This window comes from Pristiophorus japonicus, chromosome 13 (genome assembly GCF_044704955.1).
Source record: "Pristiophorus japonicus isolate sPriJap1 chromosome 13, sPriJap1.hap1, whole genome shotgun sequence".
Classification (NCBI taxonomy): Eukaryota; Metazoa; Chordata; class Chondrichthyes; family Pristiophoridae; genus Pristiophorus; species Pristiophorus japonicus.
The window spans coordinates 117,265,169-117,765,850 of record NC_091989.1 but is presented as its reverse complement, the minus strand read 5'-3'; the positions used below and the strand labels follow the sequence as shown (position 1 = coordinate 117,765,850).

Sequence of the window (500,682 nt, the reverse complement as noted above, 5' to 3'; positions counted from 1 at the left end):
TCTCCATTTAAGTTATAATTTGCTTTTTTAATATTTCTGCCAAAGTGGATAATCTCATATTTTCCCACATTATACTCCAAATATGCCAAATTTTGCCCACTCACTTAGCCTGTCGATATCCCTTTGCAGATTTTTTATGTCCTCATCACATTACTTTTCCTCCCATCTTTGTATCGTCAGCAAACTTGGCTACGTTACACTCAGTCCCTTCTTCCAAGTCACCAATACCTTATATAGCTGCAGCAAGACTTCCCTGCTTTTATACTCCATCCTCTTTGCAATAAAGGCCAAGATAACATTGGCCTTCCTGATCACTTGCTGTACCTGCATACTAAACCTTTTGTGTTTCATGCACAAGTACCCCCAGGTACCGCGGCACTTTGCAATCTTTCTCCATTTAAATAATAACTTGCTCTTTGATTTTTTATGCCAAAGTGCATGACCTCACACTTTCCAACATTATACTCCATCTGCCAAATTCTTGCCCACTCACTTAGCCTGTCAGTGTCCTTTTGCAGATTTTGTGTGTCCTCCTCACACATTACTTTTCCTCCCATTTTTGTATCATCAGCAAACTTGGCTACGTTACACTCAGTCCCCTCTTCCAAGTTGTTAATATAGATTGTAAATAGTTGGGGTCCCAGCATCGATCCCTGCGGCACCCCACTAGTTACTGGTTGCCAACCAGAGAATGAACCATTTATCCTGAGTCTCTGTTCTCTGTTAGTTAGCCAATCCTCTATCCATGCTAATATATTACCTCCAACCTCGTGAACTTTTATCTTGTGCAGTAAGCTTTTATGTGGCATCTTGTCAAATGTCTTCTGGAAGTCCAAATACACCACACATCCACTGATTCCATTTTATCCATCCTGTTTGTTACATCCTCAAAGAACTCCAGCAAATTTGTCAAACATGACTTCCCCTTCATAAAGGGGTTGTACAGGGTATTGGTGAGGCCACACCTGGAATACTGCGTGCAGTTTTGGTTTCCATATTTACCAAAGGATATATTTGCTTTGGAGGCAGTTCAGAGAGGGTTCACTAGGTTGATTCCGGAGATGAGGGGATTGACTTATGAGGAAAGGTTGAGTAGTTTGGGCCTCTATTCATTGGAATTCAGAAGAATGAGAGGTGATCTTATAGAAACGTATAAGATTATGAGGAGGCTTGACAAGATGGATGCAGAGAGATGTTTCCGCTGATAGGGGAGACTAGAACTAGAGGGCATAATCTTAGAATAAGGGGCTGCCCATTTAAAACTGAGATGAGGAGAAATTTCTTCTCTCAGAGGGTTGCGGATCTGTGGAATTCGCTGCCTCAGAGAGCTGTGGAAGCTGGGACATTGAATAAATTTAAGACAGAAATAATCAGTTTCTTAAACGATAAGGGAATAAGGGGTTACATAGAAAATAGGTGCAGGAGTAGGCCATTCAGCCCTTCAAGCCTGCATCACCATTCAATGAGATCTTGGCTGATCATTCACCTCAGTTCCCCTTTCCTGCTTTCTCTCCATACCCCTTGATCCCTTTAGCCATAAGGGTCATATCTAACTCCCCTTTGAATATATCCAATGAACTGGCATCAATAACTCTTTGCGGTAGGGAATTCCACAGGTGAACAACTCTCTGAGTGAAGACATTTCTCCTCATCTCAGTCCTAAATGGCTTACCCCTTCTCCTTCAACTACGTCCCCTGGTTCTGGACTTCCCCAACATCGGGAACATTCTTCCTGCATCAAACCTGTCCAGTCCCGTCAGAATTTTATTTTTCTGTGAGATCCCCCTTTATCCTTCTAAACTCCAGTGAATACAGGCCCAGTCGATCCGGTCTCTCCTCATATGTCTGTCCTGCCATCCCGGGAATCAGTCTGGTGAACCTTCCCTGCACTCCCTCAATAGCAAGAATGTCCTTCCTCAGATTAGGAGACCAAAACTGAACACAATATTCCAGGTGAGGCCTCACTAAGGCCCTGTACAACTGCAGTAAGACCTCCCTGCTCCTATACTCAAATCCCCTAGCTATGAAGGCCAACATACCATTTGCCTTCTTCACCGCCTGCTGAACCTGCATGCCAACTTTCAATGACTGATGTACCATGACACCCAGGTCTCGCTGCACCTCCCCCTTTCCTAATCTGCCGCCATTCAGATAATAGTCCGCCTTCGTGTTTTTGCCACCAATGTGGATAACCTCACATTTATCCACATTATACTGCATCTGCCACGTGTTTGCCCACTCACCTAACCTGTCCAAGTCACCCTGCAGCCTTTTAGTGTCCTCCTCACAGCTCACACTGCCACCCAGCTTAGTGTCATCTGCAAATATTACGTTGGGAGATATTACGTTCAATTCCCTCATCCAAATCATTAATGTATATTGTAAATAGCTGGGGTCCCAGCACTGAGCCCTGCGGTACCCCACTAGCTACTGCCTGCCAGTCTGAAAAGGACCCGTTTATCCCGACTCTCTGCTTCCTGTCTGACAACGAGTTCTCTATCCACGTCAGTACATTACCCCCAATACCATGTGCTTTAATTTTGCACACCAATCTCTTGTGTGGGACTTTGTCAAAAGCCTTTTGAAAGTCCAAAAACACCACATCCACTGGTTCTCCCTTGTCCACTCGACCAGTTACATCCTCAAAAATTTCTCGCAGATTTGTCAAGCAGGATTTCCTTTTCATAAATCCATGCTGACTTGGGCCGATCCCGTCACTGCTTTCCAAATGTGCTGCTATATCATCTTTAATAATTGATTCCAACATTTTCCCCACTACTGATGTCAAGCTAACAAGTCTATAATTACCCGTTTTCTCTCTCCCTCCTTTCTTAAAAAGTGGTGTTACATTAGCTACTCTCCAGTCCATAGGAACCGAGTCGATAGACTGTCGGAAAATGATCACCAATGCATTCACTATTTCTAGGGCTACTTCGTTAAGTACTCTGGGATGCAGACTATCAGACCCCGGGGATTTATTGGCCTTCAATCCCATCAATTTCCCCCAAACCATTTCCCGCCTAATAAGGATTTCCTTCAGTTCCTCCTTCTCGCTAGACCCTCAGTCCCCTAGTATTTCCAGAAAGTTATTTGTGTCTTACTTTGTGAAGACAGAACCAAAGTACTTGTTTAACTGGTCCACCATTTCTTTGTTCCCCATTATAAATTCACCTGAATCTGACTGCAAGGGACCTACGTTTGTTTTCACTAATCTTTTTCTCTTCACATATCTATAGAAGTTTTTGCAGTCAGTTTTTATGTTCCCAGCAAGCTTCCTCTCATACTCTATTTTCCCCCTCCTAATTAAACCCTTTGTCATCCTCTGCTGTATTACAAAATTCTCCCAGTCCTCAGGTTTGCTGGTTTTTCTGGCCAATTTATATGCCTCTTCCTTGGATTTAACACTATCCTTAATTTCCCTTGTTAGCCACAGTTGAGCCACCTTCCCCGTTTTATATTTACTCCAGACAGGGATGTGCAATTGTTGAAGTTCATCCATGTGATCTTTAAATGTTTGCCATTGCCTATCCATCGTCAACCCTTTATGTATCACTCGCCAGTCTATTCTAGCCAATTCACGTCTCATACCATCGAAGTTACCTTTCCTTATGTTCAGGACCCTAGTCTCTGAATTAACTGTGAAACTCTCCATCTTAATAAAGAATTCTACCATATTATGCTCAGTCTTCCCCAAGGGGCCTCGCACAACAAGATTGCTAATTAGTCCTTTCTCATTACACATCACCCAGTCTAGGATGGTCAGCCCTCTAGTTGGTTCCTCGATGTATTGGTCTAGAAAACCATCCCTAATACACTCCAGGAAATCCTCCTCCACCACATTGCTACCAGTTTGGTTAGCCCAATTTATATGTAGATTAAAGTCGCCCATGATAACTGCTGTACCTTTATTGCACGCATCCCTAATTTCTTGTTTGATGCTGTCCCCAACCTCACTACTACTGTTCGGTGGTCTGTACACAACTCCCACTAGCGTTTTCTGCCCTTTGGTATTCCGTAGCTCCACCCATGAGATGTGAATTGGCTAGAATAGACTAGCGAGTGATACTTAAAGGGTTGACGATGGATAGGCAATGGCAAATATTTAAAGATCACATGGATGAACTTCAGCAATTGTACATCCCTGTCTGGAGTAAAAATAAAATGGGGAAGGTGGCTCAACCGCGGCTAACAAGGGAAATTAAGGATAGTGTCCTTCCTTATTATTGCATTAATTTCCTCTTTAACCAGCAACGCCACCCTACCTCCTTTTCCTTTCTGTCTATCCTTCCTAAATGTTGAATACCCCTGGATGTTGAGTTCCCAGCCTTGGTCACCCTGGAGCCATGTCTCTGTGATGCCAATTAAATCATATTCGTTAATTGCTATCTGCGCTGTTAATTCATCCACCTTATTCCGAATACTTCTCACATTGAGGCACAGAGTCTTCAGGCGTGTCTTTTTAACACACTTTGCCCCTTTAGAATTTTGCTGTAATTTGGCCCTTTTTGCCTTGGGTTTCTCTGCCCTCCACTTTTACTTTTCTTCTTTCTATCTCTTGCTTCTGCCCCCATTCTACTTCCCTCTGTCTCTCTGCATAAGTTCCCATCCTCATGCCATGTTAGTTTAACTCCTCCCCAACAGCACTAGCAAACACTCCCCATTGGCTCCGGTCCTGGCCAGGTACAGACCGTCTGGTTTGTACTGGTCCCACCTCCCCCAGAACCGGTTTCAATGTCCCAGGAATTTGAATCCCTCCCTTCTGCACCACACCTCAAGCCAAGCATTCATCTGAGCTATCCTGCGATCTCTACTCTGACTAGCACGTGGTTATGGAGAGTGGCAGCGAAGTGGACCTGAGTCCATGACTGAATCAGCCATGATCGTATTAAATGGCGGAGCAGGCTCGAGTGACCATATGGCCTTTTCCTGCTCCTATTTCTTATGTTCTTATAAATCCATGCTGACTCTGCCTGACCGAATTTTGATTTTCCAAATGTCCTGCTACTGCTTCTTTAATAATGGACTCCAACATTTTCCCAACCACAGATGTTAGGCTAACTGGTCTATAGTTTCCTGCTTTTTGTCTGCCTCCTTTTTTAATTGGGGGGGGGTTACATTTGTAGTTTTCCAATCTGCTGGGACCTCTCCAGAATCCAGGGAATTTTGGTAAATTACAATCAATGCATCCACAATCTCTGCCGCTACTTCTCTTAAGACCCAAGGATGCAAGCCATCAAGTCCAGGGGATTTATCTGCCTGTAGTCCCATTATCTTACTAAATCACCTCCTTAGTGATTTTATTAAGTTCCTCCCCCCTATAGCCCCGAGACGATTCACTGTCGGAATATCTGTTTTTATATTTTGTGCTAGTTTACTTTCATAATCTATCTTCTCTCTCAATCATTTTTTTAAAAATCTTTCTCTGTTGGCTTTTAAAAAATTCCCAATTCTCTGGATCTCCCACTAGTCTTGGCCACATTGTATGCCTTTGTTTTCAATTTGATACCCTCCCTTATTTCCTTAGTTAGCCACGGATGGTTATCCCTACTCTTACAGTCTTTCCTTCTCATTGGGATATATTTTTGTTGCGAGTTATTAAATATCTCCTGAAATATCTGCCACTGCCCATCAACCATCCCGTTCTTTAGTCTATTTTCCCAGTCCACTTTAGCCAACTCTGCCCTCATACCTTTGCAGTGTCCTTTATTTAAGCTTAGGACCCTGGTTTGAGAACCAACTTTTTCACCCTCCAACTAAATTTGAAATTCAACCATATTATGGTCACTCATTCCTAGAAGATCTTTTACTACGAAATTATTTATTTATCCTGCCTCATTACAGTACTAGATCTAAGATAGCCTGCTCCCTGGTTGGTTCTGCAATGTACTGTTCAAGGAAACTACCTCTATTAACTCCTCTTCAAGGCTACCCTGATTAATTTGCTTTTTCCAATCAATATGAAGGTTAAAATCACCCATGATTATTGCCGTTCCTTTATTACAAGCCTTTATTATTTCTTGATTTATACTCCGTCCAACAGTGTAGCTACGCCCACCAGCGACTTTTTCCCTTTATTATTCCTTATCTCCACCCAACATCTTGATCCTCTGAGCCAGTATCGTTTCTCACTAACGCACTGATCCCATCCTATATTAACAGTGCTACCCCACCTCCTTTTCCTTTCGGTGTGTCCTTCTGAATTGTCAAATACCCCATGAATATTTAGTTCCCACTCCTGGTCACCTTGCAACCACGTCCCTGTAATGGCTATCAAATCATACTCATTTGTATCTATTTATGTCGTTTTGTTACGAATGCTACGTGCATTTAGACAAAGAGCTTTTAAATGTGTTTTTTTTTTAACCCATTTTTCCTGCTTGTTTCCTGTCCTTCAAACTCACTTTGTACATTTTTGCTTTCTAATTCCAGCTTCCCTCCCTACTGAGTCTATTCTCAGGTTCCCATCCCCCTGCCAAGCTAGTTTAAACTCTCCCCAACAGCAGTAGCAACCCCCCCCGCCCCGGCCGTGAGGATATTCGTCCCGGCTCTGTTGAGGTGCAACCCGTCCGGCTTGCACAGGTCCCACCTCCCCCAGAAGCGGTCCCAATGCCTCAGGAATCTAAAGCCCTCCCTCCTGCACCATCTCTCCAGCCAAGTATTCATCTGCTCTATCCTATTTCTGCACTCACTAGCTCGTTGGCACCACTCCACACCAACACCATGTAGCAACTCTACAATGCCCAAGCCATTCCTTTCACACTCATCAGCATTGTGGGGGGGGTACCCTTATGTCTCACCATTCACTGCAATTCACTGAGCCACTTCTAAAGGTGCACACAAATCTGTTCAAAAAGGCAATGTGTTGAAAATAAAGATTTCAATCTTTGACAACACATTAACAAGTGCCTACCCTTGTGTGTTGTTATTTGGTATCTTGCACTAGGATGAAGCCGTCGCACACTTGGAGCGACTCGCGCTGGAAGCTGCACTGGCATACTCCAGCTCTTATACTCCTGACCTGCGGTGGTGTTCTCTCGTAGGTCAGGGTGGTCCATGACATCAGGACACAGGTTAAGGTTGGAGTGTGGGCAGGAAAATCGGCCGGGCCCTGATAAAGCAGAGGAGCGAGAAGGTCGTGGCGGACTTGCGACGAGTGATCGGGGCGGAGGAGCGATGAGGGATTGTGGCTGAGATTTGATGGGTAATCGTGACGGAGGTTCGGCGAATGTTTGCTGCTGATGTGCGGCGAGTGTTTTTGTGGTGGAGGAGCAGTGAGATTGTGGCGGAGGTGCGGCAAATGAGGGTACGGGGCCCAGGAGAGCAGAGGGCCCAGGGGCAGCATGGGCCTGCCCACACTGCGTTATGTGCGCGCATTAGGTCCGCGCAGCAGAGCAGATCTCCAGTTGTCCTGGTTAACCCTTGCCACTGGATAAAGGCCTAGCTCTGTCAAGCCTGTGTGGTGGCTGATGTGCAATGGTCACCACACGTTAAAAAAATCCACCACCTCAACTGGAGTTCAGGACTGGAACATCGGGTCCTTCATTGAAACATCTGTGAACTCATGTGGAAGCAAGTCATCCTCGTTCACGGATGAGTGGTAGCTAGTGAGATGGGGAAGTGATAATGTAGATAGAGAGGGATGTTTGGAGGTGCAAGCTAAGTTGGTGAGTAAGGATCTGCAGGATTAGGGTAGGGAAGAATGATGGGGATGTAATGAGTGGCATAGCAGGATGAGGTTGATTGTGGCTTTGCATTAATGTTTCATGATCTACTGAGATCATTGAAATGTTTGCGCCACGGCAGTCTGGTTCTCCTGACGACATCCCTACTTGTGCCCTCCTGTGCAATGTGCAACCAGGCTACGTTGGTCTCCTGGGGAGGTCCCTTCTGCTCATTAGAAGGGAAGAGAACCTCCCCGTGTGCTGTGACTTCCTCCATAAGCATATGGAGGGAGTTCTGAGAGAACCTGCAGTGCAGTGCTCATCAGTTTTTGCAGCACCTCAATACTGTAGAACACTGACAGCACAACTGTCAAAATACACTTGTGCATAGTCCCTTTAAGGAAACCGGTTGATGATGCATCATCAAGTGACGTTATCAAACCCACTTCTTTTAATTGGACAGGAACCTCGCTGGGCGGCCTTAAGAAGCCCAATCAACGGAAAGTCGTGTGGGAGACAGCAGCGGGATCCGGAACTGCCACCGATGTTGCCCACCAGTGTAGGCGAAATCGTGGCCATAATGTTATCCCATCATATACAACTAAGCCAAAAGTTATTAGTACGAATAAATGATCCTACAATTACCATATGAACAAAAAATACAACTCAAACATGAGTAACAATTTTCTTTTCATTTCAAAATCTGGCTAGTCAGTTAGGTATGACTTGTGGTCAGAAATCAGGATGTTGTGCTTCATTTTGTCATCATTTTCTATGTATTTTATGTACTTTGCCAAAATATTAAAACATAGTAATACATCCTTAATTATATATTTTAATTTTATAGAAATTTTAACATTTTCAAATATATATAGAGAGAGGAAAATGTTTCTATTTCACCACAGTGAATTTGCAGGTCGATGAGCATTGCTCTGCAACCTGTTATATCACATTTACAGAATAATGTAACTGAATGATTCTCATTTAAAATGCAACTTATAAACCCCATTTCTTGTATTTTAAGACAGAACAAATAACACCTGAAAAATTTGTGTCAAAGTTGCTAAATCTAAAGGCCTTCAAGAACCAAAAACAGTCACATGACAAGCTGTTTAAATGGTTAACGGTAAGTAATAGACATTTGACCATTAAAATAAAAGGAAATTCAACTGGGTGTAGAATCCTAATCTTGGTTTTCATCATGAGTTTATCATTAACATGAAACAATTGCTGTGCAAGTCTTGTCTGTTGTAAACAATTTTTCACAGATGAAAAAAAAATCAAGATATTTAGTGAGTTCCTAACCTTGGTTGATTTGCTAGACACAATTTGCCAATAATTCAGAACCTCACAAGGGTCAAATTAGGAATGAAATTCATGAAACTTGTGAAGATGGGTCAGACTGTTCAGTCCTACTGGTCGGGATAGAGTGCCTGAGTGCAGTAGTGGTGCTGATAGGGGATAAAGGCAGCTGGAAAACTGTATCTATGATTTAGAGTGCATTATTCATTTCATTAAGTTATTTGAACAATATATAGTGATATGTTAATATATTGAAGAAAGAAAAAGTGCTGGAAATACACAACAGAACAACAGCATCTGAAAACAGACTTCTCTGACAAAGGGCGTCCACCAAACATAACCTGTCTTTAGCAAAATGCTGCCAATGCTGGGAATCTGAAATAAAAACAGAACATGCTGGAAATAGTCGCCGAGTATTTGCAGCATTTTCTATTTTTATTAACCTGTCTTTTCTGTTTTCTGACGATGATAGGCCTGCTGTATACTTAGTGTTTTGTGTTTTTATTTCAGATTTCTAGCACTTTGTTGTCTTTTTATTGAAATATTTGTGTTGGCGCCATCTGAATTTCCCAGTTCCTGGAAAACTTAACTCTATTTAAGCATAATTTTTCTGTAAAGCTCTTTGAAATTTGTATGTGGAGCATGCCATATCCATTACGTATAAAACAGAACTGTGGAAAAATATTTGGAGTATAAGAGAACTAAAATGAAACACTACTTCAGTCCAGATTTTAAATTGAAACTAAACAGCTTTCCAGTTCCAGTTCAGAATTTTCATGACAAACATTTTTTTTCTGTGAATATCATCAGTGTTTACAGATTTAAAAAGCATCTTCACACTGGTAAATATATTCTTCTTCTAAATGGTTTGTTAAAAACAAGCTGTATTTGAGTAAGTTTTCCATTGGATAAATTAAGGGAACTCAGTGAATGTAGTGCATACGGATTTTCAGAATAAGTTTGATGTCTTTTCTGGTGGCTTGTTAGAAAAATTCAGGCGCATCGTATAAGAGGACATATAGCAACATGGATAGAAAGTTGGATGACAGATAGGATTGGAAATGGTGAACTCCGAGGGTTAGTGCTAGGTCCATCTTTGTTCTCGGTATATAGAACTGATTTGGACTTGGGCACAGTATCAAATTTTCCTGATGACATAAAAGTAGGAGTTTTGACAAACAAGGAGGCAGACTGTAAAATACTTTGAGGACATACAGGTTAGTGGATTGGGCAGAAAAAAGTTTTTAAAATGAACGATTTTGAATAGGAAATATACTATTTTCTCCAGCTGGGAAGTTAGTGACAAAGGGTCATCAATTTAAAATTGATTTATAGTGGTGGCTGGTGTGCAATGGCCACCACACGTTAAAAAAAATCCACGCACAGGCATCTTCCACCCTTGAAGATGTAGTTCGGGTTCTGTGAAACACCTGTGAACGCATCCTTTTTTTGGCGTGGAAGCACGTCATCCTCGTTTCGAGGGACTGCCTATGATGAATTTAAACTAATCGTTAAGAGGGCAAGGAGAGAGATCAGGAGAAATGTCTTTACTCAGAGCATTGGAGCATGGAATGTGCTTTACTCAGCGAGTAGCTGAGGTAGAGACTATTGCATCTTTTAAGGGAAAAGTGGAAAAATAATCGAAGCAGAGGAACATACAGGATGGGGTGAGTATATAGTTTACTCTGGCAATCCAATTCTGTAAACTTCTATAGTTTTACAAGATTTCTGCTGTGACCTCTGGAAAAATTACATATTGTAACTGTGGATTAAGTCTAGGAACATCTTAGTGTTTATTTACTGTAAATTGCTGCTACAAATATTTAATATTTCTGAACAGTCAATAGATATTATGGTGTAAATCTATTTACTGGCCATGTGTGTCCTTCATTTAATCATTTTAGGTATTTACAATGGAATGAAAACTAATGTTTATAAGGATTAACTCAATCTTCTGTATTTTGTTTCATTATCAAACACTGGGGCATGTACAGTGAAAAAGGGTACAAAGTAATTAGTCTACCAGGTTTCAATTCTTAAAATTTAAATGTTATATTAACATTGCATGTGTTTGTGTTTTTCCAGTTGACACTGCCATTTGCTCGGAAGTATAGCTACTGCATGGAGCTATTGTTGAAGAAAGGATATTTTAAATCTGTCTCATTTCCTGTGTTCGGAAACTAATTTCAAAAAAGGTCAACAGAAATATGAACCCAATTTTTAATTGATTTCACAGTAATAATTGTATGCAATGATTCACCGTTAGTTTGAAACTGCGTGACAATTTTTAGCATAATTTGAATAGTAATCTATTTAATGCCAGATTTGCTTGTTTAAAAAACTGGGTTTCAGAGCTGGAGAAGATCTGAAAAATATTTAATGGTCAGTGTAATGATAATCAGTCCAGTCCATCCACACCTTCGGTTTTCATCATCACTGTGGGATCACATGTACTGGAAGGAGAGCACAAAGAAAAATCAATTTCTAGAACAGGTTACAAAATACAGACCCTAACTAGTTTTTCACAAGATTGGTTTGTACATCGTATCTTGTATAAATCAAATGTAATTTCAGTTTTGGCCACATGAAATTACTTTTTATTTTTGCAGGATTGGTAAAATCTCATTCTTAGTGTATTTATTTATTTTTGCAGGAAAACATATTTTTCTTTCAGCTAAGTTCCAAATATATTGATGTTTGGATCAGAGAACAGAATATATTATGGAAAAAAATAATATTGTGACTTAAAAACAGAAAATGCTGGAAATACTCAGCAGGTCAGGTAGCATCTGTGGAGAGAGAAACAGAGGTAACGTTTCAGGTCGATCACCTCTCGTCAGACGAACTTCACCAGTTCTGACGAAAGGTTATCGACCTGAAACATTAACTCTGCTTCTCTCTCCACAGATGTTGCCTGACCTGCTGAGGCAGCATTTTCTGTTTTTATTTCAGAATTCCAGCATCCGCAGTATTTTGCTTTAAAAATATATAGTGGGGCCGAAATTGCCCTGTTCTGCACCTCCCGGGGCACAAAACTGTTTTTGCCCGGGGGGTGTGGGAGGGGCGCTACCAGCTCCCGCGAAATTGCGCGGGCTGTTAGCGGAGGTGCAAACACGGTAGCGCTGCGCCCCGCTAATAGCTCCCCAGGCTACCGCACCTCTGGCAGTGGCATAATCACCATGCACGGCGACCCTTTTGCACCCTGCGGTGGAAATAGTTGAGTGCCCTGTGAGGCCACGCAGTTTGCAAACTGGGCTGACATCTGCTCCCAGGGCGGAAGTTAAAGGGGAGGTGCACTGCGCCACGATTTTTGTTCTTCGTCTGACTCACCGGTCAGCCTGTGCTCCATTGATGCCTTGTGGATCGGGCCACGATCGTGCAGCCCAGCACTCCATTTGGGTACCAGGCTGTGGCAGCATGTAGCCCTGGTGGCCCAGTGGAGGCCATCAAAGGGCCTGCAGAGCTTGAAGTGGCCCTCCCCTTTAACGGAAGTGGAGGGGCGTTGAAACGCGTCAGCCCTATGTGGAGAAACTGCGTAGTACTGTCGATCCCGCCTGCGAAGTGCCCTGGACACCACCCCAACAGGAAGTGGAACATGCGGCATTGCGCTCCACTTCCTGTGAGGGGCGACAACCCGAATTTCGCGGACCAGGGTGGGACTTCAGCGCCAGGCACAGGAAATCCCGCTCCAACATGATTACCTCCCTCAAATGGGGCATAACCCAATTTCACCCCGTCACTGTTATTTTTCAGATATGTAGCTCTGAGATACCAATATCTGTTGGAGATTATGACAATATTGGGAGTGAATGTTATCCACGAAATGTTGATATTAAGCTTACTGTTCATTATATGTAATTTATCTTATACTTGTCACTTTTAATGAAAATCATTCAGCATGTTTGCTTTTGTGTAACAGCTTTATTATATAGTCCTATCAACTTTATATCATCTTAATTTTAATGGATGTTTTAACATGCTAAATATTTGCTGACAACTTTGCAGACATCAGCAACTCACCCATGCTGCAAATGGGCTGGAATTTGGGACAGGGATTCCGGCCTTGGGTGAAGGTCCTGCTCGGCCACACCTTTTTCCTACTGATTAGGGTTCCAGGAATTTCAAAGCCTTGGGGTCCAAAATTTGATTTTTTTTTTGTGTGGTGCAAAAATGCTGTAATTCCAGAGTACAAAGAAGGAATTTAGGCATGTCAGGAGGATGGCCAGATCTGGAGCTAGGGTCACTCTTACATTTGTGAAGATGACCACATCAATAAATTATTATGCCGTTGGCTCATTCCAAGGTGTGACTGGCAACTTCTGCTATATTATTCAGGTTGCAGTCTAAACCATCACAAGAAAAGTTAATGCCTTGGTTGACAAGATTGCTAATTTGATCAAGTTTCATACTGGATGGAGGCAAATTAAATTGCATGCTGTCGGTTTTTACAGAGTAGCAGGATTCCCTGGGTTTTAGGTGCTAGATGATCTTCAACTGGTTGATGGGTAGGGTCCCCTTCTGCCACATTTTCCACTTGTTCAGTATAATCACTTTATGCATGGCAAGATTGTTCTATTACAATTATCTTGGATACCTTGGCCAGCCTGTATTGTATGCCTCTTCTGAGCCCACCTGTACTCATAAAGAGCAGCAGACAGGGAGTAATGGCCAGTGGTTCTATTTAGACTGAGCTTCATCATGGTTCCCCTCAGTTACCACCTAAACATGGCAGATGGAGTTCAACTTTAACTCAGGTACCTAGTGAAATAAGCAGTGAAATTCCTGGGTCAACATGCAGCTACCAGCAGGCTCTCCTTTGAGGAACAGAAGCCAACATGGCTAAATGGAACAACTATCCCATACCCATTTTTTTTTTAAAATAGGAGCTGAGCTCCAGCAGGGCTGTTCAGGTGCTGAAGACATATTATGAGAGCATGAGGCTCTGATGAGCTCAGTACATGCCTGGTATGCAGAATCTCAGTGGCATAGATGCTTCCACACTATATCATCTCACACTATTTTCAAGGGCTGCATAGCAAGCCTCAGCACCTGAAAATATGGGCTGTGAATCAGCGCATATATCAGTTCTAAAAGTTAATTAAATTATAATTTCACAGTTCAACCTTTATAAGTCTAAGGAAACAACCAATTTTGCAATGTTTTTGCTTTGTTCATTTGTACTTGCTATACTTTTTCCTTTGATAAAATTGTTGGAACTTACATAATGAAATATTGCTCATTCAAGACTTGTGAATAAAGTTCAAACAATTAGAAACAAAGCCGTTCATCTTTATTAAATACTGAAAATGCCCAAGTGTAGGAGTATATTAAGGTCAACAAAATGAATGACAGCACATGTACATGCTTATCTCAGTAAATTAAATCAAATCAAATTAATGAAAGTAATTACCAATGGCACTTTAGTGATTTCCCTGTTTTGCTGGTAATTAGTTTGGAAAAAAAAGTTATATTTATACGTCTTTTCCTCCCAGAAAACCCAGCACAACTTGTGCTAAGTACATTATTTACAGATTTTACAGAAACAGTTATTTAGTGAGATAAATGCACTACGTAAACTGTTGAACAGGAGCTGCAAAACTCCTCTGTCGTCAGTACCTTATTAGTCTCACTATTTCATTTTATTATTAATGCTGGTCAATAGGCTACTCTAAATCTTTTAGCCAGTGTGACAAAAGATGTTTTAATTTGTAAAAGTAACTCTTATTCAACAAATATAATTGTTTAATTTTCTGTCTAAGGGTTATCTACATGCACCTTATGCAAGACACTAGAAAGGCTAACAATCAATATCTAAGTAAATTGTTCATCTTAAGAAATTTGATCAAACAGACCAACAAAACACAAAGTTTGCACAGAAATGTTAACTAGTATTTACAATTATTTGTCTAATTGTACAGTATAGATACTGCATGATGTTATCTACTTATTAGCCAAAATGAAGAATGTAATGTAATTTGCCAAAAAAGTGAACTGCTGCAAAAATAAAATTGAAGTTCCAATGGTCACCTAGTCTCTGGGCCACACAGTCTTCCAAGTTACCTGAATGCAGTCAGTGCACAAAAAATTATAATAGTTTCTAAAGAGTACCAAATCATGTTCCATTTTGGGGTGGTGGATATGGTACGAGGAAAGCTGATTGTTCGGCTCTTCACCAGTTGTTTAAGGGGTTACATTTGCTTTCCAGTAATAGATGGAATAGGACAGATGTTTTTCAAACCTAACAGAAAAGTAAATGTGTTAAAACGATGCATCAGATACATAATTAAAAATTACCAAAAAAAACAAGATTTATTAAAAGATACATTTTGGTGAATTTTGTGTTCAAACTAGGTGAAAAATTGTAACTTTGTTTCCAATTGCCAGAAAATATCTGATTAGTTCTTTAGAGAAGGAGTATAACTCCATCTACTCTGCTCAAGCCAATCTCAGAAAAGCTCCACCACTGTGCCACTGTGACATTCCCATTTCCAATACAAGCTATCCTGTAGCCTCTAAGCAAAAGTACCAATTTAGCAATCGATCATGGACTGGTTTGTACTGTGTGAAGTCACTCATTAAGAACTAAGCTGAGACTGAAAATCATTGTAATTAAGATCCTTATTAGTTTTTACAGAATGGAAATTTCCACGTCTTCAATGCTAGGTTGGATTCAATCCTAAGCTCATTTATTTGATCTATAACAACAACTTGTACTTATATATCGCTTTTAACATCGGAAAACATCCAAAGGCGTTTCACAGGAGATTTACAAAACAAAATTTGACACTGAACCACATGAGATATTAGGGCAGGTGAAAAGAGGTAAGTTTTAAGGAGCGTCTTAAAGGAGGAAAGCGAGGTGGAAGGGTTTAGGGAGGGAATTCCAGAGCTTAGGACATTGGCCAGTAATAGTGGAGCGATTCAAATCAGGGATGCTCAAGAGACCAGAATTAGAGAAGCGCAAATATCTTGGTGGGTTGTATGACTGGAGGAGATTACAGAGATAGGGATGGGCGAGGCCATGGAGGGATTTGAAAACAAGGATGAGAATTTTAAAATTGAAGTGTTGCTTAACCGGAAGCCAATGAAGATCAGCGAACACAGGGGTGATGGGTGAATAGGTCTTGGTGCGAGTTAGGACACGGGCTGCCGAGTTTTGGATGACCTGAAGTTTACGGAGGGTAGAACGTGGGAGGCCGGCCAGGAGTGCATTGGAATAGTCAAACCTAGAGGTAACAAAAGCATGAATTAAGGTTTCAGCAGCAGATGAGCTGATGCAGGAGCAAAATCGGTGATGTTAGCGATGGCATGGATTTGTGGTCGGATGCTCATCTTGGGATCAAATATGACAACAAGGTTGCAAACAGTCTGGTTCAGCCTCAGATAGTTGTCAGGGAGAAGGATGGAGTCGGTGGCCAAGGAACAAAGTGTGTGGCGGGGATTGAAGACAACGATTTGGTCTTCCTAATATTTAGTTGGCGAAAATTTCTGCTCATCCAATACTGGTTGTCGGATAAGCAGTCTGACAATATACAGACAGTGGAGGAGTCGAGAAAGGTGGTGGTGAGGTAGAACTGTGTTTTTGGATGATGTCATGGAGAGGCAGCTTGTAGATGAAATCTAGAAGGGGGCCAACAATAGATTTTTGGAGGACACCAGAAGTAACAGTGTGGGAGCAGGAAGAGAAGCCATTGCAGGTGATCCTCTGGCTACAATTAGATAAGAGTGGAACCAGGTGATTGCAGTCCCATCACCCAGCTGGATGGCGGTGGAGAAGGATTATGTGCTCAACTATGTCAAAGGCTGTAGACAGGTCAAGAAGGGATAGTTATCCTATGTGACTATGTCAAAGGTAGTCATTTGTGACTTTGATAAGAGCCGTTTCGGTACTGTGGCAGGGGCGGAAACATGATTGGAGAGACTCAAACATGGAGTTCCAAAAAAGATGTGCACGGATTTGGGAGGTGACATGTTCAAGGACTTTTGAGAGGAAAGGGAGATTGGAGATGGGGGCGGTGTTTTTTTTTTTTGAGAGGGGTGATTTGAAGGGTTGGCGGGGGGGAGAAACAGTACCTGAGGAGAGAGAACCCGTAACAATATCAGCTACCATGGGAGCCAGGAAGGGAAGTTGGGTGTTCCGCAGTTTGGTGGGAATGGGGTCGAGGGGGCAAGTGGGTCTTATGGACAAGATGAGCTCGGAGAGGGGATGAGGGGAGATTGGAGAAAAACTAGATAAAGATGCAAGTTTAGGGCTAGGGCAGGGGGAACCTTAGAGAAAGTTTGGCCCGCAGGGTTAGGGGAAGTGAGGGAATTGGCAGAGGCAGCTGATAGGATGATCGCAATCTTAGTGACAAAGAAGTCCACGGGCTCCTCCCACTTGTTGTTGGGTCCTCGCACGTGTACACCATAATTTTAGATGCTGTAAACAAATCCAGCTGTTAAAATTCTGCTTGATACAAAGCAAGGCAGCACAGATTAAAAACAAAGACAAAAAAAACAAGATCTTAGAAGCAAGTTTGCATCTTAATTTAATCTTAACCCCTTCCTGGTCCCCACTGAATTTGAAAATGTTGCTGGGCTCAGATACTAAAGTAAGAGAATTTCTACCATCTTGATATTGTATACTGAAGATTTTCACACCAAGATGAATATACAAGCTTGCACTGCTTGAAGCAGCTCATACATGCATTAATATATTGTGGTGACAGCAATGTTTCCTTTAAGCTGTGTGACTCTGCAGTTCCTGCGCAGCCAGCACACTGGCTTTTAAATAGGAAAAATCGCGCATGCGTGGTATTTTTAAGGTGCCACGCACACAAGAAAAAAATTGAAGGGAACATTGGCTGGCAGACTCCTATTTTGAAAGCTATGAGCAACATTATCAAGTTCTTAAAGAATCTGTGCTCATGTCAGGCAGACACAGCATCAAGCTTTCTAGTTGGAGATGCAATGTGACATTTTAGCATTAAAATACAATAACAAATATTTGCAAATTTAGCATGGAGAGCAATCTCTTTTCTACCTATGTGTTTATTGAACATACACAAGGATTCTTTATATCAAGCTACAACTGCTAATAAATTTCCCAATATGTTGCACTATTTCAGAGTCAACATACAAAATAACAGACAGGCATCATAAAGGCTAAGATACGAGAAGTCTCAATTGTACTCAATTTCTATTTCATTAAATAAATCTTTTGCTCTTTGATTTAGGGGAAAATGTTATATTAGTTTAGAACTAACGACTACCACTAGCTGGAAAATTGTGTCTGTGTTGCCATTAAGATAATAAAAAGGATTTACTCTCTTCCTTGTTTCCCTTTAAGTTTTTCTTTAATTTTAATTTAACCTTCTCCATCTTTCACTTCAATTCCGCTTACCATTACTAGCAGCTTAACTGCATACAAATCTATTGCTCACTTCTCACCTATAATTTCCCCATGTCAACATAACCCACTTAAATAGATTTAGACGCAGAAATGACTAATGTGTACATAGATTATGGCCATCAGATTGATTGCATTCCATTTATTTGAACATGAAAAAGCTCAAAATTCATAAGACAGTAGAGAACCTTCGAATAAGCATTTCCTGACTGTCCTGAGAAAGTGACTCCCTTTTGTCTTGGGGAATGGTGACGTATGGCTGCCAATAATCAGCCATCTGATAATTAGGGCATTTTATTATATTTCACATCAGAGAAAAGCCTTTATATTTTAAATTTCTGTGCATTGACGTTTCTTTATTGGGGGAGTGGGAGCAGTCTGTCTTTGATTGGGGTGCTTGACTGCAAACAATCATCTCAACTGCTTTAATAATTTATTCAATTACTTCAGGCCAATGGGAGACAATCACTGGCCTGAGAGGGCTCATTATCTGCCCTAATGGCTCAGCTATCTGAAAGTTATGTTCCATAAGTAGCCTAATAGGATAAGTTGGTACTCGATAATCAGGAAGCCAATACGGTAATGTTTTAATTGCAACTTGTCTACCTGTTTATGATAGAAACAGAAAATGCTGCAAACATTCAGCAGGTCAGGCAGCATCAGTGGAGAGTGCCTGCTCGCTCTATTAGTTAAGACACTGTTGCCATTCTATTGAATAATTTTATATCTGCAGACATTTCCCGTGTCCAAGATTCTGAACAATAAGCAGCTTTGATTCTGGAAGGTACATTTTGAATTTTCTTTACTCCTGGTTGAACTTCAAAGGGTACTCGGAGTAGCATGTGCCAGTTCTTCAGAGGCCATCTAGAGGAAGGCTAGAAACTTTATAGGGGAAGAAAGAAATAACCTCATGGATACCTGCTGTTAAGGGAAGCCATCACAGGGCCAGCATTTATTAAATGAATTAGCAAAGAATATTTTCTAAATCTGAGGAGGATTAGTTATGTTCTGTTAAACCACTACAATTTGCTGTACCATTTATTTGCTGGTTTTTTATCTGTTACTTATAATTTCTGTTCTGCAGTTTATATTATTTAAGCAACTTTGGATAAAGGAGAAGCTATTAGAGGGTTAAAAGAAAATTTACTGAACAAAAATAGCAAGAATGCAACACCTCACTTACTTAGACAAGGCAGGATAGAGAACACAACAACTCTTACACCATTGTGGATGGACTTATGGTAATTTGATCTGGTTTCTGCTGAGGAAAAGTAGAACGGCAGGTTAGAGAAAGCAGTTAATGACTGGGAATGGCCCTCCGTTTCACACCATCAGGTTTAAGACAGCACTGCAAGTGGCACAGGAAGCATTAACAGAGCAGCAGCACACAAGATGACATGGACACAAGGCCTTCTGCACAAGCAAGTTGAACCTTTTTTTTCTTTGCATCTAAAGACAATACAATATATCTTAGCCCCAATTTTCTCTCCCCACAATAATTTGACATTTCCAGTCTCTAATCACATAAATTTCACACCCAATATTATCAAATTACAGTAGCTGCTATGTGACTGTGGCTACAACTTCGCTGGGTGTTCTAGATTGAAGGTCTGTGCTTCAAATGCATTGCTTGGCTGAGCACTAGAAAGAAACAAATACATTAAAATCGCATACTTTACTAAAATGTAAACAAACATTATATTCTGTTAATTAGTAAGGAAATCTAACCCAGGCATCTAGAGGGCCATTAGTTTCACATCAATACTAGGCTAAATTAACGGAGTAGTACCCATACAGCAATAATATAAAAAGAAACAGCATAGATTTTGATAGATTTGCCTCAACTTCCTTGTTCACTTTATAATAAAAAGATAATGGGAGTGTCTGATTAGTTTCTTTGTAGCTTCAGAAAGCATTTGATGAAGTTCTACATGAAGGATGTAAAAGACAGGAATTCTGTGTAGAATTGGAGATTGGATAACAAGTTGTTTTTAAAAACAATTGGAAACCGAGTACGTATTACTAATGGGTGCAATGCCAAAATTGGCAAGAGTGGGTATTAGGTGAAGCATAACAGGGATCAGGGCTTGTGCCTCTGTTTCTAAACTACATAAATGGCCTGGATGTCATAAGCTTCGAAAAATTTTCAGACTATCATGAAAATAGAAGTTAATAATTTGCAGAAGTATCCATTATGCAATTGGGAAGGCAAATAGATAATAAAATCTAGCACTGACAATTATAAAGCGTTACACATTGGAAAGAAAATAATATGGCGCTAAGTATGCAATGAACAGAACAGAATTCGCCAGGAAGAATCAGAAAGGAACCTGGGAGTAGTGGTGGGGCAATTACAAAAGCTAAATTATGTAATATGCTGCCAGAAGAATTAAGTACATATATGCACTGGTTATGCACATCGAGAATATGGTGTTCAATTCTGGTTATCACACTGCAAAAATGGTGTGTGTACACATTGGGAGAATGCAGGGAAAAGCAAGAAGAATTATCTCAAGTGTAATGGGGGTGGTCTGTGAAGAAATATATTAAGATTTGAGTTGTATAATCTAGAAAGAAGATTTGGGGGACCTCACGAAGGTGTATATATTATTTTTTATTTATTCTTGGGATATGGGCGTGCTAGCAAGGCCAGCATTTATTGCTGATCCCAAGTTGCCCTCGAGAAGGTGGTGGTGGTGGAGCCACTTTCTCGAACCGCTGCAGTCCGTATGATGAAGATACTCCCACAATACTGTTAACTGGGGAGTGCCAGGATTCTGATCCAGCGACAATGAAGGAATGACGATTTATATCCAAGTCAGGACGATGTATGACTTGGAAGGGAACTTGGGAAGTGAAGTAACTTGGATGTAATATAAAATATGATGTGTTATTGGTAAGGTAAACCCAGAATATCACTCAATCAATCAGGGTAGCAGATCCAGAGAACTTAAATTAAAATTAATTTAAAATATGTATTAGAAAGAATTTCTCTACTATAAGGGTGATAAATATTTGGAATAATTTGTCAGATAAGTCAGCAGACAGCAAGTTAAAATGCAGTTTGTTAGGCTGGGAGAGTTAGGGTACAAGAGTGATCAACTTCAATGGTCAGGTAGCCTTTTCACAGACTTGCCTATTCTTATGAAAGATGCCGACCTAACTTATTGAACTCTAATCGTGACTAGTTAACTCTGTGTGTGGAGCACAGCAATGAGTTCAACTGAGAACTCAAACTCAACATGCATGTTAAGCATGTAAGAATATCTGCTTTTACCAGTTTTCCAACCACAACATAGGACCAAACCATTATACAAGATTTTTGATAAATTAGTTAATAGTCTGTCTATTAAAAAGAAGCATGGCAGGGCACTTGAGTCCCGTGGAATGCACATCTTGTGCCATGTGAACTCCAGGACGCTTCGAGTGTCCTGGACGACCATGTGTACAGCAAATGTCCTCAGCTGGAGGAGCTCAAGCTCCAGGTTTCGGAGCTTGAGCAGCAACTAGTATCTGCAGTGCATCAGTGAGACAGAGTCACGTGGATAGCACGCTTCAGGAGGTGGTCACCTGCATATTAAGAGTGTGCGGGCAGAGGGGGAATGGGTCAGGCAGACAAGGAGGTCCAGGCAGGTAGTGCAGGAGTCCCCCGAGTGCATCTCACTCTCTAATCACTATTCACTGAATACGAGTGAGGGTGATGGTTCCTCTGGGGTGTACAGCAAGAGCCATGTCCATTGCACCAAGGGTGATTCCGTTGTATGGGGGCGAAGGAGGAAGATCGGGAAAGTAATAGTGATAGGGGATTCGAGAGTTAGGGGAACAGACAGGCTTTTCTATGGTTGCACCCGTGATTCAGAGATGGTATGTTGCCTTGCTGGTACCAGGGACAAGGATGTCATTAAGCGCCTGCAGAACATTGAGGGGGGAGGATGAACACCAGAGGTAGTGGTCCATTTCAGTATCAATGATATAGTAGAGCAGATGAATAGAGAGCTGGTGCAAGAGGGAGGGCTTTAGATTCCTGGCACATTAGGACCGGTTCTGATGGAGGTGGGACCTGTACAGGCCGGACGGGTTGCACCTCAACAGAGCCGGGACCATTAGCTCGCGGGTGGGTGGGGGCGGTGGTTTGCTCGTGCTGATGGGGAGGGTTTGAACTAATTTGGCAGGGGGATGGACACTGGGATATACCATTGGAAAGGAGAACAAAGTTCACAAAGCATTGGAATAGACAGGTAGCACTAAAGTAAGAAATAGTACGGTATTAGGTGGGGTCAGACTAAGAGAGAATACAGAAGATCTAAGATAGAAACATAGAAAATAGATGCAGGAGTAGGCCATTCAGCACTTTGAGCCTGCACCGCCATTCAATAAGATCATGGCTGATCATTCCTTCAGTACCCCTTTCCTGCTTTCTCTCCGTACCCCTTGATCCCCTTAACCGTAAGGGCCATATCTAACTCCCTCTTGAATATATCCAATGAACTGGCATCAACAACTCTCTGCGGCAGGGAATGCCACAGGTTAACAACTTTCTGAGTGAAGAAGTTTCTCCTATCTCAGTCCTAAATGGCCTACCTCTTATCCTAAGACTATGTCCCCTGTTTCTGGACTTCCCCATCATCGGGAACATTCTTCCCGCATCTAACCTGTCCAGTCCCGTCAGAATCTTATATGTTTCTATGAGATCCCCTCTCATCCTTCTAAACTCCAGTGAATAAAGGCCCAGTTGAACCAGTCTCTCCTCATATGACAGCCCAGCCATCCCTGGAATCAGTCTGGTGAACCTTCGCTGCACTCCCTCAATAGCAAGAACGTCCTTCCTCAAACTAGGAGACCAAAACTGAACACAATATTCCAGGTGAGGCTTCACTAAGGCTCTGTACAACTGCAGTAAGACCTCCCTGCTCCTATACTCAAATCCCCTCGCTATGAAGGCCAACATACCATTTGCCTTCTTTACCGCCTGCTGTACCTGCATGCCCACTTTCAGTGACTGATGAACCATGACACCCAGGTCTCGTTGCACCTCCCCTTTTCCTAATCTGCCGCCATTCAGATAATCTGCCTTCGTGTTTTTGCCACAAAATGGATAACCTCACATTTATCCACATTATACTGCATCTGCCATGCATTTGCTCACTCACCTAACCTGTCCAAGTTGCCCTGCAGCCTCTTAGCGTCCTCCTCACAGCTCACACCACCGCCCAGTTTAGTGTCATCCGCAAACTTGGAGATATTACACTCAATTCCTTTACAATATACATTAACGATTTGGATAAAGAGCTGGGGTCCCAGCACTGAGCCCTGCAGCACCCCACTAGTCACTGCCAGCCATTCTGAAAAGTCCAAATACACCACATCCACTGGTTCTCCCTTGTCCACTCTACTAGTTACATCCTCAAAAAATTCCAGAAGATTCGTCGAGCATGATTTCCCTTTCATAAATCCATGCTGACTTGGACCGATCCTGTCACTGCTTTCCAAATGCGCTGCTATTTCATCCTTAATGATTGATTCCAACATTTTCCCCGCTACTGATGTCAGGCTAACCGGTCTATAATTACCCGTTTTCTCTCTCCCTCCTTTTTTAAAAAGTGGTGTTACATTAGCTATCCTCCAGTCCATAGGAACTGATCCAGAGTTGATAGACTGTTGAAAAATGATCACCAATGCATTCACTATTTCTAGGGACACTTCCTTAAGTACTCTGGGATGCAGACTGTCAGGCCCCGGGGATTTGTTGCCGTTTAATTTCATCAACTTCCCTAAAACAATTTCCCGCCTAATAAGGATATCTTTCAGTTCCTCCTTCTCACTAGACCCACTGTCCCCTAGTACATTCGGAAGGTTATTTGTATCTTCCTTTGTGAAGACAGAACCGATGTATTGGTTCAATTGGTCTGCCATTTCTTTGTTCCCCATTATACATTCATCTGAATCCAACTGCAAGGGACCTACGTTTGTCTTTACTAATCTTTTTCTCTTCAAATATTTATAGAAGCTTTTGCAGTCAGTTTTTATGTTCCCTGCAAGCTTCCTCTCGTACTCTATTTTCCCTCTCTTAATTAAACCCTTAGTCCTCCTCTGTTGAATTCTAAATTTCTCCCAGTCCTCAGGTTTGTTGCTTTTTATATGCCTCTTCCTTGGCTTTAACACTATCCTTAATTTCCCTCGTTAGCCATGGTTGAGTCACCTTCCCAGTTTTATTTTTACTCCAGACAGGGATGTACAATTGCTGAAGTTCATCCATGTGATCTAAATGTTTGCCATTGCTTATCCACCGTCAACCTTTTAAGTATCCTCTGCCAGTCTATTCTAGCCAATTCATGCCTCATACCGTCGAAGTTACCTGTCCTTAAGTTCAGGACCCAAGTTTCCAAATTAACTTTGTCACTCTCCATCTTAATAAGGAATGCTACCATATTATGGTCACTTTTCCCCAAGGGGTCTCGCACAACAAGATTGCTAATTAGTCCCTTCTCATTACACATCACCCAGTCTAGAATGGCCAGCTCCCTGGTTGGTTCCTCGACATATTGGTCTCGAAAACCATCCCTAATACACTCCAGGAAATCCTCCTCCACCGCATTGCTACCAGTTAGGTTAGTCCAATCAATATGTAGATTAAAGTTGTCCACGATTACTGCTGTACCTTTATTGCACGCATCCCTAATTTCTTATTTGATGCTGTCCCCAACCTCACTACTACTATTTGGTGGTCTATACACAACTCCCACTAGCGTTTTCTGCCCTTTGGAATTCCGCAGCTCCACCCTTACCGATTCCACATCATCCAGACTAATGTCCTTCCTTACAATTGCATTGATTTCATCTTTAACCAGCAACACCACCCCGTCCCCTTTTCCTTTCTGTCGATCCTTCCTAAATGTTGAATACCCCTGGATGTTGAGTTCCCAGCCTTGGTCACCCTGGAGCCATGTCTCCATGATGCCAATCATATCGTATCCGTTAACTGCTATCTGTGCAGTTAATTCATCCACCTTATTCTGAATACTCCTTGCATTGAGGCACAGAGCCTTCAGGTTTGTCTTTTTAAACACACTTTGCCTCTTTTGAATCTTGCTGTAATGTGGCCCTTTTTGCTTTTGCCTTGGGTTTCTCTGCCCTCCACTTTTACTATTCTCCTTTCTATCTTTTGCTTCTGCTCCCTTCTATTTCCCTCTGTTTCCCTGCATAGGTTCCCATCCCCCTGCCATATTAGTTTAACTCCTCCCCAACAGCACTAACAAACACTCCCCCTAGGACATTGGTTCCGATCCTGCCCAGGTGCAGACCGTCCGGTTTGTACTGGTCCCACCTCCCCCAGAACCAGTTCCAATGTCCCAGGAATTTGAATCCCTCCCTTCTGCACCACTCCTCAAGCCACGTATTCATCTGAGCTATCCTGCGATTCCTACTCTGACTAGCACGTGGCACTGGTCGCAATCCTGAGATTACTACTTTTGAGGTCCTACTTTTTAATTTAACTCCTAGCTCCCTAAATTCATCTCGTAGGACCTCATCCCATTTTTTACCCATGTCATTGGTACTTATATGCACCACGACAACTAGCTGTTCACCCTCCCTTTTCAGAATGTCCTGCACCCACTCAGAGACATCCTTGACCCTTGCACCAGGGAGGCAACATACCATCCTGGAGTCTCGGTTGCGGCCGCAGAAACGCCTATCTATTCCCCTTACAATTGAATCCCCTATCACTATCGCTCTCCCACTCTTTTTCCTGCCCTTCTGTGCAGCAGAGCCAGCCACGGTGCCATGAACTTGGCTGCTGCTGCTCTCCCCTGATGAGTCATCCCCCTCAACAGTACCCAAAGCGGTGTATCTGTTTTGCAGGGGGATGACTGCAGGGGACCCCTGCACTACCTTCCTTGCACTGCTGTTCCTGTTGGTCTTCCATTCCCTATCTGGCTGTGGACCCATTACCTGCGGTAAGACCAACTCGCTAAACGTGCTATTCATGTCATTCTCAGCATTGTGCATGCTCCAGAGTGAATCCACCCGCAGCTCCAGTTCCACAACGCGGTCCGTCAGGAGCTGCGGCGGACACACTTCCCGCACACGTAGTCGTCAGGACACCGGTGGCGTCCCTGACTTCCGACATAGTACAGGAGGAGCATAACACGTGTCCGAGCTCTCCTGCCCTTACTTAACCCTTAGATACACTTAAATTGGCAACAACAATGCTAAATGTTGCTTACTGATATAAAAAAGAAAAAGAAAAACTACTTACCAATCACCAGCCAATCACTTACCATCTTGGCTGCGACGTCATCTTTCGATTTCTCTCTACTTCTTTTTTGCCTCTCTGCTGCAGTTGTGCAAGCCACGCCTCTCCGACCCCGGACTCACGCTGCCCAACTGCCCGAACTCCTCCTCCGACGAGCCTTTATAGGCCTCTCCGACCCCGGACTCACGCTGCCCAACCTCCTCCGCCGACGAGCCTTTATAGGCCTCTCCGACCCCGGACTCACGCTGCCCAACTGTCCGAACTCCTCCTCCGACGAGCCTTTATAGGCCTCTCCGACCCCGGACTCATGCTGCCCAACCTCCTCCGCCGACGAGCCTTTATAGGCCTCTCCGACCCCGGACTCACGCTGCCCAACTGTCCGAACTCCTCCTCCGACGAGCCTTTATAGGCCTCTCCGACCCCGGACTCACGCTGCCCAACTGCCCGAACTCCTCCTCCGATGAGCCTTTATAGGCCTCTCCGATGCCGGACTCGCGCTTCCCAACCTCCTCCGCCGACGAGCCTTTATAGGCCTCTCCGACTCGGGACTCGCGCTGCCCGAACTCCTCCTCCGATGAGCCTTTATAGGCCTCTCCGACCGCGGAGTCGCGCTGCCCAACTGTCCGAACTCCTCCTCCGATGAGCCTTTATAGGCCTCTCCGACCCGGGACTCGCGCTGCCCAAGTGCCCGAACTCCTCCTCCGACGAGCCTTTATAGGCCTCTCCGACCCTGGACTCGCGCTGCCCAACCCAAGATAGGTTTACAGTGCATGTATGTAAATGTATGAAGCATGGACAATACGGTTAGTGAGCTGTAGGTGGAAATAGCCACATGGGAATATGATGTTGTGATGATAACAGAGACCTGGCTCAAAAAAAGGGTAGGATTTCGGGATATAAAGGTGTTCAGGAAAGATAGGGAAGGAAAGAAAGGAGGTGGGGTGGCAGAATTGGTTAAAGAGAATGTTACAGTGCTGGAGCGAGAGAATGTCCTGGAGGCGTCAAGGACAGAATCTATTTGGCTAGAGTTAAGAAATAGAGGTGCCATTACACTACCAAGTATATTCGATAGGCCACCAACTAGTGGGAAGGATATAGAAGAGCAAATTTGCAAGGAAATTAGAGAGAGGTGCAAGAACTATAGAGTAGTCATAATAGGGGACTTCAACTATCCTAATATAGACTGGGATAGTAATAGTGTAAAGGGCAGAGGGGGGGGGGGGGGGGGAAGAATTTCTGAACTGTATTCAGGAGAACTTTCTTGATCAGTACGTTTCCAGCCCAACGAGGAAGGTGGCATTGCTGGATCTGGTTCTTGGGAATGAGATGGGTCAAGTAGAGCAAGTGTCAGTAGGGGAACATTTAAAGAACAGTGATCATAAGCTTTAGATTAGCTCTGGAAAAGGACAGGGACCAATCTAGAGTAAAAATGCTTAATTGGAAGGCCAATTTCAGTAGCTTGAGAACAGGTTTGGCCAGAGTAAATTGGAATCAAAGATTGGCAGGCAAAACTGTAGTTAAAGAGATGGTTCAGGTACAATCGACGTACATTCCCACGAGGGGAAAGGGAGGGCAACTAAAGTCAGAGCTCCCTGGATGACGAAAGGGATAGAGAGGAAGGTGAAGCAGAAAAAGGATGTATATGACAGATATCAGGTTGAGAATACAAGTGAGAATCAGGCTGAATATAGAAAGTTCAGAGGGGAATTGTAAAAGAAAATGAGTGGCAAAGAATGAGAATAGATTGGCAACTAACATAAAAGTGAATCCAAAAGACTTCTGTAGGCATATAGATAGTAAAAGGGTGGCATGAGTTGGAGTGAGGCCAATTAGGGACCAAAAAGGATATGCATGGAGGCAGAGGGCATGGCTGAGGTACTAAATGAGTACTTTGCATCTGTCTTTACCACGGAAGAGGATGCTGCCAAAGTCATAGAGAAAGAGGAGGTAGTTGAGATACTGGATGGGATAAAAATTGATAAAGAGGAGGTACTAGAAAGGCTGGCTGGGAAGTAAAGGTGGAAATTGTAAAGGTGGAAATTGCAGAGGTACTGGCCATAATCTTCCAATCCTCCTTGGATATGGGGGTGGAGCCAGAGGACTGGAGAATTGCAAATGTTACACCCTTAAAGGGTGCAAGGATAAACCCAGCGACTACAGGCTAGTCAGTTTAACCTCAGTAGCGAGGAAGCTTTTAGAAATAATAATCAGGGACAAAATTAAGTCATTTGGACAAGTGTGGATTAATTCAGGAGATCCAACATGGATTTGTTAAAGGCAAATAGTGTTTAAGTAACTTGATTTGAGTTTTTTGATGAAGTAACAGAGAGGGTTGATGAAGGCAATGTGGTTGATGTGGTTATACAGGGTCTTCCAAAAGGTGATTGATAAAGTGTCACAAAATAGGCTTTGCCAGCAAAGTTGAAGCCCATGGAATAAAAAGGGACAATGGCAGCATGGTTACAAAATTGGCTTAGTGACAGGAAACAGAGTAGTGGTAAATGGTTGTTTTTTGGACAAGGAGGAAGGTATACAGTGGTGTTCCCCAGGGGTCGGTACCAGGACCACTGCATTTATTGATATATATTAATGACTTGGATACGCGTGTACAGGGCACCATTCCAAAATTTGCAGATGGCACAAAACTTGGAAGTATAGTGAACAGTGAGGAGGATAGTGATAGACTTCAAGAGGACATAGACAGGCTGGTGGAATGGGCAGACACGTGGCAGATGAAATTTAATGCAGAAAAGTGTGAAGTGATACATTTTTGTAGGAAGAACGAGGAGAGATAATATAAACTAAAGGGTATAATTCTAAAGGAAGTGCATGAACAGAGACACCTGGGGGTACAGGTATATTTACACAAACTGTTGAAGGTGGCAGGGCAGCTTAGGAAAGCGGTTACAAAAGCACATGGGATTCTAGGCTTGATAAATAGAGGCATAAGTGTACAAAAGCAAGGAAGTTATGATGAATCTTTAAAGAACACTGGTTTGGCCTCAACTGGAGTATTGTGTCCAATTCTTGGCACTGCACTTTAGGAAGGATATGAAGGCCTTAGAGAGGGTGCAGAAAATATTTACAAGAATGGTTCCAGGGATAAGGGACTTCAGTTACATGGATAGAATAGAGAGCTGGTGTTGCTCTCCTTAGAGGAGAGAAGGTTGAGAGGAGATTTCAAAATCATGAGGCGTCTAGACAGAGTAGATAGAGAGAAACATTTCCCATTGGCAGAAGGGTTGAGAACCAGAGGACACAGGTTTAAGGTGATTGGCACTAGAACCAAAGGTGACATGAGGAAAAACTTTCTTACGCAGCGAGTGGTTAAGAACTGGAATGCACTGCCTGAAAAGGTGCTGATGGCAGACTCAATCATGGCTTTCAAAAGGGAATTGGATAAAATACCTGAAGGAAAAAAAATTGCAGGGCTACGGGGAAATGGCGGGGGAGTGGGACTAGCTGAATGGCTCCTGCAGAGAGCTGGCATTGACTTGATGGGCCGAATGGCTACCTACCATTCTATGATCCTATTTAATCACTCCTGTCCTCCACCCTGTCAGACCTTTATTTTTGTTCTTTCCTCCCCTCAATCCCCCCTTTCGCCTGGCTCTATACTTGCTTATAAACTGTTAAATCATTAACTTCTTCCCAGTTGACCTGAAATGTTAACTCTGTTTCTTTCTCCACAGATGCTGACTGACCTGCTGAGTATTTCCAGCATTTTCTGTTTTTATTTCATCCATTGTAGGCTGTGTTTAGACAATTTGTAGGAGGTATCTAAAACTTGAAAAACTGAAGCATTTGGCATAACTATAAGATAGCATCAGCTGTATGAACCGAGGATAATTGTACACACAATACATACCACTGAAATATACTGGCTGTTAGAGAATCGAGGCTTGTCTTCCAGTGGAGAGGTGGCACTAGAGCTGTGCTTGGATCCCGGGAAAGAATACGAGGCAGATATATCGGATGGAGATCCTGTCTCTTCGGATAAGTTTTCAGGAAGGAGACTGGAGACACAGCCACTGTCAGACCCACTAGATCCACTACCAGACATGCAGTGGAAAGAAGACTCCGAGCTTTCGGTTGCTTAAAAAGAACAGGAATTAATCAAATCAAAGTTTGTAATTGCCCAAGAAGGACACTTTTCTGAAACATCTGCAGGATAAAGCTTTAGTTGGGAATGTCAACAATAACCTATTTTACTCTCCCTTTAAATAAGTTACCAGATATCTCATTGTAAAACCATGAAGAATTACTGGCTCTGTGTGGCCCCTTGAATCCATTCATTATTGACATGATTGAATGCACTTGCAAAGTTATTTATAGGCAAACAGTGTTCATGTGCAGCTATGGTTATGAGAAAATTACATTTTGTTTATTTCAGTTATATTCATATTGCAGTAAAATGAACACATTTATAATGAAGAACTTGTTTATATCATTTTTGTCTGTAAAATGTAACATTTAATCTGCTGGTATATATAAATGCACGCAGAATACCGAGAATAAATAAACCTAATTTTTAATTAATAAAATATATTACATAAATTCAGTAACAACCAGCACTTACATAGTGCCTTTAACGTAGGAAATTGTCCCCAGTGCTTCACAAAGGCATAAAGAAAAACTGATGCGAAGCCAAAGAAGGAAAGATTAGGTGAGATGACCAAAAGCTTCACTGAAGTGGTGGATTTTAAGGGGGGCCTTAGAGGAGGAGAGACAGGACCTTGGGGAGGGAATTTCAGCAGTGGGGCTAAAGGCAAATTGGCTGGAGTCAGAGGAATGGCTAGTTTTGGGGCAGATGGTTATACATTATAGAGATAGGGGAAGGCTTAAACACAAGGATAAGCATCTTAAATCTGAGCTGTTAGGGGATTGGGAACCAATGTGGGTAAGTAAGGATGGTGATGGGCGAGTGGGACTTGGTGCAGATAGGATACAGGCAGCTGAGTTTTGGAAGAGCTATTTAAAAAAAAAGTTTAGAGAGGGTGCAGAATGGAAGGTTGGCCTGGAGAGCTTTTGGGTAATTGAGTCTGGAGGTGAGACAGGTAGGAACAGTTTCTGATAGTCTGAGGTTGTGAATGTAATGCGCATGAAATAGGAGTTCTTTGTAACAAAGATGATAAGGGTAGGAAACTCATCTCGGGGTTGAATGAGGTGCCATTGTTGCAAACTGTTTGCTTCAACTTCAGACACTGGCCATGGGGTGGGGAATGGGAACTGAAGTGGCACGGGTGCTGAGTTTCTGCTCGAGGCTGAAAGTGATGGCGATGGCTTTGGTTATCCAAATATAAGAGTGGAACCACTCAAGGGCACTCCACTAAGTTGAATGATGGAAGAGAAGGATGATGTAATCAACCACATTGAAGGCTGCAGGGAGATCATGGAGCACGAGGAAAGATAATGCATCATGGTCACAGTAGCAGAGAATGTTGTTTATGGCTTTAGTTAGGGTCATTTCAGTGCTGAGAATGAGGAGTCGCTCTATGCAGAGGCTGAGAGGAAAGAAGGAAGAATATCTTGGGGAGAAATGTAATGTAATCTTACCCTATTTTTTTTATATATATAATATATATATATATATATATATATGGATTGCTTAATATTTTGTAGTTTTTCCTCCCTTGCTCTTTCTCTGATTCTATGGGGAAGAAATCGGCTAACCCCTAAAAACGGGGGTGAGGATCGCGGGATGCGATTAACTCGCGTCCGTTCATTGCATTGCAGATAGCATGTTAAATTGATGCTGCCTGCTCTTTTAATGATTGGTGCGTGCAGCCAGCGCTCCCTGCGCTGTTCATTGGCTGCACGCATCAGCAGGGGCACAGTGAGTGGCTAGCTAATTAAAGGCAGCATGCTCCTCTTAAAGGGGAGGTGTATTGTGGCTGCAAGAAGTGGCGGGAGTTTTTTCAGAAGTCAATCAGTGCTGTGATACTTTGAGCAATGGCTAAACATGCGAGAGTGTGAGCATCAAGGTTTTCAAACAATCCATCGGAGGTCCTGGTGGAATAGATGGAAAGATGTCCTGTGTCCGCAGGGAGGCAGGAGGCCTTCCATGACATATGCTCAGGAGGCATTGGGAACACCTAATGGCGGAAATCAAAGCTAGGAGTGTTGCTCCAAGAACATGGATGCAGTGGAGGAAGAAGTTTAACGATTTGACACGAGTTGTCAAGGGGAGTTCATTTTCAAATGGCATATCCTACCAACTGCACCACTAGCCTCATCCACTGCTCAATGCTCTACTTCCTCATCACCAACCTACCAACAGTCTATGTTGATCAGTTCTTAACCGGTCAATTCATATGCTTTACCTCACCGTCACACACTTAGCACTATTGCAAGCTTCGAACCCAAAACTCACAGCTCATGCACACTGGCAGCTATTCAACCATGACAGCCACTTCACCCAAACAATCTGCAGGACACTCATTGACCCACTTCTCTCTTTTTTGCAGGACAAAGTGGTGCATACCAGCATGCAGCAGCAACAAACAAGAGGAGGACAAGCACGCCTGCACCTTTTAACCCCCATGGAGAAGGTAATGTCGGCCATCATGGGAAGGGCATCACTGAGGCCATGGCCACTGGTGGAGCTGGATTGATCAATGATGTGGGTATCTGCATACCTAATCCTTTTTTCTCTCATCCCACTTTTCCCTCATCTCACAATTTCTTCTGACTCACAAGCTGCAAGTGGTGTAAGCACTCATGTCTTACTTTCTCCTCTACCCCCACCACAACCCAACCATTGTCCCTTTTTCACATACCCAAGAAATGGAACCTTCCCAATCAGTGGAGGAAGTGGAAGAAGACAGTGAAGATGAAGAGACACTGTCATTCGATCTTACACTCACAGGCACTAGCATAGAGACTGACACTGTGCGTATTTTACAGGCTAGGATAGAGTAGGGATCTGCACATGGCGAGACACTGGGCACAAGAGCCAGGGGAGCCAGGGCGGGAGGAAAGGATAGTGCGGATACCAGCTCGCTGGAGGGCATGGTTGCACACTAGTTCTGCTGTCGAGAATTTGATGGCCCAGGCTACAGAAGAAGGCTGATGGGTGTACATTACCAAACGCTCAGTGCACTGGAAAGCCTGCCAGAAAACTTGCACTCAGTGTCAAGGACCATGGAGGAGCCCAGCACAAATGTGGCACAGAGCTTTGCACAGACCTTGGAGCCCATCCTTTCCAACATGGAACAAAAGATTACATCCATCAGCACACATGTGGAACCCACATGATGTGGCGTCTGATGGCCGATGTCTCAGCTTCCATCAAAGGGCTGAGTGCTGTAGTGGAAGCTCAGACTACTGCCATCATGGCTCTGGATACCATTGTTCATAGCGGCTTCCAGGGTCCCTCAATCTATTCTCCATCAAATCATTAGGATTGCTGAGGCACCAACCCGAGGGAATAGATGTGGCTCCATGGAGCACAAACCTGCTACCTGTTCTCAGGATGACAGCATTCCTGCTCCCAGCCCTGCCACTCCATCAGTGCCCTTGCTGTTGCCATCAGCCAGCCAGCCCAGTCCGCTAACTCCCAGACTGCTGCAGCCCGGGTTGAGATGGTGTTCGAGATCACGCTCCAAAGACATTCAGTCTCCTCAATTGGAGGTTATTAGCCTTCCACCACCCATGCTGCAGCCATTGGGGAAGTACCTCATAGGAGCACTAGGATAGGGAAAGGCACATGGAAGACAAGCACTAAGGGAATGCACAAGGGTGACTAGTTTATGTTTGTATACATTATGCCTTTATTGAATTTATAAAATTGGATTAGAATTAGCATTTTCTGATGGTTTTTAATTTTGTGTTGTTGGAAAGAGGACGATGTGATGGTCAGTGCTAGAAGAAAGGTAACAAGCGTGGGACTCTTGGTGAATGGGGAAATATGGTTGAGGTACTGATATGCTCATTAATTATTTGATCACATAGAGCCCAGGCAGAAAGGGGCTGTCAACATTGTAGCATTCCTTCTTCGTGTTCTTCTACTTCCTCATGCTCCGCCTGGCTGCAGTCCGGCACCGACTCCACGAGGCTGGCGTTGACTTCGCCTGTGGTAGCCTCAAGGGGTACTGCCCAATTTCCGCCGTGGGCCGAAAAGGGGTCGCTGAGCTTGGTGAGGACGTTATTGGTGGAGGTGCAGCAGCCCGGGGCGCTACCAGTGGGGGCGTGGCACTATTGGATTTGAGCCTCCGCTAACTCACGGGCAATTTCGCAGGAGCCAGTAGCACCCCTCACCGGCAAAAACACCTTCGTACCCAGCCAGCACTAGCGGGAGGTGCACAGCAGGCCAATTTCGGCCCCCTGTTTAAACAGATAGCTCTTTCATAGTGCTGGCATAGATGTGACAAGCCAAGTTTTACATTTTTTTAAATTTGTTCCTGGGATGTGGTGTCGCTGGCAGGGCCAGCATTTACTGCCCATCCCTAATTGCCCTCGAGATGCCTTTTTGAACCGCTACAGTTCGTGTGGTGAAGGTACTCCCATAGTGCTATTAGGGAGGGAGTTCCAGGATTTTTACCCAGTGACAATGAAGGAACGGCGATTATATTTCCAAGTCAGGATGGTGTGTGACTTGGAGGAGAGCTTTCAGGTGGAGATGTTCCCATGCGCCTGCTGCCCTTGTCCTTCTAGGTGGTAAGAGGTCACGGATTTGGGAGGTGTCGTTGAAGAAGATGGTACACAGTGCAGCCACGGTGCGCCAGTGGTGGAGGGAGTGAGTGTTTAAGATGGTGGATGGGATGCAAATCAAGTGGGCTGCTTTGTCCTGGATGGTATCGAGCTTTTTGAGTGTTGTTAGAGCTGCACTCATCCAGGCAAGTGGAGAGTATTCCATCACACACCTGACTTGTGGAAAGGTTTTGGGGAGACAGGAGGTCCGATACTCGCCGCAGAATATCCAGCCTCTGACCTGTTCTTGTAGCCACAGTGTTTATGTGGCTGGTCCAGTTAAGTTTCTGGTCAATGGTGACCCCCGCAGGATGTTGATGTTGGGGATTCGGCGATAGTAATGCCATTGAATGTCAAGGGGCGGTGGTTATAGACGCTCTCTTGTCGGAGATAGTCATTGCCTGGCACATGTGTGCCGCGAAAGTTACTTGCCCAAGCCTGAATGTCGTCCAGATCTTGCTGCATGTGGGCACTGACTGCTTCATTATCTGAGGAGTTGCGAATGGAACTGAACAGTGTGCAATCATCAATGAACATTCGCATTTCTGACCTTATGATGGAGGTAATGTCAATGATGAAGCAGCTGAAGATGGTTGGGCCTAGGACACTGCCCTGAAGACCTCCTGCTGCGATGTAGAACCACAGTCATCTTCCTTTGTGCCTGTGCTAGGTATGACTCCAGCAAGTGGAGAGTTTTTCCCCCCCCGATTCCCATTGACTTCAATTTTACTAGAGCTCCTTGATGCCACACTTGGGTCAAATGCTGCCTTGATGTCACCTCATCTCTGGAATTCAGCTCCTTTGCCCATGTTTGGACCAAGGATGTAATGAGGTCTGGAGCCGAGTGGTCCTGGTGGAACCCAAACTGAGCTTCGATGAGCAGGTTATTGGTGAGTAAGTGCCGCTTGATAGCACTGTCGATGACACCTTCCATCACTTTGCTGATGATTGAGAGTAGACTGATGGGGCGGTAATTGGCTGGATTGGATTTCTCCTGCTTTTTGTGGACAGGACATACCTGGGCAGTTTTCCACTTTGTTGGATAGATGACAGTGTTGTAGCTGTATTGGAACAACTTGGCTGGAGACACGGCTAGTTCTGGAGCATAAGTCTTCAGTGCAACAGCTGGGATATTGTCGCGGCCCATAGCCTTTGCTGTATCCAGTGCGATCAGCCGATTCGTGGTATCATATGGAGTGAATTAAATTGACTTCTGTGGTGGAGGGGACCTCAGGAGGAAGCCGAGATGAATCATCCATTCGGCAGTTCTGAAGCACCCTCCCCTACTGTACCATAAAATTTGATGATGCTCTCCTGAAGTCACTGATTCATACTGTGGAATGATCTCATGGGTGGTAGAAGCTCCCCAGTAGAAATAATACATTCATCATATTACTTTCATCAGTTGGATTACCTTTTTATCTAGTAAAATGTGGTGCAGTTCTACAGTATGTAATGTGCAATAAAGCAGTCAAGTTGCACAGGCACTGACTCGAGCATTCAGTCCAACTTCACTTGTATGGCATTTGTTACTCAATGTCAGAACTGAGAATCTCGGTACAAGGGCCCCTATTTTGCCCAACGATTTTTGTGGCGCTGAAGGTTAGTCAACAGTTTCCCCAATGTTGGGGCACTGGTGCCGACTACCAGCATCAGAGTGTTTGGCACCATACATTCTGGCACTGGTGTACGTTAAAAAGCAGTTTACGCGTCCTTTCTGGCCATAAGGCCAACTTTCCCCAATAACGATTTTTTTTGAATCCGTGCACAGACACAAGCAACACCGTAGGAAAAAACCTTACCTACACCTAAAGAAATTGGCGCTGGCCTCCTCCTATCCCCAGCCGAAAGGCTTCCCAGCTATTTTTAATCATTTATTGCAGCACCTTATCAAATTCCTCGCTACCTTCAGTAGTTAGTCATGCCATTGTCACACAATTATCGCACAAAAACCATGTATATAGATTTATTTTTTATACTTTGTAGTTTCAATGATTTGTAATGAATTAATTCATTTGCTCACCTCCCGATAGGAGAAACCAGTCAGTGTCAGATAATGCGTAAAGTGGGTTTTCTTCCTCATAGCTGCAAGTGACTCAGGCCGAACGTTCTTTTTTTTCCCTGCCCATGCATGCGCAATGAGTTGGTCTTTATTTTCTTTTTAACGTATGCGCAGTCCATTTTAGGTGCACGCTGTTAGCACTGCCCTCCCCCCCCCCCTCCACCCCTCACCCACCCACCCAAGATGAACTCGGGTAGTGCCGGCGCGATGGTCAGGTCTCCTTTACTGGAAACTAGCGATTATTTTATTTTGCCGCTGACGGTGTTCAAAGAAACGTGCGTACAGATAGGTGGACACCATACTTTTTGATTGGGGAAACATGAGGCCAAAGAGAGGTGATTCCCACTGAAAAGTAGGATTTTTTTTTATACACAAGATAGCACTTTGCTCTGAACATTTATGGTTCTTGTTTCCTAATTGTAGTTTGAACATTACTAAAGAAGTATGAATTCTGTGCATTTAGTACAACAGACATGAGCTATCACTAGCAAGCCGCCGAAATAAAACAACAATATCTTATCAAAGTAAAATTTAAAATAAAACAAAAGTGTCACATTTCAGCCCTGTGTTACTGAAATGTGACACCGGACATTTCAGCATTAATATTCTAGGACATGTAGTGATGGGACAGTTTTGTGCCCATAATTCTCCACATGCTGGCTTCTGTATGTTAAACAGAAGCCAAAACCTTCCCCAAGACGCAAAGTATCCCTCGGTCAATCACACTTCATAGTGGGCAATTTGAGTGTGCCATGGAGGATGCTCATTCATACACTCGAGGCTGATGTCTCTCTCATGCATAAATACAAGATAACAGCAGGAGGAAAAAAGGCAATTCAGTTTAACCTAAAAATCACACTCTCAAAACAATTAAGTACTCTACTTCAATCACACCAATTATACACTGGCTGTACTTTAAATTTGAAAATATGTGGTAATTTACATGAAGCAATTTTTCAATGTGAAGACAGTGTGTTAGATCTTTCAGATTATTAGAGATGTAACACTTACTCATGGAGGGCTGGCTGCTTGTTTCATGTTCCAGTTCATCCTCCTCAATGCAAGTGTTGGCATCAAATGGTCGTTCATTGGCCAATACAGTGCTCACCCCGGAGAGCAACGTCTGGTTCGTGTACATATGGAGGTTGAGTGGGCCCAACAGTGAGGATGACGATGGGCCACCAGCTGAAGGATTGCTGTTACTTGAAATGTTCTGTGTCCTTCGAAATGGATTTGTGTGGTCAAATAAGGACACTGCAATTGAAGCCCTGGTTCGTGCTCCTGTAAGAAATGCAAGTTTCTCAAATGTATTCTATTGAAGAAAAGGACAATTACCAGTAAAAATAACACAAGTGTTTAAATAATAACATAGGTTTTAAAAATAAGACACTTCATTTGAAACCTATTGAAGTCTGAGTTTCATTTGAACAATGAACAAACTGGATAAACTTGTGAAAAATCTGTACAGCAGAGCTGTCAATATCCAAGTGTGCGTGCAGATTAAAAAAATGAAACAAGTACATTTTTAACATATATAATAAAGATTTTGATTGCATTTCTTTGTCAGAAGATTTCACTGTTAGATTTTCCACTCCAAACATATTTCTCATTTAGTGAGACACTGCATTCAGATTAAGTTGATTTTATTTTTCATAAAGGCCCGAAAAGGTTTAATCTATTATTATTTGCAAGTTGTTTTCTTGTATATCAAGATTATGCAGCTGTTACTAAACCTATTTAGAGGACTTACCTCTGCCTTTCATAATATAATCAATGGCCCGATCATTGATTGCAGCCTCACTTGGTTTGATGTCCAAGAACGGTTTGTTACCGATTCCCATAGACACCATTTCCTGCATTCGTACCTCTGAAACAGATGTTCATTATGTAATGTTAAATATGAAGTAAACTAGTTCAACACATTCACCAAGGTCAACAGTATCTCTAATATAAAACAACTGACTCCAACACCTTTTTCCCCAGCCTTAGGCTGAATCAGACCAAATGTAATATATCCAGGTTTGCTGATGATACAAAGCTAGGTGGGAATGTAAGTTGTGAGGAGGATGCAAGGAGGCTTCAAGGGGATATAGACAGACTAAGTAAATGGGCAAGAACATGGCAAATGGAATATAATGTGGAGAAATGTGAAGTTATCCACTTCGGTAGGATAAATAGAAAAGCAGAGTATTTTTTTTTAAATAGTGAGAGATTGGGAAATGTTGGTGTTCAGAGGGACCTGGGTGTCCTTGTACACGCATCAATGAAAGTTAACATGCAGGTACAGCAAGCAATTATTACAAGAAGATTTGAGTATAAGAGTAAAGACATCTTACTGCAATTATATCATCACAGGCAGTCCCTCGAAATCGAGGAAGACTCGCCTCCACTCTAAAAGTGAGTTCTCAGGTGACTGTACAGTCCAATACGGGAATTACAGTCTCTGTCATAGGTGGAACAGACAGTCGTTAAAGGAAAGAGTGGGTGGGGGAGTCTGGTCTGTCTGCGTTTGGTTTCTGCATGCTCTCGGTGATGAGACTCGAGGTGTCAGCGCCCTCCCGGATGCTCTTCCTCCACTTAGGGCGGTCTTGGGCCAAGGATTCTCAGGTGCCGGTGGAGATGTTGCACTTAATCAATGAGGCTTTGAGGGTGTCCTTGAAATGTTTTTTCTGCCCACCTGGGGCTCACTTGCCATGAAGGAGCTCCAAGTAGAGCGCTTGCTTTGAGAGTCTCGTGTCGGGCATGTGGACGATATGGCCTGCCCAACGGAGCTGGTCGAGTGTGGTCAGTTCTTCGATGCTGGCCTGATAGAGAACATTAACGTTGGTGTGTCTATCCTCCCGGTGGATTTGCAGGATCTTGTGGAGGCAGTGCTGGTGGTATTTCTCCAGCGCTTTGAGGTGTGTACTGTAAATGGTCCATGTCTCTGCGTCATATAGGAGGGCGGGTATCACTACTGCTCTGTAGACAATTATATAGGGCCCTGGTGAGACCGCACCTGGAGTATTGTATACAGTTTTGGTCTCCTTACCTAAGGAAGGATATACTTGCCATAAAGAGAGTGCAGCGAAGGTTAAGCAGACTGATTCCGGGATGGGGCGAATTGTCCTATGAGGAGAGATTGAGTAGACTAGGCCTGTGTTCTCTAGAGTTTAGGAGAATAAGAGGTGATCTCATTGAAACATACAAAATTCTTACACGGCTTGACAGGGTAGATGCAGGGAGGATGGTTCCTCTGGCTGCGGGGTCTAGAACCAGGTTCACATTCTCAGAATAAAGGGCCAGTCATTTAGGACTGAGATGAAGAGAAACTTCTTCATTGAGAGGGTGGTGAATCTTTGGAATTCTCTACCCCAGAGGGCTGTGATGGCTCAGTCATTGAGTATATTCAAGACAGAGATCAATAGATTTTTGGATATTAAGGGAATCAAGGGATATGGAGAAAGTGCAGGAAAGTGGAGTTGAAGTAGAAGATCAGCCATGATCACATTGAATGGTGGAGCAGGCTCAAGGGGGCAAATAGAAACATAGAAACATAGAAAATAGGTGCAGGAGTAGGCCATTCGGCCCTTCGAGCCTGTTCCACCATTCAATAAGATCATGGCTGATCATTTCCTCAGTACCCCTTTCCTGCTTTCTCTCCATACCCCTTGATCCCTTTAGCCGTAAGGGCCATATCTAACTTCCTCTTGAATATTTCCAATTTGGCATCAACGACTCTCTGCGGCAGGGAATTCCACAGGTTAACAACTCTCTATGTGAAGAAGTTTCTCCTCATCTCAGTCTTAATGGCCTACCCCTTATCTTAAGACTGTGTCCCCTGGTTCTGGACTTCCCTAACATCGGGAACATTCTTCCCACATCTAACCTGTCCCGTCCCGTCAGAATCTTATACGTTTCTATGAGATCCCCTCTCATCCTTCTAAACTCCAGTGTATAAAGGCCCAGTTGATCCAGTCTCTCCTCCTATGTCAGTCCAGCCATCCCTGGAATCAGTCTGGTGAACTGGTGATCATTTTCCAACAGTCTATCGACTCTGGATCGGTTCCTATGGACTGGAGGGTAGCTAATGTAACACCACTTTTTAAAAAAGGAGGGAGAGAGAAAACGGGTAATTATAGACTGGTTAGCCTGACATCAGTAGTGGGGAAAATGTTGGAATCAATTATTAAGGATGAAATAGCAGCGCATTTGGAAAGCAGTGACAGGATCGGTCCAAGTCAGCATGGACTTATGAAAGGGAAATCATGCTTGACAAATCTTCTGGAATTTTTAACTAGTAGAGTGGACAAGGGAGAACCAGTGGATGTGATGTATTTGGACTTTCAAAAGGCCTTTGACAAGGTCCCACATAAGAGATTGGTGTGCAAAGTCAAAGCACATGGTATTGGGTGTAATGTACTGGCGTGGATAGAGAATTGGTTGGCAGACAGGAAGCAGAGAGTCGGGATAAATTGGTCCTTTTCGGAATGGGAGGCAGTGACTAGTGGAGTGCCTCAGGGCTCAGTGCTGGGACCCCAGCTCTTTACAATATACGTTAATGATTTGGATGCAGGAATTGAGTGTAATATCTCCAAGTTTGCAGATGACACTAAACTGGGTGGCGATGTGAGCTGTGAGGAGGATGCTAAGAGGCTGCAGAGTGACTTGGACAGGTTAGGTGAGTGGGCAAATGCATGGCAGATGCAGTATAATGTAGATAAATGTGAGGTTATCCACTTTGGTGGCAAAAACAGGAATTGTTTGAATGGTGATTAGGAAAAGGGGAGATGCAAATCGACCTGGGTGTCATGGTACATCAGTCATTGAAAGTTGGCATGCAGCTACAGCAGGCGGTGAAGAAGGCAAATGGCATGTTGGCCTTCATAGCGAGAGGATTTGAGTATCGGAGCAGGGAGGTTTTACTGCAGTCGTACAGGGCCTTGGTGAAGCCACACCTTGAATATTGTGTACAGTTTTGGTCTCCTAATCTGAGGAAGGACTTTCTTGCTATTGAGGGAGTGCAGCGAAGGTTCACCAGACTGATTCCCGGGATGGCAGGACTGACATATGAAGAAAGACTGGATCGACTAGGCTTATATTCACTGGAATTTAGAAGAATGAGAGGGGATCTCATAGAAACATATAAAATTCTGATGGGATTGGACAGGTTAGATGCAGGAAGAATGTTCCCGATGTTGGGGAAGTCCGGAACCAGGGGTCACAGTCTAAGGATAAGGGGTAAGCCATTTAGGACTGAGATGAGAAGAAACTTCTTCACTCAGTGAATTGTGAACCTGTGGAATTCTCTACCACAGAAAGTTGTTGAGGCCAGTTTGTTAGATATATTCAAAAGAGAGTTAGATGTGGCCCTTACGGCTAAAGGGATCATGGGGTATGGAGAGAAAGCAGGAAAGGGGTACGAAAGTTGCAAAAATGATCAGCCATGATCATATTGAATGGTGGTGAAGGCTCGAAGAGCCGAATGGCCTATTCCTGCACCTATTTTCTATGTTTCTATAACATCAGAGATTGGAGCCTGGACAGCAGTCATCGAGATGGTGATCGTGGTGAATACTTAGCTTTTATTTTCCATATCCGATGTTAAGGGTTAGTTTACCTTCAGGGCAATCCAATGTTAGAATGAGGATCTGAAGCAGGCGTTAGGCTCCTTATTTACATATTTAAAGGGTCCAATGTTTGCTTCAGGCATGGATAAAGAACACCTCATTTGTCTTTACCCAATATGGTGGGTGGCTCACTTCCAGTTGGTACTTCCAGATAATTTTGTAGCGCCTGAAAAATGTGTTTTGTGGCCCAATTTAATTCCCACTATCTCCAGTTTCCTCTTTGCTGATCTCCACCTTCAACAAACTCCAACTTGACGCACACTCATATCCCAGCCCTCTTCAAGTCTCGCTAATCCATGACTTCCACATTTACTGATCTACATTGACTCCATGTCCCCCCCCCCAGTGCATTTAATTTAAAACCTTCATCCTCAGATCCCTCCATGTTCTCACCCCACCCTCTCTAACCTCTGCCAGCCAGTGTCCCTTCCTCTGAAAGCTATTCAGTATATCCCCTCACTTCACCTCATCAATATTAGCAGAATCTTCAGCTGCCGTAGCCCTATTCTCTGGAACTCTCTCCCTAAACCTCACAACCTCTCTACATTTAAAAACCTTCTTACAAACCAGTCTCTCCTAAATTTCCCACTATGGCTTGGCACCTGTTCTCTTTATTTACTTATTCCTTTTCCCTCTATAAAGTGCCTTGTTACAGGTGCTATATAAATGCAAGCTGAAGTTGTTGTTGTTGTTGCTATTCAAGCAAAACAAAAACATATTGGCATAGCTCTTAGCTGAAATAATAACCTAGAGAAATAAGTCTTTCCAAATGTATTACCTTTATTTCTGGTAGCTTGCTGCCATAAGATGTTTGCTATATCTTTTGTCCAGGCCTGTTTCACTTCTTGCGAACTTGCCTGGAGAACATATGTATCATTGGATTTCCGCCGACGAAACCAGATTTCAAAACGTATACCACTTTCACCACTAGTTTCTGTCAAACCTATATCTGCTGTCTACAAACAGGAAAAGCGTATTAAACAAATTTACTGGATATATCGATACATTCAATTTACATAAAACATTAAATATGGTATGTCAAATTAGACATCTTTTCTTAGTAATCAATTTCATTCTTTGATATGTCATTATGCTACAGGTCAAATTTTTATCAATAGTTTGAGTTGGAGTTCACACTATAGACATCCTGTTGCCTATAATCCACATTCACCACTTACCCTAAAAAAACACATAGGAAAAATTCCCAATTTCCATTAAAAATTGATAGGAAACAGGACCTGACTGCAATTTTACTGTTGTACGATGATCACCCAGTTTACTACCTCCACATTCTGGACAGCAAAAAACCTTTATCGGAACTAATAACGAACATATCAAATACAAACTAAATTTATACGGTGATTATGCAACATTTTCAGTATCTTACCTTGAAGGAATGCTTGTAGATATAGATATCAAATCCACCATCAATCCGCTTGGGTTTGCTAAAAAGAATTAGGTCTTCAAATAGAAAGACATGTCGCTGGTATTTCTTGCGCCCAGACCAGATAATGAACTCGTCTTGGCGAACCAATTGTCCCTGCTCCTTCAAGTTCACCTGTTTTGATACAATTTAAACAATCACTTTCAGTCTTATGCCATCTAGTTTCCTGTAACCAGATTATTTTAAAATATATGTATTTAATGTCTAAATGTATGTACTTTTTGTGTAAATAAATTGCCTTTTAATTTGCTGTTCTTGATAATTCTGAGTTTCCCATGACCATTTTTCCATTGTTTGTCAAGTATCACAATGTTCAACATATTTAATGTGAAATCATTCTGGAAAAGAATAAAGTTCCATCCACATTTATAAAGGCATTTACAGTGAAACCAGTATAAACGGACACTTGCAGAAAACAAACACCTGCAAAAAACACTTATTGAGACCCCCAAATAACTGACATAGCAAAATATACAAGAGGCACTCTGAAACCACATTCTCAAATTACAAACTATGGATAGCCTTCAATGCACCAAACTATTTTTCAACTTAAAACATGGGACACAGCCTGTTGCAAATCTGCTGTATCTGGAACTTTCACTGAATCGGGATCACTGGCGCTTTCCCTGCAGCTTGTTTCCTTTATGCCCCCAAATTCTCCTGAGGTCAGTGTATGCAGGTCAGCGTGAGGCGGCAGCAGATTTTGTGACAGAAACGGCTTTTGTGGAACCTGGAGCTCTTTACCCAGCATCCATAGTGGCAGAGAATATGGTTGACCAGTTCAACTGGAGATACGGATCAGAAATGACAGTCACTTGTCGACTCATAAAAGACGTGCTAGCATAATAAGAATGGCCCTTAACTTCCCTCTTTTTGCACAAGCATTCCAACCATAGTCCAATACTTGTGGGCCATTGAGGTGCCCCCACTGGATGAGAAATAAATGGGGTGCATGATTAAATTGTCTTTGTATACCTGTAATTGTAATTATTTTTTCAACAACAGGTTTAGAATAGAAAACATTTTCAAAATGTGATAAATCATGTTCAAATTATTAGCTTGCGCGTCACCATGGTAATAAAACCCAGCAATATAGGCCATCTGAGCCTGTACAATACAAGATGGCCGGTTATACGTTAATTGCCAACGTACCTCCGCTTAGTCATTGAGAGGGGCACATGTAAGGGTGTTGTGGGATACTGGTTGTTTGTTTACGATGTACATGGTAGCTTGGTGAAAGACTACCATTATGTAAAGGGCTAATTTGCCCACACTTGGAGGTTGTGGATGACTACAGAAGTACTCTCGCCTCTGAGTCAGTAGGTCATGGGTTCAAGCCCCACTACAGCAATGTGAGCACATAATTTAGTCTGACACTTCAGTGTAGTACTGCGGGAGTGCTGCACCATTGTAGATGTGGTCTTTTCAATGAGACATTAAACCCAATCTAATCTGTCCTGTCAGTTTGATGCAAAAGATCCCGTGGCACTATTCAAAGAACAGGGAAGTTCTGTCGGTATCCTGGCCAATATTTATCCCTAAGCTAAGATCAAGAAAAATTACCCAGATTATTTGGTCATTATCTCATCACTGTTTGTAAATTGGCTGCTGCATTTTCCTACACTGCAACTGCAATTCAAAAGTATTGGCTGTGAAGTGCTAAGGAACATTTGGACATTGCGAAAGGTGCTATATAAATGCAAGTCCCTTCTTCCAACATACACCACGATATTCAGGAATCCTCCTTTGTAAAGTTCATTAAACACAGAGTCAGTGAAGGGATGAAGATCCACTTATGATGCAAAAGCAGAATAAAACCTTCATCAAATGGAAACAGAACGCTTCATTTAACTTAAATATTTAGACAAATTTATGTGATCAGCAAAGTGGGGAAGCGAGTGCTGGAGAATGGAAACAGTTTCCACTTTTGTACCCAATTTCAGCATTGAGTATTTTGAGGTCAGGAACAATACAGCCAGATGCAGAGTAAAGCTCCCTCTATTTATTACCAACAATATATCTTAACTCCAAACTTTGAAGAGTGCCTCCTTCTATACTTGTGGGAATTTTTTTTTAAAACTACCCACACTAAGCATCCTTAGGACCTCTCAGAGCAAATTTGCCAATTGCATTTAGGACAGTTCTGTGCTGTGGTGTGGTCCCGCTCCTACTAGATTGAAACTATCAACACTTACTTCACTTAAGAGCTCCTTTGAAGGAGCAGCAATTCAGCCCATCATCTGGAGTGGATTAGAACCCAGACCTCAGAAGGTGAAATAGCAATGTACAAATTTACTGCACCACCCAGTCTCCAAAAATGCATAATTATAGGCAATGGTTTCAAGGCAGTAATCATGGTGCTGGGTTCAAGCCATTGGTACATCTCAATTGTACTGCTGCCTTGCATTATAGGGGAGGATTATGAATTCCTTACTGCCTGAAAGAACCTGCGACATCCTGTGTTATTTTGCATCATGCCCTATGTTCTATGAGATTCTGCGTATTACCTAACAGCAATGGTGAAGCTGTAGTGGCAGGAGATATACACACATACAGGTATATATATGATGAGCTGCATAGGCAATATATTTCAGCTTCCAAAGTATTACCACTATTATCTTTCTTGATGGATTATTCCAAACATTTATCATTTTTTAAAGTGACGATGAAGATATTTTTCCTTATAACTGTTTTAAATATGCTCATCACTAATTATTTCTATTTATGCCTTATAGTCCTACTTTCATGATGTACTGAGGAGTTTTAATCTGAGTTTATCTTATTTATTATATTTAATATTTTCTATACTTCAATGAGGCCCCGTTTTAACCAGCTTCTTTCTGAAGTGCAAAGCTGAAGCTTTTTCAATCTTTCCTTTACACTTGGAAGCAAGTCTTACTGCTCGTCTCTGTACCCTTTCTAATGAAAAGATGTTTTTTATGTGGTCTGATCAATGCATTGCAAAGTCAGCATAACTTCTAGATTTACATTTTATTAAGAGTTCAATTAGCTTTTTAACTGGTTTGTGCATTGAACATCGAAAATGCTTTACCTCTAAGACACCTTTCAAAGTTTCCTGTACTAATTTAGTTCCATTAATTTTATACTTGGCTCCACATTTTTTGGTCCATGTGTAATATTTAACATTAATCGATGTTAAATTTAATTTGTCTCATGTCCGTTCAACTACCTTAACTGATCCGAGTCCTTTTACAAATTTCATTTGCTGCTTTCTTGGTTTCGATTGCTCTCTCTAATTTTGTGTAATCAGCAAATCTGATCATTTTACAGCTTCCCTATCCTTACATTAGAAACAATAGGCGTTTAGCACTGACCATTCTGGGACTTCACTTATCACTCCCTCCATCCCCCCCAGCCCCACCCCCCACATCTGACTGTATACCCCTCACGACTTCGGGGTTTCCTACTTTTTGATCATTTGCATATCTAGAAACATGGAATTATTAGCATCGATGTGACCATTTTGCTTGTGCTGAATTTAGGCTGCTACAGGATCTAATTTCACACAGTCCCATTTCCGTTTGCTCCCCAAACTAACTTTTTTTCCCTGTCTCTCCATACCTTTTTATATTTTTCGTAAATGCTATAATCGATTTAACATCAATCAGCATCTTGTGGCAAACCAATCCACTCCTTGCCTGAAAAAGTTTATTTTAGTCTTGTTAATCTTGTTTAATGTCTTAAATGGTTTAAAACCTGTCCACCCACTTACTCTTGCTTTTCACTCTGGATTGTTATGACTTTTAGCTTAATTAGTCTTTCATCTGGAACTTTATTCAAAGCTTTCTTAAGTCTAAATAGCCACTATTTTACTCCATCTGTAACATTCTCAAAGAAGTCAAGTGTTAAGCTTACATCACAATCCCTAATAGCATCCATAGCCAGCAAGTCATTGCCGTGTTGAAGCTGGAATTTAACCATTTCTTCTGCCGCTCTGAGGTAGTTTAGCTCCTGCTCCTGAGCCTCACTGCACTCCTTGATCAAGTCCTTCAGTAACAGTGCATATTTGCTCATCCTCTGGATGGGTTTTAGCAGGTAGGAAGCCAGGTTCATCTTATCACCCAGTTGTAGTTGCTTAAACTAAAATAACACAAAAACAGGAGTAAACAACTGTACTAAGAAGATGTCAAATAAATCAATAATATTTGTAAGTATAAAATGAAAAGTTTACTGTACTAAAAGCATCAATATCAGCTCAAAGAATAAGAAAATAGCAAACAAAGCCCTATGAATAACTATAACCCCATCAACTGACAGACCCTCCTCCCCCACCCATAAGCTGTAAAATTGGCCAACATCATTATTTTGTAATGGTTTTCCAAATAGGGTTTTTACTGAACTAATGTTTGTGTAACCTGTGAAGTGCTTACCTTGAAAAAAGTGTTGCCATGGCTGGCTAGCAGAGCATCAGATTTGGGCTTGTTCTTGCTGTACAATGCATACATGCCAAACTGGTCTTGCTGTAAATATTTCAAAATGTTACATTTTATTTGTATATTTGTGCTTCTATCACCTTTCGTTACTATCTATGAACTATTACATAAAACCAAATTAAAATATTTATAGTAAACTAATTCTGATGCTATCATTGCCACATATCATTAAATCATCTCAAGCAGTCCCGCGGGGTCGAAGATGACTTGCTTCCGCATTAAAAATGAGTACTCAGGTGACTGATGAACTCATTTTAAATGGTGGAAGAAGCCTATGCATGAATTCTTTTAGCGTGGGGTGGCCGTTGCACACCAGCCACCACACGGGCTTGACGGAGCAAGGTCTTGGTCCAGTGGCAAGGGGATCCAAGACGACTGGAGACCAGGCTCCGTTAAATGCAAAAGAGTTAAATCACTGAGTTCACTGTCGTGTTTCAAATTGGAAATACAGAAAAATCAAGACATTTGAAATTATTTTGCAAATTCTACTTGTTAAATGTTCAGTTACCTTTAAAAATTGTAATTCATTTAAGATATTTTGTTATTTTGCTTTTGGGTTTTTGATTAACTTTTTAATGCTGGTAGCATTGTTGGTGGAGTTATGTTGGAGGACATACTGTGTGCAATAATGCAATAATAAGCACGTTGAATGGGCAGAGTTGATAAATGATTGTTGAAGCACGTTGATCTACTGACTGTATCTACTGATGTTAATCTTGCTCTCAAATTTGCTCTTTTTAACTATTATTTTCCCCAATTTCATTTATGCCCTCCCATGCTGCACACCACTCCAAGTGATAGAGTGGGCAGGTAACCTTTTCCTCGCTTTTGGTAATGCCACTTTTTGGTTAACTGCTAGGAGGTGCACAAGAGCAATTCTCCATTCAATTTTCCCTCTGCCTCACTGCTGAGTATCTAGCCTTAGCTTTACATTTTCCCTGGGAACCCAGCTGAGGTTACATCAGCAGAAGCACGAGTGAATGTAGTGCTAGTATTCCAAGGAACTGCACACTTGGTAAACAAACACTGCCACTGTGTTGTAAATGGCTTGAATTTTAAAATGAGGTTTTCAGAGATTCATACTAACGTTTGAATTGAAAAACCCCTAGAGAACTCTATGGGCTAGAAATTTGGTTCTCAGCGATAACTGAATTTTTTTGCCAAATTTACTGTTATCGCAAGGCTTTCGCTAGGAGGCCGTAAATTCAAGTTTAATTTGCACAACGGTAAAAATCGGCGCTGCACAAGGATTTGCGGCGCAATCCGCAAATTTCGACAACTTTAGTCCGAGGCCGATACCGTTGTGAGTTGGGCGAGGGAGGGCAGAAAAACACCTAAAAATAAATTGGAAAAAAAAAAGTCACAAAACATTTACAAGACACTTATCTAGCGAATTGCTGCAAAAGAATTAAAAAATAAAAACATTAACTTAGCTTTTTTGCAAGTCTTCATACTTACCGCTGCTCCAAGGGCTGCAACGCAGCTTTTTCCCTGGCGGTCTTTTTCGCGCAAAATATGGGTGCGCACAGAGCCAAATTTTTGGCGAAAGCGATATTTCGAGTCTTGCACAGTGGCAGTCCTCTCCAGCTGTATTTGAAATCCACCGCCGCAAAACGTCTCCGAATTTTCTGCTGACCGACTTTTCGCCAAAAAAGGTGAAACAGCACCAAAAACCCGGTCGCAAAATCGCCACATTTCCAGCCCCATGTATTTAATAAGTAAGTTGCAAAAAAATAGTCTGAATGCTGTACATATATTTGTTGGTGTCTAAAAATGACTTGTGGCAGCGAAGAAAAGATTTAAATTAATTAATTTCCATCTTGCAGGCATCACGTTATTGTGACTATTGTTGCTGGTTGATATTGCCATGCAATAAGTAGTTTGGCCACCAGAGTGTTATGGCAGCTGTTCAGACATTTAAAATAATTCTTTCCCCTCTCCCCATAACTGAGATTCTATCCCTTTGTAAGCAGCGGAAGCCAAGGTCCTCAGGTGACCAGGGATTCCAGCGTAGAGGCAAGACCAGTTCCTAATGGCCTCGTCTCCAATACTGATTGCAGCGGCAACTACTGGGCAGAACTGGCTGGTTGCACAAAGATCACGTTGAAAGCAGTGATTTCTCCTCCAAAAAAATAGGACAAATTTAACAATCCGACACTCCCACTGGGGACCTATGCTCAAAGGCAGTACAGGCCAGAGATAATACTCTAACACTAATCAATTCTCTGACCCATGCTCTTTTTAAACACAGCTCCTCACTAGAAGTATGGAGTCAGTCATTTATCCTTGTATGTACTGTTTATGATTATGTTACCTAGGTGCCAAAATTAAGCGAGTTTAGCAATACCCAACAAATACGCAAGCAGTTAAATGAAAACTATTTATTTAATTCCTTTAATTTTTTGATTACTGCATATTTATTCAGTTACTACAATACACTATTTATATCAAAGTTGGATTTCAAAAACACCAAACTGATTCAATGCTAAAATCAAATCATCTTAATTGTCAATTAAAGGCCAACATAAATTGAAGCACATTGTATATGTAACAAGCAAATTGAAAGCAAACAGCGAGAATAGTAATCCAGTGTTTTGGATCACTGCGCAGGCTTTCAAATAATTAATTAGTCAGAGGACATTCCAAAGCTGTGCAAATTCTTTTGAACTGGTGCTCCTCCAGTTGCTTTATTGTAACTTGCCCCAGTGAAGCACTAGATCAGTTTGATCAATTCAATGTGACGCAACATGACCAGTTTGAAATTTTGGCATACTAATATTCACAATAAAGACATAGCGGCAATAGAGATTTAGAGGAATTTCAGTAGGCACTGCAGTTTAGCCTAAGTGTATCGGAAATTCCATTTTTGTCACTATAATGTAAAACTTAAAGATAACCTCGACAGCTAAATTACTGATCATAACCAGATGCTTTCCTACCCCGCAGTCCTCTATAACTGACACACTAATGCAAAGAGCCTGAGCTACAAAGGGAAAAAGGACCAGATAATTAATTTGTGTTAACTTGTGAACATGCACATAATTCCTTGTGTAAATGGTGATTCTACAGTGCTGGACAGAAGTCAGAATGAGAAGTTAACAAAGGACAGGCAGGGATTGGGCCTGGGAAAATATAATGAGTTTCTTCCGTCCCCTGCAGACAGTCACAGACAGACACAGCATCGTGTGCCAAGTACCCTAGAGTGTAATAAGAATACATACTAGATTTGTGTTCCAATGCCTGAGATTCATTTTCTCAATGGGTGCATTTTGTATGAAATACATTGCAGACAATAAACCTTTCAAGGTGCAGTATCAGTGATTACTGTACTACTCTGGCAAATGGTACAAATATTTAAGCAGGAAAAAACAGAAATTACAGATCTAATGCACACTCAATGAGTCAAGCGGGTAAGCTGTTTTAATATGACAGGATACACCATGCATTCAAATAATGCTTTATATTACCTTTGATCTGTGCCCTGGCTCAGAGAACGAAAATCCTCTCTTTCTGCATTTGTCTCTCATTCTTTACTACTTTTTGTCTGTTTGTGTTCCATGCTTTTCTCCCCCTCTGTATTAGTTATCAGATTTTTTTTGTGGTATCTATCAGTTTATGAATCTTTTTCTTACTTTCCAGTTGTTCAAGTAAATCTTCCCTTCATTGGTTGTACTTTCTTGTACCTCTCTCAATCTGTTGATATGGTCTCAACACATGTTTCTTAACCAATGTACTTTAAATTTCTATCACCTGATTTTGAATCCCCTGGATTCGCAGGAAGATGGCAAGGAGTATAGACTGGTTTGGAATCCGTCATTGTGGGTGGGGGTCCTGAGGAACTAAGAAGAGGTACCGGGGTCTATCTATAGTGGGGATGGCATTCCTGGGGTCTGTAAGTACTTGGGGTGGTGGGGGGGGAAGAAGCCAGATAGTCGTAGCGAAGGTCTAGGGTCTAAAGTATTGGAAACAGAAATATCTGGAGTTAGATAGGGTGGGGACTAGTTTTCCGAGGGTGCTAGCAATAGAGGGCGGGGGGGAGAAAGAGTGGTGGTGGTGTTGGAATATGGCAGCACTGTATAGAGCGGGGAAACCAGAGGTCTGGAAGCAGTGCTGTGACAAAATTAAACATTTTCCTTATGGTGTATCATGTTATGGTTACTTTCTTGTCATGTTACAGATGACACTTTGTTCAGGGCCACGCCGTGGATCGTGATGATTGGAGGGCAGTGCTGTGCAGTGGTGACAGGCTGGTGGAGGACCTTGTCTTATGGATGTTAAGCGTAAGGCCCATGCTTTCATATGCCTCAGTGAATACATTGACTATATCCTGGAGTTCAGCCTCCGAATGTGCACAGACGCAGGCATCGTCCACATATTGCAGCTCAACGACAGAGGTTGGGGTGATCTTGGACCTGGCCTGGAGGCAGCGTAGGTTAAACAGCTTCCCACTGGTTCTGTAGTTTAGTTTCACTCCAGCGGGGAGCTTGTTGATTGTGAGGTGGAGCATGGCGGCGAGGAAGATTGAGAAGAGGGTTGGAGCGATAACGCAGCCATGTTTGACCCCGGTCCGGACGTGGATTGAGTCTGTAATGGATCCGTTGGTAAGAATCACGGCCTGCATATCTCCCATATCTTGGGAGCCTCTTATCAACAAAGGCAGACACTGATGCGGAGATTCAGCATCGCCTCCAGTGCGCCAGCGCAGCCTTCGGCCGTCTGAGGAAAAGAGTGTTTGAAGACCAGGCCCTCAAATCTACCACCAAACTCATGGTCTAAAGGGCTGTAGTAATACCCGCCCTCCTGTATGGATCTGAGGCATGAACGATGTATAGAAGGCACCTCAAGTCGCTGGAGATATATCACCAACGATGTCTCTGCAAGATCCTGCAAATCCCCTGGGAGGACAGGCGCACCAACATCAGTGTCCTCGACCAGGCTAACATCCCCAGTCTTGAAGCACTGACCACACTCCATCAGCTTCGCTGGGCAGGCCACATAGTACGCATGCCAGATACGAGACTCCCTAAGCATATGCTTTATGCGGAGCTCCTTTCATGGTAAATGAGCCAAAGGAGGACAGCGGAAACGTTATAAGGACACCCTCAAAGCCTCGCTGGTAAAGTGCGACATCACCACTGACACCTGGGAGACCCTGGCCACAGACAGCCCGAGGTGGAGAAAATCCAGCCGGGACTTCGAGTCTCAATGCAAAGAGCATGATGAGGCCAAGCGCAGGCAGCGTAAGGAGCGTGCGGCAAACCAGCCCCACGGACCCCTTCCCTCGACGAATGTCTGTCCCACTTGTAACACGGTCTGTGGCTCTCGTATCGGACTGTTCAGCCATCAAAGAAGCAAGTCCTCCTCGATTCCGAGGGACTGCCTATGATGATGATGACAGATGACATTAAAAACCAAATTAAGTCATAGAAAATGGCCCAGCTTGTTTTGTTATACCATAGCTCCAGAATGCAGTTGGTCTGCATCAGGAATCTAAAGCCATTCAATTCAAATATAAGCTTCTTGGCACATGTGTTTGACTGGCAGCTTCTTTTGAGTTTGAGAGATGTATATTTAAATTTCCATTGTCCGAGTCAAACACTGAAAAGTAGTTTCATTGAGCAGCTTGTTCAAAGCCATCAGGAACAGGTGGGTAATCCAGAGAGATTCTAGACAGTCAGGCATCAAATCACCATATAAAGGTTACTGGTTAGGTACATAGGCCCCAAGTTTCCACACGCGGCGAAAAAGGCGCCCCTCAGAGCTGGGCGCCTGTTTTTGGCGCCGAAAACGGCGCCTGAAAAAAAACGCGGTATTCTCGAGCTCCTTGCAGCTCGATGTCTGCTTGGCGCGGCGCACAGGGGGCGGAGCCTACCACTCGCGCCGATTTTGTAAGTAGGAGGGGGCGGGTACAATTTAAATGAGTTTTTTTGGTGCCGGCAACCCTGCGCGTGCGCGTTGGAGCGTTCGCGCACGCGCAATCTGAAGTAAACATTGGCACTCGGCCATTTTTAAAAGTGCTGCAGAAAAAGTGAAAATTTGTTTATTGAACCCTTGCAAAGTTTTGTATTTTAATTTTCTTGATATTTCTGTGTGTGAGGGAGTGCTTTTAGCAGCACTGCTGAATAAATCACCTGCTGAATTAATGTTGGCTCTTTAACCAGTGTTACTGCAGCAACTGCATTTTAATTCAGCCTTTACAACTCGTTACCGTTTCAATCTCCACCGCTCATTCTGTAATTAAAGATAGACTGTGATAAACGGGACACATGCACTTGTTTGAGACTATTCAAATTCTTTGTAGCTGTTCAATTTTTAAAATTTTTTAATAAAACCACATTGCCCTTCCATGATCAGCACTGAGGCTGCTTGCTGCTTCTTGCCGCTGCCGTCGGGACCGATGCCACACCGCTGCCTGAAAGGCCTGCCTGAAGCACTTTCACACAGGTAGGAACATGGTTTATTTAATCTTTTCTTTGCTTATAAATTTTTATTCAGGTTGGGTTTATTTGTATAATATTTGTATAAGTATAACTAAGGATTGATTGTAGAATTTAATGACTTCCCTCCCCCCCCCCTCGTTCCCGACACCTAATTTGTAACCTGCGCCTGATTTTTTTATGTGTAGACAAGGTTTTTTCAAGCCTACAAAAATCTTCACTTGCTCCATTCTAAGTTAGTTTGGAGTACGTTTTCACTGTGGAAACTTTCAAATCAGGCGTCAGTGGCCGGACACGCCCCCTTTTGAAAAAAAAATTCTGTTCAAAAGTGAAACTGTTCTACCTGACGAGAACTGCAGAAAACTTAAATGTGGAGAATTCCGATTTCTAAGATACTCCGTTCTCCACCAGTTGCTCCTAAAAATCAGGAGCAAATCATGTGGAAACTTGGGGCCCTAGTGTCTAGTTTACAACACGGTTTAACGTAGCAGATGTGACATTTATTTTTCTATCTTTCAAGGCGGTATAGTTAAGCCAGCAACTACTGTAACATTTATAGTGTCAGTGCTTATGTTTTAATAATTTAAGGAACTGTTCATTCCACTGCCTCCTGAAGTTGAGGAAGATCATGTGTCTGCATGTGATAAAATCAGTAAGCCGAATGATAGTAATGAGGGTTTTCTGTTCAATGAGCTTGTTACAAATTATTTAGATATTTGGCAGCTAAATGCATACTCTAGGCTCTAGGGAGAGGGAGCTTGCCGAAGGAAGCAGTCTGAGATGCTGAACCTAAGAAGATTATCCAAAGTATAGAAACCTAAACTATAATGGGGAAGGGGACCTTCTGTGTATGTGAGCATATCTGCAGTATTTTTGAGTTTATATGCATGGCAGTTTGAGTTGCATGAGAGGCCGGATCTGCATGTGCATTAGGCAAGTGGGGCTATTTAGTGCTACCCACAGCTGCCAGATGCAACTTGGGAGGTGGGATGTTCACGTGGGAAGACTGAGTCAATCAGAACTAAGTATAAGGAATGGCGTTAATAAAATTAAGCATAACAGACAAGTGTGAGACAGGCTTGATGACGGGAAAGCAAAATTTGGCAGGCAGAATCAGCATGGATTTATGAAGGGGAAGTCATGTTTGACAAATTTGCTGGAATTCTTTGAGGGTGTAACAAACAGGGTGGATAAAGGAGAACCAGTGGATGTGGTGTATTTGGACTTCCAAAAGGCATTTGACAAGGTGCCACATAAAAGGTTACTGCACAAGATAAAAGTTCATGGGGTTAGGGGTAATATATTAGCATGGATGTAGGATTGGCTAACTAACAGAAAACAGAGAGTCGGGATAAATGGTCCATTCTCTGGTTGGCAATCAGTAACTATTGGGGTGCCGCAGGGATCAGTGCTGGGACCCCAACTATTTACAATCTATATTATCGACTTGGAAGAAGGGATTGAGTGTAACGTAGCCAAGTTTGCTGACGATACAAAAATGGGAGGAAAAGCAATGTGTGAGGAGGACACAAAAAATCTGCAAAAGGACATAGACAGGCTCAGTGAGTGGGCAAAAATTTGGCAGATGGAGCATAATGTTGGAAAGTGTGAGGTCATACACTTTGGCAGAAAAAAAATCAAAGAGCAAGTTATTATTTAAATGGAGAAAGATTGCAAAGTGCTGCAGTACAATGGGACCTGGGGGTACCTGTGCATGAAACACAAAAGGATAGTATGCAGGTGCAGCAAGTGATCAGGAAAGCCAATGGAATCTTGGCCTTTATTGCAAAGGGGATGGAGCATAAAAGCAGGGAAGTCTTCTTGCTACAGCTATACAGGGTATTGGTGAGGCCACACCTGGAATACTGCGTACAGTTTTGGTTTCCATATTTACGAAAGGATATACTTGCTATGGAGACAGTTCAGAGAAGGTTCACTAGGTTGATTCCGAAGACGAGGGGATTGACTTATGAGGAAAGGTTGAGTAGGTTGGGCCTCTACTCATTGGAATTCAGAAGAATGAGAGGTGATCTTATCTAAACGTATAAGATTATGAGGGGGCTTGAGAAGGTAGATGCAGAGAGGATGTTTCCACTGATGGGGGAGACTAGAACTAGAGGGCACAATCTTAAAATAAGGGGCCGTCCATTTAAAACTGAGATGAGGAGAAATTTCTTCTCTGAGGGTTGTGAATCTGTGGAATTCGCTGCCTCAGAGAGCTGTGGAAGCTGGGACATTGAATAAATTTAAGACAGAAATAGAGAGTTTCTTAAATGATAAGGGGATAAGGGGTTATGGGTAGCAGGCAGGAAAGTGGAGCTGAGTCCATGATCTGATCAGCCATGATCTTATTAAATGGCGGAGCAGGCTCGAGGAGCCGTATGGCCTACTCCCGCTCCTATTTCTTATGTTCTTATGTAAATTCTTAATAGGCAAGAGTCACAGGACATAGTTAATACGATCATTTAACCCTGTTCCCAATATAAACTTGGATTTAGGTTTGATCTGCTAGTTTTTGCAACAGAAAGTTTCCAATACAGAAAGGCTCTTCAGATCATTGTCCCAAGTCTCATTTAGAAATCAGAAATTCGCCTCTGTACCATAAACTCTAGGGCAATGAACAAATGGAACTTATAACAGCTGCAATATCAACACTGTTGTACATATTTGTCAAATGGTAGGCACATGCACCAATTTGGTTCCTTATCTTGCCCAGTGTATCTCAGACCTCAAACAACACCATACATCACCGTTTTGTATAGACCAAGGTAAATCAGTTTACTTATAATTATATATTATAATTTGAATATTTGCTTACATGTCTGAGGAAGCAGTGGCTGGCACGTAGTGGGTGATTAACACAACTTTCCAGTTCTTTCAGGAAATACTGGCTGTGGAAGTTATAAAGCTTCTCTAGGTTTCCAAAAATAACGCTGCGTTTTCCTCGCAGATTCTGAGGAAGGTCAAAACGTTCCATCTCTGGGTAGTAATTATCAATGATGTACCAGAGAGATTTCACATACTCACGTTCTGTTGTGACCATCTCATCAATAATGTGCCTCAGTTTACTGTAACAAAAAAAAACATATTTTGGGAATTAGCACATATAGCAGCAAATATATTAATTAACTCTTGGGAAATCATACTTCTTACAAATTGTAATATACAGAAAATAGACTACTAACCAAATATCCACACTTTTGTTCGGGATAGTGAGAGGACAGGGACAGCTCTGCCTGCTTCTTTTGCTTTTAGCAAAATTCTGATTTTCTGATTTGGATTCAGAGACCATTAAGTTTGGTTGGCACCTTACATAATCCTAAATAGGGTTTTGCCAACATATAGGCCCCAAGTTTCCACATGATTTGCACCTGATTTTTAGGAGCAACTGGTGGAGAACGGACTATCTTAGAAATCGCAATTCTCCACATTTTTTTTTCTGCAGTTCTAGTCAGTTAGAACAGTTTCACTTTGGAACAGAATTTTTTCTTCAAAAGGGGGCGTGTCCGGCCACTGACGCCTGATTTCAAAGTTTCCACAGTGAAAACGTACTCCAAACTAACTTAGAATGGAGCAAGTGAAGATTTTTGTAGAACTGAAAAAACCTTGTCTACACATTAAAAAATCAGGCGCAGGTTACAAATTAGGCGTCCAGAACGAGGTGGGGGGGGAGGGGGGGGGGAAGTCATTAAATTCTACAATAAATCCTTATTTATACTTATACAAATATTATACAAATAAATCCAACCTGAATAAAAATTTATAAGCAAAGAAAAGATTAAATAAACCATTTTCCTACCTGTGTGAAAATGCTTCAGCCAGGGAGAATGCTGCAGGAAGCCTCACAAGTTGAGGCAGCCGTTCCCGCGGTGGGGGGAGGAGGCAGCTGTTCGTTCTGGTGGGGGGGGGGGGGGGGGAGAGAGGAGAGGAGGAGGCAGCCGTTCGTTCTCGCGGGGGGGGGGAAGGAGACAGTGAGAAGGCTGCAAGAAGCCTCAGTGCTGATGTGCTGATGGCAATATGCTTTTATTAAAAAATTTTCAAAAATTAAATAGCTACAAAGAACTACAAAAATGGCCGAGTGCCAATGTTTCCTTCACACTGCGCGTGCGCGAATGCTCCAACGCGCAGGCGCAGGGTTGCCGGCAGGAAAAAAACTAATTTAAATGGTACCCACCCCCTCCTACTTACAAAATCGGCGCGAGTGGTAGGCTCTGCCCCCTGGGCGCCGCGCCAAGCAGACATGGAGCTGCAGGGCGCTCCAGAATCGCGCATTTTTTTTCCAGCGCCGTTTTCGGCGCGAAAAACGGGCGCCCAGCTCGGAGGGGCGCCCGTTTTGTAGCGTGTGGAAACTTGGGGCCATAGGCCTGGAAATCTCAGCCTCCCCAAGTCCGTACGGAGTTTCTACGGACCCGGGAAGGCATCGGAAAAGCCGGTTTTCAGCACACAACGTGTATGTGCTGAAAACTGGCTTTTCTGATCTGTCAAGTTTCTGGCTTGACAGATCTCATGCATATCGGGAGTGAGGACATTTGCAAGAGCAAGACTGTGGGATTTACACATATCTTGCTCAGCAAATGTCCACAAAACTCTTGCACCTGATAAAAGTGGGCGCATGGCCTACTTTTATAGGAGTAAGAGTTTTAAAACACACAAAAACATTGTAAAATAAAATTTTTAAAACACGTTATTGTTAAAAACCTCCCCACTACGGTAAGTTTATTTTAAACCATAATTAAATAGACCTTTTTAAAAATCGGAAAAATATATTTTTTTTAAATACGTAAATAACGTTAATTTAAATTAATAAAAATATGTTGTGCATTTTTTTCTATCTTTTATTATTGGTTATTAGTGTTTGGGGTGGGGGTGGGGTTCTCATTCATAATAATGGGAACTCCAACTTATGGAGTTCCCATTATTGTGAATGAGAATATACTACACCTGATTAGCTGCCCAGAGCCATGTGACTCCAGCTCCAGGTCTGCGCAAGTCCTGACGTGCATGCACTGCGATGCGCAGTCAGGAGAGGCCTCAGGATTGGGATCTCGCGTGGCTGCAGCAACTTCAGGTAGGTGGGCATCTTTTTTCTAAAATCCATTCGAATGACTGCGGGAAGGAGAAACCGGGATTTCTGGGCCAGACTTTCTGGTCCACAGATGTTAGTTTGTACAGAGTGGAAATTGCTAATCACAATGTAAACTCTACTCAACTCAAAGTTACTTAATTGAAATTGTGCAAAGAACACTTCCCAATGAAAATTTGCTGTTTAATCTGTATATATTAATTGAAATTATTGGTTAGTTTGAATTCCTATTACAAATGGCTCACGACCAGTGAAATCTGCCACTTAATTCAAATTCAACTTTGTTTAAGCAGACCAGGGCAACAAATCTTCCTGGGTTATCGAATCTCATCTCACCGGAAAGGCAAATGAATTGACTGAAAAATTTGGAACTGACCCTGTTTCAGCATCAAAAGTCAGATGATGCAAAACCGCACAATCACATCCACATCTGGAGGGGCAAGCGACATTCCCAGCGAGAAAGAGCCGACCGGACGCTTGATAAAATTCCTGACATTTCCTCTCATTAAATCCCCAAAGACATTTTATGAAACTGGCCTTTTTTTAATAAGTTGAATGCAAGCAGAATCATAGAATCTTATAGCACAGGTGGCAGCCCATTGTGCCTGTGCCGGACACTAGCTTTCATTAGCAAAAAAGTGACTCGATGAGGAGAAAAAAAAAGTTAAGTAGCGAATTACATTTAGCTAGTTTACATAGTTTAAGCTAGTGCGACTGAGGAAAAGAGAAAGCTGCTGCTGATTGGAAATTCTCCCTCAAAAAATGAATTTGTAACATACAGAATTAACAAAAAATGGTGGTCTTTTTGAGGGGTGGCTGTGTCACTTCGACTGAAGCGTGGTCCTATAAGGCAGAAAAATCATCTTCATAGTTGACAATGGTGGGGGCTCATGTAAATCTGACAAAGCAAATACAACATCCGTAATTCAGCCAATTCCGTAATAAGCGAGACCTGGCGGGCAGGGGAAGGCTAGCTCAAAGAACAAGGTAGTGGTTACACCTTCTTCTGGAAAGGCAAACCAGAAGAACGCCGCCTCCATGGAGTCAGCTTTGTCATCAAGAATGAGCTGGAGGGCCGTCTCAGAGACTCCCCCTACGGGATAAGCGAACGTCCCATGACTCTTCGGCTCACCCTAGCCCAGAACCAGTGCACTACAGTCATCAGCGTGTATGCCCCAACACTGGACGCTACAGATGAGACAAAGAGGAATTCTACTCCAGCCTCAAACAATCCCTGTCCCGAGTCCCAATAGACAACAAGCTGATCCTCCTTGGCGATTTCAATGCCAGAGTTGGTAAGGACACAGACCTCCAGGGAGGTGTGATCGGCAGAGAGTGGGTAGGGAAAACCAACTCCAGTGGTACTCTACTCCTGACAAAATGCCTAGAACATGGCCTTGTCATTATCAACACCTTGATCCTTCAGAGAGACAAATACAAGGCATCATGGCTTTCTGTCTGACTCCTTTTTTAAATACGGGCATTACATTTGCGGTTTTCCTATCTGCTGGGACCTCCCCAGAATCCAGGGAATTTTGGTAGATTACAACCAATGCATCCATTTTCTCTGCAGCCACTTCTTATAAGACCCTAGGATGTAAGCCATCGGGTCCAGGGGACTTGTCCGTCTTTAGTCCCATTGCTTTACAGAGTATTACTTCTTTAGTGAACGTGATTGAATTAAGTTCCTCCCTCCCTATAGCCCCTTGATTATCCATTATTGGGATGTTTTTATGAAAGGGAAATCATGTTTGACAAATTTGCTGGAGTTCTTTGAGGATGGAACGAGCAGGGTGGATAAGGGGGAACCAGTGGATGTGGTGTATTTGGATTTCCAGAAAGCATTCCATAAGGTGTCACATAAAAGGTTACATCACAAGATAAAAGTTCACGGGGTTCGGGGTAATATATTAGAATGGAAAGAGGATTGGCTAACTAACAGAAAACAGAGAGTCTGGATAAATGGGTCATTTTCCGCTTGGCAAACAGTAACTAGTGGGGTGCCGCAGGGATCGGTGCTGGGGCCTCAACTATTTACAATCTATATTAGTGATTTAGATGAAGGGACCGAGTGTAATGTAACCAAGATTGCTGATGATACAAAGATGGGTGGGAAAGCAAATTGTGAGGACACAAATAATCTGCAAAGAGATATAGACAGGCTAAGTGAGTGGGCAAAAATTTGGCAGATAGAGTATAATGTGGGAAAATGTGAGGTTATCCATTTTGGCAGAAAAAATAGAAAAGCAACTTATAACTTAAATGGAGAAAAATTGCAAAGTGCTGCAGTACAGAGGTACGTGGGGGTCCTTGTGCATGAAACACAAAAAGTTAGTATGCAGGTACAGCAAGTAATCAGGAAGGCAAATGGAATGTTGGCCTTTGTTGCAAGGGGGATAGAATATAAAAGCAGAGATGTCCTGCTACAACTGTGCAAGGTATTGGTGAGGCCACACCTAGAGCACTGCATACAGTTTTGGTCTCCGTATTTAAGGAAGGATATACTTGCATTGAAGGCTGTTCAGAGAAGGTTCACTAGGTTGATTCCGGAGATGAGGGAGTTGACTTATGGAGATAGGATGAATAGGTTGGGCCTATACTCATTGGAGTTCAGAAGAATGAGAGGTGATCTTATCGAAACATATAAGATAATGAGGGGGCTCGACAAGGTGATGCAGAGAGGATATTTCCACTCATAGGGGAAACTAAAACTAGGGGACATAGTCTCATTTAAAATTGAGATGAGGAGGAATGTCTTCTCTCAGAGGGTTGTAAATCTATGGAATTCTCTGTCCCAGAGAGTTGTGGATGCTGAGTCATTGAATATATTTAAGTCGGAGATAGACAGATGTTTGAGCAATAAGGGAATAAATGGTTATGGGGAGCGGGCAGGGAACTGGAGCTGAGTCCATGATCAGGTCAGCCATGACACTAAATGGCAGAGCAGGCTCAAGGGGCCAAATGGCCGACTCCTGCTCCTATTTCTTATGTTCTTAACATCCTCGCTCCAAGCACTGGCATCTGCTCGACTACGTCATTGTCCGAGCGAGGGACCGCAAGGACGTGCGCATCACCCGCGCCATGACCGGAGCCGACGACTGCTGGACGGACCACTGCCGAATTCACTCCGTCATTATCAATATAGCCCCAAAACAGCAACAGAAACAATGCCACTGGAAAGTCAACGCTGGGGCACTCATAGACCCTGATAAGAAAGCCCTATTCAGCTAGCGCCTCACTGCCAACCCTCAATGACTCAGAGGCACAGAGTGCCCACAGCGCCTGGTCTGTCCTATAAGAGTGTGCAGGAAGATAGGGTTTGGGTGACCCCTGGACAAAAGAGGAGGACTAGGCAGGTAGTGCAGCAGTCCCGAGTCCATCTCACTCTCCAACCTGTACTCTGTTCTGAGTGCCGGTGGGGGCAATGGTGGCTCTGGGGAGTGCAGCCAGAGCGAAGTCCACGGCACCACGTGGGGGGTGTGGGTGGAGAGGAAAAAGAATGGAAGAGCTATAGTGGTAGGGGATTCGCTAGTCAGGGCAGCAGACTGGTATTTCTGCGGCCGCAGCCGTGACTCTAGTTAATTCATAGACTCGGGCCCTGAACTTAAAGGTAACTTCGATGGTACGAGACGTGGATTGGCTAAGATACACTGGCGAATGATACTTAAAAGGTTGACGGTGGATATGTAATGGCAGACATTTAAAGATCACATGGATGAACTTCAACAATTGTACATCACTGTTTGGCGTAAAAATAAAACGAGGAAGGTGGCTCAACCGTGGCTAACAATGGAAATTAGGGATAGTGTTAAAGCCAAGGAAGAGGCATATAAATTAGCCAGAAAAAGCAGCAAACCTGAGGACTGGGAGAAATTTAGAATTCAGCAGAGGAGGACTAAGGGTTTAATTAGTTGGGGAAAAATAGAGTAAGAGAGTAAGCTTGCAGGGAACATAAAAGCTGACTGCATAAGCTTCTATATGTGAAGAGAAAAAGATTAATGAAGACAAATGTAGGTCCCTTGCAGTCAGAATCAGATGAATTTATAATGGGGAACAAAGAAATGGCAGATCAATTGAACAAATACTTTGGTTCTGTCTTCACTAAGGAAGACACAAATAACCTTCCGGGAATACTAGGGGACCGTCAGGAAATTGTGATCGGGAAATTGATGGGATTGAAGGCCGATAACTCTCCTGGGCCTAATAGTCTGCATCCCAGAGTACTTAAGGAAGTGGGCTTAGAAATAGTGGATGCATTGGTGGTCATTTTCCAACATTCTATAGACTCTGGATGAGTTCCTATGGAGTGGAGGGTAGCTAATGTAGACCCACTTTTTAAAAGAGGGAGAGAGAAAACAGGGAATTATAGACCGATTAGCCCGACATCGGTAGTGGGGAAAATGTTGGAATCAATTATTAAAGATGTAATAGCAACGCATTTGGAAAGCAGTGACAGGATTGGTCCAAGTCAGCATGGACTTGGCAGGACTGACATGTGAAGAAAGGGAAATCATGCTCGACAAATTTTCTAGAATTTTTTGAGGATGTAACTAGTAGAGTGGACATGGGAGAACCAGTGGATGTCATGTATTTGGATTTTCAAAAGGCTTTTGACAAGGTCCCACTCAAGAGATTATTGTGAAAAATTAAAGCACATGGTATTGGGGGTAATGTATTGACGTGGATAGAGAACTGGTTGGCAGACAGGAAGCAAATAATAGGAATAAACGGATCCTTTTCAGAATGGCAGGCAGTGACTAGTGGGATACCGCAAGGTTCAGTGTTGGGACCCCAGCTATTTACAATATACATCAATGATTTAGATGAAGGAATTGAGTGTAATATCTCCAAGTTTGCAGATGACACTAAACTGGGTGGCAGTGTGAGCTGTGAGGAGGTGCTAAGAATCTGCAGGGTGACTTGGACAGGTTAGGTGAGTGGGAAAATGCATGGCAGATGCAGTATAATGTAGATAAATGTGAGGTAATCCGCTTTGGTGGCAAAAACAGGAAGTAGAATATCATCTGAATGGTGACAGATTAGGAAAAGGGGAGGTGCAACGAGACTTGCGTGTCATGGTACATCAGTCATTGAAAGTTGGCATGCGGGTACAGCAGGCGGTGAAGAAGACAAATGGCATGTTGGCCTTCATAGCGAGAGGATTTGAGTGTAGGAGCAGGGAGATCTTACTGCAGTTGAAGCCACATCTTGAATATTGTGTATAGTTTTGGTTTCCTAATCTGAGGAAGGACATTCTTGTTATTGAGGGAGTGCAGCGAAGGTTCACCAGACTGATTCCCGGGATGGCAGGACTGACACATGAAGAAAGACTGGATCGACTAGACGTATATTCACTGGAATTAAGAAGAATGAGAGGGGATCTCATAGAAACATTTAAAATTCTGACGGGTTTGGACAGGTTAGATGCAGGAAGAATGTCCGCGATGTTGGGGAAGTCCAGAACCAGGGGTCCCCTAAGGATCAGGGGTAAGCCATTTAGGATCGAGATGAGGAGAAACTTCTTCACTCAGAGAATTGTGAACATGTGGAATTCTCTACCACAGAAAGTTGTTGAGGCCAGTTCGTTAGATATATTTAAAAGGGAGTTAGATGTGGCCTTTACGGCTAAAGGGATCACGGAGTATGGAGAGAAAGCAGGAATGGGGTACTGAAGTTGCATGATCAGCTGTGATCATATTGAATGGTGGTGCAGGCTCGAAGGGCCGAATGGCCTACTCCTGCATCTATTTTCTATGTTTCTATGTTTCCAGGATGATATGTTGCCTGCCTGGTGCCAGGGTCAAGGATGTCACTGAGCGGCTGCAGGGCATTCTGGGGTGAAGAGGGTGAACAGCCAGAGGTCGGTAGGAAGAGGGATGAGGTCCTGCAGGCAGAGTTTAGGGAGCTAGGAGAGAGATTAAAAGCAGGACCTCAAAGGTAGTAATCTCCGGATTACTCCCAGTGCCACGAGCTAGTGAGTACAGAAATAGGAGGATAGAGCAGATGAATACGTGGTTGGAGTGATGGTGCAGGTGGGAGGGCTTTAGTTTCCAGAGGCATTGGGACCACTTCTGGGGGAGGTGGGACCTCTACATGCTGGACGGATTGCACCTCAACAGAGCCGGAAGCAATATCCTCGCGGGGGGGGGGGGGGGGGGGGGGGGGGGGTTGCTAGTGCTATTGGGGAGGGTTTAAACTAGCTCGGCAGGGGATGGGAACCTGAAAATAGATTTAGTCGGGAGAGGAGTAAAGCTGGAATTCGAAAGCAAAAATAAAGAAACTGAGTTTGAAGGAGCGAGGAAAGAAGCAGGAAAAAAGACTTAAAGGCACTTTGTCTGAATGCACGTAGCATTTGTAACAAAATAGATGAGTTGAGGCACAAATTGAGACAAATGGGTATGATCTGATAGCCATTACAGAGACGTGGTTGCAAGGTTACCAGGACTGGGAATTAAATATTATGGGGTACTTGACAATCCGGAAACTCAGAAAGGAAAAGGAGGTGGGGTAGCTCTATTGATAAAGGATGGAATCATTGCAATAGTAAGAAACTATACTGGCTCAAATGATAAGGATGTTGAAACAGTTTGTGTGGAGATAAAGAATAATAAGGGGAAAAAGTCACTGGTGGATGTCGTCTATAGGCCGCCTAACAGTAGCAACTCTGTTGGTTGGAGCATAAACCAGGAAATAGTGGGGGCTTGTAAAAAGGGAACAGCAATAATCATGGGTGATTTTAACTCCATATCGATTCGACAAATCAAATTGGTCAGGGTAGCCTTGAGGGGGAGTTCATAGAGTGGGTAAGGGACGGGTTCCTTGAGCAGTATGTAACGGAATCAACCAGGGGACAGGCTATCTTAGATCTGGACCTGTGTAATGAGACAGGATTAATAAACAATCTCCTAGTAAAGGATCCCCTTGGAATGAGTGATCATAGCATGACCTGAATTTCAAATTCATATGAAGGGTGAGAAAGTTGGATCTCTAACCAGCGTACTAAGCTTAAATTAAGGAGACTATGAAGGTATGAGGGTAGAGTTGGCTAAAGTGGACCTAGGAAAATAGATTACAGTGTAGGACGATTGATGAACAGTGGTGTACATTTAAGGAGATATTTCAAAACTCTCAAGAAAAATATATTCCAGTGAGGAGGAAAGGGTGTAACTTAAGAAATAAAGGACGGTATCCAATTAAAAACAAGGGCATACAAAGTGGTCAAAACTAGTGGGAGGATAGAAAACTGGGAAGCTTTTAAAAGCCAGCAAAGAATGACTAAAAGAATGATTATGAAAGGGAAGATAGACTATGAAAGTAAACTAGCATAAAATATAAAAACAGATAGCAAAAGTTTCTACAGGTATATAAAAAGGAAAAGAGTGGGTAAAATAAATGTTGGTCCCTTAGAGGACGAGACTGGGGAATTAGTAATGGGGAACATGGAGATGGCAGAAACTCTGAACAAATATTTTATATCTGTCTTTACAGTAGAGGACACTAACAATATCCCAACAGTGGATAGTCAAGGGGCTAAAACACAATCACAATCACTAAGAAGATTGTACTCAGTAAGATAATGGGACTAAAGACAGATAAATCCCCTGGACCTGATGGCTTGCAGCCTAGGGTCTAAGAGAAGTAGTGGCAGGGATTGTAGATGCATTGGTTGTAATTTACCAAAATTCCCTGGATTCTGGGGAGGTCTCAGCAGATTGGAAAACTGCAAATGTAACGCCCCTATTTGAAAAAGGAGGCAGACAAAAAGCAGGAAACTATAGACCAGTTAGCCTAACATCGGTGGTTGGGAAAATGTTGAGTCCGTTATTAAAGAAACAGTAGCAGGACATTTGGAAAAGCAAAATTCGGTCAGAGTTAACATGGATTTATGAAGGGAAAGTCATGTTTGACAAATTTGCTGGAGTTCTTTGGGATGTAACAGAGTGTGTTATGTATTTAACCCCTTGTAACCTGTATTACATTACCACCAGAGGGCCTACTGTTGGAGTCCCAAGAGATCCCAGCATCCCTTGAGAGCATGGTATATAAGCAGGTCACCCACGAGGTACCTGCACTCTGGAGTCTTATTAAAGGAGCTAAGGTCACACATGCTCATTGTACACATTACTCAGTTTCATCCTTTATTACGATTGGCGACGAGGTAAGGAACAACCGCGTGAAAATGCAAAGAACAGTTGGTATCCTGGAGAAGTTCTCAGAAGGGGGCGATTGGGAGGCCTTCGTGGAGAGACTTGATCAATACTTCTAGTGGCCGAGCTGGAAGGGGACGAGAACGCTACCAAATGAAGGGCGATCCTCCTCTATCTGTGGGGGAACAACGTATGACCTCTGAAGAATCTCCTAGCTCCGGCAAAACCAACAGAGAAATCCTATGAAGAATTGTATATGCTGGTCCGTGAGCACCTAAATCCTAAAGAAAGTGTTTTGATGGTGAGATATTGGTTCTACACGTGTCAACGATCGGAGGGCCAGGAAGTGGCAAGCTATGTCACCGAACTAAGGCACCTCGCAGGACATTGCAAATTTGAAGGATTCCTAGAACAAATGCTGAGAGACTTTTTTGTACTGGGCATTGGCCATGAGACAATCCTTCGCAAACTGTTGACTGTAGAAATGCCGAATCTAAGTAAAGCCATAACAATAGCCCAGGCATTTATGGCCACCAGCAACACCAAACAGATTTCGCAGAGTAAAGAAGTTCCGGCCAGTACTGTGCATAAACTAACATCGGTTTCAAGCAGGAATATACATGGCAGAATGTACACGCCGGCTGCTGCTGCCCAACCTCAGATGACCCAGAGTCTGCCATCAATCGTTAATGCGAGGTAGTTAACACCTTGTTGACATTGTGGAGGTGATCATCGGCCCCATCAATGCCGCTTCAAGCACTATTCATGCAACGGTTGCAGAACAATGGGACACCTCCTGTGAATGTGAAGGCGAGCTGCAAACCACCACATTGCAGAGAAAGATCGATCCACTGTGGATCAGGCTGAATTGGAGACTCGTACCGAGGAGGCAGAAGTGTACAGGGTGCACACATTCACTACGAAATGTCCACCAATAATGTTGAAAGTTGAACTGCATAGTATTCCAGTATCTATGGAACTGGAGCAAGTCAGTCCATAATGAGTAAAAAGGCCGTCGACAGGCTGTGGGGCAAAAAGGCACACAAGCCCAAGCTCAGCCCCATTCACACCAAACTAAGGACACACACCAAGGAACCGATTCCTGTAATTGGCAGTGCAGAAGTCAAAGTCTCCAATGACGGAGCAGTACACAAACTCCAGCTGTGGATTGTGCCAGGGGATGGCCCGAATTTGTTTGGCAGAAGCTGGCTGGGAAAAATCCGCTGGAACTGGGACGACATCCGAGCGCTTTCGTCCGTCGACGACGCCTCATGTGCCCAGGTTCTGAGTAAGTTCCCACCGTTGTTCGAGCCAGGCATTGGAAACGTCTCAGGGACGAAAGTGCCGATCCATTTGGTTCCCGGTACGTGACCCATCCATCACAAGGTATGGGCGGTACCGTACATGATCCGTGAGAAAGTGGAAATTGAGCTGGACAGATTGCAGCGAGAAGGCATCATCGCGCCGGAGGAATTCAACGAATGGGCTAGTCCGATTGTCCCGGTACTTAGAGGTCGGCACAGTTAGAATTTGTGGGGACTATAAAGGAACGATTAACAGTTTTTCGCGACAGGACCAGTACCTGCTACCCAAGTCAGACAACCTATTTGCGACCCTGGCTGGAGGGAAGCCGTTCACCAAGCTGCACCTGACCTCGGCTTACATGACGCAGGAGCTGGAGGGGTCTTCGAAAGGCCTCACCTGCATCAACATGCACAAAGGTCTGTTCATCGATAACCGGTGCCCGTTCGGGATTCGGTCGGCCGCGGCAATCTTCCAACGGAACATGGAGAGCCTGCTAAAGTCGGTTCCTCGCACCGTGGTTTTCCAGGACGACATACTGGTTGCAGGTCAGGACATCATTGAGCACTTGAAGAATCTGAAAGAGATTCTTAGTCAGTTGGATTGCGTGGGGCTCAGGTTGAAATGCTCGAAGTGTGTTTTCCTGGCTCAGGAGGTCAAGTTCTTGGGAAGAAGAATCGTGGCAGACGGCATCAGACCCACCGACGCCAAACGGAGGCCATCAAGAACGCACCGAGACCACAGAACGAGCTGTGGTAATTTCCCACCTGGGTTAAGCACACTGCAAGAACCCCTACATGCGCAAGGGAGACGACTGGATATGGGGGAATTCACAAGGGCTGCCTTTAAGAAAGCCAGAAATCTGTTGTGTTCAAACAAACTGCTTGTCCTGTACAACCCTTGTAAAAGATTAGTGCTAGCTTGCGATGCATCATCATACGGGGTTGGGTATGTGTTACAACAGGCTAACGAATCGGGGATCTTGCAACTGGTCGCGTATACGTCCAGGAGTTTGTCCAAGACCGAAAGGGCCTGCAGCATGATTGAAAAAGAGGCTCTGGTGTGCGTTTACGGGGTTAAAAAAAAAATGCACCAGTAGTTATTTGGCCTCAAGTTTGAGCTTGAAACTGACAACAAGCCGCTCATATCGCTGTTCTCGGAGAGCAAAAGGATTAACACAATGCCTCTGCCCGCATCCAAAGATGGGCGCTCATGCGGTCGGCAAACAACAATGCAATCTGCCACAGACCGGGCACAGAGAACTGCGCAGATGCTCTCAGTCGGCTGCCATTGCCCACCATCAGGGTGGAAATGGCACAGCCAGCGGACTTGTTCATGGTCATGGAGGCATTCGAGAACGAAAAGTCCCCCGTTACGGCCCGCCAGATTAAGATCTGGACCAGCCAGGATCCTTTACTGTCCTTGGTAAAAAAAACTGTGTCCTCCATGGGAGCTGGTCCAACGGAGATGCAGGAGGCGATTAAGCCGTTCCACAGACGCAAAGACGAAATGTCCCTGCAGGCGGACTGTCTGTTGTGGGGCAATCGCATGGTCTTGCCCAAGAAAGGCAGAAATATAAGTGAACTGCACAGCACCCACCCAGGCATTGTAATGATAAAAGCCATAGCCAGATCCCATGTGTGGTGGCCTGGCATCGACTCAGATTTAGTGTCATGCGTGCGCCAGTGCAACACTTGCTCTCAGCTGAGCAATGCACCTAGAGAGGCACCGCTAAGTTTGTGGTCGTGGCCCTCCAAACCGTGGTCGAGTATCCACGTGGACTATGCGGGCCCATTTCTAGGGAAAATGTTTTTGGTTGTTGTGGACGCTTACTCAAAATGGATTGAATGTGCGATAATGTCTGTAAGCATGTCCACGGCCACTATTGAAAGCCTACGAGCCATGTTTGCCACGCACGGCTTGCCTGATGTCCTAGTCAGCGACAATGGGCCATGCTTCACCAGTGCTGATTTCAAGGAATTCAAGACCTGCAATGGGATCAAGCACGTCACATCTGCCCCGTTCAAGTCCGCATCCAACAACTAGGCAGAACGGGGCAGTTCAGACCATCAATCAAAGCTTGAAATGTGTGTCGGAAGGCTCCCTGCAGACACGGCTGTCCCGAGTGCTGCTCAGCTACCGCACCAGAGGCCACTCACTCACCGGGGTTCTCCCAGCCGAGCTGCTCATGAAAAGGACGCTTAAAACAAGGCTCTCTCTTGTCCACCCTGATCTCCATGATCACATGGAGAGCAAGGGGCATCAACAAAGTGTGTACCATGACCGCGCAAATTTGTCACACGATACTGAGATCAATGATCCTGTGTTTGTGCTCAATTATGGACATGGTCCCAAATGGCTCGCTGGCATGGTCACAGCCAAAGAGGGGAGCAGGGTGTTTCAGGTCAAATTGGCCAATGGACAAACGTACGGAAAACATTTGGACCAAATCAAATTGCGGTTCACCAACAGCTACGAACAACCCGAAGAAGACACCACCAACTTTGACCCTCCAACACACACACAAGTGGCAACTGACATCATGGTTGACCACGAAGCTGAACTCACCATCTCCAGCAGCCCGGCAAGGCCAACTGCCCAACAGCCCAGTGAAGAACTAACCAACTCACCCACACCCGCATTTGTACCGAGACAATCGACAAGGGAGCGAAAAGCCCCAGATCATCTCACCTTGTAAATAAATGTACTGTTGACTTCACAGGGAAGTGATGTTATGTATTTAACCCCTTGTAACCTGTATTACACTACCAGCAGAGAGGCGACCTGTTGGGAGTCCCAAGGGATCCCAGCATCCCTTGGGAGCACGGTCTCTAAGCAGGCCACCCACGACGTACCTGCACTCTGGAGTCTTATTAAAGGAGCTAATGTCACACTTGCTTATTGTACACAGTACTCAATTTCATCCTTTATTACGAATGTACCAGTGTGGATAAAGGGGAACCAGTAGATGTGGTGTATTTGGAATTCCAGAAGGCATTTGACAAGGTGCCACATAAAAGATTACTGCACAAGATAAAAGTTCACGGGGTTGGGGGTAATATATTAGCATGGATAGAGGATTGGCTAACTAACAGAAAACCGAGAGTCAGGATAAATGGTTCATTCTCTGGTTGGCAATGAGTAACTAGTGGGGTGCTGCAGGGATCAGTGTTGGGACCCCAACTATTTACAATCTATATTAGCGTCTTGGAAGAAGGGACTGAGTGTAACGTAGCCAAGTTTGCTGACAATACAAAGATGGGAGGAAAAGCAATGTGTGAGGAGGACACAAAAAATCTGCAAAAGGTCATAGACAGGCCAAGTGAGTGGGCAAAATTTTGGCAGATGGTGTATATGTTGGAAAGTGTGAGGTCATGCACTTTGGCAGAAAAAAAATCAAAGAGCAAGTTATTATTTAAATGAAGAAAGATTGCAAAGAACTGCAGTTCAGTGGGACCTGGGGGTACTTGTGCATGAAACATAAAAGGATCGAATGCAGGTACAGCAAGTGATCAGGAAGGCCAATTGCAAAGGGGATAGAGTATAAAAGCAGGGAAGTCTTGCTACAGCTATACAGGGTATTGGTGAGGCCACACCTAGAATACAGCATGCAGTTTTGTTTTCCATATTTACAACAGGATATACTTGCTTTGGAGGCAGTTCAGAGAAGGTTCACTAGGTTAATTCCGGAGAGGAGGGGGTTGACTTATGAGGAAAGGTTGAAAAGGTTGGGCCTCTACTCATTGGAATTCAGAAGAATGAGAGGTGATCTTATCGAAACGTATAAGATTATGAGGGGTCTTGACAAGGTGGATGCAGAGAGGATGTTTCCACTGTTGGAGGAGACTAGAACGAGAGAGCACGATCTTAGAATAAGGGGCCGCCCATTTAAAACAGAGATGAGGAGAAATTTCCTCATGTAGAGGGTTGTAAATCTGTGCAAGTCACTGCCTCAGAGAGCTGCGGAAGCTTGGACATTGAATAAATTTAGGACAGAAATAGACAGTTTCTTAAATGATAAGGGGATAAGGGGAGCGGGCAGGAAAGTGGAGCTGCCATAATCAGAACAGCCAAAAACTGCATAAAATACTGTACATTACAATAACCCTAAAAGATAACAGATCTCATCTCATACATTTATTAATGTCATTTTGATTTGTTTTTCATCACTCAATTCCAACATTTAAAAAAAATAGAAAATATGGTGAGAGAGAACAAAGCTGGCATCCTTTCAAAACACCTGCATCAGTCGTAGAAGAGAGATCGACTTGGAGCAAAAATCAGTTAGATTTTTATTTTAGCCATTAGACATGGAAACCAAGTGATTCAATCTCTCAGAAACCCTGGGGGCAAAATTGTCCCGCACCCATTTTGGGTCCATAATTTGAATTACAAGAAAATTTAGCACCCGGTGAGACAGGCCGCTAAATCGTGAAGAATTGGGGTCTTAAGAGCAAATAAAGGTGTGGAGTGGTAACGGGGCACAACTCTCAGTGCCGCACAGATGGTGTCAGCATGGCACTGACGTGCCGCGTCACCTGTGAACTCTGCAGCCACTTTAGCGGCGCCCACTGGGCCACCAGGGAGGGTGTTGGCCGGACAAGCACCCAAGAGGAGATATCGGGCTGCATGTTGGCAACCTGGCCGCACTAGTGGCCGCCATTGTCGGGCCGACTAAAAAGTCGGCCAACATAGAAAAGATGGCGGTGGTAGTGCTACCAGTTCTCCTTTATGGGCGGCTGGGGGTCCCCAGCCACCACAGATTCTCGCCCCGCGAAGCTGTCAGTGGCATCACCCAACCTGAACCTCGCGTCCCGCAGGGCAATTTCCCCCGGGGCAAAGGGCTCTGTGTGCACGCTGATTATGTCATCTCCATGCTTGTGGGATGCGGCACAAAGCCCTTTTCGTGTGCCGAATCCCAGGGGCAACTCCGGAGAGGTGGAGGCGCTCTGGCCGCTGCGTCCAGGTGAAAACCCTTCAACGCCTTTGGGGACCTTTCTCACAGGGGCAATTTCGGCCCCCCGTCTCTGGAGATTGTTAAGGCTGCTAATTACCATTAATTACCAATTACCATCCCTGGATGGGGGAGGGGGGTTCCGGAAAATGCCTCCTGCTGTCCTCACATGAATGGGTCACTCTACATAATGAGTGTGTTTGTCTTGTAGGAATGTCTATATGATTCAAGTTCAAGTGGTATGCCAGAGGAACTATTTCCTGAACCAGTATGTCTAATACACAAGCTCCAGTCCTTGGTTTCTCTGTGAATTTATCCCAATGAGAGCTAAATATAGCTTAATAGTAACATTTTAATATAAATTATATTAGGATCTTTCGATATAGAAGGATTTAAAAGTCTAGCAACTTGACATTCCAGAATAAGTGAAGCGAGTCAATGCTAACCAAGATCAAACACAAGCTTGCTGTGGCATAGTTGGCACAAGCCACCCAGAGTGAGCTCTTTTTGTGAACCTCAGCATCATTGAATTGGAAGTGCAAATTGCCTCAATGGAAGCAGAGGACGCTGAATGCTACCACAAGACAAACATTTTGGACTTCAGATCGATGTCTAACCTACTGAGGGTTCCAAAGATGCATAAACCTTCTGCCTATACTCCTAACTCTCCAGACCACTGCTTTAGCCTTAGCAGTGACACAGAGAATCTTTCTTTATCAGTGGCTCTGGGTTAAAAAAAAAATGTACCTCTGTACTTTATGATTCCCTCTCATCATTAATTAGTTCCAGTGTCCACAGGGAAAGAAGATTCAAGAGCAGATGGAAAAAAAAATCATGTCTGGACAGAAAACATAGAAAATAGGTGCAGGAGTAGGCCATTCGGCCCTTCGAGCCTGCAGCACCATTTAATAAGATCATGGCTAATCATTCCTTCAGTATCCCTTTCCTGCTTTCTCTCCATACCCCTTGATCCCTTTAGCCATAAGGGCCATATCTAACTCCCTCTTCAATATATCCAATGAACTGGCATCAACAACTCTCTGCGGCAGGGAATTCCACCGGTTAACAACTCTCTGAGTGAAGAAGTTTCTCCTCATCTCAGTCCTAAACAGCCTGCCCCTTATCCTAAGACTGTGTCCCCTGGTTCTGGACTTCCCCAACATCGGGAACATTCTTCCCGCATCTAGCCTGTCCAGTCCAGTCATAATCTTATATGTTTCTATGAGATCCCCTCTCATCCTTCTAAACTCCAGTGTATAAAGGCCCAGTTGATCCAGTCTCTCCTCATATGTCAGTCCAGCCATCCCTGGAATCAGTCTGGTGGACCTCCGCTGCACTCCCTCAATAGCAAGAACGTTCTTCCACTACTGATGTCAGGCTAACCGGTCTATAATTCCCTGTTTTCTCTCTCCCTCCTTTTTTTTTAAAAAGTGGTGTTACATTAGCTACCCTCCAGTCCATAAGAACTGATCCAGAGTCGATAGACTGTTGGAAAATTATCACCATTGCATCCACTATTTCTAGGACCACTTCCTTAAGTACTCTGGGATGCAGACTATCAGACCCTGGGGATTTATCAGCCTTCAATCCCATCAATTTCCCTAACACAATTTCCTGACTAATAAGGATTTCCTTCAGTTCCTCCTTCTCGCTAGACCCTCGGTCCCCTAGTATTTCCGGAAGGTTATATGTGTCTTCCTTCGTGAAGACAGAACCAAAGTATTTGTTCAATTGGTCTGCCATTTCTTTGTTCCCCATTATAAATTCACTTGATTCTGACTGCACGGGACCTACATTCCTTCACTAATCTTTTTCTCTTCACATATCTATAGAAGTTTTTGCAGTCAGTTTTTATGTTCCCAGCAAGCTTCCTCTCATACTCTATTTCCCCCTCCTAATTACATAAAAAATAGGTGCAGGAATATGCCATTTGGCCCTTCGAGCCTGCACCACCATTCAATAAGATCATGGCTGATCATTCACCTCAGTACCCCTTTCCATACCCCTTGATCCTTTTAGCCGTAAGGGCCATATTTAATTCCCTCTTGAATATATCCAATGAACTGGCATCAATAGCTTTATGCGGTAGAGATTTCCACAGGTTAACAACTCTCTGAGTGAAGAAGTTTTTCCTCATCTCAGTCCCAAATGGCTCATCATTTGTCGTCCTCTGCTGAATTCTAAATTTCTCCCAGTCCTCAGGTTTACTGCTTTTTCTGGCCAATTTATATGCCTCTTCCTTGGATTTAACACTATCCCTAATTTCCCTTGTTAGCCACGGTTGCGCCACCTTCCCAGTTTTATTTTTACTCCAGACAGGGATGTACCATTGTTGAACACTAAATATATTTGATGCTAATATCTACAGCAGTGAATACACTTGCACTTTTATATCGTGCTGAAAGACTAAGGACTGTTACTTTGTACTGATGAAAAAATATGGGTGACGGCAAAGAAAAGATTAAAAAAAATAAACCAATTTTCACTACATAGTACCAAAACGTGAAAACAATAATATGGGGGAAAATTATTTAAATTGCAATCAACATGGAATTGAAAACCAAGCAAATCCTTTGCCAACAGGAAAAGCAATTTAAACATCACCTCAGAGAAGGATACATCTTGTATGCATGGGAAGGAAAAGCTACATGGATGATATCCCAGTCATCATGCCAATGACCTCTCAATATGTTCAAGGACCAATTCCTCGTGATTAAACAAGCCTTCATCCGACTCAGAGTGCATGCTAGACTGCCAGAAGGGGAGAGTTTGAATTTTTACAAAGGCCGGAAGATGAGTTGCCCTTTGGGTGGTTTAAGCCATTAAATATTTTGAATTCAGCATCAGGCATTTGCCCATTTCTAACAGACATCAGAGTTCCTCTGAGTGCCAAAGGTGAGCCAGATGTCAGTGGGGAAAACATATGGTTGGAGTCTTACCCAGGACAAGACCTAGCTGTTTCTTGGATACATGTATGCAAAAACAAAAATGACTAAGTACTCAGGAGTAAATGCTCATCTTTGGTGCTCCCGATGCAGAACCTTGCACACCAGGACCACGTATGGAGATTTTGTGTGTAGCCTGATTTGCAACCCCTGACACTCTGACAATGCAAATGGCCCTTAGCACCCTGCTTATCCTTGTCACCAATTCCATCCCTTGCCTCAGCCACTGTCTCAGGCTTAACCAGACTGTCTACAACCGTGGCATCCTAGTCGACCTCGAGCTGAACTTCCAATACCACAAAGACGACCTATTCCGACCTCCGTAACAGCACCCGCCTTGCACCTACCTCCGCTCATGCGCTACTAAAACCCTAATCAATGCCGTTATCAACTCGAGGATTGAGTATTCCAATGGTCATCTGGCAGGCATCTCATCCTCCAGCTTTTGTAAACATCAGCTCATGCAAAACTCTGCTGTTCATACCCTATGCTGCAACAAGTCCTGCTTACCCATCATCTCTGTCCTCGCTGACCTACATTAGCTCCCGGTTCCCCAACACCATCAATTTAAAATTCTCATCCTAATGTTTATATCCATTCAAAGCATTGTCCCTTGCTCTTTTTGTAACCTCCTCCAGCCCTACAATTCTTCTCCCTCGAACTCTATTTCTCTGACGAAGGCCTCTTGTACATCATCATAGACAACTGTGCCTAGGTCGAATGCTCCGGAGTTACATAGCAATAGGAGTATGCCATTCAGGCCCTCGAGCTTGTTCAGTTATTGAATGAGATCATGGCTGATCTGTATTCTAACTCCATCCACCCGCCTTGGCTCCATATCCTTTAATACCCTTGGCTAGCAAAAATCTATTGATCTCAAATTTAAAATTATTCATTGAGCTAGTGGGAGAGAGTTCTACACTTCTACCACACTTTGCATAAAGAAGTGTTTCCTAACTTTTCTCCTGAATGACCTGGCTCTGCTTTTAAAGTTATGAAAATGTTTCTCTATCTACCCCATTAATTCCTTTCAAAATCTGAACAGTTGCAATCAAATCACTCCTTAATTTTCTATATTCCAGGGAATACAAACCTAGTTTATGCAATTTCTCCTCATAATTTAATCCTTGGAGCCCTAGTAACATTCTGGTGAATCTGCGCTATACTGCTTCCATGGCCAATATATTCTTTCCAAGGTGTGGTGTCCAGAATTGTACATAATAGTCCAGATGTGGTCCAACCAGAGCTTTGTATAGCTGTAGTAAAACTTTCTCCCCTTTATATTCTTGGCCTCTGGATATAAAGGCTAACATTCCATTAGTGTTTCTGATTAATTTTTGTATCTGACTACTACATTTTAGTGATCTGTGTACATCAACCCCTAAATCTCTGTCTCCACAGTTCTGAGCTTTTCACTATTTGAAAAATACTTGGATCTATTGTTCTCAGATCCAAAATGGATTACCTCACACTTGCATGCATTGAAATCCAGCTTTGCCCACTCACTTAATTTATCAATGTCTCTTTGTAATTTCACTAAAAACAGATTATCTGGTTATTATCACATTGCTGTGTATGGGAGCTTGCTGTGTGCAAATTGGCTGCTGCGTTTCCTACATTACAACAGTGACTACACTTCATTCGCTGTACAGTGCTTTGGAATGTCCTGGGGTCATGAAAGGCGCTATATAGATGCAAGACTTTCTTTTTCCCATCTACACTATGCCACCAATCTTTGTGTCATCGGTAAACTTAGATATTTGGCTTGAAATTGTGTTATCCAAGTCATTAATAAATATAATGAATAGTTGAGGCCCAAGCAAAGACCCGTGTGGGACACACAAGTCACTTCCTTCCAATTTGAGGAGATACCCATTACCCCTAGTCTCTGATTTCTACTGCCTAATGAATTTCCTAACCTGGCCAATAATTTGCCTTCAATTCCATGAGATTTAATGTTAGCTCTTATGTGGAACTTTATCGAATGCCTTCTGAAAGTCCACATAAACTGCATACATAGACATTCCCCTGTCTACTACTTCAGTTATTTTCTAAACAAATTCTATTAGGTTCATTACACATGACCTATCCATGTTGGTTCTCTGATCAACTGAAAATTTGTGGTGTTCAGTCACTCTAGCTCTAGCAATTTCCCGACAACAGATGCTAGGCTAACTAATCTACAATTCCCTAGTTTCCCTCTCCCGCCATTCTTAAAAAACGGAGTGACCTGCGCAATTTTCCAATCTAAATGGGCGGTTCCTGAATCTAGAGAACTTTGGAAGATTATATAGTTAGGGCATCTGCAATCTGCTCACCGACTTCCTTTAAAACCCTGGGATGGAAACCATCTGGCCCTGGGGATTTGTCACTCTTTAGTGCCATTATTTTCTTCATTGCTGTTATTTTACTTACTGTTCGTGACCTTGATGTCAGTTTTGACCCTGAAATGAGCTTTTAACCCATATCCACACCATAACTAAGACCGCCTATTTCCACCTCCGTAACACTGCCCGTCTCCACCCTTGCCTCAGCTCATCCGCTGCTGAATTCCTCATCCATGCCTTTGTTAGCTCTAGACTTGACTATTCCAACATACTCCTGGCTGGCCTCTAACATTCTACCTTACGTAAACTAGAGGTGATCCAAAACTCGGTTGCCTGTGTCCCAACTCGTACTAAGTCCCGTTCATCCATCACTCCTGTGCTTTCTGACCTACATTGGTTTCCGGTTAAACGCCTTGATTTCGAAATTCTCATCCTTCTTTTCAAATCACTCCATGGCCTCGCCCCTCCCTAGCTGTAATCCCCCCCACCCCTGGCGAGATGTCTGCGCTCTTCTAATTCTGCCCTCTTGAGCATCCATTATAATTGCTCAATCATTGGTGACCATGTCTTCTGTTGCCTAGGCCCCAAGCTCTGGAACTCCCTGCCTAAACCTCTCCGCTTCTCTATCCTCCTTTAAGACGCTCCTTAAAACCTACCTCTTTGACCAAGCTTTGTCAACCGGCCTTAATTTCTCCTTATGTGGCTTGGTGTCAAATTTTTTATCTCATAATACTCCTATGAAGCGCCTTGGGACGTTTCACTACATTAAAGGCGCTACACAAATACAAGTTGTTGTTGCTAATTTTCTTGAGTCACTGTCCCCGATTCAATATTAGTTTCTTTGGGATTTCCAGCATTCTATCCTCGTCTACTGTAAATACTGACACAAAGTAATTATTCATCATGTCTGCCATTTCCTCTGTCATTGACAACATCACCACTTTCAGTTTTTAAGGGGCCAACATTGCTCCTGACCACCCTCTTTTTTCCTAATGTAACTGTAAAAACGTATTGATTTTGATATCCCTTGCAAGTTTTTTTTCATGCTCCCTTTTTGTAGCTATTATCTGTTTTGTGATCCTTTGCTGTTCTTTGTATCTTTCCCATTTGCCAGGATCTGTGCTATTTTTTGCATTTTTGTTTGCTTTTTCCTTTAGTTTTATGCTGTGCTTTACCTCTTTAGTTGTCCATGGCTGTTTTTTGTTAAGTAGAACTCTTGCCCCGCAGGGGTATAAACTGGTTCTGTATCATGTTAAATTCTTTTAAAAACTGATCTTTTGTTGTTTTACCCAGTAACAGATTTACCCAGTTTACTGTGGACAGTCTCTGCCTCATTCAGTTGAAGTCAGCCTTACCTAAATTTAGAATCTAAGTAGCTGTTTCACGTTTCTCCCTTTTAAATGCTACAGTGACGTTCCCTCGGGTTCAGTACAAGAACCACTGCTGTGTTTGGTATACATTAATGACTTAGACTTGGGGGTACAGGACACAATTTCGAAATTTGCAGATGACATAAAACTTGGAAGTGTAGTAAAAAGTGAGGAATACAGTAATAGATGTCAAGAGGACATAGACATGATAGATGAAATTCAACACAGAAAAGTGTGAGGCGATGCATTTTGGTAGGAAGAATGAGGCGAGCTAAATGGTACAATTTTAAAGGGGGTGCAAGAACAGATATTTAAAGGTGCAGGACAGGTTAACAAAGCAGATGATAAAGCATATAGGTTCCTGGACTTTATAAATTGAGGCATAGTGCACAAAAGCCAGGAAGTTATGCTAAACCCATATAAAACACTGGTTCTGACCCAGCTGTAGTATTGTGTCCAATTCTGGGCACCACACTTTAGGAAGGATATGAAGGCTTTGCAGAAGGTACAGAAGAGATTTACTCGAATGGTTCCAGAGAAGAGGGATTAAAGTTACAGTGATAGACTGGAGAAGCTGGGGTTGTTCTCCTGAGAGCAGAGAAGGCTAAGAGGAGATTTGATAGAGGTGTTTAAAATTATGAAGGGTCTCGATAGAGTAAATAAAGATAAACTGTTTCCAATGACTGAAGGGTCGATAACCAGAGGGCGTAGATTTAAAGTGATTGTCAAATGAACCAGAGAGGTGACATGATGGAAAGCTTTTTTATGCAACTAGTTGGAAGGATTTGGAATGCACTGCCTGAAAGTGGTGGGAAAAGATTCAATAGTAGCTTTCAAAAGGGAATTGGATAAATACTTGAAGGAGAAAAAAACGCAGGGATTTGGGAAAAGAGCCGAGGAGTGAGTCTAACTGAATTGCTCTTCGAAAGAACTGGTATAAACTTGATGGGCCGAATGGCCTCCTTTTATACTATACTATTATATGATTCTATGATTGTGGACAATAGTCCGGGAAGAGACTCAAGACACTTCTTCTGACAGTCGTGCTCCCAAATTCCCATATGTAATTACTGTGCATGAAGCTGCGTGGCATAATGCTAAAGAGAAAACGTTACTCCCTCAGAATTGATCTTAATACCATTTATGATTTGGTGAAGGAAATATGGATCAAGTGGCACCCATTAGGAACTATCATGCAGGTTGTGGACTACTCAACAGCAGCCAATAATGGGCAGTAAACACACCACCATCTCCTAAATGATGGGCTCCAGTGTTTTCTTATACACTGTTTAACACAAATTTCATTTCTTAAAGCACCTAATAAAGCAGGATGCATCGGATGGCTTCAAGCATAGCTGTATGAAATGCTTTGTTACGATTTTGGCACAATGACACAAACTTCCCAGTTATTCAGTTAAAACACCTGACTTTAGTAACTTGTGTAGCTTACTTTTAATTACATTTACATTAAGTTTAAACTACAACGGACAGATTTTCCATCAACAAAAATGCATATCCCTCAAAAGGTTATAGCTAACATACTATTTTGGTATTTAATGACCATGACATAAGTAAAGCAGCTGAAAACTTTCAGAGCCAAGTTCAATAAAGTACAATATCTATGTACCTTAAAGTGTTTCCTTATTAGTTAATGCAAGACCATTTTTGTCTGACTTTAGCAAAGTGACACGGTTTTAATATAGTAAACTTCTGAGTATCGGCACTGATTGCTACTCTGGTTTTGAATTTCCATTGACCCTTAAGCACAATAGAGCATTTAGTCACACTTTAGCTTGGGAAGAAGGTGACATCACATTTCTGCCATTTACTGGCGCCAGCCTCATAATGGGTAGTGAATGAGAAGCAAAAGGTTTCCTGCTGAGAACAATTCAATTAGGTTTTATTTTTCCAAATTATATGTCTTGACCCATGCTGGAATCTCTCCCACAAGCTCTGTGTTCAACCTCTTCATTATTCACTACCCTGATTTGTTTTTACAATTAATCTGATGGGTAAACATTGACTGGGCCTCCAAATAACCACTTACCTCTGGGAAGCAAGCCAATTAATTTTTAAATTTTTATATCACAGGAAAATATATTAAATTAAAACAAAGATTAAAATTAAAACATTCGTTTTAAATCAGCATGGTGTACTGTGCCAGTTCCCTTTTTATAACATGCATGGTGTCATTTACACATTTTCCCACAGAAATGTGGATCCTTTGTTTTGTATTGTTTCATCCTGAATGTTAACTAAAAGGAATGTATGAGCTATAAAAAGCACAAATTGGGCTGCCTGATGGTTTAGTGATTTCATTGCATGGGGTGATACTGCAGCATGTGTTCAGCTACCAATCTCAGCCAGGGCCTATTGAGAGTTCTACAATTGGCCTCAGCGTCCCCAAGGAAGGGGGAGGAGATAAATGGCAGTGTTCCCACTGCTGATCACAACCCAACAAACTCTGTTTGGAACTATACACATGGAAATCTGGCAAAATACTGGCTCAGGCCTGGCCCTCCATCCTTGAATAAATTATTGACACTCACATTATGAATGGTCTCTTGTACAAGGTATCAGAGAGTTTATAATACCAATGGAACCAGTAGCAGTCAGGGTTTCAGGCCAGGAGAACACACTTATCGCGGCCACCCCGCACTCCCACCCCCCCAATCCCAGTCTGAAAATATTGATGCTAAATTGTAATGCCTCTTTGCTGTCTAGGTTGAGATAGCTGGATGAGAACGAGGTGACGATCCTGTAAGAAAATTGATTTTTAAAAAAGGTTGGGTACAACTAATAAAAAAGGTACTGATTGAGAATCTTGCTGCAGCAAGATTAAGAGCCTACCGGATATTAAGCTGCCACTGTGAAACAAAAGCCAATATTCAGAACAAGTACACACTTTCCATAACTTTTTTTTCTCCCAGAAATCATAAACTGAACATTTTACATATCCCCATCTCATTAGTTTCTTATAACGGGATGTCATTTACAAAAGTACTTTTTTTTAAAATACAAGTGACAAATTTGAGAAACATCTGCCACTAGTTGCATAGTAAAGAATAATTCATTTAAGTTAACATTTTCCCAACTGAGCGTGCATGTGTTTATATATTAAAAACCTTTGGATCTTGGATCCCATAGACCAGATGGGAAAAATATATTGGCTTTTGGCACCATGACAGTTTCAGTTTGGTGCCAATTTATGATAAACTATACTGTTATAGTAAGTGTTGCTGACTCTGTTGCTGTTCCAGTTTACATACAATATAACAAGGTTAAAAGATGCAGGGTTGGAAATTCCTTTATGCCCTATTTTGGGCTTGAACTCTATAGTAGCCCCAGGCCCGCCTGAAATTGGGCTTTATTATTATTGGACAGCTTGCCCATTTTATAAAGATGAATGTCAGGCCGCTTACCTCACCGGCAGTGACCTGAAGCAAAGTCACAGGAAAATGGAAGCGGAGCAATCGTGAGCCAGCAGCACTCCTGCTCTTCCTGGCCTTACATCAATCATACATTTTTTTTGTCATTTTGGTCACAACCATTTGTTAGGCCCCATCCACGCCCGGAAAACCCAAATGAAATATGGGGTGTAATGCCTGCTTTAGGAGACCGCCCCAGGCAACTTAAAATTGGCCTGATTCAATACTGGGTTGGATATCTTCCAGATGTCCTTGAGACGCAGCACATTGGTCCCCAAAATTGGCCCTCCTTGCGCCCGTAAAACAGTTGCAATGTGGTCCAATTTCTACCGTGCAATTTGAGGGATAAACATGTTTAGTTGCTGTTTACTCCATTCTAATGTTTTGTTGTATGTCCCATTTACAAACACAGCACTCAGCTAAATGGTTCACAAACTATATTACTCCTGCATGAAATTAATACCCACCTGCCCTTAGCCTTGGCCTCTGGTAAAGGGGTATAACTTCTGAGGTCTTCTGCCTGGTTTCCAGTCCAACTAAACAATGCTTGCTGCCTGGAGGTACAAGGTCTATCATTAAGTTCAGTGCTGCTCACTTCTAGCCCTTTAATGAACACCCCTGTGTTTCCACGCCTTGCAGGTTCACTAAAGGTTCTTTGACATGAATTGTACCTGAAGGTATCATTGGATGAAAAGTCAAAGCTCTGTGCTTTCCGTAATAGCTTTTTCAGATTCTGGGAATCTGGCGTTGAGAGACATCTGGACTGTAGATGAGAAGAATCAACATTACTATCACAGTTGGATTCTTCATCAGAGATACTGTGCAATAGTCTATGAGCATCTGGTGTTGACGTATGAACAGAAGCACAAGCTCTCCCTGCTCCCATTTTATCAAAGCCTTGGAAACGGGGAGTAGAGTTTTTACTGAGAATGACTTCAGGTACAAAAACATCCTCATTATTTACAGTCCCATAACAACTGCCTGAAGACCGTGGTGAGAGTTTGTCTTTCTGCCACACACCACAATGTGTTGATCTGTTACTCAGAGAATAAATACTACTGGTTGAGCTTGCAATACCCCTTTCACACTGTAATCTTTGCTCCATACCATCTGAATGCCTCCTGTGTCCCATGTTAACACTCTCATTCCTCATACCATCAAAATCAGAAAGCCTATGGTCTGAAGGTAATGACTTTCTTGTCCGCAATGCAGCTTCTAGCTTCTTTTCAAAGATGAGCTTTGTCTCTTGGCATTTGGACCAAGCAAACTTCCACTGTTTCATTCCCTTCTCATTTTTTAATTCACATGCCAATTCCTTCATTTCTTGAAACTTTGCATCTGGAATTTTAGGATGCTGACGATGATGATTTTCCAGATATTTCACAACAGGCCCACAGCGCTCTGGCGAACTGCAGTCATCCATGCTGATGCACGCAAGGTGCCGCATACCTTCTAGGGCCCACTCATAAGCCTGTAATAAAGACAAACCAGCTTAGCAACCAAATTGGTAAAAATAAATTCCAACATTTTTCAAGATTAAGGTTTGGGTCACCGAAAAAGAGAAAGTACAAAAGAGCTGTTGCACAAAATATATTTGGGGAAAAGGACTTCTAAAACGAGCAAAAAAAATACTGACTTTTAGCACCGTTAGTGATAGACTCAAAGTAAACCCAGCGGTTATTGGAGTAAATAACCATGATAAAAGGTTATCCTATTCTGTTTATATATCACAGGCTTGAGACAGAGATGATGAATTTTCTATTCACAAACTGCTGAATAATTTCTTTTTTAATACAGTACTCACTATATACTGTAATGATCCAGATATTTTGTAGTTGTAGATAAATACACTTAAATTTATTATACTAATAATCCACAACAAACAGTCTGTTTTCGCAGCTCACAGTGACGATGCTTACTTTTCCTCTGGCAAACAATTCTCAAGATCTTGGTTCCCTGAGACTCAAACATGACCTCCTCCAAGGGCAGATGTGAACCAACTGTGACATACCAGCTGTTTTACACTAGCTATGCTGAGTTGCCGAAATAACTCAATTGCCTACAAGCTAAATGTCATTCATCATGCCAAGATTACACAGTGTAATAGTACCAAACATAAGTGCTTCACTCAGGCTCCATTTGTCAAACGTAACACTGATGTAAGTAATATAAAAACCTATTTACACACAATAATTAATAGGTATCCAACAAACCAGCATAGTTCAAGGAACAAAGAATATAATTCCTGTTATGCTTAATGCATATCACTAGCTAATCTGAGGTCTAAATTTTCCAAATGTATTAACCTATTTAAGAAACTCTTATTTTCTGTTTTATAAAAAGGAATAAAAATCTTCATCAGCCCAACGTATTCAATATATTTTTATTAGTGAGACTAAAATGGTATGCTCTTAACAGAATTTAAGGCAATTTCATCTGTGTCTGAAATGATGATTGCCTTCTCTCATTGCTGGCTATAAGGTTCCCATGTGGAATGAGTTTGGGAAGCCTCAATCCAGTTCCCAAAAAACATGCGCTAACAGCTCATTTTGAAGAAATTCATAGTAAATTGCTAATCATATCGTAAAAGCTGCTGGTGTGGAAGGTTGACAAAATTATGCTGATACAGTAAAAGTGCTTTTTGGATTGTCAAATTACTGGACAGAATTGAAAGATTTATTTTGCACCTGACCCAGGAATGTTTAATGCTGACAATAGATGGCAAAAGAAAGAAGCTGTTCCATCACCATGATCAGTGCAAAAATTCAACAAAATCAAAATAAGAATTTGAGCCAAAACATGTGAAGAATAAGGCTGATTAATGTCTAATTCTTCTTTGAATATTAAGAATTGCCTTGCGCACAAATTATTAGTGAAAAAGCTACTAATTCAGTTTTTCTTCAGGGTTAGAATCCCTCTTAAAATGTATTTATGTTTTGCTGCCTTCCTCTTTCTATTGATCTTCCTGCACTATCCAAGGCTAAGCTAGCCTATTCCCGCACCAATACCATTATGTTTTCTTCATTTTTCTTCTCAGTGTTAAAACTTGGCCTCTACTAGGCAATTCCCCATGGCAATCACTGAGAATGGGAGCTCAGCATGCAATAAACCCAGCCATGGAATAAGTGGAACGCATAGAGAAAGTTTTAGCTGATCAAGTGGTACAAAATTGATCAGTTATTTTAATTGAGTCGCCTGGTGTACCAATAAATTGCCCCAGGTCAATCTTACTCAGATTTAAAGACATGATTCCATTAGTTCAGCTGAGTCATCTTTAGAAGATAGACAGGCACTTCCCCACAGGCAGGAAAAACTGAAGTGAATTCTGCTCCTTTGGATTTTGCAGCAGCTGTACTAAGATTGGCACTAGAATCGGCCTGGGAACTGGCAGATCTCAATTGAGGGATGGTGCAAGATAAGAGAAATAAAAACACATTTTTTTTAAGGGGAGGAGCAGGGAGAACAGGACTTTCAATTATTCAAACATGAACTAGGAAAGATCATTGGTAAAAGCCATGATCAGCAACATGGTATTTTTTAGATAAAAGTACATAGCATCTACACAGCACAGAAACAGGCCTTCGGCCCAACTCGTCTGTCGTGGTGTTTGGCCTCCACACAAGCTTAATGATTATCTTTTCCCACCCTGCCCCCATATCCCTCTATTCCCTTTCCCCTTGTGTATGCATCCAGTCTCCTCTTAAATGTATCAATGCTATCTACTTCAACCACTCCATGTGGTACGATTTCCACATTCTCATCACTCTGTGTAAAGAAATTCCTCCTAAATGTTTTATTTTAACTGTTACTAGCTATCTTATATTTATGCCCCCTTGTTCTGGACTCACTACAAGTGGAAACGTCTTGCACTCTATCAAAGCCCTTTGTCATGAGTTTTTGCACAACAGTAACTGCAAGCAAGACTTAAAACCTTTCCAATAAGGATTTACGTGATGGTGAATTTTGTCGATCTGTACAAATTCCCTTAAATGTCTCATATTTATGAAGCTATGATTATGTGTCTGAGGTCAGAACACGGAAATGTTTTGTTACATTGAGCTGTTCTATGTGTCTTTTCTGTAACGGCTACCAATTCATATTAGGCAAAAAGTGACAAATGTTAATAGGCTCATGTTCCACCATTCTGTGATACAGCACTGTTATGACGTTAGCAGTACAGAATATTGCTTGTTAGCTTGTGCTGATGATTGCACCCCATGTTGTTGCACTTATTAACAACAAGCCTATTTCACACTGCTCATGATTGTATCAATAGTGATATCCTGCGGAAAGAACAATGAAAAGTAGTGTTTTTAAAAGTCACTGACATACCGTAGATTGTTCGACTGTATACAGAAAACCTACAATCTTCTATTTTGTGAAGGTGGGCGTGCTGTGATGATACAAGATGACATGATCCCCTTGCAGCATATGCAAGTCATGGGCTGAGTTTTAAATGTCTCTGCTGAGCATTTACTAACAGACCATTTAGGAGACTTGGTGGCACACTGTTTCATTGCTAGGAGCACTATATGAATCCAATTCAGACTAATGGGAGGAAAGTCTCTCTGCTCTAAAATGTGAGACGGTTCGATGAAATTTAATTTGGTCAGTCTCAATCTAAATCTTAATGGATACGTGGCCACAGCACAAACTGCCCATTATTTGGTACTAAGGTAATGATCTTACTCAGAGGCAAATGTCACTGGAAGAAGAAAATGTCACTGTATTGGAGCAGTAAGGCACGCTTTTCTTAATTTGTGGTCAATTTATATTGCAGGGGCATATTAAGGAAGCTGCAACGAACAGCTTAACCATGGTATACAAAACATGGAAATTCGTGAGTACAGTATGTTGAATGCTCTGGTACTGATGCTCTTCACCTCGAAAATATTAACCAAAAAACTAGCAAAAAGCAGTACAACCACTATCGTACTTGATACAGTGGTTGAGATGGCGCTGCCATTATATATCCTCTGTAACTTAATTATAGTGGTCACTTATTACAAGGGAGCCCGTCAGATTGTTCAGCTTTCTGCGGCACAGCTAAAATGACCACAAGACAAGCAAGTTCCAAAAGTTCTAAGTAACATATACACTTCAGCATGAATGAACAAAAAAAGCGTATGAAGTAATATTTGAATACTCAAGACACACTTGTCCACATTTTTGACAGCCATTACCTCAAGAAAATAATCATTAATGGAAATTTTGACCCGGCTTTCATTTCTTCTACCCCTATCTCCTATGGACTGGAGGGTAGCTAATGTAACACCACTTTTTAAAAAAGGGGGAAGAGAGAAAACGGGTAATTATAGACTGATTAGCCTGACATCAGTAGTGAGGAAAATGTTGGAATCAATCATTAAGGATAAAATAGCAGCGCATTTGGAAAGCAGTGACAGGATTGGACCGTCAGCATGGATTTATGAAAGGGAAATCATGCTTGACAAATCTTCTGGAATTTTTTGAGGATGTAACTAGCAGAGTGGACAAGGGAGAACCAGTGGGTGTGGTGTATTTGGACTTTCAAAAGGCTTTTGACAAGGTCTCGCACAAGAGATTGTGGTGTGCAAAATCAAAGCGCATGGCATTGGGGGTAATGTACTGACGTGGATAGAGAACTGGTTGGCAGACAGGAAGCAGAGAGTCTGGATAAACGGGTCCTTTTCAGAATGGCAGACAGTGACTAGTGGAGTGCCGCAGGGCTCAGTGCTGGGACCTCAGCTCTTTACAATATACATTAACGATTCAGATGAAGGAATTGAGTGTAATATCTCCAAGTTTGTGGATGACACTAAACTAGGTGGCGGTGTGAGCTGTGAGGGGGAAGCTAAGAGGCTGCAGGGTGACTTGGACAGGTTAGATGAGTGGGCAAATGCATGGCAGATGCAGAATAATATGAATAAATGTGAGGTTATCCATTTTGGGGGCAAAAACACGAAGACAGAATATTATCTGGATGGCGGCAGATTAGGAAAAGGGGAGGTGCAACGAGACCTGGGTGTCATGGTTCATCAGTGACTGAAAGTGGGCATGCAGGTACTGCAGGCGGTGAAGAAGGCAAATGGTATGTTGGCCTTCATAGCTAGGGGATTTGAGTATAGGAGCAGGGAGGTCTTACTGCAGTTGTACAGGGCCTTTAGTGAGGCCTCACCTGGAATATTGTGTTCAGTTTTGGTCTCCTAATCTGAGGAAGGACGTTCTTGCTATTGAGGGAGTGCAGCGAAGGTTCACCAGACAGATTCCAGGAATGGCTGGACTGTCATATGAGGAGAGACTGGATCAACTAGGCCTTTATTCACTGGAGTTTAGAAGGATGAGAGGGGATTTCATTGAAACGTATAAGATTCTGACAGGACTGGACAGGTTAGATGTGGGAAGAATGTTCCCGATGTTGGGAAAGTCCAGAACCAGGGGGACATGGTCTTAGGATAAGGAGTAGGCCATTTAGGACTGAGATGAGGAGAAACTTCTTCGCTCAGAGAGTTGTTAACCTATGGAATTCCCTGCCGCAGAGAGTTGTTGATGCCAGTTCATTGGGTATATTCAAGAGGGAGTTAGATATGGCCCTTACGGCCAAGGGGATCAAGGGGTATGGAGAGAAAGCAGGAAAGGAGTACTGAGGGAATGATCAGCCATGATCTTATTGAATGGCGGTGCTGGCTCGAAGGGCCGAATGGCCTACTCCTGCACCTATTTTCTATGTTTCTATCTCAGTTCATCTGCCACTGAAATCCTCATCATATCTTTGCTAACTTCAGAATCAATTACTCCAAAACACTCTTGGCCAGCCTCCTAATCTCCAACCCACGTAAGCTTCAGCTCATCAAAATTGCTTCTGCCCGAATCCTATCGTGCACCGTGTCCTGCTCGCGCATCATCTGTCCTGGCTGACCTACATTGATTTCCAGTTCCCTATCGATCATCTCAAATGTAAAATTCTCATTCTGTTTAAATCCATCCAGGCCCCTCCCAATCTCTAATTGTCCCAACCCCAAAGATTTCCCCCTATCCCCTACACCTCCGAATTCTCTGATCCTCTGATTCCAGTCTTTTATGTAACCCTCCCACTCCCTTTTCTCCAACTTTGGCAGCAATGCCTTCAGTTGCCTCGGCCTCAGGCTGTGAAATTACTTCTCAAAATCTTCTGCACCTCCAAGTCTCTTTTCTTCAACAATCTCCTTAAAAGATACCTCTTTGACCAAGCTTTTTGTCCCCCATCCAGAACTTATTTTCTTTGGGCCCAAGTTTCGAGCCGCGCCTAGAACGGCGCAGTCCCGACCTGGACGACTGTTTTTTGCGCCACAAAGTGCGCCTAAAAAAAACTTCCAGATTCTCCAGCTCCCTGCAGGTCGGCGCAGCGCAGCACGAGCTTTAGGGGGCGGAGCCAGGTCCCTGCGCTGAAAACAGTGCCGGGACCTCTGCACATGCGCGCTACAGTGGGCGCGCATGTGCAGTAGCTCCAGGCGCCCAAAACTGTGTGGGAGGGGCCGAAGCACGCAGCCCCTAGCCCTGACCGAATGGCCTCACTGTGGCTACGTGAATAAGGCTCCTCCCACGCCCAGCTCCTGCTTCCTCTCGACCCGACTCGACTCCCACTTCCCGCCCCCGGACCGGACCAGACACGACGCGACTCCCGTTTCCCCCCCCACCACCGGATCCGACCCGACTCCCGCTCCCCCCCCCCCCCCGCACTGGACCCGACCCGACTCCCACTTCCTCCCCACCCCCGGACCGGGCCCGACACAGACCCGACTCCCGCTTCCCCCACCCCCGGACTGGACCCGACCTGACTTCCCTCTCCCTGACCTGACCTCCCTCTCCCTCCCTACCCCCGACCTGAACCGAACCGACCTCCCTCCCACCACCTCCCCGACCCGACCCGCGCTCCCGACCCGCGATCCCGACCCGACCCAACACCACCTACCTGTAAATCTGGTGCTGGGGACGGGCCCTGCCCGAAGTCTCGGGCCCGACCCGTTCAGCCTCCCTCCCCATTCTCCTTTCCCCCCCCCAATCTCCTTTCCCCCCCTCTCCTTTCCTCCCCCCTCCCCCTGCTCCTCCGCCCCTTCCTCCTCTTTCCCCCTCCCCCTTCTCCCCCTCCCCCTCTCCTCCTCCCCCCTCCCTACATCTGCTCCCCCCCTCTCTCCCTCTACCCCCTCCTCTCGCTGTCAGAAACACAGACACTGACAGACAGAGAATGAGAGACACACACAGACAGACAGACAAACAGAGAGATAGAGACACTGACAGAGACACATCCCAGCACGCTGTTGGAGGGCTCCCGGTGCTGCAGTCGGTAAGTAGAAAATGTTTTATTTATTGATTTTGGAAAAAAAAAATATAATTTTTTTTGATTGATTTATTGGTTGATTTATTGATGTTTTTATCATTTATTATTGATGATGGCTCTTTATTTGTAAAACTGAAGTGGTTAATGTTTGTAAACTTCCCTTTAAACCCCCCCCCCCCACCATTCCCTACGCCTGATTTTCTAAAGTGTAGACAAGGTTTTTTCGAGCGTACAAAAATCTTCACTTACTCCATTCTAAGTTAGTTTGGAGTAAGTTTTCACTGACGAAACTTTGAAAACAGGCGTAAGTGGCCGGACACGCCCCCTTTTGAAAAAAAAATTCTGTTCCAAAGTGAAACTGTTCTAACTGACTAGAACTGGAGCAAACTAAATGGCGAGAATTCTGATTTCTAAGATACTCCGTTCTACACCAGTTGCTCCAAAAAATCAGGAGCAAATCATGGCGAAACTTGGGGCCTTTGTATGGTCATCAGTTTTTCCTTACACACTTTGGGGCATTTTTCTACATTAAAGGCACGATATTAATTTGAAGATGTGTGGAAAATATATAAATCTGGGATGCTGGGTGGATGACTTAATACCTGAAACTATGTTACGATATCTAATTAATTTGTAAAATTACATTTTCAAGTGCATAGCTGCAAAATACTGCAGATGCTGGAAATCTTAAATGTAAACATAAATGGCTGGAAATACTTAGGTCAGGCAGCATCTATGGAGAGAGAAACAGAGTTAACGATTCAGATCGATGACCAGGTCAAAGCAAAGGTCATCGACTTGAAACTTTAACTCTGTTTCTCTCTCCATAGATGCTAACTGACCTGCTGAGTAAATAACATAAGAAATAGGAGCAGGAAAAGGCCATTTTGCCCCTCGAGCCTGCTCTGCCATTCAATAAGATCATGGCTGATCTGGTCATGGACTCAGCTCCACTTCCCTGCCCGTTCCCCATAACCCTTTATTCCCTTATCTCTCAAAACTCTGTTTATCTCCACCTTAAATATATTGGGCAGAGAATTACATAGATTTACAACCCTCAGAGAAGAAATTCCTCCTTATATCAGTTTTAAATGGGCGGCCCCCCTTATTCTGACACTATGTCCATTAATTTTAGTTTCCCCTATGAGTGGAAATATCCTCTCTGCATCTACCTTGTCAAGCCCCCTCATTATCTTATGTGTTTCAATAAGATCACCTCTCATTCTTCTGAACTCCAATGTGTATAGGCCCAACCTACTCAACCTATCTTCATAAGTCAACCCCCTCATCTCCGGAATCAACCTAGTGAACCTTCTCTGAACAGCCTCCAATGCAAGTATATCCTTCCTTAAATACAGTATTTCCAGCATTTTCTGTTTTTAATGCTATACGCAAGCTGATTTTGATTCCAGAAACATTTAAATATGTCCATTTGGCTGTTTATTACAATTGTCCATCACAAGGAATATACAGAAATAAAATTTATCCTGAAACACAAATTAACACATTGAGTATTTCTGTCTTCCTTAACCTCCAAAGCATAAAGTAAACCTCCATTTGATTTTTCATGAATAAAAGGTAATAGAGTTGACCTTTATAATAAAAATGAACGTGTGATACAGAAGCTCGAAGCTTTTCAAGCTGTGACAGATGTAGACTTTCCCCCCTTAGGCATGTGTTGCAGCTTTCTTTCACAAGTTGTAAAGAAATTGATCACACCCTAATAATCATGTTAGGAATGCAAAGAGAAATCCATGAATTCAGCAGCTGTCAAGAGCCAAATCCAATCCGCTGTATTTAATGTATATTGTTTTCAAAGCTGAAGTGCCAAGTATGTCACCAAACACTTTCTCCAAAATTTTTAGTCAAAACCAAACGTTTGATCCCTTTCCTTTTTCATTTAATTATAATTTACCCGAGGTTATTCAGGCAATCCAAATTCAGAAAAATATATTTTTTTAAATGAACAAACTGAAAATGATCATAGCAGAATGATAAAACATTTATGCAGAATGAATATTGATGCATCATTCTGTCAAGACAATTGTCCTCTTCAACTTGTACAATCGATGGTTCTAATTAACCCTCTAAATTTTGCCCGTGTTGGCCAATTGTAGCAAAATGATATATTGCACGTAACCTACCATTTGAAGTTTGCTACTCAATCCTGTGGCATTTAACGACTTCACAAAATGACATTTACTGTATTAGAAATTATTTTAATAATCTGCATGAACCCATAAAATTGAGCTTAGCACACATGCAGTACTCTTGCCTTTCATTAAGATCATGGGCCTCGAAACTTGAGTACATAATTAAGACTAACGCTTCAGTGCAGTATGAGGGAGTGCTGCATTGTCAGATGTGCCACCCTTCCGATGAGACATTAGACTGAAGTCCCACCTGCCTGTTCAGGTAATTGTAAAAGATTCTATAGCACTATTCGAAGAAGAGCAGGGGAGTTTCCATACAATGTCCGGGTCAACATTTATCCCTCAACCAACAGCACCAAAAAGATCAACTGGTCATTTATCATATTTATATTTGTGGGGCCTTATTCTGTGAAAACCATCTGCCACATTTTCCTACAGTGACTACACTTCAAAAGTATTTAATTGGCTGTAAAGTGCTTTGAGACAAGAGCTTAGAAATCAGAGTCTTTCTTTTTAAAAAAAAAGATATTCTGAAAACGTGGAAAGTGCCATATAAATGCAAGAATGTATTTCTTCTTTACCAGTTCAATACTTTTCCTCCGTTTCAAAACATTTCCAAATTTTTATGGTATTTTGACATCCTGGATAGAAGGCTCAAGGTTATATTAACATACCATGAAAATATCTGAAAGATGTTCAACACTTCCAATTTCATGGAAAATGCGCTGAACATTTTTTCACTGTTTAAAATATTATTGTATAATTCACTTTACAATGCAATTTTTATTTTTTTATTTTGTGTAAGCTATCTATAAATTGTACTGACAGTTTATTAAAAGACCCTGCACAAGGATAAAATAAAGATTTTTTATTAATAAAATATGTAACTATTTATTCAGTTGGACATAAATCAAAGTTAATGAACCTGATGTGAAGTAACAGCTAACAAATTGTAATTCATATGTGATGAATGTAATCGCAAAAAAAAAGACCTGAAATGGTGATGCTTTAAAACAAGTTCTAATTAAAGGATGTAAGCTTGAATTTCAGTTCCTCGGAAATTAAATCAATCCTGAAACTGAATAATCTAGAATAAATAACTGCAGTATGCAAATTAAAGGCAGCTGGCAGTGCAGCACATTAGACTGTACAACACAGGTTTTCCCCTGAAATTCCCACAAAATGAGTTCCCGATGGTTGCCTGTTCACCTGCTAGAAGTAAGAAATGAAGGCAAGACAAACCCCTTCCCCATCACTTTTTAAAATAGGAACATAAGCAGAGGTCTGCAACGCGTTGGTTGATATGCCTGGCAGATGGCCTGGCAAGGGGAGGGAACCCAAGGTGGGAGAAAATTATTAGGAAAAAAATCTAGGGCATAATACTTCAAAATACAATTATTTAATAGTTTGTGAATCACTCAGACTTTTGGTTTACGAGCAGCACTCTAGGAGTTACAGTAATAAGCAGTGAAAGGAAAAATATGACATTATATAAACAAAAGAAAAAGTGGATTTGTCTACAAATATATTTACCATTACTTATGGAGATAATTTGTTATCCATACAAGTATTGGGAGGATTTAAAATAATGATGAATTCGTCTACACCAAAGGCTGAAATGACAGACGGAGAAAGACCTGTACTGAATGACTTTAAAAGGCTGGTGACCCAGCAATGCTCTGGACTCATGGTTCAGCCAGACAGCATGATTAGTGACATTTTAATTCTCAGAAAGGAACTGGGCATGACAAAGAAAATAAAGGGTGACTTTTTTCCCCCTCCCGAATTCCATTTTAGCCCTAGCCACACTTATTATCATAATAAAATGGGTCTCTGACATCATCAAATTCTTTTGGAACAAAGATCCTAGCTCCCAGGCTATATACATATGTAACATGCTAAATCTGCCCAGCCTCAAACTGAAATTGTGTCATATCTATGGGGAACTTATAAGCTTAATATTTCACTCTGGACGTGGCAAACATCTTATTGGTTTTATTCACATTGAGCATTTAATGGGTATCGATGGTTTTGTGAAAATTTCACTTTGTTCTTTGTGGATAAAAATGGTGAAAAATGCAGTATACTGGAGCTTAGTTCACAGGACAATCATAGATTGCCATACACAATAGCTCCCAATGTCAAGAAGAACTGTCAGCAATTGCAGACCACAAAAAGGGAAGCTTATAACACCTTACAAAACTTACAATAATTAGAATTGAGAATATGCATGCATAAAATAAAAAAAACTAAGTTATTAGTGTAAAGCATTTTGAATTAGAAACCTATAGTTATTAAGTTATCTAAGTTATTCACCTAATACTGTTGTAATTTTTAGCATTGCATTGTTTTCCTAAATCAGTTTTAAATTCTTGGTCTCTCTCATTTTTCAAATGACCAACTGCTGAGATGCTCAACTAGCATAAGCAGGGGCCCCGCAGACAAGCATTCATCCACAGGACAATACACTGCAGTCTGAATCTGAGGTCTGTTTGAGGTTTTTAGCACTAAGAAGTAGCAGACAAACACAATATCTACTGCCTATTCTTATCAATGCTGCAATTGGTCAGAAAGAAAACTTCCCGTTCATTGTCAAATGTAATTTATAAAGGAAACAGAGTTTTATGTTACATCTTTGAACTTAAAAGTCTCATTATAAAACCCTTTTACTTAAAAAAAAATAAAGCCACTGTGGAAGCATATTTGAAATATACAGACTATGTACATTACTAATCTAGTGCTGGTATTTTACTTGTAGGCTATTTATAAAACACAAAAAAATGAGTAAGCCTTTAAAAAAAAGATATATACCAAAGTTGACATTCTACAGTCAAAGGACTACTTTGGAATATGCACTGTAAAATGGTGATCAATGGTTTTTCAAAATACCAACAGTAAACATAACAATAATCCTATAAATTGTTCAATCATGTTTTCATTAAAAACAACCCAATCTGCTGCATGAAACAATTACCTCCTGTCAGTAGTTGGCTATATCATAATGCCGACAAGTTTCAGGAAAACACAAATGTGCTCCTACCTGCACAGGACTACAAACTGGTTCCAGATCTGGTTTCTGTGAGACTGCTTCTGCTGTGTTGTGTGCTATCATCCTAAACTCAGACACACTGAGCTGGTGGCGTCCTGCAAATGTGTTAACTTAACTCCCTATGAACCCTGCAGTATTCACAGGCAAATGCTAGGCTAAATACCAGATGGGCTTCCCTCAGTAACTAAATGAAAGGGAACAGGGGAGGGGGAGGAAGGGCTTTCTATCCCACACTACAAAATTACTGAACTGTGTAGCATGAAATAAAAACGCGGCACTGGAATTTCAACTGGATGCAGCTCAGTGGAGTCACTGAATTTCCACATTTAACTTATTTAATAAAAATAATCAGTGATATTCAGTTTAAAGCCTGAAAGATCAGTGTGCTGCAACATATGACTTGTACTAGCCGACAATGTTGGTATAGGTAGATATATTAATCATTTGAGGATTTTGGTAGTAATCTGGTTTGCCAAGATTCGAACATCAAGCAACTAACATAATAGTTCATTTGGAGTTTTGTTCATACTTCGCAAAATCTGAGAGCAGTATATAAATTCATAGAAAGCCCCAATACTGTTAGAACAATAACATTTCTTACTGCATATATTTCAATAAAAACCCTTCTCTAAACATCCTTAATTACCTAGAACGTATGATTTAAGCTGGATTCCTTTGTTATTAAGTATGACCTATCACTATCAGTGGTGAATGTGTATATATAAAAGGGATACAGATTTAGAAGACCCACAGATGTAATTGATCCGTGCATTTCAGTCATCAAGTGCCACCTGCTATTCCCGGGTCTTGCAATTAAGAAACCGTATTGATTAGTTAATCAATAGTCAAAGGTCCAACTTTATTGTCAGATACTTGTTCAGGGTGACACAAATTTAACAGAGGCATGTTGGGATAGCATGACCCTTGGCCTGGTATGCAAATGCACAGCCCTGGTGCAAACATTCTTAACATACAAAGTTAGTAGAGCTGACTTTCCTCTCCTGGCTGTGTCCAAACAATGTGGAAGCAGTGCATCTGAAGGGAGCGGTCTCAACACCAGAATTTCCTGTTGGACTTTGTGAAAATAGTGCAGACTAGGCACACTACGGGTGACACTTTAGGAAAAGAACAGGAATTCTGCAAGCTTTATCGTAATTTCAATCCATGGACTGAATGAATTCTAACATTAAATTATCTTCCAGTTTGTTTTTTCCAAGTTTTCCTGTTCCAGTTTAGTCGTCTGCTGCTGCCAGTATTTCCTTACCAACATTAAACAGTACCTTTTTGTCTCATGCAACAGGAAAAAGGGTTTAAACATTTTTTTCTGTGCGTGCATGGATATGTAGAACAGTGAATTTTAAGTCAGTTGTAGATGAATTTTGGAGTCTTGAAATCCATCTGAGCCAGCCAAAAGTTGCAATTTGCATATATATAGTCTACATGTTTATTTAGGCCTGCCGCAGTCAGTGTGTGCTCGCTATGGCATGGCTGGGATGGCAGCAGCAACCCAAGCAGGAGTCTGGGTGTGTCTGCAGTCAGCCTTAAGAGGGCAACGCCATGCTATCAAGCAGTAGGAGGATAAACAGACAAGACAAGATGTGGATGAAGAATGATGGCACGGGAATAGGAGTAGGATGCTCCTGGAGTAGTTGTACAATAGGGGGAGGGAAACAATTAGTAGCTTAGGAGAGGGCCAGACAAGTTTCTTCAGCGGCTGTAAAGGACACTTGTGTTTGTTTCCCCTTGTCTGTTTCTAAGTAAGCAAGATGACAAAAAGGCAGGTTTGCATAGTACTGAACACTGCCTCCATCACTAACTAACAGAATAACAGAATTCTGCAATTAGTCCTGAAGCAGCAAAATAATTTATTATTCAAGACGACAAAAATAAAGACCTATCCTGACAATACAACCTTCCCCTTAAGATGGGGTAGATTTTCAGGTCACCGGCCAGGTGGAAATGAGGTTGTGACACCCTTAAAATGGTGGATGTCCCATTCCCACTGACTGTGTGATCAATGCCCGACGGCTGGGCCGGAACACCCGCCTAAGTTAGATGGTTGGCCCTTTTAATATACAAATTGTTGTCCTCCGTTGTACATAGCGTTGTGTCCTTATACTCTACTGTAAATCAACACGAGGCACATACTGGAGACAAGGTCACTCTGTGACCTATACCTTTATTCACAGGACCAAGAAGTGATGACCCTGCGTGGGACCTCCCTTTATATACCTGGATGACCAGGTGAGGAGTGTCTTCCACAAGTTCACCCCCTGTGGTCAAGGTGTGCATTTCTTAGGTGTATACGGTGTACAGTGTTGTTACATGAAGGTTACATACATGACACATAGGACCCGGATTGCCATTTTAGGATTTAACTGAGTGAATTGTGCTCCATGCGACGCCAGGAAAAGCTAGAGTGAAAAACAAGCAGGTCTGTTGCTGCACCATGTCCTTACTGGACCAAGCTTTTTCCTGGCTTGGAAGCTAGATTATTGCTCAATATTGCATCAGCCCTGAGCTGACAAGTTGCCCTAGAGTGCTTGTTTTCTGAATGTCAAGGGGAGGTGGTTAGACTCTCTCTTGTTGGAGATGGTCATTGCCTGGCAGTTATGTGGTGTGAATGTTACTTGTCACTTATCAGCCAAAGCCTGGATATTGTTTAAGTCTTGCTGCATTGTTGGCATGGACTGCTTCATTATTTGAGGAATTCTGAATGGAACTGAACACTGTGCAATCACCAGTGAACATCCCCATTTCTGACCTTACAATGGAGGGAAGGCCATTGATGAAGCAGCTGAAAATGATTGGGCCTAGGACATAGCCTTGAGGATCTCTTGCAGCAATGTCTTGCTCATCCTTCAAAGGAAATCTACGGTCCTCCCTTATAATTGATCAGATGTGAGCTAGCTTCAGGCGAGTCTCTTATGAAGAATCACGTCATGAACCTCTTTGACTAATGGTTATTTACCGAGAACCAATTACACATAGATCACCATATATGTGGACCTCATGATTCCATGAACCTTCAGTAGCCCGATGGTAGACAATACAATTAACAGCCATGGTTGTGAATTCTGACCACGGTCAAAGCCAGATAATACAGCAGGGTAGTTTTTCATCTTTATCGCTTGGGCATTAAGCATCGCCAGGGAAGAAAATCTGGCAGCGAGGTTCGCACGCCAGTAACAGAAATGAATGGAAGGAAAATTCAGTGGCTTCTGTTAGGGGAACATGATCCTACCCACCAGAATATAGAATTACTTTTTGCTAAAATAGGGGGAAAACTATCAGCTTTGTGTTTATAAACCATTTTAGTCAGACAGGTCACCAATGTATTAACACACAGGGCATAACAAAAGCAATTAGGTGCTTTTACTGCTAAAATTGACTAAGATCAATATAATGCAGAACTGAGCAACTTAAAAAAAAAAGTTGCTTCATCACGCTGCTGAGCTTATCTTTTTCAATAGCTTGTCAACAATGATATTTCATTCTCTGGTCTCATTTTGCAATGTGTAACATGCACTACGGACTTGCTTTCAACTCACATATGGCCTTTCAGTTCTCATTCTTGCTCACCTCCCAACCTTTTTCCCTTCCCCTCCTGTACACATTGACTCCTTGATGGGGTATGGTTCCACAGGTGCTGGGTGCCTTCCAGTTCCTCACCAATGTGGTGATTATTCACATGTGAGCTTCGACATTGACTGGTGGCACATTCTTGACCAGAATAGGTGGATATTGTCTCCAGTATGTGCCTTGTGTGGATTTACAGTAGAGTATAAGGAGTCAGAGGAAATGTATTGGCATGGATAGAGAATTGGTTGGCTAACAGAAAGCAGAGAGTCGGGATAAATGGGTCCTTTTCGGGTTGGAAATCGGTGGTTAGTGGTGTGCCACAGGGATCGGTGCTGGGACCACAACTGTTTATAATATACATAGATGACCTGGAAGAGGGGACAGAGTGTAGTGTAACAAAATTTGCAGATGACACAAAGATTAGTGGGAAAGCGGGTTGTGTAGAGGACACAGAGAGGCTGCAAAGAGATTTAGATAGGTTAAGCGAATGGGCTAAGGTTTGGCAGATGGAATACAATGTCGGAAAATGTGAAGTCATCCACCTTGGAAAAAAACACAGTAAAAGGGAATATTATTTGAATGGGGAGAAATTACAACATGCTGCGGTGCAGAGGGACCTGAGGGACCTGGGGATCCTTGTTGCATGAAACTCTTTTAGAGTCTACCTGCAAAACATAAACAATAAACTTTGCCACCCGACCTGGGTGACACACCAGACATTTACAAGGCCCTTTTTTCCTTTTTTTGGTTTTTTTTTGTGTTTTTTTTTTTTTTTTTTTTTTTTTTGGGCACTAAAATCACAATTTCTCCGGTGCCCCCTATAAAAGGGAAGGGGACACTAAAAGCACCGGCAATTAAAACAAATTAAACTTTAAAACGTAAAATCAAATTAAAATTTGGTTGCCGGGCGTGATGATGCACTCCAGTCCCTCCGGTGCCCACCTCTCGCGGAAGGCCGCGAGCGTACCGGTGGACACCGCGTGCTCCATCTCCAAGGACACCCTGGACCGGATGTAAGAGCGGAAGAGAGGCAGGCAGTCAGGTTGAACGACCCCCTCGACCGCCCGCTGCCTGGACCGGCTGATGGCACCCTTGGCCGTGCCCAGGAGCAGTCCTACGAGGAGGCCTTCGGACCTACCCGCTCCCCTCCGCACAGGGTGCCCAAAGATCAGGAGAGTGGGACTGAAGTGCAGCCAGAATTTCAGGAGCAGCCCCTTCAAATAGTGGAACAGGGGCTGCAACCTCGTGCATTCAATAAAAACATGGAACACGGACTCCTCCAGACCGCAGAAATTGCAGGCGGCCTGGGAGTCCGTGAACCGGCTTAAAAATTTGTTGCACGGCACTGCTCCGTGCACCACCCTCCAGGCCAAGTCCCCGATGAATAGTGGGAGGACCCCTGCGTAGAGTGCCCTCCATCGGGGACCCCCGCCTCCTCCGGACGGCAAGATGGTACGCCATGGCGTGTCCGGACGGCCGGCGAGGATGGCAAAGTTGAGGGTGTGCAGGAGCAGCCCGTACAGGAAACCCCTCCGCGCGGAACTGAAAGGCACGGAGGGGATTTCCCGGAGGCGGCTCAAGTTGTGAGGCGCCGGCCCCCGAGGGAGGTTCCGGGGTTTGGCGCCGATGAGGAATTCCGTCCGGACGGGGGTCAGTTCGTCCTTGTTGCATGAATCCAAAAAAGTTAGTTTGCAGGTGCAGCAGGTAATCAGGAAGGCGAATGGAATGTTGGCCTTCATTGCAAGAGGGATGTACAAAAGCAGGGAGGTCCTGCTGCAACTGTACAGGGCATTGGTGAGGCCGCACCTGGAGTACTGCATGCACTTTTGGTCACCTTACTTAAGGAAGGATATACTAGCTTTGGAGGGGGTACAGAGACGATTCACTAGGCTGATTCCGGAGATGAGGGGGTTACCTTATGATGATAGATTGAGTAGACTGGGTCTTTACTCGTTGGAGTTCAGAAGGATGAGGGCCGATCTTATAGAAACATTTAAAATAATGAAAGGGATAGACAAGATAGAGGCAGAGAGGTTGTTTCCACTGGTGGGGGAGACTAGAACTAGGGGGCACAACCTCAAAATACGGGGGAGCCAATTTAAAACCGAGTTGAGAAGGAATTTCTTCTCCCAAAGGGTTGTGAATCTGTGGAATTCTCTGTCCAGGGAAGCAGTTGAGGCTAGCTCATTGAATGTATTCAAATCACAGATAGATAAGATTTTTAACCAATAAGGGAATTAAGGGTTATGGGGAGTGGGCGGGTAAGTGGAGCTGAGTCCACGGCCAGATCAGCCATGATCTTGTTGAGTGGCAGAGCAGGCTCGAGGGGCTAGATGGCCTACTCCTGTTCCTAATTCTTATGTTCTTATATGAGCTTTACATATTCCTCACTGATATTCATACAGAGGTTGATCACAGGATGTTCCGGAGGATTCAAGTAACTACTCTGCATCCGTTTTTACTCCTGTAGGCTGTGCTCAGTTCCTGTTAATGCAATGTATAGTAAACATTAAAGTAGATGCCGATTTAATATTGGAGAGAATAAGGGGTTTCAAATTAGATCGAGCTGCCATTCCAGACAATATTTATCAGAGATTGCTTAAAGAAATGGGACCTGTGCTAGTGAGCCCCCTTGCTCATATAAAGATCCTTTTGCTCTTCCACCCCATTTGGATTCTTATTTTCCAAGTAATATGTGGCCTCCTTATTTTACTTACCAAACTATACCTCCCATTTATCTGTGTTGAAATTCATTTGCCAATTATATGCCCATTCTGTAAGTTTATTAATGTCTTCTTGTAATTAGTTGCAGTCCTCCTCAGTATTGACTATCCCCCCCTCTCCCTCCATTTGATAGCATCCACAAATTTATAAATTGTGTTTTCGATTCCAAAGTGTAAATCGTTAATATAAATTGTGAACATCGATCCCAGCACTGATCCTTGTGGGACACCACTTTCCACCTTCTGCCATTGTGAATAGCCAACCTTCACCCGTACTCTCTACTTTCTGTCTTGAAGCCAGCTAGCTATCCATTCTGCTATTTGTACCCTGACTCTGCATTCTCTGATCTTATTCATTCGTCTATGATATGATACCTTATGTCAGCTGTAAGAAAGTTACTGGAAAGGATCATTAGAGATACCGTGCAAGACCACCTTGGCAGGTAAGTGAGTTGTTAGGGACATGAAACATGCTCTGGAAAAGGTTATCTTTTACCAACTTGGTTAACTTTTTCAAGGTGGTTACTAGATGAAAGTAGTCCTGTATAAATTATAAAGTTGGACTTTCCAATTTTTGTGACAAGGTGCCTCACAATAGGTTACTACATAAGATTCTGTGGGATTGGAGGGCATATCCTGGGTTGGATAGGGAATTAACGACTTAGACAGAAGATTGTCATTAATGGTAGCAACTCCGCATGGAGACCAGTTACAAATGCAATCCTATAGGGATTGGTGTGGGTCGTTACTCTTCACAATTTATATCCATGATTTGGGTGACAGTGTTGGGTATTGTGCGCATGTTCGTGGATGACATGAAGATTTGTGCTGGTGTCAGAACCCTTGTGGGAAAAAAAAGATTACAATCTGATCGAGATGTGATAGGGAATGTGACCGCATCTGGTATTTAATGTAGATAAATTTAGTGTAATGCTTGTGTGTAGGGCTAATGTCAAGCATGTGTATACCAGACTGGCTCTGAACTAAAGTCTGTTGAGGGGGAAAGAGACCAGGATGTTATAGTTCATAAGTCCCTAAATGTAGAGGACTAGTGGCGAGAAGCTATCACAAACACAATTAGAGTATTAGGATGTAAAGCTGGGACAAATAGAGCATTAGAATGAATAGTTAAAACAAAGAGCAACAAACTTGTTTAATCACATCTCTTTAGTGCATGCTGCAAAGGAGATGAGTAGAAACAAAATGAAAGTGCGACCAATGTAATTTTATTGAGTTAAAGTTGGTGCTCATGCTGCAACCGCAATGATTATATGCAAAGTAGTTTTTTTCTGATCACTGAGGTGCAGTGGAGATAACTGATACAATTTTTCACTTTGGGCACCCAATTGAAGCATCTGCTCTGCCAACTCAACTTCAGCACAGCCACTTGAAGAACAAACCTCACTTTACTCCCCAACATTGTGTCTTTACCCAACCCTCACTCCATTTCACACTCCAGCTAGCTTTGTGATCTCTTTGAGCAACATTGGCAATTTAGTGCTGAAATGTGGGCAGTTTTATTTTGAGTTCCTTCCCACTAGAAACTGGTTTGAGACTGACCAAACTCATTCTACTTGGGACTATTACAGCTAACAAAGAGTTGCTTCCCTGAATGCCTCAACTGCATTCAATATCAAGTCTCAAAGAAAAGCACGGTCTTCTAAAGCATAATATTCAGCTCTCCAATGGTTTAATAAATATACAGTCAACTCAATTTTAGACCACTGGGAAGAATTGGCCACACTCATGCATTGCAATGGGCAAAACGGTTTCTATTCCAACATCTCTGTAATTCAATCGTGTTTAAGATAAATGTAAATTAATATTTATCTAGCAGGGTAAACCACTCATGAATTTGCATTCTATTGCTAGACTCACAGACACAGGCACTTGTGACTATTACAACATTGCTTCACAACTGGCAAATCCTTTTCCCTTTAAATAAAGTAATGCCAAATCATTCTGAATTATCCCGATAGTAACTCTCAACAATTAATAATTTAAGCTCTCATAAAAATCTAAAATATTTAACCCAACATTCTTGTTTGAAACAGGTTTATGTAAAGACAAAAACACAGAAGTAATTTACCATTGTGTTACTCAAATTGGTTGCTAGGCACATTTTAGAGACATAACTTAGCAACCAGTCACATGCTGAATTGCATTATCCTGCGCCCACTTACTGATAAGTTAGCAACAGGCTTTTTTTCTAGGTACAATGTTATGTTCTCAAGTATAGGCAAATGTTAAATAATTTTCTAAATTACACTACAATTGTAATACATAAAAAATTATTTGTTGAAATATATACTAAGAGAAATGCTTTGATTTGCAATTTTGCAACACGTTCCAAGTATTAAGGTAGGAAGAAGCTTGTTACTTAGACTGCAAAGATGTTTACAAATCACAGTTTTTTCAATTTGGCAGAGTAAACAATGAGTTTACAATAAATTATTGCTCAGAGTGAGGAAGCCATAGTCGGAACTGACTCCTCCTCCTCCTCCTCCTCCTCCCCCCCCCCCGCCCCCCCCCTCCCAACACACACACAGCAAAGCTCTGTTTAGCTTTCCTATTTGAGATAAAACCGGACAACTGCATTTTATTATACAAGATGCGTTTTAAAAACTATTATTATTGGCAATATTCTGTCAATTAAGTCTTTTGATAGAAGGTCCATTTCAAAAAACTTAAATATTTAAGAGACACCTTTAGAAAATCTTGCTTTATACCATACATACAAGAGAGTAATCTAGAACGTAATAAAGTATACAATGAAATTGAGTGCTTCAGTGCTAAACTATTGCCTCAAGTTGCACAAATGATCGATAGTGTGCTAGAAAGCCATGGTTTTGGTCATTATTGTACACTCAAGGTAACATCTGTAAAATGAGTTGTAATTAATAACTACAACTCAAAATCTGCAAACAATAACGTAAATTGCTTTCAATATTACGCCCCGAAACTAAATAGCTTTTAAATAGTAGAAGAGCTCTCCATCTACCTACTTCAGTAGAGCTATAGCATTACTTTGTAAAATCAGAAAATAGTAATGTTTAATTTTATTGCCTGCTGTCACAATTTATGAGAAATTAAAACAAAAGACATTCACCAAGGATCCATTGGATAGAATTAGTTCAAAGGGCGAGTGTGACTGAAATATGGCAAGTCCAATTATTGGATAAATGCTTCATCCAAATCCTTGATGCATTTTAATTCGGCATTTATATCAGGCAGAAATAATATCTGAATAAAAATGCAACTGATTGAAAATTTAACATGGATGCAAGTGATAATTATTTGTATTTTGCTTTTGTATTATTATTTGTAATTGCCTCATAACAGGCTTCATTTAGTATAGGTGTTGTTGCTACAATATGGACAGTATGAACTGATTACACTTTTCCCCTTCCCTTATCACACTCAGTGATGGTTGCTATGGGGATGTTTGTTAGACTATGCAGTATTCGCATAGCATGTAAATGATGGGAAACAGCTACTTTCAGTTCAAACATTCAACAGGTTAAGAGGTGCCTCTATGAGGAATAAATGCAAATTATTTATGATGGGAAACCTCACATGAGTTGCTCTCACCCAATTACATTTAGCATATACCAAGGGTATAGTTACTTTTAAAAATGAATTTTATGCAATTTTTTGTGCAAGATTATGTGGGGTAGTTTTGTTTTTAAGTTTTTCAGAGTTCGTAATAGTCAAAACACCTTTACCTTTCACACACATTGCTTTTATCTAAAATGTTGACAAGTTTAATGCTGAAAAGCAAACAAACCAAAAAGCTATATTCTCCAATTTAAAAATGATCTTATTTCATTGGAATTGTAAATTGGGCGATTTCTACAATGAGTATCTGCAATGCCAGTTTTATGTCAAGGTGTCAATTTGAAAATCTACCCCATGATTACTGCAATAATATTTTAATAACTCGAGTGGTAAACAATCAGAATGAAATAATAATGCAGAATGATAAGCTAAGGAAAACTTCCTAAGTGCCAGCTTGCTTCAGTATAGAACTCTCACCTGTGAGTCAGAAGGTCATAGGTTCAAGCCACACTCCCGGATTTCAGGATTAATCTAGGCTGACACTTCAATGTCGTATTGAAGGTGTTCTACATTTTTGGAGGTGTTGTCTCTTGGATAAGATGTTAAACTGAGGCCTGTCCACCTGTTCCAAGTGGATGCAATAGATCCTATGCTACTATTCGAAGAAGGGCAGATATCCTGGCCAACATTTATTTCGCATCCAGCACCACTTAAAAAGCTCAACTGATAATTTATTTTTACTGTTTGTGTGCAAAGTGGCTGCCACATTTGCCCACATAACAGTGACTACACTTCAAAAGTAATGAATTGGCTGTAAAGCTCTTTGGGGTGTCATGAGGATGTGAAAGGTGTTAAAGTGTTTCTTCTATCATGTTAAGCTTATAATATTGGCCTAAGTGCATACAGACACAGTACGATGGAGTAATAGGACACAGTGAGTTCCAATCTCATCCCAGGTTTCCAGGGGAGGTGATAAGCAGCTGCAAGGCATTTTTGTAGGGAAAAGATAGAAAATGCTCAGGCAAGACACTCTAGGTCATTCTTGTGCATCTTCTTGTGGCAGGTTACAAAGTAATTTAGGCAGCAGCCCTCTTAACAATGCACAACAAACAAAGAACAAACAGGACAAATGAATAATAAAATGGGAAAAGTTGGAAGATAACATTTCAGTATTAATACATTATTGCCATATGCAGATTTTTGGGGTTGATGAAGGATCACAGACTTGTAAAATGTACCTTATATACTTCAAAACATAAAATGCACCATTCCCTTTTTAGCTCATACTTCATTTTAGCTTTAAAACATTTTGATGCAGCTACTTAAAGCTCGATTTCTGTTATTCACCCCCAGTGAAACAAATTGTTCTGCATTTGTCCTGCCTGGAATAATGTATTAGTGTTGCTCTGCTACTCTCTTGTGCTTTTTGTCTGTTGAAGAATGCATTTTTAATGTGTTACAAGCTGACAAAGTACTTGATATTACCGAAAAGCCAAAGTTTTTGTCAGTTTCACTGATTACTGGCTATTGGGGGGCGGGGGTCACAGTGCAGCAAGTGTCGGAGCAGTGAATGACTTGAACACAACATTCAGGACTTCTGTGCGAGGATGCACGTGCGCTAAATCCTGAAGTTGCAATCAGTTTCAAAAGGGTAATAGCGAATGTTGTTCGTTCACTGTTATTACCCACCACAAATTACAGACCATTAATGTTTATTTAATTTACCCCCACTAAGTTCTCTGATAGCCTACATAAATACCCAGATGTAAAGGATTTTGGAAACAAAAAACATTATCCCACTGAAGTTTTACAACCACATGAATTTTGAAATATTTGACTTAAATATCAAATAATTGAACAAAATAAAAACTAAGTATTAATTCTAATAAAATGTTGGTTAAGCAAATACTGCAATATAAATGACTAATTTAGTTTTCGTAGTGGGAAATAGAACAGTTTTAAATGTTCTTTTTAATAGTTTATCAAATAATTTGCCTATGACACAGTAAGCACTGATCAGCCCAATTCATCTCAAACGTGTCCCTCTCTGTATTCACTTTAAAAAACAGAAATGATATAGCACCTTTTCACTCACCTTGTCAAAAAATTCATATAGCTTTATAGTCTTATCAATCTTCAGTCTGCATTCATCCAGGTTCTTTAAAAATTGACCAAACTGTTTTTTGTGCGCTTGCAGCTTCCCTTCAAAAACACGCAATTCTGGCGACTTGAAGTCATGCCACTGTTCCAGCTTCTTCAAAAGCTCCCTGCCTTTCCTACAATACTCCTACAATGAAAGAGGATACCTTATCAAAAATGAAGCACAATCGAATAATCAAAAAAATGCAATATTGTTTTTGAGAGGCATTAACCTTGTCTTTGATATAGTAAAAAAGCGTATTTAATTACCTAGCAGCTGTCACTTCTATGCATCTTAGCTTACAATTGGTATACTACATGGAATAATATAGCAACACTTTTTTTTTACACCAGCTAAACCAGTGGTAGGCAAAATACACTATCTGGCCATTCAGTTCATTCCATCCGGCCCGCTGGACGGGACAGAAATAGAACGCGAGCTGGAGCTCGAGCTGCACATTAGTCGGATTCAAGTCATGGCTGTTCATCTCGATGACTCTTTTACTGAAGAGACTGCCGCTGCATCTTTCCTCTCCTGGTACTCAGGGGGTTCTCATCACGTCTTGGACATTGGAGTACATCTCAAAGCATAAGGACTCCAAGTCATGGCACCGATTGTAGTTCAGGCCTTGCGAAGCCTCGGGCTCCCGTACTCAGCACACTAAAAAGAGAACACCGCTCACGTCGGAAGCCCTGCAAACTTGAGCCGCTCTGCCAAACCGCCATGTAGACTTTCAGTACAACATATAAATCGATCGATCATTTCATTCATTTAGTAAGGGAAGATTTTACTATTTTCTGCATTTGATAGTATCTGACTATTATCTAAATTAATGTTTATAAATTATTGTGAGGGTAGAAGTGGAAGCGTTGATCAACACTATGAGTTGGGTGGTTTCAAATTTACCAATTTAACACTTTTCTCTCACCAATGACTGTTAGTGGGGTTATTCATTATTGCACAATTATTCACTCATTTTAATACTACCCATTTAATTAGGATAGTGGAGGCATAACTAAATGGTTATTGGACATTGGACTATTTTTGATTTAAGCCCTTTTTCCCCATACCATGATCAATTTAAGTTTATTGTCATGACTGGAAGAGGGTTGTAGTTGGAGATTTATGGCATTGGCCAGTCCCAGTAATAAATAGCACTCGGGGAAGAAATGCGTATTATAATGGTGCATTACTTGTGCCCATTCCCAAGTGAAAGTCCGCAAATGCTACAGACTTCTTGGCTTTTGTCAGGAGTGATAGATGTTAACAATGAACAGGCCCAATTTGATGGCTGATCTGGGGTGCAATTTGCAGTATAAATCATTTTCTGAGTAACTTAATTACTTCTGGCGAGGTTTCAAAAGCATCAAAGTAGCCAGATGATTTTTTTCCTTGATTGTGCCTTATACCTTGTTTATAATTGCCAGTGGAAGCAGAATCGATTTCTCATTTTCCACTACACAAGAACATAAGAAAAAGGAGCAGGAGTAGGCCAGTCAGCCACTCAAGCCTGTTTCTCCTGTTCAGTAAGATCATGGCTGATCTGATCTTGGTCTCAACTCCATTTCCCTGCCGGTTTCCCCATAACCCTTGACTCCCTTATTGTTCAAAAATCTGTCTATCTCCACCTTAAATATATTCAATGACTCAGCCTCCACAGCTCTCTGGGGTAGGGAATTCCACCCTCAGAAGAAATTCCTCCTCATCTCCGTCTTAAATGGGCGACCCCTTATTCCTAAACTATGTCCCCAAGTTCTAGATTCCCCTATGAGGGGAAACATCCTCTCTGCATCTACCCTGTCAAGTCCCCTCATAATTTTACACATTTCAATAAGATCACCTCTCATTCTTCTAAACTCCAATGAGTATAGGCCCAACCTGCTCAACCTTTCTTCATAAGACAACCCCTTCATCTCAGGAATCAACCTAGTGAACCTGCTCTGAACTGCCTCCAATGCAAGCATTTGGAACAAATAGACCATGCACTTTTCAATGTGACTCATAAACCTGCACCAGCAGAGGAGGACAAAGGGTTTGATTAAGAGGGGGAAAATAGAGTACGAGAAGAAGCTTGCCGGGAACATAAAAACTGACTGCAAAAGCTTCTATAGATATGTGAAGAGAAAAAGATTAGTGAAGACAAAACTTAGGTCCCCTGCAGTCGGATTCAGGTGAACTTATAATGGGGAACAAAGAAATGGCAGACCAATTGAACAAATACTTTGGTTCTGTCTTCACGAAGGAAGACACAAATAACCTTCTGGAAGTACTAGGGGACCAAGGGTCTAGTGAGAAGGAGGAACTGAAGGATGTCCTTATTAGGCGGGAAATTGTGTTCGGGAAATTGATGGGATTGAAGGCTGATAAATCCCCAAGGCCTGATAGTCTGCATCCCAGAGTACTTAAGGAAGTGGCCCTAGAAATAGTGGATGCATTGGTGATCATTTTCCAACAGTCTATCGACTCTGGATTCAGTCGATAGAATCAGTTCCTATGGACTGGAGGGTAGCTAATGTTACACCACTTTTTAAAAAGGGAGGGAGAGAAAGTGGGTAATTATAGACTGGTTAGCCTGACATCAGTGGTGGGGAAAATGTTGGAATCAATTATTAAGGATGAAATAGCAGCGCATTTGGAAAGCAGTGACAGGATCGGTCCAAGTCAACATAGATTTATGAAGGGGAAATCATGCTTGACAAATCTTCTGGAATTTTTTGAGGATGGAATTAGTAGAGTGGACAAGGGAGAACCAGTGGATGTGGTGTATACAGACTTTCAAAAGGCTTTTGACAAGGTCCCACACAAGAGATTGGTGTGCAAAATCAAAGCACATGGTATTGGGGGTAATATACTGACGTGGATAGAGAACTGGTTGGGAGAGTCGGGATAAACGGGTCCTTTTCAGAATGGCAGGCAGTGACTAGCGGAGTGCCGCAGGGCTCAGTGCTGGGACCCCAGCTCTTTACAATATACATCAATGATTTGGAAGAAGGAATTGAGTGTAATATCTCCAAGTTTGCAGATGACACTAAACTGGGTGTCAGTATGAGCTGTGAGGGGGACGCCAAGAGGCTGCAGGGTGACTTAGACAGGTTAGGTGAGTGGGCAAATGCATGGCAGATGCAGTATAATGTGGATAAATGTGAGGTTATCCACTTTGGGGGCAAAAACACGAAGACAGATTATTTGAATGGTGGCAGATTAGGAAAAGGGGAGGTGCAACGAGACCTGGGTGTCATGGTTCATCAGTCATTGAAAGTTGGCATACAGGTACAGCAGGCAGTAAAGAACGCCAATGGTATGTTGGCCTTCATAGCTAGGGGATTTGAGTGTAGGAGCATGGAGGTCTTACTGCAGTTGTACAGGGCCTTGGTGAGGCCTCACCTGGAAGAGTGTGTTCAGTTTTGGTCTCCTAATCTGAGGAAGGACGTTCTTGCTATTGAGGGAGTGCAGCAAAGGTTCACCAGACTGATTCCCGGGATGGCTGGACTGACATATGAGGAGAGACTGGATCAACTGGGCCTTTAGACATTGGAGTTTAGAAGAACGAGAGGTGATCTCATAGAAACAAACAAGATTCTGACGGGACGGGACAGGTTAGATGCGGGTAGATTGTTCCCGATGTTGGGGAAGTCCTGAACAGGGGACACAGTCTTAGGATAAGGAGTAGGCCATTTAGGACTGAGATGAGGAGAAACATCTTCACTCAGAGTTGTAAACCTGTGGAATTCCCTGCCGCAGAGAGTTGTTGATGCCAGTTCACTGGATATATTCAAGAGGGAGTTTGGTATGGCCCTTACGGCTAAGAGGATCAAGGGGTATAGTGAGAAAGCAGGAAAGGGGTACTGAGGGAATGATCAGCCATGATCTTATTGAATGGTGGTGCAGGCTCGAAGGGCCGAAAGGCCTACTCCTGCACCTATTTTCTATGTTTCTTTCATGTTCGTTAGCATGTTGATAAGTGTTATTTTTATTGTGTGGAAACGACATGACAGGTTCTTTATATAATAAATGCCATAACAATTTTTAATGGCAGCTGTTAGCACAATTCATTTTATGCGTGCGACAATACCAAATGGTCTCCTTCTGTGCTGTACTATTCTATGATTCTATTCTATGTTCGCTCTAAAAGAAAATTTGTGCGCAATCCCTTTAAATTTGCTGCGCGGTATTTCTTCCAATGGCAGGACCAGGTGAGCAGCCTACGCGGGACCTCATAATGGGTGCGTGACCTGGAACATTGGTGTGCGGCCCTCAATAGCTCATCAAAACTTGTTACCAGTCCAAATAATTGCCCACTCCTGAGCTAAACAGTTTCCTGGGTAAAGGCCAATGTTAAATGCGGTGATAAAAATATTTATGGGAGGTATATTTTACTTCATTATAATTTTGAACCATAACTTGATAATGTAATTACAGTTCTATGCAAACTGCCACTAAAGCACAAGTGAAGAAATTAATTGGAAGGAATAAATCAATAGGAGCTGAATGTTTTCATTTTGAAAAATAAATTACGTTTTTACGAGAATGCATCTTTTAAGGATTTTCTAACAGTAGGATGCATTCTTTCTCAGAAATTGTATGATGAAAAAAAACTGGCACTCCCATACACTGCCTAGCTGTTTGGAGACCCAATTCCAAAATGGTGTCGAGGCAATGTTAGGAAGAAGTGAAAAGAATTTTTAAAAATTGTGAAGTATATTTTTAAACAATTGAGTTATGACATAAACATCAAATAATTAAAGTTTTCATCACTGCAGTTATGGCATACATTTTCTTTTAAAATTAGGAAATTATAGAATAACTTTTTAAATTAGTACTTTTTTAATATTCCAATTGATCTTGATAACTCAACTGATTAAAAACTTGATGCAACAGCAAAAAGTATAAAGAAAATATATTGTAGAGGGAGTAAGTTCAAATTTACACCCCTTTTCAGGTCTCCCACACAAAAGCTTTGAACACTACCTGGTGGGCAAAATCCTCATTTAAAATTACTTCCCTGTGTTCTTGTGAAACCCTGACATTTAGGGTCAGGAAGTCACTGCAGTTCACAATAATAGTCGGGCAGGTCTGAATTACAAAATGACTGATGCTTTTAAATCAGGGTCCAGGATTAGAAAGAATGCTGACCTCTAGTTATTCAATATAACTTGTCAGCTGTGTGATTCTAGATCAATTCTCTGACCCAAATGTGTCACTCCTCCCCACTTTCCAGTAATGCTGCAATGTCTGACTCTTGAGAGTTTTTCAGCAGTGTTGCTTTGTAGCAGAGGTGAATCTGATGCAAACTCATAGAATTAAAGCATTGTCTTGCACTCAACTCCTATAGATTTGTAAGCAACCTCCTTATCATATGTATTTAAAAAATTTGATCAGACAGTTCTTTTAAAAAGCAAGCTGAATATATTAAACACCAATTATAATTATCAGGAGCATGAATTAACAGAGAAATGTGTCATTTACACTGCCTTGCCAAGAGACTTAAGTGCAAATTACTGCTCAAGCTGCTTAAAGTTGATGAACAGCAATATCTTGAAGCACCAAAGGAGACCCAGCAATAGCAATTAAGAGATATTCACAAATTGGATATGTTGTGTCCTCAGCATGGGTGAGGGAAAGGGGTGGAAAGAAAAACAGGGGAAATAGACAATGAGACTGTGCGAATAACGTCAATGTAGGATTGGTCTTAAATTGGTCAATAGCTGATTCAACCGTCACCCTCAATCTGATACAAACCTTGTGGGACTTAGTTCTGCTCATTAGAATGGGTGCAAAAGGAAATAAATGCACTAAGCAAGCTCAGTCCTAATATGGTCTATATTTTTAAACACCTCCTCAGTGAAGAACCTACTATACTGTCATTTGCACTGGTAATTATATTACATTTTAACTTTAGTAAGATATTCATGCTTTCTCAAATACATTTTAAAATTAACTCCTTCCATTTTTCATTGGTATTTTTCTTCCTTTTAGATCTCCTTATGCTAAGAACTAATCTTCAGCTAAAGTGCAACCAAGTGACTATCAAGCAAATGCCGCTGTTCTTGAACTAGCTACTTCGTTCAAGATGGCAGCCCAAGATGACTTCCCTGCCAATTTTCATTTCCTCCCTTCTTCCTGGAAAGCAAGAGCAAGAACTCATAGTGCGGAGAACTAAGGTATCAACATGATCAATTTAATACATCAGCATGTGAAAACAATCAAGATTAAATCTGTAGCCTGTAACATTTCAAAATATTTATCCGTGTGTATCTTTAACAAATAAATCTAAATATACAGCTGCATTGTGTGTATGGCTGGCAGAGATCAAATATCTGGTCTACTAAGCAGAGGCCTGCCTACATTTTTCTCACAATCTCAACAGAGCAGCCTTCACTGTACCAATGGGATAATGCCAATGTTCACAATGTGCAAGATTCATAAGTATTAAGTGAAACTATGACACGTGATAGTCAGAGTAGGAATCGCAGGATAGCGCAGATGAATACGTGGCTTGAGCAGTGGTGCAGAAGGGAGGGATTCAAATTCCTGGGGCATTGGAACCGGTTCTGGGGGAGGTGGGACCAGTACAAACCGGACGGTCTGCACCTGGGCAGGACCGGAACCAATGTCCTAGGGGGAGTGTTTGCTAGTGCTGTTGGGGAGGAGTTAAACTAATATGGCAGGGGGATGGGAACCAATGCAGGGAGACAGAGGGAAACAAAAAGGAGGCAAAAGCAAAAGACAGAAAGGAGATGAGGAAAAGTGGAGGGCAGAGAAACCCAAGGCAAAGAACAAAAAGGGCCATTGTACAGCAAAATTCTAAAAGGACAAAGGATGTTAAAAAAACAAGCCTGAAGGCTTTGTGTCTTAATGCAAGGAATATCCGCAATAAGGTGGATGAATTAACTGTGCAAATAGATGTTAACAAATATGATGTGATTGGGATTACGGAGACGTGGCTCGAGGATGATCAGGGCTGGGAACTCAACATCCAGGGGTATTCAACATTCAGGAAAGATAGAATAAAAGGAAAAGGAGGTGGGGTAGCATTGCTGGTTAAGGAGGAAATTAAGGCAATAGTTCGGAAGGACATTAGCTTGGATGATGTGGAATCTATATGGGTAGAGCTGCAGAACACCAAAGGGCAAAAAACGTTAGTGGGAGTTGTGTACAGACCTCCAAACAGTAGTAGTGATGTTGGGGAGGGCATCAAACAGGAAATTAGGGGTGCGTGCAATAAAGGTGCAGCAGTTATAATGGGTGACTTTAATATGCACATAGATTGGGTTAACCAAACTGGAAGCAATACGGTGGAGGAGGATATCCTGGAGTGCATAAGGGATGGTTTTTTAGACCAATATGTCGAGGAACCAACTAGGGGGGAGGCCATCTTAGACTGGGTGTTGTGTAATGAGAGAGGATTAATTAGCAATCTCGTTGTGCGAGGCCCCTTGGGGAAGAGTGACCATAATATGGTGGAATTCTGCATTAGGATGGAGAATGAAACAGTTAATTCAGGGACCATCGTCCAGAACTTAAAGAAGGGTAACTTTGAAGGTATGAGGCGTGAATTGGCTAGGATTGGCGAATGATACTGAAGGGGTTGACTGTGGATGGGCAATGGCAGACATTTAGAGACCGCATGGATGAACTACAACAATTGTACATTTCTGTCTGTCGTAAAAATAAAAAAGGGAAGGTGGCTCAACCGTGGCTATCAAGGGAAATCAGGGATAGTATTAACGCCAAGGAAGTGGCATACAAATTGGCCAGAAAGAGCAGCGAACCAGGGGACTGGGAGAAATTTAGAACTCAGCAGAGGAGGACAAAGGGTTTGATTAGGGCAGGGAAAATGGAGTACGAGAAGAAGCTTGCAGGGAACATTAAGACGGATTGCAAAAGTTTCTATAGATATGTAAAGAGAAAAAGGTTAGTAAAGACAAACGTAGGTCCCCTGCAGTCAGAATCAGGGGAAGTCATAACGGGGAACAAAGAAATGGCGGACCAATTGAACAAGTACTTTGGTTCGGTATTCACTGAGGAGGACACAAACAACCTTCCGGATATAAAAGGGGTCGGAGGGTCTAGTAAGGAGGAGGAACTGAGGGAAATCCTTAGTAGTCGGGAAATTGTGTTGGGGAAATTGATGGGATTGAAGGCTGATAAATCCCCAGGGCCTGATGGACTGCATCCCAGAGTACTTAAGGAGGTGGCCTTGGAAATAGTGGATGCATTAACAGTCATTTTCCAACATTCCATTGACTCTGGATCAGTTCCTATGGAGTGGAGGGTAGCCAATGTAACCCCACTTTTTAAAAAAGGAGGGAGAGAGATAACAGAGAATTATAGACCGGTCAGCCTGACATCGGTAGTGGGTAAAATGATGGAATCAATTATTAAGGATGTCATAGCAGTGCATTTGGAAAGAGGTGACATGATAGGTCCAAGTCAGCATGGATTTGTGAAAGGGAAATCATGCTTGACAAATCTTCTGGAGTTTTTTGAGGATGTTTCCAGTAGAGTGGACAAGGGAGAACCAGTTGATGTGGTATATTTGGACTTTCAGAAGGCTTTCGACAAGGTCCCACACAAAAGATTAATGTGCAAAGTTAAAGCACATGGGATTGGGGGTAGTGTGCTGACATGGATTGAGAACTGGTTGTCAGACAGGAAGCAAAGAGTAGGAGTAAATGGGGACTTTTCAGAATGGCAGGCAGTGACTAGTGGGGTACCACAAGGTTCTGTGCTGGGGCCCCAGCTGTTTACACTGTACATTAATGATTTAGACGAGGGGATTAAATGTAGTATCTCCAAATTTGCGGATGACACTAAGTTGGGTGGCAGTGTGAGCTGCGAGGAGGATGCTATGAGGCTGCAGAGCGACTTGGATAGGTTAGGTGAGTGGGCAAATGCATGGCAGATGAAGTATAATGTGGATAAATGTGAGGTTATCCACTTTGGTGGTAAAAACAGAGAGACAGACTATTATCTGAATGGTGACAGATTAGGAAAAGGCGAGGTGCAAAGAGACCTGGGTGTCATGGTACATCAGTCATTGAAGGTTGGCATGCAGGTACAGCAGGCAGTTAAGAAAGCAAATGGCATGTTGGCCTTCATAGCGAGGGGATTTGAGTACAGGGGCAGGGAGGTGTTGCTACAGTTGTACAGGGCCTTGGTGAGGCCACACCTGGAGTATTGTGTACAGTTTTGGTCTCCTAACCTGAGGAAGGACATTCTTGCTATTGAGGGAGTGCAGCGAAGGTTCACCAGACTGATTCCCGGGATGGCGGGACTGACTTATCAAGAAAGACTGGATCAACTGGGCTTGTATTCACTGGAGTTCAGAAGAATGAGAAGGGACCTTATAGAAACGTTTAAAATTCTGACGGGGTTAGACAGGTTAGATGGAGGAAGAATGTTCCCAATGTTGGGGAAGTCCAGAACCAGGGGACACAGTCTAAGGATAAGGGGTAAGCCATTTAGGACCGAGATGAGGAGGAATTTCTTCACCCAGAGAGTGGTGAACCTGTGGAATTCTCTACCACAGAAAGTTGTTCAGGCCAATTCACTAAATATATTCAAAAAGGAGTTAGATGAAGTGCTTACTACTAGGGTGATCAAGGGGTATGGTGAGAAAGCAGGAATGGGGTACTGAAGTTGCATGTTCAGCCATGAACTCATTGAATGGCGGTGCAGGCTAGAAGGGCCGAATGGCCTACTCCTGCACCTATTTTCTATGTTTCTAAATCTAAGGTAAATCTGAACTGAGCTCCCAGAAACAACAGCACAGATGTTTAACACCATTCCAAGTAATTGCTTAAATGCTTCAACAAATAGCTATGCAGGACTTGGAAAAAAAAATTAGAGTAAAAGTGTTAATTTGTCATTTAGCTGTAAACAACATAGGCAGATACTTTAAATCATAGAATGGTTACAGCAAAGGAGGCCATTCAGCCTGCCAAGCCCGTACTTCAGCTAGTCCTATTCCCTCGCACTTTCCCTGTAGCCCTGCAATTGTTTTTCCTTCAGGAAATTATCCAATTCCCAACTGAAAACCATGATTGAATCTGCCTCCACCACCCTTTCAGGCAGTGCATTCCAGATCCTAATCACTCGCTGCGTAAAAAAGTTGTTCCTCCGGTCACCTTTGGTTCTTCTACCAATCACCTTAAATCTATGTCCGTGTCCTCTGGTTCTTGACCCTTCCGCCAATGAGAACAGTTTCTCTCTATCTATTCTGTCTAGACCCCTCATGATTTTGAATAGCTCTATCAAATCTCCTCTCAACCGTCACTGCTCTAAGGAGAACAACCCCAGCTTCTCCAGTCTATCCACATAACTGAAGTCCTGCATCCCGAGAACCATTCTTGTAAATCTTTTCTGCACTCTCCCAAAGGCTTTCACATCCTTCCAAAGGTGTGGTACCCAGAATTGGACAATATTCCAGTACTCTAGTTGAGGCCAGATCAGTGTTTTATAAAGATTCATCATAACTTCCTTGCTTTTGTACTCTATGCCTCTATTTATGAAGCCCAGAATACCATATGTTTTTTTAACCACAATCTCAACCTGCTCTGCCATCTTCAACGATTTGTGCACATATACCCCCAGGTCTCTCTGTTCATGCACCCCCTTTAGAATTGTACCCTTCAGTTTATATTGCCTCTCCTCGTTCTTCCTACCAAAATGTAGCATTTCGCACTTTTGTGGGTTAAATTTCATCTGCCCCGTGTCCGCCATTCCACCAGCCTGTCTATGTCCTCTTGACGTCTATCATGATCCTCCTCACTGTTCACTATATGTCCAAGTTTTGTGTCATCTGCAAATTTTGAATTGTGCCCTGTACACCCAAATCTAAATCATTAATACAAGTTGAACCTCCTTTATCCAGCACCCTCGGGACATGGGCTGTGCCGGATAAGAGATTTTGCCAGATGATGGGAAGCCACGTGTTCTACCGTCTTTTACAACTGCCAGCCCCCAGCCCCGATACAGATATCCCCGACCCCGCGATCCACTGCCCCCGCCCCCACCATGATCTCCAAGACTCATTGAAAGTAATGAAGAGGTATTTTCTTTTTGTTTGGCAGAGCGTTGAGGGCAGAAGGGAGGGGAGGGGAGGAGCAGCCAGCCCGAGGACACGGCCCGCCAGCCCGACCCCAGAGGGAGCGCCAATGGCAGCAGGGAGCAAAGGGGAGGAGCGGCCAGCCCGAGGACACGGCCCGCTGACCCGACCAAGTGCTGACAGCAGCAAGGAATAAAATAACTTATCAAGCTTTTATTTATAATTTTATTCAAAATATAATTACTAGTAGGACAGGTTGAACCTCACTCCCTCCACCCCACTGACTTGAATACCCACCCTCAAGGCCATTTGGGCAATCAGTGCCTTCAGAATCGGACCGAGGAAGGAGTCTCAGTCTTCAGGAGAGGGGTGGTGCTGGATAAGAGTGTCCCGGATAAGAGAGGTTCAACCTGTATATATCAAGAAAAGTAGTAGTCCTAGTACCGATACCGGGAGAACACCACTATGCACTTTCCTCCAGTCAGAAAAACAACCATTCACCACTGCTCTGTTTCCTGTCACTTAGCCAATTTCCTATCCATGCTGCCACTGTCCCTTTTATTCCATGGGCTTCAACTTTTCTGGCAAGCCTATCAAATGCTTTTTGGAAATCCTTATACACGTCAACCGCTTTGCCCTCAACCCTTTCTGTTATCTCATCAAAAAACTCAATCAAGTGAGTTAAACATGATTTTCCTTAAACAAATCCATGCTTGCTTTCCTTAATTAATCCACACGTCCAAGTGACTGTTAATTTTGTCCCGATTATTATTTCTAAAAGCTTCCCCACTACCGAGGTTAAACTGACTGGCCTGTATAGTTGCTGGGTTTATCCGTACACCCTTTTTTGAACAAGGATGTAACATTTGCAATACTCCAGTCCTCTGGTATCACTTCCATATCTAAGAAGGATTGGAAGATTATGGCCAGTAATCCGCAATTTCCACCTTTACTTCCCTCAGCATGCTAGAATGTATCCCATCTGGTCCTGGTGACTTATTGGGGCTGAAAGCACTTCGATTTTTTAAGTGTTTTTACCGCCATCTCGGAAAAGGTTGACTCTTGATCGATATTCAGGTCTTTGTCTTTTTTTTGAGCAGACCGGAAGTCGGTCATAATGGCAACGGAAGTGTGGCGTTAAGTGCTGGTGAGGAGCAGAAGTTGAGGTGGGACCGAGGCACGGCGGCCTCCATGTTGTCACTCAGCGGTGGCGACATCAGTGCGCATGTGCGTCATCACGTCTCTCCCCTCATTTAAAGGGGAGAGAAGCAGTGATTTTTTGGGTTCGGTCACTGGGCCACCAGGAAGGGTTTTGGCCGGGCCAGCGGCCTGGCACCCAAGAAGCTACCCGTTAGCGGCCTGGCCGAACCTGGGGCCATAATTGTCCGGCTGATCGGGAAGTCAGCTGACAAAAAAAACATGGCGGCATCAGCAGTGCGCCCTCCCTTGAAGGGCTGCCGCGCTGCCTTGGCTCGCACACACATATAACAAGGTGCACCGACAGAAAAAGCCGTCAGGGGCACCGCGAGGCAGACCAAAGATTTTTTGAGGAAAACTTTGCGCGGAGTGGAATGGAGATACGGGAGATCAGCGGTGCGTGCTTTGATGACGCGCTTGGGGCAGTAGACAGCAGTGGGGCGGAAGTGGGGACCGGCCAAAAAATCCCCAAGGTGAATTTCGATCGTGGCAACCAATCAACTGCAAAACGGCGGTAACAGGCCTTATCCGAACCCTGAATTTCAGCCCCATCTACTTTAAGTACAGACAGCCTTTCTAGTACCTCTAATTTATCAATTTTTATCTCATCCAGCATCTCAACTACCTCCTCTTTCACTATGACTTTGGCAGCATCTTCTTCCTTGGTAAAGACAGATGAAAAGTACTCATTTGGTACCTCAGTCATGTCTTCTGCCTGCACGCATAGATCTCCTTTTTGGTGCTTTATTGGCCCCACCATTCCTACTATTCGTTTACTATTTATATGCCTTTAGAAGACTTTTGGATTCCCTTTTATGTTAGCTGCCAATCTATTCTCGTGCTCTCTCTTTGCTCATTTCTTTTTTCACTTCCCCTCTGAACTTTCTGTATTCAGTCTGGTTCTCACTTGTATTCTTAACTTGACCTCTGTCATATGCCCCCTTTTTCTGCTTCATCTTACTCTCTATCTCTTTCGTCATCCAGGAAACTGTGAGTTTGGTTGCCCTACCTTTCCCCCTCATGGGAACGTAGCTCGACTTTACGCGAACCATCTCCTGTTTAAAGGCAGCCCATTGTTTGATTACAGGTTTGCCTGCCAATCTTTGATTCCAATTTACCTGGGTCAGATCCATTCTTAACCCACTGAAATTGGCCTTCCACAACTTCAGTATTTTTACTCTAGATTACTCCATCCTTTTCCATAGCTAATCTAAACCTTAAGGTTGTGATTTTGCCTAGCGAGGTAGGCCCAGTGTGGCCGGGGTAGGTGGCAGGTTGCGACCCCGCTCCGGGCTCCATCCCGCTTTATAAAAAGAATTTTACGTTGATGGGGCTTGTTAAGCCCACCCAGCGAGGTTCCCAATTAATTAAAAGGACGCGGATCTGAGATGTCATTTGATGACGCGTCATCAGCCAGTTTCCTTAAAGGGACCATGGCCATATTTGATTTTGACAGTTGTGCTGTCAGTGTTCTGCAGCATTGAGGTGCTGCAAACACTGACAAGCACTGCACAAAGGTGCACGGCTGCATCCAGGCTCTCGCATGACAAGTCACAGGACGCAGGGAGGTTCTCTTCCCTTCCAATGGGCAGAAGAGCCTGGTTGCACATTGCACAGGAGCGCACAAGCAGGGATGTTGTCAGGAGGACTTGGCTGCAGTGGCGCAAACCTTTCAATGATCTCAGTAGATCATGAAACGGTGCTGCAAAGCCACACTCAACATCATCCTGCTGTGCCACTCATCACATCCCCATCACTCTGCCTTCCCTACCCTACTACTACACATCCTTACTCACACCAACTTACTTTGCAGCTCCATCCATCCCTCTTTCTGTATCTACATTATCACACCCCCATCTCACTAGCCACCCCTCACACTCATCTTCGTCCAATCATAGCAACTAACAACACACAAGGATAGGCACTTGGGTCTTTTAGCCAATGTTCATGTAAAATTTCTGTTGATGTGTTGCCAAACATTGAAATCTTTATTTTCAACACTTTGCCTTCTTGAACAGATTTCTGTGCACCTTTGGAAGTGGCTTAGTGAGTTGCAGTGAATTGGGAGATATAACGGTACTTCCAGCAATGCTGATGAGTGTGAAAGAAATGGCTTGGGCATTGCAGGAATGCTTTATGGTGCTGGTGTGGGGTGGTGCCAACTTGGCACATCATGTGGCAGCCAGGGTATACAGCGTTACGTGAAGTAAATCTGGCCATGGGGAGGCCATCCCTGGCGTCCCGGGCAGCAATTAGTCAGGTGCTGATGCCCTGTGTAACATCATGTGATTGCGGTGAAGGTCGGTGTTGTTGTAGAAACATAGAAACATAGAAAATAGGTGCAGGAGTAGGCCATTCGGCCCTTCTAGCCTGCACTGCCATTCAATGAGTTCATGGCTGAACATGCAACTTCAGTACCCCATTCCTATAGAAATGTTGGTGATGCTGGTGTTTGGGCTGATCGTGGTGGGATTCTGAGGACCAAGGTGACATATTTTCAAGAGCACTGATACTGCTGGAATAGATGGCAGCTGAAGTTGAGATGACAGAAGTGATCTGTCAATGGTGAGAGAGCTTGCTCCAAGGAGGTGACAGTGGATAGAAACTTTACTCCAAACACTTCCAACCTGCATAAAGCTGAAAAGAGTAAACTAAATCCTGAAGGCTTCAGCTTCTAAGATTGGAAAGTGAACAGCTGTGAAATGGTAGCTTTTATATCACTTTTGCAGTTTTCAACTATTCAGAGGAATGGAGAGTCATTGAAAACCTACCCTACTTACCTGACGTGATCCCCGAGCACCATGAACATTGTGAAAAAGCTGGAAAAATGGTAAGTGCATGATAAAATGCTATTTAAGTACCTTTTAACAAGCGGCTCCTCTGCCACTTGGTGTCGGGTCTATAAAGACCCGGCACTTGGGAAACTGACATGGAGAGCTGTTGACCCGCTGTCAATTTTTTATTATTTTGACAACGGACCCGCCTCCGAACCAGCTCTCTGAGCGGTGGCAAAATTCTGGCCTATGATACTATGATCACTGATCCCTAAATGTTCCCCGACTGACACTTGCTCCATTTGATCCACCTCATTCCCCAGAACCAGATCCAGCAATGCCTCCTACCTCATTGGGCTGGAAATGTACTGATCAAGAAAGTTCTCCTGAACACATCAGAAATTCTTCCCTCTCTCTACCCTTTACACTATTACTATTATAGTGTTCTCGCTCAGGCCAACATCCCCAGCATTGAAGCACTGACCACACTCGATCAGCTCCGTTGGGTGGGCCATATCGTCTGCATGCCCGACACGAGACTCTCTAAGCAAGCGCTCTGTTCAGAACTCCTACACGGCAAGCGAGCCCCAAGTGGGCAGAGGAAACGTTTCAAGGGCATCCTCAAAGCCTCCTTGAAGTGCAACATCCCCACCGGCACTTGGGAATCCTTGGCCATCCAAATTGGAGGAAGAGCAGCTGGGAGGGCACTGAGCACCTCGAGTCTCGTCGCCGAGAGCATGCATAAATAAAGCGCAGACAGCGGAAGGAGTGTGCGGCAAACCGGGCTCCCCACCCACCCTTTCCTTCAACCACTGTCTGCCCCACCTGTTAGAGAATGTAATTCCCACATTGGACTGCACAGCCATCTGAGAACTCACTTTTAGAGTGGAAGCAAGTCTTCCTCGATTTTGAAGGACTGCCTATAATGATGATGAATACTATCCCAGTCTATATTAGATTTGTTGAAGTCCCCCATTATTCCCTGCAAATTTACTCCTCTATAACTTTGCTACTAGTTGGTGGCCTATAGAATACACCTAGCAGTGTAATGGCACCTCTATTGTTTCTTAACTCTAACCAAATAGATTCTGTCCTTGACCTCTCCAGGACATTCTCTCTCTCCAGCACTGTAACATTCTCCTTAATCAATACTGCCAGCCCAGATCCTTTCTTTCCTTCCCTATCTCTCCTGAACACCTTATATCCAGGAATATTTAGGACCCAATCTTTTTTGAGCCAGATCTCCGTTGTCGCCACGATATCATATTCCCATGTGGCGACTTGCACCTGCAGCTCACCAACATTATTTACCATGTTTCGTGTGTTTACACACATGCACTGTATCTTAGACCTCCTTGTATTCACTCTTATTCTGACCCCACCTAATACCGTACTATTTCTTACTCTAGTGCTATCTGTCTCTCCCAATCCTTTGTGCACCTTGTTTTTCCTTTCGAATGCTACATCCTGGTGCCCATCCCCCTGCCAAATTAGTTTAAACCCTCCCCAACAGCACTAGCAAACACCCCCGTGAGGACATTGGTCCCAGTTATGTTGAGGTGCAACCTGTCTGGTCTGTACAGGTCCCAACTCTCCCAGAACCAGTCCCAATGTCCCAGGATCTAAAGCCTTCCTTCCATCTCTCCAGCCACACATTCGTCTGCTCTATCCTCCTATTTCTATATTCACTAGCTCATAGCACCGGGAGTAATCTGGAGATTACTCCCTTTGAGGTCCTGCTTTTTAATCTCTTTCCCAGCTCCCTAAAATCTGCCCGCAGGCCCTCATCCATCTTTGAAAAGCTGAATGTAAAACTGGCTCTCTAAGCTACATTAATGTACTGTTTTACTTGCATCTATTATGTATTAAATTTGTTACAGAGGGTGCCTATTTCATTGAAATGTGCTCGCTGACCTACATTGGCTCCCGGTTAAGCAACACCTGATTTCAAAATTCTCATCCTGGTTTTCAAATCCCTCCAAGGCCTCGCCCCTCCCTATCTCTGTAATCTTATCTAGTCCCACAACCCCCACCCCCCGAGATCTCTGTGCTCCTCTCCCTCTTGAGCATCCCTGATTATAATCGCTGAACCATTGGTGACCGTGCCTTCTGTTGGCCTAGGCCCTAAAGCTCTGGAATTCTCTGCCTAAACCTCTCCACCTCTCTTTTCTCCTTTAAGACGCTCTTTAAAACCTACCTCTTTGATCAAGCTTTTGGTCATCTGCCCTAATTTCTCCTTATGTGGCTCAGTGTCAAATTTTTTGTCTTATATTACTCCTGTGAAGCGTCTTGGGATCTTTTACTACGTTAAAGGCGCTATATAAATACAAGTTGTTGAAAACTCATAAGTACCTGCAGTACCTACTGTTCCTGTAGGTGGCACTAAGATAGGTCATTTCCATGTTAATATTTATGTTTCTCATACATACAGTAGCTGCTATTTTAGACAGTATATCTATGATTGTGAAGTCTGGCCACTGGGTTCTCACACAAATTGCTCAAAATATTCTCTGAATAGGTTTTACCTGTCACTATTTGCCTGAGTAACTGGAATTTCAATGCCCAAAATAAGGGTTTAAACAAAACAGGAAAATTCAAAAAAATACTTATTTCCAAATAACATGATTACATTTACCCACTGAATTGTCTTCCGTTAATATTAATGCTTTCAAAGCCCAGCCTCTCCTAAAAGCGTGGGAGATGATTTTAACCCTGGCTTGGAGCCAGTTAAAAAGACTCAAATTACTTACCCACCCTGGAACAGATAGAATCCTGTCAACTACAATTTTAACCTGTTCTCCTGAGCAGGTGACATGGACGCCTGCCCAAAATTGGCGGGATCCTTCTTTACACATGCCGTAATCTGTACGAGACCCAAATTGTAACTGAGCCATGAGCAGGGAAGCTGCGGCAGCTTTGCCAACGCATCAAGGCAGAAGAGACGTGGATCAGCCTCAGATGAGGTGCATCAATGGATAGCTTATGCCCCATATTCCCCTCTCCCGCTTCCAAACACGACACTGCTATGTCACGCCCTGGTAACCGATTCTACTACCTACCTTGTGTCAGCAGCTGGCCTCTGGGCCAAACAATTTTCCATTACTTCCCACCCGTCTCGGGTGGCATTTAAATGAGGTACGACCCTTAAAATTGGCTGGGCCTCATTCTGCTGCAGGCAGGCAGGAAATAATTCACCAGCGCAATCCCCCGTACAGAAACTCGCTGGCAGTTCAGATCTAGACCATGGGCTTAGATTGGATATTTTTGCCCACAGATGTGACTCTGACTGCTGAATTTGGATTGTGCAGTCTGAGCATGTGCCATGTACCTAATTGCCCGATGTTTGCGTAGCTTACATGCCGGACACCTTCATTTCCTTGAACCTATCTGGTCCAAATGGTCTGTCCACACAGACACAGTCTAGCCATTTTATCATTTTAACCACAATTAAATCGACCCAAAGCATATACTTGTCTAGAGTTAAAAAGTCCTAGTTCCCTAAGCCTATTGTGACAACTAAAGGATTTTAAACTAGGGATCATTCTCATGGCCTGCCTTTGAACCTTTTTCTAGATATCCATATCACCCACCATGTGAGGAGACCAAAACCGAATACAGTAGAAGTCTTGTACAAGGGCACTATGGGGTTGATTTTAACGTACCAAAATCAGCAATAATGGTGCAGTAACAGCCTCGAAATGGGGCTGGTAGTCTTCCCGCCCTGTTAATGCCAACAATCGGCCCGCTACCACTTTAGGAGGGGCCTACATCGTGTGGCCAAAGCACCTGCCTGCTTGCGGGATTAGGCCCTTTAAATATGCATATCAGAAAAGCACTCATATTCTCTATTCAATTCAATCCCATGGAAGATGGACTTGTACTTAATAAATCTACCTTAGCCTTGCTCACAATTAGTTTGAGGAAATGTTGTTAGCTACATTGGGTGTGACAGACTGAGAGGTTACAGTGCCACCTGTGGAGCAAAGAGCAACAGGTGTTATTGATTCCAATGTACTCATAAGAACATAAAAAATAGGAGCTGGAGTAGGCCATTTGGCCCTTCAAGCCTACTCCACCATTCAACAAGATCATGGCTGATCTTCTACCTCAACTCTACCTTCCCCCACTATCCCCATATCCCTTAATTCCCGAAAATCTATCGACCTCTGTCTTGAATACACTCAGGACATGACGGTATTACAAGCTTCAGAATTTTTATATATTGGTAGATGAAACACAAATATTCTAAACCCAGTTCAATATTATCTAAAAATTAACGTTGGCAATTTTTCCGATGAGTGCGGTAACTTTGCTGGAAGATTGATACAAATCCTATTTATGCACATAAACAGCTGACTGGGAGAACACCCCCACGCCCTCCCTCAACACAGTAAATTAAGCCCAAGAGTTTTTAAATAATTGATCTTCATAAGTCAGGCTGGAACATTTACCACCGGCTCAATTCTTGTTCTCCTGTTCTGCTAGTATCTCCTTAACCCGTAGACCACAAATACAAAATACTCAAAAGATCTGTCCACTATCAAAACCCAATTAAACAAGTTTATCAATCCTAAGCGTAATCTTAATCAACACTAAATGTAGTAAATAGATAAAAAGATCCAATGTTTACCTTATCCTAAGAAATAAGTCAAATATGATTTCAAGGTTCATTACAAAATAAACTTAATTGGTCAGCCAAAATAATTTATACGTACATAAGCAACATTGTAAAAGCTCTTGAACTCTCTGTGTGTGCTTTGCAATGAATCCAGTGAATCCTCCAATTCATTACTCCTCTTCAGTTGCTTCTCTCCAACCTGCTCAATCCAGCTACTCACCTGACAAAAGAAGGACCATATTATACAATACCGGAGAGGAAGCTATACATACAGAGGCCATACCTAAATACGCAAACAAACTCATGGACATTCAATAAGCATGATAAATCTTGAAATATGGCAATAATTAGAGTATTCAAATCTAGTCCTTCAATTTTACAGCAGATAAAAACACAAGCTGAAAACAAGTCCAATGTGTTACAAGGAATTTGTTGAGCCAAATTTAATATAAGTTTTTTTTTCAGCCAAAGAGGACATAACCTGCCACCCGCACCAATTTTGGCCATTTAGGCAAGTTTGGCCAGCTGAGAGTTACTCCAGTTCTGCTTAGGCCAGCATATGTGGCCTCTGCAGAAAAACCTTCTGCAGAGTTAAAGAAATCGGCGCAGGTAAGGAAATCGGTGCAAGTAAGTACAGCAGATGCCTGGACAGCAGCAGCAGGAAAGGTAAAAGAGAGAGGGAGAGAGAGTTGTGGGGAGGAACCCTTTCGGGTATAGTTAGGTGCGAGGACTGGGAGGGAGGAGGCCATTCGGCCTAGGATAGAGGCGGGGGAGTGGATCAGCAAGCCCTTCAGCCAGGGCGAGGAGCAGGACCGGAAAGGCACTCGGAGCTTGGGGGGGGTGGGTGGGGAGAAGAGGGTAGGGGAACTGGACCGGCACAGGCAAGGGGCTCGGGGCGGGCTAGGTGAGCAGACTGGCAAGCCCTTCGACCAGGGGCGGGACCGGCTTTAATAATTAGAGGTAAGTTGATGCAATGAGTTTTAATGTGTTTTTAAGTTGATGCAATATGTTTTAATGTGTTGGGAGCTGGCTGTATGTTTCACTTTGCAGCCTCAGGTCGCATTGTGTCCCTGGTTACCATGGCAACCCGATCTTTTTGGCGCAGATCAAGGCTCCACCCCCAAAACTAAAGGACAGTTTAGGTCACGCCAAAATAAAAAAATCCAACGGGGAAACTTAGAACATTTTTTTTTGGTGTACTTGGGCCCCCAAAAATGGGCGTAACTCTTCAAGTATGCCAAAAAAAAGTTTTGGGGAAAATTGAGCCCATTGGCAGGATGTGACAAGTGATGTTTCCCAGGGATCTGTTTTAGGGCCTCAAATTTTTACCATATTTATTAATGAAGGAACAGAGAGTTTCACATCTAAGTTTGCAGATGACAGTAAGTTAGGAGGAATAGTAAGTAGTGTAGGTGGGAGCAGGAAGTTGCAAAGGAACATAGACAGTGTAAGTGAGCAGGCAAAACTATAGCAAATGCAGTTAAATGTGATCAAGCATGAGGTCATCTACTTTGGATCCAAGAAAAATAAGTAAGAGTATTTTCTAAATGGTGAGAAACTAGGAACTGTAGAGGAGTGAAGCAATTTGGAAGTCCAAGTACATCAATCATTTGAAGCTAATGGACAGGTACAAAAAGCAATCAAAGTTATGCTTCAGATCTATAGAGCTTTGATCAGACCCCATCTCGAGTACTGCATTCAGTTTTGGGCACCGCACCTCAGGAAGGATATATTGACCTTTGAGCAGTGCAGATTCACTGGAATTATACCAGAGTTTAGAGGATTAAATTATGAGGCCAGGTTGTATAAACGTGGCTTGTTTTGCATTGAATATAGAAGATGGAGGGGTGATCTGATCAAGGTGTGTAAAATGCTAAAAGTATTTCATAGGGTAAAAATGGAGATCAAGAACTATTTACAATCTATATGGGGGGAAACCAGTGGATGTGGTGTATTTGGATTTCCAGAAGGCATTCGATAAGGTGCCACATAAAAGGTTACTGCACAAGATAAAAGCTCACGGGGTTGGGGGTAATATATTAGCATGGATAGAGGATTGGGTAACTAACAGAAAACAGAGAGTCGGGATAAACGGGGTGTTTTCCGGTTGGCAAACAGTAAGCCACAGGGATCGGTGCTGGGTCCTCAACTAGGGGGAGTGTTTGCTAGTGCTGTTGGGGAGGAGTTAAACTAATATGGCATGGGGATGGGAACCAATGCAGGGAGACAGAGGGAAATAAAAAGGAGACAAAAGCAAAAGACAGAAAGGAGAGGAGTAAAAGTGGAGGGCAGAGAAACCCAATCCAAAAAACAAAAAGGGCCACTGAATATAAAGGGGCTGCAGGAAGGGTCAGGGCAGTTGTGAGAGACGATATTGGCTCTAATGAACAAAATGTTGAATCATTGTGGGTGGAGATTAGAGATAGTAAGGGGAAAAAGTCACTGGTGGGCGTAGTTTATAGGCCCCCAAATAATAACTTCACGGTGGGGCGGGCAATAATCAAGGGAATAATGGAGGCATGTGAAAAAGGAACGGCAGTAATCATGGGGGATTTTAACCTACATATCGATTGGTGAACTCAAATAGCACGGGGTAGCCTGGAGGAGGAATTCATAGAATGCATAAGGGATTGTTTCTTAGAACAGTATGTAATAGAACCTACAAGGGAGCAAGCTATCTTAGATCTGGTCCTGTGTAATGAGACAGGAATAATAAACGATCTCCAAGTAAAAGATCCTCTCGGAATGAGTGATCACAATATGGTTGAATTTGTTATACAGATTGAGGGTGAGAAAGTAGTGTCTCAAACGAGCGTACCATGCTTAAACAAAGGGGACTACAGTGGGATGAGAGCAGAATTGGCCAAAGTAGACTGGAAACACAGACTAAACGGTGGCACAATTGAGGAACAGTGGAGGACTTTTAAGGAGCTCTTTCATAGTGCGCAACAAAAATATATTCCATTGAAAAAGAAGGGTGGTAAGAGAAGGGATAACCAGCCGCGGATAACCAAGGAAATAAAGGAGAGTATCAAATCAAAGACCAATGCGTATAAGGTGGCCAAGGTTAGTGGGAAACTAGAGGATTGGGAAAATTTTAAACAACAGCAAAGAATGACTAAAAAAGCAATAAAGAAAGGAAAGATAGATTACGAAGGTAAACTTGCGCAAAACATAAAAACAGAGAGTAAAAGCTTTTACAGATATATAAAACGGAAAAGAGTGACTAAAGTAAATGTAGGTCCCTTAGAAGATGAGAAGGGGGATTTAATAATGGGAAATGTGGAAATGGCTGAGACCTTAAACAATTATTTTGCTTCGGTCTTCACAGTGGAAGACACAAAAACCATGCCAAAAATTGCTGGTCACAGAAATGTGGGAAGGGAGGACCTTGAGACAATCATTATCACTAGGGGGGTAGTGCTGGACAGGCTAATGGATCTCAAGGTAGACAAGTCCCCTTGAAATGCATCCCAGGGTCTTAAAAGAGATGGCGGAAGTTATATCAGATGCATTCGTTATAATCTACCAAAATTCTCTGCACTCTGGGGAGGTACCAGCGGATTGGAAAGCAGCTAATGTAACGCCTCTGTTTAAAAAAGGGGGCAGACAAAAGGCACGTAACTATAGGCTGGTTAGTTTAACATCTGTAGTGGGGAAAATGCTTGAAACTATCATTAAGGAAGAAATAGCGGGACATCTAGATAGGAACAGTGCAATCAAGCAGACGCAACATGGATTCATGAAGGGGAAATCATGTTTAACTAATTTACTGGAATTCTTTGAGGCTATCACGAGCATGGTGGATAGAGGTGTACCGATGGATGTGGTGTATTTAGATTTCCAAAAGGCATTCGATAAGGTGCCACACAAAAGGTTACTGCAGAAGATAGAGGTACGCGGAGTCAGAGGAAATGTATTAGCATGGATAGAGAATTGGCTGGCGAACAGAAAGCAGAGAGTCGGGATAAATGGGTTCTTTTCAGGTTGGAAATCGGTGGTTAGTGGTGTGCCACAGGGATCGGTGCTGGGACCACAACTGTTTACAATATACATAGATGACTTGGAAGAGGGGACAGAGTGTAGTGTAACAAAATTTGCAGGTGACACTAAGATTAGTGGGAAAGGGGGTTGTGTAGAGGACACAGAGAGGCTGCAAAGAGATTTGGATAGGTTAAGCGAATGGGCTAAGGTTTGGCAGATGGAATACAATGTCGGAAAGTGTGAGGTCATCCACCTTGGGAAAAAAAACAGTAATAGGGAATATTATTTGAATGGGGAGAAATTACAACATGCTGAGGTGCAGAGGGACCTGGGGGTCCTTGTGCATGAATGCCAAAAAGTTAGTTTGCAGGTGCAGCAGGTAATCAGGAAGGCGAATGGAATGTTGGACTTCATTGAGAGAGGGATGGAGTACAAAAGCAGGGAGGTCCTGCTGCAACTGTATAGGGTATTGGTAAGGCCGCACCTGGAGTACTGCGTGCAGTTTTGGTCACCTTACTTAAGGAAGGATATACTGGCTTTGGAGGGGGTACAGAGACGATTCACTAGGCTGATTCCGGAGATGAGGGGGTTACCTTATGATGATAGATTGAGTAGACTGGGTCTTTACTCGTTGGAGTTCAGAAGGATGAGGGGTGATCTTATAGAAACATTTAAAATCATGAAAGGAATAGACAAGATAGAGGCAGAGAGGTTGTTTCCACTGGTGGGGGAGACTAGAACTAGGGGGCACAGCCTCAAAATACGGGGGAGCCAATTTAAAACAGAGTTGAGAAGGAATTTCTTCTCCCAGAGGGTTGTGAATCTGTGGAATTCTCTGCCGAAGGAAGCAGTTGAGGCTAGCTCATTGAATGTATTCCAGTCACAGATAGATAGATTTTTAACCAATAAGGTAATTAAGGGTTACGGGGAGAGAGCGGGTAAGTGGAGCTGAGTCCACGGCCAGATCAGCCATGATCTTGTTGAATGGCGGAGCGGGCTCGAGGGGCTAGATGGCCTGTTCCTAATTCTTATGTAACTATTTACAATCTATATTATGACTTGGATGAAGGAACCAAGTGTAATGTGAACAAGTTTGCTGTTAATACAAAGATTGGTGGGAGAGCAAATTGTGAGGAGGACACAAAACACCTGCAAAGAGATATACACAGGCTAAGTGAGTGGGCAAAAATTTGTCAGATGGAGTATAATGTGGGAAAATGTAAGGTATTCCATGTTATATATGCAGACCATAGATATACTCTGTGTAGTCACTGTATAGTTGCATAAGATGGAGACATGTTACCTGATGTACTGTCAATAAGGTTTGCACTGTGTATATACTATCCTGGCACCACTAGAGGGTGCAACTGGTGGAGACCGGGGTTTCCTGCCCTTGTGGCAGAGGATTTCCACCAGAGGGCACTGCATGGGTGTGCAGGGCCCAGTATAAAAGGCTTCTCACCATGCTTGTGCCTCACTCTGGAGTTACGAATAAAGGATCAAGGTCACTACAGTTTGAGTACAACACATTGCCTCGTGCAGTCATTTATAAGCGCATTACAGACATAACAATCCACTTTGGCAGAAATAATAGAAAAGCAAATTATAATTTAAATGGAGAAAAATTGCCAAGTGCTGCAGTACGGAGAGACCTGGGGGTCCTTGTGCATGAAACACAAAAAGTGAGTATGCAGGTACAGCAAGTAATCAGGAAGGCAAATGGAATGTTTGCCTTTATTGCAAGGGGGAGAGAGTATAAAAGCAGAGAAGTCCTATTACAACTGTACAGGGTATTGGTGAGGCCACACCTGGAGTACTGCGTACAGTTTTGGTCTCCGTATTTAAGGAAACTTACAAGATAATGAGGGGGCTCGACAAGATGGATGCAGAGAGGATATTTCCACTCATATGAGAAACTAAAAATAGGGGATATAGTCTCAGAATAAGGGGCTGCCAATTTAAAACTGAGATGAGGAGAAATTTCTTCTCTGAGGGTTGTAAGTCTATGGAATTCTCTGCTCCAGAGAGCTGTGGAGGCTGGGTCATTGAATATATTTAAGGCGGAGATAGACACATTTTTGAGCAATAAGGGAGTAAAGGGTTATGGGGAGCGGGCATTGAAGTGGAGCTGAGTCCATGATTAGATCAGCCATGATCTTATTGAATGGCGGAGCAGGCTCGAGGAGCCAAATGGCCTACTCCTGTTCCTATTTCTTATGTTCTTATGTAGAACAAGGGAACATGATCTTAAAATTAGAGCTCAGGAGCAAAATCAGTATGCACTTATTCACACAAAGTGTAGTAGCAATCTGGAACTCTCTCCACCAAAAGGCTATGATTGCTAGTACAATTGAAGCTTTCAAGATCAAGATAGATAGATATTTGTTAGGAAGAGGTATCAAGAGATATGGAACAAAGGCAGGTAAATGAAGTTGAGGTATAGAACAGTCTGATTGAATGGCAAAGCAGGCTCAAGGGGCTAAATGGCCTACTCCTTTTCATGTTACTGTGCTCATCATACCAAAACCTTGATATATCAAAGGTTTTGCCTGGTCACTTCAATTGCAATATATCAAGACGCCATTATGAATCTACAGTGAATTCATGTAAATCATTGTTCTTACAATTGGTTCTCAAATCTCTTACCTCCTTAAACTCTCCTTCATGTGTTTTGAACTCCATCAGAAACTCTAGTTCCTGAATGCATTTATTAGATAACATTACCAGCTGATGAATTCCCTCATCCACTTTGTTATATAATTCTGTGACAGTTTCCATTGTATCTCTGCAAGAAAATAATATCAGCATTAAATAGTTGATTTCCCATGGAGAAAAAAAAGTTTATCTTTTATTTCTTTCTCTGTCGTTCTAGTTACATTGCACTATTTTTCTCTATGAATATGTTATTTGTTTTCCTGTGCGTGTCGGACACTTTTGCTTATTCTTTAATTTCACCGCTCCCCACAAGTCTTGCCTTCCCTTTGTACAGCACATTTCCTAATGCCTCTCGATGGCTTACACATGTTGCTTTACTGATGTGCTCAATTTCTATGTCTTAGCTTTAGTAAATCTCAGGATATGTCGCAGGATTGCAGCAGTTCAATGATGGGTACCAAGATCAAGAAAGAAAGACTTGTATTTATATAGCGCCTTTCACGATCAACAGATGTCTCAAAGCGCTTTGCAGCCAATGAAGTACTTTTGAAATGTAGTCACTGTTGTAATGTAGGAAAAACGGCAGCCAATTTGCGCTCAGCAAGCTCCCACAAACAACAATGTGATAATGGCCAGATAATCTGTTTTAGTGATGTTGGTTGAGGGATAAATATTTGCCAGGACATCAGGGATAACTCCCTGTTCTTCTTCAAAATAGTGCCTTGGGATGGATCTTTTACGTCCACCTGAGAGGGCAGACGGGACTTCGGTTTAACGTCTCATCCGAAAGACGGCACCTCCGACAGCGCAGCACTCCCTCAGTACTGCACTGGAGTATCAGCCTAGATTTTTGTGCTCAAGTCTCTGGACTGTGACTTGAACCCACAACATTCTGATTCAGAGGCGAGGGTGAGTCATGGCCGACACGTGGGGAAAGGTTATCCAAGAGCTGATGCAACACATGCTCGGGCTAATAGAAACATAGAAAATAGGTGCAGGAGTAGGCCATTCGGCCCTTCGAGCCTGCACCGCCATTCAATAAGATCATGGCTGATCATTCCCTCTCAACAACTCTCTGCGGCAGGGAATTCCATCGGTTAACAACTCTGAGTGAAGAAATTTCTCCTCATCTCAGTCCTAAATGGCCTACCCCTTATCCTAAGATTATGTCCCCTGCTTCTGGACTTCCCAACATCGGGAACATTCTTCCCGCATCTAACCTGTCCAGTCCCGTCAGAATCTTATACGTTTCTTTGAGATCACCTCTCATCCTTCTAAACTCCAGTGAATAAAGGCCCAGTTGATCCAGTCTCTCCTCATATGACAGTCCTGCCATCCCTGGAACCAGTCTGGTGAACCTTCACTCCCTCAATAGTAAGAACGTCCTTCCTCAGATTTGGAGACCAAAACCGAACACAATATTCCAAGTGAGGCCTGAATGATGGATCTGAACCCTGGAATTACCATGTAGGATAGAGATAGCAGGAGACTGGGAGAGAGTGGATAATCTGTGGTTGGGGAATTAAGTGGGTGGTGTGGGACCTGGCAGCAGTAGAGTAGGATGAACCTGGGGACCAGAAGTACTTTGGAGATGAGGGTTGCATCTGGCAACATTTTGGGGGAAGGTTGAGATATTGTGGCAAAATCCAGTCCCAGGAAGGAAAATAGCATTCAAAGATATCAATGTGCCACATACAGAGGCTTCAAAACAGGCATTGGGGACATTGACCTATTGCATGCAGAGCGCGCGGAGAAGAATTATAGGTAAGACTCAGATCAACGCTTAACGCTTCAGCAATAGAGCCCAAATAAAGCTTGAAACCACAGAATGATAAGACCTGCATAGAACAACATTTGAATGGTTTTATAATGTGGGATAATTAAGTTTATGGGCAAGTTTAAAATTCCTCCCCACCCCAAAAGTTACTTAAATCTAATAAATTTACTTTTTTGGGATTTGTTAGGGGTAAGGAACTAACATTCCCACTCAAAAGAATTAACCTCCCTGAGGGATTTAATTTGTTGCTTTTATGACAGTTGACTGTTATTCGTTAACTTCTCTTTTATCTATGGGAAGATTTTGTGATTTATTTTTGGACAAAGATTTTCATAAAGCAACTTAACCAATAGTGATTTTGTTCATATGCATAAAAAATAGAATAATCACAAATATAATCTTCTCCCTGAATATAATCAAATGCTTCTATTATAGGAAGATCCTAGTGGTAATCAAATTGTTATACTCCAAGAGGAGAATAATTCCACCAATAGCATTTGAGTGAAATAACAGCACTGGTTTCCCAGCATTCACCTTGTTATATTTGGCACTTGCATATGCAACAGTGCTCAAGTAACAGACGGAACCTGTTTTTTTCAAGATCACACACACACCATCCTGTTGCTGGTGCCAGTCTATGAGCCCCAAAGGGGCTACAGCTGCATTGGTAAAGAGGTTGGCCAGACTTCACTCATGTTGTGTCAGCATCAGCTGCTAAAGCAGAGCTGACAGAAGACGAAGGCACATTCACACCCTCATTTCTGGAGGGCTTGATGGGAAGGAAAGCAGGGATATCGATTCCAGCAGAATCAAAACACCCTGTTTATACTCCCAATTTGATGCCAGAACTGTGAAATTTAGTGCCAAACTGCTAGTTTCAGCAGCATAAGGGACAGACTGCACCAAAAAGTAAAACAATAGGACAGAGATGTGAAATGAGAAAGATTACTTAATTTCAACACTAAAGCTCAGAAAATTGGTAACCTGTCAGAAATAAACAAAGCAAAGCATATTCTTAAGTGGGCTGAAAAGTTAATAAAATTCAGAAGTACTGGTTTTGATTTAGAAATACTGCAGAACCAGAAACATAAACCAAATAATTTGGTAACTTGAAGCAACAACAAACTGTGCCACAGATATCTAAGATTTCAATTTGTGCCAGTTCTTCACACTAAGCATTGAAGGTCTCAAGTTATATATCTGAGGGATGCACTAAATGGAATAAAGGCATTTTCTCATAGGGAAGGAGGAAAGTTACAGGGCCAGATATTGAACTGCTTAAACGAGATCTCTTAGCAGAAGTATGGGAATAGTAATCTAGCCATCCTTTCAGCTAGAGCTGGAATGTAGTGCATGGAAAGCCAGAAGAGGAGATTAAAATAAAATAAAAAGCAATAAAGCACCAAGAACTATGAAACAAGCCTTGTTAATTTGTTCCGACTCAACCCAATCTATGTCATTAAAGTAAAGCCTCATTTGTTTTACAGCCTTAGAATTATTCAAATTAATTTAGTTACTCAAACATTTCGATCATTAAAGTTTTGCTAAATCAAATATTGAGATCACAGGGTGTGCCTCAGGACATATAAACAAATAAACATAAACAAATTATTTAATATATTCGAAGAGGAAAGAAATCACTTATGCAGAATACACACTGATAGAGGGCAGCAGAGACTTTTTACTGAGTGATGCTCTCATGTATTTTAACTTTGGAAGAAACTCAAAAGCAGTGTTCTTAGTCATTGTTGATCATTTCAATGGAACCAGTGACTTGATAACCAATTGCAGTAAAATGCATTGAAGTATATTGTTTAGTGAGGTATTAATACACTCACTGCCAGAATATTGTAAAAGACAAAATCTGAAAACATTTCCAATACTGGTGTAAACTGAAAAGTAAGATTGAATCATTCTTACTTTTCAGGCCCAATCATTCTGGATTTCTACTTTTTAATCTACTAAGTAACATCTACATAGCCTGACATTGTTAACTTCTTGAAATACGTAGATTTAAAGTTGTCGAGCTACACAATGTACTATCCTTCACACTCAGCTTTACATAACCACTGACTCATGAGCTGTAGGCTCCAGTGTGCAAGTCACATGTGAATCTCTGTTTTCAGCTGCAGGACAAGTGCTTATTTGTGGCATCTTGCCTAGAAAGCCTCTCACCAAGGTTCAACATGTAGACATTAACATTGATGAACAGTCATAAGTCGAGAAATGAGAAACAACTACCACACTGCAGTGAAACTTGGTAATAAGGAATAATAAGTGTACATTTGCTATTACAGGTGTTTTGGAAATAATGAACTTATTTTTACACTTTTTCTTTTGTGCCTACTGACCAGCAGTTCATTTCTTAAAACCTGACCTGAACAGCTGTCAGTATCATTTACTTCTTCACAGATACTACTCCAGACATCTGGGCTCTGGTCATATTTCTGCTGTGGAACCTCTTTTCAGCCCATATAGATTCAGAACAGCCAACAGCTGCCATTGCAGGCCATGCTGCAGCTTACAATAGCTCCTCAGTTTATCTCAGTGTTTGCTGTCTAAGACCCTTTACAGGCACTACTTGTGAACATATCTTATAATAGCACCAATCAGACACTATTGTAAGCTGATGGCCGTTCTGGAAAATAAAAATACTGCATTTTACACTGGAACGCAAGGCTCATTTATAGCTCTTATCCAACAATGTCGCCTTTACAACCTCAATCCAAATCAAGGTGGTAATATGCAAGCTAGGAGGGAAAAAAAACTGCTTTCCCTGCTGATTAAATACAACTATTCATTGCAGGGATTGAGCAAGAACTCCATAAAGGAAGAAGCTTTAATTACATTAATAACAGCTTTAATTCTGAATAACTAAATGTACCAGTTGGTATCAAAAATAATCTATATCAAAAGTAGGAAATTACTAATCAGCAGGGGAGGCAAAGTTTGGCTTAAATCCAAAACAGTAGTAATCGAGTGGGAAGAACTTGACTTGTTTATTTTTTCCATTCTTTTTGCAACTCTCCACCACCCACTAAACCAGACTGGTTCAGTGAGTCATGGGTGGCTCATCACTGGTTCCAACTTACACAGCTGGAATTATGTGCCCATCATCGGTTTCCCTTTAAACAGATGCCTCGCTCAGCAGCATACTGGAACAAAAAGAAAGCTTTATTGCATGTAGTAGTAGTTGTTAAATTGGAGTGTTTGCTAAATTCACTGTCAAATAAGTACCTTAAAGTGGATCTTCATAGTTAAGTAAAAGAATGATATATACGTACCCTGCAACACAGTATGAAGTTACCCTCCTCCCCCACCGCCCCCCCCATTATTGTTTACTTTAGAATTCAGTTGACAAGCCTGCATGCAGGGACCCTACATTCGAGAATGGCATACAACAACTCACATTTATATAGCACCTTTAAAACGTCCCATGGCGATTCCTAGCAGCGTTATCATGTAAAATTTGACAGTAGGGCGATTCCCTTGTAGCATGTTAGTTACAAAGCAATGGAAACAGTTACGTTTTGTTTCTCAAACTTTTTTCTCTGCTGGGTAATTGCTATGCTTAATTATTTTTGGTAAGAACCACCTTAAAATAAGTAAGTGCCATGTCAGATAGAGATGGATAATAAAAACATGCTTAACAGTTACTATTGCATGTGTTTTGTGAATAATTGCATATCATAATTATAGCGCTTGTACTGCAGATGTTCAAAACCTGAAAAATTCTTAAATGCTAAAAGGGTTAAATTATGACAGTTGTATAGATTAGGCTTGTATTCCTTTGAATATAGAAGATTAAAAGATGGTCTAATTGAGATGTTTAAGATGATTAAAGGATTTGATAAGGTTGATAGAAACTATTTCCTCTGGTGAGATAGTCCAAGACAAGGAGGCATAACCTTAAAATTAGAGGTAGTCAGTTCAGGGGATGTCAGGAAGCATTTCTTCACACAAAGGAAATTTGGAACTCTTCCTAAAAAAGCTGTTGAGGCTCGGTCAATTGAAAATTTCAAAACTGAGATTGATAGATTTTTGTTAGGCAAGGTTATTGAGGATTACGGAACCAAGGCAGAAAAATGGAGTTAAGATACAGATTAGCCATAATCTAACTGAATGGCAGAACAGGCTTGAGAGGCTGAATAAGAACATAAGAAACAGGAACAGGGGGGCCAAGTTTCGGCCTGAGTTGCTCCTGTTTTTTTGGAGCAACTGGTTTAGAATGGAGTATCTTAGAAATTGCAATTCTCGGCATTTAGTCTGCTCCAGTTCTAGTCAGTTAGAACAGTTTCAGTTAGGAACAGATTTTTTTTTTTAAAAAGGGGGGTGTGTCCGGCCACTTATGCCTGTTTTGAAAGTTTAGGCAGTGAAAACATACTCCAAACTAACTTAGAATGGAGTAAGTGTAGATTTTTGTACGCTCAGAAAAACCTTGTCTATACTTAGAAAATCAGGTGTAGGTTACAAATCAGGCGTAGGGAATGAGGGGGGGGGTTTAAAGGGAAGTTTACAAACATTAAACACTTCAGTTTTACAAATAAAGAGCCATCATCAATAATAAATGATAAATAAATCAATAAATCAACCAATAAATCAATCAAAAAAAAAAATCATAAAAAATTAAAAAAATTAAAAAATCAATAAATAAAACGACTGCAGCACCGGGAGTCCTCCAACAGCGTGCTGGGACGGCCCCCCCCAGTGTGTCTCTATCACTCTGTCTGTCTGCGTGTGTGTCTCTCACTCTCTGTCTGTCAGTGTCTGTGTTTCTGACAGCGAGGGGAGGGGGAGAAGGGGGGTGGGGAGAAAGGGGATGGGGCGAAGGGGGTGGGGGAGGGGGGTGGGGGTTAGGGGTGGGGGAGGGGGGAGGAGGAGAAGGAGAGATGGGGTGGGGGAGAGGGGGGAAGGTGGGGGAGAGGGGGGAAGGGAGGGGAGAGGGGGGAAAGGGAAGGAGGGAGGGAAGGAGAGGAAGGGAAGGAGAGGGGAGGGAGGGAGGGAGGGAGAGGGGAGGGAGGGAAGGAGAGGGAAGGAAGGGAAGGAGAGGAGAGGGAGGGAAGGAGAGGGGAGGGAGGGAAGGGGAGGGAGGGAAGGAGAGGGGAGGGAGGGAGGGAAGGAGTGGGGAGGGAGGGAGGGAGGGAGAGGGAGGGAAGGAGAGGGGAGGGAGGAAGGAGAGGGGAGGGAGGGAAGGAAGGGAAGGAGAGGGGGAAGGGAAGTGAGGGAAGGAGAGGGGAGGGAGTGAGGGAAGGAGAGGGGAGGGAGTGAGGGAAGGAGAGGGGAGGGAGTGAGGGAAGGAGAGGGGAGGGAGGGAGGGAAGGAGTGGGAATGGAGGGAGAGGGGAGGGAGGGAAGGAAGGGAAGGAGAGGGGAGGGAGGAAGGAGAGGGGAGGGAGTGAGGGAAGGAGCGGGGAGGGAGTGAGGGAAGGAGAGGGGAGAGAGTGAGGGAGGGAAAGAGAGGGGAGGGAGTGAGGGAGGGAAGGAGAGGGGAGGGAGTGAGGGAGGGAAGGAGAGGGAGTGAGGGAGGGAAGGAGAGGGGAGGGAGGGAGGGAGGGAAGGAGAGGGGAGGGAGTGAGGGAGGGAAGGAGAGGGAGTGAGGGAAGGAGAGGGGAGGGAGGGAGGGAGGGAAGAAAGGAAGGAGAGGGGAGGGAGAGAGGGAAGGAAGGAGAGGTGAGGGAGAGAGGGAAGGGAGGAGAGGGGTGGGAGGGAGGAGAGGGGAGGGGAGGAGAAGGGAGGGAGGGAGGAGAGGGGAGGGAGGAGAGGGGAGGGAGGGAGGAGAGGGGAGGGAGAGAGGAGGAGAGGAGAGGGGAGGGAGAGAGGAAGAGAGGGGAGGAAGAGAGAGGGGAGGGAGAGAGAGGGGAGGGAGAGAGAGGTGAGGGAGAGGGAGAGTGGAAGGAGGGAGGGGAGAGGAGAGTGAACGGCCGGGCCCAAGACTTCGGGCTGGATTTACATGTAGGTGGCGTCGGGTCTTGGGTTCCGGGGGGGGGGGGGGGAAAGAGAGTCGCGGAGGTCGGGTCGCCGGGGGGGCGGAGATCGGGTCGCCAGGGGCGGGAGCGGAGATCGGGTTGCCGGGGGGGTGGGGGGGGGGAGGGGAGAGCGGAGGTCGGTTCGGGTCCGGGGAGCGGGAGTCAAGTCGGGTCGGGTCCCGGTTCGAAGGAAGCAGGATCTGGGTGTGAGAGGCAGCCTTATGCACGCAGCCCCAGTGAGGCCATTCGGCCAGGGCTAGGGGCTGCGTGCTTCGCGCCCCTCCCACAATTTTGGGCACCTGGAGCTACTGTAGCGCGCATGTGCAGAAGTCCCGGCACTGTTTTCAGCGCAGGGACCTGGCTCCACCCCCCACAGCTCATGCTGCGCTACGCTGCGCCCAGCTTCAGAGGGCCTACAGGGAGCCGGAGAATAGGTGAGTTTTTTTTAGGCGCACTTTGTGGCGCGAAAAACGGGCGTCCAGGTCCGGGCTGCGCCGTTTCAGGCGCGGCCCGAAACTTGGGCCCAGGAGTAGGCCATACGGCCCCTTAAGCCTGCTCTGCCATTCAATAAGATCATGGCTGATCTGATCATGGACTCAGCTCCACTTCCCCGCCTGCTTCCATAACCTCTTATAGTTTAAGAAACTGTCTATTTCTGTCTTAAATTTATTCAATGTCCCAGCTTCCACAGCTCTCTGAGGCAGCGAATTCCACAGATTTACAACCCTCTGGGAGGAGAAATTTCTCCTCATCTCTGGTTTAAATGGGCGGCCCCCATCAGTGGAAACATCCTTTCTGCATCCACCTCGTCAAGCCCCCTCATAATCTTATACGTTTCGATAAGATCATCTCTCATTCTTCTGAATTCCAATAAGTAGAGGTGCAACCTATTCAACCTTTCCTCATAAGTCAACCACCTCATCCCCGGAATCAACCTAGTGAACCTTCTCTGAACTGCCTCCAAAGCAAGTGTATCCTTTCATAAATATGGAAACCAAAACTACACGTAGTATTCCAGGTGTGGCCTCACCAATACCCTGTACAGCTGTAGCAAGACTTCCCTGCTTTTATACTCCATCCCCTTTGCAATAAAGGCCAAGATTCCATTGGCCTTTCTGATCACTTGCTGTATCTGCATACTATCCTTTTGCGTTTCATGAACATGGCTTACTCCTGTTCCTATGTACCTGCAGGCTTTTTAGCTGTGAGCAAACAATAGAAAAAATTAGAAGCTGAAGTACCAACATTTCATTTTTTGCTGTTCATTTATTTTTCAGAGACAAGTTTAAATTTCCTAAAGCAGAGCTATTTTAAGTTATTACTTCTTAGGTTCCCTTTAATTTCAAACCCCATCAACTTAAAAGACATGGAAGGATTAAACAATGATTTTTTAAAAAGTAACATCTAATTCTAAAAGTTATCTTTCTTAGATTCTCGTCATATTATTCACCACATGCCAGCTTTTAAGGTGGGCAGTTGTTCCCAGATTTCTACCAGCTAACAGGACGAATACGAGTTTGATGTTCGTAAAATTGCTGTCCGTTAACTTTGAAGAATAAACCGATCTCAGCTCTGCACCATCCCAGTTAACCAAATTGAGATTAGGAACTCCCTCAAGTGTCATAAATCTTTGAAGATAGCTGGGCAAGTTGATAAGGCAAGTAAGAAAGCGTAAGGGTTACATAGGGGTATTGAATACAAAAACAAGTCAGTCATGCTAAACCTTTACAAATCTCTGGTCAGGCCTCAGTTGGGGTATTCTGTACAATTCTCGGCACCATTGTTTAGCAAAGATGTCAAGGTCCTTGAGAGGGTACAAGAGGAGGTTCAAGATGGATGATACTAAGGATGAGGGACTTCAGTTATGTGGAGTGATTGGACGAAGCTGGGATTGTTCTCTTTAGAGCAGAGAAGGTTAAGGGGAGACCTAATAGAAGTATTCAAAATTATGAGGAGTTTTGACAAAGCAAGTAGGGAGAAACTGTTTCCTCTGGCAAGTGAGTCAGTAACCTATAGTTATGTGGAGTGATTGGACGAAGCTGGGATTGTTCTCTTTAGAGCAGAGAAGGTTAAGGGGAGACCTAATAGAAGTATTCAAAATTATGAGGAGTTTTGACAAAGCAAGTAGGGAGAAACTGTTTCCTCTGGCAAGTGAGTCAGTAACCATAGGTCATAGATTTAAAATAATTGGCAAAAGTACTAGGAGAAATTAGGAGAAATGTTTTCACAAAGGAATACACTAACTGAAAGGGAGGTGGAATCAGATTCCATAGGAACTTTTAAAAGCCAATTGGACATGTACTTGAAGAGCACTAATTTGCAGGGTTATAGGGAAAGAGCTGGGGTGTGAGACTAAATTGGACAGCTCTTACAAAGAGCCGGCACAGGCATGACGGGCCAAATGGCTTCCTTCTGAGCTGTAAGATTCTATGCTTATGAAAATAGTAAGAACCAGAATTCCTACTTCTCTGGTGCAAGATGTTTATTTAGCAAATGTAATCATTTAGCTATTTTTAAAATAACTAGTCCCTCTACGATTAATTTACAAAGTGCTTTCAATTTATCTCAACAGTCAATCTACATCTTTGAATTCTAACTAACAACATTTTTGGCAGACTACTTTGGGATATAATACTGAAATGAAAAACAAATGAAATAAACAGACTGTTATTGGCAGATTCTCAATTTATGAAAAAAATCTGTTATTTTTGTGGTTAGTGCAACACAAGTTATTGAGAAAGTGGCAGATCCACAGTCTGATGACAAAATGTCACTGTATTGTGGTCAGCAGTCCTAAAATGTACTAAACCAGAAAATACTGCAATGTTAATAAACAAAGAAAATATGGCCTCGTATAAAATGTCCTAACTAAAAAGTGAAACTTTAACCATACTAATGAACTGACTGAATATTTCAATTTTGATGAGGGTTAAACTTTATTTTTACTTTAAGTGCAAAAAGAATCAAGTATACATCATATTACATAGTACATAGAATTATATAGTAACAGCACAGAAACAGGCCATTCGGCCCAACAGATCTGTGCCAGTATTTATGTTGCATACGAGCCTTCTCCCACTTTACTTCACCTCATGTCAACATATCCTTCTATTCCTTTCTCCCTCAAGTACTTACCTAGCTTCCCCTTAAATGCATCTATGCTAGTTTTATGATTAGTATCACATACTTAATGCATAGTTTGTGTATTTGTGATCCACATAAGTATAACCGCAAAACTGGTTCGGTTAAAATACCAATAACAGCATCTATTTTAATCCTTGGTGACTAATAGTTTCACTGCCCAGAGACGTGATATTTCACCAAGCTAAAGCATAAATCAGAATTCACCAGTATGAAATATTATAATGGTAGTACTTGTCATAAAAATAAAAGCAAACAAAAGAGAAAGAGACAAGATCTAAATTAGGCATTCAAGGTAGTACATTTTGAAAATATAAAATATGAAGCAAATATTTTTGTGCTTTTAAAAATGTTTCAAAGACCAACTCCCTCATGTCTTAATTCTGATTTAAGAATATTTTTAATAATTAAAAATGAATTACCCATAGAATAAATCACAGATTGCATCATTGACAATGGGGTAGATTTTTAACGCAGCCTAGGCGCAAAACTGGTGTTGCAGATTGTCTGCCCATTATAGAAACCGCCCAATTTTCATTTCCATTGAACGAAGTAATAAAAATGATCAGCACTCCTGCTGCATTCTCTCGATTAAAATTTACTTCAGCATCAAGATTTTCCCCTCTCCCTAAGCCACAAATGTTAAAAATACTTTGATAAAAACACTTTTTAAAAAGAGATTTTGGAATAAAACACAATGAAGGCAAGTTGAAATTCAAACCACCTGGGCCGCATTCATTAAGTTAAAGGGGAAGTTTGCTTTTCTAACAGAAGACTGCCAGGCTTTCATTTAGAAATCTACAGTTAACATTGATAGAGATCGTGCTCGCAGACCATCCCACTGGGCCAACTGAGAGAAAGTGTAAAGGGTATAAGAAAAGGACAGATTCTTTTCAGTTACTTATTTAATGGAGAAGAAAAGTACAGAGGGAGTACATTTTTGATCAAACTGATACCATATGTTATATAGAAAAATATATGCATAAAACAATTCTTTGACTTTATTTTAAAACATTCCTATTTATTGCCTGAATTGTCTCTTCACGATTCGGCCATCCAGTGACATCATAGCATGGCTCCACTGAAACTAATAGGAGTCACAGCTTTGGACTGGCCTGTGAGCTGATCTAGGAGCCACCAATCACAGAAAAGCATAAAAGGGTAACAGCTATTTTTAAAATTATTTCTCCAACAAAAAAAATCAAGCTATTATTTTGAACAAAAAAAAGTAGTCTCATTCCCCATCTCAGCATCTGGGAAGTGATACTGATTGAAATCATCATAGGCGGTCCCTTGAACGAGGATGACTTGCTTCCACATGAGTTCATAGATGTTTCAATGAAGAATCCGATGTGCCAGTCTTGAACTCCAATTGAGGGGGTGGAAGATGCCTGTGCGTGGATTTTTTTAACGTGAGGTGACTGCTGCACATCAACCACCACACAGGCTTGACAGAGCTAGGCCTTTATCCAGTGGCAAGGGTTAATCAGGATGACTGAAGACCTGCTCTGCTGCACGGACCGAGTGCGCATACATGTTGCAGTTTGGGCTGGCCCGTGCTGCCCTGGGCCCCGTAGCCTCATTCGCCGCACCTCTGCCACGATTTCTCTCTACTTCTCTGCCACAAAAACACTCGCCGCACCTCCGCACCGATCACCCACCAAATCTCAGCCACGATCCCTCATCGCTCCTCTGCCCCGATCACTCATCGCAAGTCTGCCACGACCTTCCCGCTCCTCTGCAGTACCAGGGCCCAGCCGATGTTCCTGCCCATTCTCCAAACGACGACCTGGGTCCTGATGACGTCACCCAATCGCCCACCTTGAAGCCGTTGCACATTTGTGTCAGCTCGCGCTGGAATCTTCAGTGGCATGCTCCAGCTCTTTTTGAAGCCCCAACCTGCAGAAATGTTCATCGAGGTGGCCCACGATGGTGAAGGGCCCGCCGCTCCAGCTCTTTTTGAAGCCCCGACCTGCAGCGATGTTCTCACACAGTTCGACCTGTGTGATTGAAATAAACTGCTTATGAAACCAAGTACAGGTTGAACCTCTCTTATCTGGCACCCTCGGGACCTGGCCTGTGTCGGATAAGGGATTTTGCAGGACAAGGGGAGGTCACATTAAACTGGATGGGACAGGAACTGAGCAAAGGGATATCGGGGCTGGCTAGCTTAGGGCTTGAAGTGCGGCAGAGAGATTGTAGTGGGGGGGGGGGGGCGGTGGATCGCAGGGTCAGGCCAGCGATTGCGACAGTTAGCAGCGAGGAAGGACTTCAATTTGTTCATGTCGGAGCGGCCGGGAATGCTGCCGGACGAGGAGTGGTGCCCGATAAGGGAGACCAGGATAAGGGAGGTTCAACCTGTATGCCATATGATCCACTATTTATTAACCCAGTATCTCATTAACTTAACAGAATAATTATATTTTAAATCAGTGAATAAAGTGCAAGTTTATACTGCACCCATTTATTTTTATTCCTATTGTCTGCCCAAAAGAGGAACGAAGGAAATAAAGTATCAAGTAAAATAGAATGACCGACAAAACTAGTTCTGGAAGCACATGATTATGGACTAAGCAGGAAAACAAAGAAAAAATTGACCAAGATTAATTATGGTTCTCATTAATTCCTTAAACTATACACCACAATTTTATCCACTATTTGGATTACTGAATAATGCTTCCGAGAAGTGCCTTGGGACGTTTTACTACATTAAAGGCACTATATAAATGCAAGTTGTTGTTGCTGAAAATAAAGTCAATCAAATGAAACATTGAAAAAGAAATAAAGGGACTGTTCATAAACCAATTATTTCTTCAGGTACTTAGTAGGCTGAAAGCAAGCCAAGAAAAATGTTAACTAAAAACACTCATCTCCACTGTTTCAAACGCTTCCTGGATTTGTTCTGCACCACGCTTTTAATGTCTACTTTGATGATTCATTATCATTGGTATGTTTCAAATCCTCCAGACAATGACAAAAGAGGAAATTGTTCTACAAAGTGTTCTCAGGAATTTTAATTATTTGTGACTTCCACAGATGTTTTGATCGGTCTCAAATAAACATGTTTATATCACAATGAAGACTGCCAAAAGCAGCTTTTTATCACTTTGACAAAGAAATAAGGGCCGTTAAACTTAATTACTGAATTTAGTTAAACTGAAACAGCTTCATGTCTTGTACAATAAAACACTTAAAAAATCAGTTGAAAATAAGTCGATCTGTAAACAAATGATGAAAACTGGAATACTTATCAAAACTTACTATGTACTATGCGAATAACAAATCTATATAGTTTCATTATGCAGCTGATCAAATGTTAGAATTACAGAAGTTTCAACTGTAGATCTAGCTGTGATTATCATGTATCCTCTATATCCTCTGAACACACTTTTTTTAGTACTGTATTTATTTCATTTTCACATTCACATTTTTTGAATAAAATTGAGCTGGATTCAAAAGTTGATGTTGCCTTTAGCCTAATTTTGATACTACAGAATTAATGGTCTTTATTGTCAACACACAATATTCATATTTCATGTTACTGATCAACTGGTATTTCACACTGCTAGTACCATTTTGTCTACAGACTATGATGGGCAAGTATAAGGGAAGAGGAGGAGACTGACCTGATATTTAAAGCAATCTCGCTAACATAACATATTTACTTCCTCTAACCCCTTCTGAAAATGAAGGAGCAGCACATCACTATACCTCCTCCAAGGTGGTCATAACAAAGGAATGAGGAAAAGTCATTTAGCTGGTCAAATCAGTTCCCTCCACATATTATGTACAATTCACTCACCATGTAAACCAACCATCACCATTAGCCATCAAAGATAAAACTCTGAAATAGCTCCGCGGTCCAAAGAGAATCTCCCAAAATTCCAGAATATCAGTCATCCTGACAATCCTTATTTACAACCACGATCAGGTGTATTCCACAAGTATTCATCCATGAGAGCACAAGTCATCTCGTCCCAGAAATAGGTAAGCGATACAATCCACAAAGGACATCCATCCTTCCTAAGAGATTTTTGACTAGTGTAGCAAGGCATGCCCTATTTGATTCTCTTATAAAGCGACCACATGCCTGAATAACACAGTGACCTGAATTTTATGAGGGCTCTCTTGGTCTCCTGCTATAACACCAGCATTTTCAGCCACTTGCACCATTTCTCTGAGGTTGCTGCCAGTCTCTCACTGAAGTTATGAGCACCATGGAATTTCAGGGCCACAATCCAACTTCAGTTAATTTTGATTAAGCATATGACAAAATCAAAACATAGATTACCTTCTCCAAATAACTTAAAAATATACATTTTATATCAAATATTAAGTGCATTTGATCATTGCAATAATACATAATGTAGAAATGCAAACTCGAGAAGCCATTTGTATTGAATAACGATCCATAATTTGGCATAGGCATAACAACTTCACGCAAAGAAATGTTAAGACAACAACACCTTGCATTTATATAGAGTCTTTAACATTGTAAAAACCCCCAGGACACTTCACAGAAGCGATTATCTGACAAAAATTTGACACCGAGTTACGTAAGGAGATAATAGGACAGATGACCAAAAGCTTAGACAAAGGTTTTAAGGAGCGTTTAGGGAGGGCATTCCAGAGCTTAGAGTCTAAGCAACTGAAGGCACGGCTGTCAGTGGAGGAGCGATTAAAATCAGGATGCACAAGAGGCCAAAATTGGACGCTTGTAGGGCTGCAGGAGGATAGAGGTAGGGAGGGGTGAGGCCATGGAAGGATTTGAAAACAAGGATGAGAATTTTTAAATTGAAACGTTGCCGAACCGGGAGCCAATGTAGGTCAGCAAACACAGGAGTGATGGGTGAACAAGATTTGATGCAACATGGGATATGGGCAGCAGTTTTGGATGACCTCAAGTTTATGTCGGGTGGACGATGGGACGCCGGTCAGGAGAGCATTGGAATAGTCATGTCTAGAGGTTACAACGGCATAGATGAGGGTTATAGCAGATGAGCTGAGGCAAGGTCAGAATCAGACAAAGTTACAGACGTGGAAGTAGGCAGGCTTGCTGATGGAGTGGATATGCAAGTTGTTGTTATTAATATGTGGTCGGAAGCTCATCTCGGTATCAAATACGACACTAAGGTTGCAAACGCTTTGGTTCAGCCACAGACAATTGGCAGGGAGGAAGATGGAGTCGGTGGCTAAGGAATGGAATTTGTGGCAAGGACCAAAGACAATGGCAGGAATTTCCCGACCCGTTGTCAAAAAAAACAACTTTCCCATCCGACCCGCCACCAACCTCGCCTGCAATCACCCTGGAAAATTCAGCCCAATGGCTTCAGTCTTCCCAGTATTTAGTTGGAAGAAATTTTTGCTCATCCACTGCTGGATGTCGAACAAGCAGTCTGATAATTTAGAAACAGTGGAGAGGTTGAGAGAGTTGGTGGTGAAGTATACTGGGTGGTATCAGCGTACATGTGGAAACTGACACTGTGTTTTCGGATGATGTCGCTGAGGGCCAGCATTTAAATGAGAAATAGGAGGCAGGCAAAGAAAGGATAGATCCGTGGGGGACTCCAGAGGTAATGGTGCGGGAGCGGGAAAAGGAGCCATTGTAGTTGATTCTCTGGCTATGACTGGATAGACAAGAATGGAACCAGGTGAGTGCAGTCCCACCCAACTGGACAATGAAGGCGAGACATTGGAGGAGGATGGTGTGGTCAACCATCTCAAGGGCTGCAGACAGGTCGAGAAGGATGAGGAGAAATAGTGTACCATGGTCACAGTCACATAGAATGTCATTTGTACTTTGATAAAGGGCAATTTCAGAACTGTAGCAGTGGCAGAAACCCGATTGGAGTGATTCAAACAAGGAGTTCCGGAAAGACGGCACAGATTTGGGAAGAGACAACATGTTCAAGGAATTAGGATAGGAAAGGAAGGTTGGAGATGGGGCGGTAGTTTGCAAGGATGGAGGAGTCAAGGGTGGGTTTTTATAGGAGGTGGTTGATAATGACAAGCTGTCAGGGGAAGGGGGAACTGTAGAACTTTACTCGAGGAGAGGGGATCATTAACAATATCAGCTAACATGGACAAAATGTGCTTGGTGAGGAAATGAGAGGAGATAGGAGAGAAACGAGAAGATGGGAGGTTAAGGCTAGGGCAAGGGGGAATCTTAGAGGAAGTTTGGTTCAGTGGGCTTGGGGAAGAGAGGGAAGGGGCAGAGGCAGCTGAACATATGGTATCAATCTTAGAGACAAAGAAGTCCATGAGCTTCTCGCACTTGTTGTTGGAAGTCATAGTGGAGGAGGCAGGGGAGAGGGGTTAAGAAGACGGTTTTGTAGTGCATTCCAGGATAATCCTGGAATAGTGAGCAATTTTGGCAGAGGAGTGCAGGACCCGGTAATGCTTTATGTGGTCCAGCCAGATGAGGTGATGAATGGTTAAACCCGTTGTCTGCTACAGATCAGGATGAGAGAGAGAGTAATGGTTTTAATGGGGAACAGGACATCAGAGGTGGAGGTTCAGGTGTAATTGAGCAGATTGGTAGCTGCAGAAATGTCATGGTGAATGGAGGGCCAAAGGCTGGACAGTGGGGAAAGTGCAGTTGTGACTTGGGGGAAGTTTTTTTTCCAGGAGCGGACACAGAGGATAGTGGGGATGGGAGGGAGAAGGAGTATGTGGGTGGAGAGGGATAAAAGAAAGGTGAGCAGAGATGGCCTTACCGGTGATTGATACAATGGAAGTAATGAGGCCATGTGAGATGGTGACATCAAGGGGATAGCCATGGATATGGGTGGGGGAGTTAATATAGAGCACGAGATTTAGGGAGGATAGGATAGGAGGGCAGTGAACTCAGAGGAGGGAGAGCACGATGAGTTGAGATGCAAGGTGAAATCACAGAAGATGAGAAGTTGCTCGGTGCTCAGTGCAGAGGCTGCAGGAGGAAAGCAGTGAAGATGTTTCGCTGAGAAACTTGGCTTAGTACTTGGTGGGCAGTAGAGAATAAGGATTTTAAATGAGAGGCAAGAGGGGTGGAACAAGGTGAGATACTCAAAGGAGGAGATGGTGCCAGAGGAGTAGGGGGCAGACCAAGATGGGATTAGGTGATAAGGGCTAAAACACCACTGCGGAGGATTGGATGGGTCAAATGGTGGAAAGTATAGCTTGGCGGAGAAATGTCATTTAGGAAAAAGGTGTTTTCACCCCTCAGCGGGTTTCCGTCAAGGCCATGACGTCACTGCAATCATCCACAATAAGTTAATGGATGGCAAGGCCCTTGTTCACAAATGAACGGTCATTCTGGAAGAAGATGTGGAGAGGGGCGGTGATAGCCAATCCGCTGGTGGAGTCAGAGACAGCACTGGGAGGAGTGAGTGGGACAGGAAGAAGATTGGCAAGATTAGTCCCCAGCTTGTGCACTGGGTGGAAAGATCGGTGAAAGAGTAGGACGGGGCAGTTGGGGTTGCTTCTCATCAGGAGGTAACAACGAGTGCCTCAATGGGCCCCTCAGAGGATGCCAAGAGAAGCAAAGGGAAGTGGTAGGCTTATCTAAGAGGGAGTCAAGCCTAGACCGGCAGCTGGAGAGTAGGAAAGTTGGAGTGCTGAAGGATTGGGGTAGGAATTTGGGTGGGCAGAGGACCTGAGAAGGGATGTTGAAAGGAGGCATGATGACAGGAGGGATAAAAAGAAAAGAAAAAAGGAGTGAGAAAAGGGGAAATAGAAGTGATGGACTTGGGTCCGGAGTGGCAGCCAAAACGCACATGCAAATGGGCAGAGGGAAACTCAAGTTACATAGGCATGGAATATAAGGATAGAAATATCCTCGTAACAATTGAAGACAGGTATGGAGCGCGAGTGTAAAGGTAAATGCAGTCTTTCTCAGTCTTAGGGAGAACTTAAAACTCCCACTAAATGTTTTTTTCCATTATCCCACAGGAGAATAAAATATAGATCATATCCTGTCCCTATAAGAAATTCACAGCCTACACGGATAAGTAATAGTTTCCCTCACTCCACTTGTTCTGGACCACACTCTTAATTCTTTTTGTCCTATTGGTGGCAGCAGTTCTCTGACAGTTCTCATGCAGGAAAACTTTGGGCTAGAAATTCATATATTTATCACCACTCCTTAGCGCCATGAAATGGCGATAAAATGGTGGTCACCGCTCTTTTATCAGCTGGTGGCAGGTCTCGCCGCAGCCACCATATTTCTTTTCCCCTTTGTGGTGACTTCAATCGGCTTGCAACGCTGTCTTAACATCACCGTGAACTTTGACCCTAGCGCTGGGTCCTAAGCATGCCAGGTTAATTTGGCGTGCAAGCAGGCTGACAGTGGCAAAGTCTGCAGCTCTGAAAGGGACATGCACATCAGGTTAGTTTGAATTTAAGGGTTTGGACTTTTTTTTTTATTTTATTGAACTGGTGGCTTGCTGCAATAGATGTGAAATGTTTTTTTTAAAAAGTGTGTAGGGAGTGCTGCTTGACGCTTGCAAGGGCTCGGATGGTACATGAAAGCTTTTGCGAAGACAGAACATGCTGCGAATACTCAGCAGGTCACGCAACATCTGTGGAGAGAAAAAGAGAGTTAACCTCTCAGGTTGACATGCTGCCTGACCAATTAAGTATTTCCAGAATTTTATGCTGTCATTTCACATTTACAGCACCCGCTTGCAGAGGGAAGAAGAAGATGCAGAAGAGGAGAAAGCGGAAGAGGAGGAATTAGACAGAAGGATGCATCCCAGAAACCCCTTTGATGGAATCATCCACCTGCAATCCCACTGGCTGGGCAGACTGCCTCTTCTTGTTGACCCACGGCTGGGCAGGCTGTATTTCTTGGGTGTGTGAAAGGAGGAAGGCACAAGGATGGAGTTGTGCTGACGGGAGGGCGGGAAAGCAAGAGGTGCACGACAGGAGGAGGATAATGAATGAGAATACCTGCATCTTGTATCCTTTCAACCCCGCCGCTAGCCAAGAGCTTAACCATGCCTCTGCCAAGAATGGCCTGCAACATCTCCTCAAAGGGGTTGAGGTCAGGCTAGGAATGGGAGATGTGCCTCGTCATTGGCGCAGATTGTTGGCAGGTGAGTGATTGAGGGTTGTGCATTGAACAGTGTGTGAGGCTAGTGGTGAAATTGGTAGAAAGCTTTTGAAGATGTCTTCACTGATCTTGACCAGTGGTCTGAGGTCGTGGAGCTTCTTTGAGCACCGGAACCAGGTGGAGTGGGTGACACTGCTGGCAGTGGCGGCCTTAGTGATGTACTCACAGATCTTTCTTACCGGAGGGTCTCCTGGCTCCTGTGGGTAGAGGGCCGCTCTTGCAGTGTTGACCCCCCTGTACAAAGCTGCAGCATTTGAGACTCTCGGGGCCCCTTCCCTGGCTTGCTGAGCCTTTTGTGTTAGTGCTGAGGCAGTTTACCCATTTGTTGATGTTAAGAAGATAATTCAGCTCTAACAGTTGCATATTCACATTTGGAACTTCTTTTAAATATTGAATATTTCTTAAAAGGCAGAAAGGGCAGAAAAATTTATTGATTCACTGCATTTTATTTTGTACTGATTCAGTGTGTATGGCCCTTTCATTACCCACAATTTCTTGTGAATTCCACAGCTTCGCTCAGAGCTGTGGGAAGCTGCATTGCCGGACTTGGACAGGAACTTCCTCCTGGATCCCTCCCGCAACACCACCAAGACGGCATTGTGTGGAAGTTGAGCCCTGCGCCACCTATCTCCATGCCCCCTCGACCAATTTCACTCAGTTAGCATTGGGGCCATTTGCAGTGGCCATTAACTGCAGTTGCCGATAACACGCAACTTTGATGGTGAACACGAAATTTTCACTCTTTGTGTATGCCACTCATCAGTTTATTGACCTCTTTAAATGCGGTTAATTTGTTTCTACACTATTGACCATATAAACAGTTTTGTTTGAGTATCTCAAGCTTTTCTTTGTTGCTTTATTTTTTTTTTAAATTGCAATTTCATGTTTCCCAATGTGAGGAATACAAAAACTGTAATTTTCCCCCTTCTTCACCCTAAGTGAAATGGATAATTGTCCGAAAGTAGCACATTTCCTGGAGGAAAGTGGGGACTGATTCATCCGATCAGTCCTCCTAATCTGCAGGTTATTTTTTATTTATAGCCAAATCTAGGCAGTAAGATGCTTTGTGGTTCACAGGCATTTAGATGTATAACAAAAAGGAAATGAGACAGAACAGTAAGTGATACATTTTAATATAGTAATTTTGGCGTGGAAGCAAATCATCCTCGTTTCGAGGGACTGCCTATGATGATGGATACCATGACTGATGTGACATTATCTTGCTATCAATCCTCAGTTTTCTCCTCTTTGTTTTCTTAATGTAGTCAGAGCTCTAAAGAAGAGTCTTACGTACATTATTTTATTTTACACTATTTTAATGAAAGGAGGGTGCTTATGCGACATGAGGCAAAGGGTTCCTCTGCATGATCTTCACTGTATATTGTTTATACTTGAATATTAGAAGATACATTTTTGTTTACTTTGGAGATAAAAGTGAGGGGGCAGTGGGATGTCATCTTATACACTAGTCACATCCTACCTTAGGTTTCCTACTGATGAGATGGTGGACTCAGCATCATAATATTGCTGCATTTCCATTCACTGTTGCAATGGTTTACTTAGTTGTATTTAAATAGCAATTTTCACTCCCCCTTTCAGTTCAGACTTCCATTGTGGATTCAAAATTGGAGATAGCTCAGCAAAATCTTTGGGGGGAGGAGATTTATAATGCACAGTCAGAGCCAGGACTGAAATTCTGAAATTGGGAGGGAGAGTTTATGTAAATGCAATAGCAATAGAGGAGTGGCACTTCGGCTTGACAGGCATATGCTGGTTGAAGTGAGAGGGAAGACAGAAACATTTTATTTATGGATTGCAGCTGACACAAAACTGAACATGTCAGTGGATAGTTTGTGACGTGACCCTTATTTGATAGGAATTGTTTTCAGTTTGGGTGGAATTTTCTAAGTCAGTCATCTTATATTTGAGTATATAGGGTAATACTGAAGAGGCAGCATTTATTTACCTGACTATTTTCAGGCAGAGATACATCGCTGGTAAGTTTTAAATGGGGGGGAGGGGGAGGGGGAGGGAAGAGGAAAGAAATTAAGGAGAGATTATCCATTTCTGTGCTCAGTACATAACTGCTTTTGCTGGAATGAGATACCTGAAAATTAAGCACCCCAAGCCTGTAATTTTCCATGGAGCTCCCTCACCAGAAGGTGAACAGCAGAAAATTGTATACGTGAGCCCTTGATTTTCTATCCAGGATGGGAATGTGCACTCCCAGCAAGCATGCCAAAAATGCCAAAGCAAAAGCATCGCTTATTATACAAAAAGGGTTCAAAATAAAATTAGTTCTTGACTATTTTTTGGTTTCAAAGTCGAGGTGTTGGTGCCAAGGAATGGAACATTTTTTTTCCTACATTACAACAGTGACCAGTAATTCAAAAATAATTATTTGGCTGTGAAGCACTTTGCAATATTCTGAGGTCATGAAAGTTGCTATATAATTGCAAGTTCTTTCTTTCTTTCCATTGTCAGATACCCAGTGTCAGCAAGCTTTCCAGATGAGATTAATGGTTTGATCCAGAGTATAGCTCCCTCTACACTGCTGCAACCATGTAGCTCTGCTAACTTCCAGCACCAGTGTCATATTTTTCCTATTTATGTGTGGCCTAACTGAGGCTAAATTTAGGCAGTTTTTTTGTTGTGGCCTCTGCCCTTGTAGTAACTAGATTGAGGATGCCCAAACTAAATGAATGCAGTACCCTTACAGGCAGGAGACAGAGGAGACTTCCATCTCACTAGTCTTGGTAGGATTGGCACCTAGAGGTGAATGGCCAGTTTCTCTTAAAATTAGTCTTCTACATACCTCCCTATGTTATTGGCAAGTGATTCAATTAACAACTTGGCTCAAATCTACACAATTTTCTCCACAACATTGCTGTAGAATCTATCTATTGATGCACAACTCCAACTGTATGAGAAGACTTCAATATAACGTAAGTCCTACATATAATTTATATATAATACATAATGCAAAAGTTATGAACATTACTAGATAAAGTGCCACCAGATTTGTGATCTAAAATAAATGACTGAATTCCTAACAAAATGGACTTTAAACATTTTTTATTCGTTCACGGGATGTGGGTGTCACTGGCAAGGCTGGCATTTATTGCCCATCCCTAATTGCCCTTGAGAAGGTGGTGAGCCGCCTTCTTGAACTGCTGCAGTGCTGACTTTTGGTTTGGTACCACTGAATGTCTTGCTAGGCCATTTCAGGCAGTTAAGAGTTAACCACATTGCTGTGGGTCTGGAGTCACATATAGGCCAGATCGGGTAAATATGGCAGATTTCCTTCCCTAAAGGACATTAGTGAACCAATTGGGTTTTTCCAACAATCCAGTAGTTTCATGGTCACCATTACTGATACTAGTTTTTTAATTGCATTATATATATTAAATTAAAATCCAGCTGCCGTGGTGGGATTTGAATTTACATTTCTGGATTATTAGTCCAGGCCCCTGGATCACTAGTCCAGTAACATAACCACTATGCTACCATACCTTGTGGACTGAGAAATTCTCTCATAAAAGACATCATTGAAGTTACCTGTACACTCCTGTTCCAGTGACATATGACTCCTCTTTTCTCAGTCTGGCCAGGATAGCTCCTCCTTCAAGCTGTAGTCTAACCAATCTAACATCTTCCAGAACATTCTTCATTAGTTGTCTATACTGCTGTAAAAGAACACTGGCTTCCTGGCAACAAGGTTAAATGATATGTATTATTTTTACAAGTATACTACAGGTTACACAATATTACCATTTAATATAAAGGACACTGATCAATGTTTATGTCATCATCATATCAACTACCACACATAGCCAGGTCTCTCATCTTTGGGAGAATTGACATAGTCATTGGCATTTAAGTTTACAGCAACTATTACCCGTAGCAGTAAAACCAACACTTTAAAATTAATTTAGTTTGGGCAAAAAGCGTTCTAGGCTTTATTATAAAGTACATCCAGTTAGAAATAAACAGATGCAGTTATACTACTACTTTTGCCTGTAGTAGTATACCATACTACATCATTTATAATAGGCTAGGAGCATTTGAGGACAGAATTTCAGGCATCTGTAGCCTGAAGCACTGATAGATTCCTATGGTACTCCAGAAGTCTTCCCAAGAAGGAGCAGGGAAGGAGGTGTTTGCAGGGAATGATGGAGCAAAGGGGCGAGATCAGCCTATGAAATGTTTCTTTTAAAATTGTGCCTTCAGCAACCGTTCCAAAGATCTTTAAAATTATATCAGTCCAGAACTATTTCAACACATTTTTCAAGAATATATTGTAAATGAACACCTCAAAATTAAGTAGCTCTTTTCAGCAGGAGGCAAAAAGGAGTCCCAACACTGTGCCAGTGAAGTGCTGAGACATGGATTTACTTCCACAGCTTTGGACCTCTGGGACATGACTGAATTCTCAGCTGGAAAGGATGAATGAGAAGAAAAACCCAAGCAAAGGGGTGATTACTATTTACTGGACCTCACTGTGTTCAAATTGGCTGCTGCTTTTGGTAACATAATCAGTGACTAAGTATAGCTAAGTATAGTCATTATAATCATAATTATTTGGCTGTAGAGAGCTTTTGGGCATCCTGAGGATGGGAAAGGCACTATATGAATGCAAATTCTTCCTTTGTACATCGAATTTCACAAGTTTGTATCAGAATTTAATTATCTGCAAGTTCAACCATTATAGCCTTTGAGGTATGAAGATTTATGTACTTTTTTTTATTAGTTCATGGGATGTAGGCATCACTGGCAAGGCCAGCATTTATTGCCCATCCCTAATTGCCCTCGAGAAGGTGAGCCGCCTTCTTGAACTGCTACAGTCCATGTGGTGAAGGTACTCCCATAGTACTGTTAGGTAAGGAGTTCCAGGATTTTGACCCAGCTACGATGAAGGAACAGCGACCGATTTCCAAATCAGGATAGTGTGTGACGTGAAGGGGAACTTCCAGTTGATGGTGTTCCAATGTGCCTGCTAACCTTGTCCTTCTAGTCAGTAGAGGTCACGGGCTTGGGAGGCGCTGTTGAAGAAGTCCTGGCGAGTTGCTGCAGTGCATCTTGTAGATGGTACACACTGCAGCCACGGTGTGCCGGTTGGAGGGAGTGAATGTTTAAGGTGATGGATGGGGTGCCAATCAAGCGGGTTTGCTTTGTCCTGGATGGTATTGAGCTTCTTGAGTGTTGTTGGAGCTGCACTCATCCAGGCAAATGGATTTTACATTTTATATCTGCATTTTATTTATGAAAATAGAATAACATTTTTAAATTGAGAGCAAAAACTTTTGATACGATAAAATTATTTCATGCTCCAAAATCTGTGGAAAAATTCATTTATCTGGGCACTATTAGGCTCCAGAGGCAATCAATCAGGCTCCTGACACTGAAGTAGCTATTCGTGCTTAGTTCAACCTCAAAGCTTGCAGTACTGTCTGGCCAAGCAAGACAATCATGAAATGGCAACAGCCTGAGGGCTAAGACTTTGTATTATCTATTTAAAATTACCAGAGGAAACACGTGACAGATAAGTAACATATAATGCATTCACTGAAATGGAAATGATTATAATTACAGTAATCAGAAATACAAGGTTTTTGTCATGTAGTGTTTGACACTACTTCCAAAAGAGGTGAAATTGTCTCATCTTTGACTGACATTTCCAAGATCTTTTCCATCTAGGCAGCAGGAGACATGCAGGCAAATTTCAAAAGCTATCCAAATAGAAACAATTTGTTTCTTCTACTTTTAATCTTAGCTATAATCAAATTGAGTAAGAAAGTGGTCCTTATTTATTACTGGCCTCTTTTACTTGCATTGTCACATCAATCAATATCTCATTACCAAACTAATTTCCTTCACTCTGCCTTCAAAGCGTATTTATCCTGATGGTACGAGTAAATTATCTCATACAGTTATACAAACATCCATGGTTAATTTGACATGGCTCTCTCATTAACCTAATTACAACAAAATAATTAGTGGCTTTGACACACAAATAACCTAAAGGGTCTGCTTTCTACTTTACCATCCATCAACTGAAAGAAATTCAGTGACATTGAACAGGTCAGATAAACAATCAACTATATAGCTTCAAGAAGATATCTTTCTATACGACATAATTCAAAATGTAAAAACATCTTGGGATGGTTATCCCTTTGACCACGTTTTGACAGGGAGAACTGTAGAGTGGACTTTGGACCTATCTGAGTTATGCACAGATGTCCCACACTAACTCCTTGTTTCCTGTCACTTTAGATGTTCAGAATGAGCTCTTGGTGGGGAATCTGCCAGTATCAAGGAACTCACTGACTTAGAGATGGGACATTGGTGCTGAAATACATGTTTGGGGCAAGAATATTTGGGGAGATGTTTACAATTATAATGGAGCATCATGAAGGCCCCCAATTTTACAAATGAAAAAGATGCGTCACTTCAACAAGTGGAGGAACGGAGAGTTGCCCTGTTTTGTACGGCATCGCATCTGCTATGCAGGAGAGCAGTCAACAGAGCCAGATAGGCAATGCATAGATTTATTCTGTACCCTCCCTACTCCCCGAGAGACTGGCAGCAAATCCAGAAAAAAAATTCAGATCTGAAGAAAAATAGCCAAGATTAAGATGACCCACTAGTATTTATATTGAATAGATAGGCACAGTATATATGTTACAAAGTGTTTGCTCACACCTGGTTACACATTGACTGCTGTCCCATGCAAAACACTCAGACTGCCTTAACCATCATCATCATAGGCGGTCCCTCAAAATCGAGGAACACTTGCTTCCACTCTAAAAGCGAGTTCTCAGGTGACTGTACAGTCCAATACGGGAATTACAGTCTCTGTCACAGGTGGGACAGACAGTAGTAGAAGGAAAGGGTGGGTGGGGAGTCTGGTTTTCCGCTCCTTCCGCTGTCTGCGTTTGGTTTCTGCATGCTCTCGGCGACGAGACTCAAGGTGCTCAGCGTCCTCCACGATGCTTAGGGTAGTCTTGGGGCATGGATTCCCAGGTGCCAGTGGGGATGTTGCACTTTATCAAAGAGACTTACAACCTTTGAATGGTTACCATGCATGTTCTTACTGTGGCAGGACACAAATTTTGGCTGCAATTTATTCCTTTACTATTTTATTTATTTTTCTCTCCTCTTCTTCAGTAGTGTTGTGGGATGTTTTCTACATTAAAGATGCTTTATAGAAACATAGAAAATAGGTGCAGGAGTAGGCCATTCGGCCCTTCTAGCCTGCACCGCCATTCAATGAGTTCATGGCTGAACATGCAATTTCAGTACCCCATTCATGCTTTCTCGCCATACCCCTTGATCCCCCGAGTAGTAAGGACTTCATCGAACTCCTTTTTGAATATATTTAGTGAATTGGACTCAACAACTTTCTGTGGTAGAGAATTCCACAGGTTTACCACGCTCTGGGTGAAGAAGTTTCTCCTCATCTCGGTCCTAAATGGCTTACCCCTTATCCTTAGACTGTGACCCCTGGTTCTGGACTTCCCCAACATTGGGAACATTCTTCCTGCATCTAACCTGTCTAACCCCGTCAGAATTTTAAACGTTTCTATGAGGTCCCCTCTCATTCTTCTGAACTCCAGTGAATACAAGCTCAGTTGATCCAGTCTTTCTTGATAAGTCAGTCCCGCCATCCCGGGAATCAGTCTGGTGAACCTTCGCTGCACTCCCTCAATAGCAAGAATGTCCTTCCTCAAGTTAGGAGACCAAAACTGTACACAATACTCCAGGTGTGGCCTCACCAAGGCCCTGTACAACTGTAGTAACACCTCCTTGCCCCTGTACTCAAATCCCCTCGCTGTGAAGGCCAACATGCCATTTGCTTTCTTAACCGACTGCTGTACCTGCATGCCAACCTTCAATGACTGATGTCCCATGACACCCGGTCTCGTTGCACCTCCCCTTTTCCAAATCTGTCACCATTCAGATAATAGTCTGTCTCTCTGTTTTTACCACCAAAGTGGATAACCTCACATTTATCCACATAATACTTCATCTGCCATGCATTTGCCCACTCACCTTGCCTATCCAAGTCACTCTGCAGCCTCATAGCATCCTCCTCGCAGCTCACACTGCCACCCAACTTAGTGTCATCTGCAAATTTGGAGATACTATATTTAATCCCCTCGTCTAAATCATTAATGTACAGTGTAAACAGCTGGGGCCCCAGCACAGAACCTTGTGGTACCCCACTAGTCACTGCCTGCCATTCTGAAAAGTACCCATTTACTCCTACTCTTTGCTTCCTGTCTAACAACCAGTTCTCAATCCATGTCAGCCCCCAATCCCATGTGCTTTAACTTTGCACATTAATCTCTTGTGTGGGACCTTGTCGAAAGCCTTCTGAAAGTCCAAATATACCACATCAACTGGTTCTCCTTTGTCCACTCTACTGGAAACATCCTCAAAAAATTCCAGAAGATTTGTCAAGCATGATTTCCCTTTCACAAATCCATGCTGACTTGGACCTATCATGTCACCTCTTTCCAAATGCGCTGCTATGACATCCTTAATAATTGATTCCATCATTTTACCCACTACGGAGGTCAGGCTGACCGGTCTATAATTCCCTGTTTTCTCTCTCCCTCCTTTTTTAAAAAGTGGGGTTACACTGGCTACCCTCCACTCGATAGGAACTGATCCAGAGTCAATGGAATGTTGGAAAATGACTGTCAATGCATCCGCTATTTCCAAGGCCACCTCCTTAAGTACTCTGGGATGCAGTCCATCAGGCCCTGGGGATTTATCGGCCTTCAATCCCATCAATTGGCCCAACACAATTTCCCGACTAATAAGGATTTCCCTCAGTTCCTCCTCCTTACTAGACTCTCTGACCCTTTTTATATCCGGAAGGTTGTTTGTGTCCTCCTTAGTGAATACTGAAGCAAAGTACTTGTTCAATCGGTCTGCCATTTCTTTGTTCCCCGTTATGACTTCCCCTGATTCTGACGTTTGTCTTTACTAATCTTTTTCTCTTTACATATCTATAGAAACTTTTGCAATCCGTCTTAATGTTCCCTGCAAGCTTCCTCTCGTACTCCATTTTCCCTGCCTTAATCAAACCCTTTGCTGAGTTCTAAATTTCTCCCAGTTCGCTGCTATTTCTGGCCAATTTGTATGCCACTTCCTTGGCTTTAATACTATCCCTGATTTCCCTTGATAGCCACGGTTGAGCCACCTTCCCTTTTTATTTTTACGCCAGACAGGAATGTACAATTGTTGTAGTTCATCCATGCAGTCTCTAAATGTCTGCCATTGCCCATCCACAGTCAACCCCTTAAGTATCATTTGCCAATCTATCCTAGCCAATTCACGCCTCATACCTTCAAAGTTACCCTCCTTTAAGTTCTGGACCATGGTCTCTGAATTAACTGTTTCATTCTCCATCCTAATGCAGAATTCCACCATATTATGGTCACTCTTCCCCAAGGGGCCTCGCACAACGAGGTTGCTAATTAATCCTCTCTCATTACATAACACCCAGTCTAAGATGGCCTCCCCCCTAGTTGGTTCCTCGACATATTGGTCTAGAAAACCATCCCTTATGCACTCCAGGAAATCCTCCTCCACCATATTGCTTCCAGTTTGGTTAGCCCAATCTATGTGCATATTAAATTCACCCATTATAACTGCTGCACCTTTATTGCATGCACCCCTAATTTCCTGTTTGATGCCCTCCCCAACATCACTACTACTGTTTGGAGGTCTGTACACAACTCCCACTAACGTTTTTTGCCCTTTGGTGTTCTGCAGCTCTATCCATTTAGATTCCACATCATTCAAGCTAATGTCCTTCCTAACTATTGTATTAATCTCCTCTTTAACCAGCAATGCTACCCCACCTCCTTCTCCTTTTATTCTATCCTTCCTGAATGTTGAATTCATTCAGGACGTAGGTCCCCTGCAGTCAGAATCAGGGGAAGTCATAACGGGGAACAAAGAAATGGCGGACCAATTGAACAAGTACTTTGGTTCGGTATTCACTAAGGAGGATACAAACAACCTTCCGGATATAAAAGGGGTCAGAGGGTCTAGTAAGGAAGGGGAACTGAGGGAAATCTTTATTAGTCGGGAAATTGTGTTGGGGAAATTGATGGGATTGAAGGCCGATAAATCCCCAGGGCCTGATGGACTGCATCCTAGAGTACTTAAGGAGGTGGCCTTGGAAATAGCGGATGCATTGACAGTCATTTTCCAACATTCCATTGACTCTGGATCAGTTCCTATGGAGTGGAGGGTAGCCAATGTAACCCCACTTTTTAAAAAAGGAGGGAGAGAGAAAACAGGGAATTATAGACCGGTCAGCCTGACCTCAGTAGTGGGTAAAATGATGGAATCAATTATTAAGGATGTCATAGCAGTGCATCTGGAAAATGGTGACATGATAGGTCCAAGTCAGCATGGATTTGTGAAAGGGAAATCATGCTTGACAAATCTTCTGGAATTTTTTGAGGATGTTTCCAGTAAAGTGGACAAAGGAGAACCAGTTGATGTGGTATATTTGGACTTTCAGAAGGCTTTCGACAAGGTCCCACACAAGAGATTAATGTGCAAAGTTAAAGCACATGGGATTGGGGGTAGTGTGCTGACGTGGATTGAGAACTGGTTGTCAGACAGGAAGCAAAGAGTAGGAGTAAACGGGTACTTTTCAGAATGGCAGGCAGTGACTAGTGGAGTGCCGCAAGGTTCTGTGCTGGGGCCCCAGCTGTTTACATTGTACATTAATGATTTAGACGAGGGGATTAAATGCAGTATCTCCAAATTTGCGGATGATACTAAGTTGGGTGGCAGTGTGAGCTGCGAGGAGGATGCTATTAGGCTGCAGAGTGACTTGGATAGGTTAGGTGAGTGGGCAAATGCATGGCAGATGAAGTATAATGTGGATAAATGTGAGGTTATCCACTTTGGTGGTAAAAACAGAGAGACAGACTATTATCTGAATGGTGACAGATTAGGAAAAGGGAAGGTGCAACGAGACCTGGGTGTCATGGTACATCAGTCATTGAAGGTTGGCATGCAGGTACAGCAGGCGGTTAAGAAAGCAAATGGCATGTTGGCCTTCATAGCGAGGGGATTTGAATACAGGGGCAGGGAGGTGTTGCTACAGTTGTACAGGGCCTTGGTGAGGCCACACCTGGAGTATTGTGTACAGTTTTGGTCTCCTAACTTGAGGAAGGACATTCTTGCTATTGAGGGAGTGCAGCGAAGGTTCACCAGACTGATTCCCGGGATGGCGGGACTGACCTATCAAGAAAGATTGGATCAACTGGGCTTGTATTCACTGGAGTTCAGAAGAATGAGAGGGGACCTCATAGAAACGTTTAAAATTCTGACGGGTTTAGACAGGTTAGATGCAGAAAGAATGTTCCCAATGTTGGGGAAGTCCAGAACCAGGGGTCACAGTCTGAGGATAAGGGGTAAGCCATTTAGGACCGAGATGAGGAGAAACTTCTTCACCCAGAGAGTGGTGAACCTGTGGAATTCTCTACCACAGAAAGTAGTTGAGGCCAATTCACTAAATATATTCAAAAGGGAGTTAGATGAAGTCCTTATTACTCGGGGGATCAAGGGTTATGGCGAGAAAGCAGGAAGGGGGTACTGAAGTTTCATGTTCAGCCATGAACTCATTGAATGGCGGTGCAGGCTAGAAGGGCTGAATGGCCTGCTCCTGCACCTATTTTCTATGTTTCTATGTTTCTAATACCTCTGGATGTTCAGTTCCCAGCCCTGATCATCCTGGAGCCACGTCTCTGTAATCCCAATCACATCATATTTGTTAACATCTATTTGCACAGTTAATTCATCCACCTTATTACGGATACTCCTTGCATTAAGACACAAAGCCTTCAGGCTTGTTTTTTTAACACCCTTTGTCCTTTTAGAATTTTGCTGTACAGTGGCCCTTTTTGTTCTTTGCCTTGGGTTTCTCTGCCCTCCACTTTTCCTCATCTCCTTTCTGTCTTTTGCTTTTGCCTCCTTTTTGTTTCCCTGTCTCCCTGCATTGGTTCCCATCCCCCTGCCATATTAGTTTAACTCCTCCCCAACAGCACTAGCAAACACTCCCCCTAGGACATTGGTTCCGGTCCTGCCCAGGTGCAGACCGTCCGGTTTGTACTGGTCCCACCTCCCCCAGAACCGGTTCCAATGCCCCAGGAATTTGAATCCCTCCCTGCTGCACCACTGCTCAAGCCACGTATTCATCTGCGCTATCCTGCGATTCCTACTCTGACTAGTTCGTGGCACTGGTAGCAATCCCGAGATTACTACTTTTGAGGTCCTACTTTTTAATTTAGCTCCTAGCTCCTTAAATTCGTTTCATAGGACCTCATCCCTTTTTTTTCCTATGTCGTTGGTACCAATGTGCACCACGACAACTGGCTGTTCTCCCTCCCTTTTTAGAATGTCCTGCACCCGCTCCGAGACATCCTTGACCCTTGCACCAGGGAGGCAACATACCATTCTGCGGACGCAGAAACGCCTCTCTATTCCCCTCACAATTGAATCCCCTATCACTATCGCTCTCCCACTCTTTTTCCTGCCCTCCTGTGCAGCAGAGCCAGCCACAGTGCCATGAACTTGGCTGCTGCTGCCCTCCCCTAATGAGTCATCCCCCTCAACAGTACTCAAAGCAGTGTATCTGTTTTGCAGGGGGATGACCACAGGGGACCCCTGCACTACCTTCCTTGCACTACTCTTCCTGCTGGTCTTCCATTCCCTAGCTGGCTGTGGACCCTTCTCCCGCAGTAAGACCAGCTCGCTACACATGCTACTCACGTCATTCTCAGCATCGTGGATGCTCCAGAGTGAATCCACCCTCAGCTCCAATTCCGCAACGCGGTCCATCCGGAGCTGGAGGCGGATACACTTCCCGTAGATGTAGTCGTCAGGGACACCGGAAGTGTTCCTGAGTTCCCACATGGTACAGGAGGAGCATATCACGTGACCGAGCTCTCCTGCCATGACTTAACCCTTAGATTAACTTAAATTGGCAACAACAATGTTGAAAGTTACTCACTGTTGTCGGAGAAAAAAGAAAAGAAAAACTACTCACCAATCACCAGCCAATCACTTACCCCCTTGGCTGTGACGTCACCTTTCTATTTCTTTCTACTTCTTTTTTGCCTTCTCCCTGTAGCTGTACAAGCCACGCCTTTTATAGGCCTCTCTCCGAAGTCCCGACTGCCTCTCCACGCACCTCCTCAATGCTGGGCCCCGGACACCCTGCTGTGCCTTTTATAGGCCTCTCTCCGAAGTCCCGACTGCCTCTCCTCGCACCTCTCGCCGACTCTGGGCCCCGGACTCCCTGCTGTGCCTTTTATAGGCCTCTCTCCGAAGTCTCGACTGCCTCTCCTCGCACCTCTCGCCGACTCTGGGCCCCGGACTCCCTGCTGTGCCTTTTTTAGGCCTCTCTCCGAAGTCCCGACTGCCTCTCCTCGCACCTCTCGCCGACTCTGGGCCCCGGACACCCTGCTGTGCCTTTTATAGACCTCTCTCCGAAGTCCCGACTGCCTCTCCTTGCACCTCTCGCCGACTCTGGGCCCCGGACTCCCTGCTGTGCCTTTTATAGGCCTCTCTCCGAAGTCCCGACTGCCTCTCCTTGCACCTCTCGCCGACTCTGGGCCCCGGACTCCCTGCTGTGCCTTTTTTAGGCCTCTCTCCGAAGTCCCGACTGCCTCTCCACGCACCTCTCGCCGACTCTGGGCCCCGGACACCCTGCTGTGCCTTTTATAGGCCTCTCTCCGAAGTCCCGACTGCCTCTCCTTGCACCTCTCGCCGTCTCTGGGCCCCGGACTCCCTGCTGTGCCTTTTATAGGCCTCTCTCCGAAGTCCCGACTGCCTCTCCACGCACCTCTCGCCGACTCATAACTTTGTTATCTATGAAATTCAACTTTCACACCATTTACAAAAGCACTGTGTGCCAGTGTTAAATGCCCCATGAGAAACTTTGCAATGCATAATTCAACTGGAAAACTGGCAAAATCTGTGCCATTCCACTTTTTAGTCCCTGCATGCCTAAAACCTGCCACAAGGAACTACCCTCTGATGTAAAATACCTCTGATGAAAATCAAATGTAGGGTTCTTTGAATTTACTTCAGATTTAATGCATTTGAACATTATAATTTTAATTAAATAATCTATTATTTAAAGAATTGAGGCATTTAACTGAAAATTAAATATGACTAGAGCTAATTGTGCAGAAACCAGAGGGTAGATTTTATTCTGTCAGAGGTCAGTGGGCCTTGGAGGATTTTCCATCTACAAAAAAGAGTGATCTCAGTGTCCAAATTGCTTTCTGTAGGTGAATACTGTAACATGTTTCCCAGCATAACATTTAAAAATTACCTCAGCCGTTTCTGGTAGTTTACTTGATTTCAGGCTCTCTATGTTGCTCTGAAGGAAACTCTTTGCTGCTTTGCATCCCTGTGTAAGCTGTTCCAGTTTCTGTAGGAGTAATTAAATCAGCTGAATAGAATTCAAAATCAACATTATTTCAATCTGACTATATTATGGCAAAAGTAGAGACTAAATATGTTCCAGATAACACACACGAGGGGAAAAAAGAATAAATGGTCGAACAGGTTATCCTCAGTCTATTATATATTTACTAATACATATTACTTTGCTGTTGCTTTTACATTCTTCATGGAGAAAACAATGGTTTTCAAACTAGAAAAGCATTTTTTAAGTGGAATATGCTCGTCAGATGAATAACTTTATAATAAATGAACAATAGTCTATTAATTAAAGAGAGAGAGTGGCTCCTGGGGAGAAGGGGATGGGGGCAAAAGTGAAGCATTTTAAACAATGACAGCAATGTTTTCCTTTGGATAGTTGACAATGTCTTGGAAGTCACAGTAGGGCATCCCCAGGTCTGTGTCAGTATTTGTAAGAGGTTCTTCATACTGTAATGTTTGTAAGCCACTGCTGTAAAACACTTAATCTGATAGCTTTACTCCGAGCAGGTGAGGTGAGTAAATGCATAGTGTGCCACTGTGCCAGAGAGACCAGGGGGTTTCTAGATTCAATTCCTGTTCTGTGCTGAGTAAGCTATTTTCAACCAAGTGTCAATAGGGTAGTACAATTCTTTCAATGTTCTCGAGCTTGGGTGGGGAAGGAAATCAGCCAAGTTTTCCACTCTTGTTTGCTCCCCAGTGATTCCTATTGGAAAGCTGTGCCCTGGAAAATCATGTGCCTTGGAGCAAACATCTTAGACACTATGCAATGATTTTCAATCCTGGTTGCCAAAAATAGGATCCTGAAATTGATGATGTCTGGCCCTTTATGCCGCTGCAGGCATTTAAACCCTGCAGCAGCACACCTTTTCCCATCCTCAAACAGACAAGCTCTCAAACACATGCAATGACAATGACAAGAGACCACTCAGAGTATAAATGAGGCTGACCCTGGAAAATTGTGTGGAAGCAGCACGTTAGGTACATTGGTGCCACAATTCCACTAGCGAGCATACCAAAAAGGAAAATCCAGGCGCAAATGTAATGTACTGCTATAATGTCAGTTGGTTACCACATGTCATATAATATGCTGCTGTCATGTCATTATGGAAGGATATTGGACAATGTGCAAGGTAATTCTTAAACAAAATCCAATAATATACCTTAGAGATTTAGAGATTGATTGAAACCAGGGATGTTGCTAAATGGAGGCAATCTGATAAATGCAAATTATATTCTAGTAGCTTGACTTGTATTATGCATATCTCTACAAAACACTCTTCGAAATCATCCCACCCCCACCCCACCACCGCACTTCAGGAAAGCAAGTGGAACCAGTGCTGAATCATGGCTTTACCATGGTTATTCTCATAACCTACAGACCAGATCGTTCATTCCACAACCTATGATATTCATTTTGTTTTACAAAAAGCACTAAAATGTTGATTTATTCAAATTTGTATAGATAGAAAAATGAAACTTCCCTAATACTGAAAAGAAATAGATACATGTTTTTAAGTGCAGAGAATTATAATAAATTATGACAGTTAAAACTTAAACTTAAGAGACTGACAGATTAGGTGTCGAATTGCACAAAGCAGTACATCATAAACAACAACAAATGGCAGACAAATAGCTTCCATTTAGGTCCTGGTTGCTTCTAACTTTAGTTGTTATCATATCAAGGCCTCTTTTCCATTTGGTGGTCACATCCAGCTGTTAAGGGTCAAAGTTGCAGTATATACAATTCAAGAGTCACTCACCATACGAAAGCACATCCAGTTACTGTGACAGTAGGGGAAATTTCCATCAAATTCTGGTGGCAGCTGATTGCTTTCTACATATTTGTGCAGTGACTTCAATGAGGTAAGAAGTTCAAACTGTACACAAAATAAAAAAATAAAAATCAATTGAGATTTCATATAACTGGAAGCTGTTAATAAGTTTAAATTAAGCAGCAGATATAAAAGCAGTTTGAAAAAAATTAATGGTTCAAATTACTAGAAATCCTAACCTGAAAATTATGTTAAATTTGAAAGTCACCTACTTAATTCAACTCATCATATCTATAACATTAAAAATCGTGTGTCTGTGTGAATGTACGCCATGTGTCATAGTGTTAAAGAATCTTTTCAATCAATTAAGAATCCATTTCCTACATTACAACAGTGACTACACTCCAAAAGTTCTTAATTGGTTGTAAAGCACTTTGAGACGTCCGGTGGGCGTGAAAGGCGCTATATAAATGCAAGACTTTCTTTTTTCTTTTATTGATCCCACAAGTAATCAGATCCTAAATATTCAACCTACTGATTTAATTGATCAGATTCCAAAATCAGCAACCAACCAAGTCTCAAAGCCACATTTCTGATTGGCAATTTTTGTGACTGCATCAATAACACTGCCCTGAAAAACACTTCTATGGAATACATCCATCATGATTCTTAATCATCCATTCCAGTATTCAAAATAAACTAATCACATAATTAACAGAATGGAAAATTCAGTATTTTCCAAAAAATACAATCTTAGCTATAAATGTCCGACTTCACTTTCCAGTTGCTCTAACATAGAATCATAGAAATTTACGGGACAGAATGAGGCCATTGGGCCCATCATGTCTGTCAGTCAAGAAAGAGCTATCCAACCTAATCCCACTTTCAGCTCTTGGTCCGTAGCCTTGCAGGTTACAGCACTTCAAAATTGCATATGCAGGTACTTTTTAAATACGATGAGGGTTTCTGCCTTTACCACCCTTTCAGGCAGAGAGTTCCAGACCTGCACAATACTCTGAGTGAAACAATTCCTTTTTAATCCTTCTACCAATTACTTTAATTCCATGCCCCCTGGTTATTGACCTCTCTGCACACGGAAATAGGTCCTTCCTATTCACTATATCTTGGCCCCTCAATTAAATCTCCCCTCAGCCTCCTCTGTTCCAAAGAAAACAACCCCAGCCTATCCAATCCTTCCTCCTAGCTAAAATTCTCCAGTCCTGGCAGCATCCTTGTAAATCTTCTCTGTACCCTCTCGAGTGCAATCACATCTTTCCTGTAATATGGTGACCAGAACTGTATGCAGTACTCTAGCTGTGGCCTAGTGTTTTATCCTGTTCTAACCTCCCTGCTCTTATATTCTATGCCTCAGCCTTCTTAACCACCTTATCTACCTGTCCTGCTACCTTTAGGAATCTGTAGGCATGCACTGCCAAGGTTCCTCTGCGTCTACACTTCTCAGTAGCCTACCATTTATTGTGCATTCCTTTGCATTGTTAGCCCTCCCCAAATGCATTAACTCACACCTCTCCAGATAGAATTCCATTTGCCATTTTTCTGCCCACCTGACAAGTCTATTGATATCTTCCTGCCGTCTACAACTTTCTTCCTCACTATCAACCACACGGCCAATTTTTGTATCATCTGCAAACTTCTTAATCTTGCCCCCAACATTGAAGTCTAAATCATTGCTATATACCACAAAAAAAGCAATGGACCTAGTAGTGAGCCCTGCAGAATCCCACTGGAAACAGCCTTCAAGTTGCAAAAACACCCATCGACCATTACCCTTTGCTTCCTGCCACACGAGTCAATTTTGGATCCAACTTGCCACTTTCTCTTGAATCCTATGGTCTTTTACTTTTCAGACTAGTATGCCATGTGGGACTTTGTCAAATGCCTTGCTAAAATCCATGTAGACTATATCAAATGCACTACCCTCATCGACAAACTTCCTTTTCTGGCTCCCGTGTTAGCCGATATTGTTAACTGTTCAGGTACTGACACCCTCTCCTTCAAATCTGCCATCATCACCCTTCTCTTCCAAAAAAAACAATCCTTGACCCGTCCGTCCTTGCAAACTACCGCCCCATCTCCAACCTCCCTTTCCTCTTCAAAATCCTTGAATGTGTTGTCGGCTCCCAAGTCCATGCCCATCTTTCCCAGAACTCCCATGTTTCAATCCCTCCAATCACGTTTCCGCCCCTTCTATGTAATTGTGACCATGGTAAACTATCCTTCTCGACTAGTCTGCAGTCTTGGACACAGTTGACTACAACATCCTCCTCCAAAGCCTCTCCACCGTCATTCAGTTGGGTGGGACTGCGCATGCCTGGTTCCATTCTTATGTATCTAATCATATATAATCACCTGCAATGGATTCTCTTCCCGCCCCCAAATCTTTACCTCTGGAATTCCCCAATGATCGATCCTTGGCCGATGTTGTGTATCTGTAAAGCATGCACTCCCATGTTCTCCCACCAGGGAGCGCATCCTCTGAAGTTCCAAGGGATCCCAGCATCCCTTGGGAGCACTGAATATAAGCTGGCCCCTCAGGCCTGTTCCTCACTCTGGAGTTTCTTAATAAAGACTGAGGTCACTGTTACTTTAACCTCCCTGTGTGCAGTCTCATCTGTGTTAGGAACACAACAACTGGCGACGAGTATACGAATCCAATGCAAACATGCAACAAACTGTGGGCATCCTGGAGAAGTTCTCGGAGGGTGAGGATTGGGAAGCCTATGTCAAACGGCTAGACCAGTACGTTGTAGCCAATGAGCTGGACGGAGAAGGAAGCGCTGCAAAAAAGAGAGTGGTCCTCCTCACGGTCTGCGGGGCACCGAGCTACAGCCTCATGAAGAATCATCTGGCTCTGTTGAAACCCAAAGATAAGTCATATGAGGAGTTGTGTACACTGGTTCGGGAGCAGCTTAACCCGAGGGAGAGCGTGCTGATGGCGAGGTATCGGTTCTACATGTGCCAGCGATCTGAAGGTCAGAAAGTGGCGAGCTACGTCGCCGAGTTAAGGCGACTTGCAGGACAATGTGAGTTTGATGGCTACCTGGAGCAAATGCTCAGAGACTTTTTTTATACAGGGCATTGGCCATAAGACCATCCTTCGAAAACTTTTAACTGTAGAGACACCGACCCTGAGCAAGGCCATTTATGTCCACCAGTGATAACACCAAACAAATCTCTCAGCACACAAGTGCTAGCAATGTTCATAAATTAACTGGAACTGTGTTTACGAGCAGAAATGTACAGGGCAGAAACTAAGAGTATGCAACTGCCAGCAGGCCTCAGGTGACCCAGATGACTCAGAATCCGCAACAAAGGATGAATGCAAGGCAATTCACACCTTGTTGGCGTTGTGGAGGCTTCCATTCAGCCTATTCATGCCGCTTCAAAGGGCATGTTTGCAAGAGCTGTGGAACAATGGGGCACCTCCAACGAGCTTGCAGATGAGCTGCAAGCTTTGCAAGACCTGCTAACCACCACGTGGCAGAGGAAGATGGCGGATCAAAGCAATTTCGAGCCTCAGAGAGGGGAGGTAGATGCTGAAGTACACGGGGTGCACACATTTGAGACGAAATGTCCACCTATAATGCTAAATGTAAAATTGAATGGCTTACCCGTAGCCATGGAACTGGACACTGGCGCTAGCCAATCCACCATGAGTAAAAAGATGTTTGAGAGACTGGTGCAACAAGGCACGCAGACCAATCCTGAGCCCCACCCACACAAAACTGAGAACGTACACCAAAGAGCTTATCACTGTCCTGGGCAGTGCCATGGTCAAGGTCACCTACGAGGGCACGGTGCACGAACTGCCACTCTGGATTGTCCCGGGCGATGGCCGCACACTGCTTGGAAGGAGCTGGCTGGGCAAAATCCGCTGGAACTGCGATGACTTCCGAGCGCTATCACATGTCGATGAGGCCTCATGTACCCAGCTTCTTAACAAATTTCCTTCCCTTTTTGAGCCAGGCATTGGAAACTTTTCCAGGGCGAAGGTGCGGATCCACTTGGTCCCAGAGGCACGACCCATTCACCACAAGGCGCGAGCGGTACTTCACATGATGAGGAAGAGTGTGGAAATCGAGCTGGACAGGCTGCAACGTGAGGGCATCATCTCCCCAGTGGAATTCAGCAAGTGGGCCAGCCCAATTGTTCCAGTACTCAAAAGTGATGGCACGGTCAGAATTTGCGGCGATTATAAAGTAACTTTTAATCGTTTCTCGCTACAGGACCAATTCCCGCTACCTAAGGCAGACGACCTATTTGCGACGCTGGCAGGAGGCAAGACGTTCACCAAGCTCGACCTGACTTCGGCCTACATGACGCAGGAGCTGAAGGAGTCTTTGAAGGGCCTCACCTGCATCAACACGCACAAGGGACTGTTCATCTGCAACAGATGCCTGTTTGGAATTCGGTCGGCTGCAGCAATCTTCCAGAGAAACATGGAGACCCTACTCAAGTCGGTACCACACACGGTGGTTTTTCAGAACAACATATTGGTCACGGGTCGAGACACCGTCGAGCACCTACAAAACATGGAGGAGGTCCTCCAGCGACTGGATCGCGTAGGGCTGTTGCTGAAGAGGTCAAAATGCATCTTCATGGCAACAAAAGTGGAGTTTTTAAGGAGAAAGATTGCGGCGGACGGCATTCGGCCCACAGACGCCAAGACAGAGGCCATCAGGAACACGCCCAGGCCACAGAACGTCACGGAGCTGCGGTCGTTCCTGGGACTCCTCAACTATTTTGGTAACTTCCAACCGGGGTTATGCACCCTCTTAGAGCCCCTACATGTGTTATTGCGTAAAGGTGAGAACTGGGTATGGGGAAAAAAACAAGTAATTGCTTTTGAGAAAACCAGAAACATTTTATGCTCCAACAAGCTGCTTGTATTGTATAACCCGTGTAAAAGACTTGTGCTAGCATGTGATGCGTTGTCGTACGGAGTCGGGTGTGTATTACAACAAGCTAACGTTGCCGGGAAGTTGCAACCTGTCGCCTATGTCTCCAGGAGCTTGTCCAAGGCCGAGAGGGCCGACAGCATGATTGAGAAAGAGGCATTAGCGTGTGTGTTCGGGGTAAAGAAAATGCATCAGTACCTGTTTGGCCTCAAATTTGAGCTGGAAACCGATCACAAGCCCCTCATATCCCTGCTCGCTGAAAACAAGGGGATAAATACTAATGCCTCAGCCCGCATACAAAGGTGGGCACTCGTGCTATCAGTGTATAACTATACCATCTGCCACAGGCCAGGCACCGGGAACTATGTGGATGCTCTCAGTCGGCTACCATTACCCACCACTGTGGTGGAAATGGCGCAGCCTGCAAACTTGTTGATGATGGCGCAGCCCGCAGACTTGTTGATGGTCATGGAAGCTTTTGAAAATGATACATCACCTGTCACGGCCCGCCAGATTAGGACTTGGACCAGCCAAGATCCTCTGCTGTCCCTAATAAAAAACTGTGTACTGAATGGAAGCTGGTCCAGCATCCCCGTTGAAATGCAAGAGCTAATCAAGCCGTTCCAGTGGCGAAAGGACGAGCTGTCCATTCAGGCAGACTGACTGTTGTGAGGTAACCGCGTAGTGCTACCCAAAAAGGGCAGGGAGACATTCATCTCGGATCTCCACAGCACATACCCGGATATAGTAATGATGAAAGCGATAGCCAGATCCCACGTGTGGTGGCCCGGTATCGACTCTGACTTAAGTCCTGTGTACGGCAATGCAGCGTGTGTGCTCAGTTGAGCAACTCGCCCAGAGAGGCACCACTAAGTTTGTGGTCCTGGCCCTCCAGACCATGGTCGAGGATCCATGTCAACTATGCGGGCCCGTTTCTCGGTAAAATGTTCCTGGTGGTGGTGGATGCTTTTTCAAAATGGATTGAATGTGAAATAATGTCGGGAAGCACCGCCACCGCTACCATTGAAAGCCTGAGGGCCATGTTTGCCACCCACAGCCTGCCTGACATACTGGTCAGTGACAACGGGCCATGTTTCACCAGTGCCGAATTTAAAGAATTCATGACCCGCAATGGGATCAAACATATCACCTCGGCCCCGTTTAAACCAGCCTCCAATGGGCAGGCAGAGCGGGCAGTACAAACAATTAAACAGAGCCTCAAACGAGTCACAGAAGGCTCACTCCAAATCCGCCTGTCCCGAATACTGCTCAGCTACCGCACGAGACCCCACTCGCTCACAGGGGTGCCCCCAGTTGAGCTACTCATGAAAAGGACACTTAAAACCAGACTCTCGCTGGTTCACCCCAACCTGCACGATCAGGTAGAGAGCAGGTGGCAGCAACAAAATGTAAACAATGGTCGCGCCACTGTGTCACAGGAATTTAATCTGAATGACCCTGTGTATGTGCTAAACTATGGACATGGTCCCAAGTTGATCGCGGGCACAGTGATAACTAAAGAAGGGAGTAGGGCGTTTGTAGTCAAACTAGACAATGGACAAATTTGCAGAAAGCACCTGGACCAAACGAGGCTGCGGTTCACAGACTGCCCTGAACAACCCACAGCAGACACCACCTTTTTCGAGCCCACAACACACACCCAAAGGATCAACGACACCACCCCGGACCAGGAAATCGAACCCATCACGCCCAACAGCCCAGCAAAGGTCGGCTCACCCAGCAGCCCTGCAGGGCCAACAACACGCCAACCCAGCGAGGGCACAGCCAACACACCAGAACAGACATTTGTACCGAGGCGGTCCACCAGGGAAAGAAAGGCTCCCGACCGCCTCACCTTGTAAATAGTTTTCACTTTGACTTTGGGGGGTGAGGGGGCGGAGTGATGTGTATCTGTAAAGCATGCACTCCCATGTTCCGCCACCAGGGAGCTCATTCCCTGAAGTCCCAAGGGATCCCAGCATTCCTTGGGAGCACTGTATATAAGCCAGCCCCGAAGGCCTGTTCCTCACTCTGGATTGTCTTAATAAAGACTGAGGTCACTGTTACTTTAACCTCCCTGTGTGCAATCTCATCTGTGTTAGGAACACAACAGCCTCCTCCTATTTCTTATCTAGATATCACTTGGCGACAACAACCAAAAACAGAGCAGCAGTTTCCACATGTACATTGACAACACACAGCTCTACTTTCGATCACTTCTTTCGACCCTTCCACTGTCTCTAAACTGTCAGACTGCTTGTCCCACATCCAGGAGTGGATGAGCAGAAATTTCCTCCCACTAAATACTGGGAAGACTGAAGCCATTGGGCTGAATTTTCCCTGGTGATAGCAGGCGAGGTTGGTGGCGGGTCGGATGGGAAAATTGTTTTTTGATAACCTGTCGGGAATCCGCTGTCAACTCGCTCCCACGTACCTTTCTCACTGTCAATGTAGAGTCAACCAGACCTACAGCGGCGGGCGACTCTATTGAAATCATTAAGAGGTGCTTTACATGCACTTAAGAGCCTTTTCCCCCCTAGTTTTTAAATTTCCCTATATGGCCACAGGTTTCATGCAGCTTGGGAATCACACCTGTCAACTAAGGCGTGAGTTCTGTGGCTATTGCATCAGCTGATGACTAGACAGCATAGAAAGCAAACCAAAATAAAAACATGTTGATTACATTGGTGAACAGATTAATAAAGATTCTGTTCTATTTGATGACTGGTAAATGTTAATTTTTCCTTGGCCACTCTCAGCTGTTGTCTTCCAACTAAAGAGTAATTGCAGTGAATTAATCTGCACTATAAAAAAAAGACATACCATTTAAATACATTTGTGTTGTTTCTGGTCAGTTTTTTCTCACAGTATACTGTGATTGTCCAATTACACATTAAATCAAGTCATCAACCGTAACAATTCATTCTCATCACTCATTCCACCGGTTCAATTTGCTTTCAGTCCCTGAATATGATAAATTTAATTTTTAAGTCTGAGACTTTAGGGTGAATTTCTGTGGCGGTTCTCTCACTGTCCATTGTTAACTTCAACAGAAGAGCTGCAGGGATCCCAGAAACACATTGTTAGCACCAGCTATACAATTTGTCAGAGTTTCCGCAGCTCTTCTGCTGAACTTGCAAAAGATTATAAATCCAACCTTTTAAAATTACATTTAAAATCTGCTTAATTTTATGTCTTACCTATACATACACATCTTTTATTTGTACCAGTTACTGATACAAAATTCTATAGATTTGTAACAAAAGCACCAATAACCTCAATTAATGTTTTCTTTAAAATTATGTTTGATTGTATTTGTAAATGGAGTCATATTACTTGATAATTTTATTTAAATATTTCTTTGTGACTCATATATAAGTTTTATTATATTATTGTACAATTAAGATTCAACACCCACTATGTTAGATTAAACTTAAAATGTAATATGGCCAGGGCACCTTGAAGGATCCCAGCTTAAAACGAGTCATAAATGACATCACCAGACCCGCTCCATCTAATTGGGCTGGGTAACGCGCTGGGCGGGTTTAATAGCCCTCATTAAGGTAAATTCACTTTGTACAGTGGGATGGAGCCAGCAGCGGGGCGGGTCCCACCACGGACTCCGGCCGCACCGGACCTGCCAAGGTAAGGAAAATTCCAGCCATTATCTTCGGTCCCCGCCATCGACTCCATTCCTGAGCCACCAATTCCATCGCTCTCCCAACTTCTGTCTGATACTGAACCAGATTGTTCGCAACCTTGATGTCATATTTGACCCTGAAATGAGCTTCCAACCACATATCCACACTATAACTAAGATTGCCTAATTCCACCTTGGTAACATTGCCCCTGCCTTAGCTCATCTGTTGCTGAAGCCCTCATCCATGCCAAAACCCTCATCCGTGCCTTCGTAACCTCTAGACTTGACTATTCCAATGCACTCCTGGCTGGCCTTTCACGTTCTACGCTATGTATACTTGAGGTCATCCAAAATTCTGTTGCCCGTGTCCTAACTCGCAACAAGTCCTGTTCACCCATTACCCCTGTGCTCGCTGACCTATACTGGCTTCCGGTTAAGCAGTGCCTCGATTTTAAAATTCTCATCCTTGTTTTCAAATCCCTCCATGGCCTCGCCCGTCCCTATCTCAGTCATTTCCTCCAGCCCCTCGACCCTCAAGAGATACCTGCATTCCTCTAATTCTGATCTCTTCAGCATCCCTGATTTTAACTGCTCAACCATTGGTGGCCGTACCTTCAGCTGCCAATGCCCTAAGCTCTTGAATTCCCTCCCTAAATCTCTGCTCCTCTCAAGTCTCCTTTAAGACGTTCCTTAAAAACTACCTCTTTGACCAAGCTTTTGGTCATCTACCCTGCTAGCTCCTTAAGTGGCTCGGTGTCAAATTTTGTTTATAACGCTCCTGTGAAGCGCTTTGTGATGTTTTACTATGTTAAAGGCGCTATATAAATACAATTTGTTGTTGTTGTTGACCCTTCTTGTTACCTCAACAAATTCAACCAAGTTAGCCAGACACGACCGTCCCTTAACAAATCCATGCCGACTCTTTGATTAATCAGTGGCTTTCTAAATGACTTTATCATCTCCTTTTCCAACCAAAATCACCAGCACAGATAATGTTTCCGTACGAGCAGACATTATTCCACCTGCCCATTCCCCTTTATTCTTGGAACACCACAACTCAGATCCGACATCCTGCCCCAGCCACTGCATACTGTCCTACTCACTCCCTCCTGCTGCTCAGCACTGGGTTCTGCCTCCAGCTATCACCTGATCTTCACCAGTTCTGGTCCCAGGAAGATAGTAAGAGTAGAAACCAGTGGGAGAGAGGCAAATAAATAAACAGTGATTTAACATAGAGAAAAGGAGGGAGTCACACAGACATAAAAGGGACCACTAGCCAGCTCTCCCCGGAGACCCATACACTTCTTGGCAAGTTCTTGCATACCATGCACCTCCAAAACAGAAACATCCACAACAGCAGCCAACCCCCAAATGTTTGCCATCCAGAAAGCATAAAGCTCTCTTAACTCAGCCTTGTTGGCTTGAAACCTGTCCACAAATGTTCAGCAATTCTCACACCCACCCTAATGGGTAAACAGAATACTCAAGAGACAAATTCAAGACTTCCATGAAACAAATCAACATCAAATCGGTAACATATATGGAACATTCCAAGCTCCATATCCCAACTACCGACAAGAAATATCCTGGAAGTTCTACTTGTATGTTACCAAAGAGACAACCATTTTAAGATACTTGTTTTCTCCTTTCCCGTTTCTGGATTATCTTTACCACACATGATTTGCTGGTCAACAGAATCAGTTGCTAATCTGCTTAAAATATCTTGATCAATGTTGCTCTGTAGCCTGGTTGATTCTCTTCAATTTTCTCTTCTTCCATCTTTGTGGGGAGTTACCTGGCCTTAGCTCAGTACTCCCCATGACTGATAATTAGCTGCATGGGAAATCAGAGCATGACTTGCATCCATGAAGCAGGTGCTCTTACACACCAAGCTACCACTCTGCCCTATGACCAGCACTTCAATAGTTCTTAACAAAGTCTCCTGTATTAAGCAGACCAAGCCAAAGCAGGGGAATTTTTTTTTATCTGCATTTAGCTAATTAAATAGAAAGTACCATCCAACAGGGATAATCTAATCGAAGAGTTAAGATGACATCATCTGCTGTAAATACAAAAGCATTTTATTACTATCACAGGAATCTCAGAAAAAAGACCGATATGATTTCCAAATATGGGTATTACTCAATATTTAACTGTAATAAGTTGCAGATAATGTAAACGGTGGTCAATGGGGTTTAATATTGTAAGGAGATATTAGAAAACAAAAAGCAACTGCAGTAATGAGTGGTGCAGTGCATTTATCATCATTATTGTTCTTCTAAGTCTAAGACATCAATTTTTTATCTCATCAGTCTGGATTTATCCGTGTTGACTGTACATGAGATAAGTATGGGCAGTCTCATCAGTTCCTGGTGGGCATGAATCCACAACATAGCACTGGATACAGCAATGGCTATGGGCCCCCACAACATCCCAGTTGTTGTGCTGAAGACTTATACACCACAACTAGCCACACCTCTAACCAAGCTGTTCCCGTACAGCTACAACATTGGCATCTATCAGACAATGTGGAAAACTGGTATGTCCTGTCCACAAAAAGCAGGACAAATCCAATACGGCCAATTACCACCCCATCAGTCTACTTTCAATCATTAGCAAAGTGATGGAAGGTGTCGTTGACAGTGCTAACAAGCAGCACTTACTCAACAATAACCTGCTCACCGGTGCTCAGTTTGGGTTCCGTCCGGACCACTTGGCTCCAACAACTCGCCACGGCTTCTTTGGCAGCACCTCCCAAACCGCGACCTCTACCACCGAAAAGGACAGGGGCAGCAGACGCATGGGATCACCTGCAAGTTCCCCTCCAAGTTACACACCATCCTGATTTGTAAGTTTATCATCATTTCTTCATCGTTGCTGGGTCAAAATCCTGGAACTCCCTCTATATCAGCACTGTGGGAGTACCTTCATCACATGGACTGCAGCGGTTCAAGGTGGCGGCTCATCACCACCTTCTCAAGGGCAATTAAGGATGGGCAATAAATGCTGGCCTTGCCAGCGAGCGCAAATCCCATGAACAAATAAAAACAAAACTGCCCACATCATCATACACACCTACAATCTGATTGATAGAGTTCAGGAGTGGAAGGCAATGAGTGGTTGCAGGACTGGCGGAAGTTAGAGAGATAGGGAGGGGAAAGGACTTGAAGGGATTTAAATATGAGGATGAGAATTTTAAATTTCAGGTGTTGGGGGGAGCAGAAGCTAGTGTAGGTCAGCGAGGTCAGGGTGACAGGCAAGCAGCAATTGGTGTGGCATAGGATATGGGCAGCAACATTTTGGATAAACTACAGTTTACGAAGTAGGATGGAAAGCTAGCCAGGAGAGCACTGGAAGTCGGGCATGGAAGTGACTGGATGAAGGTTTCAGTGGTAGATGGGCTTAGGCAGGTTACGGAGGTCAAAATAGGGTTTTTGTGATGGAGCGGGTAAGGGGTTGGAAGCTCAGTTTGGAGTTGAATAGGATGCCAAGATTGCTCTGGGATTGAATAGAATGCTGAGGTTGCAAACTATCGGTCTTGGGCAACATAAGAACATAAGAAACAGGAGCAGGAGTAGGCCTTTTGGCCCCTCGAGCCTGCACCGCCAATCAATAAGATCATGGTTGATCTGACAGAGGAGAGGTGTTGGAGAAAGATGGTGTGGTTGACCATGTCAAAGGCTGCAGAGGTCAAGAAAGAAAATAAGAGATAATCCACCATGGTTAAAGTCACAGAGAATGTTGTTGATGACTTTGATTGGGGCCATTTTGCTGCTGAGGGGCAGAAACCGGATCAGAGAGATTTAAACAGAGTTGCAGAAAAGATGGGTGTGATTTTGCTCAAAGTTTTTGGACTGAGACAAGGGCCTATAATTATTTCCACTTTTGGGGCTGAAGAACTGCAGTTTTCCCAGTCTTTTCTCATAACTTAACCCTTTGATACCATAACCCTTGTTGCTCTTCTCTTCACCGTTTTCATAGTTTGAATGTTTCCCTCGTCTTGGTGATCAAAATTGAACATAGTATGCAAGAGAGTTCCAAAGAACAGTCATCAACCTGAAACATTAATTTATTGGCCCTGAAATTGCAGCATCTCCAAGTGTGTATGATGTGCCCAAAGTCCCGCAAGTTCCGGGTTTAGGCGCGTAAAGCACATGCGCCTGAACCCGGCACTTGCAATCTGTCAAAATTGACAGATCACACGCATCCCCGGGAGAAGGGCCTTTGCGGGCAGAGATTTGGGCTATTTGCCCAACTCTTGCCCAACGAATGTCCTTCAAACTCTTATGCCTGGTAAAAGCAGGAGTAAGGCCTGCTTTTTGACCAGCGTAAGAGTTTTTATTGATTAAATTTATTTTTTCTCTTTATATTAAAAACCTGGTCAATGAAATTGTTTATTTTTAGCACTATTAAAACATTTTTCTCTAAAAATTTAATTTAATGCAATTTCTATTAATTTTAAAAAGTGATGTTTTTTTTTATTTATGTTTGTGTTTTATTTGATTTTAGTAGTATTCTCATTGATAGTAATGGGAGCTCGGATTTCTATGAATGAGAATACTACATTGTGATTGGTGGTCCACGCCCACGTGATCACAGGATGCAAATACGTTCCTGGAATACATGGGTGTCTGCGCTGGGCTGCGCATCGAGGCCTCGGAGCACAAGTGTTCGTTCCTCCGAGACCACCAGATACTTTCATTTTTAAAAATTTGGTCGGAAGCATCCACCCGTGGGAAGCCTCCGACCACAATTTTTGGACCTATGTTTCTCTCTCCACAGATGCTGCCTGACCTGAGTGTTTTCAGCATTTTCTGTTTCATCAGAGTATGCAAGGTCTGGTCTGACTTGAGCGTTGTACAGCTTAATATGACATCTTCTTGTACTCACCTGGCCTAGCAAGAAAATTAAGCATTCTGTTTACTTTTCTCACAATTGCTCCAGTAATTTGACATTATGTGCTGACTCTACCATTTTGTGACTTTTTGCTAGTCTGCACCATCCATTGTGGACTTAGGAGATCCATTTTTCCTACCAATGTGTAGTACCATACACTTTATCTACTGAATTTATCTACCACTGATTTACCCAATTGCAGATTTTGCTTAGCTTCTTGGCTGTTTCATTGGTAAATCTGCCTCCCCACCCCAACTTACTATCAGCTGCAAACTTAAAACAGTTTGCATTGAGTTTCTGTATCTAAGCCATTATATTAAGAATAATAAGGGATATAGCGCCAGATATTGGGCAGTGCTAATATCAAAGCCTCAAATTAAATGTGATATGGAAGTACTTTATATAAAAACAAAGTGCAAAAAGTGCTGCAGTGTCATTTATGGTACTAGTCGTAGCATCTACTCATTGATTACCAGCTTCATCTAACAGGATTTATAATTCTACTTTGTCTATGTGTTGCCCAAATACATGTATCTTCCATTACTCTAATGCTGGAATTCAAACTATTGTTGAGTGAATCTAGTGCACATTCATCGTGACAACCTTACTATCAAGTTATACATTGTGGACACATTTTACTTTGAGGTATAAAACAAATTAGGTGATAAAGGTTGTACTTATGGATAGACATTTTCTAAAATAGAACACAAACCTGCATGGAAGATGGTTTCTCAAATCTGAATGTAAGGTCCCTTTCAACAAGCAGCAAAACAGTGTGGATAGAGTTAGGAATGGTGTCCTGTAAAGAAATATGAAATGTAGTCAATGCAATACTGTACCTCTTAGCTAATATTTACTCTACAGCTTATCACAATACTTGGGAGTATTTTATTAGAAAGCATTTTACATAAACAATCATTGCCTATCTTTTTGGAATATTAAACAGATACTCATTAGCACAAAAGATCTATTTAAATCTAAGAAAGCTTGTTTCGATAACATATTGTAAAGTTACATTAAACATAGCACAATATTCACACATAAAGCCTATACCATCCATAAACCAATCACATTTAGTTTAATACAAAGAGCCATTGCCGTTATGCAATTTTTGACTATTCAACATGCTATCAATTTCAGTTGGATCACAATAAATAAGTGAAATTAAACTCTTCTAAGTATTTACGATGTAAGGAGATTCAAAATGAACCTCTGAACAGAGTGCTCGGGTACAACATACATTGAAGTTGATAGTGACTTTTAGTTGCACTTGTAATACGAGGGTAAATGGTGCTCATATCTCAACTGGTTATTTCTTTAATTAAAAAATGTTTTTTGCTCCCAATATTTTCCTTATTTTCTGCCCTCTTGTTATTGCTGACTCATGCTGGATAAGGTTCCATCTTTCGTCATGTAGCTTTTCTTGATGTGCAAGCTAGACATTGAGGGCCGTCTGAGGGTCATCAAAGCGGAGTTTTCACCCAACAACCACCTTAGGAATTAGGTAAATATTTAACTTTCTGATGGTTGAGTGGGTAAGTATAATGAGTGAAGTGGTACTAAGCCATACGAACCAGAAAGTACTCAGCAGTTGCCATTAAAAAGTGATCAAGAGTGGGAGCACAGACTGACATTTTTCTCTCACTAGCCCAGGGACAGTGTGATCAATTGTAGTGCCCCCAGCACAGCACACAGCTGAGATTAATTAACGCAGTACAAAGCATGGACTGAACCGGAGAACTTCCTGGTCTATGAGACTCAGTACCACATCATTGAGTATACTTACCCACTGACCTATCAGGGAGCTAAAATACTTATTGCTTACAATACAAATATCTAAAATGTAGTTTCACCTCAGGAAAGTCTATACTAAATAAATATTAAATGTGTTTATTATTCTAGATATCTTCACCTTCTGAAAGATCTATGTTCATCACTCACTGAATAATAGAAATCAGAACACAGAAGGAGGCGATAGAGGTCAGGCTCTGATCTTGTGCTACCTCTTGAACTGGAACTATTCATTCTAATGCCATTACCCTGCTCTTTGCCTATTTCCTTTATATTCTTCCTTTTTAAATAAAAACTTATCCAATCCCTTTTAAATGAATGTACAGTCTCTGTCTCAATGTTCTAATAACCTTGTGTGAAAAAAAATCTTCAAACCTCCTTCTTTGTTCTTGTGATAATTCTTAGGCTATGCCCCTGCTACCGATTTGCTAACCAGTGGAAAACAATCATTCACTATTTATCCTCAAAATCTTTCACGATTTTGAAAACCAGTTAGATTCTTCCTTTGAGTTTCTTTGTTCCAACGAAAAAAGCCCCAATTTTTCAAGCAGTTGTTCATTACTATAGCCTTTCACTCCTATTTTATTTGAGTGAATCTTCATTGTAAGAAAAGACATGAGCTTGGATGATGTGGAATCGATATGGGTGGAGCTACGGAATACCAAGGGACAGAAAGTGGGAGTTGTGTACAGACCTCCAAACAGTAGTAGTGATGTTGGGGAGGGCATCAAACAGGAAATTAGGGGTGCATGCAATAAAGGTGCAGCAGTTATCATGGGTGACTTTAATATGCATATAGATTGGGCTAACCAAACTGGAAATAATACGGTGGAGGAGGATTTCCTGGTGTGCATAAGGGATGATTTTCCAGACCAATATGTCGAGGAACCAACTAGGGGGGAGGCCACCTTAGACTGGGTGTTGTGTAATGAGAGAGGATTAATTAGCAATTTCGTTGTGCGAGGCCCCTTGGGGAAGAGTGACCATAATATGGTGAAATTCTACATTAGGATGGAGAATGAAACAGTTAATTGAGACAACATGGTCCAGAACTTAAAGAAGGGTAACTTTGAAGGTATGAAGCGTGAATTGGCTAGGATAGATTGGCGAATGGTACTTAAAGGGTTGACAGTGGATGGGCAATGGCAGACATTTAGAGATCGCATGGATGAACTACAACAATTGTACATCCCTGTCTGGCGTAAAAATAAAAAAGGGAAGGTGGCTCAAACGTGGCTATCAAGGGAAATCAGGGATAGTATTAAAGCCAAGGAAGTGGCATACAAATTGGCCAGAAATAGCAGCGAACCCAGGGACTGGGAGAAATTTAGAACTCAGCAGAGGAGGACAAAGGATTTGATTAGGGCAGGGAAAATAAAGTATGAGAGGAAGCTTGCAGGGAACATTAAGGCAGACTGCAAAAGTTTCTATAAATATGTAAAGAGAAAAAGGTTAGTAAAGACAAACATAGGTCCCCTGCAGTCAGAATCAGGGGAAGTCATAACTAGGAACAAAGAAATGGCAGACCAATTGAACAAGTACTTTGGTTCGGTATTCACTAAGGAGTACACAACAACCTTCCGGATATAAAAGGGGTCAGAGGGACGAGTAAGAAGGAGGAACTGAGGGAAATCCTTATTAGTCAGGAAATTGTGTTGGGGAAATTGATGGGATTGAAGGCCAATAAATCCCCAGGGCCTGATGGTCTGCATCCCAGAGTACTTAAGAAGGTGGCCTTGGACATAGCGGATGCATTGACAGTCATTTTCCAACATTCCATAGACTGGATCAGTTCCTATGGAGTTGAGGGTAGCCAATGTAACCCTACTTTTTAAAAAAGGAGGGAAAGAGAAAACAGGGAATTATAGACCGGTCAGCCTGACATCAGTAGTGAGTAAAATGATGGAATCAATTATTAAGGATGTCATAGGAGCGCATTTGGAAAGAGGTGACATGATAAGTCCAAGTCAGCATGGATTTGTGAAAGGGAAATCATGCTGGACAAATCTTCTGGAATTTTTTGAGGATGTTTCCAGTAGAGTGGACAAGGGGGAACCAGTTGATGTGGTGTATTTGGACTTTCAGAAGGCTTTCAACAAGGTCCCACACAAGAGATTAATGTGCAAAGTTAAAGCACATGGGATTGGGAGTAGTGTGCTGTGGCAGACAGGAAGCAAAGAGTAGGAGTAAATGGGTACTTTTCAGAATGGCAGGCAGTGACGCAAGGTTCTGTGCTGGGGCCCCAGCTGTTTATATTGTACATTAATGATTTGGACGAGGGGATTAAATATAGTATCTCCAAATTTGCAGATGACACTAAGTTGGGTGGCAGTGTGAGCTGCGAGGAGGATGCTATGAGGCTGCAGAGTGACTTGGATAGGTTAGGTGAGTGGGCAACTGTATGGCAGATGAAGTATAATGTGGATAAATGTGAGGTTATCCACTTTGGTGGTAAAAACAGAGAGACAGACTATTATCTGAATGGTGACAGATTAGGAAAAGGGGAGGTGCAACGAGACCGGGTGTCATGGGACATCAGTCATTGAAGGTTGGCATGCAGGTACAGCAGGCGGTTAAGAAAGCAAATGGCATGTTGGCCTTCACAGCGAGGGGATTTGAGTACAGGGGCAGGGAGGTGTTACTACAGTTGTACAGGGCCTTGGTGGGGCCACACCTGGAGTATTGTGTACAGTTTTGGTCTCCTAACTTGAGGAAGGACATTCTTGCTATTGAGGGAGTGCAGCGAAGGTTCACCAGACTGATTCCCGGGATGGCGGGACTGACTTATCAAGAAAGACTGGATCAACTGGGCTTGTATTCACTGGAGTTCAGAAGAATGAGAGGGGATCTCATAGAAACGTTTAAAATTCTGACGGGTTTAGACAGGTTAGATGCAGGAAGAATGTTCCCAATGTTGGGGAAGTCCAGAACCAGGGGACACAGTCTAAGGATAAGGGGTAAGCCATTTAGGACCGAGATGAGGAAAAACTTCTTCACCCAGAGAGTGGTGAACCTGTGGAATTCTCTACCACAGAATTTTGTTGAGGCCAATTCACTAAATATATTCAAAAAGGAGTTATATTAGTCCTTACTATTAGGGGGATCAAGGGGTATGGCGAGAAAGCAGGAATGGGGTACTGAAGTTGCATGTTCAGCCATGAGCTCATTGAATGGCGGTGCAGGTTCGAAGGGCCGAATGGCCTACTCCTGCACCTATTTTCTATGTTTCTATGTTTCTGTGCACTCTTTCACTGATACTCTCGCTAATATCGTTCCTATAATTAGAATGATACCGGGGCAAAACGGGCTAAATTATGAGGACAGGTTGCATAGACCGCACATGTATTCCCTTCAGTATAGAAGATTAAGGGATAATCTAATTGAGGTGCTTAAAATGATTAAAGAATTTGATAGGGCAGATGGAGAGAAACTATTTCCTCTGGGAGAAAAATCCAGAACAAGGGGATACAACCTTAAAATTACAGCTGGGCCATTCAGGAAGCACTTCATTACACAAAGAGTAGTGGAATTCTGACATCCATTCCGCCCCCTCCTCCCACCACCAAAGCTGCTGAGGCTAGGTCAATTGAAAATTTTAAATCTGAGATTGATGGATTTCTGTTAAACAAGGGTATTAAGGCTTATGGAACCAAAACGAGTAAATGGAGTTAAGATGCAGATCAGCCATGTTCTAATTGAATGGTGGAACATGCTCAAGGGATAAATGGCCTATATTCCTTTATATTCTATGGGCTCAAGTTTCAGCCCGAGATGCTCCAATTTTTTTGGAGCAACTAGTTTAGAATGGAGCATCTTACAAATTGCAATTCTTGGCATTTAGTTTGCTCCAGTTCTAGTGAGTTAGAATAGTTTCATTTTAGAACAGATTTTTTTTCCAAAAGGGGGCGTGTCCAGCCATTTACGCCTGTTTTGCAAGGTTAGGCAGTGAAAACGTACTCCCAACTAACTTAGAATGGAGTAAGTGTAGATTTTTGTACGCTCAGAAAAACCTTGTAAATCAGGCGTAGGGAACAAAAGATAAGGGGGGTGGGGAGATGGGAGGGAAGTTTACAAACATTAAACACTTCACTTTTACAAATGAAGAACCATCATCAATAATAAATGATATATAAATCAATAAATCAATCAAAAATATTTAAAAAAAATAAAAAAAATAAAAAAATCAATAAATAAAAAAATATTTATATTCACTTACTGCAGCACCGGGAGCCCTCCAACAGCATGCTGGGATGCCCCCCCCCCCCACCCCTCCACCAGTATCTCTCTGTCCATCAGTGTCTCTGTGTTTCTGACAGCAAGGGGTGGGGGGAGGCGAGAGGGAGGGATGGAGAGGAGGGGGGAGGAGGGGGGAGGGATGGAGAGGAGGGGGGAGGGATGGAGAGGAGGGGGGAGGGATGGAGAGGAGGGGGGAGGGATGGTGAGGAGGGGGGAGGGATGGAGAGGAGGGGAGAGGGATGGAGAGGAGGGGGGAGGGATGGAGAGGAGGGGGGAGGGATGGAGAGGAGGGGGGAGGGATGGAGAGGAGGGGGAAGGGATGGAGAGGAGGGGGGAGGGATGGAGAAGAGGGGGTAGGGATGGAGAAGAGGGGGGAAGGATGGAGAAGAGGGGGAGGGATGGAGAAGAGGGTGGAGGGATGGAGAAGAGGGTGGAGGGATGGAGAAGAGGGGGGAGGGAGGAAAGAGGAGGAGAGGAGGGAGGGAGGGAGGAGGAGAGAGGAGGGGGAGAGAGAGAAAGGAGGGAGAGAGGAGTGAGGGAGGGAGGGAGGGAGGGTAGAGAGGGGAGAGAGGGAGGGTAGAGAGGGGAGAGAGGGAGGGGAGAGAGAGGAGTGAGGGAGGGAGGGAAGAGAGAGGAGGGAGGGAGAGAGAGAAGAGAGAGGAGGGAGGGAGAGAGAGAGAGAGGGGGAGAGAGGAGCGAGGGAGAGGAGGGGGGAGGGAGGAGAGACTGAACGTGCCGGGTCAGACCGCCTCCGCCGACGACACTTTGGGCGGGCCCCCGCCGATGACAGGGGAGGGGGGGGGAAAGAGAGGGGGGGGGGAAAGAGAGGGGGGGGGAAAGAGAGTGGGGGGGGGAAGAGAGGGGGGGAAGAGAAAGGGGGGGAGAAGAGATTGGGGGGGAGAAGAGATTGGGGGGGGGAGAAGAGATTGGGGGGGAGGAGAGATTGGGGGGGGGAGGAGAGATTGGGGGGGGGAGGAGAGATTGGGGGGGGAGGAGAGATTGGGGGGGGAGGAGAGAAGTCGGGGGTAGGAGAGAAGGGGGGGGGAGAGAGAAGGGGGGGAGAGAGAAGGGGGGAGGGAGAGAGAAAAGGGGGGGGAAGAGAGAAGGTGGGGAGGGAGAGAGAAGGGTGGGGGGAGGGAGAGCGAGGGGGGGGGGGGGAGAAGGAGGCTGAACGGGCCGGGCCGCCACCGACACTTCGGGCGGGGCCCGCCCCCAGAAAGATGCCGGGCGGGCCCCGCCGACGACGGGGAGGGAGGGAAAGGGGGGGGAAGAGGGGTGTGGAGAGAAGATGGGAGTGGAGAGCTGAATGGGAGGGAGGGAGGGAACTGAACGGAGGGAGGTCCAGTCCGATCTTCGCCCTGTGAGCCCATTCGGCCAGGGCTAGGGTCAGGCCCCTCCCACGGGGGCCTGGAGCTACTGCACATGCGCGCTATGTGCAGAGGTCCCGGCACTGTTTCAGCGCTGGGACCTGGCTCCGCCCCCGACCCCTTGTGCTGCGCCATGCCGAGCACGAAGATGTCCCGAGGAGACTGGAGAATCACAAGGTAAGTTTTCGGCGCCCTTTTTCTTCCAGAATGTCGGCGCACCTTATCGAGATGCGCCATTTTTCGAGAGGTCGGAAACTTGGGCCCTATGTTTCTATGTTCCTATAATGGGGAACCCAGAACTCCACACAACCATAATGCTGTATTTTACTGAATAAATGCTAATAAAACAAATGTTAATATATCCTACGATCAGTGTTGTTATTACAGCCAAATTAGGCCTCTATAGCAACTTTCTTTTACTGTACTGAAAATAAAAGTGGTAGAACATGTAGTGGTAACAAAGTCAGGTAAACTAAAAACAGCAGGGGTATAAGTTTACTGTTCTTGTACATTTTCAATATTTAATCTTAATTTCAACCTCACTGCAGAACTCCATTCTTTTCATTGTTTAAAGTCTGTTTAGAATGAATTGGTCATGTGCCAATGATGCAAGATTCCCGTTTGCAATCAAGAGACACTTGGTTGTAATCAAGAACCTCCCTGAATCAAAATATTTTCTGCTTTTGTAAAGTCATATTGAACTATTTAAATGGTAGTTCTGGTGTTACCTATACAGACTAAATTCAGTTTTACAGCATTTCCATTAGCTATATAAAGGAACATACTATGTCTCTGTTCTGCCAATAGAAGCAAATAAATTGAATCACTGATGTTAATGCTGTTAATTCTTTTAGTTAATGCTGAAAGCTAGTCCAAAAATGAGTGACATTTTACATAATTCTGTATTAATTCTCTTGGAATTCTTAAAAGTACATCAAGAAAAGTATGTTATCTAAAAGACCATCAACAATTGAATCACTGATGTGACTTGAGATAGCCAAACTGTCAAACAGATGAAATATAATCCCATTTGAGAAAGAATTCCTAAATCACTTCACAGAAATGCAGCTAATGCCTAAATTATACAAATGTTTGAAGATCACCTCTCCAGTCTGATCAAATCTGATCTCAGCCTCAAGGTATACAGCTGTGGGGGAAAAGTCACTTAACAGTACTTGCACTGAGGGTTTCTCTTCAATCCTGCCTCAAAGACATATAACCAAGGTCAATAAATTATAAAAGGTGACATTTCTAGATAAAATCTGAAGGTGTGACAACCACTGGAATGACTCGAGTGTCTTTTGACATAACTAAAATTGCCAATCTTCCTCATCATTTAAGGTAAGATGGGTAAACAAAAGAAGCAGGCGATAACACTGACCAGATAAACCTAATGATGTCTGTGGCTATAATAGTATGAAAGAGTTGATCCCCAACACATCTTTGTAACTAAATCTCAAGGCGAACAGATAGTATGTAATCTGATTGTATACAGAGCTTAATTATTTTTCATTGTTGATCACATAATGGTAAAAGGAAAGCTTAATGATATTTTTACTGTGAGAACATTTTTAGGATTAATGAAATGCTTATTCAGAACCAAGTTCCTATGGGCTCAATTTTCCCCAAAGCTTTTTTTGGCATATTTGAAGAGTTACGCCCATTTTTTTTAAGAGCCCAAGAACGGCAAAAAAAAGTTCTAAGTTTCCCCATTGGATTTCTTCATTTTGGCGTGACCTAATTTGTCCTTTAGTTTTGGGAGTGGAGCCTTGATCTGCGCCAAAAAGATCAGGTTGCCACGGTAACCAGGGACAAAATGCCAGCTGAGGCTGCAAAGTGAAATATACAGCCAGCTCCCAACACATTAAAACATATTACATCAACTTAAAAACATATTAAAATATATTGCAGCAATCTACCTCCAATTATTAAAGTTGGTCCCGCTCCCCACCCCTAGCCGAAGGGCTTGCCGGTCTGCTTGCCTAGCCCGCCCCGAGCCCTGCTTACCGGTGCCAGTTCAGCTTCCCCCCCCTCCGAGTCCTTTGCTGTTCCCGCACTCTTCCCCCGCCACCCCCCAGCGCCTTGCCAGTCCTGCGCCCCGCAGCCCCCCCTCAACCCCGAGTGCCTTGCAGGTCCCAGTTCCCCACCCCTAGCCCTGGCCAAAGGGCTTGACGGTCCGCTCCCCCACCCGACCCTAGCCCCGAGTGCCTTGCCGGTCCACCGCCCCGCTCCTAGCCCAGGCCGAATGGCCTCCTCCCTCCTGGTCCCAGCACCTAACTACACCCGAAAGGCTTCCCCTCACCCCACCCCCCCCCCAACCTCTCTCTCCCCCTCTAACTTATCTTTCCTGCTGCTGCTGTCCAGGCATCTGCTGCACTTAGCTACGCCGATTTCCTTACCTGCGCCAATTTCTTTAACTCTGCACAAGGTTTTTCTGCAGAGGCCACATAAACTGGCCTAAGCAGAACTGGAGTAACTCTCAGCTGACCAAACTTGCCTAAATGGCAAGAATTGGCACGGGTGGCAGGTTATGCCCCCTTTGGCTGAGAAAAAAAAAATTACCTAAAAAAATCGTAACTGAGTTACACTGGTGCAAATTGATTAGGGAAACTGTAGTTTTTAAACTGAGGCCAAAAAAAGCAGCCTGCTCCAAAAAAAAAGAGCGAAAATCACTCGGGAAAATTGAGCCCTATACTTTGATGACAAGCTACACAATAGTATTTTTCTTTAAGTTACAGAACAGAATATAACTTCTCAGACCAAAAGTGTGGAATCTCCACTCTATTCTAGGATCATCACACCTCCAGCATACCTAAACTATCAAGTTACTGAAAATATGACACTGTTCACGTTCTTGGGGGCTAGACACATATTGGAAGCTCCCAATTATGTCTAAAACACACTAGTTAATATCTTCTGAACCCATTTAAAAAGTAACATATCTGCTCAATTTCTAACAGAGTAAACAATAATTGTAATTTTGTCACTTCATCTAACCTTCAGAACATTTGAATTGTAACAATATTTTAAGCACAAAGAAAATACCTATCAGGCAATGTTGCTACAGCAGTTTCTATCAGGAACACATTACCTGAAATGCAATTATTACACCGCTTAAGTACATTTTCTACTATTAACTAATTAGCATACACAAATATGATGCTAGATGTATGATACCATGCATGATAACTTGACAATAACTACGTGACCCTCCACAACTACTGCATTAAATCGCTAGGATTCAACCACATTATAGCAGGAAATGCTGGAAATCTCAGCGGGTCAGGCAGCATCTTCAAGATAGGTGGCCCTGCCATCCATCTTAGAGGTATGAAAAATCAGGCCAAAGACTGGATGCTGCTACTTCCACCCCACTACTAACCTCTTGTAACCTCCTGGTATTACCATTTCAATTTGGCCCAACCTCCCCTTTCTCTCTCTAATCTCTCCTGTCGTCCACCCTATCACAGACCTTCCCTTTTGTTCTTTCTTCCCTTCCCCCTTTCAGTGCTGGTTAAGAATCTGTTCTTTCTGAACACTCTCCAGTTCTGACAATGGATCATCGACCCGAAACGTTAACTCTGCTTCCTCTCCACAGATGCTGCCTGACCTGCTGAGATTTCCAGCATTTTCTGTTTTTATTTCAGATTCCAGCATCTGCAGTATTTTGCTTTTGTAGTAACACCAAGTTTCCATTTGCTCCTGATTTTTAGGAGCAACTGGTGTAGAACGGAGTATCTTAGAAATCGGAATTCTCGTCATTTAGTTTGCTCCAGTTCTAGTCAGTTAGAACAGTTTCACTTTGGAACAGAATTTTTTTTTCAAAAGGGGGCGTGTCCGGCCACTTACACCTGTTTTCAAAGTTTCATCAGTGAAAACTTACTCCAAACTAACTTAGAATGGAGTAAGTGAAGATTTTTGTACGCTCGAAAAAACCTTGTCTACACTTTAGAAAATCAGGCGTAGGTTACAAATCAGGCGTAGGGAATGGTGGGGGGGGGGGGTTTAAAGGGAAGTTTACAAACATTAAACACTTCAGTTTTACAAATAAAGAGCCATCATCAATAATAAATGATAAATACATCAATAAATCAACCAATAAATCAATCAAAAAAAATTAATAGGAAATTTTTTTTTTTTTAAATCAATAAATAAAACATTTTCTACTTACCAACTGCAGCACCGGGAGCCCTCCAACAGCGTGCTGGGATGCCCCCCCCAGTGTGTCTCTATCTCTCTCTGAGTGTCTCTCATTCTCTGTCTGTCAGTGTCTGTTTTATTTCTGACAGCGAGGGGAGGGGGAGGAGGGGGGTAGAGGGAGAGAGCGGGGGGAGCAGAGGGAGGGAAGGGGGAGAAGGGGGAGGGATGGGGAGAAGGGGGAGGGATGGGGGAGAAGGGGGAGGGATGGGGGAGAAGGGGGAGGGGGGGAGAAGGAGAAGGTAGAGGGGGGGGAGAAGGGGGAGGGGGGAGAAGGGGATAAAGGAGAATGGAGGGGGAAAGGAGATGGAGGGGGGAAAGGAGATGGAGGGGGGAAAGGAGATGGAGGGGGGAAAGGAGATGGAGGGGGAAGGAGATGGGGGGGAAAGGAGATGGGGGGAAGGGGATGGGGAGGAAAGGAGATGGGGGGGAAGGGAGATGGGGGGGAAAGGAGATGGGGGGAAAGGGAGATGGGGGGAAAGGGAGATGGGGGGAAAGGGAGATGGGGGGAAAAGGGAGATGCGGGGGGAAAGGGAGATGCGGGGGGAAAGGGAGATGCGGGGGGAAAGGGAGATGCGGGGGGGAAAGGGAGATGGGGGGGAAAGGGAGATGGGGGGGAAAGGGAGATGGGGGGGGAAAGGGAGATGGGGGGGGAAAGGGAGATGGGGGGGAAAGGGAGATGGGGGGGAAAGGGAGATGGGGGGGAAAGGGAGATGGGGGGAAAGGGAGATATGGGGGGAAAGGAGATGGGGGGGAAAGGAGATGGGGGGGAAAGGAGATGGGGGGGAAAGGAGATGGGGGGGAAAGGAGATGGGGGGGAAAGGAGATGGGGGGGGAAAGGAGATGGGGGGGAAGGAGATAGGGGGGGGAAGGAGATGGGGGGGAAGGAGATGGGGGGGAAGGAGATGGGGGGGGAAAGGAGATGGGGGGGGGAAGGAGATTGGGGGGGGAAGGAGATGGGGGGGGGAAGGAGATGGGGGGGGGGAGAAGAATGGGGGGGGGGGAAAGGAGAATGGGGAGGGAGGCTGAACAGGCCGGGCCCGAGACGTCGGGCAGGGCCCGTCCCCAGCACCAGATTTACAGGTAGGTGGCGTTGGGTCGGGTCGGGGGGGTGGTGGGAGGGAGGTTGGTTCGGTTCGGGTCGGGGGGAGGGAGGGAGAGGGAGGTCAGGTCGGGGGGAGGGAGGTCAGGTCAGATCCAGTCCGGGGGGGAGGGGGGAAGCGGGAGTCGGGTCGGATCGCGTCCAGGGGCTGGTGGCGGTGGGGGGGAGCGGGAGTCGGTCCAGTCCGGGGGCAGGTGGGGGGGGAGCGGGAGTCGGGTCGGGTCCGGTCTGGAGGCGGGGGCGGGAAGTGGGAGTCGAGTCGGGTCGGGAGGAAGCAGGAGCTGGCCATGGGAGGAGCCTTATTCACGCAGCCCCAGTGAGGTCATTCGGCCAGGGCTAGGGGCTGCGTGCTTCGGGCCCCTCCCACACAGTTTCGGGCGCCTGGAGCTACTGTACTTGCGCGCCGCCCACTAACCTCATCCAGTCCTACAACTTTTCCCTCTTTTCCCCCCCCTCCCCCTCCCGCCCACTCCGTTCTGCTAAGTCTACCACATTGTGCAACCCTCCCTGCTTTCAGCCGACCAGTGCTTTGCTTTCAGCCATCTAGGCCCCACGTTCTGGCATTCCCTCCCTAAGCAAGAGATCCACTATGTCCTGTATTAGCACACATTTCCGGTAGCATTTTGTTTTGTCACGATTTCTGCCATGCTTCTTTGTCACAATTATTTATCATCATCATAGGCAGTCCCTTGAAATCAAGGAAGACTTGCTTCCACTCTAAAAGTAAGTTCTCAGGTGACTATGTACAGTCCAATACGGGAATTACAATCTCTGTCACAGGTGGGACAGACTGTGGTTGAAGGAAAGGGTGGGTGGGGAGCCTGCTTTTCCGTACAGTCCTTCCACTGTCTGCGTTTGTTTTCTGCATGCTCTTGGTGACGAGACTTGAGGTGCTCAGTGCCTTCCTGGATGCTCTTCCTTCACTTAGGACGGTCTTGGGCCAGGTGCCGGTGGGGATGTTGCACTTTTATCAAGGAGGCTTTGAGGATGTCCTTGAAACATTTCCTCTGCCCACCTGGGGCTCGCTTGCCGTGTAGGAGTTACGAGTCGAGTGCTTGCTTTGGGAGTCTCATGTCGGCCATGCGGACGATGTGGCCCACCCAACGGAGCTAGTCGAGTGTGGTCAGTGCTTCGATGCTGGGGATGTTGGCCTGATCGAGAACACTGATGTTGGTGGGTCTATCCTCCCAGTGGACAAAGATCCTTCACCAACCTGAGCCCACCTCACAGCATTGCCCCCCGGTCATCAAAATCCACGGCGTGACCTTGGATAACGTGGACCATTTTTAATACCTCGGGAGCTTACCATCAGCAAGGGCAGACATCGATGATGAGGTCCAACACCACCTCCAGTGTGCCAGCGCAACCTTCAGCCGCCTGAGGAAGAGAGTGTTTGAGGACCTCAAATCTGGCACCAAGCTTATGGTCGACAGGACATTGGTGATCCCTCCTATATGGCTCAGGGATGTGGACTATATACAGTAGACAACTCAAAGCTGGAGAAGTACCACCTGCGCTGCCTCCGCAAGATCCTGCAAATCCACTAGGAGGATAGACAATTATTTATATCAAACCACTGCTAACAACTTCAATATTGCTATTTACTTTAATGGTGCCGATTCAGTTCTTGAGCTGTGACACCAATCTTTGTATCTACTCAATGGCTGGAGTGTCATTGCGTGATGTGTTGTCCCAGCAGTGTCACGGGTAAAAATACCCAACTCCAGAAGGAGCTCTATCCAGTCACGTTTTCTCAGCCTTACCTCACTCCTTCCCCATTTTCTTTATTCTCTGGTATTGCTGTCAAGGTCTTCATTACCCTGCTGTTTTTTTGAGGCCCCAGTTTCTGCAAGGTGTATTCCTTGGATCACTTTTTTTAGACCCTTTTTTTTTTCTTTTTCTATTTTTCAAGGCCCATTTCACTTTCTATTTCTTCTCACCCCCCCCCCCCCCCCACCTCCCAAATCCTTGCAAACGTATCCTCCCTCAAAAATTCACATTGCTTCACCCATCATAACCAATAATTTTAGTCCAGGATGAAGATGAAAAAGTGCTTTAACTTTGTTCTTGCTGTCAATTATGTCATTTAAACTCTTTGATGAGATTATATTTAATCACATAGCCCATCGTACTTATGTCTTTTTCGCTCTAAGGTTAAATAATCCTGTCCCCTGCTGAGTGGTCTCTTATTGTAGTCTGGAAAAGTTATGATGGCATTCTGACAGAATAGCTTTACTTAGCATAGAATTATATAAAATAGAGCATTGCCAGAAAAAAATCCCTCAAAGAAAGGAAAATAGAGTTTCAAAATCTATTTAGATTTATTCCTGTAACAAGACAGATGGTTTGAATAAAAAGAATCTGCGCCAGTGTTTTGGGTGAACCCCAGCTGCAGTTGATTAACATAATCCTTGTTGCATGGTACTTGGAAAATTGGCAATAGATGTGACTGAAAAATAAATTATAAGGAAGTTCAAAAGCCTCGTCATCAGTGATGTACCACTTTCTGGTCATTTAAAAATACTTTGAGCTTATCATCACTATTTTAAACTTTAACCTTTCAAATAAGTCGGAATTCAATTTGGTTATCAAAACAAATGTTATGACCAGCATTTAAAAGAATCAAAATTTAAGTGCTCTGAGTAATGTTTATTCTGATTTTTGTTTTTTGAAAATAGGTTTGTAATAGATTTGGTTAAATATAGGTATTCTGGAATGATAGATTTGGCTTAACATAGGTATCTTGAAATTTTGCTCTATTACCTTGTGATGGGATAATTAAAAAAAAATGGAGGAATGATAATGAGTTCAAGAGACAATTAGATGCGTCTCAGAAAAGACAAAGGTAGGTAAGTGGGGTTCCGATTTATGAAAGGCTGGGTTTGTTGCAGCTCATTGTCAAAAGCCTGACCTGCACACATTTCATCAGTCACTTTAGGCCTATAATTTGCAGTCAGCGGCAATGCAAGAGTGATTGCCGCTAACCTCGAAGAAAGCTGCCCACCGAGGTTTTTCGTCGTTTAATTGATTGCGGTGCTGTCAATTGGGGATTCCGAGTGTGTTGCAGCAGTGACGTCATCAAGCAGCCAATCACATTGAAGAATTCTCAGACAGCAAACGAGGAAATAAAAAGCAGCTTTATCCTCAGTTTTTAAAAATGTTAGGGAGCAAAATAAAGATTCAGACATATACATGGAGTTAAGATAGAAGCTGAAATATCATAAACAAACTTTTAAAAATGTTTTTAATTTTTAAAAATCTAAATTATAATTTTTATTATAATGGAGAAATTTGACATTCCACAAATATAAAAATTAGTTTTTTTGCGGCCAAAACGTTTGTTCAGCAATCAATACGCCGTCATTACCCACCACAAAATCAGGGCCTTAATCTTTTCTTTCCAGAAACACATCGAATTGCCTTTTAAGCTAATTTATACTGTCTGCTTCAACAGCCTATCCAGGTAACTCATTTGCCATCTATCATCTTTTGTGAAAAGACATTACATCCAACTTCTCTTTTTACATAGAAAATAGAAACATAGAAACATCCTAACTTCCTCAATTTTAACTTGTGTTTAATATTTGCCAAAAAATAAAGTGATGGAAGGAGTCATCAATAGTGCCATCAATAACCTGCTCACCAATGCTCAATTCAAGTTCCGCCATAACCGAACAACTTTTGTTTATATAGCACCCCCCCCCCCCCCCCATAGTAAAACATCCCAAGGCGCTTCACAGCAGTGATACAAGACAAAACAGATAAATTTGACACCGAGCCACAGAAGAAGAAATTATGGCAGATGACCAAAAGCTTGGTTAAAGAGGTAGGTTTTAAGGAGCGTCTTAAAGGAGGAAAGAGAGGTAGAGGCGGAGAGGTTTAGGGAGGGAGTTCCAGAGCCTAGGGCCCAAGCAGCTGAAGGCACGGCCACCGATGGTTGAGCAGTTATGATCATGGATGCTCAAGAGGATACTCAGTTCCAAACTTCATTGCAGCCTTTATCCAGACATGGAACCAAAAGCTGAATGTCAGAGATGAGAGTACCTTCATTCAACATCAAGGCAGTATTCAACGGAATATAGCACCAAAAAGTCCTAGCTAAATTCAAGTCAATGGAGATCAAAGGGAAAACCCTCCAGTGGTTGACACAAAGAAAGATGATTGCAATTGTCAGAAGCCAGGCATCAGAGCCCCAGAATATCACTGCAGGAGTTCCTCAGGGAAGCACCCTCGGCTTAACTAACTTCAGCTGCTTCATCAATAAACTTTCCTCCATAAGATCAGGAGTGGGGCTGTTTGCTGACGATTCCAAAGTAGATCTGCTTACAACAACTCTATAATGAAGGAGCCAATGCCAGCCTACAGCAGGGGCATGGATAATACCCATGCATGGGCGGACAAGTGGCAGATTACATTTGCGCCAGGTCATGGCCATCTCAAACAGAAAGCCCAGGCATCTCCCCATGACTTTTAATGGCACTAGCATTACCGAGTCTCCCACTATAAACATCTTGGGAGTCACTACTGATCAGAGGCTAAACTGGAATTGCCAAAATAGCAGGGAAGACACTGCGTACTCTTTGAAAAGTGGTTCACCTCCTAATCCCTCAAAGCCTCTCTACCATCTGCAAGGCAGAAGTCAGGAGTGTAATGTAGTACTCACCACTCGCTTGGATGGGTGCAGCCACAGCACTCAAGAAGCTCTAGGACAGAGCTATCTGCTTGATCAATGCCCCTGCCACTGTGGCTGCAATAAGTACGATCTATATGACCGATTGCAGCAACTCACCAAGCTTACTTTAACACGTACACCTTGTCCCTGTGCTCATGACAAGGATAAGAACAGCAACTCACACACCCTCCTGATTTAGATATATAATCATCATTCCTTAATAGACACTGAGTCAACATCCTGGAATACACTACCCAACACCATTATGGGCGTACCATCATCATCATGTTTTGGTTCAAGAAGGTCTGTCACCATTTTCTCAGGATGGGCCTAAGGATGGCAATAGAGCGAGATGGGTTGGTGGGTGGCAAGTTCCCCCTAAGCTGCACGGCTGCGCACCCGCGCAGTTACTTTGAGTCTGCTGCGCACCAAGCGTTGCATGTCGCGCAGTCCCGCTGGAACAGGCTCTAAGCCTCCAGCGTGCAGGCGCTCTTTTCAATTGTGTCCCACAGGCTCGTTCTTTAGGTCCACAGGCCTGGGCTGCAGGAAGGGAGGGGGAGTTAGGAATGGAGAGAGGGGAGATAAGATTAGGGAGGGACGCGAAGGAGGAGGAGGGAGGTGGAAAGAGGGAGAGAAGAGAGGGAAGGAGAAGGGAGCGGGAAGAGAGGGGGAGAAGGAGGGGAGGAAGGGGGGGGAGGAAGGGGGGGGAGAAGAGGAGGGGAGGGAGGGGGGAGAGGGAGGAGGAGAGAGAGGGGGGGAGAGGGGGAGGGGGGAGAGGGAGAGGGGGAGGGAGAGGGAGAGTGGGGAGGGAGGCAGAGGGAAGAGAGGAAGGAGGGAGGGAGAGAGGGAGAAAAGAGAGGGAGGGGCAGAGAGATGAGAAGGGGGAGTAGAGAGAGTGTGAGGGGCAGAGAGAGGGAGGAGGAGAGAGAGAGGGAGGAGAAGTGATAGGAATCCTACCAGTTATTCCTATGAAAGTTTTTTGTAAAACATTTTTAGATGCAATAATAGTTTTTGCAAGCGCCCCTGTGACCTTTTACTGATTAAATAAAGCCACTAATCAGGTTTAAAAAGCAAAAAAGAGCAACTAATGTCATATTTGAGAGTTTGCCTGATTGTCTCATGACTTAAGATGGTGGGGTGGCAAATGGCATTACTGCAGATATGCTTTCCTGTGGTTGTAGTTGTTGTAAAAGTGGATGTTGTTGTGAAAGAGGTGGTTGTTGTTGTTGTCAAAGTAGTTGTTGTAAAATTTGCCCACTGACAAAAAGGTCGCGCTCAAAGGAGTTCGTGGCCCGCTCAGTACAAAAAAAAATTAGAGGGAACATTGGAGGGTGGGGAAGCCGGAGGTCAAGGGTGGGCTTTTCAAGGAGGCTGAATTGACAGCAGTATAGAAATTGTGACTCAGTAAATTAAGCAGTTGAAAAGTAATTGAGCTGGTGTTTCTAATTGAAGGCAGGCATGTGGTGGGCCTAATGGAAGAGTGAAGTCCCCAACAGGAGAGATTGAAATGAAAAAAAAACTACCATTTATTGAGTGCTTTTCACATCCTAAAGATGTCACAAAGCATTTCACAAACAATAGATTTTTTTTGAAGTTGAGTTTTTTGGAAGTAAATGTGGTAGCCAATTTGCACACAGCGCCATCCCACAAACAGCAAATGAAATATATGACCAATTAATCTGTTGAAATGTTGGACACCAGGAAAACTTCCTGTTTTTCTTTGAATAGTGATGAGATTTTTAAGATCAATTTGCACAGACGGGTCTTCCATTTAACTTCTCATTTGAAAGATAGCAACTCTGAAAATGCCACAGTACTGTACAGAATGTCAGCCTAGATTACATGCTTGTGCCCTGCCGGAGTGCTTGAACCCCTAACCTTTTTTTAAAGGGATGTGGGAGTCGCTAGCAAGACCAGCATTTATTGCCCATCTCTAATTTCCCTGGAGAAGATGGTTCTTGAACCGCTGCAGTCCATGTGGTGAAGGTACTCACACAGTGCTGTTAGGGACAGAATTCCAGGATTTTGACCCAACGACGATAAAGGAACAGCGATATACTTCCAAGTCAGGATGGCGTGTGACTTGGAGGGGAACGTAGAGGTAGTGGTGTTCCCATTCGCCTGCTGCCTTTGCCCTTCTAGGTGGTAGAGGTCGCGGGTTTGGGAGGTGCTACTGAAGAAGCCTTGGCGAGTTGCTGCAGAGCATCTTGTCGATGGTACACACTGCAGCCACGGTACATCACTGGTGGAGGGAGAGAATGTTTAAGGTGGTGGATGGGGTGCAAATCAAGCGGGCTGCTTTGTCCTGGATGGTGTTGAGCTTCTTGAGTGTTGTTGGAGCTGCACTCATTCAGGCAAGTGGAGAGTATTCCATTACACTCCTGACTTGTGCCTTGTAGATGGTGTAAAGGCTTTGGGGAGACACTCGCCGCAGAATATCCAGCCTCTGACCTGCTCTTGTTGCCACAGTATTTTTGTGGCTGGTCCAGTTAAGTTTCTGGTCAATAGTGACCCCCAGGATGTTGATTGTGGGGGGTTCGGCTATGGTAATGCCACTGAATGTCAAGAGTCCTGGTAGACTCTCGCTTGTTGGAGATAGTCACTGCCTGGCACTTGTATGGCTCGAATGTTACTTGCTACTTATCAGCCCAAGCCTGAATGTTGTCCAGGTCTTGTTGCCTGCGGGCATGGACTGCTCCATTATCTGAGCAGTTGCGAATGGCACTGTACACTGTGCAGTCATCAGCGAACACTTCTGACCTTATAATGGAGGGAAGGTCATTGATGATGTATCTGAAGATGGTTGGGCCTAGGACACTGCCCTCAGGATCTCCTGCAGCGATGACCATCATCCATCATAACCATCTTCCTTTGTGTTAGGTATGACTCCAGACAGTGGAGAGTTTTTCCCCCGATTCCCACTGACTTCAGTTTTATTAGGGCTCCTTGATGCTACACTTGGTCAAATGGCGCCTTGATATCAAGGGCAGTCACTCTCACTTCACCTCTGGAATTCAGTTGTTTTGTCCATGTTTGGACCAAGGCTTTAAAAAAGGAGGCAGACAGAAAGCAAGAAAGTATAAACCAGTTAGCCTAACATCTGTTGTTGGGAAAATGCTGGAGTATAGTATTAAGGAAGCAGTAGCAGGACATTTGGAAAAGCATGATCAATCAAGCAGAGTCAACATGGTTTTATGAAAGGGAAATCATGTTTGACAAATTTGCTGGAGTTCTTTGAGGATGTAACAAGCTGTATAGATAAGGGGGAACCAGTGGATGTGGTGTATTTGAATGTGCAGAAGGCATTCGATAAGGTGCCACATAAAAGGTTACTGCACAAGATAAAAGTTCACAGTGTTGGGGGTAATATATTAGCATGGATAGAGGTTTGGCTCACTAACAGAAAACAGAGAGTCGGGATAAATGGGTCATTTTCCGGTTGGCAAATAGTAACTAATGGGGTGCCGCAGATATCAGTGCTGGGGCCTCAACTATTTACAATCTATATTAATGATTTGAAGGAAGGGACCGAGTGTAATGTAACCAAGTTTGCTGATGATACAAAGATGTGTTGGAGAGCAAATTATGATGAGGACACAAGAAATCTGCAAAGGGATATAGACAGATTAAATGAGTGGGCAAAAATTTGGCAGATGGGAGTATAATGTGGGAAATGTGAGGTTATCCACTTTGGCAGAAAAAAAATAGAAAAGCAAATTAGCATGCATGTGCTGCAGCTTCCCCAGATTGGCATCTCATTTTTAGGTACGCCTGGTGCTGCTCCTGGCTTGCTCTTCTACACTCCTCATTGAACCAGGGTTGGTCCCCTGGCTTGATGGTAATGGTAGCGAGGGAAATGTCGGGCCATGAAGTTACAGATTGCAGTGGAATACAATTCTGTGCTGTTGATGGTCCACAGCGCCTCATCTAAAACTCGAAGGTTTATTTGAATGTGGGTGACACTGGTAAGGCTACATTTACTGTTCATTGCTAGTTGCCCATACCAACTGTTTTTATAATTCATAGGTTTGCTAGATCACTTCAGAAGGCACTAAGAGTCAACCATGTAGTGTGGACTAGACCCACATGTAGACTAGGCCTAGCCATGTTTTCTTACAGTATTCGTCTCAGGAGAAATATTGTGTGAAAGTCCTTTGCTGAGCAGAGAAACAAATCCAATTTATTTCATACCCATTGTTGCAATTTGAGAGAAGATATTTTAAAGTCCACTGTATATGGATCATATTCCTGTAAAGACAATTGCTTCACAACTTCATATTCCACGGTATATCTTTACTTAAAGTTTTAATGCTTGTGACTGTTGACTAAAAGAGAATATTAGTGTATAAACAAGTACAAGGAGTGGTATGTCCTTATCCTACAATTCTTCATTTATAATTAATCTCCTTCAAAAGTATCCCAATTAACTCCCCAAAAATAGAAACAGCCCTGTAGTGCAAAATGATATATTTTAAAGAGCTAGCAGTTTGTGAATTTCAAAGCTACTTTAAAATGTATTACCTGAAGGATATTGAAAGCTTTAAATAATGCTGGTACAGGAGAGCAACGTCGGGCATCCACCAAAATAGTTAGTCCTGCACTCCGGATATCTTGTCTATAAAGAGCAATAAAAATAATTGTAGTAAATCATATAAATATTATATCACATTCATGGATGATAATGATCATTTTACCACATGGCTAATGGTAATGTAGTAACCATCTGTACACTTTTCCACTGTCTTAGACGAACATTTTGATTTACAGTTACTATATCATAGATCAATTGATTTCTACAACAGAATATGTACAATAGTACACAATGCAAATTGGTTAAAAAAAACAGGTTTGCTTGTTTTTGAATTTTCTAATCAACTGCAATGTTAACAAAAATACATTAATTTACACTTAAGTTCTCAGAAAACCTTGAATACAAAAACTCATTAATTTAAAGTCAGAATACTAATCTATTAATTTAGTAATGGTTTTATTTCAAAATAGCAACATTTAATGGGATAGCATTTAATTGCACTACATTTGATAAAACGTGATAATATTTCTGAGACCCAATCAAAACAGAACTTTCAGGCTCTGTTAGTAAGCAAATGCCAAATTTGTGAAATGGTAATGCTGAAATCGAAGTACTTAGCCTTTTCCCACATTGTCATTGGTTTGTAGTTCATACAGACTATAAAACTACTGGTACGCATTCAATTACTGCTACAGTGAAATGCAAAGAAACTGTTGGAATACCTGGGAATACTATAAAAGTAGATAAGGAGCCGCACAAGTTCAGGGACATTGCAGTGTGGATTTAGCCAGATTGTGTTCCTTGTTGTTATTATCACCACTGCACGACCAGATTTATCTCTGGTTCCTGAAGCAAAATAGAATTTCTATAATTACTTAAAAACACTGATACAAAGGGTACAAAGACAGGTCAACCATCCCAATTTATTTGCTGCGTGTCAAAAAACCTGTATTCGAGTAAAATGCAGAGGTGTTACAATAATGGTTAAAAGAGCCTAGATAATAGAGTTTCTATAGCTCAAAATCTGTTGGGATATCTTGGTCTCTCCATTACATTCTCGGACTCTCGATGGAGGGAGAGGGGAGGGGGGGGGGGGGGAAGAAAGAGGGGCGGGCAAAGGAAAAGAGGCAGTTGGGGTGGAAGGGGCCGAGCAGGCAGGGTGGAAGGGGCTGTGCGAAGGAGCCGGGTTGGGGGCGGGGGGGGGAGGCAGTAAGAGGCAAGGTCGAGGAGATGGGCAGGAATATAGGTTGGGGAGTTTACATGGAGTGAGAGATTAAGGGAGGATAGGAGGCTAGTGAAATCAGAAGAGAGAAAGCATGATGAATTGAGATGGAGGTTGAAATCACCGAGGATGAGAAGTCGCTCGGTGCAGAGGCATATCTCGGGAATAACATTTTTATCAATTTATTTTGGGTAGACGGTAGAGAAGGAGAATTTTAAATGAGAGGTGAGAGGGGTGGAATAAGATGAGATGCTCAAAGGAGGAGAAAGTGCCAGAGGAGTAAGGGTACATAGTAAGGTGTGATTTGGTGTTGAGAGCCATACCATAACCATGGCGGTCTGGATGGGGCAAGGGATGGCAGGTATAAGCCAGGCTTCCAGTTTCGTTTAAGAGTAAGGTGTAACCACCCCTCAGCCAAGATTCCGTCAGGGCCATGATATCGATGCAATCATCCACGATAGGTTCATGGATGGAAAGGGCCTTGTTCGCAAGTGAATGGACATTCTTGATGGAGATGTGGAAAGGGTCAGTGATGGATGATCCACTGCCAGTGTCCACAGGGTCAGCACTGAGAGGGGTGCGTTGGACGGGGAGGCGATTGGCAAGATTAGTCCCCAGCAGGCGCGCTGGGCTGGAAGATCAGTGAGAGAGTATGATGGGGCAGTTGGAGTTGCTACTCGTAAGGAGGCAGCAACAAGTGCCTCGATGAGCCCTTCAGAGGATGCCAAGAGATGCACAGAGGGAAGCTGTAGGCTTATCCAAGAGGGAGTCAAGCCTGGGATGACAGCAGGAGAGTAGGAAGGTGGAAGAGTAATGAAGGATTGGGGTAGGGATTTGGGAGGACAGAGTATCCGAGAGAGAAGAGATGAAAGGAGGCATGACGACAGGAGAGAGCGATCAGGGAGGGATAGAGAAAAGAGGAAAAGCGGGGAGAAAAAAGTGGAAATAGAAGTGAATGGCTTGCGTCCAGAGCGGCAGCCAAAGTGCGCACATGAATGGACACAGGGAAAAGCTCAGGTTATATAAGCCTGGTTATGTAGTAATTAATGGGATACATATTTCCTGGTAGTAGCAGGGAATAGGTTATAGAAGGGAGACCAGAGTCAAAATCAGAGGTTCTATGGAGGAACAAAGCCGAAGTAGGCAAGATGGAGCCGGCACGGAGCATCGATGAACCACTGTTCAAATTCAGAGACTGGTGCAGCAGGCGATTGATGTCCAGAAGCTATTTGTAGGGTAGAGAATTGGAGGATGGAAGCAAAACAGAATTGACAATATTACTTACCCTGATTCAGTTTTGATTATTTTTCAAAAATAAATCAATATAAGAATGTAACTTCTTAAAATAAACTTCCCAATGTAAAGCTCAGAAAATAAAAAAAAAATTGGGAGTATAAACGACAAATAGAAAATGTAACTTCATACAGAACTTCGAGCAAACTGCAATAATCAAATATAGCAAAGTCTGAAACTTTCTCTCACATGATAATTTATCCATACACCCACATGTACTAGCAGCTCTGTTTGAAGACACTACACCCATTCAAAGGACTGCTGTGCTGAAGATGTATGGAATTTAAAAACATTAATGTTAATAAGTACCTACCAGTCAAACATGCTACCCCAGAATTGAGAACATCGAAGTTGATTTCTTGAGACAGTGTTGGTAGGTTATGTTTAAGCGGTAAGGGAGATGACGCCTCAGGCTGTTTGACTGTCATCGATTCTTGCCTGTTCATAATGCACTGTGTAATCAGTGAGGTTTTCAGAGGTTCATCCGGTAGGTTGAAAGTATCTTCATCAAAACTTCCTTTTTCTGTATCCAATTTATCATTTGTTTTAGAATCAAATCCTAGTGGACAAGATAAATTCAAAGTGAATAATTCCTATATTCAGAAAAAACATGCCCATCAAAAATACACAAATCCCTTCAAAGGTCCTCCATTCTATCCAGGAAATGGTTTCTAAAGCAGAAGTGTCAAACTCAATGTACATCCTGATCCAGCATCCTGCCACATTCAACACTAAGGTTTTTGGACACATTGGGGTAGAAATGAGTGTGTGTTGCCCTTTTTTGGGGTGTAAAACGGGCATAATATATACCAATTCCTTGGTTCAAGGTGTACATAATCAGCGCGATGGCATATTAAGCCACATTTGTCCAAAAACATATTGGTCAATCATTTAAAATTGCCTACCAATGCAACGAAAAAGTACCTTCAATAATAAAAATGTCACTGATTCTACTAGGAAAAATACAAAATAAATCTGAGTAAGATCACTACTTTCAACCTGCATTACCAAAAATTAAAACGACTGGCACTAACGAAAGCAAAACAGGTCCAGCAAATCCATTCCAGTTTGGATAATTTATAAATGAAAACAAAAATCAGTTGAACTTAAAGTAATTGTTTTATTTCTGTACTTGTACTCTACAGTCTATTAATCATTGCATCTCTATACTGCAAACAGGAACCAAAAACTATTAAAGAACAAAAAGAACAAACTGCACAGGTTATATTCCATTAAAACAAACCGTGGAGGTCATGACACTTCAATCCTAAATTAAGATTGAGTTCTAAAGTGACGTCTGTTAAGAGTTTTAACTTCCTCCCACATAATGTTTTTGAAAGTCTATTTATGCTTAATTAATGCCCTTCCCTTCTATGCTATTAATCACAGCCCTCATAGCACTTATGTTTGCCTACCTAAAGTTACATGCTGAAGTAAGGTTGGGTGCTTGCACTGTTTCCAATGTCAGATTGAAAATAATTGAGCTATGATCACGACTGCTCAGCTGTTCAACTAATATTCATTAAATAATAATAAAAAGTCCTGAAGACAGACATTTCATCAGATTCCTTGTGCAGAATCTGGAAGCAATAATGCACTGCACCGAGCTCAGAATTCCCCATTCGGGAATTCCTTATTTATGCTGGATTGGCTCAAGTCCTTCAGTAGTACAATCCTTTTTTCACTCACCCTTCGTCATGATAATCAAGAATTAAGTGGTTCCTTTTATTTTTACCTAGCAGTCTACAGCATAACCCAAATGTTGTCTTGCCCCACAACAATTTCACAGTCAACCATTTAACATTCAATACGTCTAAAGGGGCTTGCTGACTGTGCAGTGAGATACTCTCTGGGATACTTGATTCTCAGCTGTTCTGATTGTTTTGCCTTAATTATGCATGGTCTGAACCCCATTTGTTACTCTTGCTGCACCCCATCCCCTCCTCCCCACCCCACTATCTAGCTTAAATGGTGCCCAATAGCTATGTTGATGTTCTTCACAAAGGGAAATCATGTTTGACAAATTTGCTGGAGTTCTTTGAGGATGTAACGAGCAGGGTGGATAAGGGGGAACCAGAGGATGTAGTGTATTTGCATTTCCAGAAGGCATTCGATAAGGTGCCACAAATGGGGTTACTGCACAAGATAAAAGCTTACGGGGTTGGGGGTAATATATTAGCATGGATGGGCTAACTAACAGAAAACAAACAGAGAGACGGGATAAATGGGTCATTTTCCGTTTGGCAAACACTGACTAGTGGAGTGATGTGTAATGAGAAAGGACTAATTAGCAATCTTGTTGTGCGAGGCCCCTTGTAGAAGAGTGACCATAATATAGTTGAATTCTTTATTAAGATGGAGAGTGACACAGTTGATTCAGAGACTAGGGCCCTGAACTTAAGGAAAGGTAACTTCGAAGGTATAAGATGTGTATTGGCTAGAATAGAATGGCGAATGATACTTAAAGGGTTGACGGTGGATAGACAATGGCAAACATTTAAAGATCACATGGATGAACTTCAACAATTGTACATCCCTGTCTGGAATAAAAATAAATCGGGGAAGGTGGCTCAACTGTGGCTAACAAGGGAAATTAGGGATAGTGTTAAATCCAAGGAAGAGGCATATAAATTGAACAGAAAAAGCAGCAAACCTGAGGATTGGGAGAAATTTAGAATTCAGCAGAGGAGGACAAAGGGTTTAATTCGAAAGGGGGAAAAAGAGTATGAGAGAAAGCTTGCTGGGAACATAAAAACTGACTGCAAAAACTTCTATAGATATGTAAAGAGAAAAAGATTAGTGAAGACAAACATAGGTCCCTTGCAGTCAGAATCAGGTGAATTTATAATGGCAAACAAAGAAATGCAGACCGATTGAACAAATACTTTGGTTCTGTCTTCACGAAGGAAGACACAAATAACCTTCCGGAAATACTAGGGCACCAAGGGTCTAGCGAGAAGGAGGAACTGAAGGAAATCCTTATTAGTCAGGAAATTGTGTTAGGGAAATTGATGGGATTGAAGGCCAATAAATCCCCAGGGCCTGATGGTCTGCATCCCAGAGTACCTAAGGAAGTGGCCCGAGAAAAATGGATGCATTGGTGATCATTTTCCAACAGTCTATCGACTCTGGATCAGTTCCTATGGACTGGAGGGTAGCTAATGTTACACCACTTTTTAAAAAAAGGAGCGGGAGAGAAAATAGGGAATTATAGACTGGTTAGCCTAACGTCGGTAGTGGGGAAAATGTTGGAATCAATTATTAAAGATGAAATAGCAGCGCATTTGGAAAGCAGTGACAGGATCAGCCCAAGTCAGCATGGATTTATAAAAGGGAAATCATGCTTGACAAATCTTCTAGAATTTTTTGAGGATGTAACTAGTAGAGTGGACAAGGGAGAACCAGTGGATGTGGTGTATTTGGACTTTCAAAAGGCTTTTGACAAGCTGCCACACAAGAGATTAGTGTGCAAAATTAAAGTACATGGCATTGGGGGTAATGTATTGACGTGGATAGAGAACTGGTTGGCAGACAGGAAGCAGAGAGTCGGAATAAACGCGTCCTTTTCAGAATGGCAGGCAGTGACTAGTGGGGTGCCGCAGGGTTCAGTGCTATTTACACCAGCTATTACCCCAGCTATTTACAATATACAGCAATGATTTAGATGAAGGAATTGAGTGTAATATCTCCAAGTTTGCAGATGACACTAAGCTGGATGGCGGTGTGAGCCGTGAGGAGGATGCTAAGAGGCTGCAGGGTGACTTGGACAGATTAGGTGAATGAGCAAATGCATGACAGATGCAATATAATGTGGGTAAATGTGAGGTTATCCACTTTGGTGGCAAAAACAGGAAGGCAAAATATTATCTCAACGGCGACAGATTAGGAAAAGGGGAGGTGCAATAAGACCTGGGTGTCATGGTACATCAGTCATTGAAAGTTGTCATGTAGGTACAGCAGGCGGTGAAGAAGGCAAATGGCATGTTGGCCTTCATAGCTAGGGGATTTGAGTATAGGAGCAGGGAGGTCTTGCTACAGTTGTACAGGGCCTCGGTGAGGCCTCACCTGGAATATTGTGTTCAGTTTTGATCTTCTAATCTGAGCAAGGACGTTCTTGCTATTGAGGGAGTGCAGCGAAGGTTCGCTAGACTGATTCCTGGAATGGCAGGACTGACATATGAGGAGAGACTGGATCGATTGGGCCTGTATTCACTGGAGTTTAGATGACTGAGAGGAGATCTCATAGAAACATAAAATTATGACGGGATTGGACAGGTTAGAGGTAGGAAGAATGTTCCCGATACTGGGGAAGTCCAGACCAGGGGTCACAGTCTAAGGTTAAGAGGTAAGCCATTTAGGATCGCGATGAGGAGAAACTTCTTCACTCAAGAGTGTTGTTAACCTGTGGAATTCTCTACCGCAGAAAGTTGTTGAGGCCAGTTTCTTAGATATATTCAAGAGGGAGTTAGAGATGGCCCTTATAGCTAAAGGGATCAAGGGGTATGGCGAGAAAGCAGGAAAGGGGTACTGAGGTGAATGATCAGCCATGATCTTATTGAATGGTGATGCAGGCTCGAAGGGCCGAATGGCCTACACTCCTGCACCTATTTTCTATGTTTCTATCATGGAACTTCTTCCTACACCGATGACAGGTCCTTAGGGGTGATGCTCGAAGCACTGATCCTTTCAGCCACATCCGTCCTGACCTTGGAGACACTCCTTGCGGCTTGTGGGGAAAAGCTGCTCCCTCCTTCCCATCAATTCCTCAATTAAAACCTGCAGAGAGGCATCAGATTGTTGTGGAGCAGTCTTTCTACTCCAACTTGGCTTCCAGAAAGTGTTCATCAACTATTTCCAGCAGTTTATGAGTAGTTTGAACACAGCAAATGAAAATGTTTTTTTACTTTTTCTTATGGGTTTTGCTACAATCTGCACCATGTAAAGCTTTATTTTGTTGGGTAGTCCTGCATTTTGTATCTATTCCAGGCTAATATGCTTGGTTGCTGCTGACTTTTACATTGCACTATACAAATAGGTGAGGATTCCAAACATGGTGCACATTTAAGGTGAGGAAGAGAAGTTTGTGAGAGGCCAACAAATACAGGTACAATGACCACTCAGGTGTTTTTGCTACATGTGTCACTATCCCGGGACCTGCATCAGGACACCTTGGATGAAATTTGTAGACACCTCTGCTTCACAAGACAGGCTGTCATGGAGAAGTGCCATCTGTTGCATGATGATCTGCACATACCTCGAAATCAAAGATGGATCTTTCCACAGAACTGAAGGTTGAAATAACAGGAAACTTTCATGCTTTCATAGATAACTCCAAGCCACTGCAGGCAGTCTGCACTGGATTCATGCATCATGCACGTTTATGGCAACAACTTCTCTTTCCTGTGGAAAGGAGGCATCAACTGGACAGTTTTCACTGGGCAGTAGTCTTCCCTCAAGTGCAAGGTGTTGCACATAATACCCATATCGACATTAGGGGGCCGAAACTGCCCTTTTCTAGAAGTCCTCTGGCCGACTGAAAGCGGCGGCCATGGGTCGGTCGGAATGGCCGCCGAGTCTCCATGGAGGGGCTGCCATTTTGAAAATTGCCCTTCCTCAGGTTTGGAGCAGTGTCTGGGACCGCTCCGCCTGTTTTCCCGCCGCGGCGTGCACGCACCAACCCCTTACCGACTGGCGGGGACCCCTTCACAAAATTGCCCCTCAGGAAATTGTCCCTTTTCCGGAACTGCCCAGCGGGAGCGGTACCACCCCCGACAGCTTTTCCACGCTGTCCTTAAAGGAGAGGTGCTGCTGCCGGCAACGGCATCCAATTTTTTTTTGTCAGCCAACTGCCGGGACCGTTGGCCCGGCCGAAACCCTCCCTGGTGGCCCAGTATTTGCCACTAAAGTGGCTGCAGAGCTTGCAGCGGCCCTCCCCTTTAATTGAAGGGGAGAGACGTTATGACGTGCCCGCGCGATGACAGCTTTGGCTACTCTTCCCTGTCCCCACTTCCGTCCCACCTCCCTGCCCTCAATTCTGCCCCCATGATGAGACCATTTTCGCCTGCTCCAAAAAAAGCCCCGATGTTCTGAATTTTGTCAGTTAGGCCGTCCCATGCATTGGGGTGGCCAGAACACAGCGAAAATGGTAGGTGCGCCTCGTTTCGGGCGGTGGGCAATTTCGGCCCCTAGAACTTTTCACCCAATAACCTTTATGAATAAATGAGGTTTGCACTTAATTAGTATGCAGGTGGTATCTGAGCTCAGAAATGTTAGGTATGTCAGTAGCTGTTATCTAGGAAGTAGCCATAATGCCTTCATTGTGCCATTTTCCACGGTGCCCAAATTATTTGAAGAATAAACGTTGGGTGGCTGGATCTTAGAACAGTGATATCCTCAAGGCTGCTGACTCCAGGATTTCCTCAACTCTTCAACTGTTTTTCAGCTGCCATCTCCATTAGTCAGCTTTGGCACAATGAAAGAATATATGCACAAGGGGAATAGTTGTGTACAGTATTTCAAATGGCTCCTCTTCGAGGGTTCAGCAGTTCCAAATTTAGGCTTGTGAGATGTTTGATTAATGCAACAAGAACAAATATAAAAGTGAGGAACACATTAATTTTTTTGCCATACTCTAGATACCAGCACACCACTTCCTTATTGACTCGATTGGTGACCTCCCGCTAGGCAGCTGTCATCTGGGTTTTACAGGAAGGTGGCCTCGAGTCCTAAATAGGCTGACTCTCCTTTGAACTCCCAAGTATTCTTACAAAAAGGTTAAAGAGGCATTGGAGAGGGTGCAAGAAAGATTTACAAGAATGATACCAGAAATGCGCAATTATACCCATCAGAAAAGGATGAACCAGCTGGGTCTCTTTTCTCTTGAAAAGAGAAGGCTGAGGGATGACCTAATAGAGGTCTTTAAAATTATGAAAGCTTTTGATAGAGTAGACACAAAGAGTGTTTCCACTTGCGGGGAAGAACAAAATATCAATATAAGATAGCTGTCAAAAAAGAAAATAGGGAATTCAGAAGGAAATTCTTTACCCAGAGAGTGGTGAGAATGTAGAACTTGCTACCACAGGGAGCGGTTGAAGCGAATAGTATAGATGCATTTAAGGGGAGGCTAAATAAGAATATGAGGGAGATGGGAACAGAGGGTTATGTTGGTAGATTTAGATGAGGAAAGAAAAGCGGAGGCTCAAGTGGAGCATGGGTTGGTTGGGCCGAATGGCCTGCTTCTGAGCTGTATATCCTATGTTAAGTAAACGAAAAGAGCTGCTCTGGAATGCAAACTCCTCATCCTCATAGTGGGCATCACAAGAGGAGAGGAGCTGATTCCCATGATGCCCTCTGTGAAGCAAGGAAGTCAGCAACATCTTGTAATTCCCCAAATAACATGGGGAGTAATGCAGGTGGTCCCTTCAAATATGCGTAGTCTCCTCTGTCCCGCATCACCTCCCTTCCAAGAACAGACTATCGCTCCTTGATATTTTAATTAGATATACACACTTTTAAAGTTACATGCATGCGTGTCGAAAGGGGATGTTGGTTTACACTTGTGCCCATTTTATGCAGACAGTAGTCAATATATTTTGTGAGTTAGATGTGGGATGTTTCTGTGCTGTGAGAGTAACAATATGTTAATCAATACAATTTTATATAGAAATAACTTAGTTTATTACAGGAAAATCTTATCACTACATGTTTTGGTACAATTAAAATATAAGGATAGGAGTCTATAGGCAACATGAAATGCTCACTTTCTCATTTGTTTCTATTTGCAATTTTTTGCTAATTGACGAAGGAAAAACTGAAGGTCAGAAAGTCTCCCTGCCTCAATACTTTGGACTAGAATTATCTTCAAAATTCTTGTTTTCATTTTCAAAACACTCCAGAGGCTAGACTTTCCACTATGATCGTTTTGAGCAATATTTCCAGGCTGAGTACTTTTTTTTTCAGGATCGCTGGAATATCGGCCATTTTAAAAACCGCTAGTTTCGCCTTTTTCATTTGGGTGATAGCCTTAGTGATGTGAAATAGGCGATAGCGATGTATTCAGTCATCCACAGCAACGACCGTTCTGCACATGCGTGGTTTTTTTTCAGGCAAAGAACTTTTCCCACAAGTCGGGAGGTCAGGGTCATCTGCGCATGCACAGAAGACAAAGGGAGGGGGAGAGAGAGAAGAAGCTTTTCGACAAAGTATATTTTGAAGGAGTGCTAAACAATCTACATGATGGAGATGTCCCACAAGGATTCGGGAGAATGTCTGGAGGAGGTTGCAGGGAGAAGGAGAGCGAAAGCCATCTCAGAAGAAACTAATGAGGCCCAAGTGAACGAGGTCAGGACTCGGTGGGGCCAATTAACCCGAGGTGGGTGTTGTGTATCTGTAAAGCATGCACTCCTATGTTCCGCCACCAGGGAGCGCATCCCCTGAAGTCCCAAGGGATCCCAGCATCCCTTGGGAGCACTGTATATAAGCCGGCTGCTAAGGCCTGTTTCTCACTCTGGAGTGTCTTAATAAAGACTGAGGTCACTGTTACTTTAACCTCCCTGTGTGCAGTCTCATCTGTGTTTGGAACAAGATAACTGGCAACGAGTATATGAATCCAACGCAAAGATGCAGCAAACTGTGGGCATCTTGGCGAAGTTCTCGGAGGATGAGGACTGGGAAGCCTATGTCGAACGGCTAGACCAGTACTTTGTAGCCAACGAGCTGGACGGAGAAGGAAGCACTGCAAAAAGGAGAGCGGTCCTCCTCATGGTCTGTGGGGCACCGACCTACAGCCTAATGAAAAATCTTCTGGCTCCGGTGAAACCCACAGATAAGTCGTATGAGGAGCTGTATACAATGGTTCGGGAGCATTTTAGCCCGAGGGAGAGCGTGCTGATGGCGAGGTATCGATTCTACACATGCCAGCGATCTGAAGGTCAGGAAGTGGCAAGCTACGTCGCCGAGTTAAGGTGACTTGCAGTTCAATGTGAGTTTGATGGCTACCTGGAGCAAATGCTCAGAGACTTTTTTGTACTGGGCATTGGCCACAAGACTATCCTACGAAAACTTTTGACTGTAGAGACACCGTTCCTCAGTAAGGCCATTGCAATAGCACAGGCGTTTATGTCCACCAGTGATAACACCAAACAAATCTCTCAGCACACAAGTGCTAGCAATGTTCATAAATTAACTGGAACTGTGCTTGCGAGCAGAAATGTACAGGCCAGAAACCATGAGTCTGCAATTGCCAGCAGGCCTCAGGTGACCCAGATGACTGAGTCCGCAACAAAGGATGAATGCAAGGCAATTCACACCTTGTTGGCGTTGTGGAGGCTTCCATTCAGCCTATTCATGCCGCTTCAAAGGGTATGTTTGCAAGAGTTGTGGAACAATGGGGCACCTCCAACAAACTTGCAGACGAGCTGCAAGCTGTGTAAAACCTGCTAACCACCACGTGGCAGAGGAAGATCGGTCTATGGTGGATCAAAGCAATTTCGAGCCTGAGAGAGAGAGAAGGCAGATGCTGAAGTACACGGGGTGCACACATTTTCGATGAAATGTCCACCTAGAATGCTAAATGTAAAATTGAATGGCTTACCCGTAGACATGGAACTGGACACTGGCGCTAGCCAATCCATCACGAGTAAAAAGATGTTTGAGAGACTGGTGCAACAACGCACTCAGACCAGCATTGAGCCCCATCCACACGAAACTGAGAACGTACACCAAAGAGCTTATCAGTGTCCAGGGCAGCGCCATGGTCAAGGTCACCTACGAGGGCACGGTGCACGAACTGCCACTCTGGATTGTCCCGGGCGATGGCCCCACACTGCTTGGAAGGAGCTGGCTGGGCAAAATCCGCTGGAACTGCGATGACATCCGAGCGCTATCACATGTCGATGAGACCTCATGTACCCAGGTTCTTAACAAGTTTACATCCCTTTTTGAGCCAGGCATTGGAAACTTTTTCGGGGCGAAGGTGCGGATCCATTTGGTCCCAGAGGCACGACCCATTCACCACAAGGCGTGAGCGGTACCTCACATGATGAGGGAGAGAGTGGAAATCGAGCTGGACAGGCTGCAACGTGAGGGCATCATCTCCCCAGTGGAATTCAGCGAGTGGGCCAGCCCGATTGTTCCAGTACTCAAAAGTGATGGCACGGTCAGGATTTGTGGCGATTATAAAGTAACTATTAATCGTTTCTCGCTACAGGACCAATACCCGCTACCTAAGCCAGATGACCTATTTGCGACGCTGGCAGGAGGCAAGACGTTCACCAAGCTCGACCTGATTTCGGCCTACATGATTAGAAGCAGGAGTCGTCTTCGAAGGGTCTCACCTGCATCAGCATGCACAAGGGACTGTTCATCTACAACAGATGCCTGTTTGGAATTCGGTCGGCTGCAGTGATCTTCCAGAGAAACATGGAGAGCCTACTCAAGTAGGGACCACGCACGTTGGTTTTTCAGGACATCATATTGGTCAGGGGTCGGGACACCGTTGAGCACCTACAAAACATGGAGGAGGTCCTCCAGCGACTGGATTGCGTAGGGCTGCAGCTGAAGAGGTCGAAAAGAGTCATGGCAACAGAAGTGAAGTTTTTGGGGAGAAAGATCGCGGCGGACGGCATTCGGCCCACAGATGCCAAGACAGAGGCTATCAGGAACGCGCCCAGGCCACAGAACTTCACGGAGCTGCGGTCTTTCCTGGGACTCCTCAACTATTTTGGTAACTTCATACCGGGGTTAAGCACCCTCTTAGAGCCCCTACATGTGTTATTGCGTAAAGGCGAGAACTGGATATGGGGAAAAAAAACAAGTAATTGCTTTTGAGAAAGCCAGAAACATTTTATGCTCCAACAAGCTGCTTGTATTGTATAACCCGTGTAAAAGACTTGTGCTAGCATGTGATGCGTCGTCGTATGGAGTCGGGTGTGTATTACAACAAGCTAACGTTGCGGGGAAGTTGCAACCTATCGCCTATGCCTCCAGGAGCTTGTCTAAAGCCGAGAGAGCCTACAGCATGATTGAGAAAGAATCATTAGCGTGTGTGTTCGGGGTAAAGAAAATGCATCACTACCTGTTTGGCTTCAAATTTGAGCTGGAAACCAATCACAAGCCCCTCATATCCCTGTTCGCTGAAAACAAGGGGATAAATATTAATGCCTCAGCCCGCATATAAAGGTGGGCACTCGCGCTATCAGCATATAACTATACCATCCGCCACAGGCCAGGCACCGAGAACTGTGCGGATGCTCTCAGTCGGCCACCATTGCCCACCACGGGGGTGGAAATGGCGCAGCCTGCAGACTTGTTGATGGTCATGGAAGCGTTTGAAAACGATAAATCACCTGTCACGGCCCGCCAGATTAGGACTTGGACCAGCCAAGATCCTCTGCTGTCCCTAGTAAAGAAAAACTGTACTGCATGGGAGCTGGGCCAGGATCACCGTTGAAATGCAAGAGCCAATCAAGCCGTTCCAGCGGCGAAAGGACGAGCTGTCCATTCAGGCAGACTGCCTGTTGTGGGGTAACCGCGAAGTGCCACCCAAAAAGGGCAGGGAGACATTCATCTCGGATCTCCACAGCACACACCCGGGTATAGTAATGATGAAATCGATAGCCAGATCCCACATGTGTTGGCCTGGTATCGACTCTGACTTAAGAGTCCTGTGTACGGCAATGCAACATGTGTGCTCAGTTGAGCAACATGCCCAGAGAGGCACCACTAAGTTTGTGGTCCTGGCCCTCCAGACAATGGTCAAGGATTCATGTCGACTATGCGGGCCCGTTTCTCGGTAAAATGTTCCTGGTGGTGGTGGATGCTTTTTCAAAATGGATTGAATGTGAAATAATGTCGGGAAGCACCGCCACCATTGAAAGCCTGAGGACCATGTTTGCCACCCACGACCTGCCTGACATACTGGTCAGTGACAACGGGCCATGTTTCACTAGTGCAGAGTTTAAAGAATTCATGACCCGCAATGGGATCAAACATGTCACCTCGGTCCCGTTTAAACCAGCCTCCAATGGGCAGGCAGAGCGGGCAGTACAAACAATCAAACAGAGCCTTAAACGAGTCACAGAAGGCCCACTCCAAACCCGCCTGTCCCGAGTACTGCTGAGCTACTGCACGAGACCCCACTCGCTCACAGGGGTGCCCCCGGCTGAGCTACTCATAAAAAGGACACTTAAAACCAGACTCTCGCTGGTTCACCCCAACCTGCATGATCAGGTAGAGAGCAGGCGGCAGCAACAAAATGTAAACGATGGTCACGCCACTGTGTCACGGGAAATTGATCTGAATGACCCTGTGTATGTGCTAAACTATCGACATGGTCCCAAGTGGATCGCGGGCACGGTGATAGCTAAAGAAGGGAGTAGGGTGTTTGTAGTCAAACTAGACAATGGACAAATTTTCAGAAAGCACCTGGACCAAACAAGGCTGCGGTTCACAGACTGCCCTGAACAACCCACAGCAGACACCACCTTTTTCGAGCCCACAACACACACCCAAAGGATCAACGACACCACCCCGGAAATCGAACCCATCACGCCCAACAGCCCAGCAAGACCAGGCTCACCCAGCAGCCCTGCAGGGCCAACAACACGCCAGCCCAGCGAGGGCACAGCCAACACACCAGAACAGACGTTTGTACCGAGGCGGTCCACCGGGGAAAGAAAGGCTTCCGACCGCCTCACCTTGTAAATAGTTTCCACTTTGACTTTGAGGGGGCGGGGGGACGGGAGTGATGTTGTGTATCTGTAAAGCATGCACTTCCATGTTCTGCCACCAGGGAGCGCATCCCCTGAAGTCCCAAGGGATCCCAGCATCCCTTGGGAGCACTGTATATAAGCCGGCCCCTAAGGCCTGTTCTTCACTCTGGAGTGTCTTAATAAAAATTGAGGTCACTTTTACTTTAACCTCCCTGTGTGCAGTCCCATCTGTGTTAGGAACACAATAGTGGGCATGGGAAACCTCCACCCCGGATTTACCAAAAAATATGGGCGGATATCGCTGCTCTTGTCTCATCTGTGGCCCATGATAGTTGTGAGGCAGACCAATGCCTTAAGTGCTGGAACAGTTTTGTTGCATTCGCAAGAGTAAGTATTAAATTATTAAATTTATAATTGTAATGATGCACTGACTCATTAATTAGAATGTAAATCTGCCGGATTGTAATTAAGCTGGGTAATCTTGGGTAGCTTCCCTGTTAAGATTTGGACTGGGGTCAGAATCTGCTTGTGTGCTGTGAGCAACTCTTTAACTTGGGCACTGTCTCCTTTTTGGTTCGGTTGGTGAATGGGGCACAACTGAGCTCTGAGGGGTCGGTCAGCTTTGCCCAGACTGAGAGTCTCTCCGGCTGCTGTCAAGTCACACAGTGACCCAGCCTGGACTGGCTTAGTCTGCCCTGGGACACTTTTGGATATTAGCTCTGGCCACACAGAGGTCTCTGAGCACAGCCCAGGGACACGGGTGCCCCCTTCCATTATGGTCCTGTCATTGCCGAGCTCACTAGCGGTCCTGATTTCCCCCCCTCCCCGTCCCTCGTGGATCTCCATGAATTCAAATAAACTGCCTCCCTCCCCTCAGGTGCCAAATGGCACGGCCCGTGGATGGGGCCTTTCCTGGAGATTCTACGCAAAATTTTTGGTGTCAAGCATTAGTTCCTAAACACGATCTTATTAAATATTTTCTCTGAACGTAGATGTTATAACCATGCATCCATTGGATACAGACTGTATTAGCATATAACGTTAACGATAACGATGAACAGCATGTGGGGTGACTAATTGTGGATTACAATATCTGTTGTGTTTCCGTAATAGTACCTCGTCAATTAGCTTATGCCATGCTCTTGTCACGTTTGCAGAGGAAGATATCTAAGAATCAGGCGGAGCGGAGGCAGACCAGAAAAGGGCCTGCTGACCTGCACCCTCTCACTGATCTCGAGGAGCGTGCCGCAGCCTTAGTGGGCAGACATAATCGTTCTGCCACCCGTGGTGCTGCAGATGCCACGGTGAGTAATGTGTAAAGCAGTGGTAAACCAGTGGTAATTTCAAGTAATTTAATTATTTTGATTATAATATATGAATGATCAAATGTTATGCTTCTGTACTCTCATGTTAATCATAAGTAATGTCTCTCGTTCATATTTATTGTCGTAGTGTTGCTCCTCGTAAATATGCCTGCGCAGCACAAGCATTCTCATGTCTCCCCTTCTCTTCGACTAACCTCAATTATGTTTTCCAGCTCTCCAGGCGCAACGGGAGGCCCCTGGAGCAACACCACTACCGCTGCAGGTCGTGCTCGCTACGGGTGAAGAACAACAAACCGAGGAGGAGGATGATGATGAGCCCAAAATCTCATCTGTGGTACCTGCGGCCACGTCATCCTCAACGGATGAAGTAGCGGGGCCAAGCGGCTTGCAGCAGGCCACTCCAAGTCGCCCAGTGCCCATGTCGAACCCGCAGAGGTCGAGTCGGCGAGGTAGACACATGCTGCGATGGGCAGATGTCAATGAGGACATGGTGTCGAGGGCGAGTATCAACATAGGTCGCGAGCTCCTCCAGATGCTTGGTGGATTGACCGGCAACATTGTCACACTGTCTGCCAGAATATCGGCGGGCATGGGGCAGATGGTTGCGGCAATGGGGCGAACGACCGACTTTGTTGATGCCTTGCAGCACGCGATAGTTTCGGGATATGGCAATGCACCTCAAGGTGCCGTACCACCAACCGGCATGACAGATGTGAGACAGGAGGAAGAACTTTCTTCTGACTCGGAAGACATTTCTTTGCAAACGTCTTCTCCTCAATCCAGAGGTCATCCCCCCTCCCCACCATCCCTCACGGTGCTCTGTTGCAATGGTCCTGTTACTGGGAGATTACGTGGGAAACTGAGGGTTACGACCAAGAGGTTCAAGTTAGAGGAGGGAAGCGTGGCCGCAGGTGGTGGGGGCGGGGTCACTGTATATTATTATTTTTTTAAATATTGATTGTTGACGATGGTGGGAGGGTGTTCTCGTTATAATGTTGTGTAAAAAATGTTGTTCACTGTTGGGGGTTGGGGGGTGCGGGTGTTATATATGTTTGTTAAAAAATTTTTAAACCCAGTTGTTAAATTATTAAAAATTTTTATTTAAGTTTACAAGTGTTGTGAAGTGTCTTCTAATAACGTACGGTAAAACATCAACACAAGGGTCGCAAACAAGGGCCATGGCCAGGTCAGGCAAGGATGAAACGTAACGCAACTATAACTGTCACCAACGTAACTTCATGCAAAACGTTCATTTATGAGCTGCTGACAACAGTTTTGCAGCTGTGTAACTACCATGGGGCTTTTCCAGTGGTGTGGGGGGCTTGGGGTCATGGGGTCATGGGTTCATCACCAAGCTGATTGTTTTCGCCTTCCTCCTCGTCCTCCTCTTCCGTCTCCCCTGAGATGGACTGGCGGTCCCATCTGGCAATTGTCGTCCTCTCCTGAGAGCTAGGTTATGTAACATGCAGCACACCACAATGAACTCAGCGACCTGCTCAAGGTGGTATTGTAGGTTGCCTCCCGAGTGGTCCAGGGGTCCAGGCATCTGAAGCACTGCTTCAAAACTCGTCTTTTCAACGATATTGCATGTGGCTATATGGCTTTCGTTGTACCGCTTCTCGGCTTCTGTCTGGGGCTTACGTAGGGAATCATGAACCAGCTGGCATATATATCCTTTATCCCCCAGCATCCAACCGTAACCTTGTGGCTGATTCTTACAGGTCAGAGACAATGCTCTCACGCAAGATGTGCGCATCATGGATGCTCCCTGGAAAATTTGCATTTACAGCCGTGATTATTTGCTTGTGGTCGACAACGAGCTGCACATTCAGGGAATGGAATTCCTTTCAGTTCTGAAACACTTCCACATCCTGTAAAGGTGCTCGCAGGGCGATGTGCGTATAGTCTATTGCTCCCTGCAAGTTGGGAAAGTTTGCTATTCTGGAGAACCGAAAAGCCCTCTCACTCTGTGCCTCCCTGGTCATCGGGAAGTTTATAAAGTCCATCCTGCATGCGTAAAGGGCTTCAGTCAGCTGTCGAATGCAGCAATGTGTGGCGTGGTGAGATATCGCAAATGTCGCCAGCTGAGGCCTGAAAGGAGCCCGATGCGTAGAAGGAAAGTGCCTCAGTAACCTTAACCTGATGGTGCTGTTAGGCTGCAGATCTCCCTTAATGAGCTGGCATATCTCACTGATGACCTCCTTTTGGAATCGCATCCTTCTAATGCACATGTTATCGGACAAGTCCAGGTATGATCGCTTATCCCTGTAAATGCGTTGGGTGCATCATCTCCTCCTCCTCAGCAGTCTGCCACCTCTTTGATTGGGCACATAATGCTCTTCAATTAAACTTCGCCCATCTCTATTTTGCAGCATGTGAGTAGCCATCACTATAAATGCCCTAATCTGTCTTCTTAAATTGTCCTCAACAAATAGTGATTAGATGATTGGCAAGATTCAAAAATGCCCTTAATATCACTCACAAATTACTTCTCCTCCCAACCACTTCAAGCCACCTTTTATCAAAGATCCTCCATGGCATCCATAGTGCCGAGTTAAGGTCAGGTGAGTGCAGCTTTTCTTGAGCGTTTTTTTGGGTGAGTGATCATTTGGGTGAATTATGGGCGAAATGCCGAAGTTAGTGCTCGGCGATAATATGGGCGATAATCGGGCGCTAGTTTCCATTATAATCAGTATTCTGGGCCTCGCACAAGGATGACATCATATTTTTTTTTAAATAGGCCGAGCGATGCAGCTCATTCCTATATGCCGAAAGTTGCGCCGGCGATAAATGGGCTATAATCGGGCGCTAGTTTCCATTTTTTTATCAAATATGGGCGATAGCCTGAATCTCAGCACTTATATGGGCACTAAGCCGAACGCCTAGCCCCAGATATCCTACTTTAAAAGGCAACCCATATATAAGAAATCTCTTGACCTTTTCATCCAAAGGGAAAAATCCACAACTCTCATACTAGACAAAAAAAGTAAAGATAAAAATTCTCACCTTCATGGCATAAATACATTTTCTCTCTACAAACCACAAATATGTTTTTTCTCATTTCAAACAATGCATCCCTATCTGCTGTAGCTTTGCTCCTACAGCACTGTGCTATTTAAATGGCACAATTCACTCCCTGGCTTTCCCTGCTGATTGTTAATCTCCAAAAATATGCATTTGCCCCAGATATATATATAAAAAGATTCTTTTGTGTATTTATTGTGAGCTAATAATTCTGCGGCAATGACCATTCCGAAATCAGTGAAAATGTATATTCAAATTAATTTCTAAAATGCAAGCATAATGTCTGAAAAGTTAAAGTTCTCACAAATTCTAAATAGTTCTGCCAAAAATGTTAAGTATTAGTCTCATTTCCATAGTGTAGGTTGATAACATGCATTCATGCTGGAGATGAAATTCACAGCATGTATATATTCATATCGATTGTACCAGTTTGTGAACTGTTTTCTAGTAATAAATTTAGCTAAATACTGAAATAAAACCAGTTTGCAATTTATTATACCAAAATAAAATAGACCAGTAAAATGCCAATTAATAAAAAAATAAGGCTAGGGCATGCTACATTTAAGCAGAATCAAACACTGTTGTAGAGAGTAGAAATATATATAGACTTAGGCATTAGGCACCTGCTGGATATTTAAAACTCACATAAGCTTAAATGGACACACACATAAAATGGCTGCCCAGGCATGATGGGAAACCAGGTAGTCAAGCTGTGAACTGTTGAACGTTCACTGACCGAGCAATAACCCTGTGAGGCCCACTGTAGGAATGCCTGGGAAGACAGAGATAAGAAGGAAACCATCTCCTGTGAACAAGGCCATGAAACCAATTATTTCAGGAAGAAAGATAAGAGGGAAACCATTTGCTGTAAACAAGGCTATATACCAATTATTTCTCCAAGAAGAAAGAACTAGTGAGAGAACCTATATCAATCAGCCCAAGCTGACAAAAGACGAACACATGGTTCCTGAGACATAAGGGGAATTCTATTGGGTTAAAATAACCTATATGTAATCTATAATCGTTGTGATTGGCTTGTGTCCAGCCGTGATGAGCTGTGTAGCTGCAGTAAACTGTTTTGTAACTGTTGTGAAACATATAAAGGTACATGTAACTCTTTGTTCTGTGAAGAGAAACCTGGATACGGTCCTGAGTTTTTCCTTCCCGCTGAGCGTAATAAAAGCTGCTTCAGCATTGGAACCGACCCTGAGTGTTGAGTGATTCTTCTAAGAAAACACTAACGCTAACAATGGCGTAGTCGACGGGATTTCCCGGAGTCGCTGGACGCCCTTGGAAAAAAACCCGGGTGAGTATAAAAAACAATTTTTAAGTATAAAGGGTGCGGAAGGTGGAAGCTGGTTGATCGACATGAGGAGACGGTCTAATATCTCAAACGCCTAGCCTGAGCCTGAATTAAGAGGACTTTTGTCCCACGTGACGGCCAGGAACCAAGTAGGCGTAGGGAACACACTTAGACCGTGGGATCGTGATACCGAGAGACATCTTCCGGACCCAGTAGTGAAATTTGAAATACCCCGGGGTAGAACCAAGCGGTGTACAGCGGCTAACGGAATCCAAACCTGTGAACAGGGTCGGACCAACAGGCTGAGCGGTGGTAGGTAGTCGTTAAGGATATGTAGAGCACTGCGGGAATTGCTTAAACGCGTTTTTAAGAATTGTATAAGTTTGTGTAACAGCAGAACTTGTGACCTGACAGTAGCCAAGAGACAGTTTACTACAAGTCGCGCTAGAAAGAAAGCGGACCGCTGAGAGTAGATTCCTAACGATACCAGTCCTACCCAGGAATGGCCATGAAAACAAGTAAACTCGAGTGGGGACCAGAAGGGTCGCTTACCCGCCACCTGGCGGAAAAACAAAAGAAGCTAATTGAAAAAATTCCCTGAAAGGTCATGGATCCAAAAATAGAGCCGGCCAAAACAAGAAGAGAGACTGTTGTAAATGTCTGATCGTTGAGTGAGAAGTGTCTGTGTGATTTTTGACTGCAGAATGAATTTTTGTTTTATGTTTTCATGTTCCGAAAGCCTGGTTGGAAGAGGAATGCAAGTGTCTGTTTATTTTAGAAACAGAGTGAAAGTCTTTTTTTTTAAACCCTTTGTAATGTTGTCCTGTATGTGGGAAGTTTTAAGACATTTAAGTTAGAAACGCAGGTGTGGATTTATTCGGATGATAAGTTACGGAGCTAGGAAAATAAACAAATAAAGAATAGGTTTGTTGAGCAAAATATTTATTTGACATGCTCACTTACTTGCCGAAAGAAAACATGCAATGATTGATTGGGTTGAAAGACATAAATTTAGTCTCGGAATGAGATAAAGAATGCTTTAAAAAAAAAGAGCTTCTAAAAAAAAAAGTTTTAAATAAAGATTGAAATTACAACGTTTGAATTGGGATTTTGAGATATTCAGAGAAGGCACAGGAAATACTGAGGTGGATTTAAAAAAAAAAAGAGAAAGATTAAATTAAATCTGATCAGGTCAAACTCCTGGGCAAGTGGCGAGCTATCTGCGAAGGTGTAAAAGGAACTTTTGGAAAATGTTAAAAAAAAAAACAGCAAGCTTCAGTAACGACTTTGAAACTGGAGCATTTTGAGATAACGAAAAAGCACTCAAACTCTCAAAGATGGACTTCATTCCAGTTATGGAGAAAAAGAAAAAGATAAAGACGCCACTTTGAAAGTAAACAAATTAACAACTTTATGGAGTTACGAACCCTCCGTGTAAAATACAAAACCTAATTTGAAGAAAGAAAAAAAAAAAGATGTAACGGACTAAATGGAAAAAGACATAACTTACTAAATACTAGTTGATGTTTGCTGTGAAAAAGATATTGGTTTAATTAGAAAAAAAAAAAAAAATTGGAATAAGTAAAAAACACTCTACATGGATTCGAATTTTCAATTATGAAAAAGTTTCAATGCAGTTTGAAAAGATTTCCAAAATGTCCCGAACAGTCTAAACAAGCAGGAGGGTTTTGAAGATAACGAGGAGAAAGAGAGAAATAAAAAAAAACAGAATTGAATTTCAGTAAACAAAATTGCTATTGTATGTGTGGTCTTGTTTTAAAACAATTTAAAAAAAAAATTCTTTGGCAAGTACTTGAATTAGAAGTTAAGAAAACATTGGAGTTTACTCTAATGATTTATGCTGTTTAACGGATTCCTAATTTCGAAGCCAGTTTTGAAGGCACAAAGACTTTTTTTTTCAGATGATTACGTGAAGTCACGTAATGACATCAGGTCTTCTTACAAACCTGGAAAGGAGTTAACCCTTTCCATTGACAGCCGTTTTATACTGAACATTATTAATTTGGATTTCTTAATAGGGAAAAAAAAAAGACTCACCTAACAGAGGAAACAAAAATAAAAACAGAACTAGCTTATGTAATAATACTTGCCTGATACAATAAAGAAATAGATATTCAATAAAACAAATTGAAGAGTTAAAAGCTAAGATAAACAGGCTAGAAGAGATAACGGGACTAGACGGATAGTGCAGTGCGCAGCCATAGCACCATCACCTCTGGCAATAGAGCCAATGTACCCCACGGTGGGTAGGTGTAGTCCACAAATCCAACCTAACGGTAAAGCAGACAGCGATGTTTGGAGGAATAGCTTTGGCCTTGGTCATAATAGGAGTTTGGGTAATATTTAAGTGGGTAAAGACACAGGCGCACGCCCTACAGATTCAGCTCGAAATGGTTCGATTATAACCTTGTGCTTCTGATTTTGCAGGGTGACAGGGACACTCGTAGAGCAAAAAAACTTAACCCCTGGTGACGACCAGGCCGTCTGTTTAAAATTACAGATAATACTTACCGGAATGGGAATACGAACGGCGCTACTCGTAATATGGATAGCCCTGCGACAGGCACGTACCCTGGGCAACACCGACGGACAGCAGAGCACGCTGGAAATAAACAACTATATGAACTATGGAGTCTTGTTTAATTTAACGGACGGAATGTGCATCCCAGCAGCCAAGGACTGGAGCAAGGACAGGACTTATTTTAATAAGAATCCTAATAAGAATAAGAGTATGTGTACAGTGCTCCACGGGTATAAGGAGCAGATGCATTAAACGGAGGGATGTCAAAGGGCCTGATGAATGTACTTTCGGCATAATTTGCGCGCCTCCGGGACAATCCCAGCAATCAGTCATCCGCAAGAAGGGAATGGGGCTGTGTGGGTATTACGAGGAGGCGGGGGCGGCTGCAATATAATTGTATGTATGTTTCTCACCCCCTCCGACACCGCGCCCCATAAGAATCACTACATTGCCCGAAGAACTGCCTTGTCCCATAACTACTAAGGGACCAGAAAATGGGATTGCAATGTACAACGAAGGGGAATTATTGTATGATAATGTTAAACATGAAATTGTGCCTGTTCTGATCAATATTTCAGGCATCCAGATGCCGGAATATTGTACCGAACAGTCAAGGAAGATGTACAATGTATTAAGTAAAGTCGTAATGCAGCAGGCTGCCGATGCCATGGGTGCCAGTAAGTTCCGGGGACAGGGGTTAGCACCCAGGGTGAAGAGGGAAATAGTAAATGATGTTGCTACCGTTTTCAATACAGGAACCTCCGTAGTGAACTCGATAGACATACAAGGGCTAAATGAGAGGGTAGAACAGCTTAAAAGGGGTGATGAAGGGGTTATTGGAGAGGGTGGAGCAAAACCAGGAAGACCAGGCCAACCTAGGAAAGGAGGGTACCGAAATCCAGTTGGATGGCATCTCAGTCCTGGAAGCTCACGCTAAAACCATCAATCACCTCATTGATAGAGAACAAGAAGATACAATAAAGCAAAGACAGGGGCAACTCTGTCATGCTTATGGTCTGTGGATGGTGGGACAGATCCGCCACAACCTCGACCAGATCCAACGCGGGGAAGTACCCGATTGGATAGACAGTTCACATTTGGCTCAGTTGGCGAACCAAAGGGGGACACTGGATAATTGTACTCTGAAGGGACTGACCCGAGTATACCCCGCAATTCCAGATTGCCAGATGGGTAGGACTACCGGGATAGGGATAGTCCTGTTGATCCCCATAGCAACGCCGGACTCAGGGCCGTTCCCCTTATACCAACTAGAGAATATCGGAGTAATACGGGAAAATGTCTCCATACGCTACTACCTAACCACCACCTCTGCCGTTCGTCGAAACAACATACTTACTGGGATTTCCCTAGCAGATTGCAAGCAAAGGGGGGAAATCACAGTATGCCCTCACCCGGTGGGCCGAGGGGAACTAGACGAGTGCAGGTTTAACCGAACCAACGGGTGTGTACTAGAAATAGTGCCCGCACACATGCACTTCGCGAGGGCAGGCTACGGAGGGAGGGGAAGATACTGCGTCTCTACTACTGAGCGTTCATACCAGTATAATGACCTGCAGTGCCCTATACCGCAGCCAAACTTTTGCTTTACACCACTACGACCTGTCGCGATCGGGCAATCGCATATCACCCAGGTTAGGCGCCGGAAGTCCAAAGTTATTGAAGTAACTGATCAGCTCCATGATCATTTGCAGGATTATGACGAGCCAGAGCAGGTCCCTATCCCACATCTAACCGAAGTATTACGGGAGTTGAGGCTCAGAGTGGGTCAATCTGTAAAACTCTATCACCAGCTACAAACTAAAATCAAAGAAGATACCGAGGTAGACTTACAAAGTCAGAGTTGGTGGAGAAAGGTCTGGGACTGGGGAATAAATGTGAACATCCACCCATGGATTCGAATTCAATAACATGGGGCGTGATGGCCTGCCAGGTATGCAGGCGCCACAAACGGCGGAAACGGACCAATCACCGTTCCCTGGATATTAAACAAGCCTGTTTGATAAGGGGACGGGAGGAGCTAGCCTTTGTTAATTTGATCTAAGCAACCGGGACTCCTGAAACCGCGTGACTGGCCAGCACGTTGAGGCAAGGAGTACCGGGCAGTGCACAAATATCAGATAAAGGCAGTACGGTCGGTTAAAAGGGGACTAGGACTAGTCCCTTTACCGAAAGGGGGGAATTGTTGTAGAGAGTAGAAATATATATAGACTTAGGCATTAGGCACCTGCTGGATATTTAAAACTCACATAAGCTTAAATGGACACACACATAAAATGGCTGCCCAGGCATGATGGGAAACCAGGTAGTCAAGCTGTGAACTGTTGAACGTTCACTGACCGAGCAATAACCCTGTGAGGCCCACTGTAGGAATGCCTGGGAAGACAGAGATAAGAAGGAAACCATCTCCTGTGAACAAGGCCATGAAACCAATTATTTCAGGAAGAAAGATAAGAGGGAAACCATTTGCTGTAAACAAGGCTATATACCAATTATTTCTCCAAGAAGAAAGAACTAGTGAGAGAACCTATATCAATCAGCCCAAGCTGACAAAAGACGAACACATGGTTCCTGAGACATAAGGGGAATTCTATTGGGTTAAAATAACCTATATGTAATCTATAATCGTTGTGATTGGCTTGTGTCCAGCCGTGATGAGCTGTGTAGCTGCAGTAAACTGTTTTGTAACTGTTGTGAAACATATAAAGGTACATGTAACTCTTTGTTCTGTGAAGAGAAACCTGGATACGGTCCTGAGTTTTTCCTTCCCGCTGAACGTAATAAAAGCTGCTTCAGCATTGGAACCGACCCTGAGTGTTGAGTGATTCTTCTAAGAAAACACTAACGCTAACAAACACCCAAAAAGAAAAATTACAACAAAAATATTTTCCATCAGAAAGGTACAATACTTAATTAAGTACCCAATGTTAACAGAAACTTAATAATAAATATGGACGCTGTAGTGTTTCAAGGACATTTCAGTTACTGTGTAGGACACCAAATGTTCAACAAAATAACCTATGGGATTTGCCTTGTTTAGAAAAGCAGATAAATGTATATTATGGAATCCTCTACCTAGCCAAAAGCAACTATTGATAGTTACAATCTTATACTCAAAATATAGTACAGTATCACATCACAAAGTACCTGGAAATATCTGGAGCTGGACCCGTCTTTTCTCAAGTGCAAGGAAACAGCAGAATAGAAAGGTAGGCATTTTCTCATTTCTAAGGCTGCCTGCAGCCTAATGAATCTCTTCAGACCTACATTGTCCTTAATGCAGCTTAAATTGTTCTTCATCCAGCTCAAGTCTTGCAAGTTCCAACAAAAAAATCATCCATGTTTTAAACTCTTAATTACAATCCTTTGCAAAGGCTGAACTGCTACACCCATGTCAACTTCCTTCCTTATTAAGATTTAGAGAAAACTACTAAAAGTACATCTTGCCCATGTCCATTGAACAAGAAGATAGGTTTCTTAAATAGTTTGGCAGTGGATGCCTGCAGTTGCCCTGACTCTGAAACTAGAGTGCAGTGAGTGGGTGGTTAACTTTCTCCTTACAAGCTCAATGAGTAATGTTTAATACATAAACCTCTGCAGTGCATAATAATTCTGGCAGGAGCATTCCTGGCACTGAGTTGACTGCATACTTGTCTCTTGCTACCACAATCTCCCTGGACTAAGATCAAATAGCATCATCGAATCATAGAATGATACAGCACAGGATGAGGCCATTCGGTCCATCATGCCTGCTCTTAAAAACAGCTATCCAATTAGAACCACTGCCCTGCTCTTTCCCCATAGTCCTGCAAATGTTTCCATTTGAAGCATTTATTCAATTCCCTTTTGAAAGTTATTATTGAATCCACTGCCACCACACTTTCCACATGCTGCATAAAACAGTTTTTCCTCATGTCGCCTCTGTTTTTTTTGCCAATTACCTTAAATCTCGGTCCTCTGGTTACCGACCCTTCTGCCACTGACAACAGTTTCTCCTTATTTTCTCTGTCAAAACCCTTCATGATTTTGAACACACTCTTCAAATCTCCCTTTAACCGTCACTGTTCCAGAGAACAAACCCAGTTTCTCTAGTCTCTTCACATAACTGAAATTTTTCATCCTTGGTACCATTCTAGTAAATCTCCTCTGCACCCTCTCTAAAGGCCTTGACAGCCTTCCTAAAGTGTGGTGCCCAGAATTGGCCACAATACTCCAGCTGGAGCCTAACCAATGAACTATAAAGGTTTAACATAATTTCCTTGCATTCTCTGCCTCTATTTATAAAACCAAGGATCCCATATGCCTTTTTAAGCAGTCTTCCCAACTTGTCCTGCCACCAAAGACTTGTGTATGTACACCCCCAGGTCTCTTAGTTCCTGCACCCTCTTTAAAATTGTACCATTTACTTTATATTGCCTCTCTCCATTCTTCCTTCCTAAATGCATCTCTTCGCATTTCTGTGCATTAAAAATTTTAACTGCCACGTGTTAGCCCATTTTACCAGTCTGTCTATGTCCTCCTGAAATCTGCTGCTATCTTCCTTGCTATTTACTACATTTCCAAGTTTCGTGTCATCTGCAGACTTTGAAGATATACCCTATATATCCAAGTCCAGGTAATTAATATATATCACAAAAAGAGCAGTGATCCCAACACCGACCCCTGGGGGACACTACTGCACACGTCCCTCCATATGTAAAATAACCATTCACCACTACTCTCTGCTTTCTATCCCTTAGCCAATTTCTTATTCACGCAGCTACTGCCCTTTAATCCTGTGGTCAATCTTGCTAATAAGTCTATTATGTGGTACTTTATCAAACAAAATCACTCCTGAAAGTCCACATACACATCAACTACATTACCCTTATCGATCCTCCCCGTTACTTCAAAGAAATCAATCAAATTAGTCAAACACAATTTGTCTTTAACAAATCTATGCTGGCTTTCAATTACTAATCCATGGTTCCAAGTGCCAATTAATTTTTTCCCCGAATTAATGTCTTTAAAAGTTTCCCCACCACCGGCTGATTGGCCTGTAATTGCTGGGTTTAAATCCCTGCCGTTTTTTTAAACGGGAGTGTAACATTTGCAATCCTCCGATCCTCTGGTACCACTCTCATATCCAACGAGGATTGGATGATTGTGGCCAGAGCCGCCGCAATTTCTCTTTACTTTCCTCAGCAACTTAGGATGCATCCCATGTGGACTGGTGACTTTTCTACTTTGAGCGCTGCCAATCTTTTTAAGTATCTCCTCTTTATCTATTTTTATCCTATCCAATTTCTCTTCCATCTCCTCCTTTATTGTGGCATTGACAGAATCCTCTTCTTCAGTGAAGGCATAATACAGCTCCTGCAGTCCATCTGAATTTTACCAGAACCCAGGAGCCATCCTGGACCAGCTCCTGCCACCTGATGCACATCAATGCTTAGTTCAAATAATTACATTGTAAAGCCAATGTAATCTAAGTAAAAAGGGGTAATTTTAACTCTTTCTACCTGGCAGTTCTCATCCAGCCACTCAGGTCCTGCCAACTGCTAGACCGCCTGTTCACAGCCGGCAGGGTTCTTTTTAAATATGCAGATTATGCCTGATTATGTAATCAGGCCCTGACTGCAATTTTAATTCAGGCCTGAGTGGGGGTAGCCACTGTGGTTTTCCTACCAGGCTGAAGGAAGTTGCGACCTGCCGGTAAGATGAAGAAGCCCAAACAGGTAAGTTTTAAAAAAAACTTTCCTTTGTGGGGCCAGGAGGAGCAGGAATACTCCCACAAGGAAAGTTCAGGCCTCCCCTGCCCCGGAACCCTCTTCCCCACTTACTCGATTTCCAACAGGTGCCTATGGTAGGGAAGCAGTTGCAGGGAAGTGGACCAAAGGCATGTTGGAGCATCAGAAATTAAAATATCCAATGGCCTTATTTCCGTAGTTTCCAACCAAAGTTAAAATTGGAGCTAAAGTCTTAGGATTTAGTACCTGTATAATGAACTCCTTTAGTATTAGAGCCATTTACATTTATTTTGTAATCATGATCAATTATGCTGGGAAAAGTAAAAAAAGGTATTGTATATACCTTACATTAACAAAAACCATGTAGTTCAATTTCAGAGATATCCTACCTTCTAGATTTTTGACAGTAAGACAGCCTTCTTGCTTCTGTTCTTCAGCATTTACAACAATTAAATCTTCTGTAGCTTGCTTTCCTGATTGATTTTTGTGTTCCTTTGAATCGTGCCTGTGTGCATTATTGGCAAAGGGCAGGTTTTCATTTCTGTCTATACTTGCAGAAGTAGCTTCAAGCTGTTCACTTCCCACTATACTTGAGTAGGCAATGCTAGATTCTATCATTACTATATTTGACCAGTACTCTTCAACAGTAGAATATTCCGTGTGTTCGCTTTCCCTTTTCATATGAAATTCAGCAGTGTCTTGCACTGCAGTCTCATTTGTCAAGTCTTGCAAGAATGGATTTCCACTGTGCTGTAGTGGATCTAATTTTTCAAGAAGTGTTAGCTTACAGCTTTCTGTCAAGTTCAAATCCTTGGTTTCAATGTGTTTTTGTCTGCTGCATTCATTCTGCAATTGATTTGCATTTGCAGGTTCCACATGTGTAGATGTCTGATGTAATGCATCGACTTGAAGCTGCTGACTAGTTTTTTCTTTACTAACTGAACATTCATGCAATTGCATATTTTCCTCTGTCCAAGATACAAGATTTCTCTCCAAATGTGTCCGACATTCAAATCCATGTTTTTCTGTACTCTCAGTATGCACTGTTAAATTAGGTTGTAAATGATCAGCATGTGTTGTAGATTTTGTTTCTTCATTTATTAACTCTGCAGTACCTGTGGTATCAGCCAGTTGGTGAATAGCAGGTTGTACATCATCTTTTATCAACTGATCAGCTTTAATCCCTATCTGCTTTCCATTGTCCTTCAATGGAGCATTTGAATTTTCAACAAGTGCAAAATTCTTACATAAATTAAAGTCAATAGTGTCTTCAGAGTTTAAAGACTGCATTAGAGAGCTTTTGGACTCATCCAACTGCACATTGCCAAATGTTTGAACAAAACACTCTGCTGTTGGTTGAGTTACATTTTTAATAAACTGTACAGTTTGAGTAAGACTCTGACCATTAAATTGTGCATGTTCAATACACTCTGACTGTTGGTTCATTGTCTTTTTCTGCTCTAAGCTTTTAGCCAAAGGCTGTATGTACGTAGGAGATGCCTTGACAGCAATATTTACAAATTCCACAGTGTTAGTTAAATTACAGTCAGTCAATTGATGATTGAAAAATTCTTTCATCGATGTGCTGTTTTGCTTTGCAACTTTTGTATGTTTGCCATGGGTATTTTCTATTGCATCTGTTTCAGACGTATTTTGATTATTTTTGTGCAATTCATTTTGAATTTCTTCACATTCTTTCACATCAATTTTATTTCTACTGTGTGGTGTAGGTAATGAATCACCTGAAGAACTTTGAAATTGTCTATCTTGTAAATCTTGAGCAGAAATCTGTGTGTGGCTGCAAACCACTGGTTCCAAACATCTACTGTTTAAATTATGTTCTGTGGCATTTGTGGTCTGGTTAATTAACATATGCATGTCTCCACAACAAGACTTAAACTCTTGTTCCATTCCTTCTTGGTGAAGGTCAGTTTCCGCTGATGAAGACTTTACTTTTGTAAACACACAAGGCACTTTATTTTCACTACTATTGCAAGTCTTATTATGAAGTGGTATTCTGTTTTCCATAGTATCTGCGAGTGACTGATGTTCAAGAATTTCCTCACTGCTGCTAACAGTTAAATTAAATGGGCTATGTATTGTTTCTAAATTGGACCTGCAAGTTACATTTGAAGATGCCTCCATGTAATTTGGAGAAATTAATTCCTTGGAACAAGTGCTACTACTCAAGGCTTCCAAAGGGGTCACTTCTGATGACCTGTTAGTTCTCGATGCATGTTGCAATTTTGAGTTTGAACTACTTGTTTGTGAAAGGGAGTCACCTTCACTTACTGAAATTTGACTAAGTTCCACATACTCCCCCTCGAGTTCTTGAAGAGAAATTGCCGGGGAATTAATAGAAACATCTAAACAATCTGCAACACTACTTAGGGAATGCTGTAAAGCCCTTGTAAGATTTATTTTCTGTATCTTCAGTCCTTTTCCTTTTACAGAGAGATTTTGAGTTGTTACAGAATGGTTTTCTGGTGCTGCGCTGTTGTCATTCAACGGTAAGTTGTCAGGATTGTCACAAACAACTTCCTGATCCACAATCCAGTTTCCTGATGACATACTTTCAATCACTTTTGGTTTATCAACAAATTCTGGATTCACCACCTCTTCCCAAGGCACTCGAAAGATACTGCTGTCAGTAGACAAGAGACAATTTTGCAAAGCTGTTCCCATCCGTCCCTTGTTAATATTGTCCAACCATTCCATAGTGAAGATAGAAGTATAAGAGACCTCTGGAACTAGTACTTCCTCTATGTTGTACCCATTTGTTGCAAGGCATTTTAGTACAATACGTGGAGTCTTTTTCAGGTGTGGGACCACTTGAAGATAAAAATCACCAGGTTGTAAAGTTCGCCAGTCAAATGCGGAGAGTTGTATTACAATTTTTTCACAGATGCATAAAGGCCAGCCTTCATAGCGGAACAGTAATCCACAGTATTGAAACTGTTAAACATAGGATGAAAAAGATTCCTGTCAAATAGTTGTTCTCGGACATAAAACAATTTTACAGATCACTCTAAAAAATTTTACCTAAAAGTATATTCATGGTAGACAACTTATGTAAACTAACTTAAACCCATCAAAATACATTGCTTGGGCCTTTGAAGTATACACACAATTTTGGAACCAGGCAAATATAACAGCAATCTCATACTCACTACTCTAGAGCTTAGGTAATAAAAACAGATGGGAATCGATCAGAGGGGTGGGAGGGTGGGAGTAGCGGGTGGGGGCACGAGAGTAGGGGGGGGGGGGGGCAGAGAGCACGCGAGAGTAGCTGGGGGGGGGCGGCGAGAGTAGTTGGGGGGGCCAAAGTAGCAGGGGCCGTGAGTAGTGGGGGGGAGGAAACGAGCCTTGGGGGGGGGGGGGGAGGGGGGAGGAGGAGGAAACGAGAGTGGGGGGGGTGGGAGAAAACGAGCGTTGGGGGGGGTAGGAAACGAGCGTGGGGGGGGAGGAAACGAGCATGGGGGGGGGGGGGGAAGGAGGAAACGAGCATGGGGGGGGAGGAAACGAGCGTGGGGGGGGGAAGGAAATGAGCGTGGGGGGGGAGGAGGAGGAAACGAGAGTGGGGGGGGTGGGAGGAAACGAGCGTGGGGGGGGGGGAGGAGGAAACGAGTGTTGGGGGGGGGAGGAAATGAGCGTGGGGGGGGGGGGAGGAAACGAACATTGGGGGGGGGAGGAAACGAGCGTGGGGGGGGAGGAAACGAGCGTGGGGGGGGAGGAAATGAGCGTGGGGGAGGAAACGAGCGTGGGGGGGAGGAAACAAGCGTGGGGGGGGGGAGGAAACGAGCGTGGGGGGGTAGGAAACGAGCGTGGGGGGGGTAGGAAACGAGCGTGGGGGGGGTAGGAAACGAGCGTGGGGGGGGGAGGAAACGAGCGTGGGGGGGTAGGAAACGAGTTTTGGGGGGGGTAGGAAACGAGCGTGGGGGGGGGAGGAAACGAGCGTGGGGGGGGGGGGGGAGTAGGAAACGAGCGTGGGGGGGGGGGGGGGGAGTAGGAAACGAGCGTGGGGGGGGGGGGAGGAAACGAGCGTGGGAGGGGAGGAAAATTAAGACTGCTTCAAATGAGCTGCAGTTATTTTTAAAACTTATTTGCAGACAGACAAGAGGAATGTAAGCATTTTCTTTTGTTTTTAATGCAATTTGTCACTGAAGTTCAAAACTTTGATACATCCACCCCCACCTTCTACCTCCTTCCACATCATGGTTCATGGGACACAGAACAAAGTAAACACATTACTATCATATTCATATTGCCAAGCACAGCATAAACCATGTACTGCCTCAGGCCTAATGCCACAAATGCCATTTGAGACTGCTGTAATCCAAGTAGAAACATTCATAAAATTTGACCTGGAAATTCTTCTTGTGAAATTTATGTTAAACTTCATTCCATTTTTTCATTCCACACTTGGCTAAAGGGAATTCTATTTAATATTGGTGGAATGCTCAGCTATATTCATTACCTCAAGTAAAACACAACCAAACGGATAGAGACCTCTGCAATTTCCTACAATGTGCAATTTGTATTGAATTAAGGTTGTTATTGCTGGGACAAGAAAAACTTCAAATCCAAATAAATGCAGTCTCAAAAAACAAACCATAGCAGGTGAGGAATTACGATCCTTGAGAACTGAACACATGTCTAGTGCCAACACAACCCTGAAAAAAAAATCTCAATTCAAACCTCAGAAGAATAACTCCATTGAGTTCTGTATGATATTTCCATTTTCATCACAATGAATTCATATGCATTTTTTTTTTTTAAAAAGGCAAACCAAAAGCAGTTGTAAATCGTAGGGCCAATTCAGAGATGGAGCTAAAAATGGCACTCTCCGCGGAAGCCCAACCCTGGCAAATTCCACAGGGTCAGGTCATTTGCATAATTAGAATATGCATCACGCATATTTTATTTTTACACTGAGCAGTGAATCCAAAGTTCAGCAGTTCTTAAAGCGCTGCTGCATAAAAAGTAAGGGAGACCCTTGTTCATTGGATGCTGACTGCTGTTTAAAGAGAATGGCTGACGAAGCTCCAAGAACTGCCCCCTTTCACCGAAGAAAGTCTGGAGGACTGATCAATGAGATGGTTCTGAGGAAAATGGCACCATTTTTGGTCTGAAGGGAATAATCACAATAAAGCAAATTTGCAGCAGGCAAATAGAATAAATGTAACCTCCCACATCCAGATGCGCAAAATGTTCTCAGGACTGAGGAAGAATGCCAAAGTAAGCTTTAATAAAAGGAATGCCTGTACTATGCTTACATCAAGCACTGAGCATATAGCGTGGTGCCACATCAGCAGCATCTCTAGCCTGCAAAGCACTAACCCAAACCTCATATCTTACATCCTCTTACTACCATGTCAGTGGAGCTGCAGCTCATCAGATAATAATGCAGTCCATGTCTGCATGCAGCAAGATCTGGAAAACATTTAGGTTTGGGCTGGTAAGTTCGCGCCACACTAGTGTGCCAGCGATGATTATCTCCAGCAAGAGAGAGTCTAACCACCTCCCCTTGACATTCAATGGCATTACCATCACCGAATCCCCCACCATCATCATCTTGGGGGTCATCATTGACCAGAAACTTAACTGGACCAGTCACAAAAATGTGTGTACAAGAGCAGATCAGCAGCTGAGTATTCTGAGGCGAGTGACTCACTTTCCGACTCGCCAAAGCCTTTCGACCATCTAATAAGGCACAAATCACTCCCTCCACCACCAGCACACTGTGGCTGCAGTGTTTATCATCTACAAGATTCATTGTAACAACATGCCAAGGCTTTTTCAATGACACCTTCCAAACTTGTGACCTCTACTACCTAAAACAAGAGTGGGCAATTATTTGGACTGGAGGGCCACTTAACAAGCTTTGGTGAGCTGTTGAGGGCCACCCACCAATGTTCCACCAATCGTGCGGTCCCATGCAGGCTGGTCCCCAGATCCTGCCGCTGGAAGAGGTACAGCGCATGCACGGCTGCATAGACGCCGGCTGCACAGCAAATTTAAGCGGACCGTGTGCAAAAAAAATCAGAGGGAACATTTCATAAACATAAACATTGCATAAACATAAATTCAGATAGCAGTCAGATGCTATCTTACATACACAACATGTATTCGATTCTGCTTAGAAATGAATCAAAGATAAAAGTTGAAAATGTTGTGGTATCTTCTGGTCTCTGTAATCAGTGCTGTGAAACAGAACTGTACCCTCTTTAGGGCCTGTGTCGGCATCAATTTCCTTCAGTCATCCTTATGTCCCTCTATAAAGATTACTAATGCCATCCCAATTGGTGCCAGATGAGAACTCCCCTGCCATCATACTCTGGATACCGGGAGAATAAAGATACCGCCGGTCACTTTCTTCAGTAAAACATTTGTGGAGATGAACAGCCCTGATTCCACTCTAAAATGTGTAGGGCATATTCAAGTACGCAGTGCATTCTGGGTACGGACGTCCGCCATTAGGGCCTAGAATTATGAAACGGATCCTTTTAAGATCGGGCGAGGGAGAATAGCTTTTGCGAATTATTAAATTGAATGAAGTATTAGTGTTTTTTCTTTGGCTGCAGTTCACGTTTGTCCCTGACCCATAGATAGACGAATGTGCAGCTCGAGCTCATGCTCGCGTTGTTTTTCTGTCCTGCCCAGTGGGCCGGATAGAATGACTTGGCGGGCCAGATATGGCCTGTGGGCCGTATTTTGCCCACCATTGACCTTGAAGAACAAGGGCAGCAGGCGCCTGGGAACACCATCACCTCCAAGTCACACACCATCTTGTTTTGGAAATATATCACCGTAACTTCATCGTCACTGGATCAAAATCCTGGAACTCCCTCCCTAACAGCACTGTGGGAGTACCTTCACCGCACAGACTGCAGGGGTTCAAGGTAGCGGCTCATGACCACCTTCTCAAGGGCAATTAGGGATGGGAAATAAATGTTGGTCATGCCAGCGATGCCCACGTCCCGTGAATGAAAGAAGAAAAAGCTCCAACTTGGTGATAGTCAAAAGCCAAGGCTTCCTTCTATTCACAGAACTGTTGCACATTTTCTCACCACACTCTTGGGCTCCTCAAACTATATGCATGCTCTTTACTCCTTCTTTCACCCTAGGTGAAATGTAGTCTGGTCAAAGGGCTATATCTCATCTTGCACTCTAATGCCGTAATCAGCTGTTTTGTTTGTTTCGTAGAAGGCTACAATGCACTAAATTCAGTTTAACTCATTAAAAACAGCAAGGAAAAATTCTAAATATCAAAAAACAGGAAACGTAGATTTAAGCTTTGGAGTTCTGCAGCGACAACATTGAGGCTTCCCAGCAAATGAGGAACTGTGAACAAAGAACAAGGGGAATTCAATGTGAGGGTCAGCTCACGCACTTAGCCTGAAAAACATTTTTAAAAACGTGTTCTGCAGAAGCGGGAGCTCAATGCTGAATCCGCTGTGGCTTACCAATCCGATTACTTAGTGCTCAGGTGCCATGGGGCCATGGGGCCATTCCCCAAGAATACCAGATCTAAGTGTTGTCTGCAAGTCATTGTGCAGAAGATGGTACATCTCTGTGGCACAGATTAAAGCAGAGACATCTAATGTGTGCAGGTCTAGGTGTTTTTAATAAGTGTGATGGCTATATGGCATTTTTAATTCATGTATTATGAAGGTTTAAATCCCTTTTCAAATAAATAGGTTTCGACAAACTGAGATGGAACACTAAACTTTCGATCTTATTGCATTCTATGCAAAATCTGTAATTTAATTATAATAAAAATGTTAAAATTTAAACAGATCTAGTTAAAATCACTTTAAATGACCATTGTTCCAAAGATATCTGTTTATAGATGGTAGCTTGTATGGATTCTTTAAAAACAAAGAAAAATCACATCCACAGAAACAGCATTGTAAATCAAACTAGAATAATGCTCTGTACTATCGTAGGTCCTGAAAATTTCTATGCATTTTGAGACTGGAATACAAAGAAAATAAATGCCTGTAATCATTTAATACATTTCAGAGTAGTGCAAAGACTTCCAGTATGCCGAGGCACTTGTTCATAAGTTGCAATTAACGATGCAGCATAACATGCAATTTTCTAAATTACTGTTATTAGAAGAACAGAGTTCTCAGCAGGTTTAACATTTTATTTTTTTGCTCCCTCCATTACATATAGTGTAACTACCTGTTCAAGGTAATTAAAAAAAAGAAAAGCTATTACATGGTCAAGTTTTATTTAAAGAGCTCTATTTTATCAACTCACTCTTGTATTCTAGAGGTTTCCTCAAATTAGTCTCCATTACAGTGTGATACAAGTCTAATTCAGCAATATTTGATAAATCTTAAACAACCACTTTCATCACATAAAAAGGTAAATGAGAAAATGTATTTCTACTTTAATTTGAATTAAATTTTTTTTAAATTGTCCATTACATTATTTTAACAATTTAAGTATTTAACCAAGATTATTAGGAAAAGCGATTTAAAATGAAGCTTGCATTCTAAACAACAATGACATACAATTTACATTTGACACAAGAATCAAGCCTACTGTACCGAGCAATCAGCAAAGGTTTTATTTAACATTAAAACCTTACGAGCTTCCTCATTAAAAGATGCAAAATGGATTTATGTTTATTAAACCAAATTCATGGAAAGGCTGATGGGATGATGGCTTTAAACTAACTTTCATCTTCCTTTGGCACACAATTTGACCATTGTAAGTTAATCCCTGCATTAATCAAATACTCACTGATATACAGAGGTCCTTTATGTGTGCTTCTGCAATAACCAAACAGAGCACGCCCATTTCGGTATTTTCATTTCATTAAGCCTGATCGCCTAGTAGTTAAACAGCTGGCTTTCCAACCACATGTTTGGGGGTTCCAGAAGTACTCAAATATCAAATCTGTTTTTAAGTTGAGATGAGCGATTTAATATTACAATTGGTTATTCTTCCTCCTTCAAGCGCCCCCCACCCCTCCATCCATGAATAGCATTGCATAGCTCCATTTTTGAAGAAAATACAGACATTGCTGTATCAGTCGTTTCAGCTACTCACAGTCTATGGTCAAAGAGTAATCACGTCTTGGACGAGTGATGTTTATATTAAAAATCCTAATTACTTCTAAGCTAATTTTATTCAGCCTATTGCATTTTTTCTAACTTGCTCGATGACAACTGAACCAGTCACATTTTTCTGAACAAGTTTTTTTTTGTGCTCCAAAATTGCATGGCCAAGAATAGAGGAACTTACTGCATCTTCTCCTAGGAGTTGCTTTGAGTGTAGTCATCGATGATGACTAGAGTTTACATGTTAAAAGATGACATTCAAGAGTAACTAACATTGCAATATCACATTAATAGTTTTATATCAGTGCACTTCCACATTTTATCAAAGTCACAGTCCTATCAACTGAACCAATTTGGATTACCCCCTCCCACTAATACTTACACAAGCATCCTGCTGAATGCATTGCAGAATGTGTTTAGCAGGGACAAGGAAATCAATGAGGTAGCACAATCCGTCACCGCGGTACGTTTTCTCCACTACATCAAAAACCTGGCAGAGAACAGTGGATGCTGTAGCCTCAAAAGGGGGATAGAGTGCTGAGAGAGTACTCTGAATACAAGTATCCAAGGATTCAGAATCCTGCCAAAAGAAAAGCACAATTAATTTAAGTAACTACAAAAACGTGCAGTATGTTCCATTGTAACTTGTCGGTTCTATTTAGGTACCTAACAAGTAAAAAGGGAAACTGCAACCAATTACTATCAATCCTTTGTATATTCAATCCAGTTAACAACTTTCAACAAAAAAATGTGACTACTAACTGAATTTGCACAACTCAGACTACAGATATGACTAACAGTCATTTAGTGCATCGTACAAAGACTATTACAATAAAAAGTGACTGAACAAACCAAGCAAATAAAATGTACATAAAATATATAGTCAATAAATCTTGTATTTTAAAGTATGTCCATGTGAATTCCCAGTAACAATTATTTTTCTCATACAAATTTAGCTGCTTTCTTCATAAGTCCACAATTCTCATAACAATGCATGCACTTAAGTTATAACAACTACAATGCCAGAGGATGCTCCAACTTCTAAGACTAAAGCCTCAGTACTACATGGCTATTAGTATTATAAAAGTACCAACCTCCCCACCCCTCCATCAAAAAAAAATTTTTTTGTGTGGAATACCCAAAATGCAAAAAAGTTAGATTAAATTCTGAGGAAATAAACAAAGACAGAATTCCACACTTCACTGCCGTGCAGACCAATATACATCTGACGCTCTGGGAACCCTGGACATCACATAAAGTTAATATTCTGGCTGCTGTTTGTTGCACAGGTTCACCAAATGTAATGAAGGAAACAGCCAGAATAAATTGTTTACTAGGGTGCAAGTAAGAGAAGTTGTATAGACTGAACTGCAATGCTTTCTGTGTATAAAGAGATTCCCATAAGGTTTTCTACTTTAGACTGGCAGGTACAGCTGTCCAAACACTTGCATCAAACCCAGTCAGGAAATGACAGGACAGCTTGGTCAGAGATTAAAAAGCTTCTGCTCACTTACTAAGCTTCATGGAAGAAGTTTTACTGTTGATGACAATTGCTCTGACTAAATTATAATCCTCTTACTGCACGTCAAGAATGTCACGCTTTATCAGCAAAAGGAACCTCATTGTCTTCTGGAGAGCTTACCACCAAAGTCAGGTTGCACAGCACAAATTCAGTGGGAAAATAGTGCAACATACTACACAAGTGAGGACTCTCTTACATGATTACCAATTGTGTATTCTGTTAGTGCGACAGGCTGATTTAAAAATTTTTACCACAGATGTTAGATTTTCAACATGATTTTCCTTTCCACATCTTATGAAAAAGAATTCTTCTGAAATGGTCAATGTTCCCTGTAACACGCTCCAGTATTTTGAATGGCTCGCGCAGCCCTTTAAAGGGTCCGCACATGGCCAAATAAAATTACAGGGAACATTGGTCAAGGCGTTCCTTTCACCATTAGTGACAGACCGTTAATTTTGTTTTTAAACGTTTGTGATTAATGTTGAACATTTTTTTCTATCTTTGGTAGTTTTGTTTTTGTTTTTTTAAAAACTTGAAGGTCATCCTACACTAATCAAATCTCTCCTATCTTGCACCCGATCACAGACCTTTCCTTTTGTTCTTTCCTCCTGTTCCCCTTTCAGTGCTCCTTAAGAATCTGTTCATTTTGAACCTTTGCCAGTTCTGATGAAGGGTTATCGACCTGAAATGCTAACTCTGTTTCTCTCTCCACAGCTGCTGCCTGACCCACTGAGATTTCCAGCATTTTCTGATTTATCCCCCGTAAGCTCTTCGACAGATTCTGATGAATTTCTGGGCAGGACGCACAAACTTTTTCACTGTGCTAAAAGTACTGCTCTACCAGGATTAACGCCGCAACAGAGGCGCGACTGAATTTCCACCCCTTGGTTTATGTCCTTTTGTAACTTCCTGCTCCCATCTCCACAACTTACTGTGCCTCCGAAAGAGTATCATCCGCAAACTTGGAGAAACAACTCTCTGTTCCTTCATCCATATAGTGTAAAGCTAATGCCCCAGTATAGATCCTTGAGGACCACCTGTCACATCTCGCGAATCAGAGAATGTTCCCTTTACCCCTACTTGCTGTCTCTTACCTCCCAACCAATTACTGACACATGGTTACCTCTAATTGTGTGCACTTCCATTTTTGGTTGTAATCTCTTATCAAATACCTTCTGGAGTCCATACAGACAATATTAATAAACACTTCCCCATCCACCATGCAGGTGATCTCAAAATATTCAGCGAAATTAGTCAGCCATGACCTACCCTTCGCAAATCCATGCTGACTCTTTGACCAGCTGATACTTGTCCCAAAGGCTCAGTCACTCTGTTGCTGATGATAGATTCCAGTAACTTCGACATAACTAATGTTGATATTACGCACCCTATATCGAAGTTCAGATAATTTATATGTATTGTCAGTTAAAGTTGTTTGATTATTTACCCACCCTGGAGCCACCAGCAGCTGACCGTTCCCAATTTTAACCTCCTCTACTGAGAAAGCGACAAGGACAATATTATTCGGGTCCTATTTTTTTTTAAACATATGCATGGCTGGTTCTGACATTTAAATGCAGCTTGGCTGATAAAATTGGCAGATGAACAAAACATTAACTCGCCAGTGTGCTTTTCTCTCGGAAGCTTGCCGACAGTTAAAATCCAAGCCATTGAGAAGAGCAATGGTCCAAAAACATGTTTACTGGGACCACTATTTACATCTCTCCAATCTGAAAAACATACACTGGAGTTTAGAAGGATGAGAGGGGAGCTCATAAAAACATATAAGATTCTGACGGGACTGGACAGGTTAGATGCGGGAAGAATGTTCCCGATGTTGGGGAAGTCCAGAACCAGGGGACACAGTCTTAGGATAAGGGGTAGGCCATTTAAGACTGAGATTAGAAGAAACTTCTTCACTCAGAGAGTTGTTAACCTGTGGAATTCCCTGCCGCAGAGATGCCAGTTCATTGGATATATTCAAGAGGGAGTTAGATGTTGCCCTTACGGCTAAAGGGATCAAGGGGTATGGTGAGAAAGCGGGAAATGATCAGCCATGATCATATTGAATGGTGGAACAGGCTCGAAGGGCCGAATGGCCTACTCCTGCACCTATTTTCTATGTTTCAATTAACAACTAATCTCTTTTTCATCCTTTAACCAACATCCTACCCATGCTGTCATGTACTATTTAACACCATGCACCTTTCTTTTATCAACAAATCTCCTATCCAGCATTTTATCAAATGTCTTAATATATATATCCATCTACATTATTAATAAATATGCTTATTTCTTCAAAGAAATTTGTCTGGCTTGACTTTTACAAATCCATGCAGACTGTCCAAATTAATCTTTCCACCCGAGTACTAAATGTATCCCGTATTAGGGCCTCTCGAAGTCTTCCAATGTTAAGCTGCATAGTCTATAGTTATCTGTTCTTTTCCCTTGTTGAAGAGATGTTGCTTTGGCAAGCCACCAGCACTCTGGCACAATTTCCCTATCTAAGGACTTTTGGTAGATTGAAGATGGAAGATCAGGGCCTGGTGCCCTTTCCATGGAGTTCAACAATTTTTTATTTTTTAGAACCTGATCCAGCACTGCCCATTTCCTTGTTGGACTAAAAATAACCTGATCCATGAAGCAGCCCTGGATATATTTTAAAACCTCTCTCTTTTCCTGCTAGTTACATTATTCTTACCACAAGGTTGGAGAATTGAAGTCATCCATTGTTATGGCACTGTTGTTTCTGCATTTCTCTCTAACCAGTATACATAACTTTTCCTCTATTGCCTTCCCACTATCCTCCCAACAGAGTTGAGCACCCTTCCTATTCCTTAACTCTAACCAAATAGATTTACCTTTTAGACCAGCGCCTATGTCATGTGAGGAAAGCAAACGGAGGGAATTTATTAACTGCAGGAGCACTATATCCAAGCATTAGCAATACTAGACCTTGTGGGAAAAAAAAGAGTGCCCATACCACCAGTGTCAACCTTGCCTGCTCCAATGAGCATGGTCAGTCTTAAGTCAACCAGTATCAAGGAGGAGTAGTCAATTGGTGCTCCACTACTACTGCCGCTAACATCATTTTTTTTTACTGGAAGGTTTTCATTTTATGTATAACTTGAACAAGTACCTCCAACAATAACAATACATACTTTATAGCATAAAACATAGTAATTAACATTTATAAAGCACTTCATCAGTGAGTTCATTCCAAAACACTTCACCACCAATGGATTATTTGCAAAGTGAAATTTCTATTATATAGGCAATTTTTAACACACAGCAAATTAATGAATGACCAGTTAATCTGTTTTGGGTGTTGTTAGTTGAAGGAGGAATATTGGCCGGCACACAAGACAGGTCCCTACTCTTCTCTGAATAGTGTCATAGAATTTTTAATATCCACTTGTAAAGGAGATAGGACATTGATTTAGCAACTCATCCAAAAGGCAACATCTCTGACAATACAGTACACCCTCAGTACAACACTTAAGTGTCAGCCTAGAACAGGTGCTCAATTCCATAGATGGGCTTGAACCTACAACACTGTGATTCAGTGGGAATTCCACTATCAACTTTATTATTTTCGGGATATGGGCAACACTGGCAAGGTTAGATTTATTGCCCATCCCTAGTTACCCTGAGAGGTGGTGGTGGGCCTCCGCCTTCAACTACTGCAGTCCCACAATGGTGTTAGGTAGAAAATTTGACGATATTGATTCAGAGATAATGAATAACCAAGTCAAGCTGAAAGAAATGTGATCAACTGATGTCAGTGACACTCAAGAGTTCCCTCCTAAAGAGAGATCCAACTGACAAAGCACTTTTTCAAAAATTTTACTCCCCTCTCTATGAAGGGCTCAGTAACTTAATACAATCACTATCACTAATGAAGTAGTACTCGATAAAATAATGGGGCTAAAGGCTGATAAGTCCCCTGGACCTGATGGCTTACATCCAAGGGTCTTAAAAGAAGTGGCTGCAGAGATAGTGGATGCATTCGTTGTAATCTATCAAAATTCCCTGGATTCTGGGGCGGTCCCAGCGGATTGAAAAACCGCAAATATAACGCCCCAATTTAAAAAAGGAGGTAGACAAAAAGCAGGAAACTATAGACTAGTTAGCCTAACATCTGTCGTTGGGAAAATGCTGGAGTCCATTATTAAGGAAGCAGTAGCAGGACATTTGGGAAAGCACAATTCAATCAAGCAGAGTCAGCATGGTTTTATGAAAGGGAAATCATGTTTGACAAATTTGCTAGAGTTCTTTGAAGATGTAATGAGCAGGGTGGATAAGGGGAACCAGTGGATGTGATGTATTTGGATTTCCAGAAGGCATTCAATAAGGTGCCACATAAAAGGTTACTGCGTAAGATAAAAGTTCACGGGGTTGGGGGTAATATTTTAGCATGGATAGAGGATTAGCTAACAGAAAACAGAGAGTCGGGATAAATGGGTCATTTTCCAGTTGGCAAACAATAACTAGTGGGGTGCCACAGGGATCAGTGCTGTGTCCTCAACTATTTACAATCTATATTAATGACTTAGATTAAAGGGACAGAATGTAATGTAGCCAAGTTTGCTGATGATACAAAGATGGGTGGGAAAGAAAATTGTGAGGAGTACACAAAAAATCTGCAAAGGGATATAAACATGCTAAGTGAGTGGGTAAAAATTTGGTAGATGGAGTATAATGTGGGAAAATGTGAGGTTATCCACTTTGACAGAAAAAATAGGAAAGCAAATTATAATTTAAATGGAGAAAAATTGCAAAGTGCTGCAGTACAGAGGGACTTGGGAGTTCTTGTGCATGAAACACAAGTAGTATGCGCGTACAGCAAGTAATCAGGAAGGCAAATGGAATGTTGGCTTTTATTGCAAGCGGGATGGCGTATAAAAGCAGAGAAGTCCTGCTACAACTGTACAGGGTATTGGTGAGGCCACACCTAGACTACTGCGTACAGTTTTGGTCTCCGTATTTAAGGAAGGATATACTTGCATTAGAGGCTGTTCAGAGAAGGTTCACTAGGTTGATTTCAGAGATGAGGGGGTTGACTTATGAAGATAGGTTGAGAATTGGCTGCCACACTTCCTACATTGCAACAGTGACTACCACCTTATAAGCTGGAGTTTAATATTTTGATATTTGAAATAACTGTCTCGATATTTGATGTCTCCAAGTTAAGAGGAGACTAAGTGATGTCCTGATTCTGACTGCTCCATTTTTGATCGGGGCGGAGGATCAGTGAGAGATCAGGGCCCAGGAGCATCGTGATCAGAGCCCAGGTGAGGCGAGGGCCCAGGGGCAGCACAGGCCAGTCCACACTGTGATCTATGGATAGTAGGAGCATGTGTGTGCACTAGGTCTGTGCAGTAGAGCTTGGTCTCCAGTGTCTTGGTTAACCCTTGCCACTGGATCAAGACCTAGCTCTGTCAAGCCCATTTGGCAGCTGGTGTGCAAGGACCACCCCACGTTAAAAGAATCCATGCACAGGCATCTTCCACCCTTCAGTATGTAGTTCGGGACCTAGAATTGTAGGTCCCTCACTGAAACACCTCTGAACTCATCCCTTTTTGGCGTGGAAGCAGGTCATCCTCGATACGAGGGTCTGCCTAATACTATACTAATACTCATTGGAGTTCAAAAGAATGAGTGGTGATCTCATTGAAACATACAAGATAATAAAGGGGCTCGACAAGGTGGATGCAGAGGGGATATTCCCACTCAGGGGAAACTAAAACGAGGGGATTTCATCACAGAATCAGGGGCCCCCTATTTAAAACGGAGATGAGGAGGAATTTCTTCTCTCAGAGAGTTGTAAACCTATGGAATTCTCTGCCCCAGAGAGCTGTGGATGATGGGTCAGTGAATATATTTAAGGCGGAGATAGACAGATTTTTGAGCAATAAAGGAATAAATGGTTATGGGGAGCGGGCAGGGAAGTGGAGCTGAGTCCATGATCAGACCAGCCATGATTTTATTAAATGGCAGAGGAGGCTCGAGGGGCCAGGTGTCCTACTCCTGCTCCTATTTCTTATGTTCTTAGTAGAAAACATTATCAATGCTTTTAATTGCATCAGTTCAAGAAACTAATGGTTTAAGTTCTGTTCAGGTTCTCCCTCTGGTAGTGTGAATGTTTGAAAATGTATAGAGACATTGAAGTTGAGAACGTGGGACGCTCCTGAAAAAGAAAAACTGTTGTGGAAAAATTATGGATGTACTTATGACAATGTTTCTAAACTCTGGACCACTCCCGCGGAACAGACTTGCATGTCTGACGATTTGGCTCTATGGGTTATTGAATGTATGCATTTTGCTACTCATTGTGGAGCAAGGACCACGAGTGACAAACTTTTGGCTACTTGGTGGCACCCTAGACTCCAGGCGCTCGCCCAGAACATCAGTAGTCGTTGCCTGGTTTGCCAGCAACATAATCCAGGGAAGGGAGTCCCCTGTGATTGGGGCAAAACGTCCCGACCCGAAGGTCCCTTTGAGACATTTCAGTTGGACTACATTGAGTTGCAAAAAGTTCAGTGTTACAAATATGTGTTTGTAATAGTAGATGTGTTTAGCAGATGGATTGAAGCCTACCCTACCCTGGACAATAAGGCTCAAACTGTTGTTAAGGTGTTAATGAGGGAAATTGTTCCTAGATATGGTATCTCAGCTCAACTGATGACCACCTATGTTCTTTCTCTGACTCAGGCTCTGCGACGAGCTCACAACCAGGTTCGAGAGGCTCACCTCGACCTCCCAGTTTTACCCGAATCGTCCCTCGTGGTACCAGAGAAGAATGTCCTGATTAAGAAATGGATTCGGAAGGGATTAGAGCCACGATGGGAGGGGCCTTTTCAGGTGTTACTCACTACCCCCACTGCAGCCAAGGTTGAGGGGGAAAGTGCCTGGGTTCACCTGCACCACTGCAAGCTCACCACCCTCTAACGAACCTATTTTACTGGTTATTCTAATTCCTGTTTCTGTTCCAGATTTCCTCTTCTCCATAGCTGAACAAGACCATTGGCATCCTAATTGGAACATGGGTCCCGAGGAGACCAGTTTGAACTTCTACCCGTAGTGATAGACAACCAGCTACACCGACGGTGACCTGAGAAGAGAGACGAGAAAACCGAACTCTTTTAATCAGCAAAATATCCTAAGTGTTTTCATGGAATGATAAAAGGGGGGAATGTGAATGTTTGAAAATGTATAGAGACATTGAAGTTGAGAACGTGGGAATTATATATGGACAGTGTAAGCTAACAAGAATTCATGGAGGAATAGCCATGACATCTCAGACTCAAGACTGCAAAATGTTACAATACTAACACATATTGAAACAAAACCTACAGCTTGCAGAAAAACCTCAAGATCTTAGTAACTCATAATGGGCTTTTGTGTAAAATCATACCATTCTTAGATCGGCTTATGAGTGGACAATGGTAAAGAGGGATCAAAGAGGATAGGCTGAAATAGGATGTCACTCTAATTGTATCTTGTTATCTTTTACCGAAAATGTATAACCGTCGTCCCTTTACAATGTAACGTCACTTTGTCCGTAGGAAGTGAGTGCGATCTATCAGAGTTGCATTCCTTCTGTCTGATAAGGTCCCCGATCGGGATTTGCTTTTTAAATAAAAGCTTGCTTTGTTTAAAGCACAATCGGTATTCGACTCAGTGATTTCACTGAACCAGATTGAGGGAAAATAATCCAGAAATCAACAGTAGCAGCTGGCTCCAGAAATATTTTCTTGATTCAATTTTCTGCAACTGACCAGCACTGAAGGGAAGAAAGCATCTTCACCAAAAGGTATTGCTTCCTCTTTCCCAGTGTTTTCAATGAAGCCTCAGCCCACCACCCAGCCCTCCTGGAATAGCAGTTCCAAAAGTTCCTACTGCCACTGAAATGATCATTGCCTGCAGGCTCCCTCTGCAAAATAGCATGACTTTCCAGTCATTACCTTTTCCTTGATCAACACTCACTATGAAAGAAGCCTCTTTTCTTTCCATACTAGAAACAGAAAGAAGGTCTCAGAATGGGAAGGTCAATGTTGCTCATGAGTTTTTCAATCTCACGGAGCATGGTGGCGTTGCAGCGAATGGCAGGCGGGCCAATGTAGGACAGCACCTGAAGCCACTTAGTTGGAGTGGTCTTAAGTGTCCCTGACACCATCCTCACGGCGATGTTTAGCTGCACGTCCATGATCTTTTTGTGGCGGCTGCAGGACCATGAGGCAGAGTAGTTTTCTGCAGCAGAATAGACTAGGGCCACTGTTGCTATGCTATGATGTTCCAGTGAGTTTTTGGACCAGGTTCACCTGGGAAAGTTGATGACAGCCTACACATGGTCTCTCTGTGTATGCTAGTTCATCGAGAATTCACCAGGTAATGTGATCAAGACGACGACCAAGCGCGACCTCCCAATCTGAAAAGCATGAAAGGATCAAACTCAACGACAGTGGAACAAGGACAGGTATCTCACAGAAATACATTGTACTAGAGTACCAATAGGTAAATTATAATTTCCTTAATTTAATCCATACTCCAGAAACCATAATTCAGCAAGTGATGATCAACTTTGTGCTTGAGCCTTTACATACTAAGAGTTCCAGGTGCTGATGCAATCAGGGACAGTATGCCACAAGGAGATGAATTCATATGTGAAGCTTTGTTGCTGGTATTATGTGCAGATTTTGAGACGAATGCAGACTGCTGAGGTCCAACTGTAGCAGCTGTCTGGTTCACTCTCTAGCTGCTCCAGTTATTATCTTGCAGAGGCCTGACACAGTCCAGACACATCTCTTCAATGTTGCAGAGTGTATGATATGCGATCTTAATATCTTGATCCGTGGACTGTTCAAACAATTGCTTTATGATAAATTGTCAGGACATGTCACTAATTTTATAGCTAGTGCCTCAAACATTCTATCTAATCAGCTCTGCTTTCAGCCACTACCACAACCCATATAAAACCATGCTTGGAAAAAGTAAATATAGATGCCACATGACCCGCACAGAGTTGAAAGCATGGCTGTAACTTTGCAGTAACTGCATGTATATATGCGCAGTTGTTTTAAAATTGCACGTACAACTCTTGAGCAAGTGTGCGTGCACAATTTTTGCCAAATTTAGCACAATTAGAATTACTACAATTATAGTTCCATAATATAAGCAAGAGACAAGTTAATCAACTTATGCCAACAATTCTGCATCAGTACTTCATAACTGGAATCGTGGATAGGAGGCTACAGAGTGGCTGCTATGAAAACAGAAAAATGGAGCAGTAGAATGTAATCTTCTGAGGTTGTGGCTGAGGCACATCATTGAGACTGAGTGGAAGAAGCTTTACTCACCTGTACCTGACTCAATAGTGCCCGACGCCATCACTGGATCCCTGAAATGAAGTGTTTAATTCCATTGTACAAACATTCTTCCGTTATAGTTCCATTATATAAGCAAGAGACAAGTTAATCAACTTATGCCAACAATTCTGCATCAGTACTTCATAACTGGAATCGTGGATAGGAGGCCACAGAGTGGCTGCTATGAAAACAGAAAAATGGAGCAGTAGAATGTAATCTTCTGAGGTTGTGGCTGAGGCACATCATTGGGACTGAGTGGAAGAAGCTTCACCAGGATAAAAATTCACCAAAAAAACTCACCAAAAAATATGTAGCAGTGAGCGCTGAGCCTGTAATTACTTCCGCTTAAAGTAAAAACATCTTTGGAGTTTGTTCACTTCAAACATAATAAATAACCAACATGTATTTGTGATATTCATTCATTTGAACATCACTTGATACTTTTGCTATAAGATCAAAGGGGAGAAATTCCCCAGCGCCCCGATTGGGGACAGTAACCGACTCGGAACGGGACATCCTGCGCCCAGTGTGGAAATCCAACCCCGGCTGCGAAATTGCAGTTACCACCCCTCACAGGAAGTGGTGCGAAATCTCGTGCGCTCCGTTTCCTGTAGGGGCGGGTTCCAGGGTGCTACTGGGGCGAGTTGGTCAGTGCTACGTGGCTGCTCTGCGTAGCACTGACACGTTTTAACGTCCCTCCCCTTCGGTTCAAGGGGAGGGCCGCTGCACACTCTGTCGGGCTTCTGATGGTCTCCATTGGACCACCAGGGTGGTGTGGTGTGGTGTCGAGGCCACAGCCCGGCACCCAAAACGGAGAGCCCGGCTCCACAATGGCGGCCTGGACCACGAGAGGAAGGCAGAAGTCTGGCCAAGCAGTGAGTCAGCCAAACCGCCAAGATGGCGGCGCGCTCCCAACCTCTCCTTTAACTTCCGCCCCGCGAGCGGAGGTCCGCCCGGTTTGTGACCCACAAGGCTGGCGCTGACACCGCTCGTTGCAGCCTCGCAAGGCACTGGGCAATGTCTGCCACGGGGCGGAAAGGGGTCGGTGGATGGCACTAAGGGGTTGGCGCGCACCATGATGACGTCACCTCCGGTTGCGCAGCAGCTACCGTGGCAGCATGCTCGCTAACTCCCGTGGGAGCCGATAACCCCTCCCCATCCCCGGACAAAAACTGTTTTACAGCCTGTTAACGCCCCCTCTTTCCCACACCTCCCGGAGGTGCTTACGGACATCGCAAAATATTTCAACCCCAAAATATTTTTTTAATGGGTCTTGATAAAGGATTTCCCCTTTTAATAAAGCCTCTGCGGCACACTATCTTTAGGGTTCTTTTTTAAAAACATTGGTCATGGGGGAAAAGATCAAGTGGATGTAAAATTAAAACATTTATCTTGTGCTATGCATAACAAGCATTGACACAATAATTTGCAGAATTTAAGGAGAATACATCAAAAGTGAACTTCTGCATTAGTGCACATACCTGTCACAGATGGATAGTAAATTTACTGCTATCTGTTCAGAACCACCTTGTTTAAATTTTTCACCATTAGTTTCATTATCATAGCTTCTTAAGACTGAAGCACTGATCCTTGCAGTAATTTCCTTGAATCAGCAGCAAACATGATTGCTAACACAGGAAATGCAGGCTTAAGCTTGTTATATCAATAATATCATCCATAAAAGAAAGTTATGTTTCAAACTAATCCAAGAGCCTACAGTGACTTTGAAAATAAACTTGATTTATTTCATATTTATGTTAGCTGTTGCCCAAACAGGTTTATATGACAGATTGCATTTACATGCTTTCTTAATGTTTCTGTTAGCTACCACACCCATGTCAACATATGCTTTTAGATATTATTGAAGAAGAGTGGGTAATTATTTTGACATATATATAGAAAACCTGCTCCAGTATCTGCCAGAACTACACAAGCTTGATCCAGGCGTGGACACAAGAGCTGACGGCCAGACGAGTAGCAACATTCAACCAAGCATGGCACCATTGTCTACATGGTACTAAGAAAGTGACTCCTAGCACCTTCTGCAAATCCCTTATTAAGATCAATGCCCATCCTTTGTTGTGCTGCTACTTTTCTCTCTACAACCAGAAATAAACTTTCTGGATAGAGTTCAAATTCAGTGCAACCGATTTATTAATCTATTTTGGCTTGTGTGAGTGGCAGCAATGTCCTTTCCTGTGTTGTTTCTCCTTATTGACAATACATTACATACAACTTCCAACTTCTAATGAAACAAAAAAAACTCTCATTTATTTGGCACCTTTTACATTTTCAGGATATCCCAAAGTACTTTGCAGTTAATAATATGGGCCCGGATTTTGTGATCAGTGCCGTTTACCCCGCTGACAATTGCCCACAAGTTTTCGCGGGCTTTAGAGTGGAAACTTCTTCTAATCCAGCATTTGTTTCAGCATGGCTCAATCTATAGGGGAATTTGTAGCGTCTGTGAGCAAGGAACAGTGAGTCTCTTCAACCAATCCAATTGAAGAATCTTCACTGAAGACACACAGTATAAAGCAGGAAAAATAAATAAGATTTAAATGATGTACAGAAAGCAAAATAAAGATTTGGAAATACAGATAGGGTTATGAGATATAAAGGAGACAGAAAAATTAAAGAAATTAATTTCTATTTTTAAAAATATCTCCAACTCGAATTTTCTTCTGAATGGGACTCCACAGTTATAAAATTAAATTTTCAGGGCCAGAGAGGATGTTCAGCAGTAATAATCACTTATCGCGCCATTAAAAACTCACTCCTGAATGCTCCAGCCCTAACTTTTTCAGCCATTTTTAGTGTGGAAATAGTGGGCAAGTACCCCAATTTCACGCCATTGCATTAATTTAAATGTCAAGTTTACTAGCAAGGATGCAACAACGCACCCTGTGCAGGAGTAAGGTATATTATCTGAATGGTGGCAGATTAGGAAAAGGGGAGGTGCAACGAGACCTGGGTGTCATAGTACATCAGTCATTGAAAGTTGGCATGCAGGTACAGCAGGCGGTGAAGGCAGCAAGTGGTATGTTGGCCTTCATAGCTAGGGGATTTGAGTACAAGAGCAAGGAGATCTTACTGCAGTTGTACAGAACCTTGGTGAGGTCTCACCTGGAATATTGTGTTCAGTGTTGGTCTCCTAATCTGAGGAAGGACGTTCTTGCTATTGAGGGAGTGCAGCGAAGGTTCACCAGACTGATTCCCGGGATGGCAGGACTGATATATGAGGAGAGACTGGATCGACTGGGCCTGTATTCACTGGAGTTTAGAAGGATGAGAGGGGATCTCATAGAAACATATAAAATTCTGACCGGCCTGGACAGATTAGATGCAGGAAGAATGTTCCCGATGTTGAGGAAGTCCAGAACCAGAGATAACAGTCTAAGGAGAAGGGGTAAAGCCATTTAGGACTGAGATGAGGAGAAACTTCTTCACTCAGAGAATTGTTAACCTGTGGAATTCCCTACCGCAGAGAGTTGTTGATCGTAGTTCGTTGGATATATTCAAGAGGGAGTTAGATATGGCCCTTACGGCTAAAGGGATCAAGGGGTATGGAGAGAAAGTAGGAAAGGGGTACTGAGGTGAATGATCAGCCATGATCTTATTGAATGGTGGTGCAGGCTCGAAGGGCCGAATGGCCTACTCCTGCACCTATTTTCTATGTTTCTATCTCTGACAACAACTTCTGGATTTGTGCATTTAACTGCGCATGTGCAAATGCCAGAAGTTGCTGTTCGATTTAACCCGCTATAACATCGTAGTATCTCATCCTTTGGCTTAGCATCTATTGTTGCCTGATTACGCCTCTGTGAAGTACCTTGTGACATTTTTCTACATAAAAGGCGCTGTATCAATGCAAATTGTTGTGTTTTTGTAGGCAAATGTTGCAGCTAATTTGCACAAACGTAGAAATTAAACCTTGAATCGAATATTTGCCTGCATGTTTTTTTGCAATCTTCTTTTACAAAGCCATGGCTGTCCTGTGCCAAATGCCCAAACCTGAGCAAAAACACACATTCTATCAGGACTGTTAAGAGTCCACTTTCCCATACTATAAATGCAGCTCAGATCTTCTGCTTTATATATATTTGCATTGCCTCCTGAACAACATGAAGGCACTGTGCGGTAGTGTTGACTAATGAGGACAATGAGAGATGGAAAGTAAAGTTAAATGACAAGATGACATGACCTTTGCAAAATGCCATCAATAATTGCTTTTTGCAAAACTAACAGTGATATCACCTACTTTGTAGCCATGGAGAGAGGAACTCTCCCCAAAGGGGCTGTACTGAAGTCAGATAATGCACTTATCACTAACATCAATCACATCTGCATGCAAGAAAATGACAATTGTACACAATCACCCTGCAAAATGATTGCTAGCATTAGACACATAATGCAGAGCAAGCTCCTCCTTCATATTCTAAAATGGAAATTTATATATTCCCAACCAGTACAGAAGATGGTATTAAAACCCCAAATAAACTGCACTTTTAGTATAGCCGACCACCACATCATTGGTGTTAATACCAACACTAAATAGCCACAGAATAAAACCTTTACTTTTTGTAGGAGCAGATTGTGTAGGCTTATTTGCATCACGAGAGCACATAACATACAACGCGGTTTCAGGATAAAATGAAAACCTTTCAAATTACATATATGGGAACAAGCCAGAGCTATGTTGATGACAGTCTTTCCAACATTATTGCACTTTTCATATAATTCACACTGTGACATGCGGTTTAATAAAATGCTTTTCTAAACTAAAATTTTTATGGCAATATTGAAGTTAGAAATACATGGTTATACTAAAAAAAAAAGTCCTCAATTAGATGAATCACCGTCCAAGTCTACACCAGAAGACATACGTATTCAGAAAAATATGCAGATAAACCATAATCAGCAGCTAACATCGCAGCTACTGGAAAATGTGTGTCGACTGGTCTTCCACAGGAAATAAGCATGGAACATATAGGCTCTTTTTTCAGTTCATATAAACAGTGGGTCCACTTGTCATCTTTTATCAGCATTTTAAATTATTAGTTTTCTAGTGTAAATTATTTTCACTATTATTTTTATTCTCTACTATTGATGGTGTCACTACTTTATTTTAATTTGGCCATTCTTCCCTTTCACTTTTAAAAACAGTGCTAACTTTATTGAAACAGTTTTACATTTTAGTGGAACAGTTTTGTTACCACTTAAATGTTTTCTCTGTAAAGCCACACAGGCCTGCTATTAAAGTTTCGGCCGGAGTTGCTCCTATTTTTTTTCGAGCAACTGGTTTAGAATGGAGTATCTTAGAAATTGCAATTCTCGGCATTTAGTTTGCTCCAGTTCTAGTCAGTTAGAACAGTTTCATTTTGGAACAGATTTTTTTTTCCAAAAGGGGGCGTGTCCGGCCACTTACGCCTGTTTTGAAAGTTTAGGCAGCGAAAACTTACTCCAAACTAACTTAGAATGGAGTAAGTGTAGATTTTTGTATACTCAGAAAAACCTTGCCTACACTTAGAAAATCGGGCGTAGGTTTCAAATCAGGCGTAAGGAATGGGAAGGGGGGGGGGGGGGAGTTTACAAACATGAAACACATCACTTTTACAAATAAAGAGCCATCATCAATAATAAATGATAAATAAATCAATAAATCAATCAAAAAAATTAATTAAAAACATTTAAAAATCAATAAATAAAAAATTAAGTTTCTACTCACCGACTGCAGCACCGGGAGCCCTCCAACAGTGTGCTGGGATGGGGCCCCCCCCAGTGTGTCTCTCTCTGTCTCTGTCAGTGTCTTTCTCTCTCTCTCTCTCTCTCTGTCTGTCAGTGTCTATGTGTTTCTGACAGCGAGGGGAGGGAGAGGAAGGGAGGAGAGGAGAGAGGAGAGGGAGTGAGGGGGAGAGGGAGTGAGGGGGAGAGGAAGGGAGGGAGGGAGTGAGGGGGAGAGGAAGGGAGGGAGGGAGTGAGGGGGAGAGGAAGGGAGGGAGGGAGGGGGAGAGGAAGGGAGGGAGGGAGGGGGAGAGGAAGGGAGGGAGGGAGGGGGAGAGGAAGGGAGGGAGGGGGAGAGGGGAGGGGGTGGAGAGGAGAGGGGAGAGAGGAGAGGGGAAAGGGGGTGGGGGGGAAGAGGAGAGGGAGGGAGGGGGAGGCTGAACAGGCCCGGCCGACGTGAAGAAGCCGGGCCGAAGACTTCGGGCAGGGCCCACCCCCAGCAAGATGCCGGGCGGGCGGGCCCCGCCGAAGGAAGAGCAAGTGGACTGGACCTGAAGGGGTGAGGGGGAGCTGGAACAGAGCAAGAGCTGGGGGTGGGGGGTGCAGATGGCAGCGGAGCGGGAGCTTGGGGGGGGGGGGGGGGGCGGGGGGGCGGCGTGAGAGAGCCAGAGGGAGCGTGAGCTGAACAGGGGGGGGGGGGGGAAGGGAGCCGGAGCCACAGCCGGAGCAGGAGCTGGAGGAGGGAGGTATAGTCCGATCTTCGCCGCCCCAGTGAGCTCATTTGGCCAGGGCTAGGGGCGGCGTGCTTCGGGCCCCTCTCACACAGCCTCGGGCGCCTGAAGCTACTGCACATGCGCGCACACTGTAGCGCGCCTGTGCAGAGGTCCCAGCACTGTTTCCAGCGCAGGGACCTGGCTCCGCCACCCCCCCCCGCCCCACAGCTTGCGCTACGCTGCGCCGAGGGCCTGGATCCACCTTAGGGAGTGGAGAATACCGAGGTAAGTTTTCGGCGCGGTTTTGAGCTCGGAAATCAGGCGTGGCTCGTGGGGCTGCGTCGTTCTCGGCGCGGTCCGAAACTTGACCCCTTCATTTCTACAAATAGCACCTGTAGAAAACTTTTCTCCCCAGTATGAGAAAAAATGATAGTCGCAAATATATGCAACTTTATACCATATTTGCTGCAATGTGGAGCTTTCTTCCCTCTAAATTTACTCCAGTGAAATCACCAGCAGGAAGAAACTGCTGCATCAAGTAATTTTTGTAGGCATTACGAATTCAAGCTAATCTAAGAGCCAAATCAGAGTCATACATTCCCAGCAACTTCGACAACAACCAATCTTCTGTGCTGCATGAACCAATTCGACTATTCAGACTATATGAAATGATATTATCTGATCAAAGATTGGAAGAATGCTTTGTGTTCAACTGAAACTTGCAGCTACAGAAATTGAGCATTGACATCATGGTAACCTGTACATCCATGCAACAAATGAGTTAGTAATCTCAAGTTCTCCTACTGAATTTGGAGCAGGCTTCATACTTCAAAAACTCATGAAATGATGGGAAATTGCAAAGATCGGTTAAACTAGGAATGACCTGCTCAGGGTAGGCTGCAGCGAAGATGGCATCACTGAATCAACCAAAAGAAACCTTGCAACTTTATAAGCAAACTTTATTTAGCTTAAACTGTTGGAAGAAACATTTGAGCAACGATAACAAAGGAACTGAAATAATATTAAGGAACTCTTCGCTTGTTGGAAGAACGCACAGAAAAGCAATTGCCGGCTAGCCTGAAAGACTTGCATTTAAATAGTGCCTTTCATGACCACCGGATGTCTCAAAGCGCTTTACAGCCAATGAAGTACTTTTTGGAGTGTAATCACTGTTGTAATATGGGAAACGCGGCAGACAACTTGCACACAGCTGTTACGTCCATAATAAAGTAATGTGATTGAGTACTGTTGGCGTGAGTAAATGTGACTTTAGACTCTTTATTCTAACTCCAGAGTGTTGGTACAGCATGGGAGGCCTGCTTATATACAGTGCTCCCAAGGGATGCTGAGATCCCTTGGGACTCCAACAGATACGCCCTCTGGTGGCGGTAGAATGCTGGTTACATAGGGTTGCATACATAATAACAGCAAACTCCCAGAAAAAGCAAATAATGACCAGATAATCTGTTTTTGTTATGTTGATTGAGGGATAAATATTGGCCAAGACACCGGGGATAACTCCCCTACATTTCTTCGAAATAGTTCCATGGGATCTTTTACATCCACTTGAGAGGGCAGATGTCGGTTTAATGTCTCATCCGAAAGACGGTACCTCCGACAGTGCAGCACTCCCTCAGTACTGCACTGGAGTGTCAGCCTAGATTTATATGCTTAAATCCCTGGAGTGGGACTTGAACCCACAACCTTCTGACTCAGGGTCGAGAGTCCTACCCTAATAAAAAGTAAATAACTATTCAGCCCAGAGTCTTGAACACTGTAGATGGAGTGCAGGGAGGGACGGTGGGACATCACCTGATGCTAATTATTTTTTAAAGGGATCACGTCCTTTGTCAATTTCTCCTTGTTGAATGACTGTCAATAAGTGGAGGAATAATTTGTTTAGCAGCTATAAACCTAGCAAAAATCAATATTTCTGATAAATTATAGTGCATATCTTGCAATGTATGCAGTACAAGACTTTCTATGTATAACAGTATATACTTGCTACAGTGAAGACAGATCAGGCTTAATTTATTGTACACAATGCCAACCACCTGTCCTTTCATCTCTTTTACTCCCCAACGATTGCTGGCTTTCATAGTCTAATATTATAACACTGAAATTAACCACCTGTGTTAAGTCATTAAAAATTAAATCATTCACATGAAAATACTTCGCTGCATGACACAATTTTACGGCAAGGTTATTAATGACATTTTTAAAAAGTAAAAATATTAATTAAAAAACTCAAAGAAGAAATATAATGGTGTGAGTTCACCGTTCCCTTGAGTCCTGAGTGTTTACACCTGCATCCTGATTTTAAAAAAAGGTAGCTTGCCGAGTAAAGTTCCAGTTGCATCAGGCTTTCTATGTACTGTGAAAAACTGCCAGTCAGTGTACGACAACATTTAGGCCTGGAGTTTCCTCCTCGGGCACAACCCAAAAGCGAGACCCAAAAATGTGCCCAATGTTGCTCTCATTTAGCTGATGTCAAGTTACAGCTAAATATCCTCCCAATCTCAGTAGAGTGTGCCCAAACTTAAAATGGACATAAATGGGCATAAATCATTGTAAACACTCAGGGCTCAAGGGAACGGTGAACTCACACCATTATATTTCTTTGAGTCTTAAAATTGAAGTCTCAATTAATTTACCCATTATTCATGCACATCAGGCACAGCATGTTTAAGGACTTATAATCAAGAAAGCTTTTCAATTTTTAATGTGAGTAATACTTAGGCCATAAAAATGCATTAAATAGAAACATAAAATACTGAGTAGGTCTGAATGAAGATATTTTACAAAATGATGAGAAAAATGATTGCAACGGTATAATTTCATCAATGGATGGATCATTTTCTTTTTTATTCATTCTCGTGGTGTGAGCATCGCTAACAAGGCTGGCATTTATAGCCCAACCCAAATTTCTCTGAAAGGGTGGGTGGGCCTTCTTTTTGAAGTGGCAGAGGGCAGTTAAGAGTCAACCACATTGGTGTGAGAATGCAGTCACGTATAGGCCAAACCGGGTAAGGATGGCAGGTTTCCTTCCCTAAATTAACCCTTATTGGTTAAAAATCTACCTATCTGTGATTTGAATACATCCGACAATCATGGCCACTTTTATTGATAGCGGCTTTTTATTATGAAGTGTGCCGATCATTAACATTTGGGTTATTAAGAAATATTCAAAGCATGCATCAGGATTAATAACAAAGTGGTATGCTCAAAAAAGAATTAAATACAAATGAAAGAAAGGGTTGTAAAGATGAGACACTTTATGTTGGAATTTCAGGTTTGGATTAGTTGTAGATTTAGGTCAGATCCATGTTTATTTTGAGTTAATGATTTCAGAAAATGCAAAGAACAGCTTCTGACAATAAATATTATAATTTTTAAAATTACAATGCTATACATCTGGCATTATCTAACAGTTTGTGATTCTGTAATTCATAAAATCTCCAGTAAGAACATACAAAATAGGAGTAGGCCATAAGGCCCCTCGAGTTTGTTCCGCCATTCAATAAGAACCTGGCTGATCTTCGACATCAACTCCATTTTCCTGCCCGATTTACATATCGCTTGATTCCCTGAGAGTTCAAAAGTCAATCGATCTCAGCCTTAAATATACTCAACGACTGATTATCCACAGCCCTTTGGGGTAGAGAATTCCAAAGATTAGCAACCGTCTAGGTGAAGAAATTTCTCCTCATCGCAGTCCTAAATAATTGATCCCTTATTCTGTAGCTATGCCCTCTAGCTCTAGACTCTCCAGTCCGGGGAAAGAGCCTCTTAGCAACTACACTGTCAAGTCTTCTCAGAATCTTTTGTTGGTGAGAGGGGAGCGACCTGTCAAAAGCCCAGCGGGAGATCGAGAGCCAGCGGCAGTTGGTGAGAGGGGAGCGACCGGTCAAAAGCCCAGAGGGAGATCGAGAGCCAGCGGCAGTTGGTGAGAGGGGAGCGACCTGTCAAAAGCCCAGCGGGAGATCGAGAGCCAGTGGCAGTTGGTGAGAGGGGAGCGACCTGTCAAAAGCCCAGCGGGAGATCGAGAGCCAGCGGCAGTTGGTGAGAGGGGAGCGACCTGTCAAAAGCCCAGAGGGAGATCGAGAGCCAGCGGCAGTTGGTGAGAGGGGAGCGACCTGTCAAAAGCCCAGCGGGAGATCGAGAGCCAGCGGCAGTTGGTGAGAGGGGAGCGACCTGTCAAAAGCCCAGCGGGAGATCGAGAGCCAGCGGCAGTTGGTGAGAGGGGAGCGACCTGTCAAAAGCCCAGCGGGAGATCGAGAGCCAGCGGCAGTTGGTGAGAGGGGAGCGACCGGTCAAAAGCCCAGAGGGAGATCGAGAGCCAGCGGCAGTTGGTGAGAGGGGAGCGACCTGTCAAAAGCCCAGCGGGAGATCGAGAGCCAGTGGCAGTTGGTGAGAGGGGAGCGACCTGTCAAAAGCCCAGCGGGAGATCGAGAGCCAGCGGCAGTTGGTGAGAGGGGAGCGACCTGTCAAAAGCCCAGCGGGAGATCGAGAGCCAGCGGCAGTTGGTGAGAGGGGAGCGACCTGTCAAAAGCCCAGCGGGAGATCGAGAGCCAGCGGCAGTTGGTGAGAGGGGAGCGACCTGTCAAAAGCCCAGCGGGAGATCGAGAGCCAGCGGCAGTTGGTGAGAGGGGAGCGACCTGTCAAAAGCATACTGGTGCAGCTACAGCGGGAGAGAAAGCAAAATAGAAGTAGAAAGTAATCAAAAAGTGACGTCACAGCCAATGTGGTAAGTGATTGGCTGGTGATTGGTGAGTAGCTTTTCTTTTATTTTTTATATCAGTAAGTGAACTATAACATTGTTATTACCAATTTAAGGGTATCTAAGGTTAAGACATGGCAGGAGAGCTCGGTCATGTGATATGCTCCTCCTGTACCATGTGGGAACTCGGGGACACTTCCGGTGTCCCTGACGACTACGTATGTGGGAAGTGTATCCGCCTCGAGCTCTTGACGGTCCGCGTTGCGGAATTGGAGCTGAAGGTGGATTCACTCTGGAGCATCCACGATGCTGAGAATGACGTGAGTATCACGTGTAGTGAGTTGGTCTTACCGCAGGAGAAGGGTCCACAGCCAGATAGGGAATGGAAGACCAACAGGAAGAGCAGTGCAAGAAAGATAGTGCAGGAGTCCCCTGTGGTCATCCCCCTGCAAAACAGATACACTGCTTTGAGTACTGTTGGGGAGGATGACTCATCAGGGGAGGGCAGCAGCAGCCAAGTTCATGGCACCGTAGGTGGCTCTGCTGCAAAGGAGGGCAGGAAAAAGAGTGGGAGCGCGATAGTGATAGGGGATTCGATGGTGAGGGGAATAGATAGGCGTTTCTGCGGACGCAACCGAGACTCCAGGATGGTATGTTGCCTCCCTGGTGCAAGGGTCAAGGATGTCTCGGAGCGGGTGCAGGACATTCTGAAATGGGAGGGAGAACAGCCAGTTGTCGTGGTGCACATTGGTACCAACGACATAGGTAAAAAAAGGGATGAGGTCCTACGAAAAGAATTTAAGGAGCTAGGAGCTAAATTAAAAAGTAGGACCTCAAAAGTAGTAATCTCGGGATTGCTACCAGTGCCACGTGCTAGTCAGAGTAGGAATCGCAGGATAGCGCAGATGAATACATGGCTTGAGCAGTGGTGCAGCAGGGAGGGATTCAAATTCTTGGGGCATTGGAACCGGTTCTGGGGGAGGTGGGACCAGTACAAACCGGACGGTCTGCACCTGGGCAGGTCCGGAACCAATGTCCTAGGGGGAGTGTTTGCTAGTGCTGTTGGGGAGGAGTTAAACTAATATTGCAGGGGGATGGGAACCTATACAGGGAGACAGAGGGAGACAAAAAGGAGGCAAAAGCAAAAGACAGAAAGGAGATGAGGAAAAGTGGAGGGCAGAGAAACCCAAGGCAAAGAACAAAAAAGGCCACTGTACAGCAAAATTCTAAAAGGACAAAGGGTGTTAAAAAAACAAGCCTGAAGGCTTTGTGTCTTAATGCAAGGAGTATCCGCAATAAGGTGGATGAATTAATTGTGCAAATAGATGTTAACAAATATGATGTGATTGGGATTACGGAGACGTGGCTCCAGGATGATCAGGGCTGGGAACTCAACATCCAGGGGTATTCAACATTCAGGAAGGATAGAATAAAAGGAAAAGGAGGTGGGGTAGCATTGCTGGTTAAAGAGGAGATTAATGCAATAGTTAGGAAAGACATTAGCTTGGATGATGTGGAATCTATATGGGTAGAGCTGCAGAACACTAAAGGGCAAAAATCGTTAGTGGGAGTTGTGTACAGACCTCCAAACAGTAGTAGTGATGTTGGGGAGGGCATCAAACAGGAAATTAGGAGTGCATGCAATAAAGGTGCAGCAGTTATAATGGGTGACTTTAATATGCACATAGATTGGGCTAGCCAAACTGGAAGCAATACGGTGGAGGAGGATTTCCTGGAATGCATAAGGGATGGTTTTCTAGACCAATATGTCGAGGAACCAACTAGGGGGGAGGCCATCTTAGACTGGGTGTTGTGTAATGAGAGAGGATTAATTAGCAATCTCATTGTGCGAGGCCCCTTGGGGAAGAGTGATCATAATATGGTGGAATTCTGCATTAGGATGGAGAATGAAACAGTTAATTCAGAGACCATGGTCCAGAACTTAAAGAAGGGTAACTTTGAAGGTATGAGGCATGAATTGGCTAAGATAGATTGGCTAATGATACTTAAGGGGTTGACTGTGGATGGGCAATGGCAGACATTTAGAGAACGCATGGATGAATTACAACAATTGTACATTCCTGTCTGGCGTAAAAATAAAAAAGGGAAGGTGGCTCAACCGTGGCTATCTAGGGAAATCAGGGATAGTATTAAAGCCAAGGAAGTGGCATACAAATTGGCCAGAAATAGCAGCGAACCTGGGGACTGGGAGAAATTTAGAACTCAGCAGAGGAGGACAAAGGGTTTGATTAGGGTTGGGAAAATGGAGTACGAGAAGAAGCTTGCAGGGAACATTAAGACGGATTGCAAAAGTTTCTATAGGTATGTAAAGAGAAAGAGGTTAGTAAAGACAAACGTAGGTCCCCTGCAGTCAGAATCAGGGGAAGTCATAACGGGGAACAAAGAAATGGCAGACCAATTGAACAAGTACTTTGGTTCAGTATTCACTAAGGAGGACACAAACAACCTTCCGGATATAAAAGTGGTCAGAGGGTCTATTAAGGAGGAGGAACTGAGGGAAATCTTTATTAGTCGGGAAATTGTGTTGGGGAAATTGATGGGATTGAAGGCCGATAAATCCCCAGGGCCTGATGGACTGCATCCCAGAGTACTTAAGGAGGTGGCCTTGGAAATAGCGGATGCATTGACAGTCATTTTCCAACATTCCATTGACTCTGGATCAGTTCCTATCGAGTGGAGGGTAGCCAATGTAACCCCACTTTTTAAAAAAGGAGGGAGAGAGAAAGCAGGGAATTATAGACCGGTCAGCCTGACCTCAGTAGTGGGTAAAATGATGGAATCAATTATTAAGGATGTCATAGCAGCGCATTTGGAAAATGGTGACATGATAGGTCCAAGTCAGCATGGATTTGTAAAAGGGAGATCATGCTTGACAAATCTTCTGGAATTTTTTGAGGATGTTTCCAATAAAGTGGACAAAGGAGTACCAGTTGATGTGGTATATTTGGACTTTCAGAAGGCTTTCGACAAGGTCCCACACAGGAGATTAATGTGCAAAGTTAAAGCACATGGGATTGGGGATAGTGTGCTGACGTGGATTGAGAACTGGTTGTCAGACAGGAAGCAAAGAGTAGGAGTAAATGGGTACTTTTCGGAATGCCAGGCAGTGACTAGTGGGGTACCGCAGGGTTCTGTGCTGGGGCCCCAGCTGTTTACATTATACATTAATGATTTAGACGAAGGGATTAAATGTAGTATCTCCAAATTTGCGGATGACACTAAGTTGGGTGGCAGTGTGAGCTGCGAGGAGGATGCTATGAGGCTACAGAGTGACTTGGATATGTTAGGTGAGTGGGCAAATGCATGGCAGATGAAGTATAATGTGGATAAATGTGAGGTTATCCACTTTGGTGGTAAAAACAGAGAGACAGACTATTATCTAAATGGTGACAGATTAGGAAAAGGGAAGGTGCAACGAGACCTGGGTGTCATGGTACATCAGTAATTGAAGGTTGGCATGCAGGTACAGCAGGCGGTTAAGAAAGCAAATGGCATGTTGGCCTTCATAGCGAGGGGATTTGAGTACAGGGGCAGGGAGGTGTTGCTACAGTTGTACAGGGCCTTGGTGAGGCCACACCTGGAGTATTGTGTACAGTTTTGGTCTCCTAACTTGAGGAAGGACATACTTGCTGTTGAGGGAGTGCAGCGAAGATTCACCAGACTGATTCCCGGGATGGTGGGACTGACCTATCAAGAAAGACTGAATCAACTGGACTTGTATTCACTGGAGTTCAGAAGAGTGAGAGGGGACCTCATAGAAACGTTTAAGATTCTGACGGGTTTGGACAGGTTGGATGCAGGAAGAATGTTCCCAATGTTGGGGAAATCCAGAACCAGGGGTCACAGTCTAAGGATAAGGGGTAAGCCATTTAGGACCGAGATAAGGAGAAACTTCTTCACCCAGAGAGTGGTGAACCTGTGGAATTCTCTACCACAGGAAGTAGTTGAGGCCAATTCACTAAATATATTCAAAAGGGAGTTAGATGAAGTCCTTACTACTCGGGGGATCAAGGGGTATGGCGTGAAAGCAGGAAGTGGGTACTGAAGTTTCATGTTCAGCCATGAACTCGTTGAATGGCGGTGCAGGCTAGAAGGGCTGAATGGCCTGCTCCTGCACCTATTTTCTATGTTTCTATGTTTCAATGAGGTCACCTCCCATTGTTCTAAACTCCAGAGAGTATAGGCCCAACCTACTCAATCTCTTCTCTAGCACAACCCTCTCATCCCACGATCAATCTAGTGAGTCTTCATTGCACCGCTTCTAAGGCAACTATATCCTTCCTTAGGTAGAGACCAAGGGGCGGAAATTAAGGTCAGCAAGAAAGCTGGTGCATCTCCCAACTTTTAGAGCCATCACTGTTGAAATTTTGTCGGCAGGTCATAAGAACATAAGAATTAGGAACAGGAGTAGGCCATCTAGCCCCTCGAGCCTGCTCCACCATTCAAAAAAATCATGGCTGATCTGGCTGTTCCACTTACCCGCCCGCTCCCCGTAACCCTTAATTCCCGTATTGGTTAAAAATCTATCTGTGATTTGAATACATGCAATGAGCTAGCCTCAACTGCTTCCTTGGGCAGAGAATTCCACAGATTCACAACCCTCTGGGAGAAGAAATTCCTTCTCAACTCGGTTTTAAATTGGCTCCCCCGTATTTTGAGGTTGTGCCCCCTAGTTCTAGTCTCCCCAACCAGTGGAAACAACCTCTCTGCCTCTATTTTGTCTATACCTTTCATTATTTTAAATGTTTCTATCAGATCAACCCTCATCCTTCTGAACTCCAACGAGTAAAGACCCAGTCTACTCATTCTATCATCATAAGGTAACCCCCTCATCTCCTGAATCAGCCTAGTGAATCGTCTCTGTAACCCTCCAAAGCTAGTATATCCTTCCTTAAGTAAGGTGACCAAAACTGCACGCAGTACTCCAGGTGCGGCCTCACCAATATCCTGTACAGTTGCAGCAGGACCTCCCTGCTTTTGTATTCCATCCCTCTCACAATGAAGGCCAACATTCCATTCGCCTTCCTGATTACCTGCTGCACCTGCAAATTAACTTTTTGGGATCCATGCACAAGGACCCCCAGGTCCCTCTGCACCACAGCATGTTGTAATTTCTCCCCATTCAAATAATATTCCCTTTTACTGTTTTTTTTCCCCAAGGTGGATGACCCCACATTTTCCGACATTGTATTCCATCTGCCAAACCTTAGCCCATTCGCTTAACCTATCCAAATCTCTTTGCAGCCTCTCTGTGTCCTCTACACAACCCGCTTTCCAACTCATCTTTGTGTCATCTGCAAATTTTGTTACACTACACTCTGTCCCCTCTTCCAGGTCATCTATGTATATTGTAAACAGTTGTGATCCCAGCACCGATCCCTGTGGCACACCACTAACCACCAATTTCCAACCCGAAAAGGACCCATTTATCCCGACTCTCTGCTTTCTGTTAGCCAGTCAATTCTCTATCCATGCTAATACATTTCCTCTGACTCCGCGTACCTTTATCTTCTGCAGTAATCTTTTGTGTGGCACCTCATCGAATGCCTTTTAGAAATCTAAATACAGCACATCCATCGGTACACCTCTATCCACCATGCTGGTTATATCCTCAAAGAATTCCAGTAAATTAGTTAAACATGATTTCCCCTTCATGAATCCTTGTTGCGTCTGCTTGATTGCACTATTCTTATCTCGATGTCCCGCTGTTTTTTTCCTTAATGATAGCTTCAAGCATTTTCCCCACTACAGATGTTAAACTAACCGGCCTATAGTTGCCTGCCTTTTGTCTGCCCCCTTTTTTAAACAGAGGGGTTACATTAGCTGCTTTCCAATCCGCTGGTACCTCCCCAGAGTCCAGAGAATTTTGGTAGATTATATCGAATGCATCTGCTATAACTTCCGCCATCTCTTTTAATACCCTGGGATGCATTCCAACAGGATCAGGGGACTTATCTACCTTGAGTCCCATTAGCCTGTCCAGCACTATCCCTCCCAGTGATAGTGATTATCTCAAGGTCCTCCCTTCCCACATTCCTGTGACCAGCAATTTTTGGCATGGTTTTTGTGTCTTCCACTGTGAAGACCGAAGCAAAATAATTGTTTAAGGTCTCAGCCATTTCCACATTTCCCATTATTAAATGCCCCTTCTCATCTTCTAAGGGACCAACATTTACTTTAGTCACTCTTTTCCGTTTTATATATCAGTAAAAGCTTTTACTATCTGATTTTATGTTTTGCGCAAGTTTACTTTCATAATCTAGCTTTCCTTTCTTTATTGCTTTCTTAGTCATTCTTTGCTGTTGTTTAAAATTTTCCCAATCTTCTAGTTTCCCACTAACCTTGGCCACCTTGTACGCATTGGTTTTTAATATGATACTCTCCTTTACTTCCTTGGTTATCCACGGCTGGTTATCCCTTCTCTTACCACCCTTCTTTTTCACTGGAATATATTTTTGTTGAGCACTATGAAAGAGCTCCTTAAAAGTCCTCCACTGTTCCTCAATTGTGCCACCGTTTAGTCTGTGTTTCCAGTCTACTTTAGCCAACTCTGCCCTCATCCCACTGCAGTCCCCTTTATTTAAGCATAGTACGTTCGTTTGAGACACTACTTCCTCACCCTCAATCTGTATTACAAATTCAACCATACTGTGATCACTCATTCCAAGACGATTTTTTACGAGGTGATCGTTTATTATTCCTGTCTCATTACACAGGACCAGATCCCAATTGAAATTCATCAAAAAAAATGGTGTCCTGCGCGAACGAGCAGCTGCAAACTCCACTTTGCAGCGGTGTGGGCGTGTTGATTGAAGCGGCATTGCCATGGAGAATTCAGTGGATCTAACGAGCCAGCTGATCCCTTGCCTTCTTAAAGGCCAGGGTTTGCAGCTAGGCACCGAGGAGGAAAGGAGTTGACTTGCCGGATGGCTGATGCTAGAGAACCAAGGAGGGCAAGCCGCTTACCGATGTCGAGCTGGAGACCCTTATGCAGGGTGTCGAGGGCAGGAGGTAACTGCTTTATCCAGACGTGGGGAGACCAAGTCGGGACATTTTAAGCAATGTATGGAGGGAGATTACAGGGGAGGTTTCAGGAACCTCCATTCATGACAGGACTCCCATGCAGTGCAGAAAACGCTTCAACGATATCATCCATTTTATGAAAGTGAGTACCTGTTCCACCAACTGCTGACCTTGCATTTGCAAGCCTCTCCTTCAACATTCTCTTATTTCCCATCCTCACTGTTTAGTCACTGAAGAAGCATTTCATTGTTGACAACTTGATACATGTGTGTGTTCTCGCAATGTCAGGGACAAACACGTGCACTCATTTCTGATGCGTCATCACAGTGGTGCTCACTAACCATTCTTTATTTTACAGGCCAAACTGGCTCACAATAGAGCCAAGCAAAGGAGGATAGTTTAACATCTGAAGTGTAATGGGGAAAATGCTTGAAGCTATTAAGGAAGAAATAGCGGGTCATCTGGATAGGAATAGTGCAATCAAGCAGATGCAACATGGATTCATGAAGGGGAAATCATGTTTAACTAATTTACTGGAATTCTTTGAGGATATAACCAGCATGGTGGATAGAGGTGTACCGATGGATGTGCTGTATTTAGATTTCCAAAAGGCATTCGATAAGGTGCCACACAAAAGGTTACTGCAGAAGATAAAGGTATGCGGAGTCAGAGGAAATGTATTAGCATGGATAGAGAATTGGCTGGCTAACAGAAAGCAGGGAGTCGGGATAAATGGGTCATGTTCTGGTTGGAAATCGGTGGTTAGTGGTGTGCCACAGGGATCGGTACTGGGACCACAACTGTTTACAATATACATAGATGACCTGGAAGAGGGGACAGAGTGTAGTGTAACAAAATTTGCAGATTACACAATTAGTGGGAAAGCGGGTTGTATAGAGGACACAGAGAGGCTGCAAAGAGATTTAGATAGGTTAAGCGAATGGGCTAAGGTTTGGCAGATGGAATACAATGTTGGAAAATGTGGGGTCATCCACCTTGGAAAAAAAAACGGTAAAAGGGACTATTATTTGAATGGGGAGAAATTACAACATACTGCGGTGCAGAGGGACCTGGGGGTCCTTGTGCATGAATTCCAAAAAGTTAGTTTGCAGGTGCAGCAGGTAATCAGGAAGGCGAATGGAATGTTGGCCTTCATTGCGAGAGGGATGGAATACAAAAACAGGGAGGTCCTGATGCAATTGCACAGGGTATTGGTGAGGCCGCACCTGGAGTACTGCATGCAGTTTTGGTCACCTTACTTAAGGAAGGATATACTGGCTCTGGAGGGGGTACAGAGACGATTCACTAGGCTGATTCCGGAGATGAGGGGTTACCTTATGATGATAGAATGAGTAGACTGGGTCTTTACTCGTTGGAGTTCAGAAGTACGAGGGGTGATTTTATAGAAACATTTAAAATAATGAAAGGGATAGACAAGATAGAGGCAGAGAGGTTGTTTCCACTGGTTGGGGAGACTAGAATTAGGGGCACAGCCTCAAAATACGGGGGAGCCAATTTAAAACCGAGTTGAGAAGGAATTTCTTCTCCCAGAGGGTTGTGAATCTGTGGAATTCTCTGCCCAAGGAAGCAGTTGAGGCTAGCCCATTGAATGTATTCAAATCACAGATAGATAGATTTTTAACCAATAAGGGAATTAAGGGTTACGGGGAGTGGGCGGGTAAGTGGAACTGAGTCCACAGCCAGATCAGCCATGATCTTGCTGAATGGCGGAGCAGGCTCGAGGGGCTAGTTGGCCTACTCCTGTTCCTAATTCTTATGTTCTTATGGTGGTGGTGAGGTAGACATGCAGGTCCTCACACTTCTTGGAGGAGATGGCTGAGGCGCTCATTGGCGGACATGGTGCCTTACCTGTGGGCCAGGGTAGTGCTGAGGCCGATGTGGGTAAGTGAAGGCCCACCTTTAATGCGCTCTCTCCTTGAATGCACCAACGCCTATTGCTTCTTTTCTTCTGAAAGTCTGCTAGTTGTAGTCTATGCTCATCCCACATTTCCCCCTCACGGCAGCCCTTCTCCATTTATGTTTGCAGATGAGATGCCCCCTGTGGGTTGCAGTACTGACAACGCCGATGTGGGCAGCATGGGTAAGTGAGGCCGCCCTTTAATGCACTCTCGACCTAAATGTGCCAGCGCCTACTGTGCCTTTCCTTCTGGAAGTCTGCTATTTGCAGGCTCCAAGCGTCAATCCCCCACCTCCCCCTCACGGCAGCCCTTCTCCCATTTATGCTTGCAGATGACAGATCGAGTTGCAGCACAACCAGCACAGTCGGGTGTTATGTATGTTTGTTAATGTATGTACTAGAACACTGAATGTACCTTCACCCTGTATATACCATACCTGTACCACCAGAGAGTGCTACTGCTGGAGACCTAAGGGTCACCTGTACACTGCAGGTAGCCAAGTATAAAAGGGAGCTCAACTCTTGTTGTCCTCACTCTAGGAGCTGCAATAAAGGACAAAGGTCACTGCAGTTCAAGTACTATACCCCTTCCTCGTGGAGTTGTTATTAGAGTACTTCCATATAGTACAACTGGCGACGAGGTTACGGATTTCCACGCACAATATGTCTAACCTAAGCAACTTCCAACAATTCGCTGATGGGGAAGATTGGGATGCCTTTGTGGAAAGGCTAGAACACTTTTTCATCGCGAACGACCTGGCTGGGTACTCATCGACCTCGCTGGCGGACAAGTGCAGAGCCATCCTGCTCAGCAGTTGTGGGCCCAATGTCCACGGCCTCGTCAGGGATTAGCCAGCCCCAGCGAAGACAACAACCAAGACTTATGCGGAACTCGTAACTTTAATACAAGAACAACCTAAAGAGATCACCCTCACAGCCAGACACCGGTTCTACACCCACCGGAGGCCTGAAGGCCAAGAAATTACGAAATATACTGCAGATCTGAAGATTGGCTGCACCCTGTGATTTTGGCGACCACCTCACCGAAGCACTAAGAGACATCTCCGTTATTGGAATCGGCCAGGAGGGTCTCCTCCATAAACTGCTCTCTGCGGACATTACAGTCACCCTGCAGAAGGCAATCAAAGTGAGCCAGACATTCATGATTTAGGTCTGCGACTCCAAAAGGATGATGACTCACACCCAGGATTCTAACCAGACGAGTACAGTGAACCAAATGCCGATTTTCAGAGGCAAGACTGCTGCCCCGAGTCCCGCAACCGAGTCTCCACATGGGGCCAACCGGTTAGTCCCGTGCTGGCGCTGTGGAGGAAAGCACAGGGCCCACCAGTACCGATACAAAGACTATACCTGCAAAGATTGCAACACTAAAGGTCACCTTCAGCGAATGTGTAGTAGTTTCACTCACTGAGTCGCTGAAGAGTTAGCCGATCACCTGGGCTCCAGCGCTGATGAAGACGAAGCAGCTCAGCCCCTGGAAGAGGTGTATGGAATGAAAACCTGCTCCACCGAGAGTTTCCCGTGGAAAATGGAAGTAGAAATCAACGGTGTTCCAGTCTCGATGGAGATCAACACAGGGGCAAGCCAATCACTGATGAATCAGAGGCCTTTGAGAATCCCACCAAACAATCTAAAATGTCCCCAATTCAGGCGAAGCTGCTCACTTATACAAAAGACACCATCCCAGTCGTTGGCAGCGTGGATGTCCAGGTGTCCCATGGTGGCGCGATGCACAAGCTTCCTTTGTGGATTGTTGCCGGTGATGGTCCAACATTGCTGGGAAGAAGCTAGATGAAGCAAATCCAAATCTGTTGGAGCGACGAAGGCTTCCAGGCCCCAGCGATCGACATCCTATGCGGCCCCAAATCTGGATCAATCGCAGCACCTGGAAATCCTACCATCCAGCTCGACTGCGTAGCGACAACACAGACTGCACAACTCAATGGCGAGATGATCCAACCTGAACGACCAGACCTCACCTTCCGGGCTCCAGTGGCAGGACTGTGAGGGAAGAAGATCAGCACAGAAGGTAGATTCTCAGCATCCATGGCAGAACCTGGGGAGAAAAGGATCACCGCAGCCTACCTCGGAGAGAAAGAAGTTGGCACCCGCACTACGAGGCGAAGCACCTGGATTCAAGATGGCTGCGACCAGACCACGAGGGGCAGTGTTAAGGGAACAACATGTGTTGCCAAACGGCGAACCGGATTGGGGTAAAGATTGCAAGGCCCTCTTAAAGGAGACCAGCAACCCAAAACATTTAAAGGGACAGTTCCACTCTTAGCACAGCGATGCCGGAGAAATTAAGGATGGAAGTGTAATTAATGAATGCAGGTATATAAATGTACTATTGAATGGTGATGCTAGCAATGCTAATGGGAGAACTTTAACGAACAAAGGCAGGTATCCAAATGTAACTTTGTAGAGAAATACTGATAGCACACAAGAAAGCGTTGTAAGTGACAAATTTGAAAGTGTCAAGAGATATAACAATGTCGAGCCGGCTAGTTGCGGTCGGAGCCAATGTATCATGTATGCTAATGATAGAATGAGAAATGATACCGGGTCCTACATATATACTGACAATGCCAAAGGAAACCCCCTGTGGGAAACACCCAGGCCCAGCGGGCTACCTGATCATGTAGCCTGTGCCTCCGGGACCAATGTGATGCCCCAGGAAGGGTTCACACACACCCAGTGGGAGCATACCCTCTGCAGGGACAGCAGTCAATGGACCGCACAGCCACCACCACTGGCGACCTGCCCCAGATCGGCCCTCCCCCCATTGGCCACCAGGGCCAGCACCAGAAGCAAGAGGCCAGTACCTTGAGCTTTCCCGGCGGGAGCTGGGGTGACCAGACTTCCACCACCTTGAAGGGCAGCAGGGTGACCCTGCAGCCCGCAATGGAGGACAAGGAGGCCACACCACCCTGTGGCTCTGCCCACCACTGAACACCCTCAACCACACAATCAACAATGTACGTACCTTACCCATAACAACATGTATTTGCTCCACCACTGTGGAATCCTCCAACAGTGGCAGACCCACATGGTCCATGTATGTGGGGGGGGGGGGGGAATGGATGTGTGCAGCCACGAACACATGGATCACACCCGGCACCCACACAACCCTCACCACAACCCCCCACCATACATCACCTCCCTATGTCATGGCAATAAGGACTTGGGAAAGACTTAGGGAGGAGTGTTGTTATGCATGTATGTATGTATGTTAATGTATATACTGTAACACTAGACCACTGAATGTACCTTCACCCTGTATACACCATACCTGTACCACCAGAGGGTGCTACTGCTGGAGACCTGTACACTGCAGGTAACCAAGTATAAAAGTGAGCTCAACTCTTGGTACCCTCACTCTAGGTGCTGCAATAAAGGACTATGGTCACTACAGTTCAAGTACTATACCCTTACCTCATGGAGTCGTTATTAGAGTGCTTGCATATACCACAACTTGCATATAGCACACTCAGCACAGTCGGGAGTCACGAGAGACCTCGCAGCCAGCTGGAGGCCTGCATAAGACCCTTCTCCACATCACCACAGAAATCTCAAGTCACAGCAGTAAGAACATTGAGGGGTGAAGCCCTGCTGAGAGCATGCAGAGCACTCCATCGTTTGGGGATGTGAGTCAGGAGGAAGAGGACACTGCTGGCACCAACACATCAGTGCTTTCACTCACATGCACCAGCTCAGATACTGGGAGTGCGCAGTCTGATATAGATGAGGGAGTACAGTGGTCTGCACTGGGTGTTGCACCAGGGCCTAGCGGGCTGCAGCATGGTGACTGGGCTAGGCAACCTCATGTGCCATCTCTCTGGAGGGCAAGCCCGCACCAGAGTTCTGCCCAGGAGGATTCCGATGATGCCATCGATGTAGCAGCTTACGAAAGAAGGGTAGAGGCCATGCATTCGCAAATGTTGGGGGCACTGACAAGGGTGCCAGAGAGGCTATTGGAATTGTGGAGGATTCTGCCTCCCACATAGTAGATAGCTCTGCGCACACCATGGAGCCCATCATTGCCTGTGTGCAGGCGATGGTGGACTCCCAGAGTGACCATGCGGATCCAGCTGTGATGTCACAACCTGCAGGTGATGTGGCAGCTGCCATTTCAGCACAGGCGCGAGGGAACGAGTGCATTGATGCAGGATTGGAGAGTGTGACTGCAGCCCTGGAAGCTCAGAATGCTTTTATGCATTCTGGGCAACAGGCCACAGAGCATCAAACTGCTGCCATGTATGCCGGCTTTGAGACTCTGGTTGCTCTCATTCAGTCTCAACTCGATGCCACCTGACACCTCAGTATTGCATTCTCGTCTGGGTCCAACACGGGCCACGGGTGACCTTCCGGTGTCGCGCCACAGCACCGACCTGACCTCCCTCAGCTTGGTGGTGGTGGTGGTAATGTGCCGCCCCCAGTGAGTGACTCAAGCTCCTCAGACCAGAATCCTGATGATGTGCTCTCTCAGGATCACAGCATTCCTGAACCCAGACCTGGCATTCCGCCAGTGCCTCCACGCATGGCCTCGCTCGAGCCAAGCCGGACTGAACCCTCCCAGGAGGGTCCTGCCCAGACTGCACCCAGATCTTCCAGGCCAAAGGTGGTCGAGGGCGTCCGACAAGGACATCTGTAGCTCCGACATAACAACCACAGCAGCCTTCCCAGACCCATGATGCAGCCACATGGGAGACACTTAGGCATAATATTAGGATAGGCACGCGTAAGAAGCGTTATAAGTAAATGCACAAGGGTAAAAAAAATGATGTTTTTCTGTTACTGCTTGTGGTTCTATTGTGTTTTGCACTGACTTGCATCATGTGATAAATTTTTATTTTTTGCACATATATCTGGACAGGTGGTTCATTTGAGAGTGGGCAATTCTGTGTGAGGGCACTCATTGGGATGGCCATGGAAATTAGGAGCTGAAGGGTCATGTGTGGATGAGATTATGTGAATCGAGCAATAATCAGACGTATCTACACCTCCCTTGCAGGGTTGCGATGGCGATGATGCCTCCTGGCTGGGTGGCGACGGGGATCCTCCTCCTCCTGCGCCTCCTCATCAGGTGGTACTGCTGGCTTGACCTCCAGTGGCTGGCCCCTCATGAGGGCCAGGTTGTGCAGCATACCACTAAGAATTTGGAGACTGTGTTCAGTTTTGGTCTCCTAACCGGAGGAAGGATGTTCTTGCTATTGAGGGAGTGCAGCGAAGGTTCACCAGACTGATTCCCGGGATGGCAGGGCTAACATATGAGGAGAGACTGGATCGACTGGGCCTGTATTCACTGGAGTTTAGAAGGATGAAAGGGGATCTCATAGAAACATATAAAATTCTGACGGACTGGACTGGACAGGTTAGATGCAGGAAGAATGTTCCCGATGTTGGGGAAGTCTAGAACCAGGGGACACAGTCTAAGAATAAGGAGTAAGCCATTTAGGACTGAAATGAGGAGAAACTTCTTCACTTAAGAGAGTTGCTAACCTGTGAAATTCCCTACCGCAGAGAATTATTGATACCAGTTCATTGGATATATTCAAGAGGGAGTTAGATATGGCCCTTACGGCTAAAGGGATCAAGGAGTATGGAGAGAAAGCAGGAAAGGGGTACTGAGGTGAATGATCAGCCATGATCTTATTGAATGGTGGTGCAGGCTCGAAGGGCCAAATGGCCTACTCCTGCACCTATTTTTCTATGTTTCTATGTTTCTAGGAAAGAACTGCAAGGCGCCACCAGACCGGTCCAGGCAACAGAACCTCTGCTTGAGGATCCCAATGCAGTGCTCGATGATTCATTTGGTGCCAGAATGAGCATCGTTATAGGCATGCTGTCCCGGGTTCCAAAATGGAGTCAGCAGGAAAGTGGACAGGGGATATTTATTTTTACGACAGACAGGGATGTACAATTGTTGTAGTTCATCCATGCAGTCTCTAAATGTCTGCCATTGCCCATCCACTGTCAACCCCTTAAGTATAATTCGCCAATCTATCCTAGCCAATTCACGCCTCATACCTTCAAAGTTACCCTTCTTTAAGTTCTGGACCATGATCTCTGGATTAACTGTTTCATTCTCCATCCTAATGTAGAATTCCACCATATTATAGTCACTCTTCCCCAAGGGGCCTCGCACAATGAGATTGCTAATTAATCCTCTCTCATTACACAACACCCAGTCTAAGGTGGCCTCCCCCCGAGTTGGTTCCTCGACATATTGGTCTAGAAAACCATCCCTTATGCACTCCAGGAAATCCTCCTCCACCCTATTGCTTCCAGTTTGGTAAGCCCAATCTATATACATATTAAAGTCACCCATAATAACTGCTGCACCTTTGTTGCATACACCCCTAATTTCCTGTTTGCTGCCCTCACCAACATCATTACTACTGTTTGGAGGTCTGTACACAACTCCCACTAACGTTTTTTGCCCTTTGGTGTTCTGCAGCTCTACCCATATAAATTCCACATCATCCAAGCTAATGTCCTTCCTAACTATTGCATTAATCTCCTCTTTAACCAGCAATGCTACCCCACCTCCTTTTCCTTTTATTCTATCCTTCCTGAATGTTGAATACCCATGGATGTCGAGTTCCCAGCCCTGATCATCCTGGAGCCACGTCTCCGTAATCCCAATCACATCATATCCGTTAACATCTATTTGCAGTTAATTCATCCACCTTATTACGGATACTCCTTGCATCAAGACACAAAGCCTTCAGGCTTGTTTTTTTAACACCCTTTGTCCTTTTAGAATTATGATGTAGTGTGGCCCTTTTTGTTTCTTGCCTTTGTTTACTCGGCCTTCCACTATTGCTTTTTATCTTTCTACCATCTGTTTCTGACTCCATATTACTTCGTCCTATCTCGCTGCATTGGTTCCCACCCCCCTGCCATATTAGTTTAAACACTCCCGAACTGCATTAGCAAATATTACCCCTAGAACATCAGCTCCAGTCCTGCCCAAGTGCAGACCGTCCCTTTTGTACAGGTCCCACTTCCCCCAGAACTGGTTCCAATGTCCCAGGAATTTGAATCCCTCCCTCTTGCACCACTGCTTAAGCCACGTATTTATTCTAACTATCCTGCTCCCTCTACTCTGATTAGTACGTGGCACTGGTAGCAATCCAGAGATTGCTACCTTTGAGGTCCTACTTTTTAAATTAACTCCTAGCTCCCTAAATTCAGCTTGTAGGACCTCTTCCCGCTTCTTACCTATATCGTTGGTACCTACATGTACCACGACAACTGGCTGTTCACCCTTCCTCTCCAGAATGCTCTGCAGCCGCTCCGAGACATCCTTGACCCTTGCACCAGGGAGGCAACATACCATCCTGGAGTCTCGGTTGCGGCCGCAGAAACTCCTATCTATTCCCCTTACAATAGAGTCCCCTATCACTACAGCTCTCCCACTCTTTTTCCCACCCTCCTGTGCAGCAGAGCCAGCCACGGTGAACTTGGCTGCTGCTGCCCTCCCCTGATGAGTCATCCTCCTCAACAGTACCCAAAGCGGTGTATCTGTTTTGCAGGGGGATGACCGCAGGGGACCCCTGCACTACCTTCCTTGCACTGCTCTTCCTGCTGGTCTTCCATTCCCTAGCTGGCGGTAAGACCAACTCGCTACATGGGCTCAACCGTGGCTATCAAGGGAAATCAGGGATAGTATTAAAGCCAAGGAAGTGGCATACAAATTGGCCAGAAATAGCAGTGAACCTGGGGACTGGGAGAAATTTAGAACTCAGCAGAGGAGAACAAAGGGTTTGATTAGGGCAGGGAAAATAGAGTACGAGAGGAAGCTTGCAGGGAACATTAAGACGGACTGCAAAAGTTTCTATAGATATGTAAAGAGAAAAAGGCTAGTAAAGACAAACGTAGGTCCCCTGCAGTCAGAATCAGGGGAAGTCATAACAGGGAACAAAGAAATGGCATACCAACTGAACAAGTACTTTGGTTCGGTATTCACTAAGGAGTACACAACAACCTTCTGGATATAAAAGGGATCAGAGGGTCCAGTAAGAAGGAGGAACTGAGGGAAATCCTTATTAGTCGGGAAATTGTGTTGGGGAAATTGATGGGATTGAAGGCCGATAAATCCCCAGGGCCTGATGGACTGCATCCCAGAGTACTTAAGGAGGTGGCCTTGGAAATAGCGGATGCATTGACAGTCATTTTCCAACATTCCATAGACTCTGGATCAGTTCCTATGGAGTGGAGGGTAGCCAATGTAACCCCACTTTTTAAAAAAGGAGGGAGAGAGAAAACAGGGACATCAGTAGTGGGTAAAATGATGGAATCAATTATTAACAGCATTAGATATCATAGCAGCGCATTTGGAAAGAGGTGACATGATAGGTCCAAGTCAGCATGGATTTGTGAAAGGGAAATCATGCTTGACAAATCTTCTGGAATTTTTTGAGGATGTTTCCAGTAGAGTGGACAAGGAAGAACCAGTTGATGTGGTATATTTGGACTTTCAGAAGGCTTTCGACAAGGTCCCACACAAGAGATTAATGTGCAAAGTTAAAGCACATGGGATTGGGGGTAGTGTGCTGACATGGATTGAGAACTGGTTGTCAGACAGGAAGCAAAGAGTAGGAGTAAATGGGTACTTTTCAGAATGGCAGGCAGTGACTAGTGGGGTACCGCAAGGTTCTGTGCTGGGACCCCAGCTGTTTACATTGTACATTAATGATTTGGACGAGGGGATTAAATGTAGTATCTCCAAATTTGCGGATGACACTAAGTTGGGTGGCAGTGTGAGCTGCGAGGAGGATGCTATGAGGCTGCAGAGTGACTTGGATAGGTTAGGTGAGTGGGCAAATGCATGGCAGATGAAGTATAATGTGGATAAATGTGAGGTTATCCACTTTGGTGGTAAAAACAGAGAGACAGACTATTATCTGAATGGTGACAGATTAGGAAAAGGGGAGGTGCAATGAGACCTGGGTGTCATGGTACATCAGTCATTGAAGGTTGGCATGCAGGTACAGCAGGCGGTTAAGAAAGCAAATGGCATGTTGGCCTTCATAGCGAGGGGATTTGAGTACAGGGGCAGGGAGGTGTTGCTACAGTTGTACAGGGCCTTGGTGAGGACACACCTGGAGTATTGTGTACAGTTTTGGTCTCCTAACTTGAGGAAGGACATTCTTACTATTGAGGGAGTGCAGCGAAGGTTCACCAGACTGATTCCCGGGATGGCGGGACTGACCTATCAAGAAAGACTGGATCAACTGGGCTTGTATTCACTGGAGTTCAGAAGAATGAGAGGGGATCTCATAGAAACGTTTAAAATTCTGACGGGTTTGGACAGGTTAGATGCAGGAAGAATGTTCCCAATGTTGGGGAAGTCCAGAACCAGGGGTCACAGTCTAAGGATAAGGGGTAAGCCATTTAGGACCGAGATGAGGAGAAACTTCTTCACCCAGAGAGTGGTGAACCTGTGGAATTCTCTACCACAGAAAGTTGTTGAGGCCAATTCACTAAATATATTCAAAAAGGAGTTATATGTAGTCCTTACTACTAGGGGGATCAAGGGGTATGGCGAGAAAGCAGGAATGGGGTACTGAAGTTGCATGTTCAGCCATGAACTCATTGAATGGCGGTGCAGGCTCGAAGGGCCGAATGGCCTACTCCTGCACCTATTTTCTATGTTTCGATATTTCTCGTTACCAAGCAGTCATCCACAATCCTGATTTGGCCCGGTGAAGAAGGTGGGCACACTGGTCTGGCGCAGAATGAAGGAATCATGGCTGCTGCCTGGATACATATAAACATAGAAAATAGGTGCAGGAGTAGGCCTTTCAGCCCTTCGAGCCTGAACCACCATTCAATATGATCACGGCTGATCATGCAACTTCAATACCCCATTCCTGCTTTCTCTCCATACCTCTTGATCTCAGGATGGTGTTGTGGTACCTTCAGGCCAACATGTGTGCAGTCGATGTCACCCGTCACCCTGGGGAATCCTGCAATGTGAGTAAATCCAGCCTGTCGCAACTCCTGCTTCTCCCTGGTCATCGGGAATGAGATATAATCCACTCTTCTCCTCTTCAGATCATCGGTGACCTTCTGGATGGAGCACTGCGCAGAGAATAGTGAAATGTTGGAAATGTCTGCAGTCGCAAACTGGAAAGACCCCGTAGCATAAAAGTTCAGAGCTATAGTGACCTTGGTCTCAATGGTCAGAGTGGTCCTGAGACTGTGTGAAGCTCCAGACCTTGGCGCAGGCATTGCAGAGCTCCCTCAGTATGTCCTTTCTAAATCTTAGCCTTCACAAGCATTGCTCATCACTGAGCTCCAGGAAGGAGAACAGACGTCTGTAGACTCTTTGAGGGTAGGGCCTCCTTCTCCTCGGTCTGTGCCGGCCACCTCCCATGGCAGCTGGATGATCACTTTCTCCCCGTTCGTCCTCATGTTCGGGAGCCTCTGCAGGCTGCTGCTGGCAAGGCTCCTGGCCCAGTATGTGCAGGGCTGGGGGCGGGGCTAGGGGCGCAGTCAACATACATGACCCTTCTCCTGACATCATCTCTTTCCTGGCTACCACTTTCTACGTGGAGGTCTGCGCACATCTGCAGGCCCTTCTGGATGTTGGGCAGCCATGACTGCTGCCTCCTTTGCCCGCTGCCTCTTTACACGTTGCTGACGGCGCCACCTTCTCCTGTGTGCTGCTCTGCGCCTGACGAGGTGTACAAGGCGTTCCCTGCCAACACTGAGCTCATTCTGAAGGCTGGACCCTGACAAGCAGGCCTCTGTGGAGCACTGAATGGGGCCTGCAGGCCTCCACTAATCAGTGAGAGCTAAAAGTCCTCAAAATTCTCCCAAAAGTGATGAATGCCATTCAGCAGTGAACCAAATGCACAAAAGCAACAGCAAAATTTTTCACCAGAAATACCCCAGATCGTGGGAATCGTCCATTCTCCTCCTCCAGCGGTATAGAGTGGCACAGCAAAGTGTACCAACCCAAAAAGCTGGCAGAGGCATGTCCAACAAAAAGCTCACCTGTTAGAAACATAGAAAATAGGTGCAGGAGTAGGCCATTCAACCCTTCGAGCCTGCACCACCATTCAATATGATCATGGCTGATCATGCAACTTCAGTACCCCATTCCTGCTTTCACTCCATACCCCTTGATCCCTTTAGCCGTAAGGGCCACATCTAATTCCCTTTTGAATATATCCGACGAACTGGCTGTTATATATGTAAACTTGTATTTACTCTGTATAGCCACCAGAGGGCTCATCCCCTGGAGTCCCAAGGGATCCCATAATCCCTTGGGAGCACAGGTATTTAAGGAGGCTTCACAGGTTGGAGAGGCTCTCTGGAGACCTGCAATTAAAGACTACGGTCACAGTTTACTTTGAGCTCAGAGTGTTCAGTCAGACTCTTTCACCATACACAACACTGGCCTCAACAACTTTCTGTGGTAGAGAATTCCACAGGTTCACAATTCTCTGAGTGAAGAAGTTTCTCCTCATCTCGGTCCAAAATGGCTTACCCCTTATCCTTAGACTGTGACCCCTGGTTCTGGACTTCCCCAACATCGGGAACATTCGTCCTGCATCTAATCTGTCCAATCCTGTCAGAATTTTATATGTTTCTATGAGATCCCCTCTCATTCTTCTAAATTCCTATGAATATAAGCTTAGTCGATCCAGTCTTTCTTCATATGTCAGTCCTGCCATCCCAGGAATCAGTCTGGTGAACAATCAATAGCAAGAACGTCCTTCCTCAGATTAGGAGACCAAAACTGAACACAATATTCAAGGTGTGGCCTCACCAAGACCTCCCTATACTCAAATCCTCTCGCTATGAAGGCCAATATGCTATTTGCCTTCTTCACTGCCTGCTGTACCTGTATGCCAACTTTCAATGACTGATGTACCATGACACCCAGGTCTCTTTGCACCTCCCCTTTTCCTAATCAGTCACCAATCAGATAATATTCTGCCTTCCTGTTTTTGCCACCAAAGTGGATAGCTTCACATTTATCCATTATACTGCATCTGCCATGCATTTGCCCACTCACCTAACCTGTCCAAGTCACCCTGCAGCCTCTTTTAATCCTCCTCACAGCTGTGTGTGGCGTAGCCACATAGCAGCGGTGCGCACCCTGATGACATCACTACGGCTGCAAGCCCCATATCGTGGTGGAATGCAGCGTTGGTCCACACCACCGAAAAACATCCCACGCTGAATATGGTTTGCAGGGGCCAATCGACCGAAACGCTGTGGCCAATAGACTTTGCCGAATGGCTGCCGAAAAGCCGCGTTAATGATCCTTCCCGGAACCCTGAATTTCGGCCCCAAAACTGTACACAGCACTCCAGGTGTGGTCTCACCAAAGCCCTGTAGACTAGCAGCAAGACTTCTTTAATCTATTACTCCAATCCCCTTGCAATCAAGGCCAACATGCCATTTGGCTTTCTAATTGCTTGCTGTAGCTGCATGTTAACTTTGTGTTTCCCAAATCCCTCTGAACACCAACATTTAATAATTTTTCACCATTTAACATTTTTTTCTGTTTTTCTATTCTTCCTACCAAAGTGAATAACCTCACATTTCCCCACATTATACTCCATCTGCCACCTTACTGCCCACTCATTTAACCTGCCTCTAAATCCCTTTGCAGACTCTTTTTGTCTTCCCACCTTTATTTACTTTCCACTGTATGCATTTGCTTCATGGGTTCTTTGCTTAAGAATTCATAGCTACACATTTGCTGTAAAGAACTAGCTGGTTTATTAACAAAGGTCAACAATCAAACTGAACACTACCAGTTCATCCACCAGGCTCGCAACTGCACACATCATCTCAATTAACTGGGGCTTTATTGAGTCTTGTGAACATCACGTGACTGGCTAAGCCACTCACAGTGCAACAGCTCCACAATCTATTTTTGTTGTGTCTGTAAAACAAATGTAAATCAAATGCCTCCTTATTAAAGGGGCACTAAAACCAACAATTTAAAAAAATTAAACTTTAAACGGTCAAATTAAAATTTGGTTGCCAGGGGTGATGATGCACTCCAGTCCCTCCGGTGCCCACTTCTCGCGGAAGGCCACGAGCATACCATGGACACCGCGTGCTCCATCTCCAGGGAAACCCTGGCTCGGATGTAACCGCGCAAGACAGGCAGGCAGTCGGGCTGAATGACCCCCTCGACCGTCCATTGCCTGGACCGGTTGATGGTCACCTTGGCCATGCTCAGGAACAGTCCTACGAGGAGGCCTTCCGACCTGCCCGCTCCCTTCCACACAGGGTGCCCAAAGATCAGGAGTGTGGGACTGAAGTGCAACCAGAACTCGAGGAGCAGCCCCTTCAAATAATGGAAGAGGGGCTGCAACCTCACACAGACAACATACAAATGGAACATGGACTCCTCTAGTCGCAGAAATTACAAGCGGCCTGGGAGTCCGTGAACCAACTTAAAAACTTATTGCATGGGACTGCTCCGTGCAACACTCTCCAGGCCAAGTCCACAATAAATAAAGGGAGGACTCCCACATTGAGAGTATTCCATTGGGGACCCCTGTCTCTGCAACATTCCTGCGAGCATGCTCACAGATGCATACATTACACCCACCTAGCTATGTATCGTCAGCAAACTTGGATACATGACACTCTGTCCCTTCATCTACGTCATTAATGTAGATTGTAAACAGCTGAGGCCCAAGCACTGATCCTTTTGGCACCCCACCAGTAAGAGACTCCAACCTGAAAATGACCCATTTATTCCGACTGTTTTGTCCTTTAACCAATCCTCTATCAATGCTAATATATTACCTACAACCCGATGAGCCCTTATCTCGTGTAACAAATTTTCGTGTGGCACCTTATCAAATGCCTTTTAAAAATCCAAATATAGTACATTCACTGGTTCCCCTTTACCTACACTGCTTGTTACATCCTCAAAAAACTCTAATACATTTGTCAAACACAATTCCCATTTCATAAAACTATGCTGACTCTGCCTAACCATATTATGATTTTCTAAGGGCCCGGTTGTCACTGCCCTAATAATTGGTTCCAGCATTTTTCCACGACGACTGATGTCAGGCTAATTGGCCTGTTTTCTCTCCCCCTTCTTTCTTGAATAGCGGTGTTACATTTGCTACCTTCTGGGACTGTTCTAATCTAATATACTTACACTGCTGACCACTTGAAAATGAATACCTTCTAAGACACGTCTAACTGCCTAAAAGTTGACAACTTTTCCCAATAACAATATTTTCTTACTAAATAACAATTAATTAAAAATACACACCTTCATGTGCATACATTAGTTAAATTTTTAATGCACAGTAGAATTATAACTGAATGATCATATGCACTAGACTGTGTACACTGCACAAGGATATGGAAGTCTAGCTTTCAAAATGTTACCATAATCAGCACAATCTACACATTCACAGATTTCTACTTGTCTGCTTTACCTATAATCCAAGTCATAAAAATTCTATTTTATTTCTTCCATACTGTTATACACAGAAATTATAACATGGAAACAAGCTGGCCCATCAGTCTATGTAGGCGTTTTCCCTCCACACAAGCCAATACCCCTAAACACATTTACCCACCTTGTTCCTATATCCCTTCAACCCCGTTAAATTCATCTGGAATGTTCTTATAGTTTCTGCCTCAACAACTAAACCTGAAAGCCTCTTCAGTAAAGAAATTTATCCTGCCTGGAGCAGTCTCCTAAGTTTGAACAGCCCTCAAATAATTCGGACTGGTCACGTAGCCCGCAGGCATCAGATACACTTTTTCATTCAATCTTACAAATCTCTTGCATTTAATATTTTATCTATAGCCCCTTGTTCTTGACCTCTCAACAACTAGAAACAGTCTGCTTCTACCTACCCTGTCCCATCCTTTCGTAATTTTAAACACATCTATTACATAGTCCCATAATCTGCATCGTTCGAACAAAAACATAATTTTTAAGACTTTTTGCATTTGTATTTCCTCGTACCAGGCAGCATCCTGGTGAATCTGCATTGTGCCCTCTCTAAGGGCCCAAGTTTCCACATGATTTGCGCCTGATTTTTAGGAGCAACTGGTGGAGAACGGACTATCTTAGAAATCGCAATTCTCCACATTTTTTTTTCTGCAGTTCTAGTCAGGTAGAACAGTTCTACTTTGGAACAGAATTTTTTCTTCAAAAGGGGGCGTGTCCGGCCACTGACGCCTGATTTCAAAGTTTCCACAGTGAAAACGTGCTCCAAACTAAGTTAGAATGGAGCAAGTGAAGATTTTTGTAGAACTGAAAAAACCTGTTCTAAACATTAAAAAATCAGGCGCAGGTTACAAATTAGGCGTCCAGAATGAGGTGGGGGGGGGTGGAAGGGAAGTCATTAAATTCTACAATAAATCCTTATTTATACTTCTACAAATATTATACAAATAAATCCAACCTGAATAAACATTTATAAGCAAAGAAAAGATTAAATAAACCATCTTCCTACCTGTGTGAAAGTGCTTCAGGCACAGAGAATGCTGCAGTCAGCCTGAGGCGCCCGTTCTTTCCCGCGGGGGGGGGTACCCGTTCTTTCACACGGGGGGGGGAAGAGAGGGGAAGATGAGAGAGGAGGCGCCCGTTCTTTCCCGCGGGGGGGGCACCCGTTCTTCCCGCGGGGGGGGAAGGAGGAGGAGGCGCCCGTTCTTTCACGCGGGGGGGGGGGGGGGGGGGGGGGAAGAGAGGAGGCGCCCGTTCTTTCCCGCGGGGGGGGGGGGGAGGAGGGGAGGGGGGGGGGCGCCCGTTCTTCCCGCGGGGGGTGGGAGAGACAGTGAGAAGGCTGCAAGTGCTGATGGCAATGTGCTTTTATTAAAAAAAAGTTCAAAAATTAAACACCTACAAAGAACTACAAAAATGGCCGAGTGCCAATGTTTCCTTCACACTGCGAGTGCACGAACGCTCCAACGCGCACACGCAGCGTTGCCGGCAGGAAAAAAACTAATTTAAATAGTACCCGCCCCCTCCCACTTACAAAATCGGCGCGAGTGTAGGCTCCGCCCCCCTGGGCGCCGCGCCAGGCAGACAAGGAGCTGCAGAACGCTCCAGAATCGCAATTGTTTTTTTAGGCGCCATTTTAGGCGCGAAAAACGGGCGCCCAGCTCGGAGGTGTGCCCGTTTTTTATTGTGTGGAAACTTGGGCCCTAAATCCTTTCTATAGTGTGGTGCCCAATACTGAACATGCAACTAACTGAAGGTTTTATATATACTCATCATTACCTCCTGGCTTGTACTAATAAGAACACAAGAACATAATTGGATATGATATCATTGGCATCACGGAGACATGGCTCCAGGGTGACCAGGGCTGGGAACTAGCATCCAAGGGTATTCAACATTCAGGAAGGATAGACAGAAAGTAAAAGGTGGGATTGCGTTGCTGGTTAAAGAGGAAATTAACGCAATAGTATGGAAGGTCATGAGCTTGGATGATGTGGAATCTGTATGGGGGGAGCTGCGGAATTCCAAAAGGCGGAAAACGTTAGTGGAAGTTGTGTACAGACCACCAAACAATAGTAGTGAGGTTGAGGACAGCATCAAACAAGAAATTAGGGATGCATGCAATAAAGATACAGCAGTTATCATGGGCGACTTTAATCTACATATAGATTGGACTAACCAAACTGGTCGCAATATGGTGGAGGAGGATTTCCTGGAGTGTATTAGGGATGGTTTTCTAGACCAGTATGTCGAGGAACCAACTAGAGGGCTGGCCATCCTAGACTGGGTGATGTATAATGAGAAAGGACTAATTAGCAATCTTGTTGTGTGAGGCCCCTTGGGGAAGAGTGACCATAATATGGCAGAATTCTTTATTAAGATGGAGAGTGACACAGTTAATTCAAAGACTAGGGAACTTAAGGAAAGGTAACTTCGAAGGTATGAGACGTGAATTGGTAGAATAGACTGGCTAATGATACTTAAAGGGTTGACAGTGGATAGGCAATGGCAAACATTTAAAGATCACATGGATGAATTTCAACAATTGTACATCCCTGTCTGGAGTAAAAATAAAACGGGGAAGGTGGCTCAACCGTGGCTAACGAGGGAAATTAAGGATAGTGTTAAATCCAAGGAAGAGGCATATAAATTGGCTAGAAAAAGCAGCAAAGCTGAGGACTGGGAGAAATTTAGAAATCAGCAGAGGAGGTCAAAGTTTAATTAGGAGAGGGAAAATAGAGCATGAAAGGAAGCTTGACGGGAACATAAAAACTGACTGCAAAAGCTTCTATAGATATGTGAAGAGAAAAAGATTAGTGCAGTCAGATTCAGGTGAATGTATAATGGGGAACAAAGAAATGGCAGACCTGTTGAACAAATACATTGGTTCTGTCTTCACGAAGGAAGACACAAATAACCTTCCGGAAGTACTAGGGGACCAAGGGTCTAGTGAGAAGGAGGAACTGAAGGATATCCTTATTAGGCGGGAAATTGTGTTAGGGAAATTGATGGGATTGAAGGCCGATAAATCCCCGGGGCCTGATGGTCTGCATCGCAGAGTACTTAAGGAAGTGGCCATAGAAGTAGTGGATGCATTGGTGATCATTTTCCAACAGTCTATCGACTCTGGATCAGTTCCTATGGACTGGAGGGTAGCTAATGTAACACTTTTTAAAAAAGGAGAGAAAACGGGTAATTATAGACGGGTGAGCCTGACATCGGTAGTGGGGAAAATGTTGGAATCAATTATTAAAGATGAAATAGCAGCGCATTTGGAAAGCAGTGACAGGATCGGTCCAAGTCAGCATGGATTTATGAAAGGGAAATCATGTTTGACAAGTCTTCTGGAATTTTTTGAGGATGTAACTAGCAGAGTGGACAAGGGAGAACCAGTGGATGTGGTGTATTTGGACTTTCAAAAGGCTTTTGACAAGGTCCCACACAAGAGATTGGTGTGCAAAATCAAAGCACATGGTATTGGGGGTAATGTACTGACGTGGATAGAGAACTGGTTGGCAGACAGGAAGCAGAGAGTCGGGATAAACGAGTCCTTTTCAGAATGGCAGACAGTGACTAGTGGGGTGCCGCAGGGCTCAGTGCTGGGACCCCAGCTATTTACAATATACATTAATGATTTAGATGAAGGAATTGAGTGTAATATCTCCAAGTTTACAGATGACACTAAACTGGGTGGCGGTGTGAGCTGTGAGGAGGACGCTAAGAGGCTGCAGGGTGACTTGGACAGGTTAGGCGAGTGGGCAAATGCATGGCAGATGCAGTATAATGGGAATAAATGTGAGGTTATCCACTTTGGGGGCAAAAACACGAAGGCAGAATATTATCTGAATGGTGGCAGATTAGGAAAAGGGGAAGTGCAACGAGACCTGGGTGTCATGGTTCATCAGTTATTGAAAGTTGGCATGCAGGTACAGCAGGCGGTAAAGAAGGCAAATGGTATGTTGGCCTTCATAGTTAGGGGATTTGAGTATATGAGCGAGAAGATCTTACTGCAGTTGTACAGGGCCTTGGTGAGACCTCACCGGGAATATTGTGTTCAGTTTTGGTCTCCTAATCTGAGGAAGGATGTTCTTGCTATTGAGGGAGTGCAGCGAAGGTTCACCAAACTGATTCCTGGGATGGCTGGACTGACATATGAGGAGAGACTGGATCGACTGGGCCTGTATTCACTGGAGTTTAGAAGGATGAGGGCGGGGGGGATCTCATAGAAACATATAAGATTCTGACGGGGCTGGACAGGTTGGATGCGGGAAAAATGTTCCCCATGTTGGGGAAGTCCAGAACCAGGGGACACAGTCTAAGGATAAGGAGTAGGTCATTTAGCACTGAGATGAGGAGAAATTTCTTCACTCAGTATTGTTAACCTATGGAATTCCCTGCTGCAGAGACTTGTTGATGCCAGTTCATTGGATATATTCAAGAGGGAGTTAGATATGGCCCTTACGGCTAAAGGGATCAAGGGGTATGAAGAGAAAGCAGGAAAGGGGTGAATGATCAGCCATGATCTTATTGAATGGTGGTGCAGGCTCGAAGGGTCGAATGGCCTACTCCTGCACCTATTTTCTATGTTTCTAGGAGTAGGCCATAAGGCCCCTCGAGCCTGCTCCACCAGTCAATATCATGGTTGATCTGATCATGGACTCAGCTCCATCTCCCTGCCCGCTCCCCATAACCCCATATCGTTTAAGAAACTGTCTATTTCTGTCTTAAATTTATTCAATGTCCCAACTTCCACAGCTCTCTGAGGCAGCAAATTCCACAGATTTATAACCCTCAGAAGAAATTTCTTCTCATCTCATTTAAATGGGCGGCCCTTTATACTAAGATCATGCCCTCTAGTTCTAATCTCCCCCATCAGTGGAAAAATCGTCTCTGCATCCACCTTGTCAAGCCCCCTCATAATCCTATACGTTTTGATAAGATCACCTCTCATTCTTCTGAATTCCAATAAGTAGAGGCCCAACCTACTCAACCTTTCCTCATGTCAACCCCCTCATCCCCGGAATCAACCTAGTGAACCTTCTCTTAACTGCCTCCAAAGTATATCCTTTCCTAAATAAGGAAACCAAAACTGCATGCAGTATTCCATGTGTGTATCACTTGAATTAACTCTTCATCATGAAATATAACTATTGTGATGCCCACTATATAGGTTCAGGTCAGAAAGCCCCTTCAGCCCATTTGGTCTCATCCTCCCATCTCCCCATTACCATATTCACCTGCTTCTTAAATGAGCTGAGTGTCCTAGCCTCAACCACTGTTACTAGCACCACATTCCATCTGCTGCCACCCTTGCTCTCTTCTGAGTTCACTACCCTCCTGTCCTCCCTTCATCTCTTTCTCCATGTGAATTCCTTAACCCATATTCATGACCAGCCCCTTGACCTTGCCATCTCTCGTGGCCTCGCTATTCCAACTGTGTCAATTGCAGATAAAGGCCATCTCTGATCATTTCCTTGTATCGCTCTCCACCCACATCCCCCTTCCCCAATCCAAACCTACTTCCTTCTGCATCTGCCCCTGGAAAAAAACTCTCTCCAGACTCTCTTACAACTGCACTTATCAATTCCAAACTGTCCAACCTTTGGCCTTCCTTTCATCATGACATTTCTGCAGCCACTGATCTGCTCATCCACACTCTCATCACCACCTTTGATGCCCTAGTCCCTATTAAACATTACTCTCCCTCACCCTGGCCGTTCCCCCTGGTACAGCCCTCATCTTCGCTCCCTCAAGTCCAAGGGGCGCAGACTTGAACGGATGTGGCGGACAACTGGTTTAACCACTCACCGCCAGATCTGGCTCGAACACCATGCATTATCGGGTCCTACTCTTGTTTGCAAAAACTGCTCACTATTTCAGGATCATTCTGGAATGCAAAGATAACACCCGGCTACTATTCTCTACTGCTAACTGTCTTCTTAAACCCCTCTCCCCTGACTCTACCACACTCACCTCCAACAAGTGTGAGGAGCTCATGGACTTCTTTGTCTCAAAGATTGAAACCAACCCAACAGCTGCCTCTGCGAGATCCCTTCCTTCCCCTAGCCCGCTGGGCCAAATTTCCTCTGAGGCTCCAACATGCCCTAGCCCTAAACTCACATCTTTCTCTAGTTTCTCTTTGATCTCCCCTCTTGACCTCTCCAAGCTCATCTTGTCCATGAGACCCACTTCCTGCTCCCTTGACCCTATTCCCACTAAACTGCTGACCACCCAACTTCCTTTTTTGGCTCCCATGTTAGCTGACATTGTTAATGGTTCTCTCTCCTCAGATACTGTTGCCCTCTCTTTCAAATCTGTGGTTATCACTCCTCTCCTCAAAAAGAAAACAACCCTTGACCCCACTGTGCTTGCTTGCAACCGCCCCATCTCCAACCTTCCTTTCCTCTCCAAAGTCCTTGAACGTGTCGTCACCTCCCAAATCCATGACCATCTTTCCCGAAACTCAATGTTCGAATCTCTTCAATCTAGTTTTCGCCCCTGCCACAGTACCGAAACGGCTCTCATCAAAGTCACAAATGACATCCTTTGTGACTGTAACAAAGGTAAACTATCCCCCCCTCGTCCTCCTGGACCTGTCTGCGGCCTTTGACACAGTTGACCACTCCATCCTCCTCCAATGCCTCTCCACTGTATTCCAGCTGGGTGGGACTGCACTTGCCTGGTTCCATTCTTATCTATCTAATCGTAGCCAGAAAATCTCCTGCAATGGCTTCTCTTCCCACTCCCGCATCATTACTTCTGGTGTCCCCCAAGGATCTGTACTTGGTCCCCTCTTATTTCTCATCGAAATGCTTCCCCTTGGTGCTATCATCAGAAAACAGTGTCAGTTTGCACATGTACGCTGCCGACACCCAGCTCTACCTCTCCACCACTTATCTCGACCCCTCCAGGGTCTCTAAATTGTCTGACATCAAGTACTGGATGAGCAGAAATTTTCTCCAATTAAATACTGGGAGGACCGAAGCCATTGTCTTTGGTCCCCGCCACAAACTGCGTTCCCTAGCCACTGATTCCATCCCTCTCCATTTATCTGAGGCTAAACCAAACTGTTCGCAACCGAGGCGTCATATTTAACCCTGAATGAGCTTCCGGCCACATATCCGCGGCATAATTAAAACCACCTATTTCCACCTCCGTAACATTGCCCGCCTCCGCCCATGCCTCAGCTCTTCTTCTGCTGAAACCCTCATCCATGTCTTTGTTACCTCACTCCAACGCACTCCTGGCTGGCCTCCCACATTCTACACTATGTAAACTGGAGGTCATCCAAAACTCGGCAGCCCATGTCCTAACTCACATCAAGTAACGATCACCCATCACCCCTGTGCTTGCTGACCTATATTGGCTCCCGGTTAAACAAAGCCTCGATTTCAAAATTCTCATTCTTGTTTACAAATCCCTCCATGGCCTTGCTCCTCCCTATCTCTAATCTATTTCAGCCTCACAACCCACGAGATGTCTGCGCTCCTCAAATTCTGCCCTCTTGAACATCCCTGATATTAACTGCTCAACCATCAGTGGCCGTGCCTTCAGCTGTTTGGGCCCTAAGCTCTGGAACTCCCACCCCAAACCTCTCCGCCTCTCTACCTCTCTTTCCTCCTTTAAGCTGCTCCTTAAAACCTACCTCTTTAACCAAGCTTTTGGTCATCTGCTGTAATTTCTTCTTATGTGGCTCATGTCAAATTTATCTGTTTTATCTTAGAACACTTATGAAGCGCCTTGGGATGTTTTACTACGTTAAAGGCACTATATAAATAAAAGTAGTTGTAGTTGTGTAAAGAAATCATTCTTAATATCTATCCTAAATTTACCCTTCACAACCTTGAATCTTTGTCGTCTTGTTCAGCTGGCCTTGCATGTCTGAAATCTTGTTTTGGGTTTATTTGCTCTAGAACCATTAATACTTAGAAACAGAGGTTTACAACAGAGAAGGCCATTCAACCTATCATGTCTGCTGGCTCGTAGCTTCAGCAATCCGACTGTCATGTATTCTCCCCATCAACCTGCATCTTCCTCCACTTCAAATGTTCATCTATTTTTCTCTTAAAAATGGATTAAACACTGATTCCCGTGTCCAACACTTGCAAACATTTTCAAATTGAAACAAAAATTAACAGTAACACTAATCCTTTGTTTCCTGACTGTCAACCAACTTTCTATACATGCTGCTACATTTGCTCATAACAAATGTCTGAATTTTTGTAATTGGCTTTTCGCAGGAAATCTCATTGAATGCGTTCTGAAAATCCAGATGCACAACTACTGAGAATTCATTCCCTTTATCTATAGCAACCAATTTACCTCTCTGAATGCCCAGTGGGCACCCAACGGACAGAGAACACCTCACGTGCACCACTATAATTCACATGATTTCTTTGCATGGTCCAAACGCACTTCCAACACAGGCCTGCCCACTGACTGGTCTTGCATCTGAACATCAGGCAGGACACAGAAGTGCTGGCTACTGCCATCTGCATTTTCTAGCTGCAGCTGGTCAGCAGTCGCTGGAAGGGCAAAGGCATTTAGATCATTCTGGGAAAGAAGGTGTAACTAAATTTAAAAACTAGCTGCCTCACCTTTGGCCTGCCCCCAAGTTTGCCACAGACTCTAAAGTCCGCAGTGGGTGCAGAGCAGGCTTTTGCACCATGATGGGGTACCCAACAGTCTCAGCCTAGGAAAATGAAGCAGAAGGTCATGAATATCCCTTCCTGCCTCATTCCAACGGGAATACTGGGCCACTGCGCAACTACAGGTGTAGGTACATTCCTATCACTGGGATAGCACCAGGAAATCCCTGGGCAGCACAAAGGTGAGCAGAGACATGACTCCACAAAGCCTCTTCACTATTTACAAGGTTTAAGTCAGGAACATGATGGAATATGTACCACTGGATAAGTGCACCAACAATAATCAAGCTCAACACTATCCAGGATAGAGCTGTTTACTTGATTTGTGCCTCTGCCAATCAACTCAATATCCATGAACTCCCTCACCCCATGATTAGCGCATTGTGGCCGCAGTATGTATGATCTATGGGATGCCCTGCAACAACTCACCAAGATTATTTTGAAGAACCTCCTTCCTCCTCCTATAACTGAGAAGGGCAAGAGCAGCAACACTGTGGGAACACCATCAATCTTATGTTCCTTCCAGGTCACACACTATACTGACTCGGACATATATTGCCCTTCCTTCATTGTTGCTGCATCAATATCCTGAAATAACCTACCCAACACCATCGTGAGATTAACATCACCATAACAATTGCGGCAGTTCAAGGAAGCTAGCTTACCACCACCTTCTCGGGGCAACAAGGCATAGGCAATAAATACAGCACTGCCAACAGCCCAAGGAAAAATAACAAAAAAAGATACACAAATTATCCAGGATTCCCATACACATCATAGGCTTTAGATTACACATTCTTCTGTCCTTTTACACTCCACTTGTTTCTCAGAGCTCAAGACTTCTGTAAAATTCCCACCTCATCAAGGCCAAGGAGTCTTAGTTTCTCAAATTGTACCTCATTGGTCTTCTCTACACTACTTCTACTGCCAGATGATCCCTTTATAATCACAATATGACTTTTAAGGGTCTGAACTCAACTGACATGGAAAAAACCACCATGATGAGTTTTATTATTAAGTTTCTAGGATGTAAAACACATCATCAGTATGACGCTTTATGTTACATAAGAACATAAGAAATAGGAGGAGTAGGCCATTTGGCCCATCGAGCCTGCTCCTTTATAGTTTCCTTTTCTAATCCTAACTTAATCGATCATGTCAGCGCTGGTGCAGCATTTTAGCCGCATGGCACAATTTACAAGAACATACATGTTCAAGTTTACCACTGGTCGCTGTATTAAAACACAAATTTCTACTCAAGTCCATACAAAAGGCCATTCAAATATACTGCCAATGTTGTGAATTGCAGAAAATTAAGTAACAGGAAACACACGGAATAAATGATTTATTTGTATAACTGAGAGACGAGTAAGGAAGCAACTCCATATCCCACAGTTAAATAATTGTGACCTCATTAGTGTGGAAACATGAAAAATATTTCCATTTCTCATACCACAGGTGTAGCAGAGATAATTCGGAGTCATTTCTGAATTTACATCCCATAATCCATGAGCATTCCTCAGAAACATTAATTTCAGCAGAATGAGTATATCTAAGTCTGAAGTCACCTTGTTGATTACTTGCCTTGCATACTGATGATCAGTATATTTCTTCAGGAATTCCTGCAGTGAGTCATTTTCTAACTGCAGCTAACTTGTTGATACAATTACATAGATAACAGTGGCAAAAAAATCAGCTTCCAATGTGAAATGTTATAAATCAGGAGACTATAAAGCTAAGCACAGCCGCAATAAATAACAAATACAGCCCAAACAGAATTGAAATCAGTCTTAAAAATCTGGAAATAAAAAGCTGATACCAGTAAAAGTGACCATGAAGCTATAGATTGTTGTAAAAACCCAACTAGTTCACTAATGTTCTTGAGAAAAAGAAAAAAACCATCCTTACCTGGTTTGACATAAATGTAACTCCAGTCCCACATCAACATAGTTAACTTTTAACTGCCATCTGATGTGGCCGAGTGAGCCACTCAGTTCTATCAAACCACTACAAAGAAGAAAAGTAGAACCAGACAGACCGCTCAACTGCAACCAAGGCAATGAATCATGACAGGAACACTCTGCAGAGTCCTCCTCATTAACATCTGCGGACTGGTCCCAAAGTTGGGGGAGCTGCCTCACAGACATCGTCATACTCACGGAATCATACTGCAGGTTGGACCTCTGTGGTCCGGCACCCTTGAGACCTGACCAGTGCCGAAACAGAACATTTTCCAAACCACGGGAGGTCACGCCTAGCCTAGGCTTAAACGGTACCGACCTGTCAACAGCACCTGGGCTCCTGTGTGTGCGCGTGTGCATGCTGGCAGCCTGTGGGTGTCTCCCTCAGCACCTGCGCACACACTCACTCGCTGACAGCCACTCGGAGCCAATCGCCACACACACACCGCAGCAGCAACCGAGCCCGCTTTCTGAAACACCATTTAAAGTTATTAACGTACTGGTTTGGTGCTTTTTAAAAAAATATAAACCCTCCTCTCCCTCTAGCCCAACTAATGCCGAACCACGGATGCTTCCGGACCAGAGGTCCAAACTGTATCAACAAACTTCCCAGACTCCTCCAACACTATCCTAGGGTATCTCCGATTCCACCAGCACGACAGACACACCAGAGGTGGGGGCATAGTGGTATACAGTCAGGGAGGAGTAGCCCTGGGAGATTTCACCATTGACTTGGAACCCCATGATGTCTCATGGAGTCAGGCTAAACATGGCCAGAGTAACCTCCTGATTACTGCCTATCGCCCTCCCTCAGTTGATGTTGAACACCATTTGGAAAAGCAGAAGGGCACTGATGTACTCTGGCTGGGATCTTCCATGCACATGACCAATAGTGGCTTGATAGTACCATCACTGACTGAGCTCACCCAGCCCAAAGGACTCACCTACCAGGCTGGGCTTACAGCAGATGGAGAGAGAACCAACACAAAGGAATAATGTATTTGACCTTGTTCTCACCACAAGTCCTTGTAGAGATCAAGTCCTGAGGCTCCGATTGAGTTCTGCCAGGATCATTCAGATCCAGACATCATTGCAGCCTTGCTCCAAACATGAACACAAGATCTGAACTCAAGGTGAGGCAAGAGTGTCTGCACTTGATATTAAGACAGCATTCTACCAAACGAGGCACCAAGGAGCTCTAGTAAAAATTAAGTCAATGGGAATTGGGGGGGGGGGGGGGGGAACTCTCCAGCATATGGATGAGGCACGATTCACGAAAGTGATTCCCTGCAACTTTGGAAAAGCTTCTATTATTTAAAATGCAAACAGTACCAATACTCTAATATAAATTCTGTTTAAGTTTTCAATAAGAGGTCAGAAAATCTTGGGGAGACACTTTCCTTTTATAAAGCCTTCTTCAGGTCAGGGGTATTTGAAGGCCTACAGCATTCATTCCCCTACCCACACCTGCCTCAACACTGATGTCTTCCCCCTTCTGCTTCTTGTTGCATATGCGTACAAACCTTCTTACATCCACTGCTCCCCAGTCCCTCCAAGCGCCCATTACTTTTTCCTTTGCTGCTCCCTCTTGTTGCCTCTACTACTCCCACCTCCTGCTCTGAGGTCCCATGGCTTTTCTTTCTCACTCCCTCCTGCACCCACCTGCATTCCCAAGTGTCCATGGCTTTGCACCCACCTCATGACAAAAGATCCTAATGCTACATTCCTGACCATGACCTGGGAACAAGCTTTAAGTTTCTTAAAGTTCTTACGAAGATAGCAAATCTGCAGTAAAGCAGGAAATTTTCCCAGTGTCCTGATCAACATTCCTCCCTCAAAACCATCACCAGAAACAATTAACTGGCCATTTATTAATTTGCTCCTTGTGGGACCATGCTGTGTAAATTGGCTGCCATTTTGGCCTACGTAACAACACTTTGGGGTGTCCCGTTAAAGCACTACACAAGAGCAAGTTTTTCTTTCATTTATAAAAGCTGAAAGAGGCAGCATTTATACCAATATGCACAATTTCAATTATATTACATAAAGTTCTACTATTTTGAGCCAAGTATCTGTATATTCAATATATTCATGATCTTCTTCAAGGCAACAAGTATAAATTGGAAGTAAATATGCTGCTTTTAAACAAAGCATGCATAATTTAAACAAAATGAAAACAGCTGCAGATGCTGGAAATCTGAAATAAAAATAGAAAATTCTACTAACACTCAGCTAAGTCGGCATCTGTGGAGAGCACAAACAAGTTAACATTTCAAGTGCAGTTCCTTTAAAAGGTCAGCACCGAATGCATTAACTTGTCTGTTCTCTCCAGATGCTGATTGACTTGCTGACTATTTGCAGCATTCAATTCTGATTCAACAAACTAAAGTGTATTGCAAACCAGAAGCATCATTCAAAACGAATTTAACATATATACTGACAAACTAGTGAATTTCATTTTGCTGATGCTCATTTGATTGGTTATAAATTCCTTACAAACTATGTTGTGTGCAAAGTAAAGCAAAAACAGATACAACCAGTTATATCATCAGATCAAAGTGAAAACTCCCCAAAAAATGTTTAGCTTTTAACTCCCTCCCCCCCACCCCCGCCCCCTCCCCACCACCCCTCAAAAAATGTGGGGGCACTGGAGCAGGTTGCACGTATAAACAGTAAAAATTTTAATTACTGTATTGTCCTGACTGTGTAGTCTACCGTATGACTTTCTCTAATAATTCCCTCGGAGATATTTAAAGTACAGATCATTGAGCGTCTGAAATCCGAAGTTCCAAAATTCAGAATGTTCTGAAATCTGGACATAGCGCTGATCCGTGGAAGGGTCGTCCAGAATCCGGAAAATGTTCCTAAATCCAGACAATTTTTTTAAAAACCGATTACCGCTGCGAGTTGGGCCTCAGGAAAGGGGAAATACCCCATCAAAACATTCCAAGAAACAAAAATTAAAATTCACAAAACCCTTACCGACTAAATCGCTGAAAAAAAAAACTTTTAACTTTTTTGCTGGTCTTCAACGCAGGTTTTTCCCAGCCGCCAATGCTGCCAAACTCGGACCCGCAGCGCCACCGCCCCCCCCACCCCCGCTGACCCGGACCCTCCTCCAACCCTCCGCTGCCCCATCCACCCCGGACCTCCCATCGACCTGGATCCTCCGTCGCCGCCGCCTCGGACCCTCCGCCGCCCAGTACCCTCCGCCGACCCTCCACTGCCGCCGCAGCATCCTTACCTCGGCCCAGGCGTTTCCGGATTCGGAACATCGGAAAAACATTCTGAAATCTGGAACGGCCTCGGTCCCGAGGTTTCCGAACACTCTGCCTGAACTACCAAGGATATTTTAGATACATCACTTACAAAATGAAGAAACCTCCTCAAATTCCCACAAAAAACTACCGCTACAAACCACCAGGCTGTTGAAGCCACTGGTGCTTTTATTTTATTCATTCATGGGATGTGGGTATCGCTGGCAAGGCCAGCATTTATTGCCCATTCCTAATTGTCCTTGAGAAGATGGTGGTGAGTCGCCTTCTTGAACCACTGCAGTCCGTCTGGTGAAGGTACTCCCACAGTGCTGTTACAGAGGGAGATCCAGGATTATGACCCAGCGACGATGAAGGAATGGCACTATACATCCAATTCAGGATGGTGTGCAACTTGGAGGGGAACTTGCAGGTGATGGAGTTCCCATGTGCCTGCTGCCAATGTCTTTCTAGGTATTAGAGGTCGCAGGCTTGAGAGGTGCTGCCGAAGAAGCCTCGGCCAGTTGCTGCAATATATACCATCTACAAGATGCACTGCCAGGAAGTAGAATCAGTATGGGTGGAAATAAGGAATAACAATGGGCAGAAAACATGGGTGGGAGTAGTATATAGGCCCCCTAATAGTAGCTATACCGTTGGATAGAATATTAATCAAGAAATAGTAGGAGCTTGTAACAAAGGTATTGCAATAACCGTGGGGGACTTCAATCTCCATAAAGACTGGACAAATCCAATTGGCAAAGGTAATCTGGAGGACGAGTACATGGAATGTATTCGGGACACTTTCCTGGAACAATAAGTCATGCAACCAACCAGGGAACAGGCTATTTTAGATCTTGTATTGTGTAATGAGACAGGGTTACTTAGCAATCTTAATAATAAAGGATCCTCTGGCACAGAATGATCATAATATGATAGAATTTCACATTAAGTTTGAAAGTGCGTAAATCTGAAACTAGAGTCTTAAACTTCAATAAAGCCAATTACATAGGTATGAGGGGTGAGTTGACTAAGGTAGATTGGAAAAATAGATTAAAAAGTATGGTGGATTTTATTAAGTGGCAGAGCAGGCTCGAGGGGCCATATGGCCTACTCCTGCTCTTATTCATTACATTCTTAAGGTGGTAGATGTGGTGCCAATTAAGTGGGAAGCTTTGTCCTCGATGGTGTCAAACTTTTTGAGTGTTGTTGGAGCTGCACTCATCCAGGAAAATGGAAAGTATTCGAACACACTCCTGACTGGTGCTTTGTAGATGGTGAAAACGCTTTGGGGAGTCAGGAGGTGAGACACTCACTGCAGAATAACTAGCCTCCGACCTGCTCTTATGGCAATATTATTTATGTGGTTGGTCCAGGTAAGTTTTTGGTCAATGGTGACCCCCTCCCAGGATGTTGATGGTGGCGAATTTGGTGATGGTAACGCTGCTGAATGTCAAGGAGCGGCAGTTAGACTCTCGTTTGTTGGCGATAGTCATTGTCTGGCATTTGTGTTGCACAAATGTTACTCGTCACTTATCAACCCAAGCCTAAATATTGTCCAAGCTTTGCTGCATGCGGGTATGGACTGCTTCATTTTTTGAAGAAACATAAAAACAGAGAAAAATAGGTGCAAGAGTAGGCCATTCGGCCCTTCGAGCCTGCACCACCATTCAATATGATCATGGATGATCATGCAACTTCAGTACCCCATTCCTGCTTTCTCTCCATACCCCTTGATCCCTTTAGCCGTAAGGGCCACATCTAACTTGAATATATCGAACGAACTGGCCTCAACAACTTTCTGTGGTACAGAATTCCACAGGTTCACAATTCTCTGAGTGAAGAAATTTCTCCTCATCTCGGTCCTAAATGGCTTACCCCTTATCCTTAGACTGTGACCCCTGGTTCTGGACTTCCCCAACATTGGGAACATTCTTCCTGCATCTAACATAGAACATAGAAAATAGGTGCAGGAGTAGGCCATTCGGCCCTTCTAGCCTGCATCGCCATTCAATGAGTTCATGGCTGAACGTGCAACTTCAGTACCCCATTCCTGCTTTCTCGCCATACTCCTTGATCCCCCTAGTAGTAAGGACTACATCTAACTCCTTTTTGAATATATTTAGTGAATTGGCCTCAACAACTTTCTGTGGTAGAGAATTCCACTGGTTCACCACTCTCTGGGTGAAGAAGTTTCTCCTCATCTCGGTCCTAAATGGCTTACCCCTTATCCTTAGACTGTGACCCCTGGTTCTGGACTTCCCCAACATTGGGAACATTCTTCCTGCAGCTAACCTGTCTAAACCCATCAGAATTCTATGAGGTCCCCTCTCATTCTTCTGAACTCCAGTGAATACAAGCCCAGTTGATCCAGTCTTTCTTGATAGGTCAGTCCTGCCATCCCGGGAATCAGTCTGGTGAACCTTCGCTGCACTCCCTCAATAGCAAGAATGTCCTTCCTCAGGTTAGGATACCAAAACTGTACACAATACTCCAGGTGTGGCCTCACCAAGGCCCTGTACAACTGTAGCAACACCTCCCTGCCCCTGTACTCAAATCCCCTCGCTATGAAGGCCAACATGCCATTTGCTTTCTTAACCGACTGCTGTACCTGCATGCCAACTTTTAATGACTGATGTACCATGACACCAAGGTCTCGTTGCACCTCCCCTTTTCCTAATCTGTCACCATTCAGATAATAGTCTGTGTCTCTGTTTTTACCACCAAAGTGGATAACCTCACATTTATCCACATTATACTTCATCTGCCATGCATTTGCCCACTCACCTAACCTATCCAAGTCCCTCTGCAGCCTCATAGCATCTTCCTCGCAGCTCACGCTGCCACTCAACTTAGTGTCATCCGCAAATTTGGAGATACTACATTTAATCCCCTCATCTAAATCATTAATGTACAGTGTAAACAGCTGGGGCCCCAGCACAGAACCTTGCAGTACCCCACTAGTCACTGCCTGCCATTCTGAAAAGTACCCATTTACTCCTACTCTTTGCTTCCTGTCTGACAACCAGTTCTCAATCCATGTCAGCACAGTACCCCCAATCCCATGTGCTTTAACTTTGCACATTAATCTCTTGTGTGGGACCTTGTTGAAAGCCTTCTGAAAGTCCAAATATACCACATCAACTGGTTCTCCCTTGTCCACTCTACTGGAAACATCCTCAAAAAATTCCAGAAGATTTGTCAAGCATGATTTCCCTTTCACAAATCCATGCTGACTTGGACCTATCATGTCACCTCTTTCCAAATGCGCTGCTATGACATCCTTAATAATTGATTCCATTATTTTGCCCACTACCGATGTCAGGCTGACCGGTCTATTATTCCCTGCTTTCTCGCTCCCTCCTTTTTTAAAAAGTGGGGTTACATTGGCTACCCTCCACTCCATAGGAACTGATCCAGAGTCAATGGAATGTTGGAAAATGATTGTCAATGCATCCGCTATTTCCAAGGCCACCTCCTTAAGTACTCTGGGATGCAGTCAATCAGGCCCTGGGGATTTATCAGCCTTCAATCCCATGAATTTCCCCAACACAATTTCCCGACTAATAAGGATTTCCCTCAGTTCCTCCTCCTTACTAGACCCTCTGACCCCTTTTATATCCGGAAGGTTGTTTGTGTCCACCTTAGTGAATACCGAACCAAAGTATTTGTTCAATTGGTCCGCCATTTCTTTGTTCCCTGTTATGACTTCCCCTGATTCTGACTGCAGGGGACCTACGTTTGTCTTTGCTAACCTTTTTCTCTTTACATATCTATAGAAACTTTTGCAATCCGTCTTAATGTTCCCTGCACGCTTCTTCTCGTACTCCATTTTCCCTGCCCTAATCAAACCCTTTGTCCTCCTCTGCTGAGTTCTAAATTTCTCCCAGTCCCCGGGTTCGCTGCTATTTCTGGCCAATTTGTATGCCACTTCCTTGGCTTTAATACTATCCCTGATTTCCCTTGATAGCCACAGTTGAGCCACCTTCCCTTTTTTATTTTTACGACAGACAGGAATGTACAATTGTTGTAGTTCATCCATGCGGTCTCTAAATGTCTGCCATTGCCCATCCACAGTCAACCCCTTAAGTATTATTCGCCAATCAATCCTAGCCAATTCACGCCTCATACCTTCAAAGTTAGCCTTCTTTAAGTTCTGGACCATGGTCTCTGAATTAACTGTTTCATTCTCCATCCTAATGCAGAATTCCACCATATTATGGTCACTCTTCCCCAAGGGGCCTCGCACAACGAGATTGCTAATTAATCCTCTCTCATTACACAACACCCAGTCTAAGATGGCCTCCCCCCTAGTTGGTTCCTCGACATATTGGTCTAGAAAACCATCCCTTTTGCACTCCAGGAAATCCTCCTCCACCGTATTGCTTCCAGTTTGGTGAGCCCAATCTATGTGCATATTAAAGTTACCCATTATAACTGCTGCATCTTTATTGCATGCACCCCTAATTTCCTGTTTGATGCCCTCCCCAACATCACTACTACTGTTTGGAGGTCTGTACACAACTCCCACTAACGTTTGTTGCCCTTTGGTGTTCTGCAGCTCTACCCATATAGATTCCACATCATCCAAGCTAATGTCCTTCCTAACTATTGCATTAATCTCCTCCTTCACCAGAAATGCTACTGCACCTCCTTTTCCTTTTATTCTATCCTTCCTGAATGTTGAATACCCCTGGATGTTGAGTTCCCAGCCCTGCTCATCCTGGAGTCACGTCTCCGTAATCCCAATCACATCATATTTGTTAACATCTATTTGCACAGTTAATTCATCCACCTTATTACAGATACTCCTTGATTAAGAGTGGACAAGGCAGCGTCCAATCTTGTCAGAATTTTATATCTTTCTATGAGATCTCCTCTCATTCTTCGAAATTCCAGTGAATATAAGCTTAGTCAATCCAGTCCTTGTTCAAATCTCAGTCGTGCCATCCTGGGTATCAGTCTGGTGAACCTTCGCTGGACTCCCTCAATAGCAAGAGTGTCCTTCCTCAGGTTAGGAGACCAAAATTGCACATAATACTCAATGTGTGGTCTCACCAAGGCCCTGTACAGCTGCAGTAAGACCTCACTGCTCCGATGCTCAAATCGCCTCGCTATGAAGGCCAGCATGCCATTAGCTTTCTTTACTGACTGCTGCACCTGCATGCCTACCTTCAATGGCTGATGTACCATAACACCCAGGACTCGTTGCACCTCCCCTTTTAATAATCTGTCACCATTCAGATAATAATCTGCCTTCCTGTTTTTGCCACCAAAGTGGATAACCTCACACTTATCCACATTATACTGCATCTGTCACGCATTTGCCCATTCACCTAACATGTCCAAGACCCCTGCAGCCTCCAAGCATCCTCCTCGCAGCTCGCACTGCCACCCAGCTTGGTGTCATCTGCAAACTTGGAGATATTACATTCAATTCCTTCAGCTAAATCATTAATGTATATTGTAAATAGCTGGGGTCCCAGCACTGAACCCTGCGGTACCCCACTAGTCACTGCCTGCCATTCTGAAAAGGACCCGTTTATTCCCACACTTTGCTTCCTGTCTGCCAACCAGTTCTCTATCCACTTCAATACATTACCCCCAATACCATGTGCCTTAATTTTGTGCACTAATCTCGTGTGGGATCTTGTCAAAAGCCTTTTGAAAGTCCAAATACACCACATCCACTGGTTCTCCCTAGTCCACTCTACTAGTTGCATCCTCAAAAAATTCTGGAAGATTTGTCAAGCATGATTTCCCTTTCATAAATCCATGCTGACTTGGACCGATCCTGTCACTGCTTTCCAGACGCGCTGCTATTACATCTTTAATAATTGATTCCAGCATTTTCCCCACCACCGGTTAGGCTAACCGGTCTATTCCCTATTTTCTCTCTCCCTCCTTTTTAAAAAAAAGTGGGGTTACATTAGCTACCCTCCAATCCATAGGAACTGAACCAGAGTCCATGGAATGTTGGAAAATGACCACCAATGCATCTACTATTTCTAGGGCACTTCCTGAAGTACTCTGGGATGCAGACTATCAGGCCCTGGGGATTTATCGGCCTTCAGTCCCATCAATTTCCCCAACACCATTTTCTGATTAATAAGGATTTCCCTCGGTTACCCCTTCTCGTTAGACCCTTGGTCCCCTAGTATTTTCGGGAGGTTATTCGTGTCTTCCTTAGTGAAGACAGAACCAAAGAATTTGTTCAATTGGTCTGCCATTTCTTTGTTCCCCATTATGAATTCACCTGATTCGGACTGCAAGGGACCTACAATAGTCTTCACTAATCTTTTTCTCTTCACATATCTATAGAAGCTTTTGCAGTCAGTTTTTATGATCCCTGCAAGCTTACTCTCATACTCTATTTTCTCCCTCCGAATTAAACCCGTAGTCCTCCTCTGCTGAATTCTAAATTTCTCCCAGTCCTCAGGTTTGCTGCTTTTTCTGGCCAACTTATATGCCTCTTCCTTGGATTTAACACTTTCCCTAATTTCCCTTGTTAGTCACGGTTGAGCCACCTTCCCTTTTTTATTCTTAGCCACACAGGGATGTACAATTGTTGTAGTTCATCCATGTGATATTTAAATGTCTGCCATTGCCTATCCACCATCAACCCTTTAAGTATCATTCGCCAGTCTATCTTAGCCAATTCACGTCTCAAACCATTGAAGTTTCCTTTCTTTAAGTTCAGGATCCTAGTCTCTGAATTAACTGTGTCGCTCTCCAGCTTAAATGAAGAATTCTACCATATTATGGTCACTCTTCAAGACCAGATTGCTAATTAATCCTCTCTCGTTACACAAGACCCAGTCTAGGATGGCCTGCTCTCTAGTTGGTTCCTCGACATATTGGTCTCGAAAACCATCCCTTATACACTCCAGGAAATCCTCCTCCACAGCATTGCTACCAGTTTGGTTAGCCCAATCAATATGTAGATTAAAGTCACCTATGATAACTGCTGTACTCTTATTGCACACATCCCTAATTTCCTGTTTGATGCCATCCCCAGCCTCCCTACTACTGTTTGATGGTCTGTACACAGCTCCCGCTAACGGTTTCTACCCTTTGGTGTTTCGCAGCTCTTCCCATATAGATTCCACATTATCCACGCTAATGTACTTCCTTACTATTGCATTAATCTCCTCTTTAACAGTAACTCTACCCCATCTCCTTTTCTTTCCTGAATATTGAATACCCCTGGATGTTGAGTTCCCAGCCTTGGTTACCTTGGAGCCATGTCTCCGTAATCCCAATTACATGATATCCGTTAACAGCTATCTGCAGTCAATTCACCCACTTTATTACGAATGCTCCTCACATTGAGACTCAGAGCCTTCAGGCTTGTTTTTTTAAACACACTTTGTCCTTTTAGAATTATGTTGTAATGTGGCCCTTTTTGATTTTTGCCCTTGATTTCTCTGCCCTCCACTCTTGCTTTTCTCCTATCTACCTTTTGCTTCTGCCCCCTTTTTACTTCCCTCTGCCTCCCTGCATAGATTCCCATCCGCCTGCCATTTTAGTTTAAACCCTCGCCAACAGCACTAACAAACACTCCGCCGAGAACATCGGTTCCTGTCCTGCCCAGGTGCAGACCGTTCGGTTTGTACTGGTCCCACCTCTCCAAGAACCGGTTCCAATGTCTCAGGAATTTTAATCCCTCCCGCTTGCACCATTCCTCAAGCCACGTATTCATCTGAGTTATGCTGCAATTCCTACTCTGACTAGCACGTGGCACTGGTAGCAATCCTGAGATTACTACCTTTGAGGTCCTACTTTTTAATTTAACTCCTAGCTCCCTAAATTCAGCTTGTAGGAGACCTCATCCCATTTTTTACCTATAGCGTTGGTATCTATATGTACCATGACAGTTGACTGTTCACCCTCCCCCTCCACAATGCGCTGCAGCCGCTCAGAGACATCCTCGATCCTTGCACCAGGGAGGCAACATACCATCCTGGAGTATCGTTTGCGGCTGCAGAATTGTCTATACATAAGAACATAAGAATTAGGAACAAGAGTAGGCCATCTCACCCCTCCAGTCTGTTCCGCCATTCAACAAGATCATGGCTGATCTGGCCGTGGACTCAGCTCCACTTACCCGCACACTCCCCATAACCCTTAATTCCCTTATTGGTTAAAAATCTATCTATCTGTGATTTGAATACATTCAATGAGCTCGCCTCAACTGCTTCCTTGGGCAGAGAATTCCACAGATTCACAACCCTCTGGGAGAAGAAATTCCTTTTCAGCTCGGTTTTAAATTGGCTCCCCCGTATTTTGAGGCTGTGCCCCCGAGTTCTAGTCTCCCCGACCAGTGGAAACAACCTCTCTGCCTCTAACTTGTCTATCCCTTTCATTATTTTAAATGTTTCTAGAAGATCACCCCTCATCCTTCTGAACTCCAACGAGTAAAGACCCAGTCTACTCAATCTATCATCATAAGGTAACCCCCTCATCTCCGGAATCAGCCTAGTGAATCATATCTGTACCCCCTCCAAAGCTAGTATATCCTTCCTTAAGTAAGGTGACCAAAACTGCACACAGTACTCCAGGTGCGGCCTCACCAATACCCTGTACAGTTGCAGCAGGATCTCACTGCTTTTGTACTCCATCCCTCTCGCAATGAAGGCCAACATTCCATCCGCCTTCCTGATTACCTGCTGCACCTGCAAACTAACTTTTTGGGATTCATGCACAAGGACCCCCAGGTCTCTCTGCACCGCAGCATGTTGTAATTTCTCCCCATTCAAATAATATTCCCTTTTACTGTGTTTTTTTCCCCCAAGATGGATGACCTCACATTTTCCGACATTGTATTCCATCTGCCAAACCTTAGCCCATTCGCTTAACCTATCTAAATCTCTTTGCAGCCTCTGTGTCCTCTACACAACTCGCTTTCCCACTAATCTTTGAGTCATCTGCAAATTTTGTTACACTATACTCTGTCCCCTCTTCCAGGTCATCTATGTATATTGTTATCAGTTGTGGTCCCAGCACCGATCCTTGTGGCACTCCACTAACCACCGATTAAACAATCCGAAAAGGATCCATTTATCCCGACTCTCTGATTTCTGTTAGCCAGCCAATTCACTATCCATGCTAATACATTTCCTCTGACTCCACGTACCTTTATCTTCTGCAGTAACCTTTTGTGTGGCACCTTATCGAATGCCTTTTGGAAATCTAAATACACCACATCCATCGGTACACCTCTATCCACCATGCTCGTTTCTCCAATCTTTTGGTAAGCGGAGTGATTAAGACCTTAGTCTGATGCGGCCAGATGTGAAATGTTAAACTGCTTTGCTTTACAGGCACAGCCTCAAAATACGGGGGGAGCCAATTTAAAACCAAGTTGAGAAGGAATTTCTTCTCCCAAAGGGTTGTGAATCTGTGGAATTCTCTGCCCAAGGAAGCAGTTGAGGCTAGCTTATTGAATGTATTCAAATCACAGATAGATAGATTTTTAACCAATAAGGGAATTAAGGGTTATGGGGAGCGGCGGGTAAGTGGAGCTGAGTCCACGGCCAGATCAGCCATGATCTTTTTGAATGGCGGAGCAGGCTCGAGGGGCTAGATGGCCTACTCCTGTTCCTAATTCTTATGTTCTTATGTTATATCCTCAAAGAATTCCAGTAAATTAGTTAAACATGATTTCCCCTTTATGAATCCATGTTGCGTCTGCTTGATTGCACTATTCCTATCTAGATGTCCCGCTATTTCTACCTTAATGATAGCTTCAAGCATTTTCCCCACAGATGTTAAACTAACCAGCCTATTCTTACCTGCCTTTTGTCTGCCCCCTTTTTTAAACAGAGGCATTACATTAGTTGTTTTCCAATCCACTGGTACCTCCCCAGAGTCCAGAGAATTTTGATAGATTATAACGAATGCATCTGCTATCACTTCCGTCATCTCTTTTACTACCCTGGGATGCATTTCATCAGGACCAGGGGACTTGTCTACCTTGAGTCCCATTAGCCTGTCCAGCACTACCCCCCTAGTGATAGTGATTATCTCAAGGTCCTCCCTTCCCACATTCCCGTGACCAGCAATTTTTGGCATGGTTTTTGTGTCTTTCACTGTGAAGAACAAAGCAAAATAATTGTTTAAGGTCTCAGCCATTTCCACATTTCCCATTATTAAATCCCCTTTCTCATCTTCTAAGGGACCAACATTTACTTTAGTCACTCTTTTCTGTTTTATATATCTGTAAAAGCTTTTACTATCTGCTTTTATATTTTGCGCAAGTTTACTTTCATAATCTATCTTTCCTTTATTGCTTTCTTAGTCATTTTTTGCTGTCATTTAAAATGTTCCCAATCTTCTAGTTTCCCACTAACCTTGGCCATCTTATACGCATTGGTTTTTAATTTGATACTCTCCTTTATTTCCTTGGTTATCCATGGCTGGTTATCCCTTCGCTTACCGCCCTTCTTTTTCACTGGAATATATTTTTGTTGAGCACTATGAAGAGCTCCTTAAAAGTCCTCCACTGTTCCTCAATTGTGCCACCGTTTAGTCTGTGTTCCCATTCTACTTTAGCCAACTCTGCCCTCATCCCACTATAGTCCCCTTTGTTTAAGCATAGTACGCTCGATTGAGACACTACTTCCTCACCCTCAATCTGCATTACAAATTCAACCATACCGTGATCACTCATTCCGTGAGGATCCTTTACTCGGAGATCATTTATTATTCCTGTCTCATTTCACAGGACCAGATCTAAGATAGCTTGCTCCCTTGTAGGTTCTGTAACATACTGTTCTAAGAAACAATCCCGCATGCATTCTATGAATTCCTCCTCAAGGCTACCCCTGTGCGATTTGATTTGACCAATCGATATGTAGGTTAAAATCCCCTGTTACTATAGATCGTATGTTAGGCTCTGCTGCTGTAAGTGCAGAATCTCCATAATTCTGCCACAATAAATTGTACACAAGTGAGTGAGTGTAGTCTGTGCATGATGCAAGCTGACTTCATACAGCCCAAAAGATTTTTTATCTGTTCACCTCAAAAATATGTGAACACTTGTAACTTTAAAAGACAATGTTTATAAGTTTTTTAAAAAGATTATCAAATACTTATTAATTTCTAATGCCTGCACACAAGTTGTACAATGATTTAAGTTAACACACTCTGGTGGTTTATATACCAGTGGTTTATGCTGCTGTCAGGACAAAATTGTCTTTTTATTGTAAACTGATAATTGCTGGTGTGTCCTATTATTTTTAACTTTTGTGCTGATTTTGGATAATTTCATTGTGCAAGATCTTTAAATCAGCACTGGAAAGACCATGAAAAATTGGAGCAAAACCCAATTAAAATCTTTCAGTAAGTTGCATATTATTTATTTCATAAATGCATGCCACTTGAGTTAGGTGGTCATCACTACTTTGTTTGTTTTGGATAAGTTACCAAACCCTGGTGAGAGTCCTCTGCTGAAATATAAAGTGGTCTTTTGAGCAATTTAGGATGTGATTATTTAGCAATTTTCTTTTTTCCAGTACTGGTCCTTTTGAAGTTTTTTGTGTTTTACTGTGTAAAGTTAAAGGAGCTATGTTTCTTGCACTTCTGTAGAAAACTGTTGTGTGTCAGCCAGCAGCCAGTCCTCCCAGAAACTCATTTCTGTGTCACTAATAAATCCAATAAGGAATTCAGGAGACCCATCTTTACTCAGCGTGGTGAGAATGTGGAATTTGTTACCACATTGAATGATTGGGATGAATAGCATAGAAGCATTTAAGGGGATGCTACATTAGTACATGAGAGAGAAAGGAATACAAGGAAACATTGATAGGGTGAGATGAATTAAGGTGGTAAGCTCGTGTGGAGCATAAACAGCAGCATAGATCTGTTGGACCTAATGGCCCGTTTCTGTGCTGTAAAATTCTATGTAACCAAAGTCCCCAAATAACATCTGTGTGGCCTTCAAGTTCATTGTGATATTTTGTAGTATACAAATTCTTGACAAGTAATTGCAATTGATGTTGATCTTTGATCTCCCTGAAATAGTTAGTGTGCATGTGCTGATGTGGTCGGAAACATCATGCATATACAGTGATAACTCAAAACCCCTGCAACATACAAGATTATATAACGTCTTTTAATATGCCTGTCATGCCTTTTTGGAAATTGTGTCATGATATTTGGCTGTCAAAACATTATCTTTATTTGATCATTGAGAATTTCAGAAAATGTGAAATTGGTGAAAAAATGTTACCAAAAAATTTAATTGCTAGGAAAAATGGTGCTCCCTCATGGAACTATAGATATCCCAAAAATAACTTTAAACAGTTACTGTATTCTGACCAAACTGTATAGATAAATCTATTGTATTTGAATTTAATATTGGTCCAAACTATTAACAGTGCAGCCTTCCTGAAGTACTCCAATGAATGAGATTAATGTATTTTAAGGGTGCTACTAAAATTTGTTCTAAAATAGACTTTTATCTTAGAGATGAAGAGCTGATTTTAATATATATTATATAAATGCAGCTAAAAGTAGCACCACATAAAAAAACTAAGTTGAAATTACTAAGTATTTAGAGCATTAAAAAATTTTTTTATCTTGTCATTCTTCTTTCGCTCCACCCACCCACCCCCCCCTCGTCTCTCCAATTATTTTCAAGATTGTGTCAAGCTGAGTCTTAATTTAATTTTTTTTTAAATAATAATAAAAGTAGGTATAGAACAAATGGTAACAATAAACAGTATTCCAAGTTTGAATTCATCTAAAATATAAGTATTTGAAAATCTGATGTGTACTTAACAGTATTTCAGGCACTTTTGTGTACTTATCTTTGAGATACTCAAATTGTTCCCATATTAATTTTAAAATTTAAATTCCAGTCACACCTGACATTCACTCGACTGCCTTATTGGTTATTTCACCAGTTTGCAGTTGAACCACAAGATGACTAGAGATGACATAATATATCAAATGTCGAATTTTTAAGTTTCCCTAATTGATAGCTGACAATATTATGAAGGAATCGCATAGCTTTTATGGCAAGAAAGCAGGAATGGGGTACTGAAGTTGCATGTTCAGCCATGAACTCATTGAATGGCGGTGAAGGCTCGAAGGGCCGAATGGCCTACTCCTGCACCTATTTTCTACCTTTCTATGTTTCATCGATTACTGCTGTTCATTTTTCACATGCCTCCATTATTCCCTTGATTATTGTCCGCCCCACTGTGAAATTATTATTTGGGGGCCTATAAACTACGCCCACCAGTGACTTTTTCCCCTTACTATCTCTAATCTCCATCCACAATGATTCAACATTTTGTTCATTAGAGCCAATATCATCTCTCACAATTGCCCTGATATCATCCTTTATTAACAGAGCTACACCACCTCCTTTTCCTTCCCCTTGTCTATCTTTCCGAATTGTCAGATACCCCTGTATGTTTAATTCCCAGTCTTGGCCACCCTGCAACCACATTTCTGTAATGGCCACCAAATCATACCCATTTGCAATGATTTGTGCCGTCAACTCATTTACTTTATTTGGAATGCTGCGTGCGTTTAGGTAGAGTGTTTTAATATTAGTTTTTAAACCATGATTTTTAGTTTTGACCCCTCCTGCAGCCCCTTTATATTCATACATATTGTCCCTTCCTATCACCTTGTGGTTGACACTTACCCCAGTGCTACTCTGCTCTGTTGCCTCCTGCCTTTTGCATTCTTTCTTGGGGTCCTGTTCATCTGAGCTCTCACCCACTCTTAACTAGCTCAGAGCCCTCTCCTGGGTTCCGAATACTCCTCGCATTGAGGCACCGAGCTTTCAGGCTTGCCTTTTTATTACACTTTGACCCTTTAGAATTTTGCTGTGTTAGAATTTGTTTTTAACCTTGGGTTTCTCTGCCCTCCATTTTTACTCATCTCCTTTCTGTCTTTTGCTTCTGTCTCCATTTTGTTTCCCTCTGTCTCCCTGCATTGGTTCCCATCCCCCTGCCATCTTAGTTTAACTCTTCCCCAACAGCACTGGCAAACACTCCCCCGAGGACATTAGTTCCAGTCCTGCCTAGGTGCAGACCGTCCGGTTTGTACTGGTCCCACCTCCCCCAAAACCGGTTCCAATGTCCCAGGAATTTGAATCCCTCCCTGCTGCACCACTGCTCAAGCCACGTTTTCATCTGAGCTATCCTGCGATTCCTACTCTGACTAGCTCGTGGCACTGGTAGCAATCCCGAGATTACTACTTTTGAGGTCCCACTTTTTAATTTAGCTCCTAGCTCCTTAAATTCGTCTCGTAGGACCTCATCCCTTTTTTTTACCTATATCATTGGTACCAATGTGCACCACGACAACTGGCTGTTCACGCTCCCTTTTCAGAATGTCCTGCACCCGCTCCGAGACATCCTTGACCCTTGCACCAGGGAGGCAACATACCATCCTGGAGTCTCGGTTGTGGCCGCAGAAATGACTATCTATTCCCCTTACAATTGAATCCCCTATCATTCTCGCTCTCCCACTCTTTTTCCTGCCCTCTTGCGTAGCAGAGCCAGCCACGGTGCCATGAACTTGGCTGCTGCTGCCCTCCCCTGATGAATCATCCCCCTCGACAGTTCTCAAAGCGGTGTATGTGTTTTGCAGTGGGTGACCGCAGGGGAACCCTGCATTACCTTCCTTGCACTGCTCTTCCTGCTGGTCTTCCATTCCCTATCTGGCTGTGGACCCTTTACCTGCGGTAAGACCAACTCGCTACACGTGCTACTCGCATCATGCTCAGCATCGTGGATGCTCCAGAGTGAATCAACCCTCAGCTCGAATTTCGCAACGCGGTCCGTCAGGAGCTGGAGGCGGATACACTTCCCGCACACGTAGTCGTCAGGGACCCCGGAAGTGTCCCGAGTTCCCACATGGTACAGGAGGAGCATATCACATGTCCGAGCTCTCCTGCCATGACTTAACCCTTAGATACACTTAATTTGGCGACAACAATGTTAACAGGTTACTTACCGATATAAAAAAGAAAAAGAAAAGCTACTCACCAATCATCAGCCAATCACTTACCCCTTTGGCTGTGACGTCATCTTTTGATTTCTTTCTACTTCTTTTTTGCTTTTTCTCCCGGCTGGAGCTGCACAAGCTGGGCCTTTTGTAGGCCTCACCAACGCCACGCACTCCCACCTCTCACTGCCGTTGGGCTTTTTGTAGGCCTCACCAACGCCACACGCTCCCGCCTCTGACTGCCGCCGCCTCTCACTGCCGCTGGGCCTTTTGTAGGCCTCACCAACGCCACACACTGCCGCCTCTGACTGCCGCCGCCTCTCGCTGCCGCTGGGCCTTTTGTAGGCCTCACCAACACCATGAACTCCTGCCTCTGACTGCCGCCGCCTCTCGCTGCCGCTGGGCCTTTTGTAGGCTTCACCAACGCCACGCACTCCCGCCTCTGACTGCTATCTATTCCCCTTACAATAGAATCCCCTATCACTTTCGCTCTCCCAATCTTTTTCCTGCCCTCCTGTGCAGCAGAGCCACCCCTGGTGCCATGGACTTGGCTGCTGCTGCCTTCCCCTGATGAGTCATCTCCCCCAACAGTACCCAAGGTGGTGTATCTGTTTTGGAGGGAGATGTCCGCAGGGGACCCCTGCACTACCTTCTTTCCACTGCACTGCCTGATGGTCACCCATTCCCTATCTGGCTGTGTAACCTTTACCTGCGGTGTGACCAACTCACTAAACGTATTATTCACGACATCCTCAGCATCGCGGATACTCCAGAGTGAATCCATCCGCAGCTCCAGTGCCATAATGTGGTCTGTCAGGAACTGCAGCTGGACACACTTCCTGCACATGTAGTTGTCAGGGACACTGGAAGCATCCCTGACTTCTCACATAGCACAGGAGGAGCATGGCACAGTTCTGGACTCTCCTGCCATGACTTAACCCTTAAATTAACCTAAGTGGCAACAACGACAAAGGTTTCTTACTGATAAGAAAAGAAAAAGAAAAAGATTAAATACTCACCAATCCACCAGCTAATCACTTACCCGCTTGGCTGTGACATCACACTTCGATTTCTGTTTGCTTCTTTGTTGGCCTTCTGCCCCTGCACCAGCTGGCCCCTCGGACTGCCGCCACTCCGACTCGCTGCCGCCGTCCTTTGTAGTCCCGAGCCACTCCTCTCGTGATGATGGCCCCTTGGACTGAAGAGTTGCGAATGGCACTGAACACTGTGCAATCATCAGCAAACATCCCCACTTCTGACCTTATGATGGAGGTAAGGTCATTGATGAAGCAGCTGAAGATGGTTGTGTCGAGGATATTGCCCTGAGGAACTCCCGCAACGATGTCCCGAGACTGTGATGACTCACCACCAACCACTTCCTTTGTGCTCGGTATGACTCCAACCAGTGGAAAGTATGCCCCAATTCCCATTGACTTCAGCTTTACTAGGGCTCCTTGATGCCACATTCGGTCAAATGCTGCCTTGATGTCAAGGGCAGACACTCTCACTTCACCTTTGGAATTCAGATCTTTTATCCATGTTTGGACCAAGGCTGTTGTGGTGTATGTAGCACTCAAATCACTGACTCCACACGGTCTGGTGTTGTAGTAACTGCTGTGACCTTAGTCCTTTATTGTGCAACTCCAGAGTACCTCTCAGGTGTGGTGGGCAGCCGATTATACTCTGTCTTGCAGGTACTTTCAGGCCTCCCACCACAGCGCCCTCTGTGGCGCACCATTGTACTTATACATTTAATCTACCTGGACAATACATAACAGCTGTAATGAGGTCTGGAGCCGAGTGGTCTTGACAGAACCCAAACTGAGCATCAGTGAGCAGATTATTGGTGAGTAAGTGCCGCTTGATAGCTTTGTTGATGATTGAGAATAGACTGATGGGGAGGTAACTGGCTGGATTGGATTTGTCCTGCTTTTCGTGGACAGAACATACCTGGGCAGTTTTCCACATTGTCAGATGCCAGTGTTCTAGCTGTACGGGAACAGTTTGGCTAGCGGCACGGCTAGTTCTGGAGCGCAAGTCATCAGCACGACAGCCGGGATGTTGCCCATAGCCTTTGCACTATCAGCTGCTTCTTGATATCACATGGAGGGAATCGAATTGGCTGAAGACTAGCTTCTGTGATGGTGGGAACCTCAGGAGGCCAATATGGATCAGCCTTGTCTTTTGCACTCATGTGCTTGGCTCTTCCATCTTTGAGGATAGGGATATTCATGGAGCCACCTCCTCCTGCTAGTTGTTTAATGGTCCACCACCATTCATGACTGGATGTGGCAGGGCTGCAGAACTTTGATCTGATCCGTTGATTGTGGGGTAGCTTCACCCCGTTTATATCATGCTGCTTCCACTGTTTAGCATGCATGTAGTCCTGTGTTGCAGCTTCTCCAGGTCGGCACTTCATTTTTAGGTACGGCTGGTGCTGCTCCTGGCACGGTCTTCTACACTCCTTACTTAACCAGGGTTGGTCCCCTAGCTTGATGGTAATGGTAGACTGAAGGAAATGCTGGGCCATGAGGTTACAGATTGTGGTGGAATACAATTCTACTGCTGCTGATGGACCACAGCGCATAATGGATCTTCAGATTTGAGCTGCTAGATCTGTTCTGAATCTGTCCCATTTAGCACAGTGGTAGTGCCACACAATATGATAGAAACATAGAAACATAGAAACATAGAAAATAGGTGCAGGAGCAGGCCATTCAGCCCTTCTAGCCTGCACCGCCATTCAATGAGTTCATGGCTGAACATGAAACTTCAGTACCCACTTCCTGCTTTCACGCCATACCCCTTGATCCCCCGAGTAGTAAGGACTTCATCTAACTCCCTTTTGAATATATTTAGTGAATTGGCCTCAACTGCTTTCTGTGGTAGAGAATTCCACAGGTTCACCACTCTCTGGGTGAAGAAGTTTCTCCTTATCTCGGTCCTAAATTGCTTACCCCTTATCCTTAGACTGTGACCCCTGGTTCTGGACTTCCCCAACATTGGGAACATTCTTCCTGCATCCAACCTGTCCAAACCCGTCAGAATTTTAAACGTTTCTATGAGGTCCCCTCTCACTCTTCTGAACTCCAGTGAATACAAGCCCAGTTGATCCAGTCTTTCTTGATAGGTCAGTCCCACCATCCCGGGAATCAGTCTGGTGAATCTTCGCTGCACTCCCTCAATAGCAAGAATGTCCTTCCTCAAGTTAGGAGACCAAAACTGTACACAATACTCCAGGTGTGGCCTCACCAAGGCCCTGTACAACTGTAGCAACACCTCCCTGCCCCTGTACTCAAATCCCCTCGCTATGAAGGCCAACATGCCATTTGCTTTCTTAACCGCCTGCTGTACCTGCATGCCAACCTTCAATGACTGATGTACCATGACACCCAGGTCTCGTTGCACCTTCCCTTTTCCTAATCTGTCACCATTCAGATAATAGTCTGTCTCTCTGTTTTTACCACCAAAGTGGATAACCTCACATTTATCCACATTATACTTCATCTGCCACGCATTTGCCCACTCACCTAACCTATCCAAGTCACTCTGTAGCCTCATAGCATCCTCCTCGCAGCTCACACTGCCACCCAACTTAGTGTCATCCACAAATTTGGAGATACTACATTTAATCCCCTCGTCTAAATCATTAATGTACAATGTAAACAGCTGGGGCCCCAGCACAGAACCCTGCGGTACCCCACTAGTCACTGCCTGCCATTCCGAAAAGTACCCATTTACTCCTACTCTTTGCTTCCTGTCTGACAACCAGTTCTCAATCCACGTCAGCACACTACCCCCAATCCCATGTGCTTTAACTTTGCACATTAATCTCCTGTGTGGGACCTTGTCGAAAGCCTTCTGAAAGTCCAAATATACCACATCAACTGGTACTCCTTTGTCCACTTTATTGGAAACATCCTCAAAAAATTCCAGAAGATTTGTCAAGCATGATCTCCCTTTCACAAATCCATGCTGACTTGGACCTATCATGTCACCTCTTTCCAAATGCACTGCTATGACATCCTTAATAATTGATTCCATCATTTTACCCACTACTGAGGTCAGGCTGACCGGTCTATAATTCCCTGCTTTCTCTCTCCCTCCTTTTTTAAAAAGTGGGGTTACATTGGCTACCCTCCACTCCATAGGAACTGATCCAGAGTCAATGGAATGTTGGAAAATGACTGTCAATGCATCCGCTATTTCCAAGGCCACCTCCTTAAGTACTCTGGGATGCAGTCCATCAGGCTCTGGGGATTTATCGGCCTTCAATCCCATCAATTTCCCCAACACAATTTCCCGACTAATAAAGATTTCCCTCAGTTCCTCCTCCTTAATAGACCCTCTGACCACTTTTATATCCGGAAGGTTGTTTGTGTCCTCCTTAGTGAATACTGAACCAAAGTACTTGTTCAATTGGTCTGCCATTTCTTTGTTCCCCGTTATGACTTCCCCTGATTCTGACTGCAGGGGACCTACGTTTGTCTTTACTAACCTTTTTCTCTTTACATACCTATAGAAACTTTTGCAATCCGCCTTAATGTTCCCTACAAGCTTCTTCTCGTACTCCATTTTCCCTGCCCTAATCAAACCCTTTGTACTCCTCTGCTGAGTTCTAAATTTCTCCCAGTCCCCAGGTTCGCTGCTATTTCTGGCCAATTTGTATGCCATTTCCTTGGCTTTAATACTATCGCTGATTTCCCTAGATAGCCACGGTTGAGCCACCTTCCCTTTTTTATTTTTACGCCAGACAGGAATGTACAATTGTTGTAGTTCATCCATGCGGTCTCTAAATGTCTGCCATTGCCCATCCACAGTCAACCCCTTAAGTATCATTAGCCAATCTATCTTAGCCAATTCATGCCTCATACCTTCAAAGTTACCCTTCTTTAAGTTCTGGACCATGGTCTCTGAATTAACTGTTTCATTCTCCATCCTAATGCAGAATTCCACCATATTATGGTCACTCTTCCCCAAGGGGCCTCGCACAATGAGATTGCTAATTAATCCTCTCTCATTACACAACACCCAGTCTAAGATGGCCTCCCCCCTAGTTGGTTCCTCGACATATTGGTCTAGAAAACCATCCCTTATGCATTCCAGGAAATCCTCCTCCACCGTATTGCTTCCAGTTTGGCTAGCCCAATCTATGTGCATATTAAAGTCACCCATTATAACTGCTGCACCTTTATTGCATGCACTCCTAATTTCCTGTTTGATGCCCTCCCCAACATCACTACTACTGTTTGGAGGTCTGTACACAACTCCCACTAACGATTTTTGCCCTTTAGTGTTCTGCAGCTCTACCCATATAGATTCCACATCATCCAAGCTAATGTCTTTCCTAACTATTGCATTAATCTCCTCTTTAACCAGCAATGCTACCCCACCTCCTTTTCCTTTTATTCTATCCTTCCTGAATGTTGAATACCCCTGGATGTTGAGTTCCCAGCCCTGATCATCCTGGAGCCACGTCTCCGTAATCCCAATCACATCATATTTGTTAACATCTATTTGCACAGTTAATTCATCCACCTTATTGCGGATACTCCTTGCATTAAGACACAAAGCCTTCAGGCTTGCTTTTTTAACACCCTTTGTCCTTCTAGAATTTTGCTGTACAGTGGCCCTTTTTGTTCTTTGCCTTGGGTTTCTCTGCCCTCCACTTTTCCTCATCTCCTTTCTGTCTTTTGCTTTTGCCTCATTTTTGTCTCCCTCTGTCTCCCTGTATAGGTTCCCATCCCCCTGCAATATTAGTTTAACTCCTCCCCAACAGCACTAGCAAACACTCCCCCTAGGACATTGGTTCCGGACCTGCCCAGGTGCAGACCGTCCGGTTTGTACTGGTCCCACCTCCCCCAGAACCGGTTCCAATGCCCCAAGAATTTGAATCCCTCCCTGCTGCACCACTGCTCAAGCCATGTATTCATCTGCGCTATCCTGCGATTCCTACTCTGACTAGCACGTGGCACTGGTAGCAATCCCGAGATTACTACTTTTGAGGTCCTACTTTTTAATTTAGCTCCTAGCTCCTTAAATTCTTTTCGTAGGACCTCATCCCTTTTTTTACCTATGTCGTTGGTACCAATGTGCACCACGACAACTGGCTGTTCTCCCTCCCATTTCAGAATGTCCTGCACCTGCTCCGAGACATCCTTGACCCTTGCACCAGGGAGGCAACATACCATCCTGGAGTCTCGGTTGCGTCCGCAGAAACGCCTATCTATTCCCCTCACCATCGAATCCCCTATCACTATCGCGCTCCCACTCTTTTTCCTGCCCTCCTTTGCAGCAGAGCCACCTACGGTGCCATGAACTTGGCTGCTGCTGCCCTCCCCTGATGAGTCATCCTCCCCAACAGTACTCAAAGCAGTGTATCTGTTTTGCAGAGGGATGACCACAGGGGACCCCTGCACTATCTTTCTTGCACTGCTCTTCCTGCTGGTCTTCCATTCCCTATCTGGCTGTGGACCCTTCTCCTGCGGTAAGACCAACTCACTACACGTGATACTCACGTCATTCTCAGCATCGTGGATGCTCCAGAGTGAATCCACCCTCAGCTCCAATTCCGCAACGCGGATCGTCAAGAGCTCGAGGCGGATACACTTCCCACACACGTAGTCGTCAGGGACACCGGAAGTGTCCCCGAGTTCCCACATGGTACAGGAGGAGCATATCACATGGCCGAGCTCTCCTGCCATGTCTTAACCTTAGATACCCTTAAATTGGTAATAACAATAAAAAGAAAAGAAAAGCTACTCACCAATCACCAGCCAATCACTTACCACATTGGCTGTGACGTCACTTTTTGATTACTTTCTACTTCTATTTTGCTTTCTCTCCCGCTGTAGCTGCACCGGTATGTCTTTTATAGGTCACTCCCCTCTCACCAACTGCCGCTGGCTCTCGATCTCCCGCTGGGCTTTTGACAGGTCGCTCCCCTCTCACCAACTGCCGCTGGCTCTCGATCTCCCGCTGGGCTTTTGACAGGTCGCTCCCCTCTCACCAACTGCCGCTGGCTCTCGATCTCCCGCTGGGCTTTTGACAGGTCGCTCCCCTCTCACCAACTGCCGCTGGCTCTCGATCTCCCGCTGGGCTTTTGACAGGTCGCTCCCCTCTCACCAACTGCCGCTGGCTCTCGATCTCCCGCTGGGCTTTTGACAGGTCGCTCCCCTCTCACCAACTGCCGCTGGCTCTCGATCTCCCGCTGGGCTTTTGACAGGTCGCTCCCCTCTCACCAAGGTATCCTCAGTGTGAAGACGAGACTATGTGGTGGTCACTGCTATCAATGCTGTCATGGACAGATGCATCTACAACAGGTAGATTGGTGAGGATGAGGTTAAATAGGCAGGTAGATTGGGAGGACGAGGCCAAGTAGGTTTTTCCCTCGTGTGGTTTCTCTCACCACCTGCCGCAGGCACAGTCTGGCAGCTATGTCCTTCAGGACTGGTCCTGCACGTTCAGTAGTGGTGCTACCGAGCCACTCTTGGTGTTATAGACATTGAAGTACCCCTCCCAGAGTACATTCTGTGCCCTTGCTCCTCTCAGTGCTTCATCCAAGTGGTGTTCAACATGTAGGGTATACTGATTCATCAGCTGAGAGAGAGCGGCAGGTGGTAAACAGCAGGAGGGTTTTTTGCTTACGCTTGACCTAAATCCATGAGACTTCATGTGGTCTGGAGTCAATGTTGAGAACTCCCAGAGTCACTCCCTTCTGACTGTACACTACTGTGCCGCCACCCCTGGTGGGTCAGTCCTGCCAGTGGGACAGGAGATACCAAGGGATGGTGATGGAGGAGTCTAGGACATTGACTGAAAGATATGATTCCATGAGTATGACTATGTCAGGCTGTTGCTTAACAAATTTGTGGTACAACTCTCCCAATTTTGGCAATTCATGAGGAGGTCTCTATTGCAGGGTCGACTGGGTAGGGTGTGCCGTTGTCGTGTCTGTCGCCGATGCCAGGTAGTCCATCTGGTTTTATTCTTATTGTTTTTTTCTGTGGCGGTGCTGAATGATTAAAAAGGTCGGGTGCCCACTGTCAACTGGTGGGTTGTATTTAGTAGATTCTGCAGCAAATGACTGAAGGCTGCTGTTCAGTCAGTTGCTTTGTGCTCTCTGATGAGCTTGCAGCACAGGAGTTCTACTCCACCAGGCACCACTGCACATTCCAATTCAGCGTAAAGCATGGTACCGAACTCAGGTGCCATGATCACATCACAGCACACTTCCTCTTGCACTTACTCATTTACTGTCACAATGCAACTTTAATGGTGCAGAGATTTCACTTGCTTCGATTGATGGTGGAAAATACTTTTGTAAAGAAACACACGATATGAAGTAGAATTATCCCCATAGGAGGGCATGTAGCAAAGAGAACTGAAAAACCATGTATGCACAAGTACAGCTGGGGGACAAACATCGCTGAGGGGTAGCCTGGCGTGAGTGTGTGCAGATCTGACAAAAATATCTGGACGAGAGATTCAAATAAACAATTCAAGCTCATGTAAAAGGATAAGGCGGCAAGAATGGGACTTCTGAGATAAAGGGAGCCTGAGAAGGTTGTATAATCTAAACATTATCATTTAAAAAAAAACTAAAACCTAAGCCTTCTTTGAATTAAATTGATCCAGTGCTAGAAGTTGTCTGGAACGCAGATGAATCGTAAGGGGAATACAGATGAAATGCAAAGAGGTGCAGGGAAACTAAGGCATAAACCTGGAAAAGGCTAAAGACCACTGATTGACCAGGAATCTTCAGGTGCTTCTGGAATATCAATTTTTGTGAAACTCACAAAAATCATGAAATTTTAAACCATCATTAGCAAAGTCCATTAAAAAAAGTAGAGCTTTACTAGAAATTATTGTTTGGACATTACTTACACACTGGACCAACATTCCTTGTTCCTCTATCCACTGTCAGTACTCTCATGTCAGCAATGAGAACTACCAGTGGGAAGCTTGAAGTACTTGTTGTGTATGCAATAACTGTTAGACTTGAGTACTGTTTAACTCCAAGAGGTATGATCTTGACTCTGCTTTATTAAGGCCCAAAGAAGTGACTAATATGCAAAATGGCTGGCCTTTTATACTTGGGCTGTACGCACGGCCTCCAACAGTGACGCCATCTAGTGGCTAGTGATTCCAAAAGTACATACATGACAGAGGGGGGGGGGGGCTACTGAGATATTAACAGTCTTTTACAAATTGAGACGGTCCGGTGTTTTACGCTCCTGGGTTGACCGTCTCAGTTCAACTCCAGCCTTGGGTGAGTGTTCAAAGTCTGTTGTGACTGGTAGCTGGGTGGCTAACCTGGTAGCAGTGGCAATGGCCATGTCAGGGATTGAAAGTCCATTTTTATTGAACGTGTCAGTCATTGAAAGTCCCGATTCATTGATGACCACTGAGTCCTCTGATGACTGGGGGTAGATTGGTTGGTCATCGAGTGTCTCTTCCTTCAACTGTTCCGATTCGTCTGTGTGCCGCAGCTTTGTCTGATCCATATGTTTCCTGCATGTTTGCCCATTTCTGAGCTTGACAATAAATACTCTGGTGCCCTCCTTGGCCATGACAGTACCAGCGATCCAATTGGGACCATGACCATAATTCAGAACATATACAGGATCATTTACAGAAATATCACGTGACACAGCTGCGCGATCATGATACCCTTGCTGACTTTGTCTTCTATAGTCAACATGATTATTCAAGTCAGGGTGTACAAGAGATAGCTTGGTCTTAAGACCTCTCTTCATCATTAGTTCAGCAGGCGAGACCCCGGTAAGCGTGTGCGGTCTTGTCCTGTAACTAAGCAGTATGCATGACAGACGGGTCTGCAGTGACCCTTGGGTTACTCACTTCATACTCTGCTTTATGATTTGGAAAGCACGTTCTGCTTGCCCATTGGATGCAGGTTTGAACGGTGCTGACCTTATATGTTTGATACCATTGAGTTTCATGAACTCTTGAAACTCCTGACTCGTGAAGCACGATCCGTTGTCGCTAACAACGATGTCAGGCAGACCATGTGATGCGAACATGACACTGAAATTCTCAATGGTAGCTGTGGATGTGCTGGATGACATGATTATACACTCTATCCACTTCGAATATGCATCCATCACAACTAAAAACATATTCCCCAGGAAGGGACCTGCAAAGTCTATGTGGATCCTGGACCATGGTTTGGATGGCCACGACCACAGACACAATGGCGATTCCACTGGTGCTTTGCTGAGTTGCATGCAAGTGTTGCACTGATGCACGCATGTTCCAGCTCAGAGTCAATCTCTGGCCATCATACAGGAGACCTAGTGATGGCTTTCATCAATACAATGCCGAGATGTGTGCTATGTAGTTCACGTACAAATTTCTCTCTCCCTTTCTTGGGCATAACAACACGATTGCCCAACAGTATACAATCCGACTGAATGGACAGTTCGTCTTTGCGACGAATGTAAGGTTTGGTCTCCTTGCACATTTGCTTGGGTATGGCAGACCAATCACCTTTGAGGATGCAACTCTTTACCACCGCTAAAATCGGGTCCTGGCTGGTCCAGGTCTTAACTTGTTGAGCCGTGACAGGGGTTCCTTCACTCTCAAAAGCATCCATAACTAATAGGTTGTGGCGTTTCCACCTTCGGTGTGGGTCATGGCAGACGGCTCAAAGCATCGGCACAATTCTCAGTGCCAGGTCTATGGCGAATGACAAATCATAAGCGGATAATGTCAGCGCCCACCTCTGGATGTGGGATGAAGCATTGGTATTAATACCTTTGTTTTCAGAGAACAGTGAAATGAGCAGCTTGTGATCTGTCTCCAGTTCAAACCGAAGACCAAACAGGTGTTGATGCATCTTTTTAATCCCATACACACAGGCTAGTGTTTCTTTCTCTACCATGCTGTAGGCTCTTTCCGCTTTAGACAAACTTTTTGAAGCATACGCAACTGGTTGAAGTTTACCCAACTCATTAGCTTGTTGGAGTACGCAACCAATTCCATATGACGAAGCATCAGAGGCCAATACTAAACATTTACATGGGTCGTAATGTACCAGCAGCTTGTTAGAGCAAAGCAGATTAGTGGCTCTCTCAAAATCTCTGTCTTGGCACGCACCCCATACCCAGTTGTCGCCTTTTCTTAGCAGCAGTGGTTCTAATAAGGTGCTCAATTTAGGTAGGAAGTTACCAAAGCAGTTGAGTAGACCCAGGAACGAACGCAGCTCAGTCACATTCTGCGGCTTGGGTGCATTCTTGATGGCCTTGGTTTTCACGTCCGTGGGCCTGATGCACTTTGGTTCCCGAAAAGTTGCCGATGCCTGGTTCGAACAGCAAGGGGAACTTGCTCAGTACTTGGGCACATGTATCTTTTTCCGACGACAACGCTTTGATGTCGTTCCTCCCCAGGAATTCGACCTCTGGTGCCATGAAGTCGAGCATTTCAGTCAGAGTCCCACTTTGTCCAGACGATGTAGAACCTCTTCCAGGTTGTTCAGATGTTCCTCAGAGTCACGACCTGTGATCGGGATGTCATCTTGGAACACGACGGTTCTGGGAACGGACTTCAGTAGACTCTCCATGTTCCTTTGAAATATTGCTCAGCCGAACGAATTCCAAAAGGGCACCTATGATAAATAAACAGTCCTTTATGCGTGTTAATGCACGCAAGTCTCTTCGACGTCTCGACCAGCTCCTGTGTCATGTAGGCCGACGTCAAGTCCAGTTTGGTGAACGACTTCCTCCCGGCTAGCGTTGCAAACAAGTCATCAGCCTTCGGTAACGGGTACTGATCCTGTTTCAAAACCCTGTTGATCGTAGTCTTGTAGTCGCCACAGATTCTGACTGTGCCATCACTTTTCAGCACAGGAACAATGGGGCTGGCCCATTAAATTTAACCGGTGATATGATCCCTTCATGCTGGAGTTGTCCAGTTCGATTTCAACCTTCTCCCTCATCATATACGAAACTGCCCGAGCTTTATGATGGACGGGTCTTGCATCCGAGTCCACGTGGATCTGCACTTTGGTTCCCGAAAAGTTGCCGATACCTGGTTCGAACAGCAAGGAGAACTTGCTCAGTACTTGGGCACATGTATCTTTTTCCGACGACAACGCTTTGATGTCGTTCCCATCGCATTTGATTTTTTTTCAAGCCAGTTCCTGTCGAACGGCTTTTGGTCATTGCCTGGGACAATCCATAGCAGTAACTTGTGAACCGCACTGTCATACGACACTTTAATTGTGGCACTGCCAATCACCATTGAGTTCTTTGGTGTACGTGCACAACTTGGCATTGACTGGACTCAGCCTGGGCCTCACAGCCTTAGTATCCCACAGCTTGTCGAATGCCCTGACTCATTATCAATTGACTCGCCCCCGTGTCCAGTTCCATCGATACCGGCACCCCATTAAATTTCACATTGATCATTATCGGTTTGCTCTTAGTCAGGAACGAGTACAGTCCATACACTTCCTCCTCTGTCCGGATCTGCGCTAGTCTGACCATCATCCTCCATCTGCGGACACTTGCGCTGGAGATGCCCCACTCTCAGACAGCCTTTGCAACTATATTGCTCAAATCGGCACTGCTTGTGCCGGTGATTTCCCCCACAATGCCAACACTAAGAAATCAGATGCATTCCCGCTGGCGGACTTTGGACTGCCACAGGTTTCACTTACGCAGTCGAGTAGGCCCTGCCATGTGCCGCTCTGCCGAACGCCGAATCAATCATAGTTACAGTACTTGCCGAGTTTTGATTTTTCACTGATATCTGCTTTAGGCTTCTATCCGTCGTCATGCATGACTGAGTGATCGTGATGGCCCTGTTCAAGTCCAATGTCTCCACTGCCAGTAGTTTACGCAGGATCACCTCGTGGTTGATGCCGATTACAAAGAAGTCCCGCAGCATGTCTGCCAACACAGCCCTAAACTTACACGGTCCCACTAGACGTCTCAGGTCGGCAACGAATTCCGCCGCATTCTGGCCCTCTGAGCGAACGTGCCTGTAAAATCTGTATCTCGAGATGATGATGCCTTCGTCTGGCTTAAGGTGGTCCTGTACCAGTGTACACAATTCTTCATACGTCTTCTCTGTTAAGACTCACAGACAGGAATAGATTTTATCAGACCATAGATTTTTGGACAGCAAACAGTGAGGAACACCGCCCGGCGGCAATCTGCGTTGCCGACCTCCTCCATTTTGTTGGCCACGGAGAACTGGCTCAAACGGCTCAAAATCTTCTCAATCTTGTCCTTCCACAAATCGCTCCAACAATCCAATTGTGCTCACTTTTGCATGCAAAGGTTCTTGTTGCCACGTCGCCAAATGTCGTGTATGCAGTAACTGTTAGACTGAGTACTGTTTAACTCCAAGAGGTACAACCTTGGCTCTGCTTTATTAAGGCCCAAAGTGACAAATACAAAATGGCTGGCCTTTTGTACTTGGTCCAACAGTGATGCCATCTAGTGGCTAGTGATCCCAAAAATACATATATGATACCGCTTAACTGCTAAGAGTGGAAAATATTAGCCACAAAGGTCATGATGGTTTCTGTCAGCAGCAAGCCCTATTATACATTATCCAGATATGTTCCTGCAACATGCGAGTAGGAAGCAGTACTTGTATTCTGTGTATATATTTATTAAAACTCATTTCCACCACCACCATCAAAAACACCTAGGTGGTGAATTTCCACAGGGGTTCTCCTGCTCATTCACCGTAACTTTGGCAAAAGAGCAACGGAAACCCCAAAAATGCAGCATTACAGCATTGATGAGTGGGAGAACCCCCACAGATTCAATTCCTTAATAATTGGCAGCAGAAAACTCTCCCCACAAATATTTATAGGTGACGTAAAGTTCTTATTCCTCCCGAAAACATTGCATTATAGGTAGTGTAATACTATTCTCTTCCCCCCACCCCCCTCAAAAAAATTGCATTGTAAGTGGTATAAAAAAATTTCCTTCCTTCCATTCCACCCCCACCCCCCCCACATATTGAAAGGTGGCACCATTTTGTTCCTTCATTCAAACATTTAATTATAGGTGAAATAAAACTCTTCCCTCAAAAATATTTAATTATAGGTAGTATACAACTACTTCCCCCCCCCACCCCAAACATTTAATTATAGATGGGATAAAATCCTTCGATCATTTTTCCACTACTCTAACATTTTCAAAATAACTGAGCTGCAAAATATGATACTTCAAGACAGTAATTCTTTATGGAAGCTGGACAACAAATCAAATGCAATATAACGCAGACACAATTAAAATGTTAACTCCCTATGCTATTTTTACTCTGATCTTCATTCCACCTGGATAGTTTCCAGAACAAATAAAAGACATTGTTGAAGTTGGAGAGGTTCTCTGTTCAGTCCATCTTCTGCCAGCCTGACAGCAACAACGTGTGTGCTCGTTCATGAACAAATAGGAATTTAATTGGATATTCTGACGAGGTCAAACTCCTTTCACTCAGTCCGAATAACAGAACAAACCTGTTTGGAATTAAGTGGAAAAAATAGCAATGTAGGCTACTATCAGACTGTAAACATGTGTGGAAGCATGAAAAACCACAGGACGTGAGAAAGTGTTTTAGTAGCTCATCACCGCTTAATCTAATTCTCAAACTGCATCTCCATTCCGAGCATAAATAAAGGCAGTGAATATAATTATCAACAAATGTCAGAAACAGGTCATCATGCACATAGATTCAAAGTGTCACAAACTTGCCAAGAAGTTACTGCCTGAGCTTACTCTCCCACAGTTCTTAACTAAATGGAATCCCTACCCTAGTAATGAAGGACAACAAATGCCAAAAATCTGAATTTTAACAGTTCTGACGCAACGGAATAAAAAGAATAAATTACAATTCCTTCTGTTCAGTGTGATGTTCTTTACAGCTGCCGCTTCCAGCTATTCAACAGTGTCAACGAAGTAAAGTTAAGCTATAATTCAACTGTGTATATTTGTCAGAATTAATTTACGCAGTATATAAATTAGTCATTTGGTGCATTTCTAAAAACATTAATGCAAAAATAATGGGGAACAATGCATCAAGCTTTTCATTAAAAGTTCACAGCAACTTTCCTGCTATATAGCATGCACAACAAAACAACACAATAAAGGTTTTTTCCTTTTACAACAGGCCACAATCTTACTGATCAGAAAGTGTCTGTCAAGTCTGACACAAACTCCTGTCCAGTAGGATTAGGGTGTCACACAAACACAGAGTGAACACAACATTTATAATCCTTTCACAAGGAATCAAAATATAGAGGATACAAAAGGGCTGAAATCTGTACCATTTTCTTCATGACATTCTAGCTTTTCCAGTTGTAGTTTCCAATTTGACATTTCCCTTTTTCCTCCTTGGTACCGGGGATAGTTCCTTATGAATACTGATCACTGCTAAAGTTGATGGATACAGTGTAGCACACCAGCACCCAGAGCATGCAGCTGTGATCCAGCCTTTTGCCCGCCCCCTCTCAAGGTTGCCAACAATTCTAACTCATGACACATATGGTCGGCTGGGGACCCATGCAAGGAGACTCCGACAACCAACAGTCATTGCAGAATAAACAAAAGTACTGTTTTCAGAAAGGACAAAGACTTTAATTAGCTAGTGAGTTGTTTTAAAAAATTTTTGTTTTATTAGTTGTCTAAACCCTCTAAAAAATATAAAGCAAACAAAAAGTACTGTGAAGATAACAATGTGATTATAGTATAAAAATGCAATATGCAAAAGTGCACTGTAATAGTACATAGCAATAAGAGCGTGAGTTCTGTAGTTCCTTAATTGTTTTTCCTCATTGTTTTATGCAATTAAAAATCAAATTAAGACCAATGAAATAAACACAAGTCAGCTATTTATTCTCTCACTAACCACTGTACCGGCAGCTAGGGCTGCAGTCCCTTCAATCACCCCATATCCCTAATTATGCATACAGATGAGCTGATTTCCTGTGGCTACTGCTGTCACACAAAAAAAAACATCTTTTTCCAAAGGAGAGACACGCATCATCAAATGTTAAGAGTCTAATCCAATTTTTCTCCTCTACACACATGTAGGGATATATAAAACAAGGTCATTTTTTTGACTTTCAATAATTCCTCCTCCAAACAAACATAGGTCAGGAAAGATGTGGCGTCACTTTTGTGGGTGTAATATTCTTTTTTAAAAAATGATAACAAAGCAACACTTGTTTCGCTATTTTGAATGGTGAACATTTTCCCTAAAGTGATGACTGACTTTAGTGTTCATCAGTTGTAAATCTTAAAAAACACATACAAGGGCACGTATTCTTGAGGAGTTTGCAACTACTGTTTTCTCCCATATCCGCTGGTTATGCAAATCTAATGGAAATGCTAAGTTTATGCTGCAAAGATCGAGCAAACACAAAATATTAATGAAAATACATTGAATTTGTTCTGCATGTTATTGTTTTCCTTACTGATTATAGTTGGCATCAAGTACCATAGATTCTAATTGTTTCAGTACAATTATTTATTTTTTCTTTTCAAGTACTTACAGCTTGAGGAAAAAATACTGTTTCAAAGGAACTATAACATTTAAAATGGATTTTAAGCCATTATTGAAAGCTCTCATTATAGTGGGAGTTTTTAAGCACATCCCAAATCTGTCAATAAATTCATTTTCCGTCCAATTATCATGGAAAAGCATGAAGTCAGATTTTAAAAAACACAAAATATCCACAAACATTGTAGATTTCCAGATGACGAGCAATTGTAACAGTTTTGTACGATTAAAAAGAAACACTAAATGATAAATAATGGGCCACACACAGCAAGAATGGCTCTTTATTATTTGTTTCTACAGTTGTTGTAATTAACTTAACAGTTGTATTACTCTAGCATAAGCAGGGATTTCCTTCTTCACTGATTGCATGGAATCAATCTGGATAGAACTCTTAATACTTTTCTGTCACTGACCAAATATAAACATCGTAGTCATTAGCCTGCTCAAGTCTGAAGAAGTAAACACTAATTCTGTCGAGGATCAACACTTCAACCTCACATTTGCTTAAGTCATGGCAAAGATAGGCAGATAAAACTAGCAGTCACTTGCTGCGCTAGTTCTTTGGTGTACCTATTTAACTCTTTGTTTAGAGGTGCATGTAAATAAGATTTTATACAAAGATATCACAAAACAATCGGTGATGTTTATATTATAGTTGTACAGCACTAATTTCTTTTACCTCCTAGGCAGAAAAATAAATTGCTACATTTGCGCTATTTGTCTCTAGATTCGGAGGATGACTTTGGCCTTCAAATGGTAAAGCATGCCATTTACTTTCATGACAAGTTAATCCCTCTGAATGATCTGAATAATTATTAATGAGCTCAATTGTTTAGTTCTAGTAACTTGGGCGGTCCACTTAAATTACAGAATTACAGAATGAAGTGCATATAAATTCTCTCACAAATATCCATGCCCAAAGGAAAAGGAACCAAATCCTGATGCATACAAGAATAGATTATGTAAAGCAGCAGGATACCTCTTTAAAACAGCGAAGGCATTTAGAATTAAAATAATTCCTTCTGCCATAGAGCAAGGATGGGTGCAGGTTTGAGAAGGAAATAACACAATTGATGATTCTTTACCCACTGAATCACATATCAACATGAAATTACCTGTTGAAAAAGCAAACACAAAAATTCGAATTTTAACCCAACCTGTCCAACAATTTGTTAAAATGGCGGTTAGGAAGATTCATGTTGCATTCCTAACGAGGTCCCACCCATCGCCATTTTAACCAGGGACATTTCAAGCACAGGAGGGTCACCCACCCTAGGCAGGCAGAGGCCTACTTAAAATGCTAATGTCAAGGCCTGATTATGTCATCGGTGGTACAATTTAATTTTAATTCTGGGAAACAGGAGGCCGGCATAGCACCAAACTCACCATAGAACCTGGTTAACTAATTTTTCTTTTAAACTTCTGGTGATAATCCTTGTGAGCCAGGAGGAGAAGGAGTGCTCCCCCAGCCTTCCCAACACAGAGAGTTCCCTTCATACCCCCATCCCAGCAGTAACCGTTGTTGCTGTGTATGGACCCTTCCCTTGGGTCCCCAGCGTCCTCATCTCAGACATCATTCTGCTGGTTTCGGGCAGGAGATAGTTTGGTTTAATTCAAATGAGGGCCTGGAGCTAAAATGACCTGGGCCTCACATTCAACTCACCACAGAGGGATCCCTCCCTCCCGGCCCGAACATTCCACGAGTTAAAATCAACTATTAATATTTTGCAGTCGTCCACGTCACACACAAAGGCAGAGAGGAAAGCTGCGGTGTCTCACGGCAAGAAGTAGAGGAAATAATCAGAAAAAAGAATCATCTGCAAGATCTTTGGCATCTCCTGGTGGCCACATACTAGGGCCATCATCAGCAACAGCACGGGAAAAGACCATGTGCCTAACTTTTCATGATGCAAGGCAGAGAAAGAAAAGAATGAGTTAAAAAGAAGTAAAAGTTAAAAGTACCCCAAATATCCCCAATAAAATGTTTTTAAAATATTGCTCTCTTCCTGTCGCCCACTCAGTTATATCATCTAGCATTAGGAGTCAGTACCTAGGAACATACATCCACTCGAGCCTTTTCTACCCTTCAATTAGATCATGGGTGATCTGTACCTAAACTCCATAGCCCTTGACACCCTTACCTAACAAAAACCTAACGATTTCAGTCTTGAAAATTTCAACCCAGGTGTTTACACAGCTCATAATAAAAGTTTACAGCCTAAGGTAGTTGCAATGGAAGAAATAAACTCAAACATCGAAATTCAAGAACGAAATCTGGTTCAGTTATTGATGACTGTATAAACCTAACAGTGATTCAATCATTGCATTATTAAGATAGCTGGATTAAGTGACAAACAAATATTTTTGTCAATATTGAATTTATCTCATATTTTGTGCTGCTAGAAACAGCATGTAAGGGGGTCAACATTCAAGTTGACAAAGCATTTTTCAACAGAAAAGCCATCAACTCAGACCAGACTATTTGACTGCAAGGACTCCACATGATGCAAGTTTCTACAATCCAATGGGTTGTCTGAGTATTAATTTGGGTTTTTTGAGATGTTAACTTTGAATAGACCAAAGTGATTACATGTATAGGTAATTACAGACATTTTCACAGTTCTCAAAGGTTGGTTATCTCTTCAATATTGATGAACGTCTGTTTGATTTAGCATAATTATGAGATAAGCAATTTTACTTTAGCTGCAGAAGTGGTCTCATGCCACCTTGCACAGATCAAGGAATCAGGTCCTGATTGGTGTACAGTAGTAGGTTTCACTGACAGCTGTATCGGAGACCTTTGAGAATGGGACGAGGTCAATGATTGGCTCTCGTTGCTTTGACAGACAACTTAGTGACCAAAGGTCTCCAATTATAGATTACATAGGACCATATGTAGTTCAACAGACAATCTACAAACAATATTTGAGCTTTGCAGCTGCAGCCCAAGGGCAAGAAATTAGTCAATATTTTAAAGTCTACGTTCAGAGATAGTGAGTGGCATATTTATTATTTAATGTATCAAAGAGAGTAGGGAAATATATAGTGACTGTTACATTGCTTACTGTTCATTCATCTATTTTATGTAAATAAAACCATTTGTTGGTTCAGAGCCTGAGTCTTGGTCTCCTACGAGTGCATATTCAGTTACTTTCAAAGAGAGGAGAACTTTGTGGTGGCACATGAAACATTCCTGTACCGGTGTACTAAGTAAGGGCTCTATGTTACTGAGTCTCACCAACTTTAACCTAAATACTGAGCATAAAAAGATGAAACTGGAGTACATGGGATGCTTATCGGAGTGGTTGTTGATGCTGAACCCGAGAAAATATTTAATGTAAAAATCCCTAAACCTGACCGTTACTGATATGGCCTCATGATCTACAATATGCCATCAAAGGGAGGTGGCAAATGGAGGACAGGCACTTGTTCGCAGGTGGGAGGGACGAAAATGACAAGTTACAAAAAGTCACTCTTGCGCATCTCACTATCTGATTAACATAAGCCTGGAAGAAGGATATTTGCTTCAAATCCAAATTAGCAAATGAAGCATAGACTATGGAGATCTAAAAGGAAAATTTTAAAAAGTTAACAAATGGGTTTCAAAAATCATTGTTAAACTTGATATTTTGATCAGTTGAAAACAGTTTATTAAATTCTACCCTGACCAAAATCAGTTACTTTCTAAAATTGTTTAATTTCTGCTTTTAGTTAACTATACATTTGCAGGTCAAATAACAATAATGGTGATGAAACCGGTGGGCTATTATAGTTTACAACTCCTTCCTGAACCGATACCACAGAGAAAAAATAAGATTACCTGAAAGGTTATCGCACTGCTGTTTGGGGGCACATAATGGCTGTTACATTTGTCCACTAAAGTAATTCACCGTGTAAAGTACTGAGACACTAATATAATAAAAGTGCTCTTATGAATGCGAGTATTATTATATTATCTTCAATCTGGCAATAATATAAAGCATCATGTATATTAATGCTTAAAATTGCAAATTCAAGTTAAGAAAGGTACCACATGGTCGGTTCATGACAAAGGTTAGAGCTTGTGGAGCCTTGAATAGCAAATGGGCTAAAAAATAAACCAGAAAGTAGGGGCAACGGTAGTTATTCAGATAGGGGAAGGTAGAAAGCGGTGTTCCACAAAGATCAGTGGTCCCAGCATGATCCTTCGTCATGGAAGGCTGCATAGATCAGCGACAGCCTGCCTGATGAAGTAAAAGCTCTTGATGCATTGATATCCAGGAAAGTGACTCTGCCTGTAAACTCTGTGGGCTGGATAAGGCCTTCTATAAGCAGCCCTCCTAACCTGTCTACTAACAAGCTGAGTTGTTGCTCACCCTGGTTGTTGAGGCTGCTGTTCTTTCGCCAACTAGCTTAATCAGTGTGATTAAGATTTTTTTTAAAAGACAGAATCATACAATCTCAAAATTTCCCGTGGACATCCACGAAGCACAATAGCACATAGCTTCACAGACAGCTGTCAAAACCTTCATTTTGCGACAATCACTCATGCCCCTACCAGTGCTGGATGAGCAGAAATTTCCTCCAACTAAATACTGGGAAGACCAAAGTCAGTGTCTTCGGTCCCCGCCACAAACTCTGTTCCTTAGTCAGCTCATCCTGAGGCTGAACCAGACCGTTTGCAACCTTGGTGCTGTGTTGACCCCAAGATGAGCTTCCGACCACATATCCACTCCCTCACCAAGACCACCGAAAAACCTGCTGAAACCCTCATCCATGCCTTTCCAGACTATTTCCATGCTCTCCTGGCAAGCCTCCCATCTTCCACCCTACATAGATTTGAGCTCATCCAAAACTCTGCTACTCCTCCCTATCTCTGTAACCTCTTCCAGCCCTACAATCCTCCGAGTTATCTACTCTCCTACAATTCTGGCCTCTTGCAAATTCCCGATTTTAATCACTCCATCATCAGTGCCTTCAACTGCCTAGGCCCCAAGTTCTGAAATTCCCTCCCTAAACCTTGCTGTCTCTCTCTCTCCTCTTTAAGACGCTCCTTAAAATCTATCTTTTTGACCAAGGTTTTGGTCATCTGTCAGCCATGACTCAGTGGGTGGTACTCTCACCTCTGAGTCAGAAGTTAGCAGGTTCAAGTCCCACTCCAGGGACTTGAATACAAAAATATAGGCTGACACCTCAGTGCAGTGCTGAGGAAGTGCTGCACTGTCAGAGGTGCTGCCTTTCAAATGAGACGTTAAACTGAGGCCCCATCTGCTCTCTCAGGTGGACATAAAAGATCTCAAGACACTATTTTTAAGAAGAGCAGGGGAATTATCCCCAGTGTCCTGGCCAATATTTATTTCTCAATCAACAAAAGCAAAAACAGATTATCTGGTTATCACATTGTTGTTTTGGGCGCTTGCTGTGTGCAAATTGGTTGCCACGTTTCCCACATTACAACTTCATAAAGTACTTCATTGGATGTAAAGCACTTTGAGATGGCCAGTGGTCGTGAAAGACGCTATATAAATGCAAGTCTGTCTTTCTTTTCTTTCTAATCTCAAATGTGGCTCAGTGTCACATTTTGTTTGATAACACTTTTGTGAAGTGCCTTGGGACGTGTTACTACATTAATGACACTATACAAATGCAAGTTGTGTTTTTGTTGTACTATTCCACCCGGTCACAGCAATGCAAGAGGATGGCTGCTTGGGGACAAGGGCTTTCCCCTGCACATGTGCCTGATGACACCCCTCCGCAACATCACAATGCTGAACACCTCAAGCACAATCAAGACATGGAGCCAGCAGGAACATCATTGAGCATACTATTGTGCTGAGGTTCAGGTATCTGGATAGGTCTAGGAACTCCCTACAATATGTCCCTCACAAAGTCTGTTGCATCACTATAGCATGCTGCATGTTGCACACCGTGATAATAGTGAGAGGGCTGCAGTTGGAGGAAACTAAACAATGGCAAGCGTCATCATGTGAAGAAGAAGAAATGGACGAAGCCAAGGGAGAAGCAGATGAAGGAGCACAACCACTATGTACTGCAGCCAGAGAGACCAAGAATCAACGTATAAAACAGCACTTCCAGTGACCTGCTCATTCCCTCCCACTAAAAAGTTACACAAAGCCCCTCTGCAGTCTTTGATACCCACTTCACCACTCCCTTAATTCTACATTAAAGAACACTGAAACCATTCAGCCAACTTTTATATGAATGACAATGCAGACTCAGAAGCTGCTATGAAAAGACCCTGCAGACTAAAGTTCCAAATGTGAGAAAGGTGATGAATTTAATGTCAATCGCAGTAATTGCCTTGAATTTATTTGTCACCCATGTCAACCCATAGTGCCTTTCTTAAAAGCAGGTTTACTATTGTGAAAGAGAGCAGGCCCATGGTTTCTACATCCACACAAATTATTCCCTCTGGAATCAGTTTTTTTTTTACAAGAGCAAATTGTTAATAGTATCTATAATAAGTGTGCCAATGCACCAAGTATGCATGCAAGGGTTCCATCAGTCACCTTCCCACGTGGAGCCAGTATAATTTACCCAACTTTCCTCCAACTAAATATTGGTAAGACCAAAGCCATTGTATGCGGTCTCTGCCACAAACAGTGCAGGGGGTCGGTTGGCCTGCCGATCGCAGGGGAGTAGGGGGCGGGGGGGCGGTCAGCTGATTGCGGGGTGTGTAAAGAGGTTAGCTTCTGGCCCACATACAGTGCTGTAAATGCGGCCCTTCTAGTCTCCTTTCACCTACCAGGTTTCCCAAGCTCCGTAAAACCCAGCCTCCATGGGTTAAAAACAAAAATGTAGTAAAATAGTGACACGCAGCCTCCTGAACACTTTTACTGACCAATGCGGCTCCTGAGAGCGAAAGTGAGCAAGTTGGAGCCGGGTTTGAGATTTTAAACATTTTTACTTCCCATCCTTGGGGGGTTAAAATTCCCCCAACATGTCTGCCAAACTGCATTTGAGAATGAAGGAAAATTGAGCTTTATAGACTGGAAATGCATCTGTGTAGATTGGAGGGAGAATAAAGTTGGCTCGGGTGAGATAGCTTCCATAGTCATATAGTTTGGCAACGCTCACTATCCAGGATTTCAGGTCAAGATGCAGTATCACATGATATGCAGAATATAAAGGGCAACAGGATAAATTGTAATAAGTTGTCAAAAATGACAGAAGCTTTTCCCAACATGGAAAAAGGGCAGGATAAGAGTTACAGCTAAGAAAAATAATGATAAACTAAAAGAAAAAAAACAGACTCCAAACGCAAGCCTTGTTTACTTCATCTAACAGAATAAATTGTAAGTATTTGCACAAATAAGTCGAATTAATATATAATAGAAGATAAAAAGGAGTATTTTTGACTGGCTACAAAAGTGTTATTGAAATTCTTACATTTTCTAAAAACCCTGCTGCATTGGCAATTTTTAAATGACTAGCAGAGTATAAGAAATGTTCTATTTTGATCTATATAATATTACAATAAACGTATTTTGTCAGACATTTTGAATACCATAATAGGCTTGAAACACATGAAACCTTAAAGAGTGGAACAGATTTCTTTTAACTGTGCATGGAGAATTTATAATATTCCTTTGATCCTACTTTTAAACAAAAGGTGCGTGGATGGAGGTGTGACAGCCATGGAAAGCCATCCCTTTCCCATAATTTAAGCTTTATTTATTTCATGGTTATTATTTGGTCAATTCCCAGGATAGAGATAAAGCACAATTGAGGAGCATTAAAATTAAATGCAAACAATTACATTATTGAATAATTATGCATTATATTTTGCAAGGCAAAGAAAAAGCAACTTCAGAAATCATTAGAGAGAAAAAGCAACCATGCCCATGACGTAAAATTATTTAACTCAAATAGAAGTTAGGCCCACAGTATGGTGCTGGTGACCAACAGCTCATCACTACACAACATACAATTGATTTTGAGATAGCAGACATCTGTCTCCATCCTAGATTGCCTGGCTGCTATTACTCAGATCACTTGTTACATCCCTTGTTCATGAATTGAATGAAACTCTTTGTTTTCACTTGCCACAGAAATCAGACACCAGCTCCAAGACTGAACTTTTAAATCATGTGAATGCTGTGATGGCCCATGTTATGAGGCCACAAAGTTATGTAGTATGACTAGATACTCCAAGGCAGTTCATAGATACAAAATTATTCTTTGCAGTAATTCTTGCTTCTTCTTGTTAATGAAGAATATAGATTCCAATTTGTGCATACTATAAAGTAAATAAAAACAGCACTTTATTAAAGAGAGTAACATGGCGCAAATGATTCAAACATGAAGCAGCATTGCCAGGGTGGCCTTCTGAATTTTTTTTAGACAAACTATAAGGTCAAGAGAAAAACATTTATGGCAAGTGAAATAAAAATGGATTGTAACCAAACTAAAATTAAATAAAGTTGTATTATATAACCTTAGCAAATACAGATACTAACAAGAAATCAGTGTGTGCATTATTGTTTAAAATGCTAAAGCATTGTGCACAATTGAAAATATAAATTTTGTAATATTAATTTTAAAGCACACAACATTGTGAAAGTTAGATTACAATAACATGATTTAAAACAAAAGAACTAAAACATTCCCCATGATCTTTGGGGTAATCCCTCCATAGTTATACTGAATATAGAATGACACAACAGCCATAATTCTAGTTGTTATTAAATCAGCATTGTCCCAAGATCAAATTCAGCTGACTCTAGCAGCCACATAACTAATTAGGACCAGTGAAGTTCACATCGGAGAAATGACATGCTGCAACAACTAGATCCCACAATACTGCAAACACTTTTCCATGTACTTGCATTCCTGAACACATGATTGAACTTACATTGTATTGCCTGAAAGTTAAGCTAACCTTTGGCACACGTAGCTGATCTCTCTCTACTAGGGCCTATAATGAGATAAATAAAAGGACAGCAAGCTGCACACGGTTTGCTAATGAGTCACCCTTACCTGTGGAGAATACTACCTTTTATCGACCGACCAAAAACTTTAGGGAATACTGCGATCATAAGTTATTTGTACCTCCAAACTGTTATGTATTTAACCCTTGGTAACCTGTATCACACCACCACCAGAGGGCCTACCTGTTGGAGTCCCAAGGGGTCCCAGCATCCCTTGGGAGCACTGTATATAAGCAGATCACCCACACAGTACCTGCATTCTGGAGTCTTATTAAAGGAGCGAAGCTCACACTCATTGCTCACAGTACTCAGTTTCATCCTTTGTTATGCGCATATCAATTGGCGACGAGATAACAAACAACCGCGCAAAAACGCAAAGAACAGTTGGTATACTGGAGAAGTTGTCAGAAGTGAACGATCGGGAGGCCTTTGTGGAGAGACTCGACCAATACTTCGTGGCCAACGAGCTGGAAGGGGACGAGAATGCTGCCAAACGAAGAGCGATCCTCCTTACCGTCTGTGGGCAACAACCTATGGTTTCATGAAGAATCTTCTAGCTCTGGTAAAACCAACTAAATCCCATGAAGAATTGTGTACGCTGGTCCGGGAGCACCCAAATCCTAAAGAAAGCGTTTTGATGGTGAGGTATTGGTTCTACACGTGTCAACGGTCGGAGGGCCAGGAAGTGGCGAGCTACGTCGCCGAACTAAGTCGCCTCGCAGGACATTGCGAATTTGATGGATTCCGAGAACAAATGCTCAGAGACTTTTTTGTGCTTGGCATTGGCCATGAGGTAATCCTTCTCCAACTATTGACTGTTGAAACTCCGAATCTGAGCAAAGCCGTAACGATAGCCCAGGCATTTATGTCCACCAGCGACAACACCATACAAATTTCGTAGCATGAAGAGGTTTCGGCCAGTACTGTGCAGAAAGTAACGTCGTTTTCGAGCAGGAATATACAGGGCAGAACATACACGCCGGCTGCTGCACGACCTCAAATGACCCAGCGTCCGCCATCAATTGTTAATGCGAGACAGTTAACATCCTGTTGGCGTTGTGGAGGTGATCATCGGGCCCATCAAGGCCACTTCAAGCACTATGCGTGCAACGGCTGCTGAACAATGGGACACCTCCAGCGAGTGTGCAGGCAAGTTGCAAACCCTGCAAACCACCATGTTACAGAGGAAGATCGATCCACCGTAGATCAGGCTGAATTGGAGACTTGAACCGAGGAGGCAGAAGTGTACGGGGTATGCACCTTCACCACGAAATGTCCACCAATAATGTTGAAAGTTCAACTGAACGGAATTCCAGTATCCATGGGTGCGAATCAGTCCATAATGAGCAAAAAGGCCTTCGACAGGCTGTGGTGCAACAAAGCGCACTGGCCCAAGCTCAGCCCCATTCACACCAAGCTAAGAACATACACCAAGGAACTGATCCTTGTAATTGGCAGTGCAGAAGCCAAAGTCTCCTATGATGGAGCAGTGCACGAACTTCCACTGTGGATTGTGTCAGGGGATGGCCCCACACTGTTTGGCAGAAGCTGGCTGGGAAAAATCCACTGGAATTGGGACGACATCAGAGCGCTTTCATCCATTGATGACGCCCCATGTGCCCAGGTTCTGAGCAGATTTCCATCGTTGTTCGAGCCAGGCTTTGGAAGCTTCTCTTTCTGTGGTGAAAGTGCAGATCCATTTGGTTCCCGGTACGCGACCCATCCACCACAAGGCACAGGTGGTACCGTATATGATGAGTGAGAAAGTGGAAATTGAGCTGGACAGGCTGCAGCGAGAAGACATCGTCGCGCCGGTGGAATTCAACGAGTGGTCCAGTCCGATTAAGTACCGGGACTTAAAGGTGACGGCACGGTCAGAATTTGTGGGGACTATAAAGTAACGATTAACCATTTTTCGCTACAGGACCAGTACCCGCTACCCAAGTCAGACGACCTATTTGCGACCCTGGCTGGAGGGAAGACGTCCACCAAGTTGGACCTGACCTCGGCCTACATGATGCAGGAGCTGGAGGAATCTTCGAAAGGCCTCACACCTGCATCAACACGCACAGAGGTCTGTTCATCTATATAACAGATGCCCGTTCGGGATTCGGTCGGCCGCGGCAATCTTCCAACGGAACATGGAGAGTCTGCTAAAGTCAGTCACTCGCACCGTGGTTTTCCAGGAGAATATACTGGTTATAGGTCGGGACACCATTGAACACTTGAAGAATCTGGAAGAGGTTCTTAGTCGGTTGGATTGCATGGGACTCAGGTTGAAACGCTCAAAGTGTGTTGTCCTGGTGCCGGAGATAGAGTTCTTGGGAAGAATCGCAGCAGACGGCATTAGACCCACCGACGCCAAGACAAAGGCTATCAAGAATGCGCCGAGACCATAGAATGTGATGGAGCTGCGGTCGTTCCTGGGACTCAACTATTTCGGTAATTTCCTACCTGGGTTAAGCACCTTGCTAGAACCCCTACATGTGCTACTGCGCAAGGGAGACGACTGGATATGGGGGAAATCGCAAGAGGCTGCCTTTGAGAAAGCCAGAAATCTGTTGTGTTCGAACAAACTGCTTGTCCTGTATAACCCGTGTAAACAATTAGTGCTAGCTTGCGATGAGTTGTCATATGGGGCTGGGTGTGTGTTACAACAGGCTAACGAATTGGGGATTTTGCAACCGGTCGCTTATGCGTCCAAAATCTGTCCAAGGCCGAAAGGGCCTACAGCATGATTGAAAAAGAGGCTCTGGCGTGCGTTTACGGGGTGAAAAAAATGCACCAGTACTTATTTGGCCTCAAGTTTGAGCTTGAAACTAACCACAAGCCGCTCATATCACTGATCTCTGACAGCAAAGAGATTAACACCAATGCCTCTGCCGCATGCAAAGATGGGCACTCACACTGTTGGCATACGACTATGTAATCCGCCACAGACCGAGCTGATGCTCTCAGTCGGCTACCATTGCCCACCACCGGGGTGGAAATGGCACAGCCTGCGGACTTGCTCATGGTAATGGAGGCATTCGAAAATGAAAAATCACCCGTTACGGCTCGTCAGATCAGGACCTGAACCAGCCAGGATCCTTTACTGTCCTTGGTAAAAAAAAACTGTGTCCAGCGGCCCAGCGGAGATGCAGGACGCAATTAAGCCATTCCACAGGCGCAAAACGAAATGTCCTTGCAAGCGGACTGTCTGTTGTGGGGTAATCGCGTTGTCTTGCCCAAGAAGGGCAGAGAAACGTTCATTTGTGACCTACACAACACCTACCCAGGCACTGTAATGATGAAAGCCACAGCCAGATCCCATGTGTGCTGGCCCAGCAGCGACTCAGATTTAGAGTCATGCGTGCGCCAGTGCAACACTTGCTCTCAGCTGAGCAATGCACCCAGAGAGGCACCGCTAAGTTTGTGGTCGTGGACCTCCAAAAAATGGTCGAGGATCCACTTGGACTATGCAGGCCCATTCCTAGGCAAAATGTTCTTGGTTGTCGTGGCTGCTTAATCAAAATGGATTGAATGTTTAATAATGTCTGTAAGCACATCCACTGTCACCATTGAAAGCCTACAAGCCATGTTTGCTACGCTCGGCCTGCCTGATGTCCTAGTCAGCGACAACAGCCCGTGTTTCATCAGTGCTGAATTCAAGTAATTCATGACCCGCAATGGGATCAAGCACGTCACATCTGCCCCGTTCAAGCCCGCATCCAATGGCCAGGCAGAACGGGCAGTTCAGACCATCAAGCAAAGCTTGAAACGCGTGTCGGAAAGCTCCCTGCAGACCCGGTTGTCCTGAGTGCTGTTCAGCTACCGCACCAGGCCACTCGCTCACCGGGGTTCCCCAGCCAAGCTGCTCATGAAAAGGGCGCTCAAAACAAGGCTCTCTTTTGTCCACCCTGATCTCCATGATCACGTGGAGGGCAGGCAGCTTCAACAAAGTATGTACCATGACCGCACAAATTTGTCACCTGACATTGAGGTCAATGATCCTGTGTTTGTCCTCAATTATGGACACAGTCCCAAATGGCTCGCTGGCATGGTCATAGCCAAAGAAAGGAGTAGGGTGTTTCAGGTCAAATTGGCCAATGGACTAACATGCAGAAAACATTTGGACCAAATCAAATTGTGGTTCACCAACAGCTACGAACAACCTGAAGAAGACACCACCAACTTTGACCCTCCAACACACACACACACACACACGTGGCAACCGACATCATTGTTGACCACGAAGCCGAACTCACCACCCCCAGCAGTCCGGCAAGGCCGGCTGCCCAGCAAAGAACTAACCAACTCACCCACACCCGCATTTGTACTGAAATGATTGACAAGGGAGCGAAAAGCCCCAGATCGTCTCACCCTGTAAATAAGTGTACTATTAACTTTACGAGGGAGTGATGTTATGTATTTAACTCTTGGTAACCTGTATCACACCACCACCAGAGGGCCTACCAGTTGGAGTCCCAAGGGATCCCAGCATCCCTTGGGAGCACAGTATATAAGCAGACCACTCACGTGGTACCGGCACTGGAGTCTTCTTAAAAGTAGCTAGGGTCACACTTACTCATTGCTCACAGTACTCAGTTTCATCCTTTATTATGAGCATATCACAAACCACTCAAGTTATTCTGAATAAATTATACGATTATAAACACCTTTTACATCAAAATGGTTTGCTGTTGTTCAACCCCGAGGACACGGCCATTAAAACTCACCCATGTGAATATAAGGACAGGAATATTGCTTTTGGCAAATTCATGTTTGCTTATCAACACACCAAAGTATTAAATCAGAAGATGACTTTGGAATAATTTTTACATAGTAAAGATGACTAGATTGAACTTTTAACAAAAGGTGAGTATGAACCAAGAATAGTTACACGTGGTTTAAAAGACTCCTGCATTGACAACTTGTTACTATAATAGCTGAGACAGTAATACCTAAAGTAATAGAACATGTGTTAATAACACAATGCAACGTTCAGCTGAGCCACAAGAGTCAGAGGTGGTATCAAGTCCGTGATTCACAATGTGAACTATTTGGGGCACCTCTGTTCTGCCCACATGATTTGTTTTCCCTTTCTTTTCTTGCAATACATTTTAAGCCATTGATGTGCTTTAGCCAGCCTTAGGCATTTGAACAACTTCCAAAACTTATTTCTATCAATCACATCAATAACAGACAGTTGTGCATAAAACACTATTTATAATTTTCGCAAATTATTTTACAAGTACTCATAAACTTTGTACCAGATTTAAGTTCCTGTTACAAGTCTGCAGTACAGAAAATTTCCTGTTTACTGGCAGTTAGAGTAGAGGAGATGCGCATCAAATGCTGAATATTGATTGACTGTTTGGTGGAAAATGTGTCAGTGCTGAGAATGATGGTGGGAAATTAAATTCCTCACAATTAGTTAAACATTAGTAACCTGAAAGATAACCTGTTATGTATGCATGCCAATGATGTACTGAAACACTAGACCTGAATGTACCTTCACCCTGTATATACCTTACCTGTACACCAGAGGATGCTGCTGCTGGAGACCCAAGGGTTAACCTGTACACTGCAGGTAACCCAGTATAAAAGGGAGCTCACCTCTTGGTGTCCTCACTCCAGGAGCTGCAATAAAGGACTACAGTCTGTACAGTTCAAGTGCCATACCCCTGCCTCGTAGAGTCATTAACAGAGTGCCTACATACACAATATAACCGAGAGAGAGAGAGAAAATGTGGGGTGAGAGAGTGAGAGAGAAAGAAAACGTGGGGTGAGAGAGAATGAGACATAAACCGTGGAGAGAGAGAATGGGGAGAGAGAGAGAGGAGGTGGGGAGGGGAGAGAGAGAGAGAGGGAGCGTGGGGAGGGGAGAGGGAGGGAGGGTGGGGAGGGGAGAGAGAGAGAGAGAGAGAGAGGGGAGAGAGAGAGAGAGAGAGGGTGGGGAGAGGAGAGAGAGAGAGAGAGAGAGAGAGAGAGAGAGAGGGTGGGGAGGGGAGAGAGAGAGAGAGAATGGGGAGAGAGAGAAAGAGAGAGAGAGGGTGGGGAGAGAGAGAGAGAGAGAGAGAGGGTGGGGAGAGAGAGAAAGAGGTTGGGTGGAGAGAGAGAGAGAGAGAGAGAGGGTGGGGAGGGGGAGAGAGAGAGAGAGAGAGAGGAGAGAGGGAGAAAGAGAGAGAGAGAGAGAGAGGGGGGGTGGGGAGAGAGAGAGAGAGAGAGAGAAAGAGAAAAGGTGGGGCGAGAGAGAGAGAGAGAGAAAGAGAAAAGGTGGGGCGAGAGAGAGAGAGAGAGAGAGAGAGAGAGAGAGAGAGAGAGAAGACGGGGCGAGAGAGGAGAGGAGAGAGAGAGAGAGAGAGAAAGACGGGGCAAGAGAGAGAAAGATGGGGCGAGAGAGAGAGAGAGAGAGAAGATGGGGCGAGAGAGAGAGAAGATGGAGAGAGAGAGAGAATGCGAGAGAGAGAGAGAGAGAGAGAGCGAAGATGGGGCGAGAGAGAGAGAGAGAGAGAGAGAGAGAGAGAGAAGATGGGGCGAGAGAGAGAGAGAGAGAGAGAGAGAAGATGGGGCGAGAGAGAAAGAGAGAGTGTGTTATGCTCATAATAAATGGTCGGACTGTGTGTAATGAGCAAGTATGACCTTAGCTCCTTTATTAAGGTTCGAGAGTGCAGATACCTCTTGAGTGGCATGCTTATATGCTGGGATCCCTTGGGACTCCAACAGGCCCTCAGGTGATCAGGTGTGATGTAGGTTACCAAGGGTTAAATACATAACATCACTCCCCCGTGAAGTCAACAGTACACTTATTTACAAGGTGAGACGATCTGGGGCTTTACACTCCCTTGTCGATCGTCTCGGTACAAATGCGGATGTGGGTGGATTTGTCAGTTCTTCATTGGGCTGTTGGGCAGCCGGCCTTGCCGGGCTGCTGGGGCTGATGAGTTCGGTTTCATGATGTTAGTTGCCACTTGTGTGTGTGTTGGAAGGTCAAAGTTGGTGGTGTCCTCTTCAGATTGTTCGTAGCTGTTGGACCAAATCAAATTGCGATTCACCAAGTGTTTTCGGTGCGTTTGTCCATTGGTCAGTTTGACCTGAATTACCCTACACTCCCCTCTTTGGCTGTGACCGTGCCAGCGAGCCATTTGGGACCATGTCCATAATTGAGCACAAACACAGGATCATTGATCTCAATATCGCGTGACAAATTTGCGCAATCATGGTACACACTTTGTTGATGCCGCTTGTCCTGCACGTGATCATGTAGATCAGGGTGGACCAGAGAGAGCCTTGTTTTGAGTGCCCTTTTCATGAGCAGCTCAGCTGAGGGAATCCCAGTGAGTGAGTGGGGTCTGGTGTGGTAGCTCGGGTCTGCAGGGAGCCTTCCGACATGCGTTTCAAGCTTTGCTTGATGTTCTCAACTGCCCGTTCTGCCTGGCCGTTGGATGCGGGCTTGAACAGGGCAGATGTGACATGTTTGATCCCGTTGCGGGTCATGAATTCTTTGAATTCAGCACTGGTGAAGCACGGCCCCTTGTTGCTGACTAGGACATCGGGCAAGCCGTGCGTGGCAAAAACAGCTCGTAGACTTTCAATGTTGGCAGTGGACGTGCTTACAGACATTATTGCACATTCAATCCTCTTTGAGTAAGCATCCACGACAACCAAAAACATTTTGCCTAGGAATGGGCCCGCATAGTCTACATGGATCCTCGACCACGGTTTGGATGGCCAGTACCACAAATTCAGCGGTGCCTCTCTGGGTGCATTGCTCAACTGAGAGCAAGTGTTGCACTGGCGCACGCATGACTCTAAATCCGAGTCTCTGCCGGGCCACCACACGTGGGATCTGGCTATGGCTTTCATCATTAGGATGCCTGGGTAGGTGTTGGGCAAGACTACGCGATTGCTCCACAAAAGACAGTCCGCTTGCAGGGACAGCTCATCTTTGCGTCTGTGGAACGGTGTAATCGCTTCCTGCATCTCCACTGGGACACTGGACCAGCTCCCATGGAGGACACAGTTTTTTTTAAACCAAGGACAGTAAAGAGTTCTGGCTGGTCCAGGTCCTGATCTGGCGGGCCGTAATGGGGTATTTCTCGTTCTCAAATGCCACTATGACCATGAGCAAGTCCGCTGGCTGTATCATTTCCACCCCGATGGTGGGCAATGGTAGCCGATTGAGAGCATCTGCGCAGTTCTCTGTGCCCGGTCTGTGGCAGATTACATAGTTGTATTCCGACAGCATGAGCGCCCATCTCTGGATGCGAGCAGTGGCATTGGTATTAATCCCTTTGCTCTCCGAGAATAGCGATATGAGCGGCTTGTGGTCAATTTCAAGCTCGAACTTGAGGCCAAATAAGTTCTGGTGCATTTTTTTTACCCCGTAAACACACGCCAGAGCCTCTTTTTCAACCATGCTGTAGGCCCTTTTGGCCTTGGACAAACTCCTGTATGCATACGCAACTGATTGCAAATTTCCCGATTCATTAGCCTGTTGTAACACACACTCGACTCCATTGGACAACGCATCGCAAGTTAACACCAACTGTTTATATGGGTTATACAGGACAAGCTGTTTGTTAGAATACAATAAGTTTCTGGCTTTCTTAAAGGCAGCCTCTTGTGAATTCCCCCATACCCAGTCGTCTCCCTTGCGCATTAGTGCATGTAGGGGTTCTAAATAGGGTGTTTAACCCAGGTAGGAAATTACCGAAGTAGTTAAGGAGTCCCAGGAACGACCGCAGCTCCGTCACGTTCTGTGGTCGCGGCACGTTCTTGATGGTCACTGTCTTGGCATCGGTGGGTCTGATGCCGTCTGCTGCGATTCTCCTTCCTAAGAATTCTACGTCCTGTGCCAGGAAAACACACTTCGAGCATTTCAACCTGCGCCCCATGCGATCCAACCGACTAAAGACCTCCTCCAGATTCTTCAAGTGCTCCATGGCGTCCCGAACTGTAACCAATATGTCGTCCTGGAAGACCACTGTGCAAGGAACCGACTTTAGCAGGCTCTCCATGTTCCGCTGGAAGATCGCTGCAGCCGACCGAATCCCGAACGGGCACTGATTGTAGATAAACAGACCTTTGTGCCTGTTGATGCAGGTGAGGCCTTTCAAAGACTCCTCCAGCCCCTGCGTCATGTAGGCCGAGGTCAGGTCCAGCTTGGTGAACGTCTTCCCTCCAGCCAGGGTCACGAATAGGTCGTCTGCCTTGGGTAGCGGGTACTGGTCCTGCAGCAAAAAACGGTTAATTGTTACATTATAGTCCCCGCAAATTCTAACCGTACCATCCTCCAAGTACTGGAACAATCGGACTGTCCCAGTCGTTAAATTCCACCGGCGCGATGATGCCTTCACGTTGCAGCCTATCCAGCTCAATTTCTACTTTTTCACGCATCATGTACGGTACCGCCTGAGCCTTGTGGTGGATGGGTTGAGAACCGGGAACCAAATGGATCTGCACTTTCGTCCCCGAAAAGCTTCCAGTGCCTGGCTCGAATAACAAAGGGAACTTGTTTAGAACCTGGGTACATGTGCTGTCATCAACGGACGAAAGCGCTCGGATGTCGTCCCAATTCCAGCGGATTTTCCCCAGCCAGCTACTGCCAAACAACGTGGGACCATCCCCTGGCACAATCCACAGCGGGAGTTTGTGTACTGCTCCATCATAGGAGACTTTGACTTCAGCACTGTCAATTACAGGGATTAGTTCCTTGGTGTACGTCCTTAGTTTGGTGTGAATGGAGCTAAGCTTGGGCCTGTGCACCTTCTTTCCCCACAGCCTGTCGAAGGCCATTTTACTCATTATGGACTGGCTTGCCCGTATCCAGCTCCATAGACACTGGAATATCGTTCAGTTCAACTTTCAACATTATTGGTGGGCATTTCGTCGTGAACGTGTGTACCCCGTACACCTCTGCCTCCTCCGTACGAGTTTCCAATTCCATCTGATCCACTGTGGATCGATCTTCCTCTGCAACGTGGTGGTTTGCAGGGTTTGCAGCTCACCTGCACATTCGTTGGAGGTGTCCCATTGTTCTGCAGCCATTGCACGCATAGTACTTAAAACGGCATTGATGGGGCCAATGATCACCTCCGCAGTGCCAACAGGGTGTTAACTGCCTTGCATTAACAAATGATGGCGGACTCTGGGTCAATTGAGGTCGGGCCACAGCAGCCGGCATGTACATTCTGCCCTGTACATATCTGCTCAGTACTGGCCGAAACTTCTTTGTTCTGCGAAATCTGCTTGTTGTCGCTGGTGGACATAAATGCCTGGGCTATCGTTATGGCTTTACACAGATTCGGAGTTTCTACCGTTAACAATTTGCGAAGGATTGTCTCATGTCAGATGCCCAGTACAAAAAAGTCTCTGGGCATTTGTTCTAGGAATCCCTCAATCTCACAATGTCCTGCAAGGCGCCTTAGTTCGGCGACGTAGCTCGCCACTTCCTGGCCCTCCGATCGTTGACACATGTAGAACCAATATCTTGCCATCAAAACGCTTTCCTTAAGATTTAGGTGCTCCCCATTTTTACACAGAGGGGAGGGCAGACGGGGCTTCGGTTTAACATCTCATCCGAAAGAATGCACTCCGACAGAATAGCACTCCCTCAGTACTGCACAGGATTATCAGCCTAGATGTTCCACTCAAGTCTCTGGAGTGAGGTTTAAACCCACAACCTTTCACTCAGAAGCAAGAGAATCACTCATTTTAGTTTAAATTTCTAAATTAGTTTAATTCATATCACTCTTAAAAAATAAACACAGCACCATAGACTTGAATGAGCTTACAAATTACAACACTCTTGCAAATTATACATTAGACTTGAGAGTTCCCAGATGATTAATCGCTGATAACATTTGATGGTAATTTTCTGCAATTTAAAGCAACACTTTTAAAGCAACCTGATTAATGCACTACTTTCTTATGTACAGTCTGTACATGTATCACCTCCAGCAGCTAATATTTAAATAATCAAATAATCATTGTGCTGCTTTGTAGTTTGAAAATGTTAACAGAGCCATTTCCTACTGAAGATAAAATGTATCTGTCACTAAGCTTTAAAAGTATTTTATACAACATAATACAGCACTAACTTATATACAGTAGCCACCTGCAGGGTTTAAACTTTCAAGCTTGTTCCTCATTTTCAAAGTTTCTGTGAACTCCCACTGTCGAAGCGTGTCCTCCCCACTATCTCAGCATAACCATAACATATCTGTTTTTTTCCACCTTGGCTTCATTTGATTCCAGCTAAGCAATGCAGTGGGAAAAAAAGTCCTTTGAAACAGATGCAGCAGAAATCCTTAAATTGCTTGTACTGCCAGTCCTGCTGCACGCAACATTACCTTGCCATTTTCATCTGGCTGTTGCAGCAACAAAAGTAGTATAAATAGTAGCATACTATGAGTTTTTGTACTTCATTGCAGGTAGAGACCCAATCACTGAGACACATAACTGAATTGACTTTTTTGAAGCGAGAAAATTAGACATTAGTAATTACTATGGAATTCTAACATGGTTTATAGAACAGCTTAGTTCAGCTACATGACCATCATTCCAAACCTTTGAAAACAATAGAATACCAGAACATTAAATAAGCAGGACAGCAATAACTAACTTGTTCTGCACATAGATCAGTTAGGACACATACTGTATTCTACTTATAAAAAAAACCTTCATTAGCTTAATATAGCATGTTTATCCATTGATCTGCACAGAGAGGTCTTAACGGAGTACAGTTAAACAGAGTGGTTGATTCGGGAATTTGGAAAGAGTGGGAATTCGGGGAAGATTAATTAAAAAATTACAAATAGGCCAAGTGATATTTCGGAGGCGCGGACCAGCGTGGGAGGCTTAAAAGACAAGGCTCAACAGGGACGTCAGAGTTTAAAAGTGATGTCGGCACAAAAGTAGCGGCGGATTGGTGAGTGTTTTTTTCCCCCCTTTGTTAAGTTAGTACTTAGTTTTTAAATAAAGGTTAGTTAAATCAGCTGATTGCTGAGTAGTTGTTGATTGTGTTTTGCTAAGAGTTTATTTTTGCTTGACAGTTCCAAATCTAACTAGAGGGATGGCAGGGCAGCTCAGTCCTGTGAATTGCACATTCTGTGGCATGTGGGAAGTCCTGGACGCTTCGCGCAGCCTGGACGACCACTTGTACAGAAGATGTCTCCAGCTGCTCTGCTTTTTGGAGCTTGAGCAGCGGCTGGAGTCACTGCGGTGCATCCGTGAGACTGAGAGCTACGTGGATAGCACATTTCTAGGAGGTGGTCACCCCGCAGCTTGAGAGTGTACAGGCAGAGAGGGAATGGGTGACCGCCAGACAGAAGAGGAGGGCTAGGCAGGTAGTGCAGGAGTCCCCTAAGTCCATCTCACTCTCCAACCAGTATTCTCTTCTGAGTACCGGTGGGGGAGATGGTGCCTCTGGGGAGTACAGCCAGAGTCAAGACCATGGCATCTTGGGTGGTTCAGCTGCACAGGGAGGAGGAGGGAGTGTGTGGAGAAGAAGAAGAAGAATGAAAAAGCTATAGTGGTAGGGGATTCAATAGTCAGGGAAGCAGATAGGCATTTCTGCAGCCACAGATGTGACTCCAGGATGGTTTGTTGCCTCCCTGGTGCCAGGATCAAGGATGTCGCCAAGCGGCTGCAGGCCATTCTGGGGGGAGAGGGTGAACAGCCAGATGTCGCGGTCCGTATCAGGACCAATGACATAGGTAGAAAGAGGGATGAGATCCTGCAGGCAGAGTTTAGAGAGCTAGGAGAGAGATTAAAGAACAGGACCTCAAAAGGTAGTAATCTCTGGATTACTCCCGGTGCCACAAGCTAGTGAGTACACAAATAGGAGGATAGAGATGAATGTGTGGCTGGAGAGATGGTGCAGGAGGGAGGGCTTTAGATTCCTGAGACATTGGGATCGCTTCTGGGGGAGGTGGGACCTGTGCAAGCCGGACGGGTTACACCTCAACAGAGCCGGGACCAATATCCTCGCGGGGGGGTTTGCTAGTGCTGTTGGGGAGGGTTTAAACTAGCAAGGCAGGGGGATGGGAACCTGAATAGATTCAGTAGGGAGGGGAGTAAAGCTGGAATTAGAAAGCAAAAATGTAGAAAGTGAGTTTAAAGGACAGAGGAATCAAGCTGGAAAAACAGGTGACAAAACACATTTAAAAGCTCTTTGTCTACATGCATGTAGCATTCGTAACAAAATAGATGAGTTGATGGCACAAATAGATACAAATGGATATGATCTGATAGCCATTACAGAGACGGTGACCAGGACTGGGAACTAAATATTCAGGGGTATTTGACAATTTGGAAGGATAGACAGAAAGGAAACGGAGATGGGGTAGCACTGTTAATAAAGGATGGGATCAGTGTGTTAGTGAGAAACGATATTGGCTCAGAGGATCAAAATGTTGAATCAGTTTGGGTGGAGATAAGCAATAATAAAGGAAAAAGTCGCTGGTGGGCGCAGTCTATCGGCCCCCTAACAGTAGCAACACTGTTGGACGGAGTATAAATCAAGAAATAATGGAGGCTTGTAATAAAGGAACGGCAATAATCATGGGTGATTTTAACCTTCATGATGATTGGACAAAGCAAATTGGCCAGGGGAGCCTTGAGGAGGAGTTCATAGAGTATATACGGGATAGTTTTCTTGAACAGTACGTTGCAGAACCAACCAGGGAACAGGCTATCTTAGATCTTGTACTGTGTAATGAGGCAGGATAAATAAATAATCTCGTAGTAATGAGTAGCCATAACATGGTTGAATTTCAAATTCAGTTGGAGGCTGAGAAAGTTGGTTGTCAAACCAGGGTCCTAAGTTTAAATAAAGGAGTCTGCAAAGGTATAAGGGCAGAGTTGGCTAAAGTGGACTGGGAAAATAGACTAAAGAATGGGACGGTTGATGAGCAGTGGCAGACATTTAAGGAGATATTTTATAACTCGCAACAAAAATATATCCCAGTGAGAAGAAATAATATCCATGGCTAACTAAGGAAATAAGGGAGGGTATCAAATTGAAAACAAAGGCATACAATGTGGCCAAGACTAGTGGGATGCCAGAGGATTGGAAATTTTTAAAAACCAGCAGAGAATGACTAAAAAAATGATTAAGAGAGGGAAGCTAGATTACGAAAGTCAACTAGCACGAAATATAAAAACAGATAGTAAAGAGTTTCTACAGGTACATAAAAAGGAAAAGAGTGGCTAAAGTAAATGCTGGTCCCCTGGAGGATGAGACTGGGGAATTAATAATGGAGAACAGGGAAATGGCAGAGACGTTGAACAAATATTTTGTATCAGTCTTCACGGTAGAAGACACTAAAAACATCCCAATAGTGGATAATCAAGGGGCTATAGGGAGGGAGAAACTAAATACAATCACGAATGAAGTAGTACCAGGTAAAATAATGGGACTAAAGGTGGACAAGTCTCCTGGATTTGATGGCTTACATCCTAGGGTTTTAAGAGCAGTGGCTGCAGAGATAGTGGATGCATTCGTTGTAATCTACCAAAGTTCACTGGATTCTGGGGCGGTCCCGGCGGATTGGAAAACCACAAATGTAACGCCCCTATTTAAAAAAGGAGGCAGACAAAAAGCAGGAAACTATAGACCAGTTAGCTTAACATCGATCGTTGGGAAAATGCTGGAGTCCATTATTAAGGAAGCAGTAGCGGGACATTTGGAAAAGCATGATTCAATCAAACAGAGTCAACATGGTTTTATGAAAGGGAAATCATGTTTGACAAATTTGCTGGAGTTCTTTGAGGATGTAACGATCAGGGTGGATAAGGGGGAACCAATGGTTGTTGTGTATTTGGATTTCCAGAAGGATTTTGATAAGATGCCACATTAGAGGTTACTGCGCAAGATAAAATCTCAAGGGGTTGGGGGTAATATATTATCATGGATTGAGGATTGGTTAACTGACAGAAAACAGAGTCGGTCATTTTCCAGTTGGCAAACAGTGACTAGAGGGGTGCTGCAGGGTCCTCAACTATTTACAATCTATAATAATGACTTGGATGAAGGGACCGAGTGTAATGTAACCAAGTTTGCTGATGATACAAAGACGGGTGGGAAAGAAAATTGTGAGGAGGACAAAAGACAGGCTAAATGAGTGGGCAAAAATTTGGCAGATGGCGTATAATGTGGGAAAATGTAAGGTTACCCATTTTGGCAGAAAAGCAAATTATAATTTAAAAGGAAAAAAATTGCAAAGTGCTGCAGCACAGAGAGACCTGGGGGTTCTTGTGCATGAAACACAAATAGTGAGTATGCATGTACAGCAAGTAATCAGGAAAGCAAAAGGAATGTTGGTCTTTATTGCAAGGGGGATAGAGTATAGAAGCAGAGAAGTTCTGCTACAACTGTACAGGATATTGGTGAGGCCACACCTGGAGTACTGCGTAAAGTTTTGGTCTCTGTATTTAAGGAAGGATATCCTTGCATTGGAAGCTATTCTGAGAAGGTTCACTACGTTGATTCCGGAAATGAGGGGGTTGACTTATGAGGATAGGTGAGTAGGTTGGGCCGATACACATTGGAGATCAGAAGAATGAGAGGTGATCTTATTGAAACATATAAGATAATGAGGGGGCTCGACAAGGTGTATGCAGAGAGGATATTTCCACTCATAGGGGAAACAAAAACTAGGGGACATAGCCTTAGAATGAGAGGCTGCCCATTTAAAACTGAGATGAGGAGAAATTTCTTCTCTGAGGGTTGTAAATCTATGAAATTCTCTGCCCCAGGGAGCTGTGGAGGCTGGGTCATTGAATATATTTAAGGCGGAGATAAACAGATTTTTGAGCAATAAGGGAGTAAAGGGTTGTGGGGAGCGGGCAGGGAAGTGCAGTTGAGTCCATGATCAGATCAGCCATGATCTTATTGAATGGCGGAGCAGACTCGAGGGGCCATATGGCCTACTCCTGATCCTATTTCTTATAGCATTTGGACATGTTTAATTACTCTCTTAACAAATCAACAGAATGAGTTGCGTGATTGTCCTATATTTTTAGAATTTTAACGTCTTCATACGACAGCACAGTATATCATTTCTGTAATTAATTTTTCAATGATTGAAGCAGAATGTGAAGGTCATCTATTAACCATGAACTATAATTTTCTACTAAATTACAGTACTTCGTTTCTAAATACTCAACATTTTTGTGGATCTCCTCAGCAATATACCATTAAAAAAAATCATTTATGCACCCCTTACAATTGCAAGTATGATTCACAGAATGCCAAGCCTATAGAATGTTGTTTTGCACCACACTTTGTATTTTCCCATTATAGTAGAAAGCTGCATCGGGTTAGTGATATTTTGGTAAATATCTTATGAATTTTAGGAGTCTGAAGGTCAGTCTTCTGTGTTTAGCAAGCTTAGCATTATGACCATAAGCTTAACGGGGCCAGTCATATCAACAATGCGGCAACAAAATTAAGACAGGGGCTGGATCTTCCATGACCGGTGGCTCACCTATCTACAAGGTCAAGTCTGGAGTTTGATGGGAAACTCGCCACTCGCCTGGAACACTCGCTGCAACAATACTCAATATCCTCTGGACAAAGCAGGCTAGCTAATCAGCAACCATGCCATTAAATTCAATATCAACCTCCTCTTCCACTTTCACCACCAGTGCAATGTGGCTGCAGATCATATTATCTACAGGATGCATGGCATCCATTTACCAAGCTTACTTCCATAGCATCTCCCAGCCTTGCGACATCTACCAGTGAGAAGGACAAGAGCAACAGCAGTGTCATAGAAACAACATCACCTTCAAGTTCCCTTCCAAGTCTCACACCATTAAGACTTGGACATATACTGTCATTGCTTTACTGTCACTGGGTCAAAATTCTGAAATTTCTTAACTATTGCAGAAATACCACTGGCATAAGGACTGCAGTAGTTCAAGGAGAAGACCTCCCACCATCTTCTCATGGCAACTAGGAACAGGCAGTAAACCCAATCTTGCCAGCAATACCCACAACCCAAAAACAAATTGAAAAAAAAAGCTGGTCCATGAATATATACCAGATTTGACAAGAATGGCAACACCCTTGTGCAACATTCCAGGGGCTGCATTACTACAGACTTGAGATAAGTTTTAAACTGAAGTATTTTCTTCCTATCCTAAGTTTTATAACTGAATGCCAAAAGATGAACAAAACTCCTAGATGACTCTCGTTTCCTATTTTTCATCCCTCCAGAGAATTATGTAATGGGGTGTCCAAAACTGCACAGTACTCTTGTGGTCTAATCAATGTTTTGTACAATAAAATGCTGGAAATATTCAGCAGGTCAGGTAGCATCTGTCAGGAGAGAAACATAGTTAACGTTTCAGGTAGATGACCTTTCATCAGAACTGGAAAAAGTTAGAGGTGTAACAGATTTTAAGCACATGCAGGGGCAAGGAAAGGGGGGAATTGAGGAAAGAACAAAAGGGAAGATCTGTGATAGGGTGGAAGGCAGGAGTGATTAAATGACAAAAGGCATGATGGTATAAAGCAAAAGGAGATAGTAATAGGACACGTAAAGAAATAAAAGATGAGTCTAGAAAAGGTGTAAATGGGAATGGCAGAATCATCAATAGTTGCCATGGTGAAAAAATAGGGGCAGAGGTTATGATCTGAAATTAACATAAGAATTAGGAACAGGAGTAGGCCATCTACCCCTCCAGCCTGCTGCGCCATTCAACAAGATCATGGCTGATCTGGCCGTGGACTCAGCTCCACTTACCCGCCCGCTCCCCATAACCCTTAATTCTCTTATTGGTTAAAAATCTATCCATCTGTGATTTGAATACATTCAATGAGCTAGCCTCAACTGCTTCCTTGGGCAGAGAATTCCACAGATTCACAACCCTCTGGGAGAAGAAATTCCTTCTCAACTCTGTTTTAAATGGGCTCCCCCGTATTTTGAGGCTGTTCCCCCTAGTTCTAGTCTCCCCAACCAGTGGAAACAACCTCTCTGCCTCTATCTTGTCTATCCCTTTCATTATTTTAAATGTTTCTATAAGATCACCCCTCATCCTTCGGAACTCCAACGAGTAAAGACCCAGTCTACTCAATCTATCATCATAAGGTAACCCCCTCATCTCCGGAATCAGCCTAGTGAATCGTCTCTGTACCCCCTCCAAAGCTAGTATATCCTTCCTTAAGTAAGGTGACCAAAACTGCAAGCAATACTCCAGGTGCGGCCTCACCAATATCCTGTACAGTTGCAGCAGGACCTCCCTGCTTTTGTACTCCATCCCTCTCGCATTGAAGGCCAACATTCCATTCGCCTTCCTGACTACCTGCTGCACCTGCAAACTAACTTTTTGGGATTCATGCACAAGGACCCCCAGGTCCCTCTGCACCGCAGCATGTTGTAATTTCTCCCCATTCAAATAATATTCCCTTTTACTGTTTTTTTTTCCCCCAAGATGGATGACCTCACATTTTCCGACATTGTATTCCATCTGCCAAACCTTAGCCCATTCGCTTAACCTATCCAAATCTCTTTGCAGCCTCTCTGTGTCCTCGACACAACCCGCTTTCTCACTAATCTTTGTGTCATCTGCAAATTTTGTTACACTACACTCTGTCCCCTCTTCCAGGTCATCTATGTATATTGTAAACAGTTGTGGTCCCAGCACCGATCCCTGTGGCACACCACTAACCACCGATTTCCAACCCGAAAAGGACCCATTTATCCCGACTCTCTGCTTTCTGTTAGCCAGCCAATTCTCTATCCATGCTAATACATTTCCTCTGACTCCGCGTACCTTTATCTTCTGCAGTAACCTTTTGTGTGGCACCTTATCGAATGCCTTTTGGAAATCTAAATACACCACATCCATCGGTACACCTCTATCCACCATGCTCGTTATATCCTCAAAGAATTCCAGTAAATTAGTTAAACATGATTTCCCCTTCATGAATCCATGTTGCGTCTGCTTGATTGCACTATTCCTATCTAGATGTCCCGCTATTTCTTCCTTAATGATAGCTTCAAGCATTTTCCCCACTACAGATTTTAAACTAACCGGCCTATAGTTACCTGCCTTTTGTCTGCCCCTTTTTTTTTTTAAAACAGAGGCGTTACATTGTTGAACTTGATGTTGAATCTAGAAGGCTGTAAAGTACCTAATTGAAAGACGAGGTGCTGTTCCTCGGGCTTACGTTGAGCTTCGTTGAAACAGTGTAAGAGGTCGAGGACCGAGGGTTCAGAGTGGGAGTGAAGTGGAGAATTAAAGTGACAGGCGACTGGAGCTCAGGATCACATTTGCATAAGAATATAAGAATTAGGAGCAGCAGTTGATTTAGGGTGGGTGGAAGTGTTGTCCAGACAGCTGTGGGAGTCAGTGGGCTTATAGTGGTCGTTTGTCAATATTCCCAGAAATGGAGACAGAGAAGTCGAAGAAGGGAAGGGGAGAGTCAGAGATGGACCATGTGATGGTGAGGGAAGGGTGGAAATTGGAAGCAAAGTAAATGAAATTTTCAAGTTCAGGGCGAGAGCAGGAAACAGCACCAACAGTCATCAATGTGCCGTAAAAAGAGCATGTTTTGTACAGACTTATTAAATCTTGTACTCGAAGCCTATTTATAAAACCAAAATGCAGTTGGCCTTTTTTTTTTATGGTTTATCTAACTGGACTCGCACTTCAAGGGAATTACTTATTTGAACTCCTAGAACTTGCTGTTCACCCACTACCTTCAGCACCTTTCCCCTGAATATATACTTCAAAATTCATTACCTCACACCTATCCACATTAAACTACATCTGCCTTCTGTGTGACTATTCCACTAACCTGTCTGTGTCTTCATGTTTTTATTTATTCGTTCATGGAACATGGGTGGCGCTGGCAAGGCCAGAATCTATTGCCCCTCCCTAATTGCCCTGGAGTAGATGGTGGTGAGCCGCCTTCGTGAACCGCTGCAGTCCATGTGGAGAAAGTACTCCCACAGTGCTGTTAAGGAGAGAGTTCCAGGATTTTGACCCAGCGACGATGAAGGAATGGCAATATAATGCCAAGTCAGGATGTTGTGTGACTTGGAGGGGAACGTGGAGCTGGTGGTTTTCCCATGAGCATGCTGCCCTTGTCCCTGTGAGTGGTAGAGATCTCAGGTTTGGGAGGTGCTGCCGAAGAATCCTTGGCAAGTTGGAAATGGTACACACTGCAGCCACGGTATCCCGGTGATGGTGGGAGTGAATGTTTAAGGTGGTGGATGGGGTGCCGATCCAGCGAGCTGCTTTGTCCTGGATGGTGTTGAGCTTCTTGAATGTTATTGGAGCTGCACTCATCCAGGCAAGTGGAAAGTATTCCATCACACTCCTGACTTGTGCCTTGTAGAGGCAGGAGGTGAGACAGTCGCCGCAGAATACCCAGCCCCTGACCTGCTCTTGTTGCCACAGTATTAATTTGGCTCGTCCAGTTAAGTTTCTGGTCATGGTGACTCCCAGAATGTGGATGGTGAGGGATTCGGTGATGGTAATGCTATTGAATGTCTTGGGGTGGTGGTTAGACTCTCGCTTGTTGAAGATAGTCATTGCCTGGCACTTAAGTGGCAAGTAACATTCGCGCCACACATCAGTCCAAGCCTGAATGTCTTTCAGGTCTTTCTGCATGCGGGCATGTACTGCTCCATTATCTGAGGAGTTGCGAATGGCACTGTGCAATCAGAGAACATCCACACTTCTGACCTTATAATGGGGGGGGGGGGAAGGTCATTGAAAAGCAACTGAAGATGGTTGTGCGTAGGACACTGCCCTGAGGAACTCCTGCAGCAATGTCCTGGGACTGTGATGATTGACCTCCAATCACCACAACCATCTTCCTTTGTGATAGGTATGACCCCAGTCAGTGAAGAGTTTTCCCTGATTCTCATTCGCTTCCAATTTTACTCGGGCTCTTTGATGTCACACTCGGTCAAATACTGCCTTGATGTCAAGGGCAGTCACTCTCACTTCACCTCTGGCGTTCAGCTCTTTTGTCCATGTTTGGACCAAGGCTGTAATGAGGTCTGGAGCAGAGTGATCCTGGTGGGACCCAAACTGGTGAGCAGGTTATTGGTGGGTAAGTGCCGCTTGATAGCACTGTCGACAACACCTTCCATCACTTTTCTGATGATTGAGAGTAGGCTGATGGGGTAGTAATTGGTCGGATTGGATGTGCCCTGCTTTGTGTGGATAGGACAATGCTGGACAGTTTAGTACATTGTCGTATAAAAGCCAGTATTGGAGCTATACTGGAACAGCTTGGCTAGAAGCGCGGCTAGTTCTGGAGCACAAGTCTTCAGTGCGACAGCCAGGATGTTGTCTGGGCCCATAGCCTTTTCTGTATCCAGTGTGTTCAACTGCTTCTTGATTTCATGTGGAGTGAATCAAATTGGCTGAAGACTGGCTCCTGTGACTGTGGGGACCTGAGGAGGAGGCCGTTATGGTTCATCCACTTGGCACTTCTGGCTGAAGATGGTTGCAAACGCTTTAGCCTTGTCTTTTGCACTCACGTGCTGGGCTCTGCCATCATTGAGGATGGAGCTATTCATAGGGCCTCCTCCTCCAGTTAGTTGTTTAACGGTCCACCACTCTTCACAACTGGATGTGGCAGGACTGCAGAGCTTTGATCTGATCTGTTGATTGTGGGATGGCTTTGTCATGTCTAGGGCTTGCTGCTTCCTCTTTTTTGCATGTAGTCCTGTGTTGCAGCTTTCCCAGGATGGCACCTCATTTATAGGTTTGCCTGGTGCCGCTCCTGGCACGCTCTTCGACACTCCTCATTGAACCAGAGTTGGTTCCCTGGCTTAATAGTAATGGTAGAGAGTGAGGGATATGCCAGACCATGAAGTTACAGGTTGTGGTAAAATACAATTCTGCTGCTGCAGGTGACCCAGAGTACCTAATGGATGCCCAGTTTTGAGCTGCAAGTTATGTTCTGAATAGAGTCACAGTGCGGATTCCGTCCGCTACGGGGTACAATGGACATGATCTTCACGGTGCAACAACAGCAAGAGAAATGTAGGGAATAGCACCAACCCTTATATATGGCCTTCTTTGACCTCACAAAGGTATTTAACATTGATAACCGTGAGGGACTATGGAACGTCCTCCTCTGTTTTGGCTGCACCCAAAAGTTTGTCAGCATCCTCCGCCTGCTCCACGACGACATGCAAGCCGTGATCCTGCCCAACGTCCGGACCAGGGTCAAGCAAGGCTGAATCATTGCGCCAACCCTCTTCTCGATCTTCCTCGCTGCAATGCTCCATCTCATGCTCAACAAGCACCCCACTGGAGTGGAACTAAACTATAGAACCAGTGGGAACCTGTTCAACTCCAGGCTAGATCCAAGACTGTCCCATCCTCTGTCGTCGAACTACAGTATGCGGACGACACTAGCATCTGTGCACAGAGGTTGAACTCCAAGCCATCGTCAACATCTTCACCGAGGCTTGCGAAAGCATGGACCTTGCACTTAAAAAAAGGTCCTCCACCAACCTGAGCCTGCCACTCAGCACTGCTCCCCGATCATCAAAATCCAGGGCGCGGCCTTGGACAACGTGGACGACTTTCCATACCTCGGGAGCCTACTATCAGCAAGGGAAGACATCGAAGACAAGGTTCAATACAGCCTCCAGTGCGCCAGCGCAGCCTTTGGTCGCGTGAGGAAGAGAGTGTTCGAGGATCAGGCCCTCAAATCTGGCACCAAGCTTATGGTCTACAGGGCTGCAGTGATACCCGCCCTCCTGTATGGCTCAGAGACGTGGACCATATACAGCAGACACCTCAAATCGCTGGAGAAATACCACCAACGATGTCTCCGCAAGATCCTGCAAATCCCCTGGGAGGATAGACACACCAATGTCGGTGTTCTCGATCAGGCCAACATCCTCAGCATTGAAGCACTGACGACGTTCAACCAGCTCCGCTGGAAGGGCCACAATGTCCACATGCCCGACACAAGACTCACAAAGCAAGAGCTCTACTCGGAACTTCTACATGGCAAGTGAGCCCCAGGTGGGCAGAGGAAATGTTTCAAGGACACTCTCAAAGCCTCCTTGATAAAGTGCAACATCCCCACCGACACCTGGGAATCCCTGATCAAAGATCACCCTAAGTGGAGGAAGAGCATCCGGGAGAGCGCTGAGCACCTCGATTCTCGTTGCAGAGAGCATGCAGAAAACAAGCGCAGGCAGCGGAAGGAGCGTGTGGCAAACCAGACTCCCCACCCACCCTTTTCTTCAACGATTGTCTGTCCCACCTGTGACAGAGACTGTAATTCCCATATTGGATTGTAGTCACCTGAGAACTCACTTTTGAAGTGGAAGCACGTCTTCCTCGATTTCGGGGGACTGTCTATGATGATGATGATGATGACGACATTCTGAATCTATCCCATTTAGCACTTTGATAGGGCCACACAACACAATGGAGCGTGTCCTCAGTGTGAAGACGGGACTTCCTCGCCGCAATGACTGTGTGGTGGTCAGAGCTACTAGTGCCGTCACGGACAGATGCATCTGCAACAGGTAGATTGGCGAGGACGAGGTAAAGTAGGTTTTTCCCTCATGTTGGTTCTCTCAGCACCTGCCGCTGTCTGGACCCAACCAGCACAGTCAGTAGTGGTGCTACCGAGCCACTCTTGGTGATGCACATTGAAGTCCCCCACCCAGAGTACATTCTGTGCCCTTGCTACTCTCAGTGCTTCTTGACCTGAAGCCATGAGATTTCATGGAGTCCGAAGTCAATGTTGAGGACTCCCAGGGCCACTCCCACTGTGCAACCACCTTTGGTAGGTCTGTCTTGCAGGTGGTACAGGACGTACCCAGGAATGCTAATGGAGGAGTCTGGAACATTGGCTGAAAGGTATGATTCTGTGAGTATGACGATGTCAGGCTGTTTGACTAGTCTGTGGGGCAGCTCTCCCAATTGTGGCATGTCCCCAGATGTTGGTGAGGAGGACTTTGCAGGGTCAACTGGGCTGGGTGTGCCATTGTCGTATCCGTAGCTGGTGCAGAGATCGATGCACAAAAATGGTAACAACTGACATAATTGCAATATTTATAATTTATCCGATTACTAGTGTGCCAAGCTCACAAGGCCAGTTAGTTTGAAGATCAGTATACATGATTACATTCCAAAAGGTCATCCTAAGAACAGGACGGGAAAATCATATCCCGAGCATTTTAAAATATATTTTAATCTCTATATTGTCACATATGTGCTGCATTTAAAAAAGATGGTGGCTGTGTAGAAAAAGAATATTTCAGTATGTAGAACCCTAGACTGATATAGTTTCTCGGTTGTATATATTTAATAACTCTCATTTATCACATTTAATTTGCTTTGCTTCATGTGGTCTTCGTCTATTGTGAATGAGACTGGTACACTGCAGGGAGATTCGTGTCATTATGAATATTATAAAATTGCATCAAGAGAAATTGTGTACAAAATAATCAGCATTTGATTACCAGAAAACTCTGGGGTTGAAAGCGCACAATGTGAAAGGAAGACTTGGATTTATATAGCACCTTTCACGACAACCGGACATCTCAAAGCGCTTTATAGCCAATGAAGTACTTTTGGAGTGTAGTCACTGTTTTAATGTGCGAAACGTTGCAACCAACTTGCGCACAGCAAGCTCCCACAAACAGCAATGTGATACTGACCAGATAATCTGTTTTTGTTATGTTGATTGAGGGATAAATAAGACTCCGGGGATAACTTCCATGTTCTTCTTTGAAATAGTACCATGGAATCTTTTACATCCACCTGAGGAAGCAGACGCCCAAGTCCAAATCATCTATAAATACCCAGAACAACAGTGGGCAAAGCACTGACCCCTGGTGTACACCACTTCCATCCCTTTTCCAATCCAAAAAGCATGCAATTACCCTAACTTTATTTCCTATCTATTGATCAACTTTCTATCAATGCTTTTACATTTCCTCTTACACCATACGCCTGAATTTTTCTAACAAGCCTCTTGTGAAACACCTTCTCCAACACCTTCTGAAAATCCAAATATACACTGTTCACCTTATCTATCCAATCAGTCTCTTGTGGCTATATGCCACTTGTCCCTCTAAGAAGTTGGACGCTTCAAAATATTACTTAATTTGTCAAACATGGCCTGTTTTTAACAAATTTGTGCCGTTGTTCAGATTTAAATCAAACAGTGTTACGATCCTTGTTGGACTAGAAATATTGATCTTGGAAACAGTCCTGGATGTATCTAAAACAGTAATCTCCACTTTGATCATAGGCATTCGAATAATATAGCCCTGTTGTTCTTGCAAGTCACTGAACTGCTTGCAGATCGCTACCTCAACAATTATTATTCAACTAATTTGTCATTAGAATTTCAAAAGGAAGGTATCCAAATAATATTTTGTTCCAACTAGATTGGAAATTAGCTTTTTTTGATACAATTTCCCCATCTCAAAGGCACAGATTTTTGCTGGGGTCCATCATGAACATCAGAAGCACTCAAGTTCTTTCATGTGGCCATTTTTTACATTTGAGGCTCGACAGCGAGAATCAGTAGTCCATTGAACCATGAAGGGCATCACAGAAGAATCCAATTCAGTCCCAACTTAATCCAGTACATCACCGGATATCAATCAGGAGTGGGAAGCATGGCGGGTTTACCCCTCCCTAGCCCAGGAGCATGGAGGGAAATTGTAGCACCCCAGTTAAGATCAATTAATTCCACGCAGACTATGAAATTGAAACATTATGGTCAGTATGGCTGAATACTGAACATGGCATTGGGAAAGGTGTTCAATAAATTTAACCAACAATTTATTTCAAATCCTCATAGCAACTATATGCATCCTGCAAGTTTTTTTCTAGATCCTTTTCAGCTAGCTATTTTTCAGTGAGGAAACATTTATTGATTCCAATAATTTACAACCAAGGTACTGTGCTCCAGGCGAACACCATGAGTATTTATCTTGGAAAGTGCGATTGCCAAGTCTGCTTTTTGGTTTTATAAATAAAGCCATAGAGTATAAGAGTAAAGAATTTAATAAGTTAGAGAAAAGGCCTGGGATAACTGGGAAGGGATTACAAGATCCAGGAACAGCAATTAAAGTATTTCTGGGGAGTACCAGGGTTTGGTAGGACAGAGAGGTGATGTATGGATATTGTAATGCATTTGCTTCATGGGTTCTTTGCTTAAGAATTCATAGCAACTTATTGCTATTAAGAACTAGTTGGTTTATTTATCACACTACACATTACCAGTTCATCCACCAGCCTCATCGTGAATCCCTCGAACCCAACTGGCTGGGGTTTTATTGAATCTTGTGAACATCACGTGACTGGCTAAGTCACTCCCAGTTCAACAACTTTACAAACCTGTGGGCATACTCATAGGTGCATACATTAGAAGTATGGGACCATTAGAGGAAGACGGGCAGGTAGAATGAGAGAGAAATGCCAGGATGTGAGAACACTGATATGACATACAGCAGAGTATGGGAGCATATGGGGAGGGCAGCTGTGTGAGAGTATTGGAAGGTAGGTGTAAACAGTGTGAGGGGAGTTGTGGGCTGCTGCTGGTCAAAGCACAACAATTGAGCTATTTTTGGGGAGTATGACAGCAGCAGGTGCAGTCGGACAGGCATGGGTACACAGCATGACTAGGGGAGTGGTAAAAGGCAGCAGGGGAGGACTGGATGGGAGGTATGGATGCTTGGGATGTGGAGTGGCAAAGAGTGGTGGGAAGGGCAAGAGCACATGGGACCGAGGGCAGAAGTTGCAGCGAGGGCAAAGTCAGGGGTGTTCAGGCAGGTGGGGATTAAAGGGTGAAGAGCAATGAAGGAGAATCATTTCCCTGGAAGGAAGCAAGGTAGGTAGGATAGATAGAGATAGAGATAGAGATATAGAGATGAGATAGAGAGATAGGAGATAGAGAGAGGAATGAACTTGCATTGATATAGCACACTTCATTACCTTAGGACATCCCCATGTACGTAACGAGCAAATAAATATTTTTGAAGTGTGGACACTGTTGCAACGTAGGGAAAAGCTTAAAAAGTAGCTAATTGGCTGTTGCATTTCCCACATTACAACAGTGTCTATAATGCAAAAAGTACTTAATTGGTTGTAAAATGCTTTGGGTATCCAGTGGTCATGAAAGGTGCTATATAAATGCAAGCCTTTCTTTTAAGTATAAGCACTGTTTCTGGTTTAAATAATCAAGGTTTCTCCATTTGGGAATCCAGTTTCCACAGCAAAAAAACACATTCCTAACTAGGACCAGGAATATTACAACTTTTAAAAGTGCTAACATTTTAGGCGGAAATTCATACCCATTCAGAACTAGCGTGAATGTAAGAAACTCTCATTCACTGATCTGCATGGGGCGGAGCTGTGTTAATGAGCTAAGTACATATCTCGGGAGCAGCGTGAAGATTGGAGGAAATTTGTGCATTGCGAGGCTGTGGCGTAAAACCAGCATAAATCACTTACACACTAACTTGAAAAACCAAGCGCAATGTGGCTCTTGGGCCATCATTGTGCCGAAAATTACAAGCAAATTCCAGGCCCATGACTTGAACGAGATCTTTTGCCAATCATTTTGTTGTAAAATAACATGCACTTCTTTCAAAGCTAAATTTATAATTCAACATCCTGCCTAAGCGTCTTTTGTTCGGAACAGAATATAATGTTCCTATTTATCATTACTTATCCACAGATGAATTTAATGATTAAATGCCAAAAGAGCAATTAATGAATCTGGAAACCACAGCATATATTTACAATATATAATATATGCCAGTTGATCTCCTGCGGTACTTTTAATTACTACAACAGGAAGGGAGTGGAAAAGTTCAGGACATGTGCTGGGCTAGGAGGGAAGCTTGGCAAGGTTCTGGACTAGACAGAGTCCATAGCTGGAGTGGGGTGCAGCGCTCATGCAGAGATAGTGGGCGGCCTAGAGTGGAGGGCAGAATGGCAGTAGGAGGGAGGATCATATTGTGGTAGTTCAGTGACAGAATATAAAAGAAATGACTGCGATATATGTGCGTACTTGATCCGTGCAGCAGAGCTGGTCTCCAGTTGTCTTGGTTAATCCTTGCCACTGGACCAAGACCTAGCTCTGTCAAGCCCATGTGGTGGCTGGTGTGCAATGGCCACCACACATTAAAAAAATCCACACACAGGCATCTTCCACCCTTCAACATGCAGTTTGCGACCTGGAATATTAGGTCCTTCATTGAAACACCTGTGAACTCATCGAACTCATCCATTTTTGGTGTGGAAGCAAGTCATCCTCAATTCGAGGGACTGCCTAAAAAAATTATTTTTTTTTTTAAATGAGAATGAACGTAGCTGGATCTCAATCTGGAACACAAAGTTCAGAGTGGACAGCAACTCGTTTAGAGCGGAGGTCAGTAAGGAGCAAAGTGTGAAACTGCTATGAAGAAAAAGGACTTGCATTTATAAAGCACCTTTCACGACCTCAGGACATCCCAAAGCGCTTTACAGCTAATTAAGTATTTTTGAAATGATGTCACTTTTGTCAAAAATGCGGCAGCAAATTTGCGAACAGCAGGTTCCCACAAACAACAGTGTGTTAATGACCAGATAACCATTTTCTTTAATGTGATGTTGGTTGAGGGATAAATATTGTTCAGGATACCGGGGATAACTCCCCTGCTCTTCCTCGAAATAGTGCCATGGGATCTTTTACGTCCATCAGAAAGCAGGTGATGCCTCGGTTTAACGTCGCATCCAAAAGATGGCACTGCCGACAGTGCAGCACTCCCTCAGTACTGCACTGGAGTGTCAGCCTGGATTTTGTGCTCAAGTCTCTGGAGTGGGGCTTGAACCCACAACCTTCTGACTCAGAAGTGAGCGTGCTCTCCACTGAGCCACAGCTGAAGAAGGAGCAAGAGCACAGAGATAGCCAGCCTCTCTGGTCAATTCCCATGCATTATGATGGAGGCTGAGCCTTTGCAGTGAGTTGGAAGAGTTGTAATACTGTAACTTGACTTAGAATATTGGTTCTCAGTTAGACTGGCTGGACCAACAATTATTGTGGGGGAGTGTAACTGAGGTTAGAGATGTTCTTCAACTTACACTCAAGGATCAGGGATGTTAACGAGGCACACGAAATGCAATAGCAAGAGTGGAGGTAATTATTGTTGGATTGATTGGGAGACAGGATGGGTAAGTTATAGATATTTTCTATTTATTATGTTCCAAAATGTTATTTTTAGGGTATATAAATTTAGGGTATAAACACAATTTTCCTGCCCTATTCATGTTTTTTTGCAGGAATGCAATAGTTTTTTTATTAAATACAACTGAACAGAAAATTGAAATTGGAGAATGGTTTTGCTTATTACTGGTGAATAACAAAGTTGAAAATAACCAACTAACTATAAGATAGAAAACCAGAGACATTTAACCAATGAGAACAAAGCAAATTGAGAATGATCAACAGATCAATGGCTGCTTACAAGGTTATGCTATGTACCCAGGATAAGAAATGGCCAAAAGGGCCTGTATGAACTTGGCCCACTTTCTGTCTGATCTTATATCCATGTACCAGCACTCCCTCTACCTCGTTTCTTGGGAGAGAAAAAAAACTGAGATCTGCAGCCAATTCAGGAGGCGTCCGTCAAAAACTCCCTCTCCATCCCCTCACAAACGAGCAGATATGCCCTAGGACAACTTATTAATTATTTTTCCATGATGTCTGGTATTGCATCTAAACTGGTGTTATATGGCCTTTTAACCTAAAGAGATTAACAATGTAAGCATACGGTTATAAACAGCCTAATATGTTGTATTGTAAATTAAGGCTGTTGCTTTTCTAGATTTGCTAAAAATAATTTTTACTACTTCAATAAAAAAAAACTTTTAAATAAATAAAAGTAATATTTGTGTTTGAAGTTCCTGTAAGGTTTCCTTTATGAGCTCCCTTTGGATTTTAATTATTTCCTGATTTACTAATACTTTAATGAGGCATCTTCCTGCTATTATTCCATCAGAAGGAAGCCCACACCTCTTAGACATATGCTGATAAAAGTCTTTCCTTTGAAAATGTTTATATCTCTTCTCAAAATGTCCAAAATTATTCAATAAAATCTAATTCTACAAAACCGTGAAAATAAACTTCAAAATTCTTCACTCCAAAATTAGCAAATGTACTGTAATGCCAAAGCTGCAGGACAATAATAAATGATAAAATAAAAATATTAATTGATTTATGACAAAGCTGCAGATATCTGTTCAACACATCTAAAAGTAAAATATTAATTGTTAATTAAAGCAAACCCAGATAATACTTTATACTGTTAGTTCCACCAAAGCTAGGACTATAATTTAGCCAAGTTATTAATTCCTCAAACATTTTGCATGATTTATAAAATAATACATGTAATTCAAAAAAAGTCATGCATTATTAATCCAAACCAGGTAGTGTTTGAGCAGAAAACTGAAACATTGGCAACAGAAGAGTGAGTAGCTATAAAAAAAAAGTGAAAACCACCAGCACATAACTACAATAATATTTAAGGAGCCTGTTTGTGTAGAAGTAATCTTGAAAACCATAAATCTTCATTAGGATTTACAGCAAGAGGTGCCATGATATACCATGGCTTCTCACCTCGATTTCTCAATAAAAGATCTACTAAATAAAGTGTAGATATGTAAAATGCATAATAAAAATACAATTTAGCTGTTCAGAAACTATAAACTATATATTTTTCTTGTAAGTTTTGTTTTGTTGACTTTAGTCACTGTATGTATGATTTTCTCTCATTTTTGTTACAGGAACATTTTCTTTCCCCTTTTCTTGTGTGTGTTCAGTGTCTTCTGATCTTGGTTTGTCCAATAACCATTTTCTCTATCTGTTTCTGTGTGCATCTGTTTCAGTCTCTCTCTCCATTTTGCATTCTATTATTAATTAGCATCATAGGTCCACCAATATCACTTCAACTTCTAGTTAAAAAAAATACAATTCATAGTTGAATAGCAAATTAGTTTTTTTCCATATTCATTGATGAGGTGTAAATATATATTCCACATACCCATAAACTATGAAACAAATAAAAGATCCACTGATTTAATTTGAACTATCGCTATTAGATTGTTTTCCTGGCTAACTTTGGTTTTGGCTGGAATCAAAGCTATATACTAAACAAATACCCTCCACCGGCAATTCACAGCTACACACGACAGAAACTCAAAAGATTGCAACTTGAAAAGAGGACAACTAAAATACTCATGGATGCTTTGCTTTCAATTACATTTTGGACAATACTAAATTCTGGTTTTCTAAAATAACCTCTGGAATTCTCAGATATCATACTTTTCTTTGCACTGAAACGCTAGGGTGAATTAATTGCAAACAAACCATTTTTCTTTTTCCATCATATCCATTGATAAATCAGCAGGTTATCCCAAATTCAAATACACAGAACATAGCATTAGACTTCAAACCAACTGGAACAACTCTGGTATCTAAAAATGGTATTTACATTAGAATATAAGACATAGGAGCAGTCAGTAATTTGGCCTTTCGAGCCTGCTCCGCCATTCAATAGGATTATGGCTAATTATCAAAATCAACTCCACCTTCCCGCACTATCCCCATAGTATTATTCCCTTAGTATCCAAGAATCTATCGATCTCTATCTTGATTTCAACGACTGAGCATCAACAACCCTCTGGGGTAGATAATTCCAAAGATTCACAACGCTTTGAGTGAAAACATTTATCCTCAACTCGGTCCTAAACGGCTGACCCCTTATTCTGAGATTGTGACCTCTGGTTCTAGACTCCCCAAGCCAGGGGAAACATCCTCCCAGCATTTACCCTGTCAAGCTCCAGCTTCATACATCTTTCCTCGTTGCAAAGAGGTCATCGGCCTTTGGTAGTGGGTTTTGGTCCTGCAGGGAGAAACAATTGATAGTTACTTTGTAATCGCCACAGATTCTGATGGTGCCATCTCCCTTGAGGACTGGGACAATATGACTGGCCCACTCGCTGAACTCGATCGGTGAAATGATGCCCTCTCGTTGCACCCGGTCTAGCTCGATCTCTACCCTTTCTCTCATCATGTACAGTACTGCTCTCGCCTTATGATGGATGGGTCACGCCCCCGGAATTAGGTGGATCTGCACTTTTGCTCCTTGGAATTTCCCGATGCCTGGTTCGAACAGCGAAGAAATTTGTTTAAGACCTGGGCACACGAAGTGTCGCCAGCGGGCGATAGCACTCTGACGTCGTCCCAGTTCTTTCCCAGCCACCTCCTGCCGAGCAGCGTGGGACCATCGTTCGGTAACACCCAGAGTGGTAGCTTGGGCACTGCTCCATCATAGGAGATCTTTACTGCCGATTACGGGAATCAGTTCTTGTGTACGTTCTTAGTTTTGTGCGAACTAGAGTTAAGACAGGCCTTGAGGCCTTGCTGCACCCAATCTTTCGAAAGTCTTTTTGCCCATGATGGATTGGCTCGTGCCCGTGTTCAGCTCCATTGATACCGGGAGTTCATTTAGTTCAACATTCAGCATTATCGGGAGACACTTTGTGGTGACTGTGTGCACTCTATGTAACTCTGCCTTCTCGGTCTGAGGCTCTGGTTCGTTGTGATGCTCTGTGGATCTGTCCTCCTCTGCAACATGGTGATTTGCAGGATTAATAGGATTTGCAGCTCGCCATTTGTTGGAGATGTCCCATTGTTCCACAGCGCTTGCAAACGTACCCTTTGAATCGGCATGAATGGAAACGATGATCACCCCCGCAGCACCAACAAGGTGTTGATGGCCTTGCATTCATCACATTTGATGGTGGACTCAGACATCTGCAAGCATGTCTGACCTGCCCTGTACATTGCGATTTGAAAACATCATCACTTTGTTCACAGTACTTGTAGCAGCACATGTGTGCTGAGAGATTTGCTTAGTATTGTCACTGGTGGCAATGAACGCTTGGGCTATCGCTGTGGCCTTGCTCAAGGTTGGGGTCTCTACAGTCAAAAGTTTGCGAAGTATGGTTTCATGGCCAATGCCAAGTACGAAAAAGTCTCTGAGCATGTGCTCCAAATGTCCTTCAAATTCGCAATGTCCTGCAAGGCGTCTTAGCTCGGCGACATAACTCACCACTTCCTGGCCTTCAGACCTTTTGTAGGTGTAGAACCGGTACCTCGCCATCAGAACGCTTTCCTTCGGGTTCAAATGCTCTCGGATCAGTGTGCACAAATCATCATACGATTTCTCAGTGGGTTTCGCTGGAGTAAGCAGATTTTTCATGAGGCCATAACGTGGTGCCCCACAGACGGTGAGGAAGATCGCCTTTCGTTTGGCAGCGTTCTCTTCTCCATCTAGCTCATTGGCTACGAAGTATTGGTCGAGTCGCTCCACAAAAGTTTCCCAATCATCTCCCTCCGAGAATTTCTCCAGGATGCCCACTGTTCTCTGCATCTTTGGGTTCGCTATCTGTATCTCGTCGCCAGTTGTTATGTATGGAGAAAAGAGTCAGACTGAACACTGAGCTTAAAGTAAAGTGTGACCTTAAGTCTTTTATTGCAGGTCTCCAGAGTGCCTCTCCAAACCTGTGAGGCCTCCTTGAATACCTGTGCTCCCAAGGGATTATGGGATCCCTTGGGACTCCAGGGGATAAGCCCTCTGGTGGCTGTACAGAGTATATACAAGTATACATATATAACAGTGAGGCCCCCACCAAAGACTGCAACTGTGCAGGGGCAGACTCCGCCATCAGGATCCGAAGCAGCATGTGGGCCTCTGACTGAGGGGGAAGCAATGGGGGAGAAGTGGGAGTGCTTGGAGCAGAGCCCCCACTTCCATGTTTCCTCTCACCATCATCCCTCTCATAGGCCACCCGCACTTCCCTGCTAGCAAGCACATCAGTGGGGCTCCCTTGTCGATCGTCTCGGTACAAATGCAGGTGTGGGTGAGTTGGTTGGTTCTTCACTGGACTGTTGGGCAGCTGGCCTTGCTGGGCTGCTGGGGGTGGTGAGTTCGGCTTCGTGGTCAACCATGATGTCGGTTGCCACTTGTGTGTGTGTTGGAGGGTCGAAGTTGATAGTGTCCTCTTCGGGTTGCTCGTAGCTGTTTGTGAACCGCAATTTGGTTTGGTCCAAATGCTTTCTGCATGTTGGTCCATTGGCCAATTTGACCTGAAATACCCTACTCCCTTCTTTGGCTAAGACCATGTCAGTAAGCCATTTTGGACCATGTCCATAATTGAGTACAAATACTGGGTCATTGACTTCAATATCGCGTGACAAGTTTGCGCAATCATGTTCATGCTTATTTGATGCTGCCTGCCCTCAACGTGATCATGGAGATCAGGGTGGACAAGAGAAAGCCTAGTTTTGAACGCCTTTTTCATGAGCAACTCGGCTGGGGGAACCCCGGTGAGCGAGTGGGGTCTGGTGCGGTAGCTGAGCAGGACTCGGGACAGTCGGGTCTGCAGGGAGCCTTCCAACACACATTTCAAGCTTTGCTTGATGGTTTGAACTGCCCGTTCTGCCTGGCTGTTGGATGCGGGCTTGAACGGGGCAGATGTGACATACTTGATCCCATTGTGGGTCATGAATTCCTTAAATTCAGCACTGGTGAAACACGGCCCATTGTCGCCGACAAGGACACCCGGCAGGCAGTGAGCGGCAAATATGGCTCGTAGGCTTTTGATGGTGACGGTGGGCGTGCTTACAGACATTATTACACATTCAATCCATTTTGAATAAGCATCCGCAACCACCAAGAACATTTTGCCTAGAAATGGGCCTGCAAAGTCAACGTGGATCCTAGACCACAAACTTAGTGGTGCCTCTCTGGGTGCATTGCTCAGTTGAGAGTAAGTGTTGCATTGGCGCATGCATGATTCTCAATCTGAGTCGATGTATGGCCACCACACATGGGATCTGGCTGTGGCTTTCATCATTACTATGTGTACTGTGTAGGTCGCGCATGAACGTTTCCCTGCCTTTCTTGGGCAAGACCACATGATTACTTCACAAAAGACAGTCCGTCTGTAAGGACATTTCGTCTTTGCACCTCTGGACCAGCTTGATCTCTTCCTGCAGCTCCGCTGGGACGCTGGACCAGCTCCCATTGAGGACAGTTTTTTTTTTAAACCAGGGACAGTAAAGGATCCTGGCTGGTCCAGGTCCTGATCTGGCGGGCCGTAATGGGTGACTTTTCATTTTCGAATGCATCCATCAACCAAAAGCAAGTCTGCAGGCTGTGCCATTTCCACCCCGGTGGTGGGCAATGGTAGCCGACTCAAAGCTTTAGTGCAGTTGTCTGTTGCTGGTCTATGGCGGATTACATAGTTGTATGCCGATGGTGTGAGCGCCCATCTTTGGATGCGAGCAGAGGATTTGGTGTTAATCCTTTTGCTCTCTGAGAATAGCGATATGAGTGGCTTATGGTCAGTTTCTAGCTCAAACTTGAGACCAAACAGATACTGGTGCATTTTTTTCACCCCGTTAAACGGATGCCAAAGGTTCTTTTTCAATCATGCTGTAAGCCCTTTCGGCCTTGGACAGACTCCTGGACGCATAGGCGACCGGTTGCAATGTTCCCGATTAGTTAGCCTGTTGTAACACACCCGACCCCATATGACGACGCATCGCAAGCCAGCACTAATCGTTTACATGGGTTATACAGAACAATCAGTTTGTTTGAACATAACAGATTTGTGGTTTTCTCAAAAACAGCCTCCTGTGAATTCTCTTGTACCCAATCTTCTCCCTTGCGCAGTAGCACATGTAGGAGTTCTAGCAAGGTTCTTAACCCGGGTAGGAAATTACCAAAATAGTTGAGGAGTCCCAGGAACGACCGCAGCTCCATCACTTTTTGTGGTCTCGGCACGTTCTTGATGGCCTCCGTCTTGGCGTTGGTGGGTCTGATGCTGTCTTCCGCGATGATTCTTCCTAAGAACTCGACCTCTGGCGCCGGGAAAACACACTTTGAGCATTTCAACCTGAGTCCCACACGATCCAACCGTCTAAGATCCTCTTCCAGATTCTTCAAGTGTTCGATGGTGTCCCGACCTGTGACCAGTATGTCGTTCTGGAAAACCACGGTGCGTGGAACCGACTTTAGCAGGCTCTCCATGTTCTGTTGGAAAATAGCTGCGGCCGAACGAATCCCAAATGGGCATCTGTTATAGATGAGTAGAACTTTGTGCGTGTTGATGCAGGTGATGCCTTTCGAAGATTCCTCCAGCTCCTGCATCATGTAGGCTGAGGTCAGGTCCAACTTGGTGGATGTCTTTCCTCCAGCCAGGGTCGCAAATAGGTCGCCTGCCTTGGGTAGCAGGTACTGGTCCTGTAGCGAAAACAGTTAATCGTTACTTTATAGTCCCCACAAATTCTGACCGTGCCATCGCCTTTGAGAACCGGGACAATCGGACTGGCTCACCTTGTTGAACTCCACCGGTGCGATGATGCCTTCTCGCTGCAGCCTGTCCAGCACAATTTCTACTTTCTCTCGTATCATATACGGTACTGCCCGTGCCTTGTGGTGGATGGGTCGTGTACCGGGAACCAAGTGGATCTGCACCTTCGCCCCAGAGAAACTTCCAATGCCTGGCTCTAACAACGATGGGAATCTGCTCAGAACCTGGGCATGAGGAGTTGTCGATGGACGAAAGCGCTCGGATGTCGTCTCAGTTCCAGTGGACTTTTCCCTGCCAGCTTCTGCCGAACAGTGTGGAGCCATCCCCTGGCAAAATCCATAGTGGGAATCCGTGCACTGCTCCATCAGAAGAGACTTTTACTTCTGCGCTGCCAATTGCAGGGATCAGCTCTTTGGTGTAAGTTCTTAGCTTGGTGTGAATGGGGCTGAGCTTGGGCCTGTGTGCCTTGTTGCTCCACAGTTTGTCGAAGGCCTTTTTGCTCATTATAGACTGACTTGCACCCGTGTCCAGTTCCATGGATACTGGAATTCTGTTCAGTTCAACTTTTACCATGATCGGTGGACATTTCGTGGTGAAGGTGTGTACCCCATACACTTCTGCTTCCTCTGTTCGAGTCTCTAATTCAGCCTGATCCACCATGAATCCATCTTCCTCTGCAACGTGGTGGTTTGCAGCTCGTCTGCACATTCACTGGAGGTGTCCCATTGTTTTGCAGCCTTTGCACGCATAGTTTTTGAAGCGACATTGATGGACTCGATGATCACCTCCACAGCGCCAACAAGGTGTTAACTGCCTCGCATTAACGACTGATGACGGACTCTGAGTCATCTGAGGTTGTGCAGCAGCCGGCATGTACATTCTGCCATATGCATTCCTGCTTGAAAACGACGGTACTTTGTGTACAGTACTAGCCAAAACCTCTTTATGCTGCAAAATTTGTTTGGTGTTATCGCTGGTGAACATAAATGTTATCGTTACGGCTTTGCTCATATTCGGTGTTTCAACAGTCAATAGTTTGCGAAGGATAACCTCATGGCCAATGCCAAGCACAAAAACGTCTCTTAGCATTTGTTCAAGGAATCCATCGAATTCGCAATGTCCTGCAAGGCGCCTTAGTTCGGCGATGTAGCTCGCCACTTCCTGGTCTTCTGATGTAGAACAGATACCTTGCCATCAAAATGCTTTCCTTCAGATTTAGGTGCTCCCGGACCAGCGTACACAATTCTTCATAGGATTTGGTTGTTGGTTTCAACGGAGCTAGAAGATTCTTTGAGGCCATAGGTTGTTGCCCCACAGACGGTAAGGAGGATCGGCCTTTGTTTGGTAGCGTTCTCGTCCCCTTCCAGCTCGTTAGCCACGAAGTATTGGTCAAGTTGCTCCACGAAGGCCTCCCAATCGTCCCCTTCTGAGAATTTCTCCAGGATACCAATAGTTCTTTGCATTTTCGCATGGTTGTTCATTACCTCGTCACCAATTGTTACGCTCATAACAAAGGATGAAACGGAGTACCGTATGCAATGAGTAAGTGTGACCTTAGCTCCTTTAATTAAACTCGAGTGCTGGTACCGCGTGGGAGGCCTGCTTATATACTGTGCTCCCAAGGCATGCTGGGATCCCTTGGGACTCCAACAGGTAGGCCCTCTGGTGGTGGTGTGATACAGGTTGCCAAGGGTTACAAACATAACACTCTCATAACCTTATACATTTCGATAAGATCACCTCTCATTCTTCTGAATTCCAATGAGTAGAGGCACAACCTACTCAACCTTTCCACATAAGTCAACCCCCTCATCCCTGGAATCAACCTACTGAATCTTCTCTGAAGTGCCTCCAAAGCAAGTATATCCTTTCGTAAATATGGAAACCAAAACTGCATGCAGTATTCCAGGTGTGGCCTCATCAATACCTTATATAGCTGTAGCAAGATTTCCCTGCTTTTATCCTCCATCCCCTTTGTAATAAAGGCCAATCGTGATCACTTGCTATACCTGCATACTATCCTTTTGTGTTTCATGCACAAGTAGCCCCAGGTCCCGCTGTACTGCAGCACTATGCAATCTTTCTCCATTGAAATAATAACTTGCTCTTTGATTTTTTTTCTGCCAAAGTGCATGGCCTCACACTTTCCAACATTATACTCCATTTGCCAAATTTTTGCCCACGCACTTTGCCTGTATGTCCTTTTGCAGGATTTGTGTGTCCTCCTCACACATTGCTTTTCTTCCCATCTTTGTATCGTCAGCAAACTTGGCTACGTTACACTCAGTCCCTTATTCCAAGTCGTTAATATAGATTGTAAACAGTTGGGGTCACAGCACTGATCCCTGCGGCACCCCACTAGTTACTCGTTGCCAACCTGAGAATGAACCATTTATCCCAACTCCCTGTTTCCTATTAGTTAGCCAATCCTCTAGCTATGCTAATATATTACCCCCTCCTCCTCCAGCTCTACAGTGGCCGGGGGGGGGGGGGGGGGGGGCACTTGATGGATCTGAGAGAGAGAGAGAAAATACTTAAATTAGACCTCTTATGGCAAGAATGTGTAATGTTACTAAAGCACCATGTCCTGCTCACCCATCAACCCTGTGCTCGCTGACCTACATTGGCTCCCGATTAAGCAACGCCTCTATTTCAAAATTCTCATTCTTGTTTTTAATCCCTCAAGGGCCTTGCCCCTCCTTTAGTCCCACAATCCCTTCTCCCCGAAAAATATCTGCTCTCCTCTAATTCTGCCCTCTTGAGCATCCTGATTATAATCGCTCAACTATTGGTGGCCGTGCCTTCTGTTGCCTTGGCCCCAAGCTCTGGAATTTATGCCTCTCTATTTACCTTTAAGACGCTCCTCAAACCCCTACTCCTTTGACCAAACCTTTGGTCATCTGCCCTAATCTCTCCTTATGTGGCTCGGTGTCAAATTTTTTGGTCTTATAATACACCTGTGAAGCGCCTTAGGGTGTTTTACTATGTTAAAGGTACAAGTTGTTGTTACCATTGCACATGAAACCATGAGTGACTGTTTTATGCCATGTGGGATATTTAATTTTGTAACCAGGTTGCTGGGATGTCTCCCAGCTCTGTCACTCCACTTATTTTGAGCGCATCATCCTCTGCTGGCTTCAAATTAGTTATTAATGGAGGAGCACCTCCAGTTCTTTCCCCTTCTCTCCTGTTCTGCATCCTCTTCTCCTGCAAGGAGGGAATAGAAGCGAACTTTGAGTGAGAGTGATGGAACGAGTGCAAGGGGTGGATGGGCTACACTTGTATAGGGTGACTATGAAGGAGTGGAATAACATTGCCAAATGGTTTCCTTCTATGATGTTACTTTGCATAAGGCTGAGGGTGAGGGTGAGTGTCAGTGGTGGTTAGTCAGATGGGGATGCGAGTAGGTGCATCGACAGTGAGGGATGGTGGACCTGCAAGGTAGGTTAGTGTGTGACGTGATATGCAGGAGTAGGCTTGGGAAGGCAGGGTGATGTGGATGGGGTGACATGCACATCAGGATGTGGTTGAATGTGGCATTGTACTCACCTTTCCTGAGCTTGAGATCGTTAAATCTCTTGTGGCACCGTATAAGTATCCAGGAGCTGCTGACAACACCCCTGCTGCTCACTTCTTGTGCTATCTCCAGCCATACCTTCTTGGTTTCATTGGCTGCTCTCTTCCTGCTGCTACCTGGGACTAGGACCTTCCCCTAATGCTCCGAGAACCTGGGCGCAGCCTTCTGGCGGTGTGAATCCATCCTTCCTTGCCCTCTCATACGAGTCTTCAATATATAATAGCCACCTCTCCCAACCACCTGTAAAGCCTTCACCAACAACCTTCAACTGGGATGTATACAAGGACCCTTAAAATATCTGAGCTGCTACATTTAATTGGCTGGGAAACCCGCATGACTCCTTCAATTGATCCAATTTAGTTAAACGGCAGTGCAGAATGCGTTGTTGAAAACTTCGGGATGGTGAGCTGCTACGCGGCCCGCACGCATCCGCCCCGACTCCAAGATGAAAATTCAGGCCATGGTTTTGAAGTGTAGTCATGTTACATAGGCAACTGTAATTTACACACAGCAAGTTGCCACAGATAGAAAATAAGATAAATGACCAGTTAATCGGTTTCTGATACTGTTGATTGCAGTATAAATGTTATCCAGGATGTCGGGAGATGAGATGAGTTGTTTTGGCTTATGTCATATTTAAAGTCATTGTTAATCATACAGAACATAAACTAGCTTTGAAACAACATATTTAAAAATCTATCTTTTTTTGTTTTTGATACGACGTTTTTTCCTGCACTATGTTCACACTGGTAGGTCATGTTGCCCAAGGCAACAGCAGACACTGCTTTCAAAGAGTTATCCAAATTTCCAAAGAGCAGAACTGTTGTGTAGATAGTAAACCCAAAAAACCTTCTATAATGAAGTATTCAGTCTGATGAAGTTCCATCCGTCATTTGACCATGTCTAATTAAGCGGAAATGATATTTGTTTTTCAGACACTGAACATAGTTAGACTTTGGGTGAACCCTTCTAATGGTGACAAAGGACTATACAGGGCTCTTCCCACCATAGATAAAAAGACCCTTTATAGGTTACCCATTTCCTTGCAAAGTTGGCTTGGATGTGACAGATAAAAGACCATTTACTCCACAAGCAATTTAACATTTAATATTTTTCCTTTTTAAAAAACTATTAATAAATTGTGCTTCTTATATTCAGAATAGTTTAGAACTAAATAATAAATCATTGATGGCTAATTTTAAATACAATTTGAGATCATTTTCAAAGAAACACTTGCAAGCAAAATTGTACATTCCCAGTAAATAACTTATTTAATATGGAAACCGAATATATTAGAATTGCATAACACACCAGTCAGCATCTATTTACTATAGATGCTGCTTCTGCACATGAAAGGATTCCTAATCAATATATATGGTAGGGAAAAATGCAAGAGATTGCGAATGATGTCAGAGGGGCACCCATCAGTCCTGTGCTCGCTTACCTACATTGGCCCAGCAACACCTTAAATTTAAAATTCTCATCCTTTTATTCAAATCCCTCCATGGCTTCATCCCTCTCTATCTCTAAACTCTTCCAGCCCTCTTTCCTCCAATTCTGGCCTCTTGTTCATCCTCGATTTCCTTGGTCCACTCCATTGGCAACCGTGCCTTCAGCTGTCTCAACCTCAAGCTCTGGAATTCCCTCCCTTAACCTCTCCGCTTCTCTATCTTTCTCTCCTCCTTTAAGACACTTCTTAAAGCCTACCTCCTCGACCAAGTTTTCGGTCACTGTTCTATCCTCTCATTACGGGGCTTGGTATCAAATTTCATCTGATAATACTCCTGTGAAGTGCCTTGGGACGTTTACTATGTTAAAGGCACCATATAAATGCAAGTTGTTGTAGATGAGTGGAGTGGACCAATGATAGATCTTGGGGAAGCGATGGAAGAGGACACAGTTGACTGCATTGAACACCAGGGAGACTGCAGAGGCCAAAGAGGAATAAAACACCAGGGTCACACCAGTCATAGAAGATATCATTTGTGACTTTGGCCAGGGGAAAACAACAGAAGCTGCAACAAATACTGACAAATATTTTAAAATAAATTTTCTTCTGACACCCAAACTATACAAAAGCGCTCTTGTGCCAACAAATCACCCACTTCCCCCTCCACCTCCAAGAAAATCACAGAGGAATTAAGAGAACAGGTCTCAAGTCTACTCACTTAATTTCCCAACCACCATCTGCAGAATCCTCACCAGAGCAATCAGTGAGGAACATCGGAAAATTGTGAAGGGCGGTCAGAAAAGGTGGAAAGGGAGAAAAGGAAAGCCAGAATGTGAGCAAGAAAAAGTAGAGAGCCAAAAAAAAAAGATATGAAAGCCCCAGGGAACAAGAGTTAAACAATACATCCATTTTTTGTGGTTTCCCCAGAGGATAAAGTTTGCTATGATACATTATATGACACAGAAAAAGTTACTATGGAATCAAAACTGAATGAAAAGCTGTAACAGGTTCTGAAACATAAAGTTGGACTTCAACACAAAAAAAAGATAATGCATACTTTCCACATTAGATCACTGTCAAGGTAATGCCAAACAAAAAGTATCACAGATTACAAAGAGAATAGTTCAAATATCATCGTTCAAATTTCAGCTATGAAATGAGTCAAGAACCCATGATCAAACTCTCCCTTTGTGTATGTATTACTCTTTGTGTATCAACTTCAAATGTCTGACATCTGGTGCAGAATGTTAAAGCACAGCAACTCAAAAAAACCTTACGCAACAATTGTAAAAGCTAATGAACATAAAGGCACAACAAGCAACCCACTAATCAATGAATTTCAATGCTTTCATTGGAAATAACATCCATCATCCATTATTGAAGTCTCATTCAACTTGTGACCTCAGAGCATCCGCCATTTCGGGTCTTTCCCTCTCACAGAAACATAGAAATTAGGTGCAGGAGTAGGCCATTTGGCCCTTCGATCCTGCACCGCCATTCAATAAGATCATAGCTGATCATTCAACTCTACCCCTTTCCTGCTTTCTCTCCATACCCCTTGATCCCTTTGGCCGTAAGGGCCATATCTAACTCTCTTTTGAATATATTGAACAAACTGGCCTCAACAACTTTCTGTGGTAGAGAAAGTTAACCACTCTGAGTGAAGAAATTGCTCCTCATCTCGGTCCTAAATGGCTTACCTCTTATTCTTAGACTGTTCCTGGTTCTGGAACTCCCCAGCAACGAGAACATTCCTCCTGCCTCTAACCTGTCCAACCCCGTCAGAATTTTATATGTTTCTATGAGATCCTCTCTCATTCTTCTAAATTCCAGTGGATACAAGCCCAGTTGATCCAGTCTCTCCTCATATCTCAGTCCTGCCATCCTGGGAATCAATCTGGTGAACCTTCGCTGTACTCCTTCAATAGCAAGAACGTCCTTCCTCAGATTAGGAGACCAAAACTGAACACAATATTCCAGGTGTGGCTTCACCAAGGCTTTATACAACTGCAGTAAGACCTCCCTGCTCCTATACTCAAATCCTCTAGCTTTGAAGGCCAACATGCCATTTGCCTTCTTCACCGCCTGCTGTACCTGCATGCCAAGCTTCAATGACTGATGTACCATGACACCCAGGTCTCGTTGCACCTCCCCTTTTTCTAATCTGTCACCATTCAGATTATTGCGTTCCTAACACAGATGAGACTGCACACAGGGAGGTTAAAGTAACAGTGGCCTCAGTCTTTATTAAGACACTCCAGAGTGAGTAACAGGCCTTAGGGGCCAGCTTATATACAGTGCTCCCAAGGGATGCTGGGATCCCTTGGGACTTCAGGGGATGCGCTCCCTGGTGGCGGAACATGAGAGTGCATGCTTTACAGATACACAACACAGATAATATACTGTCTTCCTGTTTTTGCCACCAAAGTGGATAACCTCACATTTATCGACAATATAGTGCATCTGCCATGCATTTGCCCACTCACCTAACCTGTCCAAGTCACCCTGCAACCTCTTAGCATCCTCCTCATAGCTCACACCGCCACACAGCTTAGTGTCATCTGCAAACTTGGAGACATTACATTCAATTCCTTCATCTAAATCATTGATGTATATTGTAAATAGCTGGGGTCCCACACTGAACCCTGTGGCACCCCACTGGTCACTGCCTGCCATTCTGAAAAGGATCTGTTTATTCCAATTCTCTGCTTCCTGTCTGCCAACCAGTTCTCTATCCACATCATTACATTACCCCAATATCATGTGCTTTAATTTTGCACAATAATCTCTTGTGTGGGACCTTGTCAAAAGCCTTTTGAAAGTCCAAATACACCACATCCACTGGTTTTCCCTTGTCCACTCTACTAGTTACATCCTCAAAAAATTCCAGAAGATTTGTCAAGCATGATTTCCCTTTCATAAATCCATACTGACTAGGACCGATCCTGTCACTGCTTTCCAAATGTGCTGCTATTTCATCTTTAATAATTGATTCCAACATTTTCCCCACCACCGATGTCAGGCTAACCAGTCTATAGTTCCCTGTTTTCTCTCTCCCTCCTTTTTAAAAAAGTGATGTTACATTAGCTACCCTCCAGTCCATAGGAACTGATCCAGAGTCAATAGAATGTTGGAAAATGATCACCAATGCATCCACTATTTCTAGGGCCACTTCCTTAAGTACTCTGGGATGCAGCCTATCAGGCCCTGGGGATTTATCGGCCTTCAATCCCATCAATTTCCCCAACACAATTTCCTGACTAATAAGGATTTATTTCACTAGACCCTCAAACCCCTATTTCTGGAAGGTTATTTGTGTCTTCCTTCGTGAAGACAGAGCCAAAGTATTTGTTCAATTGGTCTGCTATTTCTTTGTAGTCAGAATCAGGTGAATTTATCATTGGGAACAAGTCTTCACTAATCTTTTTCTCTTCACATATCTATAGAAGCTTTTGCAGTCAGTTTTTATGTTCCCTGCAAGCTTCCTCTCATACTCTATTTTACCATCCTAATTAAACTCTTTGTCCTCCTCTGCTGAATTCTAAATTTCTCCCAGTCCTCAGGTTTGCTGCTTTTTCTGGCCAATTTATATGCCTCTTCCTTGGATTTCACACTATCCCTAATTTCCCTTGTTAGCCACGGTTGAGCTACCTTTCCCATTTTATTTTTACTCCAGACAGGGATATACAATTGCTGAAGTTCATCCATGTAATCTATAAATGTCTGCCATTGCCTATCAACTGTCAACTCCTTTGGCAAGGGCTTGCCTGCGCCTTGGTGTGGCTCCATTCACTTAAAATGTGGCTGACATATCGAATTGGCCAGAGAACCAATCCAGAGCTACACAAGCCCGAAAGGCCTGGTACTGCGACATAGTCAGGTATGTGTTTCTCTTCTCCCCACTCCCAGAATCCTTGAGGCACCCACCAAATCTGTAGCTAAGATTACTACCTTCTTAGTGAGCTTGCATGTCCTTTGTTTAGGAATTTATATTTTTAAAAACAGATACAACTTCAATATCTCATCATTATTTCACAAATCTCTCTTTCCCATACATACAGTAGATTGAAGACAGAATAATACAGCAAGCATGATTAATTTTACACTCATACTATACTTGTTATTTAATAGTCCACATGAAATTACATTTTCTGGCTCTTGAATATTTGTAATTTAACAATACAGTACTGCTGCCACACACAACACAATATAGTTAACCGGCAATACACTAGTCAATAAAGTGACGATTTATTTTAAATAAACTATCGTCAGCACTCCTGGCACACACTGGAAGTACATAGCGGAAAATTGCACACTCCAGTCCATGATTTTTTTATCCATCAATAACCTTCATGGGGAGTGCAATTTCACTATATGTGCTCCTCGTAGTACCAAAGCGGAAAGTTTCCACATCATTTAGAAAGAAATAACTTGACCAAACTATGAATTAGACTACTGATGAAGATAGGTGATGAATGTGTGTTGGAAACGGTTATGGGCAAGATTAAAATATATTTAAGTTTTACAACAACAAATCAGATGGATAGTTCTAATATCGGTTCATAACAATCACTCCTGCATCTTAAAATTGTTATAAATCAGTCATGAATTATCTTACAGGAGGAGTGAGAACAATAATTATTTCTGACGAGATAAAATGCTGTAAGTTTCCCCTCTCCCACAAGCCACACATACAGCATCCAAACCAATTATCATGTCGACAAAAAAAAATCCTATTTGGAAAGGGTTCACTGCAATTTCTACTGATTGTTCTATCAACGTATTCATACTATTCTCATTAGCCAAACCAGAGATAAAATTCAACCCCAACAAGAAAAGATAGAGAAGGAAACAGGGAAGCTGTAGTAGTTGAACCTATTAGGGATAACAATGGCAGGAGAAAGAAGTGACGCAGCTATCAGCAAAATAGAAACAGAATCCACGTGGATAGAGATAAAAAAGCAATAAATGACCAATCACATGAATTGGGGTATTCTACAAACCACCTAATAGTGGAAGGGAGGTGGAGGAAGAAATATACAGACAAATTAGGGAAATGAGTAATAAACATAGAATAATAATCATGGGAATTTCAGTTATCTTGATATTAATTGGACAGATGAGGTAGGTAAAAGGGATAAGGGAATGGAGTTCCTACAATGTGTATAGGACTCCTTTCAAACCCAATATGTAAAAAGTCCAACCAGGGAGGATTCGCTATTGGATCTAGTAATGGAGAATGAACCAGAGCAGATAAGAAAAGTAAAAGTAGGGGAACATCTAGGCAATAAAGACCATAATGCAATAATTTAGAAGGACATAAGTATGACGAAGACCAGGGTAATAGATTGGAGAAAAACTGATTTTGAGGACCTGAGAATAGGACTTAGGAAAATAAATTGGACGTCAACATTGGAAAACAATGACACTGAATAACAATGGGAAAGTTAAAATAGTGTTCAATAGAGTCCAGGAAAAATAGATTCCACTTAAAAAAAAGAGCATTAATGGGACACCATTGATGAATAAAGCCATGAGGGAAAATTTAAGGGTAAGGGAAGAGGCATACATTAAGTACATGTACAGCTGGGTAGAGCATGATAAAGGAGAATACGAAGAGATTAGGAGATAAGACAAAAAAGAAAGAATTAGGAAGGCAAAGAGGAACTATGGGCGCAATTTTCCCCAAGCCTGTTTTCTGGCGTATCGCCAGACTTATGCTTGTTTTTCTAGGCCAGAAATGCACCAGAAATATTTTGGCAAAGTTTCCCCAACGTATAATTCGAATTAGGCGCCACGCAGCGTGTCCAGTCGCCTGGGGAGGGGTGGAGCCTGCTGACTGTGCCGAAAAACAAAGCCGCACATTCTGCGCATGCACAGGAAAAAAAGTTAAGTTGTTGACGTTGTTCCAATGGACACGCATGCTCAGTACAGCTTCAAGTTGGCATTCTGCCATTTTTAAAGGGCCAGTTGTGTGTGTGAGAAGGAGTGCTGCAAGAGCATTGGGAAAATTATAGCTGGAGCAATACAAGATGCAACACAGTGTAAGGACCAAGAATTTCTTACAGGAAGAAGTGCAGACACTAGTTACTGTGATTGAGAACAGATGGCAGGAGCTGGACACCAGCAGAGGTCACATAAAAATTCTACCCAAAGAAAGGAAGAAATGTTGGAACCAAGTTGCAGAAGATTACTGCGCAGTGGTGACTGCCATGAGATCTGGAGGCCAGTGTAAAAAGAAAAGGCAGGACCTTGGTCAAGTAGTTAGTGTAAGTAATATTTTCACTTATTCAATGGAATTGCAATTGCAATTGTAAATGTGACCAGCTATATATGTCCAACCCAGCAGAAAGACACCCTCTCTAAAAAGTTGCATTTTCATCTTTGCAGAGGAAGGTGGCACGTAATAAAAGGGAAAGAACTCGAACAGGAGGAGGCCCAGCAAATCTGCACCCACTGACATCCTTGGGAGAGGGTCGCTGCTTTGATGGGTTCTGCCTGGAAAAAAGCAATCGGTACTGCACAAGCTGGGCCCACACTCGAGGGAGAGGGCAAGTCCTGCAAATTCATCATGGTCCTTCAAATCAGCCTGCTGCCTGGACTGCGATGTATGAGCCTACTCATGCCACCCACCCTGCCCCCTCCTCTGCTGCTAACTATTTGACTGTTCTGTTATCTTTTGCAGAACTTGAGACTAACCCAGACACTGCAGAAGATGATTCAGATGAGGATGAGCCTGAAGAGGAGAACATCTTCCAATCCAACCCTCCAGACCAAGAACATGGGGGTGAGGGGGAGGGGATGAAGCTGGATGTTGTACTGACTTTGGAAGTGCTGCTCATGAAGGTGACAGCCCCTTCTGTGACTAGTGGTTTGAGTGTTGGGGGGACATTGCATGGTTTTACACCTTCCGAGGTTGCGGGTCCCAGTGGTGTGACACAACGAGGCACACCCAGGGCCCCACCTTCCAAAGTTGCAGGTCCCAGTGGTGTGGTGCAGCGAGGCACACCCAGGGCCTCACTGTCCCAGGCTGCAGGTCCCAGTGTTGGAGTGCGAGCCACACCCGTGGGGAGGAGGGGAAGGAGAGCTGGACCGCGCTCTCCTGAGGTGCAGGATCCAACAGATGTGGTTCAAATGATGTCGTTGAGTGAGGAGAGCATTGACCTTACCCGATCGTTCCTGGAAGCCATCAGTGGGGTGAGTGATGAGGTAGCATGACTGTCGGGAAGTAACAGCAATGACCGAGAAATGGGAACGATATCCGGGAGCATCAGTGAGGGAGGGAATGTCAGAGGTAGTGCAAACCACGTCACTGACCATGAGGGTGGGAATGTTGCAGGTCGTTGAGACACTGTCAGGGTGCATGAGGGACGGCATGTTGGAGTTAGCTGCTACAATAAGGGAACACGCCCAGACCCCACGTCCATTGACAGAATCAACTGTAACTCCCATTCCAATCCCCACACCAGCCTCTGAAGAGCCCAAAGCCGGGCCCTCCAACTTGCCACCTGGGCCCTCCAACTTGCAGCCGGACGCCGACGCCCCCTCTCAAGAGGTGCACAGTACCAGAGATGTTAGAAAGAATAAGGTTGGTATGAAGCCCAGAAGCACTGCACCATCACCTGCGAGCAGGGGTGGTGGAGTGTCCAAGATCAAGCACAGTGGGCGGTCTTAGAATAAGGGGGATGAGAGATGGGTGCAGTGTTTCTTTGCTGCTATTGTTGTTATTATTATTGTTACTGTTGTAACTATTCTCAACTTAAAATTTTTTTGTAAGTTATGTAAATTTACAAGTTTAAAAGTGATCGTAAAGTTTTTAAGTGAGCTTAAAGTAAAGTTTGATACAAGAATAATTTTATTAAAAAGTTAAGTACATTGTTAACTTTTGAATAAAATATATTTTGCATTAAAACTGAATGATGTTCCATTAACACAACACATTACAAACCAGCTTCAAACAGTAAACATGTCCACGTGGAATAGTTGTCGCTGAGCCCTCAGGCATCAGTAAAGCGTTCATGGATGAGCTGCTGTCGCAAGGCTTGAGCAATCGTTAAAGAAGCACGATGGCCCTCCCTCCTCCATCGTGCTCTGACCTCAGGCACTTGTAGGGCTTCCTCATCCTCGTCGTCCTCCTTCTCCTACTCGTCACCTGCATCTTCCACATCATTATCATTAGCCACCCTCACCGCAGGTGGATCTTCCACTATCAGATGCTATTGCCTCATGATGGCTAAGTTGTGCAGCATGCAGCACACAACAGTGAACTGACCGACAATCTCAGGGGAGTACAGCAAGCAGCCTCCGGAATGGTCCAGGCATCGAAAACGCTGTTTCAAGATTCCAATGGTCCTCTCTATAACGCTGCGCGTCGCAATGTGCAACATGTTGTATTCACGATCAGCTTTCGTCCAGGTTACGCGTAGGGGTGTCATGAGCCAGATGGTGAGGCCGTACCCTTTGTCTCCCAGTAGCCAGCTCTGCCCTTCTGGCTGCTGCTGAAACATGGCAGATATAATGCTGTCACGTAGGATGAACGCATCATGGGTGCTGCCAAGGTATCTTGCATCGACTGACATGATATGATGCATGTCATCACACACAAGCTGCACATTAATGGAGTGGAAGCCTTTTCTGTTCCTGTACATCTGAAATCCTTCAAAAGTGCTCGCAAGGCGATGTGGGTACAATTAATGCAGCCCTGTACCTTTGGGAAGCCAGAAATCCTGGAGAAGCCCACAGCCCTGTCATGGATTGCTTGGGCGGTCATGGGGAACTTTATGAAGTCATTCCTACGCACGTACAGTGCAGCTGTGACCTGGCGAATGGAGACATGTGTTGCATGTTGAGAGATGGCGCACACATCCCCAGTTGTAGCTTGAAACGATCCGGAGGAATAGAATGAAAGTGCAGCTGTAACCTTCACTTCGACTGACAAAGTAATCCTCCTGATGCTTCTAGGTTGCAGGTCTGCTTTGACCAACTCTCAGATCTCGCTTACAACTTCTTTGCAGAAATGCAGCCTTCTGACACAGTCTGCATCACTCAGGTAGAGGTACGAACGCCTGTCTCGATATACCTGAGGTGGGTAAGGCCTCCTGCCCAGCAACCTATGGGCTCTGATGTTCCTGATGTGATGAAGTCGAATCAGTTGTCTCCCATGTAGCATCATGATGCAGAAGGCTCGCACAATGTATGGCATTGTCAGTATTGCCCCCATATTTAAATTTAAGCTTTGAAAGAAGCTCAAAGCGGCAGGAAACCAAGCAGCACAGGTTCCCAGTTGTATCTCTCCAGGTCTGTATGGATGGACCACATCCAAAGGTCTTGTGACTTCTCCTCTCTCTCCTCTCCCCCCGCCCCCACCCCCTGAATCTGTGACTTCTCTCTCCATCCCTCTCCCCAGGCTCCAAGCCTTCTGATCGGCATCTCGCTCTCTCTCTCTCTCTCTCTCCTCCTCCTCGGCTTGTTTTGTAGCCAAACCTCGAGCTGCCGTGTCCGGACGCAAGGCCAATTCTGCGACCCTCCAACCCTGCTTCAAGACATTCGGTGGTGGCATGTGAGTAAGTAAAAAAAAGAAAACAACTTCTGAAATCCAACAAATTTACACTTCGACATTGACAGGTAAAAAAATTGAACTTTATTATTGATTCTGACATTGTTCTTGACTCCTTCCAAAATCTTCGATTTAAAAACAAAAGCATCTTTCAGCGCAGATTTGTGAATGTACGCTGGTTTTCTTAACTCACCAGAAGGATTTTCAGGAGTAGCCAGATATGCCAACCTCAAAAAAAAATGTTGGCCAAACTGCAGCAACTGAAAATCCAGCACAGACACAAGAAACTGGCCGAGAAAAATCATAACTAAGTCAGTTGCGCCGGCGCTGATTGCGGGGGTAATTTTGAAAAAAATAAATACACCCAAAAAAACGGCGTGCGCCAAAAAGACGGTGCAAATGAACGGGGAAAATTGAGCCCTATAAAATTAAATTATCAAGGAACATAAACAAAATAGTAAAAATATTTTATAGGCGCATAAGGAATGGTCAGGATGAAATTATGGACAGGATAATACCACAGACAACAATAGAGAGATGGCAGAAATATTAAATAATTACATTGCTTCAACATTTACCAGAGATAGAACAAGGAGCCATAACATTGGATCTTGAGATTAGTAATGAAATAAATGTATTTAAAATAAAGAGAGATATATTAAATAAACTAATCAAAGGAAAAACACCTTGGTCCGGACGGATTACATCCACACATTTTAGAAGGACCTAGGAATGATAGCAGAGGCATTACTACACATATTAAATAATTTGTTAAAAAAAAGTGTAGTGCCAGAGGACTGGCAGACAGCTAATATAATACCTATATTTAAGACAGGAGACAGAACATGTCCAGGGAACTATAGACCGGTCAGCTTAACATCGGTGGTAGGAAAAAATAATGGAATCCCTACTAAAGGAGAAAATAAAACATCTAGAAGGTAAAAATATAATGAATAATCAGAATGGAGTTCAAAAAGGGAAAGTCTTGCTTGATCAACCTCAGTGAATTTTCTGAAGAGGTAACAGAGAAAGTAGAAAAGGGTAGTGCAGTAGATTTATCTAGATTTTCAAAGGGCCTTTAATAAGGTACCACATAATAGACTAATGAATAAGGTCAGAGAATGCGGAGTCAGGGGACATGTAGCAGATTGGATAGCTAGCTGGCTTCAAGACAGAAAGCAGAGAGTGGGGATAAAGGGGAGTGGCAGAAGGTGGGTAGTGGTGTTCCACAAGGTTCAGTACTGGGACCAATGTTGTTCACAATTTATATTAACGATTTAAATTTTGGAATCAAAAACAGAATTTCTAAATTTGCAGATGACACCAAATTGAAATGGATAGTCAATACTGAGGATGATTGCAATAAATTACAGGAGGATATTAACAAACGTGCAGAATGGGCATATATTGGCAAATGAAGTTCAACACAGATAAATATGAGGTATTACATTTTGGTAGGAAGAATAGGGAGGCCACTTATTACTTGGAGGGTGAGAGTCTGGGTGGGGTAGAAGAACAAAGGGATCAGAGTACAATTATACAAATCACTAAAAGTAGCGACACAGGTTAACAAGGCTATAAAAAAGGGAAACCAAGCATGAGGTTTATTTCTAGAGGGATCGACTTGAAAAGTAGTGACGTTATGCTAAACTTGCATCGCACCTTGGTTAGACCATACTTGGAGTATTGTGTACAATTCTGGTCGCCACATTATATATAGATACACTGGAGGGGGTGCAGAAGATTTACAAGGACGATACCAGAAATGCAAGGGTATACCTATCAAGAAAGAATGAATTGGCTGGGTCTCTTTTCTCTTGGAAAAAGGCAGCTGAGGTCTTTTTCCTCAAGAGGTCTTCAAAAGGTCTTCAAAGACCCAAGAGGTCTTCAAAATTATGAAAGGTTTTGATTGAGTAGATACAGAAAGAATGTTTCTACTTCTGGCTAAGAGCATAACTACAGGCCATCAATATAAGATAGTCACCAAGAAATCAAATAGAGAATTCAGAAAAAACTTCTTTACCCAGAGGGTGGTGAGAATGTGGAACTTGCTATTAAGGGGAGTAGTTGAGGTAAATAATATAGATGCATTTAGGATAAGCATATGAGGGAGAAGTGAACAAAGGTTTATGCTGATAGGGTTAGACGAGGAAAAACAGGACGAGGGTCTAGTGGTGCATAAATGCCGGCATAGACTGGTTGGGCCGAATGACCTGTTTCTGTGCCATATATCTTGTGCAAGCCTATGTTAACTTTTCTCAGATGAAATTCACCTCTATTAACAATAGAATTCAAATCTCAATCAACAGTGAAACAAGTATTAGGAAAGTCCTAAAACCTTAATCAGCAGTTCAGTCCTCTTTAAAATGGAGGAGGATGCATTTAAGGATGAATTTATTTTAAAATGTAAGCATATCTAGTCAATACACTATGGTTATCCATCATTGTAAACCTGTGAATTTTCAAAGAACACTCATGAAACTGGAATAATATATTACACAATACTTAAGCTTCTAATACATTACATTCCTATATTATTCATTTAAAAACAGACTATGGACGCATGTTTGAATTGTGAAACTAACTGACAACAGAACATGCTGCAGAGCATTTTTTTTTTAATTATGACTTGGTGTTTTCAGAAACTCCAGAACTATAAAAGGGCAGAAAGTGCAAGGTTCTAGTGCCAGCGCAGTCTTGCAATTTCTGCCGTGACATTTCCATGTGCTCTATTCAAATACAGAAATGAACCTGCCAACACTACACAAAAAAAATTGCTTTTAATTAAGACTGATCAGAATTAGTGCTTTAGAATTTAATATTCAAGCCAAAAGAGCATCCATTCCCCATCCAGATGATCAATGGTTACAGTTCAGAGAGCTCAAATGCTATTATTGACAAGTTTAATCAGTTAGCAGTTTGCAGATGTAGAAGTTCTTTATTGCAGTGCACTCCTTTTGTACATTACTTTTCCTCCCTGTGGTATGAACCACTGATTGAAACTGACAGCAACTTTATCGCTAATATAACTTCCAGCAATCCATCCTGTGTGCACATCTACTTCTTCTTACTACCATTCTTCATGCACCAGGTCATGTGATTGAGCATCACAAGCTGTGTCACGTGATCAAACACCATGTGATCAAATTCCACATGATCAAATCTCCAGGGATACGTCAAACCAGAGTTGACAACCCTAGGGATAGGGAGATTAGCCAATCTTAATAGACAGGAGCAGTGTCTGTAATAGCGTCCATGACTCAGCTCATCTGCTGCTGTAAACCTCATCCATGTTTTTGTTACCTCCAGACTCAACTATTTCAATGGCCACACATCTTCCATCCTCATAAACCTGAGCTAGGAATGTAAAGCCTCCATGATTGACTTGGAGTCTCCAGGAATTGAAGATTAATCTCCAGGGCATTGCTGCGAGCAACCAGAGAAAAATCATCCGGGCATTTAAAAAAGTGTGTTTAATTTTCATTTTCTTTGAACAATTCAGCTTTAGTTATAAAACTATTGGGGCTGGGGAAATAAGGCTATTTGATGGAGAGTCAAGAATTATCCAACCGGGTAACAAAGAGTCTGTTTGTTTCCCAATTGGCACGAGGAAGATGAGAATGGATGTGTTGGGCGATCAATGGCGGGAATCTGGGGCGGGGCGGTTGGAGTCTGGAGGTCATGTGATGAAACCTCCAGGAATATGTCCAACCAGAGTTGGCAACCCCACCTCACAGCCACGAAGTCCTGAGATGGATCAACTGTAGGCTGTACCTCTTGTTCTTTTGCATTCAGTCTAGCCCCGCCTTCTTTCTGCACATGTGCAAGCATCTAAAGGGGTTGTTGCGAAGATATACTTGGAGTCTTGGGCCTAGAAACAGCAACAGCATGTGAGCACATTGCATCTAATATTGCTTCTATGGCAACAGTCTGAACATACACAGCACAAGTCAACAAAATTCTCAGGGCCACTGTGGTAGACCCTGCTGCAGATCATTCTGAAGTTGTCACACAAGCTTGGGTGGATTGCAATATTGTGCACAATGTAACTAGTGAACTCCTCCAAATGCTGCACATTCTGGGAGATCATCCCCACATCTGCATGCACTTAATGCTCTGCAAGCATCCTACTTCGAAAAGCAGGATTCATGAAATATGTGTCCCAAGGCTATTGATGTGAGGGCTGATGTCCCTTAACCCTCTAATCAACAATGTGTCCCATTTTCACCTCCAGCCCCTCCTGCCCACCATCCATCATGTGTGCTCCTCTCTGATTCATAACTGAAACAGCTTCAAAAAAGCTGTCAGCCACCAAAAAAGCTGACATAGCCACAACATATAAATGAAAACCAGCTCTGAATAAGGGCCTATGACCAAGACCTCTGCTTCAAGGCAACTGAGTAAGATTAAATTCCTTATTGTGCTAAATTTGAAGATTATCATTGTTTTGGGATCATATTCTGCAATTTAGTTTGATATTTTGTGAAAATAGAAAACCAACAGCCAAGTGCACGACATACAAAAAGTATTGACAATGAAAGTGCAATGCGACATGAACTTATCATGGCCAAAGCCCCGCCTGAGGAAAAGTGTGTTTGAAGACCATACCCTCAAGTCTGCCACCAAGCTCATGGTCTACAGGGCTATAGTAATACCCACCCCTCCTGTATGGCTCAGAGACATGGACCATATAGACACCTCAAGTCACTGGAGAAATACCACCAACAAAGTCTCCGCTAGATCCTACAAATCCCCTGGGAGGACAGACGCACCAACATTAGCGTCCTCGACCAGGCCAACATCCCCAGCATCGAAACACTGACCACACTTGATCAGATCCGCTGAGCAGACCACATTGTCCGCATGCCAGACACGAGACTTCCAAAGCAAGCGCTCTACTCAGAACTCCTTCATGGCAAACGAGCCAAAGATGGGCAGAGGAAATGTTACAAGGACACCCTCAAAGCCTCCCTGATAAAGTGCAACATCCCCACCGACACCTGGGAGTCCCTGCCAAAGACTGCTCTCAGTGGAGGAAGTGCATCCGGGAGGGCGTTGAGCACCTCGAGTCTCATCGCCGAGAGCATGCAGAAATCAAGCACAGGCAGCAGAAAGAACGTGCGGCAAATCTGTCCCGCCCTCCCTTACTCTCAACGACTATCTGTCCCACCTGTGACAGGGACTGTGGTTCTCGTATTGGATTGTTCAGCCACCTAAGGACTCATTTTAAAAGTGGAAGCAAGTCTTCCTCGATTCCGAGGGACTGCCGATGATGATTCCCCAGGAAATTTTGCTGGAGATATTTTAGTGCACTTTGCAGCATTTTCAAGTGTACTGCGTTACAAAGAGTCTGCAGAACAGAAACAGGCCATTCAGCCCAACTGGTCTATGCTGGTATTTATGCTCAACGCAAGCCTTACCCCACCCCTCTTCATCTAACTCTATCAGCATATCCTTAATTTCTTTGTCTCTCATATGTTTATCTAGCTTCCCCTTAAATGCAATTATTTTTTGTGACAGCAAGTTCCATATTCTAATCATTCTCTGGGTAAGAAGTTTCTCCTGAATTCGCTATTGGATTTATTAGTGACTATCTTATATTTATGACCTCTAGTTTTGTACTCCCCACAAGTGGAAACATTTACTCTGTATCTACCCAATCAAACCCTGTCATTATCTTAAAGACCTCCATCAAGTCACTCCTCAGTTTTTTTTCTGGAAAAAAGCCCCAGCCTGTTCAGCCTTTCCTGAATCTTCTCTGTTCTGGTATTATCCTTGTGAATCTCTTTTGCATCTTCTCCAGTGCTTCTATATCCTTTTTATAAAATGGAGGCCAGACTGTGCACAGTACTCCAAGTGTGGTCTAACCAAGGTTCTATGCAAGTTTAACAGAACTTCTCGGCTTTTCAATTCCATCTCTCTAGAAATTAACCCCAGTGCTTGGTTTGCTTTTTTATGGCCTTATTAACCTGGGTCGCAACCCCCTTTCCTATCTATTCTGCTCCTTCCCCATGGCATTATTTCCCCCACCTGTTACTAACTAAGTCTAGATGTGCCGGACAGATCCTGTTCAATACGTCATATGCTCCCAGTGTCAATGGCTCAGATTGCCAGCTCTGTATGCTGAAGGCTAAATTATGTACTTAAGTCCTGGTTTGCAGCTACAAGTGGGTTGAGATGGGGGGAAAAGAGGAAAAAAATATCCAGAGCTCCCCCTCCTGATCACTATCCAATTGTGCAGACATTTGGACGTCAGTAAGGTCGGGGGGGCAGGGGCAGAAGAGAAGAAAAGAAAGAACGCAAAAACAAAAAGAGAAAGTTAATGTTGAGCATAATATTTTGTAATTATTTTTTTTTTTAAAAAGATCTTCTGCAATAGTAACATTCTGACCAGGGTATTGTTCGCTTATACACCTGCCAAGGCTGTCACCCTGCGATTTTCCATCCCTTCACTTTCGTGGGTGGAGGTGCAAAAAATACATTCTACAGGTACTGAGGTTTTAAGTTGATATGGTACAGTCTTTTCCACATCAAAAAAAATAATCATTGTGCTTGGGATTCCCCGCTCCACATTTTCTTTTCAAAATGACTGCTGTGTTCTAAAAATATGCAGAATCACCAAGAAGTTCTATTCATACCACATTACTGATTTCCAAGCGCATACAGAGCATACCTTATTTTTATTGCAGAGATCAAACTCTTAGTAGTTTTGTAACTTTTCTGTTACAATTGAGAAAATAAATTCAGCTCTTAAAGGGTTCAATAGAAACGTTGTAAATTCTATTTTCAGCTAAACATAGTGGAATGATATGCGTCAATGCATTAATCCTCCAGCATTTTAACAAATGAATTGTGTTGCCAAAATGCACAGAATCTCAGTCACACTAGTTTAAAAGCAAAGGCAAAATGGTTTTAAATGGTCAGATAAAATTTCAACAGATCAAAGATTACATGCAACCAGAATGAAAAAGATGTTTTTGTAAAAGTACTCTTTGGACGATATAAATCTAGTATATATTGCCTTCAACTGTTCATAAAGTCATTTCAGAGTATAAGAGATATTCCATACACTGATAAGTATCTCAAAAAGCTGGAAGTCACTAACTGCACTGTCATACGATGTTAAATAAATGGAAGAGAGTCAATATTTTGAAGATATTTTTGCTGCTCTGCATGAAACTAGTGTGAACTGATTGACAGATGCAAATCCAGCAGTTTCTGTGGCCCCAAGTTTCGGCCCATGCCGAAAACGGCGCACCTCCGAGCTGGACGCCTGTTCTTCGCGCCTAAAAGTGCGCTAGAAAAAAACTTCGATATTCTCTGGCTCCTCGGAGCTCGATCTCAGCTTGGCGCGGCGCGATCTTCACAGCGGGGGGCAGAGCCAAATACTCGCGCCGATTCTGTAAGTTGTGGGGGGCGGATCCAATTTAAATGAGCCAACGTGGTGCCGGCAACCCTGCGCGTGCGCGTTGGAGCGTGCTTGCAGTGTCAAACAAACATTGGCACTCGCCCATTTTTAAAAGGACTGGAGAAAAAGTGAAGATTTGTCTCTTGGACCCCTGCAAAGGCTTGTAATTTAATTTTTGAGATATTTCTGTGTGTGAGGGAGTGCTTTTAGCAGCACTGTTGAATAAATCACCTGCTGAAATCAGTGAGTTCAGCTTTTCACTGCTAAATTTGCAGAACCGGTGCTGCATTGGTGCATGCAAGTTAAGGACTGTGTGTTTTGAGTAATAAGAGTGCCAATTCAACTTTGCAATGGATCAACGTCCACCAAGAACAAAGAATTTCTTGCATGAGGAAGTAGAGATATTAATCAACGTAATTGAGCAGAGATGGCAGGAGCTAGATACCAGCAACAGAGGTAGCATAAAAGTGCTACCAAAAGAAATGAAGAAACACTGGAACCAAGTTGCAAAAGATTACTGCGCAGTGGTGCATACCATGAGATCTGGAAGCCAGTGTAAAAAGAAATGGCACGACCTTGGTCAAGTAGTTAGTGTAAGTAATATTTCCCATTTTTAATTTAATCGTAATTGTAACCTGGCTATCTGTATGTCCCACCTTGCAGACTGACACACTCTGTAAAAAGTTATATTTTACTCTTTGCAGAAGAAATTGGCCCACAACAAAAGGGAGGCAACTCGGACAGGAGGAGGCGTGCCCAATCTGCATCCACTGACACCCTTGGAACAAAGGGTAGCTGCTATGATGAGTCGTACATGGAGAAAAGCAATCGGTACAGCACAAGCTGGGCCCGCACGCGAGGAAGAGGGTAAGTCCTGAAAATGAATCGTGGTCCTTTAAATCAACCTGCTGCCTAACCTGCTATGTGTGAGAGTACTCATGCCACCCATTCGGCCCCCACCCTTGCTGTTAAGCATTTGACTGTTCTGATGTATTTTGCAGAACATGATGATGATAATGATTATGATGACGATCCTGCTGCTGCCAACCCTGAGGTTCCTGAGGGTACAGAACAAGAACCAGTACAACCAGCTGTGGACGAACCAGACTGGATGATGGCAGCGATGACTGAAATGTCTGCAGGGGAAAGCTTCCAATTTAATGTTTATGAGCCCCCATCAAGGGGCATCAGAGTTTCAACCCCTAGCATAGGTCTTGGTTCCACCTTCCATGGTTTCGCTTCCGATGTTGTGGGTCCCAGTGGTGCTGCTGGTATAATGCAGCATTCTACAGTCAATGCACTACCGTCCGAGACTGCGCCTCCCTCTCGCATAGGTTCTAGTTCCACCTACTATGGTTTTGATTCCGACGCTTCGGGTCCCAGTGTTGCTGCTGATATCATGGAGCAGCTTACACCCATTCGTCCAACATCCCAGCCCACGGCTCGCACTCGAGTGCTGTCGTCTGGAACACCGAGCGCCCCACCATCCCAGCCCGAGCCTCTCTCTCTAGTACTGCCGTCTGCAACACAGAGCATCCCACCATTCCAGCCCGAGCCTCTCCCTCCAGTTCAGCCGTCTGGAACACAGAGCGCCCCACAGTCCCAGCCCGCGCCTCTTTGTGTAGAGGTGCCGCTTGCAACACCGATCGTCCCACTGTCTGTGCCCGCGCCTCCCAGTGTAGTGCTGCCACAAGGCAGACCCAGGCAGAGGAGAAGGAGATTGGAGACACGCTCTCCTGAGATGCAGCGTGCAACAGATGCGACTCAGGTTGTGCCATTGGGTATGGAGACCAATGAGCTTACCCGATCACTCATCGGTGGCGTCAGTGCAGTAGGTGAAGAGTTGACAGTCCTGACGGGAGAAATAGCAGTAATGACACGGGAACTTAGGGAGGGAATGTCCGAGGGAGTGCAATCGACGGCACAGGCCGACAGGGAGGGCATGCAAGTGTCGGCACAGACCATCAGGGAGGGCATGCAAGTGTCGGCACAGGCCGTCAGGATGGGCCTGGTTGAGGTAGCTGCTGCAATAAGGGCACACAGCCCAGCCAATCAAATGACACCCCCATGAGGAAGTGAACATTCACTGAGATATGGATGAGAGATGGTTGCAGCCTTTCTTTGCTGCTTTTGTTCTTGTTCTTGATGTAGCTGTAGTAGCGTTTTTCAAATTGAAACTGTTTTGTAAGTTTTGTAACTTTACAACTTATAAGGGATCTTATGGTTTTTAAGTGATCTTATAGTGTAAATGCTCTCACATTTTTTTGTATCTTATTTAATTTTGCACCTAAAAAGTGATCCTGAAGTTTAAGTGTTCTTCAGAGTGTAAGATTTTTCACAATGAAACTGTTTTGTAAGTTTTGTAACTTTACAACATATGTGATCGCAGGGTTTTCAAGTGATCTTATAGTGTAAATGCTCTCGCATTCTGTAAATTGTTTAATTTTGCATCTAAAAAGTGATCTTGAAGTGTAAGTGATCTTAAAGTGTAAGTCATCTTAGAGTGTAACATTTTTCACATAGAAAGTGTTTTGTAACTTTACAAGTTTATAAGTGATCTTCAAGAGTCATATTAAAAAGTATAGTTTGATACAACAAATATTTCATTAGAGTGACGTTAACTTTTCAATAAAATATTTTTTCATTAAAACTGTTTCATGTTCCATTAACACAACACAACGTAGGAACAACTGCAAAGAATAAACATGTCCATACGCAAAAGTGGTCGCAGAGCCCTCAGGCATCAGTAGTTGAAGCGTTCACGGATGAGCTGCTGGCGCAAGGCTCGAGCACGATGGACGGCCCTCCTCCGACCTCGTGCTTCGGCATCAGGCACTTGCATGCTTTCCTGATCGTCGTTATCATCCACATCCTGCTGTTCCGTAATACTATCATTATGCACTGGACCCTCACGTAGGTCTTCTGGTTCCACTACCAGCTCCTGCTGCCTTATGATGGCTAAGTTATGAAGCATGCAGCAAACAACAGTGAAGTGACCAACAATCTGAGGAGAGTATAGCAACTGTCCTCCGGAATGGTCCAGGCATCGGAATCGCTGTTTCAATATGCCAATGGTCCTCTCAATGATGCTGCGCGTCGCAATGTGCGCCATGTTGTATTGACGGTCAGCTTCTGTCCGTGTCACGCGTAGGGGCGTCATGAGCCAGGTGGTCAGGCCGTACCCTTTGTCTCCCAGTAGCCAGCTCTCCTATGCAGTGAACTGATGGCGAACCATTGCATAATACGTGGTGTTGACAATGCAGCACCCATTCTTCAAATTTAAGTATAAAACTGTCTATGTGGCTGCCTCTCCCTGTCCAAATGGTCTCAGTCCCCCTCACAGCTCGAAGGCTGCTGCTGTATCTTCAGCTGCCGTCGAGCCACTGACGCCGCCCCTGAAGCGTGGCCGAATGGCCTCAACCCCCTTGAAAAGCTGCGTGCCTGCGGTGTTGATCCTTCGGCTGCCGGCCAGCCACTGACATCGCTCGTATCCCATGGCCGAACGGCCTCAACCCCCTTGAAAAGCTGCGTGCCTGCGGTGTTGATCCTTCGGCTGCCGGCCAGCCACGAACAGAATGAAGGCCTGCCTGCAGCACAGCAGCTCACAGCTCGAAGGCTGCTGCTGTTTCACATCGGTAGGAACATGGTTTATTTAATCTTTTCTTATAAATTTTTATTCAGGTTGGATTTATTTGTATAATATTTGTATAAGTATAACTAAGGATTGATTGTAGAATTTAATGACTTCCCTCCGCCCCCCCACCCAACCTCGTTCCCTACGCCTAATTTGTAACCTACACCTGATTTTCTAAAGTGTAGACAAGGTTTTTTCGCGCGTACAAAAATCTTCACTTACTCCATTCTAAGTTAGTTTGGAATAAGTTTTCACTGCCGAAACTTTGAAAATAGGCGTAAGTGGCCGGACACGCCCCCTTTTGAAAAAAAAATTCTGTTCCAAAGTGAAACTGTTCTAACTGACTAGAACTGGAGCAAACTAAATGCCGAGAATTTGAATTTCTAAGATACTCCGTTCTACACCAGTTGCTCCAAAAAATCAGGAGCAACTGAGGCCGAAACTTGGGCCCTGTATGTGTGGCTCCTGCTACTTTAAGCTATAGTACAGGTACAATGGGCTCAATTTTGCCCAAACCCGTTTTCTGGCGTATTGCCAGAGTGACACCGGGTTCTTAGGTCCAGAAATGCGCTATAAAAACATGTCCAAACTTTCCCTAATCTTTATACTGCAATCCGGAGCCGTGCAACATGGCCAGTCGCCTCGGGGGGTGGAACTTGCTGTCTGCGCCGAAAAACACATCTGGGCCTTCTGCGCATGCGCGGGAAATTTTTTTTACGTTTTTGACGTCGCTGAAATGGATGCGCATGCGCAGTACAGCTCAGAGTTGTCTGTGGCCCCTATTGAGTGCCTTCCTGGTCCGCTGTGGCCCCGAGTGAGTGCCGGTTCCAGTCCACTGTGGCCCCGAGTGCCTTCCCGGTCCACTTCCCGCCCCTAGCCCAGGCCGAATGGCCTCCGATTTACTTACCTACGCCGATTTCTTTAACTCTCCGCAAGGGTTTTCTCGAGAGGCCACATACGCTGGCCTAAGTAGAAATGAAGTAACTATCAGCTGGCCAAAGTTCACTAAATGGCCAGAATTGGCATAGGTGGCTGGTTATGCCCCCTTTGGATGAAAAAAAAACTCACCTAAAAAAAAAACAACTAAATGAGTTACGTTGGTGCAATAAAAAGCAGCATAGAGTGGCATTTGAGAGTTTGGTAAGTGAGTGAGTTCGGGCAAGCGGGGTTGGCAGGTGCTGTTTTGTCTTGTTTTTCCTACCAGTGTTGACACTAGAGTAGCTGATAAGGAGTGCGAGAGTAGGAGACGGAGGCCCAGAGACCAGCCCAACCAGCTGCAGACAAAGATAGAGAGGTGAGAAATCGAGAAGTGACGTCAGAGTGCGGGGAGGAGCAGCGTCAGCGACAGTCTGGGGTCAGCGGCCTACAAAAGCCCAGCGGCAGTCGGTGAGCGAGCAGTGCGGGGAGCAGGGACAAGAAATCAAAAAGTGACGTCACAGCCAAGCTGGTAAGTGGTTGGCTGATCGGCTGGTGAGTATATCTCTTTGATTTTGTGTTCTAATAGATAAGAGGATAAATTACTAAATAGCTGTTTAGTGTGTGTAGTGGGAGTCAGTGTTTTTTGCTGGGTAATTTAAGGGTAACTAGTGGGATAGCAGGGCAGCTCGTTCAAACGGAATGCAACACCTGTGCCATGTAGGAATTCCTGGATGCTTCCCGCAACGGGGATGACCAAATGTGCAGGAAGTGTCTCCAGCTCCTCCAGCTCGAGCGCCGAGTCTCGGAGCTTGAGCGAGGACTGGAGGCACCAAGGAGCATCCGAGAGAACGAGGGGTACGTGGATAGCTCGTTTCAGGCGCTGGTCACCCCACAGATTAAAAGGGTACAGGAGGATAGAGAATGGGTGACAGAGTAGCACTGGGGTAAGTGTAAGCCACAAGGTGATAGGAAGGGACAAGATGTATGAATATAAAGGGGCTGCAGAAGGGGTCAAAATTAAAAATCATGGTTTAAAAACTAGTATTAAAACACTTTACCGAAACGCACGCAGCATTCGAAACAAAGTAAATGAGTTGACGACCCAAATCATTACAAATGGGTATGATTTGGTGGCCATTACTGAAATGTGGTTGCAGGGTTGCCAAGACTGGGAATTAACATCCAGGGGTATCTGACAATTCGGAAAGATAGACAAGAAGGAGGTGGGGTAGCTCTGTTAATAAAGGATGATATCAGGGCAGTTGTGAGAGACGATATTGGCTCTAATGAACAAAATGTTGAATCATTGTGGTTGGAGATTAGAGAGAGTAAGGGGAAAAAGTCACTGGTGGACGTAGTTTATAGGCCCCCAAATAATAACTTCACGGTGGGGCGGACAATAATCAAGGGAATAATGGAGGCATGTGAAAAAGGAACAGCAGTAATCATGGGGGATTTTAACCTACATATCGATTGGTCAAATCAAATCGCACGGGGTAGCCTTGAGGAGAAATTCATAGAATGCATACGGGATTGTTTCTTAGAACAGTATGTTACAGAACCTACAAGGGAGCAAGCTGTCTTAGATCCGGTCCTGTGTAATGAGACAGGAATAATAAACGATCTCCTAGTAAAAGATCCTCTCGGAATGAGTGATCACAGTATGGTTGAATTTGTAATGCAGATTGAGGGTGAGGAAGTAGTGTCTCAAACGAGCGTACTATGCTTAAACAAAGGGGACTACAGTGGGATGAGGGCAGAGTTGGCTAAAGTAGACTGGGAACACAGACTAAACGGTGGCACAATTGAGGAACAGCGGAGGACTTTTAAGGAGCTCTTTCATAGTGCTCAACAAAAATATATTCCAGTGAAAAAGAAAGGCGGTAAGAGAAGGGGTAACCAGCCGTGGATAACCAAGGAAATAAAGGAGAGTATCAAATTAAAAACCAATGCGTATAAGGTGGCCAAGGTTAGTGGGAAACGAGAAGATGGGGAAAATTTTAAACAACAGCAAAGAATGACTAAGAAAGCAATAAAGAAAGGAAAGATAGATTACGAAAGTAAACTTGCGCAAAACATAAAAACAGATAGTAAAAACTTTTACCAATATATAAAACGGAAAAGAGTGACTAAAGTAAATGTTGGTCCCTTAGAAGAAGAGAATAATGGGAAATGTGGAAATGGCTGAGACCTTAAACAATTATTTTGCTTCGGTCTTCACAGTGGAAGATACAAAAACCATGCCAAAAATTACTGGAATGTGGGAAGGGAGGACCTTGAGACAATCACTATCACTATCACTAGGGGGATAGTGCTGGACAGGCTAATGGATCTCAAGGTAGACAAGTACCCTGGTCCTGATGAAATGCATCCCAAGGTATTAAAAGAGATGGCGGAAGTGATAGCAGATGCATTCATTATAATCTACCAAACTTCTCTGGACTCTGGGGAGGTACCATTGGATTGGAAAGCAGCTAATGTAATGCCCCTGTTTAAAAAAGGGGGCAGACAAAAGGCAGGTAACTATAAGCCGGTTAGTTTAACATCTGTAGTGGGGAAAATGCTTGAAGCTATCATTAAGGAAGAAATAGCAGGACATCTAGATAGGAATAGTGCAATCAAGCAGACGCAACATGGATTCATGAAGGGGAAATCATGTTTAACTAATTTACTGGAATTCTTTGAGGATATAACCAGCATGGTGGATAGAGGTGTACCGATAGATGTGCTGTATTTAGATTTCTAAAAGGCATTCGATGAGGTGCCACACAAAAGGTTACTGCAGAAGATAAAGGTACGTGGAGTCAGAGAAAATGTATTAGCATGGATAGAGAATTGGCTGGCTAACAGAAAGCAGAGAGTCGGGATAAATGGGTCCTTTTCAGGTTGGAAATCGGTGGTTAGTGGTGTGCCACAGGGATCGGTACTGGGACCACAACTGTTTACAATATACATAGATGACCTGGAAGAGGGGACAGAGTGTAGTGTAACAAAATTTGCAGATGACACAAAGATTAGTGAGAAAGCGGGTTGTGTAGAGGACACAGAGAGGCTGCAAAGAGATTTGGATAGGTTAAGCGAATGGGCTAAAGTTTGGCAGATGGAATACAATGTCAGAAAATGTGAGGTCATCCACCTTGGGAAGAAAAAACAGTAAAAGGGAATATTATTTGAATGGGGAGAAATTACAACATGCTGCGGTGCAGAGGGACCTGGGGGTCCTTGTGCATGAAACATGAATCCCAAAAAGTTAGTTTGCAGGTGCAGCAGGTAATCAGGAAGGCGAATGGAATATTGGCCTTCATTGCGAGAGGGATGGAGTACAAAAGCAGGGAGGTCCTGCTGCAACTGTACAGGGTATTGGTGAGGCCGCACCTGGAGTACTGCGTGCAATTTTGGTCACCTTACTTAAGGAAGGATGTACTAGCTTTGGAGGAGGTACAGAGACGATTCACTAGGCTGATTCCGGAGATGAGGAGTTACCTTATGATGATAAGATTGAGTAGACTGGGTCTTTACTCGTTGCAGTTCAGAAGGATGAGGGGTGATCTTGTAGAAACATTTAAAATAATGAAAGGGATAGACAAGGTAGAGGCAGAGAGGTTGTTTCCACTGGTCGGGGAGACTAGAACTAGGGGGCACAGCCTCAAAATACGGGGGAGCCAATTTAAAACCGAGTTGAGAAGGAATTTCTTCTCCCAGAGGGTTGTGAATCTGTGGAATTCTCTGCCCAGGGAAGCAGTTGAGGCTAGCTCATTGAATGTATTCAAATCACAGATAGATAGATTTTTAACCAATAAGCGAATTAAGGGTTATGAGGAGCGGGCGGGTAAGTGGAGCTGAGTCCACGGCCAGATCAGCCATGATCTTGTTGAATGGCGGAGCAGGCTCGAGGGGCTAGATGGCCTACTCCTGTTCCTAGTTCTTATGTTCTTATATTCTAAAACTGTGGATTTTTAAGTTAGGCCAGAAAAAGCAGCCTGCTCCCAAAAAAACGGCGCAATCACTGGGGAAAATTGAGCCCAATAAAACTACTGTTCGTGCAAACTTTGTTTAAATTAACTACATACTTGCACCCTTTCAATTTCAACAAGTACAACATTTTTTAAAAAGCATTTAACTAGTCAACTGATTCAACTGTTTTAGTACTTTCTTTTCGTCTATTTTTCCAATGTATCAACACAGTCAGTTGCTATTTTATTTGCACAAAGAGAGAATCCGAAGTAGACTTAATTTGCTTTTTACATAAACAAAGTTTTTTTTTGTTTAAGGTCTATAATTGCGTGAAGATGTGGCTCCATCATGAACTAAGTTATATCTGAATCCTTAATCATCTGATGCGGTTCAATGTGGTGGGATTAGTGCCCAGCTCACTCATTCTCTCCTACCTCTGGAACGTGTAACCTTCCACCCGTGACAATTTTTCCAACCAGGAGCCGAACCAAATACCTTCAACCGAGTTAGGCAAATGAGGTCGCGATCTTGCCAATCGTGGCAAGTCTGGGGCGAGCGGTGACCCTGCTCCTGGCCCCATCGTGCTGTGTGTGAAGAATCTTCCATTGATGGAGCTTGTTAAGGCCATCCTGCGAGGTTTCCGGCCAATTAAAAGGAAGCAGGTTGGATGACATAATTTGTTTCAATGATCTCAGTAGATCACGAAACGTTACTGCACAGCCACATTCTACTTCATCCTGCTGTGCCACTCATCACATCCCCACCCTACTCCTGCACATCCTTACTCATACCAATTTACCTTGCACCTCCAACTATTCCACACTCCCTATCTACATTATCACATCATCATCTCACTAGCCACACCTCATACTCACCCTTGTCCAATCATACCAACTAAGACACAAGGGTAGGTATTGGGTCTTTTAGCCAATGTTCATGTAGTTTCTGCTAACGTGTTGTCAAACATTGAAATCTTTATTTTAAACACTTTGCATTCTTGGACAGATTTGTGTGGACCTTTGGAAGTAGTTTAGTGAGTTGTGGTGAATGGTGAGACATAAGGGTGCACCCCACAATGGTAATGAGTGTAAAAGGAATAGCTTGGGCATCGCAGGGATGCTTTATGATGCTGGTGTGGGGTGGTATCAACCTGTGCCAGCCACGGTGTACAGTGTCAAGTGAAGTAAATTTGGCCATGGCGAGGCCATCCCTGGCGTCCCGGCCAGCAATGTGGTCGGGTGCTGATGCCCTGTGTAGCATCAGGTGATTACGGAGAAATTTGGTGTTAGTGGTGATGTTGGTGTTGGTGTTTGGGCTGATCGTGATGGGATTCTGGAGGACCAAAGTGAGGTTTTCACAAGAGCACCAATGCTGATGGAATAGATGGCAGCTGAAGTTGAGATGACAGAAGCAATCTGTCAATGGTGAGCAAGGTTGCTCCAAGGAGGTGACAGTGGATAGAAAGTTCACTGCAAACACTTCCAAACTCCATACAGCTCAAACATTTCTTCAAAATCCTGATAGCTTCAGCTTCTGAGATTGTCTAGGAAACAGCTGTGAAATCGTAGCTTTTGGACCACTTCTGCAGCTGTCAACTAGTCAAAGCAATGGAGAGTCATTGAGAACCCGACACTTACCTGACGTGAAGTCCGAGTGACGGGAAGCTCCTGAAAAAGTTGGAAAAATGTTAAGTACCTGGTAAAATTCTTGTAAAATAAGAACATAAAAATTAGGAGCAGGAGTAGGCCATTTTGCCCCTCGAGCCTGCTCCGCCATTCATTAAGATCATCGCTGATCTTCTACCTCAACTCCACTTTCCTGCACTATTCCCATATCCCTTGATTCTCTTAATATTCAAAAATCTTTCGATCTCCATCTTGAATATACCCACTTGAATATATACAACTGAGCATCCACAGCCCTCTGGAGTAGAAAATTCCAAAGATTCGCCACCCTTTGAGTGAGGAAATTTCTCCTCATCTCAGACCTAAATGGCCAACCCCTTATTCGGAGACTGTGACTTCTGGTTCGAGACTCCCCAGCCAGGGAAGGCATCCTCCCTGCATCTACCTGTCAAGCCCTGTAAGAATTTTGTGTTTCAGTGAGATCACCTCTCATTCTTCCAAACTCTAGAGAATATAGGCCTAGTCTACTCAATCTCTCCTCATAGGACAATCCCCCTTACCAGGAATCAATCTAGTCAACCTTTGTTGCACTCCCTCTATGGCAAGTATGTACTTCCTTAGGGAAGGAGATCAAAATTGTACACAATACTCCAGATGTGGTCTCAACAGGGCACTATATAATTGCAGTAAGACATCTTTACTTTTATACTCAAATCCTTTTGTAATAAAGGCCAGTATCATTTGCTTTCTGAATTGCTTGCTGCACCTGCATGTTAACGTTCAGTGATTCATGCACTAGGACATCCAGGTCCCTCTGAACACCAACATTTCCCAAACTCTCACTGTTTAAAAAATACTCTGTTTTTCTATTTTTCCTACCAAAGTGGATATCTTCACATTTCTTCACATTATATTCCATTTACCATGTTCTTGCCCATTCACTTAGCCTGTCTACATCCCCTTGAAGCCTCTCCTCACAACTTACATTCCCACCTAGCTTTGTAACATCATATATTACATTTGGTCCCCTCATCCAAATCATGATATAGATTGTGAATAGCTGAGGCCGAAGCACTGATCCTTGTAGTACCCAACTAGTTACAATCTGCCAACCCAAAAATGACCTGTTTATTCCTACTCTCTGTTTTCTGTCCATAACCAATTCTCAATGCATGCTAGTATTATTACCCCAATCCCATGAGCCCTAATTTTGTTTAATAAGCTCTTATGTGGCACTTTATCGAATACCTTCTGAAAATACACCACATCCACTGGTTCCCCCTTATTTATTCTGCTAGTTACAACCTCGAAAAACAGATTTGTCAAACATGATTTCTCTTTCATAAATCCGAATTGACTCTGCCCAATCCTACTATTCTTTTCTATGTGCCCTGTTATAACGTCCTTAATCATAGATTCTAGAATTTTCCTTACTTCTGATATCAGGTTAACTCGTCTGTAGTTCCCCCTTTTTTCTCTCCCTCCTTTCTTAAATAGCGGGGTTACATTTGCTACCTTCCGATCTGCAGGAATCTTTCTAGAATCTATGGAATTTTAGAAGATGACAATCAATGTATCCATTATCTCCATAGCCACCTCTTTCAAAATGCTAGGATGTTTAAATACCTTTAAAGTACTTCTTAATGATGTTAATTGGCTGACCCGCCGCTTGGTGTCGGATCTGTGAACTGCAGCCAGACCCGGCACTTTGGAAACTGACAAGGAGCCGGGTTCAGAGCAGGATCCCGCCCCATTGTCAATCACGACCATTTTGACAGAGGGGCCAGCCTCCAAGCCATACTCGCAAGGCTGGGAAAATTTCCGCCTAAATCTGGGACTACAACACAACAACTTGCATTTATATAGCACCTTTAATGTAGTAAAACATCTCAACGCTTCAAAGTAGCGTTATCAAACAAAACCTGACACCAAGCCAGAGAAGCCGCCATTAGGACCAATGAGAAAATGCTTGGTCAAAGAGATAGGTTTTAAGTAGAACCTTTGAGGAGGAGCACGAGCCGGAGAGACGAAGAGATTTATGAAGGGAATTCCAGAGCTTAGGACGTAAATGGCTTAAGCAACAGGTGCCAATGGTAGGGTGAAGGAAGTGGGGGATGAGCAAGAGGTCAGAGTTAGAGGAACAACAGTTGTAAGGCTGGAGGATATTACAGATAGAGAGGGGTGAGGCCATGGAGGGATTTGAACAAGAGGATGAGAATTTTAAAATCGAGGCATTGGTGGGTCAGGAAGCAATGTAGGTCAGCGAGCAGAAGGACAATGGGTGAACGGGACTTGGTGCGAGTTAGGATATGGGTAACAGAGTTTTGGATGAGCTCAAGTTTATGGGGGGTGGAAGATAGGAGGGTGGCCAGATAGCATTGGAATAGTCAAGTCTGGAGGTAATAAAAGCATGAATGAGGACTTCAGCAGCAGATGGGCTGAGGCAGGGGCAGAGACAAGCGATATTAAGAGATGGAATTAGGCTGTCTTTGTGATGGAGAGCATATGGCATCTGAAGCTCAGCTCAGGATCAAATGGGACGCCAAGGTTGTGAACAGTCTGGTTTAGCCTGAGATAGTGTCCAGGGTAGGGAATTGAATCAGTGGCTCGGGAACAGAGTTTGTGGAGTTTATTTTAGAACAATATTGAAAAATAATATATAGTTAACTACTTACGCTGACCTTTGGGGGAAAAAGATGCCATAGATATTTAGCTGCGTGAAAATAAAGTATAAAGTTACTTAAGATGCTATCAATATGATGTAAATCTGCATCATAATGTAAATACAGGCAATATGTTCAACATCTCAGTCTGCACCCCATGATACATAATATGAACTACATCTCTAACAAATGGGGCACAATCCAACATTTGTGGATTCCCGTAGTTCACTCAAACTAGTTGCTTTAACCGCAGAAGACTGCATGTTGAGCTTCCCCACCCAAATGAACAGTTGGTGTGGTATTGAACAATACAGACCAAAAAACTTCCAGGTTTGATCCTGAACTGTGCTGAATGAGATGATCTCACTTCAGTGAGAATGTTGGACCTACGATTTGCTTAAAAACTCCTGGGCTTAGGGGAGGGGATTAAAAAAGCAGCCAACATTGTTCCCAATTGCGATCCAGTGACCCCGACCACCCCCTCCCCCCCCCCCCACCCAAATGGACGTAGCAAGGATAGTAGGTTCAGCTGTGATGCCCCCATTTTCCACAAATTCTCAATATATTGGCTGCAAGAGCTGTGACTAACAAGTTACACATCGATACAAGTCACAAATTTGTTGAAGCAGTTCCCCAAATAACAGTTCTTTCACAATAATCTAGAATCAGCCCTCATATACAGGTGTAAGTATAGGGAACTTTTTATTTCACCCTGATGCAGCATATTTAGCTGAGTTTAGTGGCTTATGTCCATACCCATTGGGGACTCGGCTTAAAACATTCAGCACAGAGTTAAATTTATGAATATTAATAGCTGATAGTCTTCTCTCATTCAGCTAGATTTAAACTGGCACCATTAAATTGTAGGAGAAAATTTGTAATGTATCAAATGGCTATGCACAGACAACAAATTAAAAGAATTCCCAGAACATAAAAGACAATTTATTGTCTATGTCACAATGCATAGTCAAGGGTTGAACAGTAGTGTTTCACCTCTGGGATTAGATTAAAAACCAGCCCAGACTAACAGGAGTAAAGGATTATGCCAGGTTTTGAGAGAGAAAAACCAAAGTGGTCTCTGTTCATCACTCTCCTGCATTTATACTATCCAGACAGTCCAGTTTCCTTTAGGCAGATTTGGAAAACTAAAATCTAATCTCCATTTTCTGAAGAGGTCTCCTTCACTAAGCCTTCAGACGTCTTGCAGGATAATATAAAGAATCTGAGTCGACCTCTTGAATTTCAAAACTATTTTCTTCAATCGAAGAATAAAAGGAGCAGAAGCCAGGAACAAACACTGAGCTGGTCAAATGCAACATACATGTTATCATTAAAGTGCCTATGCATCAGAAAACAGAGGGAGTTTGTGTGGATTTAACCAAATGCATAAGCACAAACTGCCCATAATTTGGCAGTTACACTCAGATAGATGACAGGGTGGATAGTACAGGTGCACTTCTAAGATTGGGGCTGAAGTGCATTATTGTGACAGAATACAGCAAGCTTTACTTTATCTCTCTAACTGTGCTATTCTGACCTGGGTGGGCTTTTTACTACTACTTGATACCTGAAATGGAGAAGTGTTTCAATTTACAGCACAAATATCCCTCACCTTCATGAGAATTGTAATCTTCCAAAAAAGTGAAACAATATAAGGCTTCCACTGAGGAGGAAAAAATATACATGTAGTACCTATTTGTATCATTTTAAAGCACACCTTATGGAGTGGCCAACAATTGGTGGGGCTAGAAACTGTTAATAAAGTAAACAGTGATCAAAATAACAGTGAAAACATACTATGCTGATCCACATCCAACATGCGGAAAGAATTTGTACTAATTCAAAGCAGTGGTACGATTCAGTGTATCCTGTAAGTGCTTGATGGCCTGGAAGAAAATAATGAAGGCAAAACTGCACCACAGTTTTACTCAGCTATCATTAATGGAAATTTCTACTGCACATTTTTACATGATGTTTGCAACCACTGGATACATTTAATGTACAATCTTTTCTGGAAAACTAGTAAAAATTATTGGATTCCGAATCAGTTCAGACTTCATGTCCAAATTCCTGTCTTAAATCATGGCATAATTTAATGTTCCCAAATAGGAACCAGTGTGGAAATTTCTGGAACAATAAATGTTACCATACTTGGCTGTAACAATATGGAAAGTAGTAAAATAGAAATATTATCTGACAAATGCAGAGATAGATCTCATCGGGGTTTGAACTGACGTGTGAATTAACTCAACTAAAGTCTTTAGCACAAAAACAAATCTACATCAATTCTGTGGAAATGCATATAACTGATTTGTCAGCATAGTGGTGTATTATTTGATTTTGAACCTACTATAAACCACACTTAATAAGCATTCTCCCTCACCAAAGCTGTACATTAAGGGGATTAGAACACTATATCACTTTAAAAAAGGCACATAAATCATATATTTCATTTTCAAACCATTATTAGATGAAATATGTTTCAAGGGCACAGATTTTTCTCAGCCAAGCACCAAGGAAGGCAGCTGTTCAGCTATTTTTTGGCAGATTTGATCATCAACTAACTGAAAGAGTAATTCAAGAACAAAGCCAGCTCAAAAGAAGCTTTGATGGGCAAGATTTGTTTCCTAAATACCTTCCAATTCTACATTTAACTGCCATGAAACCATTACCTCAAGGAAAAACATCCAAGGACATTTATGTTCAGTATTTAATGTTGTTCTCTGGGCTTGCATAAACTACATACACTTGTTTGCCATTGTTTTCACCCCTGCCCTTTCACAATGAAAATGTGTTTAAAATTAAAGAACTCCTATTACTGTTTGTTTTTATTGACTGCATTATAATCTTTTGCCCCTCCCCTCCCCTAAAAAATAAAAAGACTCTAAGTATCAAACTGTTTGCTGAAGTTGAAAATGCCTTGCCTAACCTTCTAAATAATTTGTCATGCTGAGAACCCTAATTACCAGTTGTCCAACAAATACATTTCCAGATGTACCAAAGCAATGGTAAAGGCATTAGCTTTTGCCTTCATTCTTTATGGGCAAAGTAGTAACCATGGCAAGCAATAAAGATAAGGCTCAATAACTGACCAGAACCATTAGTAACCATTTTGCAACAGTCCAGTGGCTGCCTTTCAGCAAGGCTGGATTAAAACTCAAGCAAGAACTCTTGCTTACTATATAGAAAATTCATAAACACCAACACCTGCAAACTATCATCCTTTATTCCAACTTTCTTTCCCTCCCCCATGCAAATTCTTCAACCTATTTCACATTAAAAAAAATAAGTTACAAGGGCTGCAGTATCAGATTCCTAAGTTAATAGATGAAACATAAAAAGCCTTTTACAGTGAAAAGCATTCACATCAACAAATCTTTTAACAATACAGAAAGGGCACATAAATACAGACCAAATTATAAGGTGTGACATATTTGCTTGCTCTAAAGAGAATATCCTCAAACAGGCAATTCAAAGAACTGCACGTTAATTTCATATGAAACAATGTGAAAGGATCCTTGTTACAAAAGTTCATTAGTTTATAAATATCCGAGTTTAAAACAAAGCCCCTTTTCCCAAACATGTTTCGGCAGCACATCATACTAATTGTGAAGAACAAAAAACGGCAGTAATTGACGCAAGAAATCTTGTACAAAGGCACAAGCATTTTAATCAGTGGTTATTGGAAACTAATCATACCTGAAATACCAGAAATAAAGCTGCTCAGTTAATAACTCAGTGACAAAAGAGCACAAGGTAAAAGCCTGTACTTACAAAAAACACAGAAGTTCAAATCCCACCCCCAGCTTTGTCTTCTTTTCCTGGCAACAGTCTTAGATTCATTGAATCAGAGGTACAGCAGTGAAAAAATACTGCGGCTGCTCTCTATTCCACTTTGTCCTCAGCTTTTTTGGGGCAAAGGCATAAAAGAACATAACAAGGAAGAATTACAAACAGAGCTCCGAGATCATATTTACTCTGTCAGTCCTGGTCTGTCCTTGGTCTCTGGTCAGGGCTCATTTACATATGCCTGTCAAAGCAAATGAGATGAGAAAACTGGCTGATGATTGGAGAAATCCTTCAGCTATTTAACTCTTTAAAGTACAGACTTATTGTTTAAGGTAGTTCAAAGTTAAAGCTTATGGAAGTAAAGTTGTCGGCAATTTTCAAAATTCAATGGTTGTTGCTTTAAGCTCAGTTTAAAGAATTCCCAAAATTATCAGAAAATTTCTTTCCTACTTTAGACTTCATCAGAACCACTGGTAGTTACATGGTATTCAAATAATTGGTAGGATTTGTGAATAATTAATTTTTCAAATACCAGGGTCTCTTATTAATTTTATAATGTAAATTTCCGGATGCCTAAAGACCATTTTCACATATACTGATTGTATGGTAGTTGCATATTGGAACCAATAAACAAAACAATTAATAGCCTTTGTTTCACTGTAAAAAGTTCTCCAGCAGAAACAGCTACTTAGCAAAAAAATCTTCTCCACAATGCTGTCTATACTATTCTGAAAGCCAACATAATCCAATTATTTATAAAATTAAAAGTCTTTCATCCAGCATGCACCTCACCTTAAATCTGTGCATACACCCAGATTGTCATTCCTGCAGCATTATAAGTCATGCATCACATCTTAACTGTGTGTGTATCTTTTCAGTTCACCGTGCTAATTTGCTCAAATATCCGACTCTCACCATACGGGCCCTTTCCTCTCTCGTGGGCCTGGGATGTAGTGAGTGCTGTTCAGAGCTTGGCTTGCTTATTTGGGGCTTTGCTGCAGATTATTTTATAGCCTCATACTTGCATAACCTCACTGCTCCTCCGCCTCCTATTGTGCCCAGTGCTTGTGCAACCTTTCAGGCTGTGTCACCCCTACTGTACAATTTATTTCAAATAATGTTTGACAGAAGAGGGAAGAAGGGAAAAGAAATGCAAAATCCTAAAGAGAGGAACAGCGGGAGAGAGAGAAGAAAGTAATTTTTAAAACAGCTACCCATACTGTTATGTCTGTAATGCACTTATGAATGACTCCACAAAACAATGTATTGTACTCAAACTGTAGTGACCTTGATCCTTTATTCATAACTCCAGTGAGACACAAGCATGGTGGGCAGCCTTTTATACTGGGCCCTGCACACCTTATGCAGGTGACCCTCCGGTCTCCCACCGCAGTGCCCTCTGGTGGACAGCCTCTGCCACAGGGGAAGGAAACCCCGGTAGCCACCAGTTGCATCCTCTAGTGGTGCCAGCATAGTATATACACGGTGTAAACCTTATTGATGTTACCTAATGTACTAAGTCTCCATCTTATGCAACTATACAGTGACTACACAAGAGAGTATATCTATAGTCTGCATATATATCACTCTCCCCCAAGTCCTTTGTGCCGATTACCTTTGCACTATGTGCTCTGGCTTAGCTCTCCCCCAGACTTAAGTGCCAATAGCCCTTGCACCTTGGCTGTGCTTTGGCTTGGCTCTTTCCCTGTTGCCCCCCCCCCCCCCCAAGTCCTTTTGCACAACGTTGGGTAGTGGTTACCAGTTTAGATGGTTCGATGATGCAGTGGAGGTTCCAGTGGGTTCTGGGTGTGATCCATGTGTGTGTCCATGGCTACATACATCCATTTCTCCCCCGCCCCCCCACATAGCGAGATTGTGCAGCAGGTCTGTTACATTAACATACAGGAACAGACAAAGTGCAAGTACAAAGAAAGGAAGCTACAGTTGGTATCGTGACACCTTGGTTCAGTGACTTACATTAGTTACATTTTGTGGTCATGCGCCAGGATTGGGTAGATTGCATTCATGGTTCAGTCATGGTAAGTACTGAGGTAGCAGTACAGGTAAGCGAGGATGCAGGTTCCAGAGCAACCAGACGGGGTCCTAGTCATCTGATAGCGGCGCTGCGCCCCCTGCTAGCAGGGTGGGCTTGGTTCGCTCACCTAGCCAGAACTCGGGGTCTTTGCCATTGCCTACTGGTAGGCAGAGCCACAGATGTGTGTGGCCTCCCTGTCCTCCTTTGAGGGCTGCAGAGTCTTCTCCCTGCTCTCTAACGGTGTTGGGAACCTGGCTGTTCCAAGTGCCGTTTGGGGGAACTCGTTGGTTCTGACCTTTCGCTCCCGGATATGGCCGAGGTAGTGATTGGGTCTGGGGACTGCGCCGTCTCCACCCGGGTGGTGGGCAACGGTGGCCGACTGCGCGTATTGGCGCTGTTTTCGTTTCCAGGTCCGTGGCAAATAGTGCCATCGGATGCCTGCAGCGTGGTATAGACCTGGGGCAGGGTATCAGGATCAGTGCCTTCACCCTCCTGAGGTCGCTGGCCTACAACTTGTGGGGACACCTGGGGCAGGGCATCAGGATCAGCGCCTTTACCCTCCCGAATTCGCTCGCTTGCTACTTTTGGGGACACTCTATTCCCGACATCTCGCAACAACATTTTGTTCTTCACATTAGGAATAGTACAGACATCTTGCAACAACATTTTGTTCACAATCTTAATTGGTTCGTTACATTGATTGTATGCATGGCAATGTCTCCAAGTTCAGTGGGTTGCAGGTCTCCTTGAAGAGAACCCTGCTGGCTTGACCCCAATCAAATCCTTTGTTTGACATCACGTGTTGGTCCCTCAGCGTTGCACCTCGTGATATGGCCGCGGCCATCTTTTTTTTCCAGCCACGCTGCGCCTCGCTGCAGCAAGGCTGCCATCTTGCCTCTGTCCTCGAGGTCGACTGCCTTGATCCTTCTCTCTCGTGATTCTGCCACAAAAGCTGAAAGAGTGCCTGTGAATTTGATCTTCCTCCCCAGGAGTCCTGCCACTGGAGCCGGGAAGGTACTTTTAGGTTGTTCCGGTCGGATCATTGCCACGCAGTCGTGATGGATGGTCTGTACCTCAGGTGCTGCACTGGTCTGTTCTCTGGTGCCTGGCCCAAGCCAAGGTGAGGTTTTGCTCTGCCTCTGATCACAGGGAACATTGATTGCTGGAGTGAAAAAGTCTTCTCATTTCCACTGGGTCTTCCCCATCCACCTTCTTCAAAGGAGCGTTGGACCATCACCTGCAACAATCCACAGAGGTAACTTGTGCACCACGCCATTATGGATTACACTTACATCCGCACTACCAAGGACTGAGATCAGCTCCTTGGTGTAGATGCGCAACTTTTCCTGTACTGAAACCAGCTCGGGTCGTTTTTCGTTCCATAGCCTCTCAAAGGCATCCTGGCTCATCAGTGACTGGCTCACACTGGAGGACAATCGGTGGCACAGGTATACATTCCATACACCACTTCTTGGGGCTGAGCTGCCTCTCTGGTCAAATCATCGTACTCCCCGCTGGATTCAAAGTCATCTACCGACTCCTCTGCTAGACGGTGAGTCGTATTTCTTTTACACATACGCTGGAGGTGGCCCTTCGTGTTACCGGTTTTGCATACGGACTCAGCAAATAGACACTGGTGAGCCCTATGGTTTCCACCGCAACGCCAGCATGGTGTTACTCGATTAGCACCCCTCGGCGGACTCGGAGTTCTGGAACCCTGAGGTCTGGGCTCTCTGCCCTGGGCAGAGCAATGTTCTACAGTCTTGCCTGTGAAAGGCACCATTCTGTGTACAGTACTTGCCGAGTTTGAGTCCACAGGATTAATAATTTGCTTGATGCTGCAGGTCAAGGTCATGAATGCATGGCCTTCTGCAGGTTGACTGTGGTGTCGGCAGATAATAGCTTGTGAAGGAGGCCCTCGTGGCCAATTCCCGAAAATGTCTCGCAATGCTTCATTGAGGTGCGTGCCAAAATCACACGGTGTTGCAAGTCTCTTGAGGTCGGCAGCATATTTTGCAATCTCCTGGCCCTCAGGTCTGCGGTGAGTGTAGAATCTGTGCCTGGCTCGGTTTTGGTTTTAGTTGGTCGCAAATTAGTTCAGTCAGCTCATCGTATGTCTTATCCTTGGCCTTCATGGGAGCCAGCAAGTCCCTGATGAGGCGGTAGACCTCGGGCCCACAACTGGTCAGCAGTATAGCCTTGCGCTTCTCCGCCAATGTGTCCATCTTCCCTGCCAGATCGTTTGCCACAAAATATTGCTCGAGCCTTTCCGTGAAGCCATCCCAATCATCACCCTCTGCGAAGTCTTCTAGTGTGCCAAAGGTATCCATAATCGCATGAAAGTCCATATTCTCATCGCCAGTTGTTATGTCTGTAATGCACTTATGAATGACTCCACGAGGCAACATGTTGTACTCAAACTGTAGTGACCTTGGTCCTTTATTCGTAACTCCAGAGTGAGGCACAAGCATGGTGGGCAGCCTTTTTTACTGGGTCCTGCACACCTATGTAGGTGACCCTCAGGTCTTCCACTGCAGTGCCCTCTGGTGGACAACCTCTGCCACAGGGGCAGGAAACCCCAGTCTCCACCAGTTGCACCTTCTAGTGAAGCCAGCATAGTATATACACAGTGTAAACCTTATTGATAGTACATCAGATAATAAGTCTCCATCTTATGCAACTATAGTGACTACACAAAGAGTATATCTATAGTCTGCATATATAACATATATCATTGCAAGTAAGAGGCAGTAGCAGCTCTCCCAGATTCCTTGCCCAGCTAGGCCTTTTCAATATCACTTGACGTCCTATCACTACCCCTCAATTTACATACGGAATTCATTTCAATTTGGCAGCGCCAAAGGAATCCACTAAATTATGAGATTTTATACGACATGTTTCCCCATGGCATTGCTCGTGTGTAGTCTTGGACAATGGAAAGAGAGCATTGTGGACTCATAACTAAGGTCAAAACATGTGGAGTTAGAAAGGATAGCAAGCTAGATACAAACCAGGAGAGAGAGTCGGGGTTAAAGGTAGTTACTCAGACTGGCAAAAGATGGGAAGTGTTGTTCCACAAGGATCGGTGCTGGGACTATTGCTGTTCAACATTTACATAAACGATTTAGACTCGGGAATTGGAAGTACAATTTCAAAATTTGTGGATGACACCAATAGTAGTTAATAGAGGAGGACTGTGATAAAATACAGGAAGACTTGCAGAATGGCCATGTAATTAAGATAAGTGTGAGGTGGTACATTTTGGTAGTAAGAAGGCAGCAGCCACATACTCCTTGGAAAGTAAGTGTCTAAATGGGGTAGAGAAGAAGGAATCTGGGGGGAGGGTACAGATACAAAATCACTAAAAGTACGCTGGTTAATAAGGCCATACAAATAAGCAGACAAAGCACTGAGGTTCACTTCTGGAGGGATAGAATTGAAAATCAGAAAAGATATGTTAAACTTGTATAGAACCTTAGAGATAATACATTGAAATACTGTGAACAGTTCTGGTCACATTATAAAAAGGATATAGAGGCACTGGAGAAGGTGCAACATTTTTTTACTAGAATTATACCAGAACTGAGAGGTTATACCTATCAGGAAAGATTGAACAGCCTTGGGGCTCTTTTGTCTAGAAAAGAGAATACTGATGGGTGAACTGATAAGATAATGAAATAGTTTGGATAGGGTAGACACAGATGTTTCCACTTGCAGGGAAGACCAGAACTAGGGAGTCGTAAATAGAAGATGGTCACTAATAAATCCAATAGGAAATACCACTTTATCCAGAAGGTGGTTAGAATAATAGAAATGATACTGGCTCAGAAGTTCGGGGGAGATAAGAAATAATAAGGGAAAGAAGTCACCGGTGGGAGTAGCTACACTGTAGGACATAGAAACATAGAAAATAGGTGCAGGAGTAGGCCATTCGGCCCTTCTAGCCTGCACCGCCATTCAATGAGTTCATGGCTGAACATTCAACTTCAGAACCCCATTCCTGCTTTCTCGCCATATCCCTTGATCCCCTTAGTAGTAAGGACCTCATCTAACTCCTTTTTGAATATATTTAGTGAATTGGCCTCAACAACTTTCTGTGGTAGAGAATTCCACAGGTTCACCACTCTCTGGGTGAAGAAGTTCCTCCGCATCTCGGTCCTAAATGGCTTACCCCTTATCCTTAGACTGTGACCTCTGGTTCTGGACTTCCCCAACATTGGGAACGTTCTTCCTGCATCTAACCTGTCTAACCCCGTTAGAATTTTAAATGTTTCTATGAGGTCCCCTCTCATTCTTCTGAACTCCAGTGAATACAAGCCCAGTTGATCCAGTCTTTCTTGATAGGTCAGTCCCGCCATCCCGGGAATCAGTCTGGTGAACCTTCGCTGCACTCCCTCAATAGCAAGAATGTCCTTCCTCAGGTTAGGAGACCAAAACTGTACACAATACTCCAGGTGTGGCCTCACCAATGCCCTGTACAACTGTAGCAACACCTCCCTGCTCCTGTACTCAAATCCCCTTGCTATGAAGGCCAACATGCCATTTGCTTTCTTAACCGCCTGCTGCACCTGCATGCCAACCTTCAATGACTGATGTACCACGACACCCAGGTCTCTTTGCACCTCCCCTTTTCCTAATCTGTCACCATTCAGATAATAATCTGTCTCTCTGTTTTTACCACCAAAATGGATAACCTCACATTTATCCACATTATACTTCATCTGCCATGCATTTGCCCACTCACCTAACCTATCCAAGTCGCTCTGCAGCCTCACAGCATTCTCCTCGCAGCTCACACTGCCACCCAACTTAGTGTCATCCGCAAATTTGGAGATACAACATTTAATCCCCTCATCTAAATCATTAATGTACAGTGTAAACAGCTGGGGCCCCAGCACAGAACCTTGCGGTACCCCACTAGTCACTGCCTGCCATTCTGAAAAGTACCCATTTACTCCTACTCTTTGCTTCCTGTCTGACAACCAGTTCTCAATCCATGTCAGCACACGACCCCCAATCCCATGTGCTTTAACTTTGCACATCAATCTCTTGTGTGGGACCTTGTCGAACGCCTTCTGAAAGTCCAAATATACCACATCAACTGGTTCTCCCTTGTCCACTCTACTGGAAACATCCTCAAAAAATTCCAGAAGATTTGTCAAGCATGATTTCCCTTTTACAAATCCATGCTGACTTGGACCTATCATGTCACCTCTTTCCAAATGCACTGCTATGACATCCTTAATAATTGATTCCATCATTTTACCCACTACCGATGTCAGGCTGACCGGTCTATAATTCCCTGTTTTCTCTCTCCCTCCTTTTTTAAATCAGACAGAGTATAAATCAAGAAATAATGGAGGCTTGTAAGAAAGGTACTGCAATAATCATGGACTATTTTAATCATCACATAGATAGGACAAATCATATTGGCAAAGGTAGCCTTGAGGATGAGTTCATATGATTATTCGGGATGGTTTCTTAGAACAATACGCTGTGGAACCAACCAGGGAGCAGGCTTTATAGATATGGTAATGTGTAATGAGATAGGATTAATTAATGATCTCATAATAAAGGATCCTCTAGGGAAGAGTGATCATAGCATGTTAGAATTTAAAATTCAGTTTGAGGGCGAGAAACTTGGGTCTCAAACTAGTGTCCTGAACTTAAATAATGACAACTACAAAGGTATGATTTGGCTAAAGTGGACTGGAAAAATAGATTAAAGGGTAAGACAGTAGATAAGCAGTGGCAGACATTTAAGGAGATATTTCATAATTCTCAGCAAAGGATATATTCCAGTGAGAAAGAAAGACTAAGAGAAGGATGAACCATCCGTGGCTAACTAAGGAAGTTAAGGATGGTACCAAATTGAAAACAAAGGCATAGAATGTTGTGAAGATTAGCGGAGGCCAGAGGATTGGGAAACTTTTAGAAGTTTCCCAATCTTTTAAAAGGACAAAAAAAAAGAGAAGATAGATGATGAGAGTAAACTAGCAAGAAATATAAAAACATACAGCAAGAGCTTCGACAGGTATATAAAAAGGAAGAGGGTAGCTAAAGTAAATGTAGGTCCCCTGGAGGATGAGACTGGGGAATTAATAATGGGAAACAGGGAAATGTCAGAGACTTTAAACAAATATTTTGTATCAGTCTTCACGGTAGAAGGCACTGAAAGCATCCCAATAATAATCATCTAGGAGTTATAGAGAGGGGGAGAACTTAAAACAATCACTGGAGAAAAGGTACGAGGGAAACTAATGGGACTAAAAGTAGACACGTTCCCTGGACCTGATGGCCTGCATCCTAGGGTCTTAAACGAAGTGGCTGCAGAGATAGTGTATGCATTGGTTGTAATCTACCAAAATTCCCTGGATTCTGGAGAGTTCCCAGTGGATTGGAAAACCACAAATGTAATGCCCCTATTCAAGAAAGCGGGGAAACAGAAAGCAGGAAACTATAGACCAATTAGCCTAACATTGAGAAAATGCTGGAGTCCATTATTAAAGAAGTCGTTGCAGGATATTTAGAAAACCATAATAAAACCATGCTGACTCTGCTCAAGTGTATGAAAGGCAAATCATGTTTGACAAATTTGCTAGAATTCTTCGAGGATGTAACGAGCAGGGTGGATAAAGGGGAACCAGTAGATGTAGTGTATTTGGATTTCCAGAAGGCATGCGATAAGGTACCACATAAAAGGTTACTGCACAAGATAAAAGCTCACGAGGTTGGGGGTAATATATTAGCATGGATAGAGGATTGGCTAACTAACAGAAAACAGAGAGTCGAGATAAATGGGTCATTTTCAGGTTGGCAGACTGTAACTGGTGGGGTGCCACAGGGATCGGTGCTGGGGCCTCAACTATTTACAATCTATATTAATGACTTGGTGAAGGGACCGAGTGTAATGTAGCCAAATTTGCTGATAGGTGAGAAAGCAAGCAGTGAAGAGGATACAAAGAATCTGCAAAGGGATATAATAGATAGGTTAAGTGAGGGGGCAAAAATTTAACAGATGGAGTATAATGTGGGAAAATTTGAGGTTAACCACTTTGGTACACAAAATTAAAAAGCAAATTATTATTTAAACGGAGCGAGATTACAAAATGCTGTGGTATAGAGGTCCTTGTACATGAAACACAAAAATGTTGGCCTTTATTGCAAGGGGGATGGAGTATAAAAGTGGGGAAGTCTTGCTACAACTGTACAGAGCATTGGTGAGACCACACCTAGAGTACAGTATACAGTTTTGGTCTCCTTATTTAGGGAGAGATATACTTGTATTGGAGGTGTTGTATATGTATACTTGCATTTACTCTGTACAGCCACCAGAAGGCTCATCCCCTGGAGTCCCAAGGAATCCCATAATCCCTTGGGAGCACAGGTATATAAATAGGCTTTACAGGTTGGAGAGGCACTCTGGAGACCTGTAATAAAAGACTACGGTCACACTTTACTTTGAGCTCAGTGTTCAGTCTGACTCTTTCTCCATACACTACAGGAGGCAGTTTAGAGAAGGTTCACTAGGTTGATTCCTGAGATGAAGGGTTGTCTTATGAAGAAAGATTGAGCAGGTTGGGCCTATACTCATTGGAGTTTAGAAGAATGAGAGGTGATCATATTGAAATATATAAGATTCGGAGGGTGCTTGACAGGGTAGATGTAGAGAGGACGTTTCCCCTCGTGGGGTAATATAGAACTAGGGGACATAGTTTCAGAATAAGGGGTCGCCCATTTAAAATGGAGATGAAGAGGAATTTCTTCTCTGAGGGTCGTGAATCTTTGGGATTCTCTACCCCAGAGAGCTGTGGAGGCTGGGTCATTGAATATATTTAAGGTGGACATAGACAGATTTTTAAACTACAGGGGAGTCAAGGGTTATGGAGAGCGGACAGGAAAGTAGAGCGAGGCCAAGATCAGATCAGCCATGATCTTATTGAATGGTGGAGCAGGCTCGTGGAACCAAATGGCCGACTCTTATTTCTTATGTTCCTAATGTGGAACTCGCTACTACAAGTAGTTGAAGCAACTAGCACAGATGCATTTAAGGGGAAGTTAGATTCGCACATGATGGAGAAAGGAATAGAGGGATATATTGATGGGGTTAGATGAAGAATCATAGAATTTTACAGCACGGAAGGAGGCCATTTCAGCCCATCGTGTCCACGCCAGCCAAATCCCACTTTCTAGCTCTTGGTCCGTAGCCCTGTAGGTTACGGCACTTCAAGTGTACATCCAAACACTTTTTAAATGTGTTGAGGGTTTCTGCCTCTACCACCCTTTCAGACTGGGAGTTCCAGATCCCCACCACCCTCTGGGTGAAGAAATTTCCCCTCAAATCTCCTCTAAACTTACCAGTTACTTTAAATCTACACCCCCTGGTTGTTGACCCCTCTGCTAAGGGAAATAAGTCCTTCCTATCCACTCTATCTAGGCCCCTCATAATTTTATACATCTCAATAAGGTCTCCCCTCAGCCTCCTCTGTTCCAAAGAAAACAAACCCAGCCTATCCAATCTTTCCTCATAGCCAAAATTATTCAGTCCAGGCAACATCCTCATTAATCTCCTCTGTACCCTCTCTATTGCAATCAAATTTTTCCTGCAATGTGATGACCAGAACTGCACGCAGTACTCTAGCTGTGGCCTAACCAGTGTTGTATACAGTTCAAGCATAACCTCACTGCTCTTGTATTCTATGCCTTGGCTAATAATGGCAGGTATTCCATATGCCTTCTTAACCACCTTAGCTACCTGGCCTGCTACCTTCAGGGATCTGTGGACATACGCTCCCAAAGTCCATTTGGCCTCTAGACCTCTAACTGTCCTACTATTTAATGTGCATTCCCTTGCCTTGTTAGCCCTCCCAAATGCATTACCTCACACTTCTCCAGATTGAATTCCATTTGCCACCGTTTTGTCCACCTGACCAGCTCATTGATATCTTCCTGTCGGCTACAGCTTTCTTCGTCATTATCAACCACACAGCCGATTTTAGTATCATCTGCAAACTTCTTAATCATACCCCCTAAATTTAAGTCTAAATCATTGATATATACCACAAAAAGCAAGGGACCTAGTACTGAGCCCTGCAGAACCCCACTGGAAATAGCCTTCCAGTCACAAAAACACCCAATCATTACCCTTTGCTTCCTGCCTCAGACAATTTTGGATCCAACTTGCCACTTTGATCTGGATCCCATGGGCTTTTATTTTCGTGACCAGTCTGCCATGTGGGACCTTATCAAACACCTTGTTAAAATCCATACATCAAACGAAGGGTGGGAGGAGGCTCGTGTGGATCATAAACACCGACATGGACTTGTTGGGCTGAATGTTTACAGAAATAAGCCAGTCAAATGGGAAATAAAGTGCAGGAGAGATGGCAACAGAGCACAATAGCTAGGCATGGGATGCAAAATAGATCCTGGGACCAACTGGGTGAAGCTGGAGCTGGAATGGGGCAGGAGACTGGAGTTAAAATAGGGATAATGCAAAGTTGGACTTCTGTTAACTTAGACTAACAAAGTCTAGGGCCTGGGCAGGCAGAGGCATTCTTTATGTAGAGGCTCTCCTGGAGCTGAGCTCAGGGGCACAGGCACTCCTGGGGAAGAATCTGGTAAGCGCAGCAGGGTGTAGTATGTATAATATGTTGTCGCTACTAATATATTATAGGTTACAAGCCCTCACATTGTCAAAGTGGGGACAACAGAGATTATAAACAGCAACTCCTGGCAAACTTTATGTATATAGCTAGTCTTGCTATCAAAAACTACTCAAACCTTTTTGAAAAACAAAAATGTACAATTATGTACAAAAGATAAAATTAGATTTTATTTTCGCTGAATTATTTTTCTCAGTGAAAAGGTCAAATTAGAATTTGAACATAAACTAAAGTTGCCACAGGTGATCTTTTTAATGTTGAACCATATTTGAAATTTCTGTTACAGAAAAGAAGTAGTGGACAAAATTTTTTTTCAAACAGCATTTTCAGTGATTGAATTGGTTCACACGCTTTCATTTAATCAGTTGGTTCCCGATCAGTCCATTCAGAATTGGTTGTTTTCATGTCCTTAGTAGTTATTCACTGACAGTATCCTAGCGGCTTCTTTGCTTTTGATTTGTTGATCCCCTATCTCTTCAGTTCTGATTTGCTTTTGTTTTAACTGTGTCAAAGAGTTATGGAAAAAGTGTTACAGAACGTGCGCTACTTACAGGACTATACCGATTTATAGATGGTTGAGTAAGTTTGATGTTTCTAGATATGTAGAAAATATATATTTTCTGTTCCTGATACTCACCGATACTATTTCTGTGGTAGGAAACATTTTGGAAATTTTTAATTAAGAAAAATTACTGGATGGAGAAAATAATTACAAGCAATTTCAGAAAAAAAGATGCTTGACAAAACTGACACAGTTCTTGAGGAAGTAACTGATCTGGTAAATGGTGGAAATGGAATGGATCTGGTGCAGTGACGTTCAGAAAGCCTTTGACAAGGTACCAAACAGCAGAAGATGAAGGGTTATGGAAACAGACACAGGGTAGAAAATTGAACTAAAAACTGGTTAGAGTACAGGGAATACATAGTAGAAGTTAATGATATTTTGTCAGTGTGATTGAAAGTGGGTAATAGTGTCCCACAGAGTTTTGTTGTGGGACTCTGTATTGTTCACTGTATATTTTAATGGATATGGATTTGGATATAGGGCTAGAGGGACTGGTGGGTAAATTTGCAGACGGTAAGAAAATAGAAAGCAAAGTAAACATTGCTGAGAATCAAAGGAAGTTGCAAGAAGATACTAAAATGATGGAATGGGGGAAAAAAGTGACAGTTGCAATTCAGTATCAGTATGAGGTAGTACATTCTGGTAAATAAAATAGGGAATTTGAATAGGGGAAAGCTGGGTGGTGAAGAGTAGAGGAATTTGAGGATTCAGGTTCACAAGACCTTAAAAGCTGCACCTCAGATGGATGAAGACATTTAAAAAAGCCGATGGAATGCTCGGTTTTATGGCAAAATGTTTAGAAAATAACAGTCAAGTTGTAATAGTGAATATATAAAACCTTAGTAAGACTACAGTTGTAGTACTATGTGGAATTTTGGGCTCTACGCGATAGAAAGGATGTTGAGGCAATAGAGAGGGTACAGTACAGATTGACTTGGATGCTGCATGGTATGAGCAAATACAAATAAGATAACATGAAATATTAGGACTTTTTTTGTTAGAAAGATGTGATTAAATGGTGATTTGATAGGGTTTAAAATTATGAAGAGATCGGACGAGTGAATAGAAACAGACTGTTTCCAATAATTGAGATGTCGAGAACAAAGGGATAAAGATATAAAATTAAGTCGAAGAGATTTAGGACAGAAGAAACTTTTTTTCTCCGTACAGTGGGTTTTGATGTTGTCAATTACACTGCCACAGTTCATGATTGAATCAGAGACCATAATCAACTTTTAATAATAGGTTAGATAGGTAGATGAAGGGGAAATAAAGGACTATGCAGGCACACAGGATTAGGACAACTGCTCACCTGGAGAATAATCATCAATATGTACTAGTTGGGCTGAACAACATGTTTCTGTGTTGTAATTTCAACGTAATCCAATGCAATTTCTAATTATCATCTAGTTAGGGGTAGGGCAGGTAAGCAACAGTTATTTATTTATGTAACTATGGTGGAAAAGAGGCACAGATTTAGTTATTTTTGCAAATAGGTAGATCAGTACCAGAAGTGTATTGATGTACTCAATTATTCCTTTTATTTTTAAATTATGAGTAATGCCACTGGAGTTTCATTAGTTCTCTATTCTGTAATGTTTTCGAAGTTCAAAAAAAAATCTGCCCTCTTAGATTAATAAAGGTCAGTAAGTTAATCATTAAGGCGGATAGTCACAGACTACAGGAGGACCCAGACAGACTGGTAAAATGGGCAGATACATGGCAGGTGAAATTTAATGGAGAGAAGTGTTAAGAGATACATTTAGGAAGGAAGAATGGGCAGAGGCAGTATAAACTAAATTGTACAATTTTAAACTGTGTGGAGGAACAGAAAGACATGGGGATTTATGTACAAAAATCTTTGAAGGTGGCAAGGCAAGTTGATAAGTCTGTTAAAAAAGCATATGGGATCCTTAACTTTATAAATAGAGGCTTAAGACTTATGCAAGGAGTTATGCTAAATCTTATCAGCGGTTAGGCCTCAGCTGAAGCACTGTTGGGCACCACGTTTAGGAAGGATGTCAAGGTCATAGACAGGATGCAGAAGAAATTTAGGAGAATGGTACCATGGTTGTGGACTTCAGTTATGTGGAAAGACTGGCGTTGTTCTCCTTAGAGCTGAGGTAGTTAATGGAAGATTTAATAGAGGCATTCAAAATTTTGAGTTGCTTGATTAGATGCACAGGGAGAAACAAAGAAACATAGAAAATAGGTGCAAGAGTAGGCCATTCGGCCCTTCGAGCCTACACCTCCATTCAATAAGATCGTGGCTGATCATTCCCTCAGTACCTCTTTCCTGCTTTCTCTCCATACCCCTTGATCCCCTTAGCCGTAAGGGCCATATCTAACTCCCTCTTGAATATATCCAATGAACTGGCATCAACAACTCTCTGCAGCAAGGAATTCCACAGGTTAACAACTCTGAGTGAAGAAGTTTCTCCTCATGTCAGTCCTAAATGGCCTACCCCTTATCCTTAGACTATGTCCCCTGGTTCTGGACCTCCCCAACATTGAGAACATTCTTCCCGCATCCAACCTGTCCAGTCCCGTTAGAATCTTATATATTTCTATGAGATCCCCTCTCATTCTTCTAAACGCCAGTGAATAAAGGCCCAGTTAATCCAGTCTCACCTCATATGACAGTCCGGCCATCCCTGGAATTAGTCCGGTGAACCTTCGCTGCACTCCCTCAATAGCAAGAACGGCCTTCCTCAGATTAGGAGACCAAAACTGAACACAATATTCCAGGTGAGGCCTCACTAAGGCCCTGTATAACTGCAGTAAGATCTCCCCTGCTCCTATACTCAAATCCCCTAGCTATGAAGGCCAACATACCAATTGCCTTCTTCACCGCCTGTTGTACCTGCATGCCAACCTTCAATAACTGATGAACCATGGCACCCAGGTCTCGTTGCACCTCCCCTGTTCCTAATCTGCCACCATTCAGATAATATTCTGCCTTCATGTTTTTGCCCCCAAAATGGATAACCTCACATTTATCCACATTATACTGCATCTGCCATGCATTTGCTCACTCGCCTAACCTGTCCAAGTCACCCTGCAGCCTCTTAGCGTCCCCCTCACAACTCACACCGCCACCCAGTTTAGTGTCATCTGCAAACTTGGAGATATTACACTCAATTCCTTCATCCAAATCGTTAATATATATTGTAAAGAGCTGGGGTTCCAGCACTGAGCACTGCGGCACTCCACTAGTCACTGCCTGCCATTCTGAAAAGGACCCGTTTATCCCGACTCTCTGCTTCCTGTCTGCCAACCAGTTCTCTATCCACGTCAGTACATTACCCCCAATACCATGCGCTTTGACTTTGCACACCAATCTCTTGTGCGGGACCTTGTCAAAAGCCTTCTGAAAGTCCAAATACACTACATCCTCTGGTTCTCCCTTGTCCACTCTGCTAGTTACATCCTCAAAAAATTCCAGAAGATTCGTCAAGCATGATTTCCCCTTCCTAAATCCATGCTGATTTAGACCGATCCTGTCACTGCTTTCCAAATGCACTGCTATTACATCCTTAATTGATTCCAACATTTTCCCCATTACTGATGTCAGGCTAACCAGTCTATAATTACCCGTTTTCTCTCTCCCTCCTTTTTTAAAAAGTGGTGTTACATTAGCTACCCTCTAGTCCATAGGAACTGACCCAGAGTCGATAGACGGTTGGAAAATGATCACCAATGCATCCACTATTTCTAGGGCCACTTCCTTAAGTACTCTGGGATGCAGACTATCAGGCCCTGGGGATTTATCAGCCTTCAATCCCATCAATTTCCCCAATGTGGATAAACATTTGAAAAAGCTAGATTTAAGCTTTGGTGTAATCTTTCTTTTTTTAAACTTCGACTGATCACATCCTTTACTCCAGTTGGCTGTAGCAATACTACCTGGGAATTTCCAAATTCTAAATAAAAAAAGTATTTTAAAGAAAATACCACCCTCAAGTGGAATGAGGGTATGTGAAAAGACATATTTATAATTTTTTTAAATCTAAATCATACAAATCCAGACATTTAGCAAGACAGGGATTTTATTGATGAAAACGGTAAAAATGTTAATCAAAAAATAAGATTGGAGGAAACATTCTTATCCTACTTCTAGACAAATCAAATGAACTCCATTCAACTGTGAGTCAGAGTTAAAGGTCGCAATTTTACTGACCTTGGCCAGTTCATGGAGGGCAACGTAGGTGGCGGGTCCAGACCCCGCTGCTGGCTCCATCCTGCTCTGTGAAATGAATTTCCCTTGATTGGGCTCATTAAGTCCACCCAGCGCGTTTCCCGGCCAATTAGAGAAAGCGGGTCTGGTGACGTCACTTGATGCGTCATCAGTTGGTTTCCTTAAAGGGACCATGTCCAAATTTATTTTGACAGTTGTGCTGTCAATGTTCTATAGCATTAAGGTGCTTCAAATGACTGCACAAAGACACAGGGCCGCATCCAGGCTCTCCCATGACTCCCACAGCTAGCAGGGAGGTCCTCTTCCCTTCCCATGGGCAGAAGAGATCTCCCCAGGAGATCGACACAGCCTGGTTGCACATTGCACAGGAGGGCACAAGCAGGGATGTGGTCAGGAGGACCTGGGCGCAGTTCTGTAAATGTTTCAATGATCTCAGTCGATCACGAAACGTTCGTACAAAGCCACACTCAACTTCAACCTGCTGTGCCTCTCATCACATCCCCGTCACTCTGCCTTCCCTGCCCTCCTCCTCCACATCCTTATTCACACCAACTTACCTTGCACTCTACCCATCCCTCTCTATCTTTATTATCACATCCCTATCTCACTAGCCAGATCTCAAACTTACCCTCATCCTAGTACAATCATAACAACTAACATCACAAAAAGGTAGGCACTTGGGTGTTTTATGCAATGTTCATGTAAAGTTTCTGTTAATGTGGTGTCAATCATTGAAACCTTTATTTTCAACACTTTGCGTTCTTGGACAGGTGCGTGCGCACATTTGGAAGTGGCTTAGTGAGCTGCAGTGAATGGTGAGACATAATGGTACCCCCCGCAATAGTAATGAGTGTGAAAGGAATGGCTTGGGCATTGCAGGGATGCTTTATAGTGTTGGTGTGGGGTGGTGCCAACCTGGCACATCAAGTGGCAGCCAGGATGTACAGCATCAAGTGAAGTAAATGTGGTCATGGTGAGGCCATCCCTGGCCTCCCGGGTAGCAATGTGGTCGGGTGCTGATGCCCTGTGCAGCATCAGTTGATTGTGGAGAAGGTTGGTGCTGCTGGTGTTGGGGATGATCATGGTGGTAATTCTGAGGACCAAGTTGAGAGAGTTAGAGGGCTGATGGAATAGATGGCAGGTGAAGTAGAGATCACAGAAGCGATCTGTCAATGGTGAGAGATCTGAATGGAGACTTGCGTAAAGACTTGCAACATGGTGAATCTGTTGTGGAAATGCAGTGAGAAACAGCTCGTGACACAGGGAAGATGTGTGTGTAAGGTGGGAGCTTTTACTTTACATTTGAAGCTGTCAATTCAATGGCCACAGAATTCCCGTCTCAGCGCGACAGAAGTGATCCACAAGCAACGTGGACCCCATGGACAAGCTGTCAAATGCAAAAGGCAAGCTGAAAATCATTCTTACGTGGCTCTAAATAAGCCACTAATTACCTGAATTGTGTCCACCACCGCTGCGTGTCGGGTCTGCTCAGCGCCGACAGACCCAACATTGGGAAAGGCGCACGCTGGTGGTTTCATAGCGGGGTCCCGACCCACTGTGGAGAAAAAATACAATGACCCACTGTGGAGAAAAAATACAATTTCCCACCCAACCCGCCACCTATCGTGCCCGCTAATCCCCCGCAAAATTCCGGCCAAAGTATCAGAAACAATGCCGAGTGCAGCGGTCAAACTGTCATCAGTATAAATGAAAAAAATTAAGAAATCAGTAACATGATTGGTAACAATGTTTTTTTTTTAATTAACTAGTCTATTTTTTCATACTAGCAAAGCAATTTCTATATTTTAGTTTCGCACAAGAGTAAACTTTGAACTAATATGTTTTTGGAAGCAAGAACTTAGGCAGATATCATGCACTAAAAATTCCACAATAAAGTTTTTAAGTAGTTTCTTCTGCAAAATATCAATAATTGGCATGGAAGAATTTTAATGAACAATACTTTCAATGTATCAGCCTATAACTTCAAAGTTCATTAATTTAAAAAAAAAATTAAGAATTAAACCAAAGATGTGACTTCCATTTTCAACATTATCTGAATTCCTGAACAATTGGTCCATCAATAAATCCCTGAAGTGTACACAGTTTAGATATCAAAGTCCTTCACATTTTCAAAATCAAAATGCAGACCATTAAAATTAGACTGGATGGTGTTAATTTCAGGAGCCTCTATTTTTGCATATTAAGAGGGCCTACTGCCTGATTACGTACATCAGTGGTAGGCCCTTCCGAAGTGGACGATGGGCAGATTGGGCGTGGGAATGAGGTGGTAAGCTGTCCTCAAACATTCAGGGATGCTACCTTCCGGTTTCCACTCAGCAGCACCAGTAAATATCTACCCCTTCATTTATTAGAATTTGTGCAATTGCCTAGATTAATGTGACGCATAAAACTAAAGTTCTTTCTCTACTGTACACCAGAGGATTTAAGAAACCTGCAGCAAAAACTCAAATCTGCTTTGTTTATTCAGAAGCTTAAACGTCTACTTCAATCTGCTTAATTAACCAGGGAACAATCTTTTTGCAACATGTTCATGCTTTTGCAAAGTTACACACGGTGTGTGTCTTATTGTTAAATCTGCATGTCACTTACGTGTTTCAGATCAGTCATGACTTGTCACAAGCAGTCACTAGATAAAAAGGAAGGTATTCTGTATCTACCTGCTGAAAACCAAAATTTGTTTAAAACCCTTAAGTCATGACTCGCAATTAACAAAGTCACAAGTGGGTTGTGAAGGTCAAGTCAGAAGCTGACTATTATTATCCATCTGGTAAACATCAGATAATATATTTTTAGAAATCAGCTTAATTTTATTATACTTGATTTGAATTTGTAATTTCATTCCACTTTTTAAAATTAATGCTCAACTTCAGTGTGATGTAGTTGGTGGGTTTTCTCTTGCTAAAATATTTCAAAACACTTAGGAAAAGTATAGTGCTTATAAAGTGCGGTTCTGAAGATGGATTCAAAGGCTTAATCAACATGTTGGAATAATATGGAAAGAAAATCCCCCACTACATTTGAAATACTGCAATTCACCAAGAATAAATTTGTTTTTAAATCACATTAGATGAAATGGAGAGTCATGTGGCGCATAAATGGCCAAATGGCCCCTCTGTGCTGTAAATTCTATGTAGTGACAGATATTGATTGGAACCAGTGAAAGTGCTTATGTGAAACAGGTGACAAATACTGTGCATTTCCTCATCGTTCTCTGACGCTCCCGAAGGAAAAGGTTTCTGCTAGTTATAGCTCCACTGGTACTAGTAACTCAACAGTATCTCACTTAACTAAGCATTTTAATATGTGAGCCTGGATTGGGAATGTTGACAGATTATTCCATGGGTAGTACCATATTAAGAGTCTGATCCTGTCCTCACCAAACTTCTAGACCCCACTTTCCAGCAGGAATCACTGAGCACCATTCAAACCAGAGATGCTGCTTAACTCAACAACGATAAAGAATTAGGTGTGTGAAATTAGGGCAGACCTTTTTATTATTATTCAGTCATGGGATGTGGGCATTGCTGTCATGGCCAGCATTTATTGCCCATCCCTAACTGCCCTTGAGGTGGTGGTAGTGAGACGCCTTCTTCAATCACTGCAGTCCGTGTGGTGAAGGTACTCACACAGTGCTGTTAGGTAGGGAGTTGCAGGATTTTGCTGAAAGAATAGTGATATTTCCAAGTCAGGATGGTGTGCGACTTGGAGGTTCCCCTGTGTCTGCTGGCTTTGGCTTCTAGGTGGCAGAGGTCGTGGATTTGGGAGGTGTTTTCGAAGTCTTAGCGAGTTGCTGCAGATGGTACACACTGCAGACACAGTGAACCGGTGGTGGAGGGAGTAAAGGTGCTGGATGAGTTGCCAATCAAACAGGCTGCTTGGTCCTGGATGGGATCGAGCTTCTTGAGTGTTGTTGGAACTGCATTCATTCAGGCAAGTGGAGAGTATTTCCTTGAAACTCTGGACTTGTACCTTGTAGATGGTGGAAAGGTTGTGGGGAGACAGGACACTCACCGCAGAATAGCCAGCCTCTGACCTGCTCTTGTAGCCACAGTATTTATGTGGCTAGTCCAGTTACATTTCTAGTCAATAGTGACCCTGCCAGGATGTTGATGGTTGGGAATTTGTCGATGGTAATGCCGTTGATTGTCATGGGGAGGTGGTTAGACTTTCTCTTGCTGGAGATGGTCATTTCCTGGCACTTGTGTAGCATGAATGTTACTTGCCACTTATCAGCCAAAACCTGAACGTCATCCAGGTCTTGCTGCATGTGAGCACGGATTATTTATTGATGAGTAAGTGGCACTTAATAGCACTGACAACGACCCCTTCCATCACTTTGCTGATGATTGAATGTAGGCTGATAGTGCGTTAATTGGCCAGTTTGGATTTGTCCCACTTTTTATGAACTGACATACCTGCGGAAATTTCCACTTTGTCGGGTAGATATGTGTTGCAGCTGTACTGGAACAGCTTGGCTTGAGGCACGGCTAATTCTGGAGTCCAAGTCTTCAGCATTACAGCCAGGATGTTGTCGGGGCCCATAGGCTTTTCTGTGTCCAGTGGGCTCAGCTATTTCTTGATATCATGTGAGTTGTATCGAATTGGCTGAAGACTGACTTCTGTGATGGTTGGAACCTCAAGAGGAGGCCGAAATGAATTATCCACTCGGCACTTCTGGCTGAAGATGGTTGCAAACGCTTCAGCCATGTCTTTTGCACTCAGATCCTGGGCTCCGCCATTACTGAGGATGGAGATGTTCATGTAGCCTCCTCCTCCCTTTCGTTGTTTAATTGTCCACCACCATTCATGACTGGATGTGGCAGGACTGTAGAGCTTTGATCTAATCCGTTGGTTGTGGGATTGCTTAGCTATGTCTATAGCATGCTGCTTCTGCTGTTTAGCATGCATGTAGTCATGTGTTGTAGCTTCACACCTCATGTTTAGGTACACCTGGTGCTGCTCCTGGCATGCTCTTCTAGCCTCCTCATTGAACTAGGATTGGTCGCCTGGCTTGATGGTAATGGTAGAATGAGGTTACAGATTGCGGTGGAATACAATTCTGCTGCTGCTGATGGCCCACAGCCCCCAACTTTGAGCTGCTCGACCTGTTTTGAATCTATTCCATTTAGCACGATGGTAGTGCCACACAACACAATGGAGGTTGTCCTCAGTGCAAAGAGGGGAGTTCATTTTCACAAGGACTGCGATGGCCACTCCTACCAATTCTACCATGGACGAATGCATCTGTGACAGGTAGATTGGTATGGACGAGGTCAAGAACATAACATAAGAAATAGGAGCAGAGAAAGCCATTTGGCCCTTCGAGCCTTCTCCGCCATTTAATAAGATCATGGCTGATCTGATTTTGGGTTCAGCTCTACTTCCCTGCCCGATCCGCATAACCCTTCACTCCATTATCATTCAAAAATCTGTCTTTCTCCACCTTAAATATATTCATTGACCCAGCCTCCACAGCTCTCTGCAGCAGAGAATTCCACAGATTTACGACCCTGAGAGAAGAAATTCTTCCTCATCTCAGTTCTAATTGGGCGACCCCTTATTCTTAAACTATGCCCCCTAGTTCTAGATTCCCCCATGAGTGGAAACATCCTCTCTGCATCTAGCTTGTTGAGCCTCCTCAGTATCTTACATGTTTCAATAAGATCACCTCTCATTCTTCTAAACTCCAGTGAGTATAGGCCCAACCTGCTCAACCTTTCTTCATAAGTCAACCCCTTCATCTCAGGAATCAACCCAGTGAACCTTCTCTGAACTGCCTCCAATGCAAGTATATCCCTCCTTAAATAAAGAGACCAAAAAACTGTACGCAGTATTCTAGATGTGGTCTCACCAATACCCTGCACAGTTATGGCAGGATGTCCCTGCTTTTATACTCCATCCCCCTTGCAATAAAGACCAACATTCCCGTTGTCTACCTGATTACTTGCTGTACCTGCACTCACTTTTTGTGTTTCATGCACAAGGACTCCCAGATCCCTCTGTACTGCAGCATTTTGTAATCTCTCTCCATTTAAATAATAATTTGCTTTTTTATTTTTCCTGCCAAAGTGGGTAACCTCACACTTTCCCATATTATACTTCATCTGCCAAATGTTTGGCCACTCACTTAGCCTGTGTTTTTTAGTTGTCCTTTGCTAATTTTTCTAACTTCCTTAGTTAGCCACAGATGGTTCTCCCTTCTCAAAGTTTTTCCTTCTCACTGGAATATATGTTTGTTGAGAGTTATGGATTATCTCCTTAAATGTCTGCTACTGTTCATCAACCACCTTACACCTTAATCTAGTTTCCCAGGCCAACTCTGCCTTCATACCTTTGTAATTGCTTTTATTTAAGATCAGGACACTGGTTTGAGACCCAACTTCCTCACCCTCCAACTGAATTTGAAATTCAACCATGCCATGATCACTCTCTTAGAGGATCCTTTACTATGAGATCATTTATTAATCCTGTCCCATTACACAGTACTAGATCTAAGATAGCCTTCTCCCTGATTGGTTCCACAACGTACTGTTCAAGGAAACTATCCCGGATACACTCTATGAACTCTTCCTCAAGGCTACCTTGACCAATTTGATTTGTCCAATCAATATGAAGATTAAAATCATCCATGATTATTGCCATACCTTTCTTGCAAGTCTCCATTATTTCTTGATTTATACTCTGTCAAGTAGGTTTTTCCACTCATGTTGGTTCCTGCCGCAGGCCCAGTCTGGCATTTATGTCCTTCAGGGCTTGGCCAGTTCATTCAGTAATGTTGCTACCAAGCCAATATTTGGATTATATTTACTAAACCATTCTTTCTATTACTATTGTGTGATGGACATTGAAGTCCCCCTCCCAGAGTACATTATGCGCCCTTGCGGTCACTTGTTTCTTCCAAGTGGTATTCAACATGGAGGAGTACTGAGTCATCAGCTGAGGGAGGGCAGTAGGTAGTAAATTACAGAAAATTTGCTTGCCCATGTTGACCTGATGTCATGAGACTTCATGGTGTCCTGAATTCATGTTGATGATTCCCAGGACCACTCCTGACTATATACATCTGTGCCGTCACTCTGGTAGGTCTGCCCTGCCAGTGAGACAGGACATACTCAGGGATGGTGATGGAAGAATCTGGGACGTTTGCTCAGAGTCTGGCCATTGCATGACTCGTCTGTGGGACAGCATTCCCAATTTTGGCACAAGTTCCCAGATGTTGGGACGATTTTGCAGGGTCTATTTGGCTGGGTGTGTGTTAGTCATGTCTGAATCCAATGCCTAGGTAGATGCTGGGTGGTCTGTCCTAGCCCATCCAGTTTTATTATAGTTTGTCACAGTGGTTTGGTACAATGGAGTGGTTTGTGACAGTTAAGAGTCAACCACGTTGCCATGGGTCACATACAAACCAGAACTAGTAAGGACATTAATTTAATAGATTTTTATAAATGTATTTAATTAACTGAATTTAAATTCCCCATGTCCCCAGATCATTAGTCCAGGCTTCTGAATTACTAGTCCAGTAACGTAACCATCATCATCATAGGCAGTCCCTCGGAATCAAGGAAGACTTACTTCCACTCTTAGCATGAGTTCTTAGGTGGCTTTACAATCCAATACGAGAACCACAGTCTCTGTCATAGGTGGGACAGATAGTCGTTGAGGGAATGGGTGGGCAGGGAGCCTGATTTGCCGCACGCTCCTTCCGTTGCCTGCACTTGATTTCTGCATGCTCTCGGCAACAATACTCGAGGAGCTCAGCACCCTCCCGAATGCACTTCCTCCACTTCGGGCAGTCTATGGCCAGGGACTCCCAGGTGTCAGTGGGGATGCCGCACTTTATCAGGGAGGCTTTGAGGGTGTCCTTGTAACGTTTCCTCTGCCCGCCTTTGGCTCGTTTGCCGTGGACGAGTTCAGAGTAGAGCGCTTGCTTTGGGAGTCTCGTGTCTGGCATGCGAACTACGTGGCCTGCCCAGTGGAGCTGATCAAGTGTGGTCAGTGCTTCAATGCTGGGGATGTTGGCCTGGACAAGGACGCTAACGTTTGTGCATCTGTCCTCCCAGGGGATTTGCAGGATCTTGCGGAGACATCGCTCCACTATGATACCGTACCCGCTTACTGTCCTTGGTCATGGATATATGGGCTCATCAAGCTCTCAAGATTCCTTTTTTGTGTGTTTAAGTATGCCAAACCCCATTGTTTGTGTGCAGGGTTCTTCTATTATATATCAGGAATTGTTGCAATAAGTAACATCCCTTCACTTTTGTGTTATGCCGCTGTTGATTAACATTAAAAGTACTTATAGTTTACTCCTTGTATGTTAAGCTTATTCTATTTTTAAGTTGACCAAGAATCAATTCCAAATTTATCTTCTAGGATTTAATAGTTAAACTCATTGAAAAAGGTGAATATTCCATTTCTGAACATCTCCTGCTTTCTTTAACTCAGCATATCTTGGACTGTGCATTTTCGTAAATGTGCCCAGCCCTGTAATCTATTCAAAACAATGGGCTAGACTTTACTCTTCATTTTTAGCGGTTTTCTCAGCGGTACAACTTTTTTTTGGCGGAAAACCACCCGGCGAAAGTTTCCACTTCAGTTTTTTTTTATAAAAAGAGTTCCGCCGACATTTTCAAAATATCGTTTGGGAGCAGACTGCCCACATGCACCGCCGAGAAAACTGCCATGGTCCAAGTTTTGCCTCAGCGGTGACCCATAGGTAAGATTGTATAAACCGCTCATGAAAAGCTGCCGGAACAGGGCGGTAGTTAAGTACCCTGCAAAGAAAGGTAAGTTAAAGGTTTTTTTATATTTTAAAATTCTTTCACGACGATTAAGTTAAAAAGAGTCGAGAATGTTTTCTAAATTTTTATTTTTTGTTTCATTGAAAAAATATTTTTTTTTTTTGAGTTTGCCCCCCTCCCTGGGCCCAACCGCAGCCTCGGTCTAAATTTTGAATTAAGAACCACCCATTTTGCCAAGGATTGCATTTAACCGCCAAGAATCTACGTGTAAAATCCATTTTCTCACCAGGTGATATTTTTTCCTTTTTTTATGTAATTTTTCGCCAGCATTATTTGAAGAATCTTAGCGGTCTTTTTGGGCGGCAATCCGGCAGTGGGAAAGCTTCAGGGAAAGTCTAGCCCAATGTTTCAGTTTGCCTATTTTATTCTAATTTAAATGTAGGCAGATACTTATAACGTAAGCTGAGCTAGGTTACACACGGTTATAATGCAGAACAATAAAGAAAATGGATTGAACAACAGCTGAGCAGTCAAAATTTATTTTACTCATTCATTGATTGCTTGACTGATGTAAATTACTCCTGCTATATACACTCATGAACCACAGCAAATCAACAAAGGAGCATTTATAAAAATCCTACAGAACCCTACTTGATTTTTTTTTTTAAAACAGACTCCATTGTCTATATTTAGGATTAGAATTATATTCTTATGTCTTAGTATGCACTGTACTATAACATTAAATACTGCGCATCGTACACAACAATTTCGAAATACTATCTTATGAATGGTACAGAATTATATTTTCTAAACCACTGTTTTCCATTACTATTGTGAGATAAACATTAGCTCATGGAAAGACTATAGGATGAACTAGGATTTTTTAAATCAAATGCTTTAAAATTATTTTTGCAGCTGTTAATTTATGCAGAATTAGTAGCTGAAAAAAAAAATCCCTGTTGAACAGAAATTTTAATACATAATTTAATTACAAAGTATATAATGTGATTTATAGCAGAATTTCTAAACAGGATCACAAGTGGTTAGGGAGGGAGACCACGTCAGTGCATTTAGAATTACACAATCTTAGCTAGGACAATTTTTTGCAAACAGGAAAATATTTGTTTTTTGCACAGAAGAAAACATCTATAAAATTATGAACCACTAGTGAAGTTTGATATGAGTAGATGTGAGCTAGGTGAAGAGAAAACACATAGCTAAAATATCACCCTAGGGAAACCGTGTTACCAGTCAGGGCATTCTTTCCAGCAGATTAACTATAAATATTTATAAGCTATTATCAAGAGAATTGTTAATAAAGATAGAAGAATTAGTCAATGGTTTTGTTTTATAAATGATGACATGCTGTAACACTGAAATATTAATCTTACTGAAATATTAATCTCACTATCACATTAATAGTTGCTAGACGTCTTAAAATAGTCAAAAAAAACAAACAAGATCTATTTATACTTCATATAAAATATAATGGGAACTCTTTTGTTAGCCTGTATATGGTTTGTGAATAATATATATAGACACACACATGCATATATATATATACACACACATCCGGGAGGGGCAGGGGGTAACATTCAAGAAAAGCTAAATTAAAACAAAACATGTTCATACAGCAATAGAGTAGATACGAGGTGTAGATTTCTATTTTGTGCTCCAACTCTGCAGCTAAAAGGACGTCCTTACTTTAAGAGATGCACTAGTCCTCATATATACGCTATGCCTGCCTGAAATCCCACCTCCCTCACTGATGAGACAACTCGCCTGTCACACGATAGGGACAGTCAAAATGGTTCAAACCTCTCACTTTTCATCACTCCATCCATCAGGCGCTGATTCAGCACCTCAAATGAAAATCTAACATATGAAGCCACTAGAGCGCAGACCTAATTGGATTTGATGATTTGAACCCATAAGAGCTAGAAAGTCAAGAGATAGGAAAGAAATGTAGTGTTTCTGAAAGTAGGAATCAACAAGGAGGGGAAGGGAAGGGAAAACCATGATTGAATAAACATATGTGGATTCCAAGTGGCGTGTGCCTGATGGGCCAAATGGTCTTTTTCTCATTCTGGACCATAGGTTCTTAAATTCAGCACAGACTTCTCAACATCAAGCCCATAAATGCCCTTTTGAGAATAAATCCCTTAACTAAAAAACATCCTCCTTCTGTTCCTTTCTTTTTCACATGCTACCAACAGCAGAAAACGATACTGGAGTCATTAACAAGGTTCCATTTTCCAGTTGTCCAACATGCAAGATTCTGCTTGCAGTCTAATGGATTGCATAGTAACTGGGCAAAGTTCTTCTGTATTATTCACAAAATGTACACTGTCCCTTCAAAATAATCTGTAATTCCATACACTGGATAATCATAGCTTTATATTTTAAATTTGTTGAATATATTGCTACTTCAAATGAACATTAGGACACAGCTTATGCCAGGATAATAAGTCATCCTCGTTCAAGGGACCGCCTATGATGATGACATCCCATGCTGATTAAAATTGTTCATTTTCACTATTAGTCTTTGTTGCAGCATAAAACACTTGGGAATGACTTACCCTGACGGCTCAGTGGGTAAATAAGTCAAAAAGCATGCTGCTCAGGAGAGTTCTGCATTACTGTAGATGCCATCTTTTGGATGAAATGTTAAATCGAAGCAGTAGCTGCCTGTTCCTGTAGCTCAGGTGAATACTAAGAGGGAGAAATTGGCCTGCCTTCCGCATGTTTTTTTGGCGCTATTTCGCCTTTTTGTAGGTAAAAGGTACTCACCTAAATTGGCCAAAGTTAACGAATGGCGGTTTTGAAATATCGCCGAAAAGCAGATCGACCACATGCAACACAAAAAAAAACGCACCACTTAAAATTGGCTGTTCAGTGAGCCAGTATTCAGGGAGGGGGGAGGGGGGACACGCCAGAGAAAAACCTGTGTTGAAGCACCATTAATAGCGGTAGGTATGAAGCCCAAAGAAGGTTAGTTGAAGTTTTTATTTTTTTATTCTTTTTCAGTGATTCATTAACGTGTATAGTGAAAATTTTGTGATTTACTTTTTTTGGATTTTTGCAATTTTGTGTGTGTTTTCTCCCCTCCCAGGGCCTGTATTTTTGGCGGTGATAGGCCTCAGGCTAAAGTTGGCGAGGACTGTGGTTTCTACCACGAATCCTCGTGCAACGTCGATTTTTACCATCGGGCGCATTTTTTTGCCAATTTTACCCCCTTAAAAAATGGTAACGTTGTTCGTGGTATTTTGTCCGTAAAATAACGGGGGAAAAAACGATATCAAAAACTGAATTTCTAGCCCTTTGGATCCCTTGGCATTTTTTTTTTTTTTAAAAAGAGCAGGAGCTCTGCTATGTTCCATGGTCTGGGATTCATGGCCAGTCACTCTTCTGACGATGCGGCCACTTGTGGAACAGGTGGCCGCACTGTCCATACCCTGTGCAGATTCAGTTGAGCGCTGCCCACTGACTTAGAGGGAAGTCGAAGTCAGCGACTTCGACTGTTGGGTCAGTGATGAGGTGTGGAGCACCGGGTCCTGGGATATCGTGGGCCACCCAGATATCCTGCGAGAGAACATTTCCGTAGGTCAGGGCTATAGAGCTGGAGCATGCCACTGCAGCTTTCAGCGCGAGCTGACACAAATGTGCGCCGGCTTCGAGGTGGGCAACGTCATCAGGACCCAGGTCGTCATTTGGAGCGTGGGCAGGAGCATCAGCGGGGCTCTGGTACAGCAGAGGAGCGGGAAGGTCGTGGCGGACTTGCAACGAGTGATCGAGGCAGAGGAGTGAAGAGGGATCGTGACTGAGATTTGGTGGGTGATCGTGACGGAGGTTCGGCGAATGTTTGGTGCGGAGGGAGATCGTGGCGGAGGTGCGGCAAGAGATCGTGGTGGAAGTGCAGTGAATGAGGGTACGGGGCCCAAAAGAGCCGAGGGCCCAGGGGCAGCACGGACCTGCCCACACTGCAATATGTCTGCGCACTAGGTCCGTGCAGCAGAGCAGGTCTCCAGTCGTCCTGGTTAACCCATGCCACTGAATAAAGGCCTAGCTTTGTCAAGCCCATGTGGTGGCTGGTGTGTAACAGTCACCTCACGTTAAAAAAAATCCACGCATCTTCCACCCCCTCAATTGGAGTTCAGGACTGGAACATCGGGTCCTTCATTGAAACATCTGTAAACTCATGTGGAAGCAAGTCATCCTCGTTCGAGGGACTGCCTATGATGATGATGGTTGGTTCTTTATGTCACAGCGTTTCACGATTCCGTCCATTTGGATAGTGGGTCAATACCAGCTGCACGAATATTGGTTGCTGTATCCCAGAATGGCCAGCGTGACTTTCATGGTGAATCGGAAGGTCGGTGTTGCTGATGATTTTTTCCATCTCACAGAGAAATGGTGGTGTCGCGGCGAATGCAGGCCAATGTGGGACAGCAACTGGAGCCACTCAGTTGGAATGGACCCGAGTGCCCCTGATACCTTCCTCATGGCGCCGTTTAGCTCCACATCCACAGCGGCTACATGATCATGAGGCAGAGCAGTATTCTGCAGCAGAGTAGACTAGGGCCACTGTTGCGGTGTACTGAGTTACATGTACCAGGACGCTCCCAGGTTTAATTGCAGATATATGAAAGTTTTAATAACCTTGTGCTGTTGATATGGATGAATGAAGGAAGGTTATCAGCTGCCCATGGTAATCCAATAATTCTCTTCTGAAAGTGTACCTTACAAAAAAACAAGATGTCCCTACAGTCCAATTGCCCATCAACACTCACTCTCTGAGCTCATATAAAGAATGGCCACTTGGATGATGTACCTGGTGACTGCCACCACCTCTGGAACCATATCACAAAACAAGAGCAATGAGGAGAGGACAGAAAATTGAAAAATAACCCGCAATGGAATGTTCATTATCAAGTAAATCAGGTTTATTCTTGTGTTTTTTTTTAAATAGGTATTATTGAGTTTCATTTAGAGCACCTGCACATTTGCCCAGACTTTTTAGCCAAAGGCACTAAACAAAAGAATTAAGTTTGTCCATAAATCATTCAAATTTTCAGCATAGGCCCGTGGGGTACATTTCTTCTGCTCACAATTTATAATTGTAACTGTGTGCATAAAGAACATGTTTATGATATTGCAACACACAATAAAGGAAATTATCTTCTCCACGTCTATTAGTACACAGCATGAGTGTATATAAAACAAAAAAAGGAAAAATTGCCATTAGTGAAAATCTAAAATAAAAATAGATAATATGCTGCAAATTAGTCAACATCTGTAAAGATAAAATACAGGTTATGATGTTTCAGGTGTGCACCCTTCATCAGCCTCTGTTTTTAGATACTAAAAAGATCATAAAAACAAGCACCATAATGTTCTCTTCAATGTTTCTAGTTAAAGTTAAGTTCAAACCTTAAACATTTAAAAGAAAACCAAAAGATCTATTCTTCAATTTAAGACAGGTTGAGCGTCCCGAATCCGGCAACCTCAGAACCAAGGCCGAGCCGGTTTTCATGTTTTTCCGGACTTCGGAACATGTTTCTGATGTCCAAAATCCGGAAACACCAGGAACCCAGGTTCGGGTATTTCCAAATTTCGGAACGCCAGAAGCACGTCCCGAGTCCGGAAATGCCTGGGCCCAGGTTGCGATATTTTTGGTTTTTGGACGTCATCTTGTAGTTCTTCTCCTCGCAGGCCTTGTAGTCCTTGCTTCTTCGCAATGCATGGCAAGTCTCCCTCTCGTTTTTACAACGCAGTATTCTGTAACTGTACTTAATGTGAGCTTCCCGGCCTGTATCTTTTGCTACCATCTTCAAATTTGAAAAGCAATGTACAGTACTCAAAAGCATGAAATATAATAACTTAACTGTTATGAATAAAAACCTTTATGAAATATAAAAGAGTAAATGAAGGCTTTTTTGTTAAACAGAGTAAAAATAAACAGGTACAGTTACAGTTGGCTGGAGGTTGTGCTTGAGGTAGAGGGCTCAACTATGATGTCTGGGGCTGATGATGGGCCAGCAATAGGATTATCAAATGTGGAAATTACTGGTGTAGTTGCACGCTTTGGTTTTGGGCCTTCTGTTGCGACATCTTTTGAAAGATATTTAATATTGTTGTTTGTTTAAATAATTTGGGCTTTTCTTTCACTAATCTTTCCCGAATTCTGTAGACCTGCAGTATTTCTTCTTCACTTATGAAGCTTCATTGCTCTAAAGCGTGAATTAATTCTTGACAAAGATTGATTGCTTTTTCAACTTGATCACAGGCATCATCATCATCATCCTCATTGCTTTCATCCTTTTCTTCTGGATGCAAAACCCTCTGCATGATTTCTTCATCTGTCACTGCATGCACATTGGGAGCATCGTTGTCTATGTCCATGACTTCTGAGACATCGTCCTCATTCAATTCCTGCACAGCTTTGCAAGTCAGCCCTCTTGCATAATCTAAAAGTTGAGCAATCATTGCTTTCTCCCCAGACACACAAAAGCCTTGAAAATCCCAAGGAGCATCATCAACATCATCGTCAGCAAACATGGTTGATGGCCAGATGTTATGCTAAGCATTGACCAAGGTGTCTGCAGTTATCGAGTTCTATGCATCCGCAGCTGTCCATATGGCGTCCTTGATAGAGAAAGCTTTTATTCCCATGCCTGTGTTCACAGCATTAAGTAAACACCTCAAACTCGTTTTTGTACAGACACTTCATCGATCTCAAAATTCCTTGGTCCATTGGCTGTATCAGTGACATTTGGAGGTAAGTAGATTTCATGGACATTATCCTTTACCAAAAGCTCAGCATCGGGATGTGCTGAGCAATTGTCTAGCAGCAAGTATATTGTGCAGTTTTCCTCAAGGCCAGCTTCCATGCAATGAGCACACGCCTGAGGGACAAAATTCTTCTCAAACCAGTTCAGAAAGATTACCCATGCTTTCTTATTGGCATAATAATGCACTGGCAATACTCTCAAACCCTTGAAACATCTTGGACACTGGCTTCTCCCAATGACCATAAGCTTACACTTGTGTATCCCAGCCGCATTTGCAGCAGCAAGCACAGTCAACCTATCCTTGGCATCTTTAATACCTGCTGGCTGCGTTTCTTCTGCTGCTGCTGCTAATATCTTTCGCGGTACGTAGTGCCAAAACAGTGCTGTCTCGTCAGCATTGTACATTTGCTCAGGTGAAAGGTTTTCATCATTGAACTCATCAATATAATTTTCAGCTGCCTCATAATCTACTGAAGCTTTCTCACCACATACTTTCAGTTGCCTGATGCCATGACTCCGTTTAAATTTGGCTAGCCAACCAGAAGAGTACTCGCATGGAGTTTCAATCCCCAGTTGTGCATGGAATATTTGGCTTGTTGCACCACCATTGGGCTAGAACCTTTTCACTTCGCCTCTGTCGCCACCATTCCATCACTGCTTGATCCAAATCATCACATTTCAGCTTATGCATACCTTTTCTCTTACTCATTTCCTTATGAACATCACTATCCGCATAAAACTTCATGAGCTGTTCTTTCTATTTTCTAATATCAAGATGGAGAGTCCAACACCATACTCATCACTCAATCTTCTCACTGAAGCATCTCTATCTAATCTCTGAAGTAACTCAACTTTCTTGGCAATTGAAAGTGAACTATGCTTCCTCTTTCCTTTATCTGAACCCACTGGGGTATATGTTGGCCTTTTTGACATGTTTGCAATGACAACACAAATTCACAATCTTTACCTGTGCAGATCTTTAAATCGGGAAAAACACAGCAATGGAGTCAGGTTGGGTGGGGTCCGATCATTGGATGTAGGTGGGTCAGCTAGGGTCTCAGCATGGGGTGTAGGTGGGTCAGCTGGGGTAGCCCTATAATGTTTAATGCCACTATTTTTTTTTTAAATGCTGAATTTAAAAGTGCATGTACAGTACAAGTGCAGGTAGTATTTTTTTTATACAGGTACAGGTGTGCAAACTTAAAATCGCAATCTGGTCGGTGAGGTCGGGTCAGCACCGCTCAGAGTCATGGGGCATGGCGATCCGATGGCGCGGTTGCTGCTTTGGGGAGCTGCAGTGTGCTGTGCAGTTTGATTCTGGCCGGGGACTTGCACGCGGGAGCTTGGTTGGTTCTGGCCAAAGGGACTTGTGTGCTGTGCAGTTGATTCTGGCCGAAGGGACTTGTGTGCTGTGCAGAATTGATTCTGGCCGAAGGGACTGTATGCCGTGTAGAGTTGATTCTGGCCGAAGCAACTTGTGCTGTAGAGTTGCTGCGGACCCAGGAGCAGCGGTGCGGAGACGGTGAAGACCTGGCCCGGAACAGGTAGGATTGCCGTTTTTATTTTTGCAATTTGTGTCACTGTACAGTAGTTGGATTTCATTTCTTGATTTTTCACTGGGCCAGGCTGGCAGTAGAAACGGTTTGACAGGGTGTCCAGATTCCGGAACATTTTGCAGATTCTGGACGACCCTGCCACGGATCGTCCCAGAGTCTGGATTCCAGAACATTCCAGATTCTGGATGCTCAACCTGTCGTTCATTTTGCAGTCACAATTACATGCATATGTAAAGGCCCATCTACTGACGTGAAATGTGAACGTGTTAGCACAGAATTTCATTTTGGAAAAATCGAAGTAAAATCCTGAAAGCAGATATAAATTAATATTAGTGATGGGCTCCATTCAGATTTAGTTGCAAATTGGGTGAAATATTCTTAGCCTGAAAATGGGCAGGATGAGAAGGACCTTATATATGCCTTTGAATTTTCCGTTTGTAGCCTTATGTCATAAAAACTTACATCACAGAAGGAAGCCATTCGGCCCGTCGTGCCCAGATTTTTTGAAAGAGCAGTTGTGCTTAGTCCCATATCCCAACTTGTTGTCTGTAACCCTCTAAGTTCCTCATCCTTAAGTACCTGTTCAACTCCTTTTTAAAATGATTTATGGAATCAGCTTCCACCACCTTTTCAGGTAAAGTGTTCCAGATCCCGACAACTCTCACTGAAAACATTTCTCCTTATCTCTCCTCTAGATCTTTTGCCAATGATTTTAAATACATGACCTCTGGTTATTGACCCCCTCAATAGGGGATAGTTTTTCTCCATCTACTCTATCAAAACTTCTCATCATTCTGAAAACTCAATTAGATCACCTCTTAACCTGCTCTGTTCCAAGGAGAACAATTCTAACCTCTCCTCATAACTGAAGTCCCTCATCCCTGGTAACATTCTCTGTACCCTTTCCAAGGCCTTTATATCTTTCCTGGTGCGTGGTGCCCAGAATTGTCCACAATAGTCCAGCTGAGGCCTAACCAGTGATAAAGTTCTCGCAAAATGTATTTGCTTTTATATTCTATGCTTTTATTTATAAACCCAAGCAACCCATATGCTTGTTAACCATCTTGTCAACTTGCCCTGCCATCCTGAAGTCTATATATCCATCTACTGCACTACCTTGATCAACCTTTTCTGTTACCTCAAAGAATTCAATCAAGTTAGTCAGACATGATTTGGCTTTAACAAATCCATGCTGGCTTTCCTTGATTAACCTATGCCTTTCCAAATTAAAGTTTATTTTGTCCCTGATAGTGGTTTCCAATAACTTCCCCACCACCAATGTTAGGCTGACTGGCCTGTAGTTTTCTGGTTTATCCCTCGCCCCTTTCTTGAATAGTGGTATAACATTAGCAACCCTTCAGTTGTCTGGCATTTCTCCTGTATCCAATGAGGATTAAAAGATTGTGACCAATGTCTCTGCTATTTCTACTTTTGCTTCTTTCAGCAACCGAGGATGTATTCCAGGTGACTTATCAACTTTCAGTAATGCTAATCTTTTTAATATGCTGTAACTGCATATTTGCTTCCTCATTTTATTGTCTTCTTTCCCATTTACTTTGCTCTCCTGCCCAATTTCTGTATTTCCTATCACTACTTATTTTGCTACTTTTCTATCATTCCCTCAAGTTTACTTTTTCCTTGTGGAGAGGCAGATACCTGAAAACTCCAGTAGAAGCAGGCATCAAAAGGAGAGTCAGGAGAACAGACTTGAGTGAGAACAAAAACAGAACACAGAAAAAAACAATGCGAATTACACCATTTAATTTCCATATAGGAAGCGGTGCACAGAGGGAAATATTAGACTTTAATAAGCTAATTAAAGCACACATTATATTTCCAGTGACTGAACAATATTTTATTTGGGCCTACATGAGCAACATCCCAGGTATCTAATGTCATTAGTTGCAACAGCATGTCCAAAATGGAAAAGCAAAAAAGGGAACATTTATACTGTCAGATCATCAATGATGCATGTACTTAGTGATTACAGCTAAAAGCCTCCGTTTTCAGTTGATTTGATGGAAAGAAGGTTACTCAGCCTTCTGGTCCTAAGCATTATATCCCTGAATTTAAAATTCTCATCCCTTCATGGCCTTGCCCCTCCCCATCTCTATAACCTCCTCCAGCCCTACAACCCTCCGAGATCTCTTCACTCCTCCAATTCTGGCCTCTTGCGCAGCAGAAACCTACCTCTTCGACCAAGCTTTTGGTCACCTGTTTTAATATCTCACGTGGCTCGGTGTCAAATTTTGACTGATAACACTCTTGTGAAGCACCTTGGGATTTTTTTTTACATTAAAGGCGCTATATAAATACAAGTTGTAGTTGTTTTTGTTATACAGTATCAACTGAATAATGGGACAAACAACCTATTTTGCGAAGGATCAATTATTTACATATTTACATTGTGTTTTTAAAAATATCAACAAAGATGCACAGATCACAGACAAGTACAGGTTGTACCTCCCTTATCCAGAACTCCCTTATCCAGAACCACCCCTCGTCCAGAACCATTCCCGGCCACCGGGTGGTGCATGCGCAGAACTCCAACATGAACAAATTGAAGTCCTTCCTCGCTGTCGACTCCCGCAATCGCTGGCCTGACCCCACGATCCACCCCCCGCCACCCCCATGATCGTTCTGCCGCACTCCCAGCCCCAAGCCAGCCAGCCCCGATATCCCCTTGCTCAGTACCTGTGCCATCCAATTTAACATGATCACCTCTCATCCAGAAAAATCCCTTATCCAGAACAGACCAGGTCCCGAGGGTTACAGATAAGTGAGGTTCAACCTGTACATATGGATGGGGGAAATGTCATTTGGCCTGTCTAGCTCATCTTTGCAATGAAATCTACAGTCTGCCCCATTACAAAACTAGCAAACCTCTGGAAAACTATTTGCTAACTGTATTATAAACATTAACTTAGAGATTCACTACAGTGCTTACAAAGTTTGGAGATAGATGGAAAGAATGAACTTACACTTATATACAGTAGTGCCTTTCATGTCCTCGGGTTCTCCCAAAGCACTTCCTAGTCAATGGTTGTTATGTAAGCAAATGTGACAGCTAAACTATTCTTTTCTGGTGAGTGGTGTACAAAGACATTGTAAACATTAAGAAATACAGTAAAATACAAAATGGTGCCATGAATGTCATTTCAGTAACACATTAAGAATTGATCCGGATTTGCGGTTGCACAAATGAAACATGTCACTTTCTGATACAGTACATTTAAATATTAATACATGCAGCTTATATTTCAGGAATGTAAACACTACACTTTCACAAAATCTGAGTGTAATTTATACCTTTATGGATAGCCTTCAACGTTTTTCAATCAAAATTAACAGGACTTCTACGAATGTAATTTTATGGAAAAATACTGTATTAATGTGCAGTCTTATACCTGAGCAGTGAGCATCTAAAGAGGCAATTAAATCAATGTTTCTAATTAATTGTGACATAATTAGTTAAGATGCATTATTTTATGGTTTATGTCTCCTATCGTTCACTTCTATGGCTAATGTCGAACTCAAATTTGGAGTCTGGACAAAGAGGGAATATTTGGCATTTTGTCACTACAATTAACAAGTTGTGGGCTCAATTTCCCCCCAAAGCATTTTTTTGGCATACTTGAAGAGTTATGCCCGATTTTTTGGGGCCCCAAGTACGCCAAAAAAATATATTTTAAGTTTCCCCATTGGATTTCTTCATTTTGGCATGGCGTAACCTGACCTTTAGTTTTGGGGGTGGAGCTTTGATCTGCGCCAAAAAGATCAGGCTGCCATGGTAATCAGGGACACAATGCGAGCTGAGGCTGCAAAGTGAAGCATACAGCCAATTCCCAACACATTAAAAGAATTGAAAAGCACATAGCAGCAACTTACCTCCAACCCCGCCCAAAGGGCTTGCCAGTCCAGTCCCATTCTCAGTCCCCATTCACCCGGTCCAGTCCCATTCTCAGTCCCCGGAGTTTCAGTTTCAAATCTCTCTCTCTCTCTCTCTCTCTCTCTCTCTCTCACACACACAGAATGGGACCGGCAAGTCCTTTAGGCAGGGTTGGAGGTAAGTTGCTGCTATGTGTTTTTCAATTCTTTTAGTGTGTCTGGGCATCTGCTGTGCCAATTTCCTTAACTCTCCGGAAGGTTTTTCTGCAGAGGCCACATACGCTGGCCTAAGCACAACTGGAATAACTCTCAGCATGCCAAACTTCCCTAAATGGCCAGAATTGGAGTAGGTGGCTGGTTACGCCCCCTTTGGCTGAAAAAAAAACTGACCTAAAAAAATCGTTACTGAGTTACACTGGTGCAAATTGATTGGGTAAACTGTGGTTTTACAACTTAGGCCAAAAAGAACAGCCTGCTCCAAAAAAACGACACAAATCAATGGGAAAATTGAGCCCATTAGGAGTAGGGTAGGGATTTTCAGAGAAGTTACTGCTAAATTGAAAAAAACATGCAGTATATCTGAATTACTACTTTATTGGTTAACCATGTTACTCTTCTCCAGAAAAATTGAAGAAAATGATCTAAGACCATAACTATGGCATCAGATTTTAGTCATCTGCTGTGACTCTGCCAGAACAGAGTTAATATAGTTTTGTTCTTGTGAAAGATACGTTTACACATTTTTAACTGTTGAAATTCTTGTACAGGTTGAACCTCCCTTAACTGGAACTCTCGGGACCTGGCCTGTTCTGGATAAGGGATTTTTCCGGACGAGGGGTGGTCACATTAAATTAGATGGTACAGGTACTGAGCAAGGGGATATCGGAGCTGGCTGGCTTGGGGCTGGGAGTGCAGCAGAGAGATCATTGGGGGCGGGGGGTGGATTGCATGGTCAGGCCAGCGATTGCGGGAGTCGGCAGCAAGGAAGGACTTCAGTTTGTTCATGTTGGAGTTCTGCGCATGCGGTGGCCAGGAATGGTTCTGGACAAGGGGTGGTTCAGGATAAGGGAGTTCTGGCTAAGGAAGGTTCAACCTGTAGTATGTGGCATGGTTCTGGTGTAATTGGCATACTGTTGCAGGTGCTGTAGCACAAAGGGATGGAGGTTCATTCTTGCACTTTGAGTGGCAGATATAGCCCCCCTCCCCTGCCCCCACCCCGCCATAAAAGCATTTATTCCTTTCAAGTCCTTGTTATACCTTCAATCATCTTTGTTGCTGGTGAGTATTGGCACACAATAGAACAGTAGAGGGAGAGCACAGGGGAGAAAGAGAACGGGACAGGGAGCAGGATGGAAAGACAAGACAGAAAGGCAGACAGACCGACGAAAAGACAGACTTGCATTTATATAGCGCCTTTCATGATCACCAGACATCCAAAAGCGCTTTACAGCCAATGAAGTACTTTAGAAGTGTAGTACCTGTTGTAATGTAGGAAACGTGGCAGCCAATTTGCACACTGCAAGCTTCCACACACAGCGATAATGATCTGATAATCTGATTTAGTGATGTTGATTGAGGGATAAATATTGGCTAGGACACTGGAGATAACTTCCCTGCTCTTCTTCAAAATAGTGCCACAGGATCTTTTACATCCACGTGAGAGTGCAGACGGGGCCTCGGTTTAACATCTCATCCAAAAGACGGCACCTCCGACAACACATTACATTACTCCCTTAGCACTGCACTGGAGTGTCAGCCTAGATTTTTGTGCTCAAATCTGCCCACAACCCTCCGACTCAAAGACAAGGGTGCTACCAACTTAGCTATGGCTGACACTAAAATATCGATCAGGATCGTTCAAGAATTTGTTTATCTTGTAATTTTCAAAGCATTATTTAAGATTCTAGAAATAATTTATCAACACTGTAAAAGTAATTTTGCTTAATACTTTTCTTTTAAATGTTTCTCAAAATAGCGTAACATAATAAATGCAATATGTGGAAAGAGACCATTATAAATATTCACTTCACATTCCTGTTAAATCTCCGTAAAACCAGTCTGGCTTAACTGACCTCAATGTCTCACGGAAAATTTTGCATCTATTTGCCTGCATTCTAAAGTCAAGAGATTCCTATCAGTATACAACAGGATTTGGATCAACTAACATTCTGCAACAGTTGGGGATTAAATGTCAGCAATATCCAATTAACAAACTTTGAGTTTGTATAGTGGATCTACATAACTGCCTTCTGCCTAATTTCCCAACCAATTTCAGGATTCTACTGTTTATCCATACTCACCAGTTGCACAAATATATTTCTAGTCGTTTAATGCTCATTCGTTGTCTAGGTTCACAGATAAGAAAAGACCTAAATTGTTTACAGACCGTAACCTTGCTTGTATTGCATGCTATTCCCATAATACATTTTACATCAACATTTTCCCTCCCCTCGCCCCACCCCCCTAATAATTTTCAACATCATCTCTCTCTATGTGCCCGAATGGTATTCACCTTTATCCAAGAGGAGGCCAGTAATTGATCCGCTCCCAAACTGTTGCCAACATTTTAAGTACAGCAGCCAGTATGTGCTCCAGAACCTCTTGAGGTATGCCAATACCTCAGAGGAAGACAAAGCTGGAATAGGAAAGTTGTTGTGTCTGATCCCCTCTCCATGTTTACATGCGATGAAGCACATGCCTACTGTACCACAGCTCTACCTTGTCATATCTACTTCAGACTAAAGCCTAGATATCCACTTTGGCGAAAAACTGAACAAAAAAAAACTGCACTGCACGACTCATGCCCTCCGGGCGAGAAGTGGACAGACCACCAGAATGTTGAGGGTCAACCAAATTTTCGAAAATGAGGGCAAGCTACCAGCGTAATGAATGCCAGTTATTTGGGAGCTTGCCATTTGGTGGGGCAGAAACGTGCATGCCGTTGCTGTACTGGTCCAAGGCACTGTTCCGGAAAGAAGTGAAGCCAACACTGATGGGGCTTTAGCATTTGAGCAATGATATAACTAGAAAGAGGCGGAATAGAAAAGCGGGGAGAAAATGTCGGTGATCATCAAGGGACACCTATTGTTGGCTCCAATTCAAAAGACAACCAGAGTGTAAGTTTTTCGTGTCGCCGTGTTGCTCGGAAATATACCAAAATGCATTTATGACACTTTATCCTGCAATTCTCCTTTAACAGCAACTTCAAATATATTATTTAACACCCTGCCGAATCGAGGCATTTTCTCGCGGAGAACGGGCAGCCAAGCTCACCCCCGTGTGCAGCTGCCAGGCCTCGACCAACTCAGGCGTCGAGTGAGGCGGAATCCAATTCCCACACCGCCGCCACAATCGCTGCAGTGAAAGCAAATGGCTCCGAACGCGAATTATTTCTGGAGAAAACTAACCTATTGACGACCCACAGTTGCGAGCCTCTTCCAACTGCCACCCCGTCCAGCTGGAGGCTGGCGTCGACGCCGCAGACGTCACATCCGCCGGTTGCTGAGCACGTGTAAAATAGGCGGGAAAGACCGTCTGGTTCACAATAATGGTTCTCATGCCATTGTCATTAGACCTCGCAGGTCCCACCTTAGAAATAACTCAATCTTTTATGGTTTGAAGTCAACTCAATTTTTTAAAACGAATTTATTTTGATGTCACTAAACTAGCAGTATAGCTTAATTAGTTTAAACGGGTTTTGTGATGATAAATCATGTTCCAAATATTTCCTCCACGTTGGCAGCCCTTTGTCATTGAACGAGAATCTGTTTTTGCTGGGACTTGAAAGGCATTTAGTGCTGTTCATAATGCACCACTGTTATCAGTGGTGTAGTGTTCTCTTTGCCTTTAATCATGTTCTGAAAATGATGACTTATGCGTGTAAGTTAAATAGCAGCACTGAGATATTTCCCTCTTGTTTAAACTATTTTTGCTGAGTTAATATTTTGCACCTTTTGAACACAGTACCAATCCAAGCAAATGCAATCTTAACACAAAAATATCTATAAATACCACAAAATTATATAACAGTACTAAGGTAACATATCAGTGTTCCAAACCACAGTTATTCAGTCACAAGACAAAAGCGCTCAGCTCCAATTCCCTATACAGAAAGTTTTCAGTCTCAGCTATCAAATATGCCATCAAATGTAGGTGTTACTCCGAGAGAGAGAGAGAGAGCAAAGAAATCAACAGGAGACTGAATCTCCTAGTTGCCAGCTCAAGAGCAACTTGCAAAGACCTAGAAACAGATAGCTTCATCATCTTAACCATGAAATAGAGGAGCAAGCATGGAGGATGCTATCCTTTGTCATAACTGACTGTCTAAATGTTTTGTCTACATAAAATTAATTAATTAATATATAGGATTTAATACTTTACTGCATTTCTCATCCCAATTCAAATAAGATGAATTAATTACTTATTAGGTGCTAATTACAGGTAAAGCGAGAACAACTTTTTTTTAATGAGGCAAGCCATAGTTCATTTCATAGTTAAATTCTAATACGAGACCGTTTATTCACACATGGTTGAACTGTGTCATAAGAACACTCCTAGAACTTGACAATAATTTGATGAAGTCTTTAAATTACCAAGGTTATCCATCATTGTCTGGAGATATATATATATATACAGACACACACACACACACACACACACGTCCTTCAGTTCCTGAGGTTGGAGAACGGATGCATCAGCCACCAGAGGGACAGAATTTGGGGCGGAATCTGTTAGCTTCATTTTCTGCCCTGTTTGACTTGTACCCTAGTCCAGAAGGATCAAGTGAGTTTTCTTTCACTCATCTGCTATATAGAATCATAGAAATTTACAGCACGGAAGAAGGCCATTTCTGCCCATCGTGTCCGTACCGGCCGACCAAGAGCTATCCAGCCTAATCCCACTTTCCAGCTTTTGGTCCGTAGCCCTGTAGGTTACAGCACTTCAAGTGCATATCCAAGTATTTTTTAAATGTGGTGAGGGGGTTTTTGCCTCTACCATCCTTTCAGGCAGTGAGTTCCAGACTCCCACTACCCTCTGGATGAAGAAATTTCCCCTCATATCTCCTCTAAACCTCCCCCCAATTACTTTCAATCTATGTCCCCTGGTTCTTGACCCCTCTGCCAAGGGAAACAGGTTCTTCCTATCCACTCTATCCAGGCACCTCATAATTTTATACACCTCAATCAGGTCTCCCCTCAGCCTCCTCTGTTCCAAAGTAAACAGACCCAGCATCTGCAATCTTTCCTCATAGCCAAAATTCTCCAATCCAGGCAACATTCTTGTAAATATCCTCTGCACCCTTTCCAGTGCAATCACATCTTTCCTGCAATGTGGTGACCAGAACGTCACACAGTACTCCCGCTGCGGCCTAACCAGTGTTTTCACTGTTCAAGCATAACCTCTTTGCTCTTGTATTCCATGTCACGACTAATAAAGGCAAGTACCTGTATTCCATACACCTTCTTAACCACCTTAGCTACCTGGCCTGAAACCTTTAAGGATCTGTGGACCTGCAATCCAAGGTCCCTTTGTTCCTCTACACTTTTGAGTGTCATACCATTTAATGTGTATGCCCTTGACTTATTCGAACTCCCCAAATGCATTACCTCACACTTATCCAGATTGAATTCCATTTTCCACAGTTCTGCCCACCTGACCAGTACATTGATATCTTCTTGCAATCCGCAGCTTTCTTCTTCACTATCAACCACACAGTCTATTTTAGTGTCATCTGCAAACTTCTTAATCATGCCCCCAACATTCAAGTCCAAGTCATTGATATATACCACAAAAACCAATGGACCCAGTACTGAGCCCTGTGGAACCCCACTAGATATAGCCTTCCAGTCACAAAAACACCCATCAACCATTACATTACTCTTTGCTTCCTGCCTCTAAGCTAATTTTGGATCCACCTTACCCCTTTGCCCTGGATCCCAAAGGCTTTTACTTTCGTGACCAGTCGACCATGTGGGACCTTATCAAAAGCTTTGCTAAAATCTGTATACACTACATCATATGCACTGCTCTCATCGACCTTCCTGGTTACCTCCTCTGAAAATTCAATCAAGTTAGTCAGACACGACCTTCCCAATACAAATCCATGCTGACTGTCCTTGATTAATCCATGTCTTTTCAAATGACAATAGGCTGATTGGCCTGTAATTACTCGGTCTATCCCTTGCTCCCTATTTAAACAAAGGTACAACATTAGCAGTCCTCCAGTCCTCTGGCACCATGCCTGTAGCCAGAGAGGACTAGAAAATGATGATCAGTGATACGTCCTTACTATACAGAATAAATGCACACGAGGCCCATGCTTGAGAGAAGGTCAGTCTGTGACCTGTCCTTTATTACTTAGCACTCAAGTGCAGGAAGTGGGTGGAGCTTCCCCTTTTATCTCTGAAGGTCTAGGTTAGGAGTGTCTCCCACAAGTTCACCACCTAGTGATCAGTGTTCTCACGGTGTACAACTTAGGTCAGTTTATACATGGGTTACAATGCTGGTTGAATACATTACGTCACCTCCCCCCCCAAAGTCTTATTGGGATCACATGTTGAGTCTCTCTGGTGGTTTACGCTCCCTTGTAGAGCGCCTGAGTTGGGGCTCCGGTTGTTGGGCGCTGGCCTGAGTGTCTGCTGTTTGCAGTGCCTCAGGCTTGTCTGGACTGCCCACAGTGACTGAGCTCTGCTCCCTTTGGTTCCTGTGTTCGGTCACCTGTGGTGGAGTGAACTCTACATCGTGTTCTTCCTCTGCTTCTTCTATGGGGTTGCTGAACCTCCTTTTTGTTTGATCCACATGTTTGCGGCAGATTTGTCCATTGGTAAGTTTAACTACCAGAATCCTATTTCCCTCTTTGGCAACCACAGTGCCTGCGAGCCATTTGGGCCCTGCAGCGTAGTTGAGGACAAAAACAGGATCATTTACATCAATACATCACGCCCTCGCATTCCTGTCATGGTAGTCATATTGTGACTGGCGTCTGCTCTCGACAATTTCTTTCATGGTAGGGTGTATAAGGGATAACCGGGTTTTGAGCGTCCTTTTCATTAGCAGCTCTGTGGGTGGAACCCGTGAACGAATGTGGTCGGGATCTCTCGGCCAACAGGAGGCGTGATAAGCGGGTTTGTAGGGAACCCCCTTGGATTCTGAGCATCCCCTGTTTGATTATCTGCACTGCTCGTTCTGCCTGGCCGTTTGAGGCCGGCTTGAACGGTGCCGTTCTAACATGATTAATTCCATTGCCTGCCATGAAGTCCTGGAATTCAATGCTTGTGAAGCACGGGCCATTGTCGCTGACCAAGATGTCCGGTAGACCGTGGGCGGCGAACATTGCCCGTAGACTTTCTACTGTGGCAGAGGATGTGCTTGAATTTAAAATTTCACACTCGATCCATTTGGAGAAGGTGTCTACTACAACCAAAAACATTTTCCCCATGAAAGGACCTGCGTAGTCCACATGGATGCGTGACCAAGGCTTGGCGGCTAAGGGGGGCTTCCCTTAGCGCATTGCCCAGCTGGGCACACGTGTTGCACCTGCGAACACAAAGTTCCAGATCTGCGTCTATCCCTGGCCACCAAACGTGTGACCTGGCAATTGCCTTCATCGTGACAATGCCCTGGTGCCCATTGTGGAGTTCTCTGATGAACACCTCTCTGCCCATCTGGGGCATGACTACGCGGTTTCCCCACAGTAGGCAATCGGCCTGAATCGAGAGTTCATCCCTGCGCCTGTGAAATGGTTTAAATTTCTCAGGGCATGCCCTGTACGTGGCTGCCCAGTCCCCATTCAGGACACATTTCTTGACTAGAGACAATAGCAGGTCTCTATTTGTCCAGACTGTAATCTGACGGGCTGTCATGGGTGAGCCTTCCCTTCCGAAAGCTTCAACAGCCATGACCATCTCAGCAGCATGCTCGGTAGCCCCCTCAGTGGTGGCTAGTGGGAGCCTGCTGAGTGCATCGGCGCAGTTTTCAGTGCCCGGTCTGTGCCGAATTGTGTAGTCATAGGCGGCAAACGTGAGTGCCCACCTCTGTATGCGGGCCGATGCATTTGCATTTATGGCCTTGTTGTCGGCCAAAAAGGACGTTAAGGGTTTGTGATCTGTCTCCAGCTCAAATTTCCTGCCAAACAGGTACTGGTGCATTTTCGTTACCGCATATACACATGCGAGCGCCTCCTTTTCTACCATCCCGTAGCCCCTTTCTGCCTGGGACAGACTTCTGGAGGCATAAGCTACCGGCTGTAACTGACCCTTGGCATTGACATGCTGCAACACACACCCGACACCATAGGACGACGCATTGCACGTTAACACAAGTTTCTTACATGGGTCATATAGCGTTAACAGATTGTTGGAACATAACAAATTGCGTGCTCTATTAAAAGCCCTTTCCTGGCTGTCCCCCCCAGATCCATTCGCGACCTTTGCGTAGGAGCATGTGTAGCGGCTCTAGCAGCGTGCTCAATTTGGGAAGAAAGTTACCAAAATAGTTCAGGAGCCCCAGGAATGAACGCAGCTCCGTCATGTTACGGGGTCTGGGTGCTCTCTGGATCGCTTCCGTCTTGGATGCAGTAGGGCTGATCCCGTCTGCTGCTACCCTCATCCCCAGGAATTCTACCTCTGGAGCTAGGAAGACGCACTTCGCCTTTTTCAGTCGCAGCCCTACCCGGTCCAGTCTGCGTAGCACCTCCTCCAGGTTGTGGAGGTGTTCTTCAGTATCGTAACCCGTAATGAGGATATCGTCCTGAAAAACCACCGTCCCTAATCGACTTAAGGAGGCTTTCCATATTTCGTTAGAAGATCGCGGCGGCCGAGCGAATCTCGAACGGACATCTGTTGTACTCAAACAACCCCTTGTGTGTCGTGATGGTGGTCAGCTTCTTCGACTCACTCGCCAGCTCCTGGGTCATGTAAGCTGAGGTCAGGTCCAATTTTGAAAAAAGTTTGCCACCGGATAGCGTTGCAAAGAGGTCCTCCGCTCTCGGTAGCCGGTACTGGTCTTGGAATGACACCCGATTGATGGTGGCCTTGTAATCGTCACATATCCTGACCGACCCATCCGCCTTGAGCACCGGCACAATCGGGCTCGCCCAGTCACTGAATTCGACTGGTGAGATGATGCCTTCTCTCAGCAGGCGGTCCAATTCGCCTTCTATCTTTTCCCGCATCACATACGGCACCGCTCTGGCCTTGTGGTGTACTGGCCTGGCGTCCGGGTTTATGTGAATCACTACCTTGGCCCCCATGAAAGTGCCAATGCCGGGTTGAAATAATGAGTCAAATTTGTCCAGGATCTGAGAGCATGATACTCGCTCCACAGAGGAAATTGCATTGACATCGCTCCATTTCCAGTTCATGACAGCAAACCAACTCCTCCCCAGTAGTGCGGGACCGTCCCCTGGGACAATCCAGAGTGGCAGTCTGTTCTCCGAATCTTTGTGGGTCACGACTACCGTGGCGCTGCCTAGCACCGGAATGATCTGCTTTGTGTATGTCCGTAGCTGTGCGTCAATCGGCGATAATTTTGGCCTCCTGGCCTTGGACGCCCACAACTTTTCGAACTGTTTGATACCCATCAGGGACTGGCTGGCCCCCGTGTCTAACTCCATTGATACAGGGATGCCATTGAGGAGCACTTTCATTATTATCGGTGGCGTCCTGGTGTCTGAACTGTATAAGTGCTCCACATTAACTCGCTGAACTTCAGCTTCCAGCGATTTCCCCCAGCGTTCATTTCTGCAATTTCTGCAGGTATTTTGCTCACCTCTCCAAACTTCGGCTGAGTGTGTGCCTCCACGCCTCTAGCATGAGCTGCAGTTTGAAGCAAAAGGTCCCTTGCGGACGATCGTCCCTGACTGCCCCTGTTATTGCCCTTGACTGCGCCATTAACAGGTGTTGATGGCCCCATTACTGGCCGCATTGTCCCTTGCAATGGCGTGAATCACCGTTCAGCTTGTCATTGTCTCTGTCGAGCTCCCCCTCTGGGTTCGACTACATGTTGGGGCATGCCCGACTGCCCTTGTCTGCCTGGAGAACTGTGTGCTGCTTTAACAATGTTGAATCTCTGTCCCAACCATTCCTTAACACAGTACCTCTTGTCTGTTCTGCTAGTGGCCATGCTCGCGTGGTTTAAGTCCCAGTTTCTCATCGCCATTTGATACGTCCTTACTACACAGTATAAATGCACACGAGGCCCATGCTTGAGAGAAGGTCAGTCTGTGACCTGTCCTTTATTCCTTAGCACTCAAGTGCAGGAAGTGGGTGGAGCTTCCCCTTTTATCTCTGAAGGTCTAGGTTAGGAGTGTCTCCCACAAGTTCACCACCTAGTGGTCAGTGTTCTCACGGTGTACAACTTAGGTCAGTTTATACATGGGTTACAATGCTGGTTGAATACATGACAGTCAGAGTCTCTACTATTTCCTCTTTTGCTTCTCTTAGCAGCCTGTGATACATTTCATCCAGGGCTGGAGATTTATCCACTTTTAAAGCTGCAAAGCCCCTTAATACTTCCTCTCTCACTATGTTTATCTCATTGAATATTTCACACTCCTCCTCCCTCATTGCAAATTCTATATCATCCCTCTCTTTTGTGAAAACCGATGCAAAGTATTCACTAAGAATCATATCTACATTTTCTGCCTCCACACACAGATTTCCTTTGTGGTCTCTAATAGGCCCCACTCTTTCTCTAGTTATCCTCTTGCTCTTAATTTATTTATAAAACATCGTTGGGATTTCCCTGATTTTATTTGCCAACATTCTTTCATGCTTTCTCTTTGCTTTCCTGATATCTTTTTTAATTGCACCCCTGCACTTCTTGTACTCCTCTAGAGTCTCTGCAGTATTGAGTTCTCGGAATCTGTCATAAGCTTCCCTTTTTTTCTTTATCTTACTCTTTATGACCCTTGACATCCAAGGAGCTCTAGATTTGTTAGCCCCACCCTTTTTTTAAAAACAGAACTTACTTGCTCTGTACCCCCAGGATCTCCTCCTTGAATGCCTCCCACTACTCTGACACCGATTTACCATTAAGTAGCCGTTTCCAGTCCACCTTGGCCAAATCCCATCTCAGCTCAGCAAAATTGGCTTTACTCCAATTGAGAATTTTTTTTCCTGGTCCACCTTTGTCCTTTTCCATAATTACCCTAAATCTTACTGAATTATGATCACGAGCACCAAAATGCTCTCCCACTGATACCCCTTCCACCTGTCCCTCTTCATTCCCCAAAACCAGGTCCAGAACCACCTCCTCCTTTGTTGGGCTTGTTACATACTGGCTAAAGAAGTTCTCCTGAATGCAGTTTAGGAATTCCGCACCCTCTGTACCATTCACACCACTTTTTTCCCAGTTAATATTAGGGTAGTTGAAATCCCCCACTATTACAGCTCTATAGTTTTTGCACTTCACAACAATTTGCCCACATATTTGTTCTTCTATTTCCTTCTGACTGTTTGGGGGCCTATAGTACACTCCCAATAGTGTGATCGGCCCTTTTTTGTTCTTCAACTCAACCCATATGGTCTCGTTTGATGACCCCTCTAAAATATCATCCCTTCTCACAGCTATAATTGTTTCTTTAATTAATACTGTGACCCCCCTCCTTTTTTAACCCTCTCTATCCCGTCTGAAAACCCTGTAACCAGGAATGTTGAGCTACCTTACCTGTCCGTCTTTCAGCCATGTCTCAGTAATGGCTATAATATCGTACTCCAAAGCGTCTATCTGTGCTCTCAGTTCATCTGCCTTATTCCCTATACTCCTTGCATTGAAGGAAATACCATTTAGTGATGCCAAACTCCCTTGTTGTCTATTTTCCAGCCCTTGTTTTCGCTGTTTTAAAAATTCACTTTCTACTTTTCTGCTGCCCAATTCCAGCTTTGCTTCTCTCCCCACTGAATCTATTCCCTGGTTCCCATCCCCCTGCCAAGCTAGTTGGGGATGTGCCCGAGGAGGTTCCCGGGTTATACTGTGGATGATGCCCATCATGCTAGCCAATCGGCACAGTTGAACTTATGCCAGTTGACAGTTGACCTAAGTTCACACAAGATCATCCAAAAGCCCCAAGAAAACCACAACAGAATTCATCAGTTTTGAAATTGTAGCAATTAGAGTGAAGAACAAAATTATCAGGAGACTGTCTTTGGTCCAGAAAGGGACTCAAAGTTTTTCTGCCAGCAGAATAGGGCTGGCACCTCCAAAGAGGCCTTGAAGACATGAACTACATTCCATGATTATTTAAATAGCTCCGTTACAAAGATTTTGGATGGAATTCTTCTCTGTCACATAAGAACATATGAATTAGGAGCAGGAGAAGGCTATTCAGCCCCTCGAGCCTGCTCACCATTCAATAAGATCATGGCTGATCTTCTATCTCAACTCCACTTTTCTGCACTATCCTCATATTCCTTGATTCCGTTAGTATCCAAAAATTTATCGATCTCTGTCTTGAATATACCCAACGACTGATCATCCACAGCCATCTGGGATAGAGAATTCCAGGGATCCACCACACGCTGAGTGAAGAAATTTCTCCTTATCTCAGTCCTAAATGGCCAACCCCTTATTCTGAGACTGTGATCCTTGGTTCTAGACTCCCCAACAGAGAAAACATCCTCCCTGCATCTGCCCTGTCAAACCCTGTAAGAATTGTGTATGTTTCATTGAGATCACCTCTCATTCTTCTAAACTCTAGAGAATATAGGCCTAGTCTACTCAATCTTTCCTCATCGGACAATCCCCCCATCCCAGGAATCAGTCTGGTGAACATTTGTTGCACTCCCTCTATGGCAAATATATCCTTCCTTAGGTAAGGAGATCAAAACTGTACACAATACTCCAGGTATGGTCTCACCAGGGCCTTATATAATTGTAGTAAGACATCTTTACTCTTATACTCAAATTCTCTTGTAATAAAGGCCAACATGCCATTTGCTTTCTCAATTGCTTGTTAACCTGCAGGTTAACTTATGGTTATTCGTGTACAAGGACATCCAGGTCCCTCTGAACACTAACATTTCCCAAACTCTCACCATTTAAAAAATACTCTGTATTTCTATTTTTCCTACCAAAGTGGATAACTTCACACTCCTCCATATTATATTCCATTTACAATTCACTTAGCCTGTCTATAGCCCCTTGAAACCTCTTTGCATCCTCCTCACAACTTACATTCCCACCTAGCTTTGTATCATCAGCAAACTTGGATATATTACATTTAATCGCCTCATCCAAATCATTGATATAGATTGTGAATAGCTGGGGCCCAAGCACCGATCCTTCCGGTACTCCACTAGTTACAGCCTGCCAACCCGAAAATGACCCGTTTATTCCTACTCTTTGTTTTCTGTCCGTTAATCAATCCTCAATCCATGCTAGTATATTACCCCCAATTTTGTTTAATAAGCTCTTGTGTGGCATCTTATCGAATGCCTTCTGCAAATCCAAATACATCACATCCACTGGTTCCCCGTTATCTCTTCTGCTAGTTGCAACCTCAAAAAACTCTAACAGATTTGTCAAACATGATTTCTCTTTCATAAATCCGAGTTGACTCTGCACAATTCTACTATTTTTTTCTAAGGGCCCTGTTACCACATCCTAATAATAGATTCTAGCATTTTCCCTACTACTGATGTCAGGCTAACTGGTCTATAATTCCCTGTTTTCTCTCTCCATCCTTTCTTAAATAGCGGGGTTACATTTTCTACCTTCCAATCCACGGGAACCGTTCTAGAATTTATGGAATTTTAGAAGATGACAACCAATGCATCCACTATCTCTATAGCCACCTCTTTCAAAACCCTAGTATGTAGGCCATCAGATCCAGGGATTTATCGGCTTTCAGTCCCATTAATTTCTGGAGTTCTTTTTTATTACTGATCCTAATTTCTTTCAGTTCCTCATTCTCACTAGATGTTCTCCACCATTTTCGGGAGGTTTTTTTGTGTCTTCTTCTGTGAAGACAGACACAAACTATTTGTTTAATTTCTCTGCCATTTCCTTATTCCCCATTATAATTTCTCCTATCTCAGCCTTAAGGGACCCACATTTACTTTCACTAATATTTATTTTTTACATTCCTATAGAAGTTTTTACAATCTGTTTTTATGGGGCTAAAATTGGTGACGGCCAAGGCCCACCCAAGTGCCGCCCAAAGGACTGCTGATGGCCGCCGAGAGACCGGGCGGTACTTTGCCTGGAAGATTCCTCTAAAAGAGGTGGCAGTACCGCCCCGGTGGCCAAACAATGGCTTACACCGTCAATGTGGGCAGCAGCGGGCGGGAGCTCTCAATCTCGGCAGCAAAGGCTCTTGTCACCCAAGTGCCACTGAGGATGGATTTAGGCCTAGGAAGGGTGGAAGACCTACAAATAAAAATCATAGGAAACAAAAAAAACCACCAGAATACCTTCAGGGAACCCCATCCAATTTAAGTCGCTGTAAAAAAAATTAAAAAAATATTTTCACTAATCTTTTTTTCCCTTCTTCATACCTACCGGTGGGGGTAGAACAGCCTCCACGCAGCGGTCCTTCCCCCGACTGACGCCGCCTCCCGTCCACACCAATCTGGCAGCTCAGCGGGTGGGAGGCCACTTACGCTACTTGGCCGCCAGAGGACGTCTGCGGGCGGTTCCCGACGGTACTCCCCTTCCGCCCGCTCCAGCCCAAGTGGAAAATGGTGAGGAGAGGAAAACGGCAGCAAAACTCGGCGGCAGCAGGCGACAGTGGGCAGTAAGGCCACCAATATCGGGGCCTATGTCTCTCACAAATTTACCCTCATACTCTTGTTACATGCACCTCTAACTTCCTGATTTGGGGGCCTATACACAACTCCCACCAATGTTTTCTGACCCTTGCTGTTTCTTACTCCACCCAATCTGATTCTAATTCTTGATTTTTGGAGCTATGATCCTTCTCTATATTGTCTTTAACCCATCCTTTATTATCAGGGCTACCCCTTCTCCTTTTCCATTTTGCCTATCTCTTCTAAAAGTTAAGTATCCTGGAATATTTAGTTCCCAACCTGGTCATTTTGCCACCACGTCTTTGTAATGGATATTAGATCAAACCTATTAATATCTATCTGCACTATTAATTCATCTATTCTGTTGCGAATGCTTTGCATTTAGCTTTGACTTGTTTCTATTTTTCCCTTATGTTACCTTAGTCACTGATGCCCTATTACCTTTGTTACTCTCACTTTCCCTTCCTGACCCACTCTGCTTATTTTTACCCAAAGCTCTGCTTTGGAGCCTTTTAAATTTACTCTTTCCTGAATCCTTCCACACTCCTTCAGTAGTTTGAAAACAGAACCTCAGCATTTCATGGCTGTGCTTTCCAGTTCACAAGGTCACAAGATAAATATGGCTAAAGGCGTCCATTTAGTCCATCGTAGTATATCCTTCCAGAAAGACTCGACAGTTCCTCCATCATAACATCCAATTATTTCTTAAATTATTCCAGGATTTTCACTTCCACTTCCCTATCTGGAGGTCCATTCATGTGTTGATCACTCATTGTGTGATGGAGAACTTCCTGATACCAGTCCTCAGTTTGTCTTTTATTAGCTCGAACCTATATCCCCTTGTTCTACTCTAATAATTTTGTTTGAAGTAATTTTCCGAATCTGCCTTTTCTGTGTCATTTACTATGTTATTTACCTCTAGAAAGTCATCTACTTTCATTGCTGAACAGGTTTCTGCATTTTTCCTCAGAACTCACTCCTTTGTTGCTAGGGATTAGTTTTGTGGTTTTTCTTTAAACTATTTCCAGGGCCTCAATGTCTCTCTTTTGTCTTGGTAACCAGAATGGAATGCAGTACTCAAGGTATGGTCTGACCAGATCACTATACAGATCATGACTTTCCTTTACTTGCACTTTATCGTTTTAGCTATAAAATTCAGCATTCTAATTGTTAATTGTTGCTTCTCAGTAATTGGATGTCTTGAATCTACTAAAACCCATAGATCTTTGTCAACTTTGCCACTAGCTATTTAAACACCATTCATAGGGTGCTTCTGACTCCCATTTTCTTATAGACAGGCTTTATACTTGTCGATTTAAAATTAGTTCTGCCATTTTCCATCCACTTACATTTTGTTCAACTAATTTTGTGGTTGCTGAGCTATTTCTCAGAATCAAATGCCCCTTTAGTTTCACATCATTTGCAAATCTAGCCAATTTACATTGTGTTTCTGAACCAAGATATTAATGTAAATTAGAAACCGTCGGGATCCCATTAATCCCCAAGGCATCCCACCACCTCCTCCCACCCTGACATAACTCCTCTTACAATTATCCATTGCTTTCTACCCTTCTGCCAATTTCATATCTATTTCCAAGCTTTAGCATGGGTTGAGAGGTAGAAGATAGAAAATAGGGATAAAGGAAATGTACACTGATTGGTGAGATGTGACAAGTGATATTCCTTAGCGGGGCCTCAGCTTTTCAGCATATATATCAATGGCTTTGATGAAGGTATGGGACTAGAACCTCCACTTTTGTGCTTATCGCCCAAAAATGGGCGTAATTTCCGGCGTGGGAGGTAAAAAAGGGTTTTCAAATCACCAGCTTCTTGCCCATTCTTACATTTTTGAAAACGGGCTTTACCGTGAGCAATATCAAATGGGCGGTAACGTAAATTTTTTTGACCTTCTGCCGTAAAGTGTGGCCGTCCTTAGCAATGGCATGGCAACGCTCGATTCCCGCGATTCTGGGGGTCAAGGGCCACCATGATATGCACAGAAGAGGAGACAGAGAGAGAGGGAGCTCAGAGGGACTGAAGGCGTGGCTGGGTGTGGTGTGGCTGCTTTGGGAGGAAGGAGGGAGACTTTAGAGCTTCACAGCAAGTAGGCAAACAAAAAGTAGCTGTTACCAGCCATATATTTGATCGAATTTGCCCTATAATGGAGGGAGAGGAGGAGGCATCACAGCATGCTGTGGAGACTGACGCTGGAGAGAGCAGTGAGATAGGAGAGGAGCACATTGGAGGCCGCAAAAGAACCAGGAGATTCTTGAATGAGGCAAATGCCTCCCTCCTGCAGGAGGTCGAGTCACGTTGGGGTGATTTGACACAGGGAGGGCGTGGGAAGCCCACCCCAAAGGCCTACCAAAGGATATGGACTGATATAGCAGAGGTGGTCTCGTCGGCGACCAACCGGGTGCGTGAGGGCAACCAATGCCGCAAACGATGGAACGACGTTGTGAGATCCGCAAGAGTAAATATTACATTGATTTACCTGTACTTATGTATTTATATAATTTGATTTGTAACAGTCATGAGTGACTATCAGCAGATGTGATGTCTTGCACTTTTACCGGGAATGTTTTACTCAAGGCCTGCGGTCACAGTGCATGTCTTTAGGTAAAGAATGATAATAATCATAATAATCATGATTACATCTGTTGGTTATGTGTTGTATCAGTCTCTGTGACAGTACCTAGCAATGATATCATGCAATGATCTCATGCCATGTCGTCCTGTTACCTTTTACAGAAGAAGCTATCGACGATGAGGTCCGAGCAGAGGCGAACGGGTGGGGGACCACCAGTCCCCAGCGACATCACAGAGATGGAGGAGCGAATGCTCGCACTCGTGGGGAAGCACCCCCAGACAGCCACGGATGAATCTGCAGACCCTGAAGTAATGCCACGTGAGTAAAGCTTACACCATTGCGTGATGTAAAGTCAATAGATGCCACACCAACTCATATCTGAACAATCATATATGATAAATGATTTCTAAAAGTGTCATAGAAATAATGCTGGCCTAATGAAAATCATTGCAATGCACAATGTGTTGATGGTCATGAACTGTGATGTTTGCGATGATTTTGAGAGCGGTGGTACTTTTGTCGTGCATATGCTGTGTGTAGCGCTGGACTCACCTTGTCACCCTAGCACCCTTTCTCCTCGAACAACCTCACTTGTGTCTTGCAGCTCAGCCAGCAGCGCAGCCCCAGGCAAGGCCATAGAGGCCAGAAGCTGGGTGCGCAGGGCAGGAGTCGGCGGACGATCCTACTACATCTGGTGCTGAGGAGCTCCGATTGTCGCCCGTCAATCTGTTGGGTCTGTTCTCGATGGATGAGAGCGCGGATTTTGAAGAACCTGCATCACCACGCTCCAGAACCCATTCCACCCCAAGGCCATCTATTGGTCCTCCGGTCATTCCCGCCTCCACTCTGGAGGTGCCATCCCCAAGCACCTCTCCACAGGGCACCCCATTTGTCCCCAGTACGGCGCCAACCCCGCGGAGGCCTCGTGGATGCGGCAGGTCTGTTCCATGAGCACGACATGACAGCGGATAGATGGTACAGTTGTCCAGGAGGACTGTAGACATTGGTGACCAGCTCATTGAAGCTTTGGGGGGCATATCCCGACACCTGGCCACCATGACCGAGTGTATTCCACTCATGGCGAAGTCCCTGGATGCGATAGTCAGGAACACTGCTGTCACAGCCCTCCCAGTGGTCCCAGAGCGTGGCACTTCACCCCTAGGTTCTGCACCACCACTGCGAACGACAGATGAGAGCAAGGACCAAGATCCTGCTTCTGCATCAGAGAATGTTGCCCCCTCAGCACCCCCCACTCCCGTACCTGTCCAACCAACGCATCTGCCTTCAATCCCCTCCTAATGAGGCACCGCCTGAGGAGCTACTCGGCCAGGCGCCGTGGAGCGAGGAGGGGAAGGGGAGGGGGGAAGGAAAGTGAGGTACATGTGCGCAGGTGATGACTGTGTTATAGCTCCATCTGAGTGTATGCAATTTGTTGCAATGTATGGGGGCTGGGGACCACGCTCCTGCTTTGCCTTTATATTCTGTGTTGCTGGACATGTTGAACATGTGATTTATGTTAATGGTGGAAAAAGTGGGATGTGGGTGGGGGTTGGGTGCTATTGGCTGTGATACTTATGATTTCAGACCAATGTTGGTATTAAACTTTTGTTATTGAACATAACCTTGTTGTGCATTGTCTCAGATAGCTGGACTGTTACACACGTGATTCCTTATAATGAAAGGGTTAAATACAACGTAACATCAATCAACGTAAACTTTAACTGGCACCAAGGTGATGGGCATCATTGATGTCTGAGCTGCACACACACACCAGTGTGTCAGCGTTATCACTCACATCAGCACTCTTTCAGTCAAATCTTTCCGATATCAGCTCCTCACGTATGAGTGGGATTTAACAAATGCCAGCCACACCGCTGGTTCGTTCCAGTTTTTTGAGCGAGTGATATTGTGGGCGATATGTGTGCGAGGTGGTGAAAATGAAGATGGGCGATCTTCATGGCCGCTAGTTTGGGTAAATATGCTCTTTATGATAAAAAAAACAGTGGATGGGCGTTAATATTGAATCTCGGCGTTAATTCCGCGCGGAAAGTAATGCTGGCCGATATTATGGGCATTGAATTCGCCCATTCTGCTGATTCCCTGCCCCCAAAAAGTGGGCTGGCGGTGATATTTTTTTTCGGCGTTAGGCCCATTGGGAAAATAATGCTCGGCAATACGTCTCCTAAAAAAGCCCATCAGTTTCCATTTTGTGCCAGAATGGGCGATATATGGGCGTTATATGTCATTTCAGCGGTAAAATGGGCATTAAGTGGGCATTAAGCATGCAAAAAAAGTGGAGATTCTAGCCCATAAAGATTTGTATATCCAAGTTTGCAAATGACTCTCAGATAGGAGGTGCTGTAAGTTGTGTAGATGGGAGCAGGAAGTTACAAAGGGACATAGACAGACTAAGTTGGAGTTCTGATAGAGTTCAATGTAAGGAAGTGCGAGATCATCCACTTTGGATTTGAGAAAGACAAATCAGAATATTTTCTTAATGGTGAGAAATTAGGAGCTGTGGAAAGAGATTTGGGTGACCATGTACATAAACACAAAAAGCTAATGGAATGTTGATCTATAGCTCAATGGGACTATAATACAAAGTGGAGGAAATTATACTTCAGCAGTACAGAGCCTTGATCAGACCCCATCTGGAGTATTGCATTCAGTTTTGAGCATTGCACCTCAGGAAAGATATATTGGCTTTGGAGATGACACAGCACAGATTTACCAGAATGATACCGGGCTTAAAGGTTAAAATACGAGGACAGGTTGCATAAACTTGACTTGTATCTCTTTGATTATAGAAGGTTGAGAGATGATCTAATCAAGGTGTTTAAAATTATAAAGATATTCAATAGGGTAGATACAGAGAAACTATTTCCTCTGGTGGGGAATGCAAATGGGGTCCACAATCTTAAAATGGGAGTTAGGCCTTTTTTGAGTGAAATCAGAAGCACGTTTTCACACAAAGGATAGTGGAAATCTGGAACTCGCTCCCTAAAAGGCTGTGGATGCTGGGACAATTGAAATTTTCAAGACTGAGAGCGATAGTATTTTGTTAGGAAAGGGTACCAAGGGATACGGAGAAAAGGTGAGTGAATGGAGTTGAGGTACAGATCAGTCATGATCAAATGGAATGACAAGATAGACTCGAGGGTCTGAATGGCCTAATCCTGTTCCTATGTTTATGCCGAATCGCTAATGCTTTGAGCTAACTTCACATGAAAAGGAATGAATAGGAATGTTTCAAGTTACAGGATGCAAAGAAAGGGCAGTTCCTGGCATGCTTTTTTATGAAAGGAATTCAGATGATAATGAGATAAATCAATTGTGAAGCTTGTTAAAAATTCAAACATGACACCTAGGTTACTGAGGCAACATATAGCACCTTATAGATAGGGTATCTGGTCATTTCTGAGTTTGCCCATTTTTAAAAGAAACTGTGGTGATAGAATACTGTTTGATGCTCTTATTAGAGAATTGTATTTTTTCAGCACATATGGATTTTGTATGTGTAAACATTTATTTTAGCCTAACTTATTAGTAATGTTTGGCCACCAATTCCTTTTACTATTTTTCCTGAGTATGTTGGATCCTTACAGTATCTGGTCCTTTGACTGTTTACCAAGTTTGATTTCACATATCATATGCAGACATTCTTTTACATTTTCTTTTACACTTAGGGGTAATTGTTCAAACTATATACAAGGTTCAAAAGCATTTGCTTCAGTTTATTGCCATAGAACAAAAAACTGAAAAAACAACTTACTGATATAGAAAAAACTTGAAGGAACATGCATTTATGTAATTTCTTTCATGGCCTCAGGATATCCCAAAGCACTTTTACAGCCAATAAAGTACTTTTTAAGTGTATTCACTGCTGTAATGTAGAGTATGTTGTAAAAGACAGAAGAGCTGCATAATATAGTGCCTTTCATTTCCTCAGGATATCGCAGTGTGGTTCACTTACTTTTTAAAGTGTAGTTGTTGCTGTTTTTGTAATGTGTAGATAGTTTAGAGTCACCTGTAATTTCCATTTTTCTCAAGTGTGGAAAGAGTATTCTCAAATAACGGCCAGAAAAGCTGTAAAAAAAGATGAAAATTGTTCTATTTTATTTATATAAAAAGCACTAAGATTCTCCGTCCAGAACAGACTTTATGCATTGATGACAGATAGCTAGGTTTTCTGCTTTATGCTCTTTGATCACGGGCATTAGTACTAATCTGTAACCTATAAATGGCTACTTAAAATCAAATTCTCTGCTAGAAAGTAAACTAATTTAAATCATTACCAATAAGCCTATTCAAATTAAATCCTCTCTTAGCAACTCCAGACAGTACTGGGTACTACTTCATAAGTTTTACAGCAGCTTGATAGGTATGATATGCACCTCATAAAATATGTTTCAGAGAATAACTGGCTCAGATTTCCAGATTATGGGTGATGTTGCAGGCTTTATCTCCAGGCCGAACATCACCAATTCCCCACAGATGCTCCTCGCAACTACAGAAATATTTCTCCTTTGTACAAAGTAAATCTTTTTCTCGGTTTGCAAGGAAAATAAGCTATGGTTCCCTCTTGTCTGCCTTTACAATTTATTAGGCCTACTTACTCTGGAATGATTTTACCTGGTCTATTAATCATCTTCCAATATTCAAATTCCAAGACAGCAGACATATGCTTATTTCTTCTTCTCTACATAATAATCAAACTCACTAGAAGGTTCATCTGCTTTGTTCTGCTTCTCACAAATGTTTTATTAGGTCCTGCCCTTAAGCCAAGAGGGCAAGAGGCCAGATCTCCAGAACACAAGCTTACGACATACTATTAGATAAGATACTAACACCAAGCTGTGGCTATGCTGCTAAGATACTGGCATCTACCTGACAATGTGGAAAATTTGTTAGGTATCTCCTATCCACAAAAAATAAGATAAATCTAACCTAGCCAATTACTGCCCTAGCAGCCTCCTTCCAATCATTAACAAAGTGAAGGAGTCATCAGTGGTATTAAGCTACACCTTCTCACCAATAACCTGTTTATTGATTCTCTGTTCAGGTGCTGTCAGAACCACTTAGCTCAAGAACTCATTACAGACTTGATCCAGGAGCTAAATGCCAGAGAGGTGAGGGTCGCTGCCCTCAAGATTAAGGCAGCATTTAACCAAATATAGCACCAAGGAATCCTAGCAAAACATAGGTCAAGGGGGGTGGGGGAAAGAGGGCAAAGAGCAAAATCCTTCAGTGGCTGGAGTCACACCTGACACACAGGAAGATGGTCATAGCTTTCAAATGTCAATCAGCACAGTCCAGGCTATTGCCGCAGGAGTTCCTCAGACAGTGTCCTCAGCCCAACCATCTTCAGCTGTTTGACCAATGATCTTCCTTTCAACATGAGGTCAGGAGTGAGGCTGTTTGCTGATGATTACAGAGTTTTTAGCTTCATTCATGACTTCTCCAATAGTGAAGTAGCAAGGCTAGCCTACAACAGGACTGGAACAACATCCACACTTAGGCTTTTGCGCCACATTTCTGCCACATAAGTGCCGGGTAATTACTAGTTCCGACAAGATAAAGCCCAACTATCTCCCCGAGAACTCCGACAACACCACCATTACCAAGTACCTCACGTCAACATCCTTGGGGTCATCACTGACCAGAAGCTTAGCCATACCAACACCATGGCTACAAATGCAGGGCTGAGTTTGGGTCCTCCGCCTTGAGTGGCTCACCTACTTACTCCTCAAAACCTTTCCAACATCTACAACACTCAACTCAGGAATGTGATGGAATACGCACCACTTTCCTAGATGAGTGCTGCTGCAATACCAGCTAAAAAGCTGCACACAAACCAGAGCAAAACAGTAATCTTGACTGGCACCCATGCCCCAGAACTCAATTTTAATGGACAAAAAAATTGTACAGTTTCTTTGGGGCCGAAATTGGTGAAGGCCCCCTGACCGCCCAAGTGCTGCCCAAAGGATCGCCGATGGCCGCCGAGGAACCCGCCGGTACTTTGGGCGGGTTTTCATCGAAAAGGTCCTTCAAAGGTCGGCGGGCGACATAAGAAGGACATAAGCCGCCAATCTCGGTGGCAAAGGCGTTTGCCGCCCAAGTGCCACTGAGGATGGCGTCGGGCCCACGGAGGGCCGAAGACTTGAAAAAGGAAAAGCATTAAAAAAAACCATCATAAGACCTTCAGGGGACTCCATTCAGGTAAGTCCCTGTAAAGAAAAAAATTATAAAAATTTTACTCACCATTTTTTCAGATCTTTATACTCATCATCGGGGACAGACCAGCCTCCAGCCAGTGGTCCACCCCTGTTCTGGCGCCGACTCCCGCTCACATCAATATGGCATCTCGGCGGGTGGGAGTCCACTTAAGCCACTCGGCCGTCCGCTGATGTCAGCGGGCAGTTCCCCGCGGTTCTCCCCTCCCGCCCGCTCCAGCCCAAATCGAAAGTGACACTGGGCGCAACTTGAGGAGGAATGACGGTGGCAGTGGGCGAAAAAGCCATCAATTTTGGGCCCAGAGTCTGTGTCCTCTTGATAGCGCTGAAGTGCAAAATCTCTAAATTAAATAAGTGATTTCCCTTTGTGTGCTCTGGATCTTAACCTCGTACTCCTTCAAACACCCACCTCCCAATAAGGCTGCCATCTTCTATTTCTCCAACATCATCCACCTCCACTCATTCTAATCATCACAGAAGCCCTCATCCAATCCTTTTTCACATTCAGCAAAACCTACTCAAATAATCTACTCACCAATCTCCTCAGACCCACTCAAAATTAATTGTAACTCATCCAAAACTACTGCCAATTTTTTATTCCATTCTAAGTCCAGCTTCCCGATCATCTGGGTCCTCGCCAACTTTCATTGGCTTCCCATGCCTCAATACGTTCAACTCAAATTCCTTGTTCTCAAATACATGTACTTTCACAGCCTCGCCTCTCCTCCAACCTCCAACTGCCCTGTGGCTCGTTCACAATCTTCGGTCTTTTGGACCTCCTTTTTAGTCTCCATCTCCACTCTAGTCTTTAGTTGTCTTGGGCCCACAATCTGGAATGTTCTCCCTAAAACTTTGTGCCTTGTCATCTCCTCCTGATCAAAATGTAACTTTTTGATCATGCTTTCAATCATTTCCCCTAACTTTTCCAGCTTCACTCTACAGTGTTGCTTTTAGCTCTGTGAAGTGCTTTGTTGATTATGTTAAATATCAGCCTAGCTCAATGGTAGCACTCTCACCTCTAAAGCAGAAGGTCATGGATTCAAGCCCACTGTAGGATTTGAGCACATAATCGAGGCTGACATCTCAGTGTAGAACTGAGGTGCACTGGATTATCAGAAGTGCCATCTTTCAGAAAAGATGTTAAGCCAAAGTTCCATTTGCCTATTCAATCCAATGGTGATATTCAAAGAAGTGCAGGGGAGAACTCCCGATGTCCTGGCCAACATTTATCCCTCAACCAACACCAACAAAACAAAGAAACTGGTCATTTATCTAATTGCTGTTCAGTTGTGTGCAAACTGGCTGCCATGTTTGCTGATATAACAACACTTCAAAAGCAATTTATTGGCTGTAAAGCACCTTGGGACATCCCAAGGATATGAAAGGCACTATAATGAATGCAGCTTCTTTCTTTCTAAAGACAATATTTAAATGTGAATTGTTGTAAAAAGGTAGTTGGAAAGCAGCTGAGAGATTACAAACACAGAGAGCAAACAGTGGTAAGAAATAATTTATTCGACTTTAACTTTGGCTGGTGGCCCAGTCTGCTCTACTCCATGGAGCAGCCTGAATAGAGAAGACAAAGGCCATTACTTGGACAAAGGTGAATTAAAACCATTGAATGAGTCAAAATCAGTTCAAGTAGAGCTTATGTCGCTAATAATGTGTGTTGTGGTGCTTTGCTGCAAGGTATGTGTGAATGAGTGAGTGAGTGGATAAAGATTAACAAGAAAAGGATGGTACAACCCTACTCTTCTCTAAGACCTCTACTTTCACTTTTGCCACTCCCTCTAAGTTCTTTAGCATGCCAAGGACACGCATGGCCTGCCTATTCATACAGTGTGAGGGTCTAAAATTACAGGGCCCTCCTCAAGTTCTTATCTGCCTCTTGCTCTTATGTGCAGCTTTGCCTTACAAAGATACAATGTTGAGATGTTTGAAGAGCACAGCCAAGTACCCATTTAGCTTATGTGCAAGCAAATAAACATTCTTCATGCAGATTAGTTCTGCAGTAAGCCTGCTTTGCAGGGCAGCTTTCTAAATGGACAAACAAGAATAGCTGCAGTTTTATGTGGCAGAAATAACATATGTCCTCATGCAGTATGGTCATGCTTCTGAGGCTTGCAAAAAATCATTTTCTGAGTGATTAACATGCAACCTCAGACAGTAACTGGATGAAAGGTAACTGCCACTGCCCTGTATTGTTTACCATCTACTTGATATCTACTGACCAGACTTACTTTAGTAGATGTTCTGAGGCAGTTAGCTTTTTTGCTTCATCTGCCATCAGGTGCTCTGTATGTTGAGAGAGCTTTCACTCTATTAACCACCTCTGCCAAGCTGGATGCAATTCCTTCACAGGGCAAGTTGTCCTAGGAGGCCAAAGAGAAAATCTCTCTTTTGCTGACATTTGTGTAAAAGAACTTGCAAATTTCCATCAGAAAATGGAACTTATCTACTCTTTGCTGCAGCCATTTTTTCTACTACACCAGCAAAAATTAATCAGCCCCTTTAAGCAGTAGCTGCAGGCTTTAAGAATTGCAGTTACACATTATTTCCTGCCCCCCCCCCCCCTCTCTACGAATCCTCTGTCATAGCCAGGAGCTTGTTGTGAATGTATAATTGGACCAATCTCAGAAAATCCCATAAGATTGGGCCAGTGTAATTTGAGCGAGCGATATGTTTGCTCTCTCAAGGTTCTGCTGCATTATTGCTGGAACTGAAAAATCCCCCTTTAATGTCTAGTGAAAAGAGATAACTTACTTGTTATAAACTGGCAAATTCAAGAGAGAGTTGGATAGGTACCTGATGAAAAATGTGATAAAGGAGTACAATGGGCTGCAATGATCTTTTCCTGTCCCATATACTCCGATGTAACGTATTCAAATTACTAAAGTACAATGTTTACTAGTACAGGGTAATGCCCACTGTAGATAAGTTTTGAGACTAAGTAGACGTTTAATATATTGCATGCAATGGTATAAAGTGCTAGGTACCCGAGAGCAATTTACAAGATTGTAATCGAAATAAGTTGTTCAGATGCGATGAAAAATACGCAAGCAAGTTTGTGAATAAAATTTAATTATAATGCTTAACTCAGTCCCAGGTATACTTTCTATAATACAGCTCATAGTACGACTTAATACTAATATTTCTTACCTTTATGTAATAGTTATGCGGATATGGCAGCAACAATAATGAGGTGCCAAGTCCGAGAAGCAAGGGTGTAGTTGCCAATTATTTTGTTAGATCTGTAGGTATGCATCATGTGACAGGACCCATTTTATTTCAAGGTACATTGTAAGTGTTTCACTGGGTTTCACATCATTGACGTGCAGGGCACAGTGATTTTATTTCCTAGCAACCTACTTTGCATTATCAACTTGTCAACTGTATAGAACATGGCCTGGTGATTAATATTGCCAACAAAATAAAGGATTGAAAAAATAAAAAACTGTGGCCCCACTAACTCCACTGTGTATATATATAATAAAAATATCAGGCACATGAGAGTAGTTTTAAAACAGAAATCTCAACTCTGGGTTCAGATGTACTCAGACCGCATCGTTGCAGCTTAGGTTGCTGCCAGGAGTCTCAATAAGATTACTATCTGGAAATCTCCCCAGGTCTCCATTATACGTTGTACAGTATATAATGGCACCAGGATTTCCCAATAACGAACTGCAAGTTACTTCATAATAAACTTATATTAATGATGAAATGATCATTAATTCTATAACATGATTATTGTATATCAATGATATTGAGCATACTGACAGCTGCATTTTCAATCACCATCAGTTCAGAAACAGACACAAAGATAAATAATATTACTCCATAAAATTATTGTGCATTATTTTAAAACTTGCATATCATAGAGTGGTGTGGAACTAGTGACCTAAGCTCAAAGAGCAGTTATAGACCATTCAAGCTTTAATTTTAGTTTATGGTGCTACCTGAATACCTCCATTAGATAGCTACCATGTAATGATTCCCAGCGATCCATTATTTATAATATATCACAAGATCAGAAGATAATTACAAATAAGGAACCAAATGGCCCACCTTAATTTATCCACCTAGAATGATCATAAAGTCCCTCCATTATAGCATCTAACTGGTTCTTAAATGACGCCAGGGTTTCAACTCCACAACCATATCAGGGTGTTCTGATCACTGAGTATTGATTATTCTGTATATTAAGAAAACCTTCCCAATATTATTCATAAATTTGTCTTTTACTTTTTTCAACCTGTGGCCCTTGTTCTGTTCTCAGAATTTCTGGATTTACCTTTTGCTTTCAGTTTACTATCTTATGTAAGCTGTCTGTGGTAGGTGGTGAGAGAACCGACCGAGGGAAAAACCTAATTGATGTTGTCCTTACGAATCTACCTGCCGCAGATGCATCTGTCCATGGCAGCATTGATAGCAGTAATCACCGCACTGTCCTTGTGCAGACAAAGTCCCGTCTTCACACTGAAGACACCCTCCATTGTGTTGTGTGGCACAACCACCGTATTAAATGGGATAGATTCAGAACAGATCTAGCACCTCAAAACTGGGCATCCATAAGGCTGTGGGCCATCAGCAGCAGCAGAATTGTATTCCACCACAATCTGTAACCTCATGGCCCGGCATAACCCTCACTCTACCATTACCATCAAGTCAGGGGACCAAACCTGGTTCAATGAAGAGTGCAGAAGAGCTTACCAGGAGCACCTAAAAATGAGGTGCCAACCTGGGAAAGCTGCAACACAGGACTACATGCATGCTAAGCAGCGGAAGCAGCATGCTGTAAACAGAGCTAAGTGATCCCACAATCAACAGATCAGATCAAAGCTCTGCGGTCCTGCGCATCCTGTTGTGAATGGTGGTGGACAATTAAACAATGGGAGGGGGAGGCTCCATGAATATCCCTATCCTCACTGATGGCGGAGCCCAGCTCGCAAGTGCAAAAGACAAGGCTGAACCGTTTGCAACCATCTTCAGCCGGTGCCGAGTGGATGATTCATGTCGGCCTCCTCCTGACGTCCCCAACATCACAGCAGCCAGTCTTCAGTCAATTCGATTAACTCTACATGATAACAAGAAATGGCTGAGTGCACTGGATACAGCAAAGGTTATGGGACCTGAAAACATCCCGGCTGTTGTGCTGAAGACTTGTGCTCCAGAACTAGCCACGCCTCCAGTACAGCTGCAACACTGGGATCTACCCGACAATGTGAAAAACTGCCAGGTATGTCCTGTCCACAAAAAGAAGGACAAATCCAATCCGGCCAATTACTGCCCCATCAGTCTACTCTCAATCATCAGAAAAGTGATGGATGGTCTCGTCGACAGTGCTATCAAGCGGCAGCTGCTCATCGATAACCTGCTCACCGATGCTCAGTTTGGGTTACGCCAGGACCACTCTGCTCCAGATCTCATTGCAGCCTTGCTCCAAACATGGATAAAAGAACTGAATTCCAGAGGCGAGGTGAGAGTAACTGCCCTTGCTATCAAGGCAGCATTTGACCGAGTGTGGCATCAAGGAGCCCTAGTAAAATTGAAGTCAATGGGAATCAGGGGGAAAACACTCCATTGGCTGGAGTCATACCTAGCACAAAGGAAGATGGTTGTGGTTATTGGAGCTCAATCATCCCAGCCCCAAGACATTGCTACAGGAGTATCTCAAGGCAGTGTCCGAGATGAGGAGAAATGTTTTCACTCAGAGGGTGGTGAATCTGTGGAATTCTCTACCACAGAAGGCTATGGAGGCCAAGTCACTGAATATATTTAAGAGGGAGATAGATAGAATTCTAGAACAAAAGACATCAAGGGGTATGGGGAAAAAGCAGGAATATGGTGTTGAGATCGAGGATCAGCCATGATCATATTGAATGCCGGTGCAGACTCGAAGAGCCGAATGGCCTACTACTGCTGCTATATTCTATGTTCTATGTCCCAACCATCATCAGCCGCTTCATCAATGACCTTCCCTCCATCATAAGGTCAGAAGTGGGGATATTTGCTGAAGATTGCATCGTGTTCAGTTCCATTCGCAACTCCTCATAAAATGAAGCAGTCCTTGCCCACATGCAGAAAGAACTGGATGACATTCAGGCTTGGGCTGATAAGTGGCAAGTAACATTCGCACACACAAGTGCCAGGCAATGACCATCTCCAACAAGGGAGAGTCTAACCACCTCCCCTTGACATTCAATGGCATTACCATTGCTGAATCCCCCACCATCAACATCCTGGGGATCACCATTGACCAAAAACTTATCTGGACCAGCCACATAAATACTGTGGCAACAAGACCGGGTCAGAGGCTGAGTATTCTGCAGTGAGTGTCTCACCTCCTGACTCCCCAAAGCCTTTCCACCATCTACAAGGCACAAATCATGGAGTGTGATAGAATACTCTTCACTTGCCTGGATGAGTGCAGCTCCAACAACACTCAAGAAGCTCGACATCATCCAGGACAAAGCAGCCCACTTGATTGGCACCCCATCCACCACCTTCAAAATTCACTCCCTCCATCACCGGCGCAACGTGACTGCAGTGTGTACCAAGATGAATAAAAGCAACTCGCTCGGCACCGCCTCCCAAACCCACGACCTCTACTACCTAGAAGGGCAGCAGGCACATGAGAACACTGATACGCTCATAACAAAGGATGAAACTGAGTACTGTGAACAATGAGTAAGTGTGACCTTAGCTCCTTTAATAAGACTCCAGAGTGCAGGTACCTCGTGGGTAGCCTGCTTATATACAGTGCTCCCAAGGGATGGTGGGATCCCTTGGGACTGCCCTCTGCTGGTGGTGTGATACAGGTTGCCAAGGGTTAAATACATAACATCACTCTCTCGAACAAGTTAATAGTACACTTATTCACAAGGTGATAAGATCTGGGGCTTTTCGCTCCCTTGTCGATCGTCTCGGTACAAATGCAGGTGTGGGTGAGTTGGTTAGTTCTTCACTGGGCTGTTGGGTAGCCGGCCTTGCCGGGCTGCTGGGAATGGTGAGTTAGGCTTGGTGGTCAACTATGATGTCGGTTGCCACTTGTGTGTGTGTTTTGGAGGGTCAAAGCTGGTGGTGTCTTCTTCGGGTTGTTTGTAGCTGTTGGTGAACCGCAATTTGATTTGGTCCAAATATTTTCTGCACGTTAGTCCATTGGCCAATTTGACCTGAAACACCCTACTCCCTTCTTTGACTATGACCGTGCCAGCGAGCCATTTGGGACCATGTCCATAATTGAGTACAAACATAGGATCATTGATCTCAATATCGCGTGACAAATTTGCGCAGTCATGGTACATAGTTTTTGGTGCCGGCTGCCCTTCACGTGATCATGGACATCAGGATAGACAAGAGAGAGCCTTGTTTTGAGCGTCCTTTTCATGAGCAGTTCGGCTGGGGGTACCCCGGTGAGTGAGTGGGGTCTGGTGCGGTAGCTGAGCAGCACTCGGGACAGCCAGGTCAGCAGGGAGCCTTCCGAAACACGTTTCAAGCTTTGCTTAATGGTCTGAACTGCCCGTTCTGCCTGGCCGTTGGATGTGGGCTTGAATGGGGCAGATGTGACGTGCTTGATCCCATTGTGGGTCATGAATTCCTTGAATTCAGCACTGGTGAAACACGGCCCATTGTCGCTGACTAGGACATCAGGCAGGCCACATGTGGCAAACATTGTTTGTAGTCTTTCGATGGTGACCGTGGACCTGCTTACAGACATTATTGCACATTCAATCCATTTTGAATAAACATCCACGACAACCAAGAACATTTTGCCTGGAAATGGGCCCGCATAGTCCACGTGGATCCTCGACCACGGTTTGGAGGGCCACGACCACAAACTTCTCTGGGTGCATTGCTTAGCCGAGAGCAAGTGTTGCACTGGTGCACGCATGAATCTAAATCTGAGTTGATGCCAGGCCACCACACATGGGATCTGGCTATGGCTTTCATCATTACAATGCCTGGGTGGGTTCTGTATAGGTCACAAATGAAAGTTTCTCTGCCTTCCTTGGGCAAGACCACGTGATTACCCCACAACAAACAGTCCGTCTGCGAGGACATTTCGTCTTTGCGCCTGTGGAATGGCTTAATCACTTCCTGCATCTCCACTGGGGCACTGGACCAACTCCCATGGAGGACACAGTTTTTACCAAGGACATTAAACGATCCTAGCTGGTCCAGGTCCTGATCTGGCGGGCTGTAACGGGGGACTTCTTGTTCTCAAATGCCACCATGACCATGAGCAAGTCTGCTGGCTGTGCCATTTCCACCCCGGTGGTGAACAATGGTAGCCGACTGAGAGCATCTGCGCAGTTCTCTGTGCCTGGCCTGTAGTGGATTACATAGTTGTATGCCGACAGCGTGAGCGCCCATTTTTGGATGCGGGCAGAGGCATTGGTATTAATGCTCTCAGCAGGCTACCATTGCCCACCGCCGGGATGGAAATGGCACAGCCAGTGGACTTGTTCATGGTCATGGTGGCATTTGAGAATAGCGATATAAGCGGTTTGTGGTCAGTTTCAAGCTCGAACTTGAGGTCAAATAAGTACTGATGCATATTTTTTACCCCATAAGCACACACCGGAGCCACTTTTTCAACCATGCTGTAGGCCCTTTCGGCCTTGGACAAACTCCTGGATGCATACGCGAACGGTTGCAAAATTCCCGATTCATTGGCCTGTTGTAACACCCACCCGACTCCATATGATGATGCATCGCAAGCTAACACTAATCGGTTACATGGATTATACAGGACAAGCAGTTTGTTATAACACAATAAATTTCTGGCTTTCTTAAAGGCAGCGTCTTGTGAATTCCCCCATACCCAGTCATCTCCCTTGTGCAGTAGTGCATGTAGGGATTCTAAGCAGGGTGCTTAACCCAGGTAGGAAATTACCAAAGTAGTTAAGGAATCCCAGGAACGACCGCAGCTCTGTCACGTTTTGTGGTCGTGCCGTGTTTTTGATGGCCTCCGTCTTGGCGTCGGTGGGTCTGATGCCGTCTGCTGCGATTCTGCTTCCTAAGAATTCGACATCCTGTGCCAGGAAAACACACTTTGAGCGTTTCAACCTGAGCCCCATGCGATCCAACCGACTAAGGACCTACTCCAGATTCTTCAAGTACTCCATGATGTCCCGACCTATAACCATTATGTCATCCTGGAAGACCACTGTGCAAGGAACTGACTTTAGCAGGCTCTCCATGTTCCCCTGGAAGATCGCTGCGGCCGACCGAATCCCGAACGGGCACCGGTTGTAGATAAACAGACCTTTACGCGTGTTGATGCAAGTGAGGCCTTTCGAAGACTCCTCCAGCTCCTGCGTCATGTAGGCTGAGGTCAGGTCCAGCTTAGTGAACGTCTTTCCTCCAGCCAGGGTCGCAAATAGGTTGTCTGCCTTGGGTAGCGGGTACTGGTCCTGCAGCGAAAAACGGTTAATCGTTACTTTATAGTGCCCGCAAATTCTAACCGTACTGTCCTCCTTGAATATCGGGATGATCGGACTGGCCCAGTCATTGAATTCCACCGGCGTGATGATGCCTTCACGTTGCAGCCTGTCCAGCTCGATTTCCACTTTTTCACGCATCATGTACGGTACCGCCCTTACCTTGTGGTGGATGGGTCGCGTACCGGGCACCAAATGGATCTGCACTTTCGCCCCCGAGAAGCTTCCAATGCCTGGCTCGAATAACCATGGGAACTTACATAGACCTGGGTACATGTGGTGTCGTCGACGGACGAAAGCGCTCAGATGTCATCCCACTTCCAGCGGATTTTCCTCAGCCAGCTTCTGCCAAACAACGTGGGGCCATCCCCTGGCACAATCTACAGCGGGTGTTTGTGTACTGCTCCATCATAGGAGACTTTGACTTCAGCACTGCCAATTACAGGGATTAGTTCCTTGGTGTACATCCTTAGTTTGGTGTGAATGGGGCTGAGCTTGGGCTATCATTGTGGCTTTACACAGATTCGGAGTTTCTACCGTCAACAGTTTGCAAAGGATTGTCTCATGTCCGATGCCAAGTACAAAAAAGTCTCTGAGCATTTGTTCTAGGAATCCCTCAAACTCACAATGTCCTGCAAGCGCCTTAGTTCGGCGACATAGCTCGCCATATCATGGCCCTCCGATCGTTGACACGTGTAGAACCGATATCTCGCCATCAAAATGCTTTCCTTAGGATTTAGGTGCTCCCGGACCAGCGTACACAATTCTTTGTAGAATTTCTCTGTTGGTTTTGCTGGGGCCAGGAGATTCTTCATGAGGCCATTGATTGTTGTCCCACAGACAGTTAGGAGGATCGCCTTTCGTTTGGTGGCATTCTTGTCCCCTTCCAGCTCGTTGGCCATAAAGTATTGGTCGAGTCTCTCCACAAAGGCCTCCCAACCATCCCCTCTGAGAACTTCTCCAAGATGCCGACTGTTCTTTGCATTTTCGTGTGGTTGTTTGTTACCTCGTCGCCAATTGTTACGCTCATAATAAATGGTCAGACTGAGTACTGTGTGTAATGAGCAAGTGTGACCTTAGTTCCTTTATTAAGATTCCCAAGTGCCGGTACCTCGTGGGTGGCCTGCTTATATACTGTGCTCTCAAGGGATGCTGGGATCCCTTGGGACTCCAACAGGTGGGCCCTCTGGTGGTCAGGTGTGATGCAGGTTACTAGGGGTTAAATGCATAACAATTCCGACTTGGAAATAAATCGCCGTTCTTTCATTATCGCTGGGTCAAAATCCTGCAACTCCCTCCCGAACGATACTGTGGGAGTACATTCACCATGCGGACAGCAGCGGTTCAAGAAGTCGGCTCATCACCACCTTCTCAAGGGCAATTAGAGATGGTCAATAAATGCTGGTCTTGCCTACGATGACCACATCCCAGAATGAATAAAAAATAAATCATACATACTTCTATAAGGTTGCCTCTGAGCTGCTTCCTTTCAAATCTGAAAAGCCCAGGTTTCTCCAGACTTTGTTCACAATTCAGACCTCTAATTCTAGGAAGCACCCTCGTGGTTCTTCTCTAAGCTGCCTCCAACACTTAGAGGTCTCACATGAGTCAAGTTGGGGCCGAAATTCAGACTCCCGGAAAGCGGCGGCCAGGCGGCGGAGTCGAATGGCCGCCGATTTGGAGTCAAGTGGCCACCAAGAGCGAAATTCACCTTGGTGGTTTTTCTGATGGTTCCCACTTCCGCCCTGCTGCTGCCGACACCTCCTAAGTGCGTCATCAAAGAGCGCACCACCGATCTCCCGCACCTCCAAAAATGATTGGGAGCGGTGCCCGCGACAGCTTTTTCTGTCGGTGCACTGCGTTCTTAGTGTGTACAACTTGGCTGTGTGCCCGTTACTCAAGGGGAGGACGCACTGCCGTGGCCGCCATTTTTTTTTGTCAGCCGTCTACCAGGTCGGCCCAACAATTATACCCTGGGTTCGGTTGGGCTGCCAACAGGCAACCTGGCACCCCCTCTTGCCCAGCCAAAACCTCTCTGGTGGCCAGTGGACCTAACTAAAATAATCACAGGTTCACAGTGGCTCTCCCCTTTAAGAGAAGGGGAGAAACGTGGTGACGCACACGCGTCATGACATCATCAGCGCCAGGCTGATGACTGACAGCGGTGGAGACTCCGTCCCGCCTCCACTTCCACCCCTCTAGAGTGCTCACCGCTCACCGACTTCCGGTCTATTTTAAAAAAAATGACAAAGAGCTGAATTTCACTAAGAGGCCACCTCATCTGCCATGACGGTGAAAACACTTTAAGAACGGGAGGTGCAACCTGTTTCGAGAGAACCTGAATTTCGGCCCCAAGGTGTGGTCTGATTACAGCGCCTTTTAATCTGATTACAAATTTCTTTAACTTCTGTCCTATTGTTCGAGCTATGTAGTCCAATATTCTGTTAGCTTTGATGATTGTTCTTCTGCATTGTTTAGACGTATTGATCATCAAGTCAACTAAGACTCCTAAGGTCCTTTAAATATTATCTTAAGCTATTTCAACACCATTCAGGGAGCATACATGTCTATTTTCCCTTCCTATGTGCAGTACTTTGCCATAAATGTAATCTGCCATTGTTCTGCCCATTTACATATTTTATTGATCTAAATCAAAATTACAGAAAATGTTCTAGCAAAAGAATGATGCGGTGGGTTAACATACTATCCTTTCATCTCTGAGGCCTGGGTTCAAATGTACCCCAGTGCTGGAATGGGAGTTTGCTCTTTTAACGGATCAAAAGTGGATTAAGATAGTGCAGCGTCAACCCAGCTCGTACTCAGTATGAATTTTCAGGATAAAGCTGTTCATGAAGTGCCACTAAATTGGTAACGTGATGAGAATGGCTGGTGCAGGAAAGGGAATTGCCACACTGGTGCAGGAGGAGCCATCCTTTCGAGGTTCGGCTGCGGTGTTGTAGTTGGGGAGTCGTGTGAGCTTTATTCCGTGCTCTCTCCAATGCTCGAGAGTTATACTGGTGGGAGGTAGAAAATGTTCAGCTTCCCAGTGCAGACATCCCTTACCTTGATTAATCACCGCCTCGCCTAAAAAAACAAAATCACCCAAATTAACAGAAATACATAATTGCAAATTTTCTTCTCAAGGTAACTGGAAGGTCAGGTTTCACAACTTGTAGACTGGGCCGAGTTTCAAAAAAATGTTTTCCGTAGTCCCCTCTGTAGAAGTACTTCATATTCACACCAATATTAGTTTAGGGACCACTTATCACAAAAATCAATGTTCCCATCTTCAAAAAGTGAGCATTTTGCAGAAATTTAAATGAGAAAATAAGCAGAAATCTCGTCCAAACCCAGAGTGATGACTTAATTGCGAGTTACTTAAATGACCAATCACAACTGCTGTATTTGTCAATACCGCAAAATCAGCCAATCACAATCTCTGTACTAGATCGATTAGTGTCAGTGACTGCATGCACCGAAACAATGGCGTGCTGTGGGAGCCAAAGGCAACATAATTTATTTTTCGGACTCTAGCTGGATAAAATTTTTCACGAGTGTTCATCAGTGGAAATTTGCTGAAACTAAAGAAGCTGAAATTGCAGAGAATGCCATCGAAAGTTTAGATCTGGAACTGGTTATTGCACCAGAAAGACTCGCAACAATCCCCCGTTCGATTGGATATCATTGGCAGTGCTCCATGCGTATCACTGATAAATCCAAGATCGACAGAGCCAAGAAGAAGCAAGAAAGGGAAAATCAGAACTATGAACATGAGTACATTCATATATTTATTTATATATATTTATCACATATCAATGCTGAGTAGAATGAAATTAAAACATGACATATGTCTATCACATTAATTTACCTCTCTTTTTTTCTCCATTTGTCTCCCCTCACCCTCTTTTACTCCCTTATTCTTTTCTGTTTTCTTTTTTTTGTTGCCTTTTTATTTCTGTGCAGCTGAAGCAGCCATTGTCGAACCAGGACAGAAAGAAGAGAGGAGTGAAGCCGCCACCAAGGTTCAAAGGCGATGGACCCTAAGGTTATACCTTCGAGGGCTTCCCATCTTCTTCCAGTGCAGTGCCTTCTCTGCAAGAAGGACAAGAACATTGTGGAGCGACACAGCCGAAAGAGAGGAAAAGAGAGGCTTATACGACGTGAGACTAAAATTGCAGGTAAGCTGCTCCTTGCAGCAGAAATCCGCAAAGATGAGGCAATCCTGTTGCATATCCGTGGATTAGATCTTGTTGCCCTTGAATCAAGGTATCATCTTAGCTGCTACCAGAGCTACACTAGATTTCTGACCAGAAAGGAGCAGGAAAACCCTCCAGAAGGCAACCTCTACCAGACAGGATATAGATACTTCTGTGATACAGTGATAGAGGGCAGGATTGTAAAGAACCGTGAAGTTCTTAGAATGACAAAGCTGAATAGTTTGTTTAAGAAATGCACTTTTTGAGAAGAGGGTATCGATGCTTTTTCTTATAAAACATATGATCTTAAACGTAGAATGCAGAAATCTTATCCTTTCCTGAAATTTGTCAGATCATCACACAGAAATGAGAGCGATTTGTTTTTGTAAAAGATCTTGCAACACAAGAAGTTGCTGAGGAGGCAGTCAGAGTTTTGCTTTGAGAAACAAGCACAAGTGAGACCGACACAGACATGGATACCAGCATGGATCCTGGAGCCAAAGTTCCTATCAGAGGATTGGAGTTAAGACGTGATTGCAGACCCTTGTACCATGCTGCTCTGGCATTGAAGCATTTAATGAAAGAGAAGTCGTTCCTCCACTGAGATGGCCACCAACTGCCAGGAATTAACTCTGGATGCAGCAAAGAATTTGGTACCAGATGAGCTTTTTAACTTCCTGGCATGGACAACGGGAATCACAAGTGAGCTTCCAGTAGACAACTCACGAGTAGCAGTCGATAACATCAACAGCCGCAAGATTATTTCTGTTTGTCAATATATCGATTGAAAGTGACGAGGCCAAAACACTCAGCTTTGGCCATGTCTGTCAGACATATGACTGGCTCAGCACAGTCGATCGGCCTTCTGAATGGTCTTGAGCACTAGAACATGACACAGCAGTAGCTGAGCTTCAGATTCAAACAGGTGAGCAGTATATCCCACCCAGTATCAATCCCAATGTACACACAACACTGGTTTGGGACAACAACAATTTTGGAGAGCAGACATTGTCAGGGAAAAACATAACTCACAATACAAATGACATACTAATTCAATGGGGAGTCAACGGCAACAAAACAACCAGAACTACCGGCCTTGAAGAAAACGAAAAAAAGATCCCTACAACCACCCCCCACAAAAATTGACTTGTATAGCAGAGGTCAAAGGAAAGGCCCACAGTCGTTTGGTGAGGGAGTACGATTGGAGCTAGAAAATCATATGCATATCCAAGAAGATGCATGCAGCTTGGATAGTGCGTACTTCCTCAGAAGTTGCCAGAGGTGAACGATGATGTCTTGCCGGGATGGATGCTTTTAATACCCTGCTACAGAAAACTTTTTTTCAGATCTATTTTGTTTTTTCAGTACTTCTATCCTTAAAAAAAAATCAATATGGTTGACAAAAGAGTGCAGGTGTCCATCTGAAATGTCAATAAGTGTGTAAGAAATAAATGGTTGCTATGGTAGATTTCTTTCTTAGCAACGGATATGAAAACAAAACTTAGATTTATGTATAACTGCAACATATGATGCGTCCAGACCTCAGATGTCCTCAGTGATATTTCTTTTTACCAATTCTCACAATATCCATGCTTAAAATTTAGCAGTACATAAAGTCATGTATCTTACATGGCCACTGTTGGTACCATATCAAGGTGTGCCACCAGAGGGCACAGCAGTGGGAGACTTGTAGGTTACCTGTACAGATGTGCCTGGCCTAGTATAAAAGACAGGCCACCAGGTGTGATCCTCACTCTGGAGTTAATTAATAAAGGACTAAGGTCACTACAGTTCAAGTACAACACACTGCCTCGTGGAGACATTGTTAGTGCATCTAAGGACACAATAACTGGCAACGAGAATATGAACTTTCACGCGGAAATGGTTATCCTTGGTACGTTGCAGCAGTTCGCCAATGGTGATGATTAGGACACCTTTGTGGAGAGGCTGGAACACTTTTTCACAGCAAACGACCTGGCAGGAGACAACCCGGCCGCACTGGCTGATAAGCGCCGCGCTATCCTGCTAACCAGTTGGGGCCCAACATCTATGGCCTCGTGAGGGACTTGCTGGCACCAGCAAAGACAATGACCATGTCGTACAAGGAGCTCGTAACCCTGATCCAGGAGCAACTCAAGCCCAATGAGAGCAACCTGAGAGAACAGCCAGATACTAGTTCTATACCCACCGACAGCCTGAAGGCCAGGAAGGCACGAAGTACGCCGCAGACCTCAGGAGGCTGGCGGCACCGTGCGAGTTCGGCACCCTACTTAACAAAGCACTGTAGGACATTTTTGTTATTGGAATTGGCCATGAGGACCTTCTTCACGAGCTACTGTCGGCGGATACCACAGACACACTGCAGAAGGCCATCTCTGTGAGCCAGTCATTCATGACCTCGACCTACGGTTCTAAGCAGATGTCTCACCCTCAGGACTCAAACCCGGCAGGTACTGTGCACAGAGTGATGCTGTTCAGGAGCTGGACTGCAGAGCATGAATCCTCTCAGGGAAGAGAGAACAGGCCCCCGAGTCCCTTAATTCAGAGTCCACTGAGGGGAGCTAATTGAGTAGCACAATGCTGGTGTTGCGGAGGGAATCACAGGGCTCACCAGTGCCATTTTAAAGACTATGTTTGCAAAGGCTGCAGCACAAAGGGCCACCTCCAGCGAATATATAAGAGAAATAGGACTCACTTTTTCGATGAGGAGTCTGCAGATGGCCACGAATCCAGCGTGGATTATGAGTTGTTAGACAGAGAGGCAGCCCAGTCCCACGGAGAGGTACATAGCATGTTTACCTGCACCAACGAGTGCTCCCCGCTGAAGATGGAAGTCAAGATAGAGGGAAGTCCAGTCTTCATGGAAGTGGACACGGGGGCGAGCCTGTCAGTGATGAATCAAGAAGCCTTTGATAGGCTATGGGACAATGCGGCTGAACGACCCGAGTTGGCCCTAGCTCAGGCAAAACTGTGCACCTACACCAATGAAATCATCCCAGTCATTGGTAGTGTGAATGTAAAGGTACTCCATGATGGTACGGTGCACAAGTTACCTCTGTGGATTGTTGCAGATGATGGACCAACGCAGAAGGTGGATGGAGAAGATCCAGTGGAAGTGGGAAGATTTCACCCCTCCAGCGATCGAAGCCCTCTGCGCTCAGAGGCAAAGCAAGCCCTCACCTGAGGGTGGACCCGGCACCGATGAGCTGACCAGCACGGCAATTGACACACAGACCGCTCAGCATGACTGCGTGGAGATGACTCAGCTGAGACGACCCGAAAGCACCTTCCAGGCGCCAGTGGCAGGACTCAGGAGAGAGAAAATCGGATCCAGCAGCGACTTCCCAACTGCTGAGGCAGAACCCGGGGAGAAGAGGATCACCGCAGTCGACATCGTGGACGAAGAAAAGATAGCACCCGAACCACGAGGTGATGCGCTGAAGACAATGATGGCTGTGGCTAGACCACGAAGTGCAGCACTGATGGAGCAATACATGGCACCAAATAGAGAAGCGGATTGGGGTAAAGCAAGCAAGGCCGGCAACCCTCTACAATTAAAGGGACAGTTCCACACGATTAAGCAATGTAACAAGAATTGTAAGTTAGAGGCTAAAGGTGTAATGGATTATGTAAAGTGTGTAACTGACCATGTAAAATGCATAACTGATAATCAGAATTGTATACATGCAACCAGCGAGGAAAAGTCGCGCGATTATGTACAATGTGTGATTGATGATTTGAATTGTATATATGCAACCAGCGAGGAAAAGTTGCACGATCGCGATCGGACTCCGAGAATGTCCATCATAAGCAAGGAAAAGCTGTGCGATGCAGGATTCCCACCGCACGCAGCCAATGCAGCAGGCAGACACCCATCGGGTGCACACGGGTCCAGCAAGCTATCCAATGCTGTAGCCTGCGTCCTGGGAACCAGAGTTATGCACCGCGAAGCATAGCCACAAACAGCCAACACACCCGAGCTGCTAAGCAAGTGGTCTCAGCAGGGCAAAGGCACTGGTGGTGATACCATACCCTCCTGGGTCGGCTCCATTTCTCAGGCAATCGATGGCACCAACTGCCACGAGCCTGAAGGAGCAGACTGCACTAAGGCCATACCCCTAGATGTAGGGTCACCCCCCACTGTTTCCCCAGAGGAAACAAGCACGAGTCAGGATCTCAAACCAAGCGACGCTCAGACCAGCGAGTCAGCGGTTCCCTGTGCACTTGTAGATGACAGCTCCTCAGGGAGCAGCTGGGACCTAGGGCGTAAAGAAAGGAGGGGGTGGGGGGTGCTCACAGACATCTGTGAACCTGCCTGATGCTAAGAACCACGGCAACAGCCCCGGGAGTAGGCTACGTGAGCCAACTGGCTTCCCACTGCCAGCACCGGTCATTGAACCACCACAGGACTGCAGGGACACCAACCAGCAGCTCCGGAACTAGTTTGTCCTTACGCACCAGTCACTGCATCAACAAGGCACCTAATAGTCTTGTCGCACCACTGAAACACAAAAAAAACCATGCAAAACCCACTTACCTGAACTTGTGTGTACATGAATGCCAGGAGCGCCCGCCACACCAACGTGGGAGGGGGTTGGAGAATGGAGTGGTCAGGAACACACACACACACACAAACAGCAACCACCAGCACGCTATTGCACCAACTACCCACCCATGGTTGAGCCGGCCAGCTAGAGGTCTACCAGACAGACCCAATATAGAGCTAAGCCCAAAGCATAAGTAATGCAGAGGCGATTTGCACTGAGGGTTCAGGGGGGAGTGATGTCATGTATCTTATATGGCC

General features: G+C 43.8%; 1 protein-coding gene across 8 annotated transcripts; it reads right to left on the bottom strand.

Moving 5' to 3' along the window:
• Nucleotides 1-14,231: 14,231 nt before the first annotated feature.
• plekhg4 (pleckstrin homology domain containing, family G (with RhoGef domain) member 4) lies at nucleotides 14,232-462,153 on the bottom strand. Of its 8 annotated transcripts, XM_070897926.1 has the most exons (26): nucleotides 457,763-457,805; nucleotides 439,124-439,227; nucleotides 246,850-247,047; nucleotides 237,780-240,345; nucleotides 211,053-211,298; nucleotides 208,947-209,070; nucleotides 208,215-208,308; nucleotides 187,041-187,127; nucleotides 172,862-172,978; nucleotides 170,989-171,087; nucleotides 160,170-160,318; nucleotides 136,629-136,767; nucleotides 130,096-130,218; nucleotides 110,315-110,506; nucleotides 85,530-86,329; nucleotides 85,326-85,412; nucleotides 58,121-58,370; nucleotides 48,803-48,892; nucleotides 48,288-48,512; nucleotides 44,355-44,525; nucleotides 43,746-43,923; nucleotides 39,109-39,225; nucleotides 38,370-38,639; nucleotides 30,474-30,700; nucleotides 19,535-19,612; nucleotides 14,232-15,201 (listed from the first exon to the last, which is right to left on the bottom strand). In XM_070897926.1, the coding sequence occupies exons 1-25, from the start codon at nucleotides 457,785-457,787 to the stop codon at nucleotides 19,568-19,570; spliced, it is 6,723 nt and encodes a 2,240-aa protein (XP_070754027.1). In that variant the 5' UTR covers nucleotides 457,788-457,805; the 3' UTR covers nucleotides 14,232-15,201; nucleotides 19,535-19,567. The 8 variants fall into 8 exon arrangements, with proteins under 8 accessions (XP_070754027.1, XP_070754024.1, XP_070754025.1 ...); XM_070897923.1 differs by lacking the exon at nucleotides 457,763-457,805 and adding an exon at nucleotides 462,077-462,153 and having other exon boundaries at nucleotides 85,326-86,329; XM_070897924.1 differs by lacking the exon at nucleotides 457,763-457,805 and adding an exon at nucleotides 461,943-462,015 and having other exon boundaries at nucleotides 85,326-86,329.
• Between the last annotated feature and the right edge of the window lie 38,529 nt (nucleotides 462,154-500,682).

What these genes read in the sequence shown, in the direction of transcription:
- plekhg4 (XM_070897919.1), bottom strand. Translation starts at nt 457,787, where the DNA reads ATGAAAGGCACTACTGTATATAAGT. An exon ending in TGGGGTAGCATGTTTGACTG is followed by an intron (nt 209,071 to 211,052) that starts GTAGGTACTTAT and finishes ATTTTGCTTCAG; the next exon opens with GAACCAGAGATAAATCTGGT. An exon ending in AAGCTTTCAATATCCTTCAG is followed by an intron (nt 187,128 to 208,214) that starts GTAATACATTTT and finishes ATTTCTTTACAG; the next exon opens with GACACCATTCCTAACTCTAT.